The sequence below is a fragment of the Hippocampus zosterae genome, chromosome 14, assembly GCF_025434085.1.
Source record: "Hippocampus zosterae strain Florida chromosome 14, ASM2543408v3, whole genome shotgun sequence".
NCBI classification, from domain to species: domain Eukaryota; kingdom Metazoa; phylum Chordata; class Actinopteri; order Syngnathiformes; family Syngnathidae; genus Hippocampus; species Hippocampus zosterae.
In genome coordinates this window covers 19,946,633-20,502,570 of record NC_067464.1, presented here as the reverse complement: position 1 = coordinate 20,502,570, position 555,938 = coordinate 19,946,633, and the positions used below count along the sequence as shown (strand labels likewise).

General features: G+C 43.5%; 14 protein-coding genes, 2 long non-coding RNA genes, 5 other non-coding genes and 1 pseudogene across 38 annotated transcripts in view; 9 read left to right on the top strand and 13 right to left on the bottom strand.

Annotated features, from left to right (window-relative positions):
- Nucleotides 1-1,071: 1,071 nt before the first annotated feature.
- On the bottom strand, nt 1,072-97,061 carry c9orf72 (C9orf72-SMCR8 complex subunit). Of its 6 annotated transcripts, none has more exons than XM_052085785.1 (10): nt 96,984-97,061; nt 12,408-12,894; nt 10,199-10,294; nt 9,514-9,578; nt 8,207-8,279; nt 5,605-5,721; nt 4,084-4,319; nt 3,935-3,992; nt 3,593-3,702; nt 1,072-2,518 (listed from the first exon to the last, which is right to left on the bottom strand). In XM_052085785.1, exons 2-10 carry the CDS (start codon nt 12,852-12,854, stop codon nt 2,332-2,334), a joined length of 1,389 nt encoding a protein of 462 aa, XP_051941745.1. In that variant the 5' UTR covers nt 12,855-12,894; nt 96,984-97,061; the 3' UTR covers nt 1,072-2,331. The 6 variants fall into 6 exon arrangements, with proteins under 6 accessions (XP_051941745.1, XP_051941743.1, XP_051941746.1 ...); XM_052085783.1 differs by lacking the exon at nt 96,984-97,061 and adding an exon at nt 13,843-14,015; XM_052085786.1 differs by lacking the exon at nt 96,984-97,061 and adding an exon at nt 13,843-14,015 and having other exon boundaries at nt 12,408-12,830.
- On the bottom strand, nt 39,949-102,321 carry lingo2b (leucine rich repeat and Ig domain containing 2b). 3 transcript variants are annotated; one of them, XM_052085750.1, is made up of 2 exons: nt 101,985-102,321; nt 39,949-43,349 (listed from the first exon to the last, which is right to left on the bottom strand). In XM_052085750.1, the coding sequence occupies exon 2, from the start codon at nt 43,316-43,318 to the stop codon at nt 41,441-41,443; it is 1,878 nt and encodes a 625-aa protein (XP_051941710.1). In that variant the 5' UTR covers nt 43,319-43,349; nt 101,985-102,321; the 3' UTR covers nt 39,949-41,440. The 3 variants fall into 3 exon arrangements, with proteins under 3 accessions (XP_051941710.1, XP_051941711.1, XP_051941709.1); XM_052085751.1 differs by lacking the exon at nt 101,985-102,321 and adding an exon at nt 100,660-100,953; XM_052085749.1 differs by lacking the exon at nt 101,985-102,321 and adding an exon at nt 96,984-97,061.
- Nucleotides 102,322-135,339: 33,018 nt separating this feature from the next.
- Nucleotides 135,340-150,829, bottom strand: eif4eb (eukaryotic translation initiation factor 4eb). The gene is made up of 7 exons (XM_052085883.1): nt 150,738-150,829; nt 149,083-149,198; nt 148,115-148,210; nt 141,828-141,891; nt 140,900-141,013; nt 135,707-135,846; nt 135,340-135,607 (listed from the first exon to the last, which is right to left on the bottom strand). The coding sequence occupies exons 1-7, from the start codon at nt 150,819-150,821 to the stop codon at nt 135,493-135,495; spliced, it is 729 nt and encodes a 242-aa protein (XP_051941843.1). The 5' UTR covers nt 150,822-150,829; the 3' UTR covers nt 135,340-135,492.
- Nucleotides 150,795-202,655, top strand: metap1 (methionyl aminopeptidase 1). 2 transcript variants are annotated; one of them, XM_052085801.1, is made up of 12 exons: nt 150,795-151,038; nt 161,234-161,285; nt 162,055-162,164; nt 167,780-167,822; nt 168,254-168,314; nt 188,865-188,956; nt 189,047-189,130; nt 191,968-192,106; nt 193,325-193,456; nt 199,681-199,824; nt 199,920-199,985; nt 202,342-202,655. In XM_052085801.1, the coding sequence occupies exons 1-12, from the start codon at nt 150,836-150,838 to the stop codon at nt 202,506-202,508; spliced, it is 1,293 nt and encodes a 430-aa protein (XP_051941761.1). In that variant the 5' UTR covers nt 150,795-150,835; the 3' UTR covers nt 202,509-202,655. The 2 variants fall into 2 exon arrangements, with proteins under 2 accessions (XP_051941761.1, XP_051941762.1); XM_052085802.1 differs by lacking the exon at nt 167,780-167,822 and having other exon boundaries at nt 150,825-151,038.
- Nucleotides 182,766-185,171, top strand: LOC127614407 (uncharacterized). Its single transcript, XM_052085704.1, has 2 exons — nt 182,766-183,738; nt 183,847-185,171. The coding sequence occupies exons 1-2, from the start codon at nt 182,848-182,850 to the stop codon at nt 185,107-185,109; spliced, it is 2,154 nt and encodes a 717-aa protein (XP_051941664.1). The 5' UTR covers nt 182,766-182,847; the 3' UTR covers nt 185,110-185,171.
- On the top strand, nt 196,539-199,041 carry LOC127614546 (uncharacterized). The gene is made up of 2 exons (XR_007966588.1): nt 196,539-198,053; nt 198,314-199,041. It is a non-coding gene; the product is annotated as an uncharacterized LOC127614546 (long non-coding RNA).
- Nucleotides 202,656-207,279: 4,624 nt separating the features above from the next.
- Nucleotides 207,280-226,873, bottom strand: LOC127614469 (alcohol dehydrogenase 1-like). The gene is made up of 9 exons (XM_052085800.1): nt 226,757-226,873; nt 222,008-222,109; nt 217,815-217,956; nt 217,616-217,703; nt 215,108-215,327; nt 213,972-214,232; nt 213,766-213,898; nt 207,677-207,815; nt 207,280-207,586 (listed from the first exon to the last, which is right to left on the bottom strand). Exons 1-9 carry the CDS (start codon nt 226,778-226,780, stop codon nt 207,553-207,555), a joined length of 1,143 nt encoding a protein of 380 aa, XP_051941760.1. The 5' UTR covers nt 226,781-226,873; the 3' UTR covers nt 207,280-207,552.
- A 2,528-nt stretch (nt 226,874-229,401) lies between these two features.
- Nucleotides 229,402-229,622, bottom strand: LOC127615370 (small nucleolar RNA U3). The gene has a single exon (XR_007966910.1). It is a non-coding gene; the product is annotated as a small nucleolar RNA U3 (small nucleolar RNA).
- Nucleotides 229,623-229,716: 94 nt separating this feature from the next.
- Nucleotides 229,717-229,908, top strand: LOC127615369 (uncharacterized; annotated as a pseudogene).
- A 560-nt stretch (nt 229,909-230,468) lies between these two features.
- LOC127615361 (small nucleolar RNA U3) lies at nt 230,469-230,683 on the top strand. Its single transcript, XR_007966903.1, has one exon. It is a non-coding gene; the product is annotated as a small nucleolar RNA U3 (small nucleolar RNA).
- A 1,348-nt stretch (nt 230,684-232,031) lies between these two features.
- LOC127615371 (U5 spliceosomal RNA) lies at nt 232,032-232,146 on the bottom strand. Its single transcript, XR_007966911.1, has one exon. It is a non-coding gene; the product is annotated as a U5 spliceosomal RNA (small nuclear RNA).
- A 554-nt stretch (nt 232,147-232,700) lies between these two features.
- On the bottom strand, nt 232,701-232,814 carry LOC127615362 (U5 spliceosomal RNA). Its single transcript, XR_007966904.1, has one exon. It is a non-coding gene; the product is annotated as a U5 spliceosomal RNA (small nuclear RNA).
- A 934-nt stretch (nt 232,815-233,748) lies between these two features.
- Nucleotides 233,749-233,857, bottom strand: LOC127615372 (U5 spliceosomal RNA). The gene has a single exon (XR_007966913.1). It is a non-coding gene; the product is annotated as a U5 spliceosomal RNA (small nuclear RNA).
- A 3,772-nt stretch (nt 233,858-237,629) lies between these two features.
- On the top strand, nt 237,630-248,262 carry LOC127614441 (insulinoma-associated protein 2). Its single transcript, XM_052085761.1, has 2 exons — nt 237,630-239,452; nt 248,177-248,262. The coding sequence occupies exon 1, from the start codon at nt 237,743-237,745 to the stop codon at nt 239,351-239,353; it is 1,611 nt and encodes a 536-aa protein (XP_051941721.1). The 5' UTR covers nt 237,630-237,742; the 3' UTR covers nt 239,354-239,452; nt 248,177-248,262.
- ralgapa1 (Ral GTPase activating protein catalytic subunit alpha 1) lies at nt 240,541-329,363 on the bottom strand. Of its 6 annotated transcripts, XM_052085639.1 has the most exons (47): nt 328,821-329,363; nt 324,576-324,686; nt 323,546-323,595; nt 322,315-322,372; nt 322,163-322,206; nt 321,875-322,052; nt 321,304-321,419; nt 320,123-320,261; nt 319,840-320,048; nt 318,541-318,864; nt 318,270-318,440; nt 317,411-317,482; nt 317,165-317,313; nt 316,812-316,935; nt 315,925-316,071; nt 314,574-314,664; nt 314,260-314,424; nt 312,257-312,403; nt 308,008-309,822; nt 303,882-304,006; nt 303,537-303,771; nt 301,880-302,047; nt 301,546-301,716; nt 301,244-301,437; nt 301,077-301,175; nt 300,592-300,747; nt 300,351-300,479; nt 299,800-299,925; nt 299,247-299,305; nt 298,910-299,018; nt 296,913-297,023; nt 296,731-296,799; nt 296,466-296,603; nt 296,163-296,346; nt 293,288-293,406; nt 290,603-290,722; nt 289,783-290,404; nt 289,577-289,692; nt 288,686-288,810; nt 286,399-286,470; nt 286,173-286,296; nt 283,985-284,140; nt 281,253-281,411; nt 279,553-279,680; nt 252,772-252,896; nt 249,559-249,590; nt 242,431-242,564 (listed from the first exon to the last, which is right to left on the bottom strand). In XM_052085639.1, exons 1-46 carry the CDS (start codon nt 328,924-328,926, stop codon nt 249,562-249,564), a joined length of 8,184 nt encoding a protein of 2,727 aa, XP_051941599.1. In that variant the 5' UTR covers nt 328,927-329,363; the 3' UTR covers nt 242,431-242,564; nt 249,559-249,561. The 6 variants fall into 6 exon arrangements, with proteins under 6 accessions (XP_051941597.1, XP_051941598.1, XP_051941602.1 ...); XM_052085637.1 differs by lacking the exon at nt 249,559-249,590 and having other exon boundaries at nt 240,541-242,564; XM_052085638.1 differs by lacking the exon at nt 249,559-249,590 and having other exon boundaries at nt 240,541-242,564; nt 321,313-321,419.
- Nucleotides 329,364-329,534: 171 nt separating this feature from the next.
- brms1la (BRMS1 like transcriptional repressor a) lies at nt 329,535-336,738 on the top strand. Of its 3 annotated transcripts, none has more exons than XM_052085863.1 (9): nt 329,535-329,618; nt 330,140-330,293; nt 330,531-330,621; nt 330,716-330,843; nt 330,921-331,000; nt 332,364-332,460; nt 334,695-334,784; nt 334,889-334,953; nt 335,042-336,738. In XM_052085863.1, exons 2-9 carry the CDS (start codon nt 330,155-330,157, stop codon nt 335,138-335,140), a joined length of 789 nt encoding a protein of 262 aa, XP_051941823.1. In that variant the 5' UTR covers nt 329,535-329,618; nt 330,140-330,154; the 3' UTR covers nt 335,141-336,738. The 3 variants fall into 3 exon arrangements, with proteins under 3 accessions (XP_051941823.1, XP_051941822.1, XP_051941824.1); XM_052085862.1 differs by having other exon boundaries at nt 329,567-329,694; XM_052085864.1 differs by having other exon boundaries at nt 329,583-329,723.
- A 5,674-nt stretch (nt 336,739-342,412) lies between these two features.
- On the bottom strand, nt 342,413-372,111 carry ctage5 (CTAGE family, member 5). Of its 2 annotated transcripts, XM_052085661.1 has the most exons (28): nt 371,871-372,111; nt 371,492-371,625; nt 370,072-370,158; nt 368,893-369,967; nt 365,817-366,026; nt 364,043-364,140; nt 361,096-361,224; nt 360,896-360,917; nt 360,684-360,772; nt 360,496-360,564; nt 360,042-360,152; nt 359,885-359,956; nt 359,080-359,184; nt 358,759-358,881; nt 358,517-358,687; nt 356,626-356,716; nt 354,792-354,859; nt 354,646-354,716; nt 354,476-354,577; nt 354,306-354,402; nt 348,709-348,776; nt 348,480-348,565; nt 347,222-347,335; nt 344,963-345,112; nt 343,498-343,656; nt 343,364-343,413; nt 343,115-343,277; nt 342,413-343,031 (listed from the first exon to the last, which is right to left on the bottom strand). In XM_052085661.1, exons 1-28 carry the CDS (start codon nt 372,094-372,096, stop codon nt 342,820-342,822), a joined length of 4,152 nt encoding a protein of 1,383 aa, XP_051941621.1. In that variant the 5' UTR covers nt 372,097-372,111; the 3' UTR covers nt 342,413-342,819. The 2 variants fall into 2 exon arrangements, with proteins under 2 accessions (XP_051941621.1, XP_051941620.1); XM_052085660.1 differs by lacking the exons at nt 368,893-369,967; nt 370,072-370,158; nt 371,492-371,625; nt 371,871-372,111 and adding an exon at nt 366,142-367,962.
- Nucleotides 365,661-380,454, top strand: gemin2 (gem (nuclear organelle) associated protein 2). 2 transcript variants are annotated; one of them, XM_052085833.1, is made up of 10 exons: nt 365,661-365,728; nt 373,020-373,104; nt 375,918-376,007; nt 376,094-376,153; nt 376,248-376,364; nt 376,437-376,481; nt 376,560-376,628; nt 379,569-379,679; nt 379,793-379,851; nt 380,330-380,454. In XM_052085833.1, exons 1-10 carry the CDS (start codon nt 365,676-365,678, stop codon nt 380,367-380,369), a joined length of 729 nt encoding a protein of 242 aa, XP_051941793.1. In that variant the 5' UTR covers nt 365,661-365,675; the 3' UTR covers nt 380,370-380,454. The 2 variants fall into 2 exon arrangements, with proteins under 2 accessions (XP_051941793.1, XP_051941794.1); XM_052085834.1 differs by lacking the exon at nt 365,661-365,728 and adding an exon at nt 372,389-372,598.
- Nucleotides 380,455-382,538: 2,084 nt separating this feature from the next.
- pnn (pinin, desmosome associated protein) lies at nt 382,539-390,992 on the bottom strand. The gene is made up of 9 exons (XM_052085740.1): nt 390,823-390,992; nt 390,309-390,404; nt 389,320-389,391; nt 389,147-389,222; nt 388,308-388,402; nt 386,619-386,694; nt 385,723-385,878; nt 384,391-384,529; nt 382,539-384,309 (listed from the first exon to the last, which is right to left on the bottom strand). The coding sequence occupies exons 1-9, from the start codon at nt 390,933-390,935 to the stop codon at nt 383,063-383,065; spliced, it is 2,070 nt and encodes a 689-aa protein (XP_051941700.1). The 5' UTR covers nt 390,936-390,992; the 3' UTR covers nt 382,539-383,062.
- Nucleotides 390,993-395,867: 4,875 nt separating this feature from the next.
- LOC127614450 (F-box only protein 33) lies at nt 395,868-416,617 on the bottom strand. Its single transcript, XM_052085774.1, has 6 exons — nt 415,881-416,617; nt 411,396-411,506; nt 407,677-407,837; nt 406,721-406,926; nt 404,979-405,279; nt 395,868-403,551 (listed from the first exon to the last, which is right to left on the bottom strand). Exons 1-6 carry the CDS (start codon nt 416,306-416,308, stop codon nt 403,286-403,288), a joined length of 1,473 nt encoding a protein of 490 aa, XP_051941734.1. The 5' UTR covers nt 416,309-416,617; the 3' UTR covers nt 395,868-403,285.
- Nucleotides 416,618-475,564: 58,947 nt separating this feature from the next.
- On the top strand, nt 475,565-476,493 carry LOC127614572 (uncharacterized). The gene is made up of 3 exons (XR_007966616.1): nt 475,565-476,006; nt 476,159-476,279; nt 476,385-476,493. It is a non-coding gene; the product is annotated as an uncharacterized LOC127614572 (long non-coding RNA).
- A 77,455-nt stretch (nt 476,494-553,948) lies between these two features.
- The window catches only part of LOC127614515 (uncharacterized), a 4,455-nt gene continuing 2,465 nt past the window's right edge, over nt 553,949-555,938 (bottom strand). Inside the window, exon 2 of the mRNA XM_052085866.1 lies at nt 553,949-554,479. Coding sequence (XP_051941826.1) covers nt 554,000-554,479 — 480 coding nt within the window. The 3' untranslated portion in view covers nt 553,949-553,999. The remainder of the gene's footprint in view (nt 554,480-555,938) is intronic.

Genomic DNA, 555,938 nt, shown 5'->3' with positions numbered 1-555,938 from the left:
TGTGTGTGTGTATGTGAATGTGTGTGTGTGTGCATGCACACATTGTACGCAGGTGAGTGTATGTGTGTTGCTGAAAGAAAGGGAGGGATAGAGAGAGAGAGAGGAGGCTTATAAGAACAAAAGCAGGTCTCTTTCATCACTAATTGTCTTAATTGACTAATCATAAACACGTTTGGTGCACACCACATCGCTGGCCCGTGTTTGTGTGTGTTATCTCTCTCACACACACACACACACACACACACACGCACACACACAAACACACACGCACACACAAACACACACACACGCACGCACACACACACAAACACACACACACACGCGCACACACACACACAAACACACACACACGCACACGCACACGCACACACACACACACGCACACACACACACACACTAGCTTTTGAGGGTGTTTGGAAATTACTGAATTGCCTCCTAAACTGACTTCACTGAGCTTCAGGCCATATACCTATTCGTCCATTTCCTCCACAAAAAATTACCCTTCTGAAAGTGAAATACATTTATATACATATTCTTAACATCTGTAAAGTGTAGAAATACGCAGAAATTAAATTTTGCATCTTAGCTAACATTTGTGAGGGTGACTCAAAGAACAAAGTAAATGAGTTCAATATGATGGACCGGGTGATCCTAAAAACAAACGTGTGGAAATTGTAGCAACGCGAAGAAAGCGACAATTTCTCACGTTCGCACTCAAAGAGAATTAGCACAAACAGCAGCAAAACTTCCCGCGCCAACCGAGACCCGCCGAAAGTCGGTTTCCATAGAAACCAGCAGATAAACATGGCGATCCTTAAAGGGACTGCAATTATTTCGATCCGTTACCAAATCGTGAACTCTCTGACACGCATATGCAACATTGCATTCACACGTTTGCAGTTGGTGGTGAATTATATATATAGAAGTCACTACACATGTCGATTATTCCTGAGAAGAATAATCAAAGCAAATCCATGTCATACACAGTTGACCAGTCTGCTTTGTCAAAAGGGATTGTGACCAGATCCATTTTGAGTGCTTTTATCCTGATATTTGACTCAGTCTCCAGGCTTTGGGATTACACTCAATATTTTAATTATGTCAACAGATTTGTCACATTCAACACAGACATTTATTTGAACATTTTCAACAACAAAAAAAATCTTAACTGTACTGTACACCACAGTACTTTCGAAAGGCCAACTTAGGCAGTTGGTTCACACTACCAAATACAATAGCAGATACTTTTAATAAATAGCATTTTGAAATCACATAAAAATCCGAGCAGGAAGCAAATTATTTTCGCACCATCATCTAATGCAGGGGTCTTCAATCCTGTTCCTCAAGGGCCGCTCTCCACCCTATTTTCTAGCTCTCCTTGCTACCACACACCTGACTCAAATAATCAGATAATCAACAAGGTCTGTAGAAGCCGGATAACGATCCTGATCTTTGAATCAGGTGTGCTACATCAAGGAGGAAAAAAAGGCAGGACAGCGGCCCTCGAGGAACAGGATTGAAGACCTGTAATTGTTATGCATGCATTCATGCATACATACAGGACTGGAGACACCTATAACAACGTTTATCTTCTCAAAACACATCATAAAAGCAGATTAGAAGAAATAGGATAAAATCTTTTACAAACAGAAGTTCTTTGATGATACTGTACTGTCAGAGATTTTCTCGGACAAAGCTAAAGAAATGACTCGGCACACAGGAAAATTTGTCTTCAATATCGGCGGAAGCGGATCTCTGAGAGCGAACGACGGTTCGTTGCTCCGCGATCACACTCGGCTCCCTCTCCGCCTGTTCGAACTTTTATTGCAAAATACAAGAAAGACACTGCCCCCGAGATTTGCATCCCGCGCCCCCCAGTCCGGCCCTGCGGTAAGGATCTGATTTACCCGAATGCACAAGTCACAGACTTTGCTGATGACTAATGTCCACCTGGGCGCGACAGCTGTTCCCAAACTGTCTTTTGGTATTCAACAACTCCTTGTTCCCAATTTGTTTATTCCCACTCTGTGATTGAATCTAGCCTTCGCCACCCCCTACCCCTTGTTTTGACGTGATTACTCAAGAAAAGGCCCTCCGCCCAAAACGCCCACCTCTGCGCTGAGCATGTCCAGACATGCCCAAATTAACCGAAACTTTAAACATGATACAATTTTGTTCGTAGATTTCTCTATCATGTACCATGGACAAAAAAGGAGCCAAATTGGGGGAAACGGAATTCTCGGTCTGGAAAGAAAACATGCATATATTTCTGGAACAAAAAAAAACAAAACCAACAATTTTCAAGACATTAAGTGCAGGTAATGATCGCACTCAAAAGTTCATAAGAACATCTCTTTCCTGCATGCTGGTGTAGAATGGCTTTCCAAACACAAATGAATGTAGTCCTGCTCTCAACTTTTCAGCAAAGGCCATAACGATGTTCAGGTCTCCTTCAACCATCAGATCGAGATCGACCTTTAAATTGCGCAAGGACCGGAAAGGCTTTTTCCCCTTTTGACTGGAAAGGGAGAGACGATGATAAACAACTTGTCCAACAAAGCAATTCATTTAATTGCAAGCTGCTTCACAACACAGTTTCATAAACCATCTTGTCATGAGTAAAATGAAATGTCCTTATAGCTAATTAAATGACATCAAAGAATAGTAGTAGAATACATAAATCATATTTACAAAAGATAATAAACAAACACAATATTATTGCTAAATAACTACATTTGAATAAAAAATCTGCACAAGTTAAAATAATAATAGAAGGGTTTAAATAACTTCTCCTTTGAAAGTTAATTTTGCTAATCAGTGAATATATTTTCGTAAAGAGCAACTTTTTGGAGGTTACTCCCAGGAACAACAACAACAATATACTGTATATATTTTAATATGCGAGTATCCGACTGAAAAGTCGATAAATTGATCAGGTTTTGTGATAAAGGATACTTTTATTTTATATATCTCACTTCATAATGAACAACCAATTGGTTTCTATCTATTTATTTATTTATTTATTTATGTATTATGTTGTTGTTGTTGTTGTTGTTGTTGTTGTTGTTGTTGTTGTTGTTGTTGTTGTTGTTGTTGTTGTTGTTGTTGTTGTTGTTGTTGTTGTTGTTGTTGTTGTTGTTGTTGTTGTTGTTGTTGTTGTTGTTGTTGTTGTTGTTGTTGTTGTTGTTGTTGTTGTTGTGTGCATGGCAGCAAACTATTATCTGACGCCTATGCCTCCATGACTTTGGGCACCCCAAACTGGTCACAGGCCAAACTCAACAATTCCTGGATATGCTGTCAATAGTTCGCAAACTTTAATTGTGAAAGTTTGGCCGAAGCTTTGTTCATTAGTTCTGTCACAAAAACTCAGCAGAGAAAAATCGGGCCGAAAAACAAATACTCTATGAGAATATGGCCTCGAAATAAAGCAAAGCTATGGTATAACGTGTAATGAAGAACTGGATTACTTTTGTGTGTGATGCTTTCCAAGCGTGGGCCAGTGAAAAGTCTTAATTTGAATGCCCCTATGGTGGTACAATTCGGAATCTGCCCCCACCCCCAAAAAATGTGGAAATTGGTCAACAACTCTTACGTCTCATCTTCGATGTACTTAAGCAATGTGAGGGCTTTCCTGTGGAGCAACAGCAGGAACTGAGCCAAGTAGGCACTGCGCAGGGAAAGGCCGGGCTTCAGCATGAACACCTGGGTGTGACAAAAAATATAAAATCAAGCTATTTCTGGATTATTTCACGCTACTGATATATTATTGTGATTCTTTCATTCATTGTGTTTTGTGTTACATGTTCCATCTTATGTACAGCAATGTTACAACTCTCAAAATAGTGTGTCAGTCCAAAATACACCCCGTCACGGTACCCACATAAGAAGTTGATGCAGTGCAGAAAATTGAAGAGCGAACCAACTATTAACTTACCTCGTCTATAAATGACTTCACCAAAGTATCTTGATGCATAACATCTTGAAATATATTCCTATGAACAAAGAGGTACACTGTATTGTTGTTTTGGTGTAAGTATAAGTCTGATTAAAAAAAAATAAAACGCAGATAAATGACCGGCTCACAAGTCAGGTGTGAACGTGTCATCGGTGGGGATGACAGTGTCAGGAGGGATGTCCTCTTCGCTGTCCGTCTTCCATAGTGTATTCAGCTCGGACCGCATGTAGCCACGTTGGTTGTAAGTATGCTCGTGACACGGTGGCATCTGCTTGACTGTGTTGATGTCTACGTCGATGTGCGTGGTCGGGTAAGGTGAGTAGAGGACCTGGCGGAAGGGCAGTACAAAGCTCCCAGTGGAGTCCTTGAAAACAGAACAAGCAAAAGGAATGAATGGAAATACACACACTGATTTGCCCAACGTTACTTTACCTAAACTCCCATGTCAAAGGAAAAAAAGCATCTGAACACATTACGGATTGAAAAGAAAAAAAACAGTCATAGACTGAAAACTATTTCAAAGCATTGACGGGGTCGCACGTCAGCAAAACCAGAATGCACAAAAGACTTCAATCAGTAGGTACAAAATGTGTGCGCAAAAGAAGAATAGCTTCTTCTTCTGGGAAGCAGGTTATCATTTTCCCTTGTGGTGTGTCCCTTTTTGCTTGTTCCCATTTACATAAATAAAATCTGTCAAAACAAGAAACTGCTGAACAGACAGTTTGTACCAAAATGAGTCCTCATAGCTCAAAAGTTCAGGTTGTCAGTACAGTGGTACCTACACTTACGAAATGAATACGTTCTGGAAGAAATTTCTTCAACAGAAAATGTTGTAAGTAGAGACTCGTTTTCCATGTCAATGGACTAATCCATTCCAAGCCCCCCAAAATTCTGACATAAACGTTTTAGGAAGCATAAAAAGCATAGAAATATGTAACAAATACATGTTACGATTAGATTATTGCACAATAAATGAGAGTTGTGCATCGTGTAAAAAACAAAGAATAGAGTGAAGAACAAAAATGATGGTCATTTAACTTTTAACTGAATCTTCGTCATTTTTTTGGGCCTTTTTAGTTCATGTTCTCTCTCGGAAGTGGTTTTTGCCTGGCGTTTTGTAAAGAATTGTTCCAAGGACGTTTGCTTTTGTCGGCTTTTGACAATCCTTCAAAAATGTCCAAGGCAAACATCAGCAACATGAGCGATCGCCCGACTGGTGAACTTTTCTGGGTGATTCACATTTATGTAAAACTATCGGAACGCCTCTTGGCCCAACGGGCGAATGACGAGGACGCTGTATAGACACATTTTGTCGAGGACCCTTTTAGCCAATGGGATGCTAGGATGATGCTCAGGAATAGCCAATGGCAGAGCAGTATACTGTAAATGCACTGCGGGGAATATTTCGGTGTATGCAATTTCGCAATTCCGCTTACTTTTGTGTATTCGGACTCCGTAATGCAACAAGATCTTCCAAAACAGCCATAAATTATATAGAGAAAGCCATCAATAGATTTAGCAATGAGATTAGATTAGATAACCTTTATTTGCCCCACACTGGGGGAATTTGAAATTACCCAAAATAAACAAAACAGACCGTAAATGGGTTATGTCTCATTCGATATTTTCACATTTTAAAAGTGGCTTACCTTGAGCAGACCCTGAACAAAGAGGCCTGTATCATATTTGAATGATGAGTCTGCCTTGCAGAGGCGAGAACTTTTCTTCTCAGCAGCAGTAAGAAAGAGGCAAAGTGTTCGCACAATCTGTCCAAAAAAATAATAATTTGGTTCACAAGTACCACATCAAAAACCGACCATTATAGACAAACTATTGCTAATTTCCACTAAAAAAAAAGTTAGAAAGCCCCTTATGGAAAACAAAATCGATGGTACTCAGTTTCCCTTGCCCGGACGCGGGTCACCGGGGCCCCCCTCTGGAGCCAGGCCTGGAGGTGGGGCTCGTTGGCGAGCGCCTGGTGGCCGGGCCTACACCCATGGGGCCCGGCCGGGCTCAGCCCGAAGAGGCAACGTGGGTCCCCCTTCTCATGGTCTCACCACCCGTGGGAGGGGTCAAAGGGGTCGGGTGCTATGCGAGCTGGGCGGCAGCCAAAGGCGGGGACCCTGGCGGTCCGATCCTCGGCTGCAGAAGCTAGCTCTTGGGACATGGAATGTCACCTCTCTGGCAGGGAAGGAGCCCGAACTGGTGTGTGAGGCAGAGAAGTTCCGATTGGATATAGTCGGACTTGCCTCCACACACAGCCTAGGTTCTGGTACCAGTCCTCTCGAGAGGGGTTGGACTCTCTTTCACTCTGGAGTTGCTCACGGTGAGAGGCGCAGAGCAGGTGTGGGCATACTTATTGCCTAGTGCCTGTATATTGGGGTCCACACCGGTGGACGAGAGGGTTGCATCCCTCCGCCTGCGGGTGGGGGGACGGGGTCCTGACTGTTGTTTTTGCATATGCACCAAACAGCAGCTCATCATACCGACCCTTTTTGGAGTCCTTGGAGGGTGTGCTGGAGAGTACTCCTGCTGGGGACTCCCTTGTTCTAATGGGGGACTTCAATGCTCACGTGGGCAATGACAGTGAGACCTGGAGGGGCGTGATTGGGAGGAACGGCCCCCCAGATCAGAACTCGAGTGGTGTTTTGTTATTGGACTTCTGTGCTCGTCACGGACTGTCCATAACGAACACCTTGTTCAAGCATAAGGGTGTCCACATGTGCACTTGGCACCAGGACACCGTAGGCCGTAGTTCGATGATCGACCTTGTGGTCGTGTCATCGGATTTGCGGCCGCATGTTCTGGACACTCGGGTGAAGAGAGGGGCGGAGCTGTCAACTGATCACCACCTGGTGGTGAGTAGGCTCCGATGGTGGGGGAAGATGTCGGTTCGTCCTGGCAGACCCAAACGTATTGTGACGGTTTGTTGGGAGCGTCTGGCGGAATCCCCTGTCAGAAGGAGTTTCAACTCCCACCTCCGACAGAGCTTTTCCCATGTTCCGGTGGAGACGGGGGACATTGAGTCCGAGTGGACCATGTTCCGTGCCTCTATTGTTGAGGCGGCCAATCTGAGTTGTGGCCGTAAGGTGGTTGGTGCCTGTCGTGTTAAAATATTCAAAGCTATTTCCATAATAAAGTTAGAACACTGAAGAGGCTGTGTAAGGGAGAGTTTTTTTTTTTTAACTGGTACTGTAAAGCAAGAACGACTGCTTGCTGTCATACATACTGTATAGATGTATTTATTACATGTAATGCATTTATTACATGTAATAAAGGATGTAAAAACACATCATTTTTTTAAAACCAAAAATGTTCAAACTTGTATGTACATTTTCATTGCATTGCAAGATTTCATTGCATTTAGTGATTTGGAGTGACATTGATGGTTTGGTGAACTTGTGAGCATGCTCTTTATGCTATAGTTATCAGAATAACTCTTAATATGTTACTTGAACATACCAGGCACATTCTCAGTTCGTTGTTTATGCGTCACGTAACTTATTCAGCGTGTTGTTTTCTACTATATTTTTATTTTAAATTGCCTTTAAAGATGGCATGTATGTTCTTGGTGTTGGACTTTATCAAATAAATTTCCCCCAAAATGCGACTTATAATCCAGTGCCACTGATGTGGTTTTTTTCTTCTTTATTATGCATTTTATGGTTCATGCGACTTATAGTCCGGAAAATATGGTATATATTTCATGTCTGTGTTTGTGACCATTTCTCATAGCTTTGTTAGAGCTGCAGCGGTTGTGAAGACTCAATATAAGTAAAGCTGTATTGTATTGTATTCACTTTAGCGGAGCTCCATCTAGTGGATACATAGCACAACCGCAGCCACTATTGTTGCTTCTATTCTATGTGCCTTATAAAGCAGTGCGCCCGATATACGAAAACCATTTTTATAATAGGCCATTCATTTTAAGGTGTGCCTTATAATCCAAAGTGTAGTACAAAAACAGAAAATACGATAGTTTGAGGGGTGTGCATAGTTATGCAACCAGGTTATTGTACTCTTTCATTTTCACCTTGGAAAAAAAATTTACATTTGCTGAAATGGAGATCTATAGGTTGTAGCTCACATTAAAGTTGAAAATAGTATTGACACTAGTAATCTTGGTCTTTTTTTTAACCATAAAAACCTGGCCTTTTAACAGGGGTGAGTAGAATTTTTAGATTAACTGGAAATAACAAAATGTACGCATGAGTCTCTGAGTGTCTACGTAGTGTCTTCTGCTGAATTTACCTTGTTTACTTTCTCTGGGTTGCTTCCAACCACGATTGAACAACCACAAGTCTGAAGATGAGAACTGATGGCCCTGAACCACATAAACAAGAAGTGCAAATTAGAAACAATCAGTGCCATTGTAATCCATTTACTTGATGTTATCTCATTCAAATGAGTCATTGACAACAATGCGCTGTGCTCTGAAAACCTTAATAAAGAAGGCAGATGTGTTTGTAACAAGCGTAAATGCAGTGGCTCGCTACACCAAAAATTTCAGAGATATATTTTGTTTTTTTTCCCAGTAATCTATATATATATTGCGCGTCGTCCCGCACGCGGTCTGTCCTTCCGTCTGTCCCTTTTCAAAACGTACCTACTTCACCGCGCCGCCACTGCGCCGCTCAGGCAGTGGCTCACTACGATCGCGCGGACATCTTAGCGAAAAAATGTTGTCTACCCACAAGCATTGCAATAAAATTGTTAGTTATTTAGTAGAGCTAAACATCTCTTTATTTTCGCGATAAGCAATGAAGATGAACAAAAAGTTGAACCAAGCAACAACACTTTTGTGGGCCGAAGGCCCACCTTACCAGCCTTCCGCAGGAACTAGCTGATGAGCCGCCCGCAGGGCGGCGAACCACCACCTTACCAGCCTTCCGCAGGAACTAGCTGATGAGCCGCCCGGAGGGCGGCGAACCAGCTAGGACTGTATAATTGTTTATCTTCCACGAACACTTCCAATTCCATCACTTGAAATTTCATTTCACACAAGTGTTTCATTGTCAGTGTTGGGAATAATGGCGCTACTATCAATCCATCCATCCAGTTTCTGATCTGCTTATCTTCACATGGGTCGCGGGGGTGCTGGAGCCTATCACAGCCGTCTTAGGGTAGTAGGCGGGGGACACCCTGAACCGGTTGCCAGCCAATCGCAGGGCACACAGAGACAAACAACCATTCACCCTCACACTCACACCTTTGGACAATTTAGAGTGTTCATCCAGCCTGCCATACATGTCTTTTAGAGTGTGGGAGGAAACCAGAGTACCCGGAGAAAACCCGCGCAAGCCCGGGGAGAACATGCAAACTCCACACAGGGAGGACAGAGCTGGAATTGAACCCGGTACCTCTGCACTGTGAGGTCGACACCAGTGGCCCACCGGGCCGCCCAATAGCAATACTGACGTTTGAATAATGAAGTACCGGGTAACAGCAATTAAGCCTTGGTCTTTGGCGGGAGGAAATGAGCTACATTCAGCGGGTCTCTTCATCGGAGGACTGATGGGTATTAATCTGGCATCATTTGCCGGGACTCGAGCGCTTACTTGTGGAGGAAATCCTCGTGGCAGCTGTCTCCAATGTCATCATCATTTAACATGGTGTCTTTTATCTAGTCAGATGGAGGAAAACAAATCAAACCGTTATAAAAAAGATTGAAGTGGTCAAGCGAGCGAATTAGGGTAAAACAAATGTATAGGATCAGGACCTCAGTCTCTCCAATTTAGATTAGTACAGACATTTTGAATCAAATCATCAGAAATGACACAGGTGAGGTTTGCTAGTGTTATCACAGTGCTATTTTGACTTCTTTGTAATTTTAGGCCCATGTCTATAGAAGGTTGCATTATGAACATCCACCAGGGATATAAACATTAACTACCGATACATCTCTAAACTCCATGGGAAGATCCTGCTAAAAAAAAAAAACTAAACCAAAATGTTCCATTTTATTTTATATTTGGCACGCTGTAATGTTTTTTTCTTTCCCAAAAATGTTCTCTATCCTACTTGGTAATACCTGATGAGTAATTGTGTACCAATTACGGTGTAATGAGCATATTTGGGTATTCATTTGAGAAATGCGTCATAAAATCAAATATTTTTCGAATGTGGGAGGAGGGGGAGGCAGGCATCAACAAAAAAGTTGTGCATTGATTTGAAGGTAATCTTACAGAAAAGTGTTTGTTTGCATTTTTTCTTTTTGCCCATGATATTGACATGGTTACTCACATCGATGTCTTCAGGCACACTGTGTGTTTTCATAGAAGCAAGCAGCTCCATAATCGGAACAATCTCCAAGCTCAGCACTGCGATGATATTGTAGCCCTAAAAGAAGGCAAATTGTTAACTTTGGTTTTCACGTCAGTCTCTGGCAGATTGACTACAATGTTTCTATTTCAACTGTTAAATGGACCAGTCATGATTGTATTTGTTGTTTAGATTTGCATTTGGTTTTGTTTCATGTTGTGTTTTGTGTTTTATGTTTGTTGTTTGTTTGTTCAATAAACAAACAAACAAACAAACAAACAAACAAACAACAAATGTTCTGGTGGTTCATGTCTTGTCCTCTTTGTTCGATCTTTCCACGCGTGGTTGTCAACCCCGTTCCCTTGTGTCCTCCCTCAGGTTCCAGGTGTTCCTCATTGGCTTGCCAATGTGTTTGTATGTGATTCCATGCCTCCTTTCGGTCTTTGTTTTGCTTTGGGTTGTAGTCCCTGTCAGTTGTCATGTCCTAGTCAATTTAGTCTGAGTGTTCATTTCTTCTGCTCAAATGTTGTTTTTTGGATAATGCCAATGTGCCTTGTCTTTCTTTTATGCTTTTGATAATTAAATGTATTTTGGAGAGCACACCTGCCTTGCCTCACTGCTTCCCTGCCCCAGGACCAACTAAATCATTCATTCATTCATTCATCTTCCTAACCGCTTGATCCTCACTAGGGTCGCGGGGGGTGCTGGAGCCTATCCCAGCTGTCTCCGGGCAGTAGGCGGGGGACACCCTGAACCGGTTGCCAGCCAATCGCAGGGCACACAGAGACGAACAACCATTCGCACTCACACTCACACCTAGGGACAATTTAGCGTGTTCAATCAGCCTGCCATGCATATTTTTGGAATGTGGGAGGAAACCGGAGCACCCGGAGAAAACCCACGCAGGCCCAGGGAGAACATGCAAACTCCACACAGGGAGGCCGGAGCTGGAATCGAACCCGGTACCTCTGCGCTGTGAAGCCGACGTGCTAACCACTGGACTACCGGGCCGCCCACCAACTAAATCATTTTTCAGTAAATATGCAAATAAAGATGCTGGTACAGTATTTTTAATAAGAAAGATTGTTGCAAGATGCTTTCCGATTTTGTAAATGTAAATCACGTTTGCGCCTTTAGGACAAAATACAGAAACATGTGCATGGTAGGTACTTATGATGTAGTGCTGATCCAATTAGGGTTGTTCAGTCAATGCAGCATCAGTCACACAATGTTTGCCATGACCACTCCTTTTTCTGCTTCCATTTCTTCTTTCCTTTGAAGGTTGGCCAGTCATTTTGGTGCACTACTGCCATATTCTTTAGCCTGCTATAAAGAAGATAGCTAATGACGGTAATGCATGTCTTCTTCTCTTCTACCGTCTTTTGGCAGTTAGCGAATACTTTTGGTGCATTACCACCAGTGGAAAGAGGGTGGTGGCAATGCACAGAAAGTCAACACAATAAGGCAGGGGTGTCAAAAATCTATTTTCGTTGCCTGCCACGTTTTCGTTACCGTTTCCCTTGGCGCCCCATTATGTCTGAAACCATATAAATAAATTTGAATGTTGAAAATAAAAGTTTGAATTTATGTTGAAGGAAAATAAATCGACGATGTTAATTATTAATTTAGTTCACTGAAATTGCTCTGTATTCGTCAACTAAAACTAAAATACAAACAGAAAACTAAATTTTGACATAAACTTTAATCAAATTTAGTCTCAAGACTACAACTAAAACTAGATGAAAATTTCTTGTCAAAATTAATACTGGTTGCGTCATGACTGTCATTGTTTTTGGATTCCCACCACGCTTCCTCGCCGCCTCATCATCTCGCGTTCTGATTGCTTGCGCATCCCTATCCACTGGCTGCTTACTCGTTTGTCTTCGGGGCACACCACACAAGGTGCGCAGTCGGTTCCAAAACAATCCAATATGTTGAATATCCCCAATTTGAGGTTGGACATCCTCTGGAGCACTCGATATCAGTCAAAGCACAAGACACACGGCAGGATGATCTACTAAGATTATGTTGGAGCTATTACGAAAATCGGGAAAGGAGATTCTGATCTGAAATGGGGCTGATTATCCTGCCGTGTGAACCGGGCTTAAGACACATTATCAAGCAGAGCAATGTTAAGACTCAAACTGTCTGCAGTGAATATCCAAGTGATCATTTGAAGTGTCAAAGGTACCTTTTGCATCCAAATACGTCCCTTGCGGATAGCATGCTTTAGCCTCTCCACGCAGATGGTGTGCAAAGGCAGGTAGAAGGCCAGCTCCGTCTGCGGTAGCATAATGGACAAGGCGCAGGTGTTCTTGTCCCCCTTGAGCTCACCATCGAAGATGAGTGACACGATGATGACGCCCTTCTCTGCCAGGACAAAAAACTTCACGTCCACTGCGCCACACTCTGCACTGCGTAGAATCTCTCCATTTAATGTGTGATTGGCCAAGAAGGTCACATCTCCATCGCCAAGCAACATGACATGATCGCCCTTTGGTGCCCAGATGTGATGGACACGAGGACCGAGGATATTGTCCCAGTAAGCGAAGGTGGCAGCCAGCAGTGGGCATTCTCCCTCGATTGCGACTTCAGACTTTGCCACAGCAGGTGACTGGGGTGGACAACCAGATGACATTTAAGTTATAAAGGTGACAATCTTCGGAAAGATCGTCAGTCTGAAATGTAGAAAACAACAAAAATGAACTCTATAATTCATATTTTCTGTACATTTCAAAATCGTTAATTATCACAGCAGAAGTTGTGATATTTGTGTATGCCGAATGTTTTACGCCACGTACAGCAGTTGAAATGCAGTGATGGTTGTTTTTAAAAGGCTCTATAAATAAAGTTGAGTTGATGTGTGCTTTCCACGCTTATGGACTGGGTTGAAAGAAGTCACGTCTTTCCTTAGTTCATTATTGCCAGTGAGTTTACGCAAATAGTTAAATAGTTCAATACTACAAATAACATTAAAAAAACAGTTGTTGTTCATGGTGGTCGTGGTGCTGGTGTGGGATTTTAGTGAGAGCACTATAATTTGCTTGACAAAATGTTCACTTCAACTGTTCCACTTAACAATGATGGAATGAGAAAAAATGCTTCTCGATTCTAAATTCTCCCTTGGTCTGATTGTGAGCCCGAATGGTTGTTCATCTTGTGTGCAACCACTTCAGGATGTACTGCGCCTACTGCCCGAAAACAGCTGGGATAGGCTCCAGCACGCCCGCGACCCTCGTGGGGATAACCCGATTAGAGGATGGATGGATGGATTAATCAAAGGACGGATACTTTATAGCTTTTAGAAGAGAGGTTAAATACATGCCGACGTTACCAGCAACTATGTACGGTTCCATATCAATTTTGTCGCAATCTTAACTTTTCACATCACAACAACTACCTCTCAGAAGAGTAGGCTTCTTCTATATCACATCAGCCAGCAAATATTGTAACCAAGCAATTCAAAGAATCGCCTACCTCAATTATGTGCCGAATGTTATGTCACTAGAAACGTAGAAAGATGAATAAATAAAAGCCCAATCACTCGGATACTACCATCTAATTTAGCCGTGCTAACATGATAACTTGGGTCCACGGCATAGTTTAGAAGCCCGGTCGTAGCTTACCACTTAAGTCGTTTTGATCATGACCCTGCGATTGTAGTGAAGTCGTATAAATTTATTGTTTCGCGACAATCGTTGTGCGATTCTCTTTTAGTCAATAGAAGGTTGTAGCCAGTTGCAGTGCTGTTGTCGTCTTGACACTTCCTGCTACGTACGTGGGATGTCATTTGAAAGCGGGCACAGGCGCCCTCTGGTGGAGGACTGTGGGACGTTCAATGGGTCGAGTGGACACTTGGAAGATTTCCATCCAACCGCTTCACACAAAGGTTCTACTCGTGCACGCAAAACCGCCCTGGCGGTCATTTGAACTGTGTGGGGTTGTTTTTTTTTTCAGTTTTAAAACAGTGTCCGCATTAAAAAAAGGAATCAAAACAACAAAATTCGGTCGTCTGGGATTCATTTATGCAATTTGTTTTGGATTAATTTGTGATGAATGCTGTGATACGAAATGAACAAACGACAGGCTATATTTATGTTCACATTCGTGTTTAACAAAAAAATCGTGATATTGATTGTTATTTATTTCAAACAACAACAACAGCAATTTTATCTTCTTATATTGGCTAGGATATGGGCAACATAAGTCTTACTGAAAGGGGAATGTCAATTATTTGCTTGTGAATGACTCAGCAATTCAGGTTGCCTTTCGTTTTAAACACTTTTTTTTCTTTTTTTTTTAAACTGGGAACATGGCATTCACTTGTGGGGTTGTTCCAAATTGGTATTTGATGAGGATTCCTCTATTTTCTCAGGATTTTTTCCTACCTGTCCCCAATTTTTCAATGTCTTGCATCCATAAAATTAAAATGAAGTTAATCATTATTTGGGGCAATATATGTATATTAATATATATATATATAGAGAGGCGGCCCGGTAGTCCAGTGGTTAGCACGTTGGCTTCACAGTGCAGAGGTACCGGGTTCGATTCCAGCTCCGGCCTCCATGTGTGGAGTTTGCATGTTCTCCCCGGGCCTGCGTGGGTTTTCTCTGGGTGCTCCGGTTTCCTCCCACATTCCAAAAACATGCGTGGCAGGCTGATTGAACACTCTATATTGTCCCTAGGTGTAAGTGTGAGCGTGGTTGGTTGTTCGTCTCTGTGTGCCCTGCGATTGGCTGGCAACCGATTCAGGGTGTCCCCCGCCTACTGCCCGAAGACAGCTGGGATAGGTTCCAGCACCCCCCGCGACCCTAGTGAGGATCAAGCGGTTCGGACGATGAATGAATTAGCGAATTCCCGTTTTCACTTTCAGGTTCAGACGGTCCTGTGTGTAATGGCCAGAGTGAAAACCGCTCTGCGTCTGAGTTAGAGATTCGAATGTCTCACAGGCACCTCCTCTTAGTATCCCCAAATACTTATCCTGTCCTGTTTGTTTTTTGATTTCAAACACGAATGGTTTCAATTCATTGTAAAATTAAAAGAGCTGGCCCAACTTTCGGGGGGGCCGTGTAAATCACCACACAGCTCTCTTTGTATTGCTTGTATTTGTTTCATCTTGCTTCAGATACGATGTGTCATGCCCCTTTATGATTGGATAGGTTTTTCAGGTGCAGGGAAAGCAGGGCTAGGTCACCATACATAGACAGAACAAAAAAAAGTTGTATCTATTTATTTATTTGTTTTAAACCGGTTTTTAACATGCAGACAAGAAATACTACTCATATCTACTGATGATATGTTCCTTATCAGGAATATGAAAAGGGATGAGGTTGATGAAATAAAAGGGTAAACCGTTTCTGACACACAGTTGTCAGTTAATACCAATCCATCAGGTGAGTGGGGATTTTAAGTGACGAGGTCTGAACAAAGACCGAGCAGATCCCAAGAAAAGCACGCTTCGATAAATGGCGATACAAAAAGATTTATTTGAAGAAAAGCAAAAGACAGACAAAGCATAAAGAGAAATTGCTGGCGAACCCCCCCCCCCACCCCACCCCCAGGAAAACCAAATGAGAATAAAAAACGCTTGAAAACATCAAGGTAAAATTGGCAAATGAAATGACAAGTGTGCAAACAAACTAAACCTAAAACTAGTCAACAACAGCTTGGCAAAAAGATACTTACAAAACCCAAATCTATCGAGACCCCCCTAAGAAACTACTGCTAGCCTTTTACCACTCTACTGTTGAAAGCATTTTAACATACTGGATTACGTCATGGTCTGCAAGGTGCTCTGTTGCGGACAAAAAAAGAAAAAAAAAGAAAAACCCACTACAGAGAATTGTAAAAACTGCAAAAATGTAATTGGCCACTCTCTTCCCTCATAACAGGACATTGCCAACATCCGTTATGACACGAGAGCCAAGACCATCAGTACAGGACACTTCTCACCCCTTGTAAGTCTTTTTGCCTTCAGGGAGGCGATACAGGCCAAATAGATCGCACACCACCAGATTTTTCAATTTTTTTTTTTTTTATTTAAAAAAAAGCCATTTAATCTCTGAGTCTCTCAGCTGAGTGTGGTGGAGTTCAATGCGTAATTTTCGGATGAGTGGTGCAGGTATAGCCCTTGGATGGTCATGGGGACAAAAAGTAAGTCAAGCTCACACTTATATTCAAATTTAATATATAAGGACATATGGTAGTCCAGTGGTTAGCACGTCGGCTTCACAGTGCAGAGGTACCGGGTTCGATTCCAGCTCCGGCCTCCGTGTGTGGAGTTTGCATGTTCTCCCCGGGCCTGCGTGGGTTTTCTCCGGGTGCTCCGGTTTCCTCCCACATTCCAATAACATGCGTAGCAGGCTGATTGAACACTCTAAATTGTCCCTAGGTGTGAGTGTGAGTGCGAATGGTTGTTCGTTTCTGTGTGCCCTGCGATTGGCTGGCAACCGATTCAGGGTGTCCCCCATCTACTGCCCGAAGACAGCTGGGATAGGCTCCAGCACCCCCCGCGACCCTAGTGAGGATCAAGCGGCTTGGAAGATGAATGAATGAATGAAATGAATGAATGAATATGAACAATATTAGGAAAAGCCTCTGTTTGAGTATCTTGGTGTCGCGGACACCCGCCGTCCAAGCAGCCAAGAAGCTCCATACCAGGAGCACCGGTGAACCATGACAGATCCTGAGACGGTGGTGGCGCGGTCATCCTCTCCTTCCTTTCGCTCTGGTTATTTTTTTTTCAATTTCCATGGAATTTTATTTATGTCAAAAGTAGTATTACGCTTCCCCATAATGTCCAAATATGCTGCATGTGGGTCATGTGTCATGAATTTTTTTTCGGTATAATAGATAATACACCGCTTATCCTGAACAGGATCGTGGGGGGATGGGTGCTGGATCCTATCCCAGCTGAATTTGGGCAAAAGGCGGACAACACCCTGAACTGGTCGCCAACCATCTGCAGGGAATATGTACTAGGTCAGGCAAAATGATCTGACCTTTGTAGGTTGAATAAAAGGCAAATACAGTAAAGAAACAAAAAAATGTTTTTATTTTCCAAAAGTCCATATAATGCAATTTTTGAGGGGATATGAGGTCCATACTTCTTCAAAGAAGACAACATTACAGTGACTGTGAACTCTGATCGATATTGTGAGATGAGACTTTTTTCAGACCAAAATTGAATATGCTCGGCGATATGGACAATGTTTGGTTTCAAGAGGATGGGGCAAAAGCCCACACCTCTTGACGTGCGATGGGATTTTGAGGGAGATGTTTCCTGGTCATTTGATCTCATTGCGTGGTGACATCGGTTGGCCCGCCCGTGTCTCTGGGGCTACCTCAAGTCAAAGGTACATTAATCGCCCTCACTCTATTGAACAACTTTAAGACACAATTTGGAAAGAAATTACTGCCATTCCACATGAAATGACCGGCCGAGTTGTAGACAATTTTTGTGAACGCCACAATGTGTGAACAATAATGGATCACATTTGACTGATTTAATTTAAAAATATAATCAATCAATCTGTACTTTTCGAAAATAAAAACACATTTTTTATTCTTTACTTAATTTACCTTTTATTTAATCTAAAAATATGTCAGATCATTTTGGTTGACCCTGTAGATACTAACAAACATTCATACCTACATCCACACTGTCACTGAGTGGGAAACGATCCCACGCTGCCCACACCCGTCAGGTGAGTTTACCTCTAAACCATCAGTGACATACTTATAATATATGCAGTATGAAACGTAACTGCCACTCCCAGCGGCTAGCCCCGCAGCACAAAAGAGAAAAGACAAATTTCAAATGAACAATGGGCTCAAGCTTGCTTGGAGGCTTGTTGTAAGGAGAATTCATGTATGAATTAATCTCCACCTTGCTTTATTGAAGTCCCTGGAAGACAAAAGCCAGAACCCAAAAAGAAATCACGAATAATCATTCGTCTTAATTCCCCTTTTTGCTGCAGCAACAGTAAAATGATCATTTAACACGACGTGATATGAATCAGTCATAGTGGATTGACTTCTCCCTCGTAGCTTCCATACATGGTTAGTTACACTATTTTACATTGAAGACTGCATTCATTCTAATTTTATTCGTATTTGTTGTCCACCTAGAGATTCAAAGTGCCTCAGCAAACTTCACATTACATGCCTGGGAGTCCTCATTATTTTTTCATAGAGTATGTGTCACATCCAAGTATCAAGGCCAGGAGCCAGGAGCTAATAATCCGGTCCTTATTAGCTCCTGGCTGCGGCAGAAGGGAGAAGTACGTAAATGACGTCAGAATGAACCTTCTTTCAGGCTCACGTGGCATACAGTATCAACTCACTTCTCACCCCGGAGGCCCACTTGTGATCATGTGCGGTATGCTCCCTTTTCTGTTATTGCTCTCATCTTTCACACGGCAGTGTACGCTGACACTTGCCACAAGACATGTTTTAATGGGCCGGTGTCCTGGGACCAGCTGAGTGCAGCTCGGCTTTGACCAGGGCACGTCTAAGTGCTGAGATAATGCACAGAAGGGGTTTCACCCCAATGGAAGTCATAATTAAATGTGTGTAATAATTACGTTTCCATTTGAAAGGAAGCAGCTGGTCTAATGTCATAGACTGGCTCTGTAATTGTCCAGACACAGTGTACTCTGATCACACAGACCGCACACAGCGTTCTCCAATGGTTATCCATTGTTTGTATTCCATTTAATATAATTCATTCAATTACTTAACATATATGGTTCAAAAATGTGTGTGTGTGGGGGGGGGGGGGGGGGTTCTAGTAGTTTGAGCGTCCACCTCACAGTGCAGAGGTCGTGGGTTCAATCCCAGCTCCGGCCTTACTGTGTGGAGGTTGCATGCTCTCCCCGGGCCTGCGTGGGTTTTCTCCGGGTGCTCCGGTTTCCTCCTACATTCCAAAAACATGCATGGCAGGCTAATTGAACATTCAAAATTGTCCCAATGTGTATGTGTGAGCACAGATGATCATTTGTCTCTGTATGCCCTGCTATTGGCTGGAAATTACCATTGATGGCTTGAATTCTGACACTGGTATGGCTGGTATGAGTTCGATCATATCACAAGAGAGAGCAGTGTCTATGTGGTGGAATACATTGTTGAGTTTGGGCGAAGATACAACAAAATATATTCATTTAAAATGGAGATTCCAGATGCTATCCCAGCCTTGAAATCTATGGATACGTCACTTCAACACAAGGGGGTGCTAGCCTGCAGCAGATGAGTACAGACAGTGAATGTGCCTACTCGCTAAGTGCAATCTATAAACACAGACGGGGCAGATCGGGTGCAAAATAGAAACAGCAAACATACCGATGCTTTTCAGCAAGGCCTCACTGAAAAAAAGAAGTGCTGTGTTGGACGTTGCACATGACAAGGCGACCATGTATAAACCCCCACAAACTCCACTGTTCTTGAACAAATAGTTCTGACGTTTGCGGTTGCGCCCAGGAGGCAGCAGGACACCTGGGCGCTTCGGAGGAGGATTTTCAGTCAGATTCTTCAAGAGACAAACCACCCACTTCCCAGTTGGAAAACAGCATCGATGCTTCGCATCAAACATGATACGATTTCTTCACAAGTAATTGAATTTCAGTTAAAGGTCAGGTGTGAAGTAAACTTGGCCAAACATCTTTTGAGTAATACTTAAGGCTAAAACAAATTCAAGCATACTTTTGTTAGTTATTTAACGTGCTTAACAACGAAAATTATTTTGTTTGGCAATCTCCGGCGAGTGACGTCATTTACAGAATACCGTGTCGCCAGTCGGCCATCGTAATGCATTTTTGATTGTCCTGTTAACTCCTCTTTGCCATTGTTAAAGCTATTGAGTGAAATGCCTCGGTGCTGTGTGGCGATGCGCTTTTCACATTAAGGCAAACAATTGTCTGAGCAGCCAGAGGAGAAGAATAGGGCATGTAAATGGCCCGGAAAATTGGAACGATTCAGTTTTGTTCTCACAAAGCGAATGAATTTCACACCGGTGTCGACAAGCATCCTTTGTTACAAGCACTTGGTAGACCTCTGTTTTCTCAACATTGATTGTCATACCTACCGGAAAAGGTAGGAGTGAAAATCAATGAAGAAATCTGAGCCACTATTGTTTATAAAAACATTTGATTCAAAGTATTGTACGATCTATTTGTACATGGATGTAATCCTGTAGGAAAATACTTGAACTTTATGAGTGCATGGATGGAATCCTCTGTAATGGTTCATGACTAACAATGCTGCCGATATAAAGTGCGGAGTGGCCTACAAGGCAACAGACCTATCTTAGCATTGACAATGTAAGACACCGACCCACAATTTACACTGAGCAATTAACCTTCCGTGTATGTGTTTGGGATGTGAGAGGAAACTGGAGTACCCGGCGAAAACCCACGCAGGCACTGGGAAAACATGCAAAGTCCACACAGGAAAGCCTATATTGTCCTTGGGCGTGAGGGTGAGTGTGAATGGTTGTTGCTTGTCTATGTGTGCCCTGCGTTTGGCTGGCAAACAGCTCAGGGTGTACCCCGCCTACTCTTTTTCAAAACCTGCCGCAAAAAAAAAGGATGGTGATGGCCATGGCATGAGTTTTTGTTGAGCAAACGATCTCACCAAAATACCTCGAATGAGGTTCTCAAGAGGTCAGATACCATTACTCAACAGGGCATGCTGAAGAATATATCTTGTCCAGGGAAACCAAGACAACAGAAGTATTTATAAAAAAAAATTATGAGATTTATTTCAGCTTCAAAAAAGTTTGGAGAAGCATGTTCAAAGATCTGTCATAGAGCCTTCTCTCTTGAGCAGTCGGGCGCTCCCCTTTTTTTTATACTCTTCTTGGGAGGTGCCGAAGTGCAGATCATGCAGCACAATCAGCACTCTGGTAAGCAACTCCTTCAGATAACAGGATGAAGTTTGGCGCTTGAGCAACTTTGCTTATCTGCAAATAACATGGTCAGCATTCACAATGGTACAAACGGTTAGTTATAAGATACATTTGAGCACTGATGGATGCCAAATTCCAATTACAAGTATGCAAAGGGAGATGAGAGAAGCACCAGCTCGCCAATCTTGTTCATGTTCTGAAGAACCGTTCATGAATTGTTACTAATAAAGATTGAGTAGATTGGATAATAGGTCGTTGAACTTTTTTTAAAATCATTGAATCTGTTGAGGCATCTGAGCATGCTCTCTGTGATGAGCAAGCCGCTTAGGGCTAATGCTCACAGGACCAGTAGGTCGGCTACAACCTACACCGGGGGTCGGCAACCTGCGGCTCTGGAGCCGCACGCTGCTCTTTAGCGCTGCCCTCGTGGTACCCTGCAGCTTTTTCAAAAAGCTTTGAAAATGGAAAAAGATGGGAGAGGGAAATATATTTTAATATGATTTCTGTAGAAGGACAAACATGACACACACATTCTTAATGTTTTCCAATGCCGTAAAAATGTGTAGAATGAATATTAAATTCCAACATTTCTGTCAACGAAGTTTTGCGTCACAGACTGCGACACACGTTTCTATTTGCAGGACGGGACGCCAGGTACATTTCATGTACAATTCACCGAGGCTACTGGCAGAGAATGGGAATCTGGAGCGCAGAGAGGAGCATTTTTAAATGGTACACGTGAGCTACGATAGTTAACACCTTGCAAAAAGTGCGTCCCATGACAAGCGTGTGTAAGTGTGAGCGTATGCGCGCGTGCGGTAATGGGTCGATCTCGGGAGGCTGGTTGATCGAAAAGTAGATCTTCGGTCAAAAAAGGTTAGGCACCCATGCTCTACACAGTCTACATGATGCAATGCAGGGCAAAAAAAATATAGTAATAATCACGAAGGCTCATTGTGTATTTGTAGCCACCTTAGTCATTTTGATTGGAGGCTAATATAGCTAATATAGATACTAATATGTTTCCTTCATTTTAAGGCTTTTAATTTTTTGCGGCTGCAGGCATATTTGTTTTTTGTTTATTTGGCTCTTTCAACATTTTGGGTTGCCGACCTCTGACCTACACTATCTGTCTGCCACATCTACAGTTACCATTAATACATTTTGCGCTAGCTGACAGTCATGTCCCTCGAGTGGGGAAAGCCTCTCAAGGAGGAGGGTGCAAGTGGTGCACAAGTTCATACTTAGATTTAATAAGTCAGGGATGTAGGAGGGCAGACAATCAAGAAGGCGTGCAGCCGAAGATCCCCGCCAGTGTCTGAGGAGGAATGTTAAGCTGTTAGCTTAAACTCAAAATCAACAAATTTCTGCTTTCAAATTTAAAGTGTAAGACAAGTTTGGAGAATTTGAAAGCGATAGAGCTCATTTTTCCAGCAAGCACACACAATTGGGCATTATATATTAGTTTGAAATAGCAGTCAGCATAAAACCTTTAGCTTTCTGATATAGAAAGCAAAAAAATGTAGGTGGATGGATGGATGAGTGGCTGGGTATTGAAAGAATTGCAAAGCATGAATTCATTGATTGCATAATCCCCTTTGTTGTCCAGCCATTTATTTTCTACCACTTCATTCACGGTCATTACTCACACATGAGCTGGAGCCTATCATAGCTGACTGTAGGCGTGGGGCAGGGTAAGATCTGACGTCATTTATGTCACATAAGGAAAACAACTATTAAAACCCAAGGGCGAGGTGTAGTCCTCAATTATTCTGGTTGTTTCTGGAAAGTGTGAGGATACTCGAGTATCCTTGTCATGTTCCTGTTCTGGGCCTGGCCAGCAGGTGGCAGACTGAGCGCAGGCTGCACACCTGCTGCCAATCTGTCAATTAAGGAACTGTGTATTTAAGCACCCGCAATCTGTCTTCTGGTTGTCGGAGTATTGTTTATGCCTCACTGTTTCCATGCGCGTAGACTATTCTTGCTGTAGATCTCAGCGTGTTTCGCTTTTGAACTCTCAGTACCAATGGTTTTGTAAGTATTGGATTTTATTTTGTGGTTTGGCTTTCTCTTGCGTGTATTTTGATACTAGTGATGGGTCCATGAGGCCTCATGAGGCGTGTCGACACACTGACACACTGTGTTGATACTGTGCTGATACTGTGTCACTGACCACTGCCACCTGCTGGACCTTCAAGATCCCTGCAGCCAACCCACTTAACAGACTGAACTGACTGATAAATTGTTTTGTATATTGAACATATAAAATATACAATTCGGTAATAAATTGGCAAAAGGTGAAGGTAAGATATAAAAAAAGGAAAAGAAAGTAGTCATCATCACAAATATGTGTTCAAAGGAGTAAAAAGAAGCAAAAAACCTACCCCGAGTCCTAGCCCTTCTTATATATGAATTGATCATTTTTCTAAATAGGATAGAAAGTCTAAATATCAACAAATGCTTTTACCCTTATGTATGCTGTACTAATACATTTTTACAACATTAGGTTTGTATATACAGTACATACTCTTTAGAGCACATGTATATGTCGATTTTCTCATATTCATAATGGATGCTACATTTCATTAATATATTAAATAATCTCATCAATGTATTTCTGATGTATTGCTATATTTCATGAGTGTATCGAATTTATCAGCTTAATTCTGATTTGTGTAGTTGTCTTGTACTACTCTCGAATTCATTTTTAATCTCAGCAAGAGAGTTCCTCATTTTACTGGTCCGTTTCAGAATCATTCCACAGGTTTACACCTATTACAGATACACTCCTTTGTGTGATGTTCGTTCGTGTTTTGGATTTTTTTGTATAGATTAGTACCCCCTAAATTATGACAACTTTCTCGAATTTTAAAAAGCTTCTGGATCTTTTGGCAAAGGTTATTATTGTGTGCTTTGTCAGAAAACCAGTCTGTGTCTGTTGACTAACATTTTCCTCACGGAGTGAAATCAATCTCCTTTGTATCGAGTTGATCAGGTTGTTGATTTTGCTTGTGGAATGTCCACTGCTCTTCAATGTTTGTGTGAATTTGCTGGAGATTCACAGATACTGGAACCAGAGCTTGCTAAATGGGTGACATGTCCGGTGACTTGCTGACCATGCGAGAACTGAAATGTTTTTAGGTTCGAAGAATTGTGTGTAAAACCTTTGCAACATGGGGCCGTGCATTATCGTGTTGCAACATGAGTGGATGGTTGTGGATAAATGGCACAACAATTGGCATCAGGATCTCATTATGGCATTTCTGTTCATGTGAAATGCCATCAATAGAATTTACCTGTTTGTGAATAACATGCACCTGCCCAGAGCAGAGCCCCACTGCCGCCATGGTCCACTCGATCCACAACACAGACATCGGCAAGCCACTCACCCATTCGGTGCCATACACGCTGTGTGCCCCGAACAGTGAAAATCATGATTCAGCTGTGGAGAACACCTCGCCAAAGTGCCAGACGAGATCGCCCACTCAAGTCAGTATGATGACAAACTGCATTCAGGTTGAGACCCCGATGATGATGACGAACATGCAGATCAGCTTGACTGAGACGGTTTCTGACAGTTTGTGGAAAAGCTATCCGGGTGGTTGGTCTCAAACAATCTCTGAGGTGAACATGCTACATGTGGAGGTGGCGGTTCTTCTGCGGTTGTCAGGCCAGTTGGATGTACGGCCAAATTGTCTGAAATGCCTTTGGAGACGGCTTATGGTTGAAAAATGAACATTCAATTCACGGGCAATAACTGGTGTATATTGCTGCATTGTGCTGTTGATCAAACATAGAATATAATATTGTCGACTTGATCCTTTCCTTGTAAAAGAATAGAGGGCTGTATTTTCATATCAATGAATAAACTGTTGTGTTGCGGGATGGCAGTGAGGCAGGGAGAAGCAGTGTGTACTGAACAAAATACACTTTGAGAGGAACACCGGAAAAACTAAATCCAAAGCACGAAGTCCAGAAATTGAAGTAACAAACAAAACCATTGACAGTAAAACATGTCCTTTTGATGCAGATTTTTTTTTAAAAAAGCATATTTACTTTTTTTGCTCGTACCTCAGCTTTTTAATTCTTTTTCATTTTTTTAGCTGTAAAAGTTTGCACAATATGGATTTTTCACCATGAAATTTATAGCGATGTCATTCCAGAAAAAAATTCCACAAGTTGCTGAACCTAACCCTTAATTCATAAATGTTACTATTTTATTATTTATTATTATTAGGCCTACAGCGTTCCTGTATGGAGTTTCCATGTTCTCTCCATCCCTGCGTGGGTTTTCTCCGGGGACTCCAGTTTGCTGCCACATTCCTAAAGCATGTATGGAAGGCTCATGGAACAATCTAAATTGTTCCGAGGTGTGATTGTAAACATGAATGGTTGTCTATATCATGGGTGCCCAAGCTTTTTGGACTGGACCGAAGAACTACTTTTCGATCAACCAACCTCCTGCAATCGACCCATTACCGTGCACACGCGCGCGCTTTGATGAGCAACATCATAACTACCCTTATGTTTGTGGGATCCACTCCTATCCAGGATATTGAGGAACATAACAGTTTGACTTGGAACACACTCGCCCCCTAACTTGAAATTTTTGAAGATTTAGGGGAACACACCGTAAATTTACTTCTAAAGTAAATTTCATCACAATTATTTTAATTTATTAATAAATGGTTTGAAGTCTGCAGCAGAGTTTTGTGAACACACACAAAAAAAGCTCAGTAACAGTAATTATTTAAAAAAGACACCTGTTGTTGGATTTATTATTTTTTAGTAATCATACATTCACGTATTATTCGGTTGATTCTCGTGTCGTCATTTTATGCTCGCAATGAAGAATGCTTCTGCCTGTCAGTATAGTTTGATTTTGCTTGCAAAGAAGAACGCTTATGCTTGCAATCATTAGTTGGCTTTGCCTGCAATGAAGAACGCTTATGCTTTCAATAAAGATATATCCTTTATTATTTACTCACATCTATAATCATATATTCTTCATTATGTGCTCACTTTTGCTTGCTATACTGTGTGAAAGGTTAGGGTCGCAACCACCTTTCCGAGGACGTGGTTGGGAAGAGATAACTGTTAAGACTAAACAGTGAGCAAGGGTGAACCGTGAATGGAGACATCAACACCAGCTGCAACGGGATGTTTATGTGACATTTGCACACATCTACGTAAATTGCACTCACATTCACACACATAGTCAAACAAGTTCAGTGTGTGTTCAACAGCCCCCACCCTTTAGGTTGGACACACCTATGTAGTAGCTTTCCCAATAAATGAGGAGGTGAAGGGAGAGATCGTTAGGGTTACGTGCCGAGAACTGCCTTTTGGTTATTCCTGAGTGTCAATTTGGACCAACCTGACACCTGTAAATTTAATGGTTGCACTGGCACAACTTGATGAAAATTGTAGTCGCACTGTCTCAAATTTTTGTGGCCCTTTTATTGATACACACACGATAACTGGATGTGCTTCAAATAATTAAAAGTACAGGCATTTAAAAGCAGTTACAAATCAAAACAATAAAGTAGCTCACCCAAATTACTACAGTGAACATTGTAAAAACAAGATTTTGGAAAACATAATTTTAAAAACATTGTGAATGACCTCAGTCATTGGTAGGGCAAAAGAGCATAGTTTTTAACCTATATTTAAAACCATACACTTTATGATTCATATAATTCACTCTCATCATAAAGGATACCAGCAAATCGTGGGACCCAAGACAAAGTCCAGCAGAACCTGCCTTCCAGTAATCATCCAACACAAACCAATGTAACGGTTGTGGTTTTACCTCTACAGATAACAGCAGAAACCATTTTCTATATTGTCAAAATAATTGGACAGTATTACTCTTGCAAGGGCTTGGATCATTCAGAGCTGGACCGGAAACACTACAAACAGCTTAATGTATTCATTGTCATCTTATTGCCTGTTTACAGCGCCGCCTCAGTAAAATGCATCCTACAATGAAAATAATAAGAGCGCATTTGAGGCCATTTGATCTTGTCATCACTAGGCCACAGCAACGGCCTTAATATTCCCTGCAAGCTTTGAGGCACAGAAAACCTGCATTTCCTTTGCCATCAGGATGATAACATCAAGCGCTGTCTAAAAATGAAACAATCTGTTAGAGCAGGATGCCAAATCTGCATTTCCTTTCATCTGACTTGTCAGATGAAGGATGCAGCTGTTGAACCGGGGTTTTTTTTCTCCCCGTCTTTCTCAAGCAGTTGATCCAGAAGTGAAAGATGATGCAATATGATGATCTTTATCTTTATCCTAGACCAGGGGTGTCCAAACTTTTTGCCAAGGGGGCCAGATTTTATGTGGTAAAATGTCGGGGGGCCGACCTTGGCTGACATTCTTTACATTGAACAACAATATTGTTCAACACATTTTAGTAAGCCAGTCTGTTTCACATTTCCATTTTTTTTTAAATTTCAACAATCTTAAGAATTTATTTTCGTTCATTTGAAACAGGTATATCACATGCAACTGCTTATTCACTTGACTTTTTCTTAAACAGAAGTCTCCTGAGTGCAAATTAATTGATTTGAAACATAAAATGTATCACCATGACTTTTCAATAGTCACAAAACCTTTGACTCGAACAACAGGGAAATGAACAAGCAATACACATATCCACAACTGCAAGGATCATTTGAAATATGACATAAATGAAATATGACATAAACACGGAGTGATGTCTTGTTAACTCGTGAGTGTCTAAATGCTATTACTCATGTAGTGAATGCTATTACTCATTTAGCCACTAGAGGGAAGCAGTACTCTATGAAACATCACTCACCAGTCTACGAGACCTCAGTCAATGCAACACGTGTTCCATTGCGCCCAACCTGCGGGCCAGACGGCACTGATTTTATGACGGGGGCCGAGGGCCGGATGAAATTCGACCGCGGGCCGGACTTTGGACATGACTTATTGGACTTAACTGCAGCATTTGATACAGTGGATCACAGTATTCTGCTGACTCGTTTGCAGCACTTGGTGGGCATTGGCGGGAGTGCTCTTGATTGGTTTAGGTCCTATCTAGCTGACAGGACCTTTTGTGTCAGCCTTGGCTGCTCTGAATCACGCACTGCTCCCCTGTCATGTGGTGTTCCACAGGGCTCAATTCTGGGGCCTCTGCTGTTCTCGCTGTATCTGCTCCCATTGGGTTCCATCTTAAGGAAACATGGTATTCCTTTCCACTGCTATGCAGATGACTGCCAGATCTATGTCCCACTGAGCAAGAAAGACACCTTCTCATTAAGGCCACTCCTATCCTGTCTGGAAGAAATCAAAACCTGGATGGCACAAAATTTCTTGAAGTTCAACGAAAAGAAGACAGAGGTGATATTGTTTGGCCCCAGTGGACCTTGTACATTCCATCCTGTAGACTTGGGCCCTGTCACGTCGCGTGTCCGCCAGCAGGTGGCGGGTTTTCTCCTCCGCCATCGGCACACCTGCCCGTAATTTCGGGCTGATTACCCCGCTTTATTTAGAGACTCCGGCAGTCATCTCACTGCCGGAGAATTCCTCGCCGAGCCATTACTCTCTCTCGTACTCTATTTGCGCTATTGCTATTTGCCTCGTTGCATACTTGCCTTATGACCTATACTTGTTGCCCACTTATTTCGACTTTCGATATTTCGTATTTTTCTACTATTACCACCAGCGCGATGATCTCCTCGCGTTTGTTTTAGCCGCGAGCGTTTTCTGTTTGTTTCCTGATCCTTATTTGATCAGCGTTTTCTGTTACCGTTTTTCCCTGTCGGGCTCTTTCTGTTGTTTTTTCGTTCTGTCATTAAAGACACCTTATTTTGTGACAATACTCTCTCTTGTCTGCTTTACCTGGGATCCAACTTATTTAATTCATTGTTCTGCTCGGAGCGATTTTTTTCCCCTCGAGCAGAACGTGACACCATGGATCCCGCGGATGTAGAGAGAATATTGTCCGCTCTTACCCGAAAAGAGCAGCAAATGAGTCAGCAGGGCCAAGCCATTTCGGAACTCCGAGGCACGGTCTCCATGCTGGCTCATCGGTTCGATGAACTCGAACCTCGTTTGGTGCGGGTGGAGGAACGGAGACTCCCTCCCTCAGGGAGCTATCCAACCACTCCGGAGGCACCCCTCTCTCAGACCACTATGTCGAGGGAACCCTCGCTCCCACACCCCCCTCGTTACGGGGGTGAGCATGGGCAGTGTGGTCACTTCCTCCACCAATGCTCACTCATTTTTTGCCAGCAGCCGTCTGCCTACGCTAATGATGCCGCCAAGGTGGCCTACGTTATGAGTTTGTTGACAGGTCCAGCGGCGTCATGGGCGATTGCGACCAGCGAGGCCAAGCCAAATCTCCGATCATCGTACCCGGAGTTTGTGACAGCATTCCGCCGGGTGTTTCACCATCCCGTGCGGGGTCGAGAGGCAGAGGGTCGGCTACTCGCCCTCCACCAGGGGAGACGATCGGTCGCCGATTACTCCATCGAGTTCCGGATCCTGGCGGCGCAAAGCGGCTACGAGGATCGAGCGTTGTGTGGGCTGTTTCGCCGAGGATTAAACTCCCAACTCAAGGACGAGCTGGCGACCCGTGATCACAGCACCGACCTGGAAGAACTGATCGATCTCGCCCTACTCATGGACAATCGCCTGAGGGAGCGAAGCCGGGAACGTGGGGGAGTATTCCGGGAGACAGCACCAGCAGAGGAGCCTATGCAGCTGGGAAGCGAGAACATTGGTGGCGAGGAGAGAGATCCCCCCTCAACCATCACCAATCACCCGGGATCATCTGTTTCCTTCCAACATGAGTACTGTGAGTCACCGTCACGCGCGTTAAACCCCAAGTCTGATCGAGTCGACACGCAACCGAACAGACTAGTACTTGAGGGAACGATATCTGGGGAATCCCGGTCTAAGCGGGTTCGGGCCCTGGTGGACTCAGGATCGGACGCATGCCTGATTGACACCGAGCTCGCTTCCGAGCTAGGTTGTGCGTTAGAGAGACTGATCGATAGGAAGCGGATTCGTGATCTCGATGGGCGTCTCCTGGCGGTCGTAACCCACAGAACGGAGCCACTGAAGCTCCAACTTTCGGGAAATCACATCGAGCTGCGGCGCTTTTTGGTCATGCGGTCTCGCAACGCTCCCCTCGTCCTCGGGTTACCATGGTTAAGAGTACACAACCCCGTAATCTCCTGGGCGCGCCCAGCAATCAACAGCTGGCGCCCTTACTGCTATAGACACTGTCTACAGTCGGCCGTCGGGGGGTACGAACATGTCACCCCCTCCGTGGAAGTCTGCCTTGACGGAGTGCCGGGTTGCTATCGGGACCTCGGGGAGGTATTTAGTGAGGATCGAGCGCGTTCTTTACCTCCACACCGCCCCTACGATTGCGCTATTGACCTGCAGGCGGGCGCTCCGTTACCGTCCTCGCGGCTGTACCAGGTGTCTCAACCTGAGCGCGAGGCGTTGACGGAATACATAAACAGCTCGCTCGCCGCAGGTCTCATCAGACCGTCGCGTTCACCGTTAGGGGCGGGTTTTTTCTTTGTGAGCAAGAAAGATAAGACCCTGCGACCCTGCGTCGACTACCGTGGATTAAACGACATCACCATTAAGAATCGCTACCCACTACCATTGCTAGACTCCGCCTTTGCCCCATTGCAATCCGCCACTATATTCTCTAAATTGGATTTACGCAGCGCTTACCACCTGGTCCGTATCAGAGAGGGAGATCAGTGGAAGACCGCTTTTAAGACCCCTCTGGGCCATTTTGAGTATCTGGTCATGCCCTTCGGACTCACTAACGCCCCCGCTGTCTTTCAAAACCTCATTAATGACGTTTTAAGGGATATGATCAACATTTTTTGTTTCGTTTACTTGGACGATATTTTGATTTTCTCCCGGTCAGAAGAGGAACACCAGCAACATGTCAGGCGGGTGTTGCAGCGCTTATTAGAAAACCGGCTCTTCGTCAAGGCGGAGAAGTGTGAGTTTCATGTTCCCGTCATTTCCTTTCTGGGGTTTATAATCGAGCGGGGTAGAATACGAGCGGACCCCATCAAGACGCTGGCAGTCAGGGACTGGCCAGTCCCGTCTAACCGCAAGGAACTGCAGCGCTTTTTGGGGTTCGCAAACTTCTATAGACGATTCATCCGCGGCTATAGTCAGAAGGCGCTCCCCCTGACCCGCCTTACGTCAACTAAGACTCCCTTTAAGTGGGACTCTACCGCGGAGGCCGCATTCGTTAGCCTAAAGGCGGCGTTTACCAGTTCCCCCGTCCTTCAACATCCTGACCCTGATCTTCCCTTCGTTGTAGAAGTGGACGCCTCGGATTCAGGGGTGGGGGCAGTACTGTCCCAACGCTCTCCAGTCGACCAGAAGCTGCACCCCTGTGCCTTCTTCTCCCGTCGACTCTCTGCTGCCGAAGCCAATTATGACGTTGGCAACCGTGAACTGTTGGCGGTTGTCTCGGCTCTGCAGGAATGGAGACACTGGCTCGAAGGGGCAAAAGAACAATTCACGGTTTACACGGACCACAAGAACCTCGCTTACCTCCGTACCGCCAAGAGGCTCAACTCCCGTCAAGCCCGGTGGGCCTTGTTCCTGACCCGATTCAACTTCTTACTCACATACTCCCCAGCCTCCAAGAACACCAAGCCCGACGCTCTTTCCCGCCTCCACGACCCCCCGGAAGTGGACCGACCCCCAGAGACCATCCTCCCGGCTCAGTGCATCGTGGGGGCCGTTCAATGGGAGGTGGAGCAGCGGATCCAGACCGCCCTGGAGGGGGTGCAGGTACCGGCGGGGTGTCCGGCGGGGAGACTGTTCGTGCCTCCGTCCCTGCGGTCGGAGGTTCTACAGTGGGGACACGGGTCCAAGGTGGCATGCCATCCAGGGGTGAACCGGACGGTACAACTTGTCGCCCAGCGATTCTGGTGGCCGGAACTCCGGAACGACGTGACGGAGTTCGTCAGGGCCTGCACCTCCTGCGCATGCGGCAAGTCCTCCCAGCGACCCCCGGCCGGATTGCTCCAGCCGTTGCCCATTCCACCTCGCCCCTGGTCACACATCGCGCTGGACTTCGTGACGGGTCTTCCCTCCTCCCGAGGTCACACAGTCATGCTCACTATCGTGGACCGCTTCTCCAAAGCGGCCCACTTCGTGCCATTGTCCGGGTTGCCGTCGGCATTGGAGACCGCCGACCTCCTGGTTAAACACGTTTTTCGTCTCCACGGCCTCCCTACAGATATTGTGTCGGACCGGGGCCCCCAGTTTGTGTCACGCGTCTGGAAGCGGTTCTGCCGGTCCCTCGGAGCCACGGCCAGCCTGACGTCCGGCTACCACCCCCAGTCCAACGGACAGGCCGAGCGCGCCAACCAAGATCTGGGGTCGGCCCTCCGCTGTGTGTGCCTCCACCAACCCGCGACATGGGTCGACCACTTACCATGGGTGGAGTACGCACACAACACCCTCGTCTCCTCCGCAACCGGCCGATCCCCGTTCATGACGGCGTACGGTTACCAGCCGCCGCTGTTCCCGTCGCAGGAGGGGCAGGTGGAGGTCCCTTCCGTTCAGCACCACCTCAAGCGGGCCCATCGCATGTGGAGGGAGGCCCGGGCGGCATTGTCCCGCACGGCGTCCCGAAATCGTCAAATCGCGGATCGTCGTCGGCGCCCGGCCCCCTCCTATGTGGTGGGGCAGAAGGTATGGCTGGCTACTCGAGACCTTCGCCTGGCCGGCTCCTCGGCGAAACTGGGTCCTCGATTCACTGGTCCCTTCGAGGTCGAGGCCGCCATCAACCCGGCTGCTGTCAGGCTCCGTCTACCTCCTACCATGAAGGTTCATCCCGTCTTCCACGTCTCCCTTCTCAAACCCGTTTCTTCCAGTGACTTGGCTCCTCCTCCCACGCCGCCGCCCCCTCCGCGGGTCGTCGACGGTGACCCGGTGTACACGGTTCGTGCCATCCTGGACTCTCGGCGCAGGGGAAAGGGGTTCCAGTATCTGGTCGACTGGGAGGGCTACGGGCCTGAGGAGCGGCAGTGGGTGCCTCGCTCCTGGATCCTTGATCCGTCCCTTTTGCGCGACTTCCACGCTGCACACCCTTCCAAACCGGGTAGTCCGCCGGGAGGCGTCCGTTGAGGGGGGGGTACTGTCACGTCGCGTGTCCGCCAGCAGGTGGCGGGTTTTCTCCTCCGCCATCGGCACACCTGCCCGTAATTTCGGGCTGATTACCCCCCTTTATTTAGAGACTCCGGCAGTCATCTCACTGCCGGAGAATTCCTCGCCGAGCCATTACTCTCTCTCGTACTCTATTTGCGCTATTGCTATTTGCCTCGTTGCATACTTGCCTTACGACCTATACTTGTTGCCCACTTATTTCGACTTTCGATATTTCGTATTTTTCTACTATTACCACCAGCGCGATTATCTCCTCGCGTTTGTTTTAGCCGCGAGCGTTTTCTGTTTGTTTCCTGATCCTTATTTGATCAGCGTTTTCTGTTACCGTTTTTCCCTGTCGGGCTCTTTCTGTTGTTTTTCGTTCTGTCAGTAAAGACACCTTATTTTGTGACAATACTCTCTCTTGTCTGCTTTACCTGGGATCCAACTTATTTAATTCATTGTTCTGCTCGGAGCGATTTTTTCCCCTCGAGCAGAACGTGACAGGCCCCCTATCTCCTTATCTGAAATCAACGGTCTCAAACTTGGGACTTAAACTGGACAGTGATTTCAAACTCGATCGGCAAATTGGTGCCGTTGTTAAATCCAGCTTCTTTCACCTTAGACAGCTGGCCAAAATAAAACCTTTCCTCTCACATGAACACTTTGAGACAGTAATTCATGCCTTTGTCACATCCCGGCTCGATTACTGCAACACCCTGTACTTTGGAGTCAGCCAGTCCTCAATCAAGCGCCTTCAGCTGGTACAGAATGCCGCTGCTCGCCTCTTGACTGGTACTCGTAAGAGGGAGCATATAACTCCTACTTTGGCATCCCTTCACTGGCTCCCCATTCATTTTAGAATTATTTTTAAGATCCTCCTCTTTGTTTTCAAATCTCTGAATAATCTCGCGCCACCTTACCTCTCTGAGCTCATACGCCCCTACACCCCTGCCCGGCGCCTCAGGTCTGTGGACCAGTCTTTGCTAGACGTACCAAGAACTAAACTGAGGCTCAGAGGGGATCGAGCCTTTTCTGTTGCTGGTCCATCTCTCTGGAATGACCTCCCACTGAACATTCGGCAAGCCTCCTCGCTGCCCATCTTTAAAGCCCTCCTCAAAACTCACTTGTATTCTTTGGCGTTTGACTCAGCATGACTTAGATTTGCTCTTGATTTTACTGCTTGGTGCTTTCTACCGCTTACTTATTACTTATTACTGATTCGTCTTACTGTTTATTGTATATGTTAAATCGCTCCATGTACAGCACTTTGTATGCAGCGATGGCTGTTTGAAAGTGCTCTATAAATACTGTTGACTTGACTTGACTTGACATGCCTGTCCTAGACTGTATCATGTCTTTGAGTCTCCTTTCCAAATGTCCTACCCTCTGCTATGTTATCTTATATTCTAGAGCTACTCTTGCTGGTCCAGATTCCACCGGTGTCTATGTATAATTCCTGTCTAGCATACCACAGGCTTTTCAAGAACCGGTATCGTGTTTCTTCTTCATGCCAGACCTTCTCATATGTGGTGACGCATCATTTCATTGGTGTCAAACTCATTTCACATTGTGGGCCACATACGGCCTTGGTAGATGTAAAGTGGGCTGGACCATTAAAATTATACCATACTCTGCTATAAATACACAAAATAATGTATTTCTTTTGATTTGGTCTAAAGAAGCACAAGAACATTTGAAAAAAGTGGAAAAAATTAATAAACAGATCTAGCGGATACTCCATGAATTGCACCTTATTAAAAATATTCATTCCATGTCTTTTATGCATTTTTTTCATTTTTAAATTATCTTGCGGGCCTGATCAAACCTCCTTGCGGGCCGGTTCCGACCCACGGGCCGTATGTTTGACACCTCTGATCTAAATGGTAAATACAGAAATTGAGTTCTTGCACTGAAAGGGGAAATCCAAGTGAATAATTTTCTTTACAAAATGTTCTATGTGTCCTCAATAATCTGATCAATATTATGTTTGTGAAATATGAATGAAAAAGCAAAATACATTCAGGCCCGATTTGTGTGTCCCCATAAATGTACTTTATTAATTTTCTCAGTTCATTCATTTTAGTTTTCATGCCACTTCTCCTTTTTAGGATCGCTCCTATCCCAGCTGACGTGGCTGGTAGCCAGCCAATTGCAGTGTATAACTTTTATCTATCTATTCATATCCTCACATGGGTCGCAGAGCGTGCTGGAGCCAATCCCAGCTCTCTTCGGGCAGTAGTCGCTGAAATGGATGCCACCCCATCGCAAAGCAAACAGACAAACAAGCGTCCGCGCTTACATTCACACGTAGGGACAATTTAGAGCAGGGGTACCCAAACTCTTTGGACCGAAGATCGACTTTTCAAGCAACTGACATCCTGCGGCCGACCCGTTACCGCTTGTGCACGCAGACACACACACACACACCCACTCACGCGCATGCCACGATGAGCAACAGCCATAAAGGCCCCAAACATGCATGAAACAGAAAAATTAAGACCTGACGGCAGTATGGGATGCACGTTGGCAGCATCGTCAGTGCAACAACGTTCCTATCGAAGCTCACGTGTGACGTTTTAAAATGCTTTTCTTGGTGCTCCAAATTCCCATTCTTTGCCAGTGCCATTAAAATGATGGCCATTTAACTTTAAACTGCATGTTCGTTGTTTGTTGGCCTCTTTAGTTCATGTTCTCTCAGTAGTGTTTTTTTCCTACCGTTTTGTAAAGAACTGATCCAAGGATGATTGTGGTTGTCAGCTTTTAACAATCCTTCAAAACTGTTAATGGCAAACATCAGCGTCATGAGCGGTCACCTGACATGTGAATGTATCTATCCATCCATCTATCAACACCCATTGACACATATGGTAGAAGTCCCTCTTTGCCAATGGGATGCCAGGATGATGTTCGAAAATAGACAATGGCAGAGCAGCTATAAGTATGTTGCGTTCAGGAAACACTGTCTTTTTACCTTTCCTATGTTGAAATTTCTTTCATAGCAAGAGGCAATATTTTCCTCTTGAGGCTTTTCGTAACCTACTGTGTGGAAATATGGGGAAATGCTTGTAAAACAAACACACTCCCTATTCTAAAACTACAAAAAAAAAGCAATTCGAATGATTAATTCATCAAAATATATGGAACCCACAAATCCACTATTAATCAAATTAAATACGATGACATGCGTGGCAGGCTGATTGAACACTCCAAATTGTCCCAAGGTGTGAGTGTGAGTGGTTGTTCGTTTCTGTGTGCCCTGCGATTGGCTGGCAACCGATTCAGGGTGTCCCCCGCCTACAGCCCGGAGACAGCTGGGATAGGCTCCAGCACCCCCCGCGACCCTAGTGAGGATCAAGCGGCTCGGAAGATGAATGAATGAATGAATGAAATACGATGACATTCTATGACCTGGTTGACTATAAAATCACCCAATTAATGTACAAAGCACACAATAACCTGCTTTGCCAAAACATTCAGAAGTTTTTCGAAATTCGAGAAAGCTGCTATGATTTAAGAGGTACCAACTTATTCAAAAAACTCAACAAGAACAAACATCAAGCAAATCAGTGTATCTGTCAAAGGCGTTAATCTGTGGAATAATTTCCAAACGGACATGAAAACGAGTAACTCGCTTGCTGAGTTCAAAAACAAATTCAAAAAAATTGTACAAACAACCTACATCAGAGTTAAGGTGATAAATTCTAAACATTAATTAAATATAATAATAAATCAGAATTAAGTTGATAAATAGAGAAAGGTACTGCAATATACCAGCACTGTTTTTGACTGGAAGGAATGTCGGCGCCATTTTACTGTCGTTGCTGGACAGTCCCGAGGCGCTTGTTTCTTGCGCCTGTAATGGGCAGCATTTTTCATAGCCTCGCTTTGTTCAGCGGAGAGTTCGGTGCCTTTGAACGGTCTGCGGCTGGATGGATGTAAGTCTTGAGGAGCCGACGATGAGAAGAAAATGGCGTTAGCGCGGAGCGCCGATGCGGATTTGGAACTGGGAGTCGCGGCTTGGCGTTTGAAGCGGATTACGTGGGACAGGAGAAGTGAACTCATTTCTTTTTGTCAATGGACGCTACAGCTTCGTGTTTGCTTTCAAAATTTAGCTTGTAGCAGACGCGTGCACATTTTCAGCATGACGTCTGACCCACTGGTGAAAGGACACTTTGATCCTCTCCTCTTTCATCTATAACTGCTTCAGACAACAAAGTGTATGCAGAAAAGTGGTAAAGATTGCACGACTGTCTGTGTCCTATGTTTTGTGTTGTGCTATTTTGACTTCAAAATGGCGCCGCGAGAGTGGCTGCCTTTCCAGCAGCTCCTATATTTTGTTGTTCTACTTCTTCCTTTCATAACTTTGCTGCTGTTAATTGGGAATTTCTCCATTGCAAGACTAATAAAGGTGTTCTTATCTTATTATCTTAATATCCATTTTGAATACACCTTTCTGCTTGGCTCTCGACGAAGGCGGACACTTTTTGCTCAGCTCCCCTGCCTTCCCACCTTTTTTTCCCCTGCTCTTTTGTGCTGTCTTTGTCCAACTTTTTTTCCCTGGCCTCCTACCATGTTTTCATCCGAAAAACTAACCATGGAATTAGTTGGCTGGTCTCTCGATGTAATCGACAAAATTTTTTCAATGGAAAGAGCGGGCACTGGCGAGCCTGCTTGCCCTCCGGGGACACTTGCTGACAGATACGCCCTGGATCCATGGAGAAAGTGGAGACCTGTGTGCCTGACAGTACTGTGCGTGGAGGATGTGGAAGACATCTACATCATTGGCCTTTTGATAACAGGTATGCTGCTTTTTGGTGTTGGCAGCTTGCTGTTCTATCGCAAAATTCAACCGACGGCAGCGGCTCTATTGGAAGTGAAGAAGCTGCCGGTCACTCTGGATGGCTTGGCGCGAATGTCCAACACTCAGTGTAACTGGCGCCAAGACTGGGTTGTTGTTGTCATGGCAACCAACAACTCAGTCTTGGCGCCAGTTACACTCAGACTCAAGCGGTGACTGAGCTCAACCGCAATATTGTTGCGACTTTTGCGACTTTGCGGTTTTGGAGGGACTCCGCGCAATTGAAAATAACATGGAGACGTTGGAATCCACGTTGCGAAATAATTTTCGGATCTGAATGATTGGCGCCAGTGAGGAGATACAGACCAAGGACTCACGGCTGTCTGGAATTGTTGGCGTCCGTCTCTCCAAAACAAACAACGCTATCTGGCCTTTCCCCTGGATGGAAATACGCATGGAGTCTAGGGCCTCCACCACCACCCACCTCCTTCTCGGCCATGGACTGATAAGCCGGGACTGTCTTCATGATGAGCAGACTTCGACAAAGCAGCTATGACCTGTACACGCATACACATACACGACTGGACAAGCACATGTGCATACACATCCTTGTTATCACCGTCTTCATCGCTCCGATTCTTTTTCCCCCGTGACGTGGTTCGATAATGCGGAGCGCAACGGTGACCGTGCAGCTGGTCATTTTCGGCCGCGTCGCAGAATCAACATAGCCTGACTGCTGTGTTCAAAGCAAACTTGAGAAAAACGAAGTATGCAACCATGGCTTGAATCCACTATAGGCTGAGTACTAGTTTACCTTAGATGTGCACTTTATAATGTTATATTGCTCTGTTTTGATTCCATAAAAAGAGCTGTTAACGCAGCCATTGTGTGACAAAATATTTTTTTCACTGTTGTTGATGGACAGTAATATTGTGTGAGAAATTATGTGTGAATAACTGCTCCAAGTGGAAAATGTTCATGTTAAAATTGAGAATCGAAATTGTTATTTCAGTAAATATCTGCATTTTGAACATAGAAAACTGATTCATGATTCCATGTTGATGAGAGCATTAAAATGGGGGAAAAATAGGACAAAAAATATCAAAGGAAATTCTGAAATGATAAAAAGTGCGTGAGGAATCACGATTATTTTTTGTGAATTTGAGTTAATTATGACAGTTGCATTTTTAATTAGATTAAATATTTTAATCGTTTGACAGCTCCAGTATAAACGCATAACATGGGGTAGGAGTAGATAAATTCTTTACTTCTTCCTACTCCCTTGAACATAATAACTGTGTTGAATGATGCGTATTTGGAACCGTGAGTCGCCGCTTGGAAATGGATTTCCATGGGACAGGAGAAGTGAACCAATCTCTTTTTTCGTCAATGGATGCTACAGCTTCTTGTTGACTTTGAAACTTGGCTTGTAGCCGATGTGTGCACATTTTGAGCATGACGTCTCTGATCCACTGGTTAAAGGACACTTTGTTTCTCTCCTCTTTCATCTCAAACTGCTTCAAACAACAAAGCGTGTGATGGAAAAGTGGTTAGAACTGCATGACTGTCCGTGTTTTATGTTATGTGTTGTGTTTATTATTTTACTTTATGTTAACTGTTTTGTTAAGCGCTTTGTTACAGCTGCCGCTGTTGTGAAAGCGCTATATAAATCGGCATGTATTGTATTGTATTGTCTTCATGAGTCACAGCAGCAGCCTTTGATTTCCGTGCAGGCTTTCATACTCAAACCCAGACAACTCTGCCTTTGTCAATCACATCAAGATATATATATGAAACAGATGCTTTCGGAGAAAGGACGTCATGGACTTCAAACACCGCAAGGGAATCTGTGTGCAGTTCAAGCGAATGGTAAATATTTAATTGCAGACATACGGCTATTCCGATGTTATTAGAGCAACTTCAGCTGAATTTAAAATACAATTTCAATCAGGGGTAGGTTTGATATTTATTTTCTTTTGAAAATATACCCATAAATATATTACTACGAAAACAATTATACAACTTTTGAATGTTTTATCACAACAGAATTACACAAATCAACACCCACGTCCCTGCAATACAAAGACTTGCCCTTAATTGTTTTGCCAATATTGCCCACACCAAACACGGAAAATATTTCCTCACAAAGAAACATAGTTACAAGATTCCATTACAAATTTGAAATTGACACCTATGAAATAAGCATAGCCCCGGTAAGGAAATGAAGATGTGCGATCAAAGAAATATGAGGGGAAATTTAAGCCATAACTTGGTGAGGCTTAACTTTGTCTTTTTTTTGTCCAAAAGAGGGCACAAGCCCATAAATCTTTGCCGTTGTGGCCACAGAGTCTTTTATGTCACATTGAGGGATTTTAATTTTTACGTTTGTGGTAGCAAAAACTACCTGTGATTTATGACGTTTTGAAACAGCTTTAAGGTGCCATTTCTATTGCCAGGAGCTTTTCTCGTGCGATAACGCCTTTGACCGATGTTATTTCTGAGGGGAATGTCTTATCTTTTCTAGAAAGTGAATTATTTGACGAAGACAAAGCTCACGCCTCACATTCAATTACAACGCAATGTCGCCCTGAGTTCATTGAATTCCCCATATGTTCGTCTCCTTGCATGAGGGCAACTATTTCGAAATGAATGCAGCATTTCTTTTTAAAGAATAAGTTGGATTTTCCCATTACAAAACATATACAATATGATCCCGTTGTACCCAACAGTGACCCAACAAGAACAAAGGCCCGCCGGTCTCCATCTTTTTAATATTTCTGTCTGATAATAAAGGCAATGCGTGCACATGCACAAGGAAAGACACAAACGCAACATGCGTACAGCGATGCGCACACACAGCACCCATGATTACAGCACACACCATTCACACTGCAGCTAACATGGGTGTTAGACAATTTAGTCCTGACATGTTGCAGCGGTGATCGTTATCGCTGCGTTTAGAGTAATCCCCCCCTCCCCCCTCCATAACCCTCTGTGACTCGGTACTTCACTTTGATGTCACGGATAGTGGACAACATCGTTACTCATCACATCACCACTGATACACATGCCAAGTGCAACACTAGATCACTCCCATATTGATATGTTGGTTATTGTATTCTATTCAATGTAATGTAAGGACATTATTTGATATAAACACATTCACGGTTTCACTTCGATATTCACATGATCACGAGATCACCTTCATCGACAGCCACTATATTAGTACATCATTTGTCACAATTCCACGGGGGGTCATTGAAAGCAACTTTTTTTTCAAGCCGATGTGTGTGCACTGCGTTGTTGTTATCGTCATCGTGTGCATCAGTCCGCTTCAGGTTCAAATCATTTTCATATTGACTCGTCGGGGGCCACTTGTTTCTGTCACTTCGCCTGAGGCCCCATTGGTTTTGCGTGGGACATATTCAATATCAAAGTTGCTCTTATGACGTCCTTTGCCTCGGCTCCAGGCAAAGAGCAGCAGGAAGCAGAAGATGACCACACCTAGAAAGGACAGGCAACCCATGGCTGTGGATATAATGATAGTCTTAATGTCTATGGGGACTGTCATGTTGTACAACACAGTCCCATTTCCCCAAGTGCTGTTGGAGCTTGTCAAATAGTTTGAGCTCCTGTTGCTATTGTGAAAGTTGTCCCTAACGCCCAGGCTCTTCACGGCTAAAGAGGCCGACAAGCTGGCGTTGCCGGCAGCGTTACTTGCAATACACAAGTACACCCCGCTGTCATGCAGCTCTGCAGCTTTGATCTCCAGGGTGCCATCCGGTTGGACTTCCACTCTGCCGCTGCTCTTGGCTGTGATGTAGCGTCTGTGAGGTGTAATCCAGACCACTGAAGGCCTTGGCGCTCCCTCTGCCATGCAGCTCAAACGGGCAGGTTGACCCTCGTCAGCCATTAGCAGCTGTGTTATGTTGGGTCCAATTCGAGGTTTGGTGCAGGTCATGTACCGAGAGACCAGTGGTTCCTTGAGCTCACGCAGAGTTTTTCCCAGGAGGTACTCGGGGGCGCTGCACTCAGGCTGTAGATCAAGAATATGAAGGGAGGGGGGCTTGTAGCTATTCAGCAACCAAAGCAATCTGCAGTCACACACCAATGGGTTTCCACCCAGACAAAGCCTCTGGAGGTTGTCTGGGGATGCAAAAACTCCCCTCTCCAGAGAGTCTAGGCGATTTTGTGACACATCCAATAGTTGCAAAGATATGAGGCCAATAAATGCAAAGAGTTCAATAGAAACAAGTTGAGACCCTTGAAGACAGAGTTCCATCAAATGCGGGAGGTGCCCAAGCTCTCCTTGATTGATATGTTGAATTCTGGAGAAAGACAAGTTGAGGTGAGTGAGGTAGTGCAGGTGGCGCAATGCTGCACCAGGGAAGACAGATAGGTTCGTGTTGGTTATAAACAAGGTTGTGAGGTTGAGGCCATGCAGAGACAGTGGGGGGAGTGTGTCCAACCAGGGCCAATGATCGATCTCCAGTTGGCGGAGATGGAACAGCCTCTTAAAAGAGAAAGGTTTCAGTAAACTAATGCTCAAATGGCGCAGATGTAGTACAACCAGGTTGTGTAGATGTGCTAAAGCGTCAGTAGGGACTGCAGTGAGATTGGAACGTTCCAGGGTCAGACTTCGGAGTCCAGTTAATCCCAGAAAGCCCCTCGGAGAGATGAAAACAAGTTCATTGTCACCCACCTCGAGGGATGCCAACTTGTGCAGATCTTGAAAGGCGTGGTCCAGCAGAACCACAAGTCGGTTGTGATTGAGGTCAAGGCGAGTGAGGTTGGTCAGGCCAGAAAGTACACCTGCAGGAACCAGCTGGATCAAGTTACTGCGGAAGTTCAGTGAGCGGAGAGCAAGCTGAGAACGAAATGATCCAGTTTCCACCACACTGATGAGGTTGTCACTCAGGTCCAAATCTTCCAGAAGGTGGAACGAAGAGAAGTTGTCCGGTGTGATTATGCGTAACTTGTTTTTACTGAGATCTAGGACTCGAGTTTCGATGGGGATGCCTTCAGGTATGGTGCTGAGACGCTTGCGGTGGCAGCTCACTGACTTGGTCTGCGCAGAACACTCACATCGGGCAGGGCAACTTAGGGCCAATCTGGCCAGGAGAATCACCACGGCCCCACCCAGGAGGATGCGGTAGTACGGCGCTGGGCCTTTCATGATTCTTTTACCCACGTTGCCCACTGTCATCGCATACCTCATTATACGTCCAGGACAGCATCACGGTCGCTCCCTGCAAAACAGTGTATGAAAAAGAAACGGGTCAGAATTCTCCATTCTCTACGTCAAGTCTTTATTTGTTTGCCTTCTGCCTTTTTGCACCTAAAAAAAACGTTTAATTCCATCTCTTTAATGAACTGTCACCTTTCTTGGCTCGCTGGAAAGAATGGAATTAAATTTAAAGCAGGGCAAGGCACAAGAAAAATATAATCTGCAGAAAAATGTGGAGTTTCATCACAAGGTAGCACAAAAGGTTGCAGGCTAACTGGAGATGTCTTTTGAGGATAGAAAATATTTCAACCCAGTGGCGAGAAATGACCCTCATTACATCAGGATGAGGCTAAAAGCCAGGGAGGTAATAGTTTGTGCCGGCATGTGCATCTCCACCTCGCTTTTGCAGGTTCATGGCCATTCCTACGGACTATTTGGTCGGGGCTTAGATAATCAACAATGAAGTGGCAGGAAATGTTTGCTTCCATAAGCAAACATTTGCTCTACAATGCTAATCTTCAAACCCATGTGGCCTCATTGATAGGGACACTACGACATATATTTGTGTATTTGTGTAAAGACATATTTTCCCATGCCTTGTCGAAAATCCATATATTACTTGCTAGATATGCAACATAAAGTCTCAAATTTATGGGCACACGTAGATGCAAATATTTGTATATAAACTCTCATAACTTTACTCTTTTTGATGCATTGTTTTACAATTTGTGTTTCCTTGTGTTATTTTCCGTGCCTAATTGTGCTCTACTGATTCCGATGTTGACACTTCTGTTTCAAAAAAAACATGTTTTTGATGTTTACTGTTTAATTATGTAAAGTCTCAGCAAAGAAGAGACATTGGGGCCTTTTCAGCAGCAAAAGAGCATTTAAAAAAAAATTGCATTTTGGAATGTATAAACAGGGGTACACATAATAATGTTGGCACAGTTCTCAAATGAGCACCAGAGGCTGTTGTTTGGTGCTCATTTTTTTGTGCTCATTTTTGTCCTGACCCAACGACTTACAGCACATCTACACAAGTTTTATCATAAATGTGTAGATGTCACTTCAATAACATTTTCCCCACCATCTAGTTTTCAATTTTTTTTTCCTAATTTCAACAGCATATATAACCAGGGCTACAAAATGGCAGCTTATTAAGGAAATACAATTTATCTATCCATCCATCTTCCGAAACGCTTTATCCTCACTAGGGCCGCTGGGGGTGCTGTAGACTATCCCAGCTGTCATCGGGCAGTACGCGGGGGACACCCCAAATTGGTTGCCAGCCAATCGCAGGGCACACAGAGACGAACAACCATGCACGCCCACACTCACATCTAGGGACAATTTAGAGTGACCAATCAACCCGCCATGCATGTGTTTGGAACGTGGGAGGAAACCGGAATACCCGGAGAAAACCTACGCAGACCCAGGGAGAACATGCAAACTCCACACAGGGAGGCCGGAGATGGAATTGAACCCGGTACCTCTGCACTGTAGTGTCAACGTGCTAATCACTGGACTACCAGGCCGCCGAAATACAATTTACTGTTTTATAAAAATACATTTGATTCATATTTAACACAATTGAGTTGTATTGCCCGTTGAATATGAATTGCGAACCTCAGACTTGCATTATGAGACCCTCTGATCACTTGTCTAGCTTAGCACCATTCCCTATGGCAGCCCTCCATATCCTGCCTGTTTTTTAGCTCTCTCTACTTCAACACACCCGATTCAAATGATCAGCTCGTCAGATAGCCCTGTACAAGCCTGAAACAATCATCATCATCTGAACCAGGTGTGTTGGATTAGCGAGAGATCTAAAACGGGTAGGTAGGTAGTGGCTGCCTTTGCAGCAGCTCCTAGCTTTGCTGCTGTAATTGGAGAATTTCTCCATTGCGAGACGAATAAAGGTTTTCGTATTCTTATTCTTACATGGCCCTCAGGGAACTGGAGTTCCGAACCCCTGCAATTGTGGCTTATGATCATTTAGACAAAGGTTCTGAAAGAAAAGTTCAAATACACTGCTCTGTGAAACGAAATGCGCTGTAACAAATCGCTTAATTTTAACGCAAGTCACAGGGACGAATTGTGACAAATTCACTGCTATGAGAGAGTTTTCTCCTAAAACAGGACAAATATTCTCTAAAAGGAGAAACCTCCTCAAGCCCGAAAATGTAAGAACACTTGACTTTCTCAATGCTAATTTGCCTGATTGGAAGCCAGAGTGTTAGAAGAAAATTGAAATTTCATAATTGCTTCGTTCAGTAGTGGTTCGTTGTTTTAATATACGTATTATTATGTTTTCAGCAACCATTAAGTTGTTTTACTCCTTTTATTTAGTTTGAATCAGTGGTGATTGCTCTCGGACTGCAAGGGAAGCTCGGCTTCCCCTAAAATGTCAAAGAATAAGTGATCAAATATATCAATGTAAATTTCATTGTGTATACATCAGTGGCGATTGCTCTCGGACTGCAAGGGAAGCTCAGCTTCCCCTAAAACAGTGGTGTCAAACTCAGGTCCTGGAGGGCCGCTGTCCTGCATGTTTTTCCAAGTCTCGACAGGCGGATCTGTGATGCGGACGTTGTATCGGTCTGTCGTGGTGAAGAAGGAGCTGAGCCAAAGTCAAGTCAAGTCAAGTCAAGTCAAGTTAACAGTATTTATAGAGCACTTTCAAACAGCCATCGCTGCATACAAAGTGCTGTACATGGAGCCATTTAACATGCACAGTAAACAGTAAGACAAATCGGTAATAAAGGCGGTAGAAAGCACCAAACATTAAAATCAAGAACAAATCTAAGTCATGCTGAGTCGAATGCCATAGAATACAAGTGAGTTTTGAGGAGGGAATCCAGAGAGAGGGACCAGCAACAAAGGGCGAAGTTCTCAATTTACCAGTCTACCGATCTACGTGCCAACCCTCATCTATGGTCATGAGCTACTGGTCGTGACCGAAAGAACGAGATTCCGGATACAAGCGGCCGAAATGAGTTTTCTCCGCAGGGTGTCCAGGCTCTCCCTTAGAGATAAGGTGAGAAGCTCGGTCATCCGGGAGTGGCTCAGAGTCGAGCCGCTTCTCCTCCATATTGAGAGGAGCCAGATGAGGTGGCTTGGGCATCTGATTCGGATGCCTCCTGAACGGCTCCCTGGTGAGGTGTTCCGGGCATGTCCCACCGGGAGGAGACCCCGAGGAAGATCCAAGACACGCTGGAGAGACAATTTCACCCAGCTGGCCTGGGAACTCCTCGGGATCCCCCGAGGAGAGCTGGAAGAAGTAGCTCGGGAGAGGGAAGTCTGGGTTTCCCTGCTAAAGCTGTTGCCCCTGCTACCCGGCCTCGGATAAGCGGTAGAAGATGGATGGATGGATGGATGGATGGAGACGAGTCATTTTATACGAGCTGGTTTTTGTCTCGCCCACGGACGCCCGGCGTCTCTGGGACTGGATGGCAGTGGGAGGGTACCGGACGCCAGGCTTTTCTGCATCAGATTGGATGATCTGAGCCTGTGTGCCAGTTTGATTGCCATCAAAATGAGCCAATCACCAACCTTTCAGTGTATGCATTCGTGTGAGCAATTTTTCAATTTGCATTCTGTTCTGAGTTGAGCTGGAGCTCCTAATCATCTTAGCGACACTCTTTGTTGTAAACAACTAGCGACAAATTAATCTTTTATTTCTGGTGGGTTTTATTGTAGTTCCTGTAGTTGTAGGACACTAATTAAGTCCCTGGAAAAGCTTTGTTGGTATGTCAGGGTCACGGATCATTATCTTGAAAAGGAACGAGAATTCAAGTATAAATAAACGGACACATTTTATGTTGTTGGCCAAAATTGAGCTTCCCCTCTTTGACAGACCAGCATTCGCCACTGGTTTGAATGCTTTTGTCAAAACATGTGCGGTGCAGTGTATGCACATGGAGCTGATCAATGTGTGTAAATTGTTCTGTTTTTTTATGTAATTTTTAATGTTCTGAGAATAAAAAGTTATTGCATAATAATATATTTCCACATGTCAAAATGAAGCAATGTTCCCCACAATTCCCAACATACCGAATGTACCACATATAAAATGAAATCAACCTTTGGAGATTCAAACTTACAATATTTTAAAGACAATATTTACCATCACATAAACGCATCAAGTATGACACGAACTGTAATGTATGACTAATTCCAGAGATTATTTCATGAGTGCAAGAATGAATTTTAAAATAAGGTTTATATAGATAATACGGCTTTATCTTCTGAATTGCTGATTGTGGTGGACAGCTCATGAATGATCGGCTCCCGACAAAGATTTATTACTCCCATCACTTTTGGTGAAGGAATTAAGCTAGATGTGATTATTTTATACACAACCTAAAGTCACGGTTTGTCTCAAGGAAAATAAACAAAGCACAAAAAACAAACAGGGCAACATAAATGTTAGCAGTTTAATGTAACACATGCAACAACCGGTGACACAAACACACAGATGAAAAGGATTAACGTCTTTATAACTTCATTTCTGAAATGCATTCTGGCAACCATAGACATGCAAAATAGGTTGATATGACATCCGTGAGGAGACCCAAAAGCTCATACCTCTGAGTCTTGCTGTGCTTCCCATGTTTATGGATGACACAATAACAAAAACAAAAATATAGAACGCTTGTTCTCTATGGATCGAACATTTTTTGGTGTTTACAACAATGAAAGTGACGTGAAACTCAGTTGTTCACCATTCACCAGGTTATCGTCTATCAAACTGAATAACTTCTAATCTGTCCTAAAACAAACAGCTGCTCAAGTGGAATTTTCTTGAATTCTGTAATGTAGTCTTTAGGTGTTGATATGGTATCTCTGTTTTTTTTTTAGACCTTTATTTTGTAAGGTGTCTTTTAGTGACGGGCCGTGGTTTGTTAGCATACGTCATCATTGTTCAGGACGGTTTCATAATTTGCTGGGAAGTTTTATTGTGCAATGAACTACACTTGTAAGAAAGTTCACAAAAGTGCACCTGCCTTCCCCAAATTTATTTCATTAGCCTACTGCCCTTTCATCAAAGATTGAGTTGCTCTTTGTTTGTTTGTTTGTTTCTTTCTGTTTTTCTTACCTTGATAAAATTGCTTATATTGTTAATAAAGTCTTTACATTTTATGGCAAACCGCTTGATTTAAAAGCCAAGAAGAAAACAACCAATTTTGACACGCCTGCCCCAGCCCGAAATTAAAAAAATTATAAATTATTCATGTATTTATTTATCACCTTGAAAGGGACCCAAAGATGCCTCTCAGCATCCAAAATATTCAAACTATTCAAAATATATGTGTGTAATAAACACTTTTTCTTGTGGATATGATTTTTTTTACCCAATGAAGCTGACTTAAATAATTTTCACGATAAAATGAGGACACATTCACGTGTTTGAATTCATTTTGAGGTGAGTATGGGTTTTGTTCTCTTTTTTAGAACTTGAAAATATAACTGCAGTGCAAGGATATCATATTGAGGCAGTGAGTCAAAGATACAGACTTTAAAAAAACATGTGAGACATTCCTCATTCCAACTTGGAAGGACATTGACCTTGACAGGAAAATACCTCCAAGCAGCCACAGGTTGTTGAATTGACATATGCCTATGAAGACAGATAACCTGACAATAATTGCTTCATTACCAGAAGTATCTGCATTCTGCTCATGGCAATATTTGCCAATTAGATGTGCAAAAAGTAAGCTTCGTCCGTGAGTTGCTGGAAATGTTGATGCACCAAGCGGGGGGGGGGGGGGGGGGGGGGGGGGGGGGGGGAATCCCGGAGATGTGAAATGTGCCTTCAAAGAGCTCTGTCAATCACCGCAACATGGAATCTCGGCAAGGTAAGCAGATGAAGATCACCCAGACAGACACAAACCATACTTTGATAGGGGTGTGAGTGACACTGAAAATAAATCTTTGATGAGACTGCAGCCATCAAGACCCAACCCGCTCAGCAGCGAAACTGCTTGCAGCTTGGTCTAATGCCCTCTTTTCCAATCCTTTTGTGTACCCATTTCTTCCCCTTTACTTTCCACACCGCTGGCATGGCAAAAGCATCAGTTCACTCAACAGTCTCAGCGGGGGCGGGGGGTATTTATCGATCGCGGCGTAAGACACATCAGATGCCAGGAATGCAGCATGTAACAAAGAGCGGGCTGTTGCCACAGCAACCACAAGCCATTACTCTCGTCTGCCCCGTGTTGTCTGCCAATCAAATTAATGAAACCCAGGACAAATGGAGTCAGAGGAGTGTTGTTTTATTCATATTTCTTTCACCCCGGAATTGACAGAACATACAAATTGAACCAAATCTCATTCATTCATTTTCCCTGGTTTTAGCCGAAACTAGTTGAAGGGCTTTCCAAGCTGTCATTGTGACTGCCTTGCTATTTGTCCACCTGTCATTTTGCCCATTCATTTTGTGCTCCGGTAACTATCTCTGTCAGTCTACCTTATTATCCGTCCACAAGTCTGCTCCTGTCTCTGTGTATTTATCAGTCTGCCTTTTGGCGTCAGCCAGTGTTCCTCCCTGGCTTTCTGTTTAATAATTAGAGGCCAGTTGTCTGGCGCTGCAGTGAGCAACTCGTCAGGCAATTTGTCTGCGATCTGGACATCAGCAACAGCTCTGCAAGGTGAAATGGTGTGAGACCAAAAAAAATAAAATAAGATGAAAGAAAAAAACTGACGATAGCGGTAGATGATGGATGGATGGATGGATGGAAAAAAACTGACAAAACAAATGCCACAAGTGTGTGAAAGATGATGAAAACACTCCAGTTTCGACCTTGATAAAAGGGTCCAATGAAAATGTTTTTTCATGTTCTGTGACAGCCAGATCTATGAAATGATGAGTCCCCAAATAAAATGCAATGCTGTGGATAAGTAGAAATTTGCCCACTTACTGATTTGTGATTTTATTTTGGTGTATATTTCTCACAATTAAATGTTTCAGTCCTGGGGGAAGGGAGGGGGGGGGTGCTGGAGCCTATCCAAGCTATCTTTGGGCAGTAGGCGGGGGACACCCTGAACCGATTGCCAGCCAATCGCAGGGCACACATAGACGAACAACCATCCGCGCTCACACTCACACCGAGGGACAATTTAAAATGTCCCATTAACCAGCCATGCAGTTTTGTTTGGGGGGGTGGGGGGAATGTAGGAGGAAGCCAGAGTACCCAGAGAAAGCTCATGCAGTCTCAGGGAGAACATGCAAACTCCACACAGGAAGGCCAGAGCCGGAATTGAAACCTGCACCGCCACACTGTGAGGCGGATGTGTGCTAACCGGTTAACACTGCTGAGATCTAGAATTAAATTTTTTTGCCATTTCAGTTTTTCCTGATGTTTTGGGTGGGCCTACAACAGCACTACATGATGCCATTTGGAATCTGCCATCTCCCTCACAATATATGAACGCAGTGTTTATCTGGTGCAATTGTGAGTAAGTTGTAATTACTTGGCTCATTACTACCACTGCAGCATCCAAAATGCCAGCTTTCCCATCACCCCCAAAAACACATTTTCCCTGAATGCCATGGTTTACTGAACAGTTCGGTATCGTTATTTAAATTGTCACGTGCTGTGTGTTTTATGTTTTGTCAGGTTACTGTAATATCTTGGAATGCAAAGCATTGTATTATTCAAATGTTTGTCACGTAGGCATGTAGGGAAAAATGTCTAAAGTTTAGTTGATACACAAGAAACCTGAATTATCATTTTGAATGTTTTAAGACAATTCCAGTGATGTGAGTATCTCTTCCTGTGACCATGACTAAAAATGTTACTGTGTGTCTTTTTACCAGTATTGAAATTGATTGTTAACATTTTAATATAAAGTCAATGGGAGTCAAGATATTGCATGCTTTTTTGTTGACTCAGAATTTCAAACTTTCATAATTTTGATGGTTGTCCTATTTTTCCAACGGCTGGTATCATATGAAAGTTTGCAAAATGTATAATGAGTCAGCATGGCTCAATGGTATGACTTGACTTGATTGAAGAATCGAGTCAAATTGACTTATATCACCGTTAATAACAAAATACAGTGCACTCCGCTTAATAGAACACCATTGGGCCGAAGCGCTTCTGTTCTACTAAGCGGGGTTTCTATTAACCGGAGACACTTCATTAGGTACACCTTCAGACACGTCGACGACCAAGTTATGCACGCAGAAAAACACCTGCTGACGAGTTAGAAGAGATATTTCGACTGTGGACGTCCATATCTTTAATCAAACAACAAAACAACAACTTTAATCAACTTCAGTCAAACATCTCAAATCACGAGAAAAATTTCGTTACTTTTGTCTGGAAACAGGAGTCCGTAATTTTGCGGTTGACTTCCCTCTCAATGCGCTGGATAAGAGGGAAGTCCTGGAAACCGCGGGCGTACCTTCTGAGAATCCGGCAATGCATTGTATCGTCTGAGTATGTCCTTCTTATCCGCAGGTGATAGCCCTCTTCTCTTGAATGAAGTTGAAGCCATTGTGACGTGCGTGTGTCTATGTGTGGAGTGACGCGTGCTACCTGTAACTGTATACGGCTAGAACTACCGCGTTTTCTCGCGATAGTGGTACAGTATCGTGATAGCTACACTTCGAAAACCACTAGTTTACAATGTTCATTGCTTACGGCCTGTTCTATTAAGCGGAGATCTGTTCTACTAAGCGGAGTATCTTTATAGGAAATTGCATTAGGCAAATCCGTTCCACAGCCTTTTGCTCTATTAAGCGGATTACTCTATTAACCGGTGTTCCATTAAGCGGAGTGCACTGTACTGTCATCTCAAAGGGCTGTTTGAGATCACATTTAAAAACAACCCCTGAGCTTTGCCACACAGGAGGGTAAGGAGAAAAAAAAACATCTGCTGTGTAAGATTTGTTTTGTTCTTATGAGCCCAGAACAGCCTTAGCATCTCAGATGGTGAAAATGACAGGATGGAAATGAGAAGAAATGCAAGCTCTTCATTGTAATCATCAGCACCATGCAACAGATAGACAAAGATTAGCCCCCACATGCCACCCAGACCCTCATTTGGGCCACCAGACAATGGTGGCCCAAATCACTGACATGAATCGAAGGGTGACAGTTAACCCACAAAAACAGTCTCAATCATATTTAAAGTCTTAGAAACATATGTACACACTTGTTTTAGCGGTATCACGACACTACTCATTTTTGAGAATCGTGTACTTTGAAGTAACACATTTAATGATTTTAATTGAAGATTACAACGGCGTCTCGCCTGATAAACCTCCCCTCACAAGTGTCCAGTTAGGGTGATCATGTGCACCAGGACTGCACTCACAAGACAGCAACTCCATGTCAGTGCTCCACCAATCACCTCAGAGCAATGAGAAGCTCGTGAGAAACAAAATCAACTTTGATATGAAAACAAAGGATCTAGTCTTTAGCAGCTAACACAAAGACTAATTGGAAAGTAAATCTAATGTATAAATTAAAGTGGTGATTTCAATAGAAACCAGGCAGAAACATTATGTACCGTATTTCCCAGACCATAAATTGTAGCTTTTTTTTTTTTCATAATTTGGCCGGGGGTGCGATTTATATTATGGAGCGGTTTAGGTGTGAAATTATTAACACATTATATCAGGGGTGCCCAAACTTTTTTGACCGAAGATCTACTTTTCGATCAACCAACTTCCCACGATCGACCCGTTACCGCGCTCACACACGCATATACACACGCACGCCACGATGAGCGTGGAGGCATGCGATGCCTTTTTTAAGACTGTTATCTATCGTAGCTCACACGTACTGTTTTAAAATGCTTCTCTCGGCCCTCCAGATTCCTATTCTTTGCCGATGCCATCGGTTAATTGAGCATGAAACAAATTCTGAATGCGAATAATGATATCGATAAAAGATAAAGCGCAACAGCTTCGATCACAAGCTGTAATTGCAGACTGCTGAGCGCTAACAACTTCCAGTGAAGCAGGTTATGCGCCACTGTAGGTTAAAGATTTACCTGCTCTCTGTTATTTTATTTTATTAATACTTTTTGTGACAGATCGGATGATTAGGGTGCAGCGTACATGAACACAAAAATGTATATTCTTAACAAGCACAAAGACACACAAATGGTTGTTTGTTTGTTTTCTCCTCGACACCCCTTGCGATCGACTTGGGACCAGTCAGTGAGATACTGGTCGATCGCGATCGACGTAATGAGCACCCCTGCGGATTATATAATTTCACATGTTATTTTCACATTAAACCACAAGAGGGTACTCTATGCCTATGTTGATACTTTCAACATTGGCGGTTACTGATAAAAACAACTGACGATAACTCTGATTTAAGCGATGTAGAACAGGAAGCGCCGCATCTACCGCTGGAGTTCGCGGACTTCTTTAAAAATGACACAGAGGATGAAGATTTCATTGGATTTTGTGATTTGGAGTAACACTGATGGGTTTGGTAAACCTGTGAGCATGTTCTTTATGCTGTAGTTATCTGAATAACTCTTAATATGTTTCGTGAACATACGAGGCACATTCTCATTTCTTTGTTTATGCGTCATGTAAATTAGTGTCGTAAAATACACTTATTCAGGCTGTTCTATATTCTTATTTTTATCTGCCTTTCAAGATGGCATGTCTGTTCTTTGTGTTGGATTTTATCAAATACATTTCCCCACCCAAATGCGATTTATACTCCGGTTCGACTTAAATGTGGGGTTTTTTTCTTCTTTATTATGCATTTTATGGCTGGTGCGAATTATACTCAGGAGCGATTTATAGTCCGGAAGTTATGGCACATAAATATACAAAGTAAGGGGTGAGTAAATAAGATTTAACACCTGATCAGTAAGGGAAGGTGGACAGGTCCCTCTGATGCAGTTGGGAAAATCCCCCTTCCAGGATGACCAGACTGCAATGGTCAACCTTTAACACAGTATGGTGCCGTATAATGTTAGAATGGTGTAAGAGTCCATTCAATAAGATAAAGCCCTGCAGGAAGATGCTCCCATAGCAGCACCTCAGAGGAATTGGTCCACCTCAGAACTTGTCCAGATCAGTCGCTGCAGAATTCTTACAGCGACATCCAATTGGGTCATCGTCATCTTGCAAGAAGAAGTGGCAGCTAAATAGACCAACATGTAGGTCAACTAAATGCAAGCGTATAAAAATAAGTCTAATGTTGTGTTTTAAACATTTCTTTTGAAGTAGCAGATCTAATTTTTGTTATTGTAAAGTGTCCTTGGGTGTCTTGAAAGGCACTTATAAATAAAATGTATTATTATTATAATTTGCATGAGTAGGGCACTGTTATGTGTCTGAAGAGGGGGAACGTGATTATCGGGCTGCTTTGGCTCACGCTAACCGAGCTTGTAGGTCTGCTACGATTCATGCTTGGGATTGTGTCCACCACATCAACGGTTACCAAATTATTCTGCTCTAGGAGACTGACGCGCCCATCTCACGGGGAAAGCCTCTCAAGGAGAAGGGTGCAAGTGATGCACAAAGCCCTACTTACGTTTAATTGGCCAGAAATGTCAGTTCAAAAAACAAGGCAGCCGTGGGCCCGCGCCGGTGTCTGTGTAGTGATATGGCCTAAGCCGGTAACATCAACGATTCAATGTTTCCAAATATTATAAATCAGGGGTGCCCAAACTTTTTGGATCGAAGATTTACTTTTCGATCAACTAACCTCCCGGGATCTACCCTTACCGGCGCGCGCATGTGCACGTGCACACACACACACACTCACTCACACCATGATGAGAAACAGCCTGAAACGGAGGCATGCAATGCCCTTTTGCAGCCTGTTAACTATCATAGCTCACACGTACCGTTTTAAAGTGCTTCCCTGGGCCCTCCTAGATTCCTATTCTTTGCTCGTGCCCTCGGTGAATTGTACACGAAGCAAACTGAATGAGAATCATGACGATAAAATATAGAGCGCAACAGCTCTGATCACAAGCTGCAATTGCAAACTGCTGAGCGCTAACAACTTCCGGTGACGTATTTAAACGCCACCGTAAATGTAAGAACTACCTGCTTTATTTTATTTAAAAAAAATAAAATAAAATTAGTGAAAATGAGACTGATAATATACACTGCACCCTAATCATCTTAACACAAAAAATATATTACTAACATGTACAAAGACACACAAATGGTTGTTTTTTTTCTTCTCGACACTCCTCGGATCTACTTGGGACCTGTCTTAGATCTACCGGTAGATCAGGATCTACCTAATGGGCACCCTTGTTATAAATAGTCTTTATTTATTTCTATATTTTGATCAGGAAAATTATATTAGCTTGAATTTTCAGTTATATCGATTTTTTTGGGAGGAAAAAATATAATGCCTCGAATAATGCCCTTTGGAAATGAGGAACATGACCACGCCTCCCTTCATATTTTGGCTGGAGTTACAACAGGGACCAGAAATCATTTGTCCATTCAAAATTATTGTAAATCCTTTGCGAATATTGTCAAAATAATGGGGATCGGATCCATCGTGCCCCAAAATATATGTATCTTTGGTCCATTTCAACAGCTGGACATATTACAAAACAATTAGCCTTTTCATTGGATAATTTAAAAGGGCAAGAAATGAGCAGCCTATGCGCAATTTCTGTTCCATCTGTCTCTTTTCTTTCATAAATCATCAAGATACTCAAACACAATGCGTTCCGTGAAGGTTTTCAAAAACCAAATGGTTCATAGGTCGTCGTATATGAAATTTAAATCTGTAAGGGTTAGCTTGACTTACTTTTGCCCTGAGGTCCACCTATGGCAGTGGTTGGCAGCCCAAAATGTTGAAAGAGAAATATAGGACAAAACCCCCCCCCAAAAACAAATATGTCTGGAGCCGCAAAAAAAATAAAAGCCTTCTATAAAACTTACAATGAAGGAAACAACTACTATCAAAATTACTAAGTTTGCTTCAATTACACAATGAGCAGGTAGCCCGGTAGTCCAGTGGTTAGCATGTCAACTTCACAGTGCACAGGTACCGGGTTCGATTCCAGCACCCTGTGTGGAGTTTGCATGTCCTCCGGGCCTGTGTGGGTTTTCTCCGGGTGCTCCGGTTTCCTCCCACATTCCAAAAACATGCATGGCAGGCTGATTGAACACTCTAAATTGTCCCTAGGTGTGAATGTGAGCGTGGATGGTTGTTTGTCTCTGTGTGCCCTGCGATTGGTTGGCAGCCAATTCGGGGTGTCCCCTTCCTACTGCCCAAAGACAGCTGGGATAGGCTCGGGCACCCCCCGCGACCCTAATGAGTATGAAGCGGTTCTGAAGATGAATGAATGAATGAATACACAATGAGCTTTCATGGTCAAATGTTTTTTTTCCATGCAGTGCATTCTGTAGAGCAGGGGTGCCCAACCTTTTTTGGCATACACAATACACTTACAGACGCATGCTCTTACTTCGTCGAGATCTGACACAGAGGCGTGAGACGCACTTTTGCAGCATTTTTTACTATTGTAGCTCACGTGTACCGTTTTAAAAATGCTTTGCACGTCCCTCCAGATTATCTTTGCCTACTGGCCCGTTTTAAAAAATTGTATTTTTATTTATATTTTTTGCAACATCCACCTGCCTTGCTTCCCGTCCTGCTAATAGAAACGTGTGTTGCAGGCAATGACGCAAATCTTCGTTGACAGAACCATTGAAATGTTCTACACATTTTTCAGCATTGGGAAACATTAAGAATATTTGTGTCATGTTTTTTATTCCTACAGAATCCATATTTAAAACAAAAAAATACATTTCCTTCCCACATCTTTTTCCATTTTCAAATATTTTTTATAAAGCTCCAGGGAGCTAGATGGCGCCTAAGAGCCGCATGCAGCTCAGGAGCCGTGTGTTGCCGACCACCGACCTATGGGCTACTCCCTTCACCGCTTCTCTAAAAATGAGGTGCTTTAAGGACCGTGCATGACATTGGTAAATAAACTGCATATAGTCAGCCGTGCATGTGACATGGGCAATTGCACCTTGCACCCACGACCGAAAATGAATCAAAGGGCCACTCAAAGTGTGGCTGTAAGTTTCCCATCCGCTGCAATCAAGTCATTAGTTACCGGTAAGTGAAAATAAAACTTAATACAAAATGTATGGTTTTATTTCAGAACACTAAGAGACCATTCATTGTCCCAGAAATGTTATTTTATCTGAAGATTTACAGCAAGTATTTCAAAGTCTGTTTTTGTTTGAGAACATGAACCAAATAGTTGATTAAAAAAAAAGAAAAGATAAATCAGTCAGTTATTTGTGTCAGAGCAAATAAGATTAAGTCATTGGGTGTTTTTACTGCCTCAGACACAAATTAGACCGCGAGCTGAGTAAATATCGTAACTATAGCTTTCCTTTATAAGGTCCATGACCGCCATCACGGACGGGTGGCGGTGAACAATTAAAAAATGTAGCTCAAGAACCTTCTCAAGAAGGTTCACACGCGTAAATGTTGCACATTAGTGAGTTCCATTCCGCTGAAGTTTCAGTTGCAGGGCCCAAGACTGCCCATCAGATGGCATTTTGTCCTTGCGCATTGGTGACCATTTGCTGATTTATATTTTTTCTTGAGTAATTTTTGTTCATAATAAACTACCTCCTGCCCCACTCTTTTTGCCCTGGTATCTGTAATTAAGTGGAAATCAGAGTTTTTACTGTGAAAGCCAATATGAATTCATGTGCGGCCCTAAAATTTTAAATCTGATTTTTTGGAATCATGGAAGCATACAGTTTTCTCAAAACAAAGGTTTGCGAATTTTTCATAAAACAAAAACTGTGCAGTAGATAGCCATATGTCTCTAACAGGGTGAAACTCTCTCACGGTCCATGACTGAATAATCCACCATGATTAAAATTATTTGAAAGCGTCATCGCAAATAAAACACACACACACACACACACACAAAAGCTGCAGAATCGTTTGTCTTTGCACTTTTGGATGTCTGCAACTGTCCTTGCACAAACCGATTTCGGCAAGAGTCCGGTCTAATTGTTGCCACAGTGCTTCCTAGTGGTCATGACAGATATCACCATCTTAACCACATCTCTGATTGGCTAGGCCAGGTCCTTAATTAAAGCATAAAACAAAATATGATATTGTAAATTACAGTGTCATTTCCAGCGTGTGAACAGCCATGGTAGTAAAGTTATATATTTTCCAATATTTTAATAAAGGTTTGACTCCCAACCCTTTCCTGGGTACATGCTGTATGTGAATTGTGCCAAAATTGTGTCACTTGAACCATGCAGTGTAAATTCAGCCTCAGGCAATTGAGTTTAGTTGTTGACTGACAGAGCTTCTTCAACTGAAAGAATTTCTTTCTCTTCCACTCTTTGAGAGCTTTGGACAGAATCAAATATTGTAGCTTGTAATGTTTGCTTGCATTAATTTTGACGATACTATTAAATGTATTCAATGTAAATCGCTGATGGTGTAGTGGTACATTCGCCATACTTGGATGCGGGCTGCGTGGGATCTGTTCCCACTCAGTGACGGTGTGCGTGTAGGTGTGAACGGTCGCTTGTCGCTATATGTACCCTGCGACTGACTGGCGACCAGTTCAGGATGTAATCCGCCTTCCACCCAAAGTCAGCTGGGATAGGCTCCAAAAACTCCCACCACCCTGTTCAGGATAAGCGCGGTTGAAAATGGATGGATGGATGTGCCCAATGTGAATTGGCCATAGGTCTGTTAATTCATCTCCTGAGTATCTTTCATTTTTAAGTGCCCAGGCTGACCCAAACTGGACCATTTCTTAACTCCATCCAGGCTCAAAACATATTTTTAGAAACACTCTTAGGCAAGCGTGTCATTGGCGAAATGGAATGCAAACACGATACCTTAGATTTCTGGGTAAATGGTAATGGGGAGGAACTTGCGGGTGCATTGAGAAGGCCAGCCGTAAGGCTTGAGTATTTTTTTTTTGGGGGGGGGGGGTCTGAATTGGATTAGAGTCACAGTGAAACTGCTTACAATGTGACAGTCGAAAAGTCCCTGTAGGGAGATGCATGAGTCACTGTGAGCGGAAGAACGAGGTGAGGGGGGAAAATAAGAGACAAGCGCAGACTAAAGCAGAAATACATGAAGAGATGAGGAGAGTCCGGATTACAAGATTATTATTTTTATTTCAATATGACATTAAAGGGTGGCGTGGTGGTCGGTGAGGTGAGGCTGTGAGACTCTGTGAGAACATTCAAACTCCTTTCTGGAGTTTGAATGTTCTCTCCCGTGCCTGCATGGGTTTTCTCCGGGTACTCCAGTTTCCTCCCACATTCCAAAAATATGTATGACAGGTTGATGGAAAATCCCAAATTTTCCCTAGGTGTGAGTGTAAATGGTTGTATGTCTGTGTGTGTGTTGTGCGATTGACTGGCAACCGGTTCAGGGTGTCCCCCACCTACTGCCTGAAGACAACTGGGATAGACTCCAACACGCCCCGCGACACTTTTGAGGATCAAGCAGATCGGAAAATGGATGGATGGATATTATATTTCAGATATGTATACAAATTTAATAGCCGGTTCCCATTCACAGAAAGGTATAGTGGCTACCTTATGAAAAAAAATAAAAGTTGAAAACAACAGCAAAAAAGTACCGGTAGTACTTGAAGAATGGAGCCATAAATATGGCTAATGATGTACCCGCTTTCACAAACCTCAACATTTGCATGGGTGAAAAAGAACAGGAAGAAGGCTATACATATTTGGATCAGATTACGATCCCAAGATATCAACAGGTTGATTAGCCCTTCGATTGATTGCTTGACTCAATGTGATTTGTAAATGTGCATGCCACCGAGGAAAGGTGGAAAACGGATTAAATCCCTCAGGAACTGTAGAAAAAGCTCCTTGAGGGTGTCGATGTTCAATCTCTGGGCCAATGTGTCTTGATGAGTAGCGTAAACCCCCTGTTCATTGTCAGCACTTCAAAATCTACCTTTTGACATTAGCAGCATGAATTTGTCTTGACTAAGCAGGACTTTACTGGACTAAGCCAATTAATATTTAATGACTACTCTCAGATACAATATTAATATCACAAGACACAAACGTCTCGATGAATTAATAATGATGATTTTACTGACTTTTAGCGTGTGATCTGCAAATGTTATTATCCACACAGGAGGCCCCCGGGCCAAGAATCAAGACCAGAACAATATCCGCAAAAAGCAGGCACATTAACCATGACCAGCAATGCTACAGGTTTCTTTGAAAAGGATGGTTTGATTTGGTATGGAATGAGCACCGTTCCCAATGCAAAAAAATTAAGTAAAAAAAAGAGTAAGTTCAGTGATTTTTGTATTTAAAGTGTTGTATTTTTTTTCTCCTGAATTTCAATTCCACTCACAAGTCTCAGGAGAATCGCGACGTGCCATGATTTTCAGCAACCTCATAATTCAATAAATCATGTCTCTTATGCATTTGCACACCCCTTCCCAGTTTACATGAGACGGGTGTGTCAGAGGTCAGGACAGGAGAATACAAACAGATGAAAAATGCAAAAGCCCATGCGTGTGACACGCTGGGCTCTATTTTCCTGATCCATGTGAATCAAGAGTGATTCTTTTTACACAAAGTGCGTGGTATGCCTCTGCTCGGAAGCGGGTTAGATCAGACTAGACGAGCGCAGGCCGGGAGATCTGCAGGTAGGAGGAATCCGCCGCCGTGGGAGTGGTCACAGCCAACTTCAATCTTGACCAATCAAACCTTTCATACCTTTGAAATGTGGTGCACTAGTTGTTCACTAGACTCTCAAGCACATAGACGGTGGACATTTGGAGACAGCCCCAAAGTGCATATCATTCGTGTAAACTCCCCCAAAACTGTGCCAGCCCAGGAGTCTACTGTGGTGGAATGAAATATAATGATTCAAATACTTTGTCAAGGTGGCTCGGTAGTCGAGTGATTAGCACTTTGACTTCACAGTGCAGAGGTACCGAGTTCAATTCCAGCTCCGGCTTTCCTGTGTGGCGTTTGCATGTTCTCCCCGTGCTTGCGTGGGTTTTCTCCGGGTCCTCCGGTTTTCTTCCACATTCCAAAAATATGCACAGCAGGCTGATTGTACACTCGAAATTGTCCCTAGGTGTGAGTGTGGGCACGAATGGTTGTTCGTTTCTGTGTGCCCTGCGATTGGCCTGCAACCGATTCAGGGTGTCCCCCACCTACTGCCCGAAGACAGCTGGAATAGGCAGCACCACCTCCCACGACCCTAGTGAGCGGTTCAGAAAAATAATGAATGAGTGAATGAATACTTTGTCACCCAGTGTCCACATATTTAGAGATGTAATACATCAAGTTGGACCACCTGTCTATCCTGCACAAGTGTCAGGTATTGATCAACTTTCTGTCACCAATTTGTCACTCCACCAGGCGGATCTCCAAGACACTCCATTTGCTACATTGGTCCGCTAAGCTTGGTCGACAAAAGACTCACATAGTGAACCTTGAGCTGATATGAGAATCAGTTTCCACAGATATTTGCGCCACGGTGTCGATGCAGTCTTTGAAAACATAGCTCTCGATCTCAAATCCTCTTTCCCCCAGTGAAATAAATAGAAGAGCCATTAATCCGTTCCATCCCCCGCCCCCCAAGCCCTCCAACCCCCCAAAAAACAACAACCAAAAATGCTCTCATGGATTTCTTAGAAGAGAAACAGCATTGTCACTAAAATATAGACATTGTGCTGCTCCTTCTGTTGCGTGTGCCTTACTACCACAAAAAGAAGGCTGCATGCCTGTGAATATTGTTGTACTGTTTGTCTACAAGGAATGTGATGGTATCACTATAAGACTGAACCATGGCCTTAATAGCATGAAAATATCGGTGAGATTTTGACATTGTTGCATGCCAACTGTCTACATGTGTTGCTGTTAACACACACACAAAAAAACATTGCTTCAAGTTTTACAATATCGCCACATAGATTCTATTTGTTTGCCAAGCATTTCCCACAGTCAGGGGTAGAAGTCGATCTCCAAGTGCCTGCTGCACATGTTCTCTTCCACAATGGTGCAAATGCCCCCTGAAAAATAAATGACATAAACTCAATTACTAATAATGCATTCAAACTAATCACTAACATTATCTCAGGAACACAATATTTAAAAAAAATTAACCAGCAAAACAAAAATATATAAAATAATTTGTGCTTTTTTTTTTTTTAAATCAAAGAGGATGTCTGGCTTAATGGCTACAATAAGCACATTTTGCAATGCACAGCTTTTTGAAGCGAGGTTTGAAGCAGGACACAGCAAATCTCGGCTCCTGCTCAATGTGTAGCCGGCCGGGACCTGTATTATTAGTTTACTGAAGTATCAGTCACAAAGCGGCATGAATGTTGGCAATATTCGGCACATTTTCGCTGAAAAAAACTCAAGCAGCTTATCAGCGTGATTGGGTGTAATGTCTCTAAGTGACGCCTTAATTTATTTGGCTTCATGCTGTCCACGACCAAAACTTTTAGACAAAGTAAGCACATCGATTTTCCCTCGTCTGCCACCGCAGGCACATTGAATACAAGGTCTACATACGCCTCGTCATATTTTCTCCGCGAGAATGCTCCCTGCGCAAACTCTGCCAATGAGAGCGCCACTGCCCCCTAACGTAGTGGAGGTGCTACTGCAAGTTATTTTAGGACAGTAAAAAATTAGATGTTCCTCGTGGTCAAACGTGCCCCCCCTGACGGGACCTCGCGCCCCCCCGGGGGGCGTGCCCCACTATTTGAGAAACACTGGACTAGACTGACAGATAACTTGACCAATGACCACACCCTTCAATTATTCACAGTAGAGGTGAGTCAAGAAGGTGTAAAACTGTAACACACAGTAACAGAATGTAAACGCTTACATCTCTGTTGCAAAATGTCTGGTACATGATGAACGCGTGACAATGCTAGTATTGCTAATTTTTGCAAGCTAATGCGCTAATCGTGTCGTAAATGCTAACCGTAAAAAATTGCAACGTCTTTCAAATGTAAATTCACAGTGAACGCAGCCCACTAATGAATAATATTGCATAAATTTACAAAATACAAATGTACACGTGTCATGGTTCTGTTTGTGACCAACAGGTGGCCCTGTAGGGCTCCACCTGCAGCTGCACACCTGTTGGTTATTGTGTCATTAGTGTCTGTTAAAAGGACTCCCGGCACGACCACTCGGTGTCGGGTTATTGTTTGTTTCTGTCATTGTCTCTGTTTCTGTTACTGTTAGTTTTTTTGCTTCAGTCATGGTTTTTGTTTGTTACTTTGGATTCTTTTTGTTTTCATGATAAGGTTTGCTTTGGATTTAGTTACCTCAGTATTTTGTTTATACAGTTTTCCAAGTTCACACTGCTCCTTCCTCCTGCCTGCTTTTTGGGGTCTTCCACCATCACGCAACGTGATAACATGCTTTGCTTGGTTTAGTACACAAAGCTTTCGGAGCTTCTTTATGCAATGTAAATTAGGAAGTGTATCACGCCACAGCATCCAGTGTGCCTTTCACATTTACAAATTAATTTTACAAAATAAAGCAGCCTCTGTATCTATAGAAACAGAAAACAAATGATACACGGCTCTTCAAGAGCCAGAATTAATGTTTTTTTATTTAGAAATCACCTTTCGTAACACTTTTCAAAGCGACATCGTTATCTGTAACAAATGGAATCAAGTTTTTTGTGCAGCATGACTACAAATCTGTGAAAATATTCCAGCATCACATGACACTTGTAACCTCTGGTCCATAATCGAGCAATAAAATGTGTGGTTTCAAAAGATTTTTTTTCCGACAGTCAAGTGTTCCATTTTGCAATCTTAATTTACAAATATACCAATTGCAAGGCGTTCTATGTTTCCTTGTGAGTGCTGAGCACCCATAAAGTTTTCCATCTAAGACTCACCCGGATACAGTACACAGTGTGGTCCTTTATTGCGGTAACTGTGCATAATAATCTCAGCTAAAAATCCTCTCTCCTCTTCCCACAGCCCTGCTAACACGAGGCTTTGAATTCATTTGCATGCTTGCTATGGTTCACCTAAGCTCCTTGGAAAAGTGTTATTATTTGGCTTACTGTAGCATAGAGGGAAGTCGACTGACTCCGGCCATCACCTCAAAGATATTTAAATTATTTTTTCCAGGGGTTCCCTTGTGAAAAAAAAAAAACGTGTTTTTCTTTCCCTTTCATCACTCTGTACAGTTTTGCCGCGGTCATAAACATGACACACTCTGATTGTTTCCCCCGACTTTGGTGCTTTTCTCATTTCCATATGAAGTATAATGGCAGCATGAATAATATAATTATTGCACATGAGCGAGTTCACTGCAGTGTGAGCAATGCAAAAAAAAAGAAAAAAGAAAATGAGTGCTTATGATAATTGACCTGAGATGATATGTTATTAAAACATTTATCATTTATTTATTGCGATCTACTTCCCTGTATTGATGCACAAGTTGCAACGAGATGGCAATTCGAGTTTAATGTTGCGGTTTGTGGTGCAGAATTAACAAAACCGGATCTTATCGTTCATTAATTTTTCCGTCTATGACATTTAAAAGCATCTAATAATTTTGCACGTCGTCAACACCGGTCTCAGTTTGATGCTTAATTGACTGTGTATTAACCACAAGGGCAACCAAAATCCAAACTTAATTTGTGGACTTTGTGACTTTCCAAACGACCACCGCGCGGAGTGCAAAATGTCAGTGGAGTTTGGAGATTAATTAGGGGATGTGCATTGAAACTGCATCAATTAAACATCTCCTTTCTGCACCACTGGCCTTGCCTCCTCGGAAGGGTGCCTTGCTTGAGCCATCAACATCGGATTCTTCCGCTATGTGGCTTGTTGTATGCCTCATGTGCCTCAGGCTGGCACAGAATGGGGCGTTATCCCGCAGTCTCTGAATTTAGACCGATATGCTTAATCATTGCTGAAAAATGGTCCGCCAATACTTTTGCATTCACATGAATAAAATGAGCATTATGTGTCAATACCGGCAGGGTAATGCCAGCTGACAAAACGTGACATCATTCACAACTGTCATGTTCTGCTCTGCTTTGTTGTTTCGGTTTCAGCACCAGCTGGTGTGTTGTGCCTGACCCTTCGGCAGTGCACCTGTGTCTTGTCATGTAATCAAGCTGCTTTATATTCTGACGTCTGTTTTTCTTTGTCGGAATCTTGACCTTGATCGCTGGTCTTGCCCGAGTGCCATTTTTCCTAAACTTTCTCTCATAGTCGCTTTTGCCTTGGTCGATTTTGGTTTTATCAGTATTTTCTGAGTCAAGCAATTTTTGATTAGTTTGATGTTCATGTGTTTGGACTCGTGGCATTTTCTTTTCGTGGGATTTTGGTTTTCAATTTTTTGTTGCCGGTTGCAAGTGCTTTTTGTTCTCATTTAATTTTCCTGACTTTTTGTCACCCGAGATTTCTGTTCCTACTTTGTCGGTCTCTCGCTTACCCATTAATAAATACCTTTTTTTGTTCTCGTTATTTATCTGAATCTATGTTTTTGGGATCCACTTACCACCCAGTCTTTATTCAGACCCTGTCAACAACAAGTCCATTTTGATCTGACTTTACGTGTATGCAACAAATGGAATTATAAATATGCATTCGAGTTCATTAAAACAATTGTGAACAAATCCCAAGTGAACTAAAAACTACCCTTGGATTTGTTGTTTTATTAGGAGGAAAAAAATACTAGTGGGTTTAAAAAAAAAAAAAGAGCTTGTCAAAAGCCATTCACTTCTAGCCCTCCTGCACTCGCTGCTTAACGGCCATGTCATGTTCGATCAAGACACATTCCGCATCTGAGAAGTAATAAAATGAAGTCTGACGTGGGTTTCCCAGAAAATAAAAGGGCTGCTCATCTGTGTCGCCAAAGTGTTACGCAACACTCCATGTTCATTGTGTGTGAAAAAAAAGTGGCCTTCTTGTGGAACATGACAGCTATGCATTAAAGTTCATTTGGAAGTGATGTCAAACGAATTAGCGAAATATAATCATTTTGTCTTTTCAAACAGGCCAACTCGTTGGCTACATTTCAACCAAATATATCGGCAAATGTGTAGCTCATGGCAATCAGAACGCTCCACTATGATGTGCGTGATCCTTTGTGCCACTTCATCTCTCATCTCAGCAGGAGATTCGTCCAAGGGCATTGACAGTTCCTGCATATTGTGTGAAATGATTGCTTGAAAAGATGTCATACCTTCATTTCAGTGGCGCATTCCACTTCCTGAAAATGAAATGAAAAAATTAAAAAACGGTATTTTGTACAACATATCGAATCGCGTTGTCTTTCTCTGCCCAACTAGAGAAAAGGCTTGTGGAGACGCTTTTCTACTCTTTCCCTCACTGATATTTCTAAATCAGGGTGTTGAATCGAAGGACACTCACCATATCAAGTTTCTGTCTAGTTTTCCTCTCAGAAGCTACATCTCATCCATTTTTCATGCTGCATGTTCACCGCAAGCACCATTCACAGGCTTATTCCAGAAACAAAATTTGATGACGTTCGTTTTCCATGCACTCGAAGTGGGGTTCAAACGTGCATGTTTAGTTTAGTTTCGAGTCTCTAATGGTTTATTGGATGTGCCCTTGGTTGAGCGAGGGGATTAGCGTCTCAGTGTGTGGGAAATTCATAAATTCCAGCATATTAAAAGCCAGCATGCACCATTTTACATCACTTTTTTACTCTTAACGTCATTTATGTGATTAGACAAGGCCAAATGTAAAATCACATCTGTCAATTTATGATTAATAGACCAAACAAGAAGAGGTTTTTGGCACAAAACTCAAGGGAATCATTTGTACTGACCAAGTCGGGTCCGTGTTGTAATTACGTGGTGCCCGGATTGATCAAGAGTATTGAGTGAAGCCTGTCCTTGATTGTATTGTCCAACAGGCACTTCTGGAGCGGAAATGAGAGAACATGGAGAATTATTTGTGTTACTACTATACTGTTAAACTAAAAAGTACTGTTTTTACAACAGAGAGGGTTCGTTAAATGCACTGATTGGCCTTATTTTTTTAAAGTTACTTGCATTCTTCAACTATACACATACAAACACGCACGCACGTGCACACACACAAACATATCCATCCATTTTTTGATCTGCTTATCATCACAAGGGTCGCACGGCATCCTGGATTCTATCCGAGTCGTCTTCGGGCAGTAGGCGGGGGACACCCTGAACTGGTTGCCAGCCAATCGAAGGGCTCACATCAAAGGGACAAGCATCCACGCTCACACTCACACCTAGGGACGATTCAGAGTGTTCTGTTAACCTGCTCTGCATGTTTTTGGAATGTGGGAGGAAACCGGAGTACCCGGAGAAAACCCACGCAGGTACGGGGAGAACATGCAAACTCCACACAGGGAGGCCATAGCCAGAATTGAAGCCTGCACATCTGCACTGCGTGCGCTAACCACTTGACTGCCTCAAATCTCCGTTAAGAAAGGCGTTTTTAATCCACTCAGCAATTTCTTCATCTCAAATTAACGTTAAGATATATTTCAATCAGGTTTCTGACTTCATCACAGTACAGACTCAGCTCATTGGAATACAACATTTTATATGAGTCAGGAAAGGTGTCAGTACTTGTCAGCACACTGTTTGGTCCTGTAGATCATAATATATTGTTGGACAGGAAACTTGAGTAGGATTAAATTGTACCGTCCTAAAATGGTTCAGGTCCTACTTGGATGAAATTACTTGTTTTGTGACCAGTGGGAAGTTTGAATCTGGGTGAAAGGACATGTGGGGTCCTTTAGGGGTCAGTACTTGGACCCCTTTTGTTCAACCTGTATATGATACCCTTAGGTCAGATTTTTCAGGAAAAGGATATCGAAATGGTATACAGCTATATCAACAAGTGTCCTCAGATGATAGGAGCTCAATTAGCATAATATGTCACAGTCATGAGCAAATTAACAATGGGATGAACCAAAATGTCTTTCCACCAAAACAAACGGAGGTCATTGTCTGGTGTAAACAGTAATCAACTTGAATTCACAGTACGTGAGTAGGAACTGAACCCACACTGCCTGCATGGAAATCAGGTAAGTGAACCACTACACTACAGTGACTTTCTGTTTCAAATATAAAATACATTGCATGGAAATCAGGTAAGTGAACCACTACACTACAGTGACTTTCTGTTTCAAATATAAAATACATATTGAAAGCAATGAGTTTTGAGCCAATGTAAAAAAAAATGCTAATAAGCCTCCAGGTGCTGGACATCATTTTTCAAGACAGACTTTTATTTTGAGTTCTCTTTAAAAACAGACCCTCAGCAAGGGATTAGCACTTTTCATCCATCACCAAATCATTTTGACGGATTAGCAATCTCCAATGTCACTCGGGAGAATTTACTCCCGTTCCAAACAATTTCATGTCAGGGTGGGAGTCAAGGTGACAGTGGTGTGAAAGAGAGAAAACTATTTTCCTTGAACTCTGCAGTCAAACTCCAAGCTCAAGTGTACTTTGTATTGTCATGATGAAACTTATGTTGGGTGGCTCAAGGACAGTTGGACCTAACTATCATTTAAATTTTTTAAAAATAAGGTACACTGTGCGTGTGTGTGCGTGTGCATGTGCGTGGGTGTGCGAGTGCGTGTCCGTGTCCGTGTGTGTGTGTGTGTGTGTGTGTGCATGTGTGTGTGTGTGTGTGCGTGTGTGTGTTTGTGTGTGTGAGAGAGAGAGAGATGCCAGTGTTGCGGAGAATGTTCAACATGAGGGTGTGAGAGATGGTATTAAAAGCTGCAGTCAGATCAGTGCAGAGAAGTGTGTACAACAGTGAGAGGTGAGGGGGTAGAGAGAGCGCAAGCGAACTGGATACATTCAGAGAATATGAACTGCTTATTTCAGAACACTTCACGACCATTTGTTGCAACAGAAAATGTTGATAATTTAGTTGTGTGAGTATGAATTCAGTCTGAGACTCGTCTTAAAGTTCTATTTTCCCCTTAAAATCCCAAAGTTCTTCATTGGAAATACTTGGAGGTTTTGTTTACTTTTTTGTTTTTTCCAATTTTCAGTGGCACAGACCGCAAACAAGCTGACTGAGGAAAAGTTTCATGCCTGAAAGGCTCAGAATTTTCTCGCCATGAAACTTTTCCTCAGATCAGCTGATTTCCTTGTTTTTTTACCTCAGTCATGCTCCTATAAATTATTTACTTGTCATGCCGCAACACAACCATGATGAACTATATTGACATATTGATCAAACCTTTAATACGTATGGATTCAAACAGTGTTGTCTCTACAATTTATATGATATCAAGTTAAATTTGTTAGGAAATGGCTCTGGCACTAAATGCAGCAGAGATGCAGCGTGGAACATAGAGATGTGAGCCGCTAGTCCAAAAAGAGGAGCATCTCAGGAAAGAGGGGGAACTGAATTTTGCATCTCAAGAAAAATGAAAAAAGGCATCACTTGTAATGGCCATCGAAGACACCACATTATCACTTTTTTATGTGCTCAATACGTCGAATCGCGGTCAACCAGTAGCTCGCGGACTGCTCCCAAGTCGATCCCGAGAGGTGTAGAGAGGGGGAAAAAAACCTAATACATAATATTTGTGTGCACTCCATTTGATAATAATAAAATAAATTAATTAATAAATTAATAAAATTGGGTTATTTTTTAGCCGTTGGACTGTAACTTTTTTTTTTTTTTGATGGAGGCTTGGTTAAAATACCATGATGGACTGACAGACTGACAATAACTGACAATTGCCCTTGTTGCTCACGAATGATGAATGCCCGGCAAAATTTTGTAAATTCACCACCTGTGGTATAATATCTGTTACAATAATGTGTTGGTATTGGGAAGAAGTTAAAAAAATGTGTGACATATCCTAGTTATAGCAAGGTTCACTCACTCAAGGTAACAGAACAGGATCATTTGTCAAGCAAAAGCGTGGGGTGAAGAGTTGCACTGTATTTATGTGTGTTAAGTGTTGAGAACAGCACAGTAAAAAACCAAAAAACATCCCGAAAAAAAAAAATTGCGAGATGAGGATGGGATCATTCTTTTGAGGGGTGCTTGAACACTCCTAAAAATGTGCTGGACACGCCTATGGAGTGTATGAAGGCATGACAAGGCAGGCTGGGCACATGTTCGACTCGAGCTGGGTTATGGCAAAGGTAAAAATTTGCAGTTTGAAGTTTGAACTTTTGTGACACCAGTCCTGGAAGTTTCCTGACATACCTCATCTCGTTACTAACAACCAACACTATTCCATGCCCGCCTACATGTTTATTGTTGTTGTGTCACTTATGGGAGCAAATCCAGCACAGAAGCCAAGATTTTCAATTTTTCATTGATTTATTACTTTTTTTTATTTTTTATCACCACCTCATTTGTATGCAAGTGTTCATGAATACAGACTACTTTCATAACCATGAATCCACATTGCACCATGTTGAAAATGTGATGGGTGTTAGCATGATGTAATTGTGATTTATGAGTAATAATCGACTTTACAAATTGCACTCCAAATATGACAAAGCTCCTCTCTACCCATGTGGGGATGTTGAGTGCACTTTAGCACCTCTTAGCAACTCAAGAGCACCATGCTCGTTTACTCTTCTATATGGATCCATTAAAACAGATAAATGGCAAAAAATATTCCAACCACTTGTGCTTTTTTGTGCGACTGCTAGTCTTGTTTTTCACTGCTTGATCAGTAAGAATAGATGAAATTATTTCCCCTCAGGCACCAGTAAGTAAGAAAGCCACATATTATTGGGAAAGTATTTCACAACATTGCATGTGGATGTTCTTTTTGTTCCCCATTAGAAGTTGTGAAAGTGATTTAAAACGTCCATGACTTTTACGCTTAGTTTTAGGGGCAATCATTTACAATTAAAAAAATAACAATCAACAAGACATTTACGGTGCGATGATTATTGTCAATGTAACTTGCAGGAGTAATTACACAACTGAGGCTGATAAAAATAATTGAATATAACTGAGGTAACCAATCAGGGCTCTGTATTCTATATTATTTTTGCAATCACCCCCTGGCTGAAGGGTGATGGCGGTGTGTGTGTGTGTGTGTGTGTGTGTGTGTGTGTGTGTGTGTGTGTGTGTGTGTGTGTGTGTGTGCGTGTGTGTGTGTGTGTGTGTGTGTGTGTGTGTGTGTGTGTGCGTGTGTGTGTGTGTCTCACGGGAGGTTGAGGCTGGAGGTGAGACTAGATGGTGGGGGGAGTGTGCTGTGAGAGGGGGGCGGATTAGGCGAGTGTGAGAGGCTGGTGGTCGTGGGTTACACTATTTTCGTGCCCAGCCCCGGTCTAGCGCAGAGCGGAGTCTAACTGTGCGCATATGTGGAGTTGTCTTTATTTTGGTCGTTTCCTAGACTTTACATAGGTAGAATTCGGTCTAAGGGGATGGGCATAGCCGACTCCCAGTCAATCGTTATGGCTTCCCTGATTTCTGTTCCAATCAGGATAGTCGATGCGCAAGTGCTTGATACTGCAGAAGCGGGAATAGAGTTGTTGGGGTCCGTGCTCATACAAAGTGGGTTCAAGCGGGTAAACTGCAAGATCTCTCCTTGCGGGTGATGTAGTCGGCTGCGCATGTGACGTGGGCAATCGGACACCATCTTACATGCACGACTGTGCATCCTTGCTTGAGACCCCCCTCCCTCCAATAGTTGGGCTGGATGGTCAGGGCGGTGCTATTAAAATATTTTCAAGATGCAAATGATGATAAATTGTTCAATAACCGTAATTTCCGGACTATAGGGCGCACCTGATGATAAGCCGCACCAAATACATTTTTAAAGGAAAAAACTTTTTGTACACACATAAGCCATACCTGTCAATAAGCCGCAGGTGTCCACATTGTCCATCCATCCATCCATTTTCCGATTTTCTTTAGAAAAGGGTTGCGGGGGGTTCTGGAGCCTATCCCAGCTGTCTTCAAGCAGTAGGCGGTTGCCAGCCAATCGCAGGGCACACAGAGACGAACAACCATCTGCGCTCAGACTCACACATAGGGACAATTTAGAGTGTTCAATCAGCCTGCCACGCATGTTTTGGGAATGTGGGAGGAAACTGGAGAACCCAGAAAACCCATGCAGGCACATGGAAAACATGCAAACTCCACACAGGGAGGACGGAGAATCAAACCTTGCACCACTGCACTGTCAGACCAACGCGCTAACCACTGGTCCACCTTGTCGCCCCTGCCCACATTGTAACTTGAGATAAGATAAGATAAGATATCCTTTATTTGTTCCACACTGGGGAAATTTACAGCCTCCAGCAGCAAGAATGTAGGTAGAAAGAAGAAGGAAGAAAAAAAACAACAAACACCGTTCAATTAAGTGCAATACAAACACAAAATGGATAAATCGCAGTGCTATTTACAATTGTTTTTCACATCATTTAATTATTATTATTATTATTGTTGTTATTTTTATTCAGCAGCCTGACAGCAGTCGGTAGGAACGAGCGTCGGTATCTCTCCTTCTTGCAGCGCGGGTGTAACAGTCTCTGGCTGAAGGAGCTACCAAGTGCTGTCAGGGTGGGCTGGAGGGGGTGGGAGGGAGTGGCCATTATAGCTTTTAGCTTAGTTAGCATCCTTCTGTTGCCCACCTCCTCCAGAGTGTCAAGGGAGCAATCCAGGACAGAACTGGCCTTCCTGACCAGTTGCTCCAGTCTCTTTCTGTCCTGGGCTGAGATGCTGCCTGACCAGCAGACAATGCCATAATGGATGGCCGAGGCCACCACCGAGTTATAGAAAGTCTTAAGGAGCGACCAAAGAAAGACAGAAAGTGTTTTCAAAGTTTTAATAACAGACCTTAATCTTTCTTTCCAAATAGTTCCTGTAATGGGGCATCACTATGGCAGTAAAACAACAGGGCTGGTTAAAAAAAACATAAAAGTCACTGTTCGCTGTTGAGTAATCATTTTTTTAATGCATTTTTTTCATTAGGCTTATTACCATCTTCACTTTCATGTCAAATTTCACGACAATGTCTTTTTTTTTGGGGGGGGGGGGCATCATAATCTTTGTTGGATGCAGTCCAAAACACACGTCAAATGCGCCCTCTCATGGTCGGTTGTTTTCAGTGTGTGACAGATGACAGCGTCTTCCTTTACACGTGTATATATCAACTTGTCTCACTCTTATCTTCTATGCTTGAATGCTCCCTGGCGGCCATTCAAAAAATCATTATATAGGCCGCTTCATTAAATAGGCCGCAGAGTTGAAAGCGTGTGACTAAAGTCGTGGCTTAAAGTCCGGAAATGACGGAAATTGATTTTGACAATGTTTCAGAGGCCTTTGTCGCACACTGTTGTCAGATTTCTGAATGAAATACACTGACAATGACACACGTCCACGAAGTGCCAAATTGTCATGGTATGTGTTGTGCTATATTAGTTTGTTATTTTATGTTCACTGTTTATGCTAAGAAAACTGCCTTGGGACTACAGCTGAAAACTAGCATTTATGCTGAGTCCGCTGAGCATTTATACTGTTGATTCTTGTCTTGATTAATGGGCACTGTTCCAATGAAATAAATAAATAAATAAATAAAAACTCAGTGAAATCGTTGACGCGATGGGGTGGGGGTATATTTGTGTATGGCGACATATGTGCTGCTGCACACACGCCAAGTGGGATTCGGTGTCTTGGTGCCGCTTCCTTGGAGAAAAATAGAATTCAAGCTCTTTTTGTGGGGGCTCGTGTGTGTGTGTTTTGCAGGTCGCACTCACTTTTTTCATTTCAGGGCTGTAAGAGCAGCCACCCCTCGCCCTCCTCCTCGTCGCCATGGTAACGAAATCCATACTCACGATTGGCCCAGCACTATGTAGTGTGGGATGAGAGCTGTCTTACCTGCATGAGACAGGACTTCCTCTCCAAAAAAGGCTAATTTCAGCAAGCATACTTTGTTCTTATGGTTACCCTAACAACTTGATATACGACGAAAGTGGTTGTAAGCCATCAAGCTCAAAGACCTCATGTAATTGCCTCCACAATAAAAGCAATGAAGTCTTGACAATAATTTACAATGTCTTTCTGTTGTTGCTTGAGGAAAAGAAGACTTCTGAACATTGCCATAGTAACCAAAACTGCCGTACACACCATCCTAAACAGAAATAGTTTCTGTTTGATGGGGTAAACACATAATACAGGTTTACTGTTGTCCTTTAAGGCGGCCCGGTAGTCTAGTGGTTAGCACTTCGGCTTCACAGTGCAGAGGTACCGGGTTCGATTCCAGCTCCGGCCTCCCTGTGTGGAGTTTGCATGTTCTCCCCGGGCCTGCGTGGGTTTTCTCCGGGTGCTCCGGTTTCCTCCCACAAATCATGATTGTGAGCGTGAATGGTTGTTCGTCTCTCTGTGCCCGGCTATTGGCTGGCAACCAGTTCAGGGTGTCCCCTACCTACTGCCTGAAGACAGCTGGGACAGGCTCCAGCACCCCCCACAAACCATGTGAGGATAAAGCAGATCGGGAAACGAAAGACAAATGCCAGTTTGTCATTCATTGTGAATTGATTGAACTCATCATCATTCATCTCAATGTAGAAAGTCCAGAAATGTCTCACAACAAAAATGCTTCACATGATTTTCAAAACTGCAATTGAATACAATCTGAGTGAAAATGTTTTTTGTCCGATCCTTTGATTGTCTTACAAAGTGAATTTATTCTCCAGTCTGCACACTTGCATAATGAGTACAAATTATTTATGAAAATCTATTTTGACAGCGTTTTCTGTTCGGATGTTGCCACATGAAAGGTTTAAAAGGTTAAAGTTCCACTTTTTAAACCTTTGATCACTTAACGGAAGGCCAGAAGATGTCTTGGACAGTTCATTGTTGATTCTTGCCTGGAGTCCTGTGCTGTCCTAATAAATGCAGCAGTGAGCATTCCATCAGTTAGACACAAACAAAGAGACATTTAGGCTTTTTGTGCGTGCACACACAAACAAAACACATTTCTGGTCCTTGCCAGGATCTGTGCGGCTGAGTTTTGGAGTAGTTGTAGGATTGAAATACTCATTTTAGGAAGACCAGAGAGCAAGGCATTACAATAATTCAAGCAAGGAAATAAAAGCATGCATCAGCACTTCCTTTTTGGCCTGAGAGAGAAACGGGTGAACTCGGGCTTGAGATCCTAAGACCCAATCTTAGCTCTATTTTTAATATGAGGAATAAATCTAAGATCAGGGTAAAAAATGATGCTCAAGTTCTTCACACATTGTGAGGGTTTAAGATATTGTAGTTTTGGTAAAGTTTCTCTCTGTCTGATTTGCGAATAATTAAAACCTCAGTTTAATCCTGATTGAGCTGGAGGAAATTCTCTGCCATCCATGACTTCATATCTAAAATACACTTTAAAAGGTTATCAATAGACCCTGTACTGTCAGGAGTCACTGCAATATGCAGCCGTGTATCATCAGCGTGGCTGTGGAAGCTGATGCCGTGTCTCCTGACGACATTCCCAAGGGGAAGCATGTAAAGATTTTTTAAAAAGGGTATTGAGCCTAAAATTGAACCTTGAGGAACCCCACATTTAATTTCATGGACTCTGGAGGAACACGTATCCAAACTTACAAAATAACATATGTCTATGAGATAGGAATGAAACCAGTTAAAAACAGTACTAGAGATGCCCACTAGGATTTTGAGTCAGTTTAATAAAATGTGGTGATCTATTGTGTCAAAAGCTGCGCTTAATTCCAGGATCATCAAGACTGAGTTTTTTCATGTCTGTGTTACACTTGGTATCATTTAAAATCCTTATAAGAGCTTTCTCTGTACTATGGTTCATCCTAAAAACAGGGTGATGTTTCTATATAATATTATTTGTATGTATAAAATAATTGAACTGGAGAAAAACTAGTTTCTAAAAAATCTTAATTAAAAATGGTAAATTGGATACAGATCTGTAATTATTCAAAACGCTGGGGTCCAAACTGCTTTTCTTCAGAAGGGGCTTCACCATCACCATTTGGAGAGAGCAATTGACTATATATGTATTGAAAATATGTTTCTCAAAGAATACGTCAAATATCTTTAAAGGTGATGTGGGAGTTGGATCTAAAAGGCAGGTTGTTGGATTTACTTGGGAGAAAACGGTGTCCTTGCATCAACCATGGCAAAACTCTCCAGTGCTTCCTCTGCTAAAAATGACTGTCCAGGTTTATTGAAACTTGTATTTTGATGAGCTAAAAGACAGTATCTTATGTCATCGAATGTACTTCTGAAGTGGTTTGCAAAGTCCTCACAGAGCGTCTGTTGGTGTCTGTCGGGACTTTTTCAAATGGGAGATGGTTAAAAGATCAAAGCTGTAGAAAAGAAGTATTAATCTCAGTCTCAGTTTGGACCAGAACTGTGATTTAAAATTTTTGTGGGTCTCAGGGGATTTTCAGATTTTAAATTACTTCATGGTTGGGAATGACTGTGTTATTGTTTGATGCCAAACATGCCTCAAAATGTAAAAATGTTCATCAATGAAAGAAAAACAAGTCTTCTGATTTCCATGAATGTCTTTTGCTGAAGACAGGATCATTTGTTTACTTACATGGATGGCAGGGATTTTGAGGATTTGAAGGAATTTGAATCAATGTTTTTTTCTCTTTCTTTCCTTTTTATGTACAATTTGCTATTGAAAATTGCTTGACTATAAATGTCAATGTGTAATTTAATTCATTGCTGTTAAAATGGAGGTACAGGTTAGATTGGAACTATTAAATAGGTAGCAAAAGAGTCACTGTCGGTGTCATGCTTGAATTGCCTTACCTCTGTGCAGGCAGTGTCGGTTCAATTTCCACTCAGTAATTTTGTGAATGTGTGTTTGAATGGTTGTCCATTGGTACGGGCGCTATTTTTGTGCCCAGTGCAAGTCTAGCACAAAGTGCAATCCAACTATGTGCATTGGTGGGGTCGAATTTCTTTTGTAATTTTCCTTTGCAGTTAGAAATGGCCGTTGGTGCTTTGTGAGAGTGAACGCAGCCGACTTAAATCCCGATTCATTGCCAATGCAATCGATCCTTTCATTCAGCCCTTTATATTCAGCCCAGGAGAGGCGCGCACTCTGCATGGCGGAAGCATAACGGACACAATGGGCTCCGTGTGGGAGATCGGCATGCACAAAATATATTCAGGAACTTCAAGACTATCTCCACTCAAGACTATCTGCCTTCACCCCCGATCTTCATCTGTGTGTGACAACAACACCCCCCCCCCCCCCCCCCCCCCGCACACACAAACACCAGTTGTGTCATTGTATGGGTGTTTTTGAAAACATATTAAAGATGATGGTAATAATCACAATGTATTCAATGATTACTACAATGATTCAGAGGCTTGTCATTGTATTGCAGTGCACAGTCTTGTTATATTTCTGAATTAAATATGCCAACATCCACCACACATCTATGGAGCAGAGAATCGATCAAATCCAAAATAATTTAACCACCTGCTCCACAACTCAGACCTGCTTTCAGCTGGTGGAAAGTCTAATCTTTTCGGTTGTCAAATTCACATGTGCCCGTCTACGAAAATAAGGCCCTTTGAGTTCCCAGTGATTGACTCGCGACAAGTCCACGGTGTAATCCTGCTTGCCGGCTTCCTTCACAAGGGTCACGGGGGTGCTGCAGCCTATCCCAGCTGTCTTTGTGCAGTAGGCGGCGGAAACCCTGAATCAGTTGCCAGCCAATTGCAGGACACACACAGACGAACAACCATCTACGCTCACACCTTGGGAGAATTTAGAGCAGGGGGGGTCAAACTCATTTTTGTCGCGGGCCACATTATAATTACCATTTCCCTAGGATGGCCGTTATGACTGAAACTATATAAAAAAGTCAAGAATAACGTTTTATTAAATTATTGCGTAAGTAACTGAATGAGGAGTTGAGTAACAAGAAAATGCTTTTCAACATGCCACTGATTTATTACATGTGAAAATTTAAACTTTTGGTCCAGATTTTAGCAAGCATCGTGGAAGTTGCCATCTTTGATTTTCGCGGGCCACGTAAAATGATGCGGCGAGCCACATCTGGGACCCGGGCCTTGGGTTTGACACCTGTGATTTAGAGTGTTCCATTACCCTTCCATGCATATTTTTGCTATGTGGGAGGAAACCAGAGTACCCGAAGAAAACCCAAGCAGGCCCTGGGAGAACATGCAAACTCCACACAGGAAGGCCAAAGCTAGAATTGAACCCTGCACCACTGCTCTGTGAGGTTGACGCGCTAACCAAAGGACCACTGGCCCGTGACAGTATATTCATTCACACCCAAACATTATTTTAACCCAGTGTTTCCCAAATAGTGGGGCAAATAGTGGGGCGCGCTGTTCTAAAATAACTTGCAGTTGCACCTCCACTACGTTAGGGGGCAGTGGCGCTCTCATTGGCAGCGTTTGCGCAGGGAGCATTCTCAGAGAGGAAATATGACAAGGCGTATGTCGCGCTAGACTTCAATCTGACTGCAGTGGCAGACGAGGAAAGATTGATGTGCTTACCGTGTCTAAAAGTTTTACTATCAGACGGCATGAAGCCAAATAAATTAAGGCGTCACTTAAAGACATTACACCCCAATCACGCTGATAAGCTGCTTGAGTTTTTTGTCAGCGAAAACGTACCGAATATTGCCAACAATCATGCCGCTGTGTGACTGCTACTTCAGTAAACTAAAATACAGGTCCCGGCTACACATTGAGCAGGAGCCGAGAGTTGCTGTGTCCTGCTTCAAACCTCGCTGCAAAGCTGTGCATTGCAAAATGTGCTCATGTGGTCCATATTTCTTTCTTTTTTATTCTCTTATACGTGAATAAGGATACAGTGTAATGCAAAGGTGTACTTATAGCAATTTTATAGACGAATGATGCTATTTATAGCCGTGCGGGGGTTGGGGGGGGTGCACGAGATGTTTTCCTTTTCCTTGGGGGGGCATGACAGAAAATAATTGAGAACAACTGTTTTAACCAGACTGAGAAACGTGAACACATGCCTATTTTTACAACGATCATACACCAAAATGCATTTCAGGATAAGTTCCAAATGCCTATACTGTGTATGAATATGGGTGTTCAACATCAGCCTGTTAGGCTCCAAATCTCAGAGTGAAGGAATGAGTGCATTAATATGGAGGAATGAGTGGCCACCACCTGCCAACTCCCCCAGACCTGATGACGACAATCTAACACGTTCATCGTTAACAAGCAGCAAGGCTGTGGCCATCAAGCAGATGTGTTGCCCCTCGGCAAGAAGTGTGCTCTCACACATAAAGTGCGTGTCCACACAATAGGACAGCCGAGAGGCCACCGGCTCTCCAACGGGAAATACAAAGGCCAGACTGCTGCTTTAAATGGGATTCATGTTCTTTCAAGTGCTGTAGACGGCGGCATGCGCATTAAGAATGCAACTCAGAATGCGGATGGAATCAACCCAGCGGTGACGTTCGTGTAGCAGGTGTTTTCTCTGGGGGAAGGAGGGAGGGAGGTGGCGCTCTGTTCCCTCCCGACCAGAACAAACGACTTGTTTATCTGTGCACTTACTGTATGGCCTCATTTGTGCTCAACAATCCAGCCCTCCCAAATGTATGACAATCAGCACTCCCTTTCCTCCCAACCCAAACATAACAAGTAATCAGAAGCTGGTTTTATTACCATGCAACAAATCAGGATGATTTGTGTTATGCAAACTGTTCCTGTAATTTATTTTATTCTGGAGCTGGCTCAGGAAGTCTAATATGCACAACATCTATTCTTACTGATATTTGTATCTTGCTGGCAATAAGACAATTATGTAGGATGATTAAAACAAGTGGCTGATCTAAGGCCAGTCAAGTAAATTTGCATGTGGTGTCTAACATGTATCCAAAGGCGATACAAAACTTGCCAGAATTCATCTCATATTTAGTAAATGACTGTTATTGTAAATAAAAGCACAATAAATAAACACACTGCACAAACAGGTAGAAATCATTATACTGTAACACAGGGGTGTCCAATACCTGTACGTCGATCGTGATGGACAGGGAGCCAGCAGACTGGTCCCAAGTCGACCGCGAGGGCTGGGAGGAGGAAATGGGGAGCGAGGGGAGATTTGTGTGTCTGTCTTTATCTTTTCATTATCCTATTTAGGTTTGTTCAGGTTGATGCCAAGCTGTTTATTTCAATGGGTGTCAAAATGAAATGACAACTAATTATTATCAAATTGATGGACAACGATTTTCAGAATCAGACTCATCTTTATTGACCAATTATGTAGATAGAGCACACAAGGAATTTGTCTCCTGTAGTAGAGGCTACACCGGTATTGCAATAACAAGCAACTACGCTAATACAAGTATCGAAAGACTTTCCATCACGTAAGGGTACCATTGTGCAGTTGTTCCACCCAATGACTGCTGTGTGACAATGTGCAGAGTCATCAAGCAGATAATAAGACATCAGTGGTGAAGCCAACACTACCTGGAGCTGAACACACACAGCACGGTAGAGATGATCGTGGACTTCAGGAAACATCCTTGTCCACAACTGCACTTCACACTATCCAACTGGCCTTTGTCAACCGCCGAGACCTTCGCTGTTATTGGGATAAAGTTATTGGGATTCACAGTCTCCCAGGACATGAAGTGGGAGGTCAACACCAACTCCATCCTGAAAAAGGCCCATCAGTGGATGTACTTCTTGAGGCTGCTGAGGAAGCATGGCCTGCCAGAGGAGGTGCTAAGACAGTTCTACACAGCAGTCATCAAATCAATCCTGTGTTGTTCGATCACGGTTTGGTTTGGGGCCACCACGAAAAAGGACAAAATCCGACTGCAACGGACAGTTGCACCCCTCTACCCACTCTTGAGGACTTGCACACCGCAAGAATCAATACAAGGACACGGAAAATCCTACTGGACCCCCCCACAGCCTGCCCACCACCTTTTTCAGCTACTCCCCTCAGGCAAGCACTACCGATTCATTCGCACCAAATCCAGCAGTCACTCAAACAGCTTCTTCCCTCTCCCAGGGGTGGCCAAACCGTGGCTCACGAGCCGCATGTGGCTCTTTGGTTGGTTCAATGCGGCTCTCGGGCTTTAATATGACAAGCGTCGAAAAGGTTATTCAAACAACAGCGCTAAGTACAGTGGAATTTACAATGTCAGCCTATCATCAATCCTGTTACCTGATTGACATACAGGGCAACCAGTCAGATGACAGCTGAATTTTGCCCTCTACGTCACCGCTCATGCGCATACAACGGAGCTAAGCGCTAAGCTTGTCAGCGAATCACCTCAAATTTTAAGACAGGCATGCTCAATTCGTCGATCGCAATCGACCGGGAGCCAGTGAACTGGTCCCAACTCGACCGCGAGTGGTGGGAGTGTGTGTGTGTGTGTGTGTGTGTGAGGAAGGGATCAGGTGATGTTTATGTGTGCCCATGTGTATGACGTGACTCCTTGCTGTAACACAGTAAAAAAATTGTCTCTTCGTCTCTGACTTGTTGCCTGCTCCTTCTCTAGCTATTAACTCCCTAAACAATAGGTGTCAAACTCAGGTCCTGGAGGACCACTGTCCTGCATGTTTTCCAAGTCTCCCTGTTGCAGCACACCTGATTCAAATGAACAGGTTCAGGACCTGAGTTTGACATCTATGCCCTAAACAGTCATCCAAATCTACCTGTATAGTGGCTCTTTGCAATTTTGCAAACCCTGTGGAACAGCATTACCGCTATACTCATTGTAGCTCCAGCTCTGTACTCATTTGAACCACTGTCACTGATCTACATTCCACAGCACCAGCCACTTTAAAGCGCTCAAGGACATCTGCACAATTGCACACTTGTTGTACTACAAATACTGCTACTGGTCACTTTGAAATGGTACAATGATTTTCTGCACCAACTACACAACTGTTGTACTCTAGTATTATATTCTACCACTGATCACTTTAGCTTTGCTTGATACTTTGCACATTGTCTCACAGCTGTCATTGGGTGGTACCACCGCATAACGATACTCTTACATTATGGAATGTCTTTGCATACTTGTCATGTCCTTGTTTATGATGATATCAGTGGAGCCCACAAATTCCTTGTGTGTCATACATACTTGGCCAATAAAGATGATTTTGATTCTGATTAAATTAGTTATGACAAGCCCCCTGGGCCATCACTGGCTGGTTTATTTTAGGCACAATTAAAATACTTGTACTTTATACTTATCCTAATTGTGTTTACTTTTTTCTGTTTTTAATAAATATGTTTTTTTATATCTTGAATTTGTAAAAACACATCATCTTTCACTCATGAAGGGTTCAGTGAATGTGCATATGCACTGGCTGGGTTCGGTACCTCTAACAAGGTTAAGAACCACTGATTTAAAGTGTCTAAGAACCATTATACCATACAATATTCTCCAATTATCTGATTGATCAATGGAACAATCTTAAAAAAAAGATTCCAATTGTTTTGGTGTTTGTTTTTTTAGTTTGTGACGGCCCTACCAATGTTCCACACCAATGAGTTTTTACAAGTTAATTTTTTTCTGCATCTTAAGTTTTGCATAGCAGCATGAAATGTGCCCATCATTCTATTTATGTTCATGCATTTTTTCCAAGGTATTGTTTTGACACGTTTGGTGCCTTTTTTTTAAAATGAGGAGCAAACAATGGTAAGTGTCAGCAAAAGAAGCAGACACTGAGATTCAAAACTCAGGCCTGAGGACTGTGAGGAAGACGATTACATACGCCACCACCTTTTTTATTCTCAAACAGCAATATGACAACACTGACAATATTAAGATAGTTTCCATGTCTTGTGTGAACAAAGTTTATTTCCAAATGTGGTTGATTTTCACTCTAGCTAAACAGTGTACTTTTTATGGCCCCTCTCAGAGTGAAACAAACCACTTGCTGGCCTTTCGCAGATTTGCACATTATTCTCTTGTGTATTTTGTCCAGGCTTGTTTAATTAGGGTGAGAAGAAAGGAAATTGGTGTGACCCTTACTAATCCTCTAATTGCACTGGTCTCAATGATCCCCTGCTGTGTCAGCTTTCTCTGTGTTAACGTTGAAGTAATGTGCCCACCTTGTAATTTTGCTGGGGGATCAGCAACTGTGAACTGTGTCGTCGGATCAGAAATGATGAGGAAATAGATACACATCACACAACCAATAAAGCAAAAGGGTAAATTACCCACATATATTTGAAATGAAATAGTTTTCTATATTTTTTGAGAGCGTTTTAAATAGTGGCAACAACAGAGGGCACTAGGGTGTCGCTCGACCGCTCAGCTGAAAGAAGAAAAAAATGTAAATATGATATGACGTGGATATTAAAAAGGCGCCCGAGTAGGCATCAGTAACATGTGTGCTTTTTTTTTTGTGGTGTTGTTGTTGTCTTTTGCTTCATCACATGGTGTTTGTTGTTACTTCGTGTGGGTCCGATGTGGACTGTTTTCAGCGGTTTTGGCAGCGACATTCTTCAAATGAGAAGAATCTGTGCTTGGGGGTTGCACCTTCTCGGCAGCATGCGTGCACTGATTTTCATTGGGAGGGAAGTTGGCGCCGCTGGACAGCCTCGGGGCGCTTGTGTCTTTTGCGCCTGTCATGGGTAGCATTTTTCACAGCCCCGTTTTGTTTAGCGGAGATGTCTTCACTGTTGGACAATCTGCGCTCTGCGGTTTGATGCATGGCTTGCAGAGTTGAGGATGTGTATTTGGAACTGAGAGTCGCCGCTTGGAATTGAAACGGATTTACATGGGACATGAGAACTGAACCAACCTCTTTTTTTCATCAGTGGATGCTCCAGCTTCTTGTTGACTTTGAAACTTAGCTTGTTACCAACGTGTGCAGATTTTGAACATGATGTCTCTGATCGACTGGTGAATGGACACTTCACCTCTTTCATATAGAACTGCTTCAAACAACAAAGCGTATGCAGAAAAAGTGGCTCAGATTACATGACTGTCCGTGTCTCATTTATGTGTTGTGTTTTGTTATTTTGTTATTTTATGTTAACGGCTGAAAACTAGCATTTATGCTAAATCCCGCGCATTTACACTGTTTATTGTCGTGTTCATTAATGTCCGCTGTCACAATGAAATAAATAAACATGATCATGAAAATATTTCAAACAGATGTATATTTATTTTTACACGAGAAGGATAAATAGTGTACAGTTAATGATGAATACAACTGTTTCGTTTTTCTCATTCGTTCTTGTTAAAAGATTGACAGGCGCAGTAGATCGTCTTGTGTAAATGTAAAGGCCTTAGAAGTATACCCGTGATGGCTAAGATGCAAAATATGAGGCTTCTCATCGAACCCCAGACTGCGTTTAGTGAATTGTGTGCATGTATATGCACAATTTTCCATCCCCAGAATATCGCTGTTGTGGTATTAACAAACGTTTATATGAGGTACATGGTTTGTCCAGGTGACTTAATATGGTTCAATTGGCACTAAATAATCAATTCAAAAATAAGGGTTTAGATAAAATTGAGTGTTGTTTTGTGTTTTGTCTTGTTTCCTTGTGTGCCTTTTACATGTCATGCTCATTCGTTTTTTTTTTCCACTCGTTCTCTTCAGCCCGGTCCCTTGTGTAAACCAATCAGTTCCCTCCAACCGCTGGTGTCTTGTCCAGGTCCCTGTGGTCTCATCAATTTGCTTGTATTGTACTTAGTTCCCTGTTTTTTTTTTCCAGTCTTTGTCGCTTCATTGTTTCGGTTGTCATGTCATGGTGTTTAATTGTATTTTTTTGTGACTTTGAATGTTGTTGTTTGGGGGGACTTTTGTTTATTTAAGTCTATGATTATTATATTTCAAACTGTTTGTTTTTCTTTATTACGTTTTTTAATTAACCCACTGTGCACTGTGTAACCTCATAACATAAGCTGTCTACCGTAGTGAACGCTGTCCCTGAAAGGCTTAACAGGGACGAAAGTGGCTAAAAAAAATCTGAAAATCAGCGGGTCCCAAGTCTGCCGAAGACAAGTAAATCCAGCAGCCCAGAAATAACACCAGACCCTTCCCCCCGCCCCCTAATATTTTCTCAATGGATTTGGTACAATATAAAAAAGGTCCATTTTGACTGGAAAGAAAGTGGAATTCTGACAAAAAGCGGAAAAATCTCATCCCTGCTTAAATACTTTTTGAGAGAACTCCTGCCTCACCCGCCTGCTTCCCTGCATTTGAGTCGCCCTGAACTCCTCCACAAAACCCCCGCAACAAAATAGGAAAGTACAGCAGGGGTGAAGTGACTTGAATTATAATCACTCACCGCAACCATCATCCGTAGGACTGTTCAGAATATTAAAATCAAAATCACTCAAAACTGAACTTGAATAGGCGTGCCAGATGCTGCGAGATGTATTGGTGGCTTTACACCAACACATTCACCATGTATGTGTCACGTTTCGGTCGAACCGAATAATGTTTTGGATCCCAAAACTTGTAGACTCCTGACAAGGACTCCGTAACAAAAATATTTACTATACAAAAATCGCAACGACAAAGTAGGCACATAAAGCGCTGGTCAAAAAAGGGCCAGGGAGCACAAAAAAACTAAACAATAACTAAAAGTGTTTGCACTAAAGGCAAGGAAGGAAAACAAACCCGACGCTACAAACAAAAAACAACGTATCAAACACACGCAGCAAAAGCCAATTCACAAAAACAAAAACAATACTTCCAAAATCAATGGTACCGAGAGATCAACAGCAAATACGACGAGGTCTATAGCAAAGGTCTATGAGCAAGGAAAGCAGCAAGGTAAGAACAATACTCAGACAACCAACAGACAGTTTGGTGTCTTAAATACAGAGTTCACAAAGTGCAAGATTGGCAGCAGGTGTGCAACCAACAAGTACACACAGTCTGCCACCTGCTGGCAAGGCAAAGAACAGGAACATGACAGTATGTCATACATTCAGTGGGAACTTGCTACATTCAGTATGGCGGCCACATCTCCATAGCTCTGTGTGTGTCAGCTCATCACATTTCCGATGGTGCTGGAAATGTCCTCCGAAGTGACATTTTCAAGACAAAGGAATCCCACCAGCAGCCAACTCTGTGGTGTGGCTCCCATTATATTGAACTTCCATCCATTCATTAATCCATTTTCGGAACCGCTTTATCCTCACAAGGGTTGCGGGGGGTCTGGAGCCTATCCCAGGCATCTTCGGCGGGGGGCACCCTGAACCAGTTGCTAGCCAATCGTAGGGCACACAGAGACGAACAACCATCCGCGCTCACACCTAGGGACAATTTCGAGTGTTCAATCAGCCTGCCATGCATGATTTTGGAATGTGGGAGGAAACCGGATCACCCGGAGAAAACCCACGCAGGCCCGGGGAGAACATGCAAACTCCCACACAAAAACGCCGGAGCTGGGATCAAACCCACAACCTCTGCACTGTGAGGTCGACATGCTAACCACTGGACCACTGCCTATGTTGAACTTTTCATTTGAAAACATTGACCAGTGTTTCTACATGCGGCGAGACGTTTGAACCATTGCAACATTGAATCATCAAAGGCAGGTTTTTTTGGTCTTTTTAAGGCAGTCTTTCTCTTTTTTGCTCATCTCCCCAGCGAGTCATGAAGCTGTTCTGTGTCTTTCCCTCACTCCCCCATTGCCCATGCAAGGCACCCGCCTATGGAGAGGCTATGTCGGCCATTTCGCCGCAAAATTTTGTAGCAACATTTATTCTCATCTGGCAGTTAATAATAATGTACATGTCATTAATATTATGCTTTTACGTTTTCATAAGCTCAAATTTGATGCATCTGCACCATAGTGCATGACAATAAAGACTTTGCATTCTATTTTGTGTTTCTTTTATGCACCACATTTATATCGATCCATCCATCAATCCATTTTCCGATCCACTTTATCCTCACAAGGGTTGTGAGGGGTGCTGGAGCACATCCTAGCTGTCTTCGGGCAGTAGGTGGGGTAGACCCTGAACTGGTTGCCAGCCAATTGTACACATAGAAGAACAACCATTCGCACTCACACTCACACCTAGGGACAGGGGTGCTCAATTCGTCGATCGCAATCGACCGGGAGCCAGCAAACTGGTCCCAACTCGACCGCGAGTGGTGGGAGTGTGTGTGTGTGTGTGTGTGTGTGTGAGGAAGGGATCAGGTGATGTTTATGTGTGCCCATGTGTATGACGTGGCTCCTTGCTGTAACACAGTAAAAAAAATGTCTCTTCGTCTCTGACTTGTTGGCCACCCCTTCTCTAGCCATTAACTCCCTAAAACATAGGTGTCAAACTCAGGTCCTGGAGGGCCGCTGTCCTGCATTTTTCCAAGTCTCCATGTTGCAACACACCTGATTCAAATGAACAGGTTCAATGTCAGGCTTCCGCAGAGCTGGGCCGCACACCACATTTATATGCTGCTCAAAAAACTCAATATGCGTTACGACCACACTCTAAGTCGACTGGCGGTCCGCAAACTGGTGCCAAATAATGAATCGATGGATGTACGAAATAATTGTTGAAACAACATATTCGAAAAAAGACAGTGAAAAAAATTGTCCAAATGAAATCGCAATTGCAACTTTGAGAGAAAAAAAAATCCCAATTTGATTATTTTCCATCATCATTAAGCCCTACTTGAAACGTAGAACCATTGTTGAGCTGTGAAATTCCCACGCATCACTGATGAATTTTAATCAAGCATTGGAGATGGGGGACGGAGGAGGGGGGTGGGGGTGTGGGGGCCTTGAGTTTGTCTGCAATGCTAATCACACTCCAGCAAACGGGCCCCACAGACTAGCCACGTTTTCCCTGTCAAACTGAAAATTAACCTAAAATAACAACTGAACGTTACGTTGCTAGCTCACGTACATGAAGTGCTCAGTGGAGCGACAGCTGAACAAACAAAAACAACATCTTACTCAATCTGTATCGAGACCAACATTGGCAAATCAGAAGAAATGACAAGTGAATTGCGAAATCAGGTAACACATGCTCGGATAGCATTACAGGGTAAGTATGTATGATAAGGTGCGCCTGGTCAACCAGCTGCAGACGCGAATAGCCGTGCTGGATCAGCAAGTAAAGGACAAGCAAGCATCTGAGCAGTCAAACCGAGGATGCTTAGGATCCACGTTGTGACATCTCAATACAGCATGTAATCAAATCACACTGGGATGTCGCTGTATGAACATAATCATCACCGTATGACATGACACAATCAGATCCCGCAATTCATTTATTTGAATTTGCTTTTCTTTGGATTTGTCTTAAGCTGCTGTCTGATGACCAGGTTGGCATTGCAAATGGGAATGTGTTCTCCGGTTGCCTTGCCTGCATTTAAAATAATAATAATAAGGTTACATCAATTGAAAAATGCTGGCATATTATGGAAAATTTACCTTTGACACAGGTTTCTATTAGGAGGGCGGAATGCTGCCAGGCAGCTGGCTGTTGTCCAAAAAACAGCATTTCACGTACAATTCACGGAAGGTACCGGCAAAGAATGGGAATCTGGAGCGCTGAGAGACACATTTTTCAATGGTGCACATGAGCTACGAGGGTTAACACGCTACAAAAGTGTGTTCCATACATCGATCATCTTAGCGGCGGTTCTGACTTTTGCTAATTATGGCATGCGTATGTGACATCTGTTCATGGGTTGATCAAAAAGTAGATGTTTGGTCAAAAAACGGTTGGCACCCTTGCACTGCAGATGAACTGCAGGGGAAAAACATTTGAATCACGAAGGCTCATTGAGTATTTGTAGCCAACTTAGTCATTTTGATAGGAGGCTAATATAGCTAATATAGCTACATACAGCATGTGTTGTCTTCATTGGAAGGCTTGTATAAGGCTTTAGATTTTTTGCGGCTCAAGATATATATTTTTTTGGGGGCTTTTTTTTTTTTTTTGGGTCCAATATGGATCTTTCAACACTTTGGGTTGCCGACTCCTGGGCTGGGTTATTTTACTGTAAAGGATGACACTAGTGTTATTTCTTTTCACGCCTGAAAACAACAACATCCCTATTGTTACAACCCCCACCAGAGTTAGAAACAGGGAGACTCCATTCTTAATTTTAGAGCTTAAGAATAAAGGAAAAACATTTTCAACAAACAAGATGGCTCCACTAACCTCCATTCAACCTTTGTGGAATTTGTGTAGTAAGACAGCCTGACCCCAGATCTTCCCACGTCGAGCTGCCCAAAAAAAAATCAATGTAGCGTCTCATGTAAATCAATCAATCACAATCTGGCGCAATTCTGAATGGCTGGCTTCCAGACTCATTTTCAGAAATGATTTGTGGACAAGCAATTCCAATTTCCTTTTCCAAAATACACACCTCTTAAGTAGGTGCAATTTAATTCGAATAATCCAACAAATTGCCTGCAGTTTGTCAGATTATGGTTGACTTTGTTGCTGCTATTGCTCAAGTGATCATTTTCTAGAATTCTTGTTCATGTCAAAGTCGAGCTTGTTCCTTCAATACCTGTTTGTTTGGTTTTTTTTTGTAATATCTGTTTTAATCATTTGTCTATTTTTTTGGGATTCTGGACATTTCATTTTTTTTTCTTCAGTTAGACTATGTCCTTGCTTTTTGCAAGCACTTTCGTTAATGTGTTGTTTTTCCTGGTTCGTTTTTACCAGCGTTTTTTGTTCATACAGGGTCATGCAAAACGATCTGACACATTTGTAGGTTAAATAAAACGCAAATGAAGTAACGAAACAAAAAGTGTTATTATTTTTTTTCATATTCTACATGAAATGAAAAATACAGTACATATAATTTGTATGTATATAATTTATGTATATTTTTTCGGTTCTTTTTCAGTTGCTGCCATGAATTGGACTGGTGAGCATGGCACTTTCGTTGTGGAAACGTTGATCAAAACAAACGAATCTGTAACTGCAACACAACGAGCGTCCCATTTGCATTTCAATCTTGGTAGACATGATCGCGTACCTGCTCGAAACACGATCTTGTAATGACTTACCAACTTCAGAGCTACTGGATCTGCATTGAAACGAAAATCAAACGGTCGACCTCGCACCACCAGAACTCCACTTGATGTTTAAAATATAATGAAACAGAATGGCATTATATGTACGTTTCGAAAATACACACACTTTTTTTTTGTTTCTTTACTTTATTTGCCATTTATTTAACCTACAAATGTGTTGGATCATTTTGCCTGACCCTATACTTTGTCGGTGCGCTTTTTGTTCTTTTTGTCTATGTTTCTGGGATCCTAAAACAATATTCATTTCAAACCCTGACACTAAAATTATGTCTGAAAACTTGAAAGTTTTAATACAGGAACATATTTTTTTTCTAATTTCCTTTATTTAACATTGTTCGTGACATTTTTACTGCATATGCAATTGATGACAGTCCATGAGAAGGATGGTTAGCAATAAAAGGAATAAAAGGGAGGGGTTTTCTGTCAGCTCATCTTTTTTTTATTTGAATTGACCTCTATGAGAACAACATGTAGAATGAATCTTTTATTACGTTTAATAAATAATACAGAAAATGAGAACTCTGGAACTTCATCAGACAGCATTCTCCAGTGGTAGATATATTTTTTTATACTGTGGTTTGTTCTGCACACTTCGGTTGAGTTATTGCGAGTTTTAACAGTACAATGACTCCCTGCAAATTCACATTTTGGCACTTGTGAATCCACCTATTCGCAGAATTTTTGCAAGCGAGGCCCTACCCTCTGTTATTGGCGGCACATCTCACAAAATACAAAATTGCTGTTTTTTTATTCCGTGAAAAAAATGCTATCTGCAGTAGGTATGATATGTGGTGTAAAATCGTTCAATTTAGGCATTGAACGGTTTCTAAACATTCAACCAGTTGTCCGCTCAACCAAACATCCGCAGTGGAAGACAGTATCCTGTTGTGTGCCGGGGGACATTCCGCCCACACGCTTGCTTGTCCAAACCAAAATGTAACAGCTGCTGTGTCAGATCTATATAACATGACTGAAGGGGGGAGGCACAACAACAACCGCCTGAAGTTTTTTTAGGGTTTTTTTCTTTGATTATTATTTTTTTCTTTCATTAATTAGAGGGGTACCAGAAATGTTGTCATGTGTGCAATTTAAGTTTCATTTTTGACATCATGGTCACTGTGAGAAGTGGAACCCTGACCTTAATGTTTTGTTAAGGCATTTACTGCAATTACGGTAAATGATTTTTGTAACTTTCAATAAGACTTCTGCACCTCTCAGCTGGTATTGGGCCTACTCTTAATGAGCAAACTACTCCAGGTTTCTCTCGTTTGAAGGGTGCGTTCTCTCGAAGGCATGTTTCTGCTACTTCCACAAGGAAGGATTTAGATCAGGGCTCATAGACGACCATTTCAGAACAGCCCAGCTGTTCATGTGATTACAATAATCGCTGTGTGTTTTGGGTCATCAACCTCTTGCAAGGCCTGCGACTGAGACTGAGCTTTCTGAAACTGGGCAGCACATTTTGCTGGAAAATACCTTGATAGTTTTGATATTTGTGACACCCTGGGCCAGATGTAGCAAAGGGGCCCTATAAAATAAGAAAGCCTCCTTCATGTTTGACAGTAAGGGACAGTGTTCTTTTTTTCGGTAATACGCTCATTCAGTTTTGTTAACGAGTGTATGTGGTGTTTTTGTTTTGATGCAACCTCGAGCAAGGACTTGTCTCTTCAGACTTAACAACTTAGTGACATTTTTGGTATACAGTGATCCCTCGCTATTTCGCGGTTCGTTTATAGCGGCTTCAGCGTATCACAGATTTTTTTCAAACATATTCATAAAAAAAAGTTTTTTAAAAATCCGCGAAGTAGCGACCAATAAACATATACAGTACAGGTAAAAAAATAAAATAACAAACAAGAGCAACAATATGTTGCTCTATGTGACTCGCTGTTGTTTTGCAGCTTCTCACGGACTGTTTGCAGACTTAAATTATTTATTTATTTTTCCCCGTATATGGTTATTTACAACCCCTGAAATGACATTTCTTCAAAAATGTAGAATATGAAAATGCCAACACTCATCCTAATGTTAGCTACATTCTGATTTTCTGCGCGGAAGAGGGCCAGGGTGGGGGGGGGGGGGGTTGCTCTGATAATATACATAGCAACACATTCATAGACTGTTCATAATGAGTTTATTCGAATTCATCATTGCATCACAATACATCCCTGTCTAAAGGGATGTCCCGATCACACTTTTTTGGGCACCCAAGTCTAAGTCTTTGGTTTTAAATATCTCCCAATACAGAGTCCTGATCAATTACCTCGGCAATGCATGAAGACAAAAAATGTGCATCCAATTTTTCTCAAATACGGAAATACATACATCAATATGTCTGTTATATGTTATATTTATGTTAAATGCACCTCCAAATCAATGCCAATTGAAATTTGTGAGACACTTTAAATAAAATCAAAGTTCTAGATTTTTTTTTCCGCTCTAAATTTGATGATACATCAATGTGCGTTGGTTCAGTTTTTTTGCAATGAAATTCTTCGCGTGTTTTAGCATAAACTGACTGAATAAAGGTGCTATGGCTTAGTTAGTTAGTTAGTTAGTTATTTAGTTCTGCGCGTTCCTATTTGGAACATTGGGCGACGAGTTTCCTCCATTTGGTCCGGTCACTGGCGACCCTTCTTGCTCCATGCCAGCTGACACCCATCTCACTGAGGTCTTCTTTGGCAGTCTGTCTCCACGTCTTCTTTGGCCTACCTCTCTTCCTCTTTCCACCCTCTGGCATCCAGTCCATGGCCACACTTGCCGGTCTCTCTCTTGGCAGTCGGAGTACGTGGCCGATCATTTTCCTTCTCCTTTCAGAGACAATGTCTGACAGTTCAGCCACTCCTGCCTTCTTCATCACCTCCTCGTTAGTGACGTGGTCTCTCCATGAGATCCTCAGGATGGATCTCAGGCAACGCCGATGGAAGACATCTAACTTGTTGGTTATGTTGGCTGTCTTCATCCATGTCTCACAGGCGTAAATCGCTGTTGGGATAACCACTGACATATAGAGGCGTAGCTTGGTGGTCGTAGTGATGGCTTTCGATGACCAGATGTTGCGGAGGGGTTGGAACACTCCCGCAGCTTTACCAAGTCTACTGTTGACGTCTTTCTCCACACCACCTGTATTTGAGATGTTACTCCCAAGATATGTGAAGCAGTCAATGTACTCTATGTCATGTTGGTGTAGAGTGAGTGGTTGAAGGTGTTGGTGCTGTCCGACGGCCATGGCCTTGGTCTTTTCCTGGCTAATTCGCAAACTGACCTTAACTCCGTGCTCATACAGATTATTGGTCAACTCCTGGAGTGCGGGCTGGGTGTGACTTAACAGGGCCAAATCATCTGCAAATTCCAGGTCAGCTAGTCTGCTCCCTGCCCACTTGATGCCAACTTTTGCTCCTGTGATGGACTTCCTCATCACAAAGTCAATTATGATAATGAAGAGTAGGGGTGACAGAATGCAACCCTGTCTTACACCAGTGACAATGTCAAAATCGTCAGTTGTGCCACTGTTGGTTTTGACACAACAGGTTGAGTTGTGGTACCATGACCTGAAGATGTTGATGTACTTGAGGGGTACACCATACAGCTGGACGATCTGCCACAGTGCCTCCCGGTGGATGCTGTCGAAGGCTTTCTTGAAATAGATATAGTTGATCATGAGTGGTATCTGAAGTTCTTGGCACTGCTCTATGATGTTTCGAAGGGTAAAGATCTGTTCGGCGCAAGACCTTCCCTTCCTGAAACCGGCTTGCTCTTCCCTCAAGATGTTATCCACTTCATCTTTAAGGCGATGTAGCAGAACACTGCAGAATACCTTGCTGGGAATTGACAGCAGCGTAATGCCCCGCCAGTTATTGCAGTCTGCGAGGCTTCCCTTCTTGGGAAGCGTGACAATAACCCCACATCTCCAGTCGACAGGAACCTCTTCAGCATGCCAAATCAGGTTGAACAGGTGGGTAAGGCTCTTCACAACAGCATCTTGGCCATGTTTCAACAGCTCGACAGCTATCTCATCGAGTCCCGGTGCCTTGTTGTTCTTAAGGCCCTTGATTGCTCTGGCAACCTCAGTCTCGGATATCTCTTTCGATGTAATATTTAGAGCTGGAGCTGGTGTCTCTTGATCGAAATTGAAGAGCACGGTAGGCATTGGTTGGTTGAGAACCTCCCTGAAGTGTTCCAGCCATCTTGCTTCTTGCTCCTCGTCGCTTAGAAGTGTCCTGCCATCCTTGCTCCTGATTGATACGCCAGGCTGCTCCTAGAGTTGGTTAGCTCCCGCACGATCTTGTATAGGGTCGTCGTGTCGTTGTTCTCTGCTGCTTCCTGTGCCTTTCTTTTTTTCTCTTCTAGCCACTGTCTTTTATCCTTCCTGCAACTCTTCTTCACTGCCCTGTCCAAGTGTCTGTACTCCTCGTCTTCCATCCTCCAGCTCCGGAGCCTCCTCTTTTGTTCTCTTTTTATCTTAGCCACTTTCCTTTCCTCAATCAACTTCCAGGTGTCGTCTGTTATCCATCTCTCTTTGTTGGTACCTGTCTTTCTGCCTATAACTGCTTCTGCAGTGTCAGCAATGGCACAAGAGAACATACTCCACTGGTCCTCAATGTTTGCAAGGTGTTGTGATACCTTGAGCTTCCTACTCAATTCCTCACAGAAGCGTTCAGAGAAGTTTTTATTCTTTAGCTTGTCCACCGCGTAAGGTCTCTTGGGCTGCACCTTTTTCACCTTCTTCAGCTTCAGCTTGATTTTACTCACCACAAGGAAGTGGTCTGAACCCACATCCGCACCTCTGTAGGAGCGAACGTCGAGCTATGACGAGCGCCACCTTGTGTTGATGCAGATGTAGTCCAGTTCGTTCCGGGTCCTGCCACCAGGTTAAACCCAGGTTACTTTGTGGATCCGCTTGTGCTCAAAAAAGGTGTTGCCAATGCTGAGGCCGTTGGTACTGGTTAGCATCAACAGTCTCTCCCCGTTGTCGTTCGTGGAGCTCGCAAACCCATGTGGTCCAACTGTGGCATTCAGGCCCCTTCTGTCATTATCCAGTTTTGCGTTGAAGTCTCCAATCAGCATTTTGATGTCATGTCTGGGGATCTCCTCAAGCACGGTCTGGAGCTGGTTGTAGAAGGTGTCTTTATCGTCCGCTGAGGCAGCTTCGGTTGGGGCATAGACTTGTACGATGGTTACTTTGGCATATCTGGTGTAGAGCCTTGCTGTAATAATCCGTTCATTCACCGGCTTCCATCCAATCAATGCTTTTGCTGCACTACTGGAGAGGATGATGCCGACTCCATGGGAATGGTGGTCTTGCTTCCCAGAGTACAGAAAAGTTGCTCCATTAACCATGAGGCGCCCTTGCCCCGTCCACCTCATTTCACTAACGCCTAAGATGTCCAGGCGATAGTCCCTCATATTCTTCAGCACCTGGTCCATGCGACCAGACTGGAACATTGTGCGCACATTCCAGGTGCCTACTCTGGTGTTGGTTTTGGTTCCAAAGATCGGGATCATCAGGGGTCGGGCTTCCTGCTGGATTTCACCCGGTCCCGTCATAGATACATCCAAGGATGTGCCGTCTCTTCTTCGCTGTGGTTTACCGGAATGGCTTCCTCTCGTCGTTTCTGTTACAGGTTTTTGTTTTTACAGGGTGAGGTTGTTAACCTCACGCCCAACCTCCAACCTGGAGGACCAGTTGGATGCAGTTTAACGTCATACCCAGGTGCTATGGCTAATTCCATGTTAACTTTAAACACATTCATTCATTCAGTCATTTTCCGATCCGCTTAACCTCACAAGGGTCGCGGGGTGCGGGGGGTCCTGCAGCCTTTCCCAACTGTCTTCGGACAGTCGGCGGGGGACACCCTGAACCGGTTGCCAACCAATCGCAGGGCACACAGAGATGAAAAAACATCTGCGCTCACACTCACACCTAGGGACAAATTTTGAGTGTTCAATCAGCCTGCCATGCATGTGGAAACCGGAGTACCCGGAGAAAACCCACGCAGGCCTGGGGAGAATATGCAAACTCCACACAGGGAGGCCAGCGCCAGGATCGACCCATGACCTCTGCACTGTGAGGTCGACGCGCTAAGCACTGGACCACAGGGCCGCCACTTTAAACACAATGCATATCAATGCGCGGGACGCTTTATAAAAATTTATTTTCATGTCATTGTCTGGGGACACAAATGGCACCAATTTGGTGTAATCGCCCAAATAAGCATGTCGATGGAATGAGGGATTCCTCTGTTTGATGAATTTGATTGATCGAATGGTAAAGAATATATTTGCATTGTTATTTATCGGCTTGTGCTGGCTAAAATGACATGTGCACGCAGCTGCGCAGTCTTTTTCTACATGCGTGACTTCTCTTATTTTGAAGCAGCAAGCGGCTCGGAAGATGAATGAATGAATGAATGAACTATTCATATTGATGACCACATGTTTTCACATTGTTCAACAAATTTACTTTCCACCAAATAACATCCACTCTTTAAACTTCTAATTTGAAGTTATGTCATTCGGATGTGTCACAATCGCTACCTGTCTGTCGTACTCTCTCAGCTCTCTCAACCCTTGGATGATGCCCTTTAGCGAGAAGGCTTCTTTATACTACATCAGGCAAGGCAGACTTATTTAGGAGCATCTTTCGGCTTGCCTCTCCATCCAAACAAGCTATAAAGACAAACCTACCGCTCTGTTTCTGCCTGCAGGAGAGATGTGCACAGCGGAGTAGATGTGTCTGGGGGTGACTTGCCTGCCAGACTAACTAAAAATAGAAGAAAAAAAATTAACATTGCGAAATATAAAAATAAGCTACATCTCTTCATTTTGGCAATATATTAGCACATTTGGATTATTTTGTATCTTAGTGACTTTTCAATGTTCATAAAATAATACAAAAACAATATTTTTCATCCGATACCGGATCAGCTGAAAATCACGCGATTGTTCCCGATTTCCGCTCAAGTGATCAGATCGAGATATCCGCGCTTTCAATTCCGGTATATGATACTTCCCGCTGATCTATGGATCAATTTGGGAATCTCAATTAAAACGAGTTGGTGGTTGGTGCACAAAATATCAGCAAACAAGAAAATGAAATAAAATGATGCACATTGTAAATGTGATTTTTGTGAATTTTGATGTAATGCCCTGTGAATGTGTATAGTGTACATGTCATTTTAATGATTGCTCTTAATTTTGTTTAACAATTTTAATTCCCATTTCGAACAAGATACCGTGCACCAAAATACAAGTAACATCTTATTGAAACAAGACAATTTAGTGCTTTAAATAAATGCTTTAATATGAAAAACAGTTGAGTTTAGCAAGTAGGTGTGGCCAAGTGTTACGGTTTTTCATGTGGACCCTTTATGCAAAATGTATTAATTGATTTTTATTCGATTGTAGTCTATATTTAATCCAGACAATGAATGTCTTTCACGTAATAGAATAGAATCAAGAACAATAGCTCCATGGAACATTGCTAAATATATCAATGACCACCAATTTCTGTTATCAAGTCATGGATCCAGCACCTTCGGGGAAATAAACACTGAAGACCTAACTTCAGCCCAACAGGCAAATTTCGTATCAACACAGGCTACCCGAAGAGTGTTGGCCTCCTCTGTGTAACAACTCCTGTGTTTTGCTGTGCAGTCAAATATTCATTGTTTTACAGTGTCTTACAGTCATCAATCATCAGAATTGTTGACCTGAAAAATAATGAGCCGTTTAGTGTATTTTTAAGGATACAGTTATGTTTTGAAGATGTTTGATATGCGTTTAATATAATATATGTACTGTATGTTTAATATACGGTAATCTTTAATATGTCAATAAATGTTCATTCCAAAAATATGCATGGCAGGTTGATCGATAAAACTCCAAATCGTCCCTAGGTGTCAGTGTGAGCGCTGATAGTTGTTTGTCTCTCTGTGTAGCCTGCGATTGGCTCGCATAGGCTCCAGCACCACCCGCGACTCTTGTGAGGATAAAGTGGATCAGAAAATGGATGGATTGATGGATGAATAATAATATTGATTATTAGAATCACGTTTAGGATTGTTGTGTATATTCGTTACATTGTACTGTCTTTGTCTGAAAGCCATAATATGGCCACGACCATTCAGGCCAACCTTGATTTGGGGTCTATTTTGAGAATGCTCCCAGAAAGCTTTTAAAATCTCCCAATAAGCCATCCCATTTCAGACAGCCCTTTTCCCTCCACTTTATGATGTCTTTCTACCACCGCCAGCTCTCTTGGCTCCATGTTGTGGTGTACCGTAGGTATATTTTGAACGGATCTTTTCCGTAGATATGTCGGGATTCACATTTTTTCTCTCAGTTAACCATAGTTTTGACATCATTGTCAATGTGGCTCTCAAAGTGGAGGCCTGTTTTTTTCCCCCCCAAGAAAATAGCGTGATCAATACAAATTAGGGTTTTCACGGTCCTTGCTCACAGGCTTGCAAGGATTTTCTCAAACTCCAGATAAAAACAAAAGAAATGCTAGTAAAGCACACATGTCTGGACTTTTGATTGTCTGTTTATGTTTTGTTTTGCAGGGTTACATTTTGGTTCGATCAATCATGCTTTTCCTGTCTTTGCATTGTGCACCCTTTCGTTCGGTGAGCATTGATTTCGACTACCTTCATCAGTCAGGCGCTCACGTCTCGAGACAATTACTGGCATTCCATGTGGATGTTCACTCTCGATTGTTATTGTTGACTTGCCTCATCCTTTCAAAACTCGGCGGGATGGTGTCAAAAGGGTGCATTAATGCAAAACTTTGGCACTCCAAATACAACAATTTTCTCAATATTGTTTTGTGGGCCATTCATGGTGTCGTGCAGGGGTGTCAAACTTATTTTTGTCACGGGCCACTTTGGAGGTGCGTCTTCCCTCAGAGGGCTGTTATGACAGTGAAACCATAAAAACGTTTCATCGTCACTTTTACTTGCTATATATATATATATCAGCGTTTATTATACATGACAATTTGACATTTCGGGAGAGATTTTAGCAAGGATCATGCAAGTTGACACGTGTTTTGCTTTCGAGGGCCACATAAAATGATGTGACGGGCCAGATCTGGCCCCCGGGCCTTGAGTTTGAGACCAGTGTTGTAGTTGGTCAAATAGCTGACGTTGACGCAGCAGACGCTGGATCAATGCTCTCATAGTATCACAATATCAACCATGTTATTGACAGGTGATCATTTTTAGTGTGCATTCAGCCGCGATCTACCGTTCCCGTGATGATAAGCTGTCCAGAAAAAATATGGATGGATGGAATTTGTGAATTTATTATGTAATGAAATAGTTTTGAAATGCATTTAATAAGTTCTTAGAGGGTGGGAGAATGGAATTATTGTTTTGACAGTCTCGGTGTGGTTCAAGGGAAAATCCTGAAACTAAAGTTACAATTGCATTTACTTATCAAGTGAGTATTTTTACAGAGCAACTCAATACTACTCTCATCAATTAACAAGGCACAGAAGAAGACAGAATGGTCAGCAAAATCTGACGTTACCCATTCCTCCAATCAAGTTGCATTTCAAATAAATCTCTGTTGTGTAATCTTCATTTACACCAGATGAGAAAGCAAAGGTAGAAAATCCCCTCCAAAATAAATTCGGACATTAAATCAATCATAAAATAGAGAAATGAGATAAAATATGATGTAATCACACGTGTTGCTTCCTGCCGGTTTCTGACAATCTTGCAAAAGTAAAAGTTTTTTTTGGGGGGGGGGGGGATTTTTTTTTTCACTGCCAGTAAGCACTAACTAGCACAAGTACTGCACATACTCTACATACTGGATGTTCATAGGAACAGTAGATGGTGCATTGCTAAATTACAGAAAGCCTTGGTGGTCCTTTGAATTTCGGCTATAATTCTTGGAAAATGAATCAACAATGAATAATAGGAGAGGCCCCTTGCTATAAACAGTGGAATTGATTTCCTTTTCTTTCTTTCTTTTTTTTTTTTTTTTTGCAACATTCGCACCATCTGAGACCAGAAAAACTGCTGTCTTGGCAGGTGCGGTAGCTCATCAGTGTAGTCATAAAGTATCTTTTTTTTGGGATACAGCTTGTATCGAACATATACAAATGAGGCAAAGAATCTATTTAAGCACAACTGAAGGATCATAGGGCCCCGATGTCATGCAAGCGGTTCTAACGCACGTCTGCTGATGGCGGGAACAGCCTCCCGTGACAGAAATATAACCGCGGCGAGCCCTACAAGTTGCTGGGAATAGAAAAAGAAAAAAAAAGGTTGCTTGTGAAGGTTGAGGAAACCAGCGAGGCAAGCGCAGCGGGAAGAGGAAAAAACAAACAATAGGATGAGGGAAATGCTGCTACCTTCCCTTCTTCCCTCCATCATCTCCTTCCCATCCCCCCTTAATGAGAGAGAGTTTTCTCTTCTCCTTCCATCTCTCCTTCTAGCCCCTCTGGTTTCGTACCATCTCCAGGGACCAAACACACCCCTGTCAGGTTGCCATGGAAACGTCTCACACAAGCTCTCACGGATGCACTCCCTCGCTCTATCTTGCAGCGGTAATGCCTGCATCCTCACTCTCCTCCATTAGCATCCCTCTCGTTTAGAAACGGCAGGGTTGTCAAAGCCGTGACGTACCACAAAGTCCCTGCACCTGCATACATTGCCCCCCCACCCCTACCCCTCCAAAAAGTAGATAAATGCTGCATTTAAATCCCACGAAGAAAAACTAAAATGTTTGCTCAGGGTTATAACATCAATTTTCAAAAACTGGTTTTGAGCATCCATGTTATTTCTCCCATAAAACTGACTCGGCCTTCTTGAGAATAGAATAATCCAACTTAATTTGCACACGATTACCTCACCACACCACTTCCAATTGAAGCGCGGGAAGTGAGACAGGAGACAGAAGCCGAGTCCCTCAGCTGGGACATAACTCATTTATAATTCATTCATTTCTCCTACTTAAAGTCAGCATTGAGGTATGTTTAAAAAAAAAAAAAGGATCTAGCTTTTAGATCCTGGCGCACTCAGGGGGGCGACAAAAAAAGCAGAGTGCTACTTTGCTGCAGGGCCACTTTGACTCACACCACTTCATATGTCATCCTGGCCATGCACCTTCGGGAGGATTCTCGCTGTCGTCATGTCATTACCTCCAACAATCATTGGAGACTCTCCTCGCATCCATCTCACTTCATCCAACCCTGCCCCCCCCCTCCTCCACCCACATTTTACACCTTCTTCTCCTCATTTCACACCACTTGATTGATTACCTTTTCACCCACAGATGCCTGAAAAATAACTCTTCTCACACACAGACAAAAAAAAAAAATCTCACAGTTGAATGTGCCGCATTCGCCTTCCCACAAAATTTTCCCAACTGAGGTAGAGCATGTTGTCTCCTTTCATCAGCGCAGAAGCCACGAGGACCTCATATAGGCTGTTTTTAAATATTAATACATTTATTATGCTGTAAATTACTTTCGGACACCCGTTAGCCAGAGAAAGACGACATCCATTCGTATTGCTGATGAAACCAAATGTTGACCTTTTTTCCTGGTGAGTTAACAGTTGATAGTGAGTCATGCTGGACAGAATTGTGCTTTATCCTGGCTTGAATATTAAAACAAATCCTAAAAAAGCATTCAAAGAATTAAAAGCAGTTCAAAAAGAGTGTCACCAATCTTACCTTGTTACCTGCTCCTCCGCATGGCAAAATCCACCTTTACATCACAGATTGGAAGTCCGAGGCTCGTACGCGCGCACGCACACATGCACACACACACACGCACACACACACGCACACACCCACACACCCACCCTCAAACACTTGCACAGTCTGAGAATGCAATCGATCCTCTGTCTGTGTTGGTCTCCTTGCACCTCCGTGGAAACAACTATGTTCACAAAATTATTTTCTCTCTGATTTATTTTCGCTTATGTGGTCTTCTCATCAGTTGCCCGCCAGCTCATCCCTCATAGAGGCTGCTCCACATTTTGCAAGGCATCCGCACAGTACTGGATGACAGTGGGGCGAAAGAGAGAGAGAGAGAGAGAGAGAAGAGAGAGAGAGAGAGAGAGAGAGAGAGAGAGAGAGAGAGAGAGAGAGAGAGAGAGAGAGAGAGAGAGAGAGAGAGAGAGAATTATAAAGCCAGCAGCAGGAAGACTGATATGTTTATACCTTCAGAGTAAAAGCCTGAATTCAAATGAAACGCCATTGATAAATGCAGAATAGCTAACATCAGGCCTATAATGACCAATCTCAAGCACCGGGAAAATTCCTGCCAGGCCAAGCTGGTTTATGTGCTGCTAGCAGCCGCTATTTGAGCCTGTGGGCTCATCGTGGAATCAGCAGAGACAGTGTGTCTTCGGCAGTCCTGACTTTCTTCCATTTTGTATGGAGAAGGTACAATGCACCCGGACAGTGCTCACAACGTTCACTTTTGCTACATGGTTTATTTACAGTAGTGGTTCTTAACCTTGTTGGAGGTACTGAACCCAACCAGTTCAAATGGTTGGGTTCAAAAAATAAAAAGTCCCCAAAATAAATAAGCAGCCGTTTTCCCCGGCTATTTTATTGTGATTGCAAAGGACTACATTGAAAGTTATGCATTGAGCTGAGCAGCAACGTTCTCCCATGCTGATTCCCTCTCTTCAGCGGTGACTTCCTAAAAACGTGTTCAAACTCGCTGTATGAGCGCATTAAATTTCCCCATTGTGGGACAAATAAAGGATATCTTAAAAATTTCCAGCTCTCGTGGGCTGAAAAACGCAGCCTTCCTCTTCCCCATTGCCATAGTCACCCGCCCAATCGGGGATCCATTGATACTGTCTTTTCATGATTGTGGTGCATGCGCTTAAACTCCAGGTCAAGACATTGCAAGTTTATTAAACGGATTCAAATCTGCTGTTTTAGAACCGGAAAATTTGAGTTTCCTATCTCAGAGCTCTCAACCGCACTGCAGAGGTGTTTGTTCATCTGCAGCTTCTTGGTCACCTTGGTACAATCCTGAGGCCTCGTTTATCAAGCGTTTGGACTTATTCGTGAGGATGGGAGTACATTTCCGCACAGCTCTCACCATGCATACCTTGTGGTAGACATTGAAATTGCTGATACATACACTACAATGCCTGGACAGACATCACCAACACGCCGAAAGGAAACAAGTGTTTCCCAAACATTGAATTGACACATACATAAATAATCTGCAATGAACGCACAATTGATTCGTTCTACAGAAAAGCTCTGTGGATGTGCGCTTTCAATAAGAAGCTGAAGCGGGCTGGCTGCAGGTATACAGTTGTGATGTCACATGTCCTCAGCTTGCCTTATGGGGATCCAAATAACTTGCTCGTCTGCCTCCAGGTAATCATAGATACTGTAACTCTCTTCCATGGGCCGTGACACACATTTATTTATTATTTGGGGTGTAATAAACGGATGTGAAACTGTATCATTTTTCGTTTATTGGTAACACAATTGGATTTATTTTTCCAAAAAGTTCTGAGAAGTTCTCCGAAAAGCTCAATTCAACACAACCCAACGGTATTTATAGAGCACTTTAAACCAACCACCGATGTAAACAAAGTGCTGTGCATGGAGCAAATATCATACATACAACAAACAACACTAAAATAATAAATTCATAACAAAAACAGTCAAACTAAAAATCAAGTCTGAGTCAAAAGCCAAAGAAAAGAGGTGAGTTTTGAGACAGGTTTTAAAGGTTGGGCAGTGAGGGGGCTTGTCGAATGTTCAGTAGGAGGCCATTCCAAAGAGAGGGACCAGCAACGGAAAAAGCTCGATACCTTCTCAGCCTCCGCTTAGTGCTTGGTACTTCTAATCGTGTCTGGTCTGCAGACCTGAGGCACCGTGCAGGTGTGTAGAGGTGGAGGAGCTCAGAGAGGTCAGGTGGAGCGAGACCATTTCAAGATGTGAAAAAAAAAAATAGGATCTTAAAAAGAACTCTAAAATGTACACGGAGCTAGTGAAGGGATGCCAGAGTAGGAGTTATGTGCTCCCTCATATGAGTACCAGTCAAGAGGCGAGCAGCAGCATTCTGGACCAACTGGAGATGCTGAATGGAGGATTGGCTGACTCCAAAATAAAGTGCATTATAGTAATGATCGCAGTTGGTCTCGAAGACTCTCCGCCCTCTTCGTCAAGATTTTGGATTTCTTAAAGGGATTGTTGCAAGTATATATGGTCAATAGGAGACATTTTTAATGCAAATTAGGCTAGATGTGCACAAGTGTGGCAGTTTCTAACAGTTGGGAACCATCAACATACATTTCTTATTGTTGAGCGTACAGATTTTTTTTTTGTACGCAATCTGAATTTCAGTCGCCTGCACAAATTTCGACTCTTTGATAAGTGAAGCCCCTCTTTCAGCGCTGTGCACAAAAAGAGTCCGACCAAGTCACTCGACCGAAGTCGTCTTGCATCCCACCCTGCGTGACGCTTGTTATGTGACAGTGCATGCGTCCCGTTTTACGGGTTTTCCTTCCTACGCTGTAAATTATCAGAATTTCATCATGAAAATTGCCGTACAGATGGGCTGGAAGGCGGTCCTGCCACTGGTTTCCTTATTTTTGCTGATTAGAAATAAATTCCCCAGTCTGCAAGTCATAAAGGGCCGTGGACAGTGTCATCGAGGTAGACGATTGACACCCATACATGATTTTTTTTCCTCCTATACTGATTTTTGAAAGTATTTTTAGTTTTATGCTTTTACTCTAGATACTCTTTCACCTTGTCATTACGTAGATTGCTTTTCTATCATGGGCACGGCGAATATGCAGCCCCTTAGGTGACAGAAAAAAGTTCTGTTCGATTGTGAATGACTGAAGAATTGAATTCTTTTATACCCACTCATGGCACCTACCTGTTCTCAGTTGCCCTGTTCATCTATGGGATGTTCTAAGCAGGTGTTCAAAGAGTGTTCCTTAACTTTTTCCATCTTTTTTACCTCACATGTACGAGCTTTTTTGGATTGTGTTACAGCCATAAAATTCAGCTAGTGCTATCAGCCAGCAAGTGAGGGATACTTCCAAGTAGCAAATGGATGGCTGCTTGACATGGGTGTGAGCTGGCAAGTGATAAGCTGAGAGGTATTAATGGTTCGTGCAGCTGCAAATACAATAACCAATAAAACTGCCGACTTAAAGATATTACGATTTAGAGTTGTTTTGTTGAGTACCTCCATTTTAAGGGGCTCAAGAGTATTTATTTGAGTAGAACATCAAATTGTCGGCCTACTTTCCTGTCTTGAGATGCTTTGTCAGACCTTAACTGCAGCCACGTCTCATTTGTGAGCTTTGCTGCCTTTGGTTTTCTCTGCATTAAGTGAAAAGAAAGTCTCTATCAAGTTGATGTCAGGTGACTTGGTGATTTGGTTATGGAACAATATTTCATTTATAATATGTACAGTAATGGTTGATTGTTTTCACGGAATGCATCTGCGCCTTCAAACAGCATTCTGGAGGTTTTCTTAGAGGAAGGCGTACATTGCCATACATTTTGACTCTTGAGCTGTCCCTATCTTTTTTTTCCAATAACTTAATTCCATGACCATGTCCATTCCATGAAGTTGAACCTGGTTTCCAGCCATCCATCCGTTATCCAAGGCGCTTATCCTCTCGAGGGTCGGGGGTGTGCTGGAGTCTATCTCAGCTGACTTTAGGTAGTAGACGGGGTACACCCTGCACTGGTTACCAGCCAATCGCAGGGCACGTAGACACATAGATCAACAGCCATTCGCGCTCATAATCACACCTAGGGACAATTTAGAGCAGGAGTGCCCATTAGGTAGATCCTGATCTACCGGTAGATCTTAGACAGGTCCCAAGTAGATCTGAGGAGTGTCAAGGAGAAGAAAAAAAACATTTGTGTGTCTTTGTACATGTTATAAATATATATTTTTTGTGTTAATGTACACTGCACCCAAATCATCCAATCAGTCTCATTTTCACAAAAATAAAATAAAATAAAATAAAAATAAAATAAAGCAGGTAAATCTTGAATTTACGGCGGCACGTGATTACGTCACCGGAAGTTGTTAACGCTCAGCAGTCTGCAATTGCAGCTTGTAATCAGAGCTGTTGCGCTCCATCTTTTATCGTCATTATTCTCAGAGTTTGCTTCGTGTACAATTCACCGAGGGCACGGGCAAAGAATAGGCATCTAGGAGGTCCCAGGGAAGCACTTTAAAACGGTACGTGTGAGCTACGATAGTTAACAGGCTGCAAAAGTGCATCTCATGCCTCAGTTTCAGGCCGTTTCTGATCATGGCGTGCATGTGTGCGTGCGCCAGTAAGGGTAGATCCCGGGAGGTTAGTTGATCAAAAAGTAGATCTTTGGTCCAAAAAGTTTGGGCACCCCTGATTTAGAGCATAGGTCCCCAACCTTTTTTTGTCCCACGGACCGGTTTCATGTTTTCAGGGACCAGCCTTTAAGGCCGGATAGAGATAACAATATAATATGACCTGCATGAAAAGTGTGGTATTTTCGAAACATAATAATAAACACGAATCATGACATGAGGAACGTCCTATCTGGCCGCAAAATTCTCTGGTCGCCATGGTAATGTTTAAACATGCCTTCAAAATAAGATATGCTGCAAATAAAAGGTGCATGAAAAATACATTTCACGATCGTCACACATTATGCAGAGTAGGCTTGGTGCATGTGAATGTCCCGTTGAGATAAAGCAGGATTTGAAATAGGACTCCTGATACTGTCAATTAAATGTAGCCTTCTCTTTCTTGAAAGTCGTAGGCTCCTCTTCTGTCTCCTTGCTGGGCCTTTTCCCCTTCCCGAAAAAACTTTTCAATGGCCTTTGTTTATTATGCGGTAATCACGTGGCCCAGAAGCGTGCATTCACCTGCGTCAAGAGTGACATACTGTTGACTGACATAACAGAGAATCCGGTAACTTTTCAAAATAAAACATCTTTCAGAGACCGAAATGAATAAAACGGAAGGAATCTAAGTTATTTATTCTTTCTGTGCGGCCCGGCACCAAATGAGTCCGCGGACCGACGGTTGGGGACCCCTGATTTAGAGCATTCACTCATATTTTTGGACTGTGGGAGGAAACCGGACTATCTGGAGAAAACCCAAACAGGCACAGGGGGAACATGCATACTCCACACAGCCGGAATCAAACCCAAAACCTCAGCGCTGTGGGGCGGATGTGCTAACCAGTCAGTACCGTGCCACACGCCCCTGGTTTCTTTGTTCTCAAATATTAGCAGTGATGTGCACAGTTTTAACTATGGTTTTAATTTGACACTCGCTAACCCCACAAATGCATGTTAAAATAATTTTTGGCGGGTGTTTATAAAAACCTCCCCTCCCGTTTGACTAGTGATGCATGAGGCAATTGAGTCAGTCATGTCTATTTGGCCATCGAGAGTATCAATTACGATTCCCCAGGAATCGTACGCATTTTAAATTTCCGGTTACCTATTTTTACGGTGCCTTAATAGCCAAGTCGGCAAGCCGAGACCAAAGCTGAAGTGCGCATGCGAGCGTCTCGTTGGTGGACCTGTCGCGATCACAACTGTGGCTTAATTTTGTCCAACTAAATAAAGAGTCGCCTCAGTGCAACACTTACAACCTGAAGATATTGTGCAAAGCAGCTGGCATGGCCTGTAAACGTTAACAGAGTGGCGTGATCTTGGTACGCCCTCCCACTTCTAGCTGACAGCGCGCTGAACTTTACTGCCATAAGAGGGTAAATGAAACAATAAAATACGTCAATGGCCAACAGTGACACATGTAACAACTAAATGGTGGGTCGACTATAATGCAAATAACCAGCTAACATTAGCATATGTACAGTATTTTCTATCCCAAACGAGGATGTATTTTCTTCTCCGGTAATAGGCATGACTGTGTCCCCAAGTGGCAGATCGTAAACGCACGCCATCTGTACGTGCTGCTAATCCGAAATGGGTTCCCAAATTGCTCTTCTTTTGTCTGTCAACACAAAAGGTGAGCAGAGCAATGGGAGCTAAGTGTATACTCATTACTGAACGCTGAGGTCTTTTGGAGTTCAGGGGTCAATCCTTAAAGTCTTCTATGACTCTGTGGTGGCCTCAGCCATTCACTATGGGCATAGTCTGCTGGTCACACAGGATCTCAACCTGGGACAGGGAGAGACTGGACCGACAGACAGGAGGGCCAGCTCTGTCCTGGGCTGCTCCCTGGACACTCTGGAGGAGGTGGGCAACAGGAAGATGCTGGCTAAGCTAACAGCTATGATGGACCGACCCTCCGTACACCCTCCAGGCCACCCTGACAGCACTTGGCAGATCCTTCAAGCAGAGACTGATGCACCCGCACAGAAAAGAGGGAGAGGTACCACCGCTCGTTCCTGCCGACTGCCGTCAGGCCCTACTCACCCATTTTAAATCGCACAGCCACTTTGCAGATGCTTATATTTCACTCTGTATTGTGTACAGTACATTTTTTAAATTGTTTTTTCACTTTTTTTTGTGCATGGTTTTGTTTTTCTTTTTTCTCTTTTTCATAATTTTTGCTGCTGTAAATTGCAAATTTCTCCATTGTGAGTCAAATAAAGGCTTTTCTTCTTCTTTATGCGTGGGCATAGTCTGTAAAGCTCTAGTAAAAAAACATATTGAAGTTAATCAATTTGATATGAATACAAGTTAAAATAACCCTGTGAGCAAAAAGTTAATAAAAAAGTGAAAAGTCAATTGCCATCAGACAGACAAGACAGTAGACAAGATCAAACGAAAACAACCAGAAATAACTGGCTAGCATCTTCATTTAAATATATATATTTGTAAATACACAAAGACCCTGTATAATTGGGGAGGAAGAACAGCTCGGTCATAAAGTAAAACATTAATGGTTTATCAACATCAACATATATATATATGTATATATATAGACGAGGAATTTATATAAAATAAAAAAATCCTCATCTCACCCCTCGGGTGGTGTCCGTCCCTCATTCAGCTCGGGTCCTCTACCAGAGGCCAGGAAGCTTGAGGGTTCTGCGCAGTATCCTTGCTGTTCCCAGCACTGCACATTTCTTGATTGAAATGTCCGATGTTGTTCCCGGGATCTGTTGCAACCACTCATCGAGTTGGGGGGTGCCCCGAGTGCTCTGACCACCACAGGCTCGACTGTCACCTTTACCTTCCAGGCTCTCTCCAGCTCCTCTCTGAGCCCTTGGTATTTCTCGAGTTTCTCGTGTTCCTTCTTTCTGATGTTTCCATCACTTGGCACCGCTACATCCACTACAACGGCTTTCCTCTGCCCTTTATTTATGATCACGACATCTGGTTGGTTTGCCATTACCATCTTGTCAGTCTGGATCTGGAAGTCCCACAGGATCTTCGCTCTGTCATTCTCCACCACCTTCTGAGGTGTTTTCCATTTTGACCTTGGGGTTTCCAGTCCATACTCTGCACAGATGTTTCGGTAGACTATGCCAGCCACCTGGTTATGGCGTTCCATGTAGGCTTTCCCTGCCAGCATCTTACACCCTGCAGTTATGTGTTGGATTGTCTCAGGTGCCTCTTTGCACAACCTACACCTTGGGTCTTGTCTGGTGTGGTATATCTGGGCCTCAATGGCTCTGCTCCTGAGCAGCCAGGATGAGTGCCTCTGTGCTGTCCTTCAGGCCAGCCCTCTCCAGCTACTGATAGGACTTCTTGAAATCAGCCACTTCAGTTATGGACCGGTGGTACATCCCGTGTAGTGGCTTGTCCTCCCATGATGGTCCCTCTTCCAGCACCTCATCCTCTGTTCCCCATTGTCTGAGACATTCTCTGAGTACGTCATCCGTTGGAGCCTTCTCCTTGATGTATTCATAGAGCTTGGATGTTTCATCCTGGACAGTGGCTCTCACACTCACTAGTCCCCGGCCTCCTTCCTTTCGGCTTGCGTACAGTCTCAGGGTGCTGGATTTGGGATGGAACCCTCCATGCATGGTTAGGAGCTTTCGGGTCTTAACGTCCGTGGTCTGAATCTCTTCCTTTGGCCACCTTATTATTCCTGCAGGGTATCTGATCACTGGCATGGCATAGCTGTTTATTGCCCGGGTCTTATTCTTGCCATTGAGCTGTCTTCTTAGGACTTGCCTCACTCGCTGGAGGTATTTGGTCGTAGCCGCGTTCCTTGTTGCCAGTTCGAGGTTGCCATTGGCTTGTGGTATAACGAGGTACTTGTAGCAGTCCTCAATGTCTGCTATTGTTCCTTCAGGGACTGAGACCCCTTCAGTGCGGACTACCTTTCCTCTCTTAGTCACCATCCGACTATCATTTCACAAGCCCAAATGAGATCCCAATGTCGCTGCTGTAGATCCTGGTTGTGTGGATCAGGGAGTCTATGTCCCTTTCGCTCTTAGCATACAGCTTTATGTCATCCATGTAGAGGAGGTGATTGATTGTAGCTCCATTTCTGAGGCGGTATCCATAGCCTGTCTTGGTGATTACTTGGCTTAGGGGGTTCAGTCCTATGCAGAACAGCAGTGGGGAGAGTGCATCACCTTGGTATATGCCACATTTGATGGACATTTGGCTTGCCATTGGCTTCAAGTGTTATTTTCCACATCCTCATCGAGTTCACAACGAAGGCTCTTAGAGTCCTGTTCACCTTATACAACTCCAAGCATTCAGTGATCCATGTATGTGGCATCGAGTCATTGGCTTTCTTGTAATCAATCCAGGCTGTGCACAGGTTGGTACGTTGGGACCTGCAGTCTTGTGCGATTGTTCTGTCAACCGGGAGCTGATGTTTGGCTCCTCTGGTATCTCTACCTAGTGTGCTTCGCTCATGTATTGATCCATGTGTCCACTTATCTTAGACAGGTTATTGGCCGATAGTTGGATGGGACTGCACTCTTTGAGGGGTCCTTGCCGATCAGGATCGTTCGCCCTTCGGTTAGCCATCCTGGGTGAGTCCCTCATCCCTCAGCAGCTGGTTCATTTGTGCTGTGAGGCGCTCATGGAGTGCTGTGAGTTTATTTAGCCAGGAGGTGTGGACCATGTCCGGGCCTGGTGCGGTCCAGTTCTTCATATCTTTCCTGTATGTCTGCCACTGTTATGGTAACTGGGTTCTGTTTAGGGAGGTTGCTGTGCTCCTCTCTCAGGGTCACCAGCCATTGTGCACTGCTGTTATGTGCAACCTCCTTCTCCCATATGCCTTTCCAGTACCTTTCAGTTTCCAGTCTTGGTGGGTCAGCTCTGTTGTTAGGACCCTGCCACTGAGCGTACACTTTCGCAGGTTGTAATGAGAACAGCCTGTTTATTCGTCTGGCCTCATTCTCTTTCGTGTTCCGCTTTAGGCGGCTGGACAAGGCTTGGAGCCTTTGTTTGGCAGTTTCGAGTGCTTCAGGTATGATCATTTGGATGTACCTGTCGGGTATCGGCCTTTCCATCCCACCTCTCTGGGTCAATTGACTCACATCTGTCCGAGCCGCCTTGATCTTAGCATCCAACCGTCTTTTCCATGGTGGGTAACGTATCTCATGGCTTCCATGGTTGCTCTTATATATCTTTGAAGTCAAGGTGGCGCCCGAGTAGGCAGCCGTCAGCGAGTGCTCTCATGAGCCTTGCTTTTTTTGTTGTTTTTGTGTTTGTTTTGTCACTTTGTGTTTGTTGTTACGTCGTGTGGACCTGATGTGGACTTTTTTCAGCATTTTTTTGGCCATGACATTCATCAAGGAGGAGACTCTGTGCTCGGTGGTTGCGTCTTCTGGGCAGCATGGGTATACCAGCACTGTTTTTGAATGGGAGGAATGTCAGCGCCAGGTGGTACTTCACATAGCCTTTGTAATCGGTTTCTATGTTGCCCACCTTTCATTCTCGCCATGATCTTAGCTTTCAGGTCAGTTGCTGCCTCGCTCAGCATTTCATTCATTGGGGCTGGCCTCCCAATCTCATCATCTGCATTCATTGGGGCTTGCCTCCCAATCTCTGGTATGACCTCTTCCTCTGATCTGGCAGCCTGGGGCCCTTCACCATGGAACCTGCGTTGTACCTCGTCAATCTCACGTTGTGACAGCAGTTGCCGTTTGTGGATGTTGGAACACTGAGCTACTCGTTGTTTCGTGGTCAAACGTGACTGTGGGTTTCGAAGTAACCATTTAGCCCACATTCCCTGCATGTAACCCCTCTGACTCGGGTTGCTTGAGTAGTAGCATTCCAACAGAGCCATCTTATCGCATCTCGCCCATCTCCGCTTTGTTCCAGTAGCCCATTTTTCATCAAGGTGCTCTGGTTCCCCAGCACCTGACGCAGACCTTGTTTGGCCGGGCGTCGTTTGAGCTCGCATGTCATTCATTTTATTGTCTCTCATCATTGTATGAGGTAGGCATTAGCGTCAAGGATCATGCCCAAGGACCCACACTGGATGGCGTTATGTGCTCATTTTTTGCCTCAAGCGGGATTACAACCATCGTCAAACCGATGCCTTACCAACTGAGCTATCCAGCCACATCTATATATATATATTGCGAGTCGTCCCGCACGCGGTCTGTCCTTCCGTCTGTCCCTTTTCAAAACGTACCTACTTCACCGCGCCGCTGCGCCGCTCAGGCAGTGGCTCACTACGATCACGCAGGCATCTTAGCGAAAAAATGTTGTCTACCCACAAGCATTGCAATAAAATTGTTAGTTATTTAGTAGAGCTAAACATCTCTTTATTTTCGCGATAAGCATTGAAGATGAACAAAAAGTTGAACCAAGCAACAACACTTTTGTGGGCCGAAGGCCCACCTTACCAGCCTTCTGCAGGAAATAGCTGATGAGCCGCCCAGAGGGCGGCGAACCACCACCTTACCAGCCTTCCGCAGGAACTAGCTGATGAGCCGCCCGGAGGGCGGCGAACCAGCTAGTATATATATACACATATATATACATACATACACACACACACACACACAGTTTTTATAGCATATCGAACCAGGTGGAGTGTCCCAAAAATGCATTACAAAAAATACTCCAGCTGGGGCTGAAGGCAAAGTCAAAACAGACAGAACACAACAATTACATTTTAATCCTTTTTAGCCATTAATCCTGAAGAATAAATGATATGGGAAAAGAAAACTGTTGCGTAGTTAAACAAACAGCACACACAAACATACCTCTCCAGCAAAGACTCTCATTACCCACTTGTGTGTAATAGCCTTTATTTAAAGATGAACATTATCCAGGCAGGTGAGACGAAGCCAGAATCTGGAAAAATGTGGAATAATAAACAAATAAAGTGCACAATTCCAAATATATGATAAAACAGGTCATGGGAAATCCACAAATCCTTCAGAATCCTGAATCAAAATGCTGTTCTTATGTCACAATCAATTCATCCATTTTCCGATCCGCTTCATCCTCATTTGGGTCACCGGTGTGCTGGAGGTGTCTTCGGGTAGTAGGCAGGGGACACCCTGAACCGGTTGCCAGCCAATCGCAGGGCACACACAGCCGAACAACCATTCACACCCACGCCACAGGACAATTTCAAGTGTTCCATTAACCTGCCATGCATGTTTTTGGTCACGTGATAATTTGCTTCGCTCCTCATAATGATGAGCAGGATGTAAGGAAGTTGTCTCCTCATGACGGCATAATTTTAGACCTCTGCCAAATTGTTGAATTTGGCAGAGTTTTTGCACAGTTATTTTGCAAATAACTATGACCAATAGCCATAAACATATGTGATTTCCATCTTGACATTTTGGATTGATAAACAGGAAACATTTGCCCTCTATAGCAGGGGTGTCCAAACTTTTTGCCAAGGGGGCCAGATTTTATGTGGTAAAATGTCGGGGGGCCGACCTTGGCTGACATTCTTTACATTGAACAACAATATTGTTCAACAAATTGTAGTGAGCCAGTCTGTTTCACATTTAAATTTTTATTTTAATTTCAACAATCTTAAGAATTTCTTTTGGTTCATTTGAAACAGGTATATCACATGCAACTGCTTATTCACTTGACTTTTTCTTAAACAGAAGTCTCCTGAGTGCAAATTGATTGATTTGAAACATAAAATGTATCACCATGACTTTTCAATAGTCACAAAACCTTTGACTCGAACAACAGGGAAATGAACAAGCAATACACATATCCACAACTGCAAGGATCATTTGAAATATGACATATCAGTCAATATAAACACGGAGTGATGTCTTGTTAACTCGTGAGTGATGCCCTCTAGTGCCTAAATGCTATTACTCATTTAGTGAATGCTATTACTCATTTAGCCACTAGAGGGAAGCAGTACTCTATGAAACATCACTCACCAGTCTACGAGACCTCAGTCAATGCAACAGTGTTCCATTGCGCCCAACCTGCGGGCCAGACGGCACTGATTTTATGACAGGGGCCGAGGGCCGGATGAAATTCGACCGCGGGCCGGATTTGGCCCGCGGGCCAGACTTTGGACATGGCTGCTCTATAGTAAGCCTCAAGTCATGTCATCACAAGGAAGATGACATTTTCTAACTCGAAATGTCAGATGAAGAGATGAAACTTAATTTCAGAGTGCCAGCTCTGTCTCCAGCGGCATCCCCACCTTCGTCTGGGTGGCAGTAATCATGTTATTTGAAATAAGAGTTACTTCATTGTCATGATTTACTCTGTACTCAGGACTAAATTTGCATCACTATTTTTCTTTTCAGCCGACTCACCACGTAATTGTTTTTGCAACTGACACGTTTTTGATACAAAAAAATAATAATAATCTTGCAGTTTTATTAGTTCCTTGTTGGCATGCAAGCAATTGTCTCCGAATAAAATCTCATTCAAGTATGAGAATGAACAACTGAGCCAATCGCTAACAGCCAATAGCCAATAGCTTTAAAAAAAAAAAGTGGAAAATACATTAATCATGAATAGCTCTAAGGTAGAAAACAAACAATAACACAAAAAAAACACCAGCAGACCTTAGGAGAGGCTCACATAAATGTTTCATTCTTGGGGACCATCAAGCTTAGAGGGTCAATTGTACGCTCATGTACAAAAAGGCAGAATCAGACACCCTCCAAAATTCAGGTATCCAAATGTGTGTGTATATATACTGTATGTATAATATATATATATATATATATATATATTAGAGCTGTCAAACGATTAAAATATTTGATCTAATTGAAAATGCAACTGTCGTAATTAACTCAAATGAACTAAAAAGTTAATCGTGATTACTCACACATTTTTATCGTTTATAAATTTCCTTTTACATTTTTTGTCCTATTTTGTCCCCATTTTAATGCTCTCATCAACCTGGAATCATGAATCAGTTTTCTATGTGCCAAATGCAAATATTTACTGAAGTAACAATTTCGATTTTCAACTTTACGTGAACAATTTTTCACTTGGTGCAGTTATTCACACATAATCTCTCACACAATATTACTGGCCATCAATAACGGTGAAAAAAATATTTTGTCACACAACATCTGCTCTAACAGCTTTTTTTTATGAAATCAAAACAGAGCAATATAACATTATAAAGTGCACATCTAAGGTACACTAGTACTCACCCTATAGTGGATTTAAACCATGGTTGCATACTTCGTTTTTCTCAAGTTTGCTTTCAACACAGCAGTCTGTTTCTGTACGTTTGTTGAAGAATAACGAGACACCGGACACCAGTGTTCATTATGTGCCGCTGTATTCGAAACTGCCGGCCATACAAACAAGCACACCATTCTGGAAGGGGGGGGGGGGGGTCACTCCCCCTAACACAGTCAGGCTATGTTGATTGTGTTGGTCCTTCTTGCGTGGAAGTCTCTTTGTGTAGACCTCATTTCGAATGACTACACTTGGTTCGATGATAACACTGAAGACGTTTTACTTTCGCTCGGTCGCTACCACCGTAGCGCACTGTCGCTGTCAGACGAACACAGAGAAGCTCCACCCGCTCTATTTATATGGACACAGACCACTGTAACCTTCCGCACAAAATAGTTCCAAACAAGTAACAATCGCGTCAGTGGCATACATCGTATACCTGTATGATACAGAGAGAGAGAGAGAGAGATGAACAGATAACTTTGGTCTTGTCAGTGGAGCATATGGCAACTATTTAAAAGTAAACTTTCCATTCATAAACTCTAAGTATCCCTTTTCGGTGTCTCGCGCTGCCGTGGCTGGCAAAACAGACTTGGGCGTGGACTTCTGCAGCGCGCTTGTTGTTTTGTTTCTGGTGTATTTATACAGCAACGTAACATCCGCTTGTGACGTATGCCGCGTTAATCTCGCGAGAAAAAAATGTTCCCGTTAAAATTCATTTAAATTAATGCCAATAAAAACGCGCTAAACTGACAGCTCTAATATAGATAGATAGATAGATAGATAGATAGATAGATAGATAGATAGATAGATAGATAGATAGATAGATAGATAGATAGATAGATAGATAGATAGATAGATAGATAGATAGATAGATAGATAGATAGATAGATAGATAGATAGATAGATAGATAGATAAATCCTCGTCTCACCACCCCTCAGGTGGTGCTTGAGATGCTTGACCATAAGAGCAACCATGAGATAGGTTACCCACCATGGAAAAGACGGTTGGAGGTTAAGATCAAGGTGGCTCGGAAAGATGTGAGTCAATTGACGGAGGCCCAGAGAGGTGTGATGAAAAGGCCGATACACAAGAGGTACATCCAGATGACCATACCTGAAGCATTCGAAACTGCCAAACAAAGGCTCCACGCCTTGTCCAGTCGCATAAAGCGGTACACGAAAGAGAATGAGGCCAGACGAATATAAAGGCTGTTTGCAACAAAACCTGTGAAAGTGTACGCTCAGTGGCAGGGTCCTAACAACAGAGCTGACCCACCAAGATTGGAAACTGAAAGGTACTGGAAAGGCATATGGGAGAAGGAGGTTGCACATAACAGCAGTGCACAATGGCTGGTGACACTGAGAGAGGAGCACAGCAACCTCCCTGAACAGAACCCAGTTACCATAACAGTGGAAGACATACAAGAAAGAGTCTCAGATATGAAGAACTGGACAGCACCAGGCCCGGACATGGTCCACACCTACTGGCTAAAGAAACTCACAGCACTCCATGAGCGCCTAGCAGCACAAATGAACCAGCTGCTGAGGGATGGGACTCACCCAGGATGGCTAACCGAAGGGCGAATGATCCTGATCGGGAAGGACCCCTCAAAGAGTGCAGTCCCATCCAACTATCGGCGAATAACCTGTCTTTCCACAACATGGAAGCTCATGTCAGGCATCACTGCGGCTAAGATAAGTGGACACATGGATCAATACATGAGGCACTCATCCTGGCTGCTCAGGAGCAGGCCCTGACCACCAGAGCCATTGAGGCCCAGATATACCACACCAGACAAGACCCAAGGTGTAGGTTGTGCAAAGAGGCACCTGAAACGATCTAACACATAACTGCAGGGTGTAAGATGCTGGCAGGGAAAGCCTACATTGAACGTCATAACACGGTGGCTGGCATCGTCTACCGAAACATCTGTGCAGCGTATAGACTGGAAACCCCAAGGTCAAAATGGGAAACCCCTCCGAAGGTGGTGGAGAATGACAGAGCGAAGATTCTGTGGGACTTCCAGATCCAGACTGACAAGATGGTAATGGCGAACCAACCAGATATCGTGATCATAGATAAAGGGCAGAGGAAAGCCATTGTACTGGATCTAGCGGTCCCAAGTGATGGAAACATCAGAAAGAAGGAACACGAGAAACTCGAGAAATACCAAGGGCTCACAGAGCAGCTGGAGAGAGCCTGGAAGGTAAAGGTGACAGTCGTGCCTGTGATCATCGGAGCACTCGGGGCAGTGACCCCCAAACTAGATGAGTGGTTGCAACAGATCTCGGGAACAACATCGGACGTCTCAGTCCAGAAATGAGCAGTGCTCGGAACAGCAAGGATACTGCGCAGAACCCTCAAGCTTCCTGGCCTCTGGTAGATGACCCGAGCTGAATGAGGGACGGACACCACCTGAGGGGGGGTGAGACGAGAAAAAATAAAAAATAAAAAATAATATATAAGACAGAGCAATGATCCTGTGGGACTTCCAGATCCAGATTGACAAGATGGTAATGGTGAACCAACCAGATATCATGATCATAGATAAAGGGCAGAGGAAAGCCGTTGTACTGGATCTAGCGGTCCCAAGTGATGGAAACATCAGAAAGAAGGAACATGAGAAACTGGAGAAATACCAAAGGCTCAGAGAGGAGCAGGAGAGAGCCTGGAAGGTAAAGGTGACAGTCGTGCCTGTGGTGGTCGGAGCACTCGGGGCAGTGACCCCCAAACTATATGAGTGGTTGCAACAGATCCCGGGAACAACATCGGACATCTCAGTCCAGAAATGTGCAGTGCTGGGAGCAGCAAGGATACTGCGCAGAACCCTCAAGCTTCCTGCCCTCTGGTAGAGGACCCGAGCTGAATGAGGGACGGACACCACCGAGTGGTGAGACGAGGATTAATATATACTGTTAGAGCCATAAGGAAAATTTGGTTAAATTATAAATGCAGCCTTTTGAATAATTAGAATTTAATAGATGCAAGGCGTTTGGTTTATATTTGATATTTTATTGGAGCAAGTTTATTGGAAACATCGAATATCTGGGCTCCATTGGTTGTCCTGTTTTTAGTCTGTTAAGAGGCTAGATTTATGTAAACATCATTAGGAAGACAGTAGGGCATGGAGCAACACCTATTTTTGACCGTACTTCGTGTTTGCTTAATTCGTACTTTATGGGAACTGATTTCGTATTTCGTTTAAGTGTATTGTATGAGTTTTATTAATCCATTTGATAAAGCCTTAATTTGTGTTCAAGAAAATAAAGAGATTCGGGGTTTTTTTTGGATCAACGATGGCGGCCTAGTGTATTCCTTGTCGTCGCCGTGGAAAGGAAAAGCCCGTCAAAGAAAAGCACGAGTCAAAACCTACATGCCCTGCTGACGTAGCGACAAAAGGATAGTAAGTTGCCGCTACATAAGTCAAAAAAAGGTTGCTCCGTAAGAGGATCGAAAGACGGCCCGCGACACGCGGTGGTAATTCGTGCTCGCTGGTGTGCCGCTGTTGGAGGAGCAAGAGGAAGAACGGACATTGGCTTGTTGTTTTCGAACGCCGTCAAAGGACCGCTTGGTTTTCCTCGGCACCTTTGGATCGACAACGGCGCGATATTTTGGAAATACAGGTACTTCATTTCGTGGACTTTGGAACACAACTTTGTGGCGTGCTTCATGTGAACAAGCACATCGCATGACGTCATCCAGAGACCTGCAAAGCAAAAGTAAGTGGATTCATCGTGTTGAAAGTATCGAGGCAACTTAATTAATATGGAGCTAATGGAAATCGAATCATCCACGAAGAGAGTACCTAAACTAACAGCGAAAGCTCAAGAGGACAAGCTTCAACAGCTTAAAGGAGCAAGAAAAGCTAAGTTACGGTACCTTACAAGGAAGATGAAGGAAATTGAGGCTCTTATGGATGATGGTAACAATGCTGGAGATGTGAATGTCATAATATCTGGTGACTTTGCAGCCACGTACATTGAGTTTTGTGCAGCCAATGACACAGTTAAAACTCTGATGAGTGATGCGCAAGTTTTTGATGACCAAACTCAGTGGTTTGAGCCCAAAGCCAAGTATTTGAAAGCCTTTGTGGAAAAGAGTGAAAGCTGGCTCCAAGAAGTTAATAAGCAAGAAAATGAGGCAAAAAGACTTGAGCCTGCAGATAGTGCTTCATTAATACATTCTCGGAACAGTAAAAGGCAAAATGCTAGCCGACCGTCTTCGGTTGTATCTTCTGCCGTATCTTCTACTGTGTCCGCAACAAGGATGAGGGCAGAAGCTCAAAAGGCGGCTCTGTTAGCACGTGTAGGAACATTACAAAAAAGAGTGGAAATTGAGAGACAAGAGGCCCTGCTCAAGGCAAGAAAAGAAGAGTTGGAGTTGCAAACCGCTATTGCCGCCGTTAATGCAAAGCTAGAGGTGCTAACTGTCAAAGAATCAGATTGTCCCGCTAATGTTGCATCCAGAGAAGATGTGACTGTAAAGCAGAGAGGTCCAGACCAAGGTAGTGAGTGTAGCTTCAGTAGTACTGTGCTGTCAGAACATGACGATTTTGGCCAAAGGGGTCATGGTAATCGGGCACAGAGTACCGTATTTTCACGACTATTCGACGCACCGTACCAATGGCCGCAGTCTCATTAATGGGTGACATTTCTGTATTTTACACATATACAGGACGCACCGTACGAATGGGCGCAGTTTTACAGTGGTAAAACATACGCTTAAACATACGGCATGCATGCATGCTAACACGTTCGCTAACACGTTAGCTTGAAGCACACACTGAAGCTCGAAGCTAAAACACGTTTTTAAAAAGGCAACGAAAGCAGAACTGAGTTTGGGTGTATTTTATTTACAAGGTACTCACGTTTTTTGCTCAAGCATCACTCAGAAAGCCATCAAAGTCGTCATCTTCTGTGTCCGAATTAAACAATTGTGCAAGTATCGGTAATCCATCCAAACCGCCGGGTTCCCCCTCGTTGTCAGAGTCACTCTCGTCGTCATGTGGCTCCACAGAAATGATGCCGGCTTTGCCAAAAGCTCGAACAACTGCACTAGCAGCAACGTTCGTCCAAGCAGCTACAATCCATTCACAGATCTTGGCGTAACTAGCCCGGCGCTGCCTCCCACTCTTCGTGAAGCTGTGTTCGCCATCGATCATCCATTTTTCCCATGCCGCTCGCAACTTCACCTTGAACGCCCGGTTGATGCCGATGTCCAGCGGTTGGAGTTCTTTCGTCAAGCCTCCGGGAATGACGGCAAGCTCGGAGTTCATTTGCTTGACTTTGTCTTTCACCGCTGGTGTGAGATGGGCACGCATGGAGTCGCAAATCAAGAGTGACGGCGAGGCATGGAAAAAGCCATCCGGTCTCTTAACATACACCTCACTTAGCCACTCTCTCATTTTCTCCTCGTCCATCCAGCCCTTTTGGTTTGCTTTCACGATGACGCGGGCTGGAAACTTTTCTTTCGGCAGCGTCTTTCGCTTGAAAATCACCATAGGTGGCAGTTCCTGTCCGTTAGCATGACAACCAAGAACGACAGTGAAAGCTGACTTCTCGTGCCCTGTTGTGCGTATCGCAACCGTGCTGGTCCCCTTCTTCTCCACAGTGTGGTTCACCGGGATGTCGAAAGTCAGCGGGACCTCGTCCATGTTGGTAATGTGGTTAGGCTGGATGCGTTTGTCGACAATCTTTTTACTGCAGTAGGTGCGGAAAACGGCCAGCTTTTCTTTGTAGTCCGCTGGAAGTTTCTGAGCCATGGTCGTCTTCACTCTCATAGATAGATGGCGCCGTTTCATAAAGCGAAAGCACCAAGACGGACCTCCTTGAAAATGTTCAATTTTCAATTCTTCGGCTAACGTTTTCGCCCTTAGTTGAATGGTGACCGTGGAGACGCTTCTGCCGGCTGCTCTTTGATCAAGAATCCACCGCTGCAGTTGGTCTTCCAACTCTGGCCACCTCGCCTTATTTCCACGGAAACTGCGGTTGGTCTTTTTGACTTGGCGAAGCTCGTTATCCTGCTTCCTCCAATTGCGAACCATGGATTCGTTGATATTAAATTCTCTGGCGGCTGCTCGATTCCCATGTTTCACTGCATAACCGATGGCTTGGAGTTTGAATTGCGCTTCGTAGGCGTGTCTCTTTGTGGAACTCATTTTCGGGGGATCTTGAAAACCAAAACCGAAGTTGTTTTGCAATAATGCACATACTCACATTTTATACATGTGCTGGTACCTGCTAGAGGCGTGCCTTACACGCCCACCCTTCACTCATTGCCGGACCCACCCCCTGCGTGCCTGTCTTCACTCACGTCCACCTCTCTTCATATATTTACATTTCTCTCTCTCCATAATTTACATATAAGTGCGCGGACGCACTTCACTGATTGGCCGACCGCTTCTCCGCATGCGTGCGTGTCGTCACTCACGTACACATTTTCTGTCTCTCCAAATTTACATATAAGTGCGCGGAGGCGCTTCACTGATTGGCCGACCTCTTCCCCGCACTTCACTGATTGGCCAACCTCACTTCCGCCTTTTCTCTATATAAACAGCGTGTCGGGTCTCAGCATGATTTTGGAACTCGGCTCATATAAAAGACGCATCGCATTATAAGGCGTCCTGTCCATTTTGGAGAAAATTTTAGACTTTTAATAGCGCCTTATAGTCGTGAAAATACGGTACCTTGCGTCATAGTGACACAGGAATGAGTGATAGACCTCACCTGACGAGGGACATGTTTGGCAATCAGTTTAGCACAGATCACGGTAGCGGTGCTGGTGTTCAAGATTTGTTGACTGTTATGCAGCGACAGAATGAGATCACAAAACCTTTGGTGAAGCAACAAAGGGTGTCTACATTACCACCAATAAATATTCCAGTATTTAGTGGCAATCCGCTGGAATTTAGTTTCTTTTTGAAAGCTTTTGAGCACGGGATTGAAGAAAGGACAGAGAGTAACAAAGATAGGCTACATTTCCTTGAGCAATTCACACAAGGGAGGCCTAAAGTTCTAGTACGCAGTTGTGCATACATGAACCCCGATAAAGGCTATGTAGAGGCTAAAAGGCTTTTGTGCAAGAATTTTGGAAATGAATATACAATTGCCTCCGCCTACATTCAGAAGGCATTGCAATGGCCTGTCATTAGGTCAGAAGATGGAGATGCACTGACAGAATTCGCTGTTTTCCTCAAGAGCTGCTGCAACACAGTAGATAGTGTGGATTACATGAATGAGATGGACAGCACGACCAACATGCGCATAATTATATCTAAACTCCCATTTAAGATAAAGGAAAAATGGAGAGGAGTCGCATGTGACATTCAGGAAAAGTCAGGAAAGAAAGTCAGGTTCACAGATGTGGTAAATTTTGTGGACAAACAGGCAAAAATAGCTTCCCATCCATTGTTTGGCAACATACAAGAACCTGCCTCACCAAAACAAAAGCATGAAAAGGAAAAAAAGGGAGAATGATAAAAGATACAAGGAAAAGAAAAGTGTTTCTGCTACTGATGTCACATCTGTCACAAGCCCACCCGAGCAGGCAAAAGGGAACACATCCGCCGATAGAATCGAAAAGCAATGTGTATTTTGCCAAAAGAAAGGACACACCTTGGATTGTTGTAGAATAATCAAGCAAAAGCCAAACAAAGAAAGGCTTGATTTTCTGAAGTCTAAAGGCCTGTGTTTTGATGCTTAAAACAGGGACATTTAAGTAAAGGCTGTAAGCAAAAACATATCTGTCAAACATGTTCTCAAAAACATCCCACCATCCTGCATTTTGATCGAGAGGAGTCTGCCTTCTCTGCGGAGGAGAGCCAGATAACCCAACAAAATGTCCAAAGTGCAGCTACTACCGACAATGAAACTTGTGGTTGTACTGGGGCCGGAGAAGCAGCCTGTGCCCTGTCAATCGTTCCAGTGAAAGTCAGGTGTTTGAGGAGCAACAAAACAGTTGAAGCATATGCATATAAAGTCCAGCTACTACCGACAATGAAACTTGTGGTTGTACTGGGGCTGGAGAAGCAGCCTGTGCCCTGTCAATCGTTCCAGTGAAAGTCAGGTGTTTGAGGAGCAACAAAACAGTTGAAGTTGAATTTCTCGGCCCAGGAAGCACTGGAACCTTCTGTACAGAGGAGCTAATGAGGAACCTTATGACAACAGGAAAAAAGACAAATATCTTGCTTCGAACCATGGGAAAAGAAGGGATTGTCAGCACCAATGTCATCATGGGACTTGAAATCAGTGCTGTGGATGAAGATAACTTTATCAAGCTTCCAAAGGTTTTTACACAGTCTAAAATCCCAGTTAGAAAAGAGAACATCCCACAACAAGGTGATGTGGATCGATGGCCATACTTAAAAGATGTTCAACTGAAAAGAATTGATGGAGAAATAGGTTTGTTAATCGGAACAAATGTACCATAGGCACTTGAGCCGTGGAAAGTCATAAACAGTGATGGGAATGGGCCATATGCAGTCAAGACTCTCCTAGGGTGGACTATCAATGGTCCTCTGAAGGAAGAAAATGCCAGTGGGGGGAGTTTTGAGTGGCCACGAGTATCAGTAAACAGAATCTCGGTGACAACATTAGAGGAGCTCACTGAGCGTCAAGTAAAGTTGGACTTCCCAGAACATGATATGGCTGAAAAATTGGAACTGTCATTTGAAGACAAACGGTTCATGGACTCTGTATCAAATTCAGTGAAGATGGCTGACGGCCATTACAGCATTGGCCTGCCTTTTAAGAACAAAGACATAATTTTCCCAGATAATCGTGTCTTTGCAGTACAGAGAGCAGAATGTTTGAAACGGAAACTGATGAAGAACCCGCAGCTTCATCAGGATTACTCTAAATTCATGGCACAAACGCTGACGAATGGCTATGGTCAGGAGGTTCCCACAGAAGAAGATTGTAAAAGTGACAAGAGGACGTGGTACATCCCACATCATGGGGTTTACCACCCAACAAAGCATAAGTTCCGGGTGGTTTTTGATTGTGCTGCCACATATCGAGGCACCTCCCTAAATTCATCTTTATTGCAAGGGCCTGACTTGACAAGCTCTCTCATAGGAGTACTAACAAGATTCAGGCAGGAACCAATAGCCTTCATGGCTGACATTGAAGGTATGTTTAATCAGGTCAAAGTTCCCCAGGAAGATGCTGATGTGTTGAGGTTTCTGTGGTGGCCGCAGGGAGAACTCAATCAGCAGTTGAAAAAATACAGAATGGTCATCCACATTTTTGGCGCAACCTCGTCGCCAAGTTGTGCGAGTTATGCATTAAGAAAGTGTGCAGAAGACAATCAAGCACATTTCAGCTCAACAGCTGCCAACACCATTTTGAGAAACTTTTATGTAGATGATTGTCTAAAATCTGTTGGCACTGACAAACAGGCAATTGCTCTCATACAAGACCTAGAGGCTATGTGTGCTGCTGGTGGCTTCAAACTCACAAAGTGGGTTTCCAATAGCAGAAGCGTGCTCGCATCAGTACATGAGGAGGAAAGAGCCGATAAAGTCAAGATGCTGGATCTGGAGAATGATTGTTTGCCAATCGAAAGAGCTTTAGGAGTCCAGTGGTGTGTGGAGGCAGATACATTGCAGTTCAGGGTCTGCATACAAAGCAAGCCGCTCATAAGAAGAGGAGTGCTTTCAATGGTCAGCACTATTTATGATCCGCTTGGTATCTTGGCTCCACTTATCCTCCCAGTGAAGCACATTCTGCAGGAACTATGTAGGACAAAGCATCCATGGGACGATGACATGCCAGAGGCACTGGCTATGCAGTGGCAACAGTGGGTGATGACCTTAGACCACTTAACCACCTTTGAAGTAAAAAGATGCATTAAACCAGCCAACTTTGGAGAAATTACTTCAGCACGGCTTCACCACAGTCTGAGTGGCCAGCAGTGCCAGACAATGTTCACCAAGCTATCACTAACGATCCTGAGGTGAAAGAAGTATCAGTATATGCATTTGCTGCAGAGGAAAGCATTAACGTGACACATCAACTCATTCACCATTACTCAAGCTGGTATCAACTAAAGCGAGCAGTTGCATGGATCCTTAGATTGAAACAAATACTGAAACTCTTCTCTTCAAAAAGAAAGGAATTGAAATCTTCTGAAGAAGAAAATGTAGACAGTCAAAGGCTTGAAAAACAAATGAGAGACTTCAAGGTAAAGTTTCACACAAAACACCTCTCTGTAGGTGACATGGAAGAAGCTGAAAGGGCAGTTCTACGCTTCAGTCAAGCAGCCAGGTTCCCCAAAGAAATTGCTATGCTTGGAGAGGGAAAGCTTGTACCAAAGGATAGCTCTCTCTACCGGCTGTCACCAGTTTTCCAAGATGGCATTCTTAAGAGTGGGTGGCAGATTGAACAAAGCATCGATGCAAGAGGAATCAAAGCATCCTGTAATTTTGGCCAGTGATTTGCACATCACCACTCTTATCCTTAAATCTGTTCATGAAAAGCTTGGACACAGTGGTAGAAATCATGTTTTGGCAGAGGTTCAGCAGAAGTATTGGATTTTGAAATCCCATGCAGCTGTCAGGAAAGTACTCTTCCGGTGTGTAACTTGCAGACGTCATCATAGAAAACCAGAAAGTCAGCTCATGGCGGACCTTCCCAGTGAGAGACTTACACCAGACGAACCACCTTTCACAAGTGTTGGTGTGGACTACTTTGGTCCATTTGAAATCAAGAGAGGTAGGGCCATGGTGAAAAGATACGGTGTAATTTTTACTTGCTTGACAGTGAGAGCTGTACACGTCAAAGTGGCAAATTCATTAGACACAGATTCCTGTATTCATGCGCTGCGCAGGTTCAGAGCAAGAAGAGGACAAGTCAAGTTGATACGTTCTGACAATGGAAAAAACTTTGTCAGTGCTGAAAGGGAACTCCGAGAAGCAGTGCAGTCCTTAGACAACACAATGATTCAAAGTGTCATGTTGCAAAAAGGCATCACATGGATATTCAACCCTCCTTACGCTTCCCATTTTGGAGGAATATGGGAAAGGCAGATAAGGACACTGAGGAAAATTCTCAGTTCAATACTACACCAGCAAGCAGTGGATGAGGAAGGACTGCATACCCTTCTGTGTGAAGTCGAGGCTATTATAAATAGTCGCCCCATCTCAAGAGTCTCTACAGACCCAAATGACTTGAAAGCGTTGACCCCCAATCATCTATTGCTGATGAAGGCCAAAACATCATTGCCTCCAGGATTATTTGACAGGAAAGATGTCTACTCTCGACGCAGATGGCGCCAGGTCCAGTATCTTGCGGATTTGTTCTGGCGTCGCTGGACTAAAGAGTACTTACCGGACTTACAAAAGAGACAAAAGTGGTCTCGTCCACAGAGGAATATCAATGAAGACGACATCGTCCTCATTGTGAACGACTCGGCACCATGAAATTCATGGATGATGGGACGTGTAGTCGAGACTATTAAGGACCTCAAAGGACAAGTACGCCAAGCCAGAGTGAAAACCAGCAGTGGCGTGTTCTTGCGTCCTGTAACCAAACTTTCTTTGTTGGTTGAAGGGGACATGTGAAATTTTGTTTGTCACTTTCATGAGACAGTGGTAAAGGCTGGTCTCCATCGGTGAGTCATGTGCTGGTAACCTCTGACTCCAACCTCTTTTTGTTTTTGGACTTTAAGAAAAGAGTTCCTGACGTGACGGGAAGAGTCACTTGTACAATGGACATTCTTGAACAATTTATTGTTGTTATTTGCCTTTGTAGCTCATGGCTCTGATTCAGTAATTTGGTAATTGTTTATGTTCACAAAGACAATTGGGGGCCGGAATGTTAGAGCCATAAGGAAAATTTGGTTAAATTATAAATGCAGCCTTTTGAATAATTAGAATTTAATAGATGCAAGGCGTTTGGTTTATATTTGATATTTTATTGGAGCAAGTTTATTGGAAACATCGAAGTATCTGGGCTCCATTGGTTGTCCTGTTTTTAGTCTGTTAAGAGGCTAGATTTATGTAAACATCATTAGGAAGACAGTAGGGCATGGAGCAACACCTTTTTTTGACCGTACTTCGTGTTTGCTTAATTCGTACTTTATGGGAACTGATTTCGTATTTCGTTTAAGTGTATTGTATGAGTTTTATTAATCCATTTGATAAAGCCTTAATTTGTGTTCAAAGAAATAAAGAGATTCAGGCCTTTTTTGGATCAACGATGGCGGCCTAGTGTATTGCTTGTCGTCGCCGTGGAAAGGAAAAGCCCGTCGAAGAAAAGCACGAGTCAAAACCTACATGCCCTGCTGACGTAGCGACAAAAGGATAGTAAGTTGCCGCTACATATACATTGGCTTGGATTGGAAAAAACGTTACTGTCTTTTTTGTCAAATGTACTGTATGTGTAACTTGCAGCACAGATGAAATTTCTTCCCTCTCAACATAAGACAAGAGGAGCCGCTGTGGGTGTCCGAGCCGCTATCAAAAGCAATATATTCACTTTACATGATTTTGCTATTTCCAGCTATGCATTTGAGTTCCTGCCGCTTCTTTAAGCCTCAAGCAATTCTATGACTGTCTTTTCATCGGATTCGAAGGAACATCTAATTTGATAATATTCATACAGCGCACCACGGTACACTATTTCTCATGTTAAGGTATTCTAATAGCAGGGGTAGGAAACTCCGGTTCCTTGAGAGCCATATCCTGCCTGTTTTATTTTCCTCCCTACTCCAACATACCTGATTCAAACGATCAGCTCACCAGCAAGCGCTGTAGAAGACTGAAATTATTATGTCAGGAGGGATTTAAAACAGGTAGGATATGAACCCGGAAGTCCCTCCCCTCTGTTCTATAATCATCTTCAGATTGATCCTTTCAACATCCTTTTCATGCCGTTCATTACTTTTGTGGTAACTTGTGGACGTGATGTTTTACTGTACATGTATACATTTCGAAGGTCAGACATTTAAAGTTCTTCCATCATAGAGTGTAAAGATGATTTACTGGTGATCCTAAGCATGTTGACCTTCAAGGAAACCCAGCGTTTGGCAAATGTCCAGATTGCGCAATTTATTTATTTTGCCAAACCTGGGAGTGCCAAGTTTGATCTGTTTGGGACCAACAGGTGGCTCTGTCGGGCCCCTTACGGCGGCACACATGGCCCGACCACTCTGTGTCGGGTCATTGTTTCTGTCACTGTTTTCTGTTGTTGCTGCTGTCACAACTTATGTTGGTTGGTGTTTGTGCCTTACTATCATGGATTTTTGTTTGAATTGCCTTCACCTTATTTTTGCATCTGCCATGGGTTTTATTTGTTACTTTGGATTCTGGATTTAGTCTGTTCTAGATTTAGTTTTCTCATTGTTTTGTTGATACAGTTTGTCAAGTTCACACTGCTTCTTCCGCCTGCCTGCTTTTTGGGGGTCCTCCACCACCACTGTCGAGTCAGGGTTAAGTATTGTACAGTGTTACCTCTACTTACTAACGTCTTTAAATACAAAGTTTTCAAGTTACGAAACAGCGCAACAGGAAAATAATGCCTTTTGTTACGAAAGAAATTTCAAGCTACGAAAGGTAAAAATACAGTAGGGGCAGCTGTTCACAGATCCGAGTTTCCTGAACGCAACATACTTAGAGCTGCTCTGCCATTGGCTATTACCAAGCATCATCCTGGCATCCCATTGGCTAAGAGGGATGTATGGTCTGTGTGTCGATAGATCGATAGCGTCCTCGTCATTCCACCCACGGGCCATGAGGTGTTCCGAGAGTTTTACGTCGTTTTACGTCACTATGCTGATGTTTGCCTTGGACATTTTCAAAAGATTGTTAAAAGCCGACAACAGCAAAAGTCCTTGGATCAGTTAGTTTATTCTTTTATTTGATTTTTTTTTTTACATTATACACAACTCTCATTTACTGCACAATAATCTAATTGTAAGATGAATTTGTTACATATTTTGATGCTTTTTTTTTCTCTGCTTGGCTCTCGACGAAGGCGAACGCTTTTTGCTCAGCTCCTGCCCTCCCCCCACCCTCTCCTTGCTCGCCACTTAGTCTTTGTGCTGTCTTCGTCTAACTTTTCCTGGCCTCCTACCATATTGTCATCCGAAGAACTAACCATGGAATTAGTTGGCTGGTCTCTCGATGCAATCGACAAAATTTCTACGATGTCAAGTCAACAGTATTTATAGAGCACTTTCAAACAGCCATCGCTGCATACAAAGTGCTGTACATGGAGCGATTTAACATATACAATAAACAGTAAGACGAATCAGTAATAAGTAATAAGGCGGTAGAAAGCACCAAGCAGTAAAATCAAGAGCAAATCTAAGTCATGCTGAGTCAAACGCCAAAGAATACAAGTGAGTTTTGAGGAGGGCTTTAAAGATGGGCAGCGAGGAGGCTTGCCGAATGTTCAGTGGGAGGTCATTCCAGAGAGATGGACCAGCAACAGAAAAGGCTCGATCCCCTCTGAGCCTCAGTTTAGTTCTTGGTACGTCTAGCAAAGACTGGTCCACAGACCTGAGGCGCCGGGCAGGGGTGTAGGGGCGTATGAGCTCAGAGAGGTAAGGTGGCGCGAGATTATTCAGAGATTTGAAAACAAAGAGGAGGATCTTAAAAATAATTCTAAAATGAATGGGGAGCCAGTGAAGGGATGCCAAAGTAGGAGTTATATGCTCCCTCTTACGAGTACCAGTCAAGAGGCGAGCAGCGGCATTCTGTACCAGCTGAAGGCGCTTGATGGAGGACTGGCTGACTCCAAAGTACAGGGCGTTGCAGTAATCGAGCCGGGATGTGACAAAGGCATGAATTACTGTCTCAAAGTGTTCATGTGAGAGGAAAGGTTTTATTTTGGCCAGCTGTCTAAGGTGAAAGAAGCTGGATTTAACAACGGCACCAATTTGCCGATCGAGTTTGAAATCACTGTCCAGTTTAAGTCCCAAGTTTGAGACCGTTGATTTCAGATAAGGAGATAGGGGGCCCAAGTCTACAGGATGGAATGTACAAGGTGAAGGTGTAAGGCGATGAAGAGAGCAGGCAGCGGGGAGCCTGCTTGCCCCCCGGGGACATTTGCTGCTGGATATGCCCTTAATCCATGGAGAAAGTGGAGAATGGCGTGCCCGTCAATACTGTCCGTTGAGGATGTGGAAGACATTATTGGCCTTTTGATAACAGGTATGCTGCTGTTTGGTGTTGGTGGCTTTCTGTTCTATTGCAAAATTCAACCGACGAGAGCGGCTTTATTGGAAGGGAAGAAGCTGCCGGTCATTCTGGATGGTTTGGCACGAGTGTCCAACACTCAGACTCAAGCGGTGACTGAGCTCAACCGCAATTTGATGTGGTTTTGGAGCGACTCCGTACGATCGACAACAACATGGAGAAGTTGGAATCCGCGCTGCGGAAAGAGATTGCGGATTTGGCTGATCGGCACCATTGGAGAGATACAGGCCACGGACTCTGAAATTGTTGGCGGCCGTCCCTCCAAAACAAACGCTAGTGGAAAGGGCCAGTTCCACTGGATGGAAGTACGCATGGAATCTAGGGCCCCCACCATCACCCCCCTCCTTCTCCGCCATGGACTGATAAGCCGAAGCAGCTATGACCTGTACACGCATACACATACACAACTGGACAATCACACGCGCATACACATCCTTATTACCACCGTCTTCATCGCTCCGATTCTTTTCCCCCGTGACGTAGTATTATCTGCAGAGCGCATCGGTGACCGTGCAGCTGGTCAGTTAAGCTGCGTCGCCCCCCCGTCCCCCCACTGCCTCCCCCTTCCCATCCATCCGCCCTATCATTACATGTTATGTCTTGTGACTTGTTGTAACTGTCATATGATTATTTATGTGCTTGGGTCTTTTTTTTATCCTGGACTTAAATTATCCTCAGAAGAGGATAGTTCAAGCGTGGTTTTTTTTCCCCTCTCCCTACCCAGTGTTTTCCTTTCTGAATTCTGACTGTAAATTTCCCCATTGCGGGACAAATAAAAGATATTTTAATCTTAATTTTTATGTTTTAGAAAACATTTACGTCTGAATTTTGGGGGGGGCTTGGAACGGATTAGGGCATTTTCATGGAAAAAGCATCTCTACAATTTCCTAGTATAAAATTTCTTCCCGAACCAATTAATTTTGCAAGTAGAGGTATCACTGCACTAGCAGGCAGGATACCCCAATTACCGCCCTCAGTCTGCTGTCACCACAATGCAGTCCAGGACGTGCAGAGGAAAATTGATCGATGGCTGTTGACTATTTGGGTTTGTTTTGAATAGTGCATAATATATTGTGCATTTGGCATTTACCTCGTTCACTGTACTGTGTGTGTGCCCCAAAGGAGCAAATAAAAATAACGAAGCCAATAGATTTAAATCATGCTGTGGCGTCCTTTATTCAGTCCTGCACATCCATTTGTGTGCAAATTAGTGACAACAGCAATGAATAAGTGACAAGTGGCTCAGGGGTAGGCGTTAAATAGTTGGAGGTTTCATTCGTTTGTCCATGCAAGCCAAGTGCACGAGGATAATCAAGAGCAGCAATATCACAAAGCATTTAAAAGTAGGTAGTGTATGTGTCAATTTTTTGTTTATAATGTACTTGTACATGTATTTTTTTATGCTCCCCCCCTTTTTTTTTAAATTGACATACATATTTTTCCTCTTGCTCACAAAGTGCAAATGTAATTTGGTTTTATGCAAAGTGCACTTGCAAACAATTTGGAATTCAGTTTCTGCCCGTCATTCAACCAATGCCTAGACGAAGAAGAGGCACTGAATTGTTAACAGAACTCTTTTTTTTTAGCAGGGCAATGTTTCGATGCTTGTGGAGCAAATTTTATGAGCGTACTCAATCTTTTATTGTTCAACGTATGTAGCAGTCAGTTTGTTTTTTTTCTTTCAATTTACACTGTAAATTATTCATACACATTTAAAATCTATGGAGACCTTAGAGATGACTTCATTTCAAGGCAATATCCAGCACTTACGACATAGCCGAGGCTACAGTCTTTTGAAGTTACGAGGCATCACTGTGACACTTTGTTCCACAACCACAGACAAAACGTGCAATGATGAATTGCAAAAGATTGTGTGGAACACATGATATATTCTCAAAGTGAAAATTATTTCCCACAACACAAACTACATGATGCTCATTTGTCACAGATGAATGATGCAGTGATTACAAGCAGGAAATAATTCAATGCGAGTTTGAGCGCAAGCAAGGTGGAACATCACCAAAAGCTGTACTCATTAGTTCTCCTTCATAGGAACTTTGCCATTTGTGTCCTCACCACCCTTTTAAAAATTGCAAGGAAGCACCTGGTGTTTTTATATCCCAGGTTTTACATAAACATTCACACTGTGTGGATGGTTTTTACTCAGTAGAAGTAATTAAATCTCTAACAAGTGTTCTAAAAGACGATTAACCAGACATGTAATAAGACAGACCAGGAGAGGCACACTGAGACCTGAGGACAGATGTATGGCACTCGATATTGTACAAAAACTCATAACTGTGTGAATTAAGATAGATCACACAAAAATGTCAATATGTCCAACAATAGCCAATCCCAAATGGCAGAGTGAAAAACTAACTAGCCAAATAGAAACTACGTTAAGGCAAATATCATTTGAAATGGAGGAGAGACTTTTATCGCCTCACTTTACATGCAAAACAAAACAGATTTTTTTCAAGATTGCAAACACATGCATTTAAAATAATGAACGTCAAGTGACCAATCCCAGTAAAGGTTTTCACGCAGGAGTGCCCAATACGACAATCGCGATCGACCGGTAGCTCTTGGGCGGCTCCCGAGTTGATTGCGAGGGGTGTTGAGGGAGAAAAAAAATACAACAACCCAAAATATTTGTGTGTCTCTGTGCGTGTTATTAATATGATATACCCCCCCCCCCCCCCCACACACACACACACACGCGCGCGAGTGTGTGGTAGCTTCATTCATTCATTTTCCGAACCGCTTCATCCTCACTCGGGTTGCGGGGGGTGCTGGAGCCTATCCCCAGCTGTCTTCGGGCAGTAGGCGGGGGCACACAGTTTTTGTGTGTGCTAATGCTGGCTTCCAGACACAACTGTCCCTTTGTCAGAAATGAAATCAGACATCAGTCAGAAAGTGCTTCCTTTTCAGGTGCTCATTTATCACCACCCGTGCTTCCATGAACAGGAGTTTTGCAACGTGATATATCTGGGTGTATACATATCGTTAAAAAAAACAAAAAAAACTACCATTTGAACAGGGGCGTGCACTTTGATATCCATTGAGATCAAGAGAACTGTCACTAAAAATAATTGATTTTAAATATTAACGTAAAGAACTGGTGAACCTTGTAAATGGGCAATACGAAACATTTGGAGACATGTTGTGTTGTTTCAAAATCCAAATGATGTTTCACTGCTGATTAGTCGATTGCTTATCATTCTGCAAGGATTTGCTTAAAAGGAATCCTATGTGGAGATCAACTGACCTTTAAAGATTGCTATTTCAATTGCACCACTTAAACAAGGACCTCATCAGACATCCGACAGCCATTTAGTGCTTCAACACCATCAAGCAACCTCCACCAGTATTGAGTGTGCCTGCTGGCTCGAACAGTCCTGCATCGTGCGATGACATTTGTCTTATTCAAATGACATTTTTAAAGCAACTGACGTAGAAATGAATCAAGACGTGAAGCTATGTTCTTCAAAGTAACCTTTTTCTTTCCATGTTGTATTTACACTGACATTTTAACGGATTGTAGGGTGATGGTGAAGGGGACCGGTGGATTTCACGCTAATGTCTAATGCTCATCTGGTTGGAGCCTTGTAGTGTATGAGAATCATGTCAGCATATTTAATTGTCTGTGAGACAATGAGAATTTAGAGTTCAAAAAAATGTGTGGATTTGCAAAGAAAACCCGTATTTTTTGCAAAATTCCAGTTTTAATTATATAACACTCAAAAGAATATCAGTCATGATATATATAGACTAAAAGAATTGATTACATGCAGGAAGGAAGGGCAAAAAACAAGCATGAAACTGTCCTACCAATTGATCAAATGCAGGCTAAAATAAATTAAATGGTTTAATTTCTTACACAATTGCAGCAAAACACTCCTGCTGTAGAAAATGGCAGAAAAATATACATTGTTGCATTTCAGGGTTGACAGCAATTTAACAAAAAGGATATATTTTCACTTTGAGGATCCATGAAGCACTCTAAATAGCAACCTCTAGTAAACCAAATCATTGGATACGTTTACATGGCCTGCAATCTCCCGACATGGAGAGGAACTTATTTATTTTTTCCATATTTTAGTTGCTATTTTGCTAAACAATTGCAATTAAAATCCTGTTCGTTTTCATCCAAATATGAAGTTACTTCCACATTGCATCCCAAATGTTAACTTAAAATCTCCACGTCAACATTTCAAATATCATAGCTCATAATGAGGTCAATTTGATATTTTTATCCAAGTGTTAGTTTAGTGTTTTTGGAAGAGCCACATTCATATATTTATGTGGTCTAAGTTGAGGGCAGGCTATAGAAACATTTGGCTTGAAGTATTTGATTGCACTCCGCGGTCTTTGCAGCAAAGTAAACATATGCACCGACAACAAATATGACGAATTGAAACGGGAGCACAATAGGTGCTTCTTAAACGACAAATTTGTTCTTGGTGGTGGAGCCACTTTTGGTTGCTGTGTCAAAGTGACATTGGTAACCAATAGACATCTTCGAGGGGATCCCCAAGCACTCCTTGTAAACTCTCCTGTTGGCAGAGAAAAAAAAACGGATTAAGAAGACGAGAGCTGGTATTTAAAAAAAAAAATGTACAAAAACTTTAGCTGACCCAAAGGAAATCCCTCACCCTATGTGTGTTATAGCAGCACGGTTTTCAGAGTCTGATGTCCAGACAGCAATTTTATCTCCTTTTGTACGAATGTTCACCACAGCGCCACAAACTTCATCGCTGTAGTCATCAAAGGCCTCTCCAACTAAGCACAAGAGCTGAAAAAGTAGGAGGAATAATTATGTCAAGGGATGGACCCACCATAAAAGTGCTCTTTGGCAGGTTCAATGCGGCTCCCGGCCTTTCATGTGACAAGCGTTGAAAACGCCTTAGCGGTGGCGTTGCCATTCAAACAACGGAGCTAAATACACAGAACTAAATACGTCAGCCTATCATCAATCCCATTACTTGATTGACATACTGTACAGGGCAACCAATCAGATGACAACTGAATCACCGCTCATGCGCAAACAACGGTGCTCAGCGATAAGCGCGAAGCTAGTCAGCTTTAAAGGTAGGTGTCCCAATAGTCAATCACGATCGACGCAGAGCTAGCGAACTGGTCCCAAGTCGAGCGTGAGTGTTGGGAAGAGGAAATGGCGATTTTGGGGGTATGAGTACACAGGAGTGTTGGGAGGAGGAAATGGCGATTGTGGGGGTATGTCTGTGTGTTTTGATTTCATTCGTGTTCAGTGAAGTTCCGCCTCTCGCTCATCTAGGTGTCTGCGTATGCGCACGTGTGTGTGTGTGTGTGTGTGTGCTTGCACGTGCGCAATCGCGTCGATCACGGGAGGTTCGTCGCTTCACAAGTCTATCTTTGGTCAAATATGTAGCAAGCTGACCCAAGTTGTAACTACTGCAGCTTGTGTGTGTGTGTGCGTGCGTGAGCATGGGCGCGATGTGGCTCTTTGTACTAACAGTAAAAAAAATTGGTTCTTTGTCTCTGACTGGTTGGCCACCCTTGCTCAACATTAATAATTTTGGATACGATTCAAACCGCTCTTTAATACGACTTCAGCCAACCAGAAATGCTTGATCACTCAGAGCTGGGCATTCCCTCTGTACTGATGGAAGGTCACTGTATGTCGTTAACCCTTTTCCAACCCAGTTTTTAAATCTTGCATCCATTCTGTTCTGTAAAAAAATTTAGTCAAACTCTATCCATCTGAAGAGCCAATATGGACTATTAATTTTGCCTTGGTTTATTATTGCATGCCACACCTTAATTAACACCTTGAAAGACAGTTGACCAACCCCTATGATCGCTTGTATCACAAGATATCTGACACGCAATATCTTTCCACCTCGCACTACAGGATGGATTGCAGATATTCACCAAAATCTTGAACTGAGTTGCCCTATAGTAGTTCATCATATTCACAACGGACAGGCCACCCTTATTTTTCACAAGCTGAAGAGTCTTAAATCTAATTCTTGGCCTCTTCCCCTGCCAAATGAATCGGGATATTATTTTGTCAAAGTTTTGAAATATATCCTTGGGTATGACAACACATTTTTTTTAATTGCTTCCACTCTCTAATAATAATAATAATCCTTAAAAGGGAACAACATCTATTCAGATCAGCATTAATATGGGCAAGGAGATATTCACGTCTCAGTATCTAATTGACTCCAAATCCCAGTTCACATTGAATTCTTCTCTCATCAACTGGCTGGGAGAGTACTTATAGGAAAATATCTGGGATTCATGGGTATTACTACGAAAATCCTCCATATATCCTCAGGGTCGAAAGCAATTCTGGGAAAGAAGTAGATTGTTTTCCGCAAATAGGGCAAACTTATAACTTAACTCATGATCGCCACTATCTTGTCACTCTGCCTTATAAATGACTAAGGAGCTGCTTAAAGATGGCAAATAAGAGTGGGGAAATCGTTCAACCCTGTCGACGTCCCCTTTCTAAACCAAAAGAATCCATTAATCCTCGATTTAGCCTTACTTTGGCGACTGGTTTATCACGCAGCACCTGTCTCACAAAATTCAAATCTCTGTATCACCTTGTATAAAAAGGACCAATTGACAGAGAGGCCTCTTCTGCATCCACTCCCTGTAAAACAGCTTCTAAAATGTGCCTTTGTATGATTAACTATGTTATGTTAAATTCTGATATTATCCAAAGTCAGACCTGGCCCGTTTTATTGGGCAAAGACAAAGTGTATATCTGGAAGTATTGATTTTAGATGGCCTTGCTAAAATTGATGTAAAATGTTTAGAATCTTGGTTCAAAATTACCCCATGGGGTAAATAAAGTTTTCTGAATCTGAATCAAAATACTAATTGGGTGGAAATGAGCACAATCAGATTCATCTTTCCCCTCCTCCGGTATCAAAGGCATGATCGCCTCTCGCCAGGAGAGGGGATCACTCCATTCACTAGGACCCAATTAAAGTTCTCGATAACGGTGGAGATAAAATGTCACTATAAGTCTATACGACTCTAATGGGAAACCATCTGTGCCTGGGCGTTTGTTCGGCTTTAGTCAAGAGATTGCCTTCTGTAATTTAACCATCGTCACCTGAGCCATTAAAACTTCATTTTGGTCCATCGGGAGGATTGAGTGATGCCAACATGGCGTCAGGTGTTCCCTCGCCTTCAGGGACACCTTGAGAATAAAGATCCGTCGAATATCTTTCAAAATATCTTCGAATATCCTAGAAGTCATCTTTCATTTGTTTGGTAATGGAGTCCTTAATTTTATGCAACAACCCGTCTGCTTGTTACTTTCTTAATTTATGTGCCAATTTTCTTGTTTGAAAGTGCTCTATAAATACAGTTGAGTTGTTGATTTGCTGCCCCACCTCACGATAACTGTCTTGAAAAACATCCGATTTAGCATTTTTCTTATGTTGGCTTGCTAACTGATGTTATACGTTCTCTAGTTTTTTCATCCGAGCTTCTTTTGTGAAGCCAATTTTGCAATAATTGTCCCTGTCAAAACTGCCTTGCCTGCGTCAACACACCATAATTGGGGACACCTCCCCATTAACATTTTCACACACACACACACACACACACACACACACGCACACACACACACACACACACACACACACACACACACACACGCATTCACACACCAACACTGTATCCAAGTTAGTCATCTTAATTTCGTCCTTGGTTCCGGTGAGTGTTAGGGCTTCCACGCGGGAATTCTCTTAATTCTTGTATCATCATTTGTAGGTTAGTTGTAACTCCATTAGCCTGTTGCTCCCCGGTTTCATGGCGGCCGTCTGGGTCATTTGGGCGAAGTCATCTCCATCTGAGTGGGTTATTTCAAGCCGTGAAACTAACTTTTTGTTCGATTTAGACATTTCGTCAACGCCTCTTAACTCAGAGCCACCTTGTCAAAATACTAATGCATCAAGTCCGACGTTGCCATAAATGAACGAGGAGTTCTGCAAATGTGCTTATTACTTACTCCTTGGCTGCCCAAACCAGAAGTCTCAGCATTGGTGATGATTTAAAAATGAAGCATGACTGATGTTTAAATGTACAATAAGTTTCGTTTGATGTAAAATTTGACAGTGACTGACGATGCACAACATTTGACTTTGACAACTTTCTTTACAACAAGTTTAAATTAGTTTAAATGAATACAAAAAAGGAAACAATACCATGGCATTAGAAAATAGCTACATTTCATCAGATTTCCATGGAAAAAAATGAAGACTTTTATAGCAATGATATTTATCTGTACAGTACTCTATTAAACTGATGAAATGAACCATGAAAAGAAGTAAAGCAATGAGTTCAGTCATTGTGTGCAAGTGTACATTTGCATTTGTAAGTGCACTGTGAGTGCACATGTGCGCATGCATGTATGTGTCCCCTTCAGCCTGCAATCTGTGCATATTTTTTGTGTGTGATACAAAATGCATTCTGGTTTCACTTCGCCTGCGTTTGCGAAGGCCCTTTCACTGTGTTGTGGCGTTTGCATAAGGCAGATGATGTTTGTGCACACGAAGCCTCTTTTCATGGGTGCTTCCAGCGTCCTGCTGTTTTCAGAAACTCCTCTCCCTCGTCATGGTGGAAGATTTCCTTCCCCAAAAGCAATTGTCACAGGTTAATTGTTTTGATTTCTCCATTGCTACTGGTTCAAATGCACCCTCTACTCCACCCGACTCTACGTTCCTACACAGCTCCGCTCTATGCATCCCTCCCCCTCTACTTCTACTTTTTTGGCAGCATGATCCTGGCTGATCCCTGACACCCGCTGCGACCTGCTGGGTTAGATTTTAAATCATTTATAAGGCAGACAAGCCTAACCCTTGGTCAGAGGCTGCGTCAGACCTTTTTGCACACTGTGGCGCAAAGAAAATGAAATGACGTGGAAAAACACGTCATGGGTAGGTGGCCGTAGCAGGTTGTCAAGACGTATTTATACGTCAAGGCAATTGAATGAGTTAAGAGGCCAAGGCCCGGATCGCTGGTACCTATTCATTCATTCATTCATCTTCCGAGCCGCTTGATCCTCACTAGGGTCGCGGGGGTTGCTGGAGCCTATCCCAGCTGTCTCCGGGCAGTAGGCGGGGGACACCCTGAATCGGATGCCAGCCAATCGCAGGGCACACAGAAACGAACAACCACTCACACTCACACTCACACCTAGGGACAATTTAGAGTGTTCAATCAGCCTGCCACGCATGTTTTTGGAATGTGGGAGGAAACCGGAGCACCCGGAGAAAACCCACGCAGGCCCGGGGAGAACATGCAAACTCCACACAGGGAGGCCGGAGCTGGAATCGAACCCGGTACATGTGCACTGTGAAGCCGACGTGCTAACCACTGGACTACCGGGCCGCGGTACCTATTTATTTATTTATTGTCATTGCTGTTATTTTAGAGTTATAATTACAATTCCATCAAACCGTGGTATTTTTTTTCTCACGTTTACCATACCGTCAGAATCGGATATCAAGCCAACATGATTCCATGACAGCCTGAAATAGGGCTGCCTAAGCTGACGGAAACATTGTGTAACATAGCCTTACTATGCAGTTGCTCACTAAAATATTATGGCTCTTTTCACAACCTACTGTTGTGAAAGGCTCCTCTCTATAGGGCACCTCTCTACAAAGATTTGTGGAAGACGTTTTTTTTTTTGGTTTTGTTTTTTTGGTACAATCTGACACACTGTATCCTACTCATTGCTGCTTACTCTCAAAATGACTGAAAGTAACATTTAAACATCAAAGCTAGATGTGGTGAAAACCAGTCCATCTATCTGTTGTCCGTTAAAAGCGAAAACTTACAGTTTCTAACCAGAAGCGGTCCAGGTCTAATTTTCTCTGCTGCTTGTTGAGTGGGATCAGCCAGCGTCCTCCACGCTTGTTCCTCTCGTCCTCCCACATGGGCTCAATACCATCCTGCAGCAACCGTTTTCACATTGCTTATACTCATAGTGTCACATTGTACATTACTCTAATAGTCAACAACACACACACCATCAAAAAAATGTTTACTGGTAGCATGGAATGTGGTATGTCATTCAGAGACTTTTGTCTATCTGATTATTATTATTGTTGGTTTAAAGAGCTCTATAAATAAATTTGAGTTGAGAATAAAGATTTGCAGGCTAAAAACCCAAATTTTAAGTTACAATGTTTTTACTTATACTCAACAATAAGACATTAATTACTAGTTTCCAATAACATTGAAATGTTTAAAATCAGGGGTGTCAAACTCCTATAGCTCAGGGCCATGTTTCAGTTACCATTTCATTTGGAGGGTGTTATAACTGAAACCATCTAAAGAAGTCAAGAATAATGAAACAATAATTCAACTATTGTTTAAGATACCATCATGAGGGTTTTGGTTACAAGATAATGCTTAGAATATATATATATATCTTATGTATTTATATATATATCTTATTTGAGAATTTAAAATGTTGGTAGACATTTTAGAAAGGATAGTGGAAGTTGACATGTTTGATTTGGCTTTGCGGGCCACATAAAATGATGTGGTGGGCCAGATCTGGCCCACGGGCCTTGAGTCTCATACTATATGTTTAAAATAATCTCAGTGGTTTAGCACACTTGGCAGGAGACATTATCAAGATAATGATTCCCATTTGATTCTTTCATTTGTATGTAGATTCGGTGGAAACTTAAATGCATAAACATACACACATTACGTCATTCAAGGCATATGGACTATAAATAAATGAATCAAACAAACCTTAAAAAGGGAGTAATCACAGCCTGTCATGAGATTGCTTGACAACTGGATATGGTTGTACAGACTGGGAAGACACGGAACAGGAGTTAAACAAACTGACATGAATTAGAATTAGGGTTTACAAAAAAATCACTTCCAACTTCTGGATTGTCAAATTTTCTAATTTTTTTGTAGAACTTTACAGCTGGAAATATATCTTGATTTGTTCATATCACACACACATAAAATGCTACATAAAATTATTAGTGGGCGGCCCGGTATCCAGTGGTTAGCACGTCGGCTTCACAGTGCAGAGGTACCGGGTTCGATTCCAGCTCCGGCCTCCCTGTGTGGAGTTTGCATGTTCTCCCCGGGCCTGCGTGGGTTTTCTCCGGGTGCTCCGGTTTCCTCCCACATTCCAAAAATATGCATGGAAGGCTGATTGAACACTCTAAATTGTCCCTAGGTGTGAGTGTGAGTGCGAATGGTTGTTCGTCTCTGTGTGCCCTGCGATTGGCTGGCAACCGATTCAGGGTGTCCCCCGCCTACTGCCCGGAGACAGCTGGGATAGGCTCCAGCACCCCCGCGACCCTAGTGAGGATCAAGCGGTTAGGAAGATGAATGAATGAATGAAAATTATTAGTTAAATCGCATCAATGGCTATGACTGCGTACTAACCTCACTAAAAGCAAAGTAATGTAATTACACAAATATTTGTGCTGCAAAGAATAAATCAAGATTGTTGAGGTACGTATTTACTTAGCAGTGACATTCCAACAATGCACATTTTAAATCAAGGTAGCAGTCACAAAACTTTTTAGTGCCACTGACGTGAAGATATTTTCAAGGACCAAAAAAAAAGGCATCCACCCATCTATTATCTGAACCGCTTTATCCTCACAGGGATCGCGGGTGTACTGGAGCCTATCCCAGCTGACTGGCCAGAATGATTAAAAAAGATCACTCACTATTAGCTAAGCTTCAACAAGCCATGGTGGTTTGGCATATTCCAACAAGTTTTACAACAGTAATAACACAGTGCAGTGCGGCGTTTATTGTTCTACGATGAATAAAGTTGTCGTTAGCACACCGTTATCTGCGCATAATAGGACATAATGACCTGGGGATGAAGCTTCACTTTGTGCCACTGCCCTTGTTCCTTGTCTCTGATATGCAGAGCTCGACACCAACTGTTGCACTGGTAGCACAGGTGCTACCAACTTTTTCAGTTGGTCACACCGATTTTTTTGAGAGGTACAGCATGACCATATTTGCTGATGCATATAGTGATCCTTCGCAATATCACACTTCATTTGTCGCGGCTTCAGTACATGTTTTTTTTTTCAAAGTACTGTATTGAGAAAAAAATGCTCAATGACTCAAGAGGTTTTTAGCTGCCTGTACGCATGAATTGTTCCCAGTGCGTCATCAACCAATGACAGCACGAACGAGTGGATTTATGCCGTGAGCTGATTGGCTGTGCATCTTCGCAGCCCTGTCCAGCACTTTCCCTTGTGTCTCGTCACGCTGTTGACTCTCTGATCAGTGTGTCTCATCACGCTGTTAACTCTTGTTTGCCTGCCTCTCTCTGGCATACTTTCTTCTGTTGTGCTTGCTACGTGCATGGCGGGGGGAGAGAGAGCGCACGCGCGAGCAAGTGAGAGAGAGCGAGATTGGGTTTGTACATAAAAAGCAGCAGTCTCTCTTTGCCGCCGCCTCCTCCTCTTCAATACTGATTAATTGTCTTGTCACAAACACATTGGCTGTGTGCGAAAAAAAATAGCTGGCCAGGAGCTAGCTGGAGGCTAACAGCAGCTACACCGTCAGCTCCACAGTGCTATCCGACATAAATTAAGATATCCTTTATTTGTCCCACACTGGGGAAATTTACAATTATTATAAAAATTAGAGCAATTCATCAATGCTGAGGCATTATAGAGCTCAGCATGGCAAGAATTGGCAAATACTTGTGAGAGTACCCCAGGTATGCTGAAATTCTCTCTAAAAATTGTGCTTAAAAAAAAAACCTAACAAACAAAAAAAACCATTCATGCAAACAGACAGAGGCCCGAGGCCTGGTATCGAACCTCCAGCCCGCTTGCTGTGAGGCGACAGTGCTATCCACCTTCCACCATGTCGTCTGATGTCTACTTGATATGTATTTCATGTACTTGTAAAAATTACAGTCCTTTAGTGAAGCTTTTGACAAGATATTTCCTGTTGGCTTGCAGTTCCTGACCAGCAAGCAGTGGATGAGGCAGTGGTCAACATGACCAGTTCAGGTAAGACACATTTCTTTGTGTTTATTCGTATATTTCTGTGGCACTGTGTCATGTGATATTAAACTAATGATTAACTATTTTTAGGGCACAATCTCTGGAAAACACTTGCTATGGAGGTTGCAGAGACCCAGAAGACCTCGAATGCAACAGCTGAATCCATCATTGAAGTCCAACACTACCTGGCAGATGCAAACACACAGAGAAACCAAGACCAAATATTGGAAATGGAACCAAAAAACATCCACATGCGCATCAACTTGCACTTAAAACTCTCTGCTCACTGTTGTTATCTGTACCATGTGAAAGAGAATTTTCTAAGGCTGGGGAGCTGGTGTCTAAGAGGAGGAATTGCCTTGGAGCAAAGACACTCCAAAAACTTTTGTTCCTCAATAAAAATTCAAAATTTAATCACGTTTTCTTTTATTTGATATGATTTAACAGTGAACCTAAATTTTCCACATAATTTGTAACAATGAATTGCAAATTTGCTACCATCCATCCATCCATCCATCCATCATCTACCGCTTATCCGGGGCCGGGTCGCGGGGGCAACAGCTTTAGCAGGGAAGCCCAGACTTCCCTCTCCCTAGCTACTTCTTCCAGCTCTCCCCGGGGGATCCCGAGACGTTCCCAGGCCAGCTGGGTGACATAGTCTCTCCAGCGTGTCCTGGGTCTTCCTCGGGGTCTCCTCCCGATGGGACATGCCCGGAACACCTCAACAGGGAGGCGCTCAGGAGGCATCCGAATCAGATGCCCAAGCCACCTCATCTGGCTCCTCTCGATGTGGAGGAGAAGCGGCTCGACTCTGAGCCCCTCCTGGATGACCGAGCTTCTCACCTTATCTCTAAGGGAGAGCCCGGACACCCTGCGGAGAAAACTCATTTCGGCCGCTTGTATCCGGGATCTCGTTCTTTCGGTCACGACCCATAGCTCGTGACCATAGATGAGGGTTGGGACGTAGATCGACCGGTAAATTGAGAGCTTCGCCCTTTGGCTCAGCTCCTTCTTCACCACGACAGACCGATACAACGTCCGCATCACAGCAGACGCTGCACCGATCCGCCTGTCGATCTCCCGCTCCCTCCTGCCCCCAATCGTGAACAAGACCCCAAGATACTTGAACTCCTCCACTTGGGGCAAGATCTCCTCCCCGACCCGGAGGGGGCACTCCACCCTTTTCCGACTGAGGACCATGGTTTCAGATTTGGAGGTGCTGATTTTCATCCCAACCGCTTCACACTCGGCTGCGCAACGCTCCAGTGAGAGTGGAGAGCCCCGTTTGAAGGAGCCAACAGCACCACATCATCTGCAAAAAGCAGGGATGCAATACTGAGGCCCCCAAAACAGACCCCCTCAACGCTTCGGCTGCGCCTAGAAATTCTGTCCATAAAAGTTATGAACAGAATCGGCGACAAAGGGCAGTCTTGGCGGAGTCCTACCAACACTGGAAACGATTCCGACTTACTGCCGGCAATGCGAACCAAACTCTGACATCGGTGGTATAGTGACCGAACAGCCCGTATCAGGGGGTTCGGTACCCCATACCCACGAAGCACCCCCCACAGAACTCCCCGAGGGACACGGTCAAACGCCTTCTCCAAGTCCACAAAACACATGTAGACTGGTTGGGCGTATTCCCACATACCCTCAAGGACCCTGCTAAGGGTGTAGAGCTGGTCCACTGTTCCACGGCCGGGACGAAAACCACACTGCTCCTCCTCAATCTGAGGCTCGACTTCCCGACGGACCCTCCTCTCCAGCACCCCTGAATAGACCTTACCAGGGAGGCTGAGGAGTGTGATCCCTCTGTAGTTAGAACACACCCTCCGGTCCCCCTTTTTAAAAACACCACCCCGGTCTGCCAATCCAGAGGCACTCTCCCTGTTGACCACGCGATGTTGCAGAGGCGTGTCAACCAGGACAGCCCCACAACATCCAGAGCCTTGAGGAACTCCGGGCGGATCTCATCCACCCCTAGGGCCTTGCCACCGAGGAGCTTGTTAACCACATCGGTGACTTCAACCACAGAGATAGGAGAGCCCACCTCAGAGTCCCCAGGCTCTGCTTCCTCTAAGGAAGGCGTGATGGTGGAGTTGGGGAGGTCTTCGAAGTACTCTGCCCACCGGTTCACAACGTCCCGAGTCGAAGTCAGCAGCGCCCCATCTCCACTGTACACAGTGTTAGTGGTGCTCTGCTTCGCAAATTTGCTACATTTTACATAACTCAGTTTAGCCTTTATACAAGCAAGGAATTTCTTGACCTGTAATTATTTTATAACTACTGCAGGGGTCAGTATTGGGTGACCAACACAGTATCAATAGAGTGCTGACACAGTTTGTGTAGTGTGTCAATACACTCCTTGAGGTATCATCGTCCCATCACTAGCTGTGTGTGACCACATTGCAGAGGGTATGTGGAAATTTAAATTTGAGATGGCTAATGAAAATAAAACTGCTCCATATGGCTCTAAATATTATTCTTGTTCAGGGCTTTGCTCCTGATATTTCAAATTTACTTCCTGTTTAAAAGGGACTAACTCAGGAGTGTCCAAACAAGAGCCGCTGTCATGCCTGTCTTCCAGCTCTCACAGGAAAAACACACCTGATTCAAATAATCAGGATCGTTCTAATGCTGCTTCACAGCTGGCTGATGAGCTGATCATCTGAATCTGGTGTGTTGCAGCCGAGAGAGCCGGAAACAGGCAGGACGTTGGCCCTCCAGGCCCGCAGCTGGACATGCATGGAACACGCATGGACATGCATTTAAAGCCCCATTTTTTTTGGGCAAATGTTATAAAAATTCAATTAAACTATGGCAGATTTATTCTCTATTTTGATTCATTAAGGTTGGCATAACCTCTCGAATGGAGAAAGGGAGCCTAGTTATTTGATTAGTTACTGTGAACACAAGAGACGAGACGCACCATTGATTGAAATTAAAATAGAAAAATACCCCCCACGCCCCACACACACACATAATTCTTCACATATATCAGCTTTTATAGATTGATAGATAGTCATTGTTGAGCTATTTGCAGTTGTTAACGTTCAATGGATTGATGGGACTTTTTTCTGTCTGATGTCACACTGCACCTGAATGCACCTTGTGTCTCGTGAGCAACACTGGAGACTTGTGCCGTATCATACAATGACAGTGTAGTTAACTTTTACAAAACATTTTTTTAGCATCCTTAATGAACAACTGAATATGATTTCGGGATGGTGTTTTATATGTGATGTAATGGCAATTTAAAAAATGGTTAAGGCAAGCCAAAAAGTTGAGACATGTCAAGCTAGCTCCCATGCCACCGGGTGCTGCAAGAACCAACGTGGAAAATAAAATAAAACAAATAAAAGCCTATTAAGGCAATTCCATTGAGGCCCATGTATTATTTGACAGCCGTTTATTTTGAAGTTAGGCGGGTTGGAGATGTTATGTTCTAATGCTGCTTGGTATGTCTTTTTTAATGGTGCACATCAAATAAACTGTTACCTGACGCAGAAAAAAAAATCTGTGCATTTTTATTTTATTGTAAAAGCCCATGATTACTAAAGGACTACCAAAATGGATCCTCGAATCAAAGATGATCTGTTGCATCACTCATTAAAACGTGTTTGCAATCACACAGCCGGATTCCATTTTTATCAGCACACACTGTAAAGTTGCCCGCATTTGTAGCAATATCGGTCGCAGTGTTGAGCCCTGATATAAATCACAGCGACCAAGGTTCGCCTCAAGATGTTGGCTATCGGCTAACATTGGACTCATCTGTGAGCTTCCAATGCCCATGAGTAAGCAGTGATGCATTATGTCACTGGCGCCACCCGCTGAAGAGCGCCGCATTTGCGCTAACTATTTTTGTTCTTTTTTAACCTGTTTGAGCAATGTGACTGATGATGTTTTTTTACTTTTTTTGTTATATGTCAGTCACATTCAATGTTATGGACACAACGGAGTAGAATTCAGTGATTCAGTTGGCAGTTCTGCATCTACTCCCTTATACTGAAGAGATTTATTGCAACTTACGCCCAAAAATCTTCAACTGTGTCAAATTTTGAGATGAGTCGTAGATTGGCCTGCCATGTTTTGCTCTTGTCATTTTTGAAGAACCATAGAGACCATCTGTTGGGATAAGAATAAAAAAATAACTAACTTAAATGTGAGAAGAGTCACAATGCACCTGGATGGTCTACCTTAACCAGAATCCCATGTCGCATTGTCGTGAAAAGCACAATCCTGGTGGATTAATCCACCTTGTAAATGAGCACTGCAAAAGTGCTTCTTCTTTGTCTTCTTTAAAAGAAGACAACTATTTACAAGGTGCATTGATCCACTAGGATTGTACCTGTGACTCGAATGCGACAGGGGATTCTAGTTAATGTAAGCCATTTTAAGATGAAAGAAAAATACATGAACATACATACACATTAATGTAAATTTCTTCATCCTCGTCTGCTGCCGGGGTGCAGAGCGTGTGCCGCTCACATTAATTATTTTCTGAATGCAGCCGTTTACGTTTCTTGTACTGCCTGCATTGGGCTCCATTTTTTGGAACACTCTAAATAACCGAACGACACATTTTATCAACATTCTGAGTTTCTGAATGGTCTGGGCGAAGCAGCGCACTTGGAGGGTATTTTCAAATCCACCCATGATAAGGAAACAGAGATTTTGGCTCCCCAATTTCCTCACGTATTCGATTCAAACTCCAATTTCTCACCTATAAATCCCTCCAAAATCCCACCCAACCCCCGACTCCCACCGCACAAACCTGTAACCCTCTTCCACAATACATATGTGACTGCGGTGACCTACCATCATTTAAATAACTCTTATTTCTGTCTTTAATGCGGGGAGGTGGTTGTGTGTGTGTGTGTGTGTGTGTGTGTGTGTGTTTGACTCACTTTTTTTCCCATTTTTTGTAATGTTTCTCTCTGTTATTACCATTGTTTGACTATCACGGATACATTTTCAACTGTGCCATAGAATCTTGCCTGTTTTGTAGCGGGTGTTTGATGTAGGCTTCTGGGCTCACAATTTCCTGAGCAGTCGTCTCTCTTGCCTCATCAGCTCCATCGTCTTCTGGGAGGGATGGATTTGGGTTGGTTTCCTTTTTAAAAAAACATTACAAAGGGGGTGGGGGGTTACTTGGCAGTTTATCGGGTACATTATGATAAACTTGGTGCTTCACGTTTGTTTGAGGTTGTAATTTGAGATGAGTAGCATGTGATCTTTGTCATGACTTAAATGATGTTAATGCAGAAAACCAGGAGGCCAGACCAAAAAGTACATTTTAAATTCATTCATACATTCATTCATTCATCTTCCGAACCGCTTGATCCTCACTAGGGTCGCGGGGGGTGCTGGAGCCTATCCCAGCTGTCTTCGGGCAGTAGGTGGGGGACTCCCTGAATTGGTTGCCAGCCAATTACAGGGCACACAGAGACGAACAACCATCCACGCTCACACTCACACAAATTCAATGTTTTTCAATTTTAATTACAATTTCAATGTAAATTACAGTTATATCAGAGACTACACTGTATTACATCGTCGGCCACATAGGAAAATCAACTCAGCCATTTTTAAATATTTTAAGAAGACAAGAAAACACACAGATTGGTATTTTTATTGATATTGCAAAAAAATGTTCAAGGGAAAATACCCAATAAAAATACCAGCGAGTGTTCTAAAATTTGTTTTTTTCTCCTTTTCCAAAACAATTGAAAATTAAGAATTATGCTATGTGGGAAACAACATGTAACCCTGCATCTGAAAGGCATACATTTGATATGTGCAAAATAATAATTTTGTGCTGACAACTTTTGGTATGACGTTCATACCAAGTGATATTGTATTGATATCAAAACTCACTTGTATTCTTTGGCGTTTGACTCAGCATGACTTAGATTTGCTATTGGTTTTACTGCTTGGTGCTTTCTACCGCCTTATTACTTATTACTTATTACTGATTCGTCTTACTGTTTATTGTATATGTTAAATCGCTCCATGTACAGCACTTTGTATGCAGCGATGGCTGTTTGAAAGTGCTCTATAAATACTGTTGACTTGACTTGACTTGACTTGATATTATAATATATTATACAATACAATAATATATTGTATTGATATTATAATAATTGTATTGATATTATAATATCAATACAATTGTAATATTTGATATTATTAACGTAAACAATTCAAGTCCATATGTCTTCAAATCGGCTCTTTAAATACCTTGAGATAACGCGAGTCAGTGACAGAAATCGTCAGAGAGGTTGTAAAAGTGAAGAGGTAACCAAGTCTACCACTGAGCAACAATCGGGTTCAATGTAAAGTATTCAACTCACCGAGTTGCATTTTTGTTTGTCGTTTGGGTATTTTCTAACAAACAACAAAGTTAAGGCACGCCGACTGACTAGTTTTCGGCAAAGTGGACAGCGAGTCCTCGACGTCAGCTTAAAGTTGCGAGGTGTCAATACTGCTTTGACGTTAAGCACAGGACGGAGTAAAGCTCGTTTAAACTTGAAACCAAAACAACTTGGCCAGCCCGTATGCATTCCATGACATTTCAGACGTACAACTGGCACGGTTTTCATTAAAGCAGTACCGCTATAAGGCATTTAAAGTTTTTCGAGAAAGTGCTCACCGGCTCGACAGTCGCCATTTTAGAAATATGTGTTAGGAAACGTTCTGGTGATTGGAGCACACGAAGCAGCGTCGCTGCGGACATGCGCGGTGTGCCGCATGCATCCGGCTAGCTGGGTGCTTCGGGTTGCTTCCTCCCTTCCCCGGCGCTGTGCCGGGACTCCACCCCTCAACCAGGCGAAAGCATGGCGAGCACGGAGGAGAGAAGGGAGTGCGAGACGGAATGCTGCAGCAAAGACGCCAAACTCCAATGTCCCACATGTATCAAGCTTGGGATTCAAGGCTCGTATTTCTGTTCCCAGGTAAAGCTTCGCCGTCGACTCGACAAGTTCAAAAAGGCCGCTGTTGTAGCTCACCAACGGGCCCTGTATCATCACGAGGCTTCTATGTAACTGTCATGCTACATGGAAAGCGACGAAAGTGTGCTTTCTCTAAAATCTCACAACTATTTTGTCAGACGTTTGAGAATGGCCTCGTGATATAAACATTGTTTATGATTGCTAACACTCCGTTGTGAGCCCAGTTAATTCTGTCAAATTTGCTTGACGACTGCCCGAACTACCTTGCTAACTCAAGACCGGTTGGCTGATATCGGTGATTTCAAACATCACGATTTGGTAAAACACTCTAGAATTATATGCATTCAAATATTTGTTGGGAGCCTGTACCGAAAAACCCTTTTGATTTGTATGACTTTTTCATAAATAGCTAGCGAGGTTGACGAAGCGCGACTGTTTTCTCTGCCACACTATTGCCCCTCATCTTGGCACTTTGTAACATTGTGGGCAAAACTATTACCAACAACTTACACGTTCTATGCAATTCATCGTTATTAGTGTGATTATGACATAAACGATTCTAGTTGCTCCGATTATTTTCATCCAATATATACACAACTTACCCGTACATTTGAAAAAATACTGTAATACTGTAACGAACGTTATTAGACAGTCTGTCTCTCTCTTTTTCTCTCTATAGGGCCATTCACACGGCACACATTTGCTCCGGTGCTGCACCGAGATAGTTTGTTGCAGGATATTTTGTACCGCAGCAAATTGTGCTGAGCGTTCACACGTACAAAGCCGCTGAGCGGGGCAGCCCCGATACAGTCTCGGGGCTGCCCCACTTGCGTTCACACGGCAGTTTCTGCAGCGGAGCAAAACGGCAGAAAACAAACGAGCTGTCGTGTTGGTTCTTTTTAAAACGTACTGTATATCCATCCATCCATCCATCCATCCATCTTCTACCGCTTATCCGGGGCCGGGTCGCGGGGGCAACAGCTTTAGTAGGGAAGCCCAGACTTCCCTCTCCCTAGCTACTTCTTCCAGCTCTCCCCGGGGGATCCCGAGGCGTTCCCAGGCCAGCTGGGTGACATAGTCTCTCCAGCGTGTCCTGGGTCTTCCTCGGGGTCTCCTCCCGGTGGGACATGCCCGGAACACCTCACCAGGGAGGCGTTCAGGGGGCATCCGAATCAGATGCCCAAGCCACCTCATCTGGCTCCTCTCGATGTGGAGGAGAAGCGGCTCGACTCTGAGCCCCTCCCGGATGACCGAGCTTCTAACCTTATCTCTAAGGGAGAGCCCGGACACCCTGCGGAGAAAACTCATTTCGGCCGCTTGTATCCGGGATCTCGTTCTTTCGGTCATGACCCATAGCTCGTGACCATAGATGAGGGTTGGAACGTAGATCGACCGGTAAATTGAGAGCTTCGCCCTTTGGCTCAGCTCCTTCTTCACCACGACAGACCGATACAACGTCCGCATCACAGCAGACGCTGCACCGATCCGCCTGTCGATCTCTCGCTCCCTCCTGCCCTCACTCGTGAACAAGACCCCAAGATACTTAAACTCCTCCACTTGGGGCAAGATCTCCCCCCCGACCCGGAGGGGGCACTCCACCCTTTTTCGACTGAGGACCATGGTTTCAGATTTGGAGGTGCTGATTTTCATCCCAACCGCTTCACACTCGGCTGCGAAACGCTCCAGTGAGAGTTGGAGAGCCCTGTTTGAAGGAGCCAACAGCACCACATCATCTGCAAAAAGCAGGGATGCAATACTGAGGCCACCAAAACGGACCCCCTCAACGCTTCGGCTGCGCCTAGAGATTCTGTCCATGAAGGTTATGAACAGAATCGGTGACAAAGGGCAGCCTTGGCGGAGTCCTACCCTCACTGGAAACGATTCCGACTTACTGCCGGCAATGCGGACCAAACTCTGACATCGGTGGTATAGTGACCGAACAGCCCGTATCAGGGGGTTCGGTACCCTATACCCACGAAGCACCCCCCACAGAACTCCCCGAGGGACACGGTCAAATGCCTTCTCCAAGTCCACAAAACACATGTAGACTGGTTGGGCGAATTCCCACATACCCTCGAGAACCCTGCTAAGGGTGTAGAGCTGGTCCACTGTTCCACGGCCGGGACGAAAACCACACTGCTCCTCCTCAATCTGAGGCTCGACTTCCTGACGGACCCTCCTCTCCAGCACCCCTGAATAGACCTTACCAGGGAGGCTGAGGAGTGTGATCCCTCTGTAGTTGGAACACACCCTTCGGTCCCCCTTTTTAAAAAGAGGGACTACCACCCCGGTCTGCCAATCCAGAGGCACTCTCCCCGTTGACCACGCGATGTTGCAGAGGCGTGTCAACCAGGACAGCCCCACAACATCCAGAACCTTGAGGAACTCTGGGCGGATCTCATCCACCCCTGGGGCCTTGCCACCGAGGAGCTTTTTAACCACATCGGTGACTTCAACCACAGAGATAGGAGAGCCCACCTCAGAGTCCCCAGGCTCTGCTTCCTCCAAGGAAGGCGTGTTGGTGGAGTTGAGGAGGTCTTCGAAGTACTCTGCCCACCGGTTCACAACGTCCCGAGTCGAAGTCAGCAGCGCCCCATCCCCACTGTACACAGTGTTCGTGGTGCACTGCTTCCCCCTCCTGAGACGTCGGATGGTGGACCAGAATTTCCTCGAAGCCGTCCGGAAGTCGGCTTCCATGGCCTCACCGAACTCTTCCCACGCTCGGGTTTTTGCCTCGGCGACCACCGAAGCTGCGTTCCGCTTGGCCAGTCGGTAGCCGTCGGCTGCCTCTGGGGTCCCACAGGCCATAAAGGCTCGATAAGACTCCTTCTTCAGCTTGACGGCATCCCTTACTGCTGGTGTCCACCAGCGAGTACGAGGGTTGCCGCCACGACAGGCACCAACCACCTTACGGCCACAACTCAGATTGGCCGCCTCAACAATAGAGGCACGGAACATGGTCCACTCGGACTCAATGTCCCCCGTCTCCCCCGGAACATGGGAAAAGCTCTGTCGGAGGTGGGAGTTGAAACTCCTTCTGACAGGGGATTCCGCCAGACGCTCCCAACAAACCCTCACAATACGTTTGGGTCTGCCAGGACGGACCGGCATCTTCCCCCACCATCGGAGCCTACTCACCACCAGGTGGTGATCAGTTGACAGCTCCGCCCCTCTCTTCACCCGAGTGTCCAGAACATGCGGCCGCAAATCCGATGACACGACCACAAGGTCGATCATCGAACTACGGCCTAGGGTGTCCTGGTGCCAAGTGCACACGTGGCCACCCTTATGTTTGAACAAGGTGTTTGTTATGGACAATCCGTGACGAGCACAGAAGTCCAATAACAAAACACCACTCGAGTTCTGATCGGGGGGGCCGTTCCTCCCAATCACGCCCCTCCAGGTCTCACTGTCATTGCCCACGTGAGCATTGAAGTCCCCCAGTAGAACAAAGGAGTCCCCAGCAGGAGTACTCTCCAGCACACCCTCCAAGGACTCCAAAAAGGGTGGGTATGCTGAGCTGCTGTTTGGTGCATATGCACAAACAACAGTCAGGACCCGTCCCCCCACCCGCAGGCGGAGGGATGCAACCCTCTCGTCCACCGGTGTGAACCCCAATGTACAGGCACTGAGCCGGGGGGCAATAAGTATGCCCACACCTGCTCTGCGCCTCTCACCGTGAGCAACTCCAGAGTGAAAGAGAGTCCAACCCCTCTCGAGAGGGCTGGTACCAGAACCTAGGCTGTGTGTGGAGGCAATTCCGACTATATCCAGTCGGAACTTCTCTGCCTCACACACCAGTTCGGGCTCCTTCCCTGCCAGAGAGGTGACATTCGTACTGTATATACACAACTAAAGTGATGACTGGACCGGCACGTCCTTCTCGGTTTCCTCTGTGCTTTCTGCTCGAGAGTGACCGCCCAAGAAAACGTAAATGAACGATGACTTCAATGACACTCAGAAAAGCAAACACTATTGCGCCAAACAGGAAATCAAGAGAGGAAATTACAAAACAAATTCTATGGGGGCGGGGGGTTGTGAACAAACAACAAAGGAACAAACAACTCCGAGACAGTCCAGTCTCCTACAAAAGGAAATATGTTACTAGCCAAGTCTTGTGTCGTTATGAATCAACACATTACGGAAGTCCGACAGAGCACGAAAGCAACGGATTCTCGCCATACGTACTCTTCACAAGCATTTGCTCTGGAGCTGCCTCGCAAACGAGCATTTGCCCCAGCATTTGCCCCAGAGCAAATATTTGACCCACCTCCCTGAGGTGGGTCAAATTTGGTCCGGTACAAGCTATTTTCCGGGGCTACCCCGGAGCTAATTTGCACGTGTGAACGCTCTAATGGGGCAGCACCGGACCAAATCTTGCCGTGTGAACAGCCCTTATCTCTCTCTTTTTCTCTATACAGTAAGTTTTCTCTCGTAAGAAATCATGTTTGCATTGTCCAATCTTTCCTTACAACAGAATTTCCTGATGCGGGAAACGAAACACTCTCTTCCACTCTGGAGTTGCTCACGGTGAGAGGTGCAGAGCAGGTGTGGGCATACTCATTGCCCCCCAGCTCAGTGCCTGTACATTGGGGTTCACACCGGTAGACGAGAGGGTTGCCTCCCTCCGCCTTCGGGTGGGTGGACGGGTCCTGACTGTTGTTTGTGCTTATGCACCAAACAGCAGCTCAGCATACCCACCCTTTTTAGAGTCCTTGGAGGGTGTGCTGGAGAGTACTCCTGCTGGGGACTCCCTTGTTCTGCTGGGGGACTTCAATGCTCACGTGGGCAATGACAGTGAGACCTGGAGGGGCGTGATTGGGAGGAACGGCCCCCCCGATCAGAACTCGAGTGGTGTTTTGTTATTGGACTTCTGTGCTCGCCACGGATTGTCCATAACGAACACCTTGTTCAAACATATGTGCACTTGGCACCAGGACACCCTAGGCCGCAGTTCGATGATCGACTTTGTAGTTGTATCATCGGATTTGCGGCCGCATGTTTTGGACACTCGGGTGAAGAGAGGGGCGGAGCTGTCAACTGATCACCACCTGGTGGTGAGTAGGCTCCGATGGTGGGGGAAGATGCCGGTCCGTCCTGGCAAACCCAAACGGATTGTGAGGGTTTGTTGGGACCGTCTGACGGAATCCCCTGTCAGGAGTTTCAACTCCCACCTCTGACAGAGCTTTTCCCATGTTCCGTGGGAGGCGGGGGACATTGAGCCCCAGTGGACCATGTTCCGTGCCTCTATTGTTGAGGCGGCTAATCTGAGTTGTGGCCGTAAGGTGGTTGGTGCCTGTCGTGGCGGCAACCCCCGTACTCGCTGGTGGACACCAGCAGTAAGGGATGCCGTCAAGCTGAAGAAGGAGTCCTATCGAGCCTTTATGGCCTGTGGGACCCCAGAGGCAGCTGACGGGTATCGACTGGCCAAGCGGAACGCAGCTTCGGTGGTCGCCGACGCAAAAACCCGAGCGTGGGAAGAGTTTGGTGAGGACATGGAAGCCGACTTCCGGACGGCTTCGAGGAAATTCTGGTCCACCATCCGACGTCTCAGGAGGAGGAAGCAGTGCACCATTAACACTGTGTACAGTGGGGATGGGGGGATGCTGACTTCGACTCGGGACGTTGTGAACCGGTGGGCAGAGTACTTCGAAGACCTCCTCAACTCCACCAACACGTCTTCCTTGGAGGAAGCAGAGCCTGGGGACTCTGAGGTGGGCTCTCCTATCTTTGTGGCTGAAGTCACCGATGTGGTTAAAAAGCTCCTCGGTGGCAAGGCCCCAGGGGTGGATGAGATCCGCCCGGAGTTCCTCAAGGCTCTGGATGTTGTGGGGCTGTTCTTGTTGACACGCCTCTGCAACATCGCGTGGTCAACAGGGAGAGTGCCTCTGGATTGGCAGACCGGGGTGATAGTCTCTCTTTTTAAAAAGGGGGACAGGAGGGTATGTTCCAACTACAGAGGGATCACACCCCTCAGCCTCCCTGGTAAGGTCTATTCAGGGGTGCTTGAGAGGAGGGTCCATTAGGAAGTCGAGCCTCAGATTGAGGAGGAGCAGTGTGGTTTTCGTCCCGGCCGTGGAACAGTGGACCAGCTCTTCACCCTTAGCAGGGTCCTCGAGTGTATGTGGGAATTCGCCCAACCAGTCTACATGTGTTTTGTGGACTTGGAGAAGGCGTTTGACCGTGTCCCTCGGGGAGTTCTGTGGTGGGTGCTTCGAGGGTATGGGGTACCGAACCCCCTGATACGGGCTGTTCGGTCACTATACCACCGATGTCAGAGTTTGGTTCGCATTGCCGACAGTAAGTCGGAATCGTTTCCCGTGGGGGTAGGACTCCGCCAAGGCTGCCCTTTGTCGCCGATTCTGTTCATAACCTTTATGGACAGAATTTCTAGGCGCAGCCGAAGCGTTGAGGGGGTCTGTTTTGGGGGCCTCAGTATTACATCCCTGCTTTTTGCAGATGATGTGGTGCTGTTGGCTCCTTCAAGCAGGGCTCTCCAACTCTCACTGGAGCGTTTCGCAGCCGAGTGTGAAGCGGTTGGGATGGAGATCAGCACCTCCAAATCTGAAGCCATGGTCCTCAGTCGGAAAAGGGTGGAGTGCCCCCTCCGGGTCGGGGAGGAGATCTTTCCCCAAGACGAGGAGTTCAAGTATCTTGGGGTCTTGTTCACGAGTGGGGGCAGGAGGGAGCAGGAGATCGACAGGCGGATCGGTGCAGCGTCTGCTGTGATGCGGACGTTGTATCGGTCTGTCGTGGTGAAGAAGGAGCTGAGCCAAAGGGCAAAGCTCTCAATTTACCGGTCGATCTACGTCCCAACCCTCATCTATGGTCACGAGCTATGGGTCGTGACCGAAAGAACGAGATCCCGGATACAAGCGGCCGAAATGAGTTTTCTCCGCAGGGTGTCCGGGCTCTCCCTTAGAGATAAGGTGAGAAGCTCTGTCATCCGGGAGGGGCTCAGAGTCGAGTGCTTCTCCTCCACATCGAGAGGAGCCAGATGAGGTGGCTTGGGCATCTGATTCGGATGCCTCCTGAGCGCCTCCCTGGTGAGGTGTTCCGGTCATGTCCCACCGGGAGGAGACCCCGAGGAAGACCCAGGACACGCTGGAGAGACTATGTCACCCAGCTTGCCTGGGAACGACTCAGGATCCCCCGGGGAGAGCTGGAAGAAGTAGCTAGGGAGAGGGAGTCTGGGCTTCCCTGCTAAAGCTGTTGCCCCCGCGACCCAGCCCCGGATAAGCGGTAGATGATGGATGGATGGGAAACGAAACAATGATGGTACATACAATATATCTTGATTAAGATGTACAGCGATCCCTCGCTACTTCGCGGTTCGTTTATCGCAGGTTCAGTGCATCGCGGATTTTTTCAAACATATAATTTTTTTTTAAACATATACATGGAGTACAGTACTGTATATGTTGCTCTATGTGACTCGCTGTTTTGCAGCTTCTCGCTGACCATTTGCGGACTTAAGAAAAAATGTTTTACCTGTTTGTTAATTGGAAGCTACTTCGCAGGTTTTCGTTTAACATGGGTGGTTTTGGTCCCCATTAACCACGATAAACGAGGGATTACTGTATATAGCACTTTCACAACGGCAGCAGCAGCTGTAACAAAGCGCTTAACAAAACAGTTAACATACTGTACATGTCCTTTATGAACATGCAATTATGTTAACAAAATACATGTGGAACAACACAAGCAATAAAATCCAGAAATCTATGGTCCAAAAACTGTTTATAACACAAAAAGCATACAGTTCAGGTATATGAACAAAATACAGTACAGTGTAAGAATTCTAATCACAAAATGAGGACTATTTGCAACATAATGAGGTTAGTAACAGACCTGGTAGCTCTTCTTTCCACTCACTTACTGTCTCTAACTTGACGTCACCTCAATCACCACAGAAGACAGCGTTGCTAAGCTGATGTTATGCAACGAACTTTTGAAGCCAGCCACAGGAAGTCCTCGACACCCATAGTTAGAGCTATGGAATTCGCCTTCTCTCTAATAAACGGACCAGTTAGCGTAAGGTTTTTAGCACGATAACAAGTGAAGCATTCCACGTCGAGCCACAAGCAATTTACTCTGAGCAGGTAATCGGATGCATTGCACTCTCTTCCACGGTCATTACCTCTTTGTTTGAATGCTACGGTCTACAAAACGTAAATGTAAATGATTGATTTTTTTTTTTTAAGCGTTGGCGATTCAAGTAGGACTCATGCGAATTGAGTCACTTACACGTCGCTGTTTTGAATCCAATGAAAGTAAATAGCGGCACGGACACAGTTATTCCGTAGTATCGAGCGGGACTTGCTTGAGTTTGCGCTACTGCGGGCTTGCGTATGGCTTCTGGGTACTGAAACTTTCGTTGTTATGAATCGATTGTTCATGTAATATATGATAAGATATCCTTTATTTGTCCCACACTGGGGAAATTTACAGCCTCCAGCAGCAAGAATGGTAGAAAGAAGAAAAAAAAAAACAAACACCGTTCAATAAATTATCGTAGTCAAAATTTTAATACATGGGTTTTTATTCCGGGTCAGGGAATTTCCTCTTGACAAAAGTTCGTAGGTGGGAATATTTACTGAATTCCAACTAGAACACAGTGCCATGCCATCCATCTTCTGAACCACTTCTTTTCACGGTTAACATTTAGCCCAGCTCAGCTGCCCCTCTTTTCTTTACGTTGCCTCCATTGCCTACCAGACATGACAACAATCCACAGAGGTCCTGCTAGTCATCTCTCTCATCTAGGATGTTGAAAGTGCTGTGATGCTCCGCTGGCCCGCTTTTGTTTACGTTGCCTTCAACGCCTACAAAATCTACCAAACTCGAACAAATTATTCATGGCTGGTAGTGCACCACCTCGTCCGTGATGTCTAAAACGCGGTGACCTGTCATAGGAACTCATCAATTTGTACTGTAATCCAATGTCGATTAAAGGTCAATTGCGAAGTAGACTTGTCCAAACATCTTTTGAGTAATACTTAGAGCTTAAACTACAATGATCTTTCGCTATTTCTGTACCTTGTAGCATGGACACCCAGACTCATGGCTGTACAGATTGAGTCTGGTCATTGTCTCATCAAGTGCATTTCCGTGGCGGGGCAAACATGAGCAAACAGACAGTATGATGAACAGAGATAATGAGGGTTTACTGTATTTCAAGCATGCCTTCATTAGTTTTTCAAACACAACCCACCCTGGTTCATAGTTGGACTCATAGCCACGGAAATGCTTTTGTTTGGCAATCACCGGCGAGTGACGTCATTTGCAGAAGTCTCCAGTCGGCCATTTTTGATGGCGCGTGTCAAAGTGCCAGTTTACATTTGTCCGTTTCATCAATGGTATTTTGTCATTGCAAATTAGACACACTGCATAACCAGTTCTCTCCACAATGGCGAATCCTTCGGTCCATTCGTCCTGAAGTGTACCATACTTGTCATCTTTTTCTCTTTTCGCCATCTTATTCGTCGAAAGATTAGCTTTGAGCTAATGACTGAGCGGGCTGATTCAGGGGGCGTTTACCTGTTTCCACAGCAATGGCCGATGCAGGCCAATATCATCCAATTAAAATTGCCCCTGCAGCCAACTCCATCCTTGAACAAGACATGACCAGTGAAAAGTCAAAGGATGGATCAAACAAGCGAGAATATTTAGTTTTATCTGCGAGCCAGATGCAATCATCAAAAGAGCCCCACCTGGCTCGCAAGCCATAGGTTCCCGACCCCTTAGACCCTATGAGGATCATGCAGTGATTGTATTTTGGATGTGCAACCAAAACCAGTTCCCTGGTTATCGGCCCTCTCCGTGAATTGTGCGTCTGAATGTTTTGTTTTTGACATCAAGCTGAAAAAAATGAACAAGTGGCAGCTTCTTTGAATAAAAACAGTGTTCTGAGGTCTTTTACAGAAACAATGCCCAAGAGTGTAATCTTTGCAAACTGCACCCCTGATGCCCTGCAAGTAATTTATTGTCTGTCCTAAAGGAGATGGCTTGACAAGCTGCAAAGTTCGGCAGCTGTCCCTGTTTTATTGTTTTAGTTCTCATGGAACAAAAGAAGCCAAGACTTAAAATGGAAGCCTAGAGTCATCACATTCTGGATTTATTGATTCATTTTTATCCAGTATGCCAAAGCAAGAATCCTTTATTTCTGGGAGTTTTTATTTTCTCTTTTCATTTCCAGGAATGTTTCAAAGGGAGTTGGGCATCTCACAAGTTGCTGCACAAAAAAGCAAGTAAGTATCTCGGGCTCAGTGACCAGTTTGTGCTGCCAGGCGCCCACATTTTTCAGCAGTACGCCAAATTAATTTCAAGTTAAGTTTTCATGGTTTCAAGGATTTTTTTTAAACTAAGTTAAGAAAACCTTTATTTGTCTCACAGTGGAGACACTACAAATGTTTGGGCGGGGGAGGGGAGGGGGCGGCGATCGCCCCTTGAGACGCCTCAGTCTGCATGGTTCTATTATTACTATCAACACAAATGTTTCCAGAGGGATCAAATGAAACTCAAATATCAACACTGTGTTACTCTTCACAAATCTGTCGATGCAGTTTATTGTGATTGGCCCATCCAAAGATAACCTCAAACCACGCGCGCCCTTGCTCTCAGTGCATACTTGAAAGGACTCATAAAGAAAGCATTCTTATGTTGATAATGCATTCAGTTGAATGAATGCAAAAACAGTTTTGGACCATTAGGTTTGTATGTTATTTATGAGGCCAAATGCATTTGGCAAAATGATGGCCCAAATTTTAGAAACCGGTGTTTGCTTAACTATGCACCCGTAATGATTTTTAGCAAAAGCGATGAAGCCATGTAACAATCTTAATGCAAAACAGGTTGTTTTGAGCTGCCAGTTGTGATGTCACTTGTTGTTTTTGTTTCCAAATGAATACGGCGCTTATTCTTAGCCAACTTAAAATCTCATTGGCCTTCTATTTTCTGTGCTAAATGTTTTGTATTTTGTTGGAATTATAATGCGTTTAATCTGTGTTGTTTGGTCAGAGGAGGACAAGAACCAGAATGAATGTAAGAACTGTGTGGAAAAAGACATCAACACAGACCCATGGCCTGGCTATCGCTTCACGGGAAAACTCCGTCCCTACTACCCACTGGTAAGGTGTCTCATACAGTATTAAGAATTGATTTTTTTTTTATTGCAATAGGGGAAAATTTGATGACTGGAGTACAGATGTGCAAGCTCAGTGTCACTGCCATTACATTTTTCATCTTCCACAGTTAAAAATTTGGTTTACACTATTTTCCTACGACGCACATGGAAAACATTGTTATAGCCTTCTGTTCATGCAAGAAAACAACAAAAAAAGGGGGGAGTAATGGAAAAAAATAAATACAAAATGAATGAAAGCTAACCAATGAAACCGGCCTGGATAAAATTATTGATATTTTGCACAACGATCACTGCCATCAAATGACTTTTGTTGCTTTCAGTGAGACTTCTGTACCTTGTAGCATGGACACCCAGACTCGTGGCTGTACAGATTGAGTCTGGTCATCGTCTCATCTAGTGCATTTCCGTGGCGGGGCAAACATGAGCAAACAGACAGTGAAATGAAGCAATCAGCGAAAAACGGGCATAACGTTGACACTACCCCCCACATGTTAAATTGCTCCATGTACAGCACTTTGTATGCAGAGATGGCTGTTTGAAAGTGCTCTATAAATACTGTTGACTTGACATCTTCTTTTGAAAGAAATGCTTCCAGTGCCGTCAGCTGTTGCAGCTGTTGATGACTCAGTGTTTCTGGTTATTTAAAAGGGCTTTAATGCTAAATGATGTTAAGAAACAATTGTCTCTACCGCACTCCATTTTGAATAAGAATAGGATTCTGCCACAGATGAATGACGTTGCGCACAAAGGATATCTCACAGCAAATTAATGTTTTCCACTGATGTTCAGGGTTTCTCCCAGTGCTTGATAAGACTGGCCCGCCAGTCAACCTTTATAAAGAACCATCCCAAGCTTGGTTCGACAATGAATTCATAGCAGTCAGTTGCGCGAATAGCCAAGTAGTGCTAATGTTAGGCATTGTGCTAAATGATTGTATCAACATATCAGTCTAAATGAAGGATGTCAGACTTGATAAATAGCTTGAGCTTTTATTTAGAAGCGTATTGCTATTGATAGCCAAAGCTTTACATTTGAAAAAAATCTCATTGGTGACCAACCAACAAAAATATTTAAAAAGTATAAATACTGAAATGATACACAGGCTTATTGTAAGGGCTCTACACTAACTTTTTCGCAAGTAGCACTGGTTCAACCAACTTTTTCAGTTGGTCGCCCAAGCACAGATTTGGTCGCACCCTTTCTGGGGTGGTACAGCACGACCATATTTGCTCATGTAAAGTCGTCTCAATTGGCAAACTCTAGTTTCGTATGATGTAAAGCTTGACAGTGACTCAAGATATATTTGCAAAATATTTTACTCAAATGACTTGGTTAGCAACAGTGTACAAAGTCGGTCAGAAATAAATTCATAAAGCAACTTTTCCCGGTAGTCCAGTGGTTAGCACGTCGGCTTCACAGTGCAGAGGTACCGGGTTCGATTCCAGCTCCGGCCTCCCTGTGTGGAGTTTGCATGTTCTCCCCGGCCGGGCCTGTGAGGGTTTTCTCCGGGTGCTCCGGTTTCCTCCCACATTCCAAAAACATGCGTGGTAGGCTGATTGAACACTCTGAATTGTCCCTAGGTGTGAGTGTGAGTGCGGATGGTTGTTCGTTTCTGTGTGCCCTGCGATTGGCTGGCAACCGATTCAGTGTGTCCCCCGCCTACTGCCCGAAGACAGCTGGGATAGGCTCCAGCACCCCCGCGACCCTAGTGAGGACCAAGCGGCTCGGAAGATGAATGAATGAATGAACTTTTCGAACTTATCTGAGGGTATCCAGGTGTTTGGAGATGTTGAGGAACAGGAGATTGTTGGCAAGCAGTATGTTGGGCCATACATGTACAAGCCAGATGCCTGGGATGCGGAAAATGTTGTGCCTGCACGGCCTGACAGAGTGGAGCTGAGACCCATTGGGACTGGAAGCAATTGAAGCTATATAGGTTGTGGTTATTAGCCTAGTGTTATTGTTTGCAATTCGATGCTCTGCTGTAAATTGTGCACAACGGGATTACCTACATTCATCATTCATTCATTCATACCCCCTCCGTGAGTCGTCACCTTACCGTGGTGGAGGGGTTTGTGTGTCCCAATGATCCTAGAAGCTAAGTTGTCTGGGGCTTTATGCCCCTGGCAGGGTCACCCATGGCAAACAGGTTCTAGGTGAGGGGCCAGACAAAGCACGGCTCAAAAGACCCCAATGATGATAAAAATAAATGGATCTAGGTTTCCCTTGCCCGGACGCGGGTCACCGGGGCCCCCCTCTGGAGCCAGGCCTGGAGGTGGGGCTCGTTGGCAGGCGCCTGGTGGCCGGGCTTACACCCATGGGGCCCGGCCGGGCACAGCCCGAAGAGGCAACGTGGGTCCCCCTTCCCATGGGCTCACCACCCATGAGAGGGGCCAAAGGGGTCGGGTGCAATGTGAGCTGGGCGGCAGCCAAAGGCTGGGACCCTGGCGGTCCGATCCTCGGCGGCAGAAGCTAGCTCTTGGGACATGGAATGTCACCTCTCTGGCAGGGAAGGAGCCTGAGCTGGTGTGTGAGGCAGAGAATTTCCGACTGGATATAGTCGGACTTGCCTCCACACACAGCCTGGGTTCTGGTACCAGTTCTCTCGAGTGGGGTTGGACTCTCTTCCACTCTGGAGTTGCTCACGGTGAGAGGCGCAGAGCAGGTGTGGGCATACTCATTGCCCCCCGGCTCAGTGCCTGTACATTGGGGTTCACACCGGTAGACGAGAGGGTTGCCTCCCTCCGCCTTCGGGTGGGTGGACGGGTCCTGACTGTTGTTTGTGCATATGCACCAAACAGCAGCTCAGCATACCCACCCTTTTTGGAGTCCTTGGAGGGTGTGCTGGAGAGTACTCCTGCTGGGGACTCCATTGTTCTGCTGGGGGACTTCAATGCTCACGTGGGCAATGACAGTGATACCTGGAGGGGCGTGATTGGGAGGAACGGCCCCCCCGATCAGAACCCGAGTGGTGTTTTGTTATTGGACTTCTGTGCTCGTCCCGGATTGTCCATAACGAACACCTTGTTCAAACATAAGGGTGTCCATATGTGCACTTGGCACCAGGACACCCTAGGCCGCAGTTCGATGATCGACTTTGTAGTTGTATCATCGGATTTGCGGCCGCATGTTCTGGACACTCGGGTGAAGAGAGGGGCGGAGCTGTCAACTGATCACCACCTCGTGGTGAGTAGGCTCCGATGGTGGGGGAAGATGCCGGTCCGTCCTGGCAGACCCAAACGTATAGTGAGGGTTTGTTGGGAGCTTCTGGCGGAATCCCCTGTCAGAAGGAGTTTCAACTCCCACCTCCGACAGAGCTTTTCCCATGTTCCGGGGGAGGCGGGGGACATTGAGCCCGAGTGGACCATGTTCCGTGCTTCTATTGTTGAGGCGGCCAATCTGAGTTGTGGCCGTAAGGTGGTTGGTGCTTGTCGTGGCGGCAACCCCCGTACTCGCTGGTGGACACCAGCAGTAAGGGATGCCGTCAAGCTGAAGAAGGAGTCCTATCGAGCCTTTATGGCCTGTGGGACCCCAGAGACAGCTGACGGGTATCGACTGGCCAAGCGGACCGCGGCTTCGGTGGTCGCCGAGGCAAAAACCCGAGCGTGGGAAGAGTTCGGTGAGGCCATGGAAGCCGACTTCCGGACGGCTTCGAGGAAATTCTGGTCCACCATCCGACGTCTCAGGAGGGGGAAGCAGTGCACCACTAACACTGTGTACAGTGGGGATGGGGCGCTGCTGACTTCGACTCGGGACGTTGTGAACCGGTGGGCAGAGTACTTCGAAGACCTCCTCAACTCCACCAACACGCCTTCCTTGGAGGAAGCAGAGCCTGGGGACTCTGAGGTGGGCTCTCCTATCTCTGTGGTTGAAGTCACCGATGTGTTTAAAAAGCTCCTCGGTGGCAAGGCCCCAGGGGGGTGGATGAGATCCGCCCGGAGTTCCTCAAGGCTCTGGATGTTGTGGGGCTATCCTGGTTGACACGCCTCTGCAACATCGCGTGGTCAACAGGGAGAGTGCCTCTGGATTGGCAGACCGGGGTGGTAGTCCCTCTTTTTAAAAAGGGGGACCGGAGGGTGTGTTCCAACTACAGAGGGATCACACTCCTCAGCCTCCCTGGTAAGGTCTATTCAGGGGTGCTGGAGAGGAGGGTCCGTCAGGAAGTCGAGCCTCAGATTGAGGAGGAGCAGTGTGGTTTTCGTCCCGGCCGTGGAACAGTGGACCAGCTCTACACCCTTAGCAGGGTCCTTGAGGGTATGTGGGAATTCGCCCAACCAGTCTACATGTGTTTTGTGGACTTGGAGAAGGCGTTTGACCGTGTCCCTCGGGGAGTTCTGTGGGGGGTGCTTCGTGGGTATGGGGTACCGAACCCCCTGATACGGGCTGTTCGGTCACTATACCACCGATGTCAGAGTTTGGTTCGCATTGCCGACAGTAAGTCGGAATCGTTTCCCGTGGGGGTAGGACTCCGCCAAGGCTGCCCTTTGTCGCCGATTCTGTTCATAACCTTTATGGACAGAATTTCTAGGCGCAGCCGAAGCGGTGAGGGGGTCTGTTTTGGGGGCCTCAGTATTACATCCCTGCTTTTTGCAGATGATGTGGTGCTGTTGGCTCCTTCAAGCGGGGCTCTCCAACTCTCACTGGAGCGTTTCGCACCCGAGTGTGAAGCGGTTGGGATGGAGATCAGCACCTCCAAATCTGAAGCCATGGTCCTCAGTCGGAAAAGGGTGGAGTGCCCCCTCCGGGTCGGGGAGGAGATCTTGCCCCAAGTGGAGGAGTTCAAGTATCTTGGGGTCTTGTTCACGAGTGGGGGCAGGAGGGAGCAGGAGATCGACAGGCGGATCGGTGCAGCGTCTGCTGTGATGCGGACGTTGTATCGGTCTGTCGTGGTGAAGAAGGAGCTGAGCCAAAGGGCAAAGCTCTCAATTTACCGGTCGATCTACGTCCCAACCCTCATCTATGGTCACGAGCTATGGGTCGTGACCGAAAGAACGAGATCCCGGATACAAGCGGCCGAAATGAGTTTTCTCCGCAGGGTGTCCGGGCTCTCCCTTAGAGATAAGGTGAGAAGCTCAGTCATCCGGGAGGGGCTCAGAGTCGAGCCGCTTCTCCTCCACATCGAGAGGAGCCAGATGAGGTGGCTTGGGCATCTGATTCGGATGCCTCCTGAGTGCCTCTCCGGTGAGGTGTTCCGGTCATGTCCCACCTGGAGGAGACCCTGAGGAAGACCCAGGACACGCTGGAGAGACTATGTCACCCAGCTTGCCTGGGAACGACTCGGGATCCCCCGGGGAGAGCTGGAAGAAGTAGCTAGGGAGAGGGAAGTCTGGGCTTCCCTGCTAAAGCTGATGCCCCCGCGACCCGGCCCCGGATAAGCGGTAGATGATGGATGGATGGATGGATGGGATTACCTACTCGATCCATGCATTCCTGCTAGCACAGAGAGCACACGTCACAGTCGGGCGGTGTCTTACATTGTCATTGCTAAGGTTGTTCTGTTGCGTTGTTGGCCACGCCGTACATTATATCATCCGCATAGTTGTAAACTATTAGAGGATTCCATCCATGCACCTACATAGTTTGAATGTTTTCATACAGGATTAAATCCTTGGACTCAGTTGTCTGCATGGAGAAAAACAAGGTGAATCATTTTGCCCTTCCTGCTTTTAAATTAAAAAAAAATTGGTTAAAAAAAAAAATTTGAGTTTACATTTCTTTCCACTACATGATTGCATCTCACATGGTGTGGATTCAGAGGGGGAAAATACCTTCACAACTCACGGTAAGTAAAGACCTTTATCTTGAAAGGGATGGTGTCAAATACATCTTGTCAAACCGAATTCTACCATACAAGATATCCAAACCAGCACGAAACGATGCCAGCCCAAGTGGAGCGCCTTGAGTGTGTTGGGAAAAAGTCGGCGAACCCAAGGAATATGACAGACTTATGTGCGAAAAAAAAAAAAAAAAGATTGTACTATTTTGTGTGTGCATAAATGATAGAATAGAAAATATTTGAATTTTTTTTGAGAGGACCCAACATGTGTTCTTCTTACCCCCTGTTCCTCTTAGACACCTTTGCGGCTTGTACCCAGTGAAATCCAAAGACCTGACTATGCTGACCATCCAAGAGGTAACAAAGCTTCTATTTCGATTTGTGATAAGAATTTAATAGTTAGAAAAATAAAATTGATGATTGAATCGTCATTAAGCACACACTTTGCGAATGCAATAAACACAATCATCAACTTAAAGCACGTAAAATGTAGGAGTTGGGACTTCATTTAAAATACAGTGGAACCTTGATTTAATGAACTAATTGGGGGAAGGGTTCGTCCATTAGAGGTGTCTCCTCTGTTGAGTGACAGAGAGATGTATTGGGCAAACCATCATTTTTGGCTGTGCGCTCTGAGATGGAATATTTTTCTGGTTTCAGGAGAGCCGCAGTTTTTCGGTAGTATTATGGCCCAGACAATTCAACCTGGTGCCATGGGTACTAGCATGGGCTCATCAGTCAGCCGTCGTCTGGATTTACGTAGCACTGAAAGTAATTTAGATGTCAACAGCCATGTGAGATATTTTACTGGATTCGTTTTGTGACGTTCGCAACGAGTCGTTCTTTTGACTGGCTCTTTTGGAGTTAGCGATGAGAATTGATTTGTTGCTGTGTGAGGGCGAGAGAGAGAGAAAGTGTATGTATACACAGCCATCCATTTTCTAAGCTGCTTATCCTCACGAGGGTCGCGGCCATGCTAGAGCATATCACCCATAAACAATCATTTGCGCTCACAATCAGACGTAGGGACAATTTAGAGTGTTCAAATAATCAAACGTGCGTGTTTTTGGAATGTGGAAGGAAACGGGAGTACCCAGAGAAAAGTGTGTGCGTGTGTTGCGTGCGTGCGTGCACAACTCACAAAAAATCTATTTGGCTTTCAGGTGAAATTTTAGGACGGGCCTTAAATGCATTGAAACCTTTACAGGCGAATTTCGTGTGATCGTGTGTTAAATGCTTCAGTACAGTAAATGTCCTGGTTCAATTTGAACTGGTGTTAAAACGGTTATCCTCGGGCTGTTCACATTTTGACATCATGAGACCAAGACGATACCCAACAATGTATCAACAGAAGCTTGCCATTGTGATGCTTCAAACAGGACAGGAAGTGAACAGCTTACAGTGTCACAGAGAGTGTCATCACCCGTTTGCAACAGCAATCTGAAAGAGTGGAAGAGTCACAGAAAGATGTAGAAGTGGATGTTGTATGGCTGCATCCCATGCTGAGAAATCGGATGATGAATGCCACACAACTCCAGTCACGTTTAAGGGAGGTGGAAGGCACCCAAGTGTCACGTCAGACCAGTCAAAACCGTTTACATCAGTGTAGTCTGCGTGTTAGACGACCTGCAAGGGTACCTGACCACACCACCGGGCACCGGCGTCATCGTCTTGCATGAGCCAGGGAACAATTATGCTGGGCAAGGAACCAGTCAAGGGGCCTCACTGCTTTCCTCTGATGAAAGTCCATTCACATTGAGCAGAACTGATGGCTGCCAACGATGTTGGAGACGTCAAGGGGAGCGCTATGCATCAGCCATTGTCGTCACCAGACAAGCTTTTGTTAGCGCTGATTTTACAGTGTGGGCAGGTGTGTTTAGTCGGTACAGAACTGCCCTACACTGTGTGAATGGTACAGTGACAAGACCATACGGCTTGAAAAACAATAATTCAGTGATTGTGCACCCACATGAACACGCGTGAACTTTTGACATTTTCCACAAAATTCACCTGAAAGCCAAATATCCTTCACTGTGTGTGTGTGTGTGTGTAGATATGTATAGATGTATATATATATATACATGTGTGTGTGTATATACATGTATATATAGATATATGTATATTATGTGTATAATATATATATATATATATATATATATAAATATATAAAATTTATATATATATATATAAAATACCCCCAGGGGTGCCCGAGAGGGGGGGAGGATGAGCACCCCAGTCGGACGGACACAACGGCTACAGACCCAGGCAACGGACAATCGACTTTGAGTAAAACGTGTACATGCGGCAAAGTCTGCAAGAACATCCATGGCTTGAAGATCCACCGAGCGAGGATGAAGTGCCCGTTGGGAGCAGAAACAACACAACGCACAGGTGTTACACCTGGTGAGACGCAGGAGGTGCCAGGCCCGGAGTCACCCCACAGTGCCCAGAACCCCCACGTGTTGCAAACTAATCCCTCGAGCATCAAGTCTGAAACGAGGCGGATCAAATGGCCTGCAGCTAGCATGACCTCTCTCTGGAAGCAATTCGACGACGATGTCGACCAAATTCTGGAGGCTATGGCGAAGGGACACGCCGACGGGAAGCTACAAGCTATGACAGCAGTCATTGTCAGCTTCGCAGCAGAAAGGTTTGGCGAGGAGGAGAAGAAAAGCCCGGGAACAACGTACGCAAAGAATCAAAGAGCGGTAAGGATCCACAACATCAGGCAGGAGATGAAAACGCTGAAGTCCCAGTACAAGGCGGCAGGACAAGAGGAACGCACTGGCCTGGCCCAGCTAATGTGCATCCTACGGAAAAAGATTAGAGTTCTCCGCCGTGCAGAGTGGCACCGGAGGCGGCGACGGGAGAGGGCACGGAAGCGTGCTGCTTTCATCGCTAACCCCTTCAAGTTCACGAAGGATTTGCTGGGGCAGAAGCGGAGTGGCAATCTGGTCTCCTCGCAGGAAATCATAAACCAACATCTGAAGCAGACGTACAGCGACCCCGCAAGAGAGCAGGAGCTGGGAGAATGCAACATCCTCATAGACCCCCCTGAACCTGAAGAGCAGTTCGACATGTCGGAGCTGCAGCTAAAGGAAGTCAGGGAGGTTGTCCGCAGAGCAAGGGCGAGCTCTGCTCCAGGACCGAGTGGCACTTCATACAAAGTGTACAAGAACTGTCCCAAACTCCTGCTGCGTCTGTGGACAATCCTGCGAGTCTTCTGGAGAAGGGGAAGGATCCCTGAACAATGGAGAATGGCTGAAGGGGTATGGATCCCGAAGGAGGAATACTCCACTCAGCTAGACCAGTTCCGCATCATCTCCCTGCTGTGTGTTGAGGCAAAGGTTTTCTTCAGTGTTGTTTCCAAGCGGCTGTGTACCTACCTGGCAAAGAACTCCTACATCGATACATCTGTCCAGAAAGGTGGCATCTCAGGAATTTCAGGATGTTTGGAACATACCGGTGTGGTCACACAGCTTATTCGGGAGGCCAGAGAGAACAAAGGTAACCTATCAGTGCTGTGGCTTGACCTAGCAAATGCATTCGGCTCCATTCCACACAAGCTCGTCCAGCTCACTCTGATAAAGCATCATGTACCCAGCAGATGCAGAGATCTCATCGCTGATTATTACAGCAATTTCAGGATGAAGATCTCTTCAGGAGCAATGACATCCAGTTGGTACAAGGTGGAGATCGGCATCATCACAGGGTGTACTATCTCTGTGACACTGTTCTCGCTAGCCATGAACATGCTCACAAAATCTGCTGAGCCAGAGTGCAGAGGGCCCCGCACGAACTCCGGACAACGGCAACCACCCATCAGGGCATTCATGGATGACCTCACAGTCACGACAGAATCAGTCCCAGGCTGCCGGTGGATTCTGAAGGGTCTTGAAAAACTGGTGGCGTGGGCCCGGATGCGTTTCAAACCCGCCAAATCAAGATCTATGGTGCTAAGGAAAGGGAAGGTGGAAAACAAGTTCCGGTTCACCATCTCAGGCACAGCCATTCCATCAATCTCAGAGAAGCCGGTCAAGAGCCTAGGGAAGGTTTTCGACTGCTCTCTGAGAGACACAAAATCTATCCAGTCGACATGCACGGAGTTGGATGGCTGGCTGAAATCAGTGGACAAGTCAGGCCTACCGGGGAAGTTTAAAGCCTGGGTATACCAGCACGGCATTCTTCCCAGGATCCTGTGGCCCCTCCTGGTCTACTCCGTCCCCATCTCGACAGTTGAGACCTTAGAGAGGAAGGTCAGCAGCCACCTCCGGAGATGGCTAGGACTTCCAAAGAGCCTGAGCAGCATCGCTCTCTACGGAAACAGCAACAAACTGCAACTGCCCTTCAAATCCTTGGAGGAGGAATTTAAGGTCACCAGAGCCAGAGAAGTGGTTCAATACAGGGACTCAAGAGATCCGAAGGTGGCTAAGGCTGGGATCCAAGTGAGGACTGGCAGGAAATGGAGGGCAGAGGAAGCGGTTGAAGAGGCAGATGCAAGGCTCCGGCACAGGTGCTTGACTGGAGTGGTCACACGAGGTCGAGCTGGGCTAGGATCCTTTCCATCTCCCCAGCTGAACACCAAGGGGAAGGAGGGGCGACGTCTTGTCCAGGATGAGGTGAGAGCAGCAGTGGAGGACACAAGAACCTGCAAGGCTGTGGGAATGAAACAACAGGGTGCTTGGACAAGATGGGAGAACGCAGTTGAGAGGAAAGTGACCTGGGCAGAGCTTTGGAAAGCAGAGCCGCAACGCATTAAATTCCTCATCCAGGCAGTTTATGATGTGCTCCCAAGCCCATCAAATCTGCACACATGGGGCATAGCAGAGACACCGGCATGCCCACTGTGCTCCAAGCGAGGAACCCTGGAACACATCCTCAGTGGCTGCACAAGGGCACTTGGAGATGGACGGTACAGGTGGAGGCACGATCAAGTCCTTAAGACTATCGCGGAAGCCATTACCGCAGGGCTGGCATGGGCTAAACAGTTCCGCCCCTCCAACAAAACCATCGCCTTTGTCAGAGCTGGGGACAAGCCTACCGCGGCCAGCAGAACATCATCTGCAGGCATCCTGACATCTGCAAGAGACTGGCAGTTGTTGGTGGATCTTGAAAAAAAGCTGAAGTTCCCCAGCCATATTGCAGTTACCACCCTACGACCTGACATTGTCCTCGTATCGGAGTCCACCAAACAAGCAGTGCTGCTGGAGCTGACAGTGCCGTGGGAAGATCGCTTGGAAGAAGCCTTTGAGAGGAAGCTCTCCAAGTACGCAGGACTGGTCAGCGACTGCCAGCTGGCTGGTTGGAGAGCAAGGTGTTTCCCTGTGGAGGTTGGTTGCAGAGGATTCGCAGCCCGTTCCTTGGCCAGAGCCTACTGTAGCTTAGGCATCAATGGAGAGAGGAAAAGGAGAGCCATCCGGAATACCACTGAAGCGGCAGAAAGAGCCTCAAGATGGCTGTGGCTCAAAAGAGGAGATCCATGGAGTCATGGTAGCTAGCTAGCTGTCTGGACACAAGCCGGGACTTGATCAACCCCGGCTGGGTCACCTGGAGGAGGGCGTCTGATAGTTGAAAGACCCGAAACGTCCAGTGAATCCAGGAACATCACTGATGATGTGTCCAGACTAGGCATCAGTAGATGTATGTACACAGAGTATATATATATATATATATATATATATATATAGCGGCTGGATAGCTCAGTTGGTAAGGCATCGGTTTGGCATACGGGAGACGGTGGTTCGAATCCCGCTTGGGGCAAAAATGAGCACATAACACCATCCAGTGTGGGTCCTTGGGCAAGATCCTTCACGCTAATGCCTACCTCATACAATGATGAGAGACAATAAAACGAATGACATGCCGGCTCAGACGTCGCCCGGCCAAACAAGGTCTGCGTCAGGTGCTGGGGAACCAGAGCACCCTAATGAAAATTGGGCTACTGGAACAAAGCGGAGATGGGCGAGATGCGATAACATGGCTCTGTTGGAATGCTACTACTCAAGCAACCCTACTCAGAGGGGTTACATGCAGAGAATGTGGGCTAAATGGTTACTTCGAAACCCACAGTCACGGTTGACCGCGAAACAACTAGTAGCTCAGTGTTCCAACATCCACAAACGGCAACTGCTGTCACAACTTGAGATTGATGAGGCACAACGCAGGTTCCATAGTGAAAGGCCCCAGGCTGCCAGATCAGAGGAGGAGGTCATACAAGAGATTGGGAGGCAAGCCCCAATTAATGCAGATGATGAGATTGGGTGGTCAGCCCCAATGAATGAAATGCTGAGCGAGGCAGCAACTGACCTGAAAGCTAAGATCATGGCGAGAATGAAAGCTGGGCAACCTAGAAACCGATTACAACGGCTATGTGAAGTACCATCTGAAAGTCTCATAGAAAGTGTGAATGCAGCACTGAGGGCGATCCCTACCGTAACGATCACAGAAACCAATGAGCTGATATACGCTTCAGCATCAGTGATCCTGGAGACTCTGGGCTATAAGAGCAACCATGGAAGCCATGAGATACGTTACCCCCCATGGAAAAGACGGTTGGAGGCTAAGAATCAAGGCTGCCCGGAAAGATGTGAGTCAATTGACGGAGGCCCAGAGAGGTGTGATGAAAAGGCCGATACCCGAGAGGTACATCCAGATGACCATACCTGAAGCACTCGAAACTGCCAAACAAAGGCTCCAAGCCTTGTCCAGTCGCCTAAAGCGGTACACGAAAGAGAATGAGGCCAGACGAATAAACAGGCTGTTCGCAACACAACCTGCGAAAGTGTACGCTCAGTGGCAGGGTCCTAACAACAGAGCTGACCCACCAAGACTGGAAACTGAAAGGTACTGGAAAGGCATATGGGAGAAGGAGGTTGCACATAACAGCAGTGCACAATGGCTGGTGACCCTGAGAGAGGAACACAGGAACCTCCCTGAACAGAACCCGGTTACCATAACAGTGGCAGACATACAGGAAAGAGTCTCAGATATGAAGAACTGGACAGCACCAGGCCCGGACATGGTCCACACTTACTGGCTAAAGAAACTCACAGCACTCCATGAGCGCCTAGCAGTACAAATGAACCAGCTGCTGAGGGATGGGACTCACCCAGAATGGCTAACCGAAGGGCGAACGATCCTGATCATGAAGGATCCCTCGAAGGGTGCAGCCCCATCCAACTATCGGCCAATAACCTGTCTCTCCACAACATGGAAGCTCATGTCAGGCATCATTGCGGCTAAGATAAGTGGACACATGGATCAATACATGAACGAAGCACAGAAGGGCATTGGTAGAGATACCAGAGGAGCCAAACATCAGCTCCTGGTTGACAGAACAGTCGCACAAGACTGCAGGTCCCGACGTACCAACCTGTGCACAGCTTGGATTGATTACAAGAAAGCCTATGACTCGATGCCACATACATGGATCACTGAATGCTTGGAGTTCACTTGTATAAGGTGAACAGGACCCTAAGAGCCTTAGTTGCGAACTCGATGAGGATGTGGAAAACCACACTTGAAGCCAATGGCAAGCCACTTACCCAAGTGTCCATCAAATGTGGCGCATATACTAAGGTGATGCACTCTCCCCACTGCTGTTCTGCATAGGACTGAACCCCCTAAGCCAAGTAATCACCAAGACAGGCTATGGATACCGCCTCAGAAATGGAGCTACAATCAGTCACCTCCTCTACATGGATGACATAAAGCTGTATGCTAAGAGCGAAAGGGACATAGATTCCCTGATCCACACAACCAGGATCTACAGCAGCGACATCGGGATGTCATTCGGGCTTGAGAAATGTAGTCGGATGGTGACTCAGAGAGGAAAGGTAGTCCGCACTGAAGGGGTCTCACTCCCTGAAGGAACAATAGCAGACATTGAGGACAGCTACAAGTACCTTGGTATACCACAAGCCAATGGCAACCTCGAACTGGCAACAAGGAAAGCGGCTACGGCCAAATACCTCCAGCGAGTGAGGCAAGTCCTAAGAAGCCAGCTCAATGGCAAGAATAAGACCCGGGCAATAAACAGCTATGCCATGCCAGTGATCAGATACCCTGCAGGAAAAATAAGGTGGCCAAAGGAAGAGATTCAGACCACGGACGATAAGACCCGAAAGCTCCTAACCATGCATGGAGGGTTCCATCCCAAATCCAGCACCCTGAGACTGTACGCAAGCCGAAAGGAAGGAGGCCGGGGACTAGTGAGTGTGAGAGCCACTGTCCAGGATGAAACATCCAAGCTCCATGAATACATCAAGGAGAAGGCTCAAACGGATGACGTACTCAGAGAATGTCTCAGACAATGGGGAACAGAAGATGAGGCGCTGGAAGAGGGACCATCATGGGAGGACAAGCCCCTACACGGGATGTACCACCGGACCATAACTGAAGTGGCTGATCTAAAGAAGTCCTATCAGTGGCTAGAGAGGGCTGGCCTGAAGGACAGCACAGAGGCACTTATCCTGGCTGCTCAGGAGCAGGCCTTGAGCACCAGAGCCATCGAGGCCCAGATACACCACACCAGACAAGACCCAAGGTGTAGGTTGTGCAAAGAGGCACCTGAGACAATCCAACACATAACTGCAGGGTGTAAGATGCTGGCAGGGAAAGCCTACATGGAACGCCATAACCAGGTCTACCGAAACATCTGTGCGGAGTATGGACTGGAAACCCCAAGGTCAAAATGGGAAACACCTCCGAAGGTGGTGGAGAATGACAGAGCGAAGATCCTGTGGGACTTCCAGATCCAGACTGACAAGATGGTAATGGCGAACCAACCAGATATCGTGATCATAGATAAAGGGCAGAGGAAAGCCGTTGTAGTGGATGTAGCGGTCCCAAGTGATGGAAACATCAGGAAGAAGGAACATGAGAAACTCGAGAAATACCAAGGGCTCAGAGAGGAGCTGAAGAGAGCCTGGAAGGTAAAGGTGACAGTCGTGCCTGTGGTGGTCGGAGCACTCGGGGCAGTGACCCCCAAACTAGATGAGTGGTTGCAACAGATCCCGGGAACAACGTCGGACATCTCAGTCCAGAAATGTGCAGTGCTGGGAACAGCAAGGATACTGCGCAGAACCCTCAAGCTTCCTGGCCTCTGGTAGAGGACCCGAGCTGAATGAGGGACGGACACCACCCGAGGGGTGAGATGAGGATTCTTTTTTTTAATATATGTATATATATATAATATGTGTATGTGTGTATATAGATATATTGTTGAGCTACCCTTATTATACTGAGCAACAAGGATGAAGCCACAAATTTCGGGTTTGTCTCGGAAATGTCTTACCTGAGGGATGTTGCTAAATAAGAAGAGTACCTCTTTTTCCCCCTTCTTCTCTTTTCACAAAACACATGCTTTCACAACTCCAGTAACATTCAAAATGCATTATAGACTTTTCCGCACTCTGTGGATCTGCTGTACCTGATATCAATAATAATTTCATGCACTGTTGACATGAAACTATTTATGAATAGAATCCCCTTCATTTTCCAGTGTGATCACTCGCAGCTCTGTTAGCATCTTATTTGAAATAATTTACAAATCAAATGTTTCAGGAAACATAGCAGTAATAATTTTTAACAACTTTTACTGCAAGTGTGCTGCAATTTTGTTTCTTCTGAAGTATCTCTCCAATAGTTGTTACCTGTTTTAAAATTCTCTTTGCCAGTCAGTCAATGTTACCACGGCAACTCTACATCCCTGTCATCTGCCTGCATAGATCTTTACCCAGGTAGCCATGGTTACAATGTCTTTTCATTCTCCCGTGATGCTTTTTCAGGAAACACAGCAATGCTTCTTACAATTGTGTTGACGTTGAACTTTTGCAACATCATTTTTACACTATTATTCAATATCTGTTTCCACTTTTACTCATATGTGATATGAATGAAAATATTCAGGGTATTCATCTTTTCTTGAGCTGCTCTCTACAAGTGTTAGTAAGGTTAAATTGATTATTGCACTCACGTTGTGGACATTTGGGGCTAAAAGGAGGGCTGGACTATGCAGAAGTGTAAAATCACTGTTGCTAAGCAACTGTTGATGTTCATACAGCAATCATCTTTTTGATTTCATATATGATCGAACAATAAATGCCTGGCCACTTCACTGTTTTGACCACATGAGACACTTGAGTGCCCTCAGTATGATTTTCTCTTTTGAAACCTTTTTGACTCATTACAGTGTAATCATTACACAAAATGTCCCAAAATAAATTGCAACACAAAGTTGACGAACTCCTCTACCACTGTTCTTCAGTCTCATTTTACACTCTTGCTTTGTTCATCCTGAGTCACCAGAATTAGTGCGACCCTTTCCTGTATTCTCGGAAGTGTACTGCTGTCTTTGGCTTTTGGGATGCTTTGCATTACATTTATATTTCAACTGATTATGTATGAAAGACCAGATAATAAGAGAAAGGACAAGCTATGCTACAATTACTGTGATTCAGCTCTGAATCACAACAACAGTGTATTGTCATAAAGCTGGTATTGATATTTGTGCATGCATCAGCACAACTTAAGCACATCTCTGAAAATAGCTTGTAGCAAATCAGTTTTGATTTAAAAATGTGAGTGCATCAAATGAAACCAATTATATGGTTCCACTTGAAAATATATCGAGATGCGAATGATTTTATTGGAGCAAAGTGTCTTTGAAGAGAGTGCGTGCCAAACTTAGTCCTGACAAATTCAGTCATATGTATATAAGAATAAGAAAACCTTTATTTGTCTCACAAAAGAAATTCCCACATAATAATAATAATAATAATAATAATACATTTCATTTATAAACGCCTTTCAAGACACTCAAGGACACCATCCATCCATCCATCCATCATCTACCGCTTATCCGGGGCCAGGTCGCGGGGGCAACAGCTTTAGCAGGGAAGCCCAGACTTCCCTCTCCCTAGCTACTTCTTCCAGCTCTCCCCGGGGGATCCAGAGTCGTTCCCAGGCAAGCTGGGTGACATAGTCTCTCCAGCGTGTCCTGGGTCTTCCTCTGGGTCTCCTCCCGGTGGGACATGACCGGAACACCTCACCGGGGAGGCGCTCAGGAGGCATCCGAATCAGATGCCCAAGCCACCTCATCTGGCTCCTCTCGATGTGGAGGAGAAGCGGCTCGACTCTGAGCCCCTCCCGGATGACTGAGCTTCTCACCTTATCTCTAAGGGAGAGCCCGGACACCCTGCGGAGAAAACTCATTTCAGCCGCTTGTATCCGGGATCTCGTTCTTTCGGTCACGACCCATAGCTCGTGACCATAGGTGAGGGTTGGGACGGAGATCGACCGGTAAATTGAGAGCTTCGCCTTTTGGCTCAGGTCCTTCTTCACCACGACAGACCGATACAAGGTCCGCATCACAGCAGACGCTGCACCGATCCGCCTGTCGATCTCCCGCTCCCTCCTACCCCCACTCGTGAACAAGACCCCAAGATACTTGAACTCCTCCACTTGGGGAAAGATCTCCTCCCCGACCCGGAGGGGGCACTCCACCCTTTTCCGACTGAGGACCATGGTTTCAGATTTGGAGGTGCTGATTTTCATCCCAACCGCTTCACACTCGGCTGCGAAATGCTCCAGTGAGAGTTGGAGAGCCCCGTTTGAAGGAGCCAACAGCACCACATCATCTGCAAAAAGCAGGGATGCAATACTGAGGCCCCCAAAACGGACCCCCTCAACGCTTCGGCTGCGGCTAGAAATTCTGTCCATAAAGGTTATGAACAGATTCGGCGAAAAAGGGCAGCCTTGGCGGAGTCCTACCTCCACTGGAAACGATTCCGACTTACTGCCGGCAATGCGAACCAAACTCTGACATCGGTGGTATAGTGACCGAACAGCCCGTATCGGGGGGTTCGGTACCCCATACCCACGAAGCACCCCCCACAGAACTCCCCGAGGGACACGGTCAAACGCCTTCTCCAAGTCCACAAAACAAATGTAGACTGGTTGGGCGAATTCCCACATACCCTCAAGGACCCTGCTAAGGGTGTAGAGCTGGTCCACTGTTCCACGGCCGGGACGAAAACCACACTGCTCCTCCTCAATCTGAGGCTCGACTTCCTGACGGACCCTCCTCTCCAGCACCCCTGAATAGACCTTACCAGCGAGGCTGAGGAGTGTGATCCCTCTGGAGTTGGAACACACCCTCCGGTCCCCCTTTTTAAAAAGAGGGATACCACCCCGGTCTGCCAATCCAGAGGCACTCTCCCTGTTGAATACGCGATGTTGCAGAGGCGTGTCAACCAGGACAGCCCCACAACATCCAGAGCCTTGAGGAACTCCGGGCGGATCTCATCCACCCCTGGGGCCTTTCCACCGAGGAGCTTTTTAACCACATCGGTGACTTCAACCACAGAGATAGGAGAGCCCACCTCAGAGTCCCAAGGCTCTGCTTCCTCCAAGGAAGGCGTGTTGGTGGAGTTGAGGAGGTCTTCGAAGTACTCTGCCCACCGGTTCACAACGTCCCGAGTCGAAGTCAGCAGCGCCCCATCCCCACTGTACACAGTGTTAGTGGTGCACTGCTTCCCCCTCCTGAGATGTCTGATGGTGGACCAGAATTTCCTCGAAGCCGTCCGGAAGTCGGCTTCCATGGCCTCACCGAACTCTTCCCATGCTCTGATTTTTGCCTCGGCGACCACCAAAGCTGCGTTCCGCTTGGCCAGTCGGTACCCGTCAGCTGCCTCTGGGATCCCACAGGCCATAAAGGCTCGATAAGACTCCTTCTTCAGCTTGACGGCATCCCTTACTGCTGGTGTCCACCAGCGAGTACGAGGGTTGCCGCCACGACAGGCACCAACCACCTTACGGCCACAACTCAGATTGGCCGCCTCAACAATAGAGGCACGGAACATGGTCCACTCGGACTCGATGTCCCCCGCCGCCCCCGGAACATGGGAAAAGCTCTGTCGGAGGTGGGAGTTGAAACTCCTTCTGACAGGGGATTCCGCCAGACGCTCCCAACAAACCCTCACAATACGTTTGGGTCTGCCAGGACGGACCGGCATCTTCCCCCACCATCGGAGCCTACTCACCACCAGGTGGTGATCAGTTGACAGCTCCGCCCCTCTCTTCACCCGAGTGTCCAGAACATGCTGCCGCAAATCCGATGATACAACTACAAAGTCGATCATCGAACTGCGGCCTAGGGTGTCCTGGTGCCAAGTGCACATATGGACACTCTTATGTTTGAACAAGGTGTTCGTTATGGACAATCCGTGACGAGCACAGAAGTCCAATAACAAAACACCACTCGGGTTCTGATCGGGGGGGCCGTTCCTCCCAATCACGCCCCTCCAGGTCTCACTGTCATTGCCCACGTGAGCATTGAAGTCCCCCAGCAGAACAAGGGAGTCCCCAGCAGGAGTACTCTCCAGCACACCCTCCAGGGACACCAAAAAGGGTGGGTATGCTGAGCTGCTATTTGGTGCATATGCACAAACAACAGTCAGGACCCGTCCACCCACCCGAAGGCGGAGGGAGGCAACCCTCTCGTCTACCGGTGTGAACCCCAATATACAGGCACTGAGCCGGGGGGCAATGAGTATGCCCACACCTGCTCTGCGCCTCTCACCGTGAGCAACTCCAGAGTGGAAGAGAGTCCAACCCCTCTCGAGAGAACTGGTACCAGAACCCAGGCTGTGTGTGGAGGCAAGTCCGACTATATCCAGTCGGAAATTCTCTGCCTCACACACCAGCTCGGGCTCCTTCCCTGCCAGAGAGGTGACATTCCATGTCCCAAGAGCTAGCTTCTGCAGCCGAGGATCAGACCGCCAGGGTCCCCGCCTTTGGCTGCCGCCCAGCTCACATTGCACCCGACCCCTTTGGCCCCTCTCATGGGTGGTGAGCCCATGGGAAGGGGGACCCACGTTGCCTCTTCGGGCTGTGCCCGGCCGGGCCCCATGGGTGTAGGCCCGGCCACCAGGCGCTTGCCAACGAGCCCCACCTCCAGGCCTGGCTCCAGAGGGGGGCCCCGGTGACCCGCGTCCGGGCAAGGGAAACCGAGATCCATTTATCGTAATCATCATTGGGGTCTTTTGAGTCGTGCTTTGTCTGGCCCCTCACCTAGAACCTGTTTGCCATGGGTGACCCTGCCAGGGGCATAAAGCCCCAGACAACTTAGCTTCTAGGATCATTGGGACACACAAACCCCTCCACCACGGTAAGGTGACGACTCACGGAGGGGCACTCAAGGACACTTTACAACCAAAACAAGAACAATAAAACCACAGAATTTATTTTATTTATTATTTGCTTTAATCTTTTTACGTATCCTGTGAACGGAGATCCAGATAGCACACGCAACTCCATTGTTTACAGTAAGGACCAGCTGTTAGCATGGCGGGCTAACAGCAGGCTACTGGCCGGTGACAAACCGGATATCCCACGAGAGTTGAAGAGGAGGACACGAGGGTGTCGAGCCGGGAAGGACCGCCGCACAAGGTGGAGGAAGTACAGACATGTCCTCCCGTCCGTCATCATGGGGAATGTAAGATCGCTCCCTAACAAGATGGAAGAGCTGGCGGCGCTAACGCGACATCAAAGGGAGTACCGCGAGGCTAGCCTAATGCTACTCACCGAGTCGTGGCTAACAGCGATCACTCCGGACACACATGTCGAGTTGGAAGGCTTCCAACTCATACGTGCGGACAGGAATGAAGGGAGTGGAAAGAGAAAAGGTGGGGGACTTGCTGTTTTTGTGAACAACAAATGGTGCAATCCGGGGCATATCACGATCAAAGACAAACTCTGCAACCGAGACATTGAGCTGCTAGCCATTAGCCTCAGGCCCCATTATCTCCCGAGGGAATTCTCACACGTCATAGCCGTGACAGTGTACATCCCCCCGTCAGCTAATAGTGATGCAGCGTGTGATGCCCTGATGACTGTCGTGAGCAGGCTGCAAACACAGTCCCCCAACGCCCTGCTGATCATCTCTGGGGACTTCAACCATGTCTCTCTGTCGTCCTCCCTTTCAACCTTCAAGCAGTATGTAACCTGTGCCACTAGAGACAATAATATTTTGGACTTGTTTTATGCCAATACCAAGGAGGCATATAAACCCCTCTCCCTCCCACCTCTTGGAAGAGCAGACCACAACTTGGTATTTCTCGAGCCTGTGTACAAACCCCTGGTGCACAGGCAACCAACTGTGACCAGAATGGTCAAGAAATGGTCATCGGAAGCTGAAGATGCTCTGCGAGACTGCTTCGTGACAACCAGGTGGGAACTCTTCAGCGAGGTTCATGGGGAGGACATTGATGCACTCACTGACACCATCACGGATTATATAAACTTCTGTGAGGAGAACACTGTACCCACCAGAACTCTGCGGTGTTTTTCCAACAACAAACCATGGATTAATCCGGACATAAAGACCCTGCTGAAGGAGAAGAGAGCTTTTCGGTCGAGAAACAGAGAGGAGCTGAAGGCCGTGCAGATTCGGCTGAGAAGAAAGATCAGGGAGGGGAAGAAATTATACAGGATGAAATTGGAGGACCAGTTACAGGCCAGCAATGTCCCTGGTGTCTGGAGGGGCCTGAAAACCATCTCAGGACATGACAGCCCAAAGACAGTGGTCGAGAAGGACAAGGACTGGGCAGATGGACTGAACCATTTTTTCAACCGTTTCGACCAGTCGTCTGTCCCTTCCCCCAACCACAAACTGCAACCTCTCTCACTGAGGACTTCTTCTCCTCCCCCTCCTCTTTCGACCAGCTCTCATCAACCCAGTATGTCACCTGGTTCCTGCCTGTCCGTCACAACAGAGCAGGTAAGGAACCAACTGAGGAAGATGAATGTGAGGAAGGCAGCAGGTCCGGACAAGATCAGTTCCCGGCTCCTCAGGACCTGCTCTGACCAGCTGTGTAACATTGTCCAGCACATCTTCAACCTGAGCCTGAAGCTGGGCAGGGCTCCACAGCTGTGGAAAACTTCGTGCCTGGTCCCAGTGCCCAAGACCCCCCACCCTAAGGAGCTGAACAGCTACAGACCGGTGGCGCTGACGTCTCACCTGATGAAGACGCTGGAGAGACTCATCCTCGCCCACCTTCGACCGCTGGTGAGCCCGTCACTGGACCCGCTGCAGTTTGCCTATCAGCCTGGCATCGGCGTGGAAGACGCCATTATCTACCTCCTCCACTCAGTGCTGTCACACTTGGAGAAGGCTGGGAGCACTGTGAGAATCATGTTCTTTGATTTCTCCAGTGCCTTATACACCATCCAGCCCAATTTGCTGGGAGGCAAACTGCAGAACGCCGGAGTGGACCACCATCTCACAGCATGGATCATAGATTACCTCACAAATCGGCCGCAGTACGTGAGATTGCAGAGCTGTGAGTCGGACCGGCTTCTCTGCAGCACTGGAGCGCCGCAGGGGACTGTTCTGGCTCCATTCCTGTTCATCCTCTACACCTCGGACTTCAGACATGACACTCCAAACTGCCACCTTCAGAAGTTCTCCGATGACTCTGCGATTGTTGGCCTCATTACAGAAGGGGATGATCGGGAGTACAGGGGACTGACAAAGGACTTTGTGGACTGGTGCCAGCAGAATCTCCTCCAGATCAACCCGAGGAAAACTAAGGAATTGGTTGTGGATTTCTGCAGGAAAAAGTCCTCACCAGCACCGATGAACATCCAGGGTATGGACATAGAGAGGGTGACCTTCTACAAGTACCTTGGTGTTCTTCTCAACGACAAACTGGACTGGTCCACAAACACGGACACCCTGATTAGGAAAGGACAGAGCCGACTCTTCCTACTCAGGAAACTGAGGTCTTTTGGGGTTCAGGGGTCACTCCTTAAGACATTCTATAACTTGGTGGTGGCCTCTGCCATCTATTATGCCATTGTCTGCTGGTCAGGCAGCATCTCGGCCCGGGACAGAAAGAGACTGGAGCGACTGGTCAGGAAGGCCAGTTCTGTCCTGGGTTGCTCCCTTGACACTCTGGAGGAGGTGGGCAACAGAAGGATGCTAACTAAGCTAAAAGCTATGATGGCCAGTCCCTCCCACCCCCTCCAGCCCACCCTGACAGCACTTGGTAGCTCCTTCAGCCAGAGACTGTTACACCCGCGCTGCAAGAAGGAGAGATACCGACGCTCGTTCCTACCGACTGCTGTCAGGCTGATGAATAAAAAATAACAATCATAATAATAATAATAATTAAATGATGTGAAGGAAAATTGTAAATAGTACTGCGATTTATCCATTTGTGTTCATATTGTATTTAATTGAAAGATGTTTGTTGTTGTTTTTTTTTTCTCTTCTTCTTTCTACATACATTCTTGCTGCTGGAGGCTGTAAATTTCCCCATTGTGGGACAAATAAAGGATATCTTATCTTATATTTTTATTATTATTTATTGTTTAATAAGTGAATATACGTTCTATAACTCGGTGGTGGCCTCGGCCATCCATTATGGCATTGTCTGCTGGTCAGGCAGCATCTCAGCCCGGGACAGAAAGAGACTGGGGCGACTGGTCAGGAAGGCCAGTTCTGTCCTGGGTTGCTCCCTTGACACTCTGGAGGAGGTGGGCAACAGAAGGATGCTAACTAAGCTAAAAGCTATGATGGCCAGTCCCTCCTACCCCCTCCAGCCCGCCCTGACAGCACTTGGTAGCTCCTTCAGCCAGAGACTGTTACACCCGCGCTGCAAGAAGGAGAGATACCGACGCTCGTTCCTACCGACTGCTGTCAGGCTGATGAATAAAAAAATAACAATCATAATAATAATAATAAGCAAATGATGTGAAGGAAAATTGTAAATAGTACTGTGATTTATCCATTTGTGTTCATATTGTATTTAAATGAAAGATGTTTGTTGTTTTTTTTTTCTCTTTCTTCTTTCTACATACATTCTTGCTGCTGGAGGCTGTAAATTTCCCCAGTGTGGGACGAATAAAGGATATCTTATCTTATCTGAATTAATAATAATAATAAAAGGAGAGATGAATTTCAACTGATTATGCGATTTTAAATAGCAATTCCAAATAGTTGACGCCGGCAACATCGCCGTCGCGAGGAGCACTACCTGACCCAGCCAGGCCGACCAACACGCCGTGGTCCGTGGATCGGCTGCCGTTTCTGCCGTTATCTTTGCGTGGCCGGCGGAAGGACAACCAAAAGGAGATGATGCCCCTGGACGGTCTATTCTACCTGGAGCCAATCGGGGTGGAAGCCCCGACGAGATCCGCGGCAGACGCACCTCCGGGAAGGACGAGGAGTGACGCCCGGAAAGCGGAGCCCATGAAGCCCCGCCACCGAGCACCGCAGCAGTCCCCCCACGGGCAGACGGAGGAGCGACAGGACGGTCCACAGCAGCACAGGCCCCGTCGACCCCCACCACGGAGGCAGAGGGGCGGAGAAGGCACGGGGCCCCGTCTGACAGCTGAACAGGCAGGACGCCGCGACAGCGCGACCAAAGACAACCGTGCGACGACCGACAGTCCAAAACCACAAAAAATAGGAGTGTAGGGTTTCTCTCATGACAAGAGCAAACCGCTAAAAAAAGAAGAATTGCGGGTGAGCAGCGGCAGCCAGACGCGCCAGCGTTCACTCAAGTAACCCGGAAGTGCAACATCCGGGTTGAAATGACGACAAGAAATTAATTGCTTCCGAAGGGGTCCCAAGACGGGAGACACGGTCTCTCCAGCATGTCCTAGGTTTTCCCCGAAACACCTTACCAGGGAGCCGTTCAGGAGGCATCCTAATCAGATGCCCGAGCCACCTCATCTGACTCCTCTAAATGTGGAAAAGTAGTGGCCCGACTCTTAAGGCCCTCCCGAATGATCGAGCTTCTTATCAAATCTCTAAGGGAGAGTCCGGACACCCTGCGAAGGAAACGCATTTCAGCTGCTTGTATCCGGGATCTTGTTCTTTCGGTCAAGACCCACAGCTCATGACCATAGGTGAGAGTAGCAGCGTTGATTGACCGGTAAATTGAGAGTTCTGCCTTTCTGCTCAGCTCCTTCTTCACTATGACAGACCGATTCAGAGCCCGCATCACAGGAGACGCTGCACCAATCCACCTGTCGATCGCACGGTCTATTCTACCCTCACTCATGAACAAGACTCCAAGATACTCAAACTTATCCACTTGGGGCAGGATCTCATCCCTGACCTGTATATGGCAGTCCCCTCTTTTCCAACTGAGGACCGCAAATTTGTCCATCATTATAAGGCGGGTCTCTGAGTGGTGCATTGTCTGGTCCTTCAACTCAGACCTGTTTGCCATGGGTGACCCTGCCAGGGGCCTAAAGCCCCAGACAACTTGGCTCCTAGAACATGTGTCAAACTCAAGGCCCGGGGGCCAGATCTGGCCCGCCACATCATTTGATGTGGCTCGCGAAAGCAAATCAGACATGTTGACTTCGATGATGCTTGCTAAAATTTGGACCAAAAATTCGAATTCTTGTATATAACGTAGAAGAAAGCTATTGTAAGTTTTCTTCTGACCAAAACCCTCATTATAGTAACTTAAACTATTGGTGAATAAACCATTCTATTCTTGACTTCCTTATATGGTTTACAGTCATAACGGTCCTCCAAGGGAACCGGTAACTATAATGTGGCCCGCGACAAAAATGAGTTTGACACCACTGTCCAGGAATCATTGGGACACGCAAACCCCTTCACCACGGTAAGGTGACAGTTCATATTTCAATATACCCGTCAAGAATATTATGTAAAAGTTGATTTATTTCAGAAATACTATTACTAAAAAAGTGAAACTTGTGTAATGCATTCATTAATTCATTCATTCCACAAAGACTGATACATTTCAAGTGTTAAATAATTTTAATTTAGATGATTATATCTGAAAATATATATTTTTTAAACACACATTCATCATCTCTGAAAACTAGATTATGAAAATCATATGCGAGACATGGGTTTCAGTTGTCACTTTCCTTGCCAACTCAACTTTCAAGCCACTCTTGAACAACAAACCGCATCCGAAGCGTCTCACCTGGGTTAAAGACAAAAACGGATGGACTGCTGCTGACTGGTCATTTTGTTTGATGAAAGCAAATTTCACATTACCTTTGGAAAACAGATTCCTAGATTCTGTAGGAAGCGAGGGCAGTCACAGAATCCATGTTGCTTGAGGTCCAGTGTCAAATTTATACAGCCACTCGTATTTTGGGGTACCATGTCATCTGCTGACGTAGGTCCTTTGTATTTCTTGAAGTCCAAGCTCAATGCAGCCGTCTATTGGCATGAAATTTTACTTTTTTTTTAAATTGCTGCTGTACTTGAGGCAAAAGGAGCCCCGACTAAGTAGTGAATGCTGTACATGTGCATACATCTCATATTTATACTTTTCGGTTGTCCAGCATTTATAAAACTCCTTTCTTTATATAATCTAAAGTAGTATAAAATTGAGATAGTGAATTTGGGTTTTTATTCGTTTTCGGATATAATCATCTGGATTAAAATTATTTGAAATGTATATGTGGAACGAATGTATGCAATACACAAATTTCACAGTTTGAATAGTTTGACTGAAATCAACTTTTTCATAATATTCTAATCATTTGACAAGTGCGTGTGTGTGTATACGTGTATATAGTGTGTGTGTGTGTGGCGACCAGTTCAAAGTGTAGTCCGCTTTACTCCCAAAGTTAGTGTCATGTACAGGATAAGCAGTGTTGAAAATGGATGGATATATGAATACACACACACACACACAAATTTTACTTTTAAAAGATGCACTTTTGTTCCCTCTTCCCCTTTTTTACTGAATCAAACAAAATGTGATGATGTCCAATTTTGATTCACCATTGATGTACAAAAAATGTATGCCTTCAAATGGGTGAGCCATCGCTCCATTGAAAATGATTTTAGTCAGTTTATTGAGCTTTACCAACATTTGAATGATTGCACTGGTCTTACAGGAATGTCTGAATCTGAGCAGTTTCTTAAGGGTACAGCACAGATCAAGATCCTCCCTCCTGACGACATCGAAGGGATGAGAGTGGTGTGCAGGGTAACATTAAACATTCTTTGGTGTTGCATAAACTGACTTAACTTGGTTGTCATGATTCCCTGTTCATTTATTATGCATTGGGACTTTCAGTTGGCACGTGAAGTCTTGGATATCGCAGCTAAAATGGTCAAACCCGGTGTTACAACAGAAGAAATTGACCATGCAGTACATCTGGTACACACACACACACACACACTTTGGGTTCTTCAGAATACACGCTTTTACATTAATCAATAATATCAGACAAATGATCTTTTAGTTTGAAATCTGAAATTATGAACATTTTCTCATACAATGTCTGAGACAGGAAAACCAACGTGGCAGTTAAATTTCTCTAATGTCGCGCTCTGGTTAGCGCCCCTAAGCCAGGGGTGGCCAACCAGTCAGACGAAGAGTCAATTTTTTTACTGTGTTACTGCAAAGAGCCGCGTCATACCCTTCCTCCCGCGTGCACGCACACACACACACTTTTTTGGCCAAAGATCGACTTTTGAAGCGACCAACTTGCCACAAAAGACCCGATTGTGCACGTGCATGCATACACACACGCACTCACACAGATGCCTACCAGTGCACTCGCGCACATATGCACGCACACTACGATGAGCAGAAGTCGGAACGGGCTGAAAATGAACGAAAGCTAAAGATACAAACAACAAAACTTCTTTTTCCCACCCATTTCCTCCTCTCACCTCTTGCAGTCGACTTGGGACTAGTTCTCTGGCTCCCGGTCGATTCTGATCGACATAATAGGCACCCCTGCCTTAAAATCAGAGGTAATTCGCTGGCTAGCTTAGCGCCGTTGTTTGCGCATGAGCGGTGATGCAGTCATTTGATTGGTTGCCCTCTATGTCAATCAAGTAACGGGATTGATGATAGGCTGACATCGTACGTTCTTTATACTTAGCGCCTTGTTTGAATGGCATCGCCAATGTATCCAGTAGATGTTACTACGCTCCTTCCATTCAACTCGAGAGGTGTCCGTTCAACTTGAGAGGCATTCATGACCGCCTCTGAAAAATGTCAATTAACTATTACTGTACTTAAATGAAACTACGAAAATTGAAAATAATGCATCAAAACAGAAAATCAAGCAATCACAAAACAAATTCTATATCCCCCCCTACAGAATTTATTTTGTGATTTCCTCGCTTGATTTTCTTCATGGTTTCAATGAAGTACGATTTCATTTACGTTTTTCGTAGGCGGCCATGAACGCCTCTCGAGTGGAACGGAAGAAAGCACGGAGACGGTCAAAGACATACAGTACCTGTACTTGCTGAGACTGTGAAAACCATTAAGTCTGCATTTAAAAAAATAAATAAATAAAACCACAACCACAGCTCTCATTTTTTCAACAAACTCAAGTATGTCTTTGTCCGTCTCCTTTCCTTCTTTTCTTCGTGTCAACTTGAGAGCCATTCATGACCACCTCTGAAAAACCCATTGGCATTTCCTTTATCGTAGCTCCAAGAGCCCAATCAGATTAGATAAAATAAGAAAACCTTTAATAGGCTCACAATGGAGAAATTCCCACTCCACAGCAGCAAGGTTATCAGATGAAGAAGTAGAAGAATAAAATAAATGGGAGCTGCTGGAAAGGCAGCCACTCTCGCGGCGCCATCTTTAAGTCAAAATAACACAAGATGTCAGTCGTAGTTATTTATTCCTTTATTGTGTATTCATAAATGATGAAATCACAATATAAATTCTGTAGGCGGGACTAGAATTTATTGTTATATCCTCGCTTTTCAGTTTTGAATAATTATAAATTTTTGTAGTTTCATTGAAGTAATCATTGGTTTACATTTTTCAGTGGCGGTCTTGAATGCCTCTCGCGTCGAATGGAAGAAAGCACGGAGATAGACAAAGACGTACCTGTATTAAGACTGTTTTGAAAAATTAACACCACAGCACTCCTTTTTTCGGGGCATCAACAAAAACGTATTTAATAAAGCAGCGACACAGTTCACTGAACCAACAGCAAGTTAGAACATTGTCTCAAGGAAGGAGCCATCTTGGAGTCGACGTATAACCGTAATGACCATACAAAAGACGCACCAGATTTTAAGGCGCTCGGTGAGCTTTTAAGAAAATGGAAGACTTTTTGGTGCGCCCAATAGTGCGGAAAATATGGTACTTAGCGCCTTGTTTGAATGGCATCGCCACTGCCAAGGACTAGCTTAGCGCCGTTGTCTGCGCATGAGTGGTGATGCAGTCATCTGATTGGTTTCCCTCTATGTCAATCAAGTAACAGGATAGGCTGAAATCGTACGTTCTTTATACCTAGCGCCTTGTTTGAATGGCATCGCCACTGCCGAGGCGTTTTCGTATGAAAGCCCTGGAGCCGCATTGAACCAGCCGCTCGCGAGCCGCAGGTTGGCCATCCCTGCCCTAAACCGAAGGGGTGTCAAACTCGTTTCACATTGTGTGCCACATTCGAGCTTGGTAAATGTCAAATGGGCCGGACCATTAAAATGATACTATAAATATCATAAATATATAAATATCATGTCTTTCCTTTGTTTTGGTCTAAAGAAGCATAAGAACATTAGGAAAATGCTGCAATTTTAATGGACATATCGTTTGTAAAACATTTCATGAAACACCTTAGACTTCCTTCGACAATTGTGCAAATTACTTTTCCCATTCACAAAAATGCATTGCAGCTGATCCCACTGATTGGGACCCAGATCCAGCCTCCATCATCATTATTTCTTTTGGCCCACAAAAACCAATCATGTGCATCAACTTATTGTCTCGTTTGTAATATGTGTTTCAAAATACAACATCGTTTTCGCTCGAGATATTTCAAGCACTTAATTGTTACCAAACCCTGTTTGGAAAAAATAAATTGAACAATAGTTGAATAAATTAGTTTCCTGGATTTTGATCCTATTCAGTCTCTTATATAATGACGTGGTTACAGTCAGAAAAATCAGTCTGTCACGCCTGGCCTGCAGGATATTTGGTTTTGTCCTCCTTCATTTTATCTATACTTGTCTCCTCAGGCTTGTAATGCAAGGAACTGCTACCCATCGCCTCTCAACTATTATAACTTTCCCAAATCCTGCTGCACGTCTGTCAATGAAGTCATCTGCCATGGAATCCCAGACAGAAGACCACTACAAGATGGCGATATACTAAATGGTATGCTTGATTGACATTTGCATGTTTTTCTGCACTTGTTCATACTCAACTTTATTATAATTTCAATGTCCAGTCCAGTTCCTTCAAACTCTTAAGGAACATCCATCCATCCATTTCCCGAACCGCTTAATCCTAACTAGGGTCACGGGGGGTAAGCCTATCCCAGCCATCTTCGGGCAGTAGTCGGGGGACACCCTGAACCGGTTGCCAGCCAATCGCAGGGAACACAGAGACGAACAAGCATGCGCGCTCACACTCACACCTAGGGACAATTTGGTGCGTTCAATCAGCCTGCCATGCATGTTTTCGGAATGTGGGAGGAATCCGGAGCACCCGGAGAAAACCCACGGAGGCCCGAGGAAAACATGCAAACTCCACACAGGGAGGCCGGAGCTGGAATTGAACCCGGCACCTCTGCACTGTGAAGTGCCAACCACTGGACTACCGGGCCGCCTCTTAAGGAACAATAGATCCTTAATTTCCCTCACTGGATTGAGGAAATATATCCGATAATCTAGCTCGGGGGTCGATAATGTAGCTCGCCTGCGGCCCTCAGTCCCCCGGTTGACTTTCTGATTTTTTTCATCGCTAGCCACTCTCATCCCTGCTTTTAGTTCATCTGTTAGTGCTCTGTTGTCGCAAACTGGAGACGTGGTGGTGTTCGATCCCGGAGTAGGGCGGACGCCTGAAGAGTAAAAATGCCACTGCACCACATGTTGAAGGGTTCCTCCCCCACCCATCACACTCCCACCACCCCACCCTGGTTTAACAAACTTGAGGGGGGGCATCAAAACCCCGGGCATCTAATGTGCTTAGCACACCACTGATAGGGGCACATGCTTTTGTGTGTGCGTGCATTCTCTCTGTGTGATGAATGGTACTACCTGGATCCTGAAATTATGTCAGCAAGGGTCATCTGAGCCCCTTTATGAATATTCTAACTTCCATCAGACACTCCCCTCATGTTTTATGATGGACTTGCCTTCAAGTCATCAGCATGATCCCACAAGACAAATGATGCCATTAACCTTTCACTGTGGTGCTTCTCCATTCTTCCTGCCTGCCCTCTATTTCTTGACAATTTCTCCCATTCACAATTCCACTTGATCAAGTCCGTTCCACCCACTGATGATCACATTATCCTACTGCTTCTTTGTTATGTAATCAAATAGATTTGATGTCATTTCAATCACTGTAATATTCTCTCCTCTCTCCCAGTGGACATCACCGTCTACCACAATGGTTTCCATGGTGACCTCAATGAGACCTTTTATGTCGGAGAGGTGGATGAAGGAGCAAAGAAACTTGTTCAGACTACTTATGAATGTCTTATGCAAGCTATTGACTCTGGTAAGAGCTGAAATCTTTTATTTATTTATGCCTTTCCTTTCACCTCATAAAAGTCTCTTTTTGGGTTCACAGTCAGTTTATATGTGGACAAATTATTAGTACCCCTGTGGGTGTGTGTGTGTGTGCATGTGCGTGTGCGCGCGTGTGTGTGCGCATACGCGTTTATGCACACCCCAATGTTCAATGACAACTTGACATTGAAAAAAGTAGTAATAAATGTAAAAATACTGATGAACCTATGAAATCAGACTGCTTTTGAATTGGCATTCAACTGAATCTTTTTTTTTTAAGTAATGAAACATTGCTGGGCAAAAAGAATGGCACGCTGAGAAAAGAGCTGAAAAGAATATTCCTGTGTTAAATTAAGCTTGTTTTTAAATTAGCATCACAGGCGTGTTCAAACTTGTAGTGAGTCTGCGTAAGAAGCACACTACTGCTGAAAGCAAATCATACTGTAAAAACCAAAAATGGAATTTGCCATCATGCGTATTGATGATCCACAAGGCTTCGTGGAGAATGTCCTATAGACAAAACAGGATTTTTTTTGGAAAGACGTGAACTCTGTTCACAGACACAAAAATAAAGCATACAAATAAAAGAACACTGCCCCTATCGGAAACGTTTATCTTCTGGAGGTGCTTTGCTACATCTGGCAGAGGGTGTCTGAAATCTGTGTAGGGTTCAGCGTCGGGCTGTCACTAACGAATCTTTTCGATCATCCTTACATGATGGCATTGGATACTCACCTAATCTATGTGGGAGTTAAATGTCCGATCTGTGATATGAATGCCTTAATAACACACCAGTTTGCTAAAGTTGATGTACTGTATTTTCTGCACCATAAATCGACTGCTGTCAGCCTGCTGAATAAACATGCATGAAAACCTGGAACCATTGTAAATAGCACAGCCACCTTACGCTGTGTTTTCTATGCTATTGCTATTATGTTAACTGTTTTGTTAGGCGCTTTGTTACAGCTGCCGCTGTTGTGAAAGCGCTATATAAATCAGCATGTATTGTATTATTTATTCTACAAATATATTGCTTATGCTTTATTTTATATTGAACTGTGTACAGTTCTTTTCTGAAACATTTATTTTGTGCAATGAAACACTTCCCACCCCCCACCCTACAATCTTGCTGCTGTAGACTGCAAATTTCCCCAATGTGTGATAAATAAAGGTTATCTTTACTTATTATCTTATTTTATAAGGCGCTTCGGATTATTATTCGAATAAAATAGGCCCTTCAATGAAGGGCCTATTTTAAAACTGCATTATAAGGTGCATAGAATACAGGAGGGTGACCCAAATTTTAAAAAACGGGCCCCAACTATCATTTGGCCCCGTTTCTTAGTGTTTTGTCCGAATGAAATGAAACTTTGGCCATAACTAGTTCATTATAATCAAAACGTCACATCAAAACACCAGGGTCTTCGGCCTTTGTTTCTCCGTTCTACAGCATATGTTCTAGATGGCCTCCATTTAGCTGCGTGCATTTCTTGAGGCGCAGCACGAAGTTGTCCATGACGTTCTTACAGACTTGGTAATGGCTCTCATCTCCTCCCTGAGACGAGTAGATGGTCTGGAGCTCATTCTTGAAGGTTTTGAGGACCTCCACATTACCGCTCCTTGGTTACTCACTGCTGCGCCAGATTCTTCGATGAAGATTGGTCTAATGATGCCTCTGGCCAAGATTACTGGTTACATAAATAATATACAACACGTAATGTTTTTTCCCCCAAGATGGCGCCCAAGTAGGCAGCCGTCAGCACAGCTTTATTTATATAGATCCTTCACTACCGCTGCAGCTGTAATAAAGCCATGAGAACTGGTCTCAAACACGGACATGAAACATATAAATACAAAATGGCATTACAAAGCAATAAATGAAAGACAAAAGTTATGAAGACAACTGATTCAACAAAAAGGCACACAAACCTCGTGGGCTCACATCCACAAGGGGCTAAATATCCTAAGAAGTCTTGCTTGTCTCCTTCTTCCTTCATTTAGTCAGAATTTAACTATGCTTTTGGTATCTTTGTTTTAATAATGGCTCGGCAGAGCTCACAAAGTACCGTATTTTCACGACTATAAGGCGCCATTAAAAGTCTTAAATTTTCTCCAAAATGGACAGGACGCCTTATGGTGCGGAGCGTCCTTTATATGCGCTGAGTTCCAAAATCTGACTGACGGCCGACACGCTGTTTATATAGAGAAAAGGCGGAAGTGACTGTGGCCAGGCAGGGAAAGAAGTCGGCCAATCAGGGAAGGGTGGGCGTGTATATATACACATATATGGAGAAGGAGAGAGAGAGAGGGAGAGGGAGAGAGAGGACAGGCAAGCTAGTCCGCCAATGGTGAAGGGTGGGCGTGTTGGACGCTAAAGGGACGCCTCAAGCCAGTACCAACACTTGTATAGAGTGTGGCAATGTGCATTGTTGCAAAACAACTCCGGTTTTGGTTTCTAAGAACCCCTGAAAATAAATTCGACAAAAAGACACGCCTACGAAGCTCAGTTCAAACTTAAAGCCACCGGTTATGCTTTTGGCATGCGTGCCCATCTCACAGCAGCGGTGAAAAAACAAGTGAAGCAAATGAACTCTGAGCTTGCCGTTATTCCCGGAGGCTTGTCTAAAGAACTCCAACCGCTGGACATTGGCATCAACCGGGCGTTCAAAGTAAAGTTGCGAACGGCATGGGAACAATGGATGATCGGTGGCAAACACAACTTTACAAAGAGCGAGAGGCAGCGCTTGGCGAGTTACGCCACAATACGCAACAACGAGAGGGAACGCGGCGTTTTTGATGGATTACGGTACTTGCACAATTGTTCAATTATTTCTACACACACACGCGCTGCCACCATGTTTCGCTCTGTTCTTTACTTTCAAATGTGGGAAAGCTTCACACGAGAGAAATGTTGACTTTGCTGTTGCTACTCCTTCTTTCCGCTCGGCAATGCGTAGCAACTCACACTAGCATGTGATGCATTCAATGACAACTGAGATGTGCAGTCCTCTGCTTCTGATACAGAGGATCAGGACTTTGATGGATTTCTGGGTGATGATTGATACTACTTTATAGTGCGGAAAATACGGTATATTACCAATGCACTCCATCTTAGTTTTCATTTATAAACCAGATGCTGGTATCATGCTCACTTGCCAATTCAAGTGGCCCTCACAGCTGTAAATAGCTGCTCCAATGGCCCCCGCCGTGTGGAGGGGTTTATTAAAAAGCAAGAAAGAAATAACAGATCCAGGTGCGGCTGTCATGCTCTCCTACTGTTTATTTATTTTTCAGACACATTTCCCACAAGAATCCCGTCACTTTACGCTCACACTCAATAACTGCTTTGCGATATGTGGATGAGAGACATGCTTCTCCAGCAGGCAGAAAGCTATGCTAAGCTAAGTTTGCTTCAACTTGCACCATGACGGGTTTCAGGGTCATTTCCAAAATTAATGCGCGACATTGTGTCATCTACAAACACCATAGAGTGCTTTCTACCAAGTAGTGGTAGGTTGTCGTACATTTGCTAATGAGTCAAATAAGCCCAAACAAATTTTACACACAGTACTACAATGTGACTTGTCGTCATGTACATCCTGCTTGTATTCCTCCACGGCAGCCGTATCCCATTTTACTAAGTGTGTTTCTGCAACAAATGCCCGTGTAGCACAGTGGCTAAACATTGTTCCGGATGGCAGGAAAAAAGGTGCAAGTCTAATTCAAAGGTACAAATTTTTTTGATGGCAGTAATTGCATCAAAAGGTTGAGCAACAAAATATTAAGTGAAGGGCACCATCATTTTTGTCCCATTTTTTTCTTCTTTTTTATATTCTGTTGAACCACAATTCAAAACCACTGTCTCATTTTCATTGGGTAATTTGCAGTAAATTTTTGTTGATTACTTATGTGAGTACAGTAATCCCTTGTTTATCGCGGTTAATGGGGACCAAAACCACCCGCGATAAACGAAAATCCGGAAAGTAGTGTCCAATTAACATAAACAGGTAACAATTTTTTTTTTAAGTCCGCAAACGGTCCGTGAGAAGCTGCAAAACAACAGCGAGTCACATAGAGCAACATATACAGTACTGTACTCCATGTGTGTGTAAAAACAATATATATATCTACCGTATTTTCACGACCATTCGGCGCACCGTAAGGTTGGGCGCAGTCTCATTAATGGGTGCTATTTCTGTATTTTACACATAGACAAAATGCACTGTATTATTGGCCGCAGTTTTAAAGTGGTAAAACATACGGCTTTGTGCAAGTGGGCGCAGTCTCATTAATGGGTGCTATTTCTGTATTTTACACATAGACAAAATGCACTGTATTATTGGCCGCAGTTTTAAAGTGGTAAAACATACGGCATTGTGCAAGTGCCGGTAATCCATCAAAAACGCCGCTTTCCCTCTCGTTGTCAGAGTCACTCTCATTGCCATGTGGCTCCACAGAAATTATACCGGCTTTGCCAAAAACTCGAACAACAGTGCAAGCAGACACGTTCGTCCAAGCAGCCACAATCCATTCGCAAATTGTGGCGTAACTCGCCCAGCGGTGCCTCTCACTCTTTGTAAAGTTGTGTTTGCCATCGATCATCCATTGTTCCCATGCCGCTCGCAACTTTACTTTGAACGCCCGGTTGATGCCGATGTCCAGCTGTTGGAGTTCTTTAGTCAAGCCTCCGGGAATAACGACAAGCTCAGAGTTCATTTGCTTGACTTGGTTTTTCACCGCTGCTGTGAGATGGGCACGCATGCCAAAAGCATAACCGATGGCTTGAAGTTTGAACTGAGCTTCGTAGGCGTGTCTCTTTGTCGAATTTATTTTCGGGGGTTCTTAGAAACCAAAACCGATGTTGTTTTGCAACAATGCACATAGCCACACTCTATACAGGTGTTGGTACCTGCTTGGGGCGTCCCTTTAGCGTCCACTTACACGCCCACCCTTCACTCATTGGCGGACTTCTCCCCCGCATGCCTGTCCTCTTTCACGTCTGTCTCTCTCTCTCTCTCTCTCTCTCTCTCTCTCTCTCTCTCTCTCTCTCTCCCTCTCCATAAATGAATATATACACGCCCACTCTTCACTGATTGGCCGATTTCTTTGCCACATGCCTGTCCACAGTCACTTCCGCCTTTTCTCTATATAAACAGCGTGTCGGCTGTCAGTCAGGTTTTGGAACTCAGCGCATACATAAGACGCTCCGCATCATAAGGCGTCCTCTCCATTTTGGAGGAAATTTAAGACTTTTAATGGTGCCTTATAGTCGTGAAAATACGGTATATATTTTTTTATATGTTCGAAAAAATCTGCGATGCACTCAACCAGCGAAGTAGCGAGGGATCACTGTATTTAGTGATTTCACTTACCATTGTGGGTGTTTTTTTTTATCAACAGACTGCCCTGACAAATTTGTCCAGGTGTGTAGGTCACAGTTTGATTCTTATGATGGGTATTTCAGCTCAGGCCAAAAGTTACTATAACTGCGTTTTGTTTAATTTATGAGGTTTATCATACATTAGTTAAACCAGGGGTAGGCAATCCAAAATGTTGAAAGAGCCATATAGGACCCCCCAAAAAATGTCTGGAGCTACATAATTTTTTTTAATAAAACTTACAATGAAGGAAACACATGCTGTATGTATGTAGGGGACTGGACTGTCTCAGAATTGTTTGTTATTCATTCCTTTGTTGTGTGTTCACAAACGCCCCCATATAATTGATTTAGTGATTTCCTCGCTTGATTTTGTTGTTGTTGTTGTTATTTTCGCTTTTCTTAGTGTCAGTGAAGTGATCATGAATTTCCGTTTTTTGGAGGCTGTCTTTGAACGCCTCTCGAGTTGAACGAGAAGAGAGAAGGCACGGAGTCGGAGGCAGGCGTGTCTGTTTGTCAAGACTTTTAAAAGCATAAATAAAGTGTACGTTTAACAACAACAAAAACAACACCACAGCTCTCCTTTTTCGGAGCTGCAACATGTATCTATATCTATTTGAGCTATATCAGCCAAACATTTTTTATAAAGCTCCGGGGAGCCACTAGATGTCGCTAAAGAGCCACATGCGGCTCTGGAGCTGCGTGTTGCCGATGCCCAGGTTAAAACACTTCTCATTCTATCTAGGACAAGAAACTGCACGCTCATATCGTTCCATTTTGGAATGTATCAGATGTGTGTTTGCTAACTAACATTGTTGCTCACGTTGTCCTTTCAGTGAAGCCCGGCGTTCGCTACAGAGAGCTTGGTAACATCATCCAGAAGCATGCTCAGGCCAATAGCTTCTCTGTGGTGCGGAGCTACTGCGGCCACGGCATCCACAGGCTTTTCCACACTGCTCCAAATGTGCCACATTATGCCAGTAAGTTGCCCTGACAGTTAAGAAAATATTGGCTCACTTTTCAAGTTATATGAGAAATGGTTTCTGAATTCAGTTTTTTTTTTTTTCATCCCCAGAAAACAAAGCAGTCGGTGTTATGAAGCCGGGTCATGTGTTTACCATTGAACCCATGATATGTGAAGGTGAGTCTTCATGAACTATGACATAACTTCTCATAATCACACATAGCAAATATGTATAATAATATTAATAACGAAAATGCGACAATATTGAACCTTTCATTCATCCATCTATTTTAAAAAAAATGTAATGGGCTGGAGCCCTTTCCAGCTGGTTAGACTCTGGACAGGTCGCGAGTCATTTGTAGGGCACATATAGACAACCATTCACATGGCAACTGTTGGGAGTTCTTCAAAATAATTCTCAAATGACGTCCCATAGAACTGTCCAACTGAATAGAGTGATACCTCTACTTATGAAATTAATTGGTTCTGCAAGAAGTTTCTTAAGTAGAAGATATTTGGAGATATATGGAGAGATGTGTTTTCCATGTAAATGTCCTAATTCATTCCAAGCCCCACCCCCCCCCCCCAAAAAAAATCATACATAAATGTATCCGAAAGCATAAAAAGGCATCAAGATATGGAGCAAATCCATGTTACAATTAGATTATTGCACAATAAATGAGAGTTGTGCATAATGTAAAAAACAATGAAGAGAGTCAAGAATAAAAATGATTATTTAACTTTACTGCGCCCTCACCGTTTTTTGTCCTCTTGAGTCCATGTTCTCTCTCAGAAGTGTTTTTTTGCATGGGGTTTTGTCAAGAACTGATCCAAGGACATTTGCTTTTAACAAGCCTTTGAAAATATACACGGCAAACATCGCCTGACATGTGAACGCTTTTTCTGAGTGATTCACATTTACGTAAAACTATCGAAATGCCTCATGGCCCGAGGGCCGAATGACGAAGACGCTGCATAGACATACATCTATCCAACTACACACATCGACACATTCAGTAGAAATCCCTCTTCGCCAATGGGATGCCAGGATGATGCTCGGTAATAGCCAATGGCAGAGCACCTATAAGTATGTTGCGTTCAGGAAACTCGGAGCTGCAAGGAGCAGCCTATAAAGTATTTTTACCTTTCGTATCTTGAAATTTCTTTCATAATGAGGCAATATTTTCCTATTAAGGCATTTCATAACTTGAAAATTTTGTATGAAGAGATGTTCGGAAATTCAACGAAAAGAAGACAGAGGTGATATTGTTTGGTCCCAGTGGCCCTTGTACATTCCATCCTGTAGACTTGGGCCCCGTGTCTCCTTATCTGAAATCAACGGTCTCAAACTTGGGCCTTAAACTGGGCAGTGATTTCAAACTCTATCGGCAAATTGGTGCCGTTGTTAAATCAAGCTTCTTTCACCTTAAACAGCTGGCCAAAATAAAACCTCTCCTCTCACATGAACACTTTGAGACAGTAATTCATGCCTTTGTCACATCCCGGCTGGATTACTGCAACGCCCTGTACTTTGGAGTCAGGCAGTCCTCCATTAAGCGCCTTCAGCTGGTCCAGAATGCCGCTGCTCGCCTCTTGACTGGTACTCGTAAGAGGGAGCGTATAACTCCTACTCTGGCATCCCTTCACTGGCTCCCCATTCATTTTAGAGTTATTTTCAAGATCCTCCTCTTTGTTTTTAAATCTCTGAATAATCTCGCGCCACCTTACCTCTCTGAGCTCATCCGCCCCTACACACCTGCCCGGCGCCTCAGGTCTGTGGACCAGTCTTTGTTAGAAGTACCAAGAACTAAACTGAGGATCAGAGGGGATTGAGCCATTTCTGTTGCTGGTCCCTCTCTCTGGAATGACCTCCCACTGAACATTCGGCAAGCCTCCTCGCTGCCCATCTTTAAAGCCCTCCTGAAAACTCACTTGTATTCTTTGTCGTTCGACACAGCATGTTTTAGATTTGTTCTTGATTTTACTGCTTGGTGCTTTCTACCGCCTTTATTACCGATTCGTCTTACTGTTTATTGTGTATGTTAAATCGCTCCATGTACAGCACTTTGTATGCAGCGATGGCTGTTTGAAAGTGCTCTATAAATACTGTTGACTTGACTTGACTTGTGTGCATTAAAAAAAAATAAAAAAAAATCCTCATCTCACCCCTCGGTTGGTGTCCGTCCCCCATTTGGCTCGGGTCCTCCACCAGAGGCCAGGAAGCTTAAGGGTTCTGCACAGTTTCCTTGCTGTTCCCAGCACTGCGCCTTTCTGGACTGAGATGTCCGATGTGTCTCTCTGTGTGTGTGTGTGTGTGTGTGTGTGTGTGTGTGTGTGTGTGTGTGTGTGTGTGAAGCATGAGTTGTAGAAAATCCTCAAATGAATTGAAATTGTGATATCTGCCCAAAAAATTGCAATTATTATTATTTTAATTATTTATTTATTTATTTGAAAATGGCACAGCCCCACTTGGCTTGATGAATCTTTGTCTTAGCTGTGTTGTGCCCAACACCTTGTGCATTCTTTATCTCAGGCGGCTGGCAAGACGAGACCTGGCCCGACGGCTGGACAGCAGTCACCAGAGACGGAAAGCGCTCCGCTCAATTTGAACACACCCTTCTGGTCACAGACACGGGCTGCGATATCCTTACCCGCCGCCTCGAAGACGACGGTCGGGCTCATTTTCTGAGTCAAATGTAGGCTGGGCTGGAGCTCATGCGCACGGAGGACTGGACTCGGCAGTTTCTTGTACTCGCTCGCACGTTGAAACAAGAGAATACTGCTCAGGGTGGCTCTCATGTTCTTTCAATTAAATATCAGCCCTCAAATTAAATGGACATACTTGAATTTGTCATGTGTGGATTGATTTGATAATGAAATGTGTTTGTTTGTTTTTTTTGCCAACGGAAACATTAAAATATTTATGAAGAAGTAATTTGTGCAGTCATCAGGCTCAGATAAGTAATAAAGGATTCGGGTGATATTGACAGTAGCTATGAAGGGTGAGTCCTGAAATGGTCAGGAGGGGGCACAATATCTACTTGAACTTTAAAAACAGCTGAAAAAAAATATTTAAAAGTTTTTTTTCAGATTCCTAGTTGTACTGAGAATTGTGAATGGATATTTTTACTTTTGGTTTTTATCCTCTTGTGTTTCTTCAGGTCAAATTAACCAATTTTGAGGTTCACAAGTACTTTTTCAGTATTAAACACTCAGAGTACGCACCACTACAGGACAAAAAAAATGTGGACAGTTTCAAAACTTTCTAAGCCAGTGGACATTTTGAACACGTATGCATGGGTTGATGTGTGAAAGCATAATAGTGCACAATCGAAAATGAGATACTTTTGGAATATAACGGTAATTGTACCCAGCAAGCTGTGCTTCTTATCCGTAGTGGCCGAGGTCAAAAATAAACACGAACAATCACAAAGCTGCAGATATCTGTTCAATTTTTCAAATTTGTCCCAATATATCAGAGGGCTACTGATTGCCAGAAGTAAGAAATGCTGGTATGTGTCAAGGTTAACCTTTTTGCATTCGCTTGAAAGATTAGTAATGAGTATGGGCCAGTTAAAAAAAATATATATATAAAAAAGATTAATACAGTATCGGCAAACTTTTTTTTTGAAGTGCATTCTGGACCAACTCATACCATGGTGAAAAGAAATCCCAAGCTGTTGCTCAGGAGGTTAAAAGTACAATCGAACCTCAGTAGGTTTCCGTCGACAAAACAACTTGTGGTCTGAGCGATATTTCCTTTGGCGGGCTAAATCCTTAATGCATGAAGGAAGATGAATAAACGATAGCCTACATGCACATGTGTATTTTTGACCTATTATAGCATGAAAGTGGGTCACATTAATACAGTCGTGACACGCTGTACATTGCATTATAAATATACATATTCTTTTTCTCTCGAGGTATATGCTTTGACTTTCATCACCATTGCCTCATCAAAGCAGTGCACCACGATTCATGATAATTACGAGAATGCATTTTTTATGTCAGTCAAAGTCATCGTACAAGATAAAAAGGACAATGTAAAATTAAATACACTTTTAGGAAAACTGCAAGTAGTGACAAAGTAGTCAAAAAACAATAAAGGAGATCAAAGAAACCAAACTGGGGATGCAGGTTTCAAAAGGTGTGTTTTAAGTCGTGATTTGAGATGTTTCGTGCCTTTGAATAGAAGGACGATGATCTCGGATAAAATGCGGTATGTAATTAATGAGCAGCCAGTGAAGGTGCTGTCAAACAGGTGTGAGGAGATCTTGTCAGAATGCGCGTGGCAGAGTTTTGGTTCAATTGCAATTTACGGATGAATTTGTGCTGTAGGCCAGCAGTAATTAAGACGGAAGGTGACGAGCATGTGAATAAGACTGGCATTGTTGTCTAACTTGCCTACGTGATTTGAATTTCGCAACTCAAGCATCTGTATAGTCAGAAGCACTTAGAAAATGTACAGATTGGGTCAATTATACGAGACAATATTATCCAGAGTTTATGGATATACTCGATTGCTAGTTAGTCAAGCGCAGGGCACAAAATACACAAACAATTTTACACATGAACATTCACACCGTGTTATACTAGACAGTGTAGCAACCACAAATGCCCTCTGAGAACTCTGACATTTGAATTTCGCCCCGTGAGACCGATCAGCCAATCGGCGGCCCCCGCTGCCGCTCGCTACCAACCAATCACAGCCCCCGGGGGGGCTGGACGTTTGTTTACGCTAACGTCCGCCCTCTGAGAACTCTGACATTTGAATTTCGCGCCGTGAGATCAGTCTCACGGCGCGTGAGATCAGTCGTGAGATCAGTCTCACGGCGCGAAATTCAAATGTCAGAGTTCTCAGAAGGCATTTGTGGTTGCTACAACAGCAATGGTCCCCGGGCCGCGGACCGCTACCGGTCCCTGCGTCATTTGGTGCCGGGCCGCACAGAAAGAATAAATAACTTGCATGACTTCCGTTTTATTCATTTTGGAATCTGAGAGGTGTTTATTTTGAACATTTACTGGATTCTCTGTTACATCTGTCTAAAGCACATGTGTCAAATGCAAGGCCTGGGGGCCAAACCTTCGTGGGCCACATAAATTGATGTGGCCCACGAAAGGAGCTCAAAGATGTCAACTTCCACGATCCTTTCTAAAATGTTAAATTCTCATATGTAAAATAAGAGATACTGTATATTCAAAGTATTTTCTTGTTACCAAACCCTCATGATAGGAACTTAAACAGGAGTTGAATCAACAGTTAGTCTTGACTTCTTTATATGGTCTCAGTCATATCGGCCCTCCAAATGAAACGGTAACTAAGATGTGGTCTGCGCCATAAATGAGTTTGCCAACCCTGGTATACAGTACGTCACTCTTGGCGCAGGTCAAGGCGCGCTTCTTGGTCACATAATGGGTTACAGCTAAAATGAAACCCAGAAGCGCGCAAAGTGAATTTTAAAAAAATGTTTTGGAAAGGGGGAAAAGGCCCAGGAGGGAGACAGAAGAGAAGCCTACGACTTTTAAGAAAAAGAAGGCTACATTTCTGAGACAGGATCAGGAGTCCGACTTAAAATGCGGATTCATCTCAACAGGAAATTCCCACGCACCAAGCCCACTCTGCATATGTGCCAATGATGAGTCATATTTTTTATGGGCTTTGTATTTGCGCAGTATCTTATATTGAAGGCACGTTTAAACGTTACCATAGCTATCAGAGAGTGTTGAGGTCAGATAGGACGTTTCTCGTGCCGTGATTCGTGTTTATTATTATGTTACGAAAATCCCGGTTTTCATGCAGGTCATATCATCTAATATTTTTTGTTGTATTTATCCGTCACACCTTAAAGGCCGCTCCCAGAAAATATTGTCTGACATTAAACCGATCCGTGGGGCAAAAACGGTTGGGGACCGCTGCTATAGAGTATCACTTATATTAATTACCGGTAGCTGGAGACAAAGAAAAGTCAGAACCTCATTGCTCAGTGATACGGTTCTGGTTTTACTGTGTATATGACAAATAAACATCTTGAATAATGAAATGTACATGATTTTTACATTTCTCTTTGTGCCTTGATTTAATAAGGTGACTGCTATTACTAAAGGGTGTTGACCTTTTTGACCGCACTGTGCTGTACGTGGTCCTCTGGCCTTCCTGTAAACAACCCATTCAAAGGCGCCTGCTGTTCAGTATCCACAGACTTCCCAGACTTATGCTCCGTGAGCAAGCTACTGAGCAACCAAGTGAATTAAACATCCTGGGGGGAAGAGCTGTCAGTTTCTGCGGCGAGTGACATTTCATCAAGCTTTGACTTCCATCAAAGTGACACCGGCAACAGGTGGGGGGTTTCGGGCTCGCCTTCCCTCTCCTACTCATGCTGGGAGCAAAATAATGTACCGACAATACCAGACAAGTTTGGTTGAACGCTAATGCAACCATTACTATGATGGCTGGGAATTTTAATAGATGTCATTGACGTAACCATGATGCAAAATGCAATTATGGTCATAGAGTTTTTTGCCCACCAGCCATGAATGAATAAAAATCTGATTTATTGGTCAAATATGTTAATAGAGTCTGCTGATTTTCATCCCAACCGCTTCACACTCGGCTGTGAACTGCTCCAATGAGGGTTGGGGATCCCTGCTTGGAGAAGCCATCAGTACCACATCATCTGCAAAAAGCAGAGATGCAATACTGAGGCCACCAAAGTGCACCCGCTCACTGTCTCAGCTGCGCCTAGAAGTTCCGTCCATAAAGGTAATAAACAGAATCGATGATGAAGGCCAGCCTTGGCGGAGTCCTGGGACCACTTATAACTTTGCATCGTTGACGTTTTGACGCTGTTAACGACTGTCATGTTTTGGACAGTACAGAAACAGTTCAGAAAGAGTTTTGACACGTGGAAGACCATACATCTAGCCAGCTTCAATAGAAATACATTCCATGTGTTTATTATTTTTATCTTCATTGGTGTTATGCATAACCTTGAGCCTTTTCTAATTCAAAATATGACCTTGAGATACTGAATGGAGTTAAATAAAACTAAATGAAGTACAATACTAGTTTTTATCTTTAATTTAGTTTCAGTGTGTTTTCAATTTAACACTTGATGAATTATATATAATAAGCTCTCCCTCTCTGTGTCTACTTCAGGCCACGCTGTTGACATAACAGTTCGGAGGAAGAAAATAGCTCATATATTCCTTTACATTGTGTACAACGTTTTTCACCTTACCATAATAATTTTGAATAATTGTATATTGCATTTCTTTGGGGAAAACGTACATGAATTCAGAACTGGTTTTGCTCTGCTAATTATGAGGAGCCTGTCAAGGCCAAAAATTCCTGGGCCATTTTTGTATTTTTATATTTTGGTCGCAGTTCAGCGCTGTCCAAAACAATATTGGTTCTGCTGTCGAAAAGTAAAATATTTGAGAATATGGTACAAAACACAACCAGAACACAGGGAAGTCTCCAATCTTTCATTTATTTTTATCCACGGATGCTATGACACGCTGAACTTGATCTCCTGTGAACATGTTTCAAAATGGGCACAAAAAGTAATCCCTTGGCGTTGTCTGCATTGTTTCAAAGTCCTTCTTTGCATTCATTAATGCGTGATGCTCGAGTGTGCCGATTCATCATGAAGTCTGGACATATCATATCATTCAAAATACAGAAACCATTAAAATTGTGGAAGCTTGTGTCGGGATGACAAGATAAATTCCTTGAACAATTGAGTTACTGTGGGCTAACACTCAGGACAGTTCGGACACTGTGAACAAAAGGAGAAGACAAACTTACTTTTTAACATTGTTAGTCGTTAATTACTGTGTAATAATTGAATAGTTGGAGTGTTTTATACCTTTTACCCTGCTTCAGCAGTTCAATGGCTTCATTGATGTGATCCAAGGGCATGTTGTGAGTGATGAACTCATCCAGCTTTATTTTCTTGTTCATGTAGGCTTGAACCATTTCAGCCACGCCGTCCTTACCCTTAAAGCCTGATTTAGAAATTGCAACCAAAAAAAAGATGTTAAAAATACCAGTGAGAATAAAAAGGAGAGTTCAAATGCTGAAGGCGTCAGATATTTTTTATGCCCTCATATTGGAATGAGGGATATCCAAGTAAAAGCAAAACAGAAAAGGCCCTTCCAAGAAAACTCTCAGGATTTTCTGAACCCCTCACCAAAGCCAGCTAAGCCAAATAACTGCCTTTAAATGTAGCGCCAATCATGGCCCACTGGAATTAAAACAGAGCCAACTTCTTAAAACCGAGGCAGTGACAACTTAAAGGAGTCCCTCTAACACCGGTTTTGCAAAATTCCTGTCCGCTCCGATGACCCTTTGAACGGAGTGTCTGCCAGGACTTTCCGATATTCCTAACGGTCAGCGGGGTCTGACTGAGGATACACATTGAATTCACAGGCCTCAGCTCTGGTGGACAGTTCTGCAGTCAGAATGCCAATTTGACACGCCCTCAAAACTTGCGACATCTGTGGCGTTGTGCGATGGAGATAAAATTGAACATTTTAAAGTAGCCTTTAAATGTGGCTAGCCTATGCACACCAATAGACTAATCCAGTGTTTCCCAACCAGTGTGCCATGGCACATTAGTGTGCGGTGAGAGCTCTAACGGTGTGCTGCGGGAACGAATCAAACAAATCCTATCATATCTGAATTCATTTACAATTTAGAGTCTTCCATTAACTTGCCTTTGGAATGTGCAATGTGGAAGGAACCCGGATTACCCGGAGAAAACCCACAGCGGCACGGGGAAACCATGCAAACCCCACACAAGACGGCCGGAATCGAATCCTGCATCCCTATATTGTGAGGCCGACGAGCTAACCAGTATTCACTGAGCCACCTTGTGTAATAATACGTTTTTTCTAATCACTATCTTGACTTGCCACATGTGCAAGGTGGAATAGATGATCTCGAGAAAGGAGAAATGCTCCCAAACACTTTTCTCTACAGATTTGTGAACAATATTTGAGGGCAATGGCCTTTTGTGTATGTCGAAAAACTTTTAGATCTCTGAGTCCTGCTCACAAAAAATGGAGCAAAACCAGAAATATTATATTTATAGTTTTGTTCACTGTACTTCACAAAAGAAGTGCATGTAATTTCTTCCAAAAGTGTCAATATAGTGAATGAAACAAAATAGAGTTGTTTCTTCTAGTCACATTAAACAAATACTTCTACTTATTGCTCAACTGAATTTGCAGTTAAAATAATTTTTGCACCAAAGTCCAATGGACAGAACGACTCTCGTATAATGTACTTTTAAAAATTAAATCACCATTGCAATTCATACAGTCGCTGATGGTGTAGCAGTCGGTACACATGCCGAACCTTTGTGTGGACAGAGTGGGATTGTTTCCCATTCAGTGATGTAGTGAATGCGGGTGCGAATGGTTGTTTGTCTCTATATGTACCCCGCGACTGACTGGCGACCAGTCGGCCTTCCGCCTGAAGTCAGCTGGGAGAGGCTGCAACAACTTCCTGAAACCCTGTTCAGGATAAGCGGTGTTTGAAAATAGATGGATGGGTGGAAATCATACATACTAGGGCGGTGCACAAATCGTTTCTTGTGTTTCAAATTGGCAATTGAAAACAAACGCCCAGATTAGAATTTTGGTGGATAGTATATTATCGTCATAGTATATTGTCGCATGTACTATCACGGGGGAATGTTTAAATGGCAACTCTCATGTCATGTCAGGGAAGGCTTATGCAGCGTGTGATGTGTGTGTGAGTGCGACGTGCAAAAGGTAATGCCCATTAAATTTAAATGTTAAGCAGTCAGTCAGTAAAACCCAGCTAGGCATTTTATCAAGACCTTTGTCGTTGCTTTGCATTGACCTCTCACACCATCCTAACAACAAAAGGAGTTGGCAAACTTAGATGCTGGTCCTGAGAGATGAACTGTTTTAGCGCAAGCTAGTACGAGGCTAGTGCAACAATGCAACAGGATGGACCTAAAATAGGACCAAAGGCAAAAAGCAATATGCCGTTGGCCAGGCCATAATGAGGGATCCTGGAGGTTAAAGTAAGTTATTTTGAACTAAAAAGGAAAACCTTTCCGGAGGTTGACAATCTGCATCAACGGACTATTGTAGGCTGCACTCCGATATTTGTTCAAATAAGCGAATCTGAGACTTTGTAAACCACATTGGAAAGCCCATCCATCCATCCATCCATTTTCTGATCGCTGATCCTTACAAGGGTCGCGTGGGGTGCTGGAGCCCATCCCGGCTGTCTTCGGGCAGTAGGCAGGGGACACCCTGAACCGGTTGCCAGCCAGTCGCAGGGCACACACAGACGAGCAACCATCCAAGCTCACACTCACACCTCGGGTCAATTTCGAGTATTCCATTAACCTGCCATGCATGTTTTTGGAATGTGGAGGAAACCGGAGTATCTGGAGAAAACCCACGCAGGCCCGGGGAAAACATGCAAATTGCACACATGGACGCTGGAGCTGTGAAGTCGACACACTAATCACTGGACCACCGGGCCGCCCTCATTGGACTGCGTACCATGAAAATAGAGTGCTATATAATTGCATCCCTTTCACCATTTTGATCGAGTTGGATTTTTCATTCAGTTGGATTATGACATGTAGTTCAGCAAATGTATAACCCATTCAAGTGGATTCTGAAGTTGTTCATTCATGATAATGTGGAAATTAGATGAGAGTCAACACTCTAGCACCTACATCCAGTTCATACATTCCCCTAACTGCTTCTTCTCACTCAAGTTATGACCATGCTCGATCCTATGCCATCTGTTTTTGAGTGAGAGGCAGGGTCCAGATATAACATACCACTAATTGCCAGCCAATTTCTCTCCCAGGTCTAAAGGGGGGATTGGCTGATATAGAGGGAGGCTGAGAAAGTAATTTATAAATATATTTTTGAATATCAAGTAAAAGCCTGGAGGCTGAATTTTAGCCTAGACATGTTTCTGATGCGGCAACAGGTGGATTTTGTAAATGTAGCAAAATATACGGCAGCCCAGTAGTCCAGTGGTTAGCACGTCGACTTCACAGTGGAGAGCTACCGGGTTCAATTCCAGCTCTGGCCTCCATGTGTGGAGTTTGCAAGTTCTCCCCGTGCCGGCGTGGGTTTTCTCCAGGTACTCCAGGCTGATGGAACAGGCTGGGAGATTTCAATATTCACATGGACAACCCCGACCTGCCAGTCACAAGAGACTTCACATCCTACCTGGAGAGTCTCGCGATACACTGTCTCACTGACTTCCCCACCCACATCAACGGCCACACATTGGACTTGGTTTGCTGCTCCGGCCTCCCCCCTTCCAAGCCCACTGCTGTTTTTCCTGAAACCGATCATTTTCTCCTCACTTTTAACACAGTACTCCGTCTCTCTACAATCAAAACCTCCCGCCTCGTAATATCAAAAATATCAACATTGACACCTTTTGCTCCATTATCGACCGTTCCCCGCTTCCAGACGCCCTTTCAAACCCGGATGACCTCACCGCCCACTACAATTCCTGCCTCACAAATACTCTAAATTCTCTCGCACCCCTGAAGACCAGGACTGCTTTATTCTCTACATCTGCCCCCTGGTTTACACCCGCTCTTCGATCATTGAAATCAAAAAAACGCCAACTTGAGCGACTCTATAAGAAAACCGGTCTCACCATCCATAAGGACATGTACACTACCCATATCACTAAATACAAGGACCAAATTGCACAAACCAAATCCAGCTACTACTCTGGCCTCATCCTCTCCAACGAAGGAAATTCAAGATCTCTCTTCTCCGTCATGAACAAAATCCTCCGGCCACCAAACTCTCTCCCCCTCCACCTGTACTCCACAGCAACCTGCAACTCCATAATGGAACACTTCAACCACAAAATCCTCAAGATCCATCACCAACTCCATCACAACCTGCCTGCTCCCCCCCCCCCCATCTGAAACTTCTTCTCCTTGTCATTTTTTCTCCAGTTTTGTTCTACCAACGACTGCTGAATTATCCGACCTCATACTCAAATCCAAGCCCACCACTTGCCAGCTTGATCCCCTCCCTTCATCCCTTGTTAAATCCTGCCTTCCTTCTGTGCCTCCTCACATATCTGCTATTATTCACTCCTCACTCTCTTCTGGTGTTGTCCCATCACTCCTCAAAACCGCTGCTATCACCCCCACACTGAAAAAACATGGCTCTGACCCCAACAACTTTGATAACCTCCGCCCCATCTCCAACCTTCCATTTATCTCAAAAATCCTTGAAAAAACTGTTGCTGCTCAACTCCACTCCCACCTGTCCCTTCACTCTCTCTATGAACCCTTTCAGTCCGGGTTCCGCCCCCGCCACACCACAGAGACTGCCCTAATCCGTATTGTAAATGATCTCCTCATAGCATCTGACTCCGGTTTAGTCTCCATCCTCATCCTCTTAGACTTGAGCGCTGCCTTTGACACAATCTCTCACCCTATCCTCCTCAATAGACTCTCCCACACTCCCCTCAGTTGGTTCCACTCCTACCTCACTGGCCGCACACAGTTTGTCCAGCTCAAATCATTCAGCTCAAAGGCCTCCCCAGTCACCACAGGTGTACCACAAGGATCTGTCCTAGGTCCACTTCTCTTCATCATCTACCTCCTGCCTCTTGGCCATATCCTCCGCAAATTTAACATCCACTTTCACTGCTTTGCTGATGACACCCAGCTCTACCTCTACTGCAAGCCAAACTCCATACTCTCACCCCCCTCCCTCACCTCTTGCCTCTCCGAACTCAAAACATGGTTCACAACAAACTTTCTTAAATTAAATGCTAATAAAACTGAAGTCCTCCTTCTTGGCACCAAATCCACTTTATCCAAAGTAAACAGTTTTTCCTTCAACATTGACAGTTCCCTCGTGTCCCCCTCCCCCCAGGTTAAGAGTCTGGGTGTCATCCTGGATAGTATGCTCACCTTCCATTCACATATCAACACCATCACCCGCACTGCTTATTTCCACCTCCGCAATATTACCAGACTTAGCCCTTACCTCACCCCCCGCACCACTGCTATCCTTGTCCACAGTCTTGTCACATCCCGCCTTGATTACTGCAACGCTCTCCTCTTCGGTCTACCTCAAAAGTCCCTTCATAAAATCCAGCTGGTTCAGAACGCCTCTGCTCGTATCATCACAAAAACATCTTCCCACCAGCACATCACCCCCGTTCTCCAACAGCTCCACTGACTCCCTGTTCAACATCGAATCAACTACAAACTGCTTCTATATACATATATGGCCATCCACAACATGGCCCCTCCTTACCTATCTGACCTTCTCCAGGTGCATATCCCCTCTCGCTCCCTCAGATCCTCGTCCTCCCTCCGCCTGTCAGTGCCCCCTGCCCGACTGATCACCATGGGAGCCAGAGCCTTCAGTCACGCTGCTCCAAAGCTCTGGAACAACCTACCTCCGGACCTCCAAAACTGCACAACCTCTTTCCCCTTTCAAGTCCCGACTAAAAACACACCTGTTCAGGATTGCCTACAACACATAGCTCTTCCATTTCCTATGCTTTTATTATTTTATGTCCTGTTTTTATATAACATCTCGTTTACAAATTTTTACATTGTATTTTCATATTGTTTGTACAGTGTCCTTGGGTGGCATGAAAGGCGCTTTTAAATAAAATGCATTATTATTATTATTATAACACTCTAAATTGTCCCTAGGTGTAAGTGTGGGCGTGGATGGCTGTTCGTCTGTGTGTGCCCTGAGATTGGCTGGCAACCGATTCGGGGTGTCCCCCGCCTACTGCTTGAAGACAGCTGGGATAGGCTCCAGCACCTCCCACGACCCTAGTGAGGACAAAGCGGTTCGGAAAATGAATGAATGAATGAATGAGTAAAATAGACATATGAAATTAACATACTGCCATTTGCTGTCCACCAGCAGAATCCCCCAGTTCATTTACCTCCAAATATGGAGCCCTTCCATGTGCGTCCACCAATGAGATCATTCGGACGAGCAGAGAAGTCTTCCTTGTCAGTCCAGCCAACGATCACACTTACTCCCCAGGCAGGTATGCAGGACTCCAAAGCAGAACGCTAGACAGGAAAGTGCATGGATTGTTTCGCAAAGCATTTCAAAATTGTCATTCTTGAAGAAAATGTTCCTCACCATAAGTTTTACATCCCCCACACATTCCAGGGAGAAGTCAACTCCACCATTAGTCATCTCAGAGAGCACTTTGCTAATCGGTTTGTTGTGATCCTTTGGGTTTACAAAGTCGGTGGCTCCAAACTCCTTGGCTTTCTCAAACTTGTCTGCGTTGATATCCACAGCGATAATTCTTTTGGCACCAGCATATTTGCAACCCATGATTGCAGCCAAGCCCACAGCTCCTAAACCGAATACAGCACAAGTGGAGTCTGGTTCAACCTGGAAAAAATACATACAGTACATATAAAAATGTATTTTTTAATTCTTATACTGCTATGTGGTGTGCTCAAGTAGATCCCTTAATTGTTCTGAGCCCACTTTGTTTTCTGTGTTGTCGTTAGAGTGACATTTGGTAAATTGAAGCTTTTTGTGTGTGGAGTTGATTGGCAAATGCTTGTTTGTTGCGCAGACACGAGAATGAATACGGCTCTGCTGCTGCCATACTTTGTTACAGGTAATGTATATTTCTTTTTGTTTTTGCTGTGTCTCGTTCTTCGTGCCATGATTTTTCATTCGTTGATTGTGTTTGTGGCGTGAACCCCCGCAGTTCACCACAGCCGCCATTCATTGGTCACATATCTGCTGCGTGTGGTCTGTGCAATGACACTTTGTAAACGGGAGGGATTGTGTTGAAGCACGATATTTATTTTTTTTTTTCACTAAAAGTACCATCTATCAAGCTTATAGGTCATTAATTATGCTCGCCACGCGGAACGATACTCACTACAGTCTATATACACCCCTTTCAGGTTTTAAGATAACATGATTGCGTTAAATAAAATGACCCAATCAATCCACTTGTTTGATGAATTGAAGATGGCAAGTTTGAAAGTTGGAAGCAACTGCAAGCACTGCATTGTAAATAGTCAGTCTTTTTTGTCATCTATTATTGAGGTCTTGTGTTTCTGTACTGATGTGTGGTGTGGTATATTTTGGAGAGGACCTGCAATGGATGAAAGTGATGCAAAGTTGATTCCAACCACACAGGCTTTTTTGCTGGTCCTTTTCCATATGTTTCCATCTTTTCTTTCTTTCAAAAATGTCAATTCAATTCTAATACAAAAATAAACATGCGCGAGATTGTCTCCTCATACCTGAGCATTATTGACTGCCGCTCCAAATCCTGTGCAGATACCGCAGCCAAGAAGACAGACTTTATCCAAAGGGGCAGCGGGATCAATCTTGGCTAGAGCAATCTGGTTAATCACACTGTACTGTGAGAAGGTACTGATTCCCATGAACTGCAGCAGCTTCTTTCCCCTGTAGTTTAACTTGGAGGTGGGTGCTTGGCTCACGTTGTGAGGAACAACATCCCTAGACAAGATGAAAGTGTTGGTGTCAATACTCTGGATTCTGGATTTAAAGATTACCGTATTTCGCGGGTTATAAATCACTATTTTTTCATAGTTTGGCCAGGGGTGGGATTTATAACCTTGAGCGATTTGTGTGTTAAATGAAAAACACATTATATCACTTCACATGTTATTTTCACATTAAAACGCAAGAGGGTGCTCTATCCTGTGTTGATACTTTCTATGTTGGCAGTACCTGTACTCATAAAAACAACTGACGATGACTCTGACGTGAGCGATGTAGAAGCTTGACTGACATCCCGCCCTGCTAATAGAAACGTGTGTCGCAGGCGATGACGCAAATATTCGTTGATGAAATTTTGACATTTAATATTTATTTGACACATTTTTACAGCATTGGAAAATGATAATAATGTTTGTGTCATGTTTGTCCTCTCGCAGAAACCACATTAAAACAAAAAATATATATTTCGCTACCATCTAATTCATTTTCAAATAAATTTGAAAAAGCTCTAGGGAGCCACTGGGGGGCGCTATAGAGCTGCCTGCGGCTCGAGAGGTGCGTGTTGCCGACCCCCTGATCTAGGGAGTTCGCAGAGTTCTTCAAAGGTGACATCGAAACTGAAGATTTCATTGGATTTCGTGATTTGGAGTGACACAGATGATTTAGTCAACTTGTTAACATGTTCTTTCTGCTGCAGATATCCAAATAACTCTTAATATGTTACGTGACCATACCAAGCATGTTTTCCCTTCATTTGCTTCATGTAAGACGCGTCGTGCAGATTGTAATTTATTCGGCCTGTTGAATTATTTTTATTGGCCTTTCACGATGTTCTTGGTGTTGGATTTTATTAAATACATTTATCCCCAAAATGTGACTTACTGTATACTCCAGTGCAACTTCAGGTTTTTTTTCTTCTTTATTATGCATTTTATGGCTGGTAATTTATAATCCGGAAAATGCAGTGCCTTTGCTCAAAGAGTATTCATATTTGAATCTATAAACAAAAGTCCTTGTGCCGGCATCTGGTCTATTCAAAGCATCTTTGTGGTTGGTTTCAAGTTGTAATATATTTTTAAAATCTTTATGAAATATTCACTTCATTATTTTCTCCTGCATTATATTATAGTTCAGAAGATGGAATGACCTCCTTATCTCGTCACTGGATCCAACTGTCCGCCTTTTGGCGATACGCAATGAGGAATCACAAAATGAGTATTCTACCGTTTTTGTTCACTGTACCCTGATTGAGATGCTATATGAATGTTTGCCTCCAATACCAACACACCTGTCGCTTGTTCCAAATCGGAAGCTTTTGAGAGTAGAGGCAGCTGCGGCGGTGTGCTGGGGTGAGACTTCAGCATTCGCATTACTTATTTCCATGTGCTATGTTTTATCACATTTCCAGATTGTTGCTCCATCTTAAATTTTTATAATATGCTTCTGGGTTTTATCTCCACTTCTGTAAATTTAGTTTGGTTCCCATCGTTGGTATTGTTTTGTTTACTCTTCATTTCTGTTAGTTGACCATCTCTTTTGGTTCTTGTGTGAGAGGATGTTTTAGTTAATTTTTTTACATGAACCTTTTGTCGCATTGCACATGCATCTTTTTATTGTGAAGATTCAAAGCTATTTTATTTAATGAACTTGCTTTTTACATTTGGAAGTGAGTCTGCTGTGGGATCCTTTTTTTGCTGAGTATAGACCGACCATTAGCACCCCCAGTTCAAGAGAAAGAGCACTGGGATGTGCAGGTATGCATGCATGGTTACACACCCTTGGTTCCGACAGCAGCATTTACTGACATGACCGTAGTGCCATGGGATGCATGAATGGGAAGGTTTGCAAGTCATGAACTTGCTTTTTACATTTGGAAGTGAGTCTGCTGTGGGATCCTTTTTTTGCTGAGTATAGACCGACCATTAGCACCCCCAGTTCAAGAGAAAGAGCACTGGGATGTGCAGGTATGCATGCATGGTTACACACCCTTGGTTCCGACAGCAGCATTTACTGACATGACCGTAGTGCCATGGGATGCATGAATGGGAAGGTTTGCAAGTCAGCTAACACTTTGTAAACCCATTGTTTTGGCATCAAACATGTAAGCTGCTGAAGAGGATGTTCATGAGATTTCTATATTACATAGAAAGTAGAGGTATGTCCATGACCGACGTGGTTTTAGGAAAGTGACGGGGAGGCACTCAAGAGGAAAAGATCAATTATCTTCCTCGAACCCATTTAGGATCTACATTTAGGAGAAGAAGGTGGTTGCTTGTGGAGCTCACCATGCTTTTTCACACTGGTTAGTTCTGGGACTCTTACAGAAGCGGCATTCTCTACACTGGGAAACGATCAGAGGGACAACTTTGTCGCCTAAAAGACAAAAACAGTGCTTAAGTGACACAAACAAACAAACTCAAGTGTGGTATCAAATTCCCTCATATTTTGAAATAAATATTAGGTCTGGGGTCATTCCAGACTGACCTGGCTGAAATTCAGTGACTCCAGGACCAACACTCTCCACGATGCCTGCACCCTCATGGCCAAGCACCATTGGGAAAAGGTCTTTATTCTCCGTTTCATATAGGTAGAAGAGGTCAGTACGGCAGACACCCGTTGCCACGATCTGTTCCAAGCAGAAAGACTTGTCAGTATAAACACCCGATTAAGTGCTTGATGATAGTCACACATTCATTTACCGTAAATAACGGCGTTCTGATCCCCGGTTAGAAGCTAAGTTGAGGGACATGGCATGTCACCTCTCCGGCAAGAAAGGAGCCCATGCTGGTGTGTAAGGCAGAGAAATTCCGACTAGATATAGTCCGACTCGCCTCCACACACAGCTTGGGCTCTGGTACCAGTCCACTCAAGAGAAGTTGGATTCTTTAGCACTCTGAAGTTGCTGACGATGAGAGGCGTAGTGTTGGTGTGGGCATACTTATTGCCCCATGGCTTGGCACCTGTACATTGGGGTTTACCTCAGTGGATGAGAGGGTAGCCTCCTTCTGCCTGAGGGTGTGAAGGACAGGTTCTGACTTATTCGTGCCTGTGCACCAAACAGCAGCTAGGAGTACCCACCCTTGTTGGTGTCCTTGGAAGATTTGTTTTAGAGCTCCTTCGTTCTGCTGGGAGATTTCAATGTTTAGGTAGTCAATTACAGTGAGACCCAGAAGGATGTGATTGGGAGGAACGCCCTCCTCGATCAGAATCCAAGTGGTGCTTTGTTACTAGACTGTGCTGGTCAGAGATTGTCCATAATGAATACAATGTTCAAATATAAGAGTGTCCATCTGTGCACTTGGGACCAGGGGACCAGAGGCTTAACTTCGATGATCGATTTTGTGGTCATGTCATCGGATTTGAGGCTACAAGTTCTGGACACTCGGGTGAAGAGAGGGGCGGAACTGTGATCTTATCAACACCTGCTGGAGTGTTGGCTCCGTTACTGGGGGAAGATGCCGGTCCGACATGGCAGACCCAAACATATTGTGAGAGTTTGCTGGGAACATCTGGCAGAATCCCCTGTCAGAGATTCAACTTCCACCTATGGCAGAACTTTGCCTATGTCCTGGGGGTGGTAGGGGACATTGAGTCAGACTGGACCATATTCTGCACCTGTCAGTTTCTGAACCGAACCAAATAATGTTTTGGATTCCAGAAACCGAAAGAGAATGACGCTTGATGAATGATGATTGATGATTCTGACTTTAAAAGACCATCAAAGATGGGAAAAGAGCATCATTTATAACCTGGATTTAAAAGCATTGACCCTTTCTTGGGATATTTTGAATTTTTCATTCTTATTCACTCTGATAGTAACGGATACCAGCAAATCGCGGGACCATTTCATATTCAGGTACAGAGTAAAAAAAAAACTTTATAAGGATTATTTTGGTGGGAGTGGTATTATACACGGGTGTGTGTGATTTATGGGATGGATGTTACGGCAATAAAACCATACACAACATATCGATTGTTGTCTTGGTTATGAGTTTAATTTCGGACAGTGCAGTTACTCTGGCTTGTGTGTAAGTTGGGGTTGCTTCTTCCGTTTTGTGATGGTGGAGAAAAAAAAATGTTACGTATCCTAGTCCTGTGGGCTATGTGTGCCCTCTTGCACCTGGCAGATGGGTGCAGATACAGCATGTAGTGCAGAGGTTGTTTCGCTCTACTTGATGGTGTTTGCACAGCAAAGGCAGCATCTTTCAAAGATGTTTGCTTCATGCAGTTCATCTTTCTGCAGCTCCAGTTGTTATTCTCTATGCAACTGGCATACCAAGTAATTATACAGTGTGGAAGAACAGTCATTGGAGCTGTGGCAACATAACTTAAGCAGCTCGTTATTTCCTTGTTGGTGTAAATACCACAGTATGTTTACTGTTTAAGACTAAATACATTTCTGATTTGTCCCTAAGATAATGAACCATCCAGAATTCTCAAGTCATCTTGGACAGAAATACTTTCTGTAATCTTCATGGGGAGGCACCACATATCAAGAGCAAACTCACAGGACACAGATTTGCGCCAACTCTGTTCTTTCAAATTACGACTAAAGACTTTTCCATTCACTGATTACATTTAGAAGATCAAATTTATACTCACTCTGCACTGTAACTTTTCTTTACCCGTCTTATATCATTGTTTTAATCCATCAATCCATCCATTTTCTAATCCACGCACCCTATTATTGTCACGGGCGTCCTGGAGCCTATCCCAGCTGTCTTCGGGCAGTTGGCGGGGGTACACGCAGAACTGGTTGTGAGCCAATCGCAGGGCACACAGAGACGAACAACCATCCACATTCACAACAGGGACGATTTGGTGTGTTCCATTAACCTACCATGCATGTTTTTGGAATGTGGGAGGAAACGGGAGTACCCGGAGAAAAGGCTTTAGCGCCTCTGCAATGTGAGCCAGACGTGTTTTTCACTCCACCACTGTGCTGCTCCTATTGTTTTAATATGGATTTACATTTTCTACCCAGGGCGGCCCGGTAGTCGGCTTCACAGTGCAGGTACCGGGTTCGATTCCAGCTCCGGCCTCCTTGTGTGGAGTTTGCATGTTCTCCCCAGGCCTGCGTGGGTTTTCTCCGGGTGCTTCCACATTCCAAAAACATGCATGGCAGGCTGATTGGACGCTCTAAATTGTCCCTAGGTGTGAGTGTGAGCATGGATGGTTGTTTGTCTCTGTGTGCCCTGCGATTGGCTGGCAACTGATTCAGGGTGTCCCCCGACGGCTGGGATAGGCTCCAGCGACCCCCGCGACCCGAGTCAGGATCAAGCAGTTCGGAGAATGGATGGATGGATTTTCTACCCATCTCCTATAACCTTTTTTAATAGAATTTGGGGCTTTAATTGTCTGTTTTTGCTTCAGATTACCACATTTTGTTTTTACATTTTCTCATGATGCCTTTTATGCCATGTGTTAGGGACCTTGAAATGCCTTGTCTGAGATGTGCTTTTGAACTATAAATACCTTGCTTAACCTATTCCTAATGTCTTACATAAATGAGGCAGGGATGTATTCCGCATTCCAGCCAAAGTCAGCTGTAATAAGTTCCAGCTCACCTATTACCCAGAGTCGAATCAGCACTACATAATGGATGGAATTCATGTTATTCTGTTTGAGTCTCAGCGACATTCCCCCAACACCAGAATTAATAACTTGAATCCTGTCATCTTGCATTAACCTTCATGTACCAGTGTCACACATTATGATTTAATAAGACAGGCTTGTCGTCCATGTTGACTCAAACAGTCACAGAAAGGCATAGAAGAGGACATTGTTGGAAATGTATTGATTGAGTCATGAATTAAGCACCTCTTGTGAACTTTTCAGAGTTGTGGAAAAAATACTGACGTGTTGTCCATGTGTAAAAGTTAAAACGTTAAAGTTCATTTTTAACTCATTCACTCCAAAAGACGTATTTAGATGTCTTTTCAGATGCCACACATTTACTCCTTTTATATTGACTGTACTTGAACAGGGTCTGAAAGGGTCTGAAAATGGCCAGCCATTGAAAAGACATCTAAATACGTCTTTGGGAGTGAATGAGTTTTAATTGTATATTCTAATGCATGGGTGCCCATTAGGTAGATCCTGATCTACCGGTAGATCTAAGACAGGTCCCAAGTAGATCCGAGGAGTGTCGAGAAGAAAAAAAACTAACAACCATTTGTGTGTCTTTGTACATGTTAGTAATATATTTTTTGTGTTAATATATACTGCACCCTAATCATCTTATCAGTCTCATTTTCACTATTTTTAAAAATAAAATAAAGCAGGTAACTCTTAAATTTACGGTGGTGCGTGATTACCTCACCGGAAGTTGTTAGCGCTCAGCAGTTTGCAATTGCAAACACTTGTGTGTGTGTGTGTGTGTGTGTGTGTGTGTGTGTGTGTGTGTGTGTGTGTGTGTGTGTGTGTGTGTGTGTGTGTGTGTGTGTGTGTGTGTGTGTTGTGCGCGTGCGCATGCGCGCCGGTAAGGATAGATCCAGGGAGGTTAGTTGATCGAAAAGTAGATCTTCGATCCAAAAAGTTTGGGCACCCCTGTTCTAATGCATATGAAGTTCATCCTGAATATTCATTTGAAAGCAAAAGAACAAACTTTTTATGAGTAATGTATGCAATGAATGAATGTACAACACACTAGTAAGGTGGAGTCCCCCTTTTCTCACCTTGACTCGGACCTGATTTGCCTGCGGCGGATCGACCTCAATCTCTTCAATTGTCAAAGGCTTGTTTGATTCCCAGGCCACTGCCGCCTTACACTTGATGACCTGAAAAAAAGATACAAAACACACAGCAGAAGAAATTACTTGAGTTATGAGTAAGCTTCAGGCTCAAACATTTTTGAGACAAACTGTTGGGTTTTTGAAATATGCTTCATGACATTCACACATATGTCATCATTTGCTCCACTGCTGGGTGTGACAGAATTCTGTTAAAAGTGTATGATACAACAAAAGTACAGTGCAGTGAAATAGTTTTTCAAATAAGGGGCCAACTCAGCGAACTGAAAGCATGGCCGGTGTTTTGCTGTGTAGAGCTTCTTTAAAAGCTCTACACAGAGACCACCGCTATGTTGGTGATTGTAAATATCGCGGAAATTATCTGTGTCTGTCAAGCGGAAGACTGGGATTCGATTCCCTGACGGGGAGTTTTTGTGATTTTAATTATTTTAGTAATACCGTTTTTCACAGAAAATCAAAAAGGATGAGAGACTGTTTCCACAAAGTTTCGAATTGGGGACCTTTCGTGTGTGAGATGAACATGATAGCTATTACACTGCGGAAACATGTGACACAAGACTGTTTCAGATCAGGGCTGTCATTTCAGCTAACTGATAATATGGCCAGTGTTTTGGTGGGTAGAGCGACATCATAACTTGCGGTCCTCGTTAGTATAGTGGACAGTATCTCTGCCTGTCATCCGGAAGACCGTGGTACGATTCCCTGACGGGGAGTTGATGTGGCTTTAAATATTTGGGTGTTCCAGTTTTTCACTGCAAATCAAATAGAAGCTTTGTTCCAACCCAGCTTCCAACTGGGGACCTTTCATGTGAGAGACGAATGTGATAACCACTACACTAGGGAAACAGGCGAAACAATAATGTTTTAGATCAGGGCTGTTATTTCAGCTCACTGATAGCATGGCCAGTGTTTTAGTGGGTAGAGCTACTTTAATAATTGTGGTCCTCGTTTGTATAGTGGACAGTATGTCTGCCTGTCACGCCGAAGACTGGGATTTGATTCCCTGACGGGGAGTTTTTGTGATTTTCATTATTTTCGAAAGTTTTTCTCAGCAAATCAAAAAAAGCTCCTTTTTTTGGTGGGGGGGGGGGGGGGGGGGGGAATTGTGTGATTTTCATTATTTTCGAAAGTTTTTCTCAGCAAAACAAGCTTTGTTTTCCACCCAGTTTTGAACTGGGGACCTTTCTTGTGTGAGAAAAATGTTATGACCACTCCACTATAGAAACAGGCAAAAACAAAACTGTTTCAGATCAGGCCTGTCATTTCAGCAGACTGATATTCTGGCCGGTGTTTTGGTGGGTAGAGATTTTTTTAAATTGTGGTCCTTGTTTGTATAGTGGACAGTATCTCCGCCTGTCACGCAGAAGACCGGGGTTTTATTCCCTGACAGGGAGTTGATGTGGCTTTAAATATTTGGGTGTTCCAGTTTTTCACTGCAAATAAAAAAAAAAGCTTTGTTTCCACTCAGTTTCGAACTGGGGACCTTTCGTGTGTCAGATGAATATGATAATGGAAACAGGTGAAACAAAGACTTTCCAGGTCAGGGCTGTTATTTTAGCTCACTGATAGCATGGCCAGTATTTTTGTGGGTAGAGCTACTTTATAACCTGTTGGGCCTCAGTAGTATAGTGGACAGTATGTCCGCCTGTCACGCCAAAGACTGGCTATTATTTCAGCTCACTGATAGCATGGCTAGTATTTTAGTGGGTAGAGCTACTTTAAAACCTGCCGTCCTCATTCGTAAAGTGGACAGTATCGCTGCCTGTCAACTGGAAGACCAGGGTTTGATTCCCTGACAGGGAGTTGCTGTGGTTTTAAATATTTTAGTGTTCCAGTTTTGCATAGCAATTCAAGATGAAGCTTTGTTTCCACCCGGTTTCGAACTGGAGACCTTTCATGTGTGCGATAAATGTGATAACCACCACACGATGGAAACAGGTGCAATGAAATTGTTTTAGATCAGAGCTATGATTTCAACTCACTGACAGGATTCCCAGTGTTTTGGTGGGTAGAGCTACTTTAGAACTTGTGGGCCTCGTTAGTATAGTGGACAGTATGTCCGCCTTCTCACGCCAAAGACTGGCTATTATTTCAGCTTACTAAGAGCATGGCCTGTGTTTTAGGTAGAGCTACTTTAAAACTTGTGGTGTTCGTTAATATAGTGTATAGTATAGTATAATAAAACAGCATTTTCTTATGGCTCTGTCAGTAAACTTTGATTTTCAACAGGCACAAAAAAACAGATTTCCCTTGTATAAAAAGACCCATAACATGAATGAAAGAAGCCGGTATTATTCAAGGCACCAGCAATCGTCCATATTTTCTCTTTTTGCAAAAGTAGGCTAAATTTACTTCAAAGACAAACAAATAATAGCAATTTTCGATCATTCACTCGAATAAAATATTTTTAAAACGTAATTGGATTGAAATACACTAAAATAAAGTGCGAAAAAGTATTAACCAAAAACAACACTTTCTTCAAGGACTTTCTTCCTAACATGTAGTTAAAGCAAATATTATCTTTGTTTTTTAAACTTGAACTGAGTAAAAACTCTTAATACATGATTGCACAGTAATCCTGTATTCACTTCTTTGAGGCTGAGGTTGATACTTGGTGGTGTGTCATCTTTTCTACAAATTCATCAATATTTGGGATCAGCTATGATGCATCAAGACAACTCAAAATCAGCTACTTCACGCTACATTTGTCTACGACACATCTGCGGGCTCAAAATTGGGCTACATTTGCGTAGTCTAATGTTGACTTATGTATATGTTAGATGTATTTTTTTAAACACATCTTACTTTTTTTTTTAATGAAAAGTTTGACGTAGATTTTTTTTGCTTAAAATAAATGAAGAAAATATAAAGTAATCCAAAATCAATTCAAGCCAATGTTATGTTTATAAAACGCAACAAACATTCAGACACTATCGTTTTTGACACTCTGGTTTTTGGAAAAGCTAGATTACCTTTGCTGAGTCATCATTACATTTAAAATGGTTGTACATTTACTCAAAATAAACTTTAGCATGCTACAGTCAGCTTTTATCATATTTAAAAGCAGCTACTTTATGTGGAACATCACATGATCAAAGATGATAAAAAGGAAAGCAAACTACTGGCTGATGACATGATGGTTTTGAACCCAGACTTGCTAAAACTTTGTTTTCTTGTTGCATAAGTTGATTGTGCATATGTGGCACTCTACACCTAAAATGTGACCATATTTTTTTGTTATTAATTAGTAATTTTTCTCCATTTTTGGCCAGTATTCTACCCCCTTTGACACACATTAATATGTAAATATATAGAGCTTTCCTGAATTTTGAAACGTCGGAAACTCTGGTCGGGGAACTTCTAGTTGCGAGGTGCTGCCATCTAGCGGTTTGCGTGGCGTATTTCCTATATTGCCTCAAAAGCAAACTGGACGTGAACAGCAGTGGTTGCGTCCTTATTGTCTCCCTTCTGTATATATATTTTTCAGGTCAGTACACGGTAAACCTAACTAAAAAGTACCTGTAAGTTCTTACAATATGTTTTATTAGTGTATATGGACTGTTACTGAGTTTTGGAAGCAGTTTTTTAATGTTAAATACATTATTGGTTGGTCGTGACCTAGAGGATTAGTGGGGAGCACTCTCAATGGTTCCTCGGGCTTCGCCATAACATTCCTCGTCTTTCACGCGGTTTACAAAACAGCGATGTATTTTTCTTATTGTATTACCTAGAAGTAATAAAAAAAGTTTCATGTTTCCCCACAGACAACATCAAAAGTATATTTCAGATAGATAAAATCAAATAACTGTACTATAAAGTGTCAAACCCGGATTTATGCAGCTAAAATTACTACTACGGTCGCACCACAGCTTGGCCCGTAACTCCATTTATAACTACCACACGCACACAAAAAGCCACCTACTTTTAACAGCTCTCTCTATACAGTATAAAGTACACAACATTAGAAGCTGGTGGGATGCAGAAAGATACGACAGTTCCAAAGGTCAGAACACAGCAAGAGGTGAGGCAATGGGTAGAACGTATACAAAATCAAAGTAGAGTTGACATTCTTTCTTGTTCAAGGACCTTAGATTGTATTTTACACGCAATAATACCAGTGGTTCTCAACCTTGTTGGAGGTACTGAACCCAATCAGTTCATTTGCACATTCACCGAACCCTTCATTAGTGAAAACATTTACAAATGCGTTTCTTAAAAACAGAAAACAAGTAAACACAATTCGTAGAAAATAAAGCACCAATTTTTTATTAGTGCACAAAATGAACCAGCCATTGATGGCCAAGCGGACGTGGCATAACTACCGGGAAATGACATGTTGAGTCCAGTGGTCTTAACCTCCATGGCAGAGGCTCTGTCGAACTCCTGAGACTGATTCACCGAACCCTGAGGGTCCGATCGAACCCAGGTTAAGAACCACTGAATAACACATGTGAAATCTGACTGAACACAGTAGCATGGTTTCTTTGTGTGTCAATAATAATGTTATATATAGTGCATCATAGAACTCAGATTAAAAACAATAATCATCAAATGGTCATGAGTTACACCGCAGGGATCCGATTTTGCATGATATAAATTCATGTTAGTGTACATAAGGTACATACTGTATATATTCACTATAAACATTATTCATGACTACGGTATACTACTTACTTTACCAGCCGTGGCCATTTTCATAGTCAATGTTGTTTCCAGAAGGACGGAGGAGCTGCGAGACAACAGCTGCAGCTGCTGGACAAACTTCACCCTCAATCTGGGATTTATACAAACACTTAAAACAATGGGCGGAGCTGCAGGCTCTGAAATAAAGTTACCGACATGTGGTTTAGATCTCATTGGAACACGATTAACCCTCCTGTTACCTTCGGATTTACTTGACCCCACAGATGCAGACAACCTGTCCAGAACAGTGAAAATATATCAGCTTTTATTTTATGTTCACCCAGTTGCCCCCATTTACATTGCGCACAGCCATCAAGGATAGCAAAGAAGCTATCCAGGTCATTCATTTAGTGACGTTAAACATTGAATGGGGTCAAATTGACTTCACAGATTAGGAAGGTTAATAGATACAGATTCTCTCATGCTGTCCCCACTAAATCACTGTTTACAATCTGGCCATCACAGAAATAGGATTTCTGATTTAAATGAATTTGTCCCCACAAAGACAAAAGCAACAAAAGATCTGATCTGGCCTGCCACATCATTTTATGTGGCATGAAAAACCAAATCAAACATGTCAACTTCCATGATCCTTTCTAAAATGTCAAGCAACATTTTAATTTCTCATATATAATTAAAGATATAACCCCTCATTACAGTAATTTAAACAACAGTTGAATAAACCATTTTTCTTGACTTCTAAATATGGTGATAACACCCCTCCAAGGGAAACGAGAACTAAATCGTGCCCTGTGAAAAAAATGGGTTTGGCACTCCTGCCCCAAGGCAGTCATCAAGTTTAATAGTTAAACAAAGTAAATCATCAAGAGAGGAAGGCTGATCTGGAGTAATCATCTCTTCTTTCATTTGTTTTGACAAATTCCCTGAAAACAGTACAAGTAAGGCTGGTTCATCCCACCGACATTTGACCAGCAAAACCTGAATTCAACAGAAAACATTGCGACTGACTGTGAGTTGCATATGGCAATTTTCAGCCTCCACTTCTCAGGGGCTGGTCAAAAACGTGAATTCCGTTGAAAAAGGATCAAACCAACTCTGAACAGGAGACCCTTTCTCTCAAAGAGCCGGCCAGAGTCCACTGATCTACGCTACCTTGTAATAAATTATATATTTTGCATGATATTTCTGTTATCTGGTCTGCTACAATTAAGTCAAATTAATTGTTCATCTTTTCTTTTCCAAAGAGTATGTTATGTAAGAATATGTTCATATTGTTAATCGTTAAAAACACATTTACATTAAACGTCATGAATCAATTGGACTGATTATTGATTTGCATTTTTGTAGGCCCATGTTTGCATACACTGATGTGAATTGCAGTATATTGATCATTTTCATATAGTTCGATTAACAATGGTTGCGACACTTATGGTGTTGTTGTTTTTTAATTCCGCCTTAGTTTTATGTAAGCGATTGTCTCCAATGTTAAAACTGCCATCCTTGAGGTCCTATTTTCAACAAGTTATTGAGGATTTAAAATTTTAGGCCGGATTAATTAAGACAACCAAGAGATCAATAAACTAATTACATGGTAGTTTGTGTTACACATGACACGTCAGGACTCTCAGAATCCCAGAACATCCACAGCTACAGTAAGTGCAACTACGAAGAACAGTCTGCACTTTGAAAAGCGATATGAAGGGAAAGAGAGGAATTTCACTTTCAGTCCACTAGATGGAGACAAATGACAATTTTACAGAGATTCGTCTTGCTGAGGTTAAATTGAGGCCGTGAGTGAGTTTGGTGTCTTTTTGTAAGAGTGAGCTTTCAAGAAATAAAAACAAAAACGAATTTTAGATAGTATGGTTTTAGAAGGGGTGGGGGGCATTTTGCCCACTTTGCAAGGTACGCAACGCAACTTTACGCTAATTTTGTTTGTGTAAAGCAGTGGTTGCTTCTCAATTATTTTCTGTCATGCCCCCCCAAAGGAAAAGGAAAACATCTCGCGCCCCACCCTCCCTTATGAACGTATAAGAGAATTAAAAAAAGAAAGAAATATGGACCAATTTTATAGACCAACTTATAACAAAGAATAGCTTTAGTGACTGGAACAGAAAAGATTTAAAGTGCATCTGAAATTCAAAAATAACAATAAATCCTTCATTTAACAATACATATTTTTTTGACTGACCACGTCAAACCATACGATACTGAAAATAAAATTACATAAAATCAATAACTAATAATGCATCCAAACTAATCACCAACATTATCTCAGGAGCACCGTATTTAAAAAAAATAACCAGCAAAACAAAAATATAGAAAATAATTTGTGCTTTTTTTTTTTTAATCAAAGATGATGTCTGGATTAATGGCTACATTGTGCACGTTTTGCAATGCACAGCTTTTCGAAGCGAAGTTTGAAGCAGGACACAGCAACTCTCGGTTCCTGCTCAATCTGTAGCCGGGACCTGTATTTTAGTTTACGGAAGTAGCAGTCACAAAGCGGCATGATTGTGGGCAATATTCGGCACGTTTTCGCTGAAAAAAACTCAAGCAGCTTATCAGCGTGATTGGGGTGTAATGTCTCTAAGTGACGCCTTAATTTATTTGGCTTCATGCTGTCCGCTACCAAAATTTTTAGACATAGTAAGCACATCGATCTTTCCTCGTCCGCCACCTCGGTCACATTGAAGCCAAGCGCTTGAATGCTCCAAAAGAAGCAGCGAACGTTCATCAATGTCATGGAACTTATGAATTAATTCATTATTCTATGCCAGCTTCACGCTCAGGAAGAAGTATCGTGCCTCATCATCATAGTTGGCGAGACCAATCACTTTAGATACACATTTCTCCAGTTAAGCACTATAGAAATGATCCCTGAAAGTATAGTCTTAACTCCTAATCAGGTGACGACGGGAAGTCATCTCTGCAAGTACTATTTTTACCCAGAGGGCAAACTTGGAGGGCCTTTTGTCCAAACTCGAGGTAAGACTATATTTTCAGGGATCATTTCTATAGTGCTTGACTTGAGAAATGGTTTTCTAAAATGTTTGGTCTCGCTAACTACGATGATGCGATATCCCTTCCTGAGCATGAAGCTGGCAGAAAGCAGTAATTATATCATATGCTTCCTGCCATTGATGAATGTTCAGTGATAGAAGAAATATGTTCAGAGTAGTTATTAGTTATTATTATTTCAACTGGTTTCAGTAAACTGTTGTGAATCTTAATGAATGCTGGCATCTTGCCTGCATGATGATTCACGGCTCTTTGTTAAATATTCCACCAAATGTCTGATTATTAATGATTACTATTGTGATGGTATCTGGTTAGCTTGAGTTAATGTCCAATGAACAAGAAGTGCAACACTAATTTATGGACATTGTCTTCTCCCTGTAATATTATTGGTTAGCTTTCGGCTGCCCAAAAATGGCCATAAATTGTTGACGTTCTCATCCTGCTTAATGTTGTTCATTTTTTAATCTAACTCTTCTAGTTCAGGATGGTCAGGACTCATTAAAACAATGTTGGTCACGTTTACTACTTAAGATCGCAAATATGTGCTGTATGTGTGTTATGTTCTTTAGTTTAGCAAAACTAACGACAAAGTGACATAAATATCTTCATTTTTTGACCAATCATGAGCTGGTTCGTTTTGATGAGTGTGAGCAAAAGTGTGTCCTCTATGTGACAGTGATAGTCTTCCAGGTGACTTCCTGTCATTGCGCCATGTTTAGTTAAGACTATACTTTGAGGGATCATTTCTATAGTTCTTGACTTGAGAAATGTGTTTCTAAAGTGTTTGGTCTCGCCAACTATGATGATGAATTGTGATATTCTTTCCTGAGCATGAAGCTGGCTGAAAGTGAGGAATGTATCCTATGCTTTCTGCCATTGATGATTGTTCTTTGCTTCATTACAGAGCACTGATGGAAAGAATATGGTCAGCGTAGTTAAAGTTGCTCAGTTGAAGAAGTAATTAATGTCTTGCTATGCACGCATTTAAGACAAAAAACGTGTTGTCTTGTCTTATTTTGTCATTTTGTTAACTTTTCTTTTGATGGCGGCGCAGGCACCCGCAGCGGCTCCTCTTGTTGTATGTTGTGAGAGGGAAGAAATTTCATCAATAAAGTTGTACTTGACTTGACTACTTAACTTGAAGAGAGAAAGTAGATTATACTCTCAATTGGTTAATATTCAGATGCAGGTCACACACGGGAAATCCGGCATTCATGGAGCTAAGACTATCTTGAATTATTCTTTCTTTAATTCTTGACTTGAGAAATGCATGTCTTAAATGGGTGGTCTTGCTAAGTTCGGTGAGAAAAAAACACAGTGGTACTTCGACTTACGAACGTCTCTTCATACTAAATTTTCAAGTTACGAAACGCCTCAACAGGAAAAAAAATTGCCTCTTGTTACGAAAGAAATTTCAAGATCCGAAAGGTAAAAACACAGTATGGGCCCCTAATCGCAGCTCAGAGTTTCCTGAACGTAACATACTTCTAGCTGATCTCGTCATTCTCTATTACCGAGCATCCCATTGGCTAAGAGAGACCTCTACTGTATGTTTCTATGTGTGTAGATAAAGAGATAGATCGATCTGTGTCTATGCAGCATCCTCGTCATTCGCCCCTCGGGCCTTGAGGCGTTCTGATAGTTTTACGTAAATTTGAAAAAAATATTCACCAGCCAGGCAATCACTCTGGAGCCAACAACACTCTTGACTGGTCGCACGTCAGTCAGAGGGAACGTACCAAGACAATGACCATTCACACACGCATCCACGCCGTCACGAAGTGGGAACCAATCCCACACTGTCTGCACACAAGTCAGGCGAGTGTACCACGACACGATATATGTTATGTAATTTCCTACATGCGTCTCAAAATTAGGCATGGCAGCACATTTGAATCACCATGATATATAGTATGCAGAGGTGTTCAGTCATTTGCAGGCCAGTCTGGTTAACTTGGTTTAAAACTAATTAGGGTTCTGAATTTGTGAGAACCTAGTTTAACCATTTCATATGCACCCTGTCACCTGATAAGCTGTCTGCTGTAGCAACCGCTGTCCCTGAAAGAGTCAAAACACAACTTTAACATTTTGAAAACATACCCCTGAGAGGGAGAATGTAAAGCCCGTGACGACGGAGCGATTTAGACGGCCCCCAGAACTATCTATAGACCATTGAAGATCATTTCTTTGGGGTAGAAAACAGAAGAGTGCGTACGTGTGTCAAGATCAGAATATCAGCGATGGGCTTTAAGAGAGACGCGTGTTTAATTTTACCAGATTAGAGAGCCCCGCTTTCACAGAGCTTCAAAAAAATTGAGATAGACTCTTGTTGTTCCTCCCCACAGAAATCTTTAGTAAAAGGCGAAAGATTTATACGATTTGAAGAGAAACAAGAGTGAACTATCGACCTACCGCCTAAACGGGCGATACCATTGCCAGCCATACCATCTTACGGGGACGGTCTTACACGCAAATGTGTCACCTTTATCATTCCACTGCAAATGAAATAACCCGTGATATGTATACTGTATTGCAATACTCTCATCACATAAAGTCCGTATAAACAAATACTAAAGTGTTGGGTATGGTTTACATCTTAATTGTATGCTTTTTAGGATACACGTTTGTGGGTAAAGCAGCGAACATCAGCCAATCACACGACCATTTAGTAGGTCGAATGGATTATTTTTCTGACTGAATACTGCATGTACAAAATTAGTCAAACGCCTGTCTTCGATCGCAGCATTTAAGCCAGTCAATCACAGACTTCTCTTTAACTTGGGCGACATATGTCCGATTAAACGTAATTTAAATTTTTGAGAAACATACATCCAATTGAATTTTATTTAATTATTTAAGAAGGATCTTCTATGACGGGGAGACACGCAGTGAAGAATATACCTCTGGTATGTTTCACTGCTGCAACGATACATCAATTTTAACGTTTTGAAGAAGCTCCACTTTCACAGAGCATCAAAAATTGAGATACAACTCTTGTTATTCCTCCCCACAGAAATCTTTAGTAAAAGGCAAACGATTTATATGACTTGAAGAGAAACAAGAGTGAACTGTCATCCTTCTGGCTAAACGGGCGATACCATTGCCAGCCATACTATCTTACAGGAATGGTCTTACATTCAAATGTGTCACCTTTATCATTCCACTGCAAATGATACCCTGATATATAAATCAGCATGTATTGTATTGATATGATCACATCAAGTCAGTATCAACAAACTACTGTACTAATGTGAGGGTGTATGATTGTGGGTAAAGCAGCAAACACCCATCCAATCCTCCACTCGGCCGAGTCACTACATTTGGTAATTACTAGGTCCTAATTTGATGTCAGTTGATCTGATCGTGGGATTGTAAAAAATAAAATAAAATCAATTTTAAAATGGGGGGGGGGGGGGGGACAAATATCCAAATCAGCTTGGGTCCAGGTCATACTTTTTCCTTTTGAAAACTGCATTGGCTGAATCATTTTTATGCATGCCTTCAATCTCGAGCCAATCGCAAATCTCTCTTCCCATCGGATGTGAAACTTCCAGGGTCCATGATGAATAACCTTAAACTTTAAGGTTATTCATCACAATATGTTGATGATAAGAGACATTTCTTTGTCTATTCCTGGGCAGGACATGACATTTATTTTAACAAGGTTAAGGAAGCCCCGTTTAGACAGGGCATAAAAAAAAATTATGTTAGTTACCTTAATTATACGCTGTTTAATACGTCCTGAAATATTCTTAGGTTGCTTACATGTGATTGGAGAAGAAAAACAGGAAGGCGGGTCATTACCGGAAGGGGTAGTGTTGGTTGGAGCGTTAGCGGGGAGCGGTTGAGGAGAGAAAAAAAAAGAGAAAGAGCTGTGTTTAAACGAAGTCGTCCTCTCCTTTTTGCCCATTCTAAATGTAGAGCAATCCATGTAAAACCTGCGAAGCCCTCAACTTACACTATTATAGGATGACATTATAGTTAATTTAACAAGGTAGAAAAGCCCCGCTTTCGCAGCGTATCAAAAAATTGAGATATACTCTTGTTCCTCCCCACGGAAATCTTTAGTAAAAGGCGAAAGATTTATACGTTTGAAGAGAAACAAGAGCGAACTATCAACCTACCGGCTAGACGGGCGATACCAATGTGAGCCATACCATCTTACAGGAATGGTTTCACACTCTAATGTGTCACCTTTATCATTGCACTGCAAATGGTACCCCGTGATATATACATCGCTATACTTTCATCACATCGTCAGTAGAAACAAAAGTGTTGATGTATGGTTTACATCTTCATAGGAAAATTTTAGGATGCACATGATTGTGGGTTATGCAGTGAATGTCCAGCCAATCCTCCACACGGCCGAGTCAACTCATTTGGTTTGTAATTGGATCCAAATTTGAAGTCAGTCTAGCTGATCATCGGATTGTAAATCAAATTTTAAATAACTTTAAATGGAAATAAACACGAATATTCAAAGCTTATTGTGTGTATTTTATATTTATTTCTGTTGACAACTGCCTGCACAAAGTGAAATATTCGATCACAAAGCATGTATGGAGCGCCCATGTGTTTCGAGAGTGACACGGCTCTCAAAGTCAGGTAGCGGTAATATAGATTGAATACTATGATTGTTTTTGACAAATTAGAGAAGCCCCGCTTTCGCAGGCCATCAAAAAATTGAGATAGACTCTTGTTCCTCCCCGCGGAAATCTTTACGTACGACTCGTCTCTTATTTCCTCCCTGAGAATGCGCAAACTCTGCCAATGAGAGCGACACCGCCCCCTAAGGCAGTGGAGGTAAAACTGCATGATATTTTAGGACAGTAAAAACCTTAAAAACCATGCTCCCCGAGGTCAAACGCACCCCCCTTGACAGAGCCTCGCGCCCCCCGGGGGTGGGGGGGTGCACTATTTGAGAAACACTGGTGTAAAGGCACATAAGAACATGCAGAGTGCAAATGGCACATATCTCGTATATAAAACGCTCCATAGCGATATTGCGAAGGTGAAAACACACAGTTCTAGTTGTACTGACTTGACTTCTGTAAAATTCATTCTTTGCACCACACTTTATCTGTACATTTTAAATATGTAAGAAATTGCAATGCCTGACACAATCTCAACTGCTGGAAATAATAGCCAAAATATCTGTGTGAGAAGAATGATTTTTTTTCAAGAATTATTTTTAAAGGTCCGGCGCTAATTTCATCCAAATACTGTATGCTAAAATTTGTAGATCTGACTGTGATATCAGTATCCAGCGCAAGTCACAGTCTCTGCGAGTGTCTTTATAAACCAGCTTAAACTACCACACATGGGCAGGATGGCCTTTTTCGAAGTTTGGGACAACTCCCAAAGGGCCGGTGCATGCAGACACAACAAAAAAGTAAATCTGCAGGCTGAAATGTGATTACTTGGTCCATTGCAGATGTTTGTGAATGTCTTGTTTTGATGAAACACAAAAGATTAGTCTGCTTTCATGAAGGACGATCAAAATGGGAGAAAACAGTGATGACTGTTGAAAGCCTGACATCAGAGGATTTAGGCTCCTTTAAGTTCAACAATGGTGCAAAATGACTACTCGATTTTTAAAATAGTGGACGATGAAATGATAAATTCTGATGCCTCTAGAAATTGTATGATTATTTTCCCCACCTTGTTTACACAGTGATTCGTATTTGCCACATCTCCAGACGGCCATCATCAGCCCAACAGCTCCGACACTCCGAGCTTGTTCTCACACTCAGCCCTCTTGATTGATGTCCAGGAGAGGGAATTCGCCTCTACCAACCCACTGGCGCAATGACAGTGCTGTATGTCAGTGTGTGTGTGGGTGTCTGTAGAGGGGTGGGAGGTCTGGCTGCAAGGATGAATGTCTTTCTGATCTCTTATCAGCCAGAACAGTTCCTGCTGGGGGGAGGCTGGGTCCGATCATTGCCCAAACACACACACAGACACGCACGCACACACACGGGATTCTGGTGCTCCCTAGAGGGAGACATTAGCACACACTATGCAGGGGGCGTTTCCACCACACACAGAGGGAAATCCATTCCCAAGCTCTTCCCACCACCAATAAAGACACTTCAATGGGGCAGAGACCTTCATTAGTAGTCTTACATAGATATGATCGCTAACTGCAAGTCCCATGGGGGCTGTTTTTAAACTTCAACTAAAGGCACCATGCAAACAGAGCAGCGTCCTTAGAGACAGCTACTATCATTTCGAATACTTGTTCATTTTGTGATTACTTGGCCAAAGCAATAACTGTAAAAATATATATGTATATATCCACACACACACACACACACACGGTGGTAAGGTTGTCGAATGGTTAGCACATCCACCTCACAGAGGTGCAAAGTTCGATTTCGGGCTGTGTCCTTCCTGTACAGAGTTTGCATGTTGACCACTTGCCTGTGTGGATTTTCTCCGGATACTCAAGTTTCCTCGCACATTCCAAAAACATGCAAGGCAGGTTAATGGAACACTTTAAATTGTCCCTAGGTGTGATTGTGAGTGTGAATGGCTGTTTGTCTATGTTTGCCCTGTGATTGGCTGGCAACCAGTCCAGGGTGTCCCCCGCCGACCGCCCGCCCAAAGACCGCTGGGATCGACTCCAGCACACCTACGACCCTTCCATCCATAACACATAATATCTGTGCAATTTTAATTTTGCTTTTTCTACGGATTAAATCAAATCATGAAATATTCATTTTAAATATAAATTCACACAAATATATCTTCTCTTACATAGATTATAGAAGGATTGTTTAATCTTTATGCAAATAAGCTTCGAATGAAGAGACGCCTTTATGTATTAAGCCACGACACGAGTGGCCTCATTCTGTCTGGTGACAGGTGACAACTTCCATGACCCTATTTGCCAAAGGTATTGTTATGACTTGGGGAAGGGCCCCAAGCCGCTGTTGTGAAAGCGCTATGTAAATCAGCATGTATTGTATTGTATTGTATTGTAAGCCAGGTAAGAAAATAGCTGTCAAAACCATGACGAGTTTTTTACCTCCATGGAGGTCAATTATAAGACTTAGTCTTTTGTTTTTGACATTGACAGATGAACTTTAACAATTACAAGGGCTTTATAACATTTGTAAATGTTAACAGGTTCCACTAGAAGCATCTGGTAAGTGCAATTAATGTATTAGTCTTTAAAAAAATATGCATCCTTTTCAAACCTGTCATAATTACAAGGGTGTTTTTTTAAAGTTTTGAATACTGACAAAACTGCTCATGAGCAGCTTCTAGGAAGTATAATGTCAAAATGTATGTATAACCTTAGATTTCTTCTTAGATCACTTCCATTACATATATACTATGGAGTTTATCTGGTCAATCCGGCACAGAATAACAATGAAGTAAGGAGATTCCACCATTGCGGCCAAAAGATTCTGTTACTTATGCTTCCATGATTTCACCATTTCTTAATGTATAGCCGTGGTCCTGACATATCTTAGTCTAAAGCCAAACTTAATCGACCCGCTGGCCTTTAAAATGTGAACATTTTCTCATCACTATGCATTTCTCTTCAAGTTATTCAATATATGTAAAACTAGTAAGAATAATTTGCACAATTTGAACGTTTTTATTTAATTTGCCTCGATGTTGACGAAAAAACTGATATACACAAAGTTAAAATTCTTTCCAGCATCCATCGTTATAAATAACAGGAAATTGGGCCACCAAATTCCAAATGTACGAATATGGTCTAATAATGACGGCTTGCATTATACGGTCCTGGTGTAATGGGTTGGGAGCGCACAAGAGGGTATCAAAAACACACACCGTGCTCCAATTGCACCTGCCCCCCCCCCCCCCCCCACCACCACCACCACACACGCACAGACACACACACACACTGAGCCCTACTTGAAAGTGGCTTCAGACAAGAGACCAAGCTCTTTCCAGCCTGGTGGTGCCACGAGCATCATCACGATCACCACCAGTACCACCATCAGCATCATCTTCAGCATGCCTCGAGGATTCTTGGTGAAGAGGACCCGGCGATGTTCGGCGTCGTATCGAGTGCGAAAAAGTAGCAAACTTGCCACGTGTAACGATGACAACCACCACCGCGCGGAGGCTGAAGTGAGCGAGCCCGAGCCCGTGAAGGAGAACCACGTGTGGGGCGTCCCGAGCCCCGACGTCGCGCCCCCGCCGGCGCCCCGCGAGGACTCCTCGGGGGTCACTGAAGTGTGGAACCTGCACGTGGAGTCTGCTCTGGAGGCGGAGGCGGACCGACGCGCGCAGTTGCCGGACTCCGAAGTGGACACTGTGACTCCCGTGGGGGACATCTCGTGCTTCTTCGCACCTCCGCCTCCATTAATAGAAGCCCGGAGCTCCAGACTTTTGGAGCCGCGCGGCGAAGTCGAAAAGGCGTCGGTATTTCCCGAGACTTGCTCGCCCTCAGCCCCGGAAACCGAGTTGCCGTTTTTGGTGAGTTCAACGGCGACGTCGATGCGAGTCGCAGCCTCCAACACGCACTTTTCACCTTATGGTCCCGCTCCGAAATACGACAGCGACATGGCGCGCCTGTTCCCGACACTAATGAACCACCAACACCAGGCAGCAGGGAGAAAACGCTCATTTCCGGAGTCGAACAGAGCCAACAGAACCAAAGCGAACCGGAAGCTTACCTTCGAGGACGAAGTTACCACCTCTCCGGTTTTAGGTTTGCGCATCAAGAAGGAGAGCCCCGAAGCAGCGAGGCGACAACACAAGTCGTCCGGAAGTCAGCCTCTGGGGGAGTTCATCTGTCAGCTTTGTAAGGAGGAGTACGCCGACCCCTTGTCCCTCGCCCAGCACAAGTGCTCCCGTATCGTGCGCGTGGAGTACCGCTGCCCCGAGTGCGACAAAGTGTTCAGCTGTCCCGCCAACCTCGCCTCCCACCGCCGCTGGCACAAGCCGCGTCCGGCGGTCGTCGACCCGAGCAGAGGCCAGGCGCTGTCGGCGAACAAACTCGACGCGGACGGGAAGGAGAACGAGTTGCTGTGTGTTAATCAGCACCAGGCAGCGCGGGACAGTTCCGCGGTCCCGGACTCCTCCTCGCCACTCTTCCGGCAGGACAGCCCCCCGCCGGGCCTGCTCATGTTCAACGGCAACTCTTACGAACCTCTGGCGTTTGTCCAGGCTGAAGAGGAAGCGGAGGTGTACGACTGTTGTTACTGCGGCAAGAAGTTCCGGCGACAAGCTTACTTGAAGAAGCACATTTCGACGCACGACATAGGCACCGGGCCTTCACCGCCGACGTCGAGCCGCCCGGTAGTGTTCGCTTGTCACCTGTGCGGCGCGCGCTTCCCGTCGGCTGACATCCGCGACAAGCACCGCGTGTGGCACGCCGTGAGGGACGAGCTCCTGGGAGGCGCACGAGGCCATGGCTTCGGGGCGGAAGGATACGGCGTGGACAGAGGGTGCGAGCAGCAGCAACTGTTAGCGTGCAAACACTGTCCAGCTTCCTTCCTCGGCTCCCCGGGGCTCACAAGGCACTTGAGCAAGTGTCATCCCGGAGACAACACGCACGTCATGATGCACATGGCCGTCAGGCACGGAGACGCCCGACTTTCTACTTCCACTCACCCGTGAGCGGACGCGACATGAGGCACACCGACGTGGGAAGATGTCAAGACTCGGTCAGGCATCGTGAGTGACATGGGCTCGAAAAATACTAGGTACTATATTTCGGTAGGTGGGAAAACGTAACCCGAAATTGCAACTGAGTCACAACGCGCCATATCGTAGTCCATCACTAACATGTAACGCAGAATTAAAGTCATAACTACAGTAGGCTCAACATTTGCATGAAAAAACGGCTTCTTGACCGGAAATATAAAACGGTTTCAAGAAAAAAAAATAGGCGGTGTTAAGTTGTTGGTTGCATTTTGCCCCAATCATGCAGCTAAATAAGGTCACCAAAATATTAGAAAACAGTTTATAATTTGATACAGTGAGGAAAAAAAAACACTGCCAGAACGCAAAAGCACAATAAACATTGTCAGAACAAACACTGATTATAAAAATCAGACTGTGATGGATACGGCCATGTTTTAGGATCTCTGCTTACATGATGTAGTTGCGCGTCATGTTTTGTCCTTCTCAAGCTTCTGTTCCAAAACAGCAAAAAAAAAAAACCGCACGCGCTAACCAATGAACTATCCGCGGTGCTGAAACTCGAAACTCGAACTTCGAATTTTTCACGATGAAAATATGAATTTGAAAATGTCGAAATTCAGAAGAAAAAAAATGTGTTCTTCATGAATTACTCTTAAAAACGTACTGGATTTTGGGGAAAAGTTGGTGGGAAGTCAATTGTTTTAGCTCCCATTTCTCTCCCTTTGGTTGTGTACTCACTCGAGTAAACAGGGCACATGATTGATCAGCCAACAGCTACTGCAGTCAGGTTTTACTTGACTTTTGTGAATCACACGATTAATGACTGTCCTTGACGTTTTAGACTTTTTCACAGTACAAACACAAGGATGGAAAAAAAAGACCACCTCTCTGCCGTGACATACCTTTTATATCAAATGTGCCAATTGACTGAGGCATACAATATTTTTCATATGGGAATGGATAATAAAGTCCTCTAGTAAAATGTCAAACAATTATAAACTACTGCTGAAATATCTGACGAAAGCATTTTTTATGCCTCACATGTATGTGATTTATCGCAGTGTGTATGTTTAAATATATTTAATGTGACATAACTGTCAATAAATATTCACGCCGAACGAGGATCATGTGTTCTTTTAAACCAATATTACACAACAGAGTGAATATTATGAACAGTTTATTTCCAACACAACCATTCTGCTACTGCGTGTGCGTTTACTGTCGATGTTACACAAGCATTGACTGTAAGATTTTGTGAAGAGCTCTTTACATGATCAAGACGTGCACTTATGGTACTGGGCTGGCTGGCATCATGCAGTAGCCTTTGTATAAGTGCCTGTGGACTGTCTGAAATGCACATATGTGGGGAAAATAAAGCAGCACCCTTCTCAACTTCGACCATTTGGTCAAGGTCCGCCTCACTTGTAAATGGGAAAAGGAGTCAGACGATAAACTGGACATGCTGTTTCCAAGGTAGCACACCGCACACAAAGTTGATCATTGAAACTGAATTATTTTTGTAACAGAATCAGGGCAAAGTTGCGGGTACATGTCAAAATACGTTTCGAATGACCCAAAATGTGCCGTCATGGATGATCCTTTGTACAAAACTGGCAAAACAACAACAAAAAATAAAACCTGACAATGAAATGCATTCAAAGAGGAAGTTCTAACATCATGAAATTGACTGAGCGTGGCATATTTTGACATGCATCAAGTTGTATACACATTATCTTCAGAATTTAGAATCTATGGAAGATGGAAAAAAAAGACAAACATTGTAACAGCAGGTACAGCCCAATGCCGTGAAACAGTTCTTTAAACGGCATCGGGAAAAAAAAGTCAAGACCAGCAAAACGTTCTTCATAATGCCAGTGAAAGACATTTCATCGAGATCACCTTTTGGGAACCACATCCATGACTATTTCTTGGATACAGTGGGATTGACACCTCAGATATTTTAAATTTATTTTAAGGCACTTCTACTTCTTTGTGTTTAGCAAAATTAGCCAGTGATCCACAACAACGGTACTTGAGCTTTTGATTCCAGACTATACGCTGAAAATACGATTTCATGTATTAGTGTGCAGTACTTTTGACTTCTTTTGTCATTTTTAATGCCTACTCCAGACCGAAGTACTTTCTGTTCATATAAGAGAAAGTGTTTTGACGCGTAAAATCTTGGTAGTATGAACGCACGTTTGGTTTTTGCAGCTATTGTCATGTAACAGCATATCACTTTTTCGATATGAATGCATCGAATATACACATTTATACTCAGAGGTGCAAAGAAAGATAAAGCAGTGGTTGTGTTGCATTAAATGACAAAGGCAATCTTGCCAGGATAAAGGAACATAAAATAACCGATAACTTTACTGAATAAAAGTTAACAAACATCAGTGCTTGTCCACATTTTACAGCAAAAATTTACAACTCATTTGTTCAACTTGACCTGTAAATATACAGAATGTATTTGCTTTTTCTGTTTCTTTGCTTGTTTTTTTTTGGACTTGAGACTTTTCTATTGTTGGCAAACCATTTTCAGTTGCTATTTACATCTTGTGAGGCCAACTTGGAAACCTCTGTCGTGAACTTCATAGATGCAACACTGCGATGAAAACAAAAATAGACTTACAGCATATTATAGTTTCATGCAACTTTCCACAGAAATAATACAATTATACAGTGTTTTTTTCATGATATCATTAAATACTGAAGATCTCATGAAGAATACAGGAGTCTGAGTCACGCACACGCACACACGCACACGCACACACACACACACACACGCACACGCACACACACACACACATACACACACACACTTCTAAAATAAATGTGTCTAGAATATTCCACAAAATACTGTAGTACAGACAGCCCATAACGTGTATTTTCGGAGCATATGAATGTGAAATGTGAAAATTCTGACAAATAGATATTGCATTAGTTTTTTTGGGGGGTGGGGTTTTTTTTTTCAGTCCAGTTTGAATAGGGTGCAGGTCCAGAGCCAAAGGGGATGTGATAATGCATGTGTCACATCAAGTCTTATTGGCTGATCCAGATGAGCGTCGAAGCTTCATCGACATGCGCGTCTTGCTAGTTCGAGGAGACATGGGGGAGGCTGAGTCGCTCCCGGCCTCCCCAAGTGCCGGACTTTCTGACCGAAGAATCTCGAGGCAGGAGCCTGTAGGGGAGGAAGAGGAGGTGGTGGAAGGGGGATATGGTGAGGGGGTGGGAGGCGAGGCGAGGTGATGGGTGATGAGGGGGATGAAGACGATGTGGGGGGTTGGGGGGGAGAGTTACACTCTGTGTCACACACACACATACACCTGCACATGCACGCACACACCTAGAGACAACTAAAATTCGTTTTTAAGGATTCATTCTAATTCCATAAAACACAAACGTTATTTCTAAACGGACAGACATACAACGAGGCACGACTGGTAAAGAGCAACATTCTGACATGTAAAAGTGAAAAGGTTAGACCACACGAGTTTGTGTGTGTGCAGGTGTGTGTATATGAGATACTTTTTGAAAGTTTTATGTCTGCACATTGCCAATTTGTTTTCGGAACTGTTCTTATTGAAATAGATATACAGTGTGAAAAGTATGATTAGAGTGGGTTCTAAACTCCATATTTTCCAAACATGACTCGTCATTCGGATGATTATTTTTTTTTGCTTTGACTTATATGTTTATTCAAAAGAATCATATCGCTTTTCCTTGTACTAGCTTACTGCTATCAAATGGGCAAGAAATAGCATTGTTAGTCACTGTGTACCTATTAAGTTGTAGATATTTCAACACAAACAGTGCAATAAAACATGGAGACAAGATAACACTATTCACGGGCATACATTCTTTATCCTCTCTGAAACTATTGCTTAAGTTCTTGAGTCAAGTTATAGTAGTAGTGAAAGTCATCTTTGTTTGTCTCTGTGACTGTATTTTACTGCCCCCATGGTAGGCAAGGCAGAAAGCATCGCAATGTCTTAATCATGATGCGCTTTATTTTATACGAATGAATTGGTAGTACTATGTTTTTGTATTGGACAATATTAAATAGTCAAGTCAAGTCAAGTCAACGGTATTTATCGAGCACTTTCAAACAGCCATCGCTGCATACAAAGTGCTGTACATGGAGCAATTTAACATGCACAATAAACAGTAAGACAAATCGGTAATAAAGGCGGTAGAAAGCACCAAACAGTAAAACCAAGAACAAATCTAAGTCATGCTGAGTCGAATGCCAAAGAATACAAGTGAGTGTTGAGGAGGGCTTTGAAGATGGGCAGCGAGGAGGCTTGCCGAATGTTCAGTGGGAGGTCATTCCAGAGAGAGGGACCAGCAACAGAAAAGGCTCGATCCCCTCTGAGCCTCAGTTTAGTTCTTGGTACTTCTATAATGTCTGGTCCACAGACCTGAGGCGCCGGGGCAGGTTTGTAGGGGCGGATGAGCTCAGAGAGGTAAGGTGGCGCAAGATTATTCAGAGATTTGAAAACAAAGAGGAGGATCTTGAAAATAACTCTAAAATGAATGGGGAGCCAGTGAAGGGATGCCAGAGTAGGGGTTATGTGCTCCCTCTTACGAGTACCAGTCAAGAGGCGAGCAGCGGCATTCTGGACAAGCTGAAGGCGCTTAATGGAGGACTGGCTGACTCCAAAGTAAAGGGTATTGCAGTAATCGAGCCGGGATGTGACAAAGGCATGAATTACTGTCTCAAAGTGTTCATGTGAGAGGAGAGGTTTTATTTTGACCAGCTGTCTAAGGTGAAAGAAGCTGGATTTAACAACGGCACCAATTTGCCGATTGAGTTTGAAATCACTGTCCAGTTTAAGGCCCAAGTTTGAGACCGTTGTTTTCAGATAAGGAGACAGGGGGCCCAAGTCTACAGGATGGAATGTACAAGGGCCACTGGGACCAAACAATATCACCTCTGTCTTCTTTTCGTTGAATTTCAAGAAATTTTGTGCCATCCAGGTTTTGATTTCTTCCAGACAGGATAGGAGTGGCCTTAATGAGAAGGCGTCTTTCTTGCTCAGTGGGACATAGATCTGGCAGTCATCTGCATAGCAGTGGAAGGGAATACCATGTTTCCTTAAGATGGAACCCAATGGGAGCAGATACAGCGAGAACAGCAGAGGCCCCAGAATTGAGCCCTGTGGAACACCACATGACAGGGGAGCAGTGCGTGACTCAGAGCAGCCAAGGCTGACACAAAAGGTCCTGTCAGCTAGATAGGACCTAAACCACTCAAGAGCACTGCCGCCAATGCCCACCAAGTGCTGCAAACGAGTCAGCAGAATACTGTGATCCACTGTATCAAATGCTGCAGTTAAGTCCAATAAAACCAGACACACGTGGTCTCCAGAGTCATTTGCCAGGAGGATGTCATTAGAAACGCGTAACAGGGCTGACGCCGTGCTATGCATCATCTTGAAACCTGACTGGAAGACCTCCAAGATGTTATGGTCATCCAAGAAAAGTTTCAACTGCACGTGCACCACTTTTTCCAGAATTTTGGAAATGAAAGGCAGTTTGGAAATGGGCCTGAAACTTGACAACACATCTGGATCAAGACCAGGTTTCTTGATCAAGGGTTGGACCACAGAAAGTTTAAACTGTTGGGGAACTACACCAGAAGAGAGGCTGCTGTTGATGATATCCAAGACCGATGCGCCAAGACTCTGGAGAACCTCCTGAAAGAAGTGCGGGGGAAGAGAGTCGCAAGGGGAGCCAGATGGCTCCGTCTGGCGAACTACATCCTCCAAAAGCGCCAAGGACACAGTTTCAAAAGAATTTGGTACAGCTGAACATTGAACATGGACAGAGGGGTCAGATGAGGTATTTGAGACCGGAGTCATAGCTGTAGAGACCTTATCAACGAAAAACTGAAGGAATCTGTTGCACATCTCGGGTGAAGAATCCGAGCAAGTAGGCAGAGGGGGTTTGAGTACAGAATCAGTCGTTTTAAATAGTGAGCGTGGGTTGTGACGGTTATCTAGAATAAGGTCCAACAGATATTCTCTTTTGGCTTCTTTGACTGTGAGCTGGTAGTTACGCCAGCAGTCTTTCCAAATTTGATAAGAGACATGCAATTTGTATTTTTTCCACTTGTGTTTAGCTTTGCCACACCCCTGCCTATCTGCGCGGGTAATGTCGTTAAACCATGGCTCGGGTTTAGGTTTTGGGAGCACAGTTTTTGAAGGAGCCACCACATCCAGGATGGCACGGCATGACGAGTCGAACCAAGAGGTGAGTTCCTCTGTGTTAGACGAGGGTACGCAAAGGTTATTAAAGGCATCAGAGAAACGACTAGCAGTGCGAGGGTTAAAAATTCGGCGTTTACAACTATGAGCGCCAGATTTCACAGCAGCATGCGATAAGACTACGTCATATAAAACTGCCATGTGATCAGAAATCCCATTTTCAAGGACTTCCAGATTTGACACCGGTAGACCATGAGCAAGGACAAGGTCTAAAATATGTCCTTGTTCATGTGTCGGGCTGGTCACATACAGCACAAAATTAAAAGAGTCGATAAGTCTTAAGAAGTCTTTTGCTAGCGGTTTTTCCAGACAGCACACATGGATATTAAAATCCCCCATTAGGAGGATATGATCATATCTCAGCCTGATTTCCGCAAGAAAGGTGGCAAAGTCGCTTAAAAAGTCTTTGTTGTATTTAGGAGGACGGTAAATGACAGCACAAAGCACCAGGAAAACACGACCAACTTCAAAGAAGGTTGCTTCAAAGCTGGTGGCCGATGTGGTGAATGTGCACCGTTTACATTTGAAATTGTTCTTAAAGATGCTCAGCGTACCGCCACCACGGCCTGATGTCCTCGGGGTATCGAGGAAACCACAGTTAGGTGGTAACAATTCAATCAAAGCGTTGTACTCACCAGTACCTGCCCAAGTCTCCATCAGACACAGAAAATCCAAGTCATTGGAAAGGAAATACTCCCTCAGAATATGGGTCTTGTTCATCAGCGACCGGGCGTTTAACAACGCGATCCTTGTGGGAGTAGCAACGGGAGGGATTGCCTCTTTCGATCGCCGAGACCGGGGGAATTCCCTCAAAAGATTTCGCTGGATTCCTCCCCGAGAAAGGCGTGGAGGGTAGAAATGCCGTGGCGCGTTGGGAGAGCCAACGACTGTTAGCAAGCACGAGGCGACGGGGTCGAAGTAAAAAAAAAAAAAAACGAAATGGCAGGAGCGTCGCCGAACACACTGGCGCACAAGCGGCCATCTTATTTCCCTTCATAAAAATGCATCACAGCAATTTTTATTTGTTATTTTGAGGTGGCGGCAACAGTCTAATGGCATTTAATGCGGAAAGCTGATCCGAGTGATCTGACTTAAGAAGTAACATTTGTTTCTCAAGGCACCACTGTACACATTTTTCTGAATACTTTTTTAGTGTCGTAGGTGGACAGTCTTCAAGTAGGCTAATTGTGCCCATGTCCTATATTCGGTTTTCTGGCTCCTCGCTCACAAGATGTGACTCAAAATAATCAACGCTGCACTAAGAGTGGTAGAGGGGGCAATATATTTGAAAACAATATAAGTAAGTCATCTTCGTCGATATTGATATATGTTGAATGTTCAATTGCATTTATTTATTTATTGTGTTTCAAAATAGTGACCCGGAGGGAAAAAACTGAATGTAGGAAATTCTATTTTAAAAGATAATATTTAAAAATAAAATTATTGTCCAGGCAACGTGGGTCGACCCTCCCATGGGCCACCACCTGTGGGAGGGGCCAAAGGGGTCGGGTGCTTTGTGCGCTGGGCCATGCCAGTCATCTCCCCGGCTACGCAAGCTAGCTCTCGGGACATGGAAAATCAACTCTTTTGAAGGGAAGGAGCCCAAGCTGGTGTGAGGCAGAGAAGTTCTGACTTGATATAGTTGGACTTGCCTCAACACACAGTCTGTGGCTCTGGTACCAGTTCTCTTGAGAGGGGTTGGACTCTTTTCATTCTGGAGTTGCTCACAGTGAGAGATACAGAGCAGGCATGGGCATACTTATTGCCTCATGGCACAGTAACTGTACATTGGATTTCACACCAGTGGACAAGAGGGTTGCCTTTCTCCGCCTTCAGGAGGGGAGACAGGTGATGAATGTTGTTTGGGCCTATGTATCAAACAGCAGCTCAGAGTACCCAACCTTTTTGCTCCATCTGGGGATTCCATCATTTTGTGGTCCTTCTTTTTAAGAAGGGGGACCGGAGAGTGTGTTCTGACAACAGAGGGTTCGCACTCCTCAGTCTCCCTGGTAACGTCTATTCAGGGGTGCTGGAGAGGAAAATCCATCGGAAAAGCACGTCTCAGATCTGGAGGCAGCAGTGTGGTTTTCGTCTTGGCCTTGGAACAGTGGACTAGCTCTACACCCTTAGCAGGGTCCTCGAGGGTACATAGGAATTCGCCGAAAGCAGTCTACATGTGCTTTGTGGACTTGGACAAGGCATTCGACTGGGTCCCTTGGGGAGTTCTGTGGGGGGTGCTTGGGGGTATGGTTTATCGAACGCCCTGATATGGGCTGTTTGGTCCCTATACTACAATGTCGGGGTTTGATTAGCATTGCCAGCAGTAAATCTGAGTAATTTCCAGTGAGGGTTGCACTCTTGTCACCCATTGTGTTCATAAGCTTGATGGCCAGAACTTCTAGGCACAAGCAAGTGAGTGAAAGGGTCTGGTTTGGTGGCCTCAGTAATGTATATAATAATACTGTAGTTCTATTTCAGTTTCTATTCTTAGATTATTTATGTATTTCTGTCATACCATTCACAGCTGGCGTGAAGGACCTTCTGCTTCAAACCTTTGCCTTTCAGCCTAAGCCGAAAACTATCCAGTGGTTTGGGGCCCATTAGACACAGAACACTATGCTCCTCTGAGGAGGATGGATGGATGGATGAGCCATGCAGGAGAAAGAAGAATATCACAAGACAAAGATGGAGTGAAACGAAAAAAGGAGAAACAAAGGAGAAACAAACAAAAAGAGGAAAGGGAATGAAAGGGAAAAAATAAAACATGGAGCGAAAGAAGGCAACACAAGTAAGTAAAATAACCCCCAAATATCAGAAGAGGGATGGAGCGGGAGAGTAAAAGAAAATGAGAGGAAGAGAGAAAGGAGAGGAAGAGGAAAAAGTGGAGAGGAAACCAGCAAAGAAGGAAGGGATGGAAATTAATGAACAGGAAGGAAAGGTAAAAGGTATGGAGATGGAAAAGCACAGTATGCAAGAAAAAAATTAAAAGCTGAAAATAAGTAAGACAAGGCAAAAAAATAATAAAACAAAAATGGACATAAAACAGAAAGACAGTCCCAGGGTGATCAACAAATGATTCACCTAGGACAACTTTGAATCGACTTATTCTGACACTCATAGCAAATAATTTACAGTTATACGTGTAAATCTGCTAGCCCTGTAATTTATTTCGATGAAATGTAACTAGATTAGATGACTTTAAAAAATACATTGCTAAATCAACACATCTGTTTCAAAGAAAACATTCATCTTTGAAAAGCCAGAGACTGACTGAATATCATTAGACTAATGCTGTACCGGTACCTACAGTATGTTGAGAAACATGAACGTGTATACTGTACTTTATGTGTGTGTGTGTGTGAGTGTGTGTGTGTGTGTGTGGTGCTAGAAAAGCAGATGGAGAGGAACAGACATGAGGTTAGGGTATCCCACGGTCAGTGAGATCAAGTCAAGTTACAGTGTTGGTGGTCAGGTTGAAAGATCAAACTTTCTCATAGCTCATAATTCAACACAAGGAAGGATATGTCATGTCCACGTTAGAGTGTGGTTTGATAGTTTGATTAAAAAAAAAAAGACCAGTCCAAACAGGGCTGATCAAGGTCATTTAACACTTTTGTACTATGCTGGAATTTACGTGACATTTAACTTGATGGACCAATTTTGCACCAAACTGCACTCAAAAGATGCAATGAAAATGACAATTCCTTCGGAAAAAGGCAACACATTCTCCCAAAGACACATGCGGATTTGTAAGTGTAGAATAGGCAGAAAAAAAGCAGAGTGAAGACAGGGGCAGGTAAAAACAAACAAACAAAGCAAAAACAAATAAAAATAAATAGGAAAAGGTGAGGCTGAACTGTGAAAGGAAAGAGCCAATCAGACTGTTGTGCAAGTGGCCGGGCTTACCTTTTAGCTATAGGCAAGTGACACAATACGATCTAAAGAACAGGGGAGGGGCAGAAACAGAGGAAGAAAACAGAAAAAGAACAACCAAACAAAAAGATACAACAAATGAAGATAAGGGATAAACAGAAATCAACCAAAAGGGGAAGAAAAAAATCCAAACAAACAGAACGAGAAGAATGTTTGATCACTGCGTTGTTACAGAAGGGCGTTAAAAGGGGACTTATTTCAGAGCACAGGATGCCTGCAAAATTAAATCATCAATGAAAACACTCATCCACCCCGAAATGACGAGCCTTCATCTGTTCATGTTTGACCAAAATGTCACTGTGTGCTCTGAAACTTGCACTTGTTTTGAGGCTGAACAACACACGGCATGATGGTTGCTTAGGGCGGGCGGCCACTAGGCCATTCGGTGACTTGCAAAGACTGGGCCAGAAATCCCAGTCCTTCATCTGTCACACTTGAGCTCCTCTGGAAAGATTCCACCCAGTTCGGTGAGGTTTAACTTCATTGTACAATGCCGCATTCTTTTTATTTCTGTCGTGAAAGGTGTCCGATTTCGTTAATAATAGGCCAGAGGAGGAATTGTATTAATCATGACACTGTAATTTCCGGACTATAGAGCGCACCTGATGATAAGCCGCACCCACTACATTTTTAAAGGAAAAAACATTTTGTACAAACACAAGCTGCACCTGTCCATAAATCGCAGGCGTCCATATTGTAACGTGAGGTATTTGCAATGAAAGACAATACACAGAAAGAATGTTTCGACATTGAATAACATAACCTGGCGGCCCCGTGGACCAGCGTGGTTAGCGTGTCGACCTCACAGCAGAGGTACCGGGTACAATTCTAGCTCTGGCCTCCCTGTGTGGAGTTTGCATGTTCTCCTTAGGCCTGTTTTGGTTTTCTCCGGGTACTCCGGTTTCCTCCCACATACCAAAAACATGCACGGGAGGCTGATTGAACACTCTAAATTGACCCTAGGTGTGAGTGTGAGCGTGGATGGTTGTTCGTCTATGTGTGCCCTGCGATTGGCTGGCAACCAATTCAGGGTGGACCCCGCCTCCTGCCCGAAGATGGCTGGGATAGGCTCCAGCACCCCCCATGACCCTTGTGAGGATAAGCGCATCGGAAAATGGATGGATTGATAACTTAACCTTAACTTTATTTTTTTCAAAATAATGCCTGTAGCGGCAGCATGACAGCAGTAAAACAGCACTCACACGGCTGGTTTAAAAAAAAAAAAGGCAAACACAGCATGACAGTTCGCGAGTAATGCTTTGTTTTAAAATGAAAAAAGTATCCTCGCTTGCCGTAACACTCGGTACACCATTCCTTCATTATGCTTTCTACCATCCACGCTTTCGTGTCAACTTTCAAGACAATATCTTTCAGGAGGTTTTCTTTTTGCATATGTAACCAGGTGAACAATACTATGACTGTTGTAGTAAATGCTGTCTTGTTTAATAAATGGAGCACTGTCACTTGAAAAGGAGCGTTGGATAATCTCGTGGGAAATCTTGTGAGATTTGGACCATCAAGTGAAGTAAGACGAACGCTGAGCTGTGCTTAGTCAGACCTGATGTATCTGCAATCGTTATTGTAACTCGGCTGATTTTAAGAGTTAAAATCGTCATTTAGAAGTTTGAACGTGTCGCACAGTTGGTTGTATGAACAGCTGTGAAGCAGGGGAGATTAGATGTTTTCCGTATGTTTCGGGCACATACAACATGCCGGAAAGTGCTCTCAAGCCACTACTGTTGTCTATTTTTGTATTTGTTGGTCCCATTTGACATATCTCAGTCATTAAATAAGCCGCAGGGTTGAAAGCGTGTGACAAAAGTAGCAGTTTATAGTCCAGAAATTACAGGACATCAGTTGGAAATTATTGCATCATACTTACAGTATGTATATTATGCAAAGTAGACACATCGCTACAGACCGATCCCTTTAGGGTAAGTGTATGACTTGCTTGTTGCTTGTCAAAATATGCCTTGAGATTGTCTGGCGACCAGTCCAGGGGTGTACCTCGCCTCTCACCCAAAGTCAGCTGGGATGGGCTGCAGTTTACTCGCAGTCCTCTAGAAGACAAGAGCTATGAACGCGAAATGAAGTGAAGCGTGTCCACACCACCCCAACACAGAGACTACACCAGTCATCCTGCATGTCATTCAGCCTCAAAAATAAAGTTATTAATATCATGATTAAAATAAGCCACAACAGCTGGTGAGATGAGCAGGTATGACAGGACCAACAAAATTACACAAACATCTGGTGACGGCACAAAAATACAGTATTGCCAAATAGTGTTTTGACGCCTGAAGATTTCATCTTGGTTAATGTTGTAAAGACATTGTCGAGCAGAGCAAATGTAACGCAATCGTAAATAACTGCAAAATGAAATAATTCCATTGTCTATGAGTCACAGGACAGCACACCATTTTAAATGTCATTTAACTCGGAAGAATGAATTAGGATGTGTCCTTGTGGGACTCATATGAGAGGCATACATTACGTGCAACTCCCAATGAGGATGACAGTAACCAGATGCCAGCTTAGATGCCAAGGACAGAGAAATTCGTTGGAATACAGACTGAGATGACTATGTTGTAACGTGTCCATATGGACATAGATATTTATTTAAAAAAAAAATTCCCTCCACATTTTGGCATTTCATCGATACATAAATGTTAGAATTAGGATGTGTCCTTGTGGGACTCCTATGAGAGGCATACATTACGTGCAACTCCCAATGAGGATGACAGTAACCAGATGCCAGCTTAGATGCCAAGGACAGAGAAATTCGTTGGAATACAGACTGAGATGACTATGTTGTAACGTGTCCATATGGACATAGATATTTAAAAAAAAAAAATTCCCTCCACATTTTGGCATTTCATCGATACATAAATGTTACTTTTTGTCCAAGAGAGGTTTGGGAAAACAATTTTTGGGCATGTGTCATTGAAAATGTGCAACATGATCTAATTTATTTCACCAATAAGACATGTGGATTGATGTTACAACTGTGCGTGTCCCAAAAACTGCAAACATAGTGGAAACTCAAGAACAAATAGTCACTATGATTTTACCTAGGTGTGATTAAATAGAATTCGCTTAAAATGTTAGTCACAGTTTTCTTTCCTTCTCCCTCATATGAAAGTTGTGGCTAAAACCAAAAAGGCAGCGTCACTGGAACCGTCGTACCTGTGTCTGTAGGCAGATGTGTGCAGGGAGCCGGACTGTAGACGCGAGCAGCATAATCCTCAAAAGTGGTCGGCTCCTGATGGTGCTGCACAATGGTTTCCAAGTATCGGGCTCGCTCCTCATAGCTGAGGTCACAGGTCAAGGTGAAATCAAAATAGAGATGCATATACTGAAGAAGTGAAACAATATTCAAGCTGTTGGTAATGGCTAAAGGCACAGTTTGAGTGCGGTCGATGCAACTGGTGGGGGAAGGTACATTTTTGAACTTTAATGATGCCCCTGTGAATAATCTCTTACATCCAGGTCCTTTCATTTTTGGGGCATAAACGCAAATCACAATTGCACTGTTGTAGTTGTCTTACACCTCTCATCTGAGCAGGCTTCATCAGTTTATACAACAAGGCTTAGTTAGGATTTAGGACCTCTGTTGGTAGGGAAAACTCGATGAGTTATGCTCCAAATTGGAGGCTCGACCGAACCATGAATGGTATTCTTTTGTAATGCAAAATGAATCTTTGTGAAGAAGCCTTGTTGAGAGGACTTTCTGTCTGTCAACAGGAGTCAGTGGGTGGAAACTCCCCCAATTAACCCTTTCAGGGACAGCGTTACTGCAGTGGACAGCTTACCATGTTATCAGGTTACAGGGTGCATTAAAGGGTTAATATTCCATTCACAAAGGAAGCAGCGCTGCCTCAAACAGCTCTTGAGTGTTTTTTTATCTTATTTGTTGGGCCCAAATCATGTCTTAGGTCAAGGGTGTCAAACTCATTTTTGTCGTGGGCCAGACTTTAGTTACAGTTTCCCTTGGAGGGCCGTTATGACTGAAACAATATAAAGAAGTCAAGAATAATGGTTTATTCACCCATTATTTAAGTTACTGTAATGAGGGGTTTGCTAACATGACAATGCTCATAGTATCACTCTTATTAATTACAAATGAATTAGACATTTTGGAAGTGATTTTAGCAAGTATATATAAAGTTGACATCTTTGATTTGCTTTCGCGGGCCACATAAAAGGATGTAGCAGGCCAGATCTGGCCCTCGGGCCTTGAGTTTGACACCTGTGTCTTAGGTTGTGTTATAAGCCACCTACTCAGTTCAGAGATCTTTAGAGGTATTTCCACCTTCATGTAGATGTCCTCTCTCACTCCTATTTCTAACCATCTGTCTTCTCAATTATCCCTTTTCAGGGACAGCGGTTACTACAGTGGACAGCTATTCAAATGTTGTTTTCTCTTACATTAATTAATCTTAATGTCACAGTTGTGCTTCAACCACGACAACTGACCCTTATTTTTTCATGCCTAAAGACGAATAAAAAAATCCTGATGTAGGCTATCATTATTTGTGCATGAAAGGTTTACGAATATGTACATTTTGCTCCTCAAAAGAGTTCTGCTTCTGTTTCAGGTGCAGGTAAACAGCTGAGTGTTAACCTGAAGTGTCAGCTCATCTGTGTTGTACCGTGCGCATGCTCAGTAGTTGTTTGGTTTCCCCAATACGCTGTGACTTGAGATAGTATTAGACTCCCCTGAACTGTTTTGATCTTTTTGAACATTTTAGGCTTCAAACGTAAGATATACAATTGGATTTCTTTTGTGAATAATCAAGACAGGGTTCCCACTCTTCCACTTGCTTTTTATTTATGGTCCTTTAAGGACCTTTGAGGGCAAATTTAGACATTTTTAAGGACCTTTTCTCAATTTAGCGGGGGATTCAGGGTGGATTTAATGCCTGCTCAGCAATCTGCGGGATGAATAGAATGCCACATACACTGGCACAACACTGAGCTGGTGTTCAAATCATTGCTGCCAAAGGACGGGCACATTTTTATTTTAGGGCCAATCAGCTCACCCTTTAGTTGACATAACGTTTGTAAAAAAACAAAAAAAAAAAACAAATTCATTTTCAAATAAAGTACACTGAGAAAAATGTACATTTAGAAAATATAAAACTTTATTTTCAAATAAAAATACATTTTTAAGGATTTTTATTGATTTTAGAAGCTTTTCCTGAAAATTAAGGACAATTAAGAACATATTTTTACAACTTCTATTCTTATGGATTTTTATGAACTTTAAGGACCCGTGGGAGGCCTGCAAGACCAAATGGCACACAATTGTGAAGTGAAACAAAAATGAACTGAAAATTACCATGTGCGAAAATATTCAGCCCCCGAGTTACTACTTTGATTTTTGCTGCAATTGCAAAAAGTTCAATTTTGGTTTCCTCTGATAGAAGCACCTTCTTTGACACGTGTTGTCTTCCAAGTGGCTAGCGTCAAACTAAGTGCGGGAAGAAGAAATGTGTTTCTTCTTCTCCCATTTCCATAAGGGCCAGATTTGTGCAGTGTATGACTAACACCGTCGTCCATTGATTTTTTAAAAAAATGTCTTCATGCTGGACAAATTAAAAAAAAATAAACTGGAAAAAAAAGTGCTTGACACCAATTCCCATGTGGATCCAAAAAATTAAAACATGTTAATGTCTTCAATCACTGTAAAGTTTTCTGTATGAATCCATATTAAAGAGGGAAAAACAGTGGGATTGCTAAGGCCATCGAAAAAGGCAACCCCTTCTGAAAACAATTTATCACTTTTATTACAGCCTTCAGGCATGGACTGCAAAAGCGGCGCAGGGACTCAACAGAGAGCAGAGTAAATGGAAACCAGGACTTCAACTGTCCATCTATTAGCGATAACCTCATTGATAGAATGACATTTACGCTCTTGTCCTCAGTCCGAGTCATACATCCAACCATAATAACATCTAGGCGCAGCTGTTATAGTCACGACAAGCACACACTCGCATCTCGCTATAGTATTACCATTTACATTCCTAGCTCCAATAACAAATTATTTTGATGATGAGAAACATGAAGAAAATGTCTACATGTAAGTGTCCTAATTTGTGTTTAGAAGTGGGCAGGCCCAATGAATCTTCCGAATGAAATCTGCGTTTGTATCTCTGTGTGAGAAAGTGAATGTCCAGCGAGCCATTTACAAGAGCGTCCATGGGTTTTCTATTGGGTTAGATAGACGGTCTAAGGGCCTCGAAAGGAGAGGGATTCAGGTCTAATCGTAACTGATCCAGTTAGAGACAATCATCCGAACAATAACATGGCTCCTTCAAAGTGGAGAGACACAGAGAGCTGGGGGGGAAAGGGTGAACAACAAAGAGGTCAGCGATGAAGAGAAAAGCATGAAAAGGGATCTACGTATACCTATTCTACTGTAATTTACCTTACAAAGTCAAAAATTAAGGGTTTTTTTTGAGTTATAAAAAGTAGTACAGGAGACAGGCAATAACTGACAGAATTGGTTAAAAAATGCTGCAAAATAAATGCAAGGTCCAGTGGTAACTGTACTTACGAAATTAATTAGTAGAAATGCATTTTCCTTGTAAATGCCCTAATCCGTTCTAAACCCCCCCCCCCAAAATTCAGACATAAATGTTTCTTAAAGCATAAAAATGCATCAAAATATGGAACAAATTCATGTTACAAATTAGATTATTGCACAATAAATGAGAGTTGTGCATAATGTACAAAACAAAGAATAAAATTCATCAGTCATTTAACTTTTAACTGCGTCCTCAATTGTTTTTTGCCCTTTTTAGTCCAGGTTCTATCTCAGAAGTGTTTTTTGCCTGGCGTTTTATAAGAACTGATCCAAGGACGTTTGGTTTTGTCGGCTTTTATCAATTCTTCGAAAATGTCCAAGGCAAACATCAGCAGAGTGAGCGATTGCCCGACTGGTGAACACTTTTTCTGGGTGATTAACATTTATGTAAAACTATCGGAAGACCTCATGGCCTGAGGACATTTGGGGACCACAAAGGATGAAGAAAAAGAAGTGAAAAGGGATAGGCATGGGGGAGAGATCCAAGGGAAGTGGTGAAACAGCCTATGTGAGATATAATAAGCGTGAACGCTGTGTGTGTGTGTGTGTGTGGGTGTGTGCGTGTGTGCGTGTGTACAGATGAGAGAAGAGCAGCCGTCATATTATTTCAAAACATGCATCTCACATTGGCTGGAAGCGATTTTACCACCAGCCATCACGGATCAATGCGTTTGCATGCAGGTGAGAGATTGTGAATGCAAAGCAATAAATGTATAGTACACAAGTGTATCCTGTATATGCTCTACACTCACCATCTCCAACAGTGGGCGAACCTGCATAATCCGAAAAGCTTGAGCAAATTCTGGCTTTTAAAAGATAATGGCTTTTCATTCCCCATCAAGGATGTATTTGACATGTTCATGATTGGACTGGTAGTTTACTCTGATGTAGTTCTGCACAGCACACGGTGAGATGGTTCTTATATTTTCATACGTTGCTATTAATTATTTGAAACAGCTCTCTATACAACACACTTGGACCAAAATTAAATGTTGCTAATTGTATCATGTTGGTACATCGGCATCATTTGATAGAGTCAATAAAAAGTGAGCACTGTTACAATTGTTGGTCAGAATTTTTGATGCAACAGGTGGATGCCATTTGAGGAAGTAGATTTACCAAAAGGTGTGTCCATACACCATTGATACAAAAAGCCTACACCCCCCTGTTCAAATGCTGGGTTTTGGTCATATAACAACGGAGAGACCAAGGTAAAGATTTCAAAACTATTTCCAATGTTAATGTTACATACAATCTGCACAATTACAAAAAAATAAATAAAAATAACTACCGTATTTTCACGAGCATTCGGCGCACCATGTTTTTGGGCGCAGTCTCAGTAAGGTTGCTATTTCTGTATTTGACACATACACAAAACGCACTGTATTATTGGGCGCAGCCAGTCATGGTAAAACATACGCCAGCTTAACCCTCGTAGTCCACCGCTTGCGATAAATGCAAAATAATGTCTTTGATTCAAAGGCAAAGGCATTCGGAAAAACACAAGAGAGGTGAAACATATGGGGGGGGTTCTAAAATGGCCTAAATTTCATGACGTCACCGGCTTATAATTCTCAGGCATTGCAGCAATAATAAAAAAGGTTTTGATTCCGTAATCATCACAATTTACATATTTTGCACCGTAGAGACCCATTATAATTCATATTTTTGAATGCATCGTAAACCTAATGTGTAAACATGCATTTCACAAGATTTTTACATCAATCGCTTTGTTTTCGCTTGGACAGACGTATGCATGCCACATTGTTGGGTTGAGGTCATTCCAATTGTGCAACTTTTAGGTGGCGCCAGAGGATCGCAAATGAGTTTGCCTTTTTGCAGGAGGCTTCAAACCAATGCATTTTAAATGAACACGTCCGGTCGGGATTGTTAGTAGGGCTTGGTTGGGACCTCCTGACACAATTTTTTTTTTCCTTTTGCAAAAAATAAAGAATAAAAAATCCCAAAGAACTAATAAAAACTGTAAATGTATGGATAGCACAGATGCCTCTGAACATTTTGAGTGTTTGAAGAAAAAAATGTTTGTATAACACAAAATACATCATTTCAAAAATTGTAAAATGCGTAACTTAGTTTTTTTTTCATTTGAAGGACCCAAGGGTTAAACATACGGCATTTATGCACGCACGCTAAAAACACGTTTTTTAAAAGGCAACGGAAAAACACGTTTTTAAAAAGGCAACGGAAGCAAAACTGAGTTCGGTTGTACTTTATTTAGCCATTTTACAATGTACTCACGTTTTTCTCTTCACCTCTTACACGCCCACCCTTCACTCATTGGCGGACTTCCGCATGCCTGTCGTCACTCACTCCGCCTTTTCTTTATATAAACAGCGTGTCGGCCAGAGGTGCTCTCAGTCAGGCTTTGGAACTTGGCGCATACACTAGACCAGGTGTCACCAACATTTTTGAGGGTGAGAGCAACTTCATGTGTACCGATTGTGTGAAGGGCTACCAAATTGATACACGTCTGAAATAACATATTTGTCCAAAATACCTTCAATAATATGAGGACGTGTTATTTTTAATACTTGATGATTTAAATTGTCAGACTTTGATCGTGTTTCGAAATGTCTCACAGTACTGCCAATGTTTGCATTTTTAAATCATAATTTCTACTAGCAAATCACAATGTCCAGGCACTGGCGGGCTACTCAAGTGGTCTTCACGGGCTACCTGGTGCCCGCGGGCACCATGTTGGTGACCACTGCACTAGACGCTCCGCATTATAAGGCGTCCTGTCCATTTTGGAAAAATGTAAGACTTTTAATGGCACCTTATAGTCGTGAAAATACAGTAAATAAAAATGCTTTTTTTTGAGAGAGCAAGCATACATTTGAAATCTCTGTAAAGTGAAATTACTTGTCTTCTTCTTGAATTGTTGTTTGTAAATAACTTTGCCAAATTGCAATGGTTAAAAAAAATAATTGGGGCTTTAAAATCGTAAATAAATCAAACCATTCTTGTTACTGTAGGTGTGTCTTCTGAATGCACTGAAGCCACACCTCGCTAAGCTGTCAATTGTCAATCAATTTCCATAACTTCAACGAGCATCTTTCTTACACTGACAGACTACAACTTTGAGCCGTGAAACTATAACTGCTCAAAGCCTCTAATACATCCCACTAGGTTGTCGCGGGGCTTTTCCACTGCTAAACAATGGGCGCTCTAAAGTGGCCATGCCCGCGCAAAGCCTGGTCCAGCTTGCTTATCTTGGTTTCATTTTTTATATTAAAAAAATGTATTGGAACAGGGGTGTGGAGACTTTTTATATCTACTGTATACAGTATACACCATAGTTCTTTTGCTCCTTTTATTAAAATGTACACAGAACATTTCTAAAGTTTCAACCTCTATCAGGAAAAAAATGACATCACTTTATTTTTGTCATTGTTTTTTTGTTCTTATCCTTGAAATCTCTCTCCTCCCTGTCATCTGCCCAGCATGAGATTCTATCTGTGGCCCGAAGTTGTTGTGCACAAACGGCAGCTCCCCTCAGTGAGGAGACGAAAAAGCTTAACTGTCGCCTTCATACTGAGAATCATAAAGAGTATGACACACCAGTTGCACCAGGAGCGGCGAGGCGAACAACATGTTATCGCAGTCTCATTCTTTTGGACAATGAGTTGAAAATAATAGTTCCACTTATTAATAGTTCCACCAATTATTTTACTTTTTCTAAATGTTTTTGAGGCCCCTAAAAAAACGGATGTACTCTGCACAAAATGGCTGCAGTTGCTAAAAAGGGGAATGCTACTTTGTGGAACTATGAAAAAAGAAAAAAAATGTGGATTTAACTCCAGTCTCTAAAGAAAACAAATCTCAAGGAAAAAAAATATCACATCACACGAAACGGCAATGTTTTTTTTTTTGGTTGCACAATCAGACTCAACAATCTCTTCAACTAGAATTTTGCCATGAGAAATCATGAATCATTCAAAGAGAAACATAAGATAAAAAACAATTGGGCAATGTAAACATTATGGCTTCTACCGGGCCAATAAAATCTACAGATTTTGCTGGAATTGTATATTAGTTTTGCAGAAACCAGCTCACGAAAAACACGAATGAATGCACAGTTATTGCAATTATCACTAGAATAGAAATCCAAGGGATTTAAAAAAAGGCTCTGATATAATCACTTCAACACAGCTACTGTCCAATCTTCACTTCTTCCACCCAAATGGCAGTCATAACTATAAAATGGAGCATAATTAGATTTAAGAAGGCCCCTTTAAGTCATTAGTCGAAAAATATCTCCTTTCCCAGGAGAAGACAGAAAAGAGGTAAAATGATGGCAGAGGCACGTGAAGGAGAGGGAGAAAGTGGAGCGCAGAAAGGTAGAGGATAGAGAACAGTGAGGTGGATAAAATGCCTCTTTTGTGTCCAGTCAGAAACTCATTTTCTTTGGCGCGTTTTCCCATGAGTGAAAAGAGTGACAATTCCATCTATCCATTTTACCCTTTTTCTTTCCCGCTCTCCTGCGGCGCAGCTCATTGTGATGGCGTTCGACTCCAGTGATACCTTGCGACAGTGTGAGAGTGGAGGCGAGCGGGCCAAAGAGAGGACTTGTTAGCACATTAGGAGCCGTGTGTGTGTGGGGGGGGGGGGGTGGAATAAGAGTGTGGCTACACGTGTTACTGGTCACATCTTGCTTCAACATGATCTTCATTTGATGTCTCTTTCAGGCAATTTGTTTAGATTTACATATTCACACACACACAATTTTTCCCCCATTTTTCCTTGCCCTGCTGTGTGGGTTATATATCAGGGGATCTCGTTAATGTTTGTCAACTGTGGGCTTGTGAAGCCCCTTGAGATACTTTTTGTGATTTTTTATATATATATATATATATATATATATATATATATAAATAAAATGTCCATCCATACATTTTCTACCGCTCATCCGGGGTCGGGTCGCGGGGGCAACAAATTTAGCGGGGAAATCCATACTTCCCTCTCCCCAGACACTTCTTCCAGCCCTTTCCAGGGGATACCGAGGCATCCCCCAGGCCAGCTGGGAGACATAGCCTCTCCGGCGTGTCCTGGGTCATCCCCGGGTCCTCCCGCCTGTGAGACATGCCCAGAACACCTCACCAGGGAGGAGTCAAGGAGGCATCCTAATCAGATGCCCGCGCCACCTCATTTGGCTTATGTATAACCAAAATGTGACTTGACTCAACTCTGTCGAGAGCCTCTCTCTCTCACGCCATCACGGGTACAAAAAAAAAAAAAAAAGAAACCGATTTGTCCCAGAAAGACCTTCTCCTCAGCTCGCTAGCTTAGCTTTGAAATTCATCAGTGAAATTATGGATTCTACTCTGTATTTTGCCATTTAGTTCCATGTTAGAGAACAACAGCAAGTTGTTCAAACAGTAACATGAACATGAAACGGATTCGTCAAATGAAGTTCAGAGGTCATGGTGTATTTTTGGCTTTATCCTTAAATTTGACCCCAAAGCCATAATGCTTGATTAGAGTAAGAAAAGCTTGTCTTCACTTTTCTCTTCACAGCTTATGTATCACTAGAATGTGCAGTTGTGCCCAATCAAATGTTGGGTCAGTGTTGGAGTGAATGGAATGCCAATGTGCAAAGTAAAAGGAAACTGACTTTCTGTGATACCAATCAGTAAGTACCAATGTGTGCACATTGGTACTTACAGCTTACACAGTTTTATTGACAGCAAGACTACAACTCTACTAGGAGCAGATCAATAGTCTTTGACTTCTCTCGAATATCCAAGCGGACCGCGGCAAATAATCTCTAAAATGACTTGTCACATGAACTGGCGCCACTCCTGACCACCCTTCCCCCCACCACAGAAAAAAAAGTTTGTTACGATTGAAAGAGAACTCAAAAAACGAAAAGCCCCAGAAATCAAACAGTCAGCTATAGTCAAAAGACTGATTTATTACTTCTTTCAAGCAAGCGCCCTGAGTTGGTATAGTCGGCAAGTCGCGCAAGCACTGTTTTGGAATGGGGTGGGGACATGTCGATGATATTCAACTGTCGCCACATGATGGTTGGGGTGCTTTTTGATCCATCCAGCCATCCATTTTCTGATCCGCTTTATTTTCACAACGGTCACGTGTGTGTGTGTGTGTAGGGGGGGGGGGGGGGGGGGGGTTGCTGGAGCCTATCCCAGCTGTCTTAGGGCAGTAGGCTGGTGACACCCTGAACAGGTTGCCAGCCAATCGCAGGGCAGACAGAGACGAACAACCATTCGTGCTCACACTCACAACTAGGAACAATTTAGTGTTCCATTAACCTGCAGCGCATGTTTTTGCAATGTGCGAGTAAATCGGAGTATCCAGAGAAAACCTACGCAGGCACGAGGAGAACATGCTAACTCCACACAGGAAGGTCGGAGCGAGAATCGAACCCGGTACCTCTGCATTGTTAGGTCGATGCGCTAATCGCCTGCGCTTTTTGATTTTCGCCTAAATGGGCAAACATTTTTGACAGCTCTGTTTTGTACAGCTGAGAAGTCGGCATTGTTGGCCAGTCTACCATAGCACAGGTGGAGGAGCTGAGGAGAGAAGTGAGCTGACAAAGTAGTTGTCGGTTTGAGTGTGTGTGTCAATTAATGTCGGGTAGAACCCTTTTACATTACAATTGGTTCCTACTAATAATCACCACTAAATAGCATAGGAACACTCGCAGGGAAACAACTACATGGAGAATATAAAGAGACTGTAATACCATATATAAGGTGCATCGGATTATAGGGCGCACTGTCTGATTTTGGGAAAATTGACTGCTTTTAGCGGCACTTTACAGTGCAGAAAAAGAAAGGCTAAGTATTGGTGATGTGAGGAACAGACAATGACCACGTTAGCCAAGGAGTATCACCTGCAGTTGATGACAGAAACAATGTGGGGGGGGGGGGGGGGGGGGGGACAAAAAAACAAAGACAACAGTGACTGCCAACCTCCACTGGGCAGGGGTCAATCCACTGTTGGAAGAAGACTTTGAGAGAAGAAATATACAAGTCATGCCACATGATACAAACTATTCATGAGCCCAAAGAATCCTAAGGCCAGACTGGATTTTGCTAAAAATTTCAGAGATGAGCCACAAAAATTTGCAAGAAATTTGATGGACCGATGAGACCAAGAGAAATTTCTACCATTGTGATGGAAAGCCTAAAGTCTGGAGAAAGAAAGAGTCTATTTACATTCCAAAACTGGCTCAAAAATAGGATGGCTGCCCAGGAAAATTAACACATTTTCTCGAAATTCATGATGGCCAGCACATCCCTGGTCGCAGGTTTGATGCAGTTATTGCGAGGACGGGTTACGCCACCAAATATTCAATTCTATTCATGTTTAGGTTAATTTAATAATGTCTGTTCCAATATTTTTGTCAAGTAAGTGGTTTCAAGCAAAAAGTGATCTGTATCCTGAATTGTTCAATACATCTAGATCAGTGGTTCTTCACCTTGTTAGAGGTACTGAACCCAACCAGTTCAGAGGCAAATTCATCAAACCCTTCATTCGTGAAAAAAATATCATTTTTTATAAATTCAACAAATAAAAAATGTATTTATTAAAAACTGGAAAAAATGTTAATAACATTTCAAGACATAAGCACAAGTTGTTTTAATTGTGCACAAAATGAACCGTGCACGACGTAGTATCACAACAGTCACACGGTGACTACTGAGCGAACGAAATTTCCCGCAGCACTGATTGCACAAGCAACGTAATGTGATCATCTACAGCCATTGATGGCGAGGTGGGCGTGTCATAACGAATTGACATGTTGAGTCAGGTGTGTCTTAACTTCCATGGCAGAGGCTCCGTCGAACCCCTGAGACCGATTCACCAAACCCCTGGGGTTCGATCGAACTCCGATGAAGAACCACTGATCTAGATGTGAATACTATGTAATAAAAGCTACACTTCTTAACCTTTGTCTCATATTCTGATCTGTCTTCGGTATATAACAAAAACAAAGTCATTGACCTTGCTGTTCCAATACTTCTGTAAGGGACTTGCTAAAGTTCCTTGTTTATGTTCAAACCTAGCTCGTAGCAAACGTAGGTGCCACCGTGCACGCTGTGGCAGCCAACATCTCCGATCCAAGATTGAAAGTCAACTTCAAAGCTTTCCTCTTTCATTTCAAAGTCCATAGTATGATTGTTAGAAGATGCACACTGCCGCGAAGAAAACTATGGAAACATCTCTCGGATGGAGACATAACTAATACGACCACCTCTCTTTATTTGCTCAGAAGCATCATTTCTTCCGGTCAGACACAAAAGTGACATCATAAGTCAATTGTCTGCGACACCAACATCAATGGCATTCTTGTCAACGAGGCCATATCGCCTCTTGTTAGTGATGAGTACAAACGCAACAACCTAACATTTGCCCCTCACAGGAGAGGTTAAACTACTCCTGAGAAACACACGCCCGTATCACACCCGGCATCTCCCACACCACCACCACTGCCGCCGCCATATCTGTCCTCTCCACCCGAGGCATTGGAACAGACAACAGAGAGAAGCATATCAGAGGGATAATACAATTGGAAAAGCTTTACAGCGTGTAATGATAAACCTATGTGTACACGCGTGTGTGTCCATGCCCAAAGGAACACACTAATGGGTTTATATCTTTCTGCGATAGCAATGATATGGAGGGCTTTGTGATTTCATTACGTGTGTGTGTGTGTGTGTGTGTGTGTGTGTGTGTGTGTGTGTGTGTACACGTACGACGGAGATGGGCTGGCCACGGCTTGCAATGAGGGGAACTGTGCATGAACGCGAACACACACACACACACACACACACACACACACACACACACACACACACACACACACACACACTTGCACACGCATATCAACTCCAATATTTATCCCAATTAAGCTGTTGGCTAACTCAATGCAGAAGCTGAGGCCACGGCAACCCCCCCCCCCCCCAAAAAAAACCTAAGTGATACATTCATTACTACCCATTGACGTGCGCACATGTTTGTTTCATCTCATCATCGCAAAGGAGCCCGCCAGAGCGGGATTGCAAACCGTGTTTGCAGGGAGCACACATTGACCACCAACACGGTCTGGGTTTCGGTGAATGTCACACAAGCCTTGAGAAAAATTCTACAACTAAGGGATGGATTTTATTCTTATTCTGCAGGCTCGAACAGCTAGACAACATCTGCCACACACAGCGATACAATCTGATTAAATAAAGATTGATCTTTAGCCTGATGAATTTATTTTATCTTTTATCTTTGTCCACGGTGAGGGAAAAACTTCAGCAACTCTGCCCTTGTAGGAACTACCTACAACTGGACCTCTGTGACACAGCCTCTTAAATCTGGACTCAAAACACACCTATGCCAGATCGCCCGTATCATCCGCCATTTTAAGTGATGCTCCATTTTAAATTGTTTTTGTGCTGCTAGTTTCCTTTTAAATATTGTGGTTACTTTGTAGACATTGAGTGCCCTAAAATGCCACTCTAAATACAATCATTAATTCTTATTATAATTAGCAGAGGGCACTTGAAATTTTGAATTTGACCTTCAGTCACAAAATGTCAAAGAGAACCTTTTGACTCACCTGTGAATGGATGCTTGTAAATACATGGAACAAATATCATATATACAACAATAAACAATTAAACAATAAATTCACAACGAAGACAGTCGAAAGCACAAAACAGTGAAACAAAGACCAAGTCTGAGTCATGCTGAAGTTTTTTTTTTTTCCCCTCTCCCGACCCAGGGTTTTCCTTTTCTGAATTCTGATTGTAATTTTCCCCATTGCGGGACAAATAAATGATATCTTAAAAGCCATAGAATAAAAATGAGTTTTGAGACAAATTTCAAAGATGGGCAGCGAGGGGGGGGGGCTTGTCTAATGTTCAGTGGGAGGTCATTATAAAGAGAGGGACCAGCAACAGAAAAGGCTCAATCCCCTATGAGCCTCCGTTTAGTTCTTGGTACCTCTAATAGTGTCTGGTCCGTAGACCTGAAGCAGGTGTGCAGGGTCGGAGGAGCTCAGAGAGGTAAGGTGGGGAGCCGGTGAAGGGATGCCAGAGTAGGAGTGATCTGCTCCCTCTGACGAGTACCAGTCGAGAGGCGCGCAGGAGCATTCTGGACCAATTGGAGATGTTTAAGGGAGGATTGTCTGACTCCAAAGTAAAGTGCATTACAGTAATCCAGCCGGGATGTGACGAAGGCATGAATTACTATCTCAAAGTGCTAATGAGAACGGAGAGGTTTTACTTTAGCCAGCTGCCTAAAATGAAATAAAATGATGATGTAACTCCATCCATCCATCATATGACACTTTGAATCTAAATCACAGCTTTCATTGGGGTTGTGCGAGAATTTTAATTGTAATTTTGTAATTTTTTTTTTTAGTAGTACAAAATGCCATTGAAAATTATTCTGCAAGGAACCTCAAGATGCCTAACGTGTTCATGTAAGACTTATCGCGGTTGACTTGTTTTACACTTGAGTTATGTGACAATGAAGAATGTTCGTTAAAACACTGCTTGCAGCAGCAGTAGATAAACCTTTTATGACAGACACCTTTCGATCCTGAAGTGTATTGTTCATATTTCCGTCTTTCTAATTGCAAACACCGTTTCAAAATTCAAATGAATCAGGTCGACAAACCCTCCAGATATAATTATGTTCAACATCTGAGCTGCCACTGTGTTAGAACATAACTATTAGAGCTCATGTCCTTTCCCAAGCTTCTCCCTCGTCACATAAAAACACATTCATAAGCACAACCACTGTGTATCATTTCTTTTTGCACATTGCCGCTTATCTAAACACAGGGCAGATCGCCCTGTTTATCCCTCGGAGGGAGGTCTGCTCTTGATCAAGCCACTGATGGCTTGAGCTCATGGGTCTGCACTCACAGCTCCCTGGTATAAGATGTGCATGAGCGCAGTCATGACAGAACTCAAGACATTTTGTGAATCGGGCTGAAAATACATGCTGGAACAAGTGATATCAAAAGATATTAACCTGGCTTTGTACGACACGATTCATGTAACCACTGATCTCGCTGTATATTCTCCCAGGTCAGTTTATGACATTACTCGAATTATAGAAAGTACTTTTCAGTGTTTATGTGGACACTACACATTTCTCCAAGAGTGCCACCGTTATACAGTGGAACCTTAACTTTCTTAACTAGAAAATTTTGCCCTAATCTGTTCCAAAGCCCCCCAACATTCAGATATAAATGTTTTCTAAAGGATAAAAATGCATCTCTCCCTCCCATGTGGTTTCTTTCTGACTTCCGGGTTGAGTGAACACTTGCGCGTTTTGGCTGACACTGCTCAACCCGTATTGTTTTGTGTTTTTGTTATTGTAAAGTGTCCTTGAGTGTCTTGAAAGGCGCTTAAAAATGTATTATTATTATTATTATTATCAAAATATGTAGCAAATGCATGTTACAATTAGATTATTGCACAATAAATGAAAGTTGTGCATAATGTAAAAAGCAAAGAATAAAGAATAAAAATAATGGTCATTTCACTTTTAATTGCGTCCTCATCTTTTTTTTGCCCTTTTTAGTCCATGTTCTCTCTCAGAAGTGGTTTTTGCCTGGCGTTTTGTGAAAAACTGATCCAAGGACGTTTGCTTTTGTCGGCTTTTAACAACGCTTCGAAAATGTCCAAGGCAAACATCAGCATAGTGAGCCATTGCCCGACTGGTGAACACTTTTCTGGGTGATTCACATTTACGTAAAACTATCGAAACGCCTCATGGCCCGAGGAGAGAACGACGAGGACACTGCACAGACACATATCTATTTATTTATCTATCTACACACAGACAGACATTTCTTTCCTAACAAGAGGAAATATTTTCCTGTTGAGGCATTTAATAACTTGAAAATTTCATATAAAGAGACGTTTCTAAGTATTTCGTATACTGTATTTCCTGAGCAGAGAATGAAATAATTGTATTAGCCTAACGTCATAATGAAAACAAGAATAGAAATAATGCATTTGGGTTAGGAATGAAACGGAATGTTTAGTTTAAAAGGGATGCTCGCGGCTAACCAAGATTACGTGATGACATTTCATGTAATGCCATTTGACTGGACGACCTTATTTAGCGTTACTGGGTAGTAGTTGTATTTTACTCCTACTGATTTAAAATGAATTAACTTCCCTGGCATGCAGCGAATGCAGGGAAAAAATGTGAAGGGTACAACACTTACGGGTAGTCCTAAAGAACTTTGAATATGCAAAAAAAAAAAAAAAAAAAAAAACATGGTTGTGCACTTGATATATGTTTGCGTTTCAAATTTCATTTATTGGAATACTGTGAACTCTCTTCCACTCTGGAGTTGCTCACGGTGAAAGGCGCAGAGCAGGTGTGGGCATACTCATTGCCCCACGGCTCAGTGCCTGTACATTGGGGTTCACACCGGTAGACGAGAGGGTTGCCTCCCTCCGCCTTCGGGTGGGGACCGGGGTGGTAGTCCCTCTTTTTAAAAAGGGGGACCCGGAGGGTGTGTTCTAACTACAGAGGGATCACACTCCTCAGCCTCCCTGGTAAGGTCTATTCAGGGGTGCTGGAGAGGAGGTTCCGTCGGGAAGTCGAGCCTCAGATTGAGGAGGAGCAGTGTGGTTTTCGTCCCGGCCGTGGAACAGTGGACCAGCTCTACACCCTTAGCAGGGTCCTTGAGGGTATGTGGGAATTCGCCCAACCAGTCTACATGTGTTTTGTGGACTTGGAGAAGGCGTTTGACCGTGTCCATCGGGGAGTTCTGTGGGGGGTGCTTCGTGGGTATGGGGTACCGAACCCCCTGATACGGGCTGTTCGGTCACTATACCACCGATGTCTGAGTTTGGTTCGCATTGCCGGCAGTAAGTCGGAATCGTTTCCAGTGGGGGTAGGACTCCGCCAAGGCTGCCCTTTGTCGCCGATTCTGTTCATAACTTTTATGGACAGAATTTCTAGGCGCAGCCGAAGCGTTGAGGGGGTCCGTTTTGGGGGCCTCAGTATTGCATCCCTGCTTTTTGCAGATGATGTGGTGCTGTTGGCTCCTTCAAACGGGGCTCTCCAACTCTTACTGGAGCGTTTCGCAGCCGAGTCTGAAGCGGTTGGGATGAAAATCAGCACCGCCAAATCTGAAACCATGGTCCTCAGTCGGAAAAGGGTGGAGTGCCCCCTCCGGGTCGGGGAGGAGATCTTGCCCCAAGTGGAGGAGTTCAAGTATCTTGGGGTCTTGTTCACGAGTGGGGGCAGGACGGAGCGGGAGATCGACAGGCGGATCGGTGCAGCGTCTGCTGTGATGCGGACGTTGTATCGGTATGTCGTGGTGAAGAAGGAGCTGAGCCAAAGGGCGAAGGTCTCAATTTACCGGTCGATCTACGTCCCAACGCTCATCTGTGGTCACGAGCAATGGGTCGTGACCGAAAGAACGAGATCCCGGATACAAGCGGCCGAAATGAGTTTTCTCCGCAGGGTGTCCAGGCTCTCCCTTAGAGATAAGGTGAGAAGCTCGATCATCCGGGAGGGGCTCAGAGTCGAGCCGCTTCTCCTCCACATCGAGAGGAGCCAGACGAGGTGGCTTGGGTATCTGATTCGGATGCCTCCTGAGCGCCTCCCCGGTGAGGTATTCCGGTCATGTCCCACCGGGAGGAGACCCCGAGGAAGACCCAGGACACGCTGGAGAGACTGTCACTCAGCTGGCCTGGGAACGTCTCGGGATCCCCCGGGGAGAGCTGGAAGAAGTAGCTAGGGAGAGGGAAGTCTGGGCTTCGCTGCTAAAGCTATTGCCCCCGCGACCCGGCCCCGGATAAGCGGTAGATGATGGATGGATGGATGGATGGTTGCATGTATGTTGCATGTGATTTTTTTTTTGCTATTTAAATTGTTTTTTGCAATATTGTTTTCACACTAAGAATCTTGATCTTAAATCGCGATAATCCTGATATTAAATTTTCACGTGCGTTTTATCTGTCATCTTGACCATAAAATTAAAACTCATTCAGTACCAGTCAATTCTGAACCAAGACTGAAAAGACGTTTAAAAACGTCTTTGGGAGTGAATGAGTTAAACCTCGAGCTGATTAACAGATGAGTGCTGAGAAACACCCACACAGGTACAACACGCACACACCAACACACTTCGAGGAATGGAAGAAATAGCTTGGACTAGTCGTTCTCACGTTCGTTTTCATTTCCTCTGTCTGACCAATAGGAAGCGATTAACCCATCATAACCGTCAACTGTGCATTCAAACACACACACACGCGCGCACATGTGCACATTCACACATACACCTTTACTCATTAGTTTGAGGGTGACGTACGAAATAAAAAATGACTGATGAAAATGTTATTTCAGTTGCTGTTTTTGCTGCTATTCAATTTAAATGGGACGATTAGAAAGTGATTTGACTTTCAACCAGACCTCAACTTTTTTTTTTCATCTGAATGCATACAATTACCGATTTTCCACATCAAATCAAGTTTGGAAGGTCTTAGAATGTGTGAAAAGTCATTCATGTCGCTGCTTTCTTCTTCAAACTGCCTTTCATTTCCAAAATTCTGGAAAAAGTGGTGCACATGCAGTTGAAACTTTTCTTGGATGAACATAACATCTTGGAGGTCTTCCAGTCAGGTTTCAAGACGATGCATAGCACGGAGTCAGCCCTGTTACGCGTTTCTAATGACATCCTCCTGGCAAATGACTCTGGAGACCACGTGTGTCTGGTTTTATTGGACTTAACTGCAGCATTTGATACAGTGGATCACAGTATTCTGCTGACTCGTTTGCAGCACTTGGTGGGCATTGGCGGGAGTGCTCTTGATTGGTTTAGGTCCTATCTAGCTGACAGGACCTTTTGTGTCAGCCTTGGCTGCTCTGAATCACGCACTGCTCCCCTGTCATGTGGTGTTCCACAGGGCTCAATTCTGGGGCCTCTGCTGTTCTCGCTGTATCTGCTCCCATTGGGTTCCATCTTAAGGAAACATGGTATTCCTTTCCACTGCTATGCAGATGACTGCCAGATCTATGTCCCACTGAGCAAGAAAGACACCTTCTCATTAAGGCCACTCCTATCCTGTCTGGAAGAAATCAAAACCTGGATGGCACAAAATTTCTTGAAGTTCAACGAAAAGAAGACAGAGGTGATATTGTTTGGCCCCAGTGGACCTTGTACATTCCATCCTGTAGACTTGGGCCCCCTATCTCCTTATCTGAAATCAACGGTCTCAAACTTGGGACTTAAACTGGACAGTGATTTCAAACTCGATCGGCAAATTGGTGCCGTTGTTAAATCCAGCTTCTTTCACCTAAGACAGCTGGCCAAAATAAAACCTCTCCTCTCACATGAACACTTTGAGACAGTAATTCATGCCTTTGTCACATCCCGGCTCGATTACTGCAACGCCATGTACTTTGGAGTCAGCCAGTCCTCCATCAAGCGCCTTCAGCTGGTACAGAATGCCGCTGCTCGCCTCTTGACTGGTACTCGTAAGAGGGAGCATATAACTCCTACTTTGGCATCCCTTCACTGGCTCCCCATTCATTTTAGAATTATTTTTAAGATCCTCCTCTTTGTTTTCAAATCTCTGAATAATCTCGCGCCACCTTACCTCTCTGAGCTCATACGCCCCTGCACCCCTGCCCGGCGCCTCAGGTCTGTGGACCAGTCTTTGCTAGACGTACCAAGAACTAAACTGAGGCTCAGAGGGGATCGAGCCTTTTCTGTTGCTGGTCCATCTCTCTGGAATGACCTCCCACTGAACATTCGGCAAGCCTCCTCGCTGCCCATCTTTAAAGCCCTCCTCAAAACTCACTTGTATTCTTTGGCGTTTGACTCAGCATGACTTAGATTTGCTATTGGTTTTACTGCTTGGTGCTTTCTACCGCCTTATTACTTATTACTTATTACTGATTCGTCTTACTGTTTATTGTATATGTTAAATCGCTCCATGTACAGCACTTTGTATGCAGCGATGGCTGTTTGAAAGTGCTCTATAAATACTGTTGACTTGACTTGACTTGACTTCATTAAAAGGAGGATATTTTACCTCTTAAATATACCAGTTGTGAACATGTCATCTATGTCAGCTGTCCTCAACCCCCGGGCCACGGACCAGTCATTTGGTGCCGGGCCACACACAAAGAATAAGTAATTTATAGTATTTCCATTTTATTTATTTCAGAATCTGAAATTTTTTTTATTTTGACACATTGTTACATCCGCCTACAGTATGTTACTCTTGATGCAGGTCAAGGGCCGCTTCTCGGTCACGCGATAAGTTACCACTAAAATGAAAACCAGGAGCTAGCAAAATAAGTAAAAAAAACAAACAGCTGGAGACAGAAGAGGGGGCTATGACTTCCCAAAAAAGAAGGCTACATTTAAGAGCAGCATAAGAGAAGTCCTACTTAAAATACGGATTTATCTCAGTGGGAGATTCCCACGCATCAAGCCCACTCTGCATAGTATGCGGCGATGGTAAGTTGTATTTTTCATGCACTTCTTATTTGTGGTGAATCTTATTTTGAAGGCGTCGCTAGGATGTGCGGTGACAGCACATTTAAACATTACCATAGCGACCAGTGTTGTGGCCAGATAGGACGTTCCTCGTGTCATGGTTCGTCTTTATTATTATGTTTAGAAAACACCACAATTTACATGCAGGTAATATCATATTATTTTGTTGTATTTATCGGCCACACCTTAAAGCAGGTCCCAGACCAGTGTTTTGAGCTCAGGCTCTTTGACTTTAAAATGAATAACGAAAAGGCACAAAAAATAAAACAGTGAAGCGCATTAAGATTCTATTTTTTGGCGAGAATGTTCCACAACTCCATCAGATAAAAAAACACCCTCAATGTCGTACTTTTCATTCATATCAACTATGCTTATGAGGATTTTAGACCGTGGTGAGGTTAAGGATGGCGTGACACGATTTTGGCATGGGCACTGACAAAGTGTCTCCAATTTTGAGGTTGTGCCCTCACCTTTCTACCATTGTGAGGGACACGCTCTTCTTGTCACATGCTGCAGATTGTAGTCTTACTGGGACAATGGGCTCAATTGAGGGAGCTGGCAAAGAGAAGCCAGGCAGTCAGTCCGCTAGCGTTTGGCTGCTCATGGTGTGTGTGCGTGTGCGCGCGTGTGTGTGCCTGTGCCTGTGTGTGTGTGTGTGTGTGTGTGTGTGTGTGTGTGTGTGTGTGTGTGTGTGTGTGTGTGTGTGTGTGTGTGTGTATGGGGGGATAATAGCACTACATACCCAAAGCTGCCATCATTTCACTGGGAACACAGTGTGACAGAGAGGGAACGGTGGTGACACATACATGCACAGACAACACACACAAACAACTGTGCTATCACACCGAGCCATATGCTGACTCCAGCCACATTACAGCTTTCCCTGCCAATCAACAACTACACGTGCGCGCGCACACACATGCACACACACACACACACACACACACACACACACACACACACACACACACACAGACAATAGAACTAATCCTGAAAGCACGAAGCAGCGACACAAACATTTAACATTAACATCCTGAAATGCAACATAATGGATAGATGACTAGTCATGCCAACATCCTGCTGCTAAAACTGGTTGTGACGGATGCGCGCGCGCGTGTGTGTGTGTGTGTGTGTGTGTGTGTGTGTGTGTGTGTGTGCATAGCAGCTTAGCATCCCTCCAGCATTGTTCCCTCAGGAGCACAATCATCTCAGACCAGATGGAGAATGGCCACAGCTTGCTCTTTAACACACACTCCAACACCGATCGCATGCAAATAAATATTCACTGTCGAAGACGGCGGTGACACTGTTGCAGTTGCTGATTGGGGTACCCCAATTGTTGATATGATGTAACGTTGTAGCGTAACGCTTCAAGCAGCACAAACTATAAATGCTGATTAAATCCGTGCGCTTATGTTTCACTTAAAAGTCCCCTTTTCCCCATCCAGTTTTCAACGTCTCTCTGGTTCAGGATTTGTCCTATTCCAACTGTACGTTATCCAGCTTTTCAATGGAAAGAAATCCCTTTCCATACATACTGAAAGACTTTGGAACAGACAGCAACAGGTATGCGCAATGTTGTGTGTGCACACGAGCGGAGAAATGCTTTACCCTTTCATGCAGCAATAATGATAACCTGGAACCTGATAACATGATAAGCTGTCCACTGTTGTAACCGCTGTCCTTGAAAGGGTTAAATTAATCTAAATGGTTCATTAAAACAAAACAAAACAAAACAATAAACATTATTGCAACAAGTTAGATTTTTTAAAATTAAAATAAAAAACCCAAGCTACCCTATCTACTCTTGGCACATTAGTAAAAAGTAACCATGAACGTTTGAGACCCTACAAAATGTACTAAAGACCACAATGATATTACAAACAGCAAACTTCCCTTGACAAACAATGGGGATGATGGAGATAAAAAGATCTATGTTTTATCATTTCATCCCTAGAATGCCATAGATGCTAACAAGTCTTAAATTGCTGCAACAAGCTGATATGCAAAATCATGGTGGCGGGCGGTGACTTTTGGACCTGGGCGTTCAGTGGTGATTTATGGCCTTCTCCAACTACACAACTTTTTTTTTGTCTTTCACAAAAGTTGCGCTCTAAAACTCCAACATAAATAGCGTTCTGTGTTTTTGGACCAGGCGAGACGTCAGACTAAAAATCCGTCACCGACCAGACCCTGCCCAATCATTTCGTACGTCTGTCAAAATTCAGTCCATCAGCGCAGGAGGCGGGACAAGCAGCTGATAAAATCATGTCGACGAAGACACTATGTGCACATGTATTTGTTCGCTGCTCACAAAAGGCAAAAAGAAAAGAGCATGGACCAATAAGAACCATCTATTCTCCCCCCAAAATTGAGGTAACGAATTTGTTTAATGATACCGCATGTGATAATCAGCTACTAGTTTTGCAGTTAGCAAACAGAATGAGTTGAACTGCTACATAGAACTGTTTGTGTGTTTGTGCGCGCCACATCCAGTCTCATTATAAGTAGGATTGTACCGTCTTCCTATTGGTCAATGCCGCATTCTGAAGAGGTTGGGTAACACATAGATGCCGGTATTTGATTGGACAAAATAAATAAACAACCCATAATCGACCTAAAGCTGTGCAACCACATTGATGCCGCAGGTAGTGTTTGGGCCAGCAGAAAAGGCCTTGAAATCCCTGACTGCAGGACATTGCGAGAGATAGTTGTAATGCGTATTGGGAACAGAGAGTCGCCGCTTGGAATTGAAGCGGATTTACATTGGACAGGAGAAGTGAACCACTCTCTTTTTTCGTCAATGGACACGACAGCTTCTTGTTTACTTTCAAACTTGCTTGTAGCAGACGTGTGCTCATTTTGAGGATGATGTCTCTGACCCACTGGTGAAAGGACACTTGGATTCTCTCCTCTTTCATCTAGAACTGCTTCAGACAACAAAGCGTATGCAGGATATCTGGTTAAGGTTGTATGACTGTCCGCATTTTATGTTATGTGTTCATTCATTCATTCATTCATTCATCCATCTTCCGAGCCGCTTGATCCTCACTAGGGTCGCGGGGGGTGCTGGAGCCTATCCCAGCTGTCTTCGGGCAGTAGGCGGGGGACACCCTGAATCGGTTGCCAGCCAATCGCAGGGCACACAGAAACGAACAACCATTCGCACTCACACTCACACCTAGGGACAATTTAGAGTGTTCAATCAGCCTGCCACGCATGTTTTTTGGAATGTGGGAGGAAACCGGAGCACCCGGAGAAAACCCACGCAGGCCCGGGGAGAACATGCAAACTCCACACAGGGAGGCCGGAGCTGGAATCGAACCCGGTACCTCTGCACTGTGAAGCCGACGTGCTGTGTTATGTTATTTTGTTATTTTATATGAACTGTTTTGGAAAGCGCTTGGTTACAGCTGAAGCTGTTGTGAAAGTGCGACATAAATAAAGATGTATTGTATTATATATCGTTATATAAATCAGCATGTATTATATTGTATTGTAACTTCAACACAACTGCCGCAGCAACTTGAGACGATGGATGCTTGTGTGCTTTTCGAGGGTCATGGTGAATAAACAATCAGAAGGATTTGGAAAGCAGATGGACTGCCCTGAGGGCCAAAAGACAGAATGTGAGACACTGACAAAAAATTACAGATATGAGGGGGGCAGTAAATCACAAACACTTCCTGCCAATTCTCTTTCCACTCTCCTCCTCTATTTGCTTGTATGTCAGCCTCTTGGTGACGATCCCCTGATGTCACAATGCAGTGATAAATTGGAAAAATACAGCACTCAATAGGGAGAACAACAACACCAAGGACGGTGTGAATGTGTGACCTCACTGCTTCTCAATAGTTGCCCATTTCAGGGGATGCATCCTTCAAGGGGCTGCATTTCAAGGCTGATGACATAAAGGTACGCGGAGGCTTTACCAATTCAACGTTCTTTCAAATGCGGCCTTCATTTCCAATGACAATGCAACTCACCTGCCTCCCATATCTTGTATTTTATGTATACCTGATTTTGGGCTTCAAATGTATATTTTCTGCTTTAAATTACCTTCCTATTTGTGGTAGTAATTATGTAGAAAACTAACAAAGCACAAAAATCTCTTTAGAATTAACTTTGTCAAAGCTTTAGTTGTTTAGTTATTTAGTTATTATGACCTTTCATCTGAAAGAGACCATAATGTGTCGTTATTTTATGAATGATCTTTTTAGGAATTGAGAACCTTACATTACATTGAATCAAAACTCACTCATTTTCTAGAAGGATATTTTGAATGTACTCCGTGGTAACACTAAGACGGCTCCTGGAGCGTGACCCGACATTCCCCGTGACCTGGGGAGGAAGGGTCAGGGATGCTGTGCCAGAACAAAGCGTTGAGGGAGAAGGAGACGATATCAACGTGTGACCTCCCCCCTCCCCCCGGTTGTTGGGAACGTTCGCGATATTACCAATAAGATGGACGTGCTAGAGGCGCTAAGCCAGCAAGGGGGCGACTTCCAGGAGTCAAGATTGCTGCTATTCACGGAGTTGTGGTTTAAAATGTTAAAACTGGGAAGCAAATACAATGAGTACATTTTCTGTGACCTGCCTTTTTTCCCCCCCTTTTTAATTTCTTTTACCCAATATTGCTGCTGATCTAATGTATGAAAGAATATCTAGTGCACATACTGTATTGGCAGACATTTATTTGAATGTCTGTTCTCTGACTCATTCAAGAACTCCTCTTGATTCTTTTATTCAATAAATTGTAAAAAGATTAAGCCACCGAAGCATCTGTCACTTTTAGTCAATGAATATCTATGGAAGAGGAACAAACTATTGAATAAGATAATACGACTATGGAGATTAGATCAAATAAAAAACAGACAGCGCAACATATGGAAAGGAACCAGAGACTGGACAAGGAGAAAGCAGAGAAGACAAAAGAACATGGATCAATTTAACTCCTTACCACATGCCAATCAAAATGGTAATGACGTCAGAGTACAACTGATCTGTAAGCTTTTGAAAATCAATTATCTTCTGAACTGCTTCAACGAATCTCGTGTTGAAGTCAAAATGGCTTTGACCACCAAAGCTCATCTTTTGAGTCCGGGTGGACATTAGTGCCCATTTCCAAGAAGCTCCCTTCAAGCCCAGAGGAAATGGTAAATGATAAATGGACTGTCACTCATATAGCGCTTTACACTGTGACCACATTCACCTACTGATGATGCATCAGGAGCAACTAGGGGGTTCAGTATATTGCTCAAGGACACTTCGACATGGCCATGGATTGAGTCACCAACCTCTGGGTTGGGAAACGACTACTGAGCTGTGCCGCCCATTGGTACAAAATGTGCTCGCGTGCGGAAAGACGTGAGACCGCGACACACACAGAAGCGTCGAGGCGGAGTGGGGAAAAGGCAAGAAAGAAGTGACAGATGTAGAGCCATTGAGGAAGAAAGACGTATGTCCAGTCGAGAGACTGAGAGTCAATAATGACTGATTACTGTAATTCAAGCTGTCAGAGGCATCGACCTGCTGCTGCCACCAATCGATACTCACCAGGACACCGGCAGACACGCAAACATCTCTCAAACAGGTGACATCACTCGCACTCATACACATCGTATGGATGGATGTGCACGCGGGCCTTACACAAATATGTCACACCTGCACAATCTCAAGTAGCAGCAAAGACCTACAGACGCGAAAGAAGCTACGTGCACGCTCGCTGACGCACACTCATACACACACACACGCACACGCACACGCACACGCACACGCACACACACACACACACACACACACACACACACACACACACACACACACACACACACACACACACACACACACACACACACACACACACACACACAAACCAACGATGGAGGTGTCAGCCACCAGCTAAAACCTCCAACTGAGTCTCACTCTCCCGATTTTGTCTCAATTTTTGGACACGAAGCAAAATGGATTCTTCAGAACTTCCCTTATCACCACGACCCTTTTTCCACATCTTTAGATGACACCTTTACCTTTACGTTTTTTGAGCTGACTGAAAAGCATGAATGCTATTTGAGAGCACTTGCACATCTTACTACGCGGAACACTATCACTGGGCTGAAAGCTCTCTTTCATTCCCTAATTTAGACACTGGTTTGATTACATACACTCATGAAATAAAATATCTTCCACGAAAATCCTCCTCCACTATGCTTAGAATGACAAGATTTTACAGATTTATTAAATGCTGAAACACAATCAAACTATCGGTTATTTCAAATGGTTTCTGGAGTATCAAGCAGACTGCTTTCGTTGCCGTTCGGTAGATTGTGCTACTACGATTTTTAACGTACGTTGCCATTTTCTGAATTACTAAGACAAACTTGGACAAAAAAAAAAAAAACTAGACCTTGCAGCTGACATTTCATTTTTTTGACAAGAGAGTATGACTTGGGAGCATAAGTGTGGGCACAAGATTGGACTGCCTTATTTTTGAAAGTGTGAGGCATAAAGTAGTCGATGACAATTGATGAAACTGCCATCACTTGCGATCATACAGACAGGCTGAATGCACACCTGTCTTTCAGTCTCTTGCCCAATTTTCTACACTTACACACAATACACTCAGCTAAAGGGACAAGACACATTACTTCTTGGTCAAGTTACTGAACTCTTTGCATCCTTTGTGTGAAACCACCCTCCCACCACCACCACCACCACCACCTTTAACCCTTGCTTTCCTTTGCCCGTGACCATGACGACGTATGACATTAAAAGTGGGAAGAACAAGGTTGAGTTACTTACATTTCAACATTTAGTTCTTCCAATTCCGGGTAGGTTTTTAAAAGGATACAAGTTCTGGTACAGAGGAATGAGTGATTTCAGCGCTCGACTCGCGTTGATAGCTGTGGCTCTCACCATTGTTGGCAAAATCTTCATGTCCACGATGGCGCCGTCGAAGAGGGGACCAAAAAACGGGACCTGCAGGGACAGACTGTGTTGTGACACATGCAATAGAGAGTACCATTCTATTTCATTTGCATAACATTGATAATTTATTAAAGGGTGAATTGGTGTTTGTCAGTGAAAGAATCCTCTATGACAGTCCTAAAAAATGACGCTGATCAAATTTTGAGGAAGTTCTTTTCATGATATACAATTCAATTGAGACTATGCTCCTTTTTCAGATTCAATTCCATGTTTTGCTTAAGGAATCCACCCAAGAGAAGATATATATTTATATATATATATATTTTTTTTTTAATTGAATCAACTTTAAGACCAGGTCTCCAGCCCGTTTGCCCCATGACGGAATACAGTGCTTTCAGGACAACAACACAGAAAATATCTCCTCTAACTTGCTTTCAGATTCATGATAATTCAATATTTTGCTTGAAGCATGAATGAAACAGAAGATGGTGATGTTATTAGTGCTGTGGTATCTACAGTATGAAAAAAAAGACTCTTATTATGTTAAGTCTTGTTTAAAACAGAGTTACGCTATCAGTGCTGTGGTATTAATGTCTGTGCTTTTGCTTGAAACAAAAAGCAGAGCAGCATCTTCCCGGATTGTCAGACAATCAGTCTGTCTGATAGGACCATGCACCTTTACAACAAGAGACGTGAACTGCAACAAAATTGCCTTTTAGTCTTTGCCTTTGATGCGTCAATTAAAATCATGCAATCATTCCATTCAACATCACCAAGTAACAAATTCTAATTGTGTATTGAAAAAGTAATGTGCCAGGTATTTTTGAAGCAACTGATGTTGTCTTCATATAATGGATATTTATTGAGCCATTTGCAAATTTGGTTTCACATAGTGCCAATTCAACACCTTAATGCTTCTTCAAAGATGTTTTCTCTATCATGCAGGTTTGAGCACGATGGAGTTTCAAGTGATTACTCTGTGTATGTTACCATCATAAAATAAATATATCAAGCAGTTTTTCTATTTTTTCACAAGGGACTCGAGGGGAACTAAGACCATACTTCACATAAGTGTCTATTATTGTCTTTTGATTGTGGAAAAATAACTTAAAATGTTAAGATGAAAAATTTCCACTTAACAAAAACAAAAAAAATAAAATGTTTTAATTCCATCCGGGGCCAGGTCGCGAGGGCAACAGCTTTAGCAGGGATGTTTTAATTCAAGGGTGTCAAACTCGTTTTTGTCAAGGGCCACTTTGAAGTTGCGTCCCCCCCCTCAGATGGCCGTTACGATAGTGAAACCACAAAAATGTTTCATCGTCTCATTGCATTATGACTTGCAAACAACTAATTAATGGATTACTAGTCAACTGTAATAATGTATTCGATTATTGTTCAAGTTAGTGAAAAGAGGGAAAAAATCTAATTTATTACACATGACAATTTGATATTTTGGTAGAGATTTTAGCAAGGATCATGCAAGTTGATACACGTGATTTGCTTTCGCGGGCCACATAAAATGATGTGGCGGGCCAGATCTGGCCTCCAGGCCTTGAGTTTGACACCTGTGCTTTAATTGGTTATTTCACTTAATATACACACAAATCACGAGATTGCCAATACCTCAGGTTTTTTGAGGATATGGATGGAATACATGTGGTTTTTCATGGGGTAGATGACGATGAGCACGTCACCAAATTCTGTCGGGATGATTCCTCGCCGATAGTCTCTGGAATGTTCCGACCAAATGATGTGGACCTCGTCATTTCCCAGGTGTCTTAGCTGGGTAGGGGAGAGGAAGAATAAAGATAATGTCAAGACAGGAAGATTCAACAGAAAGGAAAATACTGCTCTGCGATTTGAACAAACCACAACACATTTTGTTTGTGTTCCTATTAATGCCAAGCAGATATGAACGTTACATGGTGAGCTAGGTTGGCTGTATTCATCATTCATCCAGGGTTTTGGAATCTTTCTTTACATATCTCTGGGCGCACAATGTTTGGCCCTGAGTATGATTGAGTGAATGTGTGTAGATGGAAAGTGGACAAGAAAATTGAAAGTTCTGGAAAGATGGAGTATGGTCAGGTAAACTGATAGGACCAAGTCTGCAGAATGGCTGGTTGTGTGTGTGTGTGTCTGTGTGTGCGCACGTGCGTCTATGTATGAGTGCATTCACAAAACTCAGGGCCGTCACTAACCTCAATGTCAGATCAGGCACCCACCCTATCCGACAACAAAAACACTTCTCTCCCCTTTCTACGGCATCTCATTGTTGAGGGGGCTGCTGTTGTCATCTTGAGACAACCACAAGTGTGTTCTGACTATTTTGTGTGAATTTAACTGAGATTCTCCTACAACTCTGAGGATTTTTGTGATGCTTGTCCAAAAATAAAGGGACAAAGGGTAATCAAGTATGTATTACGCAGGGGATAAATGATGCTTGGTATACCCCCCGCCCCCAGTTTTACAGAATAAGGTTGAATTGTCGCCAATGACTTCCATCTTGCGTCCCTTTAACACCTACCCGCAAAGGTTGACATTTCTTGCACCTGGGTTGCAGTTCGTTGTCTTGTATAAACAACAGGTACTTTGGGGAGCAGGGTAATAAAATGCCTTTGGTGGTATCAATACTTTTAGGCAATGCCATGAGAGGGTTGTTATGAACTTGAACATGACACATGCCACTGTTTAGATAGCAAATAAATGAATAAACAAAAAGTCACAAGTGAATGCTCAATGAAAACGACCAAAGGCGCGTCTTTCAATATTTAGGTCAGTGGTTCTTAACATAAGTTTAACATAAGATTACATAAGTATCAGTTTTTTTTCAATTTTACGACGTACTATCACGACAGTCACACGTTGATGACTGAGTGAACTAAATTTCCTGCAGAACTGTTTGGACAAGCACTGTAATGTGATCACCTGCAGCCAGTGATGGCCAATCGGGCGTGTCATAACTAATTGACATGTTAAGACGGGTGTGTCTTAACCTCCATGGCAGAGGCTCCATCGAACCCTGTGACCGATTCACCGAACCCCTGGGGTTCGATCAAACCCAGGTGAAGAACCACTGATTTAGGAATATGCTGTACTTTTGAAACATCCATACATCCATCCATTGTCCAAACCGCTTATCCTCACAAGGGTCGCAGGCTTGCTGGAGCCTATCCCAGCTTTCTTTGTTTGGGCTGTAGGCGGGGTACATCCTGAACTGGTTGCCTGCCAGCCATTTTTTGTGCTTTTCCACATGAGGGTCACAGTTGAGCTTGAGCCTCTCAAAACTGACTGTCTGTGCGTGCGTGTTCATGTGCAAGTCTATGAGTATGTGTGTTTGACAGAGCCATCAGCTGATCAGAGAAATGGATGGTGCTGCACCAGGCAGCAATAATCCAATCAGAAGCCTGCAGCGACACGATAGGCCGACAAGCAGGAAGTTTGATCAGATTAAAGGGACATTATGGCCATGTGCAAGGCGCCCAGCGCCTGGGGGTTGACAGGTGTGCACACAAACACACCATCTCAAACACACTAAACCTGCCTGTTGCGACGCTAATTCAACACCATACACAAATACAGATTTAATTGAAGTGGATTATTGGAGAGTTTGAGATACAATGAAAAAAAAAATGCTTGTGTGCATGTTTGCATGTGACCCACTCGCATTTGGAAAGGAGATGCGTTGTACTGGGACAGATCTTTGAACAATTGAATTAAAAAAGGGAGGGATTAAAAAAAAAAAATAACCCCCACATTTAGGTCACACAGCCCCTTGGACAGTAAACTTTAACATAGTAAGGAGAATTATTTAGGTCAGCCGTGGTTTGACCTTGGAATCATGGGGTGTATATATTATCTCAAAAGTATCTCCCTCTATCTTGATAAATGGATCGATATAGATAGATGGATGGCTAGCTCGCTAACTAGCTAGCTCATTCACCGGCCGTTTGAATAAAAGCACCTGTGGATAAAGCCACAGTATGACAAAATTCTTATTTTCTGGACCAAGATTTTACACCTCTGCTCCTGGGAAGGCTCACCACGATTCCATGTTTTCTCCATTTGTGAATAATGGTTCACCCCATGGTTAAATTTCGTCCTCAAGCTTTTCGGAATGTTTCGGAATGTAACCGTTTCCAGACTGAAAAATGACTTTCTTTCTCCTCTGTTCATGAATGTCTTGGAATCGGGGCATTTTGCTGCAACTTTTTGAGATCTTTTGGCCAATTTGATTTTACCAGACAGATTCTATTTAGGTGATGTCTTGATTTTTTGAGTGAACAGGTTTGGAGGTAATTTGATTCACTTTCATCCATGTCGCGAATGAAGCGTTTGTGATGAGTGTCGGTTACCTTCTTTGTGAGATTGTGGTCCTGGTCATGGGGCATTCGGGTTGAGACATGATAGATGACCTCTGTTGTAGAGGTGGCGTAATAAGGTGTTGTCTGGCCTGTACTGCGGTTCCTCTGGAGTCCTCCCATGAAACCACAGTGAGTGGTGAGGTCCACCTAAGGAAGAAACATTAGAGCAAGGCACCTAACATTGCACATTCAACTGTAAAATTTGACTGTTAGGTTCATCTAAAGACAGTTTTACTCTACATGTTCGAATGACTGACCATTTTGTGCTCAAGTGGCACAATTGTGATATGTGACATGGCAGCATAAAGAAATAAATACATGAAATTGGATCATCAGTTCGGAATCGGCTTTTGCTCGTGAGTGCAGTGCAAATGCACTGCTAGGATTTAATTAAACGTGGTCAAAATATGGCACATAAGCCGTGTGCCGATGATGAAATAGGGAATGTGTAGGCAATTTCAAAGCCTAACTTCAGATGGTAGACTGGAGGAAGAAAAAAAATGAAGACAGCAACAGTGTCAGCCAATGTCCAAAGGAAATGTGGTTGAAAAATCTGCCAACTGCGATGGGTAGCCGATGAAAAGCACTCCATCCCTCATTCGTTCATTCAGTCGATCCCACAATGGAAAATTGCAATATGTACAATAATTTAAAAAATAAATTTCTCATGGTTTTCCAAATACCGCAGCAAAACTACAACTCAAGTAAGTGTGACCATACTAGGTTCTTACAATTGAGAGCCAATTCAAGACACTACTATTCGAGGGAAGGGGGAAAAAAATGGTACAATACAATGGTTTGCTTTAGATCAAGGACAACTAAAATATCCACACTGTACTATGATTAAATGAAAGGAAAATTAAACACTGTATATCAAAAACATAGGTGGGAAGGTGAACTTATGGTAAATATCCCAGCGACTGAATTGTCGTGTTACAACACAATTCGCCACATTATCATCATTATCAAATTACTGTGAAGGTTTTGGGCTATGTTTTCATGGGTGGTATTGGACTTAGGATATTTATCAGGAAAATCTGTGTGAAGGGATCATAAGTACTTGCTTAAAATCATAAACACAATATGTGACATGGAAATGATCATGCACAGACTGAGAACTGAGGATGATTTATGGCAAGAAAAATTCATGAAATGGGCACTGACTGTGAGCGAGATCAACTTCAACCATATCGCAGCATTTACTAACTTGATTTGGTAATTTGACAGTTCTATTCGTTTATTGTTGGGTTTTTTGGGGGGCGGGGGTATTTGCTTTTGTATGTTGTGGTCTTGAAAAAGGAAAACCAAAAGTTTGGCAAAAAAGATGGCAACATGACAACATATTGCCGTGAGACCAAAATGCTAGCAGATGCACAAAAACAGCAAATATGTTCAGTGAATACGCCAGTGTCAGCATCAACACAGACACATATCTGATCTACTTCACTTGAAATGTAGTGTAAACACAGTTTTAGCAAAAGGCAAATTGATTACTGATTTGGTGCTGTTACAATATGTGAAAGTTGGAGGGTTTTTTTTGTTGTTGTGTCACGTCCCGTGTCTTCCAGCAGGGGGCGGGCTTTAACCTCCGCCAACTGCACACCTGTTCGTCATTTCGGGTTGATTATCTGCCTTTATTAAGAGGCTCTGGCAGTCCACTCACTGCTGGAGAATTCCATGCCGTGCCATTGTTCTCTCGCGCTAAAACCTCTATAGTAGATTTCTCGTTGCCTTCTAGCTTTGTGGCCGTTTATCTTGCGTTCTCTCTCGTCCCAAAATTGTATATTTAGTCTATAGTCTAATCAGACCTTCCTCGCCTTTTGTTTTTTTTTCTGCGAGCGTTTTCGGTTGTTTCCTTATTTCTTCCCTGGTCCTTATTTGACCAGCGTTTTTTGTTACTGTTTCCCTGTCGGGCTCTTTCTGTTCGTTATTAAAGACTTTTTGTGTTCATACAAGATCTTTTCGTGTCTGCTTTACCTGGGGATCCACCTCGTTATTTTGTTGTGCACGAGGCGATCTTTCATCGCCTCGGGCACAACGTGACATGTTGTGAAGATTATTAACCCTTTTATGCACCAATAATGATAACCTGTAACTTGATAAGCTGTCCATTGTAGTAACCACTGTCCCTGAAAGGATTAATTATAAATATCTACCCAGAAGGACCACTTTTTCATACCTCCCAACCCAGTCCAGAAACAAAGTCTTCATATGCCTGGCTTCCCGTGGTGTTGGTGAGTATGGAGTGCTTGTCTTCCTGTCCTTCGGCAACATAAAAAACTGCTATTTTATGTGTCTCCCGACTAGAGCATAGCAAAAAGAGAACACACATGTTAAATGGGGAAATAAAAAAAAATGAAACTAAAGGTGATTGGACAGAAAACAAGAGGTGGGGGTTATCTCACCACTGCCGTGAGTCAAGGTTTTTCAGCTCTCTCAATAGTTTCTCATTCTTCCGCAACAAATGAAAGTTACTCCTGAGGAAAAGGAAACAAGGGTTAGGGTTTAAAAAAAAAATCATTTGTGCTAGTGGCTGTGTCTCACATGTTTAAAACCAAACGGCGGTGTGCGGTAGAGTTCCGTGCATCAATTACAGAAATGCCTAAATCTGTTGGACAATCAGACCGCAACGTTAGCCTGCGCTCTTGCACCAGGTTGGAAGAGGTGAGATGAATACTTTGAAAAATCCGCAATGCACTGAAACCGCAATAAGTGAAACCCCAAGTAGCGAGGGATCACTGTAAAGAGTAAGATAAGCCGAAACTGACAAATATACATGACATTACATGAAGTCAGACTCCTGCGGAAGTGAAACGCCCTAAAAACTGCGAACCAAATAAGCGCGTACACAAAGGTTTAAAAAACAACAACAACAAATTTTAGATGAAATGCTTAAGTAGATTTAAGTCCACAGTACCTGATAAAGAAAAGTTCATTTCAAATATAAAACAGTTCTGACGTCTTAGGTTGAGTTCCCATTTGAAAGTTACACTGCAAAAATATGGTGAAATTTATTGTTGAATCATTAGCTGTTACTTTATTCAATTGCAGTGAGAGAAGATTACAGTCACTTTGAAATTGAACCAGCATGTCTTGGATTGAAAAACCTATTTAAGCGACGACACCAGACAATGCTGCACACAAAACTGTTGGTTGCTATTACATTATACTATCAATAGCATCTTAGGAGGAGAAGTTCTTAGCCAACTTGTGGCATCTTGACTTCCAGGATCGAAATATAAAAAGACGGTGACTCTATTTTCATTCAAGACAAAAGCCTTTTTATGTAACCTGATAGATCCAGGGATCGTTTAAAATGTCCTGCGAGGACCAGCCACCAATTTCAGCAGCACTGATCTCAAACCAGGACTGAAGTAGATGACGCTTGAAATGGACTCATATTGACCCATCATTCATTTTTCTTCTAGAGAGAGTGAGGAAAAGGAAACACAAGAGATAGCGAGAAAGCAAAGAGGCAGCAATTTGCTCTTTATTAAAATGATATGTGGTAATGGCTCCATTCTTTGCTCTCAAAGACTCCATTTACACTTTGGATTATTGAGAAAAACATAAAAAGAGACACGGCTCTGAAGAGAGAGGGAAGACCGTCAGTATCTCACGATCAGCCTGGAATATCATATATATGAATACATAGTAAGAGATGAAGGGGAAACATAACAGGCAGGCTCTACTTACACAACTGCTTGTTGGAACCAACTGGATGTGCAGTTTTTAAAGCTTCTCACTTATTTTGGCTCAATCTCTTTCTTTTGATACATTTCCATGTGCTTTATGCAGCCTGTTTTCAGGTTTGCTTTTCACCCTCGCTATTCTCATCCTCAAGCACCACCTTTTATTCTAGCTCCAGATGGGTTGATTTTGATCAATGGCCTCCTAGGCTCATTACAACACTCCTGCACACACACCTACGCACACACGCTTGCACGCACGCACACACTGTGCATTAAGAAGTCTATTGTGCTGGCTGAATGCAGACTGTGTAATTCTCTGGATAAAAAGCAATGAGCATCCATTAGTGGGCCAGACACATTTATACTAATACTTTCACATTGTGTTGTAAAGCCCGGAGTCACTGAGAAGAAAATTTGATAGGTTATTTGAATGGGTGGGGAAAAAAATCATGGTGTCTAATTAGCACAGGACTCGGTTTTGAATTTCAATTTTTGGCCTCATGTAAATTAAGCAAGGATAGGTTGAGAACAGGAGAAACTAAACCAAGCTTTTTCTCGAAACAGCCCAATACTAGAAAGTAAATGAGAGAAAACTATGTTCAAAGGCAGTTAATGTGAAAATGTTCAACAGTACATAAATTGTATTTAGCGTTGGGACGATGCAAAAACTGGAAACTGGCAATAACCATTTAGGGCAGCTTTTCGCATCCGCATATGAAGGAACCTCTGCAGTCGAACACCTTTGAGTTTGGACAACTATCAATCGTGCCAACATTTTGGGGAAGAAAATGTCAATGAAGTCAAACAAAACAGAATTTAAATAGGTGTCACTCTAGGGTAGACCAACTACTTCAGTGCACCTCCCAAGAGCTCACTCACATCAACTCGGTTCAGAGAGCGCCAAAAACATACACTCTCCATTTAATTTTAATTGTTTACTCGCAGCTAGATGAAGTCCATTTCAACAAAGAGTCCTGTAAGTGGCTTTCAATGATCTCACCTTTTCTCCCAGGAATTGAGTCCCAGTATGTTGATTAATAGCCTGCAGTAGTAGAAAGCTGACTGAGGTGTCTGAGACTTTGGTTCACTCTGTTCCACTGCTCTCATGTTTAACTCCTCACCTCTCTGAAAGAGACAAAATTCCAGTTGATGAGAAAAATGATATGGAGAAGAGCCTGTCTTCAAGTTTCAATGAAATCTGCCTAATGACAAGAGGTCATGGAAATGTCGTTCGTGAACACCTAAAAATAAAATGGTCTGCGCAATTGTGTGAAATCAAAATTGCTACATCTCTTGGTATGGGATACAAATAATTCAAAAAATAGCTCTTTATTTCTACAGCACTGTCACAATAGCTGCAGCTGTAACAAATTGCTCGACAGAAGAATCTTTTTTATGTTCTAAAATGTTGCTACTACTAATAGCAAATGACACAGCTGTTGAAAGAGTTTGTAATCTAAAAAAAAAAAAAACGTTCAACATGATCCCCCACTACATCGAGTGGAAGGAGATGAGGTGGCTCGGGCATCTGGTTTTTCCGCCTCCCCGGTGAGGTGTCCTGGGCATGTTCCACAGGGCGGAGGCCCCCCGGGACAACTTCCACTAGAATACGATAGAGAAATTGTTTACCGGTTGGCCCGGGAGCACCTCAAGATTCCCCAGAAGGAGCTGCTGCCTCAATCACCCAGCACAAGACAAGCAGTAGAAATTGGTGGATGGACGTGTGACAGTGTGACCCCAAAAAAAAGTGTGTGTGTGTGTCTATATATATATATATATATATATATATATATATAATTATTATCACAGTTTGTTAAAGCACATTCCATAAAATAACTAATCAGCCAACCATAAGAGATGGAGCTTTTCATGAATTGTGACAATGACGCACATGAAGGACAAACTCTCGCTCAGCAGCACTTTGCTTCAAGATGGCATTGATCACATCATTCTCCTGCTTCTCTGAAACGCAAGCTGGTGGTGGGACTGGGATATTGAGTGGTATTCCTGTGAGGACAATTCGTAAAGGTTAGCTGTGCATTTCAACGTGCGTTTGTATGTGTTGCCGAAGTTTACAAAATGTGTGTTTTTGTGTACCTGCTCTCTGTAGACACTCAGGACTTGAGTATCCGAGGTACTGCAGCATTTCATCCAGAGAATCATCACCATCCCTCAGCGTATCCCATGCTGGAACCACCTCCCGACATACCCGTTTGGCCAGTGGTGGAGTGAGAAGCTGCTCAAAGCCCACTTCCGCCTTTTGCGCCTTCCCACCTATGTCAATTTCCTTATTCCCTTCCATCTGCTTTTCCACTTCCTCTCCCCCAACTTGTTGTAGTTGCACAATTTCTTCTTCAGCAACATTGCTCCCCTCTCTGTCTTCATCCATCTCTCCCTCTAGCTCGGGACTTTGACCATATATCGCACTTCCTCCCTCCTCTGACTCTTCATTCTGGTTTACTTGACTGCCTTCTTTGCGCTCCTCTGTAATCTTTTTGGTTGGGGTGTGTAGATGGAGATTCACACTATGAGGGGACTGTGTGTGTGTCATTAATGTGTGTGCAGGACTGCTTGGAGAGCATGGCGGAGGCCCGTAAAGGACAGCAGAGTCCCAGGAGTGCTTTCCGGCGACATCCCGAATAATAACACGCACACAAGCAGGAGCAGAGGACAAACCAGCTGTCATTCCACCTCCTGGTACACCAGACTCTGACCGAATCTGGGAAATACAGAAGTAACACTAAATACAAAGTAGAAAATAAATGCTTGGGAACATTGTACTATTTTCCTTACTGCCCTTTATTGCACTTGCATTGAGCTATGAGACACCTCACAGAGCACCTCTACAGCCCAATTAAATTTCTGAGGAGTGCTTGGGAGTACATTTGGCATCTTAATGTTAAGCAAACAAAGTGACCTGGAGCACGGAGAGCAGTGTAGATTCATTTAATGACAAGAACTGTAGATTTGGTGAGTGGAAGAGTTCAGGTCCAAGATCTGCACTCTCACAGTACGGGTTGTCCTGGTTCTCACACACCTAGAAATGAACAATAAAAACAGTATGTCACAAAACAGGCCCCACCTCCCCCAATATTCACTCCAAAACACCCCAAATAATTAATAAATGTAATCTACATCCATCCAATCAGCCATCCATCCATCTGCTGTACCGCTTATTTTTTCTCGGGTGACAGGTGCACCGGAGTCTATCCCAGCAGACTTTGGGTGCCCTACTAACGCAGTTTAAGTAAAGCGGTAACACAACTTAATCGCCTCGCACAAGGAATCGCAATATTGACTTAAATATATCTGTTCCATATGAACCGTCAGGGCCAAAGGTTTTGAGAATTGGTTTTCACAAGGTTTGTTGCTTCAATGTTTTTCGATCTTTTTGTAAGATGCTACACTGTGCTCAACTGAAATATAATTCCAAGCATTTAATGAGTGTGAAAGGACTATGTAGACCATATGTTTCTGCAAAGCGTCAATATTTGCAGTGCTGACCTTTCTTTTTCAATAATTCTCCAATTCATCCTGGCATGCTGTCAATTAATTTCTGGGCCACATACTGACTGTTGGCAGCTCATTATTGCGGAATCGATGCTTGGAGTTTGCCTGACTTTGTAAGTTTCTGTTTTTTCACCTGCCTCTTGAGGTCTGCATGTTGATGTCATGTACCCTGAGCTAGATTGTTATCACTTTTGCCTTGTGGCAAGGTGCTCTATCATGTTGGAAAATGTATCGTTCTCCCCACAATCCAAGAACCAATTGGTCACGAAGTTGCTCTTGGAGGATGTTTTGGTACCATCCTGGATTCATAGTTGTGTTCTTTGTCAAAATTGTGACTGAACCCAGTCCTGGATCTGAGATGCAACCCGACAAATGAATGGTCTTAGGATGCTTTACTATTGTCATGCCACAGGACCGATGCTAGTCCTCACCTTTTCTTATCCTACAAAATGACTTTACTACGGTCCTCAGCAGTCCAATCCTTATACCCTATGCAGAATATCAGTCTGTACCTAATGGGTTTTTTTTCCTGGAAAGAAGTGGCTTCTTTCTTCTTGATATCAGGACATATTCCAAAATTCTTTGCCTCACTGTGGTTGTTGATGCATTCATACCTCCTACTGCAAATCCTGACTTCCTCCACTTATCTGATCTCGCTGTTGAATCAACTTTAGGAGACAGCCGTAGTGTGTTATGGAGTTTCTTGGGCCTTCTTCACAGAAATTGAACCTCTCCTTGTAGTTCAATTTGCTCACGTTCATGACAAAGAGGAACTTATTAACACCTTAGAGGGAATTTATTGACATCCATGCAGCTCTCTCACTCTCTCAACTCATGTAGAGTTGTAGAGGTGAGTTTGCCACCTCTGCAAATATTTTTAGCTTGGAAGCACATACCTTGGGTCAAAAGTGTCAATAAATCCCTACTTTTGCAATGTATCCATGTGCTCAGCCCGATTTGCCTTCTACTGGGCTCCTTTCTTGTCGTCCGCAAAATATAGCAATGAAATCGGTTAGCAGTACTAACTGTGCTTTTGTCAAATAGTTCCCCTGTTTGCAGCCATATTGTTTAGAGGTTAAGATCGGGCCGCCCGAGCCCGTGGGCCTAAAATGTCAATCATTGCTTTGGGTTCGGGTCGGGCTTCTCTCTCGTTTACTTTTTTTTTTTTCGAGGCTGTGAATAGTTTTGGCCGCGAGAGACCGTGGTTCGCAAAAAAGACAGAAGTGGCGTCAACACAACACGTACTGTACTAAACTCTCGCAATGACGATTCAAAGAACTCCTCCATGTCTCTGTGATCCAACCATCATTGTTCTTTGTTTCTCTGCTTCTCTCTCTTCAAGTGCTGCGCTCGATTTTTAAGAACGTACTGCTGCTGTGGTGAATGGCCCAATTTTCAACACGTCAAAATGACAGACGGCCTTAAATTTACCACATACACTCTTAAAAAAAAATCAGTCAATGATGGAAAATTGTCATTTAATGCATCCTCTTCAGAAACAGAAATATAAAAGATGTAAATGTTTATCCAGTCTTCTGTAACTTAGATTTTGTTACAAAAGACAGGCTTTGCTATCAGAAATCACCCCTCCTCCTCCCGAGTCCTCACAAATAAAATAAATAACATCTCGGGTTTGCTTCGGACTCGAGCCTGCAAATCAAGTTAAGTATTCGGGCTCCGGCCGGGTCGGGTCGGACTTGATTTTTTGGGACCGATCTTAGCTCTATTATTGTTAGTGCAAGCAGTGCACAGCAGCTTGGGACAATGTTTGAACTACATAAGTCCCTCCATCCATCCATTTTCCAATTCGCTTTATCCTCACAAGGTTTGCAGGGGGTGCTGGAGCCTATCCCAGCCGTCTTCGGGCAGTAGGGGGGGACACTCTGAACCGGTTGCCAGCCAATCGCAGGGCACACAGAGACGAATACCACCCGCACTCACACCAGTCACCCCAAAAAAATTCTGTTGACAAATACTCTAATTCGAGAAAACTGATAAATTTTGGGGGGGGAATTATCACCACCGCTTTCTCATTGTGGAAAATAATGTGGATAATAATGTCAGGATCGAAACCCTAGCTTATTGACTGTACCTGGCTGGAGAGAGTAGCGGGCCCTCCAGACATTGGGTAATGCCCCAGATGGTTGACAAGGTGGGTGATAACAGTCCTGGCTGCAATGGAAACCAGACCCTGTTGAATACGACTACGGACTACAGAGAGAGGACAAAAAAAAACAAAAAAACAAACCAAGTTAGACCTTAAGGATCAGACCTGTGCGTGAGAGATTTGAATATGCAAAACAACAACATACTTAGTTGGACAAGTTATCAACATGTTTTTTTTTGTGCTTTTTTTTCTGCAGGCATGTCATGCTTTGTAAAATTCATAATACATAACCCACAAAAATAAACATTGTTTTGTGTACGTAATAACAAGACCAAAACAAAGTAAGGGGTGCTGATGCACAATGAATCGATTCATAGTCTGCTCCATGCTGTGAAGAAGCCAATGCCACCACACAGTGTGCTGCCAGAGTATCTTACCTAATAAACATCATTAGAAACTCACGCGCACACACTCACGCACACAGAATGTTGCACATTGACATTTACGCAGGGTTCTATTTCATCCCTGCACCCAGAGGTGGTGCTGAAAAGACTGAATCTTCCCTTCGCACATGCACAGCTCGAGAATGCATACACAAAATGTCACCTGTGACCCCTGGGCACCCGGGACGGGTTCCGGTGTCACCAGAAGTTTACATTAGAATCAGAATCAGATTTATTGGCCAAGTATGCAAGAAACACTAAAGGAATTTACTTCCCAGTTACAACCCGTTCAGAGGAACATAAACAAGACAGCAATAACCAACATGGGTGAGACAGAACAAGAAGTCTGGCGGGTTGCTTTTAAACGCCCCATTATCTTAGATGTGAAAGAAAAATAATCGGGAAGAGGGGGGAAAATAAAAGAAGACTCCAACCATTCTTCTTCATGGGAGGATGGTTTGAACCAGAGGGAAAATAAAATGTCAGCCCATGTCGAGTACATTTAAAAACAGTAAAACAATTCTCAAGACTTAACAAGAAATGAACAGGGTGGTAAAGGAAAGGGAGGAAGCTGGGAGGAGTGTCACAATCTTTGAAACAAGCTGCACACAGTGGGTGTCAATGCACGAATGAGTCTGAGTGTTGATCACCCGCACCACACCTTCATGTAGGTCACCAGCTTGTCCCCTTCGAATGAAGCTGCCCCCACTGGTTGAATATTGCGATAGGTCAGGAAACACGAAATAGCAGAATACCTGTTATCAAAAGGCCAACAATAGAGATGTCTTCCGCATCCTCTACGGACAATAACGCCAAGCAAACCATTCTCTGTCTGTCGGGGATCTAAGGTGTACCCAGCAGCAAATGTCCCAGAGTGGCAAGAAGGCTCCCCACCGCCTGCTCTTTTTGTCGAAAGAATTGTATTAATAGTGCAGAGAGTCCAGTTAACTTATTCCATGGTTTGTGTTTTCGGAAGAAAAAAAATACGGTGTCTATATCAAAACAGAAGACAGCACATTAGACCATGATTTTAGATTGGAAGCCATTCTCTGCTCAGAGCTTGTCAAGCAATCTTGCACAGAAGCTGAGAGCATCTGCTGTTGAACATGCCACAGCAAACTCGTAGGCTCAAGAGAGCACCTGCTTCCAACACAGACAGGACTCATCGGCCTTCATTTTTTTTTCCTGTGTCGAAAGGGTGTTTGAGGGGACTACAAACTTGCTCGAGAGATACTGCAGCTCCCTCTCAGCTTTCGATGGATGTTTGAGCTCTGGCACAATTTCTAGGTTCTACAATGTGAATGCGTCATTCCCCTACTAGTGGCTCCGGTCTTGAGATCTTCAGAGGCTTCTCAGAAAGGTATGTCTCTGGGATCCCTCGCAACTACGCTGATAAAAGTCATTCAGTACTTTCAGCACCGCCTCTTACCATCATTCCGTATTCACAGAGCTGTAGTTACCTTCCTAACATCCGTTTAATTGACAGATGTGTATTAGTAGTGCAGATATGTATCAACCAGACATGAAAATGCTCAATATAAACACAATCAGAAGGCCAAATACGAATGGAATTTCATTCAGATTCACGTGGGTGGTATATTCCATTTGCCAATCTGAAGGAGCATCAAATAAAAAGTACAATGAAAATTAACAAATAACAGACAACCACATTTAAAAGTGAGGAAAGAAATGAAGAGAGACCTAAATATTAGCAGTGAAGACAAAGAATAGTGGATGCATGATCTCACAGGTTGCTGCAGTCATTAGAATAGTTACTTTGTCCTGCTGAGAACACAGCACGGGAACAATCTACACTTTAACCCGGGACACTCAAAGGGGTTCGCACATACACATGGACACCGTTTCTATTTTTCATAATTGGCACTGCCATGGTGACAGTGGGTCAGATGGTCCAAGCTGTGTGAGTCAGCACATCACTTCAACATTTAGACAAAATGCAATCCAGGTTTCTGATACTACAGTGGAGATTTGTGTCACTTGAATGAAATATAAAGCTTTTGACAGAATTACTGTACACAATTAGCCAGAAACACACATTCGGAGGGCATAGATTAAAACAAAACCTTCAAATAACTTCAAGTGGCGAATCACTGAACCTCAAAGCAGTCACAGAATCACATCTTTGTTTTGACATCAAAACACACAGCCACATCATGCTAAATAAATCTTTTTTTAAGCTTTTCGTCACAAATGCTAATTACGAATCAAAAACACATCCAAACTGGAGTTTTCCTCAATTCACACATCTCAGAACATTTTTGCCCATTCCTCCTTTTTAATCAACAGCTTCACCCAATCCAAGAGAACGACCGGGTCCTCACTTTTCAACATCACAAAGTCAGTAAATCTCATCATAACTATTCAAACAAATACATAGCTGCAGCTGAATAAAATACCTTCAGTGACTGGCTGGAGTTTGCTAGAGCGCTCAGACTCTGGACTATGCAGCGGTTCAGGTTCTCTAAGGCTCTCTAATGGCAAAAATGGATCGTAGTCTGTACTTGACAGATCTGACAGCTGCAGTGGGTAATACTTGGGGCTGCTGAAAGACTGGGCTCCATACACACAGCCATGCAAAACCTGGAGACAATTGTAAGAAAAAAACAGAAAAAAGAAAATTGTGAGAAAAACCCTACATCACTTTTACTTTAATAAAAATATTTTGAAGATACATGACATCATATTAGCCAAAAACATACCTTATAAATGCAGCTGAGCAGAGTCTTTGGCGGCTGGTCCTTATCTGGAGGGCTGCGAGTTTGAACAGGTTGAAGCAGAGTCTTTGGAGGGAGAGCCATCACCCAGTCCAACAGACACAATAGCAGGGACACAACTAGCTGCAGCAAAAATGTTTGTTATATTACTTTCAAAGAAATGAACCATTGGGTGGAAATGATTGTACAGTGTGTGTGTGTGTGTGTGTGTGTGTGCGTGTGTGTGTGTGTGTGTGTGTGTTCATGCTACCCTCTTATCCAGCTCATGAGGCGAGGACTCTGTAGTCGGCAGCAAGTGTGTGATGGTGGCAATCAAAATCTTGAAGGGAATAAAACCAGCGCAATGTGGATTCAATCCAAAATATAGGAATGAATTAGCGGTACATTGCATTGAAGAAATTTGTTATGCAAATGATAATGAAATAGTCTCACCTCTACTATCTTCTTTGGAGTGTCAAGGGGAAATTTATGAAGATGATCCACGTAACTGATCAAAAGGTGAAGAATATTCGATGCCACCAGAGCAACATTCTTATTGGGGTACTGGGAAAAACAGGTACATGTCAATCAATAATTGTCTTATTACTAAACCACCAAGATATGATACATACACAACTCATGAGTCAGTGAGACAATGGTTCAATTTAAGAAGTGTATTCAGGTTCATCGGCCTGAAGTCAAATATTGTGTTGAAAACTTCTATTAGTGACAAGGGGAGAGCATCTACATCGAGGCTCTAAATAGGATTTTCATTTACAAAGGAAAATTCCCTCCAGATCAAAGGATGTACTCGGCTGAGAAATGAAGCAAGTGGCACTGCATGGAAATATGAAAACCCCTCAACGTTTATGTGTGTGATAGTGTGTGCATGTCACAGAGCCCACGGCTGGGCAGGACTGGCTGATGGTGGGAAGGCAAAAGTGGACAAGATGTGTGTGTGAGATAGCGTAAGTGTGGTTGTAACAAAGCTTGCAGCGTGCCCCCTGGATGGGCCTCCTATCTGAAGGAGGACCAAACATATTGACAGTCCAGGGTTTGCTCCCAGGAGTAAGTGAATGCGAGTGTGTTCGGCAGCACTGGCTCCCGTCGACTGTTGGCTGCCGATACATAAGCTAGGGATTCCAAGGTGGAAAAGGTATGTGTGTGTGTTTGAGTCCACTTGGCTATGGATGACAGGGTGCAATTTGGACGTCTCTCTGATGCACAGGCCTCCTAGTCAAGTGGCCTGAAACAGTCTCGTCTCAGATGGTCTAGTCTCGACAGACCAACTGAGGCAAGCTCACCAACCAATACCAAAAACCTTGTCCAGAAACATTTTCCATCATACCTTGGCTCCCTGTAGCCTGCCATGTTAAATCCAGACAACCCAGCTGTTCTGTGTGCAGCCAGAGCTTTGGTGCAATTCAATGACCTTCATTTTGATTTGCATTCATTACAATACGCAGCCCATTGCCACACTTGAAATCCAATTACTTGATCTGTAACCAATCATTAAAACAACCACTGCCCATTGCAAGCAACTGCAAGATGGTTTTATATCAAGTATCAAGTACAACTTTATTGTCAAATGTGTAACATACAGCACAGATGAAATTCCCTCCCTCTTAAACAGACAACAGACAAAAAGAAGAGCCGCTATGGGTGCCCGCGCCGCCATCAAAAGAACACTTAACTTATATGTCATTTCACAAACACATACAGTACTAGGGATATTATTTTGATCTCATTTTGATATGGATTTATTTCTCTACACCAGATCAAACTAAAAACAGTGTGTGTGTGTGTGTGTGTGTGTGTGTGTGTGTGTGTGTGTGTGTGTGTGTATGTATGTATATGTGTGTGTATGTATATTATATATATATATATATATATATATATATATATATATATATATATATGTGTGTGTGTGTTTGTGTGCGTGTAATAGGATGTACCCCATTAGCCCTTGTTACAGCAAAGTGCTACACAGTATACTGTATATCTATATTCATGAATTCATGAAAGACGTGTACGTGGTCCTTTTGTTAATAATTAAGGGCGCTGTCTTAATAGAAGAAAGCAGAGTACAGTAATCCCTCGTTTATCGCGGTTAATGGGGACCAAAACCACCCGCGATAAATGAAAATCTGCGAAGTAGCGTCCAACATAAACGGGTAAAAAAAAAGGTCCGCAAACGGTCTGCGACAAGCTGCAAAACAACAGCAAGTCACATAGAGCAACATATACAGTACTGTACTCCATGTATATGTAAAATAAATAAATAAATAAATAAAATGCTGTACAGGATCACTGTAGATGCAATCGTGATGTGGCTAAGATTTTTCGTGTCAAAGTTGGCCCGCTATCATGTATTTTTACTAGATGGCTTGAATTTTATTGACCAAATTTGTGGTTGGTAGTCAAAGAAAAAAAAGCAAATGACCACTGACCTTTAGAGTAACACAGATGACATTCAGAGCATCATTAATTTGTGGATGTTGAGTCCCATGAGCCAGCTCTTCGGATAACCAGATCCCGAGACAGCACAAAGCTACACACCTAACAGATCCAAAGAAAAATTCTGATCAGCGCACATCAGCCAATGCATATGTGTGAGATGACAAAATGTGCTGCGATTTCCACTTTTTAAAACAATTCAAAGTAATGTATTTTTTTCCTATGTTTTAGAAACACACCATTTCACAAAGCACCTTATTGGTAGTTTGTTTTTAAGGTCCTGCTAACACCAAACTAGCATTTGAAAAATCTTTGCATGTGTGTATGTACCTAGCAGGAGCAGAGGGTTCGTCCCTGGCAGAGGTCAGTATTGTTTTGATAATGTGCTCCTGAAAAACAAAGCAAGACAGAAAGATGCATTTAGTCAGGATCAGCTGATGTCTATCCATGATTAAGGTACAAGGACAGATTGAGAAACAGCTTTAAAGAACAACTTCATGAGATATTAATATTGCATACACAAATGCTTCATGTTCCTCTGAGCTAATGGCTGCTTAGTGATTCAAAACATTTCTGCCTCGTCCGAAAGCAAGCCTGGCATGTTGCCGCGCATGGTAATACGTAACTATTTCCACAGCAACAACAATAAAAACATTACTGCCATTGGCTGTTTTGACTGTGGCAAGAATGACTGATGAGACATTAATCTATTAATGCAACAGCAGTGGAGAGAGGGCATGCTTTGTACAAGGTTTGTATTGACTTCGACAGGCTTCAAAATTACATTTTTATGATGTATTTTCTGCTTAGTTTTGCATAACGGTTCGGATGAATCTACTTTGTTGACCAGCATCGAGGGCATCATTGATGACCTGTTGTTTACCTTGACATCAGGGAACTTTCTAAGTGCCACATCAGCTGTGGTGGGGTGAAGGGCGGGGAGCTCCCCGTAGAAGTTTGGCAAACACACAAGGGATCCAAGAAGGATCTGCGCTTCAACTCTTGGAGCCTAGAACAGGAAGAAGACACAAATTATACGGAAAACTCATGTCTAATTTTGATGAATTTTGGGGTATTTTTTTTCCCTAAAAAGTACACTATTGGTCATTGGTGTTATTTTTACAAAGTACCGACCAATCAAAAACTATTGAGAATGACTTGCCGTGTTTGCCAATGTAATCAACGTTTTGCTCAAAGAACATGACATTTTATAGCTTTACTGAAAAAGTGATGGGTTTTGGAGATTCGAGGAATCCGCCCAACACCAGCAAGAATAATGGAGTACCTTATCTTGAGACATGTCTTTTAACAACCATAGATGATGCCGTGAGATTTGTCGTGTTGGGTGTAAACGCGGATACCTCGTCACTATACGATACCATGTACAACACTAGCTTGTCAAACTTTATTGTGTGTGAGTTTCAGTTTTAGTACATTTAACGATGAGCAAGAGGTGACTCGAGAAGCTGCAATGATGAAGTCGAGAATCAACATGGTGGCTCCAGGTAGAGCGATACTGAAGAACCGTGGACTGCAGTGCTTGATGATGGTGTTCACAATGTCCTAAGGTGAGAAAAATAAATCACACACATAGAGCTGCATTCATGGCATATTCAAATTCGTGAACGTCCATGTCAAGAATTCCAAATGTTAATTAGTGCTGGTTAAAATGTACCTGGTCTTGATGCAGCAGTCCTTGGTGCATGATATTGTAGAAGTGAGTCAGAAAGTCAGTGTTTGGGGACACATCTTGCCGTCTCTTCATAATTCTGCAGATCAGCTTATAGGCATGAAGCTTTCCCTGTTTGTAACGCTCAGTCAGCATGGTGGCCTGGGTGAAAAGGCACACAAATCATCAAAGCGTGTGAGCTACTGTACTTATGAGCGCACAGGAGCAGATTAAGATAAGAACAAGAAAACCTTTATTTGTTTCACAATTGAGAAATTCCCAATTTACAGCAGCAGTTATGAAAGGAAGAAAGTAGAAGAACAAAAAGTATAGGAGCTGCTGTAAAGGCAGCCACTCTCGCGGTGCCATCTTGAAGTCATAATAACATAATAAACAAATAACATCTATTTCCAGATTGATTCGCTAAACTTATCCAACTGGTCATTGGAGCGAATATTAAGAGCAGGTGGTAACTTTTCAGTCCTATTTACCTTAAAAAGCCATGGAGTGAGGATTCTAAGCGGCGGGATCAGAACAGGAGGCGGTGGAGATGACTGGTTATCATGAGAAATGCCCAAATTATCTCTGATCTGAAAATAATGAACTGAATTAGTAGTTGAGCCATTTCAGCATGCGACTTTAGCGTCTCTTTCCGTACCTTCGCAAGGTTTTGCCACAGTTCACACAGGTAGTCAAACACCTGAGCGTGGATCTCTGGGTCTTTGATGCTATTCACATCTCCCAGGATACCCAGCATTCTCCGCCACATGACTGTGGCAACATCTGCATGCCATCCAGTCAGGGAGCCACCTGCCATGACGCTACAGTCCTCACCAGGGAACTCAGTGGTTTCTACGAAGAATCAACGATCCAATCAATCATCAACCTCACTTTTACTTGACAAAACTAAGAGAACAAAAATATGAATATATTTCTGAAAAAGTGTGCTAGTATTTTTACCAAGATCATCAGGAGTCTGCAGCACTGAGTTGTGGAGTTTTTGATCCAGCTGCAAGTGAGTGTGTGAGTGAGAGGGAGTGCGAGCAATGTGCTCTGCTGTCAGTGTAGCTGGGGAAGGCGTCTGGGACCGAGAGCCCCCGAGAGAATGCATGGGAGATGCACTCTCGGAACCTTGACATGAAACCCCCCAGCCCCCAAACAAACACATAAGTTTAGAACAAATGTGCTGAAACTATGTTTTAAAGAATACACATTAGATAATAGAAGAGTGAAGAATGATAAAAACGCCTCAGATGTATATTTTAAAGGGATGACCACAACTGAATGTACAAACCAGTGACAGTGACTGTGTGGCTAAGGCTACTGGTCTCAGAGTCAATATGAAGCGTAGTCAAACTTGCAACTTCATGTTCATCACATGCAACACCACCTCCCAGACTGTCCTGGTCCATTGAGCTTCCTCGATCTCCACCGCTGCAGGGTTCGGAGTTAAATGCAAAATCTATACAAAGGGAAAGTGGAATATACACACACACAAACATTCTAGCTTTCAAGCTGCAGCAAGAAAAGTGTGTTGAAAGAGTCAAAAGCAGTACATATTTGAAACCCAACAAAAATACCTCGAATGCATTTTTTTGTGAAAAATAATGAGGTTAGCAGAAATCCAGCAAAACTATTGGATATTGCGAGTGATGTGATCTCCAGTTGTTGTGTATGACTTTGCACTGACGATTGGCATGTAATTTATGTAACAAGATAAAATATAGACTCTAACATGAGTTTGACCTGACAGATTTGAATGATTCAAATCTCAGAATGTGACCACAGAATGGTGGCAGTACTCTAGGTCTACCTTTTTTTGTATCATTTACATAATTTAATTGCCCATTCACAAAAAGACATAGTGGGACCTCTCCTTACGAACGCCTCTTCACGCGAAATTTTCAAGTTAAAAAACGCCTCAACAGAATAATATTGCCTCTTGTTATGAAAGAAACTTCAAGATACGAAAGGTAAAAATACAGTATGGGCTGCTATTCACATCTCCTAGTTTCCTGAACGCAAAATAGCTGCTCTGCCACTCGCTATTACCTGGCATCCCATTGCCCAAGTGGGACTGATTTAAAATCGCATATTCAGTTTAAATTTATCTCTCCTTTTATTATTTATAATTTTATCTGTGGTTTTATTGTTCTTTTTTTGATTGTGAAGTGTCCTTGAGTGTTTTGAAAGGCGCTTCTAAATGAAATGTATTATTATTATGATTATTATTCAACCAAATGTGTCTATGGGTGTAGTTGGATAGATGTTTGTCTATGCAGCGTCCTCCTCATTAGCCCCTCGGGTATTTAGATAGTTTTACATAAATGTGAATCACCGAGAAAAAAGTGTTCGCCAGTCGGGCAATCGCTCACTCTGCTGATGTTTGCCTTGGACATTTTGGAAGGATTGTTAAAAGCCAACAAAAGCAAACGTCTTTGGATCAGTTCTTTACAAAACGCCGGGCAAAAACCACTTCGGGGGGGGGAACCTGGACTAAAAATGGCAAAAAACGATGAGGACGCATTTAAAGGTTAAATGATCATTTTCATTCTTGACTCTATTCTTTGTTTTTAACATTATGCACAACTCTCATTGTGCAATAATCTAATCGTAACATGTATTTATTTGTTCCATATTTTGATGCTTTATAAAATATTTATGTGAGAATTTTTTTGGGGGCGGGCTTGGAACAGATTAGGCCATTTACATGGAAAACCCGCCTGGACTTCCAAAATTTTCTAGTGGAGAAATTTCTTCCATAACCAATAAATTTCGTAAACACAGGTAGCACTGTACGATGTAACATAACACCCTTCTCGGTACTGTATTACCAAACAAGGACAGAAATTGTGAAGCTGCGTTTTTAGGTAACTGTGGGGTGCTTTATGACTGCTAATTCCTTTTCAAATAATTGTCAAAGGTTAAAAGTAAAAAAAGTTTTCACTCACTATCAAACTTGCACGCGGGGTATTGAAAAGCATTAAATGAGTCAGATTGGCTGTCAGAACTGACAACATCTGAGCCACTGGCACTGGCAGGAGATGTCCACTCTGAAGGAACCCCTGGATCGTCAATTGGTCTGAGGTCATCTGGGGGTCGAGATCCAGGACTTTGGCCGGCCTCTAGTAGCTCCGGCAGGTCCTGTGGAACTTCGAGACTACCTGGACTGCTGCCACGGCGCTCCTGTATATAGAAGAAAAAGAGTCGTGACAACTTAAGCAATTGAACTTTGGTGCTTAACCTTGAATAAAAACAAACATGTGACATTTATGTGTGCGCTTTTGGATACTGACCACTGTTCCTTTAGCTCTAAGTCTTTCCTGGATGAACTCATCCATGAGATCAGAGAAATTAGGATTGCTGTTTCCAACATCGGTGGAGACTGGACGTGCCTTCTGTAGCACCTCCTCTTTGTTGGCTACACAGAAATGGAGAGGGAGAAATTTACCTAAAGCATGGAGCCATCATTTATCTGGCACATATCCTGTTTAGTTAACGTTAACACCGAGTAAACAACGACTACGATAATTATGTAGCCTATATTGACTGTGACAATAATACAAGCATGGTAACATAACCGGTATGTTGTTGAGGAGAAATAATGCAATTGTTACACTAACATTGCACTTCAATAAAAATTTGAAAATATGCAGAAAGCAAGCTCGGGCGTCAGAGTAACCGTAGTATATGTATGGGAACCCCTCGAGTAAGTGAATTACCAATTGTTAAAAAAGAAAACAAAAGCCACAACACAGCAGGCAAACCCACCAGAGAAGCAATGCAGTTAATACACACCACCATGCACAAAGAGCAAGTTTACATTGTGACGCTACAAGAAAAAAAATTAAAAATATGGCAGCATATTGTCAAGTACGGTTTTGTTCCAAATGATGCATACATAGTTTATGATAGCAGAGCCATCGTGCATTCACCAATTGTGGTGAAATGAAAATCCAAATGACAGATAGGGGTCATTAACTAACACAGGTGGGCAAACGTCCGTGCTTCCGCGCCACATTTGATTTTTCAACAGACATATGGTCCGCGTATGAAATGGTGAAGATCTGTCTTCAGAATATTTTGTTTATTTTCAACACTGGGCGATTTATGGTCAACAGTAACATTTGGCAAATGAAAATATAACGTATACCTTTGCATTTATTTTATTCAATAATTAGACACTTTTAATTAATTTAGGGCGGCCCGGTAGTCCAGTGGTTAGCACGTCGGCTTCACAGTGCAGAGGTACCGGGTTCGTTTCCAGCTCCGGCCTCCCTGTGTGGAGTTTGCATGTTCTCCCCGGGCCTGCGTGGGTTTTCTCCGGGTGCTCCGGTTTCCTCCCGCATTCCAAAAATATGCATGGCAGGCTGATTGAACACTCTAAATTGTCCCAAGTTGTGAGTGTGAGTGCGAATGGTTGTTTGTTTCTGTGTGCCCTGCGATTGGCTGGCAACCGATTCAGGGTGTCCCCCGCCTACTGCCCGGAGACGGCTGGGATGGGCTCCAGCACCCCCCGCGACCCTAGTGAGGATCAAGCGGTACGGAAGATGAATGAATGAATGAATGAATAATTAATTTAACCATAAACATGTTAACTGAAATAAATGAATTAAAACCAATTAAAATTAATCCATTTTAGAAGGGAAACACAACTAAATCAATCCAATAGAGCAGTTTGCAGCAGCTTAGTGCTGACAACCAACCACACAGTCACTCTGGACAGGCACACAATGAACGCGAGAGGTCCTTTTCCAATGTGGCCCTCCTGTGGAATGATCCAGAGAGGTCAATCATTTTACAGAACATAGCAGCTAACTTAGCACTTACTTTCCAAAGAGTAGTGTTATCGGAAGCATTTAAAATTCATTAAATGATCTCCCCATTAATTTTGCTTGGATAACTATGTGTAGTGTAGTTCAGTCAAGAATTCTAAACAACAAATTTGATGAGAATCAAAGCATCAACAGAAACTGTGAGTTTAGTATCTTGACAAATGATGAATCCAGAGTTCCAACATGTGAGCAAAATTGTTGATGGAATTATCAGGCACAGAGAATTAGGAAGTGGCATATGGCAAGTGTCTGCGCTATTTTGGGAAGTTGTTTTGTGGGAGTTTTGAAAGCCATTCATCAAGGCCAATTGTTAGGTCACATTTTATCGATGCTGTAGTTCATCACAAGTGTTTCATGGGATTGAGGTACAGTATGTCACCCAAGCAAGCCTTCATGGACAGAAATATGAATGTGCCCCTACAGTTTTTGTCCCTATAGTGTCCCTACTTTGTAAATGTGAGCCTTGCCTGTGGGTAACGTATTTTGATAGTAGCCAACTAAATTTAAACATTAGTTTGGAAAATGAATGGAGTATAGAGTCATGCCAATGTTTCGCGCAATGATGCTTACAGTTAGTACAGGTGCCTTAAGAACTCATGGAACTATCAAAAGCACAGATTGAACAAAATTCAAACAAACCGTCATACAAACAACCACAGTGAAAACCTGTAACCATTGTAAGTAGCACAGGCACCTTGCGCTGTCTTTTCTATGCTATTGCTATTTATTAATTGTATCTATTCTACAAATATATTGCAAATGCTTTATTTTATATTGAACTCTGCACAGTACTTTTCTGAAACATTTATTTTGTGCAATGAAACACTTTATCCCCCCACCCCCAATCTTGCTGCTATAGACTGCAAATTTCCCCAGTGTGGAACGAATAAAGGTTATCTTATCTTATAGCAAATCAAGAAAATACTGTATATGTCAACTAAGTCTATATATCAAAACTTTCATTTAATAAAAAAATAATAAAATAAAGGGAACTTACTGTGGCATCATGCACATGAGACACCAAACAAATGGATAAATAGATGACTGGAAAAATATTTTTGGGCACAAATCGGCAAAGAAATGTGAGACAGAGTCGCGGTGACATGAATGAGTCACCACGTACAAGTATACCATCTAATTGTTTAGAAAATTATATAGATCAGGCGTGTTCAAAGTCCGGCCCGCGGGCCAAATCCGGCCCGCGGTCGAATTTCATCCGGCCCTCGACCCCTGTCATAAAATCAGTGCCGTCTGGCCCGCAGGTTGGGCGCAATGGAACACGTGTTGCATTGACTGAGGTCTCGTAGACTGGGGAGTGATGTTTCATAGAGTACTGCTTCCCTCTAGTGGCTAAATGAGTAATAGCATTCACTAAATGAGTAATAGCATTTAGACACTAGAGGGCATCACTCACGAGTTAACAAGACATCACTCCGTGTTTATATTGACTGATATGTCATATTTCAAATGATCCTTGCAGTTGTGGATATGTGTATTGCTTGTTCATTTCCCTGTTGTTCGAGTCAAAGGTTTTGTGACTATTGAAAAGTCATGGTGATACATTTTATGTTTCAAATCAATCAATTTGCACTCAGGAGACTTCTGTTTAAGAAAAAGTCAAGTGAATAAGCAGTTGCATGTGATATACCTGTTTCAAATGAACCAAAAGAAATTCTTAAGATTGTTGAAATTAAAATAAAAATGGAAATGTGAAACAGACTGGCTTACTAAAATTTGTTGAACAATATTGTTGTTCAATGTAAAGAATGTCAGCCAAGGTCGGCCCCCCGACATTTTACCACATAAAATCTGGCCCCCTTGGCAAAAAGTTTGGACACCCCTGATATAGATGGATAGCTTTTGGATCCCTTTACATTTCTGCGTCCCACAAATTGAGGATGCCATTAGTCATGCGAGAGATTTACTTTGCATTCTCGCGGTTCAGGAGGGAACTACAAAAGTATGTTGGGACAGTTGCTCAGTATAATGAAAGCAAATATCATTTGACCCTACTGTAACTTATAGAACATAAAAACAAAAAGGAAATGTCACCGAAATATGTTGTAAAAAGGTGAACACAATGCAACAATTGGAAGACCTGTAATGGGGTTGTATGTTTTGGAGAAAAAAAAGTGGACTGTTGGTTCCTTCTGTGGAGCTGAGGCAGTCCTGTAAGGAGGTGAGGTAGGCACAAGGTGACATGCAATTTTATGGCGTGCGGGGGAGGAGACTGGGGAAGAAAGGAGGACATCAAAATTCCACAACCCTTAGGAGACAGCAAGAGGAGAGGCCCTCTGAGATAGCGGGACAGGTGGAAAGTTATGGGAGGAGGGGTCTTCAGTAGGTGGCAGGCTGAAGGAGGGGCTCACGTTCAAGAGAGAAAAAAAAAAAAACACTTTCAGTCCAGTAGCAAGATGATGAGTTTCAGCCAAAATGAATGTCATTCCATCATAACAAACCAGTTAATAAACAGCCACAAAGGAAAAATTGGTTGTTGATGTTTGTGTTTTGTGAGTATTTGTCTTTTCCACTGGTGTTGGACTGTTGTTGTGCCCGTTGTGAGCACTTTGTCCACTGCGATCCTCACCTGCCGTGGTAGACTTTCGTCCAAAGTAGCCCAGGACATGGGAGTAGAGGTCTCTTAGTGAAGCATCACCCATTGCAGCCCGCCCTTGCCGCTGCGGTGACGAACCTTGGGATGACCCCTGACCTCGCGGGCGGGGCTTGGCGGACAAAGCATGAACCACAGTCTTATACACCCCGCCAAGAAGAGCCCCTTGGTGGTGTTTGGAGACAGAGCTGCCGGGTTCCTGGGAGCGAGAGCGGGAAGCCCGAGAACGCAAGGCCGACCGTCCCAATCGGCCTCGCACGACTGATGATGCACCGGAACTGCTTGTTATGGCCTCGAAGTGGGTCTCATGCACCAAATTGGATCCTGCGCATGATCCTGGATGCTGAGGTTTGTCTTTGTCCCCTGCTCCAGTGCCAATCCTGTTTTCCTGATCAACACCCGATGTACCGTGGGCCCTTGTGACATCTGCTGGCAGTCTCTCATGGCCCCCTACTTTGTGACCAACAGCAGCCACAGAGGCAAACTTACCTGCACTGCCTGCTCCCTGCTTCCCCCCTGCTCCTGTCCCAGCTCCTGGCCTCTCACCAGCAGTGTGGCTGTGAGTGTGAAAGTGACTGAGCCGACGCAGCCTGGCTTTCCAGTGGGCCTCTTTATTCTCAAGGGGGTTGTGGAACTGGACTGACTCAGTGGAAGGTCTGAAGCTCACATGGACAGCACCAGAGTGATGCTTTTTGGTGTTACGGGACATCTTGGGCTTGGCTGAGTCGGACGCTTGGGGAGTTTCAATTGCTTCGCTGGTAGATTCGAATGTGTACGGGTCTGGTCTCGTTAAGTAGTGCCTTTTGATTGTGGCTGTGTCTTTTTCAGCATTTTTGCCTCCTCCCATTTCCCTCCAATAATCACCTTTTCCTTCCCATTCTCCTCCTCCTGTTGCGTTTCCTCCACTTACTTCCCCTTTGCCTTTCTCATCACTGCTCCCTTTCGCACCAAGCGAGGGCCACTGACACTGCATTTCAAGGCACTCGTAGATGCTCCGCTGTTCTGCCTCAATCTCCTCTGCTGAGTCAACACTACTGTCTCGAATAGAATTACTTACCTGCCTATCTTCCTTAGAAATTTGCCTGTCAACCACCTTTTGTGTCTCTCGTATGCAATCTGTTTCCCCTGTCGTCACAACAGTTTTCACTGGTGCAGAAGTTCGAATGTCGTTTTCAAAGGCAAGACTCGCTGCCAATCTTGCCGATTCATTTCGCTCAGTTGCTTTGTTAGTGAAATAGTCCCTAATTGAGGAGAATAAATCATCCTCATTTGGTACAGCGCCTACTTCATTCTCCTCGACATCAATCTCCTTATCGGCGGAAAATGTAAAGGCAGAATCCCAGTCGCTTACCCAATCAGAACTTGAATCTTGGCTTTGACAGCCAATATGATCACACTCACTCACATCATTTAGTCCCTCTGAGGTTGAGGAAACAACACCATTGGGGTATGTAAGGGGGGTAGGACAGGACGAGCGGAAAGGACAGGGGAGTGATTGAGCCGCATCGCTATTGCTTGCAAGTAAGCTAGTATCAGTGGGGTGATGGGGGTTTGGGATGGTACTGGGATCCCCTTGTGGGTCTTCACCTTTGACCCGTTCGGCGATAAAAGGCTCCATGATGTCAGAGGCACTGCTGCTTCTTGCAAGCGATGAAGGGGCCGGGTTATCCGGGTCACAAGGCCCTCCCTGGAACACCTCCGAACAGGAGGTCGGAGGGGTCTCATCGCTCTGGGAAGAGTGGCGCATCCGAGTTGGGCGGGATGACAGCGTGATTGGCGGGTCCTCGATATCTGGTAAATAGGCAGATAATGATATATTGGTACTACATTCAGAAATAAACACATACAAAAAAGAACAACACACATCTCTCTAAACATGACAAACATGTTTTTACGCATACACGCACACAAGATGGGATTGGCAAGGTCTTCTCACTTTTCACATTCCAAGCCCCCTTTGCCTTGCAATAGGTGAATTGTAAAAAAATAGAGGGTGGCTTATAACATAAAATGAAAAAAAATGGGGGGGGGGGGGGGGGGGAATTTACACCTACATAAACCATCATGAGCAACCCCCACAAGGTTCCCCACCCTTCTAAACATTTGTTACACTCAATAAACTTAACTATTTGTTATTTATTGTTAAATTGCAAACTGAAGAATAAATACCGAGCTGCAGGTTATTGTGAACGGAGCATGCGCTGCACAAATTTCTCCATCCAAAGTAATTTAAAATTAAAATAAACAAATATTTATTGACTGGCCCGCCTTAAAAGTGAGAAAAATCCAAAGTGAACCTGCAAAATGGTGTAGTACAAACTGCTACAGATGAAGTAATGGTCACAAATGAAAATCTGTGATAAAGTGAATCCGTAATAACGGAACAGCAAAGAAGTGAGGGAGCTGTCATTGAATTTAATTGAATATCTGAGCATACAGATACTTTTACTCTAAGTTAGTTTCAAAAAAAGAAAAACAACAACAATAACATCTGAACGTTCTGTTTTAGAAAGCGTGATTACATCATGTGATTTTATTTACAATACAATACAATACATGCTGACTTATACAGCGCTTTCACAACAGCGGCAGCTGTAACAAAGCGCTTAACAAAATATTTAAGGTCAAATGATCCAAAAGGTTAATTTCATGGTCAAATTATAGGTCAAAAGGTCAAGTTACTAAAAATTGCACCAATCTTCTGAATGCAAGAATTCTTGTTCAATTCCCTTTCCAGCAATACCAGTTTTGGGAAGATTGACGCAGTACTTCCTGAAATATGAGGGGTCAAAGGAAGATGGCCACGCCCCTTTATGGTGAAAATGTAAAAATTAGATGGGCCGTTGCGCCTAAAGCTGTGCTCCGAGCGAGTGACCTAAAATTTGAGATTTAGTATTGTGCCACTCCTATCAACTAGTACACAAGTTTAATTCAAATCATAATCTTGGTGAAACCCACTGGGTGATTTGGCATGGATGTACATGTTTTTTAATTTGTTGCACGCGTTTGCTGTAGTGATGTGCTGGTTGGCAGGAATGTTTTTGATTATTTAAAACTGTCCGAAAACACATGAAACAGACATGAAAAGGATTTTTTTTTCGGGGGCGTGTCACCAAACCCTTTTGAAACTGCGAGCTAGTGCTAGCGAAATCTACAAAAGTTGGGAGAAATATCCAACAGCCAAAGCCCTTTAAAAATTCGTGACATCCCATGATCAAAACCCCTAACCGGGCAAGGAGAAAAGTTGAGAAGTGACCACTGATAAGGGTCTAAACGTGCAAAAACTAACTTTGCACACATCACGCATGGCAAAAAATTTACGTCCGGGGTTGATTGTGTCCACCCATCCAGACATTGTCTGAACGACTTTATCATCACGAGTGTGCCAATCTCAGCCGTCATCGGGCAGTAGGCAATACCCTGAACTGGTTACGAGCCAATCCAGCAGGGCACACATAAACGAACAATACATCACACTCACAGTCACACCTGTGGACCATTTGGAGTGTTCCGTTAGCCTGCCATACATGTGTTTGAAATGCGGGAGGAAACCGGAGTACCCGAAGAAAGCCCACACAGGCACGGGGAGAACATGCAAACTCCACTCAGGGAGGCCGGAGCCGCAATTGAACCAGGCAACTCTGCTCTGTGAGGTCCGCGTGTTAACCAGTCATCCACCATGCCGCCCGGTTTATAAACAATATACTAATGTGCCAGTACCACAACATGGCAAGAGTTGCGAGGGCCCGTTAAGCTCAAGCACGGACACATGCACCTTCAGGTACGAACAGCTAAGGAGGACAATGTCAAACAAACCAAGTCTTTACTTATGCCTCCTGAAGCCAAGGGTCAAATGACTCATTAAATCTAATTTCATGAGACCAGCTATATTACCTAAGACCCCAGTGGAAATCAATCAAAGACATTTAGTAAACACAAAGACGAAATGAAAGTGAAAACATGCATCCGTGTGAGTAGGCAGGCAAGATAAAGATATATACCATCACTTTATTTATAAATCCCCCTAAACCAGGCCACAAACAAGTGTATAGGGTGACAAACGTTCAGTCATTCTTGATGAACTACGAACAGTCAATCCATTGCTTTACGAATACAAAAGGGAGAAACTAAAGTATATAAATAACGTTTCTTTGAAAGATGTGTGAAGACCTCAGGCACACAGCAGGCAGAAGACAGGCAGTCGGGAAGTGCAGAGAGAGTGTACCTGCCAGCTGGTCGGCAAGGGGGGGTAGTAAAGGGTGGTGGTGGTGGAGAAGGACAGGAAGAGGCGGAGCCAGAGCAGGAGCACTCTTGGCACTGCGGATAAAGGCTGAGGAGAGCAGAGAGTCCCCTGTAGAACAGCTTCGCAGGGCTGAAGAGGTCGGAAGTACAGGTAGAAGGTATACAAAAGAAAGTGAAGAGGGTCAGGAAAGTAGGAAGAGAAATAAGGAACGTGTTTGTGGAAAAAGTCAATGGAAAAGAAAAATGGGTGGAAAGTGGGGTGAAGAGAAAGGGAAGGTGAAGGGAGGAGTGAGAGAGGGTTCACTCTGGAAGAATAGTGAGAGGCAGGTGGTAGCTGGTATGTCCTCTGCAAAGTCCTGGACAAAGTTAGCTTTTAAAAAAAAGAGCTGAAGCTACAGTAACAAAAATGGAAATAATATCTCTACACCTACACAAAAGTGTTGTTAGCACATCTCATAGGAAATCTGAACAAGGCTCCTCCTCTCAAAACAAAAATCACATAACTACCTTTCAGAAATGAATGTGAGATTTATGAAAGCTCTCGCCACCCCCAATCTGCCACCCCCCACACAACCAAGAATGTAGTCCGACATGGTCCAGACTGTTGTATCAACAACAAATTGTTATTAGTCTTACATCCATCCAAAATTAATAACATAAAAAACATCTACCAGTAAGCAATATTAATATGAACATTTTCCATAATGTTTTAATACATTTTGAACACTGAATTCCACATTACAAACACCCTGCATTTTTGCAACAAAAAAAGAAATAAATAATAAGAAAACGTTTATTGTACGCAGCAAATAGTTTTTATTTTTATTTCAAGACCATCTGCAGCATTATTCATGTATTATCGAAATCAGGAGCATCTATCAGCCAACAAGCCCACACCCTCACTCAATGCCGTCAGCGAGTTGGTGGATGCAATGTGAAAGTAATGTTGTGGTTGGAATGGAATCATTTTTAATTCCAACACAATACTTGTTTGGGTACAAATTTTTCTCCAATGCCAAAACGCATTTTTATTGTCAATCCATAATGGAAATATTCTGGCATCATACGATAGGAAGGTGCGCATCTGGCAAATTGTGCGTGAGCCACGCTTAAGAAGTTGGTTGGCTGGACAGGTTGACGTTACTCGGCGATGCCTGGGGATGAATGCCAGGCCATTCTGGCGGATCTTCCCAGCTAGGCTGCCCACTGGATTCAGCTGCAAGCCTGCAGGCACCAGCCGGGACCACCAGAAAGGGCTCTGGAAATCCGCTTTCAGGATCCAATGTACTCACATGCACCATTGTACTCCCGCCTCTCAGTTACAAATGAAAATTGTTTAACTATATGAAGAATGAGTTTAGTTTGACTGGTATTTAAATTAAAGCAGGAGACTGTTGAGCCCCTGCAAACAGATTCATCTCTTGCTAAAACCTTAAAATTATTATTATTATTGTTATTTTAAGGCAATGTCAAATTTATGTCTGTTCCAAAACCTAGTTTTAAACAGTTGGACTCACACTCACAGAAGTTTCAGACTGATAATGACTCAAAAGATCAAAAAATGCTGGGACAACTCAGCATTCTTCGATCCAATCAAATGTTTTTAGCGCCGTTCTGAATGACTGACTTGAATAAAAACATTTCAATGAACACACACCAAAAAGCCATAAAGGAAATAATGAGGGGAGACTTGAAGTCAAAAGGCAACTTGAGAAGCAATACATTTAACTGTTGAGTAGCAAACAGTAAATTAACTTCCATTGCCACTGAAACTCCATAGCTCTTCCTACTATGATGACAATGTTTCTGAAATATGAAAGAAAGTCATTTGTGTATGTTTTATGATGACTGAAAACGGCAAAGCTATTTTGTCAAATTACTCTAAGAGTCAAGGACCCATGCTTGTGTGATCTGCAATGAATCTGACCACCCCGAAAGATAAGAATGAAGAGGCCGTTCATTCTTCAGGCGAGATACGGTACTCACCTACAGTCTTTTGGCGGACAATGCTCCGGGCCTTTTCGATGCCTGGCGAACCAGCTGTGGTGGCACTGCGTTGCCTCATGGGAGCTGACTGACCTGGTTGGTCTCTGCTCCACCCTTTAGAGAAGGAACGATCCACTATCTGCCGCTGACCTTCTGAACCGATACCTGAGGCATTGTGAGAATATTCGAAGTACACAGTCAAAAATCCTGATGAAAAAGGCCAAAAGAATGCACTTAACATCTTCCCCTATTCGAATATTGAGAGTTCTTTGTGCCTTTTCAACAGAAAAAACGGCTCCGAGTGATTGCCTCACCTTTGCCTTTGTGTTTCTTCTGTTTTTGCTCACTGAGCTTGTCCAGGGGTAGTTCATTCAAATCAACACTGTACAGGTTCCTGGCCAACACCTAAGCCGCAACAGTACACAGGCTTGAAGTATCGAGCGAGTGTGACACAAGGTAACAGCTCGCGCTGAAAGATACAGTATATATAGTTGCACCTCTACTTACGAACATATCTTCATACGAAATGTTCAAGTTAGGAAATGGCTCAACAGGAAAATATTGCCTCTTGTTACAAAAGGAATTCCTAGATACGAAAGCTAATAATACAGTTTGGGCTTCTACTCGCAGTTCCGAGTTACCTGAACACAACATACTTATAGCTGCTCTGGCATTGGCTATTATCGAGCATTTTCCAGGCATCCGCATTGGCTAAAAGGGACTTCTACCGTGTGTATCTAAGTGTGTAGATAGATAGATAAGTGTCTATGCAATGTCCTCGTCATTCGACTCTCGGGCCATGAGGCGTTCCGATAGTTTTACGAAAATGCGAATCACCCAGAAAGTGTTCACCATTCCGGCGATCGCCCTACTATACTGAGCCGACAAAAGCAAACGTCTTTGTATCAGTTCTTTACAAAACGCCAGGCAAAAACCACTTCTGAGAGAGAATGTGAACTAAAGAGGGCCAAAAATGACGAGGATGCAGTTAAAAGACCATCATTTTTATTCTTTACCTACCGGTACTCTCTTGAACATAATAATTGTGTTGAATGATGACTGATTTCTCTTTCCTTTTACTATTTTACTGAGCTTACTTTCTGTCAATTTATTACTTTACATGTTTTTATGTTCAATAAACAAACAAACAAAAAACAAAAAAACTTTATTATTTGCTTTTTACATTGTGCACAGCTTTCATTTATTGTGTAATCATCTAACTGTAACATGTATTTGTTACATACAACTGACACACCCACGCTGCAAGATGTACCGCTGCTCGTTCCTGTCAACTGCTGTCAGGCTACTGAATAGACAGTCTTGAAAACTTGGATTCACCCCCACGCACCCATTTTTAATATGCTTATATTTATTTATTACTTTGTGTCTTTTACTTTCTCCCTTTCATAATTTTGCTGCTGTAAATTGGAAATTTCTCCATTGTGAGACAAATAAAGGTTATCTTATCTTCTTATCTTATATTTTGATGAATTTTTATGCTTTAGAAAACATTTATGTCTGAATTTGGGGGGGTGGGCACTTGGAACGTGGAAAACGGCTCTCCACTTACAAAATTTTCTAGTGAAGAAATTTCTTCTAGAACCAATTAATTCGTAAATATAGGTACCATTGTACAGTCCAAGTGAAATGAGTTTCTTCTTTTACCTTTGTAAGAGTCTCCATCGTGAGGGACCATTCGGTTACCAGCTCTTCCCAGCATGTAAGAGAAGCGAGGACTGAGAGGAGGTCATCCCACAGTTCTCTGCTGATGTAGACATTTAAATTCCCCTTAATCCAAGCTACGATCAATGTCTGTGCAGAGAGAGTGATGAAATATAATCAAGGTCATCTTTGAAAGAATGCAAGTTGAAAGCACTTGTCAGAGATTTTCTCGGACAAAGTTAAAGAAACGACTCGGCACACAGGAAAATTGTCTTCAATATCGGCGGGAGCGGACCTCTGAGAGCGAACGACGGTTGTTGCTCCGCGATCACACTCAAAATCCCGTCTCCGCAAGTTCCACATTTTATTGTAACATATGCAAAATATAAGAAAAACACTGCCCCCAATATTTGCATGCCACACCCCCGGTCGGGCCGCTCAGTAGTGATTGGTTACCTGTTTTTCCACCTCGAACCACCAGTACATTGGCGCCTTTTCTGGCTGGTCTACATCGAATTAGCATGCTGTAGACTTTGCGGATGGTCAATGTCATCTGGGCGCGACGGGTGTTCTCAACTCGTCTTTTGTTGCTCAACCGCTGTTCCCGAATTATTCATTCCCCTTTTATGACCGAGTTTCACCCTCTCCCCATGATCGCCCACCTGTATTGACGTGCTAATTGTGGGCTTCAACAGCCCGCCGGCCAAATGGCCGGCGCCTTTGTGTGTAGGCATTTGGGGGTGCTGGATATGCACCCAAACGCTTCGATGCACCCAAATAAATGAAACTTTAAACATGATAAATTTTTGCTCATAGATTCTTCTAACAGCACTCTTTTTTTTTTTTGGTGCCATTTTGATATGACAGCTCCACCGCTGAGTATTCAGTACCTGAAAGATAGGACCAGCCAGCCTTCCCGACAGTGTGTTATTCTTCTTGCCCTGGGGCATAATGGATGGAGGTCTCTTCATCACTGACTCTGTCACTCTCAGTAGAACAAGTAAGATCTGCTCCCTACAAATAAAAGTTCACCCATCCATCCATAAATAATGAGACAAAATATGTTTAAACATAGAAGCCAGTAGATATCACAGATACACTTTCATTCTTGAGCAATGTATTTTCACACGTTGTGAATGAAGAAATATTAAATATCAATGGATTATGCTGACATGAAGCTGTAATGTTATACTTTTTTGCCATTAGCAAGTGATGACATAATGTGTCCATCTTTTGTCATTACCATGTTTTCTGGTCCATGGTCTCATGCATAACAAGGCTGCGGTAGATGTTTAAGACTCGCTTGCACATGTCGACGTGCTCCTCTAAAAGGAACTTGATATCGTTGGCTGGCTCCAATAAAAAAACGTTGGAGGAATGGGTAATAAATACCTAAAAGGAAGAAAAGTTATGCCAGGTAGATCCACCAAGCACAGTTTAACGATGTATTTTTCGGATCAGTATGTGTATTTTTGTTGAAGGTCCATACCTGTAGTGTAGTCTGAACTCCCGCATGAACGCTATACTCCAACAATTCACTATCAATCATTTTATTTAGTCCCTTAAGAGAGGAAATGAAATATGCAGACAAGTTAAAATAATATAATTGAGTCTTGCCCAATTTAAAATGTATCAAAGATTTTTCAATCACAGGATCGCAATTTTAGTGTGTGCGCATATATCTGTTTCACAGCTTGTGTTGTTTGTTTACATTAATTTCTAAACATACATTGTATATGACTGTATAATGTCACAGGTACTGACTTGGTCAAGAAATAAGGAAGTGTTTACCATTTGAAAAAAATGTGCTGAAATAACACTAGTCAACCCATTTTTACGAAATTCTTGATCAGAGATGAAAATAAAATTTCACGGATTAATTTTTGGTATTGATTCAAAATCTGCCATAGTTTTTTTTTTACAAGCACATCAGGTTTTCATAATAATATTAATATATTATGATTAATAATAACAATACTATAACGTACAATATAGGAATATATTTAGTCATAAAACTGTTCATCAAATTCCTGAAATGCCCAAAAAAATATCAATAAAAATAATAATGCATCCAAGTTATCAGCGTCAAAAATATTTTAAGGGACACATCAACCCATTTCTAATTCTAATTTTCTACTTACCATTGTAATGGCTACCTCGAAATAGTTGTGTTTTTACACACACTACAAAATGCAATTTTTGCTGATAGACAAAATAAAAAGGTCATTTTGAGAGAGCGAAAAAAATGTTCCAACCAAAAATGTACTAAACCGTGGCCCAAAAAGCAAGGGTTACCTGCACCGTTCAACTGATCATTAATACATGACTGTTTAAATCTCATTTGGCACCTCATCATCCTTCTCTGAGCCAGTGTCCATACTACCGGCTGTTGCTATGGGATACGGTCCCTCCTCTGGCTCCTTCATGAATACTGGCTTGTCCTCCATGGAGATCCACTCCTGGTATACACGGACCACTTTCCGCATTGATGCAGCTTCACACATCGGAAGAAGAAATGCCTGCAGTGGTCGCGAGACAAGTGTCAACCATTCATATGTAGTCATGCATGTTTTCTGAATTGTCCAACATTCTCAGCTGGGGAGAAAATTGCTCCTTCACCTGTCTGAAGATCTCACTGATGAAGTTGATGCTAGTTCTGGAGCTGGTCAGGACTCTCCTCACGACCTCCATATCCGTCAGCTGCTCTTCATCCATAGAGCAGAGTGAGGAAGAACTGGGCTCCCTCTCTGTTAATGTAGATGTGTTGGAGTGGCATTGTTCCGATTCCCCCATTGGACCAGTAGCCCCACCAAGACCCATGCTGCCTCCTCCTGGACCAGATAAGTTTCCGCTCCCTTCAAGATGGTTGTCAGGGCGCAATCCAGTGATGCTGCCGTCGTCTGAGCTGCCAGCAGAGCGAGCAGCAAGCCCGGCTGCTGCTCGCTGTGGAGGAGACCAAAATTGTAACCCTTTTCATGGTTGTTTATGTCAGTGTTTCATTTCAGAAGTTGGTATCTCCTGCAGTTACACTTACTCCGAGTAAAGTCTGGATTGTCTCTGTAGGTTCGAGTACCTAATTATAATTGCCCACTTCACTCAGATATTAACGACTACCAATTAACTTGTACTTTCCAAGTGAAACACATTCAATATTACTGTTTCCATTCACAGAACATATAAAACAACCCGCGAGCAGAGATAATTTGAAATGACATGAAAATAATGTCACAAGCATCAAAAACATGTCCCGTATTGGCCCGAATATAAGACAGCCCTGATAATAAGACGACACCCTCTTTTTCAAGACTCAAGTTTGAAAAAAGACTTTTTGAACACCAAATTAATTTTTATACAGAAAATAATTACAGTACATCTGAAACTAATGATTATAACAATATATTTGAAAGAAAAAGCATGTTATTTTGACTCATTCAAATCTAAAGTGCAATCACATTGGTAAATGTGGCTTATGGTTTTTGAAATGTAAAATACATCATAACTTCTCCTCAGCTGCCGGTTAACCTCGCCGATCTTCGACACACTTTTCTCCAGATTGTCACTACGTTTCTCCATTTTCTGTTATCTCTTCTATTATTTTCTTCTCTTTTCCTTCTTACCGCTATTTTTTTACTTTTCTTCTTCGTGCTACCACTATTTTTATTTTTATTCTTCGCGGCAGGGGTTCACTTTGGCCTGGGGAGTCAAGTTCAGCATTCGCTTCAATGATATTTGGCGCCATCTAGCGTCGTAGTTGGGTATAATGTCTAGACCTCGAATATAAGACGACCCCCACTTTCTTATTTCAATGCAAAAAACACAGTCTCATATTTGGGCCAATACGGTAGTTAGAAACTGTCATGATCCTGTCTTGTTTGTTTTGTTTTAACTTTGCGGTACCATCCAGATAGTGTGCATTACCTGTATGTTCTTGGGGATGTTTTCACCTTCTGTCCCAGGGATCTGTGTGTTTGTGTTGGGTCGTGGCTCCAGCCAAAAAGAAACCAGCCAGCGGATGAAGATGACTCGGGCCTGAAGGAAACTTTCCTTGCTGCAATAGAGAATTTCCGCACCATCCTGTTCCCTGCGCACCATACTGTAATAGGGCTTTGGACGCATTGGAGGAACCTCTGAAAGGAAAAGGATGCCTTTATGCATTGGGCATATCAAGTGCCGATAAAAGGCATTACTTAAATTTACTGACCTAGTATGGGGTTGTAGAGACTCGTTTCCGAAGCAAAGTTGGGAAAGATGTGAGGAAGGTAAAATTTCCGGAAGTGACCAAAGAGGAAGCTAAAACCACGTTCGTGATTTTCTTTACAACGCCACTCGAGAGACTTGGCCTGGTTGGAAGACACAAACACAAAACAAGCTTGTTTTGTACACCAACAAAAATGGAGAACAGCTCCTAAGTGGCTAAGGAGAACAGCTCCTTTGTTGACGGCGGAGCTTGTGTCACAATGAGACAATGATACATAGGAAATGCAAAGAGTCAGTTAGGGAGATGTGAACTGGATACAAGGTTAGTAATGCTATACAAACGGCTTTTTGGCTTTGTCTCCAAGTTTATTTTAGTTAACAGAAACTAACAAAACGAAACCTGAAATTGAAAATAAAAATGCTTTTTAACTAATTAAAATGAAAATGCTTTCATTAGAGCAAAAATGTCTTTTGTTTTAGTCGTTGGCGATTAGTTGAATGTACGAGCCTTTGGGGTTGATTTTAAATCTATTTATTTCGGGGCGTTTCAACAGTCGCCTGGGAGTTGTGGTCCTTAGAATGTGTGTTGTACAAAAATGACATCATCTAGCTGCAACCAATAAGATGACATCGCTACGACGTGATCAATTTCCATGTTGGTCTTTTGGCCCAAATACTACCGTGCTTTTGTCATTGAACTCAGACCACATTGTAGCGTGTGGTAAGAAGTGTTTAAAAAAACATACATGACGGAAGCAATATTATGTACTTTACTTATTGTAATTCAGTCTGTGGACTATTAATCACGAGCTGTATTTGATTTGTGGATGGAAGATTTATTTTGAAATGTTTCTAAATTTATATTTGTGTTAAATTTTTACAACACTACTTACCATAGTTGTTTTAATTCGTTTATACTGCACACAATGCACAACATGAATAAAAAAAAACTACCGATAAAACTTACAAAAACCCAAATCAAAACCAACAATTTTTGAAAAAAAATTAAGAACATCTAACTACACTTAAAAAAGAACAACAACCTCATAACGAAATAAAAACTAACGAGTGAAAATTCCCTGTTTTTCACACTGATAAATAACTAATGATATTTAGTAAATAAAGACATTTCATATTGTGTGATTATGTTATGTTAGTTGTGTTAGTAAGAAAGGATGATAATACCTGGTTTACCATGTATTTCAGTAGTGCTTCCAAAAAGTAAGCGGTAAGGTCCTCCTGGTTCTTGTCACCGGACTGGGGATGTACCAGTGGAGTAATCTCCTCTGGTGTGACTTGAGCTGAAAGGTGTAATTGAAAAACGATCTCACATTAGAGTAAAACAATCATTTACTAATAAACAACTAATAGATTATCAAATTATTCAATAATTATTTTTGATGATCCATCAAAGACAATACAGACATTTAAAATTGTCCAAATCCACAGAATGTTATCCTCTCAACAGTAAATATTCTCAGATGTCAAGTTTTTCAATGCAGGGATGGAAATTCCACAATATTTTTTTGATGCCAAAATAAACGACAGAATAATTAATTATTGAAATAATCACTCATTGCAGCCCTATACCCAGTCCAGAAAGAAGACATATAGAGTAAAGTTTTTTCCCCCTGCCTATTCAGTGACAGGTGGTCATAATTGCAATTATGAAAATCGTATTTAATTAGCAACAAAGCAAAGAATTAAAGTTAGCTCTTTTCATTGGGATCAACTACAACAATTCCCTACTACTCACTCTCAGTTAAGCTCAGGGGTGGGTTGATCAGAGTGTCCAAAGTGCGTGGAGTCCCTTGGCAGAGCGGAGCCGGGAAGCCAGGAATTAGACAGGCAAACATGCAGAGTTGCTCGCGTTGAGCATTATTCTGTAATGCCTGCATCCACAGCAGGAACAGGCGCACACCTTCTCGACGGATCTGCAGTGCGCAGGAGCAAGTGGGGTGGACATATACATTTGTGTATTTTACCAACAGAAGGAAATTAAAGAAAACGGTCTTGGTTTGGATCAACAAAAAAAGTAAAATACCTTTAAAGAGTTACCGGTGTGCAACAGTTTTTTCAATATCAGTCCTGAAAATGAGATATGTATCCAAAAAAAATCACATATTAGGAGAGGCCATAGTGAAAGTGAAAGTTAACACATTTTGGAAAGGGTTGACAGCCAGCTGTGTTTGTTACCAATGCTGTGGAACTGCCATCGGCTCTGGATTCTCTCTGGGAGGAGCTGGAGGATTTTCTGAAACAGAAGCAGAGAAAAGAAACAAAAAATATGAATATATCCCGGTGAGTTTCAGCAATATCTGACATTACGTTGAATGCATACTGATAATGGCGTGACGTTAAAATAGATTATATATGTCTTTTGGCGGGCGGCCCGGTAGTCCAGTGGTTAGCACGTCGGCTTCACAGTGCAGAGGTACCGGGTTCGATTCCAGCTCCGGCCTCCCTGTGTGGAGTTTGCATGTTCTCCCCGGGCCTGCGTGGGTTTTCTCCGGGTGCTCCGGTTTCCTCCCACATTCCAAAAATATGCATGGCAGGCTGATTGAACACTCTAAATTGTCCCTAGGTGTGAGTGTGAGCGTGAATGGTTGTTTGTCTCTGTGTGCCCTGTGATTGGCTGGCAACCGATTCAGGGTGTCCCCCGCCTACTGCCCGGAGACAGCTGGGATAGGCTCCAGCACCCCCCGCGACCCTAGTGAGGATCAAGCGGTACGGAAGATGAATGAATGAATGAATGAATGTCTTTTGGCTACAGACTTCTCCAAGATTTTATCGGAGTCAAAAGTCACCTTGCCTCGAAACACAAATTTTGAGGTTTCTATTGTCAAGAAGCATTGCCTGACGTGTTGCACAAAAGAAAACTCACAATGTTACAATTAAGAACTGTTAACTTGTCTACAGAGCAACTTCGCACTGATAATGTACGCAGCGTATTAAACAGAATTCCAACCTGAGCTGTATTTACATGTAGTTTTTTTAAATTCTCCTCATTTAAAGAAAAGGAAGTTTATTTGGCACGTGGGAATGAAAAATGCATAACAAAATGACTGAAATGCAAGGCGAACACCCATGTCGTGTGATGGGGTGGCTTTCGGTGCATGTCTGATGTTGCCGTGCACTTATGTATTATATAATATATAATTATATATATTACGAATGGACAAACAAGTGGCCCGTCGTGGTTGAAGCCAGAGGGCGGCCATCTTACGTTTTTTTTTTTTTTGGGGGGGGGGGGGGGGTCACTGAAGTCTGCGTTATCAGTGCATGTTTTGTGCCAAGATCCCTGTATGGAGGAATAAGGGGCTTTCAAAGTGCACTCCTTTTACCACCGATCAAATTTTAATTTGTTGGAGGATCATAAAAAAATTAATAAATGAATAAGAGGTGGTAGGAAATGCAAGTACTGTACCTCAAAAATAAAGAGGATTGAGTCCAACTCCTCCCTCTGAGACTTGTGACCTGAAAAATTACAGCATGAAGAAGACAATTGATTTTGTTTTTCATTAAATGATTTTAAAATTATCAATTGCTGATTGCAGATTAAATAAATTGACAATAATAATAATAATAATAATAATAATAAAAACTGGGAAAATTCCCATGGAAATTTTGAATGGACTTGAAAAGTCTCATTTGTGAAGGCTTCTTGGTGAGGTGGGCTTGCCCTGAAAAACAGGGATAGGCAACTGGTAGCCCTCAATTAAGTCAGTTTCTGTTTGTAAAAGCAGCGTGGCTCAGAGAAAGATGCTCACATGACTGCTTCTGACACGGCACCCGACTCCTTTTCAAAGGGAGATGTTCACAGTTTTCTCAGAATTGTGTCAAAATGGTAACACAAAATTACGGGAAAAAATTGTTAACATCCAAGCCTGGACAAAAACATATTTTGATACATAATTTGCACAGATACGTGAAATGGTGTGTGCGGAATTCTGTGTGTAGGGAAAACAATAGAATACGAAAGGATACAAAATTATATCAGTACAGCATTATGGAAGGCTAAATTCAATAATTTTTGAGACTTTTTCATTCCATTTCAAACTAAATTTAACACCAATTTCACACTATTCACAATTTCCAATGTTTAAAGTTGCGACCGTTTACAATTGTTTTGGTGGTTCTACAATCGTAATTGCATGATGTGACCATAAGACTTGTAAATATATTTTCAAGAATGTTCAGTTATTTTGAAATTTGAGACTATTCAGAGTCATAAAATCCTACTTATCATCAACAGTTTTGAAGACTTTTCAAAGATTGATCAAAGGAATTTTGAATGCCAAGTAAGGCCTTCATTTTAGAGTCATGGATTCGGTGCCACGGGAATGCTGAATAAGTGTACGAGATAGTCATATGGGTTACTTGCTTCACAAGCCGTGCTACTGTTCGTGGCATGGCTTGCTCTGCAGCAGTCGTAATCATGCTGTACTGTAACTCACCTTTTTGCTTGAGGCTAACCTCAATGGTGACAAAGTTCTCAAAGAAAACATAGTAGATGTGGGAGTAGTTCAGGTCGAAGAACTGCTTCAGCTCCGGGGGTTCTGCATTTTCTGGAAAATACAAAATGGAATGAGGCTGATATTTAAATTAATTGACACATTATTTAAATAAATACCACAGACGCATCGAGAAAAGCACTGAAAATGTAAAAATGCTCATATTTAATTCTTCATCGAATGTATATTTTTTTGGGGGGGGGTATTCACATTGTGATAACATCGAGGACCGTGAGACCGTGAAATTGTGAAATACATGGGTCTTTCCGTTAAAATCATCATAGAATTGATAGAATTTACTCATGACACCAATAATATGCTGGGGGGGGGGGGGGAGTACATTTCTGAAATCAGAATCAAAAATACATTTAGGGACCCATAAACCCATCTCCGATTCAAATTTGCTTTTGGCCAGTGTTATTCAAGTCTGCAGAGAAGGATTGTTCTTGCTTAATAAGAAACAAAGGGGTGGGGGAAATAATGATTCATCAATGGCTGCAATACTTCCCCTCTGAATTCAATTTCAATTCATCAACTTCCCTCCTCAATTTAATAAGCAACCAACAAATGCTCTGAATCAAATCACTTCCTGGCCATTGGGGGACGCTTGGCATGTGATTCATGTTGTACGGATGGAAGTTCATTCGATGAAACAACAAAATGGTGATTAAAAGCAAGTAGCAATAGCAGCCTGAAGTCAGTGGCTTTGACTTTTAACTATGATGTTTAGCGTCATTTCAGATTCCCCAGTAAATTTGCATGCAAACTGATGGCAAGCTTTGTCAGCGCACAGAAGACAAAGAGTCTCTGGGCACATTCATATGCGAGGTGCTATGACTGTATTGTGCTCTGGAAAACAAGTAGTTTAAGATAATGGTACAGACACTTGAACCACAAAATGCGATACCAACACAAAAACACATCTCAGAAGTCACCGTCATCCCGGACGGAGCTGTACAGAGTTGGAAGACAGCAGTTTTGGAGTTGCCATACCTGTCAACTCATACGGTTAAGCCATAGTTCATATGGATTTTGTGGTGAATCTTACGTATATGGCCGTATCGCACAAATCATACGGATTCTGAAAATGTCCGCGTTTTTTTTCCACCAACTCCAAATCATTTGGAGTTGGTGAAAAAAAAAACGGAACACAGGAATACAACTTTGAACACAGTAATGCCACCAAGTAAAATGATGATTAGACATTAACCAGACATTGTATTATGGAGATCTACAGTAAATATCATTGAACATTTCGTGGGATTTTTTTCTGCCGTTATTTTGACATATAAAATGCTTTGGTATGTTATAAGGATTTTTTGCTCTTTATAAGGATTTTTTTTGGTAGTTTATACAGGTTGGCGCTCCGAAAGGTTGACAGGTATGAGTTGATAAAGTTGGCAGAGAGATGTTGGGCCAATGTGCTAATTTGCTAATCAGCCAGTAGGAGGAGTTTACTCAACAGGCAAATTGCATTCGGAGGTTTACAAACACTGTTCAGTCTTTTGGGAAATTAGAAAAAAAGTTTGAACCTATTCGAAAAGGTTATAAAGCCATTTCTAAGAGTGGGGGCTTCAGCAAACCACTGTCAGAGAAATTAGCCTTAAATGGAGAAAACTAGGAACAGTGGCAAACATTCCCAGGAGTGGTCGACCAGCTAAAATTATTCCAAGAGTACGACGACGACTTATCCTGGAAGTCGCAAAAGAACCTAGAACAACATGCAAAGAACTCCGGACATCACTGGCCTCATTTCAAGACAGTGTTCAAGACTCTAGCATAGGAAAGACAGTGGCTAAAATGGCATCCATGGGAGAGCTCCCAGGCGAAAACCACTGCTGTCCAAAAAGAACACTCAGACTCATCTCATATTTTCTAAAAGACACCTTTGATGATACTCAAGACTTTTGGAAACGCATTCTGTGGACTGATGAGTCAAAAAGTGAACTTTTTGGAAGATGTGTGACCCGTTACGTCTGGGGTAAAAATGGCATGGCATTTGGTAAAAAGAACATCATGCCAAGAGTGAAGCATGGTATTGAAAGTGTGATTGATGGTCTGTGGCTGTTTTGCTACCTCCAGACCAGGACAACTAGCAGTTATTGATCGGACAAATAAATTCTGCTGTCTACCAGAAAATACTGAAGGAGAACGCCCGAGAATCAGTTTGCGCCCTAAAACTCAAACACTCTTGGATCATGCAGCAGGACAACAATCCAAAACACACCACCAAGTCCACCTCTGAATCGCTAAAATAAAAAAATGAAAAACAAATTAAGGTTTTGGAATGGCCAAGTCAACGTCTGGATTTGAATCCAACAGAGATGCTGTGGTGTAACCTTAATTAAACGGGTGGTTCATACTAGAGAACCCTCCAATATGGTGGAGTTGAAGCAATTCTGTAAAAGAGGAGAGGGGCCAACTTCCTCCACAAACTAATCACCAATTATCGCAAATGCTTGACTTCAGTTATTGCTGCAAAGGGCACTACCCATTAGTTAGTTAAGAGGGCAATTACTTTTTCACATCAGGCGAGGTAGGTTTGGATTTTTTTTGTCCCTTCATAAATCCTTGGGTTGTTTTTTGTGATATTAAAATTGGTCTGATGAACGGCAACCTTTGTGTTTGATAAATATGCAAAGAACACAGAAATCAGGAAGACGGCAAATACTTTTTCACAGCACTGGATGTCCATCCTGTCTTTTCATCTGTGATGTTTCTTTTGGCATCATCAACAAATGAAGAGCAATAACAGCGCTGTAAAGCATTCTGGGAAGTGTGCAGCTACACCATTGCTACGTTTTATTTTACAGTCAATGACAAATTTGCAAAAAGTGGCCACAAAAGGGTAATATTTTAGGGTGGACACAAATATGTGAGCATTCTTTCATTGTGTCAACATTGACAGCGTGAACTAAGAATTTTTGATATGTTGTATCAACCTGCCGAGTGTTAGAATGTACGACACTTTATTATGACCATGTGAATTTGTTGCACACATGATGTGGCAATGTGATTGTTGCACGGATGTGAGTGTTGATCAGTTGTAGTTTAAAGCGCTTGTGTGTGTGGGGGGGGGGGGGGGGGGGGGGGCTGGAACCTATCCTAGCTGACTTTGGGCGGAAAGCCGACAACACCCTGAACTGGTCGCCAGTCAGTCGCAGGGCACATATAAAAAGAGACGAACAACCACACTGACATCCACATCCATTGTATTCCCTAAACTGCGAGGAGACACACACCCTTGTCCAGAGAGAGAGAGAGAGAGAGACACACACACACAAACACAACTTAACAATGTAAAGAGGAAGTTGGGCTACTGTACAGGACATAGAGAGGAAATACTAAAGGTTGTTTTCATCTGCAGTCTGCGCATATTGAGGGTGTGTCGTGTCCATTTGTGGGGACTATTAACAGCTCCTGTTCCAGTTGACTGATTCTTCCATACTAAACAAGTCACCTTATTAAATGTTATCTTAATGCAGTACAGACAGTTAAATAATTAAATGGTACTGTAGCCAGACACCTGTGATCGGCTGGGAAACAGTTCAGGGTGAACCCCAGCTGCTGCCCCAAGACAGATGGAATAGGTTCCAGCACGCCCAAAGACCCATGTGACCCCGCGACCCATGTAACGATAAGGTGATCAGAAAATGGATGGATTGATGGATGAATGTAGCCAGACACACCCCAGACTACGTTCATTTGCATTGTTGCATTTTATGCTTCCAGCACCACAAAAGACGGTCTACTTTTAACCCACCCACCCCGCCACGACCCCACCACGCTCCCTCCCACAATTTCAATTCCTATGCAGAGTTGTCTCAATTGTGTTTAATTGAAAAATGATTAATGTACTGTACTTTTAAAAATATACACGGAATGTATTCAAACTGACCGCGAAATGTACTGCCAAACATTCATCGCTGAATTAATTGTACAATACACATAAGTTAGAATTTAGTTTTCATAATGAGTACGGTTGACAACATTATTGCCTCATTAAAATGTCAACACGACGAATGATTGAATGGGTGCGACAAAATGTGCTAAAGGCGATACATATATAACATATAATCTCAAGTGCTATTCAAAGATGACTTTTTTCTGTTTGTTCGTTTCTTGTGACATTCCAAGACTGTCACGTAGTAATGAACGTTAGCAGCATAACAAGGATATTTAACTTACCTATGACTATTCTGAGATGTTTGAGCCTCGTAAAGACGTCCTTCTTTGGATCTAACACTTTCTGTGTTGATTTTCTGACGTCCCCGTGAGGCTTTTTGGAAAACATTCCTGAGGCTGGAGACTCCAGAAGCAAATTTTAGACAGCGAGGACGTGCTAGCTCTAAAACGTAGCAATTTAGAGAGCTCCGGCTCGCGTTAATCTTCAAAATAACCGAACCCAATCACTGCGTTCCGATTTTAGCACTGATGCGGCGCATTACAAATGCCGTGTCCAAATGGACACCGTTTATTTACACTAAGCGTCATAGTTGGTAGACCGCAGTAGGTATAACATCTATCCATTGCATCTCCTTTTCCACAACAGTCTGCAGCCTGACGACTAATGTTAACTATTGAGTTAACCTAGCTAGCTGAGCGGCTCACTCACAGGGCTCACTTGGAAAACATCATGGCGGAGAAGGGAGGGGAAACTAAATAATGGATAAAATACATATTTAACAGAAACACACTAAATAATATGGGGCGTTTTATTGTGGAGGCGTGTGTGTATTGCAAGGGAATGCCACATGCTGATTTGTATGTGGGAGACAAAAATATTATTTTACAGGCTCTCAAATGTAACGCCTTTCGACCGCCTCGAGCCAGTGATGAATTCTGGGTAACGTAGTAACGATGCGCATTTGTGGCGCTGTCAATGACCCGTGATCTGAGTTGAAAAACTACTTTTCCCGGTACGTCTAGGTTCATGTCAAAGAGTTTTGTTTTTAGCATTTCTTACCTCCTGGGGAGCATTTCAGGGTAGGAAAAATAAATTTGATCGTCTTTCGTAGAAAATCAACAAGGTTGAAACAAAACGCCAACGGTTTATACGTTTGTGAGTCGTAATTTGGTTTTGGAATATGGGTAATGTGCGCATGGCATCAAGTCCTCCTTTTGCTGGTCGTGTAGCTAAAGCTGCTAAAAGGCTAACATCGTTGTCGTGTTTATCTTTTGCCTGCCACATATTATGAGACAATTGCAAAACATACGTATAGGCCGTGTCAAGGAAAGAGATTTAACATAAATATTTATACTTTTAGCGAGGATGTTTGTAAACAAAGACAAATCTGAGTCCCAAGAAGTCCCAAAAGCAACAGAACTGAAAACGCATTCATCATGTCGCGATAGTATTTAATACCTACTAAAACTAGCATTACTTTTCTGGTCCTAGTTGAAGCTAAAATGGAACCGGTCATATTAAATATACCATGACAAGACATCGAGAGCTCGCCAAGGAGCGACCATTGAAAGAAATATTTCTTTCTTCTACTCTCTATCAGAGTGAACGTTCTGCTATGCCAGTGCATCGCGACCGGGAGAAGAAGGAGGGCACAGCAGAGGAGATGGAGGTTGAGGATCGGGAGCAAGAAGGATCCAGTTCAGAGGAGGAGGATTCTGAAACTTCCTCTGTCTCTGAAGATGGAGACAGCTCTGGTAAGAATGTCAGATGCGGTTATGTACTGGTACACAATACAAGGTTCTGATTTAGATGTAGCGCAATTACTACCAGTGCTTGCATTATGTGAAGAACACTTCGGTCAATTTTTGTCAATTTCTAAATGGCGTGTCTGCTTTTGGACCATTAACGTAAAAAAATCAACTAAAAAGACCAAAAACGACAGATGTGTTTTTCACAGGACATTGACAATTTGTTACTTTTGTATGTCACAGAAATGGATGAGGAGGATTGTGAGCGAAGAAGGATGGAGTGTTTGGATGAAATGTCAAATCTGGAGAAACAGTTCACTGATCTCAAAGACCAGTAAGAAACAGGAATATTTTTTCAAAGGCTATTGCCCCATTTGTTTGGAAATAAAAGGCAGTGTGAATATACTGTCAATATTTTGTGCGTGCAGGCTGTATCAGGAACGTCTCACTCAGGTCAACAGCAAACTGGCTGAGGTGGAGGCTGGACGTGCAGCAGAATATTTGGATCCTCTGGCCGTGCTGTTGGAGAACATGCAGGTTCGCACCAAAGTGGCAGGTAATCCTAACGTGTCACAAAATCTCTTTACGCACTGGCCAATGTACTCATATTCCAAATCATTCTCTCTTTGTCAGGAATCTACAAGGAGTTGTGCTTGGAGTCTGTAAAGAATAAGTACAAGTGCGAGATCCAGGCAGCGTGCCAGCACTGGGAGGTTAGAAATGGAGCATTCACACTTGCCGGAATTTCCATTTTTGCTATGCACTGTAGCTTTGAAATCACCGACCTTCAGTAAGGTTTACTCCAGTGAATATATTAAGTCCAAAATAATGGTGAATATCTATATTAAAAATTACAAATTACTGCCAATAGATTAAAAATTAATGCTGAATGAGTTCTTTCCAGATTCAAGTGACATCTCACACACACACACACACACACACACACACACACCTATGTGTGTCGTATGTACAGTGGCTTGCGAAAGTATTTGGCACCCTTGAACTTTTTGACCTTTAACCACATTTCAGGCTTCAAACATAAAAATATCAAATTTGGTCTTCATGATACTGTTAGCTCCCCAGGAATATTTTAACAGACCTCTGAGGCCATCATAGAGCATGTGCGTTTATATTCATACTTGACACAGGTGGACTCTATCATCATCAGTCATTTAGGCTAACATTGGATCGTTCAGCAATCATCAGGAAACCTCTGGAATGAGTTGGCCGCACTGAGAGAATAATAGCGCACCCAGTTTTTACTTTTTTTATGGGAAAAAAAAGTGTAAAATATCGTATGAATGTCATTGCACTTTTTTCAAATTCTAATTTTATGCCTTTATGTTTCAAGTTTGAAATGTGGGAAAAGGTCAAAAAGTTTCAGGGGGCCGAATACTTTTGCAAGCCATCTGTGTGTGGGAGAAGCACCTGCGCCACTGTTAGATTCAAAAACAAAACAGACGCGTTTGCGTGTTTATGGTAATATGTAGCCATCTATTGAGCATTCAATTTAATTATTAAACTAATGATGGGACGAAATAGGCCTTGTGTCGGGTAATGACCGAGGCGTTTGTCGAGGCGCGCTTCATTCGGGCTAAGCCCGGAAATGATGACGTGCGATGACTTGCTGGCCGGCTGGACGACGTGACTGCTTCAGGAAATGATTCGATTGTTTCTCGGGCATTGCAAACGATATAAACCTGCCGCAAAACGAAATGGTGGTCGCCGGTCAGCTCCCATTTTGTGTATTTCGGGCGGTCGTACCTGTTACACCTGACGTGTGTGCAATGGCAATCTTATTTCGCCTGTTGTTGCAATGGAACCTGTGCGAAAAAGGAGAATTTCCCATGTTTGGGAAGACTTCCAATTGATTACTTCTCATTAGGCAAGATAAAAGAAAAAACTACCTTAATATAAATGTGACAACGTAGCTTTTTTTCTAGGTTTTATGTCTAACCTTTGGTATTTTACAGGTGAAGTTTCTGTTGCATGGCAAACTCCTTGCAAAATCTACGATATGGCATATATGGTTGGTCTGGGGTGTCTGATTTAACGTGTGTGTTTGTGTTTGCACAGAGTGAGAAGCTGCTTCTGTTTGACACGGTTCAAAGTGAACTGGAGGAGAAAATAAGAAGATTGGAGGAAGACAGACACAGCATCGATATCACATCAGGTAACAGGGTTAGCACTACGTCGTGTCACCTGTCAGCCAATGTCACTAAACTGTCTAGAAATCTCTCAGCCGCAACGTCATGTCTTTTTATGTGGCTTAACCTTACTGCCTTGTAAACCGTCGCGACCAATAAAGCTGGACCGGGTGTATCCTGCTACATTGACATTCAATACCTAGAGTACCTATGACACAGAAAATCAGCGTAGTCGGTGATGTGTCGGCCCGGAGCCAGACCCCCACGCCTTCTCCCGGGGACCAGGGGCGCGCCGAGGCGTTCCCAGGCGTCAGCTGAAGGATCCGGTGGGCCGACACCAAAGAGGAGAGAATCAATGGTTTCTTAAGCAAACCGCAGCTCAGAGGACACACCAGAAGTTTCAAAGAGCTTGAAGCCGAGATCGTTCGAAGTCCAAAAATAAACTAAGTCCAGAGGCCGAGGTGCAGGCTGGTCACAAACGAGTTTATTCAATCAAAACCCGGAGAGGTACAGATGTGCACATCGGAAGAACTCTGAAAAACTCCCCGGAACATACACAGGTTTTATAGCGATATAAGGGGCAACCCCTCTTTTTCCATTGGTTGGTTTCTAAGATCGTTTTTTACCTTAATGGTATCATACTGCGTTGTGTATTCTGATTGGCTGTGGCTTTCCTCGTTATCTAGATTTTAATGGTATCTCTAAGTACTCCATAACTTAGTTTGTAGATTATAATATCTTCCGCAGGCGATGTCTGTAGGCTTCCTCAATGTGGGTCAGGTGACGGACAACTCTTCTTTCTTACCAATGACTTTTTAGGGGCGACCATCCTGTTATGCTCGTGACAATCATACTTATTTTCCACTTACTTCTACACTTCGTTAATATACAATTAGCTTCTGGGTTCTGTATTTGCTTGACATTAATTCCTCTATTTGACAACCGTATGCCAGTTTTTTCTCTATCAGCTACGGGTTATTGAAGTGGTTTAACACAACATTAATATAAAACAGATACTACATCAGCTCACATGCAATGTCGGTGCTTTCATCAGCCATAAGGCCGCTATAAAAATTCACGTTTAACCCTTTCAGGGACAGCGGTTACTACAGTGGACAGCTTATGTTATCAGGCGACAGAGTGCATGAAAGGGTTAAGGTCAGGGCTCGAAATAAGCGTTTTTTTGGTTTGTTTTTTAGCGCAATGACCTGTTTTATGACGTTGGTCACAATCTGATCCGTGAGTGGTCATGACCTGAGCCCAGAGCAACTGCGATGTCATTTTGAGTCGACAGCAAATGGCAAAACGGCCGCCCAATGAAAGGAATGAAACCCGGTGGAGTTTACTACTCAATTCATGTTCCACCAATGTCTGCTTGAATATCGTTTTTATGTTAGTGGAGGGAGCAGAGAACCCTTTTAGGTTACAATTGGTTCCTGCTAATAATCATCACTCGATGGCATCGGGACACAAACAGGGAAACAACTCAATGGGGAACAGAAAGAGACTGTAACTTCATATATAAAGTGTATCGGAATATCGGGCACACTGTCGGCTTTTGGGAAAATTGAATGTTTTTGGTGCGCCTTATAGTGCGGAAAATACGGTTTTAAAAAAAACATCTGAGGCAACCAGAACATGACGTTTGTCACAACCCCTCCATCCCATTGCAACACTAATCCAGTTCATTACAATAAAATTTCTTATGTTACAGTGCTAAAAAGAAAAAAGAAAATGTCCCTTCTAATCCACAGGCCCAGTGGTCCAGCTCTGGCGGGCCACATCATTTCATATGGTTCAGGAAAACAAATTACGTGTCTTGACTTCATGTTTCTTGATAAAATACGATCCATCCAGCCCAAATTTCAAATCCGCTTATCCTCATGAAGGTCATAAGCGTTTTGGGGTCTTACTAGCTCTCTTCGGGCAATAGACGGGGTACACCCGGAACTGGTTGCCAGCAAAGATGAACAACCGTTCACACTCACAATCACACCGAGGGGCAATTTAGAGTGTCTCATCAACATGACATGCATGTTTTTGAAATGTGGGAGAAAACCAGAGTGCCTGGAGAAAACCCACACAGGCACGGACGTGGAGAACCGTACAAAGTACACACAGGAAGGCCGGGGCCAGATTCAAATTCTCAATTCCAACGCGTACGTGGTCAACAAATCGTTTTATCTCTCCAGACAAGGTGCCACCAATTGAAAAGAAACACCGGCAGCATTCAAGCATTTTCTCTTATGTTTGTCATCAGAGCTCTGGAATGATGAGCTAGCAGGACGGAAGAAGCGAAGAAATGCTTTGAGTCTGGATAAAAAGAGGAGAAGACCATCAGTCGTGTCTGATATCCTTTTTATGGACATCAATGCATGTCTTTTTATGCCGCTTCTTGAAAATGTTTGAAATTGCTTTCGCCCTCCACGTATTAAAAACCTTAACCCCTCGTACGGCCTTATATTGTCTACATGCTTCCTGACTTGGACATCTTAGAGGACTGGACAGCCATCAGGAAGGTAGGCTTGCGTGTCAGTATCACCTCAATAAGATATTTTTCTAGCTTAAGTTGAACTTTGAGGTGTGCGCGTGTGTGTTGTCATCCAGGCTGTTGCCACGCTTGGTCCCCACAGAGGAAAGGTGGAGTCGGACAGCTCGGCTTTTCCGTTCAGACCGGACAGAAACCGACCCATTCTCAACTGCTGAGAAAGAGCAACACGCCCTTATGGACACATAAACAAGACATCATGTGAGAACACACAGCTCACCTTTTGACTGCAACGCCAGCCGCTGCGGTGCATCCTACGGCCGAGGGAAATTAAACAAGACACCCTTTAAACCACAAACAATATTCAGCATTGAATGCCATCACAGCCTGAGAACTGGCTCGGTCTAAAATGAAATCACGGACTTCATTTAAATGTTTTAAGTGGATTTTTGGTTTGTTCCACTTCATTATAGACGATGACAGAACAGACCCAACAAGAAAATTTGTGCTTCCGTTGCAAAATGGTAGCAGAACCAACGCAAAAATGCTTCCATCCACCAGTTGTTGTTTTTTAAGGCGACTCATATTCGAATGCCAAATTCAAAGATATAATTGTCTCTTGCCAGCACCTGAAAGCGTTGATGTGGCATTTTTGTTCCTTGGGTCACACCTCCTCCTACTTGGTAACCTTTACAAATGTCAAATAGGTTGATAGTGTCACACTGTAAATGCTGGCATCATAAATACGGACGTTCAGTGTTTTGGAAAGGGTGCAAAAGGGCCTCAAGTGAAAACGATTCGCTCACGTGAGTCCCTCTTACCAGAATTTCAGGTCAACTCAGTGGTTTGACAGCTTTCTTTTTTTTCTAGATTTCCATTTTTACAGAGTGTATATTATATACAGAGACATGCTGTCAAATTGAATATTTTGATTTTGTCTGAAACGGTCTCTTTGTAAACCTTTTTTTTCCTTCTCATCAGGGCCTTACAATCATTATGCAGGGAAATTGGGTGTTTGTGAAGATTTTGCAATTTGCCATACGAACACAATTATTTAATTGGACTCCACATCTTTTTTTTCTCATTCATCATTTGTACAGTTTGGTGGTCATTGCAATTGTTCTTGCCTGCGCCATGTCAAGTTCGAAAAGAGTCCTTTTGATTTTTGCATCATTGTGTGATTGTTGTCATGGTTATATTGAACCACACTTCACTTCATATTTAGTTGTAAAGTGTGAGACAAAACGTTTCAGGACATTTCTAAGCTTTTATTTGACAACACTAATGGAAAGAAAATGCATAATTTCAATGGATCTTCCAAATTTGTTTATGGGAAACCCTCCAATATATTTTTATATAATAGCCGCTTCGAGGGGGGGGGGGGGCAAAATCGATTGTCAGATGTTGGGGCATTTTCAAAAATGATTATTTTGAAACGCCATTTGATTGCATACTTATCTACCTCTGAGCTATTGTCTCTTCTTAATTCCCTAAACTAAAAACATGCCTCCATTTTAAGCAGTTGCCGTAAATGTAAGCATGTGCATTCGTCCGGTTTTCTATAAAAGCCTGCGGTGAAGACGCTTCATCACATCGCATGTTGAAGATATTAACAAAAATTGTTAATGGGAAAGGTTACTGAATAGTGACAAACATGAACAAACCAATTACCGGTAATGATATATGTGTGTAATATTTTGTTTTTTTATTAATCATAATGTTGGTGACATTAGGATTTTTTTTCCCACATAGTTAATGTGCAAACAAAAGTGTTCCTTTGGATGGAATATTTTCCTAATAAAGTGAAATTTCTAGAGTTCTCTGTGCCATCTATTGTTAATAATTAATCGGTAAATTGGCATAAACATTAAGTTGGGAGCCTTTTGATAGTTTTGACAGCAGAAGTATTTTACAGAGGGAAAGCAAACTCGTGTTACATAGGAATCACCATTAAAGTGCATCTAATTAACCCCAAATGGCATTCATGGTTTTGTTTAAAATGGAGTCAGTCCGGAGAAGGGTACAAAAGCATTCAACACAGCATGGAACACGGTGGCGACACCAAGTGGAGGAAAAAAAATGGCACAAGAATGACAAAACCAAGAACTTGACGTTCCCCAAAACAAGAAGCAAACTATTCAGGGACGTTTCCAACAGCAACGTTGAAGTGAGCTTGCAGGAATTTCTGGCAAGTACTGGCAGGACAGTAGTCGGTACATATGTGATAACTATCTGCCATCTTCATATATCGGCAATGGGGTAGGCTGCCAAGATGGAAGCCTGAGAAAGAAAAGCACCCAACCGAGATGTGGTTTTCAAACACTCACTTGTTCATCTCCCAAACACATGTGGGGACAATGTGTTATGGGTGGATGAAACAAAAGGTTGACATTTTTGGACCAACCATGACTACAGTACACTCATACAATACAATACAATACATGCTGATTTATATAGCGCTTTCACAACAGCGGCAGCTGTAACAAAGCGCTTAACAAAACAGTTAACATCAAGTAAAACAATCCCCAAGAAGACACCACACATGCAGTGAAGCACGGTGGTGGCAGCATCGTGCTTTGGGGTTGTTTGTCCAGCTCGGAACTGGGGCCTTAGACAAGGTGGAGGGAATTCGAAACAGTTCCAAATAGCAGTCAGGGTTAGCAAAACATTTTCAGGCTTCTACTATAACGGAAACATGTTAGTAAAAAAACAATGCAACAGCAGAAATTTATTCTGGGTTAACCAGAGGGACCGTAAATAGTAGCAGGTGTGTGCTGACTCCACCAAACATGAGTTTAGATGTGACTGAATCATTCTGAACACAGCCATGTCACCAGTTAGAAGAGTGTGTGCATGCTTGCACAACAGTTTCTTGGGGGGAGGAGTGTTCTTGACACCACCAAATTAATGTATTTTTTACCCAAATGAATACCTACAGGTGATTGATCCAATTAATGGTGGAAAACGTTTTGCAATTATTTAATAATAATAATAATAATACATCACATTTGTAAGCGCCTTTCACAACACTCAAGGACACTGTACAGCCAAGACCAATAGTAAAACACAGATAAAATAATAAATAAAGATTTAAGGCGGGTAGGCAAGTCTGAATAGGTGGGTTTTGAATAAGGAAAGAGTCAATACAGTGCACTCCGCTTAATAGAACACCGGTTAATAGAGTAATCCGCTTAATAGAGCAAAAGGCTCCGGAACGGATTTGCCTAATGCAATTTCCTATAAAGATACTCCGCTTAGTAGAACAGATCTCCGCTTAATAGAACAGGCCGTAAGCAATGAACATTGTAAACTAGTGGTTTTCGAAGTGTAGCTATCGCGATACTGTACCACTATCGCGAGAAAACGCGGTAGTTCTAGCCGTATACAGTAACAGGTAGCACGCGTCACTCCACACATAGACACACGCACGTCACAATGGCTTCAACTTCATTCAAGAGACGAGAGAGAGACGAAGTGTAGCTATCGCGATACTGTACCACTATCGCGAGAAAACGCGGTAGTTCTAGCCGTATACAGTAACAGGTAGCACGCGTCACTCCACACATAGACACACGCACGTCACAATGGCTTCAACTTCATTCAAGAGACGAGGGCCATCACCTGCGGATAAGAAGGACACACTCAGACGATACGATGCATTGCCGGATTCTCAGAAGGTACGCCCGCGGTTTCCAGGACTTCCCTCTTATCCAGCGCATTGAGAGGGAAGTCAACCGCAAAATTACAGACTCCTGTTTCCAGACAAAAGTAACAAAATTTTTCTCGTGATTTGAGATGTTTGACTGAAGTTGATTAAAGTTGTTGTTTTGTTGTTTGATTAAAGATATGGACGTCCACAGTCGAAATATCTCTTCTAACTCGTCAGCAGGGGTTTTTCTGCGTGCATAACTTGGTCGTCGACGTGTCTGAAGGTGTACCTAATAAAGTGTCTCCGGTTAATAGAAACCCCGCTTAGTAGAACAGAAGCGCTTCGGCCCAATGGTGTTCTATTAAGCGGAGTGCACTGTATTACGAATGTTGGGAGGAAGTGAGTTCCAGAGTTTGGGGGCAGAGCGACTGAAGGCTCTGCACCCCATTGTACTGAGACGGGCAGAGGGTAGAAAAAGGTGGAGGGAGGATGAGGACCTGAGTGAGCGAGAGGGAATGGAGATTTGAAGAAGATCTGACAGATAGGGGGGCGCAAGGTTATGGATGGCTTTGAATGTATAGAGAAGTATTTTGAAGTTGATTCTAAGTTTGACAGGAAGCCAGTGGAGCTGTCGGAGGATGGGGGTGATATGATGGAAGGAGGGGGTTCTCGTGATGATCCGGGCTGCTGAATTCTGAACAAGTTGAAGTTTATGGAGGAATTTTTGATGGACACCGAAGAGGAGTGAGTTGCAGTAGTCAATACGGGAAGTGACGAGACTGTGAACAAGGATAGCGGTGGTGTGCGGAGTGAGTGAGGGACGGATGCGGTTTATATTGCAAAGGTGGAAATGAGCGGACCGGGTAATGTTATTGATGTGGGAGTGAAAGGATAGTGAACTGTCAAGGATGACACCCAGACTCTTCACCTGGGGGGAAGGAGATATCGTGGCATTATCAATTGTGAGGGAGAAACTGTCGGCTTTGTTTAGAGTGGATTTGGTACCAACGAGTAGGAGTTCAGTTTTATTGCTGTTTAGCTTGAGGAAATTGTGGGTGAACCAAGATTTGATTTCTGAGAGACAGTGAGAGAGGGACGAGGGTGGGAGAGAAGCGTCGGGTTTGCTGGAGAGATAGAGCTGGGTGTCATCCGCAAAGCAGTGAAAGTGTAAGCCAAATTTGCGGAAAATGTTTCCGAGTGGAAGGAGGTAGACAATGAAGAGGAGCGGACCGAGGACAGAACCCTGGGGAACACCAGAAGAAACGGGGAGGGATTGTGAAGTAAAAGAATCAAGTTGAATGAACTGAGAGCGGCCAGTGAGATATGAGTGGAACCAATGTAGAGGGGTGTTGGTGATGCCTATGGTAGAGAGTCTATTGAGGAGGATGGGGTGAGAGATTGTGTCGAAGGCTGCACTCAGGTCAAGGAGGATGAGGATGGAGATAAGGCCAGAGTCTGCTGCCATGAGAAGATCGTTTGTGATTTTTATGAGGGCTGTTTCAGTACTGTGACGGAGACGGAAGCCGGACTGGAATTGTTCATAAAGACTATTGTCGGTGAGGTGGGAGTGGAGCTGAGAGGCGACAGTTTTCTCCAGAATTTTCGAGATGAAGGGAAGATGGGAAATGGGGCGTAGATTATTGACGTCATTGGAATCTGAACCAGTTTTTTTCAGGATTGGGGTGACTGCTGCAGTTTTGAAGAGCACAGGAACAATTCCAGTCGACAGAGAGGAATGGATAATGGCTGAGATGAAGGGAAGCAGAGAGGGTAGGCAGGATTTGACCAGAACTGTGAGGAGGGGATCAAGCTGACAGGAGGAAGTCTTGGATTTAATGATGAGGTCTGAAATTAATGAGAGATGGGGGAGTTCAAAAGAAGAGAACAGTTTGCAAGGGGTGAGAGGGTCAGATGAGGGGAAAGGTACAGATGAGCCCAGATGCTGGTGGATTCTGTTGATTTTTTCATTGAAAAAGAGAAGTGCATTGCAGGTGTCACGAGTAAAAGTGAGGTGGTAGGGAGTCAGGAGGTTGAGTGATTCTGTTCCAAAGGGAAAATAGAGTCTTAGTATTTCCAGCATTGGAGCAGATGAGTCCGGAGTAGTAATGTGATTTTGCTTGAGAGATGGAATCCTTGTAGAGGGATAGCTGAGCTGCATAGATGTCCTTGTGAGCAGTGAGGCCGGTTTTCCTATAAAGTCTCTCAAGCTGCCGGGTTTGGGATTTCAAGGAACATAGATGAGGGGTGAACCAAGGGGCAGACCGAGTAAAAAGGACAGAGCGGGACTTGACAGGGGCGAGCGTATTGAAGATGCTGGTGAGACCAGAGTTATATTGGAAAACCAAATCATCAGGAGTGGAGTCAATGTCCGGAGTCAGGGTGGTCAGCCATGCAGTGAGAGAGTCAATGTTAATATTTATCTTGGTGCAATCACAAAACCCTGGCATTTGACTACTGCTCAAATGACTTTGTTTTTTGACCAAGATGTGTCGTCTTTTTCGATACATTTGTATACCTACCCTGATTTAAACCCTCCAACCGGGTAAGGAATAAACAATATGTCTTCCTCCCAATCCTCCACTCCCATCGATTGCCCCCCAAGGGACAACATATGTGAGGCTCACCAAATAATATCTTTTTCAGGGACGTCTGGGCTTTCAGCCAATGCCAAACCACATTCTGCATGCGATACAACAGCGTGGCTTCATAGTAAAAAAAATTGAAGTACTAGACTGGCCTGCCTGCAGTCCAGACCTGTCTCCATTTGAAAATGCACATTATGACGCGCAAAATACGACAACGGGGACTATTGAGCAACTGTGGTTGCACATCATGCATTTCACCTTCAAAGCTTCAACAATTTTGTGTCCACACACCCCAAATGCTTATTGGGTGTTGTTAAAAGGAAAGGTGACAGTGTAAACACGCACCCGTTCAAGCTTTGTGTTGCAGGCGTCAAACTCAAAATAAGTGAATACTTGCAAAAAAAATAAAATAAATTATATCATTTTGAACATTAAATATCTTGTCTTTGGAGCGTGTTGAGTTACATTTGGGTTAAACCCAAATGTTTTTGGTTTTACGCATCATCCCAACTTTATTGGAATTGGGGTTTGTAAAATATCATTCAGATCACATGTCCTAGTTTAGTGTAAAATGTGACAGATGTTCATCCCAAAATGCACCTGAAGCACTAAACTTAATCTAGTATTTCTCATAAAATCTGTTAAACTGTTATGCGAAACAAAATTCCATAGAGACACCAATAACATTACAGTATTTATTTATTCAAATAATTGTTTTCCCCCCCTTTTCTTTTTTTTCCTTTTTTTAACAAACTTCACAACAAACGTTTGTTTCCTCAGCCGCCTGCTCACATAAATTTAGATTGAATAAATATTCACAAAATAATCCAGTCTAGATGCAAACTGTAAAATGACACGGCTGAATTTTTTTGTTTACTGGAATTTTAAACGACTGAAGTCATGACAGTCTACATCACATAACTATGAAACAAACACAGGCTGAGTCAATATTGATATTAATTCCTTTTGGCCTGGAGAATGAATTTCATAGGCTGGCACTGAAAGAACTACTCGGGAACACATCCATTTCCTACATTTTGCACTTGGTTAAAAAAAGCAAAACAAGCCATGGCTCATTTTCTGCCAATGATTGTGGAAGATTTGTTGACCACGTCTTTCTCACAATCAAAGTTCGGGGCTTGAATTTCACCTCAAACTTTTCGATGTGGCGTTTGCATATTCTAGCTGCGCATGCCTGTGGTTTCAACTATATTAGGTTCATGATTGACTCAATCAATGTCAATGTCACTGACACATTTATTTTGTGTGTGTCTCGATGCCCCGTGATTGGTTGGCAATCAGTTTCCGGTGTTACCAACCTCTTGCCCAAAGTCAGCTGGGTGAGACAGCAGCTCACCCAAGACCCTGACCGGGATGAACAGGAAAAAAAATGGATGGATGAAATGCAGCATTACCGCAAGCATCCTGGATTGGCTATCATCCAGTAATGTTCCAAATGTCAAAGTACGTGACAAAAACACATGCTGAAATATAGCTAGCGTTGTCAGAACCGCCCTAAATCTCAAGTACCTAATCATCTTGTCCACCCAAATGACATTCATGATTGATTTTTTGGGAATTCTTCCAAGAACGACGCTTCTCCATCAGCAGCGGCTGTTTGAAGAAGGACCGAGTGAAAATCAGATGTGGTTCGAATAGCAACTTAAGGAGCGGATGTTAGCTCATCTTGTGATTGGCTGCGTGGCACAGGGGGGAGGTTCTGCTGGGACACGGGAGGACCCACGGAGGGAGGCGGAAGGCCATCGGGTGGTGGAGGCCGCATCGGGGGCCCATATGAAAGCGGGTGAGGAGGAGGCGGAGGTCCGCCGTGAGCGTACAGAGGAGGGAACATCATCCCTGGCCGAGGAGCCCACACTAGAGAGGGAAAAAAAGGTGGAGAGAGTCAGCCTCGCAAACTCTGTTCACAATGATCGTCCAAGAGGAAGATGATTGCTCACTTGGCATCATGGGAGGTCCTCCAGGCCCTCTGGGAGGGAAGAAATCAGGCGGTCCGAAGGGTGCTCTTCGAGGAAATGGGCCATCTATGGGGCCTATTGGCGGTCCAGAAGGTGGTGCCGTCCCCCTTCTCAGAGGAGGAGTCCTTCCATCACTGGGAGTAGGCTGATGAAAAACGACAAAGATCACAAAGCTTGCAGAGATTGAATTCACACATGGAATTTTGCTATGCAGTACGGACAGAAACAAACCTCTTGATGATCTTGCTCGGGTCCAAGGCTGTGTTCTCTGTTTGTGCCATCTGGAACGACAAAGGCACACAAGCGCACAACATGAATCCGCTGGGGAGGACGCCCGCTTACAGCAAAATGAAAGGAGTGGTCACCTGTTGTGTCTGCATAGTGGATGGGTCCCAGGGGCCCAGGATTAGGAAGAGCTCTCGGAAGGGGAAAAGGTGGACCTGGAGGTGGCAATGGAGCGATCATTCCTGGGGGAGGACCAGGCCTCCTGTAAATTGGACCTCCGGGTTCAGGGAACATACAGCCTGAGGAAGAGCAAACCAAATGGGAGTAGACAGCGAGAAGAGATTTTAATCATGGGATGTTTCAAAGTCAGTCATTTAGGGAGACCATCGACAGACTTTCGACACTGAATACAACACAACATAATACACACATGCTGCTGCCATGCTATCTGTGAAATTCATAAAGGCTCAAAAAGTTATCACTTCTACTAAAGACATGCCGCGAATTTCATCCATCCATTTTCTGATCCGCTTTCTACTCACAGGGGTCGCGGGGCATGCCGGAGCTTATCCCAGCTGGTTTTGGGGTGTAGGCGGGGGACATCCCGAACCGGTTGCCAGCCAATCGCGGGGCACACAGAGACGAACAACTATTCGCGTTCACACTCACACCTAGGGACAATTTGGGATGTTCAATCAGCCTGCCATGCATGTTTTCAGAATGTGGGAGTAAACCGGAGTACCCGGAGAAAACCCACACAGGCACGGGGAGAGCATGCAAACTCCAGATAGGAAGGCCAGACATGGAATAGAACCCTGCACCTCTGAACTGTGAGGTGGGACATGCTAACCAGTCGATCACCGTGCCGGTGCCGCTAAATTGCCCGATATAATGTTTCTATTTTCTACTTGAAATTGATCTTAAGGTTAATAAAGGCAACAGGAGGATGCTAGCTAAGCTAAAAGGTATGATGTACAGTCCCACCCACCCCCTCCAGCCCGCCCTGAGAGCACTGGGTAGCTCTTTCGGCCAGAGACTGTTGCTGCAAGAAGGAGAGATACAGTACTGCCGCTCGTGCCTACCGACTGCTGTCAGGCTGCTGAATAAACATGCGCGAAAACCATTGTAAATAGCACAGCCACCTTATGCTTCATATATGCAGTTGCATATATGCTTGTATCTATATCTTATATTTATATTGCATTCTATACTGCTTACAGTTTTTTTTCTGAAACATTTTGTGCACGCAACACTTTTTTCTACTCCCAATTTTGCTGCTGTAGACTGCAAATTTCCCCAGTGTGGGACAAATAAATGTTATCTCACCTTATATTATATTATGCCATTTTATGTGCAAGTGTTCAGATTCAGCCAGTCAGAATCAAGGTTTAACATTTCACTGTCTGCACTTGATTTTCATTTGTTGGCTAGAAACAAGTGTGGTAAAATGCATACAAGTTCCACAAGTGTTGAACACATTTCCTTTTTTTTTTGCTTAAAGCACCAAAGATAACTTGCCTGCTTTCCTGGAGAATTAAGGAAATCAGGACGTATTGGGAGGATTACACGACATTCCAGAATGTCCTGATCCTATCTAAAACACACCTTGAGGGGGAAATGGGCCGGGGGCTCCCAGTGGGGGTCCCCTGCGATCTCTTTCCCACGAAGGAGAGATGGAGCCGCTGTCCGAGTGCGGGCCTCCAGTCTGCTCGAGCTCCCCGTGGGCACAAGGCGGCTCGACTGGACCACGAGTTCCTGGAGAAACAGCCATGGCAGAACATGGCACAAGGTCGCCGTGAGGACAGTGGACACAATTGCATGTTGAGTGGAAGGAAGGAGAATCAGCTGGGGAAAAAAATTCTTAAAACAGAGTTTGAAGCAATTCAGCCAAAATAAGGAATGATCAGTTCTAATTAGCGTGCTTCCGGCTTCAGTATCTGATCAAACTTGAAGCATACATGTATAGATCGCAAAGCATCCATTTGTTAAATTCTGAAAAACTTGGTGTCTTTCATGACAAATGGCTGCAAGAAATCTTCGTTTGTACAGCGCGTATGACAACATCCCATCGGCTCTTTGCACATAACCTCCTGCATTGCTAAAACATGGCTTGCTCTTTTCTAATTTGGAAAAAACATTGTGTCAGGAACATCACTGTGGGGCAGTTATTGCCTATACACACATCTCTTTTTAAAGACGAGTATTCTGCCGTTTACTCAAGACTATGAATGAATACATGACTGTCATATTGCACAAAGATGGAGAAGTGTGAATTGTATTAAATGCAGCGGATACGACCTCACAGCATTGTGCCTAGAATCCATTTCAAGCTAGCCCGGTAATATACAATAAATAATAGTGGTCAGATTTGGAATTGGATTTGGAATTTGGGAGTGAGTGAAGATTTGTTAAGTTTGATTGACATTGTCAGAGAGGTTCTAAAGCCCTCTTCCTCAACTGGCGGACCGTGATCCACGACCGGACCGCCGACGTGCTCTGTCCGTACCTCAGGAAATTGTATAAAATAATAATTTATAAAGTGATTTTTACATTATACATTTTATATTTGTGGACTATAATCTACGCATTACCGCAATCGCTTGTTAAAATTATCCGTTGTATTCTTTGCGTGCACTAACAGATATAATGCAGAGGACCGTGGCAGCGCGACTTTGTGTGTACTGTATAATGTTTGACTCACTGGAGACCCTGGCTGAGTAGGGAATGTCGGCGATAACGATGCGCTGATTGGCTCCTCTGAACTGAAGGTGTGGCCATACGTAAGCATCAGCACACGTCTATCCCAATACACACGCATTCAAAATGGATGATTGTGTCAGGAAACAGACGCATGCGCGACGCCACAGTGTGCTCACAGCTTCAGCCTTGGAGAGACGCACACAGACAATTAGACAAAACGAATCGTGGGAGGTTTCGATTGTGTGCAGTTCTGCTCCCGTCTACCCGGGGATCTTTGGAGCTGTTTAATAGCAGAACACCGCAACATGGTAAATGGACATCACAATGGCATCCTCAAATAATATTTGCATGCCTCAGACATTGCGTTCACCTTTAGTGGAAGAACAGCACTGCACATTAATGTGCTCCCTTGTGACAGTATTTAAAATTGTTCTTAACTCCTCTTCTGATATATTTTTTAAGTGATTTCAGAGGGGATGTGAAAAGGGGAATTGTACAAATGAAAAGGATATTTTTGTTTTCACGTTTAGTATTTATTTTGGTAAAATTAGTATTTTGTTTTGTTTTTGTTTAACTTTGTTAAACTACTGTTTAACAAAGTTAAAATAAAAATGTCTTATTTCCCTAAAAGGGTTATTTCTATTATTAAGCAGGCACAATTTAACTAAATAATAGAGTACCTGTGCCTCAACACAATACCTCTCATTATTTGCCGTGTACTGACAAAGTAAAAATTTGTTATTTTCATGCACCCCATTATTGTGGGGTGTGTGGCCAGTGTTGATTTGTATAAGCTTGGCTTGACCATACTAAATGGGCATATAGCCCTGCTCCCCATGACCGCTGTGCATGGGACCGGACCTTGGTCTCATTAAACAAAAAAACAAAAAAAGTGCACAGACAGCATTTCTAGTTGAGGACCACTGTTCTAAAGTATCTGTTGATTATGGAAATGGATCATCACAGTTTGCAGTGGTGTACAACCGTATTGCATCATGAGAGCCGTATCGAATCGAGGCGTAAGTAAAAAGAAAAAAGAAAAAACAACAACATTTATAGTCATAGCTTTCACTATAATGCAGCTGCTTCACACTATTGCAAATTTCAACCACAACAAATATTTTGTTAAGTGGCCATATTTTCAGTGTATTTGGGAACACCTACCTCTAGGTGACAGTCTATTTAAAGGTCCTTCAAGAAGTGTGGGAGGCGAGAGTAAAGCTCGGTTTTCAGACGCAGGCCGACCCAAAGGAGAAGGACCAAAAGGCAATCTTTCAGCTGGAAGAGTAGAACAGCTAAACCTGAGTTAAACATCCAGGACATCTTGGCCGAGGATTTACAGACGGACAATATTGTTGGTACGCCTCGAGCAATGAAAGAGAATCCCACAGTGGTCACAGAAATAAACATGGAACTGACAAATGGTTTTTTTTCCACAAAAACTAACTCATGAAAATCAGACATTGCTATTGACACTTCCACCGTCTGTTGTCAATATCCAATTACACTTCAATCTTATATGGCAAAAAAAGAAAGAAAAAAAAGCCTGTTCTCAGGTCACGCGCGCCACGTCTAGCATCGCACGCTTTGACAAGGGCGACATTGAGGACACGGCGGTTTCAAATTAAATCGTTTAAAAAATGTGAGACAGGAATTTGCCAAACTGATGTGAACAAGCCACAAAGCTTTTGGGAGAATGTTCTATGGACAGGCAAGACACACAAACTTCTTTGTATGATGAAAAACCCAAATATGCCGCACACCCAGAACACACCACTGTACCTACTGTGAAACATGGAGGAGGGTCTGTTATGTTCTGGGGCTGCTTTGCTTCTTCTGACACAGGGTGTCTTGAATAGGTGCGCGGTATAACGAAATCGCAATACTGAGACATTCGACAGAGAAATGTGCTGTCCAGTGTGAGAAAGATTGGTCTCAGCCGCAAAAGGATAATGGAACCAAAACACACATCGACAAACCAAGAATGGTTAAGGGCAAAACATTGAACCATTCTTAAGAGACCTTCTTAAAGCTCTGATTTAAATCCTTTTGAACGTCTGTGAAAGGAACTCAAAAACACGCCACCCTTCAAGCCTGAGACAACTTCAGCATTTTGCTCATGAAGAATGGGCTGATATTTGACGAGAGGTGCAGAAGTCTCACAAAAATGTACAAAGATCGTTTGATTGCAGTGATTGCCTTTATAGGTTACTCAACAAAATATTAAGGGACCAATACCATAATTTTGATCCAGACTTGCTTCATAAGATGTTTTTGTTTTTTAAGTATTTCTGTTGAGCAACATCTGATTTTGGTTGGTTCATTTTCATTACGTTTGTCTTTCATTTTCAGAGGGGTACCAACAATTTTGTCAAAGTGTGCATAATACTGAGTTCTACTTTGTATAGGTGTTTATGCTGACCTCGGAAAGGTAAAGGCCTGGCCACGCTGTCCAAGGTGAATGGCTCTCTGTCGAGGGCATCCAACTTAAACTGTGTGTCTGTAAGCCTGTGAACATACACAATTCAAGTTAACAGGGAAAACGTTACCATGTGATACGTACATTATAAAAACTTGAAAAACAAGAAAGAGAGGGGGAGTGTGGTGTAGCGGGTGATGGTGGCTTGCGTGGGTTCATTGGTGATGCGTACTTCTGCCTGAGGAGGGCGTTTTCTCTCTTGATGTCTGATAGTTCTCTGTCTGCTGCCCGTGCTGCAAGCTGCACCAAAAAAAAAAAAAAAGTCCATCAGAGACATTCCTCGTGTAAATGTGGATCAGTTATGGCTACAGGACAATCTACGGTAAGGTGCATACAAGAATATACCGTATTTTCCGCACTAAAAGGCATACCTAAAAGCCTTCCATTTTCTTCAAAGCTCACAGCGCGCCTTAAAATCCGATGCGCCTTGTGTATGGTCATTACGGTAATATGCCAACCCCAAAATAGCTCCTTTCTAGAGACGTGCTTACAACGCAGAGTTCAAACTTAAGGCAATCGGTTTCACAGTTGAACATGGAAATAGAGCAGCGGTAATAGACTTCAATGTTAACGAGTCAATGTTATAACTTGCTGTTGGATAAGTGAACTGTGTTGTTGCTTTATTAATTATGTTTTACTGACATCTGATCGTCGCTATATAAATCAAGGTAGCGTCCTGTTCTGTTGGCATTTCCTTGAGTGTAATTCCATCTAGTGGATACATTGTACATTGCGTCTTATAATGCAGTTCTTGCTTGGCTCTCGACGAAGGCGGACGCTTTTGCTTTCTGCTCCTGTCCCTCACCCCCACCCTCCCCTGCTCGCCACTCAGTCCATGTGCTGTCTTTTGTCTAACTTTCCTAGCCTCCTGTCGTATTTTCATCCTAAAAACAAACATGGAATTGGTTGTCTGGTCTCTCGATGCCATTGACAAAATTTTCTCGACGAGAAGAGCAGGCAGTGGGGAGCCTATTTTCCCCTCGGGGAATTTTGCTGCTGGGTACACCCTAGATCAGGGGTGCCCATTACGTCGATCTGATCTACCGGTAGATCTAAAACAGGTCCCAAGCAGATCCGAAGAGTGTTGAGGAGAAAACAAACAACCATTTGTGTGTCTTTGTACATGTTAGTAATATATTTTTTGTGTTAATGTACGCTGCACCATAATCATCCTATCAGTCTCCTTTCACAAAATAAAAATAAATATTAAAAAACTAAAATAAAGCAGGTAAATCTTGAATTTATGGTGGCGTGTGATGACGTCACCGGAAGTTGTTTGCGCTGAGCAATCTGCTATTGCAGCTTGTGATCAGAGCTGTTGTGCAAGAAACCTGGTCTTGATCCAGATGTGCTGTCAAGTTACAGGCCCATTTCCAAACTGCCTTTCATTTCCAAAATTCTGGAAAAAGTGGTGCACATGCAGTTGAAACTTTTCTTGGATAAACATAACATCTTGGAGGTCTTCCAGTCAGGTTTCAAGACGATGCATAGCACGGAGTCAGCCCTGTTACGCGTTTCTAATGACATCCTCCTGGCAAATGACTCTGGAGACCACGTGTGTCTGGTTTTATTGGTTTTATTGGACATTTGATACAGTGGATCACAGTATTCTGCTGACTCGTTTGCAGCACTTGGTTGGCATTGGCGGCAGTGCTCTTGAGTGGTTTAGGTCCTATCTAGCTGACAGGACCTTTTGTGTCAGCCTTGGCTGCTCTGAGTCACGCACTGCTCCCCTGTCATGTGGTGTTCCACAGGGCTCAATTCTGGGGCCTCTGCTGTTCTCGCTGTATCTGCTCCCATTGGGTTCCATCTTAAGGAAACATGGTATTCCCCTTCCACTGCTATGCAGATGACTGCCAGATCTATGTCCCACTGAGCAAGAAAGACCCCTTCTCATTAAGGGCACTCCTATCCTGTCTGGAAGAAATCAAAGCCTGGATGGCACAAAATTTCTTGAAATTCAACGAGAAGAAGACAGAGGTGATATTGTTTGGTCCCAGTGGCCCTTGTACATTCCATCCTGTAGACTTGGGCCCCCTATCTCCTTATCTGAAATCAACGGTCTCAAACTTGGGCCTTAAACTGAACAGTGATTTCAAACTCGATCGGCAAATTGGTGCCGTTGTTAAATCAAGCTTCTTTCACCTTAGACAGCTGGCCAAAATAAAACCTCTCCTCTCACATGAACACTTTGAGACAGTAATTCATGCCTTTGTCACATCCCGGCTGGATTACTGCAATGCCCTGTACTTTGGAGTCAGCCAGTCCTCCATTAAGCGCCTTCAGCTGGTCCAGAATGCCGCTGCTCGCCTCTTGACTGGTACTCATAAGAGGGAGCACATAACTCCTACTCTGGCATCCCTTCACTGGCTCCCCATTCATTTTAGAGTTATTTTCAAGATCCTCCTCTTTGTTTTCAAATCTCTGAATAATCTCGCACCACCTTACCTCTCTGAGCTCATTCGCCCCTACACACCTGCCCGGCGCCTCAGGTCTGTGGACCAGTCTTTGTTAGAAGTACCAAGAACTAAACTGAGGCTCAGAGGGCACCGAGCCTTTTCTGTTGCTGGTCCCCCTCTCTGGAATGACCTCCCACTGAACATTCGGCAAGCCTCCTCGCTGCCCATCTTTAAAGCCCTCCTCAAAACTCACTTGTATTCTTTGGCGTTCGACTCAGCATGACTTACATTTGTTCTTGATTTTACTGCTTGGTGCTTTCTACCGCCTTTATTACAGATTCGTCTTACTGTTTATTGTGCATGTTAAATCGCTCCATGTACAGCACTTTGTATGCAGCGATGGCTGTTTGAAAGTGCTCTATAAATACTGTTGACTTGACTCTCAATCTTTTATCGACATTATTCTCATTCAGGGCGGCCCGGCAGTCCAGTGGTTAGCACGTCGACTTCACAGTGCAGAGGTACCGGGTTCAATTCCAACTCCGGCCTCCCTGTGATGAGTTTGCATGTTCTCCCCGGGCCTGCGTGGGTTTTCTCCGGGTACTCCGGTTTCCTCCCACATTCCAAAAACATGCATGGCAGGCTGATTTGAACGCTCTAAATCAATGGTCCTCAACTGGAAATGCTGTCGGTCCACTTTTTTTTTTAATAAGACCAAGGTCCGGTCCCATGCACGGCGGTCATGGGGAGCAGGGCTATATGCCCATTTAGTATGGTCAAGCCAAGCTTATACAAATCAACACTCCTCACAACCAACCAATAATGGGGTGCATGAAAATAACAATTATTCACTTTGCCACGACACAGCAAATAATGACAGGTATTGTGTTGAGGCAGAGGAACTTTTATTTTGTTAAGTTGTGCCTGCTTAATAATAGAAATAACCCTTTTCGGGAAATAAGACATTTTTACTTTAACTTTGTTAAACAGTGGTTGTCTTTTTTCCCTTAATTTAACAAAAGCAAAACAAAATACTAATTTTACCAAAATAAATAATAAACATGAAAACAAAAATATTATTTTCATTTGTACAATTCCCCTTTTCACATCCCCTCTGAAATCACTGAAAAATATATCAGAAGAGGAGTTTTTAAATACTGACACAAGGTTATTGTGCATGTTAAATCGCTCCATGTACAGCACTTTGTATGCAGCGATGGCTGTTTGAAAGTGCTCTATAAGTACTGTTGACTTGACTTTACAAGGGAGCACAGGAATGTGCAGTGCTGTTCTTCCACTAAAGGTGAATGCAATGTCTGAAGCATGTAAATATTATTTGAGGACGCTATTGTGATGTTCATTTACCATGTTGCGATGTTCTGCTGTTAAACAGCTGCAAAGATCCCCGGGTAGACGGGAGCAAAACTGCACGCAATCGAAACCTCCCGCGATTCGTCCTGTCTAATTGTCTGTGTGCGGCTCTCCCGTGCTGAAGCTGTGAGCACACTGTGGCGTTGCGCATGCATCTGTTTCCTGACACAATCATCCATTTTGAATGCGTGACGCTTATGTATTGGCACACCTTAAGTTCAGAGGAGCCAATCAGCGCATCATTATCACCGAAATGCCCTGCTCAGCCTGCTCGTCTCCAGTTCGTCAAACATTATACACATAGTCGCGCTGCTGCGTCCTCTGCAATACATCTGTTCGTGCACGCAAATAATACAACGGATAATTTTAACAAGCGAACGCGGTAATGCACAGATTATAGTCCAAAAATAGAAAATGTATAACGTAAAAGTCACTTTATAATTTATCATTTTATACAATTTGCCGAGGGTCCGGGCAGAGGAGGTCCGGACAGAGGAGGTCGGCGGTCCGGTCGTGGATCGCGGTCCGCCAGTTGAGGAAGACGGCTCTAAATTGTCCCTCGGTGTGAATGTGAGCGTGTATGGTTGTTCGTCTCTGTGTGCCCTGCGATTGGCTTGCAACCGATTCAGGGTGTCCCCCGCCTAGTGCCCGAAGACAGCTGGGATAGGCTCCAGTGCCCCCCGCAATTCTAGTGAGGATCAAGCAGTTCGGAAAATGGATGGATGGATGGATATTCTCATTCAGAGTTTGCTTTGTGTACAATTCACTGAGGGCACGGGCAAAGAATAGGAACCTAGGAGGGCCCAGGGAAGCACTTTAAAACGGTACGTGTGAGCTACGATAGTTAACAGGCTGCAAAAGTGCATCGCATGCCTCAGTTTCAGGCTGTTTCTCATCCTGGCGTGTGCGTGTGTGTGTGCGTGCGTGTGTGTGTATCGTAAGGGTACATCCCGTGAGGTTAGTTGATCGAAAAGTAGATCTTTGGTCCAAAAAGTTTGGGCACCCCTTCCCTAGATCCTTGGAGGAAGCGGAGAATGGTGTGCCTGTCAACACGGTCCGTTGAGGATGTGAATAACATCTACATTATCGGCCTTCCGATAACAGGTATGCTGCTGTTTGGTGTTAGCAGTTTCCTGAACTATCGCAAAATTCAACAAATGGGAGCGACTCTATTGGAAGTGAAGAGGCTGCTGGTCTAAGGATGGCATCGTGTGGATGTCCAACACGCAGACTAAGACTGTGCTCAACCACAAACTGTTGCGGTTTTGGAGCATCTTTGCAAGATGGTCAAGAACTTGGAGAAACTGGAATCCGTCCTCAAATATTGACTGAAATCACGGATTTGGCTGATCAACGCCACTAAAGAGACAGAAGCCACGGACTCAAGGCTGTCTTAAATTCTTGGGCAGCCTGCTACCAAAACAACATCTGCTATCTCGACCTTCCCCTGATGAAAATATGCACGGAAGCTAGTCCCCCACCATCACCCCCTCCTTCATACACCGTCTTCGTATCACCGTCTTCATCGTTTATGTCTTGTGACCTGTTGTAACTGTCATATGCTTGTGCAGGAGTTTTTTGCCTAACTCAAATTATCCTCAAAATGAGGGTAGTTCGAGCGTGGGTTTTTTTCTCCCCCTCTCCCTCCCTTGTGGTTTCTTTCTGACATCCGGGTTGAGTGAACGCTGGCGCGTTTTGGCTGCCGCTGATCAACCCGTATTGTTTTGTGTTTTTTTGTTATTGTAAAGTGTCCTTGGGTGTCTTGAAAGGCGCTTATAAATAAAATGGATTATTATTATTATTATTGTGTGCAATATATGAAAAAAGTTACAAAATAGACCATTCATTGAAGGCCTCATAATCCAGTGCGCCTTTTAGTGTGGAAAATACGGCATTTGACCTCCATTTGTGGTAAATAATCACAACCACGCCAAGAGCAACAGGTAGTTGATGAAAGGTTAAAAATGCATCATGGTTTGGCAGATTCTGGAATACAAACCCAATTGTTGTGAGCCTTCTTCTCATGGGCTGATATCTGGGTCTGATACGACTGCTTGGTTTTCTCCAGCTCCTCCTCCATCTCCCCGGCCCGAAGCCTTAAGAGAGATAGGCGTGTTGAACGTCCACACATTTGACTACGTTTCAAATAGACTTTGCAGGACTACCTACTTGTAGTTGTTGAGTTCTTCTATTGCCAAAGCAATGTTTTTGTCAGCTTTATTCAATTTGTCTTCTTTCTGCAGACGCTCCTTTTCCTCCACTGTCAGCAACCTGCACAAAATAGAAAAAGTAAATGAAAAAAAAAATACTCTTCAACAAATAAACTGAAGTGTCACTACCTGTGTAGTTTGAGCTCATTTTCTTGGTACATTTCAGTCATAATCTGGAGTTTCTGTTGCAGTCGCTGAACCTGAGCGGTATTAAAGCAAGGCAAATTAAAACAGAATTTTACAATAGCAGACACGTTTGGGTTGAGTTGAAATACCTGTTCATTGTAGCGCTCAGTGTCAGCTTGCATAGACAATTGCTCATTCTCCAACTCCTTAATGCTCACTACAAGAAAATGCACATGCAGTGGAAATTCAAGACTAGAAGTACACGCTAGCCTCATTGTCCCACCAGACATTTCAGTGATCCGTCCTGCTGTGACTTTAAGCCCCAAATCAATTCCAAAACTCATGACACTACCCCTGTCTGTTTCTGCAAAGTTGCTAAATCAGAAACCTAACAGGAGAATTTCAACCACAAATTCCCTGCAACAAATTAATCATGAGTTCAGGCCATTTAACTGTACACTGACTGCTTTGTTCTGCAGCAGGATGAAAAGGTAAATATTAAAATGGAAGCATGCTAAATGGTTGTAAATCTTTACATCGTGTTTTGATTCCCATGATTTGCTATTTTGTCTAGTTTTAGTCCATCACATGAATATCATGTGTGAGTTCAAACAGAAGCGTGATGTCATTTGCCCATTTGGTTTTAATTACCTGCCGATGCCCAAGTATGGGATTGGGACTCGGTAACGTATTGAGGGGGGGAAAAAAAAAAAAGAGCGTGCATCTTTTGGGGGGGAGGGGCATTGTTCTGTCCTCAAAATCTTTGTGGGTTTTTAGCATTAAAATTTGGATTAAATACAGGAACTATAGCCATGGCATTTACGCTAAGCAAATGTTAACGTTTAAACCTCATGCCTATCAACGTGGAGGACGCTTTCTAAACATTTATTTTCATCTAAGTGCCTGTGGACGGGCGGCCCGGTAGTCCAGTGGTTAGCACGTGGGCTTCACAGTGCAGAGGTACCGGGTTCGATTCCAGCTCCGGCCTCCCTGTGTGGAGTTTGCATGTTCTCCCCGGGCCTGCGTGGGTTTTCTCCGGGTGGTCCGGTTTCCTCCCACTTTCCAAAAATATGCATGGCAGGGTGATTGAACACTCTAAATTGTCCCTAGGTGTGAGTGTGAGTGCGAATGGTTGTTCGTCTCTGTGTGCCCTGCGATTGGTTGGCAAACGATTCAGGGTGTCCCCCGCCTACTGCCCGGAGACAGCTGGGATAGGCTCCAGCACCCCCCGCGACCCTAGTGAGGATCAAGCGGTTAGGAAGATGAATGAATGAATGCCTGTGGACGACGCAAATGGCACCGATTTGGTGTAAGCACCCAAATAAGCTTTTAGATAGGATCAGGGCATTTCCGGCTAAGAGTGCATTTGATTTGTTCAATGCTAACAAATAAAGGTTTTTCTTCTTCTAAACTACACATTTGCATTGATATTTAAAAGCTTTTACGGGCTAAAATTAAGAGTCCAAGCAGCTATAAACATTTTCATGTCCGTGTTTTATGTATTTGTTTATGTAACTTTTTTTTCTTTTTAAATAAACATCAGGGGTCAACAATATGATGCCCGCAGAAACCACGGAGCCCCCAAGGTCTACATAAGCAGCCCACGCGGCTGTTCTAAAAAATTTCGAGGAATGCTGTAGAGGTGATCATTTGAAAACGTGGACGCTGGCAGTCATTCATTGAAATAAAGTGTTGACTATTGATGTTAATGTTTCACAATTATTGGAAGAAATCTTTAACGTGCAGTTAGCAACATAATATTAAAAATAATAAATGAGTTATTTCAGAAGTGTGTATCAAAGTGGTTGCCCCAATGCTGTAATCAACACCAAAGAAGTAGCTCTCAGTTTCAAAAAAGGTTTGGCAAACCCTGTTTTCGAGAGTGACAACTAATTGGATGAGAACAAGAAATTGCTAAATGTCTAAATGCGCAAGTTGTCGGGGTAGGAGTGGGCACAATAAATCTTTGAAATGAGAACTCACCTTCAAGGTCCTCCTTAGCTTTTATTTCATCATTCAGTTTGGCAAACACTCTGTCCTTGTCTTCATCAACTGATTTGAGGTCTGCATTGAGCTACACAGACAAATACTGACACATGAGTGTTATCCAGAAAGGTTCACTCGTTATTTAGTCAATCATAAGTGTCAAACATATCTTCCGATCAATTGTCCTCATTACGGCTCCCTGCGACATCAGCAGTAAGATGCAGTCCACTCGACAGCATATAGAGTCATCATCATATCTTGTCGCGCCAGTACTGGATCCATTGCTTGGCAGCATCACTAGTGTCTAAGAGGTCTTGATCTGTGCAGGTGGGCCCCACTTCACAGTCCCGAAGAATGTGCTCCATTGTTTGTATTGGGTGGCCACACGGACATTCACTGCTGAGTGAGAGTCCCCATTTATAGGTGTTGTTCCGAGTCTTGCCTACTCTGGTTCTAGCTCTATTTAATGTCACCCAGTTCCTTCTTGAGAGGTCTGTTCCACTTGGAAGATGTTCGTTTGGGCTTTGGATTGCACCATTTAGTGCAGAGCTGTCCCATTCTCTCCATTTTTTGAGCCTGTGGTTTGTTGACTGCTCAGGATCTAAACTATGGACAGTCATAAAGCTCTTTCTGGACTTCAGTCTTCTTATTGATTCACTATGACCATAGAGGGGGTGTCTTGTGTCATTTTCTTGATTATGCTTTTGTGCCCTTGCATGAATGTCTCTACGTATGTGTGGTGGTGCGATGCCCGCCAATCTGTAGAGTGCTGGCAGTGGTGTTGGTTTTAGTGTGCCAGTAATTATTCGGCATGTGTTGTTCAGCTCAGGATCTATTTTGTGAGCATGGCATGATCTTGCCCATGCTGCTGAGCAATATTCAGCAGTAGAGTAGCATAGTGCTAGAGCTGTTGTTCTCAGAGTTTTAGGATCTGTTCCCCAGTTAGAGTTAGCAAGTTTAGCTACTAGGTTGTTTCTTGTGGCAACTTTTGACTTGAGTTTCCTTACATGTTCTGCGAAGGAGAGCGTTCGATCCAATGTGACTCCAAGATAGACGGGATAGTCAACATGCTCAAGTCTCTCATTATTCCAGTGGATGCTTAATTTTCTATTTGCCTGGTGGTTATTTAGGTGGAATGCACACACCTGCGTCTTTCCTGGATTGGCATTAAGTGAGTTTTGTTTATAACATATAGAGTAACGGAAAGTGATCCTTCGGTAGAAGTACGAGTATATATACAGAAAATCACTTCCATAGAAATGAAAGCCACATTTCAGAATATTACTTAAATAGAAGTGTTTGACATTTACTATACTGACATGTGTAAAGTGTACTTTTTTTTGTTAAAAGTATGTACTGATGTGTTGGAAGTCAAGTACAATTAATTAAAAAAAGTGAGCGGTTAGATTTGTGATTACGTTTTTCTTTTAAGAAAAGAAGATATATCTATTACTGGTACTTTTAATTGATGTATTTATTTATTTTGTTTACTGCATGCTGCCATCTGCAGGTCAAACTCTGGAAAGAGCAACTGACAAAGAGATGTGCATGGGCCCAGAGAAAGACTTCCACATTACCTGCGTCTCATTTTCATGCACTCGCTTGACCAGTAACCCTACCAGATACACTCCTTCCGTTTGGTGCTCGCAGTTCAGGCATTAAATCAACAAATCGGGGGATTTTATTTTGAAGTAAAAAAAAGATGGTTAGGGGAAATGTATCTGAATAACGTATGCTATTTAGCAAATGTAGTGGCGTAAAAGTCAAAAGTACCACAAACATAAATAAAGTCAAGTACAGATTCATGAAAATTGTACTTCATGAAGTATTTGTGTTCTGTAAAATTACAAGAATGCCAAAATGTGCTTCAGTCTAATCGGTTATTTACCTTTGCAGCATAAATAAGCTTTTGGACTTTCTGGAGATGGATTTCGGATTTTGTTCCGTCTACTTTTCCATTCCTCTCTGCTCTTCCTGTGGCCCCCTTGGATGAGTCACCTCCATCTTCCTCTAGATCGGCATCCCAAGCTTTCATCCCCAGCAGCCGATCGGTGAGGGACTGAAAGCAAATGTGCTTGGTTCAAACATTTTAGATGAAGTCAGGTATTGGCCATGTCCCAGCAGTCATACCATTATGCGTTCATCCTTGTTGGCGACATCCTGCACCATTCCGCTGTGGGCCAATTCATACCTTCTCATCTCCTCCTCCAGCTCACTCACTCGCTCTGCCCATCCCTCCACCTGTTGGCTTAACTGCACAAGAAACAGACAGAAGAATATAAATGACTGACAGAGAGGAAACTGACCAACTGAAAGACAGAAAGGCACCGCCAGTAATTGAGAATCAAGGGAAACACTGACGTAACAGGAATGGGATGTCTGGAAATATCTCTGTCTGCCTTACCTTATCAAGCCCATCAGAGAGCTTAAGAAGCACAGATTTTGTCTCACCTGTGTGTTGCTCTCTATGAGCAGACTGTTTTCTTCTCCAGCCGTTTCTTGATTCCGCTGTAGTCTCTCACTGTTCATATCGTACACCTTAATGGTTGTTTGAGCCTTGGGAGGGGAAAAAGACAGAGTGGCGATGTATTAAAAACAGGAGGAACATTAGCGGGGGCGGGAACCTGAAGCTGTAGGCAGGACTGAAAGCAGAACACAACATAGAGCACAAACATTGATTACAACTACTTTCAACATTGCTTATTGGGAACATTTTGCTTGGAAAATCAAAGATGAATCTCATAACGACATTTAAAAAAAACATTTTAAAAAAACATATTTCTTCTGGCAGCCTTGAAAACAACTACATGCAGATACATAGAGAGATCTAAAGAGATATAAAGAGAGAGAGAGAGAGATAGATAGTGTCATACTTCAGTTTACCCCGAAATCTCATCAATTTTCCGAACTGAAAATGTCAGTAATCCTTTCTAGCCCTCAAAAATATTGTTTATACACTTGGGAGTCTATATACCACTGTAGTGTATAAAGATGTTGATCGACTTTTGGTATGTCTCGTTTGACAATGTGGTGTGAAATAATACTGCATCTTGGTGAAGAAACTTTTTAATTTTTTTTGGAGGGGACTGCTGATGAAAATGCTTAAAATTGCAAGGACAAACAATTTTACTTTTGACCCCACACATTTTGTCACATTCAAATGTTTTGTCATCAGGAAATCTCTAGATCAGTTTACAATTGTGCCAGCAGAATGCTGACAAGAATATTTTATATGAGCTGTAAGATGGAAAGTCACCTGTTGTTCTTGTGACTGGAGCTCTTTGGTTTCCTCCTGTATTGTTTCCATGCTCTGCTCGAGGAGTGTGACCTTGAAGGAATTTAAATACAATAACATCACCGTCCTCCACCCTCGTTCTGCATCAGCTGTTCTTAACACATTGTAAAGCTCGTACCTTTTGTTCCTGTTCTTCTCGGTGTAATCTCTGCTGATCCAACTGATCCTTCAGTTCTTGTAGACTTTCTTCTAGTTGAGTATTAGCGAGGTCTAACTGTTGGGCTCTGACCTGGATGAGCCAGAAGGCACAAATGAGATTTGCAGAAGACTAAATAGATCAATGGAAAAATTTGTACACTAATGACAAACGTGGCAAATACTTTCCAGAACTCATTTACAGCCAGTATTTCAAATGAATGCTTGTAAAGCAATATAATCAAATTGCAACAAAGTGGTTTGTGTGATAAAAATGAATATAATATTTTCTGAAAATGCATACAACTTTAATACGAGAATGTTGTTAACTGCACAAGCTACAAACAACGAATGTATTTCAACTTATTGATACCAGACCGCTTTAAAAAACATTTGCAGTTGATGGTCTTTTACACCTTTTATAAGCTCTGCCTTACCTCCAGATCTATCTCATGGGTTTGAGCTAAGGTGTCACTTTCACTTCGTGAGGTCTCCAGCTCATTGTACTAAAAATAAAACATAAAAAGACAAATGAAAGAACTGCTTTAAAGTTGAGTACGATGAATACAAAATCCAAGGATTACAAAAAAAACAAGAATAATCAAATTGCAACTACAGTACAGACCTCTTGTTGACATTTACTGAGAGTTTCTAGGACTTCACACTTCTCTTCAAGCAGTTGTGCAACCTGGTCAGCCATCCGCCACTCTTTACCTAGTAATGGTAACATTAAGTATTTGGGGTACCTTTGCAAGCAGTATTTTTTTATTTAATATTTCTGTCCACAGAATTAGAGCACTGACACTCTTAGAACAATTCAAGGAAGTGAAGACTTACGTCGATACAATCTGCTTTTGACCTGTGTTAAAATAGGGAAACTTTATTACAGGACTGAATTTATCATTACAAGTATTGTTTTATGATTAAAATACCCAATCAAATATTTTATTTCAAATGTAAACCTAACTGATAATAGATAAAGCATTAGACACAACAATACAACAATTTATTTGTGTGTCGATGTGCTGCATACTCACAGAGCTGTAACATCTGCAACTGAATAATAACGTCACCAGCCCCACCAGACTGGAGATGATAATTAGTTCCCATGGGATTCCATCGAGGTCAGGCCCAGGCCTTATGTCATAAGGCAGTGATGACACAACCTGGAATGAGTGGTTTAAAATAACAAAACAGAAAACAAAACACATTTCTCAGTATAATTTTGCCAAGTGTTCATTCTAACCATCATGTAACCTCATCTCAAATACCGCCTGAAGAAATCCCAGTAATGCAAGGGTACAACCATCTCTTTTGAGCAGAGCTTTATCTTACAAATTTGCTGAATATCCATACTTAGCATTGAGAAAACATACACGACTCACAAAGTTAGGGAGGGATATTCTACCTTCGGGTGACATGATGAACATAAAATGCACTCGAACTTTATGAAAGAAATCATGTTGACCTTTTCTAAACCTTTGAATGCGCATGGCCAACAGCTTCATGTTTCAGTCATTTTTGCACAACCCACTGTTTTCCAACAAGGTCCTGAATAGCAAAATTCACAAACAGGCTTTTGATCTGTGAATCAATACGTTTTATGGTTCAAGTGCAATTCCTATTTAAACCGTCCTGACAGAATTAGACCAAAACGGCACCGAAACATTCACCAACAGTACCTTGCCAGTTTGAGGCTGAAAGATGGATATTGTCAGATATAAGTTGCTACTGAGATTGGGTCAAGAGCAGACTGCTACACGCAGCCTGGACGAGTCACAGAAAGACATAATAGTGGACATAGTGGTAATAAAAATGAAAGACAAAAAAGACAACTGTAGGGAATTCGGCCATTCGGCTTCTCTACAGAGAAGTTGTGCATAAAGTAGTGAATCAATTAACATTTGGACATTGCATTCAACACTTAAGAGAGGGTTAAATTAAGTTTAGCTGAAACGTCTAGGGCAGGGGTGCCCAAACCTTTTGGACCGAAGATCTACTTTTCCATCAACTAACCTCCCGGGATCTACCCTTACCGGCACGCGCGCGCACACGCACATACACGCACACATGAACGTCATGATGAGAAACAGCCTGAAACTGAGGCATGCGATGCACTTTTGCAGCCTGTTTACTATCGTAGCTCTCACGTACAGTTATAAAGTGCTTCTCTGGGCCCTCCGAGATTTCCTATTCTTTGCCCGTGCCCTCTGTGAATTGTACACGAAGCAAACACTGAATGAGAATAATGACGATAAAAGATAGAGCGCAACAGCTCTGATTACAAGCTGCAATTGCAGACTGCAGAGCGCAAACAACTTCCGGTGACGTACTCACGCGCCACCGTAAATTCAAGATTTACCCGCTTCATTTCATTTTTTTATTTTTTTTTTGTGAAATGAGACTGATGGGATGATTATGGTGCAGCGTACATTAACACAAAAATATATATTACTAACATGTACAAAAACACACAAATGTTTTTTTTTTTGTTCTCCTCGGATCTACTTGGGACCTGTCTTAGATCTACCGGTAGATCAGGATCTACCTAATGGGCACCCTAGACTCTAAGGGTGTATTGTGGGTTTACACTATTAAAAAATACACTGAAGTAGTTAAATAAAATTGTTCCTTGCGATTCACCTGAAGTTGACACGTTTATGAAATAGCAATTATATAACATTAAACAACTAAGTATTCTAAATAAAACACAAACCAGTCGTATGTATGCTTGTTTACATGGCATTAACCTGTGCATAGCAATATATTTGACCAAAAGGCTAACTATTAGCAACCACGTATTTTTGAAATTCTACACATACATTTCAAAAGGCACGATTAAACCGCACAATGTATACGGAAAACTGGACTGCAACATGTCGTCAAGGTTGTAATATGCAACACTGAAATATAATAAAACTGCATGCTCGATGACAACCACTCGTCAGCTGTGTACCGTTAACAGCAAATGCTAACGAACACTGCCACAAAACGTACGTCTTTGACTTTCTCCACCGCGACGCCGTAATAAGTCTCGACAGTCGACTGATAGTCCATGTCTCCGCTTCCTAAACCGTCACTTGACGAGTGTGCCGACATTCCCGACTTTGCTCATTTGGTTAATATCTTCGGAATATTAACCACAAAAAATATCAATTCATACGAATTAGCCGGGTAAGCTGTGAAGTAACATCCTATCCACTGCCCGGAACGATGGACTAAACCAACCTACCTTTTACAAGGGTGAGATGATAATCGAAACGTGTAAACATTCTCCCATTTGGAACAGCTTCACGCTGACTTTACTCACGAATAAAATATATATAGAAAATTTAAAATTACAATAACACAATAATCAATCAAAATAATATTTACTCACTTGTACAGCTTGTATACAATATTTGCGCACCCTACTTTAAATAAACGACTCGCCCGCAACGTCACCAATTGTAAAATGCCACACTGGCAGATCCGAGCGCTTTCCAAAAGACAGAAAAAGAAACAGGTGTCAGCTCCAAAAAAAGTATGTGCCATATGTTGAGCGATAAATCGATCTGATCTTGTACCTACACAAAATAGCAAGCTAGACCTGAACTTCACCTGACCGTAAAAATGCTTGTCCATCAGCGTTAGTTCATTCGCTCAACTCTAAATTTGTTAAATGAAAAATAACAACTTACCGAAATAGTTCTCCAGTCGTCCATTTCAGGATATATCGCTAATAAACAACGAGAGTAGTTTACAGTAGTGTGGCTTGCATGTTGGCTTCAAGGTTGTCACTGAACCACAATGTCAGTAATGTTGACGGAGACAAACTAAACGGAACTACTGTACATAAAACTGGGAGGGAGTTAAGAATTATAAGATCGGTTTCTTAAAGAAGTACAGCGTACGGAGTGGGTCAAGAAATCGCGAGCTTCTTCTGCAATCCGGGAGAATACTGCCCAGGGTGCGGAACTGGCCGAATCCACGAATAACTCGTACCTTCATTTTAAGCCATTTGACGAAGTCCATTCCATGAGTCTGAGAGGATGACCGTTTCTGAATTCGATGAATACTATCCTGATTCTTCACGGTTACTCCTGGGAAAAAAAAATACATGAGAATCTTTTGTGGGCCGAAGAGCAATTTAAATACGGACTGCATTTAATACTAGAAAACTACTGGCTTAGACTACTGTATTCCATTTAAATCGGGGACAAGGGTTAAACCCGTCGGGCTCCCGACCGTCCTGCAAAATACGTAATCGTTCTTTGGGAATTAAGTGTTGCGTCCCGTATTGTATCGGGACGGGGTTTATTCCGTCTTTTCCTAATTGTACCATATGTGTCTGTCACACACAAACACTGAATTTAACAATAATGATTAAATAAGAGAAAGGAATTATTGAAGATACAGTAGCAACGTGTTGTTGGTGGGAGGTACGCAGGACCTCCTGCGGAACAGCGAGCGGAGCGCTACGTGAGTCTGGTGCGTTCTCCTCTGCGCTGTGCCAAATCCTGTCTGTCTACCTGCCTGCACGCAGTCAGCCCCCCCCCCCCCCCTACTACTGCTTGTTATGATTTTTACCCATTAATGCGCTCATTGCACACTTAACACTAGCCCTGATCAAGCACCAAAGAGCACGTGAAGGGGTTAAGGATTGCACTTTGTCCTATTTTTCGCATCTTTTCATTTGGGTTCACACACGTGTGTAATTTGCCTCTAGTTATCTTTATTGTAGTTATCTTATTATAGCAAAAGTGTCCCCAAACAGCTGTTACAGCACTCTATAGTACACTATATGCATGTAATAATGTATGATCAAATTCAGCCGAATTGATTCAGCCTTGAACATTTATACACACACAAGTTGACGAGTGTTTGATTTTCTTTTTCTTCCTCTTAAAGTAAAAGTGTCCCCAGTTGTTACATTTGTAGCACTTTACAAGCTATTTAATTTAAGTATTGTCCTCTTTCAGTAAAATTGACCCCCCCCCTCAAGCTTTGTTTAATTGATGTATACAAACCAATTTGCTAAAATCTGCACCGAAATGTTTTGTGTAATAAATAACGTTGAGATTCGGAAATAACGTTGTTACTCTGTTTCCACTCACTTGAACAATAATTGAACAAACTATTATAATTGACTTTCAAAACTATCCATCCATCCATTTTCTGAACCGCTTGATCCTCACTAGGGTCGCGGGGGGTGCTGGAGCCTATCCCAGCCATCTTCGGGCGGTAGGCGGAGGACACCCTGAACTGGTTGCCAGCCAATCGCAGGGCACACAGAGACGAACAACCATCCACACCCACACTCACACCTAGGGACAATTTAGAGCGTCCAATCAGCCTGCCATGCATGTTTTTGGAAAGTGGGAAGAAACCGGAGCACCCGGAGAAAACCCACGCAGGCCCGGGGAGAACATGCAAACTCCACACAGGGAGGCCGCAGCTGGAATCGAACCTGGCACCTCCGCACTGTGAAGCCGATGTGCTAACCACTGGACTACCGGGCCGCACTTTCAAAACTAGTCATCTATTAATTTGTTGTGTACCAATAATCATTTTGTGGTTTCACTTTCATAGCAGCCCTCGGAGGGAAGACGTAACTCCAAATTGGCCCACGACTAAAATGAGTTTGACATCCCTCGGTACCCAGGAAAAGTGGCTTTCATCTTCAAAAAGGTTGGTGACCTCTGGTCTAGAGTATCAATTGACTTCTTTACTGCCCAGTAGTTTGTGTGTGACAGCCAGGAGTGGGTTGCAGCCATACCTTCCAGTAACTGTGGTGGTGCGGTCTGACTTTGAGACATCTTAACGTTCTCCTCCAGGGACATTTTTTCACTTGCTCTTTCACTATCATCTTCCTGATTTTTCTCCGGGCCTCCATCATTCTGTTCCTGCACCATCACACCGACTGTCTCCATAGTCTCTTTGTCTTTTCTACTTGTAGAGCAAGATGCACCAATGCAACTCTGCTGAGCTGCTTTCAGAAACACACGGGGTTACAAGGCAAATTAAAAGCAAACCAAATTAAGGAACTGAATGTGATCCAAGTGGCAGTTCTAACAGTCGAGATGATCTCTGAGGCAATGTACCTTGAGCGTTTGCTCGATTGATGTCTGATTTTGTGGTGTCGAAAATGTCTCTCGCTCTTTTCAGCAGTATTTCTAGTTTCTGAATTGCAATTCTGGTTCCGATCTTTTCTTTGTCCTCTTCTGGTGCGTCCGAGAGTCTCATGCTTGGAGGGAACAGTATTTCCCAGTGGTCGTGCAGAATTGCTTCGATATCCATCAATACTGATTCATCATGATCGACGTCTTCCGTGAAAACGTCCGCATGGCCAAGAATGTCATCCAATTTTTTCAAGTTCTTCTTTCCAAACAGATCAGTCAAAATACTCGTCTCTTGTGTGCTCATGTGGTCTGGGAGAGTCTTGTAGGTTTTGGACAAGGGGTTCAGTTGTTGGGGCTTTGCTGTGTTTGGAGGCAGATAAGTGGAAGGAGAAGTCTGTGTCAGGGATGGAGATGGCGGCTGGAAGTTTGTTTGCAAGTCTTTATCACTGTTTGTTCTGGAGTCCAGCGCATGTTTAGGACTTGGAAGGGGTTGTGGGTTTGATATCTCATTTGTTTTTCCATCAAACCCCGAGGGAGATTCTGTCAACTCTTTGATTTTCATGATGGGCTTTTGGCTTGATGGAATAATGGCTTTTTTGAGATGGTCAAATTCTCCTCCACTTTCTATTGCAACGTCACTTTTTTCATCAAACTGATCTGTCTGATGGAAGGACAAACCAATTAGATCATGCTCAACGTCCTCGAGAGTGACCTCGGGGTCCTCTTGTGTTCTATCTGCTAAGAGAACATCTGTCAGTGTTGATGCATGAAGATTTGATCCATGGTCAAAACCGAATTTTTCTCTCTCTTTTATGATTTCATCTCGTTCAAATCGAGTACACAGCTCATCCATACATTCGAGACTCACCGTTTCCTCGTTAACATTCTTGCTATCCACAAAGTCACCAACATTCTGCATGTCCTCACTTACCTTAAGCTCCCGATTAAACGCTTGCTTTTTGTCTTCTTCGACCTGCGCTAACCCCTCTTGGGTTCCCTCTCCTGAGTCCTCCACAAAGTTCCACTTGCTTGCTCCTTCTTTTCTGTTCTCTTCAACTTCTTCTTTCTTAAGTATTCCATTTAAATCATCCTGGCGCGACTTATTCGACTCCTCTAACTCACCTCCCTCTTCCAGCTCCTTCATTTTTTCCGTCTCCAAATTCTCCTCCTCTTCTAACTCTTCGACTGACTCGCTATCTTCTTCATACTTCTTTAACTTTCCCACCTCTTCCAGATCCTCATCAAACGCTATCCCCTCCTCCTCATGTACTAAATCTTCTTGTATCTTGTCTTCTAACCCTTCGACTGACTCGCCATCCACTTTATGTTTTTCTTCTTCGAACTTTTCCACCCCCTCCTGCTCCCTGTCTTCAAACTCTTCTTGCTTATCGCCTTCAAACTCTTCTCTTGACTCCCCACTCACATCATACTTTGTCTTCTCTAACCTTTCCACCTCGAGCTGCTTTTGTCCGTCTGTAAACTCTTCTCCTTTCTCTGCCTTTAATTCTGCTTCTTCTGGCATCTTCTCTTCTAATGCCTCCACCATTTCCCCTTTCTCCCGCCTTTCCAACCCTTCCTGCTTCTCATCTTCAAAGTCCTCTATCTCTCTCTTCCGCATAAAATTCTTCAGTTTTCCGCGCTTATTGTCATCAGGCTCCTCCATTGTCATCGGATTGTCCTGCTTTCTGAACATGCCCCACTTCAGATCGTCTAACTTCTTCTCAAAAAACTGTTTCTGCTTCTTCTCTTCTATTTTGTCGACTGACTCATCGCCCACTTCATGGTTCTTCACCAACATTTTCATCTCCTCTTGCTTCTCATCTTCAAAGTCCTCTACTTTCTCCTTCTGCATTAACTCATGAACTCCTTCCTTCCTTGTGTCTTTTAACTCCTCCGCATCATCCTGCTTATCTTTCTTTATTAATTCTCCCGGCTTCTTATGATGTAACTGCTCCATCGCTATGAGCTCTTCGGGCGCCTTAACTTGGAACTTTTCCGAGGTTGCAGGCTTCTCCCTGGATGGAAATTTCCCTGGGTGTTTCTCCTGTCTCTCCACAATCTCTTCCTGCTTCGCTATCAGTGGAGAGTCTTCCTGTTCTGTCTTAATATCGTCCTTTTTCTCTTCCTCGTCCAATTCCTCATCTTCTTTCGATTCTTTCTCTTCTTTTTGGGGTGTAAGAGAAGATCCAAAACTACTTTCTTTTAAAAAGTTGATCACAGATGCGAATCTCCCTTGAAGGTAAGGGTGGTCCATATTGTTGGCATCTTGACTGGGTGTGCTACCGTCAACGGAACATTTTTGTTTATCCTCTTCAGATAGATTTTCATGTATCATTTCAGCATCTCTTTTTTTCAAGTGGTCTGAACCAAATTCAAGAGGTTTTTCTTCTTGCGTGTTATTGTAAGTAGCATTCCAGTGCTCTTTTCTCGCTCTGTCTTTAAACACTTCCTCTCTTTTAAACTTTTCTACTACTATGATGTCTTTATCTCTCCGTTCACGTTTACATTCCTCATCGCTGACACCATCTATACATGATATGTTAAATTTGTCCACCAGTTGTCCAACCTGATTTCTCAACTCTTGTATATTCGCCTCCTCATCGCTATCTTTTGCGGAATCAATTTCACTCACCGACTGATCCACTGACCTCGACTCCGTATAAGTGAGCACAGGCAATGAGGTGACATCATTTTTACGTACCAAAATGTCAAATGTATTTTTTCCTTCCTTACCATGTGGAACAAGATTGATGTCCGTTCTCTGGTTTTGAGGAGGGTTGGCGTTTTGATCAACCTTAGATGCGTCGTCTACCTCACTATCCTTGTTGTTAGCAGGTTTATCTTGAATATTAGAATCAACATGTCCTTGCAGAATGTTGTCTGACTGTATGTGAGATTCAGTTCTGTCACCTTCATTGTTGTTTTTTCTGAAGGCTAAAATGCTGCTGATCCCCAAATCAAACCAAGAAAATGCTGTCTCTTTCACATCCACTTCTTCTGTGCCAACTTGTATTGTCTCTCTTGGGTCCTGGTCATCCAGGCCAAACCCCAGTGTTGTTGACAGACCATTTGCAAGCCAGCCCAATGTCCCCATGTCGTTGATTTTCTTCTCTTGTTCTGCTAGTGTTTCTATTTCAAGATGCAGCTTTCTGCTCCTGAAATTTTCTCCCGCTGTTGTTTTCATGTACAGTTCGCTTACATCATCATTCTCTTTTTCTGCAGAAGAGTCTGGTTTTTCATCGCCTCCAAAGCCAAGCCGTCCAATCATGGTCGAAGACTCAACAGTTTTTCTGTCCTGCTTTCCTCGGTTTTCATCGTGTTTGGCAGAATCGGATTTTCCTTCACTTCTTAACCCCAGCCACCCGGCCACTGAAGATGGGAGCAAATCTTCTCCTGGCATCAAACGTTTCTTGTGTACTTCAGCTGAATTTTCAGGTTCCTCTTTTTTTCCTACACCGAACCATCCTGCCACTGAAGAACTGAGCCAGGAAGAGGCGGGGGACCCACCTTCTTCCTTCAGTTCCACAGCGGTTTCAGGGGATTCCTGTTTAGTCTTAGCTGCACCATTGTCCTGATTTTCAATCTCTTCTCTTGATGTGCTAAAAGATTCTGGAGCGGAATCTTTTGACATTCCAGCATTTGTATCGTCATGGTGATTTCTTGTTTGGCTTGTTTCAAGCTCCTCAGGGTTCCTCAGACCAGAGTTGTCGTCATTATCATCATCATAGTCATCATCATCATCATTAGTGTTCAAATGACTGGAGTCAATGAGATAGCCAAATTCATTGGTACACAGAAAATCAGATTCCTGAATGAAAAGAGAATATGCAATTTAGATAGCATAGGAGCACATTTCATACTTACACTTCTAATGTTCAAAATGTATGATTACAACTTAATAAAAGTATATACCTGTGTGACGACGACTATCTCCTTAGTTGCATATGTCTGTTCCTCTTTTACAGCTTCTTTTAGAAAATATCCAAACTGTTTATTCATCTGAAATCAGAATAAAGTGGTTCAATTATCCAGCTTGAATTAGAAATCAGAGCACAAGGGTGGCCTCTGTGATTTTTTTCCCTTGTCGATCCGGATAAGGGAAAACGTCTTCCAACATTTTTATTCTTCATAAAGTATCTATGAGTTATGTTGAAAATTACATGTACATCAAATTAGAATTTATTTGGAGCCAGGAGAGACGAAGAGACCAGGCCATAGTTTGAATGAAAGTGGAGAAGTTCTAATCAGATGATGGAGGGGTGTCCAAACTCAGTCCTCTAGGGCCACTCTTGTGCCTGTTTTCCATCTCTCAACATCTTGAGAGATGGAAAACTTCTTCAACGCACCTGATTCAAATAATCAGAATCATTCTAATGCTGCTCCAGAGCTGGAGGATGAGCTGATCATTTGAATTGGGGTGTTGCAGACAGGAGCGATAGAAAGCAAGCAGCCCAGAACTGGACATGCCTGAGTTAATGCACGTAGCCCTTGCAACCAAAACACAGGGCAAACGCTTAAAATGATACACCAGTTGCCAAATTACAGGAAGGGCCATATCATTTTAATTTTCCTATAATGTATCCAAACACACGTTAATGTTCAAACTGTGTGTACTGGTCATGTATTTATTTATTTATTTATTTACATGTATAGTACATTTACAGTTCGGATGTATTTAACTTTTTGAACACAGCATTTTCATGGAATCTTTTAGAACTTTTTGTTTTTAAACATGTATTTAGTTACTTTTTTTCAACTTTTATGTGCAATATATTGTAATTGAATCTTAAGGTGTAGTTTTTTTAATTTTCTTATATTTAATGGCATGGTTAATGTTCAAACTGTGTATAATGTTAATATGGCTTACAATAATATCAAACGTACTTTAAGATGCCTCATTTTTGATGAACACTTTGACCTACTATGCTGTAGTATTTTACTGTTTGTCGTGATAGTGGTTGGAGCACTGTTTTTTTTTAGGTTGTACTCTGTGTACATTTTCGAGAACCCTCAATTTACATTGCTTTGGAGTAGAAAATTATTATGGCTGGATTTGCAACTAATCTGTCATGACTCTTCAACTTTGACTGTTATTATAATTGAATACTTTACAACACTAATTTTATACATTCGTATAGTTTCTGAAAAGATTTTGTGGAACACAATGCCACGGAACCCACAGAAAGTCATAATGTCGTGACTGCACTGTCGTCTCATATCTTACCTGCATATATCTCATATTAAACCAACTTCGCATCAACATTCTTATTTTGAAATATTATTCCTTATCATACACTTTATACACAGTGATATACACTTTAGTCAAACGTACACTGCCTGCCCAAAGATGGCTCCTCTTTCCAGTCAGTTTGTGGTACACAGAGATGGTTTCTCCTTTCCGGAAGCTCAGGAAACGACAATCCTTTCCATGGTGATCCCTGACTGCCTGTACCCTGCTCATTAGACCTAAACACAAAGTACAGACAAATGAAAACATACAATTTTTTTTACAAAACTCTCTCGCTCACACGCGCACGTGCACACGCACACGCACACGCGCACACGCACACGCACACGCACACACACACGCGCACACACACACACACTTAAGAAAGCCATAAGGAGCCTTTAAAATAAAACAGTTGTGCTTTTTTAAATTTAGTATACAGTATAACATTTAAAACGTTAGTCCAGCCGACTGTCCAACTTACTTTCGCACTGTGAATCTCCACAGATCTTGAAGTCAGACAGTAATCCACCACTCAGTTGTGGCCAAAGCACAAAAAACAGGTTTGTACTCATAATAGCAGCCTGTGAAAGAGTCATTCTTGATGTTTCAATGGGAATACGACAGGCAAAAACAGACGCTTTTTGGAGAAAACGAGCCGCGATTAGATCTACGCAAACCACGATTTGATCTTCGCACAGGATAATCATTAACGTTGTAACGAAAATTATAATTACATCCCAGGTGCGTTTGTTTCGTTGTCATGGGTTCAATTCTACTACAAAACAAATATAAATTAACGATTAAATATCCGGGACAAATCTCGTGGGAGTACAGTTTTAATATGACATGGGGTGATAAAGTTTCACATTTTTAGACTTTGCCCTACTCCAGATATGACAACACACGTGACCCATTTGTCGTTCGACACAACCCAGCGCACAATTGGTGACGTCATCAAACCGCGTTTTACAGCAAGATGGCGCCCTGAATATTACTTTTTACTGCGTCTGTGAAATGCTCCCGGAGCATTAACTGCCTAATTCGTTTTACATTTCATAATATGTGTTAGCATACGTAGCTGCATAACATGAAGTCCGACGTGGAGGATTTAATGCCGCGGCTGCTGCCCATTGATTGCGGAGAAACTTCATCGGTTCTCAACCTGGATGGTCCGCCAAGAAACCCCCAAGAGTATCTCCGACAAGTCCAGTATGCCTGCATGAAACTCTACCTCTTGCCTTACTTGCAGTGAAGCATCTCTCTGACGTTCTAGTTATTTTTATGTTACTATTAATTGCACTATCCTGATGTCAAAACTAGTACACACTTTTACCTCACGAGAAACGTGTAGTTCTACTCGTGCGCCCAAGTCATCCCACGACTGCGTAATGTTATACGGTAGTCGGGAAAAAATACTTTTAACTAGTGCGCCATCGTCTTTATACTATGTAGTATGGAACTTAATTTGTTTATTATTTGATACCATCTTCAGATCCATCTCCATGTACAGCACTTTGTATGCAGCGATGGCTGTTTGAAAGTGCTCTATAAATACTGTTGACTTGACTTGACTTGACAGATCCATGTAATAGTATGTTCAAACAGTCGATGCATGTCCTTTTCCCCTCAGGTTGGAGGCAGCGTTGTGTCCAGAAGTGGTGGTTGCGAAAATTGACCCCAAGAAATTAAAGAAGCAACAAACTGTCAACATATCTGTGAGTGGGATATCCTTTCATTGATCACTTTGTTTGTTTGTTCTTTTTACCATTTCTACAAATTGTTCGTTTCTATATTTGCATACATTTATTAGTTTCAGTAACCTGCTCCATTGCTGAATTTATAAATGTGATCATTTACAATGTAGGATTAAGGTTTGTGGTTGTTTATTGATTATGGCGGTGTTTCACAATCTTATGACGCCAAGGCACATGGTTCGATTAAAAAAAATCTCATGGCACACATCAAACAAAAATATCACAAAAGTGAATAACCAGGGCAAATAATGGTGCCATTGCCAATAGTTTTCCCTTGTCACCAGGCCGTTTATGATTTTGTACCAGATTACAGCCTCTCTCAGGTCTACAGTCTTGTTTCTGACATCTTATGACACATCTTTTTAGTCTTGCTCATGGGGGGAGAGAGATGTCATGATAGGTAAAGAAATGATTCCTTGTGTGCTTTTTACGAATTGCAATTTAGAATCACCAGTATTTGCAATTGATTACACATGCACGGCTGTGTAGTACATGGGCACCAGTCACTCTGGGTGAGCTAGTAATGCTGTCCGTATTTTTTTCCACTCAATACAATGTACAGGATTTTACAACTTTTATCGTGCTTGTTTGTATGCATTTGCAACTGATATCTTGTCTATAATTCATAGTTAGTACTAATCAACCCAACTTCTTTGTAGGGTAGCAAAATTACAAATTCAGCAGCCGATCGAATAATTATGTCCCCTCTGTGTACACAATTTTGGTGGGTGGCAGTCAGCAAATCGGTGAGAAAAAAAGTATATAATTTTGTTCCATTAGCAGATATTAGGGGTGGGATGATGCACTTACCTTTCAATTCGATTCAAATCAGCATACTTGTGTGATGATTAGATTTATGTCACGATCATTGATTATACTGCGATTTTTCCTCAAAGAGCACATGTTCTTTTATTGTACCCTTTAAAAAAATCTATAAATTGAATCATGTACTTCAATCAATGCAACCAGATGAAAGCCAGTCACTCTTTCTGACATTTATCTTCAGCCAAATGCCCATGGTATAACATCACAACATGTTGCTGGTCAGTGCCATCAGCGGTCAAGAAGACGCCCTAGCATTTTCACCATCCGCCATTTTCTTGTTTGTTTTGCTCCGACTGCGTGGCTCAGGCACTGGCGAGTTCAAGATTACTTGGTGTGACTCCGCTGATTTCTTTTGCCTACAGACTAAGGGTGTGGAAAATAATCGATATTAATCGATACATCGATGCGCACGTCCGCGATCCGAGTGCATCGGCTCATTCACTGGGTACGACGCGATTGACGGGTGAAATCGCGATTCATCACGATGCATTGATGGGTATCGGTGAAATCGCGATTCATCACGATGCATTGATGGGTATCGGTAAAATCCGATTCAATCGCCGTTTTATTCATGTTAAACGTCACATATCTGCCCTTTCCTAGGCGCAATGAATGCACCATCATTGCTTTGCGTTTTGTGTTGAATACGGACGGTAGCCGTGCGTCACATACAGTCCAGTACACAACGAGCGAAACATTATGGAAGTTAGCGCACGCAGCAGCAAGGAAACTACTATATTTAATGCAGCCGCAACATTCAAATCTTATGTTTGGAAATACTACGGCTTCGAAAAGAAAGACGGAAAGCTTGATAAAACCTCCGTAATTTGCAAGGAATGTCGCACTAAGAAGCCATACAACAGCAGCACCACAAATATGCAGACCCACTTAAACCGATGGCACCAGATCACCGACAAGTTTCCCTCCCGCTTCCCCGCCCAGTTCCTCGTCGGACACCGGAGAAACTCTTGGTAAACCAGGTCAGGATCAGAAAAAAATTGCCTCTTTTTTTGGGAGTCCCCTTGCAACTCACTGTGACCGCGCAATGGCTATAACTAAGGCCACTGCTTATTTCATATGCAAAGACCTCCAGCCTTAGCGTGGTGGACAACGAGGGTTTCAGACAGCTCGTGCACGTTTTGGAACCCAGGTATAAAATACCAGACAGGTCTGTGTTCACTTACAAACATATTCCCGATGTGTACAACAAAGTGAGAAGTGAGATTACTGTGTCGCTGAACAGTGCGCAAAGAGTTGCACTTACAGTGGATGGGTGGACATCTTGCGCTAGAGATTCATATACTGTATATATATATATATATATATATATATATATATATATGAATATTTCATAAAGGACACTCAGTGAGAATAGTCTGTTTGTGTTTACACTATAGCAACAGCTGTGAGTTTCAGGTGCCAAATTGTTTACATTTTCTTTGCACAAAACCCAATTGTGAAAGGGCTTAAAAGGGCTTTTTCTTTGCTTATTTGCATCATGTTTAATTGCACAATATCGCAACAAATTGCATTGTATCGTATCGGATCGCATTGATTTGAACTTAATGTGTATCGAATCGTATCGCATCGTGCGGACGGTGAAACGTATCGCATCGTATCGCCAGAAAATTCCATGTATCGTTTAAGTATCGCATCGCTGGCAGTGGATCGTGATGTGTATCGAATCGTCCTCAATGCTGAGATTCACATCCCTACTACAGACTCATCACAACAAATTGGCCCCGCACTGCCCTCTGCCGGAGGGAAGTGGTATCGCCCCCCTGCTGTTTGAAAAATCATGAAAATCGATTCGAAACTTTGACATCGATTTATTGAATATCGGAATATAAAATTCCGATTGTTGGGTGAATCGACGTTTTTGCACACCCCTAGCAGATATACTGTTACTCAAATATGTTTGAATCACATGACCATTGAATGTGTTCCAGGTGGCAGAGTGCCATGCTGCTCCAGCTGGATTTTCTCCCAGCCTAGATTGGCAACAGAGGCAAGTCAGCAGTTTTTCCGATGTCAGACAGGTGATTAAAAATAACTAGCTATGCATACTTAAAAATGGATCCTCGTTGTGAAATGGTTCCTCTGACCTTTTCTGCATTTCGCTCAGAGCATCACAAAGAACAGACAACACTGGAGCAGCCACTCTCTTGATGACAATGTTGTCATGGTGAGAACTATGATGATAATTCGAGAGGGTTTTTTTGTTGTTGTTGATGATGTCAGTGAATGGTTGTCATTCATATGCAGTTGTTTATCTGCAGCCAAAGCAAGCAGATGAGGAAGGCTGGAAGCGGTTTTGTTTAGGAGAACGGGTCTCTCAAGGTACATTGTCCTCGCACACAGATGCCGATGCAGAGGCAGGGCTGGACTACAGCAAGGTTGGATTAAATAAGATTTGGATTCTTCTGCATATAACTGATTGAAATCTAGTAGCAAAATGTTTTGTTCAGGTTGGCTTCCCACCCTTCCTGAGCATCGTCAGCCGATTCAGCCAGGTAACTTTGGTCCAATCGAGCCACCGTAGCTTCAATTCAGGATCAACATTTTCCTCTTTGCATTTGCTTTGTCTGTAGGCTACCGTCCTGACATTGTTGGATATTCTGATCAGTTGGTTTGAAGAAAGAGATTTTGTCCCCCAGTTGGTGAGTTGGCATTCATGCTCCTGTTGGGTGCCACCGTAGGACTTGCAACATATTATACAAACAAGACACATTTTCGTGGCCACTGAATGAAGGGAATACTTTTGACTTGCTCATCGATTAAAGTTACTGACGAGGTCATGTGAATGACAGTTTCCTTACATCCCATCAAATGAGATCCAATACAAGGCTGCATGCACAGCAGAACACAATTAGGGGATGTTCAATGCCACTTTTTTTTCCAGTCCAATACCAGTACGAATACTCAGTTTTTGATGACTCACCATGACCAAGTAACCGATACCACTAGTACCTTTGATGCATAAAAATTAAACTTAGGATAGATCATTTCAAAGAAATACCTTTTTTAATAAATAACAAAAGGCACATATATAATGGAGTAATTCCATATTAATGGGCAATGTGAGAGGATGGACATGAATGCTATTCACAGAAAAAAAACCCTGTCAGTCATCCATGCCATTTACTTCCTCAGAGTGGAAGAGAGCGCCATCACTATCGGGGACTGGTTTTGGTAGCCTTCCAGAGGACTCGATACGTTGAAATAAAACCAGCATCAACTCGATATCTGGTATCGGGCCTTGCTCATCCCTAATGACAATAACTCTTGAATATGTAGCATAAATGGTTCTCACTACTTACTTCAAGATCAAGCCATTTAAAGGGGCCATGTCATTTCAAATCCAGCCTTTCACCATGTTTACTTCAGCAAAACTGCCAGTTTTTGCGAGGTGGTACAGGACCCCAAAAAGCAGGGAGGCAGGGAGGAGCAAGAGGTGGACTGATACGCTTTATCCTCACAAGGGTCGCGGGGGGTGCGGGAGCCTATCCCATCTGTCTTCGGGCAGTAGGCAGGGGGCACCCTGAACCAGTTGCCAGCCAATCGCAGGGGACACAGACGAACAACCACCCACGCTCACACTCGCACCTAGGGACAATTTAGAATGTTCAATGAGCCTGCCATGTTTTTGGAATGTGGGAGGAAACGAGTACTCGAAGAAAACCCACACAGGCCCAGGGAGAACATGCAAACAGCACACAGGGAGGCCGGAGCCAGAATTGGACCCCGCACCTTTGTACTGCGGGGTCGACGCGCTAACCACTAGACCACCGGGCCACGCTGACCAAGATTTATTCCACTAAAATACAAAAATAAAAAACTAACTGAAGTATTCGAACAAAGTCTGAAAACTACAAGGAACCAAAGTAACAAAAACCTATGACAGAAACAAAACATGACAGGAGCACACAGTCACTCACAATGACCCAACAAAGAGTGACGAACGGCAGGGAAGTAAATACAAGCCAAGTGACGAGACAACAAGAAACACCTGGACAAGACACAAAGGGTTGAGAGGTTGAGGGAGCTGATTGGTTCAACATCAGGGACCGGCATGATGAGAACAGGTGGAGACAAAAAGGGCACATGAGAGAACACAACCAAACGTAAGCTAAACAAAAACAGCAGCAAAGTGGTATTTTCCTCCATTCACCCATCTTTGATCATTCCTGCTCATTCCTCCCCTCAAAGTAATAGCTTCGCCTAATCCAAGAAAACGACTGGCTCCTCACTTTTCCACGTCACAAAGCGAAGAGCCACCACTGTACAGCCCCCGTAGACAAGACACGTCCGCTTTCTCCGAGCAACCACTAGTGAAACACTTTCAATTTTGCACCGGGGTTGGAGCGAAATGGCTCCTTTCACACAGTTTCACCCATTCACTTGAATGAAGGGTCTTCACCCGCCAAAATGGAGCGTAGCCGCTCCCCCCGGCCCGACAGTTGTGCCTCCCGCCTCTGGGATGGCAATTTTGGGCAAGCGCCGACCAGCTTTGGACGCCACAGAGTGAAGTCAACAAGCTGTTGACTCGGAGGGGCGGCCAAATGATTAAAAGTGCGCTTGGAGTGGTGTGTGCGGTGGGGCTTTTTGGGAGTAATGGAAAAGCATCACGAGCCCATCTCATCAGAACAACAGTTCATGAATATTTTGTGGGTGGTCCGGGCAATATACAGCTTTGGGACAACGTCATGAAAGTGGTGTGGCAGCCACACAAGGAGATGCGAGATTTTAATGAAGTAGGCATCTTACTTTACAGTAAAAAAAAATATCCACCAAAATAACTCCTATTTAACTTTTTCATGCACCGTGTAACCCAGGGGTGTCAAAACAAATTTTTATCACGGGCCACTTTGGAATTCCGTCTTCCCTCGGAGAGTCGTTAGGACAGTGAAACCGAATAAATGTTTACATATTATTACACGGATTATTACATGCATTGGATTATTACTTGTACACAGCAAATTGATGGATTACTAGTTATGTAATCACTCAAGTCAACTACCTGTTTGTTGAATCAGGTTTAAAGTTTCTTTTTTTTCCTTGACAATGGTCTCTTTTGAAGAAGAGGAAAACTCTTACTTAGCTGACAGTTACGGCTGTCACTTCAGCCTTCGTCGAACCTGTCACTCCTTGTGACGCATCTTAAAAACAGCTGTTTGTTCGATTATTGTTTAAGTACGTGCCAACAGGTTAACAAAATGATTGCGAAATTTCAACATTATTTATTACACAATCACAATTTGACATTTTGGTTCAGACTTCAGCAAGGATCATGGAAGTTGACACATGAATCGCTTTGGCGCGCCGCATAAGATGATGTGGCAGGCCAGATCTGGCCTGCCAGAAAGTCTTGACTTTCACACCTGTGCTGTAACCTGATAACATGATAAGCTGTCCTCTCTAGTAAGCGCTGTCCCATAAAGGGTGAATAAAAAATGAGGTCACCATTGCACCAAACGTTAAGACATTAATCATATATCCAGTCTGTTATAGTTAACTGCAGAAAGCTTCAAATAGAATGATGTGGCCCCTGATATTTGATTTGCCAAATTAATTCCCTCAATCCCACCGCTCCGCCTCAGGGCCGCTGGTTGTACGCACTGTTGGCCTGCTTGGAGAAACCATTGCTGCCTGAAGCCCATTCTTCAATCAGGCAGTTGGCTCGGAGATGTGCTCAGCTGCGCAGCAACCTGGTAAGATGCAGCAAGGCTTTTTTGGATGTACTGAGGATTGATTCAAGGATATGTGCCGAGTTGGGACTTCAAAATGACACTGTCGATTGACTGGTTTAACCTGCTTTGTGTAGGCGAGCCAGGTTGATGACAACTTGCCTGCCCTCAATCTTCTCATCTGTCTAGTTGCAAGGTAATTGAAGGAGGATAAATTGGAGCACAAACCACAAGCACATCGTACATACAAAGCATACAACAAATTGATGGCTACCTAGTTTTGAAATCAGAAGTCAAGAATAATGACTTGTTTCATCATTGTTTACATTCGTGTAATAAGGGGTTTGGAAACGAGAAAGCGCTTGGAATATCCACAATATTATGGATTCCATATGACAATTTGAAATTTTGGTTCAGATTTTAGCAAGCATCCTGGCAGTTGACATGCTTGATTTACTTTCGCGAGCCATATAAAATGGTGTGGAGGGCCAGACCTGGCCCCCGGGCCTTGACTTGGACACCTGTGATATAGTACATGCAATTCGCTGACTTTACGGAGTATCTTCATCTTACTGATGGGTGTAATCAATAACCAGTCATTGTTTTTCATCTCGAGACAAAAGCCATCCTTGGAGTGAATGATAAACTAATGTTCTCACTTGTTTTTTATGTAGATACTTTGAACAGAATGACTTGGCAGACCAGCCGGAGTGAAAGTCTTTCTGTTTTACGGATGACAAATGGATCCCACCATGACAACCAGAAGGCTGCAGTCAAGTTAAAAAAAAAAAAAGAAAAACTCTACAGTTGTGGACAACTAGACCATGTACACGCATCCTGTTGAAGTCATGCATCTATCAGACCAGTAATGAGTCTGATCATTTTCATATGAGCGGTGAACTGTGAGTTAACTGAATTTTGTACTCAGAATGAATTCAAGGTAAATCTATTAAACATTGGTGACTGCATATTTGGTGCAGTTCAACAAGCACCTTCGAAATGTGGTTTGTGATCAACTTACATCATCAACCCAACGTTATGGGCTAATAATGAACATGTTCTCTCTAATCAACTATTTGTTTTCAAAGGTCCCATTTAAACTCACCACAAGAGGTTTGAAACACGTTGACCCCACTGAAATAAATGTAAGTACCTCAATGGAGATAACAAATTTGTACGTTATAACGGTAGTTCATTGTAACCATTTCCAACAAAATCGCCGCCAACTACAATGTATAATACAGGATGAATGAACATTCATAGATGTCAAAACGTGAACATATGTAATACAGTTTAAACATGTCAATCACAAATGTGTGCATACAGTACGGGTAATTGCATCCACTTTGACTGCCTGGTGGGTAAGTTTGGAGACCACAAAATCTCAGTTCGAACCAAATACATTTTTCCCAATCTGGAATAATTGCCTGCATTCTTCAAGATTAACAAGACATCTCTGCACTTGCTTTAACAAAGTAGAGTCAAATGGTTTTACTGTTTGGTGCTTTCTGCCGTTTTTATTACCGATTTGCTTTACTGTTTATTGTCTATGTTAAATTGCTCCATGTACAGCACTTTGTATGCAGCGATGGCGTTTGAAAGTGCTCTATAAATACAGTTGACTTGACTTGCAAAGAAAGCAAGCCATTTTCAAATCTTTTGCTTGGTCAATAATTTGTAAAAATAACACTCGTTTGTTTTTTGTTTGCATCATTCCTGTGCCCCTGTCGACCACCCTAATTGATAGTCACAGCGGAACGGTTGATGGGGAGGGCATGAAATATTTTATTCTTCCTGGAGGGCATAACAGTATAGAGAAGCACTGAATTAGAGTGAAACATTCATTTTCCGATCCGGTTCATCCTCACAAGGGTCGCAGGGGTGCCGGGCCGATCCCAGCTGTCTACAGGCAGTAGGTGGGGGACACCCTGAACCGGTTGCCAGCCAATCGCAGGGTACACAGAGACGAACAACCATCCGTGCTCACACTCACATCTCTAGGGACAATTCTTAGTGTTTAATCAGCCTGCCATGCATGTTTTTGGAATGTGGGAGGAAACCAGAGTACCCAGAGAAAACCCACGCAGGCAAACTCCTCACAGGAAGGAAGCTGGGATCGAACCCATGACCTCTACACTGTGAGATTGACGTGCTAGAGTGAAACAGTGGAACTTTATTCATCAACATAAATTCCCTTTTGCAGTTTGGTTGACAAATTTAATTAAAAAACATCCACTAATAAGCCAGGACAGGCCAATATGTCATTTGTGACACTTGAAGTGGCATCCCGAGCCCATAAAACTCAATTTGCGCAAATGTAACATTTTTCATGAATAGTGTGATGTGGGTAGAATAAGTCATGTACTTCAAGTCAAAAACATTCTTTGCAGTTTGTTCTTTTTGGATGCGCTCATCTAAAAGCACAACGTTCTGATTAATACTGCATGACAGGAATATAAATTTTGCAGCAAAAATTCTACCATTCCTAATCCATTTCAGGGGGTGGTCATTTTGCAACTTGCCGTCGACTGAAAATTACATCACACTGCCGAAGGGCTCAGTTTGCAATATCAAATAACCAAACCCAGAAAACGGCTGAGTCCGTAGGCACTGCGATGTGGTCTCTTCAGTCAACAGCAAGTGGCAAAATGGCTGCCGTCTGAGATGGATGAAAAACAGGTAGCTTGTGCTGCTTTGCAATCCATTCAAGGCCCCAAACAGATAAGGTTTTAAAAAAAAAGCTGTCATGGACATCATCTACCCCACCCCCCATTGTCTTCCATTAACTAGAGTGCATGTGCAGCAATTTGTTGTGCGCCTCACACCCTCTAGTCCCCCCCCCCCCATATCTCTGTCATATCACTTAAGAAAAAACACACCTGCTAATTATATCACCTTTAATTTGAAGCAGGTTGGATGATACAAAAACAATGAAAAACATTTTTGAAAAAACAATAAGTCACATAACAATCATGACATGGATCAAGTGACAAGTAGTCACAAGAATTGAAGACGACCAGTGTGTGATATAAGTGTCATTGGCATAGTGACATGGAGGACAGCAGGACGGAAAATGTGCCGTCGTCATTACACAAGCAAAAAAAAAAAAAAAAAAAACACCTAAGATAGATTTTTCTAAAAGAGCCAAACTGTCCTTCCTCAATTAATTTTTAATGGGTACAAACGAGCTCTCCTGCAATTGTGAGACATTACACTATCATCTTGACTAAAATCTGTGATTTACTCTGGCCGGGTGTAAAGAAAACGCTTCAACTTGTATCGATCAAATGGTGCTGTGGTGGGCGTTTAAAAAAACAAATAAAACTAATTGGATGTGCGTTGAAGTCTGACGCGATTGCCCCGCTGTCACCAGCTTCTCAAGACGACAAAATAAAACGGGGCCCAGTTTAGCGTCTCTTGTCCTTCCTCTCTTTGTCTTTCTGCTCCCTATCGCTGTGAGATGACCTGCTCCTCCCTTCATTGCTCTTCCTCCCTTCCTTGGCATCTTTGCCTCCTGCGCCTCCACTACTCCCTCCTTTCTTGCGGTGACTCCTCTCCTCTTTCTTCTTGTCCCTGCCTGACGGTCTTCTGCTGCGCTTGCCGCTCTCCCGGCTGCGACTTCGACTGCTGGACGAGGAGGTCGATGAGGATGAGGAGGAGGATGAGTGGCTTGAAGCGGATGAAGACGAAGAGCTTCCGCTGGAGGAGGAGCCGGAAGAGGAGGACGAAGAGCTGCGACTTTGACTGAGACCCTTTTTTGACTCCTTTGCCTTCTTCCTCCCCCTCGCACCTTCTTTCTGCTCCTTGAGAAGCGCGCTCGGGCTGCTCGGTGCCTCCTGCGCATCGGGCTGAGGCTTGACGGCCGACTCGTCTCCGGCTTGCCTTTGCTCGGCCGGGTTCAGGCTGGCGGAATCGGGGATCTCGGCGGAAGGAACCGCCGGGTCCTGGTCCCCAGCGCCGCAGACCGTTTTGGTTGTTGGGGCCATCTGAGGCTCAGCCAAGGGTGCGGCTGGTTCCTCTGGGGTGGGGTTTGGGGGACCGAGCTGAGCGCTGCGAGTCGCCTCTTGTTGGCTCGTGATTGGCTCGCATGGAGGGGTGATCTCAGTCTTTTCGGTTTCAAGGTCTAAGGGTCCCTCTTTACCGTTTTCATCCTGCTCCGTCTTACTGCTGTCCCCCTGCTCTTTGCCTGCCTCCACTTCCATCTCTTCTGACCCTGGACGCGCCTCCTCCTCTTTTTCGCCACGCACCTGCGTCTTCTCCTTTTCCTCACCTGCCTTCTCCCCATTCCCTGCTTCCTCAAACTCCATCCCCTCGTCCTCATTTAAGCCTTCCCTGCTATCCCCCCCTTCCACTAGCTCACCCTTCCCCGCGACCTCGCTAGCCCCCTGTTCTCCATCCACCCCCTTCTCTTTCTCCTCCTCTTCCTGATCCTCCTCCTCCTCATCATCATCATCATCATCATCTTCCTCCATGCGCGCAGCCCTCTTGTTACCCGTCACCTTGTCTACCTGACCTGCTGGCTTACCCTCCGCCGAGTGGTCCTTCCCTGTCGCCGCAGAGCTGCCGTCCTGGTCGCGGTTTAGCTGCCGCCGTGGTCGGGACTCCATCTTGTTGATGTGTTCCGTGAATGCTTCGCGCCGCTCTTCAAACACAGCTGTCGAAAGACAAACGGACATCGCTTTTCAAAACTGGACCGCGCACACTTCAGCGACAACTTCAAAGAGCTCCCTCTGACCATTTAGTTTCTTGGTGGAGTCGTCGAGGAGTTTCTGGCTGGCGGAGCACATCTTCCCAGGTCGGTAGAAGATGTGTGGCCTGGTCTTGGTGCGAATGAATTTCACCAGATTGTTGTTATGGTTGGTCCACTCCTCTTGCTGAAGGGGAACATAGAACACAATGTTCACAGCTATCTGACATTTATAAGCCACAAGCCCAAACAGCTATAACTAGGCAATTTGTTTGTATTGCGACTTCACTGTGTATTGTTCTAAGATGAGATTTTGACCATCTGTGGATGGCCAATTACAGAGCTCTGACCCGATTGGCCTGCAGCTCAGTTGTACTCCCCCCCTCCCCCCGCCCAAAAAAAGGTTGAGAAGGTCATTTGAGTGTTGCTGGCAGAGCCTTGACGCCCGTGTGCTTTAATCTGCTTATCTATGTCCAAATAAAGTAAACTAAACTGGAGAAAGCCCCTCCTGGATCCTGGCTGAACCGAAAATGTATTTTATCATTTTAATTTAAATATGATCAAACATTCTGTGTCAATATTGTATGCACTCATATTTTACCACTCTGATCTGATTACCGTATTGGCCCGAATATAAGACGGTGTTTTTTGCATTGAAATAAGCCTGAAGAAGTGGGGGTCGTCTTATATTCGGGGTCTAGACGTTATATCCATTCATGACGCTAGATGGCGCCAGATACCATTGAAGCGAATACTGAACTTGACTCCCCAGGCCAAAGTGAACCCGTCACGAAGAATAAAAATAGCGGGAGCACGAAGAATAAAAATAAATAATAGCGATAAGAAAGAAAAGAGAAGAAAATAATAGACGGAGATAACAGAAAATGGAGAAACGTAGCGACAATCTGGAGAAAAGTGGGTTGAACATCGGCTAGGTTAACCGGCATCTGAGGAGAAGTTATCGTGTAAACTTCAAGATACTTTTTCTCTCAAATATATTATGATAATTTGTTTCAGATGTACTGTAATTATTTTCTGTATAAAAATTAATTTGGTGTTCAAAAAGTATTTTTTCAAACTTGAGTCTTGAAAAAGAGGGGTCGGGTCGTCTCATAATCAGGGTCGTCTTATATTCGAGCCAATACGGTATTAACCAATGTATTTAATGTGCATTAATAGAATGAATGCACTGAGAAAATACATGAAGTGCAAATTATATTTTAAGTGGAATTACTCGCACTGCGTTATATGACATTTATCGACCAACTAAAGCTTTAATCAGTGACTCGTCTGTCTAGTTTGCTCATTCCCAACACAAATAACCCAAGTGAATGCAAAATGTGACGGGTCTCAATTCTGACGCGATGCGTTTTATCTTACCAACTGAGCCAATTCCACTTTCTGTTCGAGCAGTCTGAGCTCCGTTTGTTTGGCTCTCCTCTCTTCAAATAACTCCCTCTTCTCGCTCTCCAACTTCTTCTTCTCAACCTCAGCCTGAACCTCAAGCTTCTGCTCGATCTCAGAGCGCCGCTTTTGCTGCGGGGGGGGGGGGGGTACAAAAACATTGAACGCTGTGAAATAATAAATAAATAAAAATCTGTCATGCACAGGAGTGGGATGAAACTTTAAGTACAGGGTTAGTAGCAGCCGTCTTTCGCGATTTTTGTCACAATTTGCACACTTCAGAATCCGGAATTGAGCTGAGAAACTGAATCGTTCGAATTCAAAGAGAGCACACACTCAAGTTTTGTTGGAATTGACATGATTCTGGATCTAATTCCTCATGTCGATTACGATTTGAAACGATTCCGATTCTTTTCTGGGAACAGGATAAAAAAAGATTTAATCATGGGGTGCCCAGATGATGGTGGTCAATTTTTAGTGGCCTGCCCAATAAACCAAAAACGCACTTTTGAAACAGTCCGCGTTGTTTTCCCGCATTGTACTCTAATACATCTTTTGTACACTGGGGCCAAGCCAGGAAAAGAGATTAACTTTACTCTCATCTCTCACTCCGTCTTCAAGCAATCACAGATCATTTGCCAAGATAATGACAGCCTTGGATTATTCGATCATCTCGTGACCGACGACATTTCACAAAAAATGAGGAAAACCTGTTCTTTTTGCCTTGATCAGTTTAAAACAACCTGACTGGCTCCCGTTTCCAATCACGTGATCAGATTCCGCAGCGCAGATAAATGTATGACTTATGAAGCACATTTAGGATTACTGGAGCAGTTTGTCACCACACAACATAATTAAACAAAAATACTCACCTTCTCTGTACAAACGTTCGACTCTTGTTTAAATTTTTGCAGAGTCCCCATGAGCAGGCCGAACATGCGCCGATTCCTGACCAACAAAACAAAAGAAACACTGAGTTCACCGGTCTTTCACGATTGAACATTTTCTACAATCATTTATAATTTCGACTCTTCCACCGTTTAATTGAATGACCAGATCCAAATGTATTTTGCTTTGAAGTTGAAGGCAAAATCTTCAAAAAACCCCATTTCTTTTTATTCATCAACAGTTGTCCTTTATTTGGGTCCTGCAATGTCACACAAGATCGAGCACTTGGCCGCTGATTAATGCACTGATTCTCAAAGTGTTTTTTTTTCTATCCAGTGTATTTAAGTGGAGTGATTATTTTTAAACCGTGCATAATGTTAGAGTGGGTTACAATTTTAAATGTACCTTTAAGGCGGTGTGTGCGTGTGCCGTGAGAAATTATACAATATTTATGCCTGTGCGGTCGATCGCCTGGAAGAGTAATCATGTAGTACTCTTCCATACCAGTAGGGAGTAGCGACAGCCAGGAAATGAGCCCTATTCTTCGAGACCAGCAAAGTTTCCAATACAATGAAAGGTATCTTTCATTTAGATTTAAGTTTACCAGAGATGCAACGGCACCAATGTTCCCTCTAAGCTGCGCAACTGCGCACTGGTCGCACACTCTCAGCGCACAAGAAAACCTATCCAGCGCATTGAACGAAATGAATTGGATATGTCACTTTTTTTCTGTATCAATTTGCTGTGTAATTCAGTGAGTGACAGGTGTCCAGCCAATCACACGACACGATTCAATGACGCTATGCAGCCAATCGCGGCATTGACAGTACTTGCTCATCATCTCTGTTCCATAACAATCACAGAGCGGAGGCGAGAAGTGACGTGAATGCGAATCCCCTATCATTGCAAAACGACCGGGCAATGAATGTGACACGTCAACTCCCCAAACCAAAATAAGAATGAACTGTGGTTCTTTTAAGTTGGAATGGCTGTCGGAGTATGTGAAAATAGAAGAACAAGCAGTGAAACTTGAGAGATATTTTTTTTGTGAGATATTTTCTTTTTCGAGTGAGAAAGGTCTGCTCTGCAAAACATGCAGCAAAGCTAAAGTCGTAACGAAAAATATGGACTAAATGGAAGCTGGACTACCTCAAGCGATACGTGTTGCAGAAAAGTCATTTGAATGATGTTGGAATTATACAAAGACTCAAGATGAGAAAAGGGTTTGGTACAATGTTGCGGAAGAGCGCAAACGACCGGGAGAAAGGGAACCGGCCGTCACACAGAAGAAAAAAAAAAAATCAGACACTGAGCAAGTTAAAGTTCCAACTGACTATTTTACTTGCCATTAAAACTAATGCACTAATTATTGGATTGATGTTGATTTGATTAGTGTACAATGTGTTATAATATTGCGTTAATTCTCAATGTTTAAAAAAATGCTTACAGCAACAACAGAACAATTGTTAATAAGCTTTAATATTTTCAGGGAGTGGTGTGCCGCGGGATTCTTTCAATGAAAGAAATGTGCTTTGGCTTGAAAAACACTTCTATAAGGAATAAACCCCTCTGACTATGCTATGCTGCATTTTAATGTTGGCCATCAAATCATATTGAACCAGAATGACTAAGTGTCAGTCAAGGACATGCACAAATTGTTTCGTGCATCCTACCTCTGTTTGCCTTTCTCATCCATGGTCTGATCTTGAATGAGGTCCCGGCGTGTTCTCTCCTTGGAGGTAGCTACAACTGACGACTGCAACGCCGGCTGCAAGGGAACGGAAACAAGAGCAAACTAACTATTGAGGGCTTTCTTCCAACACAGACAATTTAGCTTCTCCTCATACGATGCGGCCATCAGATCATGGCAGCCCTTTAACTCAACTCAACGGTATTTATAGAGCACTTTAAGCCAACCCGTGCTGTATACAAAGTGCTGTACATGGAGCAAATATCATATTGACAACAATGAACATTAAAACAATAAATGAATACCAAAGTCAGGAGAAAAAACAAAAACGGTAACACTAGAAATCAAGTCTGAGTCAAAAGCCAAAGAATACAAATGAGGTTTGAGAAGAGTTTTAAAGATGGGCAGTGAGGGGATTTGCCGAATGTTCAGTGGGAGGTCATTCCAAAGGGAGGGACCAGCAACGGAAAATGCTCGATGCCTTCTGAGCCTTCGCTTAGTTCTTGGTACCCCTCATAGTGTCTGGTCCGTAGACCTGAGGCAGGCGTGCAGGGGCAGAGGAGCTCAGAGAGGTAAGGCGGAGTGAGACCATTTAAAGATTTGAAAAGAAATAATAGGATCTTAAAAAGAACTCTAAAATGTACAGTGATGGCATGCCAGAGTAGGATTATGTGCTCCCTCTTATAAACACCAGTCAAGAGGCGAACAGCAGCATTCTGGACCAACTGGAAACGCTTAATGGAGAAGTGACTGACTCAAAATTAAAGTGCATTACAGTAATCCGGCCGGGATGTGTCGAAGGCATGAATCAACTCGATTCACCTTTTTGACATCGTCATCATCCTCGGCATCGCTGTCGTGACGCACATCTCTCCTGGCCCTCTGGTCGCCTGCCAGCCTGCACACAAGAAAACACACACATACATACATCTGTGATTTTGAAATAACATGTGGATGTTGCCAAAACGTTAAATGTGACAGAAAAAAAGCACCACCTTAACAAAGCACCGTCGATGTCCCTCTGCTTGGCAGGGGGGCCACCGCCGCCAATGTCGGAGAGACTGCGTCTAAACATGAACAGATCATTACTACATGTAAAACTATTAGAACACACTTAAATATTTTGTAATGAAATAGTCATGGCAATTTAATACAAAATCCACTGACTACAAAATCCAGTATCATTTACGATGGATGGAAACACAGACATCGCCACATAAATGTGTGTGGGGGAAGGGGGGTCTAGTCTATGCCCACACATTTGTGAGTTGATATCCCAATTGGCCAACGCCCATGTCAAAGGTAGTGTACGTTTCCGTACATCCTGACGAGGAAAAATGCAATACTAGAAGTCTTTAATTTAGAATTTTAAGCACTATCTATTTTCGCAAATCTCAGTAAGTAATATGAATTGAGGCTTTTATGATGCCACCAAGTAAATTGAACTGAACTGCAAACAAACCTCATATTCACGGTTTTTATTTTTGCAACGGTAACTTGTGTTCCTGTCAGGTATGCCAATTTGCAAGAATATTTTAAAAAAGGTTTGTGGCTAAATCATATGCTGGTGCGACCACTTGAGACAGGTGAGAATGCATGATAGGCTAATTGAAAAAGTCAAGAGCCCATGCTTATCACATGTATTGAATCAGTCGGTACATTTAGGAAAAAATAAAATGCATGCTTTTAATACCTTAGCAGGACGGTATTTGATATTTTGAAATGAACACCGCAGACAATAGGATTGAAGCCTACACAGACTCTCAGGCCTGCCTGCTTGATGGTAACATTTAATTTTAATGAAGAGATTTTCCCAGAGTTTAGCCAAATATTATATTTAACTCAGTGCATTAAAAATGGGACTTGTAGAGAGACGTCATGTAGTCATATTCCAAAAAAGTGTAGAAGTCATTCACGATGATGTGGACATCCAGTCGTGAATACGACAAACGGGTTCTTGTTTTTTCTGTGACTCGGACATTACCTGAGCAGGTTGAATCCTCTTCCTCTACCTCCTCCTCCCATTGCTGCAACTGCCACGCCTGCCATGGGCCCACCGAACCGGCGCAGCTGGCCCGGTCTGAAAACACAACAAGCAGCAAAGTCATCAATTTGCCTTGTGCGAGTTTGTGTATCCATGTGAAATAAATCGAAGTCAGTGTAGTGGATGCGAATCGATGTCGAAACATTCTGGTTCAAATTTAGTCGTAGTACTGAACAAAGAATCCCAGGCCTACACTCGGGAGCGACGTAGGGTCCCCGTGCCGTTGTAAGACTACTTGCATTTATCGTGATTTTGTTATCATTGTAGCCTAACCCCTAGCAGCACTGACATACTTGATCTTGAATGTGGAGCGCGAACACGAAATTAGTGCCGCGCAGGGGCGAGCGTTTGCTTGCTAGCCAAACGAACTGCGTTAGCCCACTCCCACGCCCAGTTGTGTGCAATGCTAAATCGATTGCGTAAAAAATGCAAGGTTCAATTTGGGACGTTTTACCTGAATTCATTGGGATCTCGTCCAGTTAATTTACGAATATTATCGTCAACATTTTTCAAGCTTTCTTTGGCTTTTTCAATCTGGTCTTGTAAGCTCCGCACGGCCACCGCCATCTTGCCCACATGAAAGCGCCAATCACACGTGCTTCTTCTTCTACGACTTCAGAGTGAGCATTTGCTGGTTGACGACGTCAGGACCTAGACGCCATCTTGAACCGGGAGTTTCGCTGTAGTAAATTAATCACTGTTCGTCGAATTGGTGATCAGTATTGACACGTGGGTATATTTTTTGATCGAGGCTTTCATAATGTATCGCTGTTAGTTGCATTGTCCATGAGGTAATAGTTACTGTTTCTGCAGCACAAGCATAAGAACACTATTGACACATTGACAGTTCCCTCGTGTCCCCCTCCCCCCAGGTTAAGAGTCTGGGTGTCATCCTGGATAGTATGCTCACCTTCCACTCACATATCAACACCATCACCCGCACTGCTTATTTCCACCTCCGCAATATTACCAGACTTCGCCCTTCCCTCACCCCCGCACCACTGCTATCCTTGTCCACAGTCTTGTCACATCCCGCCTTGATTACTGCAACGCTCTCCTCTTCGGTCTACCTCAAACCCCTCCATAAAATCCAGCTGGTTCAGAACGCCTCTGCGTGTATCATCACAAAAACATCTTCCCACCAGCACATCACCCCCGTTCTTAAACAGCTCCACTGGCTCCCTGTTCAACATCGAATCAACTACAAACTGCTTCTATATACATATATGGCCATCCACAACCTGGCCCCTCCTTACCTATCTGACCTTCTCCAGGTGCATATCCCCTCTCGCTCCCTCAGATCCTCGTCCTCCCTCCGCCTGTCAGTGCCCCCTGCCCGACTGATCACCATGGGAGCCAGAGCCTTCAGTCACGCTGCTCCAAAACTCTGGAACAACCTACCTCCGGACCTCCAAAACTGCACACCTCTTTCCACTTTCAAGTCCCGACTAAAAACACAGCTGTTCAGGATTGCCTACAACACATAGCTCTTCCATTTCCTATGTTTTTATGATTTTATGTCCTGTTTTTATATAACATCTCGTTTACAAATTTTTATATTGTATTTTCTTATTGTTTGTACAGTGTCCTTGGGTGGCATGAAAGGCGCTTTTAAATAAAATCCATTATTATTATTATTATTATTACTATTTGCCACAAACTACCAATTTACGTTGTTGTCAAAGGTCATATCCACATTTTTGAAATTCTAACTACACTACATTTAAACACTAAACAAGCGTCGGTTTTCATCAAAAAAATATTAAATTGGTGCCATTTCATGGATTTTAGTGCCATGTCAGTAGCAATTGAAAGAGAAACAAAATTCGTCAACATTGTTTATATTTCAATTACAGTACAGTATATACAATACTGGGCCATATTGTAATGTTCGTATTCGACAAATGTTACTTTATTATACGGTAGGTAATTATTGGATATTATATAATGGATATATTTTATTAGTATAATTTATTAATACATTATATATTGTACCGTATGTGAAGCATCACAGGAGACTGGATGCGTTCCCAGCATGTTTTGCGGCACTAAGAATATAAAAAATGTTTAAATGTGTGTTGCCTCAATTGTATTCGGTCATTCTTTTAGTTGTTTCGTTCCTTGTTTGTATATTGTTTAGTTTGCTGCTACTGTATGTGACAAATTTAGCTTTGATGTGACACCGTGATTATGTGAATTAATGACTTGCCAACACTTGTCATTGCATGACCAGTGAATAAAACGTAAGATAGTTTTTCTGCTTACAAAACTGCCATTTCCTAATTAATACTGAATAACGTGGGTCTCGTGCACCGAACTGGTGTTTGGTTTTCAAATTATTATTTCCTTTAAATTAAATATTTTTCAATGAATAGACAATTTAGACCCACACCGATTTTCTGTTTTCAGTGAAGCAAATCGTATTAATATCGCTTGAAAGTGTTAATAATTTTTTGGTGGTGGGCGGGGGGGCGGAATCCCGGTTCAAAATGGCGACCACTCTGCACATGTTTTATATTCCACGGACGTCCGGGTGAAATTCTCTCTCCAAGTCGAGGCTCCATCTAGTGTTAAATAAAATATCCGCTTTGCTACGCTTCCTTTTCAACATTTACTGATGCAATGTCGCCATCTGCTGTATTATTTAATTGGAAACAAAAACATTCATTCATTCATTCATCTTCTGAACCGCTTGATCCTCACTAGGGTCGCGGGGGGTGCTGGAGCCGATCCCAGCTGTCTCCGGGCAGTAGGCGGGGGACACCCTGAATCGGTTGCCAGCCAATTGCAGGGCACACAGAGACGAACAACCATTCATGCTCACACTCACACCTAGGGACAATTTTGAGTGTTCAAACAGCCTGCCACGCATGTTTTTGGAATGTGGGAAGAAACCGGAGCACCCGGAGAAAACCCACGCAGACCCGGGGAGAACATGCAAACTCCACACAGGGAGGCCGGAGCTGGAATCGAACCCGGTACCTCTGCACTGTGAAGCCAACGTGCTAACCACTGGACTACCGGGCCGAAACAAAACCATCCAAACAAAATAATCATTCATTCATTTTCCGAACCGCTTGAGCGTCACTAGAGTCGCAGGGGGTGCTGGAGCCTCTCGCAACTGTCCTCGGGTAGTAGGCGGGGCACACCCTGAATCGGTTGCCAGCCAAATGCAGGGCACACAGAAATGAACAACCATTCGCGCCCACAGTGGCGTGCGGTGAGGTTCATGGTTGGTGAGGCACCGACTCCTTTAGTGTCAGATTTACAAATGTATCAACCAAAAACAGTAGCTTATTCAATTGGCTACTGGTTATTTCATATCCAAAATTTGACCCCATGGGTAAAAATACAACATTCTATTGTATTTTTCTTAGCCTAATTTATTATGTTATAAGATTTTGACAGGCTCTGCTGTTTGGTGTCATCAAAATGTTGTGACATCTCATTAAATTTTGTACAGTCGACCAAACCGAGGAAAGCTAGCTCACAAAATGATCAAACCTAGCTTTCATCTGAACACTGATGTTGACCATAATCTTGTCGAACATTTGTTTTCTCTCGTCTCTGACCGACTGATTTCTTCCACTGTTGTTTCGGCCAAGTGTGCTGCATTTCTGCTCAAATCGCTCATACAGTGTGTTAAAGTCCCGTCTCATGCGTTCAACAACTCCGATGGTGTCGTGGGTTCGCGCACAACAATATCCAATGTCCATGACTTTGTTTTGCAGCACTCTAAAAAGTGCATCAGTTTCACTGAAAATGCCCTCATAAAAAAGCATGTCGATGCTTCTGACAGCCATCGATCATATCCAGTGACCATCATTTGAGTATCATTGTCCCAGCGATCGGGATCATAAGTTTGCGCTACTAGTTTTTTAACACAGCTGTTTTCTCCAACACTTCCAAGACATACGCAGCTACAGCAGGGGCTCGCCTATCATCACTCATCAAATCCTAAAAATGCTTCCACCACCACAGTCTACTTCACTTTTGGCAACATAGCGCAAAATAACAGATCTGTGCTTTGTTTGTGATATCCGTAGTCTCGTCCAACTCTATGGAAACAAATGGGGCAGCATTGATCTCCCTTTTTAGATCATTTATTATCACATCACCGAAAGCTTCAATTATATCGTTCTGTATTCTATTGGACAAGCCAGAAAGCACACTGGATGAGTCCAAATGTCTAGCTAACCTCTCATCTTTCTCATCAAAAGCATGTGATAGTTCTACATAATCGCCACGATTAGCTTGCCCTCTCGTCGTGACCACGAAATGCCAACTCCCGTTTAGCGAAAAAGCAGGTTGCATGAATGAGGTCTTTCACAATCTCTCGCTTTTCCCTTACCTTGGCATTGCGGATGCTAACGTTGAACCTCCACTGTTCGTTCAATGCCAAATCGATCCTTGCGCTTTTTATATCACAATATCCAGACAAATTGAGAACAAAAGGCAGGGAAAACAGTAAAGACGGGTTTTCGAAGGACAGCCACATCACCGTTCTTTTCGGCTTTACCACTCCGTTTGAAAAGTTGTCCGGGCTGTCCCGTAGTTTTCACTCCGGCGTTGGTCTACCTGTGTTAATCACGTCCACTTTTGACTGAAAGTCCAGTTTTGAGAAGTTTTTAAGCTTCGATATATAATCCTTTTCTTCCATTTTGGCTGTCCGACGTAGCAAATTTAAAAAAGGATCGCACTTGACTCGCCTGGCGCCTCTGCACAGAAGAAGAGCGCAACGTACCTGTTTGCTCACGTACGCCCTCTTAATTGCGGCAGAGAACGATCTGCCGCAACCTATGCCTTTTCACTGCGGTTTTATTTCCCATCAGCAAATCTAAATATGTCACAAAAAAACATTAAACTTTAATGGTTTAAAAACATTAGCCAGACTCAGGAAAAGCAGTTCAAATAAATGTATCTGCAAATGTTATATTGCTGATGTGCAGATGTACGGCAAGCAGGACGTGCCAGTTGCATGTATCAACCCAGTTTGTGATGATTGCGCAATGCAATGCGCGTTCAGAGGTGCGGCACTGCCTCACCTGCCTCCCCTGACCGCACGTCCCTGCGCGCCCACATACATTTAGGGACGATTTTGCCATGCATGTTTTTGGAATGTGGGAGGAAACAGGAGGACCCGGAGAAAACCCACGCAGACCCGGGGAGAACATGCAAACTCCACACAGGAAGGCCGGAGCTGAAATTCTGCACTGTGAAGTCAGCGTGCTAACCACTCGACTACCGGGCTGCCCCAAAATGATCACGAAAATTGTAAATATTTTGTGCATCAATTCCGTGGGCACCTGCTTTGTGTTTGGGCTCCATCGTTGCAGGATTTTCGCCAACTGAAACCTATTTTAACACATACATTGATTTACCTTCTAAATTCAGCCTTTGGTTTAAAAATGCTTTTTTAACAGATTACCCCATTAATTGAAATTATTCTGTAGTCATGTGATATCAACCGCAGAACAGGAAATGGACAATGGAAGCAAATTAACTTTTCAATGCTTTTATTCACTGACTAAAATAAGCAGCATTGATTCAAGACAAATTTCAAAACGTTCAAGCAATTTCACCCCTAATGCTTACTGATTGATGAGATTTTTCATGTGGCTGGGCTTGTATGAACACTCCACCGCCAACACACAAACACTGTGGAGCAATGCCGGTTTCATTGAGCAACATAAGACGTTATAATTGCAGAGCTCAATTATGGACAGGCCACATAAGGAATATTTGGCAGTCTGAGCCTAAATGATTTTAATCACAAGTTTGAAATGATTTGACAGTATCTTAACAGCAGTTTTCTAAAGAGATACTGTACTAAGCAGAAGATTTACACTTTTTTGAAAAATGTGCTATATTTGTCCTTGTATTAGTTATTGGTAAATCAAGTTTTTGAGCAACTTGTATTCTGCTTCAAAAACAAGACATGAAAAGGAAATCATTTCGTGAAGTAATTTAACACGTTGGAATCTTTCCCCGCTGTGGTTTGGGCAAACATTGATCACTTGCTAACTAGGGATGTAACAATAAGGGCAATATCACCATTGCCATGTTACAAACCTGCCACATTGAAAGCAGCACAAAAACACTTTTCGCCTGCTTGAGACAAAGCATTGTGAACTCCGTAGACTCATGATAATAAAATGACTGGCAAACCTTATTTTTTTAATCACTGGTGTCATGAACAAAAACACAACATTGTGCTTTTTCCCCCCAATACCATGATTTTTTAAAAATGATCATTTATACCGTTGTTGTGAGCTTTTTTTTTCTTTCCTTTTTTAAAATCATGGCCGCAATATTGTGATAATTGCTGTATTGTGAAGTTTCGGTATCATTACATCCCCATTGCTGACGTAAATGTTCAAAGCCATGGTTAAGTCCACACCGTAAACAAATGCACAGAAATTTGACTGTCAGAATATTCAACAGTAATTTTCAGACCATTTTTGCAAAACACACACCAAAACAATTGCTGATGTACAAAGTCTGGATGATTTCATATTCATTACCTAGACATGTATTCATGCAATAGTATATATGTGTGTGCGCGTGCGCATATATATATCTCCATCCATCCCTCTGTGGTTTTCTATCGGCACTGCTATAGTTACTACTGTTATTGCAAACTGTACTGATTTTCAACAAATGCACAACATTCGTACCACGATAAAACTGGGGCCATCGAGCCAGTCTCACAGAGACCAAGAGTGGGCCTGCCGTCACCGCTGCTTCCGCTTGGCTGGCTTACCAGAATCTTAAGATCTTATAAAGGAAACAATACAATTTCTGAAATCATCATAAGGCCGAGTGACATTGCAAGTCCTTATCGTCTTCTGACCTCATTTCGGTGTGACTGCGAGGAACTGGAACAAAAACAAAAAGTGTGAATTACATGCATTCTTCTCACAACTCTTGCATAGTTGTGAGGCCTGGGCGTCTGCCTGTTGAAATAGCACCTTTGGCTCTTCAGACTTGACAAGAACATCTCGAAACATCAGCGCCGCAGTCATTAAGATTGCATTGAAGACGGTTTGCCAAGACTGACCGTTTCTCATCTCATGGGACAGCCAAGAGCTACATTTGTCATTTTGGTGATGACCACCACTTTGGCCAGTTTTGCCATCGACAACTTGTTACCCGCTTATGTTTTCTCGAGAGCGAGGTGCGTCACCACAGACACTCACAAGATGGAGCAAAAACAAGCAGAGGTTGGAAAACTTTAAAACGTTAAAATTGTTGAACATGAGAACCTGTGATGTCTTCTAAGGCTCTTCGTGTGGCTGTGACGAAATGTAGACTGACCATAACCGGTGCGATGAACATGCAGTGTGTAACGAAAAAAAAAAAAGTATTTCCAAGAATACAGCCATCCAGAGTCCAGCCCATTCCGAGTCATGCATTTAATGGTAGTAGTTTACAGCGGAAGGAAAAACACAGGAATTATCCGTCAGCTTAAACTGATGAGGAAACACTGCCTATTGTCATCAACGCATACAGAAGAACGTGGGACTTCAGTAAGACCGGTTTCCGACATGTTGAGAATATCCTGAGAGGTAACGCTAGGAACAGTCATTACCCTGGAGTGATGATGATCCAAAGTGGAAGGAAACTGACTGCGGCCTCCAGTGGTTATTGGACTGTTGCAGTCTGTTGCTTTGGTACTACAATAACACACAAACAAAACACCCCTCCCCATGACCACGGGTTGAGCCTGAAAGTGTTGGAATTGACCCATTTAATCAAACCCGCGATATGTGCGGTCCTGGTAAGACAAACCCAGATGTGATGGTTTTTTTAAAAGTTCCAATAGCAAGTTTCATAACAGCTTTTGAGGCAAGCTGTCTAAAACAGAATTACCCAACAAGCCGCATTACTTCACTATGACCTTTCTATTTGCATAAAGCACAGAACCAACAAAATTGAGTGAATTGGGTGACGCTGATTGATACATGGGGTGACTGTGTGTGTGCAAGGAATCAATACCTGGACGAAATATGAAAACCAGCTTCCTCAAAGTTGGGTGTATAAAAGCTTGGCTGATGACTTTCAGCAGTTTTCGTACACTGCTTTGTCAATTTTGAGGGTTTGTGTTCCGGACACAAAATATCCTGAAATGGCCAGCAAGTCATGCATTCATTTCATCACTTGGCCTGCTAATGTGTGTCTCGAGACATCGCAGGTTCACCCTGGTAAGTCCAGATTTTTCTCTGGTTTTTGACAGCCCCACTAAAAAGTCCAACAAGACCAGCATGGTTTTGTTACGTTTTCGTGCTGGTCTTGCCAATGTCACCCACGAGCAACAAAAGAAAAAAAAAAGTGCCAAGAAGCGCCTGCTACCAGCAGGGTAACAACAGTACGTTGGTCTTGCTGGGTTGCTTCAGCTCCGTTGCTCGAGCTGGTGGCCCGGTGACCAAAGGTTTGGCTGTTCGAATGTTGGCCGTTTTGTTTTGATGCTGGTGTTTTGCTCTTGTGGGTGACACCAGCAAGACTGGCACCAAAACACAACAAAACCACATTGGGCTTTATTTTATAGCAGGTTAATAAGAACAAGCTGCATCATCATCTTTGTAAACACACCTGCTTTGGTGGGCATATTTATACATGTAAAAATATATATTTATATAGTTTACCTAGTTGGATCTCTATCACATTAATTTGCGTGCAGGCTGGAAATCTTGCTGTCAGCTCTCATGTCAGTAAGGTGTCCTGAGAGTCACTCATGTTGGAATGGTATCACATTCCTAGATCAGACTGCTCAACACTTTAGACCAAGGTGACGACAGGCTTGATCGAATACATTTCAAATCACGCACGCCGCGGTCGAGAGGCCAGAAAACTTCCAGTTCCCGCCTGGTGAAGGAATGTCACTGCTTGGAATAGTTGCATTTAATCTCATACTGGCTCACTTCACCACAGTGCAGGGTTTTCCCCCTCACTGAGATGCTACACTCTGTCCCAAATGTACTTCCTGGACAAAGTGTTTCGTCACCCACGTTGTTCTCCTTGCCTTTACATTCACTCGTTGCACTTAAGAGTTGAATAAAAATATGGTGGAAACTAAATAGAAGTCTTAATGTGAGGCTCGAAAAGAAACACGTCTGTTCAAGCTGAGCAATGATACTACTTATTATTATGAAGTAAATACATGCTGGATTCCAATAAACCCCCCCTGACCCCCAAATAATATTAACTAAAAATAGAACTCATGAAATCCCACTAGTATTCGTCATGTTAAAACAAATTAAAACAGTAGCCAACAACATTGGGAGGATTTATTTTTTCCCCTCACATGTGCTCCGCCTGCTTTCTTCATTTTCCCTCCAACAATAAAAGCTCCAAACATGCTTGAGACACACAAACTTCTAGTATTTCTCACAGGGAAAAGCTTGCGGCCAAGAAACACAACGACATGGCAAAAATTACAAAAAAAAAAAAAAAAATTGAATGTGAACTTTAAAAGCAAAACTATTGGACCAGCTTGCTGCCAGTGTGTGTGACGTTTCGGGCACTTCAAAAGTCATTGACACATTTTGCTCCATTATGGTCTTTGGCAGTATTAACATCACAGTTGTGACTACTCTACTAGTTTCATGAGCAAACTAGAGGCCTGAGCGATTATTTTTATCCCTCCTTCGTAGATAACAGATTGTACCCTGAGAGCTACTTTCTACTTTTTCGGCATTCCTGCTGTATGACATGCGAGGTTGACTGAGCATGAGCAAGCTAACGACACACTGTACACACAAGACAAAACATATACAGTACTATTATACGGGGACGCGCACACACACTTTACTCCGTTTCTACTGGGCAAATCACATGAGCGAGAAAAGGAGAGTTGCAAGTGGAAAAAAAAGAAGAAGCTTTTAGCTTTCAAAGACAGGTATTTGGAACTACATCTTCCTCTGCGGGATTGTTATCTATCTTAGAATACTTCTATGTGACAAACATATTTGTAGTGACAGAAATAACTTGTTTTGTTGGAGTTATTTTTCTATCGATTCTTTTTCAAAACTGTCTCAGCTATTTAAAAAAAAACAACAACAACTGAATACAAGTCCGATACGATAATCAAGTTATCCAATCAAAACCCTACCCCAATGACTACTTTGCAGTAGCTCTACTCTTGGCAATGACTCTGCAAAGGAAGCAGTGACTTTAGTACATAGAGGAAACACAAAATCCCTGGGCGGGTCAAAGTGGAAATGTTGGAATTCATAAAAGACATTTGTTTATCAAATTAGGCCTTAAAATTGAGATTACTGTGATAAATAAAGATAGTTTATAAATGTATAAATTGCTTTTAATTTCCCAGCCCCAGTACTGTACACCCTTGTAAGAACACCGAAACTGCCAAATACAATACTCATCTATTCATTTTCCGGTCAACAGGTGTTTTGCTACTCGTGCTCAGCTCCATTCAGTATTCACAAGCTTCTCTATCCAGAAGCCCAAAAAATAAAAACGATAAAAATCTTGATACCCAAAGTGCAACAATCCTGAGATACGGACCAAGAACAAGAGATTATCATGGCTAAACCATCATGGTCCCATTATCATCTGACAAATTACTGACAGCCAGTATCTCAGTCACTCCCCAAACAAGCGACAGCACATCTGCCCATGCGCTGACTGCAGACAACTTTACCACATAAACGCAACAGATCTTGATATGGATCTTCGTATTTGACAATGCAAGCCATGGACAATGCAAGCCATGATGGGTACACCAATCAAGGCGCTAAAGCCATCTGGGGAAGGAAACTCTCTGCCCATCGACAGATCAGTGAAATAACCTGCAACCATGCGGTCAGAAAAAAGCCTTCACGTAAACCCCGGTGCCGTACAGGACTGACCTGACCGAGAGAAGGAAACCATTCTGGGTCTGGAAACCCCGACTAGTACAACATATACGTTTGTTGGATTTGCTCGGGGACAAAACGGACATAATTCAGTGTGGAATGCCGGATCGCGCACATGATCAACATTGCCCCAAAAGAGGACTACATTCAGTTCTGACAGGAGTAGGCCATCCACTCACAGCATGGATTCCCAAACACGGTAGCTGTTACTTCCATCTACTGGTGACAGAATCCTCTTCCTTTATGAACCCAACGCGTTGAAAACAAATGTATGCTTAGGTTCTCTAACAAATCTACCGATATCGGAGTGCTCGTCGGATGTCAAAAAGAAATCATCGGCGCAATAAATAACCACTTCTGGCAAACGGGGATGGTCTCCAAGGCAACTGTGACTCAAGAGGATCTTCAAAGTAAAAAGATCTGCGAGAACTGTGATTGTTTCCACACACACTTATCGACATTAATCTACACTTGCGTCACAGCAAAAGGGTTGTTAAAAGCTTTACCTGAGACTAACACAAAACTTGCCAACACAGTCATGAGCCATCGCACTCCAAACTACATTGTGCATTGTTTTTTCTTTTCCTCATACAAGAGTTCATTCGACAATGCTCAACTGTTTTTTCCCCCCTCAATCCTCTCGGAGTTGTACCGCAAAATGAGCTATTGTGAAAACCTTTCTGAACTGCGTTGCACAAAACAATCGTCTGATTGTCCAACAGACGTACTTAATCGCACTCCGGGCGATCCTACAAGCTAGCGATGCTATTTCGCCATCTTTGTAACGCTTTGACTTGAGACAAATCTTGTCAGAGACCGACATAGTTCTCAATCGCTGATGTGGGGAAGGAATAATCGTTTTCACGCAACATTTTGCGCTTTGCTATTCATTTATTGCGTGCTTGCTGTTATGGAGCCTTTCCGTTGCTTCCATAGTAGCACGTACAAATACCCACATGGGGATAAAGGTCTTGAACTCAAGGAGACAAGCCAATTAAATTAGTAAGAAAAGTGAATAACTGCCTGCTGATCACGAATTAAAAAAATAAATAAATAAAGTAAATAAACAGTGGGTATGCTCTCTCAGACGCTGATTTTTGCCATGAGCACCGACCGGAAGACAAGACTCCCTCGTTTTGACGACTGGGGAAGTTTTGAAATAAATGTCGCTAGGGTGGAACGTGTGCTGCAGGCAAACGCGTACCAAGGATTTCCATGACACCACCTTTAAAGTTGAGCCATTTCCACGTGAAAAGCAACTCTTGCAAGTTGGCCAATCACCTGAAGAGGCGTGGCACGGACAAGACTATGCTGAAAACTATTCGACAGTCATTTAATTAGTAATATTTTTTTTGCTGCTGAAGTTATTCCACTTAGTAAAAGGCTGTTACCCGGGAACTGATCGGTACATGAACAACTTTCGTCAGAGCAGATAACAGACAAAACGACAATGTAAAAAAAAAATAGAATCAGAATAAAAACTTGAAAAACTAACGCTAATTCGCTTGGATCTGAGCACACATACACAAAGTATTTTCCCACTAATTTTCTGAGACATATTAATCAAGCATCCTCCCCCGTCTGTTCTACCTGGGAGCAGGAGAAAGAAGGTATTTTAAAACAACATCCAGTGGCTCTAGGGTTTATGACATGAGCCGGGTTTTGGAAAAACGTTTCGTGCCGTTGAGCAAGACCAGGCCAGAATGGGCCCAATCAGACAGGAAAGCAATGACCCATTCCTAAGCCCACAACTTGAACTGCCCCGACCATTATAACTCCGAATGCATCAGGCTATTAAAATGTTAGTTTGAAATTGAAGACCCGAGACCTTGTACAGGTACCAGAAATCTGTGTGGAAATGACGATTTGCTTTGTATGTCACGCGAACGGCATGATTTGTCCTGGGAATTATCCGGTTTTCCTTGGTTCAAATTGAGATTAGATTGGCGCAGCGTGGTGAGCGCTGATGTGCACTTGGTTAGTCTGGCCTGGCCTTGGTCGAGCTCAGGCTGTGGTTTTTCAGGACTGGATATCCTTTGCCTAAATGCCCATGCTGAAGGCATGCAGCTCTTGATGGAAGTGCTGGGTGGGCTCGATCAAAACAACGCTGTAATCCAAACATGGGTGCCACGCTCGGCCAAGACCCAGCGAAACCTCTTTGAGCATGTCCTCAATCGGATTGCCTTCCGGATAGACCGGCTGGTTCAGATCACAGTCGATGGACTCGTCAGTCACAGTCAGGACACGAAGACTTGGTCCCCGCAGCCGAGCGATTGCCACCAAGTTATGATGCCACACGGTGTAGCCTGCAATGAGACACGGGGAGACATGTTGGACAAAGTATGCATTCGTATAAATTCGTATCGAATATACTTTCAACACATCATTATTTCTTTGACTTATTTGACAATCAGAAACCGGTATTGCCTCATCACATGTCAGTTTTTCCTTGCGAAAAAAAAAACCCAGCCAAATAATTTTGTGCGCACAGAGTAACGTTTTGTAAAACAACAGACTCAAAAGACTCAAATTATGAAATGAGTTAGTACCATATTTTCCGCACAAAAGGACGCACTGGATTATGAGGTGCACATTCCATGAATGGCTATTTTATAAAAAAAATTCAAATATTAGACGCCTCGCACTAAAAGGTGCAATCTACAATGCGTCCACTAGATGGTGCTACACTCCTTCCATTCAACTCGAGAGGCATCCGTTCAACTTGAGAGGCGTTCATGACCGCTATGAAAAAATTTCAATGAACTATTACTGTACTGAAATGAAACTACGAAAATGTAAAATAATGCATCAAAACAGAAAATCAAGCGAGGAATTCACAAAATAAATTATTCATCCCCCCATACAGAATTTATTTTGTGATTTCCTCGCTAGATTTAGTTCGTAGTTTCATTAAGGTAAGAATTAATTAAAGTTTCTCGTGGCGGGTTTGAACGCCTCTTGAGTCGAACGGAAGAAAGCATGGAGGCAGACAAAGACGTACCTGTATTTGTTGAGACTGTTTTAAAAAATTAACATCACAACTCTCCTTTTTTCGAAGCTGCAATACAAACGTATTTAATAAAGCGGTGACACAGTTCACTGAACCAACAACAAGGTATAACATTGGTAGCATGTCTCCAGGAAGCAGCCATCTTGGAGTCGACATATTACCATGACCATGCAAAAGACGCACCGGATTTTAAGGCACTCGGTGAGCTTTTAAGAAAACTGAAGACTTTTTGGTGCGCCCAATAGTGTGGAAAATACAGTATTTCCCTTTAGGTTTTTTCCATCACGACCATCTGACTTTTCTGACCCAAAAATGTATATTTTGTGGTGCATTTGCGCCGAGATATTTGCACAACAAATCAGATTGCAGTTGTCAAACACTTCAATGATAGAGACCAACAAAGCCAAAATGTGACTTGTCAAACACTTGCTGTGCACATCCTTCTGAAAGGCTTGCATAATTTGGACGACACCTCAACGTACCTCACCACAGTTCACTTCAGCATTGTTTTGACGTTTTTTCATAAATACCCAATTCGTGAGCATAATACACGAGGCACCTTATTGCATGGGGATGCACCGACATTACTTCTTTCAACTTGTCGCGGTTATTTTAACATCCAAGTGCATGTTTTTCAAACATTCATCACACATTTCACTGCGGTTAAGTTTCACTGCAGCAATGGATATGTTGCTGTAAGAAGCAGATGATCATTGAACTCACCGTGAATGACAAGCACAGCCAGTTGAGTACACCTCCAAGCCAAGAGGACCAATGGATCTTCATTGCGATTGACACTGAGGTCCGGGTAGTCGGGGTCACCACTCAATAAAAGTAAGTGCGTCAGCGTTTTGTTGTATTGCTGAGCGATGAGCTCCAGGGTGGCGTCGGTCACGAGTGTCTTGTAATTACTCTCCAGGTGGATGCGCTCCAGTGGAAGGCTTGGCTTGAGCACTCTGAGGAGCTCTGAGCTGCTGACCTCCAGGACCATGATGTACACTCGCAGGTTGGCACTCACTCGTACCTGGAGAGCCACAGGCATGTTTGAGTGATGTCTCCAATTTTATCAAACAGCATTTCTCACAAAGTACAGTGGGATGAAGAAGGATTTGTCCCACTTTCTGATTTCTGATGTTGACCATCGTCGAAAAATTTGCAATGTTAATCGCGGAAAACACAAGTAAACACAAAATGACATTTCCAAATGACTTATTATATAAAGCGGTATTGGATTCCCTTTAGCGTAGTTCGATATAGCGGATGCATAATGGAACCGCAGCCAAGACTCTATATAAAGCTGTATTGTATTGTATTCCCTTGAGTGAAGCGCTATCTAGTGGATGCAGACAGCAACCGCGGCCACCATTGTAGCTTGTATTCTTTGCGCCTGATAATGCAGTGTGCCCTATACCCGTATATCAAAACAGTTTTAAAAGAGGCCATTCATTGAAGGCGTGCCTTATACCTCAAAGTGTCTTATAGTGCGGAAAATATGGTACATTCTTTGTCATCTGCTAAGTTTCTTTCGATCGTGGCATGAGGACATTTGAGGACCTTTTGGTCTACTTCACTTTGTCAGGCAGGCCCAATTTAACTGAAATGATGATTGATAACAGGTGTGGCAGAAACCGACGTGGGTGTGGCAATGAAATTGAACTCCGGTATGATAGACCACCCTTTTCAGAGGGGGCAATCACTTTTCCAAACAGAGCAATATAGGTTTGGATTCCTCATCACTCCCTTAATAGAAAAAAACCATAGGAAAAAAAAACATGTAAACACTGCATTTTGCGTTCACTTGTGTCATCTTTGACGAATGACTACTTTTGTTTAATAATTGCACCATATGTTTTGCACCAAAAGGCGCACCAACAAGCCTTCCATTTTCTTAAAAGCTCACAGTGTGCCTTAAAATCCGATGCACCTTGTGTATGGTCATTACGGTAATATGTCAACCCCAAAATGGCTCCTTGCTAGAGACATGCTTACAACGCAAACTTCAAACTTAAGGCGATCGGTTTCGCAGTTGAACACGGAAACAGAGCAGCAGCAGCAAGAGAGTTTGACGTTAACGAGTCAATGTTATAACTTGCTGTTGGTTAAGTGAACTGTGTTGCTGCTTTATTAAATAAGTTTTCCTGACATCTGATCATCGCTATATAAATCAAAGTTTAGTGTAGCGGCGTGCTCTGTTGGCATTTCCTTGAGCGTAGCTCCATCTAGTGGATGCATTGTAGATTGCGTCTTATAATGCGGTGCGTCCATTATATGAAAGAATAAAATACAAAATAGGCCGTTCATTGAAGGGGCGCCTCATAATCCAGTGCACCTTTTAGTGTGGAAAATACAGCAGTATTATAAAATGGTAAGTATGACCTTCCGACCCCCGAAAAAAAAAATCAGAAAGGTAGCAAACACCACTGTAGAATGCTTATCACTGAGGTTGGGATGGATTCTTGCTTTACCAGTGCCTTCCAATCATCATCTGTGGCTGTCCCTTCTAAAGGCTTGACCTCAAAGGTGCCTTCGAGCATCAGGGAGAGACGATGCAGCGGAGTGCGGTGGGGCGATGCCAACAGACGACAAAGCTCAGAAGTCATATCAGAGAAATCAAGAGCCAGAGAATGAAGAGAAGACAGGCGGTCCACCTCAGATGGTGAGATGAGTGGACCTACAGGGAGGGGAAAAGTTGTGGTCACAGTTTCTCATGGCATTAATGATAACGATTCTTCAGTCGAGATGCGAAATGGCTGTTGAAAATGAATGGCGAATGAGAATTTTGGGATTTGAGTGAGAATGAGTCATAGCACATTAAACTGTTAAAGAAAATCACTCAAAAAAGCCCATCGAGGAAGTGTATCAACGTCTTTCTCCTTGGTTCACTGTTGGCCTCTCCCATTGTGGCAGCATGAAGGGTGTTTGCAAATTTGCACACTGGACCGGAGATCATGTTAGCTTAGCTTAGCACTAGCTAGCTAGTACAACAGAACATGGATGGATGTAAAACTTGACCAAAACCTTTTGGCCAGTGTACGACATGGGATCCTGGCGGTTAGGTCGGTTATTTGAAGTTATTTAAACGGAAAACCTTTCGGTAGGTTGACCCCAGCTGCATGTTAGCCACATGCTGTCTATACATTCTGGTATGTTTTCAAAAAAGCATATCAGGCCGGGTAAAGCGCATTGGACTACACGTAGATAATGTGCTAAACAAGTACACTCTACTTGCCACTATGGCATTCTGGTCAAGTTGGACGTGGACATTTTTGGGACAATTAGGACGTGTTTTTTGGCTAAAATACAATTAATATACAATTCGAATGGATTTGATGGTTAAATGGTCAACAAATATGCAAATGCAGATGAGGCCTACGAGTCCATGATCTTCTGTACACTAAGGCAGAGTGACAATCATACATACCATGCAGGTGGTCCACCAAACTGAGGTGCCGCAGGGTCTCGGAGGAAGGATTCGATAGGCATGCTAAGGAGGAGGGAGTCAACAGACCAAGTATAAAGCTACACGACAACCACCTCAGCTGTCTGCTGTGAGACAACAACTCCCTGAACAAACGCTGTATCCTGCAGCAAAAAGAGTGGGAAAAAAAGGAGAACGCTCCTATAAATAGCTTCTCATTAATACCAAAAGATGCTGAAATAAATTCCAGCATTATGGGGGAGCTAAAAACAAACTATGTTAGGCTATGTTTTACAGTGGAGGTCAATTCAGATTTTTATAATTTTTTTTGCTCATGTGCAATATGTACCTGATATTTACATGCAATGTGAACAGGACAATGCAAGATTTTTTTATAATCCGACCTGGGCCCCTTTCATTTGTGGTTATAAATTAGACATGGATCCAATGCATCTGCACTATGGACACTTACCCGTACACATCCGACCTATGTCATCAAAGGCCAAATAAAGCTCTCGAGTGTTACTTGTATACTTTTACTTGAAATTAATCCCACCTGAAATATGAAGCATGAAGTGGGCGTTTGCGGTGATCGTAGTAAGACATCCACTCAGACAGTTTACTGGGCCACATGACATCATTTATTTTTTCCCTTTCCCTGCATCAGTCAATATTGTGCTTTGTGGGCATGTGTGTCACATTACAGAGGCATGCAATGTACATTAAAAGTTGCATTAATTTTGGAATGTGAACGAGTGGTTAAAAAGATCGGATTGAATCCGAATGTGATTTGGGCATCATGCCCTGCAGTGTGAACGGAGCCTTAGTTAATCAATGTTTGACAACATTTTCACAATTCTGCACTTGGTGTAACAACAGAATGACTCCGCTTGCAAACGCCATAGCTCACCTGTTTTCTGTTTGGTCAGGTGACGTTTGCAATCTGAGCCTGTGAGCGCTCTGACATCAATTACAGTCAACAGCAGAAGGGAGTACAGGAAATAATGGCAACTACCCGAGATGGATAAAAAACGGTGGATTTGGAACACAACAATGTTCATGGTATTTTTTTGTGTTGATTTAGCAATTTAACTAAATAGTTCTTTTCTAAAGCCGATCCTCGACTGTTTACTTGAGACTACAAATCACCTCATCTTAACTGGCATACCGTACTTTCATATGATGTTAAGACTGACGTGGACTGAAGATGTATGTATTTGCAAAATATTTTACAGTAACATCTTTTTTGCAACAAGCAGCGGTGAGAATACCGGTCAATTATCTATCTATATATATATTGCGCGTCGTCCCGCACGCGGTCTGTCCTTCCGTCTGTCCCTTTTCAAAACGTACCTACTTCACCGCGCCGCCACTGCGCCGCTCAGGCAGTGGCTCACTACGATCGCGCGGGCATCTTAGCGAAAAAATGTTGTCTACCCACAAGCATTGCAATGAAATTGTTAGTTATTTAGTAGAGCTAAACATCTCTTTATTTTCGCGATAAGCAATGAAGATGAACAAAAAGTTGAACCAAGCAACAACACTTTTGTGGGCCGAAGGCCCACCTTACCAGCCTTCCGCAAGAACTAGCTGATGAGACGCCCGGAGGGCGGCGAACCACCAGCTTACCAGCCTTCCGCAGGAACTAGCTGAATAGCCGCCCGGAGGGCGGCGAACCAGCTAGTTTTGTATAATTTCAAAAGAAGGCACAAAAGGAAACAATGTCACGGCAACTTCAATTTTTTTATTTGTAGTAGCTTCTACAAAATACTATAAATATACCAATTGGAAGGCCATCAATCACAAAAAAAAAACAATACAAATACATGATAGGGTGATTATTTTTAGTTATCATACAGTCGCTTATCATTAATGTTATTATTAATGTTATATTGATATTGAGTGATTGATTGGATGATTATGCTTGCAAAGAAGAACGCTTATGCTTTTAATAAAGATATATTGCTTCTTAATCATGATATATATTAATCACAATGTACTCACATTTATAATCCTTTTTATATACTCACATTTATACTCAAGAATGCTTAGTGCACTGTGTGGAAGTTTAGGGACGCAACCACCTTTCCGAGGACGTGGTTGGGAAGAGATAAGTGTTAAGACTAAACTGTGAGCAAGGTTGGACAGTGAATGGAGCCATCAACACCAGCTGCGACGTGATGTTTTTGTGACAATTGCACACATGTACGTAAATTGCACTCACATACACACACATAGTCAAACAAGTTCAGTGTGTGTTCAACAGCCCCCACCCTTTAGGTTGGACACACCTATGTAGTAGATTTCCCAATAAATGAGGGGGTGAAGGAGGAGATCGTTAGGGTGACGTGCCGAGAGCTGAAACCGAACGCTTCTCCTCGTTCCCTCCTGGTACCAGAAGTGAGTCTCCTGTCTCCTCCTTGCGTTTTATTCCAGAGTGTCAAATTGGATAAACCTGACAATACATTTTCAACATTTTAAAACCCTTTAGAACAGGCATGTCCAAAGTCCGGCACGCGGTCGAATTTCATCCGGCCCTCGGCCCCTGTCATAAAATCAGTGCCGTCTGGCCCGCAGGTTGGGCGCAATGGAACACGTGTTTCATTGACTGAGGTCTCGTAGACTGGTGAGTGATGTTTCATAGAGTACTGCTTCCTTCTAGTGGCTAAATGAGTAATAGCATTCACTAAATGAGTAATAGCATTTAGACACTAGGGGGCATCACTCACGCGTTAACAAGACATCACTCCGTGTTTATATTGACTGATGTGTCATATTTCAAATGATCCTTGCAGTTGTGGATATGTGTATTGCTTGTTCATTTCCCTGTTGTTCGAGTCAAAGGTTTTGTGACTATTGAAAAGTCATGGTGATACATTTTATGTTTCAAATCAATCCATTTGCACTCAGGAGACTTCTGTTTAAGAAAAAGTCAAGTGAATAAGCAGTTGCATGTGATATACCTGTGTCAAATGAACCAAAAGAAATTCTTAAGATTGTTGAAATTAAAATAAAAATGGAAATGTGAAACAGACTGGCTTACTAAAATTTGTTGAACAATATTGTTGTTCAATGTAAAGAATGTCAGCCAAGGTCGGCCCCCGACATTTTACCACATAAAATCTGGCCCCCTTGGCAAAAAGTTTGGACACCCCTGCTTTAGAACAACTGAACATTTTTTACACACAACTTGGTGGGCAGGCATGTCCCCCTGTCACCCACCCAGGTGAGTGATGTTGATAAGCAGTAACGCAGAATGACTTAGGTAAATCATTTTAATCTGATTATTGCTCTGGAAACAGTAACGCATTACTAGTTACCAAGAAATGCAACTGGATATAAGAGGGTTTGCACACTTGTGCGACCGCATTACATTACAGTTTATTTTTATTTTCCCTTGCATAAACTGCTTTTAAAAAATGCCTTTTCTTACTGGCCAAATGAATGGTGGGAACGATTTGAAATTACTTATCTTGGTCTCCTCTTGTTATTGCACAACAATCTGGCATTTGAATAGGGGTTTATCTGCTTTCTACCTGCACATGACATTTCCCGGGCAATAGCCTTTGAGATTAATTCTGTCGGAGGAAAGCTTTGAGATAAAACTAATGAATAGACCTTTGACAGTTCTTGAAATGGCATATTTGGTCTCTGAGGTTGGAAAAAATTCAAAAGCCATATCTTACAATTATTTGAAATTGTTTGAAATGCAAAGGCCTTACTCGTTGATTTTCTTGTGGCCCTCGTGAATCTGGTATAGGTTGGAGTTGTCCAAGAGTCTGTCATAGTGGAACATACTTGTGTCGGCATACAGACGCAGCTTCTGCAGGTTCCTGAGAGAAAATGTTGGTAAACAGAAAAGACACCGTTCAGTGACTGAAAGTCGACTATCAACAACAGAAATTGAAGATTTTGAAAGGAAGCGTAAACATCTGTCATCATCTTGGTTGCCATTTTGTAGTCCCTACACAAACCTCGACCCTGAAAATTGCTGAGTGGTTTTCTACCGTGAACAGCATTGAGTAGCGGTGCTGCTATTTGCCGCTCTGTTGGTTCAAGCCCGTAACATCTTTGTGCTCAAACACTCAGAAACAACGACCAGTGAAACACCATGCATACAAGAATCACTGTGCCATATGCACTGTATATTTAAAGAGCCACAAAAATGGACACACCCACACAAACACATTTGTGTCTTTGCATTGTTAATTATCACCGACATTAATCGACGATGTCAGAGGTTTCAATAGGGCGACTTAAGTGTTACTTTTGCTTAGAGTTGGGCATCGAGTCTCGAGAATCAATTAAAAAAAACTGTTGTCTCAGTGCAACGCTTCTAATAAAATGTTAGTGAGCAAAGGAGGTTGCAAGATGTACAGAAGTTAACAATCCTGTTTTTGATGAGCTCCCTCCAGCTCCGAGCTTCAGCCAAGAACATGGTGAACTTCGAAATTTGGTTCTCGAACAAACTGAGCACACCTTAAATGCACGTGTTCAATAACCTTTTTTTCCCCCCCAAAGAGCGGGGTTTCGGCTTTCAAACAATTCGGTTGTCCAACAGCCTTCTGGAACGGATTATGGATGAAAAGTTTTATGTTCAATAAACAAACGAGACGAAACGAAAAACCGAGGTTTGACTGTAAATACAAATGGCATTATTATTTTGTCATTTTATGTTAAGTCTTCTTTTGATGGCGGCGCAGTCACCCGCAGCGGCTCCAAAGACAAAAGTTATGAAGACAATAGATTCCACCAAAAGGTACACAAACCCCTTAGACCCTTGTGGATGGGTTCACATCCACAAGGGGCTAAATATCCTTATTAGCCTTGCTTGTCTCCTTCTTCCTTCATTTAGTCAGTAGTTAACTATGCTTTTGGTATTATCTTCGTTTCATAATCATTGAGCAGGGCTCACAAAGTAGTTGTCTGTTTGAGTGTGTGTTTGCGAATGCACATACAATACATGCTGATTTATATAGCACTTTCACAACAGCGGCAGCTGTAAAAAAAGCGCTTAACAAAACAGTTAACATAAAGTAAAATAATAAACACAACTAAATAACATAAAACACGGACAGTCGTGCAGTCCTAACCACTTTTACCTCACACTTTGTTTAAAGCAGTTTGAGTTGAAAGAGGAGAGATTCAAAGTGTCCTTTAACCAGTGGATCAGAGATGTCATGCTCAAAATATGTAATATATGTCGGCTACAAGCTATGCAGCACGTCAATTAGTGACGTTAAAATTGGTTCCTGCTAATAATCTCCTACTTGATGCCATAAGAACACTAACTAAAAGCAACTGGCCAATCTCGCATCCTAGAACGCCATTCAATTAAAAAAAAAATAATGAAACAGAATGGCAATATACGTACTTTTCCAAAATAAAAACACCTTTTTGTTTCTTTACTTAATTTGGCCTTTTATTTAACCTACAAATGTGTCAGATCATTTTGCCTGACCCTGTATAAGGGCATCGGTTTATAGGGCGCACTGTCGGCTTTTGAGAAAATTGAATACTTTGAGGTGCACCTAATGGTGCTGAAAATAGAGCATCTTCTATGAAGCGGGTCAGCTCCTCTTCCACCAGGCTTAGCAAGTTTTCGGGGGGAAACCCTGTGAATCAATCTAACTTCCATACATGTGACAAGATAGTATGGAAGCAGTAATGTGGAGTACATGTTTTGTGATTACATCGTAAGACAACTTACAGACATCCAGGCCGCACAGTGCATTATAAGTCAGGGAATTTCTTCAGATACCTGTATCAACTTTGAATGGGGGTCAATGTAGAAAGATATGATTTGGACGATTTCAACCGCTGGAAAGATTATCTTTTTTTTTTATTTAATCAATTTTAAACTGTCATTTGATACTCGGTGCCCTGACCGCCCTCTGCTGGGACACAACGTTTCAGATTAATTAAGTTTTTTAATGACATTTAGCAGCAAGGGAGATGTGTGTGCAACACTGGAACATGAGCATATCGTTATGAAATTGTGTTTCCAGTGCTCATGTTGAATTACTTAGTTGCTGAAAAAAAAATATTTCTTAAATAAATCCCAATTTTGTCATGCGTTACAAATCCCAGCACTGCCCGCAAAACATTTTGCTCACACGATGTGAGTGAATTGACCTGAGGCAGTGCAAGACACAAGTGAATTAATGGCCAGTGAGACACCCCACAATAATATTTAATGCAAACACAATTTGAAAACATTTCTTAATTTAAATATTCATTCATCTTCCGAGCCGCTTGATCCTCACTAGGGTCGCGGGGGTGCTGGAGCCTATCTCAGCTGTCTTCAGGCAGTAGGCAGGGGATACCCTGAATCGGTTGCCAGTCAATCACAGGGCACACAGAGACGAACAACCATCCACACTCACACTCACACCTAGGGACAATTTTTAGAGCGTTCAATCAGCCTGCCACGCATGTTTTTGGAATGTGGGAGGAAACCGCAGCACCCGGAGAAAACCCACGCAGGCCCGGGGAGAACATGCAAACTCCACACAGGGAGGCCGGAGCTGGAATCGAACCTACCTCTGCACTGTGAAGCCAACGTGCTAATCACTGGACTACCGGGCAGCCCTAATTTAAATATTGACAGTGACTAAAAAACTATTTCTGTCAGGCTGATCCTGTCATTCGTTTCTCCATCCAGTAGCATGCTTAGTGCACTTAGCCTCTGTTACCCCTTCCCCATCAAAAAAACAAAAACAAAAACAAAAACAAAAAAACTTGGTGCTCGTTTGGCATCAGGGCCAGTGCTGTCCTTAGTTGGTGCTTAACAAGTTCTTATGAAGAACCTGTTTGGTTTTCCACCGGCAAAGAGCCAAATAGGAACAACGTCATCGTAGAGCGTCCTGACGTGAATGCTTACGTTGCCATTTACCCAAGAGCGTTTGCGCTATGAATAATAATAATAATAATAATATTGCACTGTCAGCATCTGCTTGGCAACTTAGCATAACATTGATCATACTTGTATCTAGTAAGTAACAGTCAGGGACATGCATCATCAGCAAACGTTTCTACAGTATATTTTTTAATCATTGTCGATGATCACGAGGCCGACTGCGAGTCGGAGATCGCATGCTATCTGGGCACATTCGCAATCGCTATTCTGGTGGGACATCATTGTGGCATAGTTCACCGCTCAACAGTTTATGCCCCCTGACATAGTTGGTGCCAGAGTTTGGCCCAACAAATAATTGGGGTGTAGTGACTTCTATATATATAATTCACCACCAACTGCAAACGTGTGAATGCAATGTTACATATGCGTGTCAGAGAGTTCACGATTTGGTAATATAATAATAATTGCAGTCCCTTTAAGGACCGCCATGTTTATCTGCTGGTTTCTATGGAAACCGACTTTCGGCGGGTCTCGGTTGGCGCGGGGAGTTTTGCTGCTGTTGGTGCTAATAAAAAATGACACACTCTCTCTGAGTGCGAACGTGAGAAATTGTCACTTTCTTCGCGTTGCTACAATTTCCACAGGGGCCATTTTAACCACCAGTTTCAAGCCTATAAATTCCATTAGGGCAGGTAAACAAGTGAACTTGTTTTGTTACTTAAGGCTTAAAGCCTTTGAAACAATACCTGCAAGTTTTAAAGCGTACAGTTAGGCCTCCACCTCTGTACAAAACTGCTTGTATGATAACATCTTAATATTTAAATTTGAATCTCCCCCATACGTTGATGAGATCTGCAACTGGCTTGTTCTGTACTACTAAACAAACAGTCCAATACATATGCCCATATACATTGTATTGTATGTGGAATGTTTTGAATATGCAACATTGCTGATGTCAGCAAGTCAAGCCCTCAAAGCTTTCTGTATGGCTGCATTCTATCTGCCAATCGGAGGATACCTATGTTCCACAGTTGAAGCCTCACAATAAAACGAACACTAAGCAATGTTTGGTAAACGTCCGCAGGAAAGCATGGACTGTATGTATCACTTCCAACAGTACAGTGATGCAAACGGGATTCAATGATTGGTTTCAACAGCTCCAAAGACTCGCCACAGTCGCCAGTATTGTATTGCATAACTCCGGGGCTAATATATCCCATGTTATGCTAAACCAGCCACAGCTGCTTGATAAAGACGGCATAAATAGTTCAACGCGTTCTGGGTATCGAAGACAAAATGTATTCTCAAATTTCCCACAATCTAATAAGAAATTAAGCGTTAAGTTCACCTGTTGTTGCGGATGTTGGTGAGCACGCACAATGCGTGGTCTAAGTAGGTTGCCATTGCGTCTCTGCTTCGCTTGGACGGCCGCAGGTCGTTGTCCGGACTTGGGGATCGGTCCACTCTAGTGGAGGGCGGCTCGTTGTTGAGGGAACTGGGGCTGACTATTGCGGGAGCGAGTTCCAGCTGCAGTTCTCGCACGAAAGCGCCGAACTTCCGCATGAGGAACTCTAACCTCAAAGACTCCTCAGAGGTTGCGTCGCTGCCTATCCGGAGTTTGAGTTTGGTCCACAGTGTGGGATAGAACAGACACTCCCTCCATCGCAAACAAACGGACGAGGCCCGCAGCTTGTCTCGGTCGGAGAGAAAGGAGAAGATGTGGACGATTAGTTCGCTTGGTAAAGCCATGGCTCCAACACCACCGCACAGAGCCATGGCAAGCAACGACGCCGTTTAAAGGAAAGCAAGCGGAATATTGAACAGCCACAATCTCACTAGAATTTGGTTCCGCAGTGCAAGCTATCTGCAACGTTCTATCCTAGCTGAAAAAAACCGCTTCCCAGTTTTTGCCTTCAATAGTATCGGACTGCACCACTTCCTTTAGCTACAGGGGAACAAGATACCAACGACGCACACTGCAGCCTGCATAAACTGGGAAGCCGATTGAATTGCTATTTTCTAAACGTGTTGATGTGTTAAATGTATTTTCATACCAGTGTTGCAAGTCGGCGAGTGTACGTCTGAGTCGGACGGAAGGAATCAATGGTTTCTCCCTGTATGCTCTTATTTTTGCCATATCCACTGACACCGGGAGAGGGCAGTGTATCTCGTTTGGAAATCTTTGACCGTGTGATCTTTACTTTGAAGCTGAGTCATTGTCAGACACACCTCCTTCACTTCATCGCCCCTTCCAAAAGAAGATGGCAGGCGGCGACAAAATCACTGTCTCAGCAGACGCTTCTCGAATTAAAGGAGACGTATTATGCCATGCATTCATTGAGCCATATTCTGATCCGTTTATCCTCACAAGGGTCGCGGAGCATGTCGGAGCCTATCCCAGCTGTCTTCGGGCAGCAGAGGGGGACACCCTGAACAGGTTGCCAACGAATCGCAGGGCACACATAGACCAACAACCATCAGCGCTCACACCTCGGGACAATTTAGAGTGTTGCATTAATCTGCCACGTATGTTTTTGGAATGTGTGTGTGTGTGTGTGTGGGTGTGTGTGGGGGGGGGGGTGTACCGGAGTAAGCGGAGAAAACCCACGCAAGCACGGGGAAACATTGCAAGCTCCACACAGGATGGCCGGAGCTGGAAACGAACCCTGCATCTCTGCATACAAGCCTTTTTTGCACAATTTCAATTTCTTTTAAGCTTGGCTTTCAAATAATTATTTATGTACTTTAATTTATTCATTTATTTATTCTTTTTTTCCTCTCACATGGTTTCTCTGTGCTTTGCCATGTGTTTTTTAATATCAGGATCATTAGGGTATGCATGCAAGTTTTATATTGCATGTTAGTGTGTGCACGAGCATACGGATCCCCTAAGGGGACATGGAAGGAAAAAAAAAAAACTTTGCGAGGTCTCGCAAAGTACCCCGTACGAGCATATGTTTGTTTGTGGGGATATATATTTGTGTATGTTGAGGGGACGGGTTGTCTTTTTATGTTGTACAGTAAGTTTGAAATGTTTTGACCGTGCAGCACTTTGAGTAGCATTTTTATGTGTGAAAAGTGCTATATAAATAAAATTATATATATATATATATATATATATATATATATATATATACAGGTATATATGTAACGGAGTGATATATTGCATTTATTAAATTATGACGGAAGTGACGCAACAGCGCACAGTATGGGACCAGCTTCCCGCCATAGTTCAGGCAGAGCTACCAGGGAAGTCACAAGGTAAGTCACGTTTCATTGACGGTCCTGATTCATTTCTAGTTACTGGTTATTGTAATTATAATATTTCACTTTGTTTTTCCTTTTTCTACGGTGCTGTGTATGTAATTAGTTCCCTGATTTGTTCCAAGTCCACATTGCTTTTTGTGTCGTCATTTAATTTAAGTTTTGACAAATTAAAGTTTTTATCCATTGGGTTAACAGGTGCTTTTTTTTGTTGCGCAGTTCTTTTTGAGACTGAAAAGCCCCGTGACTTCACCTATCCCTCCCGCCATACTGTGTTGCAGCAATAAAAAAAAAGCCACATCCCAGTGTCTGGTGTTCTTGAGGCGGCAGCGACGTGGATCGAGACCATCACAGTTGTCACAGATATATTAAAAAAAAAAAAATCCTCGTCTCACCCCTTGGGTGGTGTTCGTCCCTCATTCAGCTCGGGTCCTCTACCAGAGGCCAGGAAGCTTGAGGGTTCTGCGCAGTATCCTTGCTGTTCCCATCACTGCACATTTCTGGACTGAGATGTCCGATGTTGTTCCTGGGATCTGTTGCAACCACTCATCTAGTTTGGGGGTCACTGCCCCGAGTGCTCTGACCACCACAGGCACCTTTACCTTCCAGGCTCTCTCCAGCTCCTCTTTGAGCCCTTGGTATTTCTCGAGTTTCTCGTGTTCCTTCTTTCTGATGTTTCCATCACTTGGGACCGCTACATCCACCACAACGGCTTTCCTCTGTCCTTTATCTATGATCACGATATCTGGTTGGTTCGCCATTACCTTCTTGTCAGTCTGGAAGTCCCACAGGATCTTCGCTCTGTTATTCTCCACCACCTTCGGAGGTGTTTCCCATTTTGACCTTGGGGTTTCCAGTCCATTGTCACGTTGTGCCCGAGGCGATGAAAGATCGCCTCGTGCACAACAAAATAACGAGGTGGATCCCCAGGTAAAGCAGACACGAAAAGATCTTGTATGAACACAAAAAGTCTTTAATAACGAACAGAAAGAGCCCGACAGGGAAACAGTAACAAAAAACGCTGGTCAAATAAGGACCAGGGAAGAAATAAGGAAACAACCGAAAACGCTCGCTGAAAAAGCAAGATGCGAGGAAGTACTGAATAGGCAATATAGATGTATACAAATTTAGTGACTAACGCGAATAGCACGAGTAATGACCGCAAGGCAAGAAGGCAACGAGTAATCTACAATAGAGGATTTAGCACGAGAGAACAATGGCACGGCGTGTAATTCTCCGGCAGTGAGTGTACTGCCGGAGCCTCTTAATAAAGGAGGATAATCAGCCCGAAATTACGGACAGGTGTGCAGTTGGCGGAGGGAAAAGCCCGCCACCTGCTGGCGGGTACGTGACGTGACAGTACCCCCCCCTCAATGGACGCCTCCCGGCGGACTACCCGGCTTGGACGGATGAGCAGTGTGGAAGTCGCGTAAAAGGGACGGATCCAGGAGCGGGGCACCCATTGCCGCTCCTCCGGCCTGTAGCCCTCCCAGTCGACCAGGTACTGGAAACCCCTGCCCCTGCGCCGAGAGTCCAGGATGGCACGTACCGCGTACACCGGGCCACCATCGACCACCCGCGGAGGTGGCGGCGGAGCGGGAGGAGGCGCCAAGGTGCTGGAAGACACAGGCTTGAGCAGGGAGACGTGGAACACGGGGTGAACCTTCATGGAGGCCGGTAGCCGGAGCCTGACTGCGACGGGACTGATGACGGCCTCGACCTCGAATGGTCCAGTGAATCGGGGTCCCAGTTTTGCAGACGTGCCGGCCAGGCGAAGATCCCTCGTTCTCAGCCACACCTTCTGCCCCACCACATATGAGGGCGCCGGGCGCCGACGACGATCTGCGATCTGCCGGTTCCGGGTCGCAGTGCGGGACAACGCAGCGCGGGCCCATCACGTGTGGAAGGAGGCCCGTACGGTGGCTGGTACCCGTAAGCCGTCATGAATGGTGATCTGCCCGTGGCGGAAGAGACGAGGGTGTTGTGGGCATATTCCACCCAGGGTGAGTGGTCGACCCAGGATGCGGGACGGTGGAGGCACACACAGCGGAGGGCCGCCCCCAGATCCTGATTGGCGCGCTCAGCCTGTCCATTGGACTGGGGGTGGTATCCCGAGGTCAGGCTAGCCGTAGCTCCGAGGGACCGGCAGAACCGCTTCCAGACGCGAGACACAAACTGGGGCCCCCGATCCGATACAATGTCCGCCGGAATGCCGTGGAGACGGAAGACGTGTTTGACGAGGAGGTCGGCGGTCTCCAGCGCCGACGGTAACCTGGACAAAGGCACAAAATGAGCAGCCTTGGAGAAGCGGTCCACGATCGTGAGCACGACAGTTCGACCCCGGGAAGGAGGGAGGCCCGTGATGAAGTCCAGAGCGATGTGGGACCACGGGCGAGGAGGAATGGGCAACGGCTGGAGCAGTCCCGCCGGAGGTTGATGGGACGACTTGCCGCAGGCGCAGGAGGTGCAGGCCTTGATGAACTCCGTCACATCACTACGGAGCTCCGGCCACTAGAACCGCTGGGTGACGAGTTGCACCGTCCGGTTCACCCCGGGGTGACATGCCACCTTGGACCCATGTCCCCACTGCAGAACCTCAGATCGGAGGGGCGGAGGTACGAACAGCCTCCCCGCTGGGCACCCCGCCGGCACCTGAACCCCCTCCAGGGCTGCCTGGATCCGCTGCTCAATCTCCCATTGGACAGCCCCCACGATGCACTGGGTCGGGAGGATGGTCTCCGGGGATCGGTCCCTCCCCGCAGGTTCGTGGAGACGGGAAAGGGCGTCGGGCTTAGTGTTCTTAGACCCGGGAGAGTAGGTAAGGACGAAGTCGAACCTGGTGAGGAAGAGGGCCCACCGGGCCTGACGGGCGTTCAGTCTTTTGGCGGAGCGGAGATAAGCGAGGTTCTTATGATCTGTGTAGACCGTAAAAGGTTCCTTTGCCCCCTCGAGCCAGTGCCGCCACTCCTGCAAGGCGGTCACAACTGCCAACAGTTCACGGTTGCCCACGTCGTAATTGGACTCGGCGGCACTGAGTCGACGGGAGAAGAAGGCGCAGGGGTGCAGCTTCTGGTCGACCGGAGAGCGCTGGGACAGCACAGCCCCCACCCCCGAATCCGAGGCGTCCACCTCCACGATAAAGGGGAGATCAGGATCAGGATGTTGTAGTACGGGGGGACTGGTAAACGCCGCCTTCAGGTTCGCGAACGCCGCATCCCCGGTCGGATCCCACTTAAATGGGATTTTAATGGACGTAAGGCGGGTTAAGGGGAGCGCCTTCTGACTGTAACCGCGGATGAAGCGTCGGTAGAAGTTGGCGAACCCAAAAAAGCGCTGCAGTTCCTTGCGATTGGTAGGAACCGGCCAGTTAGTGACTGCACGCGTCTTAATGGGGTCCGCCCTTAACCTGCCCTGTTCGATAATGAACCCCAGGAAGGAGATGACGGGGACATGGAATTCACACTTTTCTGCCTTGACGAAGAGCCGGTTCTCCAGTAGACGTTGTAGCACCAGCCCAACGTGTTGCTGGTGCTCGTGTAATGACGGGAAAAAATTAAAATATCGTCAAGATAAACGAAACAAAAAATGTTAATCATGTCCCTTAAAACGTCGTTGATCAGGTTCTGGAAAACGGCAGGAGCGTTTGTCAGCCCAAAAGGCATAACCAAGTATTCAAAATGACCCAGAGGGGTCTTAAAAGCCGTTTTCCACTCATCACCCTCCCGGATGCGAACCAAGTGGTAAGCGCTGCGTAAGTCTAATTTCGAGAAAATGGTGGCCGACTGTAATGGGGCGAAGGCGGAGTCGAACAAGGGTAGCGGGTATCTATTCTTAATTGTAATCTCGTTTAATCCACGATAGTCTACGCAGGGTCGCAGGGTCTTCTCTTTCTTCCCTACGAAGAAAAAACCCGCCCCTAACGGTGAACGCGATGGTCTAATGAGACCTGCAGCGAGCAAGCTGTTGATGTATTCCGTCAAGGCCTCGCGCTCGGGTTGGGACACCTGATACAGCCGCGAGGTCGGCAACGGAGCGCCCGCCTGCAGGTCTATAGCGCAATTGTAGGGGCGGTGTGGGGGCAAAGAGCGGGCACGATCCTCGCTGAACACTTCCTTAAGATCCCGATAGCAATCCGGCACTCCGTCAAGGCAGATCTCCTCGGGGGGTGTGACACGTTCGTGCTTCCCGACGGCCGATTGTAGACAGTGCTGGTAACAATACTGGCTCCAGCTATCTTTTGCTGGGCGCGCCCAGGAAATCACGGGGTTGTGTGTCTTAAGCCAGGGTAATCCGAGAATGATCGGGGCGTTGCGGGACCGCATCAAGTAAAAACGGCGATGCTCGACATGGTTGCCGGAGAGTTGAAGTTTCAACGGCTCCGTTCTATGCGTAACTACCGCCAGGAGGCGCCCATCAAGATCACAAACCCGCTTCCTATCGATCAATTTCTCCACGGAACAACCCAGCTCGGATGCGAGATTGGTGTCCATTAAACAGTCATCTGCCCCCGAGTCTACCAGAGCCCGAACCCGCCATGACCGGGACCCACCAAATATCTCCCCCTCGAGCTCAAGTCTGTTGGGGTGTCCCGGCCGCGAGTCGACTCGCCTAGACTCGAAGGGTGGCGCGCGAGGTCGTGACTCACAGTACTCGGGGTGGACAGGGGATGACGACCCCGGATGGCTGGTTGCGGCGTGAGGAGATGGTTGAACGCTGTCAGTCGTCGCTCGATCGCTGAAACGACGCCTTCTTTCCTCCGCACCAACGTCCTTGCCTCCCAGCTGCATCTGTTCCTCCGTGGGTGTACGCCGGAACTGAAACCGATCACCTCCACGCTCCCGGCTTCGCTCCCTCAGGCGATTGTCCATGAGGAGGGAGAGGTCGATTAACTCCTCCAGGTCGGTGCTCTGATTAAGCTGGTCGTTAATCGTTAAAGCCAGCTCGTCTTTGAGTTGAGGGTTTAGTCCGCGGCGAAACAGACCACACAACGCCCGATCACCGTATCCACTCTGGGCGGCCAGGATCCGGAACTCGATGGAGTAGTCTGCTACCGATCGCTTTCCCTGGTGGAGGGCGAGTAACCGGCCCTCTGCCTCTCTGCCCCGCACGGGATGGTGGAACACCCGGCGGAACGCTGCCACAAAGTCGGGGAACGAAGTATGGAGATTCGGCTTTGCATCACTGGTAGCTATCGCCCATGACGCCGCCAGACCTGTCAACAAACTCATAACATAAGCCACTCTCGCAGCGTCATTAGCGAAGGCAGAGGGTTGTTGGTCGAAAATGAGGGAGCACTGGTGGAGGAAGTGTCCACAATGCCCGTGCTCAACCCCGTAGCGAGGGGGGTGTGGAAGCGATGGCTCCCTCGTCATAGTGGGATATGAGGAGGGCGCTTCAGGAATGATTGAACGAACCCCGGGGGGAGATGGTCTCCGCTCCTCCACCCGGACCAACCGAGGTTCTAAATCATCGTACCGATGAGCCAGCATGGAGACCGCGCCGCGGAGTTCCTTAATGGCTTGGCCCTGCTGACTCATCTGTTGCTCTTGTCGGGAAAGAGCGGACAAAATTTTTTCGATGTCTGCGGGATCCATGGTGGCCGGAGAATTCTGTTACGTTGTGCCCGAGGCGATGAAAGATCGCCTCGTGCACAACAAAATAACGAGGTGGATCCCCAGGTAAAGCAGACACGAAAAGATCTTGTATGAACACAAAAAGTCTTTAATAACGAACAGAAAGAGCCCGACAGGGAAACAGTAACAAAAAACGCTGGTCAAATAAGGACCAGGGAAGAAATAAGGAAACAACCGAAAATGCTCGCTGAAAAAGCAAGATGCGAGGAAGTACTGAATAGGCAATATAGATGTATACAAATTTAGTGACTAACGCGAATAGCACGAGTAATGGCCGCAAGGCAAGAAGGCAACGAGTAATCTACAATAGAGGATTTAGCACGAGAGAACAATGGCACGGCGTGGAATTCTCCGGCAGTGAGTGTACTGCCGGAGCCTCTTAATAAAGGAGGATAATCAGCCCGAAATTACGGACAGGTGTGCAGTTGGCGGAGGGAAAAGCCCGCCACCTGCTGGCGGGTACGTGACGTGACATCCATACTCCGCACAGATGTTTCGGTAGACTATGCCAGCCACCTGGTTATGGCGTTCCATGTAGGCTTTCCCTGCCAGCATCTTACAACCTGCAGTTATGTGTTGGATCGTCTCAGGTGCCTCTTTGCACAACCTACACCTTGGGTCTGGTCTGGTGTGGTATATCTGGGTCTCAATGGCTCTGGTGCTCAGGGCCTGCTCCTGAGCAGCCAGGATGAGTGCCTCTATGCTGTCCTTCAGGCCAGCCCTCTCTAGCCACTGATAGGACTTCTTGAGATCGGCCACTTCAGTTATGGTCCGGTGGTACATCCTGTGTAGGGGCTTGTCCTCCCATGATGGTCCCTCTTCCAGCTCCTCATCCTCTGTTCCCCATTGTCTGAGACATTCTCTGAGTACGTCATCCGTTGGAGCCTTCTCCTTGATGTATTCATGGAGCTTGGATGTTTCATCCTGGATAGTGACTCTCGCACTTACTCGTCCCCGGCCTCCTTCATTTCGGCTTGCGTACTGTCTCAGGGTGCTGGATTTGGGATGGAACGCTCCATGCATGGTTAGTTTCAGGTCTTAACGTCCGTGGTCTGAATCTCTACCTTTGGCCACCTTATTATTCTTGCAGGGTATCTGATCACTGGCAGGGCATAGCTGTTTATTGCCCGGGTCTTATTCTTGCCATTGAGCTGGCTTCTTAGGACTTGCCTCACTCGCTGGAGGTATTTGGCCGTAGCCACTTTCCTTGTTGCCAGTTCGAGGTTGCCATTGGCTTGTGGTATACCGAGGTACTTGTAGCTGTCATCAATGTCTGCTATTGTTCCTTCGGGGAGTGAGACCCCTTCAATGCGGACTACCTTTCCTCTCTTAGTCACCAACCGACTACATTTCTCAAGCCCAAATGACATCCCGATGTCGCTGCTGTAGATCCTGGTTGTGTGGATCAGGGAATCTATGTCCCTTTCGCTCTTAGCATACAGCTTTATGTCATCCATGTAGAGGAGGTGACTGATTGTAGCTCCATTTCTGAGGCGGTATCCTGTCTTGGTGATTACTTGGCTTAGGGGGTTCAGTCCTATGCAGAACAGCAGTGGGGAGAGTGCATCACCTTGGTATATGCCACATTTGATATATATATATATATATATATATATATATTTATATATATATATATATATATATATATTGCCCTGCGATTGAGGGTGTCCCCCGCCTACTGCCCGGAGACGGCTGGGATGGGCTCCAGCACCCCCCGCGACCCTAGTGAGGATCAAGCGGCTCGGAAGATGAATGAATGAATATATATATATATATATAATATATATATATATATATATATATATATAGAGAGAGAGAGAGAGAGAGAGAGAGAGAGAGAGAGAGAGAGAGAGAGAGAGAGAGAGACCACTGTCATGGTTTGATCTGCACTGTATTTGACAATGTGCTTTTTTAAAAATCTGTGGCGCCTCAGTGTCATAAACATGTTGGTGGAAGACCCTAAAAAGCAGGCAGGAGGGAGGGAAGAACAAGTTGAACTTGACAAAGTGTATTCATCAAACACTATGAAAACGAAATCCAGAACAAACAAAGTCCTGACAACAAGAATCCAAAATAACAAACAAAAACCTATGGCATCAGCAAAAAGAATAACGTGACAAAATTACAAGCAAAAATCGATGGGAGTAACGCACAAACACGAACTAATAGAAGCAATGACAGCAACACAAACAGTCACCCGACACTGAGTGGTTGGGCCGGCAGTCCTTTTAACAGAAAACCTCATGCCTTGAAGACCAACAGGTGTGCCGCTGTTGTAGGAGCCCGACAGATTACCTGTTGACCCCAAAACGATCAAACATGAGAGTAAGATGTCATGTGGCCGTCCCATGTTCCCCCGTCCATGGCACATGATGGTGACAAGACAACAAGAAACACCTGGACAAGACACAAAGGGTCGAGGGAGCTGATTGGTTCAACACAATGGACACGTCTGACGTGAACAAGTGGAGACGAAAAGGGCATATGAGGGAACAAAATCAAATGTAACCTAAACAAAAACATAACACCCAGCCTCATTTTGCCCGTAAGACTGATCGTTCGAAACAATTTTAAAAAATTGATCAAGCAAAAATAGTGATTGTATGTGTTTGACAATGCGCCAGTTGCAGATGTGGGAATCGTGAGGAGCCGCGAAGCAGACAACCATGGGAGGGGGAACGTGGTCCCTTTTAATCGATCAGGGAAAAACGAGCTCCAAAGATGAGGGAGCCTCTCTTTGTGCCAAATTGAATCATACAGTATGATGGCAACATATGCATGAATGAAATAAAATGAATGAATGATCTCTCAGTGAGAGGGGACGTTTAAGAAGCCGGGGGATGGGTGCGCGGAGAGCTTTCACAGCAGTAGGTATCTATAATATGCTTGATCTTTTTCACCTTGAAAGTTTAAAAAAAATTCCATGTGGGTAAAAAAAACAAAAACCTTGACCCTATATTTTGGCTGCCGCCATTTGTCAGTGCGTGTGTTTGTGGAAGTCTGATGGCTGTCGGATGCGTGCCACACATGGATTTTTCATTTATTTTGCTCTTCAGGAAAAGCGATGTCATAGATTAACAAAGCCAATTCCAATGAATTTGAGATGTTGTGATAAGCAAAAATAAAAATAGAACACAATGATTTGTTAATCATGTTCAACCTCTATTTAAGTGTTACAACAGCGTGTCTTCATAACGAAAGCGTGTGGCTACTCGACTGGCCTGCCTGCAGTCCAGACCTGTCTCCCATTGAAAATGCGTGTCACATTATGAAGCGTCGAATACAACTACAGAAACCTTGGACTGTTGAACAACTGAAGCTGTACATCAAGTATGAATGGGGAAGAATTGTACTTACAAAGCTTCAACAATTAGTGTCCTTGTTTCCCAAACTATTATTGAATGTTGTGAAAACAAAGGTGATGTAACATCATGGTAAACATGACCTTATCCCAGCTTTTCTGAAACATGGCACAGCCATAAAATTCTAAGTTTATGATTATTTGCGGGAAAAAAGAATAAAGTTTAGCATTTTGAACATTAAATATGCCTCTGTGGTGTATTCAATTAAAGATAGGTTGAACGTGATTTGCTAATCATTGTATTACCAAGGTCCGTGTTCGTACATGTCTCCGGTCTCTCGCACAAACACGGAGACGATGGTGTGCGGAGATTTGAGCCATAATAAATTAAACTGCAATCCTTACAATGTTGACAAGCCTTCAGCTATTATGAAGAAAAATACAGCTACATATACTGTATATACTGTACATATAAATACAGCTAAAAGACCGACAAAAATATGTTACAGTACTCCACATTTAATCAATGAGACTCAGACGAGTTGTAATCCCTGTTCGAAAGACATTAGGGCATAAACTGGTATAATCTGACATTTCCTACCCATTAGCATGTGTGATGTTAAAAAAACCCTAAATGCCAATCTTTTCTAGTTATGCCAATACCAATACGGTCGAAAATTACGTTAAAATTGTTCATTCTTAATTTTATGGTTTTAGCATTTTTCCCATAATGCATGTGCAAGTCAATACCTGGTGGCATGATGGGAAAAATGAAACGTTTGTATCATTTAGCCTACAAGTACCGTATTGGCCCGAATATAAGACGGTGTTTTTTGCATTGAAATAAGATTGAAAAAGTGGGGGTCGTCTTATATTCAGGGTCGAGACATTATACCCATTCATGACGCTAGATGGCGCCAGATATCATTGAAGCGAATGCTGAATTTGACTTCCCAGGCCAAAGTGAACCCCTGCCACGAAGAATAAAAATAAAAATAGCGGTAGCACGAAGAAGAAAATAAAAAAATAGCGGTAAGAAGGAAAATAGAAGAAAACAATAGAAGAGATAACAGAAAATGGAGAAACATAGTGACAATCTGGAGAAATGTGGGTCGAAGATCATTCAGGTTAACTGGCAGCTGAGGAGAAAGAAGTTATGATGTAATTTACATTTCAAAAACCAGAAGCCATTCATTTACGAATGTGATTGCACTTTAGATTTGAATGAGGCAAAATAACATGCTCTTTCTCTCAAATACATTGTTTCGGATGTACTGTAATTATTTTCTGTATAAAAATTAATTTGGTGTTCAAAAAGTCTTTTTTCAAACTTAAGTCTTGAAAAAGAGGCGGTCGTCTAATAATCAGGGCCGTCTTATATGCGGGCCAATACGGTATGTTCAAACGTAGTTGTGAATATGTTTGAACGTGTTTGCGAACATGTTTGAACGTATTTGTGAGTACATTTAAACATATTTGCCAGTCAAAATATTTTTATCCCACATTGGGAGCTACACGCTTCCGTAAATCTGGCACGCATATGAATATTTTCAACATGCATGCGGACAACACCGATGAGCACCCCAGTGTATTGTAGATATACACTATATGTTGTAATCATAGATAAGGTATTTGAGACATTATCATTTATAAACTTTGGTTGGACATTGGCCATTCATGACTTAATCCCCTCTATTTTTATTCTTACGCCACATGTGTAAATGGCAACATTTCAAGAAGGTTGGCAAACCCTTCGGCCGGACATTCCATGGCCTCATCGCTTCAGGAATTAAATCGGTTAAATCGGTTCCTTTGTCACAGCTTTCCTCAACAATACACAGTCGTTGTTGTGTGCCATATAACCAGTACTTATTGCGTATATTGGACCCTGTTTATTGTGTTTTGATTTCTGTTTCATTTATTGTTGTTTTACTTTGTTTAATGGCTGTGTGATACCACCGGCTGGAAAACAAATTGCCCGTCAGGGATAATAAAGTTCTCCTCCACCTTGACTTTGGAAATAAAAACTAATTGCTCATGAACAGACACACACACCTCCACCACCACCACCAACAACAACAACAACAAGAACCAATCATTTAATTGGCAATACAATTCACAACAACTGAATGAATGTGCTGCTATCAACTGAACATGAATAAACATGAATGTAAATCAAGTCTGATATACACCTAAAATGATGTGCTGGCTTCGCACCTGTCAGTTTGGCAATATTTTTTTCTTCTAGAGCCCAGTTCCAATTCCTTTCCCCCCCAAAAGTCACCAGACAAGTGCTTTGCATAGCATGAGTTATAATTGACAGTACACCTAACTGTCCAATTTGGCCAACCTTCTTTCCAAATTATCGAGTCTCTTGTAAAAAGACAGGGCCACACTGAGGGTATGAAAACCAGAATCATAATCATAATCATAATCAGAATCATCTTTATTGGCCAAGTATGTAGAACACACAAGGAATTTGTCTCCGGTATAACACGCTGCACTAGTATCATCGTAAACAACAAAATCATTGAACCATTTTAGAGTAACCAGTAGTTTTGTAGTACCATTTTGTGGTGCAAGAAGAGTGACTACGTCAGTGACTGTTTAAGGAGTTAATGGCTAGAGGGAAGAAGCTGTTTAAGTGTCTATTGGATTTGGTGCGCATGGATCTGTAGCGTCTGCCTGAGGGGAGTGGCTGAAAAAGGTGGTGGGCAGGGTGCGGGGGATCCAGGAGGATTTTCCGTGCCCTTGTCTTGATTCTTGCAGTGTGCAAATCCTCAAGAGTGGGTAGGGCGGTGCCAAAGATTTTTTCTGCCGTCCTAACTGTCCGTTGAAGTCGGATTTTGTCGTTTTTTGTGGCGGCCCCAAACCAAACCCTGATGGAAGAACACAGGATTGATTCGATGACTGCCGTGTAGAACTGTCGTAGCACCTCCTGTGGCAGGCCATGCTTCCTCAGGAGCCTCAGGAAGTACATCCGCTGCCGGGCCCTTTTCAGGATGGTTGGAAGGTATTGACTGCAGTGATGGGTGAGCAAGATTAAACGGCTGATGCACATCACCTCTGGGGTCAGGACATAGGGTGGCCGCAAACTGTGCACTTTTGGAGGTGGCGGAGAAGAGACTGACAATCAGAATGAGCAGGAGAATCTAAAAACAGGCCAGATGAGAGACGAAAATGTCACAACAGATTAGTTTGGCTATAAAGAAAAAAAAAATTCACAGGAGTCTGTGTACGTGACAGCAGGGACTGGAAAAAGCACTCCAAAAAAACAGACTGGAAGGATGACCGCAGAGACAATATCCAGATTGCTGCAAGAGTGAATGATTCTTCAAGGAAAATGAAAGAGCCCTTTTAATCCATAAATAAAATTCATTCATTCATTCATTCATCTTCCGAGCCACTTGATCCTCACTAGGGTCGCGGGGGGTGCTGGAGCCTATCTCAGCTGTCTTCGGGCAGCAGGCGGGTGACACCCTGAATCGGTTGCCAGCCAATCGCAGGGCACACAGACGAACAACCAACCACGCTCACACTCACACCGAAGGACAATTTTGAGGGATCAACCCGCCTGCCACGCATGTTTTTGGAATGTGGGAGGAAACCGGAGCACCCGGAGAAAACTCACGCAGGCCCGGGGAGAACATGCAAACTCCACACAGGGAGGCCGGAGCTGGAATCAAACCCGGTACCTCTGCACTGTGAAGCCGACGTGCTAACCACTGGACTACCGGGCCGCCCCATAAATAAAATGTATTACTTTATAATATTCATTCATTCATTCATCTTCCTAACCGCTTGATCCTCACTAGGGTCGCGGGGGTTGCTGGAGCCTATCTCAGCTGTCTCCGGGCAGTAGGCGGGGGACACCCTGAATCGGTTGCCAGCCAATCGCAGGGCACACAGAGACGAACAACCATTCACACTCACACTCACACTCACACCTAGGGACAATTTAGAGTGTTCAATCAGCCTGCCATGCATATTTTTGGAATGTGGGAGGAAACCGGAGCACCCGGAGAAAACCCACGCAGGCCCGGGGAGAACATGCAAACTCCACACAGGGAGGCTGGAGCTGGAATCGAACCCGGTACCTCTGCACTGTGAAGCCGACGTGCTAACCACTGGGCTACCGGGCCGCCCTAGTTTATAATAATAATAATAATAATAATAATAATAATAATAATAATAAGTGTGAGTCGCTCGGTTGAAGAAAAAAATATTTTTTCACTTTTTCCAAGGTTACCTTCTGCAATCTAGAAATTTTTCTTTTGATTTCAGTGTATATGTCGCCTAACTTCCTACAGGCCAAGTCATGTACCGTACTTCTTTTTTTTATGCCACAAACAAGTTGAGACCGAAGAAACGATTACAAAATGCTCTACTGATTGCAGGAGTACTTCACTCCATTTGCTTCAAAGATGTGATAAATCAACAATCACGCAATATACCGAATACTTAGCAATAAATTAATCAATTGCTAAACCTATTCATACTGCATACACCCTTGCTAAATTATTGGCTGCAGGCTGAGAGGGAAAATAAATTCCAATCAGGGACCCCACCTGTGGACTGCAAATTTGAACTGAGGGCACCGAGGCACAGTATTGCACAGTCCCCTTCTCACACTTGACCCATATTTCTTCTAATTCGCAATAGTGATTTGTTCTTTTTTTTTTACATATATATATATATATATATATATATATACCGGGCTGCCCATATATATATATATATATATATATATATATATATATATATATATATGGGCATCACGCAATAACACTCAAAATTGTCCCTAGGTGTGAGTGTTTGAGTGAATGGTTGTTCGGATCTGTGTGCCCTGCGATCTGTGTGCCCTGCGATTGGCTGGCAACCGATTCAGGGTGTCCCCCGCCTACTGCCCGAAGACAGCTGGGATAGGCTCCAGCACCCCCCGCTACCCTAGTGAGGATCAAGCGGTTCGGAAGATGAATGGGCAGCCCGGTAGTCCAGTGGTTAGCACGTCGGCTTCACAGTGCAGAGGTACCGGGTTCGATTCCAGCTCTGGCCTCCCTGTGTGGAGTTTGCATGTTCTCCCCGGGCCTGCGTGGGCTTTCTCCGGGTGCTCCGGTTTCCTCCCACATTCCAAAAACATGCGTGGCAGGCTGATTGGACGCTCTAAATTGTCCCTAGGTGTGAGTGTGGGCGTGGATGGTTGTTCGTCTCTGTGTGCCCTGTGATTGGCTGGCAACCGATTCAGGGTGTCCCCCGCCTACTGCCCGAAGACAGCTGGGATAGGCTCCAGCACCCCCCGCGACCCTAGTGAGGATCAAGCGGCTTGGAAGATGAATGAATGAATATATATATATATATATATATATATATATATATATATATATATATATATATATATATATATGGCGGCCTTTAGTCCAGTGGTTAGCACGTCGGCTTCACAGTGCAGAGGTACCGGGTTTGCATGTTCTCCCCGGGCCTGCGTGGGTTTTCTCCGGGTGCTCCGGTTTCCTCCCACATTCCAAAAACATGCGTGGCAGGCTGTTTGAACACTCAAAATTGTCCCTAGGTGTGAGTGTTTGAGTGAATGGTTGTTCGGATCTGTGTGCCCTGCGATTGGCTGGCAACCGATTCAGGGTGTCCCCCGCCTACTGCCCGAAGACAGCTGGGATAGGCTCCAGCACCCCCCGCTACCCTAGTGAGGATCAAGCGGTTCGGAAGATGAATGAATGAATGAATACTGTATATACACAGATTGTTATTGTTCTAAATGTAAAGGATGGCATGGAGTAATCAATTTATCCAGTTACATGCAGAAAGACTCGGATTATGGCATCGTCAAATAGCATGGCCAGTCTCTTTTTGAGGAGTGTTTGCCCTCATCCCGCAGCTTCTATGTGAGTTCTCCACTTTACCCAGGAATTACCTGACACCAAATAAAGGCTGACTATCGTTCTTGAATACCAATAAGCAGTTGAGACGTGCCACACTGTGAATCTCATCAATTCTATTGTAAAAGTAATCTAATCTCTCAGATGATAAATTCATGCTAAATGAATATTTACTGAGATTGCAATGTGTAACTCAGATGAAAGTCAGCAACAAAACACTGGGTGGTGATAGAGCTCCATGAATTGAGATACTATAGGGCATCAGGAGAGTTGGAAATGGGATGTTGGAAATGCATTCATTTTATACAGCATATGCAATGTAAAATGGTGGAGAAAACAGCATTTTGGAGAAGCAGTACCATTTTCACCTTCACGAATCACTCATTTGACCTTTTACATACATCTGCATTTTGTTCTTAACATGAGGCCGGTGATTTGACAGTGGGCAACAGGCATTGCAATTTCATATTTCTAAATGAGTCTTTTTGATCTACATGACTGGATTAGATTTTAGTGATGACGCAAACCCAATACTCATGATAAGAATCCCTGAATGTGCAGAAAAACGGAGGAGCAAAATGAGAATCTTTTTCATGAGCTGATGTGAACATAATAGCTTGACATGCATTAGCAGCTTAAAATTAAATAATCGTATGAAACAAATTAGATCCCATTCCATCATCTTTCCCAGGATCAATATTTCGTCTTATAGAGAGTATAAACTGGAAGGGTATTTATAAAGGCCACTGGAGCATAGGGCATACAAAATAGTCAGAATGTTAAATTAAGTGCACCAAATCAGTGAAATGAACGAAGTGGCAAATGTGTCAAAACTGACATAAGAGTGAGAAGCTGCACATCAGGAGGGGAGGACAGGAAGACATTGAAGGACGCCAGGGTGTGTCAAACGGAGGCCATGAGGGCTGTTAATAGGAGGATGGGTCCACTCGAGAACAGACTGCTTACTTCGCACTTCAGTCACTGGGCCGCTGGATGAACTTAAAGGATGGATGATGGCGAGGGAAAAGATTGGCAGATAGGCGGCTAAAAAAATATCACTCTGGATATGTTTGCTATTCGGCAGGTAAAATCAAATACACATTCAAAAACAGAACCAGAAACCAAACTGACAACCATGTTCTGGGTACATTTCAGTGGTACCTCTCCTTACAAATGTCTCTTCATCCGAAATGTTCAAGTTATGAAACGTCTCAACAGGAAAATGTTGACTTTTGTTCCAAAATAAATTTCAAGATATGCCGGTAGTCCAGTGGTTAGCACGTGGGCTTCACAGTGCAGAGGTACCAGGTTCAATTCCAGCTCCGGCCTCCCTGTGTGGAGTTTGCATGTTCTCCCCAGGCCTGCGTGGGTTTTCTCCGGGTGCTCCGGTTTCCTCCCACATTCCAAAAACATGCATGGCAGGCTGATTGGACGCTCTAAATTGTCCCTAGGTGTGAGTGTGGGCGTGGATGGTTGTTCGTCTCTGTGTGCCCTGTGATTGGATGGCAACTGATTCAGGGTGTCCCCCGCCTACTGCCCGAAGACGGCTGGGATAGGCTCCAGCACCCCCCGCGACCCTAGGGAGGATCAAGCGGTTCGGAAAATGGATGGATGGATGAAATGGTAAAATGGTATGGTAAAATTACAGTCTGGCCTGCAACTCGCAGCTCTGAATTTCCTGAATGCAACACAATTATAGCTGCTCTGCCATTGGCTATCAAATGACTTTTGAGAGAGAACAAAGGGCAAAAAACGAGGAGGACACAATTAAAAGTTAAATGACCATTATTTTATTCTTTGTTTTTGTTTTTTTACATTATCCACACCTCTCATTTATTGTGCAACAGTGGCGGACCCTCAGGGCCTTCTCTGCTGGCCTAACCATTCATAAAATAACATAACTATGTTATTTTATTTTCATAAATATGTAAATAAATTATTCTCTGTATTCTTTACGTCATATTATTTCCACTTAGTCGAGTGGCTTACAATGTTATTTTAAATAACATTGAAAGCCGCTCGATAAATAACTTATTATGGTAGAGTTTTTAACCAATCATATTTCAGCTAGCTTGTGCTGCCAAATAAATTACATTTGTTCACGGCCTTCAGATTAAACAGAGCAGGCCCTTGTGCGCTGTAAATGAACGGGCACAATCGGGTTGCAATAGCCAATCAGATCACGAGTCTGCGCACCGGGGCCAGCGAGAATGCCTTACGTCGAGACTGGACGTGCATGTTCGGCGATTGGATTAGCGCCTGCTAGAGGGAGCTATCACTGCATTTGAACACAAAATGGCCGAAGAAAAAGACATTGATCTGGTTGCAGAACTACTTTCCACACAATTTTCAAGACGGACCTTCCACGATAAGCTGGATATTGTGCGAAGAGGTCACCCAACTCCTGCGCTAGCTAGCCTGTCCCAGCAAGGAAAAGGGTTTGTCCGTCATTTTCAGACGAGCAATTATGAACTGTACCCGTGGTTCACAGCCTCTGAGAAACGCTGCAAATTGTATTGCTGGGAATGCCTATTGCTTGCAACGGAACAATTTGTTGTTTGGAGCCACACTGGATTTACCCATTTAAGTTGTTTTACCAAGGCAGCAAGGAAACATCAGAGCACGGCTGGGCACTTACAAACTACGGTGCATTTAAAAACGTCTGGGGACACTCGCGTAGATGTGCAGTTCAGTGAATAGGCACTACATTGGTGAGTAAATGAATTTTATTTTACATTTCTTTTCCTTTTATTTCGTTAGTATTAGATTAATGGTAACAAAATAAAACGACAAAGATACAAAAATGTGTCAAATAAATCTGCTCACCTGCACTTTGTAATGGTGCATTGTATTCACCTTCGTGCACTAAAGTTCATTCAATCTCAGCTGCTCAACATCGTCAGTTATTTGCTGTTGTATAGCCGATTCTCAAAATGCAAATGATCCGTTTACTTTATTTTCAAAGAATAGTTTGTTTTATTATTGTTTGGTTAATGTCTTATATGAAACTGCGACATTGCGCAATTCATTGAACAGACTTGTTTAAGATCACCCAGCGTAATTTGGATGGCATTTTATTTAGTATTTTTAAATCATCTTTTTATTTTTGACAATGTCTATAAATTGTGACTGCATACTTGATGGTTTTAAATGCTCCTGAAATTAAGTGCTGCTTGACGAGCCGATACTGTATTGTGTTAATGTATGTGATGGCACTGAAGGCCTCAGGTTGAAATGCACGGCCCGCCACTGTTGTGCAATAATCAAATTGTAACATGTATTTGTTCCATATTTTGATGCATTTTTATGCTTTCGGAAACATTTATGTCTGAATTTTGGGGGGACTTGGAACGAATTAGGGCATTTAAATGGAAAACGCGTTTCAACTTCCAAATTTTTCTAGTTAAGAAATTACTGCCAGAACCAATTGATTTCGTAAGTAGAGGTACCACTGAATTTAAAGTTTATGTGATTTAGTTAACACATTTTTGGAGTTTAGCTGTCACAGCCTGGTCTGTGCTTCTCAGTGCTGTTGTTTTTTTCCCCACTGAACTGGAGATCCTTGGAGTGTGATGGTGGGACGAGTCTCCTGTCTTGCCCCTGCTGGCGATCATCAGCGGAGCATTTAGGTGCTTGAGAAACAGGAGAATGGTTCTGAGATACTGAACCTTGTTTGTTCTCGTTGACATTGCCAGTTTGTTTCACACTCGTGCTCTTTGTTCGTTTTGCCTTGCCAGTATTTTGGTAATTACATAGAATACAATACAATACATGCTGATTTATAATTAATTGTCTAATAATTGTAATTGTCTTCTGTTTATTTGTAAGTACTACTTAGACGATCTGGTCTCTTCTTGTCCTGCTTCCTTGTGTTGTAACTTTGACTTGTTTTTGGTTTTCTCCATTAGCTCCCATGCCATTCTCCTCTGGCTCTCAATCTATTGCTCTCAGTTAGTGTGATTGTTATTTATTTTCCACGTTGGCCGCAATTTATTCATAGTTGACGCTCACATGCTTTTTTTTGTTCAATAAATTCTTTAAACTTACTCTGCCTGTTTGTGTTTGCTTCGGACTCCAACCATGTTTTGCGCAGCACTGACGATAGCAATGCTGTATAGACAAATGAGGTCTAGAGGCAGAATGCCACTCAAGCAGGCATGGGCAACTTGAATTGCTATTGCAAGGGCCACACACACACACGCACAAATTATGAGCCATGTTGAAATGATGCACCGCCATGGAGTTTTGACTGTTTATTTTAATGAAAAAACATGTCCACCCATCCATTTTCTTAACTGCCGTTCAGGGTCGCAGTGAGAAACGTGAACTACTGTATGCCATGGACTAGTGCAGCCAATGTGATGGACCCATCTGTCCATCCAGCCATTTTCTAAATTGCCTATACAGGTTAAAATTACAGGTGTGCTGGAGCCTATCTGAGCTGACTCCTGACAAGAGGTGGGGTACGTTGAGGTTGTAGTGTAGAACTGGTTCATGGCCCTCCAGTTGCCCATGACTGATGTAAACTGTCTTTTCAGCATTTCCCACATCATCTTTGGCCAGTGCGATGTGCCTGGAATACTTCACCAGGAAGCATCCTCATCAGATGCCCGAGCCACCTCATCTGACTCCTCTCAATGTGGAAGAGCAGTGGCTCAACTGAGTCCTTCCTGAGCTTCTCACCCCATCTCGAAGTGAGAGCCCTGCAGAGGAAACTCATTTCGGCCACTTTTACCCGGGATGTTGTTGTTTTGGTCACGACCTTAAGCTTGTGACCAAAGTCGAACAAATACATCAGAAATGTACATGCATTTTTCAGATTCATGAATACATCCACAATTGTCACACACACACACACACACAAAAAAAACAACCTCTGTTCCAGTCTACCTAAAGATGATCCCACATCCCATATTTCATTACTTCATTGGTGCTCCCCTTGATTAATGTTAAAAAAAAACCATTTGAGAAAGGTTGAAAGTAATGCTCACTTTTCAGTGTAATATTTACCTCTACACTTATTCATATACAGTAATGGTGGTTGATTGCAATAATTGAATGAGTGATCACTTTCCCATTGTTCCCATGAATGGCCGCAACATAAGTAACCACAAACATCACAAGCTTCTTGATTTTGATCCATGTGGAGTTTCAGTCGAAAGTAGTTAGCTGTGTTTGCGACTGGATTCAGGTTTCTGACTCAAAAAAAAAAGGAAAAGAGAAGCAAGCTAGCTATTACGACCTGGAATAATCCAGATAGGTGTGGATCCCAAAAATGTAGACAAGGATACATTTTTCTTTTTTTTTACAAAAATGTATTCACAAAAAAGGTGCAAAACATTACAAATGAGATCGCTGGTACACAGCGCCATGATAATTGTGAATAACAAAAAGTGGTTGCAAAAGGCAAGGACTAACAAAACAATGTAAACAGGCTTGTCAAGAAGGAGAAGTAAATCCAATCATGAGAAAATATAAAAATAACATTATGAATAAGACTATGAACTACTAAACACGAGAATAAATAATAAATAATGACTTGGACAAAAATGGAGAACAAAATCATGAGTGTCTGGAGAATTCCACTTGGTATGAGAGTCGTGAGCAAGGTGAATAGTCTGACATTGAACAAAGAGACTTTCACGACTTGTGTTAAACAAACACCCAATAGAAGATCAGCTAAAGCAGGGGTGGCCAACCAGTCAGAGACTAAGGGCCAATTTGTTACTGTAAAGAGCCACATCACGCACATGGCCGCACGCGCACGTGCATGCACACACACACATCCATACACACACACACACACACACACACACACACACACACACACACACACACACACACACGAATTGCAGTAGTTACTTACTACTTGGGTCAGCTTGCTACATATTTGACCAAAGATCGTCTTCTGAAGCGACGAACCTCCCGTCATCGACCCGATTGCGCACGTGCAAGCATACACACACACACACGCACACACACAAACGCACGCAGGAGTGGCCAACCAGTCAGAGACTAAGGGCCAATTTTTTTTTTTTTACCGTGTTACTGTAAAGAGCCACATCGCACACATGCAGATACGCAGGCACGCACAGACACCGAGATGAACGAGAGCTGGAACTTCACCGAACACGAACGAAATCGAAACACACAGACAACACCCTCCCCTCCCCCACCCCTCTGCCCCCATTTCCTCCTCCCAACGCTCACGCTCGACTTGGGACCAGTCAATCACGATTGACGTATTGGGCACCCTTACCTTTAAAGCTGACTAGCTTAGCGCTGAGCACCATTGTTTGCGCATGAGTGGTGATTCAGTTGTCATCTGATTGGTTGCCATGTATGTCAATCAAGTAACGGGATTGATGATAGGCTGACGTATTTAGTTCTGTGTATTTAGCGCCGTTGTTTGAATGACAGCGCCACTGCCGAGGCGTTTTCGACGCTTGTCATGTGAAAGCCCGGGAGCGGCATTGAACCAGCCTAAGAGCCGCATGCGGCCTTTGAGCCGCGGGTTGGCCACCCCTGAGCTAAAGGCCCATTTTCTATTTTTCCATTTCCAATTTTCAGGGAAAAAAAATCCCTTTCAAGAGATAAAAACACTGCCACCTCGTGAATGGCACACATGAATGATCTATACTAAGGGTGTGGAAAATAATCGATATTAATCGATACGTCGATGCGCACGTGCGCGATCCGAGTGCATCGGCTCATTCACTCATTTCACTGGGTACGACGCGATTGACGGGTGAAATCGCGATTCATCACGATGCATTGATGGGTATCGGTAAAATCCGATTTAAGCGCCGTTTTATTCATGTTAAACGTCACATATCTGCCCTTTCCTAGGCGCAATGAATGCACCATCATTGCTTTGCGTTTTGTGTTGAACACGGACAGTAGCCGTGCGTCACATACAGTCGAGTACACAACTAGCGAAACATTATGGAAGTTAGCGCAAGCAGCAGCAAGGAAACTACCATATTTAATGCAGCCGCAACATTCAAATCTTATGTTTGGAAATACTACGGCTTCGAAAAGAAAGACGGAAAGCTTGATAAAACCTCCGTAATTTGCAAGGAATGTCGCACTAAGAAGCCATACAACGGCAGCACCACAAATATGCAGACCCACTTAAAACGATGGCACCAGATCACTGACAAGTTTCCCTCCCGCTCCCACGCTTCCCCGCCCAGTTCCTCGTCGGACACCGGAGAAACTCTTGGTAGACCAGGTCAGGATCAGAAAAAAAATGCCTCTTATTTTGGGAGTACCCTTGCAACTCACTGTGACCGCGCAATGGCTATAACTAAGGCCACTGCTTATTTCATATGCAAAGGCCTCCATCCTTAGTGTGGTGGACAACGAGGGTTTCAGACAGCTCGTGCACGTTTTGGAACCCAGGTATAAAATACCAGACAGGTCTGTGTTCACTTACAAACATATTCCCGATGTGTACAACAAAGTGAGAAGTGAGATTACTGTGTCGCTGAACAGTGCGCAAAGAGTTGCACTTAATGTGGATGGGTGGACATCTTGCGCTATAGATTCATATATATATAAATTATTATTATATTTCATATAAGACACTCAGTGAGAATAGTCTGTTTGTGTTTACACTATAGCAACAGCTGTGAGTTTCAGGTGCCAAATTGTTTACATTTTCTTTGCACAAAACCCAATTGTGAAAGGGCTTAAATAAGTTGTTTTACAAGTTCTACTGTTTATAAGGAATAAAGTGGTATCCTTTTTGAAATACCATACTGAATTGCATCTTTTTAAAAGCTTTTTTTCTTTGCTTATTTACATCATGTTTAATTGCACAATATCGCAACAAATTGCATTGTATCGTATCGGATCGCATTGATTTGAACTTAATGTGTATCGAATCGTATCACATCGTGACGACGGTGAAACGTATCGCATCGTATCGCCAGAAAATTCCATGTATCGTTTGAGTATCGCATCGCTGGCAGTGGATCGAGATGTGTATCGAATCGTCCTCAGTGCTGAGATTCACATCCCTAATCTATACGTGTTTGTGACTATCTTGAAATCCGTGTGACGTGCGTCACAAAAATAAATCCACAAACGCACATTCAACAATTCACAAGCAGAAGTGAGTATTCATTCATCCATTTTTCGAACCGCTTGTTCCTCACTAGGGTCGCGGGGGGTGCTGGAGCCTATCCCAGCTGTCTCCGGGCAGTAGATGGGGGACACCCCAAATTGGTTGCCAGCCAATCGCACACACAAATGAACAACCCTGAACGCCCACACTCACACCTAGGGACAATTTAGAGTGATCAATCAGCCTGCCATGCATGTTATTTGGAATATGTGAGGATACCGGAACACCCGGAGAAAACCCACGCAGGCCCGTGGAGAACATGCAAACTCCACAGAGGGAGGCCGTAGGTGGAATCGAACCCCGTACCTCTGCACTGTGAAGTCGACGTGCTCACCAGAAGTGAGTACTGTATTTTGAAATTGTAAAGTCATGATAAATGCACACAAACCATTCAAAAAGCACGTGTACATAGTGGATATATTTATGGATCTGAAAAAACGTGTAAATCGAATACATATTTGTTTAAAACAACCTCCCCTATAATAGGCCTAATGACACAACTGGTTGAACAAACTTTTTACAGTGACTTATGATTTCAAAAGTTTTCCATCCATTCATTGTGTGTTTTGTAATCATATGAAGCGATATATTAAATTGTATATGGTTTCAGCCCATAATGGTTCGTTGAGTGAAAACCATAACTACAATCTGGTGATGTGGTGTATGTCCAGTGTGTGCTGTGTGTGTGATAGACATAGAAAGTACATTCTCATCGTCATCGCAATTCATATTTCCCAACTCGAGGTCATGGAAGCACATTTTCGCTTGCTCACCCCCACCCGTCTCGCATCAGATGTGTCACCTGCGCCATCCGTCACTGATTCGCACCTATCTGCATGAACTGCAATGGCATATGTAATCACGTCACCAGAATGGCTCAATTCACGTTCGGGTTGAACAGAACATTCCAGTGACTCTTTTACATTTAAAAGAATGTTTAATGTCACTGAAAAACAATAGCTGCACCGTTGTAAATGGTTTATTGATGGTAACATTTTGATCCTGGAACACATTATTGTCATCCATCCATTATTTTAAATACTGCTTAATCTGTTCATGGCTGTGGGGTGCCTGAGCCAATCCCACTTTACTACAAGCAATTACACCCTGGGCAGCTTGCCAGTCATCACACATGGCTCCTATAGAGACAGATGGCCGTTCAGAGTCAAATTCAAACCGTTCCTGAGTGGGAACTGATGACTGGTGAGTGAAACTGGTGAATGAGCCAATATACCAGGTCTATCGAATGTGAGAATTTTCTCTCAGGCTATTTATTTTGAAACTGGAGGTTGAAGCTGGCCAGCCAGAGGCAGATATTGTTCAACCTGAGAGGTTGCTCCGAGGTACTTGAGTCACTGTCCAAACTTTCTGCCAAGTTTCCTTGAGTCCACTCTTGAAGTCGTAAATGGGGACATGAAAATTATTATTATAGTGCAATAAAAAGCAATGTCACAGCACAGGTCAATGTAGTCAAGTAGTCTAACCGCCAGAATTAGAGAGAGGCGCAGAGATGAACTGAATAGAGCTACAAATATCAGGTGAGATTAAACACACGAAATCAAAAGCTACAAGCATCATTTTACACTCCTTACACAAATGTGTGCATTAAAAAAAATTATGCTTTAAAAATATATATACCCCTTCATACTAATATTCAATACATAATCAAATATGACCTCGAACATGCTTGTCATGCACATTTCAATAATTAGTCAGAGTATACATGATCACATTATGAGATTCATATGTCATGTTATTCAATAATTGATATTCATACCTCTCACAAGGGAAACGTACTCTCCATGTCAGGCCTGAATTGGCAGTGATACACCACCACTGACCGTTGATTGAATTTCTTAAGCAGGTTTGAATGATGTCATAGATTTTACATTGACGCACACTTGTGAAGTTAATGATGCATATCAGGCAGGCAAGGCAGAAAAACTTGAACACCTGTCAAAAACAAAGATTATCTCCCTTCAGTGGGAGATTTAGGGGCACTGGGATATTGGTTCAATGCCACTTGGCATGACAGTGTGTGCTTGTGCATAAAAGGAAATACTCTGGCCCGCTCAGAAATACCACATTTGATCAGGGAGCAAATGACAGTTTTTGCCACTGGGTGTGTTTTGTGCACCACCAAGGCAGGTTTATGGAGAAGTGTTGGCGCACTGATTTAACGACAAAGTAATAAAATGATTTCTATTTTCTGAGTGTACACACTTAACCTTCCGGGCTTTTTGTGGGTTTATAGAAGCAAAACACATTAATCGGAGTGATGTGTTAACGTTCTTTTTATTGTCCACACTTTTAATTTCTTTAACACGTTTTTTTTTAGTGCCTGACATTGGCTGTACCCACATAGTCTTACTTCCTTGTATACCTCATATATCCATAAGCATCCTTTCATTCAAATATATTACCCATTGCGCTATTATTCAAGAGTTACATTTTTACAATTTTTCGTAGTGAGTCATAAAATACACTGTCATGGTTGCATGGTGGTCGTTGGAGGTCCCCAAAAAGCAGGGAGGCAGGGAGGAGTAACAAAGCCTTATGACAGGAACAACCACATGACAGGCGCACACACAGGTAACCAATGATCCAACCAAGACTGACAGAATAGCAGGGAACTAGAGACAAGCAAAGTGACGAGACAACGAGAAACACCTGAACAAAACAAAGAATTGAGGGAGCTGATTGGTTTAACACAAGGGACCCATATGACGAGAACAGGTGGAAACAAAAAGGGCACATGAGAGAACAAAACCATATGTCATTCATTCATTCATTCATTCATTCATTCATTTTCTGAACCGCTTTATCCTCACTAGGGTCCTGGGGGCGCTGGAGCCTATCCCAGCTGTCCCTGTTTTTACCTGCAAATGGAAACAAATATTTGTTATATTAAATTATTGTATTTCTAAAAATTAAATTAGTATATTTGAAAATAAGGCATGACCACAAAACAAATTATTCAATGAGCAGTTTACAACAGTTATCAGTACGCAGCGTCCAGGGGCTGTGAAGGCCGCGTTCGAGGCAACAGGGTGTAATGCAGATAAAGATAGTGATAATGATGATGATGATAATCACAAAACTATTATTATTACTAATTATAAGGCACGGTGTCAGCTTTTGAGAAAATGGAATCACGAACGATTTTCTATTTCATTCATTTACATTTGTCCTGTAGATCGTGGCATCCAAACGAAGAGGAACGGTAATGACTGTAGAAGAGAGAATGGAATTACCTGCTCAGAGTAAAATGCTTACGGCTCGACGCACAGTCAAGTAAACAAACATTTCCTGGAATGGTTTACCTGTTATTATACTAAAAAAAAAACTTCCGCTGAACCGATAATTAGAGAGTAGGGGAGTTTCATCGCGCTAATTATGGGCATCGTGACTTCGAAGTGTTCCGTTGCTGGCTTCAAAAGTTTGTTGCACGACATCAGCTGAGCAATGCTGTCTTGTGGGGTGATCAAGGGGAGGTTAGAGACAGTGAGTGAGTGGAAGGAAAAAGGAAAAGCTACCAAGTCTGTTACTCGTCTCATTTTCTAGCAAATGGTCCTCATTTTGTGACGCATCTTTACATACTGTTCTATTTTTTTTCTTCATACAACTGTACTATGATGCAGTTTTTGTGTTATAAACAGTTTTCAGACCATATATTTTTGCCTTTTATTGCTTGTGTTGTTGTACATGTATTTTGTTCAAATACTGTACCTGCATGTTCATAAAGGACATGTACCATCGTCGTTTCCCACATAAGGAAATTCTGTTATAAGGAAAGATTGGACAATGCAAATTAGAGCATACTTAGCTGTATTTGCATTTTTTTAGATTTCAATCATTTATGGGTCGTGCATCTGGAAGGGGTGGTCATCATTTTAGATGGCAGCAGACGGGATGGCAGCCAAAGAATAACCCCTTTACTGCAACTCCTGGGCTACTGAAATCTGCCGCACAGCTGGAGTCTGAAGTGCTAGCTGACTTCCTGCAGCTGTTCATAACAGATGAGCTGCCCCAGCACACTGCGGATGCTACAAACCGCTTCGCAGACAATTTCTTTAGAAGCCAATCCCAGCGGTCTACTCCGTCACAATTTTTTACGATGAAGACCAGTTTCTTTTGCTGAGCTGATTTGATATTTTGGACTAAGTTTCATCATGGGATTTGTAAAAAAAAACAAAAAAACAAAAAAACAACAACAACCATTGCGATGTACGGGTCCGTGGATCATTAACACACAAACCCCCGTTTTTAGAATGATACCATGGAACAGGTATCAAAACATTTGCTGAGGTTCCTGCATTTCAACAGGAAATATCATTTGTCATTTGATGAACTAACTAAGCTTCAATTTCAATTTCAAGACGGTTGAACAACCAGCCTGAACTTGTCTTGTATGTTATTATAAGCTCAAAATTGTTACATCTCAACTGTAGAACGTGATTAAACAAGTTTTGTGCCCTTTAAGCAAAGTTGGGCTGAGAATGTTAAGCTTGCCATGCAAGTGTATGTTCACACGAACGCGCATGTACTGTGATACAGCGGCCGGCTCATTAAATACGATAAGATGCTTTGGTTGCTTTGCCACCACTTGGATAACTGGGGCAGAAAATAAGATAATACGTCATTTCAGCTGATATATTTTAAAGAGTTTGATACAATCGCTGTGCGTTAGACTAGCGCCCAGAAGTTAGCACACCTCTGTAGCCCAAATAAAGAAATCGTGCATATATGTACTGTAGTCCAATTTTCTCAGTTTTTTTTCCCTCAGAAACTGGATTTTTCTAATTCAACTTAGCTATTTTCTAATGCTGATTTCTAAAGAATGGGAAAAGATAGAACACACACTTTTGGTAGGTTCCATGTTTATATAGCCATAGAGCACCTTTCAAGATCCGTCAAAATCCAGTTAAAGGACTGGACTTATAGAAAGAAATATAGTAAGTACATTTTGCTTGAAAAATGATGAGAACAACTTTACCCGTCCCTCCCCTGCTTTGTAACAGCGCCCAGCAGAGAAAGCTGTCTGTAACCTCCCTGTCAACACGCCAGATTACAAGTGAGTTTTCCAATGTTTTAACCTGCCCATGTGACAGTTTTTTTTTTCAAACTAGGAAACATAACAGATAGACAGCATTCCACTGTAATTTTTCATTGGAAAGAGAGAAACAAATGTATGCCATATTTATATTGTTAATATTAAAGCAGGGCTGCCCGGTGGGTAGTCCAGTGGTTAGCACGTCGACCTTACAGTGCAAGGTTACCCGGGTTCAATTCCAGCTGCTCCTTCCCTGTGTGGAAATTGCATGTTCTGCATGGGTTTTCTCTGGGTCCTCCGGTATCCTCCCATATTCCAAAAACATGCATGGCAGACTGATTGGACACTCTAAATTGTCCCTAGGTGTGAGTGTCAGTGTGGATGGTGATTCGTCTTTGTGTGCCCTGTGATTGGCTGGCAACCATTTCAGGGTGTCCCCTGCCTACTGCCCGAAGACGGTTGGCATAGGCTCCAGCACCTCCAATCCTTGTGAGGAAAGCAAATCAGAAAACTGATGGATATTAAAGCATAAAGTGCTTCTGCTGTCTAGCAAACCGACTTTTGTGTTTGGGTGCATGAGTTTGTGGCCAGACTGGTAGACTCACGAAAGTAAGATCTTTTCTGGATAAAGAGCCAGGTTCAATTAAGAGTGTTAGATCAAATGGTTTATGCTTGCAAAATTATGCATGTTGGATCAACGTATCAGTTAGTCTTATTAACATTTTATGCACACTGTAACCTGATAACATGATAAGATGTCCACTGTCGTAACCGCTGTTTCTGAAAGGGTTAAAGATAAAATCCATTGCTTGGTTAGTTACAACCCCCTATCCTGCCGATCTTACTAGTGCCCATATACCTAACTGTAGCATCCCTAATTCTCTAATCCAGCGGTTCTTAACCTGGGTTCGATCGAACCCCAGGGGTAAGGTGAATCATTTCAGTGATTTGACGGAGCCTCTGCCATGGAGGTTGAGACACACCCGACTCAAAATGTCAATTAGTTATGACACGCCTGCTTGGCCATCACTGGCTGGTTCATTTTGTGCACACTTAAAAAAAACGTATGCTTATGTCTTGGATTTTATTTACATTTTTTTCAGTTTTTAATAAACGCATTTATCCCGAATTTGTAAACAAACAAACAAATAAATAAATAAAACATTTTTACTTTTCACTAATGAAGGGTTAAATGTGCATATGAACTGGTTGTGTTCGGTTGCTCAAGCAAGGTTAAGAACCAGTGCTCTGATCCTAGAATCGACCTTGAGTCACATATAGATCCACATATAGGATCTTTGCAATCGCGACAGCGAGACGTGGTGGTAACAGAGACTGCGTGTGATGATTATTATTGTCGCTGCACAGCAGCCCTGAATGCTTCAATATCGCAGATGCAAATGCCAGTGTAATTAGTTGCTCGGGCGTTTAACTGAAAGGGTGTTTAATATGTTGAATTAGGTTGAACCCCTGGCGGCCATTAGAGCACAGCAGTTTGCCAGAGCGCTGTCATCAGTCGCGATAGTAACCAGCTATTGGCGGTTCTGCTTTACCCAGGACCGTCTGTAACGTGTGTGCGCAAACATTCAAAACGCGTTGTAGTCCCTTCTGCTTCCCCAGTTTTTGTCAACAAGCCATGGTCACACCCACATAAACAAATAACAGAAGTTATAAGCAGCTATGAGCTGGTAGCACAGTCAACAGGGGTTGACTGTGCTCAACAGCATTTACAAACACCGATATTTATTCCACATAAAAAATGAAAGTTCAAAGACCATTAAGATGAAAATGAATAAGGCCTTTCTCAGATACAATGGAAAATCCGACATTTCAAACAATCGTGCTGTCGGTGATGCAGTTTGGGTTTCAAGTTAGTGTATTTTCCAAACAAATGTTGTCACGCTGAACATCAATCCATTCATCTATGTTCTGATCCGCTTATTCCCACAACGGTCGTGGGGCGTGCTGGAACCTATCCCATCTGTCTTCGGGCAATAGGCGTGGTGCACCCAGAAATGGTTGCCAGCCAATCGGGGACACACAGAGACGAACAAGAATTCACACCCATCCACCTGTGACGCATGTTTTTGGAATGTGGGAGGAAACCAGAGTACCCAGAGAAAACTCACACAGTCATGGGGAGAACATGCAAACTCCACACAGGAAGGCCAAACCCTGTACCTGCGCAGTGTAGGGCCAGCGTGCTAATCAGTAACCACCGTGCTGCCCTCATACATGAAAGGTAAATATAATTATTTAGTTGCAGCTTCAAAATACTGTATAGCCATCATAAAACCTTTATTGAAAACAAACACAAATTACAGCTGTATTATTTTTTTTCTCCCCATTCCAAAAATTGATGTGGAATATAAAGGAACTGGAGGTTGTCTAGTGTCTGCGAATGGATATCCCATATCTGCGAAATAACACATTTACCAACACCATTACAATGGATTCTGGGTTTAAAAAATAAAATGATGAATTAAATATTCAGCAGACCGAGCTTGCCGTTATTGCTTTTCTACATCGTTTAATACCAAATTGTTCCTCCCTCTTGGGTGCAACTGCGGTTGTAAAGCGAATGTTTTTGTTTTTTTTTGTTTTTTGCAAATTAATATCCCTTAATTTAACTATTACATACATGGCTTTCTCTAAGCACAAAGAAAATAACAGGCATTATTTCTCAGACATTGACAGGATTTGTAGTAATTTTCAGAGGGTTTATATTTGCTACGGGGACACAAAAAAACAACAGGCTTTACTCAATAAACTCGATAATGACTTCATACATTTTACTTTAATTAAATTAGCTTGTCGTACTATTCAAGAAAGCTATTCAGCGGCCAGTTAGGCTGAACTGGTGAGTGCTGTTTTTATGGATTGGCCTCTTAACAATGTTCCTGAAAGTTGGGCAAAATGCAGTTCTGGACAAAGTGGTTTTGATTAACTGACAAAAGTAAATAAATCAAATACACATCACAATAAATTAAAGGTAACATTTAAATCACACATCCCAAATATCAATGACTCAAGATATTCCACTTGTAAATGTTTCCTGATCAGGGTAAACATGATCAATAGAAAACCAAATCATTAATTAATTAAGATTGAACTATTAATAATGTGGTCACAGGCTAATCCAACAGCCTCAATTTTCAACACAGCCCAACTCAACTTTATTTAAAGGTTGCATACACTGCACACAAAGTGATGTACCGGTACATGAAGTCCAAACTAGACATACGAAAACAAAAGACAGTAAAAACAATAAATGAATAACATAAAAACAGCAAACACCATAAAACACAAAAACAATGTAGCATCTCATGCTAAGTCAAAAGCCCAAAAATAAAAATGTGTTTTAAGACGAATTATAACACCTCAACATCACTCCTACTCTGGCATCCCTTCACTGGCTCCCGATACATTTTAGAGTTCTTTTTAAGATCCTATTATTTGTTTTCAAATATTTAAATGGCTTCGCTCCACCTTACCTCTCTGAGCGCCTCTGACCCTGCACACCTGCCTGAGGTCTACAGACCAAACACTTTTAGAGGTACCAAGAACTAAGCGGAGTTTCAGAGGGGATTGAGCCTTTTCCGTTGCTGGTCCCTCTCTTTGGAATGACCTCCCACTCAACATTCGGCAGGGGCCTTGCTGACCATCTTTAAAGCTTGTCTCAAAACTCAAGTCAAGTCAACAGTATTTATAGAGCACTTTCAAACAGCCATCGCTGCATACAAAGTGCTGTACATGGAGCAATTTAACATGCACATTAAACAGTAAGACAAATCGGTAATAGAGGCGGTAGAAAGCACCAAACAGTAAAACCAAGAACAAATCTTAGTCATACGAATGCCAAAGAATACAAGTGAGTTTTGAGGAGAGGTTTGAAGATGGGCAGCGACGAGGCTTGCCGAATGTTCAGTGGGAGGTCATTCCAGAGAGAGGGACAAGCAACAGAAAAGGCTCGATCCCCTCTGAGCCTCAGTTTAGTTCTTGGTACTTCTAATAATGTCTGGTCCACAGACCTGAGGCGCCGGGCAGGTGTGTAGGGGCGGATGAGCTCAGAGAGGTAAGGTGGCGGGAGATTATTCAGAGATTTGAAAACAAAGATGAGGATCTTGAAAATAACTCTAAAATGAATGGCCCCCTGTCTCCCTTAAGATAGGGAGACAGGGGGCCCAAGTCTACAGGATGGAATGTATAAGGGACACTGGGACCAAACAATATCTATCACCTCTGTCTTCTTTTCGTTGAATTTCAAGAAATTTTGTGCCATCCAGGTTTTGATTTCTTCCAGACAGGATAGGAGTGGCCTTAATGAAAAGGCGTTTTTCTTGCTCAGTGGGACATAGATCTGGCAGTCATTTGCATAGCAGTGGAAGGGAATACCATGTTTCCTTAAGATGGAACCCAATGGGAGCAGATACAGCGATAACAGCAGGGGCCCCAGAATTGAGCCCTGTGGAACACCACATGACAGGTAAGCAGTGTGTGACTCAGAGCAGCCAAGGCTGACACAAAAGGTTCTGTCAGCTAGATAGGACCTAAACCACTCAAGAGCACTGCCGCCAATGCCCACCAAGTGCTGCAAACGAGTCAGCAGAATACTGTGATCCACTGTATCAAATGCTGCAGTTAAGTCCAATAAAACTAGACACGTCTCCAGAGTCATTTGCCAGGAGGATGTCATTAGAAACGCGTAACAGGGCTGACTCCGTGCTATGCATCGTCTTGAAACCTGACTGGAAGACCTCCAAGATGTCATGTTCATCCAAGAAAAGTTTCAACTGCATGTGCACCACTTTTTCCAGAATTTTAGAAATGAAAGGCAGTTTTGAAACGGGCCTGTAACTTGACAGCACATCTGGATCAAGACCAGGTTTCTTGATCAAGGGTTGGACCACAGCATGTTTAAACTGTTGGGGAACTACACCAGAAGAAAGGCTGCTGTTGATGATATCCAAGACCGATGCAGCAACACTCGGGAGAACCTCCTGAAAGAAGCGTGGGGGAATAGAGTCGCAAGGGGAGCCAGATGGCTTCATCTGGCGAACTACATCCTCCAAAAGCGCCAAGGACACAGTATCAAAAGAATTAAGTACAGCTGAACATGGAACATGGACAGAGGGGTCAGATGCAGTATTTGAGACCAGAGTCCTAGCTGTAGAGACCTTATCAATGAAAAACTGAAGGAATCTGTTGCACATCTTGGGTGAATAATCCGAGCAAGTAGGCAATAATAATAATAATAATACATCACATTTGTAAGCGCCTTTCATAACACTCAAGGACACTGTACAACCAAGAGCAATAGTAAAACACAGATAAAATAAGAAAGAAAGAAAGATTTAAGGCTATTCAGGCAAGTCTGAATAGATGGGTTTGAGTACAGAATCTATTGTTTTAAATAGTGCGCGTGGGTTGTGACGGTTAGCTAGAATAAGGTCCGACAGATATTCTCTTTTGGCTTCTTTCACTGTGAGCTGGTAGTTACGCCAGCAGTCTTTCCAAATTTGATAAGAGACATGCAATTTGTCTTTTTTCCACTTGCGTTCAGCTTTGCGACACCCCTGCCTAGCTGCGCGGGTAATGTCGTTAAACCATGGCTTGGGTTTAGGTTTTGGGAGCACAGTTTTTGAAGGAGCCACCAAATCCAGGATGGCACGGCATGATGAGTCGAACCAAGAGGTGAGTTCCTATTTTCATTCAAATATATATTTTATGTTTTGGCATTAAATGAGTTAAAATTAACTCTAAAATGTAAGACCCAACAGAATTGCAGTTTGTGCTCCACGCTATGAGCTCCAGTTACCAGGTGAGCAGCAGTTTTATGGACCAACTGGAGATCCTTGAGGGAGGGCTGGCTGACCCCCCGCATTCCCCCCCAAAAAATATTAAAGTAATACAGGTGAGCTGTAACAAAAGTATGGATTATTGTTTCTAAGTGCTGTTGCAAATGGAGAAGCTTTACTTTAGCCAGCTGCCCAAGATTAAAAAAAATGATTTAACATCAGCACAAATTTTTCTTGTTTGAGACTGTTGGCTTTAAATAAGGCGCAAATGGCCCAAGTTAGAAGGGTGGGACAAGGGCCACTGCGACTGAAACACCATAACTTATGCTGTCTTTTTGTTGAAATACTGTCCTTCCAAGTTTCCCGCAGGAGTAAATGTAAAAAAAAATGTCTGTACATGCCCTGTGATTGGCTGGCAACGAGTGCAAGGTGTACGCTGCATATTCCACAAAATAAGCTGGTATGCCCTCCAGCTCCCCCACGACCGAAAGTAGTGGACAATCGATGGATGTTTTGGTAGTGTTCATGGCTGACAAACATTTTCTTGCTCTAGAAGGTGTCGTATAGTTATTTGTGCTCGGTTTGAAAATACAAAAACGCCACCCGAGAGGGGAGCACTGACGCATGGACTTAATGAATAGGGCATCAAGAATTTGACTTTGGTTACTTAGGAGCTGCAGGGAACAGTCTCACTTCAGATAGCCTGAAAGCTTCATTAGTGCTGATGCAGAAGCCACGATGCAAAACGTCGGCCCGGTATCTTCCATTTCTCTTATGCTCCAAGGACTTATGATTCCCTAAAGTAAAATATGTCAAAACATCATGTGCGCAGCCAATTACCTCAGCGATTCTCAATCCATCTTGGGTTTGTGTCAGAAATGTCACCTTCTCAACATGCAATCCTTTAAGTGTTAAATAGCATGAATGACTCTCTGAATAAGTGAACGTCTGACACTTTTCAGGCATTGATTTGAAAAGATTTTTCTAAATAGGATCAAGTGCTTAATTCTCACTGTTCAAGTGCAATACTGCTCATGCTCCCTCCTTGTGTCTCTCTACCCATCTGTCTGTCACAAACATTCCACTAGAAATGATTAAAGTTTGTTTGCCAACAGCTGCCAAGTCCCAGTGGAAAATCACAGCTGGGAACCCTCAGTAAACCGACATCTCTGGAGTATTTTTAACGAATTATTATTTTTTTCTTTATAAGAGCGTACTTAAGCACATCAAAACCTGATCAGAAAAAAAGTGGGCGGAGATCATTTCCCACGAGGCAGCACAGTGTAGGAGTGGTTAGCAAGTCTGCCTCACATTCAATACATTCTCGATTTGAATCACATCTTAAGCCAGGGGTGTCCAACCTTTTTTCACGAAGATCTACTTTTCAAGCCAACCAACCTTGATTGGTTGGCCTGATTGATCGTTTTCGCATGTGTATGCATACGCACGTGCACACGCGCACCTGTGTACATGCACATACACAAGCACGCATAAGCAATAGTCATAACGGCCCGGTGAATGAAACAGAAAACTAAAGTAGAAAAAGGAAATCACTACCTTAGTGGGAGACCTGATGTGGAGGTATGCGAGGCATTTTTGCAAAGTGTTAAATGCATGAACATCACTGTCGTAGCTCACGTGTAGCGGTTTAAAATGCTTCTCCTGGCGCTCCATATCCCCATCTTTTGCTAGTGCAATCGGTCAATTGCAGATGAAACGCTTCTGAATGAGGATACATAAATAGGTAAATAAATAAACCAAAAACAAACAAAAAAAAGAAAACATTGCAACAGCTCTGATCGCAAGCTGCAATTGCAGACTGCTGATTGCTAACATTTTTCCGGTGATGGAGGTGACCTGCTTTTTTATTATTAATATTTCTTTTAAATACTTTTCTGTGAAGTGAAACTGATCACACTCGGACATACAAATCTTTCTTTTTTTGTTTTTTTTACCTCCACATTCTCCTCCTACACCTTCCATGATCGGCTTAGCCCTTTGTCTGAGGACTTCGCAGGCTTTCTCTGTGCTTACATACATTTTCTTCGGGGACTCCGGCTCTCTCCCACGGGCCAAAAATAACCATATTAGTTTAATACCTGCAAAAGACTAACTGTCCACATGTGTGAACGTGAATTTGAATGGTTACTTGTGAATATGTGCTCTGCAATTGGTGACCGGTCCAGGATCTACCTCTGTCCCTCAACTCTTCCCCAAAGTTATTTGGGAAAGGCTCCAGGTGACCAAAGACCCGAATGAGGACAAGCAGAATAGGAACTAAATAGTTGGATGGATTTTCAAAATCAGTTAATATTACCCATGCATTTTACAGTATAAAGATGTTTAAAAAAAACACACAAATACTTTTTCTGATGCGTGATTGGGGAGTGTAATTTGCCTACGGGTGTGAATGTGTGGATGGTTGTTTGTCTCATAAATTAATAAATGTGAAAACCAAAAGGTGGGAAGTTGCAGACCTTCAGACAGTTACAGCAAACTGCAGGTCATACCACAAGAATGAAATAATGATTTACCAATTGCGACTGAGCTAAACAAAATCATAATTATCTTAATAATTTTTTTTCCAAGATGGCACCCGAGTAGGAAGCCGTCGGCAAGTGCTCTTCAAGAGCCTTGCGTTTTTCGTTGTTTTTGTCTTGTTTTGTGACGACGAGAAGAAAGGAGCGTCAGTGCAGAGCGCCGATGCCTATGTGGAACTGGGAGTCGCGGCTTACAATTGAAGCGGATTTACATGTGACTGGAGCAGAGAGCCAATTTCTTTTTCGTTAATGGATGCTCCAGCTTCTTGTTGCTTTCAAGCTTATCTTGTAGCAGACGTGCACATTTCAGCATGACGTCTTTGATCCACTGGTGAAAAGGACACTTTGATTCGCTCCTCTTTCATCTATAACTGCTTCAGACAACAAAGTGTATGCAGGAAAGTAGTCAAGATTGCACGATTGTCTGAGTCTAATGTGTTGTCTTGTATTACTTTGACATTTTATGTTAACTTTTCTTTTGATGGTGGCGCAGGCACCCGCAGCGGCTCCTCTTGTTGTATGTTGTGAGAGGGAAGAAATTTCATCTGTGCACATTTGACAATAAAGTTGTACTTGATAGTTGACACTTGATAAAACTGTACAAACAGTTTCACTGCAGTGGCTTTTTTTTTAATTTAAGTTACGTTGCCCTTTGAGTGGGATGACAAGATTTGACTGTGCATGACACGATTTACATGCAGCTCTTGATTCTGATAATTCACTGACAATTGTTGCTAAGAAATGTAACCCCCTCGGTTGGTTGACAATTATTTTTCCCCCCATTGCTTTGAGTTTTTCCTCCCTTCAGATTTTAATCAGTAGAAAGACAATCAATCATTGTTATGTGATTCAGCTATTCGTAATGAAACGATTGGATCATATAGGAAGGGCACACACAAAAAGCAAAAAGACAACGGGAAGGAAGAGAACGCAAGCAATGATGTGCAAAAACATAAATTGTAAGGGACACATGAGACAGAATAGAACCAGCTGCCACACAGATAAACAGACACGGTAATCTTTTCTCAGGAGTGTGTTTAACGTAATGATTCTCCCAAAGGTCCACATCGATAAGGTTCACAAAGAGAGTTTTGCACCGATGCTCCTGACAGCAACTGTGAAGAAAAAGCCTTGAAAGGTGGTTTTGCAAAAGTGAGAGAACATCAAAAACACCAGCAAGACTTTTCTTTCTTTCACGTTCCATGTTTTTACATGAACAAAACAACCGCTCGACATGGACTTTCTTTCGTGCCTATTATAGCAAAAAATAAACGTTCATGTCTTTTTCAACAAACGCTTTGTTACAGCTTCCGCTGTTGTGAAAGCGCAATATAAATCAGCATGTATTGTATTGTATTGTATGCAATTTACCTGCTGCAGCAACGATGTGATTTTCCATTATGTTCAGTCATTCACTTGGGCGCAAAAACAGGTTTGTAGCAATTATATGTGGTATGCCTCATGCATAATTACTTCTTTGTGAGTTTATTTAATAGCCTACTGAGCGTGCTACCAAGCGTTATTCTTCTGTCCAACGGCAATGTAGCAATTTAAACAGAAGTGATCTGAACAAAGTCAAATAGAGAGGGAATGGTATTAAAAAAAAAGACATAATGGGAGACAAAGACAGTTGCGTGTGACATGCACAAATGTGTTGACCATTGGAAACATTCAACAAAATATTACGATAATTCCATTGACACAGTAAGAATTGGAAAGAGTCATGAATAATAATTGCATCAGTTGACAGAAAACTGTTGAATGAATACCGACAATGTTCATCTATCGTCATTGGCCACATAACATCCTGAAGAGTCCTATTTCAATGTTTTTGAAAAACAGGAACCCCCTCCCCCCCTCCAATTTACATTGGACTCATGTTTTTTTTAATTGACATTAAAAACAAAACAAACAAAAAATGTGAACAAGTAAGCAAAAGGGAAAATACCCTTCAATGATTGCTTACAAATACAAGTGACTGAGGCAGAATGTATCATCACTTTGACATACTGTTTTTCCTCTTACATGTCAATGCCGACATAACCTTATGAAAGTTGTTTTATGTTCCTAAATGGAACCATATGATTTTTTTCTTCATGTTCAACTTTGGCCAATTTTCTTTTCGCACGGGATTGGCATGAACATTGGCACTCATATAATTGGTCTGTAAAAATGTCAGCACAAAAAAAACCCCACAACACTGAAAAACAGAGTCGTGATTTAAAGCGTTTTTATAGCGACATTTAACACTATTGTCTCCTCATGCTTACTGATTATCTTCCTTTGCGTCATTTCCCAGCCTTTGCAGGGTCCATGCTTATGGCCATTTTCTTTCAAGTTTGTGTGCTCAAAATTTCAAACCCCAATGCAGAGCCGGAACACAATACTAGAGTAAACACAGTATTTTTTTTTTTTTTTAAAAGGGAGCTTGGGAATATCCATCCATCCATCTTCTAATTCGCTTTATCCTCACAAGGGTCGCGGGGCATGCTGGAGCCTATCCCAGCTGTCTTTGGGCAGTAGACGGGGTACACTGTGAACCGATTGCCAGCCAATCGCAGAGCACACAGAAACGAACAACCATCCGCGCTCACACTCACACCCAGGGACAATTTAGAGTGTTCAATCAGCCTGCCATGCAAGTTTCGGGAATGTGGGAGGAAACCGGAGTACTCGGACAAAACCCACACAGACACGAGGAGAACATGCAAACTCCACACAGGAATGCCGGAGCGTCAATCGAAACCGGTTCCTCAGCACTGTGAGATTGACACGCGAAGCACTCGCCCAAGGGAAATACACAACTAAATAATTAAAACAATAGAAACAAAAGTGGAAAAATACAATCAAAAGAACTCAACCACATAGGAAACAAGAAAGGCAAATTATTACAGGGAAATTCTAAGTACACGCATTTATTTTGGCGAGTCCACTTCCAGGGACCTTCTGTTTGTCTTTTTCTTTTCATTATCAGGCCACATGAAGGAAACATCTATTCCCAAGAGTGCTAGACTGGGAAAATCGCGGTGTCTACTGTTTCTTAAAAATAACTTGTGTCAATTCTGAACAGGATTTTCACCTTTTGCAGACCAGCTTGGTCTCTATTCCCCATGAATAGTGCGTGTGGTCTGTAAACTTTATTTCTTGGTCCCCTTTACATCGCTAAATTGCAGTGAAATTACTGCAAATGGCAATTTTGTATTATATGTTTCCATTTGTTAATACAATACATACGGTATGTGCGTACATATGAACATACCTACGTACATACATACAATGAAACACAAATATACAGTGGCATGAAAAGTCCCAATCCAAAAAAATGGTTGTTCAAGTTCTTTTCAAGCAGTGCTTCAAGCAACATTTAGGCTCCATTTGAATTCCACTGGCACCCATGAAATGACTGACTTTGACAGAAGAACAACAAAACTAATCAAAAAATCACATGTTGAAAACCGTGGCGCTGTGTGCTAAGCTGTAAAAATAAATAAATAAACTAACAGTTAAAAAAAACCCACAAAAAGCCGAATGTGCAGTACAGCGGCCAGATGGCGACCCCCACACATTGTCGATCTCTTTGCAGCGATCGAAGGCTTTTACCTGCGCTGAGCGGCAACAAAGCGATGAACAAAGCAAGGCAATGCTATCCTGAAGGCTAGGGTAGTGACCCACCTCGTTTCAGCTATTATATTTTTACAGAAGCCCAAATGCTTTTTTTTTCAGGGGGGGGGGGGTGTGGAAATCACAAACATTGAATACTTTGCCCGTACAGGCTTTAACGTCGCTGTAGGCACAGGCATGTCATATTGACATTTTTTTAAATCTTTGGTTCCCAGAACGCATTGCATGGTATTTTTAATAAATGGAGATTTAGGATGTTAATCATATCCGTTTTTGTCACCAGTAGTTAAATGTGTGTCATATATAACACATACAAGTATGTTTATGTTGTAGCATTATTAATAAACCGTGACGTTCGGTTTTGTGTAAAATATTGGCATTCAGGTCAGTACCTTGTACAACTAGCAATACTAGTCTTGACCATTGCTTGTTAAAAGCAACAAACTTAATGATGTGAATAAGAGTTCTGTATCAGGATTATGTCATTCATATCATGGTCTTAACTTGAGGTTTTGAAATAACGGTAGACATTTACGACACTAATGTACAGGGAAAACTGGCACTTTTGGAGATATTGGTGTGGCTGTTTGATCGGTTGGGCCGTACCCAATTTTATACTTTATCAAATCATCTCAAAGGCCGAGTTCAACCATTTGTGGGCTTACTTCGACCTACGGGCCGTGCATTTGACACTTCTGCTTTCATGTCTTTGTTACTACATTTCATAAGTATCCATAATTTTTTAAAAACTTGCTTTTTATTTCTCACTACACTATTCCACTCTCCGACTCTGTCCAGTGTAATTTATATGAAAATGTTAATGATGCAAATTGCATAATGGCCTAATTTGACGATTTTTAGTGACCGATTGTGTCTATTCTCAGTACTTGGAAAAAGGACTTGAACTTGAAAATTACATCCTAAAATACTTTTGATGGTGTACGTGATTGTGGCTCTTTCATTGCCATGGTAACCCTTGGAAACGTATTTTAGTGGTACATAATATTGATGGACATAGTCTTAATTTTATTTTAAAAATGATTTTAATGTAACAACTAGAAGTAGATTGTGTCATGTCTTGATCTGTTTTTGTGTATTATTTTTTCAGCTCCAGCTTGAGTGGAGGGCGTTCCCTTCAGCAATGCAGCTGTTTTGCATTCTGTAATAAACCTCTGCAGTCATGTCGCATGTCACCTTGCTCTCGTTCTTCGTATCAAGTGCAATTCTCGAGAAACTCTAGTTCTTGTTCCCCGTTCTTGGTATAGAATTGGAGTTAGTTATTATTCTATTGTAGTTTCTTTTTTGTAGTCTGTTTTGTGTTTATACGCGATTGGACTTCCTTGTACTTTTGACAAGCAATTTACATCATTTTTCCCTTGCCGTGTGCATGCACTTTTTGTTATCAATGGTTTTCCTAGAAGTGCTGGCCAACAATCTCATTTGTACTTTGTCGGTCTTGCAAACTTTGGTGTAAATATAACCTTTTTTCAAAAGAGATTTTTAAAATTTTTTTATCCTTGTCTATGTTTTGGGAATCCACCCCTTTCCGGATCATTCAGGAACGTGACAGATTGTTGGGGAAAAAAATATTATTGTCCATTTAACAATCAGGAAAAATCCATGTGCATTATCAATGTAAATCTCATAACAGTATTGGTCATGATCAATCTAATTTTGTTGCAGTATGTTCCTTCCACTCTGGTTGCAACCAAACAGAATTTGGAGAGAAGCTTACCCTCATTTCTGTTGCCATCTGGCTATAAAACAGCATGTACAGGATCTGGTTGTAAAAACTCTTTGAATTGGATATCGCTGGCTCACAAATTTAAATTCTATCCCCCGCGACTTGCTGTGATGTGATTGCCGCTCATTCTCACTGTAGAGCTATCAAACTTGTCAGTCTGAACACGATAGACTGTGACAACTTGTTTTGGCAAAGTCTTGTGCTTGGGTCTCACTCACACACACAGGCACGCACACACAAACACACAAACACACACACACACACATTCTCACACCTCTGCTTCAACGGAAGAAAAAAAATAATGTAAGATAGTGATGAAAAAGATGAATTATAGGTTCCAAAAATGGTCGTTAAAGTAACTCCAAGTTTGTGTTGATGTTTTGGGGCAAGTTGGCAAAGTGTCTCACTTGCAGCGAATGTGTTTTCCTGGGAGAGACAAATTGAGAATGCCCCAGTTTGAGGTCTTTTCAGGTTCATATAGAATAGTAAGACACTAGGAAAGACAATGAGAGGAATGGCTCCATCGTTACTGAAATGTCCCCCCAAAAAAAGCTTTTCTCTTTTTTCAAATTACACACAAATTACTACCTTCTTAGCATGTGCGATTTCCTCCTCCATGATGTTTTGCAACTGGCTGTCTGCAGCGTGACAGAATGAAAGGATCCTTACTGCAAACTATGTTTATTATTTATACTTTTTTGTCAATGAAGTTCTGTTCATAGTAGGCATTCAGACTATGATCATTTTCAAAAGCCTGCTGGATTGCAATTTTTTTTCTGCCTTTGAAAAGTAGACCTATCTGAGTCAGTCTGGACATATGTTTTTTCTAGCTTCAAGGGCAACAATGTCTTATACATTTGACATCAGTTCAAACATGTGCTGATACAAAGGGCCAAATGACAGGCACGGTGTAGTGTCCCAGACTGGACTACTTGCTTGATGCAAAACATTTACCTCAATGTCCATGTGGGGGCCATGGCCATGTATCATCCTTTGCCCTCTGTAATGGATTGACAGGTGGCGGTTGCCAGGGAGACAGGAAACAGACACAAATAGAAACCTTACCTCAGTACCCTGCAGGCTCTACATCTTACAGGTGACAGTAAGAGACTGACATTTACCACTTGGACAGCTGCACGCCCCTGACAACTTCATTTGCTATGAATATAAAGACACTTACCAGCATGTGTGAGCAGAGTAGCAAACTGTGAGAACAGTGGGCAGGATCCAAAAGGAACCCACACCAAGCATGCCTGCCCACAGCAGCTTTATTATCATTCCGGTAATGTTATTGACTAAGGGGGTTGCGACAATGTGGTGTATTTATTTCCATTGCTTTCTCTACAGTTCTAAAATTAAAAAGAATAACGGTAAAAATACATGCTCTCCTATTTCTGCACCTTACAAATGAACAACAATGCAATGGGCATGTGTTAGGGGGTGTTAGGAGAAGTGAGGAGAAAAAAAATGGTTCAGAACCAGAGAGAAAGAGAGAGGCTGAGGTCTAGCGATCCATAGACTGTGAAGTATGCATGTACAGTCACTGTAGAATCACTTCAGCACATTAATCCGGCTTTGGAAACCATGATTTTCAATTACATAATACGGCCCGGCGGCCCGGTAGTCCAGTGGTTAGCACGTCAACTTCACAGTGTAGAGTTTCAATTCCAGCTTTGGCCTCCCCATGTGGAGTTTGCATGTTCTGCCCAGGCCTGCGTGAGTTTTCTCCGGGTGCTTCGGTTTCCTCCCACGTTCCAAAAAACATGCATGGCAGGCTGATTGAACACACTAAATTGTCCCTTGGTGTGAGTCTGAGCGCGTATTGTTGTTCGTCTCTATGTGCCCTGCGTTTGGCTGACAAACGGTTCAGGGTGTTCCCCGTCTACTGCCTGAAGACGGCTGGGATAGGCTCCAGCACCCCCCGCGACCCGAGTGAGGATTAAGCGGTTTGGAGAATGGATGGATAATACGGCCTAAAGTCTTTGCAAATAAATGGCGCTGGTAACTTTCTGAGCTTGCAGGGAGCATGAAGGTATGTTGCAAGCAAATACATTGCCTAGTTGCATTTGAAATCACTGATGCCATTGCTTGAAATTCAGGTTCCATCCATCCATCCATCCATCCATCCATCCATCCATCCATCATCTACCGCTTATCCGGGGCCGGGTCGCGGGGGCAACAGCTTTAGCAGGGAAGCCCAGACTTCCCTCTCCCTAGCTACTTCTTCCAGCTCTCCCCGGGGGATCCCGAGTCGTTCCCAGGCAAGCTGGGTGACATAGTCTCTCCAGCGTGTCCTGGGTCTTCCTCGGGGTCTCCTCCCGGTGGGACATGACCGGAACACCTCACCGGGGAGGCGCTCAGGAGGCATCCGAATCAGATGCCCAAGCCACCTCATCTGGCTCCTCTCGATGTGGAGGAGAAGCGGCTCGACTCTGAGCCCCTCCCGGATGACTGAGCTTCTCACCTTATCTCTAAGGGAGAGCCCGGACACCCTGCGGAGAAAACTCATTTCAGCCGCTTGTATCCGGGATCTCGTTCTTTCGGTCACGACCCATAGCTCGTGACCATAGGTGAGGGTTGGGACGTAGATCGACCGGTAAATTGAGAGCTTCGCCCTTTGGCTCAGCTCCATCTTCACCACGACAGAACGATACAACGTCCGCATCACAGCAGACGCTGCACCGATCCGCCTGTCGATCTCCCGCTCCCTCCTACCCCCACTCGTGAACAAGACCCCAAGATACTTGAACTCCTCCACTTGGGGTAAGATCTCCTCCCCGACCCGGAGGGGGCACTCCACCCTTTTCCGACTGAGGACCATGGTATCAGATTTGGAGGTGCTGATTTTCATCCCAACCGCTTCACACTCGGCTGCGAAACGCTCCAGTGAGAGTTGGAGAGCCCCGTTTGAAGGAGCCAACAGCACCACATCATCTGCAAAAAGCAGGGATGTAATACTGAGGCCCCCAAAACGGACCCCCTCAACGCTTCGGCTGCGCCTAGAAATTCTGTCCATAAAGGTTATGAACAGAATCGGCGACAAAGGGCAGCCTTGGTGGAGTCCTACCCCCACTGGAAACGATTCCGACTTACTGCCGGCAATGCGAACCAAACTCTGACATCGGTGGTATAGTGACCGAACAGCCCGTATCAGGGGGTTCGGTACCCCATACCCACGAAGCACCCCCCACAGAACTCCCCGAGGGACACGGTCAAATGCCTTCTCCAAGTCCACAAAACACATGTAGACTGGTTGGGCGAATTCCCACATACCCTCAAGGACCCTGCTAAGGGTGTAGAGCTGGTCCACTGTTCCACGGCCGGGACGAAAACCACACTGCTCCTCCTCAATCTGAGGCTCGACTTCCTGACGGACCCTCCTCTCCAGCACCCCTGAATAGACCTTACCAGGGAGGCTGAGGAGTGTGATCCCTCTGTAGTTGGAACACACCCTCCGGTCCCCCTTTTTAAAAAGAGGGACTACCACAGGGAAGGGGTAGTAGGGGTGGCAGGGAAGGAGCCCGAGCTGGTGTGTGAGGCAGAGAATTTCCGACTGGATATAGTCGGACTTGCCTCCACACACAGCCTGGGTTCTGGTACCAGTTCTCTCGAGAGGGGTTGGACTCTCTTCCACTCTGAAATTCAGGTTGATGTCTGGAAACGTGGTTACAGAGATTCTTGGTATTGCGACAATGGTTAACCTTCAATGCTTGCACATAGCTTTGGTCTTGTCGACTTGATCTTGTTTCCTCCTTGCTTTAATTCCAAAATGTTTCCATACTTCTGCCTTTAATTTCATTGGTGTTTTCAGACTTTTATGATCACTTTTCTCCATTTTTGTTAGAAAACTCTGAGAAAATCAATGTTTGCTTGAATCACGCAATAAACAAAAGTTCATCTAAACAGCTGTGTTTCTTGACCGAAAGCCTTACCTTGTATGAGTACAATCTTGTTTGTGCTTTTCGTTTCTTGCTCTCGTCGGGTGGAAAGTAACTTCTCCCTCAAGGTCTCTCAACAGATTGTGACAATCGTTTTAATGGAGCAATGCAAGAGGTTTCGGCGGTGCAACTATGTTGTTTTATTGCCATGGTTTTATTTTGAATGTTAGATTGGCTACAGGATGTTTTATGCTGGTGTTGCTGTTCCCCAGTCAAAAGCCAAAGAATAAAAATGAGTTTTGAGATGGGTTTTAAAGATGGGCAGCGAGAGGGCTTGCTGAACGTTCAGTAGGAAATCATTCCAAAGAGAGGGACCAGCAACGGAAAAGACTCGATCCCCTCTGAGCCTCCGCTTAGTTCTGTGTCAAGCCCGCAGACCTGAGGCACCGGGTACGTATGTCAAGGCAGAGGAGCTCAGAGAGGTAAGTTGGGGCAAAGTCGTTTAAAGATTTCAAAACAAATAATAGGATTTTAAAAAGAATTCTAAAATGTGTAGGGAGCCAGCGAAGGAATGCCAGAGTATGAGTTATGTGCTCCTTCTTACGAATACCATTGAAGAGGCGATCAGCAGCATTCTGGACCAGCTGAAGACACTTAAAGGAGGTTTGGCTGACTTACTGATTCAAAATGCTCAGAAGAAATGAGAGGTTTTACTTTCTCCAGCTGCCTAAGATGAGAGAATCTGGATTTAACAAGGGCACTTATTTGCCAGTCCAATTTAAAATCAATCCAGTTTAAGACACAATTTCGAGATTGTTGGCTTAAGACAGTGGGTCTCAATTATTTTATGTCATAGGAAGAGGGAAGAGGAAAACATCTCGCGTCCCCTCCCCCCCGCACGACTATAAATAGTATCATTTGTCTATAAAATTGTAAAAGTACACCTTTGCATAACACTGTGTCCTTATTAACGTATAAGAGAATAAAAAAAGAAAGAAATACGAACCAACTTACAACAAAGAATAGCTTTAGTAACCGGAACTGAAAAGATTTAAAGAGAATCTGAAATTCAAAAATTACATTAAATCCTTAATTTAACTATAACTATTTTTTGACTGACCATGTCAAACCATACGATACTGAAAAATAAAATTACATAATATCAATAACTAATAATGCATTCAAACTAATCACCAACATTATCTCAGAGCACAATATTAAAAAAAACAAAACCTTGAACCAGCAAAACAAAAATATATAAAATGATTTGTGCTATTTTTTATTTTCATTTTTTACATCAAAGATGATGTCTGGATTAATGGCTACAATGAGCATGTTTTGCAATGCACAGCTTTTCGAAGCGAGGTTTGAAGCAGGACAAAGCAAATCTTGGCTCCTGCTCAATGTGTAGCCGGGACCTATATTTCAGTTTACTGAAGTAGCAGACAAAGCGGCATGATTGTTGGAAATATTCGGCACGTTTTCAATGGAAAAAAACCCAAACTCTAGCGGCTTTTCAGCGTGATTGGGGTGTAATGTCTTTAAGTGGCACTTTAATTTATTTAGTTTCATGCTGTCGTCAACCAACATTTTTAGACACAGTAAGCTCACGATCTTTCCTCTTCTGCCACCGTAGTCACAGTGAAGTCAAGTACTATTTCCTCCCTTAGAATGCTCCCTGCGCAAACTCTATGAGCGCGCCACTGCCCCCTAACGTAGTGGAGGTGCAACCGCACGTTATTTAAGAACAGTAAAAAAAAAAAGCATGTTCCCCGAGGTCAAACACGCCCCCCTTGATGGAGGCCCCCCCTCCCCCCGTCAGGGCGGCCCACTATTTGAGAAACACTGGCTGAAGATAAGGAGCCAGGGGCCCTAAGCCCGCAGGATAGGATGTATAAGGGCCACTGGGACGAAACACTATCACTTCTATCTTCTTTTCATTGAAATTCAAGACATGTAGTGCCATCCACATGTTAATTTCCTCCATGCAGGATACAGTATAAGTGGCCTCGATGAGAAAGCGTCTTTTTTGTTCAGTGGAACATAGATCTGACAGTCATCCGCATAGCAGTAGACGAAAATACCATGTTTCTTTAAAAGATGGAACCCAATGTGAGTAGATAGAGTGAGAACAGCAGAGGCCCCAGAATTGATCCCTGTGGAACAATACACGACAGTGGGGCAGTTGGTGACTCAGAGCAGCCAAGGCTAATACAGGTTCTATCAGCTAAATAGGACCTAAACTATTCAAGGGCGCTACCGCCAATGCCCACCAAGTGCTGAAAATGAGCCAATTGAATACTGTGATGCACTGTATTGAATGCTGCAGTTAAATCCAATAACACGTAACACTGCTGACTATGTGGTATGCATTATATTGAAACCTGACTGGAAGACCTCCAAGATTCAAATTGGATCTTTCGTTTCACTTTAAATGAGTCGGTGTCAGAGTTTGTTGGTGAATTTCTAACAATCAACTGTTTGTGTGACTTAGTGAGCAACTGCAACCACATGCTGTTGTGGCCTTGTTTTATCATAAATCTTTAAAAAAAAAAAGACCGGAATTTGTTCCACCCACTATTTTTCTTCCCAGAAATCCAGATACATAAAACGCACCTTTCAAACTCAAGTGGACATCATGTATGAAATTTTTGCATGCTGGCTGAATGAGCATTAAACATATTGGATTTAGTAAATAACTAAAAATAACATGGATTATGTGCACTTTGGTGAGCAGAAATAAAAATCATACTTTTATCTGATCACAATTACTGATCACTTATTATTTTGACATTTACTTCAGAGTATGCCCCAACTTACACTATGTTATGGATAAACACTCATAGAGTACAAAAGAGTCTACACACAAAACAATATGTCAAAATGCCAACTTCCCTCCTGTGTAATGCTGTGACTACCCTTCTATTATTTTTAATAATAAAATGCTGTGACTACCCTTCTATTATTTTTAATAATAAATGAGTGGTATATCCAGGATCTCATTTTAGAATTTTACATAACGGATAAACATGAACCTCATGAAAGATTAAACTTGCAGTGTAGACTGCATTAAACCTATTCCTGTCTCCCCCCCCCCCTCTTTTTCACACACATGTTTGTATATAATAATAATAATAGTAATACATTTTATTTATAAGCGCCTTTCAAGACACCCAAGGACACTTTACAATAACAAAAAACACAAAACAATACGGGTTGAGCAGCGGCAGCCAAAACGCGCCAGCGTTCGCTCATGCTAGCAAATGGCTAATTTGCACTGTCTATATAATTACATCTCTCAATGCGGAAGTTAAAAAAAAAATCACATCGTGATTTGCTAATTCATCTTTTTTAACGTACAGTATTCCAACAAATGTATAACTTGTACACAGAATATCTTGGTATTTATCATTCCTGTGATTGATTTGATTTTGCTAGCTAATGTTCTGCCACAAATCTAGTTCTAGTAGGACCATGACACATTTGACTTCAAATAATACAAACTAGGGCCGCATGAAAAAAAAAAACTTCGCATTCATTGGGGTCCGGTATCAACAAAGAGACTGATAACAAGAGCCACTTGAAATCCACTTAACGTTGCTCTGGTTACGATCACAACAAGCACCGAATCTCTGCTGCATGACGTAAGCGGGTAAATATTTAATGAATACAATTGATACGATGAATAAAATGGGCACTGTAGTTCTTGTCCGGACTTCATAAAGTGTCATTTACATGGGTATTTGTTTACAAACTTCATCAACATTCATACACACTCCTTCCTCCTTCTCCTGTCGATCACACTGTGGGACTCGGCACCCACAAGCACACATCGACACACGGGTTGGGTTCATAGGCATGCACAATTCTTCTTTTTCTCATATATATATATATATTATATATATTAGAGCTGTCAAACGATTAAAATATTTAATCTAATTAAAAATGCAACTGTCATAATTAACTCAAATGAACTAAAAAATTAATTATTACTCACACATTTTTATCGTTTATGAATTTCCTTTTACATTTTTTGTCCTATTTTGTCCCGATTTTAATAATGAAATAACAATTTCGATTTTCAACTTTACATGAACAATTTTTCACTTGGTGCAGTTATTCACACATAATCTCTCACACAATATTACTGTCCATCAATAACGGTGAAAAAAATATTTTGTCACACAACAGCTGCTCTAACAGCTTTTATTATGAAATCAAAACAGAGCAATATAACATTATAAAGTGCACATTTAAGGTACACTAGTACTCATCCTATAGTGGATTTAAACCATGGTTGCATACTTCGTTTTTCTCAAGTTTGCTTTCAACACAGCAGTCTGTTTCTGTACGTTTGTTGAAGAATAACGAGACACCGGACACCGGTGTTCATTATGTGCCGCTGTATTCGAAACTGCCGGCCGTACAAACAAGCACACCATTCTGGAAGGGGGGCGGGGGGTTCACTCCCCCTAACAGGCTATGTTGATTGTGTTGGTCCTTCTTGCGCGGAAGTCTCTCTACGGTTTTGTGTAGACCTCATTTCGAATGACTACACTTGGTTCGATGACAACACTGGAGACGTTTTACTTTCGCTAGGTCGCTACCACCGTAGCGCACAGTCGCTGTCAGACGAACACAGAAGCTCCACCCGCTCTATTTATATGGACACAGAACACTGTAACCTTCCACACAAAATAGTTCCAAACAAGTAACAATCGCGTCAGTGGCATACATCGTATACCTGTATGATACAGAGAGAGAGAGAGAAGAACAGATAACTTTGGTCTTGTCAGTGGAGCAATATGGCATTCATAAACTCTTTAAGTATCTGTTTTTGGTGTCTCGCGCTGCTGTGGCTAGCAAAACAGACATGGGCGTGGACTTCTGCAGCGCTTGTTGTTTTGTTTCTGGTGTATTTATAGAGCAACGTAACATCCGCTTGTGACGTGTGCCGCGTTAATCTCGCGAGAAAAAATGTAATCCCGTTAAAATGTATTTAAATTAATGCCAATAAAAACGAGCTAAACTGACAGCTCTAATTCTATATATATATATATGAGAGAGAGAGAGAGAGAGAGAGAGAGAGAGAGAGAGAGAGAGAGAGAGAGAGAGAGAGAGAGAGAGAGAGAGAGAGAGAGAGAGAGAGTTGTATCCAAAAATTAAAGTTAACAGGTAGCGGTTTATGGAAGCAGAAAGTTATTTGTTATCGGTATCTATTGAATAAAATAGTTATCGTGGATCCCTTAATACAAACCCAAACCATCAGAAACCTAACTTAGTTTGAAGGGCAAACATTGTTTTTAGTCCATACTGTTGCTCTATTGTTAGTTTGTTACTGCTTCCCATCATTCAACATTCTGGTCCGCACAGAAATATTTTTTTTCTCCCCAAGCATAACTCATGCTCAGTTTTCATGCAATCGTGCAAACATAATGACTGACCAAGCTGTAATGTGTGAATAGAATTTGAGTGCATTTGCAATTCCACGCATGGTTTGGTATAAATCTTTTGTGAGTAGCCTATTTTCCTCTAGCATGCAATCAATTCATAATGAACGCTTAATTTTCACATAAATAGCTACATCGTAGGCTGCAAATGCATGATATTACATGACTGATGGAAAAAATGCATTTTTTTTCAAGAATACACACAAAACAGCATGCAAGCAAGACTTTGACACATGGTTCTTGTTGACACAATTTCTAATAAGGTAGACCACACATTTGCTTTGGGATGCATTCTCTGTCACCATCGCCCCATCGGCCTCCTGCAACACTCTAGCCATCCCCATTTCGCCCCTGGTCCCAGCTGTCGATTGATTTTGTCTGGTCTGCCTCCTTCCGATGGAAACACGGTCATATTGACTGTGATTGACCGATTCTCCAATATAGTTCATTTAAATCCATTACCCAGACTTCCCTCCACCCTTGAGACTACAAGCATCCTTGTGAACCATGTCTTCAAGCCTCATGGCATCCCAATTGACATTGTTTCTGAACAGGGTCCCAAGTTCGCATCCCAGGTATGGGAAGGTTTCTGTCAAGCTGTGGGGGCATCCTCAAGTCTGTCTTTAGGTTATAACCCTCAGACCAATGGACAGTCAGAGAGCCAATCAGGATCTGGAGTCAGCCCTGAGGGATGTCCCGGCCCGCCTTCCAGCCTCCTGGAACCTATACCTCCCATGGGTTGAGTATTCCCACATTTCCTTCACCTCCTCATCCATAGGCAATTAGGCATGTGTCGGTTCATTATCGCCTGCAGGGATCAGCCACCACTCTTCCCTTCCCAGGAGCAAGAGGTCACTCTTCCCTCTGTTCATGCCCATCTCCGAAGTTGCCGTGCCGTCTGGAGACATGCCAGAGCTTCCCTGTCCAGGACAGCCCAGGGCAACTTCGGTCTCCTGCCTCGGGCGATAGTTTTCTAGCCCTTCCTTCCTCCTGGACTTTTAAGATGGGAAAGGCACCAGGCGCTGCTCCAACAGAGTTTTGTTCTTGGTACCCTTGATGTTATTTGTTGTGACTGTGACAAAGTTTTGGTCTTTATTCATTTGATTTTGTTTGTTGCATTGGTCCTTTATTTAGTCACACACTTGTTTTGCTATTTATCAGATAGTGTTACTCAGTTACACGTCAGAACGCTCACCCTTCTAAGCCCTGCCCTGCTGCATTCAGCTCTGATCTCTGTTTTTTACTTGGAATTTTAGACAGAATCAAAACTGCCTGGTTTAGGAAAAAAAATATCATCATAGCCTCACAAGATTAACTCACATCCATTATTCCTGAATATGACACTTCATATTTCACAAAAATAAGTAAAATCAAACACATTTTACTTTCTCAAAAATAACTGATGTTATTTAATAGCTGACAACTCTTTCTGGCATGGTCAGTGGTTTGGTATTTCTTAAGAATAATTGAAGGGGATATTGTCTTCGTGTCACAATCACAATAGCGTATAAACTCAATGGTGAAATATCTGCATTGAGCACTTGGTCACTTCCGACGACAGAAGCTGGTTCGAGCGATGTGGAATGTCACCTCTCAGGAAGGAAAGGCGTAGTAAGGTGTGTAAGGTTGATTTGTTTCAACTAGATATACAGTAGTCAGGCTGCCCTCAACAAAAACTTAGGCCTCGTTACCGTTGTTTAAATACCGGGTGATCGTGTATCTTAATTTCCTACCCCCCCAAGTCCAATCTGCAGTGCCAATGTTGAAGGCAAGGCTGTGGCATGCTTTGCACACAGTTTAATCCTGTAGTTTGAGATTCACACTGAAATTGGGCTCTGAAATAATCAATCTAACAGGATGCACAGGGGCAACAAAGGATACCAAGACGCATGTTTATCTCGACTAAGTATGGAAGTGAACGATAACGGTAAATTACATAAAGTTTGATCTACAGACACCACAATCTTCCTCCTGCATTCGACCAACGCAGATCTAAATGATGAGGTGAGCAATCTGGCCTGTCCTGGTGCATCCCCAATCACTCCAACACATCCTCCCACCAATTGGCAGACCTGTCCTGGTGCCATAAGCCCAAACACAATGGCAAAAAAACCTACCATAACCCACATCCTCCAAAAAAAGCAACCCCCCGCCCCCCCGTGATGCAGACATTCTATCGAGGCACTATTGGGAGCATCTTGACCAACTGCATCACTGTGTGGTACGGCAGCTGCACCGTATCCTGCCGAAAGAGTCTGCAGCGTATTGTGAAAGCAGGTGAGAAGATCATTGCTGTTTCTCTTCCTCCACCGTGGACATTTGCAACTCTCGTCTGACCCGCGAAGTCATCCATCTGACAGCCTCTTCGACCGGCTGCCATCGGGGAGGAGACTGCACTGTCTTTGTGCTAGAACCAGCAGACTCAAGAACAGTTTATTCCACCAGGCGGTCAGGAGACTCAAATCCCTCCCTGTTCTAACCGCACTCCCCCACTCGACCCCTGCCTCCTGCCACAGACGGTGACCCTCCCTCAGCATCTGACATCCGATTATTGCACTTAAACAATTCACTACCTAAGATTTAACATTGACATGACTTGACTTGAAATGTTGATAACTTTATCAAATCCAAGTGATCTCAGTCAGCAGTAAAATTAAATGAAGTGGCGAGGGTATGTTTAAAATATATAATAATGTTATTGAGTGGACAACATTAGTGGATGCATCCGGGACCTCATAGAAGTGTGGCCTTGTTTATGTTTCTTTCTATGACATGTTCTCGTTATTGCACAAGAGAAAGTTTCTTCACATCTTGTATATTCCGCCTTGGGAGGCAAAAGATTGGCCATGTCCTCGAATAAACTATCCCAGCCTTCCCTGTTGTCAGCCACTCCTCTGTAAACGCCTAACTGTGGGGTAAAAACACACAAGAAATGCAGTAGGTTCACATGCCCAGAGCGACACAGCACAGCTTGCGTGTCTCTTTTCCTTGTGTGTAACTCCGTGTTTTCTCCTCTGTTGTTCTTTCTCCTCCCCGCTTCTGTCTGGATGTCTCAATCTCTCCACCCGCGCTCGCTTTTCAGTGAATGCTTCTGTAATTCCTATTCTTATCTTTTTGCCGGCATCCGGATAAGAGCCATTCCACTTAAGTGCTCCTACTGTCTGTGGGGAAGAAGACAAATGGGGAAAAATAACACAAAAAACCCCCCCTGAACTTACACGCAAGTAGGAAGGGCGGAGGAAAGAAGGATATTAGGGCAGGAGATAAGAAAGATTTTGAATTTGAATAACATGCACAGCAGAGGATTGATGACGGGTAATATATGGAGGTTTATTGTGAGAAGGAAATATTTGTGTGCCCATCCATGCAGAATATCTTACAAATGAACCTATTCCAGCGTACTAAATATAGTAAACACGCTGACAAAAATGCACATACACATGGTAGTGTGTGAGTCAAACCATACCCTGCAGGGGCTGTCACACAAACACCGCTCATGCTCATTCTAAAATTTCATTAGGTTAAGGCAGGCCATAAGAAGGCCAAGTGCCTATTACGGAGTGAACACTTGACTGAAACAGGACTGCAAGTGGCATAATGTAATCAATGAATCAAATGTGCGTTTCATTGTTCCAGAAGGATTTCACTGAAATATAGTCCATGAAGAGACTGCTGAGAGCAACATGAAAATGAATCCTTTTGAATTATGTTTTCCCTCTTCTACTGAAAGTTTAATATTGGTGCAGTCCGCAGTATGTTTATTCAGCAGTTTCAGCGATAACAGCAAGGTCACATCCACATCTGTGAACTCGCAAGTAGAAACACAATAATGAAATCCCAAGTCACACTATTCAGGCGCTGAAACATGATGACAAGTAGACAGTTCAATTAAGTCACCGACAGTCAATAATCAAAGTGGGGGTTTCCCCCCCCTCTCAGTTCTGATATTGTGAATGGCAGCGCATGATTTTGATACTTAAATAAATAAATAAATAAACAAACAAATAAATAAAACACCTCAGTGTAGATGCAAACTATGTTTGTGAATCATTATTCTGAAATGTGTGGCAGCAAAGCTGGAAGCATAAAATTGTCCAAATTGGTAAAATGAACAACAAAGATTTAGGGTTTTTGTCCAACTCATCGGCTATTCTTCACAGTGGCGGGCTGAAGAATATTTCTGGTGGTGATGTTGTTGTTTTCCTTGGAGACTTGTAATGAAATGCCCTTGACCCATGTTCCCTCCAAGGCGCACGCGTAAGCAGATGCGTACTGCTTTCAGTGCCCAGCAAATATGTGCCTGCACATAAAAACTAACAAAAAAGCCAATAACAACTTGAGCTGTATTTGCATTTTGTTTCTTTCATATTCTCCACCTACAGAAAATTGCCAATGGTGGTGAACGGAGTGGGGGGAGGCACACTTGATGCCGTGGAAATTGTTTCTAGGTGCGAATGTGAGTGCGGATGGTTGTTCGTCTCTGTGTGCCCTGCAATCGGCTCGTAACCAGTTCGGGGTGTCCCCCGCCTACTGCCCGAAGATGCCTGCGATAGGCTCCAGCACCCCCCCTTGTGAGAAGCGGTTCAGAAAATGGATGGATGGAATGTGTTATCTTTTAATGTCTTAATCTATTGTTATTCTTTCATAATTTCATAATGACAGGAAAAAAGACAACTACGTTGCATCATGTCGATCAAGTCCATTGTTTTTTTCGGTGGTCGTTGGTGGGTTTAAAATATCATCAGTGAAATCCCTGAAAAGTATGATTTTTTTTTAAAACCACTTAAAGGACTAAGATGCTTCTCATTGAAAATATCAAGACATGATCCCGGTGTCATAGACACAGCTTTTAGGCGCTTTTTATTTCAACTGTTAAAAATTCCAATATGCCCATTGAGTATGTTCAACTTTTCAAAGTCAGTACCTCTCAAAGTCGATTGCGACGTCACGTCCTTTCAGGTTCATTTTAAATTAATCACTAGCCATTTATACATCTCTTCATTTCTAAATATCTAGCCAACTCTCTGATATGGCTATTATTTGAAATGTATTTATTTTACTTCAGTACTTCAGCTTTTATCGAGAATTGCTCTGTTAAAGTGTATGATTGACAGTGTGTTTTCCATTTTTGTTCCCATTAAATTGATTATTGGTTGAATACTCGCCCCCTGAATTTTCTCTTATTGTCCTGGTCATGGTTATTTTCAAGATGTCTTCTCTTTGACAGATTGAAATGTTAAGATTATTTCTTCATTGAGCAGTTTGGTCATTTTTCAGTGTTTTTATAGTTCTATTGATCTATTTAGTATTTGCTGGTTTCGTCGTTTAGGTATATTGGTTAACCAATGATATCAGGCTAGAGCTGCTGCAGACTTTATTTACTTTAACTAGCAATATACGCTATATTAAACTAGCTAAAATCAATGTTTTTTTTGTTAGTTTTTGTCGGTGAGTTGACAACCAATTCAGTTCTGATGATGAATCTCCCTCCTTAAGTGTGCTATTGTGGCATGTCAGTTTTGCTTTCCAGTCAACAGAGTGCACTTGATCTTCTTTTTTCAAGTGTGAAATGATCTCAAACTTTGGACACTCACTAAATTTTATGGACAATTTATTGACTCTCTACCATGGCACTGATTTATTTTCTGAATGAAGTGGTTTGTATCTGTAATAACGAATGTGGATAAATCAATTTTTTTTCTCCCATTGGATTCATCTAGTTGCTTTGAGAAATCTTTACTGGATTGTTTTGCACAAACTTCAGGTGCTGTGTGAGCCTCTCTTTTTTTATTTGGCACCCTAGTAGCACGTTAAAAAAAAACAAACAATGAAACAACAGCTAATGTCAGCTAAATCAGGTAGCACGCGTCACTATGAGTCCCTAAGAAACATTGAACAAGGCCATCGCTTCACACCGTGTGGGAATGTGACACACAGGTTGGCTGAGAAGAGATGGACAAAGCTCCTTCTTGTAAAGTTGAGCCATGATATCCTGGGATTCAGACCGTTTCGTCAGCATATCAGCACAGCAATTCTCGTAAAAGTGAAGTTTATGTCCCTTATCCGCCACAGTTTCTGTGCCACTCATATTAGTAAATACTTACCGGTAGTTTGGAAGCGCCGGAAGCAGATAATGACAGGGCGCCGACACCCACCTGTCTTCAGCATGGGAATAGTATGCACTCTATTCAGCTCAAGTGGAGAAGACAGAACCTGGTATCCAAAAACATCTGTAAACTGGGGGGGAATGCAGTCGGCTGTGGACCTTCAACGGACCACCATTAGAATTATTTGATGCCATTTGAAGTTGGAAAGTTTCAGCTAGTCAAGATTTGGTTTAGGGAGCAGCAGGTGGCACTGTAGGGCTCCCCCGGCAGCTGCACACCTGTTGGTCATTTGGTAATTAGTTGCATAAAAGGAGTCATGCCCGAACACTCGGTCTCGGGTCATTGTGTTGCTTCTTGCTAGTGATGGGTCCAGCGACACCGATGCATTGACACATGCGCCGGGCTCACAGAGCAAACCACGTGTCGATGCATGTGCTGCTTCATTACGTCACGTGATTGACACGTGAACTGCATTGACACAGTCCAGGCTAGTGATGGGTCCAGCGACACCGATGCATTGACACATGCACCGGGCTCACAGAGCAAACCACGTGTCGATGCATGTGCTGGCTCATTAAGTCACGTGATTGACACGTGAACTGCGTTGACACAGTCCAGGCTTCTAATTGACACACCGGCTGCGTTGACACAGTCCAGGCTGCTAATTGACACATCGACTGTGTTGACACAGTCCAGGCTGCTAATTGACACATCGGCTGCGTTGACACAGTCCAGGCTGCTAATTGACACGTGAACTGCACCGGTGCAGTTTAGACCGCATCGGCTGCTTGGCACAGTACAGGCTGCGCCACTTAGTCCAGGGGGCGTCGACTCAGTGCAGAGGGCGTTGACGCAGCAAAAGCCCGCCGCACAGTGTTTATAAGGAAGTGGGTTTGGCGACACAATGCCACTTGCCGAAACAAGCCAGACCTCACTCACGCTCGCGTGTCGAAGTTCGTGTCAGTGCATACTTCGTGTTCGTGCCTTGCCTTCCTTGCCGATTATGGAGCAGAGACGCAAATCATCCGCCGTGTGGGACCATTTTGATGTCCCGGAGAATAAGGTATTATTTATTTATTTATTCAAATCGCCTTCTGTCGCCGAGAGCCTCTCGGCGAGAGGCACTCGCCGAGTGCCTCTCAGATTATTGACATGTGTTGTACCATTCTAATCCGAATACATTTCAAGGTAACTCTTATTCACATTTCATTACAGGTGAAATGTCGAATTTGCCGGGTCGAATTGTCATACACCAACAGAAGCACCTCCACCATGCTGAGGCATTATCGGGCCAAGCATGAGAATGAAGTTCGCGATACACCCAGTATTACGCCAGGTATACAAACGTTCACTCATCTTTTCACGGTTGCTATGTTGATGATTTAATTGACAATCAGTAATTATTATTGGTTGACTCTCCACTCCATGTTTGACAATCAAGGTTCCACGAAGCAGCTGTACTGGAAGGACCAACACACTTCTTTCCCAAACCTCTCCCACCTCGCAAAGGAGTTCCTTTGTACGCCAGCCTCATCCGTCCCTTGTGAGCGTGTGTTCTCCACAGCAGGAGACTTCAAACTTCAAAATCGCCCAATTAATGTACAAAGCACACAATAATAACCTTTTCCAAAAGATCCAGAAGCTTTTTAAAATTTGAGGAAGTTGTCATAATTTAGGTGGTACTAATCTATACAAAAAACTCCAAAACACGAACGAACATCACACAAAGGAGTGTATCTGTAATAGGTGTAAATCTGTGGAATGATTCTGAAACGGACCAGTAAAATGAGGAACTCTCTTGCTGAGGTTAAAAATGAATTCGAGAGTAGTACAAGACAACTACACAAATCAGAATTAAGCTGATAAATTCGATACACTCATGAAATATAGCAATACATCAGAAATACATTGATGAGATTATTTAATATATTAATGAAATGTAGCATCCATTATGAATATGAGAAAATCGACATATACATGTGCTCTAAAGAGTATGTACTGTATATACAAACCTAATGTAAAAATGTATTAGTACAGCATACATAAGGGTAAAAGCATTTGTTGATATTTAAACTTTCTTTCCTATTTAGAAAAATGATCAATTCATATATAAGAAGGGGTAGGACTCGGGGTAGGTTTTTTGCTTCTTTCTACTCCTTTGAACACATATTTGTGATGATGACTATTTTCTTTTCCTTTTTTTATATCTTACCTTCACCTTTTGCCAATTTATTACCGAATTGTATATTTTATATGTTCAATATACAAAACAATTTATCAGTCAGTTCAGTCTGTTAAGTGGGTTGGCTGCAGGGATCTTGAAGGTCCAGCAGGTGGCAGTGGTCAGTGACACAGTATCAGCACAGTATCAACACAGTGTGTCAGTGTGTCGACACGCCTCATGAGGCCTCATGGACCCATCACTACTTCTTGCTACTGTCATGTGTGTTGCTGTTTGCTCTTGTTTTCTGTCATGTTTAGTTCATTGTTGTTTTACATTTAGTCATGGTTTTTGTTTGATACTTTGGACTTTGTGCGTTTTGGATTTAGTTTTCTTTGTTTTAAATACAATTCTTCAAATACACACCGCTCCTCCCTCCTGCCTGCTTTTTGGGATCCACCACCACCTTGCAACGTGACACAGCTTCAGCATCCTGTTCTCCTCGTATATCCCCGAACTTGTAGCTTTACACTACTTCTAGCCTTGGCTGACATCATTAGGATTAGATTAGGTCGCTGATGTTATTTTAGCCCTTAGACCAGGGGTTGGCAACACGTGGCTCTCGAACAGCATGCGGCTCTTTAGCTCCCCCCGCCCCTCCCCCACCCCCTGTGGCTCCCGAGAGCTTTTTCAAAAATGATTGAAAATCGAAAAAGATGGGAGGGAAATATATATTTTTTGTTTTGATATGGTTTCTGTCAGAGGACAAACATGACGCAAACATTCACGCTTTCCGATGCTGTAAAAATGTGTCGAATAAATATTAAATGTAAACATTTCATCAAGGAATATTTGCGTCATCGCCTGCGACACACGTTTCTATTAGCAGGGCGGGATGTCAGTCAGGGGGCTGTTATTAAAAAAAAACAGCTGCCTTTCATGAACAATTCACCAAGGGTACTTGCTCAGAATGGGAATCTGGGCGGCCAAGAGAAGCAATTTTAAACGGTACACATGAGCTACGATAGTTAGCACGCTGTGAAAGTGCGTCCCGTGCCTCGTTCATCTTAACGGCCGTTATGGCTGTTAGTCATTACAGCATGCGTGTGTAAGTGTGTGTGTATGCGCGCGCGTGCGATAAAGGGTCGATCGCGGGAGGTTGGTTGTTTGAAAAGGAGATCTTCCGTCAAAAAGGTTTGGGCAGACCTGCTTTACAGGATGCACTGCAGGAAAACAAAAAACAAACATTTAATCATTCAGACTCATTGTGTATTTGTAGCCAACTTAGTCATTTTGATAGCAGGATAATAGAGCTACTACTGTATAGATACATACAGCATGTGTTGCCTTCATTGAAAGGCTTATATAAGGCTTTTAAAAAAATTTGGCGGCATATGTTTTTTTGGTCCAATATGGCTCTTTCAACATTTTGGGTTGCCAACCCCTGTTCAGGATATTCATGTTCATGTTGCATAGCTCTCTAGTCTTGGTGCTTTGTTCTTGCATGTAAGAATTGATTGTTAGTTTATTATTCATGTTCACTGCGTTTCGGGTAATTGGAATTCTTTGTCGCTTTCTTGGCAAGTGATTTTGCTATTGTTCTTGCCATTTACAAGCCCTTTGCATTAATTTTGTTTTAACCTGGCTCTTTGTTGTCAGCGACTTTTGTTGCTGTTGCGCTTTCTGTAATGAATCCCTTGCTTTCCAATTATCCTTGTATACGTTTGTTGGATCCCATTCTCACCTGACACTATTTTTGTCACCCTTGACCACAGTAATAAAAGTTATTATTTCCAGCACAGAATTGATTCAGAAAGATCTATTATGAAACGGGGTCCAGTAATATGCATCATTAGTTAAAAAAATCATAAAAGAACACAGAATTACAAGATATGAAGAATGAAATCAAATGAATAAACACCAACGGTGCATTCCGCGTATCATAATGTCATTTTTACAATAAGAATGCTCAAAGGATGTTTGAAAGCAAAACAGTTGTTCTTTCGACAGTATTTGATCATTTTTATGTGATCATAAAACCCCAAATGCAAAATGCCAGATGAGCAGTATCACAAACAAAGAAAAAAAGACCTAAATAATCAGCTCTGAAAACAACTATTAAGGATGCCTTGGGGCCTAAATATTATCAGACTGATTTATGTTCAAGCCCATCGCCCACAGAATAAACACAGATAGCAAATGCATAAATAAATAAATAAATTAATAAATATATAAACAACACCAAAATATTCACCAAATCATGGAAGCAGCTAATACCTTGAGGGCTTGAGTTAGAATCCTTTGCATCTCTTGTGAGCATGCAGTGACAGAGGGAACGAGTGCATACACCAGAGCATAACCAGCAGGAGCACAAAGTAGAAACTGGAAGGTAATGCAAGGTGGCAGTACTTAGAATGGCAAAACACAGCCAACATGGATTATGGCTGATGTGCAAAGAGGATAAGAGTGAAGGATCATAAGGAAGAGGGGAGAGCAGGGTGATTATCATAATGGGAGGGTGAAAAGCGGAAAACAGGTGGAGAATGTTGAAGATGCTCCAGAGGAAGATGAGATTCGGAATGAGCGGCTAAGAAAAAAAAAAGGTGAGAAGACGCATTGAGGCAATAAGGGACCACAGAGAGTAGATGAGGAGGTGGGATGAAGAAAAACAGAATGACAAAGCAGGGTTGAACACATGGAAATGCGAAGGGGTAAAGGACACCCGGATGGAGGGAGCGCAAATGAAAACAGAAGACAGGAGGAGCACCGTGAAGCAATGGCAGACGAGAACTGACGAAAAGAGGCCACCAGGGGCAGAAATGCGATGGTAAAAGGAAAATGAAAGCAACGGCAAGGTGGATCGAAGATGAAATGATTGACTGAGAACTTCAAGGACGGACGATGACCTTCACACGAGTAAAATGAGCTGTTACGATGGAAACGGTCTCTGTAACAGGACTGGTGATGGGGTGCAAAGGTGTTTTTTTTTTTTAATGGGGAATGTTTTTCTGCAATACAACTAATCAGGTGTTTACATTGCTTTTAATCAGTGGAACCAATTTAGATGAGGTAATGTGCGCGTCTGCACGTGTAATGGGAATTGCCACTGCAATCACGGAGACTTATTGATGTATCACTTGAAAAACAAATCGCTGCATGGAGATGAGTGGCAAATGATCTACAAATTCCTCAGTACAAGCTTGTTAACATTCACTTTGACACACACACACACACACACACACACACACACATTTTCCCCATTCACATTCAATAAAAATTTTGTTTTGGGCATGTCGATGGGAATAACTTTTCTTGTTAAATAACAAAATGTGTTTTCTTTCATGTGTGCTTTGATACCAGACTCTAATATCAGGAGGTTGTCAGTCTGATGTCACGTCAGCGTTCAAAGATTTTTTGATGTGGTGAGAAAATACTCTTGGGGCCCAGTGGTTCAGGGTTGTGAGATTATCCACACTTGCCTTCACTGATCTTCTTTTTAAAGGAGTTAGTTACACTGGATGTATACCGCTCAAAACTGGAAAGGGAACACGTAATCAACAGCTTGCTTTGCCTATTTACATTGCTATCAGAGGACGAGAGAAGGTGTTATATGAAATCTCGGCATCAGAAGTTCTCTTCAGTGATGCACATTACTACGTAACACGTTACTCCCACAAGACCAGAGTTCGAAATTCAGATCTACTAATCTGCCAAATTCAGGATAATAGATTTTGGCAAATGTTGATAAAAAATGTTGGCCGGTGATGCGTGAGGCAGTTGTCCTTGGCTGGCCAAAAGACGTCATATCCAGTGTCTACGGGATCCATGGTCAGATAATTCTGTTATGCTCCATAATTATCCGGATGGGGGTGGTTCCAAAAAAATCCTAGACAAGAACCTAAATTGTTTATTTACGAACATAAAAACCATAATTACTATGGTCAACAAACCAGGATAATACGAGAGGAACAAAAAACACTTGCAAAAAGCAAAGAAAACACAAACTGAAATAGCTTGTCTCAAAAGTCTAAGAGAACCAAATCGTGACATCTAAATAAAATGACTACTAGGCAAAAGAAAAACCTGAGCAAAATCTGAACTTCTCGAAAATTGCACTTGGAACAATGGCTTGAGTAAGGCGAATTATCCGATGCTGAATGGTCAAGAGTCCTGAAGTCGTCCGTGATCACGTTGATTGATTGATGCGAGACAGGTGCGCAGCTGGAATGAATCAGCCCACCTCTGCCACCTGTTAGAGCTTCACAGAAGAATCATGCCAGTACCTCTTTACTTTACATGATTGAAAGTGCAACATTTAACAATCAAAGAATTAAAGACATTTTAAAACAAACTACAGAAATAATAGATAGCTTATTAAAATGAATAAAAACAATGTACAGTGCAAGAAAATATTTTTATTTCATACCTCAAAAGAGCACAGTCATAAGCCGGGTTGGAGGGGGGCTTTGTTTTTGACCTGGAAGTAAAAACATTTACACCTGAGGTTGACTTCACTTCTGTCGACAACTTATTCCATGTATGAGCAGCATAACAGCTAAATGCTGCTTCCACATGTTTGCTTTGAAATCTGAGCCCCGAGAATTGACCTGAGTTATGCAGACCTCAGACTCCTACTGAGTTTACATCCTTTAGCAAATCTTTATTATATTCAGAACCCAAACAATTCAATCATTTATAAATTAGTAGCATGACTTTAAATTATAGTCTACATTTGACTGTTTGACTGGGAGACAGCATTAAGGTTTCAGACTTGCTATTTTTTTTTCTTAAGACAGTGATCTCCAAGTGTTTACCAACAGGAATCCTCTTTTCCTTATTGCCAAAATCAATTACCTCCATTTTGTTTTGTTTATCTGGAGGAAATTTTGGTTCACCCAGATATTTGTTTGTTTTAGACAATGGTCCAGGACCTTAATTGCAATCTAGTCATTTGGGAAAACTGCTAGCTTTAGCTGGGTTATGTGCATGACTATCATGGTCAATGGATTTCACCCAGTGGTACCATATTCAGACTGAACAAAAGTGGTCCGAGGACTGACCATGAAGGACCTCATTGGTCATGGCCATTCGATCATATTCAAAACTTTCAATGGATACAAAATAACTCCTTTCCTTCTAGTAGGACCTGAACCATTTTTAAACGGTATGACGGATCCATTTATCTCAAGATAAGATAAGATAAGATATCCTTTATTCGTCCCACAATGGGGAAATTTACAGCCTCCAGCAGCAAGAATGTATGTAGAAAGAAGAAAGGAGAAAGAGAAAAAAAAACAACAAACATCTTTCAATTAAATACAATATGAACACAAATGGATAAAAATTATTATTATTATTATGATTGTTATTTTTTATTCATCAGCCTGACCGCAGTCGGTAGGAACGAGCATCGGTATCTCTCCTTCTTGCAGCGCGGGTGTAACAGTCTCTGGCTGAAGGAGCTACCAAGTGCTGTCAGGGCGGGCTGGAGGGGGTGGGAGGGACTGGCCATCATAGCTCTTAGCTTAGTTAGCATCCTTCTGTTGCCCACCTCCTCCAGAGTGTCAAGGGAGCAACCCAGGACAGAACTGGCCTTCCTGACCAGTCGCTCCAGTCTCTTTCTGTCCCGGGCCGAGATGCTGCCTGACCAGCAGACAATGCCATAATGGATGGCCGAGGCCACCACCGAGTTATAGAACGTCTTAAGGAGTGACCCCTGAACCCCAAAAGACCTCAGTTTCCTGAGTAGGAAGAGTCGGCTCTGTCCTTTCCTAATCAGGGTGTACGTGTTTGTAGACCAGTCCAGTTTGTCGTTGAGAAGAACACCAAGGTACTTGTAGGAGGCCACCCTCTCTATGTCCATACCCTGGATGTTCATCGGTGCTGGTGAGGACTTTTTCCTGCAGAAATCCACAACCAACTCCTTAGTTTTCCTAGGGTTGATCTGGAGGAGATTCTGCTGGCACCAGTCCACAAAGTCCTTTGTCAGTCCCCTATACTCCCGATCGTCCCCTTCTGTAATGAGGCCAACAATCGCAGAGTCATCGAGAACTTCTGAAGGTGGCAGTTTGGAGTGTCGTGTCTGAAGTCCGAGGTGTAGAGGATGAACAGGAATGGAGCCAGAACAGTCCCCTGCTCCAAGACCAAATTTCCACCTTGTTCAACAGTACATTCAGTTCTACAGCAGAGGTGTTCAAACTCGTTCCTCAAGGGCCGATGTCCTGCCTGTTTTCCCATCTCTACTTATTGAAACACGGCTTTTTCAAAGAATCAGCTCGTCAGCAAGCTATGACGAAGCAAGATAACGATCCTGATAACAGGCAGACGCCATACTGACATCCGATAAGACTAGAACTCACATCTTTCTTGACTCTGTGTTCAATCATTTATCACTTTGATAAAAGGTGATTCTCTACTGAGATGAGGTTAAAAAGCGAATTGAAATTTGTCCATTTGAGTTCGACAAATTGTTCAGTTGATTAAAACCCACATTCTCAACAATCTTGGTTCGGAAGCAACCAGCGTTCTCTTTTTTTAGATGTGAATTAATGGCAGATATTTTCAGGGGTTTAGGAAACTTATCTGACTGAAGTGAGCAACTGATTATTTACTGCAGCTCATTAAGCTGAGATATTGCAATAGTTTTCGAAAAAGTCAGATGGTATTGAGTCATGCCGGCTTGTTCTTCGTTTCAACTTCAGTATCTTTTCCGGTACAGTTTTTTGATCAACACTATCAAATACTGATGTGGTAATTTAGTCATTCCTTGGTGGGTTTCCATCATTCTATCATCTATCGACCCGATGACCTCACTTTTTCACTAAAATGGCAAAGCGAATTCATTGTAATTATATCATGAGAGGAATTGTGTTCCTACATGATTTGGAGAATTAGTGAATTAATCAAACCTAATTCTAATATGGATGAGGTTGAGGTACTAATGGTTTCAGAAAAGTGGTGTGGGGTAGGCCCTATTGAGTCTTAAAATTGCCAAGACATTGAAAAGGTCAAAGTGAAGAGTAAGTTTGGAGTTTAGTTCTCCACTTAGACTCTGCTTTCCTGGACTTTGATTTCATGGTAATTTTCTTTAGAGGGCTCCCCCATGTTTTTAAGTCAGTTTAAGTTTGTCTTAGGTTTAATGATGTCACGATCCGGAATAATCCGGATAAGAGTGAATCCTAAAAATGTAGACCAGGATAAAATGATTTGAGCCCCCCAGCCTCCCACCCCAAGAAAAAAAAATATAATAAAATGTTTATTTCCAAAAATCGCAAGACCAACAAAGTACAACTCAATAACCCTCAATAACTCAAACTTCAATCATGAAAAATACAAAAAAATATATATATACAGTATATACTATGAATTAGTGATGGGACGAGCGACACTGGTGCGTCAGCACAGTGCCGAGAGCTCAAGAGTGGAACCCCGTATCGGTGCGTGTATTGCTTTAAGAAACAATCACGTGACCGATACAGGAACTGCACCGTTTGGATGTGCCGCGCCAAAGTGTGTTTATAAGGAAACAAACTCTATCAACATGTCGTGGGTTTGTTGGCTGGAGTTTTGCGAATTTATGGATCGTTCTAAGAGGTTTTCCCCAGTGTGGAGTAATTTTGATCCTGGTAAATCTTTTTCTCCTTTGAACATTGTTTGCTGTTATATACATTTTTGTTGCAGTGGCACCCACTTTCAGTTTATCAAGTGAGTGACCTGTATTGCATATGATAGTCAGTTAAAGAGCCTTACAGTTGCTTTATTCATTTTATCTTCCAATTGCGAAATCCTACATAATTGAAGTCCAACGCTGCCTGTCAGAAGCAAACACACCCAGAAACCAAGACCCTTTACAATATTGGAAATGGAACCAGAAAACATCTGCATCAACTTTTATTTAAAACTCTGCTCACCATTGTCATCTGAACCATGTGAAAGAGTATTTTCTGAGGCTGGAGAGCTGATGTCTAAGAGGAGAAATCTCCTTGGAGCAAGGACACTCCTAAAACTTTTCTTCCGCAATAAAAATTCATAAACGAATCACTTTTTTGTCTTTTATTTCACAATTTAACAAAAGATTTCTACATAAAAATTGTAACTCAAATTTGCTATATTTTACATACCAACTCAGTTTAACATTTACACAAATAAGGAATTTCTTTACCTGCAATGATTTTATAACTACTGCAGGGGTCACTATTTGGTGACCAACACAGTGTCAATACCGTGCTGATACAGTTTGTGAAGTGTGTCAAGACACTCTTTGAGGTATCATCATCCCATCACTAGTATGAATTAGAAACTTGGGTAACAACAACAAATTATCACATGAACAAAACGGAGAACAAGATCATGAGCGTCTTGAGAATTGCACTTGGTACAAGAGTAATGAGTAGTGAGCAAGGCGAATAATCTGACATTGGGTTGTCGGCATGGCAGTTTTAAGTAGTCATTGACGTTGATTACAATAAGTGTCAGGTGTGCCGCTGGAGCTGAAAACAAAATACCAAAAAATCTAAACCATGACAAATAGGAGCACAGTATGTTTTACAAATGTATTCCGTGCAGTTAAAATCCAGCAGCTTTTCAATGCTGTTAATTGTTTGACTAATCCTTGTCATGGCACACACCTGCTTTGTGCACTTCAAGGTTGTTCATGATAATTCACGGGTCATATACAGAAGCTTAACTCTACTGCCCCGACCAGTATGACACATAACATCACGTACAAGCGTATGCTCCACTTGCTGCCGAGTCTCTCTGACAGGGGACATTCGCAAACATAAATCAAAATCGGTTAAATGAATGAAGCAGCATTTATAATCTGACAGCTCATCTGAATGCTCATGCTGCTGCTACTGTTGTTAAAATGCAAAAAAAATAAAAAATGCCACTTGAACACGTTCTATTTCTCATTTTTTGAAGTTGTTTGTTTTTGTGCATGCACACGCACCCACACATTTGTTTTTTGTCAACACAGCCTTCCACCTGTGGTTGGTTCCCTGTTCGGCACTTCTATAGAAATAATTAGTTTCTCCTTTGATCACCGGGTCACCCCATATCATTCCAAATCTGCCCCCCCCCCCCAAAAAATGTGAGGATTTTGTAAGATCGGGTAGGATAAAGACTCAATAATCCAGTGATGTCCAACCAGCGTGTTGTAGCACATTAGTGGCGGTTTTCAGTATTTGGATGTAAATTGATTTATTTTCTATTTGAAGTCAAGTCAAGATTTATTTAATATTTGTTTATTTATATACGCTTAACCCGGGCGGCTCGGTGGTCCAGTGGTCACAGTGCAGAGGTCATGGGTTCGATCTCGGCTCCGGACTTCCTGTGTTTGCATGTTCTCACCATGCCTGTGTGGGTTTTCACCGGGGACTGCGGTTTCCTCCCACATTCCAAAAACATGCATGTCAGGCTGATTGAACACTCTAAATCCCTCTTCCTCAACTGGCGGACCGCGATCCACGACCGGACCGCCGACCTCCTCTGTCCAGACCGCCGACCTCCTCAGTCCGGGCCTCCTCTGTCCGCGAACCCTCGGCAAATTGTATAAAATAATAAATTATAAAGTGATTTTTACGTTATACATTTTCTATTTTTGGACTATAATCTGCGCATTACCGCGATCGCTTGTTAAAATTATCTGTTGTATTATTTGCGTGCACGAACAGATGAATTGCAGAGGACGCAGCAGCGCGACTCTTGTGTGTGTATAATGTTTGACGAACTGGAGACGGGGGCATGTCGGCGATAACGATGCGCTGATTGGCTCCTCTGAACTTAAGGCGTGCCCATACATCAGCGTCACGCATTCAAAATGGATGATTGTGTCAGGAAACAGACGAATGCGCGACGCCACAGTATGCTCACAGCTTCAGCACAGGAGAGCCACACACAGACAATTAGACAAGACAAATCGCGGGACGTTTCGATTGAGTGCAGTTTCGCTCCCGTCTACCCGGGGATCTTTGCAGCTCTTTAACAGCAGAACACCACAGCGTGGCAAATGAACATCCCAATGGCGTCCTCAAATAATATTTGCATGCCTCAGACATTGCGTTCACCTTTAGTGGAAGAACAGCACTGCACATTCCTGTGCTCCCTTGTGTCAGTATTTAAAATGGTTCTTAACTCCTCTTCTGATATATTTTTCAATGATTTTAGAGAGGATGTGAAAGGGGGAATTGTACAAATGAAATAATATTGTTGTTTTCATTTTTAGTATTTATTTTGGTAAAATGAATATTTTGTTTTGCTTTTGTTAAATTAAGGGAAAAAAAGACAACTACTGTTTAACAAAGTTAAAGTAAAAAATGTCTTATTTCCCTAAAAGGGCTATTTCTATTATTAAGCAGGCACAACTTAACAAAATAAAAGAGTTCCTCTGCCTCAACACAATACCTCTCATTATTTGCTGTGTACTGGCAAAGTGAATAATTGTTATTTTCATGCACCCCATTATTGGTTGGTTGTGAGGAGTGTTGATTTGTATAAGCTTGGCTTGACCGTACTAAATGGGCATATAGCCCTGCTCCCCATGACCACCGTGCATGGGACCGGACCTTGGTCTTATATATATAAAAAAAAAAAAGTGGACCGACAGCATTTCTAGTTGAGGACCACTGCTCTAAATAGTCCCCAGGTGTGACTGAGAGCCTGGATGGTTGTTCGTCTCTGCGTGCCCAGCGATTGGCTGTCAACTGGTTCAGGGTGTCCCCGGCCTACTACCCGAAGACGGCTAAGATAGGCTACAGCGCGCCCGCGACCTTTGAGGATAAAGCGAATCGGCAAATGTATTGATGGATGGTTATATGCCAACACTGTAAAAATAACAGAAAGGATAATCAAATGCTTTTCTGACAACAGGTACATAAACCATCTTGTGTCATGATTCGGTTTGGGACCAACAGGTGGCACTGTAGGGCTGATAGTTTTGAGCTTCAGTCATGGTTTTTGTTTGCTAATTTGGACTTTGTTTGCTTAGGATTTAATTTTCTGTGTTTTATCAATACACTTCTTCAAATACACCCTGCTCCTCTCTCCTACCTGCTTTTTGGGGTCCACCACCACCGCGCAACGTGGCATCTTGTATGGACGCATGCCGTCTGATTTGGAATGTCCTGAAGAAGGAAACCGCTGGTGTACAAATTAACCAATCTCATTAGTGATGGATCAAAACAACAGCGGTTAATGACAGAAGCATTTGAAAGCTGTCAATATTGACTTCAAAACAACTATTAGTGAAATGAACAAAAAGCTCATTAGAGCAAGAATCACAATCTACCATTTGAAGAAAAAAAAAATCAACAATTCTACAGAGGCTACAAAATACTCATTAGCTAGAAAATTAGGAAGACCACGCTGGAAACAAGTCTCTGAAATTCTTTCCACAATATCAGAGCTGGTGGGAATTTCTAAATGGCAACGATTGCAGCATTCAGACACATTTTCTTCACCCATGAGTGAATGGTGATGAAGTGACTTATAGGCAGAGAATATTGTTCATCGTAATTGTCTTGAATTTCTGGGATGGCCCCGTCCCATTTGTGTCATGTCACAGAGTAGTGATTGTCATTCATTTACATCATTTGAAGGACCCAAATGCATCCCATTAAATGAAATAAAGGAGGTTCGGTGATACAGAAATTGCATAAACACGACTGTTTTGTAACACAAATGACACTAGATGGGAACTACTGCCACAAGGAAGCTGAAGGCTTCTGAGGGCCGGTCTAATTAATTGACTAGCTGATTAAATCGGCCCATTATGGCCTTTTAACCCTTGTGGGTTAACCCAATGGCCAAAACTACTTACTTACCTGAATACTTGATTGAATACTTAGAGCATTCAACAGCCTGTCATGCATGTATTTGTAATGTGGGAGGAAACCGGAGTACCCGCAGAAAACCCACGCAGGCCCGGAGAGCACATGCAAACTCCACACAGGGAGGGCAGAGCTGGAATTGAAGTCGGTACCTCTGCACTGTGAGGTCGATGCGCTAACCACTGGCCCACCGGGCCACCCATCCTGAAATATATATCATGACATTTGTTGAGAAGGTCATTTTACGAACTTGTCTCATCCGTCCATCCATTTTTTACTGCTCATCCAGGGTTGGGTTGTGGGGGCAACAGCCTTAGCAGGGAAGCCCGGATGGCCATCTCCCCAGCCACTTGTTCCAGCTCTTACCGGGGAATCTTGAGATATTCCCAGGCCAGCTGGGAGACATAGTCTCTCCAGCGTGTCCTGGGTTGTCCCCAGGGGCCTCCTGTTGGTAGGACAAGCCCCAAACACCTAACCAGGGAGGCGTCCAGGAGGCATCCTAATTAGATACCTGAGCCACCTCTTCTGGCTCCTGGAGAAGCGGCTTGAGTCTGAGCCCCTTCCGGATGACCAAGCTTCTCACCTTATCTCTAAATCATTCAAAATAAAGCAAATCTCAATCGTCTCATTAAAAAACATTAAAAACAAAAACTGAGTGCAACATAAATCCAACATAAATGTGTTAAATGCCAAGCAATTCCAATTTACGCCCATTGAAATGTATTGTATGGAGGGAATGTTGAATATATGATATTTACTTTTGAATGAATCGGTACATTAATCTGTAATCAGTGGGTTTTTTTTGACATGATTGAAATTTTTTTTGGTGACAAAAATCGGCATCGGCCACAAAAAATAAATAAAGATAAATCCATCTCGTTTGGGCCCTAGAGTTTATTTCTAAACAGGTTTACTTCAGCATGCATTACAAATCTGATGAAGATTCACTGAGATCTGAACATATTTGTCATATTCTCTTTACGGAGAATTAGTTTGAATTCATGAGATTTATTTGTCTATGACTGAATTTTCAGCCATACTTTTAGGCACTGTGGACTCACATGAAGTGGGCGTGTCATGATCAATTGAACAATTCAATCTGAAAGAAAACCTATATTTATGAACAAATCATGAAAACTTTCTTTCTTGCCCCAATGTCAAATGCACACTGATTCATCTTTGCTTTTCTACATCAGTGATCAATTTTATACCTGCACAATAAGACCTATTAACAACTCGATCACAAATGGACATCAAATACAGCTCCATTTTTTTCCACCTGCAGCATTATGGCCAAACTGTTGCTTTCTCAGTTGTAAAAGAGTTTTCCGTCAAGGCCTGATGGGTGATGGAAAAGGTTAGAGGAGAACGGTGACTTGACTTGACAGGCCTTTTTTTTCCCCCTCAGCAATGAAACTGGTATGGGCAAATAAGCAGCTACATCGAGTTGTGGATGAATGTCCTTTCATGTTTCACAGCAGCTCCCAATTCAGGATTATTGAATAATCTTTGGCACTCACTGTCAACAGCAGGAAACCTGCAAATCTAAAAATAATTCTAACACAGCGTGTAATAAGACTGAAAATACAAATTTCCACAAAGCTCAGGACATCAACAAAGAATTAATATATTTTACAGGGCTGTAGTTTAACAACAGAATAATTCAAAATTCTCATCTATCCATTTTGTATCCTGTATTTTTCGGACTGTAGGTTGCTCCACACCAGTCAAAAAATGCCCCATAAAGAAGGAGAAGAAAAAAATGTCGCACTGCACTATAAACCCATTCATCCATCCATCCATTTTCAGAGTCGCTTTATCCTCTCATGGGCTGTGGTGGGCGATGGAGCCTATCCCTGAATCGATTGCCAGCCAATCGCAGAGCACACAGAGACGAACAACCATTCGCGCTCACACACAGGGACAATTTAGAGTGTTCAATCAGCCTGCCATGGATGTTTTTGGAATGTGGGAAGAAACCAGAGTACCCGGAGTAAACCCACTCAGGCCTGGATAGAACATGTAAACTCCACACAAAGGTGACCGGAGGTGGAATTGAACCCAATATCTCTGCACGGTGAGGTCGACGCGCTCACCACTGGACTACCAGGCCGCCACACTATAAACCACAATAATTTTTTTTTTTCAAAAAAATTAGACAAAGAACAGGAAAATTTGGCACTAATTCGGCATTCCAGTTATGGTAAGCTATTTAAACTGAACACAAACACTTTTTCCAAATGAAATTAGGGAATGGGTTCCAAAGAGGAAATATGTTTTCGATCAACCACCGTCTTGCAATCGACCCGTTACCGCACACGCAGGCACTTCCGCACACATGCCATAAGCAACAGCCATAACAACCCCTAACATGAACGAAACGAACGAAAAGTGGATACATAAAGTGGACACAAGAGTTTGTGGGTTTGTGAAAATGAACGCACTGCCAACCTTACTGGGAGCCCTGACGGGAGGCATGGGACACAGTTTTGCAGCGTGCTTTCGTAGCTCACGTGTACCGTCTTCTTCCGGCCCTCCAGATTGCCATTCTTTGCTAGCGCCCTCTGTGAATTTTACATGAAACAAACTCTGAATTAGAATAATAACAATAAAACACCTGTGCTGTTGCATTCTGGGACTTCCGGGTATAGTGAACGCTGGCGCGTTTTGGCTGCCGCTGCTCTCCCACAAACTTTTGTGTTTTACGGTGTTTTTACGCTCGATTGTTTTACTGTTTCGCATGGAATCACGATCATCATCTCACAGTCATTCCACCCAGCCCCCATTCACGCCTGCCTCACACTCTCAACTATCTTCGACTGTTTCGTCCCGGCGTCTCAGCGTCCTACCTGTCAACCTGTCGCTCCTCCATCGACCTGTCAAGGGTCTGCTCCAGTACTCGTTGGCCGAGCTCCTTCGGCTCCGCTTCCAATGGCTGGGCCCTCCTCCTGCTCTACACCGGCTCCCGGACATCGTTCGCTTTCCTTCCCGGAAATATATTCATCGTGGGTCTCGTCGGGGCTTCTGCCTCAACCGATCCAACACCATCATCTCCTTCTGGTCTTCCTCCCGTCGGCCATCCAAAAACGCCGGCCGATCCATCGACCATCGTGCGTTAGCCGGCTTGGCTAGGTCGGCTAACGGCCCCCGCAGCAGCGAGACTGCCGCCGTCAACTTCGGGCTACTTAACATCCGTTCGCTTACTGGGAAGGGTAATCTCATTAAAGATATCCTCACGGACCGTAAGCTTGACATTCTTTGCTTGAATGAAACCTGGCAAACTCCCGGGGACTTCTCACAGTTGAACGATTCCACTCCCCCGGGATTTGATTACATTTCCAAGCCCCGCGATTCTGGTCGCGGAGGAGGTCTCGCGATAGTATACCGCGAGAAGTGGAAAGTACTTCCGGTTTCTCTCCCGCCACTTTCCTCCTTTGAATGCCTTGCCTGTCAAATATCCGGACCCATCCCCACGATTATTGCCACAGTGTACCGCTCCCCCTAACCCCACAGCGACTTTTTAAATGAAGTGTCTACTGTCCTCACCCATCTCTCCTCTCTGTCAACAAATGTAATAATCCTGGGAGATTTTAATATACATATGGACAACACTGCTCTTCCTCTCACCATTGACTTCACTTCTTCAATTAACAGTCTTGGTTTTGATCAATTTTTAGATTTTCCCACACACATCAAAGGTCACACCCTGGATCTGATCTACTGCTCTGGTATTTCCCCCTCCAACTGTACTGCTGATGAACTTCCAATAACGGACCACTTCCTTATCTCATTCAACATTACACTCCAGCTCTCAACTGCCAAATCACCCCAGACCATTGTTTACCGTAATATTAAAGACATTAACATTGACTCTCTCACTGCATGGCTGACCACCCTGACTCCGGACATTGACTCCACTCCTGATGATTTGGTTTTCCAATATAACTCTGGTCTCACCAGCATCCTCAATACGCTCGCCCCTGTCAAGTCCCGCTCTGTCCTTTTTACTCGGTCTGCCCCTTGGTTCACCCCTCATCTACGTTCCTTGAAATCCCAAACCCGGCAGCTTGAGAGACTTTATAGGAAAACCGGCCTCACTGCTCACAAGGACATCTATGCAGCTCAACTATCCATCTACAAGGATTCCATCTCCCAAGCAAAATCACATTACTACTCCGGACTCATCTGCTCCAATGCTGGAAATACTAAGACTCTCTTTTCCCTTTGGAACAGAATCACTCAACCTCCTGACTCCCTACCACCTCACTTTTACTCTCGTGACACCTGCAACGCACTTCTCCTCTTTTTCAATGAAAAAATCAACAGAATCCACCAGCATCTGGGCTCCTCTGTACCTTTCCCCTCATCTGACACTCTCACCCCTTGCAAACTGGTCTCTTCTTTTGAACTCCCCCATCTCTCATTAATTTCAGACCTCATCATTAAATCCAAGACTTCCTCCTGTCAGCTTGATCCCCTCCCCACAGTTCTGGTCAAATCCTGCCTACCCTCTCTGCTTCCCTTCATCTCAGCCATTGTCGACTGGAATTGTTCCTGTGCTCTTCAAAACTGCAGCTGTCACCCCAATCCTGAAAAAAACTGGTTCAGATCCCAATGACTTTAATAACCTACGCCTCATTTCCCATCTTCCCTTCATCTCGAAAATTCTGGAGAAAACTCGCCTCTCAGCTCCACTCCCACATCACCGACAATAGTCTTTATGAACAATTCCAGTCCGGCTTCCGCCCCGTCACAGTACTGAAACAGCCCTCATAAAAATCACAAACGATCTTCTCATGGCAGCAGACTCTGGCCTTATCTCCATCCTCATCCTCCTTGACCTGAGTGCAGCCTTCGACACAATCTCTCACCCCATCCTCCTCAATAGACTCTCTACCATAGGCATCACCAACACCCCTCTACATTGGTTCCACTCATATCTCACTGGCCGCTCTCAGTTCATTCAACTTGATTCTTTTACTTCACAATCCCTCCCCGTTTCTTCTGGTGTTCCCCAGGGTTCTGTCCTCGGTCCGCTCCTCTTCATTGTCTACCTCCTTCCACTCTGAAACATTTTCCGCAAATTTGGCTTACACTTTCACTGCTTTGCGGATGATACCCAGCTCTATCTCTCCAGCAAACCCGACGCTTCTCTCCTACCCTCGTCCCTCTCTCACTGTCTCTCAGAAATCAAATCTTGGTTCACCCACAATTTCCTCAAGCTAAACAGCAATAAAACTGAACTCCTACTCGTCGGTACCAAATCCACTCTAAACAAAGCCGACAGTTTCTCCCTCACAATTGATAATGCCACTATATCTCCTTCCCCCCAGGTGAAGAGTCTGGGTGTCAACCTTGACAGTTAACTATCCTTTCACTCCCACATCAATAAGATTACAAGATTACAAAATTTACTCCATAAACTTAAACTTGTTCAGAATTCAGCAGCCCAGATAATCACGAGAACCCCCTCCTTCCATCATATCACCCCGATCCTCCGACAGCTCCACTGGCTTCCTGTCAAACTTAGAATCAACTTCAAAATACTTCTCTATACATTCAAAGCCATCCATAACCTTGCGCCCCCCTATCTGTCAGATCTTCTTCAAATCTCCATTCCCTCTCGCTCACTCAGGTCCTCATCCTCCCTCCACCTTTTTCTACCCTCTGCCCGTCTCAGTACAATGGGGTGCAGAGCCTTCAGTCGCTCTGCCCCCAAACTCTGGAACTCACTTCCTCCCAACATTCGTAATATTGACTCTCTTTCCTTATTCAAAACCCAGCTCAAAACCCACCTATTCAGACTTGCCTACCCGCCTTAAATCTTTCTTTCTTTCTTTATTATTTTATCTGTGTTTTACTATTGGTCTTAGCTGTACAGTGTCCTTGAGTGTTGTGAAAGGCGCTTACAAATGTGATGTATTATTATTATTATTATAAAAGACATATTGCAACAGCTCTGGCTGCGAGCTGCAATTGCAGACTGCTAACGGCTAACAACTTCCGGTGATGCAGGTCACGCGCCACCGTAGGTTAAAGGTGACCTGCTTTTATTTAGTTATTTTTCAAAAATACTTCATGTGAAAGTGAGACTGATAGGATGCTTAGGGTGCAGTGTGAACTAACGTAAAAATACATCTAATAACACGCACACAGACACACAGTATGGTTTGTTTTGTTTTTTGTTTTTATTCCCCACTCTACACCCCTTGCTATCGACTTGTAGTCCGCGAGCTATCGGTCGATCGCGATCGACGTATCGGGGACCCCTGTTTCTAGTGGCCACTGCATATCCTCTTAAAAGTTAAAAACAAATCATATAAGACAACAAATAGTTGATGGAATTACCAATTCATGTGTAAAGTCAAGATGGTGAGAAGCATTGTTGTGGTCAGCGTTTCTTGGTGTGCTTCTGTTTTTCTCTTGGTTATCTAGCAGGAATATAGTATGCAAAAACGACATCATTCACTCCCAAGAGATGGTAGTCGGAGTGGCGTACGTGAAAAGCAAAAACGTGTTCAACTTTGGTGAACATGTCAAAGAAGCTAAAAATATACATTTTCAAACTTTTTTGTTTTGTTCTGTCATTAGAGTTCATGAACTCTAGAGCCAAGTCATGATCCAATCATCTGGCTGCACCTAACCGAACTGGAGTGGAACAGCATGGCCTTGCATCCAAATATTTTCATTCTTACAATTCAATCAATATTATTAATATTGCTTGTCTCTGACAGAGTATTGTATTATATTATATTATATTATATTATATTATATTATATTATATTATATTATATTATATTATATTGTATTATACATACTGTATACTGAAACTGAAGTTAAAAACCTGCTTCATAGTCTCCTCTGTTCCTCCTGGAACACTTTCAATATAGTTTCCTTTCACCCAAGCATCAAAGCTTTAACAATGGAAGTTAATTTGCCTCAATGCTGGAATGGTTTGCGCTCACATTTAGCTTCCCCGTTGCCAGGCTCCTTTCGCCGCGCCGCTATGTGGCAGCCAAATGGGAGGCCGCGTGATAAAATGAGCATCAAAGTGAATCGGACTGCGGAGTTCACAAGCTTATTGTGTTGTAACAGGATAGATGAGGGAGACAGTGATGCGGGAAGAAGGAGACAGAGCCTGAGAGAGATGGCGAGTGCAATGATTCAGACTGATGGAGGTTGGGAGAGTTGCCCAGCTCTGGGACTAATTAAACTGCCATTGTTGGCTTTGATACAATGGCATGAAGAATGATATAGAAACTGCTTCAGTGGGAAGGGAATTTGCAACGTTGCAAAGGAAGGGCTCAGAGAGTGTTATAAATCTTCCAGCTCCAATCTTCTTGCATTATTCGTACCACATTAGCTGTTAAATATTATGACCCTTATTTCCATTTTGAGAAATCATTGGCTCCTCTATCGAGCTCACACAAGTATCACGCCATAAAAATGAATCAGGCGAGTCACTTGTACAGTATTTATCAGGGATGTGCACAGATCGACCTGCAGTAGTGCTTCAACACCTGAGAGCGATCGTGTGTGGTTTTGGGCAACAGTGGGCAAATTTGGAAAGAGTGAACAGCAGACTCGGTTTATCGAGCTCAGCTTCCTTCTTGCTGATTAGAAGAAGATTGAATTGAATTATTGAATGTAGCACTCCTCTCCCATTTGGCGTTTTGGCACCTTCAGAGAACAACAGGTGTAGGTTGATGTTATAATGTACTTTGGGTATTAATTATTATTATTATTATTATTTTTAATGCATATTGCCAGATGATAAATTTGTCAGTCGGAGAGGGGGGGGGGCAGGGAATTCCTTTACTGCATGTTGATGGGAAATGGTACAGACTGTTATCGTGGGCTTTCTCAATATATTAAAGCAGCGATTCCTACTCAATGTGCCAGTCCGAAAAACCAAATGCTCTTCCTCTATATGACAGAAGGTACAATACATAACTAACCAGTGGAGCCATTTTTTTCTGTGAATCGTTTTGCCATGTGATGTTCCGTGATTTTTTTTTTTTTTTCTGACGTCAAGCACATAGCCTTGACTCAATAACGTTTGGGAAACAATGTATTAAATGTTTTTAAATCGGTAGCATTTTAGTGTGCTTCACCCTTTCATGCATCGTGTAACCTGATAACATGATAAACTGTCCACAGTAGCAACCACCGTCCCTGAAAGGGTTAAAACACTTGAAAAAAAATGCCATAAATGCTGTCAAAAGATGAGTATGGGGAGTATTTCTGCTATCCGTCCATCCATTATCTGAATCGCTTATCCTCACAAGGGTCATCCGTACTCCTGCCGCCTAGCATACGCATACAATGGCGATATCTGCCGCTAAACTACAACAAGCTAGAGTTGCTTTGTTAGCTTCCAATTTGTTGAGTCTACTTCAAGCTTAATAAAACATGTAGAAATGATTAGAGGACCAAGTAAGCCAATTATCATACAGAGTGAGGTGACTTTTTTTTTTTCACAATGCTATTTTTGAAGTGTGTTGGCCTCATCTAACTAGTGTATTATCGCTACACAGAAGTAGGGAAATATGCAGCAGCAGTAAATCCCAGCCAATCCCTTTCTCTAACATCACTGATAAATTTATGGAAGTGTTTTTTGCTCGCTATCAGCAGTTAATGTCCAGACTGTGCATCCCCGGCTAATTCCATTCAGTGCAAGTGATGAGAATCAAGTAAAGACAAAAATGGACAGGAATTGGGATTGTGCGGTACTGGTTTATGGAACCTCCTTTTGTTTTGAATTATTTACAATGAGCACAATTTTATAAGATGGCATTCAACAACTCTCCTACTTTGTCTCTGTTCTTTTTTAGATTCTCTCTATGCCCCCCCACACCCCCTTCAAAATGTTGTGCAAATAAAGAATTCTCAGTAAAATTTATAAATACACGTTTTTATTGTGGGTAGATCATTTTGACAGAGTAGCTCGCATGCTGAAAAAAGGTGTGAGCACCCTGTGCTGCACCCCTATTTTAGCTGTGTTTCAAATGTCAAGTTAACTCTCCCATGTTCTGTAGAATTTCCTCTGAAGCAAAACACCAAACTCTCACAGACAGCACAGTAATTAATATTTTTATCTTACATGGCATGACGACCCACTTGAGCGTGCTCTAACAGTCTAATCTGAGGAAATTGAATTTCACTCTGGAAAACATTCCGTTTTGAAAAAGGCTTTCGGCTCCACAATCTGATATCTAATTAACATGATTTCTTTACACCCCATTAGTTTAATGCGTTTAATCTGGAAATTGCTGTTATTAAATTTCTCTCCAAATAACACAGAGATAATCATTTATTTGGTACAAATAAAACAGGCCCGTGTTGATGATTATATCTTAATGGCACAAGGAAGTATAGTCTAGTTTACATTGCAGGGGATAAACCATGTTTCTTAAGAGACCTGTATCACACAATGTCATGAGTTTACTATAGATCCCTTTATCTCATTAAAAGTACACTTTTGATATCAGACCCTCAAACTCCCTATGAGATTTGAATTATACTGAAAATGATAGATCTTATTATTTCCATACAATTGCCAATAAGGACACCCTGATTGAGTAGGCGACCGAAATGCAAACCAGTCATCGCAGTGGGGTGAAACCATGTAGGGACACCATTTCAATGAACAAACTGGGAGCCATATTCATGAATAGCAAAAAGATGAGTCTCTCTGAGGGGTTGGGGAGGGGGGGGGGGGGGCGGCGGCGTCATAAGGAAAATATAGAGAATGCAACGTAAAGCACAAGAGAATGTGTGTTAGGTTCTATGGATAAAAAAGATTGCAGGGCATGAGTCAGACATTCACAAAGCTTGTTAAAGGACCTTGATCAGAACTGATTACAATTTTTCTTTCCCTTCATGCAGCTCCTTCCCTTTGAGGAGCTGTGTAATCAACCAAAACTGTGGTTTGATTTACAGAGGTATCGCAAAGCAACATTTTAAATTCAAAGGGAATTCAACTCCGACATTTTCTTGACAATATGCTCTACATGCTACTCAAAACACAGCTTATTAACATTGCATTTATGGAATATGAGTCCAGCATTTAAATATAAATACATAAATAAAAACATTCCAGGAGGTGGCCATTTTGCCACTTTCTGTCGACCGGAAATGACATCACAGTTGTTCACGGCTCATGGAAGGACCAATCATGGCACAGCTTTTTACTGAAGCTGAACTCACCGCTGTTTCCTCAGACCCACCAGCAAATAATTTACATTGTCTCGTTTCAGTTGTCTTTGCAACTGGACATATTTTTCGCCATGAGTTTCAGTGATCCTGCATATGATATTCCTTCCGTCACGTGTTGATCACACACCAAGCACACAAGTTTCCCATTCCACTTAATTAATAACTTAAATAGCAAGATTTCCAGATTTCTGGGAAAACTCTGCAGTAAGCATCAGCTTTTCTAATTTTTGACAGACATTTTGTCTAGTAATTAGCAAAAGATTCACTGCTATCATTTGCTTTCAACTGCTGTTAAGCGCTGCCTCTCCAACCCCTATAACAGTGTTTCGCTCTGCCCTGACATAATAGTGCACCATTTAGTGGATATTTTAGGGATTACATTTTATTATAAATATATAGATTCAGTGTTTATTTAAAAAAAAAATCATCCTGGGGTCGGATTGGATCCAATAGGGGCCACGTTCCAGCCCACAGGCTGTATGTTTGAGACCCCTGCCAAAAAGCCAAGAAATGCATTTTCATCCCGAAAGCATATCAACAAGTGAAGAGGCAAGTTGAAGATGAACTGGCACAAGCAGAGTGAGTGGCTTGGCTGTCATGTTCATGCCCCCTCATCGCAAGTGCATTGCAGGTGCCGTTAATTTTGCCAGGCAGACAGCCTTCAAAGTGAACACAGTAGCTCCAGGAGAACGGTAAGTTTTTTTTTTTTTTCACCACAGTGTTTGGGTGCCAAATATTTCACAACAGAAATGAAAACAGCTGGCCTTGCTTTCCTACAGGCTCATTCAAGATGCGTCAACCCGTTGGGACAGCTCCTATGACATACTTGAAAGCTTTTTTTTGCGGCAACAGCCTGATATTTTTGCTGCACTCTGATCCAGGCATCTCAGGAAAGGAAATGTGAACACTCGAAAGGACAAAGATTTTTGCAAAAGTGCCGGCAATGTCAAAGTGACTTCGCAAAAGATCTGCGATCCCGAGGCTCAAAGGTGCGGATCAAACCGTCGCCAATTCCTAGTGGATCGCAGTGAAGTCCGTAAGGGAGCCTCCACGCCGAATTGACGGGACTTTCCATCACTGGAGAGTTGGTGCGAAGTGGTAATGACCTTTGGGTCAGCAAAATCCCGCGGGACCGCGTCGGGCAGTATACAAATCCACCGCAGTCCTGGCGTTAAGCGCCTAGCAAGGCTGCCGACCGGATCCCCAAGCCGACCATCCACCTTTGCTTATGAAGGAATGCCCACCCTTCAAAATAAAACACAGGGCCAGGCGCACCCTCGGTCCGACCTCGGGTGCTGCAGACCCCCTGGACCACCACCGTCGGCCACCGCGCTGCCGTGGACCCTGGCCACGGGGTCGAAGTGCGGGGGCGGGGTTGCGACACGTCCCCCTCCCTCACGCTACATAGCCCCCAGGATGGCGATTTCTCCCCCCTCCCCCTCCTGCCCCCTCAACCCGTGTCCCCCTTCTCCCGATCCCCTTCACCTCAAGAAGTCCGGCGGCGATGGCGCGGGGCGTCGGGGAAAGGCTTAGATGAGGGCCCACGTCCCTAGTTCCACAACCACACGTCGGCGGCCGTGGCACGATGGTCGCTCCCCTTGCGAACTGGTGATGGTGCAGGGGAGAGAGAGGCAGCGACCACGGTGGCGGAGCAGGACTCTTTTGTCGTAGCGCTGCTCCCCTCAATCCGAGGAAGGGCCAATAAAAGGCGGCCAAAACACGCCCATCACCGCCACCGATCGGCTGGAGACCCGCCTCCAGCAGATTCATCCTTCATGCGGGCGAAACAAATACAAATACAATAACCGGACTGCTTTCCTGGAAATCGGCGCTTGGAATGTACGAACCCTGATGGACAACACAAGAGCAAATAGACCGGAGCGCAGGACTGCCCTCATCGCCCTTGAGATTCAGAAGCTCGGCCTGGACATTGTTGCCCTCTCCGAGACCCGTCTCCCTGGTGCCGGGCAGATCGAGGAGCCTCGGCACGGGTACACCTTCTTCTGGAGCGGACGAGCTGTGGAGGAGAGAAGAATTCACGGTGTAGGGTTCTGCATTAAGTTACATCTGGTTAGGGATCATAACATCATCCCCGTCAGAACTTCTGAGAGACTCATGTCCATCACTCTACCTCTATGTCAATCCCAATCCCTTGTGATCATCAGCGCCTATGCACCTACCCTGGACGCCTCGGTGGAGGCGAAGGAGTCCTTCTATGCCGCGCTGCGTGGCCTGATCCTCCGTGTCAACCCCCGGGATAAGCTCTTGGTTCTGGGGGATTTCAACGCGCAGGTGGGCCGGGACCATCAGCTTTGGGGAGGGATTCTGGGGAAGGAAGGCGTTGGCAACTGCAACGAAAATGGAGAACTACTCCTTGGTCTCTGCGCAGAGACGGAAATGGTAATAACCAACACACTGTTTCGGATGGCCAACAAGCACAAGACCACCTGGCAACATCCAAGATCCGTCCACTGGCACCTGATCGATTACGTCCTTACCCGCATCTGCGACCGAGCGGACGTCATGGTCACGAGGGCAATCCGCTCCATGGATGACGGATGGTCCGATCACAGGCTGGTAGCCTCAAGACTTAGGCTAAAGATCGCGCCTGCAAAAAGAAGGAAGAAGATCCCCAAGAGGATACGTTTCAATGTTGGGCTGCTGAGGAATCCCGAAGTCCTCGAACAGTACCAGACGTCCCTCGCGGACAAACTCGACACTCAACCTCGGACCCTTCCTGCCACTGTCCACTCAGACTGGGAGCACTTGAAAACTGCGCTCACCAAATCTGCGGAAGAGGTCTTCGGTATCCAGAAGAGGAGAAATCCCGATTGGTTTGCCGAAAACCTGGAAGAAATTGAGCCACTGATTTCAAGAAAGAGAGAGGCTCGCATTGCATGGCAGAACTGTGTTTCCTCCAAGAGACTTGAAGATGTCTACCGGGCGGCCAAGAGTGAAGCACAGAGAGAGATCTGGAGGATCCAAAATCAATGGTGGGTCAACTTTGCCCACCAAATGCAGAGTTTCGCTGACCGTCACGATACCAGATCCTTCTTCGAAGCAACGAGGAAGATCATCGGTCCGGCTCACAGTCCTCCAATGGCTGTGAAGGCAAAGAATGGCACAATCCTGTAGGAAAATGAGGATACTCACCAGCGATGGAAGGAGCATTTCATGGAGCTCCTGAACCGTCCGACATGCGCAGTAGACGGCTTCCTCGATCCTGTACCCCAGCTCCCTGTGCAACACTGGATGACGGAGCTGCCGACTCTCCGGGAGATCTCCGGAGCCCTAAGGAGGATGAAGAAGAACAAAGCTGCTGGAGTTGACGACATCCCCGTAGAACCTTTACAAGCTGGGGGTGCATCTCTCCTCACCTGCCTCCACACCTTCATCCTTCAATGCTGGGTCGAGGAGACGGTGCCTGGAGAACTGAAGGACTCCGTCATCGTCACGATATTCAAGAAGGGCGACAAACTCGACTGTGGAAACTATCGTGGAATTTTCCTGCTGTCAACTGCTGGAAAACTCATCTGTCGTATACTGGCCGACCGACTCACCTGTCTCGCTGAGCGGGTTCTTCCGGAGTCCCAGGCGGGCTTCCGTCCAGGCAGGGGAACCGCGGACATGGTGTTCTGCGCCAGGCAGCTCCTGGAGAAGTGCCGGGAGCAGCGGAGGGAGTTCCACGCCATCTTTTATGATCTGGCCAAAGCGTTTGATTCTGTGCCCCGAACAGCACTCTGGAAAGTGCTGGAACGTCAAGGCTGCCCCCCCCCAAATTCATATCCCTCATCCGGATGTTTCACGACGGCATGAAGGGTTGCGTCCTGACTCAGGGCGAAATGACTCCCCCATTCCCGGTTCGGACCGGTGTCAAACAGGGCTGCACGGTAGCGCCGACGTTGTTATGCCTCTACATCGGCGCGCTCATCCACCACGTCACCCCTGTCCAGGAGCACGGAATCACTCTACGCTATCAAACTGAAGGGTCACTCTTCAACCTCAGCCGTTTGAGGAGCAAGCGGGGGACCATGGTCACGACCGTCAGCGAACTCAAGTACGCTGATGACAATGCTGCGGTCTCCAACTCCTCCGGGGGCCTCCAGCTCATCGCGGACGGCTTCGCCGCGGCGTACAGGACCTTTGGCCTCTCCGTCAACACCAAAAAGACAAAGACCCTCCATCTGAACCATCATCCACCCCAAATCACCATAGACGACGAACCCATCGAGCAGGTCGTGGCATTCCCTTACCTGGGTAGCATTATCCAGCAGGACGCCGGCCTCACGGAGGACCTCACTCACCGTAGCCAGGCAGCCCACACAGCCTTTGGACGCCTTGGTCGTCGGGTCTTCAGGAATCATGCCATTTCCACCAACACGAAGATCATGGTGTATAAGTCTGTCGTCCTCCCGACCCTTCTCTATGGCGCCGAATGTTGGACCCTCTATCAGAGCAGCATCCAGAGGCTCGAGAGGTTCCACCAAGGATGACTCCGATCTCTCCTCAACGTTTCCTGGGAGGAGAGATTGACTAATAATGAGATCCTCACCCGGGCTGACATCACGAGTATCGAGGCCATGATCACCTTGGCCCATCTGCGGTGGGCCGGCTTACGTGCATCGGATGAGCGACAATCGTCTCCCGAAGCAGCTCCTCTACGCGGAGTTGCTGGAGGGCACCGTCCCCGCGGAGCCCCGAAAAGACGATTCAAAGACCAGCTAAAGGGTCATCTTCAGCGGTGCCGGATTCGTGCCGGCACAGTGGGCTGACCTGGCCGCGGATCGGGTGGCCTGGCGTGGGGATGTGCGGGGCAGGGTCCGGGTCTTCGAGACTCGACGCATCGCTGCGGAGGAGGACCGGCAAGCGCGTAGGAAGGAGAGGGCCCTGCAACCGCCCGGCCCCCCAACCCACTTCTGTCAATCCTGCGGGCGGGGTTTTCGGGGAAGACTGGGCCTCCAGTCATCAGAGACACAAGCACCAGGAGCCGTCGCCCTGTCCTGGGGGCCGCATTCCTCGATAACGAGGGCCTTCACCGACCGTCAAAGTGAGAACGCCTGTCAAACCTGTGATGCCGACCGTTTCAGGAGAGAAGCAGCCCTCTTTTTTTTAAATTTCCCCAGCCAAAACTAAGCTTAAAATTTACTTCGATGCATATGATAAAGACGCAGTGGGAATCAAAGCCCACTGCGTGGGATTGGTGGACAAGTGGTTACCACGCTGACCTCATAGTGCAGAGGTTGTGGGGTCGATCCCAGCTCCGCCCTTCCTGTGTGGAGTTTGCATGTTCTCCCCGTGTGGGTTTTCTCCTGGTTTTTTGGTTTCCTACCACATTCCAAAAACATAAGTGGCAGTTTGATTGAGCACTTCAAATTGTTCCTAGGTGTGGATGGTTAGGTTCAGGGTGTCCCCTGCCCTAACACCTGAAGCAGATTTGAAAATGGATGAATGGGAATCAAAGCGATGAATCGGGTATACACAAATAACTTGGACAATCGCTAAAGACATTTGGGTTCAAGTCTTTGCCCTTCTTCAGTGACGATGTTGAGAGGATATTCACAAGGATGTCAGAAGAAGCGGCATCAGTGTCTGAAAAAGTCTCTCTGCTGCGCTTTGGTGGTGTAACTAGATCTATTCTGGCTGCTGTCACTGTTAAAGGCATATGTACGCTGCATTCAGACGAACACTGACTGAAGGATGATACATATGACATCGCCATCGATACAAGACAGTCATGATGTACCAGCAAAAAGGTTGGCTTCAAAATGACATGCAAAATGATCACACGCAAAAAGCAATATCTGATCATTGGTATTCATTTCAACTCATGACCCTTCTTGCAAAAAAGAAGAACACATCAGCTCTAAACCAGCTGTTGGGAGAAGACTACGAAATGAGGACAGCGAGATGTGTAATTGACAAGGCCAGCGGTGAAATGAGGAGCTACAGAGACTGTGAGTCTTTGTCCCTGAAAAAGAACTCACTACAATGGTGGAAAAAGCAGCAGGAGTTTCCATTGCTGTCATCCCTCGCGAAACGATATCTCTGTAGACCAGCCACCAGTCTTGCGCCCGAAAGGGTTTTAAGCACTATGGGAGGTATTATTTCCAACTGATGTAGTCTACTCAAACATGAGCATGTGGATCAGTTGATCTTCAAGAGAAGTCTGCACTGCTCAAAAGATGTGGGCAGTAATGAGGGGTAAAATATATGAAGCACATGGATGAGTGGGAATTGTGTCGTAAAGGTTAATAGCAGCGCGGCCCACTGGTCGACTGGTTAGCGCGTCGGCCTCACAGTGCAGAGGTGCAGAGTTCAATTCACACTTTTGGCCGTCCTGCTTCTGTGGGTTTTCTCCGGATACTCCAGTTCACTCCCACATTCCAAAAGCATGCGCGGCAGGTTAATGGAACACTCTAAATTAAATGTAAATTTCCCCATTGTGGGACGAATAAAGGATATCTTATCTTATCTTAAATTGTTCCTAGATGTGAGTGTGAGCGCGGATGGTTGTTCATCTATGTGTGCCCTACGATTGGCTGGCAACTAGTTCAGGGTGTATCCCGCCTACAGCCTGAAGACAGCTGGGATAGCCTCCAGCACCCCCCGCGACCCTTGTGAGGATAGGCGGATCAGAAAATGGATGCATGTGTGTCTGTGTGTGTGTGTGTGTGTGTGTGTGTGTGTGAGAGAGAGTCCAACATGTAATAATTTTAGTTTGACCCCTGCGAGTCCCAGGGACTAGCTGATCAGAAAAGTATGAGTCCCATTTTGCATTTAGAGCAGGGGTGCCCAAACTTTTTGGACCGAAGATTGACTTTTCGTTCAACCAACCTCTCGCGATCGCCCCTTACCGCGCGCGCGCACACACACACACACACATACGCGCGTCCGGTCACGCCATCATGAGAAGCCAAACACGGAGTTGATAGCCTGTTGACTATAGAAGGTCACACGTACTGTTTTAAAGTGCTCTAAATTCCTATTCTTTGCCCGTGCCCTCGGTCAATTGTACAAGAAGCAAACTCTGAATGAGAATAATGACGATCAAAGATAGAGTGCAACAGCTCTGATCACAAGTTGCAATTGCAGACTGCTGAGCGCTAACGTAGGTCACGTGCCGCCATAGGGTAAAGATTTCCCTGCTTTATTTTATTTTTTTAAATATTTTTTGGGGAAAATGAGACTGAGAGGATGATTAGGGTGCAATGTACATTAACACACAATATATACTACAGTACTAAAAAAATAAATAAAATAAAATTCTTCTCTACACCTTTTGGACCTAATTGGGATGAGTCCTACATCTAGCGGTCGATCAGGATCGACGTAATGGGCACCCCTGATTTAGAGCGTCCCAAATTTCGAATTCTGAAATGGTCTACCTATTAAATTGAATATGATAATAACACAAACAACAATATACATTGATAATAGCATTATTTCTTAGGAACAAATGCTGCAAAAATGTGAATAATTCTGGCATACAAGATTTGCTGAGAAATAGGTTCCTAGTTCATCTCATGGTCACAATCTTTGAGTTCATATATCCACAATAAACTTCCGCAATACTTGTTCGCAACGTTACACAATTTGCCAATCGTCTGCTTTCCACGAGGTGAAGGCCGATTTTCGCGGCCTTCTCGCGAGAACGGAAATCTCATTGTCAAACTGCGTTCTTTGTTGGGGGAAAAAAATTTGCGTAGTTTTTGTTTTGTTTTTGACTGAGAAATTTACTTGCGTCCCAAAAATGCACATTATTTGGAATTGTGTGTCTGGCGGGAAAATTATGCGTCTGTGACGCGGGACGAAGAGGTAGGATGGCTGTGTGTGTGTGTGTGTGTGTGTGTGTGTATATATATATATATATATATATATATATATATATATATATATATATATATACTGTAGACTATGCTAATTCTTAAGCTGTCGCGGGCAATATCAAATGACGTGTCGAATCTGGCTTGTGGGCCTTTTGTATATATATAGCATCCTCGTCTCGAAAGGCGATGGTCGACGCGTAGGGGGGGATTAGGTCCTGTACTGGACGCATGAGCGCGAGTGGCTGAAGAGCCCTATTCTTGAGTGGCATTCCCGCTGGCATTTCACGCAGGTGAATGTTGAGGATGGTGGGGTGGTGCGTGGAGCAGCTGCGCGGCACTTTCTCGCTGCCCGCTTCTGTGAGGCCCGGTCCTGCTCCTCCGCCGCAGCCTCGGCAACCCCTATGCGGATGGTGTTGCGCCAGGTGGCTCGGTCTGCTGCTGCACTCTCCCATCTGTTGGGATCCACCCGGACCGCCTTTAGGTCACGTTTGAAAGTGTCCTTGTAGCGCAGCAGGGGCCGGCCCACATTCCGGTGTCCCTCAAGCAGCTCGCCATAGAGGATTTCCCGCGGTAGCCGGTGGGGTTCCATGCGGAAGGTATGGGCGATCCAGCGGAGCCTCCTCTTCATCAAGGTGCATTGGATGCTTAGGAGGCCGGCTTGTTGGAGGACCGCGGTGTTTGGAATCCGGTCCTGCCACCTGATGCGCAGCAGCCGCCGGAGGGCACGTAGATGAAAGGTGTTAAGTCGCCGTTCCTGCCTAGCGTAGGTGGTCCATGACTCACTGCCGTAGAGTAAGGTGGAGAGGACGCAGGCCTTGTACACCATAACCTTGGTTTTTGCACTGAGAAGGCTGTTTTCCCAGACGCATTTCGACAGCTTCGCCATCACACCGGCAGCCTTGGCGATCCTCGAGCTGATCTCGGCGTCGAGTGTTGTTGCACATGTGACGGTTGAGCCTAGATAGATGAAGGAGTCGACATTTTGCAGTGGCGTGTCCTCAATGGTGATAGAGGGGGCGACGGTGGTTCCCTGGGATAGTATATTTGTCTTCTTTAGGCTGATCGTGAGCCCGAAGTCCCTGCACGCACGCGAGAGTCTGTTCACCAAGTGCTGGAGTCCTGCCTCACTATGGGAAGTGAGGGCAGCATCGTCTGCAAACAGTAGTTCTCTTACCAGGATGTTGTAGGTTTTAGACTTGGCGCGCAGTCTTGCCATGTTAAAGAGGCTACCATCTTGCCGTGTGCGGAGGTATACCCCCTCTTCGCAGTCGGAGAAGGCATACTGGAGGAGGATGGAAAAGAAGATTCCAAATAGGGTTGGTGCAAGGACGCACCCCTGCTTCACTCCACTGCTGACTGGGAATGGCTGGGAGGTAGCGCCGTTGAAGCGGACTGTGCTTTGTATGTCTTGATGGAAGGAGCGGATAACGGTGAGCAGTTTTGGTGGACAGCCTATCTTCTCCAGTAGTTGAAATAGCCCGCTCCGGCTGACCAGGTCGAACGCTTTGGTCAGGTCAACGAAGGCAATGAACAGAGGTCTTTGCTGCTCGCGGCACTTCTCTTGAAGCTGGCGGAGGGAGAATATCATGTCCACTGTGGATCTTTTAGCCCTGAAGCCACACTGCGATTCGGGGTAGACTCGTGAGGCGGGGCGCTGAAGCCGTTTCAGGGCGACGCGGGCGAACACCTTCCCAACGGTGCTGAGCAGAGAAATGCCCCGATAGTTGTTACAGTCGCTGCGGTGCCCCTTGTTCTTGTAGAGGGTGACAATGGAGGCATCCCTCATGTCTTGGGGGATGTGGCCCTTTTCCCAGCAGAGGCTCAGAAGCTGGTGCAGCGGTTGCAGGAGCGTGTGTTTCCCATGCCGCAGTACCTCAGGGGGGATGCCATCCTGGCCTGGTGCTTTGCCATTGTTTAGACCGTCGATTGCTTTCGCAAGCTCGTCAGGCGAGGGTGCGCTGTCCACTTCCTCCATGAGGGGAAGGTCAGGCAGGGAGTCAAGGGCTGCTCCTGCGACGGTGTTTTGAGTTGCATATAGCTCTAGGTAGTGCTCGGCCCACCTGTCCATTTGCCTGCTTTGGTCTTGGATCGTGTGACCGGTCTTGGACTTGAGAGGGGCGGTTTTGTTGCATGATGGACCCGTTGCCATTTTGATCCCCTCATACATGCTCATGGTCCTGCCCTGGTCAGCAGCTGACTGGATCTCCATGCAGAGGTCCTGCCAGTATTTGTTAGCACAACGGCGGGCTGACTGCTGGGCTTTACTCCTGGCAGTACGGAGGGTGTCTCGGGTGTTGGGGCAGGGGTTGTTCTTGTGCTCAAGCATTGCCTTTCTCTTGGCTCCTGTTGTAGGCTCCATTTCTAGCCAGTGCGCCTCGAACCAGTCTGCGTTTTTCCGCACTCTCTTCCCAAAGGCGAGCATTGCGGAGTCGTAGATCGCGTTTCTGAGCTGGTCCCAGAGACGGACGGGGTCTTCTGTGGTGTTGTCATATTTCTCTTTCAGCTTATCTCTGAATGTAGTGGAGAAGCAGTTCACCTTTTCCGGGTCGGCAGTCCCACAGGTGTTTATGCGCGGCTTGCACTTGGTCTTGGCGTGGTGGATTCCGCGAGGCTGCAGCCTCACCTTACTGGCGATTAGGGCGTGGTCGGTGTCGCAGTCTGCGCTGTGGTAGCTCCTCGTGTGGAGGATGGCGTTCAGGCTGGATCTTCTTGTAATTGCTAGGTCCAGCTGGTGCCAATGGTGGGATCTAGGGTGCCTCCAGGACACCTTGTGGCGGTCATTGCCTGTGAAGAAGGTGTTGGTGATACAGAGGCTGTGGTGGCAGCACAGCTCGAGGAGGCGTTGGCCATTCTCGTTCAGTCGGCCAACTCCATGTGGGCCGAGGCAAGAGGGCCAAGCCTGCCAATCGGCCCCCACACATGCGTTGAAGTGGCCGAGAATCAGGAGGAGTTCGGTCTTGGGGATACGTCTCACTTCATTTTCGAGAGTTTCGTAGAACTCATCCTTGGCTTCTGGGGAGGACGTCAGGGTGTGGGCGTAGGCTGAGATGATGTTGGCATACCGTGCTGTGGTCTTCATGCGCAGGGAGAGGAGACGGGACGTGCCGCCGGCAGGTGTTTCCACTGCGTGGAGCAGGGAGTTCCTCACTGCGAAGCCCACGCCATGCTGGCGCGGTTCCTTCTGCGGCCGACCCTGCCAGAAGAAGGTGTAGTTTTCTTCCCTGAGGGATCCGCTGTCTGGCAGACGTGTCTCCTGGAGGCAGGCCACATCGATGTTCAAGCGGGCCAGTTCCTTCCCAATGATGGCGGTCTTTCTTAGGTCAGTGATCTGAGTCGGGTCGGGGGACATTCCGGGGCACATAGTTCTGATGTTCCAGCTTGCTATGCGAAGTGCTGGGGACTTCTTTCTCTTGCGTGTTTTGCCTGGTGCATGGAGGCACTCGCTTTCCGGGTTTCCCCTGCTCTCTACGCACCCAGTAGAGCAGGCGAGTGTGACGGGCTAGCACCCTATTGACCGGGGGATGCCCAGTTTGGGGCGGGCGGTAGCTAGCCAATGGAGTGCGATGACTCCTCCCACTGTCGGACGAGGCCCCTGGCGCTCCGGCTCCACGCCAATTGGCCGGAGCTCTAATGAACCGGTAACTGCCTCTTCCCGTGGTTGCTTTACGAAGTCTTGCGACTTCGGTGGAGACCACTCTCCAGTGCGCGTCGAAGGCTTGGGCGGGGGATATGGAGACACTGAGTTGCCCAGGCTGTAGTGTCCCCCTCTCTGCGTCACCGATCGGAGCACAAGGGAGAGGATGAACCAATACACTTGGGACCGGGTCTGCTGCAGGAGTTGATAGGGTCGCTGACTGCGTGTACCCTGCCTGTCGGGGCTCCACTCCGGGTACACTGGTAGGGTGTACCACCGTAGCCAATGCCTAAGAGGCAGACCCTGCGAGGCAGCAGGGGGATTTGGATTCAGAGTTGCCTTCTCCTCGCCTTTGTCTAAAGAGACCCAACCTACAAGGCAGCAGGTTTTTACAGGGTGAGGTTGTTAACCTCACGCCCAACCCCCAACCTGGAGGACCAGTTGGATGCAGTTTAACGTCATACCCAGGACACAAGGATATCCTGGGCCTTTTGTATGACACACTTAATCTACAGCAAGGACACAAAACTGACCAACTGGTGGTGTCGGGACCCAACAGTGGGGCACGGAGAGGTAATAAAAATATGCATAACCTCATAGTGTATATTTTTACCAACTCATATGCTGTACATGTCACAGTCACAAAGTTCTGTTCATTCTACTCTAATAATTCAGACTGTTAAAACTGTTGAAGGCTGAAGACCAAAGCAACTGTTTTGCATAAAAAGAAGGCATACTATTGATCTTCCACTTTCCTGAAGGGATCAGGACCAAGCTACACACTTTGTACAGGTTACAGTATGTGCATCCACAGTTTAAAGGCTCCTGACACACGTAATCAGAGTAATTAAGATTAACAGTATGAACATACGTGTTTAAACAATATTTAACCAAACATGATTTAACCAAACATTTAACCAAACCCATAGTCAGCTGAGTAGGCCATGGTTCAACATGCATGGAGGACCCAGGTGAGGATAAGCGGTTAAAGAGAATCGATGAATGTATATTGAAATATTGCTGTGTGTGTATGCCTGGGGGGGGGGGGGGGGGCGGGCTTCCATGACACAGAGGGGGGGGCTTCCATGACACAGAATTCATGTCCATTACCAAAATCCATTATGGATGAGAAATCTGGTATTGTTATTGTATTCAACTGAAAAGCAAATGAACAGCAGAGCAAGCATGTCTTTATGATGCTCTCATGCTTCAAGTGCGTACTTGTCAGCGATGTGATGGTGAATCTGATTTGCTGATAATACGTATCATTTTGCTCAGTTTTGAAGCCAAGCTCATATTTGAACATTTGGCTGATAATAACCCCAGCGAATAGAATGTGTTATTCAAATCCCCAGCTCCAATTATATCCACAATAAGTGCAGGAATTGGATCGTCGTATCTGAAGAACATTCTTTGAAAAGCATAAAGTTTTACTTTTATGTGCTGACAAAATGTGTGAGAATCACTTCAATTTTTTATTTTTTTGGTCTCACTAGTACTTATCCACATTATTGTCCACCAGTTGGCAACACGGACAAGAGGTATGTTTGCCATTTGTACGAGTAATTTGAAAACTGCTTGCTTAACTGTCCCCCCGCTCAATTAATCGGTGGCAGGTTTTGCAGACAGGTGCTTCGCTTTATTTGCAGAATGGCACAGCAGACACCGTGTGCAATCATCTACCGCCATGAAAAGTTTGAATTCATGCATCACTTCCAAGATCGGGGCAAATCCATTCAAGCATACTACGAACTTTTATAAGCACAAGAAAAAAAGTTGACCTTTGTCATTCTGCTTGCCGATTAAGGGAGTTTATCTAATCTAGCCTTGTGACATAGAGTATATAAGTCATTTATATTCTGTTACACCAGAGGTACAAAATGTGTCCTCTCAGACGGTCCTTCTGTTATTCAGATTCAATTTCAGAAGACATTGTATTTCCCCACTATACAAGTGAGGAAGAAGAGAGCACCTCCGTTTGTGACTCAAGATTACAAAATGAAAACCATATTTTCTATATAGCACACCTAAAAGCATTTGATTTTCCCAAATGCTGACAGTGCGCCCTATAATCCGATTCACCGTACGTATGATATTACACAGACTCTTGATATTCCCCATTGAGTTTTTCCCCTGTTGGTGTTCCTGTGCCATCGAGTGGTGATTATTAGCGGGAACCAATTGTAAAAGGGTTCTGTTGACCACGAATTGACATGTGCATTCACCAACCCACACTCAAACAAACAACTACACTGTGAGCTCTGCTCAGCCATTATTAAACAAAGATAACACAAAAAGTATAGTTAACTCCTGACTAAACGAAGGAAGGAGACAAGCAAGACTTCCAAGGATATTTAGCCCCTTGTCGATGTGAGCCCACAAAGTTTGTGTCCCTTTTTGTTGAATCGATTGTCTTCATAACTTTGGTCTTTCATTTATTGTTATGTAATGCCATTTGTATTTACCGGTATGTTTCACGTGCGTGTTCGTGACTGGTTCTCGTGGCCTTATTACAGCTGCAGTGGTTGTGAAGGCTCATTATAAAATAAATTAAGCTGTATTGTGTTGTATTCCGGGCGGCCCGGTAGTCGAGTGGTTTGCACATCGGCTTCACAGTGCAGAGGTACCGGGTTTAATCCCAGCTCCGGCCTTCCTGTATGGAGTTTGCATGTTCTCTCCGTGCTTGCGTGGGTTTTCTCCGGGTCCTCCGGTTTCCTACCACATTCCAAAAAAATGCGTGGGAGGCTGATTGAACATCCCAAATTGTCCCTAGGTGTGAGTGTGAGTACGAATGGTTGTTCATCTGTGTGTGCCCTGCGATTGGCTGCCAACCGATTCAGTGTGTCCCCCGCCTACTGCACGAGGACTGCTGGGATAGGCTCCAGCACCCCCCGCGACCCTAGTGAGGTTTAAGCGGTTCGGAAAATGAATGAATGAGTGTATTGTATTCCCTTTAGCATATCACCATCTAGTGGATGCATAGCATAACCGCAACCACTATGTAGCTTGTATTCTATGCGCCTTATGAAGTGCGCCCAATATATGAAAACTGTTTTTAAATAGGCCAGTCTTTGAAGGTGCGCCTTATACCGGTAATCCAAAGCGCCTTCTCATGCAGAAAATACAGTACATGAATAAATAAGGGCATAACTGACTTGTAAATGTACTGTTTTTATTACATTTCATTTAATTCTTGGAGTCCATCTTGCCAATTTTGGTGGTTTTGAACTCTAGGGTGACATGTGATGAAGGCCTTTTGTCATTTTTATGATTTCAGAAATGTTAAATGTTATTTTGCTAATATTCTGCTAATATCTTGAAAATATTCCCAAACAATGCTCTGATCATGACTCCTATGATGTGATTAGCAGGGGACCATGAGCAAAACACTTTTAAAACAGACGGAAAAAAAAAAATCTAAAATCAAGCTTTTTTAAATTTATTAATTTATTTTTAACTTCTTGACCTTTGAAGTTGGTCTGGGAAGAAATAATGCCAGGTTCAGTATGGGCTAATGCAGTTGCTTTGGAAACAGTGGAGATAATTCTGCCCCAATGGCACATTTGTTTAAAAAAATAAAATAAAAGATTTTATAGCTCCAGATTAATGGTCTGTATGAGGGATTTATTTTTCAGGGTTTCTCTGCCACACTCCATCCATCAATCGAGAGAATGTTTGAAGTGTAAAAATGGGACAAATAAAACTAGTGTTGCGCTGCAGCAAGTCTGTGACACTGAAACAAATCCATATTCCATCTTATTTGCTTTTTGTCTTTCAGCAGTCTTTCACATTTGTAGTTGTTTTTTTGGTGATGGTCAATTTACAAAGGTCAAAAGGCTCATCAACATGTGGGTGAATATGTTGAAGATGTACTCAGCACACGAGCGGAGAAGGGTCAGTGGCCTATTTAGTGACTTTTTTGCTATATTTAGTGACTATTCCAATCCCTGCAATGTCTAATTTTCCACGCACAAAAAAAAGTGATGACTGACAACGAGTCAGAAATAAAACTGACTTTAATGGCCAGTATGGAAGGCTTTTAAACTAAAACTATTGAATGTAGAAGAATGTGAAGCTCGTATCCCCAGAAGGCATATACAGATGGGCAAAAGCTGACACTAAAGTCAAGTAAGAGAGGAGACTGAATGGGTCAGACACGTTAAACCATTGACTTGCATTCATCATTGCAGAAAATGTGACGTTACTCAAAAATGCACACGTTTTTTTTGTTTGTTTGTTTATTTACATTCAATCATCAACTGCTGCAGCCAATGTGAGTGACATCATGCCCGTTGCAATCATTACAATTTCTGCATGACACGGATCAGTCGAAATTTCAATCTTGTAACTCGACCTTATGTAACAACAATATCACCCAACATGCAGTCTGCGTTGAACCAATTAGTCGAGTAGACAATGATTTGACTTTTCTACTCTGCAACAACATCTGACACTTGAAGCACACTATTTGCTAATCATGTTCGGGTTCCGGATTAGTCCGGAACTGGAACGGATCGCACAAACACAGACCAAGAGAAGTTCAAAATACAAAAATGATTTTTATACAAAATAACACGACCGATAAAGTACAGCATAAAACGCTGGTCACAAAATTAGCAGGATATGAATGAGTATAACAAAAAGTGTTTGCAACAGGAAGGGAAATCGCTAAAGGAAAATCACTTGTCACAAAAAGATAAGGAAAAGCCAATCACCAAGAAAAACCAAATCCGCCGGAGAATAACACCACAAACCTACAAAAATACAAACTCAGACTGATTACATTCAAGAATGATGAAGGTCAAAAATAAGCACTTGGACATGGGACATGAGCAAGGTGAATATTTCGACAGCATGTGACTGCTTGAATAGTCCCTTATAACAGGTGAGCAAGATGACAGGATTTAGAAAGGGTGTGGACAGAACTAAGTCATGACAAATGGTGTGTTTTTGGCATCTCATCTTCCAGTCGGCTAGTTTACAGATGGCTTTGGACTTGCCCATCTGCTGCCCTCACCCGGCCATAACGCTAGGTGCAACAGTGAAATCAACGTGGTACAATTTTCACAGATGTGGCCCAGTGATCCAGTGGTTAGCAGGTCGACCTCACAGTGGAGAAGTACCGGATTCAATTCCAGCTCCAGCCTTCCTGTGTGGAGTTTGCATGTTCTCCCCGTTCCTGTGTGGGTTTTCTCCGGGTCCTCCGGTTTCCTCTCACATTCCAAACACATGTATGGCAGGCTGATTGAACACTCCAAAATTGTCCCGAGGTGTGAGTATGAATGGTTGTTCGTCCGGTTCAGGGTGTCCTCCTGCCCCAAGACAGATGGGATAGGCTCCAGCACCCCCCTTGTGAGGATAAAGCAGATCAGAAAATGGATGGAAATGGACCAAGTCAATCAAAAAAAAGTTTGTTTTTAAAACACAACTGTTCAATATCGGGATAAGCGGATTTGCTCGTGAAGGCTTCACGTCATGGTTTAAAATATATTTTTCAGAAAATCCAACCTTGCTCTGACTCTCTCCCAATTTCACTTGTGCGTCCACCTGTGTGTGTATGTGTGTATTTTTTTGTTTTTTTGTCTGTGCGCAAGACACTTGTTAAAAAAGAACCTGTTTCTCTAACAGCTGGATATTATGCGCTCCAGCCCTTATTTACCAGTGGGAACCTTGGTCGTGCCAACTTGAAAAGACCCCATGGTATAAACAAGTAAACACTTTGTCACAACAACTTAACACTGCGGGACCCCCATCACAACGCACCCTGAGCCAAAATGCAATATTGTAAATGCCATATGTATGGCAGAACCTCGTCTGTCAGGAGTTGATGTGAACAGCACGACACATTGTGTGAATCGATATGCTTTCAATTCCCAGCATAAAGGCACACAGGGTCACGTTGAAGACAAAGTAGATCCATTTTCATTGCAGATCGATCCAACAAAACAGTTTATTCATCCATGAGGACGATTTAAAGGCATGACAAATACCATGATGAAATAAGTTGGACAGGCAAACTGAAAAAAAAAAATCTGACAAAACTATTTTAATGCCAAGCTGTGAACGTTGTTACTTTTGCAATGGTGAGTAATATAAATAATTATTTCACTCATCTTTACAACACTGTGTACATACATCTACTGATGCCTAGTCTGGACACATCATCAGTGATGTTCCTGGATTCACTGGACGTTTCGGGTCTTTCAACTATCAGACGCCCTCCTCCAGGTGACCCAGCCGGGGTTGATCAAGTCCCGGCTTGTGTCCAGACAGCTAGCTAGCTACCATGACTCCATGGATCTCCTCTTTTGAGCCACAGCCATCTTGAGGCTCTTTCTGCCGCTTCAGTGGTATTGCGGATGGCTCTCCTTTTCCTCTCTCAATGTCAGGTCGTAGAGTGGTAACTGCAATATGGCTGGGGAACTTCAGCTTTTTTCAAGATCCACCAACAACTGCCAGTCTCTTGCAGATGTCAGGATGCCTGCAGATGATGTTCTGCTGGCCGCGGTAGGCTTGTCCCCAGCTCTGACAAAGGCGATGTTTTTATTGGAGGGGCGGAACTGTTTAGCCCATGCCAGCCCTGCGGTAATGGCTTCCGCGATAGTCTTAAGGACTTGATCATGCCTCCACCTGTACCGTCCATCTCCAAGTGCCCTTGTGCAGCCACTGAGGATGTGTTCCAGGGTTCCTCGCTTGAAGCACAGTGGGCATGCCGGTGTCTCTGCTATGCCCCATGTGTGCAGATTTGACGGGCTTGGGAGCACATCATAAACTGCCTGGATGAGGAATTTAATGCGTTGAGGCTCTGCTTTCCAAAGCTCTGCCCAGGTCACTTTCCTCTCAACTGCGTTCTCCCATCTTGTCCAAGCACCCTGTTGTTTCATTCCCACAGCCTTGCAGGTTCTTGTGTCCTCCACTGCTGCTCTCACCTCGTCCTGGACAAGACGTATACCCATGCTGCCGAGAAGGCGCAACCACCAAGCACAGAGTCTCCTCCTTGATGAATGTCGTGGCCAAAAAATGCTGAAAAAGGTCCACATCAAGTCCACACGACGTAACAACAAACACAAAGTGACAAAAGAAACACAAGAACAACAAAAAAAGCAAGGCTCATGAGAGCACTTGCTGACGGCTGCCTACTCGGGCGCCATCTTGACTTCCCTGACTAGTCACTGATAGTAGTTGCAATTAGTCGACTAATCTGATCACGAGTAAATCGCAGCATAATCGCTTCAGCAAGCAGATGTTCTGAAATAATTGTTATCTTGCAGGCCACATTCCTTAAGGTATGTACGAATTAATAATTCATGTGATAGTACATTCAACTGTGATTAAACAGCAGGTACTATCATTCCTGACATTTTTATAAATGATGGTCCAACTTGTGGAAAAGCTGTTTTCGCATGAACTATCTCACTCTTCTTGTTGCCAATGTTTATGATGAGCTGGTCGAATTTAAGGGCTCCATACAACAGCGGGATAATCAGACGTCCCGCTGAGAGTCATTTTCCGATGGCTTCTCATTGTTAGTGGCAAAAAAAAAAAAAAAATCACTTTCACAAACAACTTCACACGTAGAAATAGGAAGTCAAGCTGTTAAAGCAGACACTAATTACCCTCAAATCAAATTCAAAAAGTTAATAGACATCACCATGGGAACACACACAATGAAGTATAATTGAACAAACCTCCGCTCAGTTGAGCAAGCTGCCATTTTTATACTGCTATGTTCTAATATAACAAATGTTACAGGACAATTCACGTTTCATTCTGCTACATCCTGTACATCCTGTACAAACACCACATGTGCAACTGTAAGCAATTGTAAATATTGAGCAGTTGAAAGTATATTAAATATGTTATTTCACTGACCCCGTTAAAATGACTGTGGCAATTAAATTTAGTCACACTGGTCGCAGACGTTGAAAACTTCAGGTATTTCCAAAAAAATGGATAACAGCTTTGTTAGTAGTCCATCTCGAGCCAATTAACATCCGGTAAGATACCTTGGAGTCTGCCATCTTCCAGAAGTACCTTCCTGGCTTGAGTCTGCTTCAAGGTCATTATTTCAACCCAAGTTGATGTCTTCGCTTGCCTGGCCACATCTTTGTTGGCGAACTACACTGATCATTCAGATATGTACACTCTCTGTGAAAGGAAAATACAGAATGTTGCTAGACTATTTTAACCCTCTTCGCAAACCTAAGCCAACACTTCAACCCATGAGTTATTAGTGTAAGGCAGAGATCACCAACATCCTAACATCCTGATTAACAAGCTTACGACCGTGTGTATTTCTGTATGTGTGTGTATCATCGATCCACTTTCCGATCCACTTTAATTCTCACAAGGGTCACAGGGGGTACTGGAGCCTATCCCAGTCGTCTCAGGGGAGTAGGCAGGGGACACCCTGAATCGGTTGCCAGCCCATCGCAGAGTGGTCAATCCACCTGCCATGCATGATTTTGAAATGTTGGAGGAAAACCGGGGTACGAATGAATGAATGAATGAATGAATGAATGAATATGTTATTGTCATTGCACACTTGTTACCACGAGATTTTGCAGGAGCCTGGATTTTTTAACATTTTGACTATACACTGTTCAAGGAAGGGTTAAAGTAGATTGTTCTTGCAAAATATATGAATTTGTATGAATCAGGCATTGACATGAGAATATGTAAAATATTCGGCACTAATTAAGATACTGTCAAAGTTGTCTTACAAAATGATATGAATCAGGCTTAACATGACAGTATGTGGACTATTTTGGAAATAATTGACGATACAGTCGATGATAGGTATATAGTAAAATTGCACTCCCATAGGCCTACACATTCACATGAACACGATTTAAGAATTGAGATTCAACAGCCTGACTGCCCAGGGATAGAAAGTGTTTCTGTGTCTGTTGGTCCGGCTTCTCATTACATTATATATCCTGCCAAAGGGCAGGAGGTGGAAGAGGCACCTGCCAGGGTGGGATGGATCAGTCAGGATTTTCTTTTCTTTTGGAATGTGGGAGGAAACCGGAGTACCCAGAGAAAACCCACACAGGCCCGGGGAGAACATGCAAACTCCACACAGAAAAGCCGGAGCTGGAATTGAACCTGGTACCTCTGCACTGTGAGGTCGACGCACTAACCACTAAACCAGCGGGCCGCCGTTTGTGTGTGTGTGTGTGTGTGTGTGTATGAGTGGGTTTTCTCCGGGTGCTCCGGTTTCCTCCCACATTCCAAAAACATGCATGGCTCTAAATTGTCCCTAGGTGTGAGTGTGGGCGTGGATGGTTGTTCGTCTCTGTGTGCACTGCGATTGGCTGGCAACTGATTCAGGGTGTCCCCTGCCTACTGCCCGAAGACGGCTGGGATATGCTCCAGCACACCCCGCGACCCTTGTGAGGATCAAGCGGTTCGGAAAATGGATGGATGGATGTATTCGCCACTCCTATGTGTGGCATCCAAATTATTATCAGAGTGAGTTCCCCTCTTCGTTGCTTGTGGCTTATTAAAAAAAATAATATGCTCGAGTGGTCAGAAATGTTGCTAAATACGCCAACAAAGTTGCTTGGTTAGCAACACTGTAGACACAAGTCATTGATCTTGCTCACATGTGCACATCAAAGTAAAGACCCCAACTCAGATGACAAAACCGAAACAGTGGGAGTTCCCTTTCAGGTGCAAGCAGAAAAAAACAAACACTGTGCTGTACAATTTAATGAAATCCACTGAGATGAGAAAAATAATCAAAAGGTAAGAGATTTTTTTTTCGAGATTCGAAACATCTGCCAAAACTTTAAATACTCCATCATGTCCTCCTCCTCTATTTCGGTTGGGATGATGTCTGAAGTTAGGTGCTTAACTTGTTTCTTAATGCATAGTATGTTGTACATTTGACCAGTTGGCGCTGTAAATGGCAATTAATGGTTTGGGGGTTTTTTTTCCATCTACACACGTGCAAATAGCCACCCACTCAAATTTTAATTAACAATGGATTATGTTGTGTGAAGGAAAAAAAGTGCAAGAAAAATTGTTAAATGAATTAGATAACTGGAACCCCCCCGCCTCATCTTATCATGGTGGAGGGGCTAAGTTGCCTTGGGCTTTATGCCCCTGGCAGGGTCACGCATGGCAAACAGATCTTGGTGAGGGGCCAGATAAAGCATGGCTCCAAAGACCCCTTATGATGAGAAAAATATATGGACCTGAATTTCCACTCTGGAGCCTTGCCTAGAGGTCAAGCTCGTTGCCAATCATCTGTTGGCCGGGCTTTCACCCACGAGCCGGGCATAGCTAGAATGGTCGATGTGGACTCCCCTTCTCATTGGCTCGCCACTTGTGGGAGGGGCCAAATGAGTTGGGAGGGGAGGGGGCTCTGTGAGCTGGGCACCAGGCAAAGGCGGGGACCATCGTGGTCCTATCCTTGGTGACAGAAGTTAGCTCAAAAGACAGGAAAGGAGCCTGAGCTGGTGTGCGAGGCAGACGGATTCTGGGTAGAGAGAGACTTGCCTCCACACACAGATTGGGCTCTCATACCAGAAGTCGCGAGAGGGTTTGGACTCTCTTCCACTCTGGAGTTTCGCAGGTGAGATGAGCAGAGCAGGTATGGGCATACTTATTGCACCCTGGCTTGGCAAGTGTACATTAGGTTTCACACCGGTGGACGAGAGGATAAGCCTCCTTCCTCCTTCAGATTGGGGGCAAAGTTCCTGACCTTTGTTTGTGCCGATGCACCAAAGAGCAGCTCAGAGTACCCACAGTATTAGGAGACCTTGGAGGGTGTGCTGGAGAGCACGTGGCCAATGACAGAAAGGAAAGGCATGATTGGGTTGGAATGGGATGCCGTCAAACTGAAAAAAGAGTTCTATCAGACTTTTTTAGCCTGTGGAACTGTGAGCTGGGCACCAGGCAAAGGCGGGGACCATCGTGGTCCTATCCTTGGTGACAGAAGTTAGCTCAAAAGACAGGGAAGGAGCCTGAGCTGGTGTGCGAGGCAGACGGATTCTGGGTAGAGAGAGACTTGCCTCCACACACAGATTGGGCTCTCATACCAGAAGTCGCGAGAGGGTTTGGACTCTCTTCCACTCTGGAGTTTCGCAGGTGAGATGAGCAGAGCAGGTATGGGCATACTTATTGCACCCTGGCTTGGCAAGTGTACATTAGGTTTCACACCGGTGGACGAGAGGATAAGCCTCCTTCCTCCTTCAGATTGGGGGCAAAGTTCCTGACCTTTGTTTGTGCCGATGCACCAAAGAGCAGCTCAGAGTACCCACAGTATTAGGAGACCTTGGAGGGTGTGCTGGAGAGCACGTGGCCAATAACAGAAAGGAAAGGCATGATTGGGTTGGAATGGGATGCCGTCAAACTGAAAAAAGAGTTCTATCAGACTTTTTTAGCCTGTGGAACTCTGGAGGTTGCTGAGAGGTACTGGCTGGTCGAGCGGAACGCAGCTTCTGCGGTCCCCAAGGCAAACTTGAGTGATTTCAAAAGTAGTAATCCATCAAATTAGATGTGTACAAGTAATTATACGATGAGACCATTTATTTGGTTTCACTGTCATAACAGCCCTCTGAGGGAAGACGTAACTCCAAAGTGGCTTGGGACAAAAATTAATTTGACACCCTCGCTTTAAATTGTCCGCAAGTGTAATTGTGAGCGCGAATGGTTGTTTGTCTGTGTGTGCCCAGTGATTGGCTGGCAACCAGTTCAGGGCGTACCCCGCCTGCTGCCCAAAGTCAGCTGGAATAGGCTTCAGCCTGCCTGCAGCCCATGTGAGGATAAACAGATTAGAAAATGGTAAATGGATGGCTGATTAAACAAATGTAGCAACTTCTGAACAATCCAAGTCAATTTCAGTCTTATATACTTATAAATGTACTGATTTGAGCTTAAGCCACGCCTACTTATGGCACATGGCACACCCACTCTGAGCACACTTACATATACAGATGAACCGATGCAGATACATGTGTACTCGCTTATCCCACGAGTCAAACATGTGGGTTTGTGTATCTGCTTCAGGACCTGGCTGACATGCTGTGATTGATGTACCGTATTTTCACGACTATTCGACGCATCGTACTAATGGCCGCAGTCTCAGTAATGCGTGACATTTCTGTATTTTACACATACACAGGACGCATCGTACGAATAGGCGCAGTTTTACAGTGGTAAAACATACGCCAGCTTAAACATACGGCATGCATGCGCGCACTCTAACACGTTAGCTTGAAGCATACGGTAGCACGCCAAGACATACAGATAAGATAAAAACACGTTTTTAAAAAGGCAACGAAAGCAGAACTGAGTTTGGGTGTATTTTATTTAGCCATCGTACAATGTTCTCATGTTTTTCGATCAATCATCACCCAGAAATCCATCAAAGTCCTCATCCTCTGTATCAGAAGCAGAGGACTGCACATCTCAGTTGTCATTGAATGCATGCTAGTGTGCGTTGCTACGCATTGCCGAGCGGAAAGAAGGAGTACCAACAGCAAAGTCAACATTTCTCTCGTGTGAAGCTTTCCCACATTTGAAAGTAAAGAACAGAGCGAAACATGGTGACAGCGCGTGTGTGTGTAGAAAGAATTGAACAATTGTGCAAGTACCGTAATCCATCAAAAACGCCGCGTTCCCTCTCGTTGTTGCGTATTGTGGCGTAACTCGCCAAGCGCTGCCTCTCACTCTTTGTAAAGTTGTGTTTGCCACCGATCATCCATTGTTCCCATGCCGTTTGCAACTTTACTTTGAATGCCCGGTTGATGCCAATGTCCAGCGGTTGGAGTTCTTTAGTCAAGCCTCCGGGAATAACGGCAAGCTCAGAGTTCATTTGCTTGACTTTTTTTTCACCGCTGCTGTGAGATGGGGACGCATGCCAAAAGCATAACCGGTGGCTTTAAGTTTGAACTGAGCTTCGTAGGCGTGTCTTTTTGTCGAATTTATTTTCAGGGGTTCTTAGAAACCAAAACCGGAGTTGTTTTGCAACAATGCACATTGCCACACTCTATACAAGTGTTGGTACTGGCTTGAGGCGTCCACTTACACGCCCACCCTTCACCATTGGCGGACTAGCTTGTCTGTCCTCTCTCTCCCTCTCTCGCTCTCTCTCCCTCTCCATATATGTATATATACACGCCCACCCTTCCCTGATTGGCCGACTTCTTTCCCGCATGCCTGGCCACAGTCACTTCCGCCTTTTCTCTATATAAACAGCGTGTCGGCTGTCAGTCAGATTTTGGAACTCGGCGCATATAAAGGACGCTCCGCACCATAAGGCGTCCTGTCCATTTTGGAGAAAATTTAAGACTTTTAATGGCGCCTTATAGTCGTGAAAATACGGTAACCTTGAATTCTGATCTTTATCAGTTTTTATCAGTCTTTATCAGGCCATTAGTTTGTGTCCTCAGATTGAAGCACACTTGGGTTCTGCATCACAAAAACGACAGAAAACACTTCAGAGAGTCAACTTCTGAAAGACAAAAAAAAAAAGAAAGGGTTTTGGAATGGCCTCCTCTCTGTCCATACTTGAATCTGATTGAAATGCTGTGGAATGAGCTTTAAAAAGCTGTTCATGCTCAAAAACACTCCAGTGCTGCTGAATTAAAGCAATTCTGCAAATCAGAGTGTGCCAACATCAGAGAGATGTGGAAGACTCATTGCCCGTTAGAGATTTCAGTTGTTGCTGTTGAGGGTGGTCCAACCAGTGATTAGGCTTTGGGGGCAATGCATTTTCACACAGGGTCTTTTTATTTTTTTATGCATCTCCTAAAAATAAAAACCTTAATTTCAGAAAAAAAGCCTGCATTGTGTATTTACTTTTATTATCGGATCGGAAACATTTAAGTGTGACAAACGTGCAAAAAAATGTTAAAATCAGGAAAGCGGACAACACTTTTTGACACCACAACATGTACTGTATATGCCCAGTAGTTGTTCAGAACTGTGGCATCAAAACTGCTTATTTTAAGGAGAAGCTTAATGATGTTTCATTCTTTAGAGCCCTATTAACCATCTGAGCAAGTTGTAGAAGTAAAATTGCTCACCGCAGACTTTGGAAATTGAGTGGGAAACTCATCCAGGCAGCATGTCAATGTACTCAGGCTGCAGACGATGTCTTCGACTGTTTTGTAAGTGACAGATGTCAAACGTGGCAGCTCTTGGTGTCTAGATGGCGGTAGAATAGTTATTTGTGTGATGGAATTTATTTCATGCCTTAAACTGTGTCATTAAAGAATATTGCAAATGTACTGGATTCGGGTGTAGCTCTTTCAACTGTCAATTCTTTCTGCTTGGCTCTCGACGAAGGCGGACGCTTTTTTGCACAGCTCCCGCCCTCTCCCGAACCCTCACCTTGCTCGCCACTTAGTCTTTGTGCTGTCTTTGTCTAAATTTTCCTAGCCTCCTACCATATTTTTTTCATCCGAAGAACCAACCATGGAATTAGTTGGCTGGTCTCTCGATGTAATCGACAAAAATTTTTCGACGAAAAGAGCAGGCAGCGGGGAGCCTGCTTGCCCTCCGGGGACATTTGCTGCCGGATACACCCTGGATCCATGGAGAAAGTGGTGTGCCTGGCAGTACTGTCCGTGGAGGATGTGGAAGACATCTACATTATTGGCCTTTTGATAACAGGAATGCTGCTGTTTGGTGTTGGCAGCTTTCTGTTCTATCGCAAAATTCGACCAATGGGAGCGGCTTTATTGGAAGTGAAGAAGCTGCCTATACATATCCTTATTATCACCGTCTTCATCGCTTAGATTCTTTTCCCCCGTGACGTAGTATTATCTGCAGAGCGCATCGGGGACCGTGCAGCTGGTCAGTAAGCTATGTCACGGTCGCCCACTCCCCCTTCCCATCCCTCCGCCCTCTCATTACATGTTATGTCTTGTGACTTGTTGTAACTGTCATATGCTTATTTATGTGCTTGGGTCTTTTTTTTATCCTGGACTTAAATTATCCTCAGAGGAGGATAGTTCGAGTGTGGGTTTTTTTTCCCTCTCCCTACCCATGTGTTTTCCTTTCTGAACTCTGACTGTAAATTTCCCCATTGCGGGACAAATAAACAATATCTTTAATCTTTAGAAGTTACACCTCTTAGAATGAAGAGGAGCAAGACTGGAGGGTTTGTTCATCTATTTACTGTGACAAACAGTTACATGTTAACTACTGTTTATTGTGATTAAAAAAAAATATCTCTTGTTCCATACAAAGTTTGGTTTGTAAATTCAAACATTTACTTTGAGCTTTGACTTGCACTTTGTCTTTCTTGTGCCTTGCCCGAGTCTTTTCTCGGCCTTGGCACCTTTTGTCCAATTTTGACCATTCTAACCTTGACAGCTGTGGATGTATGTCATCATCCCATTGAACAAAAGGTGTATATTTTTTAAAACTAATAATTTCCATAAACTATTCAAGTGCTGTCATTTTTTTCCAATGAGCAACCGCAGACCCAACTGATGGTTTTAACAAATATGGATTGTGTTATCTCCAGTTTGAAGAACACATTCTCAAAGGGTTTGTCAACTTTCAGACACCAAAATGAAGTGAGCTGGACTGCGTTAGCTGTTTTTTTTTAATGACCAAATGAAAAATTGTGAGACGAAATAAAGAATTTTACCACAAATTCTTTGTTATTTAAATAAATCACATTGACTACTGAGGGTATAAGATTAACTAAGATTGAATTGGAGACTGTATTCTTACAAAGGATATATGTTTGACATCTACAGCACTGGTCCTCAACTAGAAATGCTGTCGGTCCACTTTTTTGTTTGTAATAAGACCAAGGTCCGGTCCCATGCACGGCGGTCATGGGGAGCAGGGCTATATGCCCATTTAGTATGGTCAAGCCAAGCTTATACAAATCAACACTCCTCACAACCAACCAATAATGGGGTGCAGGAAAATAACAATCATTCACTTTGCCAGTGCACAGCAAATAATGAGAGGTATTGTGTTGAGGCAGAGGAACTCTTTTATTTTGTTAAGTTGTGCCTGCTTAATAATAGAAATAGCCCTTTTAGGGAAATAAGACATTTTTTACTTTAACTTTGTTAAACAGTAGTTGTCTTTTTTTCCCTTAATTTAACAAAAGCAAATCAAAATACTCATTTTACCAAAATAAATACTAAAAATGAAAACAAAAATATTATTTCATTTGTACAATTCCCCTTTTCACATCCCCTCTGAAATCATTGAAAAATATATCAGAAGAGGAGTTAAGAACCATTTTAAATACTGACACAAGGGAGCACAGGAATGTGCAGTGCTGTTCTTCCACTAAAGGTGAATGCAATGTCTGAGGCATGCAAATATTATTTGAGGACGCCATTGGGATGTTCATTTAACATGTTGCGGTGTTCTGCTGTTAAACAGCTGCAAAGATCCCCGGGTAGACGGGAGCAAAACTGCACACAATCGAAACGTCCCGCGATTTGTCTTGTCTAATTAGGGCCGTTCACACGGCACACATTTTCTCCGGCGCTGCATCGATATATTTTGTTGCGATACATTTTGCACCGCAGCAAATTGTGTGGAGCGTTCACACGTACAAAGTAAGGGTGTGAAAAATAATCGATATTAATCGATACATCGATGCGCACGTGCGCAATCCGAGTGCATCGGCTCATTCACTGGGTACGACGCGATTGACGGGTGAAATCGCGATTCATCACGATGCATTGATGGTATCGGTAAAATCCAAAGTTCACATACCTCTCTCAAGGTAGCAACCTGGAACGTACGTACGCTCCTGGACAACGAAGATCGACCCTCCAGAAAAACCGCACTGGTAGCAGAAGAACTGCGCCGGTATAACATTGACATCGCGGCTCTGAGTGAGACCCGCTTCCATGAGGAAGGCTCTCTGTCGGAGCCTGGAGGTGGCTACACCTTCTTCTGGAAGGGTCTCCCCAATGACAACAGAAGACTATATGGGGTCGGCTTTGCTGTGAAGCAGAGCCTACTAAGATCAATCCCAACGTCTCCAATCGGTGTCTCCGAACGCCGTATGAGATGGCGAATTCCACTGGCCCACGGACGCTTTATCACCCTCCTTAGTGTATACGCCCCGACCCTCACATCCGACGAGGCTTCCAAGGACGCTTTTTATCTACTGCTGAGCCAACAGCTGAGTAACATCGACTCGAGGGACTCTATCCTCCTACTCGGGGATTTCAACGCCAGAGTTGGCAGAGACTGGATGACCTGGAACAGAGTCATCGGCAAACACGGTATCGGTTCATGCAACCCAAACGGAGAACGCCTACTAACTTTATGCACGGAGCATGAGCTAGCAATAACAAACACCATGTTCCAGCTCCGTGACATGCACAAGACCACCTGGATGCATCCTCGTTCCCGTCACTGGCATCTGCTTGACTATGCCATCGTCCGTCAAGTGGACCGGAAATTTGTCTCCCTCACGCGTGTCATGCGTGGAGCGGAAGCATCCACTGACCATCGGCTGGTTGTGAGCTCACTACGCATCCGCGTCCGTCCACCGGCAAGAAGAACTCCAGCTGTACCAACAATAAACATCAACAAGATCTTCGACCCAGGGTACAGAAACAAGTATCAGGGAGCTATTGCTCAATGGCTCCAACAACGAGACGACAGCAGTGACCCAGCATCAAACGAAGACCAGAGCCTCTCCGAAAGATGGGAGAACACCAGCAAAGGGATCCTCACAACAGCACGAGAGGTTCTTGGCGTAACTAGTCGCAAACATCGCGACTGGTTCTGCGAGAACAACACTTCCATCAAGAACCTCTTAAAGAAGAAAAACGAAGCACGACCATGCATTGCGTTCGGGTTCCCTGCAGGCATGGAATAATTTCCGCACGCAACGCGCAGAGGCCCAGCGGCAATTAAGAACGCTGGAGAACACCTGGTGGACCTCCTACGCAAATCAGCTTCAACAGCACGCCGACCAAAATCAGCTTCACCAATTCTATGACGGTCTGAAAGCTGTCTGCGGCCCAATAAAGGGTTCTGTAAGCCCCGTGCGATCAGCCAACGGCGATCAACTACTCACTGACCGCCCTTCTATACTCGCAAGGTGGGCTGAGTACTCTCGGGAACTCTTAAACAGGATCAACCCATCTGATCCCACGATTCTCGACGATATCCCTCCCCTCCCGCAGAGAGAAGAACTAAGCACACCACCAACGCTGGAAGAAACAAAATCTGCTCTCCATGGCCTGAAGAACAACAAAGCCTCTGGTCCAGACGGGATTCCTGCCGAGCTATTGAAGTTTGGCGGGCAAGCCCTCCTGGACGATATACACGGTTTCCTGCGGGAATGTTGGGAGGGGGAAGACGTGCCACAAGCTTGGAAAGATTCTAACATCATCTATATATACAAGCGGAAAGGCGACAAAGCAGCATGCGGAAATAGCAGGGGCATTTCTCTACTGGCAACGGCAGGGAAAGTCCTTGCCCGCATTATGCTCTTAAGACTTCTTTCCACCATAGTCGATGACGTGCTCCCCGAATCACAGTGCGGCTTTCGCAGAGACCGCTGCACTGCAGACATGATCTTCGTCTTGCGCCAGCTACAAGAAAAATGTAGAGAACAACATCGGAACCTCTACATCGCCTTCATAGATCTAGCTAAGGCTTTCAACACAATCTGCAGGGAGCTCCTATGGGGTGTGCTGGGACGCATTGGTTGCCCCCCAAAATTTGTTGCGGTGTTAAAGGCCCTTCACCATGGTATGCAAGGCCGGGTGGTGTGTGGAAGTGAAAAGTCCGACCCTTTCACAGTGGCTGTGGGGGTCAAACAGGGATGTGTCCTTGCACCCATCCTGTTCAACATCTACCTTGCTGTCATGATGAAACATGTTTACAACAATACCGACCCAATACGAGACGGTATCTCGATCAATTACTGTCTCGATGGCAGCCTTTTTAACCTAAGAAGATTGAAAGCCAGAACGAAGATCACGGACACGTATACCCGCGCTGGCCTCGTCCTAAATGCAACAAAGACAGAGATTTTGCAGCAGACCACCGACGCTGACCCCTTTATCTTCCACTCCGGGGAAAATGCTCTGAAGAACACTGGCGACTTCGTCTACCTTGGCTCATCTGTCAACATGAAGCTCGACCTCACACCCGAGATCCAAAGGCGGATCGGGTCGTCAGCTGCAGCATTTGGACGGCTGTCTAAGCGATGCTTCCTCAACAAGAACTTAACTCTTACCACAAAAACGAAGGTCTTTAACGCTGTGTGTGTGTCTATCCTACTCTATGGTTCAGAAGCATGGGTGCCCTATGCTAAACATCTTAAGCAACTGGAGCGCTTCTACATGAACTGCCTAATGAAGATCCTGGGCATTCACTGGTGGGACAGAATTCCGCACACGGACGTCAGAAGCAGACTGCAAGTCCCACCGCTAACGACTCTCCTCCTCCAGCGTCAATTGAGATGGCTCGGCCACATTGTTCGCATGCCACCGGACAGACTCCCGAAGAAGGTGCTGTACAGTGAATTAAGTACGGGGGAGAGGAGCAGCGGCGGGCAGCTGAAGCGTTTTAAAGACAGCATAAAGGTCACTCTCAAGAAGTTCGCCATCGATCCGACCAACATGGAGGAAGCGGCATCGGATCGGGTGGCGACGACGCACCCTGGAGGGCGCAGCGCATCACGACGCCTCATACAACCTGGCGGCCCTGCAGCGCAGGGAGAAGCGACATGCCGGACCGGTTATGGACGGCCACTATCGCTGCGACCTCTGCGGGCGCGGCTGCGCTACTCTGGCGGGTCTGAGGGCGCACCAACGTGCGCATCAGCGTCAACAGCGCGGGGATCGAAGGATGGGGGAGCGCAACGTCGTCTTCGGCTACGAAGGACTGGAATAAGCAAGTAAGCAAGTATCGGTAAAATCCGATTCAAGCGCCGTTTTTTTCATGTTAAACGTCACATATCTGCCCTTTCCTAGGCGCAATGAATGCACCATCATTGCTTTGCGTTTTGTGTTGAATACGGACGGTAGCCGTGCGTCACATACAGTCCAGTACACAATGAGCGAAACATTATGGAAGTTAGCGCACGCAGCAGCAAGGAAACTGCTATATTTAATGCAGCCGCAACATTCAAATCTTATGTTTGGAAATACTACGGCTTCGAAAAGAAAGACGGAAAGCTTGATAAAACCTCCGTAATTTGCAAAGAAAGTCGCACTAAGAAGCCATACAACGGCAGCACCACAAATATGCAGACCCACTTCACCGACAAGTTTCCCTCCCGCTCCCCCGCTTCCCCGCCCAATTCCTCGTCGGACACCGGAGAAACTCTTGGTAAACCAGGTCAGGATCAGAAAAAAATTGCCTCTTATTTTGGGAGTCCCCTTGCAACTCACTGTGACCGCGCAATGGCTATAACTAAGGCCACTGCTTATTTCATATGCAAAGACCTCCATCCTTAGCGTGGTGGACAACGAGGGTTTCAGACAGCTCGTGCACGTTTTGGAACCCAGGTATAAAATACCAGACAGGTCTGTGTTCACTTACAAACATATTCCCGATGTGTACAACAAAGTGAGAAGTGAGATTACTGTGTCGCTGAACAGTGCGCAAAGAGTTGCACTTACAGTGGATGGGTGTACATCTTGCGCTATAGATTCATATATATATATATATATAATTATTATATTTCATATAAGACACTCAGTGAGAATAGTCTGTTTGTGTTTACACTATAGCAACAGCTGTGAGTCTCAGGTGCCAAATTGTTTACATTTTCTTTGCACATAACCCAATTGTGAAAGGGCTTAAATAAGTTGTTTTACAAGTTCTACTTTTTATAAGGAATAAAGTGGTATCCTTTTTGTAATACCATACTGAATTTCATCTTTTTAAAAGCTTTTTTTTCTTTGCTTATTTGCATCATGTTTAATTGCACAATATCGCAACAAATTGCATTGTATCGTATCGGATCACATTGATTTGAACTTAATGTGTATCGAATCGTATCACATCGTGACGACGGTGAAACGTATCGCATCGTATCGCCAGAAAATTCCATGTATCGTTTAAGTATCGCATCGCTGGCAGTGGATCGAGATGTGTATCGAATCGTCCTCAGTGCTGAGATTCACATCCCTAGTACAAAGCCGCTGAGCGGCGCAGCCCCGACACAGTGTCGGGGATGCCCCACTTGCGTTCACACGGCAGTTTCTGCAGCGGAGCAAAACGACAGAAAACAAACGAGCTGTCGTGTTGGTTCTTTTTAAAACGTACTGTATATACACAACTCAAGCAACTACTGGACCGGCACGTCCTTCTCCTTCTCGGTTTCCGCGCCTTCTGCTCGAGAGTGACCGCCCAAGAAAACGTAAATGAACGATGACTTCAATGACACTCAGAAAAGCAAACACTAATGCGCCAAACAGAAAATCAAGAGAGGAAATCACAAAATAAATTCTATGGGGGGCGGGGGGTTGTGAACAAACAACAAAGGAACAAACAACTCAGAGACAGTCCAGTCTCCTACAAAAGGAAAGATGTTACTAGCCAAGTCTTGTGTCGTTATGAATCAACACATTACGGAAGTCCGACAGAGCACGAAAGCAACGCATTCTCGCCATACGTACTCTTCACAAGCATTTGCTCTGGAGCAAATTTAACCCAGATCCCTATGAAAGTCTGTGTGTGGCTCTCCTGTGCTGAAGCTGTGAGCACACTGTGGCGTCGCGCATGCGTCTGTTTCCTGACACAATCATCCATTTTGAATGCGTGACGCTGATGTATGGGCACACCTTAAGTTCAGAGGAGCCAATCAGCGCATCGTGATCGCCGACATGCCCCCGTCTCCAGTTCGTCAAACATTGTACACACACGGAGTCGCGCTGCTGCGTCCTCTGCAATACATCTGTTCGTGCACGCAAATAATACAACGGATAATTTTAACAAGAAGATCGCGGTAATGCGCAGATTATAGTCCAAAAATAGAAAATGTATAACGTAAAAATTTATAATTTATTATTTTATACAATTTGCCGAGGGTCCGGACAGAGGAGGTCGGCGGTCCGGTCGTGGATCGGGGTCCGCCAGTTGAGGAAGGGGGATCTACAGTATGATCAGACGGTTTTGACTTTTCCCTCTTTAATGTAATCTATAGGAGTAGTTATTGTTTGAAAAAAGAGGACCATATATCCGAACATTGTGACTTTGGGCATTCATTAACTTAAACTTTCTTTTTTCATTTGTATTTTAAAAATATTATTAAATTTAATTTATGGATATATGGATATGGATTTGCTATTGTAACTTAGAAAATACCTAACACATTGAATGCACATCAATAAAAATGTATTTCATTGGACAGTACAGCATTAAAAAAATACCTATGGCTGTATCAGTCATCAGAAATGAATCTTTGAGGATAAAGACAAGATAATAAAGGTCTCTTGACAGCTTTTGATTGAGTGGTCTGTTGCTTTGAGGTAACATGGGAATCGCTCCCATGTGACAAACAGCTACCCGAAGATATCTGTCAGCTGTGCCCTGTGTTTAACAAGCTGCCTGTCAATCACACAATTAAAACCACCTCATTGACGAATCTATTAAGCCTCACAGGTGATTCCTTTTCCTCGCAGGCTGAGTAAATGCATTGTCAGCATCCAATTATCTGATTTAATTCGGAGATTTGATTGAAACTGCTGCTTTGAGTTGGGGAAAAAATGTTGGTAAAGTGGAACCTCGATTTAAGAGGCTAATAGCTGTGAGGGGGTTGTCCGTCGAAGCCGACTGAATTGAAGCACTTGTTTCCTGGCCTAAAAACACCCAATATAAAACAGAATTATTGTTTTGTACTTTCCCCGTTACCTAAAAATACTAGATAGATAGATAGATAGATAGATAGATAGATAGATAGATAGATAGATAGATAGATAGATAGATAGATAGATAGATAGATAGATAGATAGATAGATAGATAGATAGATAGATAGATAGATAGATAGAAAGAAACGTTTTAAAGGACATTCAAAATTACCTCGCTGGTACGGGGGGGGGGGGGGGGGGGTCTGGGAGGGCTGCTACTGGTCACTTTCATAAACTGCTGGTGGGTATTCTTTTTGTTCTTTTGTTCACCTCCATTACAATGGGACATCAAAGAGAATTACAAATATGATGAATTACTAGTGTATATATATATATATATATATATATATATATATATATATATATATATATATATATATATATATATATATATAATAGGGGTGGCCCGGTAATCCAGTGGTTAGCACGTCGGCTTCACAGTGCAGAGGTACCGGGTTCGATACCAGCTCCGGCCTCCCTGTGTGGAGCTTGCATGTTCTCCCCGGGCCTGCGTGGGTTTTCTCCGAGTGCTCCGGTTTCCTCCCACATTCCAAAAATATGCATGGCAGGCTGATTGAACACTCTAAATTGTCGCTAGGTGTAAGTGTGAGCGTGGATGGTTGTTCGTCTATGTGTGCCCTGCGTTTGGCTGGCAACCGATTCAGGGTGTCCCCCGCCTACTGCCCGGAGACGGCTGGGATGGGCTCCAGCAACCCCCGCGACCCTAGTGAGGATCAAGCGGTACGGAAGATGAATGAATGAAATATATATATATATATATATATATATATATATATATATATATATATATATATATATATATATATATATATATACTAGTAATGGAGAGAGAGAGGTGCAGGGTTCAATTCTGGCTGTGTGGACTTTGCATGTTCTCCCCGTGGGTTTTCTCCAGGTACTCCAGTTAACCTCCCACATTCCAAAAACATGCATGGCAGGTTAATGGAACACTCACAATTGTCCCTAGGTGAGTCCCTTGTTCGCCTCTGTGGGCCCTCCGATTGGCTGGCAACCAGTTCAGGGTGTCCACCGCCGACTGCCCGAAGATGGCTGGGATAGGCTCCAGCACCCTTGTGAGGATAAAGCAGATCGGAAGATATATATATATATATATACCACGGATGTTAAGACCCGAAAAGCTCCTAACCATGCATGGAGGGTTCCATCCCAAATCCAGCACCCTGAGACTGTACGCAAGCCGAAAGGATGGAGGCCGGGGACTAGTGAGTGTGAGAGTGTGAGAGCCACTGTCCAAGATGAAACATCCAAGCTCCATGAATACATCAAGGAGAAGGCTCCAACGGATGATGTACTCAGAGAATGTCTCAGACAATGGGGAACAGAAGATGAGGCGCTGGAAGAGGGACCATCATGGGAGGACAAGCCCCTACACGGGATGTACCACCGGACCATAACTGAAGTGGCTGATCTCAAGAAATCCTATCAGTGGCTAGAGAGGGCTGGCCTGAAGGACAGCACAGAGGCACTCATCCTGGCTGCTCAGGAGCATGCCTTGAGCACCAGAGCCATCGAGGCCCAGATATACCACACCAGACAAGACCCAAGGTGTAGTATGTGCAAAGAGGCACCTGAGACGATCCAACACATAACTGCAGGATGTAAGATGCTGGCAGGGAAAGCCTACATGGAACGCCATAACCAGGTGGCTGGCATAGTCTACCGAAACATCTGTGCGGAATATGGACTGGAAACCCCAAGGTCAAAATGGGAAACACCTCCGAAGGTGGTGGAGAATGACAGAGCGAAGATCCTGTGGGACTTCCAGATCCAGACTGACAAGATGGTAATGGCGAACCAACCAGATATCGTGATCATAGATAAAGGGCAGAGGAAAGCCGTTGTAGTGGATGTAGCGGTCCCAAGTGATGGAAACATCAGGAAGAAGGAACATGAGAAACTCGAGAAATACCAAGGGCTCAGAGAGGAGCTGGAGAGAGCCTGGAAGGTAAAGGTGACAGTCGTGCCTGTGGTGGTCGGAGCACTCGGGGCAGTGACCCCCAAACTAGATGAGTGGTTGCAACAGATCCCGGGAACAACATCGGACATCTCAGTCCAGAAATGTGCAGTGCTGGGAACAGCAAGGATACTGCGCAGAACCCTCAAGCTTCCTGGCCTCTGGTAGAGGACCCGAGCTGAATGAGGGACGGACACCACCCCGAGGGGTGAGATGAGGATTTTTTTATATATATATATATAGCATCCTCGTCTTGAAAGGCGATGGTCGACGCGTAGGGGGGGGGGGGGATTAGGTCCTGTACTGGACGCATGAGCGCGAGTGGCTGAAGAGCCCTATTCTTGAGTGGCATTCCCGCTGGCATTTCACGCAGGTGAATGTTGAGGATGGTGGGGTGGTGCGTGGAGCAGCTGCGCGGCACTTTCTCGCTGCCCGCTTCTGTGAGGCCCGGTCCTGCTCCTCCGCCGCAGCCTCGGTGACCCCTATGCGGATGGTGTTGCGCCAGGTGGCTCGGTCTGCTGCTGCACTCTCCCATCTGTTGGGATCCACCCGGACCGCCTTTAGGTCACGTTTGACAGTGTCCTTGTAGCGCAGCAGGGGCCGGCCCACACCCCGGCGTCCCTCAAGCAGCTCGCCATAGAGGATTTCCCGCGGCAGCCGGTGGGGGTCCATGCGGAAGGTATGGCCGATCCAGCGGAGCCTCCTCTTCATCAAGGTGCATTGGATGCTTAGGAGGCCGGCTTGTTGGAGGACCGCGGTGTTTGGAATCCGGTCCTGCCACCTGATGCGCAGCAGCCGCCGGAGGGCACGTAGATGAAAGGTGTTAAGTCGCCGTTCCTGCCTAGCGTAGGTGGTCCATGACTCACTGCCGTAGAGTAAGGTGGAGAGGACGCAGGCCTTGTACACCATAACCTTGGTTTTTGCACTGAGAAGGCTGTTTTCCCAGACGCATTTCGACAGCTTCGCCATCACACCGGCAGCCTTGGCGATCCTCGAGCTGATCTCGGCGTCGAGTGTTGTTGCACATGTGACGGTTGAGCCTAGATAGATGAAGGAGTCGACATTTTGCAGTGGCGTGTCCTCGATGGTGATAGAGGGGGCGACGGTGGTTCCCTGGGCTAGTATATTTGTCTTCTTTGGCTGATCGTGAGCCCGAAGTCCCTGCACGCACGCGAGAGTCTGTTCACCAAGTGCTGGAGTCCTGCCTCACTATGGGAAGTGAGGGCAGCATCGTCTGCAAACAGTAGTTCTCTTACCAGGATGTTGTAGGTTTTAGACTTGGCGCGCAGTCTTGCCATGTTAAAGAGGCTACCATCTTGCCGTGTGCGGAGGTATACCCCCTCTTCGCAGTCGGAGAAGGCATACTGGAGGAGGATGGAAAAGAAGATTCCAAATAGGGTTGGTGCAAGGACGCACCCCTGCTTCACTCCACTGCTGACTGGGAATGGCTGGGAGGTAGCGCCGTTGAAGCGGACTGTGCTTTGCATGTCTTGATGGAAGGAGCGGATAACGGTGAGCAGTTTTGGTGGACAGCCTATCTTCTCCAGTATTTGAAATAGCCCGCTCCGGCTGACCAGTTCGAACGCTTTGGTCAGGTCAACGAAGGCTATGAACAGGTCTTTGCTGCTCGCGGCACTTCTCTTGAAGTTGGCGGAGGGAGAATATCATGTCCACTGTGGATCTTTTAGCCCTGAAGCCACACTGCGATTCGGGGTAGACTCGTGAGGCGGGGCGCTGAAGCCGTTTCAGGGCGACGCGGGCGAACACCTTCCCAACGGTGCTGAGCAGAGAGATGCCCCGATAGTTGTTACAGTCGTTGCGGTCCCCCTTGTTCTTGTAGAGGGTGACAATGGAGGCATGCAGAGGCTCAGAAGCTGGTGCAGCGGTTGCAGGAACGTGTGTTTCCCATGCTGCAGTACCTCAGGGGGGATGCCATCCTGGCCTGGTGCTTTGCCATTGTTTAGATCGTCGATTGCTTTCGCAAGCTCGTCAGGCGAGGGTGCGCTGTCCAGTTCCTCCATGAGGGGAAGGTCAGGCAGGGAGTCAAAGGCTGCTCCTTCGACGGTGTTTTGAGTTGCATATAGCTCTAGGTAGTGCTCGACCCACCTGTCCATTTGCCTGCTTTGGTCTTGGATCGTGTGACCGGTCTTGGACTTGAGAGGGGCGGTTTTGTTACATGATGGACCCGTTGCCGTTTTGATCCCCTCATACATGCTCATGGTCCTGCCCTGGTCAGCAGCTGACTGGATCTCCATGCAGAGGTCCTGCCAGTATTTGTTAGCACAACGGCGGGCTGACTGCTGGGCTTTACTCCTGGCAGCACGGAGGGTGTCTCGGTGTTGGGGCAGGGGTTGTTCTTGTGCTCAAGCATTGCCTTTCTCTTGGCTCCTGTTGCAGGCTCCATTTCTAGCCAGTGCGCCTCGAACCAGTCTGCGTTTTTCCGCACTCTCTTCCCAAAGGCGAGCATTGCGGAGTCGTAGATCGCGTTTCTGAGCTGGTCCCAGAGACGGACGGGGTCTTCTGTGGTGTTGTCATATTTCTCTTTCAGCTTATCTCTGAATGTAGTGGAGAAGCAGTTCACCTTTTCCGGGTCGGCAGTGCCACAGGTGTTTATGCGCGGCTTGCACTTGGTCTTGGCGTGGTAGATTCTGCGAGGCTGCAGCCTCACCTTACTGGCGATTAGGGCGTGGTCGGTGTCGCAGTCTGCGCTGTGGTAGCTCCTTGTGTGGAGGATGGCGTTCAGGCTGGATCTTCTTGTAATTGCTAGGTCCAGCTGGTGGTGGGATCTAGGGTGCCTCCAGGACACCTTGTGGCAGTCTTTGCCTGCGAAGAAGGTGTTGGTGATACAGAGGCTGTGGTGGCAGCACAGCTCGAGGAGGCGTTGGCCATTCTCGTTCAGTCGGCCAACTCCATGTGGGCCGAGGCAAGAGGGCCAAGCCTGCCAATCGGCCCCCACACGTGCGTTGAAGTCGCCGAGAATCAGGAGGAGTTCGGTCTTGGGGATACATCTCACTTCATTTTCGAGAGTTTCGTAGCACTCATCCTTGGCTTCTGGGGAGGACGTCAGGGTGGGGGCTTAGGCTGAGATGATGTTGGCATACCCTGCTGTGGTCTTCATGCGCAGGGAGAGGAGACGGGACGTGCCGCCGGCAGGTGTTTCCACTGCGTGGAGCAGGGAGTTCCTCACTGCGAAGCCGACGCCATGCTGGCGCGGTTCCTTCTGCGGCCGACCCTGCCAGAAGAAGGTGTAGTTTTCTTCCCTGAGGGATCCCCTCTCGGCGTCACCGATCGGAGCCCAAGGGAGAGGATGAACCAATACACTTGGGACCGGGTCTGCTGCAGAAGTTGCCAGGGTCGCTGACTGCGTGTCTGACCCTGCCTGTCGGGGCTCCACTCCGGGTACACTGGTAGGGTGTACCACCGTAGCCAATGCCTAAGAGGCAGACCCTGCGAGGCAGCACGGGGATTTGGATTCAGAGTTGCCTTCTCCTAGCCTTTGTCTAAAGAGACCCAACCTACAAGGCAGCAGGTTTTTACAGGGTGAGGTTGTTAACCTCACGCTCAACCCCCAACCTGGAGGACCAGTTGGATGCAGTTTAACGTCATACCCAGGACGTGTGTTATATATATATATAACACACACACACATATGGACACACACACGCACACACACGTACACACACTGTAAATGGTCAATTCTGATATTCAAATTCATAGGAAATTATTAGTGACCCGAACTGAGAAATCATTAAGCTGTTACGAACGCTAATCTTAAATAAGTAAGTAGAAATATAGAATTCGGGAACATGCTTAACTTGATATACCCGAGTCCAGTTAAATTCGATTTATTTGATTTATTAATTTTAGTTTTTTTAGATTTAGATATATTTATTGTCTGAGGTTGCTTTGGGCATTTTTCCAGACATGCGCAGAACTGCACCACCTCGTTTTTTTTTTTTTTTTCTTTAACAGTAAGTGATGTCGAAATGGAGCCCGGATTGATGCTGCGAGTTGTTGGTATATAGAAGGCACTCTTAAATAACACCAGATTTCAACTTACATTTACAACTTAAGATTTGATATTACATGTATACAGAAAGTCCTTGAGCGCTTTAAAGTGTCTGGTGCTGTGGAATATTGATCGATGACAGTTGTTCAAGTGTCGAGAGGTGGAGCTACAGTGATCTTTGCGGTAATACTGCTCCACAGGGGTGTGCAAAAAATGCAAAGAGCCACTCGAGATTTGAGTTACTCTTTAGGGAGTTAATGGTGAGAGGGAAGAAGCTTTTTGAATGACTGCTGGTTTTGGTGCGCATGGACCGGTAGCGCTTGCCTGAGGGGGGACAGGGTGGTAAATGAAGTAAAGGCATCGTGCAAGGATATAAAGCAGCCAAAAAGAGGTAAAGCTAATTACTGGCCTAACGTACCTGAAAGACATCATGAAGGCATCCTTGCAAATGTTACGAAGAAATGAAGAAAAGACACCCCATTGCCATTTTAGTCTCAAGAATGATTGATGAAACATTCTCACGGCGCAGAAGGGAGATAGTGAAACACGAGCCAGTTGTGCGGAGCATGATCATGCGATGGCCCAGCAATTTGCCAGCCAATTGCAGGGCACACATTGACGAATAACTATCCACGCTCACAATCACTCCTTAGGGGGAATTGAGGGTTTTAACTTAACCTACAGTGCATGTTTTTGGAATGTGGGAGGAAACCGGGCCACCTTAAAACACATCCCCATGAAAACATAGCTCTTGCATTACATACAAATCAGTGAAAGGTTATCGAAAGCTGTATGTGCACAAATGCTATTGGTTTGAAAATAAAATGAGCGGTGATATATTACCGTAATTTCTGCACTATAAGGCGCTTCGGAGTAGAAGGCGCACCTTCAACGAATGGTCTATTTTCAAACTGTTTTCATATACAGTGATCCTTTGCTATTTCGCGGTTCGTTTATCATGGTTAATTTTTTTAAAGCTCAAAGTTAATTTTTGAATTTACAAACCAAACTTTGTATGGAACAAGAGAGATTTTTTTTGTGAAATCACAATAAACAGTAGTTAACATGTAACTGTTCGTCACAGTAAATAGATGAACAAACCCTCCAGTCTTGCTCCTCTTCATTCATCGCTGCTTTTTTCAAACATATTCATTAAAAAAATTAATTAAGAAAAATATGTTGTTTTTTTTCAAATACATGGAGTACAGTCCTGTATATGTTGCTCTATGTGACTTGCTGTTGTGTTTGCTGACTTTCGCAGCTTCTCGCGGACCGTTTGCGGACTTAAAAACAATAAAATTTATGTTAATTTGTCGCTACTTCCCGGATTTTCGTTTATCGCGGGTGGTTTTGGTCCCCATTAACTGCGATAAATGAGGAATTACTGTATAGGGCGCACTGCATTATGAGGCACATAGAATAGAAGCTACAATAGTGGCTACGGTTGCGTTATACATCCTCTAGATTAGGGGTGGCCAACAGGTCAGAGACTAAGAGCCAATTTTTTTACCGTGTTACTGCAAAGAGTCACACACACACACACATACACACAAGACCATGCACTCGCACACATATGCACGGACGCCACGATGAGCAACCGCCGTAGCGCCCGGACACACATAAAACCTTAAGACACAAACACGCAAATCATTCCCCCCCCCATTTCCTCCTCCCACCACTCGTGGTCATCTTGGGACTAGTCTGCTGGCTCTTGGTTGACTGCGATCGACATATTGGGCACCTCTGCTCTAAAACCAGGTCATTCCCTTACTAGCTTAGTACTTAGCACTGTTGTCTGAGCAGTCATTTGATTGTTTGCCCTCTACGTCAGTCAAGTAACGGGATTGATGATATGTTGACGTAGTACGTTCTGTGTATTAAGCACCGTTGTTTGAATGGCAGCGCCATCGCTGAGGCGTTTTCGACAATTGTCGTGCAAAGCGCGGGAGCCGCAAGGAACATGTCAAAGAGCCTTTACAGAAAAATTAAAGTACGGTGTCAAAGAATTCTGAGTATTGATCCATGTATAAGGCACATCAGACAATAAGTCTTTGGAGAAAATGCAATCTTTTTAGGTGCGCCTTATAGTGCACTTATTCACCGGAAAGCAAATTGAAAAATGCAAATCTCATTATAATGTTGCCATTTTTTTTACATTGTGTTTTTCACTTGATTTTCACCTTCAATTTTAATACAAACTCTTTCTACACCCACTCTCTGTTTTTCAGGTTTTTGCCGAGTTTAATTGCATCGCCAGCAAAAATCTTGAAGGGGACCTCTACGAAGCTCTTGACAAGCACACACCATGCTTCATTGATCTGTTCAAGGCCTGAAGTGCATAAGTCTTCAAAATGAGCTCAACTTTAAACATTTTCAGCAATTTCCCTTCTTTCCTCCTCCATAAAGAGACCAGATTCAATAACTAGTTCTTTGTGCTTTTTCGCAGGACACAGCGAAAGAAGAACCACTCGACTCAGTCACAGTCGAGGTGCTGAATGTGATTGAAGATGCTCAAAACACATTTAAATTAATTCAGGCAGTCATGCTTGGATTGGGAAACAAAACCCTCCCTTCCATAACTGATCACTCTGCAGAACAAGTGAATGGTCTTCTTGGCCAGTTTAAATTGCTGAGTACAGACTTGCAGGTTTGTGGGGAAAACAAAAATAAACAAAAGAAAAAACAAACAAACAAAAAAAGCGAGGTTTCTACTTCCAGTACATGTGCAGTATTCAAGTGTAACTTTGATAGCGTTTGTATGATAATGAGTGATTTGATAATTGCCAGTTGATAGTGTTTGTGAGAAAGCGATATATCTTATTTTAATGTTATCATTGCTGTGCACTAAACAACATGAAATGTATGTACATATTTATTTATTATAGTGGGCGGCCTGGTGGTCCAGTGTTTAGCGCGTCAACCTCACAGTGCAGAGGTCATGGGTTCGATCCCTTCCTGTGTGGAGTTTGCATGTTCTCCCCGGGCCTGCGTGGGTTTTCTCCTGGTACTCCGGTTTCCTCCCACATTCCAAAAACTCGCGTTGCAGGCTGATTGAACATCTACAAATTGTCCCTAGATGCGATTGGGAGTTCGGATCGTTGTTTGTCTCTGTGTGCCCTGCGATTGGCTGGTAACCGGTTCAGGGTGTCCCCTGCCTATCGCCCGAAGACGGCTGGGATAGGCTCCAGCACCCCCTGCGACCCTTGTGAGGATAAAGCAAATCAGACAATGGATGGATGGATTTATTATAGTTCCAGGGAAATAGGTAAATGTTCATGGCATAACATCTTAATTCATTCATCATGATTCTTACAAACTGGCTATTTTGTATTTACGTCAAACATCTCTATTCCATGATGTGCTCTAATTTGATATCTACTGTTGGTAGTTTTCCTGTTTTTGTCTGGAACATACCTGTAGAATGTGATCTCAGGTTTTGGACACATGTGATACAGGTTTATTTGCCCTGCACATATCTGATGTTACTCACCGCGGACCAAAGAATTCTCAGAGACTTGGTGGGAAGAATCAGCCGAACGGTAAATTTGAGGAAAGGTTTGTGGGGATGTTGTTGAATTCTGATTGAAAAAGAGTTAGTGACAGACCTCGAAGCTCAAGGTGAACCTGGTCGGTCTTATCTCCACACAGCTTCCTGCAAATCAGGACTAATATGTCACGAGCTAAGCATGAAGGGCTTATCCCAGTCACCAAGTGATGGCTGATTTACATGATTTTAGCATAAGTACGCTTGCGTGGCTCATGTACAAGGCTAAGCAGACAACCATCGACTTTGTGATTCTACTTGTGGGAGCTCAGATTGTTTAAGTCCAAGACGGTTTTGTGCGTGTGTGTTTGTGTGTGCTTGTGTGGATAACCCTCGGATGAAATACCATCGCTCCCTTCTGCCTCAAGACAACTTGAGCAGACAAGCACTCTTATGTCATAAATCAAGAGGAACGGCATGAAGACAGAATGAAATATTGAGTGAGAGAGAATAGAAGCTGAGTGAAGAAAGGAAGTGAGAAAGAGAAGCGCAAGGACAGGATGGCATAAATGAGTGGGAAAAAAATGTTGCATGCACATGTTAATTTACACGGTGTATCATGGTTGTCTGTAAAACGGGGTGGCACATAAATTTTCAGGTTCCATGCAGAAACAGAAAGTAGTGAAAGGAAAACACAAATTGAAGAAAATAAAATGAATAAGTACAACATTGTCTTACGTAAAATACAATTCTAATTACATATAACCATCTAGGAGTCACAGGAATTTTACATTTTACATTCTCAACTGCAGATAATAGAGGGAAAGCAAGGCTCTATCTATCTATCCATCCAAGAAAATCCATTCAAACTGTTGCCGAACGTTTTTACCTTTATCAACACTCGTAAACATTGGCCCCTCAATGGGATACGGGCTTTAGTAAGTAACAAAGGTCAGTAATTGAAGAAATATGGTTGTCGTACAAATACTGCAAAATGCCTTTTGAATTCACTTTGTACCATTTAGGGCAGGGGTAGGAAACTCCGTTCATCAAGAGCCGCAGTCCTGCTTGTTTTTGAAGTTCCCTCTTCCATCACATCGGATTCAAATGATCAGAATCGTTGTTAGGCTTTACAGAGCTTGCTGATGAGCTGATCATTTAGATCAGATGTCTTGAAAGACGGAAACGTCGAAAACAAGCTGGACTGCGGATCTCTACAACCGGCGTTGTCTAACCTTGATTTAGGGAAGGGGTGTCAAACTCATTTCAGTCACGGGCCACATTGTAGTTCCCGTTTCCCTTGGAGGGACGTTATGAATTTTGGGAAACCATATAAATATTTAATTCCCTCCACATATTACATACAAAGCGCACAACAAATTGATGAATAACTAGTTTTAAAATCCGAAGTCAAGAATAATAACTATTAGTTAATGTGGATTACATATGGCATTTAGAAAATTTGGTTCAGACTTTAGCAAGCATCGTGGAACTTGACATGCTTGATTTGCTTTCGTGGGCCACATCGAATAATGTGGTGGGCCAGATTTGGCACCCGGGCCTTGACTTTGTCACTTTTGTTTTAGGGACTCTGTTACAAAATTGTGGTCACAAAGCAAATCACATTTCCCTTGAAGTAACATTTTTGTCTCGCAACCTCTTTGATGATTTAACAGATTCAAACAATGGTGTATATATATCCATTTCATTTAATTAATTTAATGACCACCTTTTCTTTTGTTGCACTTCTAGTCGTGGATGGTAAAAAAATGTGCAGTGGATGAACACAAGTTTGGATCGAAATTGAATCTCGAATTCCATTAAAAATTTAAGAGCAAAGCCAAACATTTCTTCAATAAAATTATAACGATAGCTATACTGACACTTAAAAATCTGCCGTTGTATCATTTCCAAAGCCACGGCGGCAGCAGCAACTGTGTGGCACACACTGCCAGATTGTGGAATCTCCAATCAATTTTAGTCACTTGCAGCATTAATTGTCTGACAAGCATAAAATAAAGCTGTCCCCAGGAACAAAAACACACACACAGTTAGTGGTGTATGTTTATATTTTCTAAAAGTCACATAAAAATGTTACCGTTATGGACTCAAACACACAAAATGGATGGAAAACAATAATCAGTGTACACTTTCTAGGACAGCAATGTGTTCATGAGTTTGAGGAGAGGAGACAGAATTATAATACCTTTCATACATAGAGACAGACACAAGCATGACAAAGTTATTTGGAATGCTTGACTGGACACAAAGTAGAGTTCATTTCTTTCATTCACCTGCTCTCCATGATGGTGTCAGGAAGAATCAGGAGCGGGGAAAATCCCAAGACCTTTTCTTTTGACAGGAGCGCAATTGTTCCTTGTCCGAAGTTTTAGATAAAACACTTTATTTGCAGTCAGGTTATTGAAGTGTAATTTGGAATTCCGTCTCTATTCCTGTAGGTGGCCTTAGAATGTCCACCTGGCGTCAGTGACACGATTCTATTCTATATTTGCTGGTCAGTGAGAATTCAGTTTCAGCAATGTGTGCAATCCTATAATAAGGTATTGTGGCTGTTGCCGTCCATCACTGTTAAGGAATTATTCCGCTAGAAGTAGTAGTAGAACATTGTTGATGAATTTCATCTTGCTATGAGAACTATTGACACTAGTCTCTGTCCTAAACATTTGCTTGTACTTAAAACAAAGAGTGTAGGGTGAAGTTGGGGCCCTAATTCCCCTTGAGTGATTAACAGCCCCCTGGCTATCTTCTTTCCGTCCCCCACATCGTAAAAGTCCCTGAAGGCTGTCAAGTGCCTTCGAAGAGTAAACCTAATCTCAAGATTTGTGAACCAGCGGATATGGTCTGCACTTTGTCAAAATGCCAACATTGAACTTTGCTTGACTTTCTTTGTTTCAGGTTTTTACATACGGGGAAGGACTGCCCGCCCCTACTTAACATAATTAACATACTATGCCTATATGTACGTGTGACTGTAGTTGCTCGCGGCTTCCTGATGAAATCTGAGACTCACAGGAGCCCGAATCGATTCCACTCTGACATTGGTAGAATAAAATCTTTTCCCAATCAGCCGTGGTCCCTGAAGTGCTCATTCGTCGGGAAACAGCCACCGATCACCGAGTGTTTTTTGAAGACCAGCGAAGCAGCAAAAACCATATACCACATTTTAAAAAATCTGTGAGATAAGTGACCGCATATGTTAAAATAAAATCAGAAAGAGCCATTCTGCATTTTTTCAATCTGATTTGCGAGGTGTTTTCTAAACAGGTTTGTGAAATGTTTTCTTCATGATACCGAAGGATAAATAATTTCAATACCCTTGAGACATCCTTTGTTGTCTTGCTGAAATTAGACCATTTTAGGGGCCAGCCTGGTCTCATACAATACAATACAATACAATACAATACAATACATTCTGATTTATGCTACAATACAATGCTGATATATATAATATTTCACAACAACGGCAGCTGTAAAAAACACTTAACAAAACAGTTAACATAAAGTAAAATAACAACACATAACATAAAACACGGAAAGTCGTGCAGTCCAAACCACTTTTCCGTCACACGCTTTGTTGTTTGAAGCAGTTTGAGATGAAAGAGGAGAGAAACAAAGTGTCCTTTAACCAGTGGATCAGAGACGTCATGCTCAAAATGTGCACACGTCGGCTACAAGCTAAGTTTCAAAGTCAACAAGAAGCTGTAGCATTCATTGATGAAAAAAGAGATTGGTTCACTTCTCCTGTTCCATGAAAATCCATTTCAATTCCAAGCGGCGACTCTCGGTTCCAAATACGCATCGGCGCTCTGCGCCAACGCTCCTCTCTCCTCTCTCCTCATCCTCAACTTCAGCAGCCATCCGCATCTCCACTGAACAAAACAGGGTTGTGAAAAATGCTGCCCATTACAGGCGCAAAAAACACAAGCGCCCCAGGTCTGTCCAGCACCGACAGTCAATGGCACCGACATTCCTCCCAAACAAAATCTGTGCTGGTACAGGCGTGCTGCCAAGAAGGCGCAACCACCAAGCACAGATACTTCTCCTTTGACGAGGTCCACACGATGAAACAACGTGACAAAACAAAAGACAAAAACAACAAAAAAGAACAAAAAAAAGCAAGGCTCTTGAAGAGCACTTGCCGAAAGCTGCCTACTCAGGCGCCATCTTATATTCATACCTATTCATACAATTATCTCTCTCTCTGCTTGTGGAATCCTTGTTCTGTCCGGAATCCTTCCTGTAGATCCTCCCTCTTTGCTCCTGCAATTGCCCCTCTCTCATCCCGCCCCATACATTTCATATGCCCTGCTAAGTACTGAGGTCTGGTGAAGGGTCTGTATAATAATCCGTTTTAATTAAAGCTGATTGAATGCTCCACAGCAGTGAACTCGATTCGCAGCTACCAGGCGGCATCCAAAACAGGCACGTGGATGTTAATTCTCCGTCAGCACCTCTCTCACCATTGACTATCGGCTGCCGGTGGGTAAAAGTCATCTGCATCCACATGTTCGCAACAACACTCTGACAGATGCAGGGGTGGTTTTGGCTTGCCTCAAGTAGATTATTTAAATTGTGCTTTCATTTCATGAATATGAGGTGTCCTCAAATAGACACTATTTTATTTGAAAAGAAGTCTCAATTATGTAGCCTTTTTTTTCCAGAATTCAGAATATTTTTGACAGAAATCAAAATTGCACGTTCTTTGTAGCAGCTCACTGATTCCAAAGAGGCAACATATGGTTGTTTTGAAAGATAGAGGGAAAAAAGATATATGCAAAAAAAAAAGGTTTTGTGGTTCTATGTGAATTGATTTTACTGGGTGAGATGTTCCAAATAGATTTTTGAGTATTTTGTGTTGCCGATGCCTGGAATAAACCCTGCCACAGTGCAGTACGATGGAATGGAAAAAATTAGCATGACACTGAAATGAACATCATTATGGGCTGAGTAGGGTTTGTGGGTGTTCAATGTGTGGAAAATGTATTTTGGTGTTGTTTAGTTTGAAGAGAAATACACAATATATGTTCATTGGAGTCTCCAGCCCTTTTGGAAGTCGGTCACAGGGGAATTCTGGGTGCGCTCATCTGGCCGACAAGCTTGTCGCCCTCGGCAGAAGAGAATGGGGCGGAGTTTGCACCTGTGGCCTCCTCTTTGCGAGGTGGATGCATGAAACGGAAGCGCTTGGCGCGCCACCAATATAGAGAGAAAAGAAGTTATTAGGTCAAAAGGTTGCACATGGTGGCCATGAAGAGGTGCGGACCTCAGAGCAGGCCTGGCCACTGGCACAAGGCCAGAAGAGGGACAAAAGAGGAGCGACAAAAAGAAGAGACCCAGAGGGCCGGGCGCCTGGCCAAAGGAGAGAACAAAGGAGAGTGAACCTAAATGGGCATTGATTATATTTTTTGTTATACAACTATTAATGGCCAGTTAAACAGTGTGTGCACACTTTCATTCAGAAAAATCCGACGCGTTGACTTTTCCATTTGCAATTGCATTTTCAGTCTGTGTATCCTGTGAAGGTGTTGATTAAAAAGTCTGATCCGATTCAAGGGCAAATTAAGATGCTGAAAGTATTCATTTCGACACGTCCGCCGCGGTTGGTAAGCAGCCCTTGAGGGTTGCGTAGAGACAACAGGAACTGAAACGCAAACTGCCTCGAAATGCCCAAATAAATGAATGCAAACAAGTATGTATGAATGCATTATTCTATAAATTGGAAGTCTTACAAAATACAATCAAGTCAAAACTGAACAAAGCATCTACCGTAATTTAACAGTATCTATTCAGGAGTTGATACAAGACAGATTATATGGAATTTTACATGATTTGGACAAATGCAAAGAAATATTACTCTCTGTTAAAATAAACTCTGCTGATATGGTTCAAAGCAAAATTACTATGCATAAATACGTTTATCAATTATGAGAATGATTGGTTAGTTACTAAATCTGGTAAAAATGAAGATTGCTCCAAGAGCTTTGTCAAACCCAGTGATAGCCAACAAATAAGTCAAACATTTCTGACGAAAGAAAAAAATAAACAAATCAAGTCTGACAAGAGATGCCAGTTTGACTGAAAAGTCCTCATCGCCAAACACACTTTCGGGCTGAAGCAATGTACCGGTAAGCTGCGGTTGAAACTGGTGCAGCGAGGGTGAAGGACAAACATGCTCTGGAGCAGGGATGCCCATTACGTCGATCGTGATCGATCGATACATCGCGGACTGGTCCCAAGTCGATTGCGAGGGGTGTAGAAGAGAAAAAAAACAAAAAAACATTTGTGTGTCTTTGTGCATGTTAGTAAGATATTTTTTTTGTGTTAATGTACGCTGCACCCAAATCATCATATTAGTCTCATTTTCATAAAACGTATTAAAAAAATAAAATAAAGCAGGTAAACCTACGGTGGCGCGTGACCTGCGTCACCGGAAATTGTTAGCGCTCAGCAGTCTGCAATTGCAGATAAGAGCTGTTGCGCTATATCTTTTATCTTTATCATGATTCTCATTCAGAGTTTGTACAATTCACTGAGGGCGCGGGCAAAGAATAGGAATCTCGAGGGCCCAGGGAAGCACTTTAGGCTGCAAAAGTGCGTCACATGCCTTCGTGTCAGGTTGTTGCTCATCAAGGCGTGCGTGCGTATGTGCATGCGCGTGAGCGGTAACGGGTCGATCGTGGGAGGTTGGTTGATCGAAAAGTCGATCTTCAGTCCAAAAAGAGCAACGAAGATGGAAAGAAGACTTGACCTTGATACTGTAATGGCTGTTACTGCTGCTGAGCTCGCAATGTTCAATTTTCAAGCCTTCCCAAGCCTCAAGACGATGAAAACATAATCTTATTTTGAAATAAAGAAAAGAGCAAATAGAAGCAACACATCCAGTTTCAACTGTCATGAAAAATAAATTCTTCACCCAATGGCAAAGGAATATCAACCCAGTTTTATGGACCGACAAATACAACCATTTATAAACCAAAGATGTGAGTGCATAGCTGTCAGCATATGGCTCTGGACAGAGGCTACTCTAAGGCTAAACAACTTTTAGAAGAGCACTTTGGAAATGAACACCACAAACCACCGCTCCATACATGGAAAACATTCTCAACTGGTCAGTCATAAAACCCCAAACTTTCAAATCCTGAGAAGCATGTGTACTCTTTTTTCATTCATCCATCCATCCATTTTCCGATCCGCTTATCGTCAAAAGGGTAGTGGCCGTACGGAAGCACATCCCAGCGATCTTCTGGGAACAGGCGGGGTACATCCTGAACCGGTTGACAGCCAATCGCAATTTCTTCTTCTTCTTATTATTTTTTGGTGAATGTTGTAATGAATTGCGATTGGCTAGCAACCGGTTCAGGGTGTCCCCCGCCTGCTGCCCGAAGATGGCTGGGATAGGCTCCAGCACCCCCGCGAACCTTGTGAGGATAAAGCGGATCAGGAAATGGATGGATGTTGTAATTAGTGAACTAAATATGACAGCAAATATAAAAAGGTCTTTAAGATCCTTCTGTACAAACTAAGCGAAAAATGGAGAGTAACCGCTTGAGATATTGGAAGAATCCCATCATATGGCACAGCTTATTGATACTGTCACATTCATTGAACAACGGGTCATTCAGAATATCACAATGTAGCCCCTAAATCACAGAAGTCGAAATCTAAAAGAGTCGTAGTAATTACAAAACTAACTACGGTTACCACCAGTGAAACTCCTGCATCAGCGTAATCAAGACATTATTAAATGGCAGAGAATTTCACTTGCAAATATCACCAGTATGTTTACTTTGGTGAAAGTCATCCATTGGCGAGACAAGACGAACTATCTCAAGGAGAACCCGTGAAGGAATGGCAGATATCAAATCCCTGTCCTCTCAGGTTAAGGTCAAGATTTTGTGCATTTCTTTTGGTGGTCTGAAGGCAATTTGTGAACTGACTGTACATCCGTTTGGGGCATCTTCTTCACTCAGTTGTGCATGTTACGCTTTCTGAAAGACTGCAGAAGATAATCCGAACCAGTTTCCTTGCTGAGGTAATTGACACAGTCAATGTAAACTTTCATATTAATGACTGACTCAAAAGCTTGCAGTCTGAGGAGGAGGCTGTAAAATTGGAGTCGACAGACATTTGCCATAAAGGAGTTTTCATTTGATTTGACAAAATGGATTAGCAAAAGTCTAAATGAAACATATGCAAAATTTCTTGGCCAGAGGAAAAACTGTTTAGGACAAGTAAAAACTAAACTGTCTGCAAACATTTTTTGCAACCTTTGAAACCCCGAACTGGCTATGCTCGCAACCCTTCACAAACATTCGTCGGTGGGTGACATGCCATCTTAATGTGGAAAAAAGATGGTATTTTAAATCGAACTTTCTATTTTTGTTCAATATTTGCCTCTTGCCCATATTGACATTATGCTCAAAACTATTCCAGAACGAGTCACAGGAGTGAAATAGAACGCAGACAGTCAAAAAGTCAAACAGCCTGTAAAAGTAACAAGGACTAAATGGGGACCTGTGCTTGTTCCAAGCCACTTTGTTTATGTTGGCACTGCAACTGATCACACGTAGTTGAACCCTTCAGAGAAGGCAAGTAGCACAAGGGGAGTTGTCGGCACGCAAGCAGATAAGTTTTGATACTGTTTATAGGAGAGGAAGAAAAAACAGTTTTGACTGTTTCTCTACGCTCCAGAGTGAGGCGAGAACTCCACGTTGTGCTTTTTAATGTGAAGCACCACTACAGGGGACGCGGCAGTGGGAGAGTCAGAAAGATTCAATCTAGGTCACAGCCACACAATTACTTCCCAAGGGTAAGCAGGAAGCACATAACACTTAACTGGAAATTGTTATTTCGATAGCACAGTGACATTACAATGATTCTTTGTCAACTTAAAATCCACGTAACTGCTGCTCTTGCTGTTTATTACATCACTTGAAACAGTGGCGCACTCATACCTTCTTGAGCCGATATAAAATCTCTCTGAAATGTTTTTGGATGCATGATGACATTTGGTAATTTTAAAACAAGTAGACTAAAGCCAACGCCTGAATAATGAGTTCAAAGGGATGAGTTCAAAGTGACGGGTTTTTTGGCTCAAACTACACGGGAGCCTCAATGAAAAGGCAAATCTTCCTCTTGTCATACAATTTGGACTTTATATTTGGAATCTTGTGTAGACCAGCACTCTTCACGCGTTGTCAGTTTTCACATTGTTTTGTGTTTTTATTGTATTACAACAGGGCTGGCTGAATTTGCATTTGGAAAATAACAATAGTTATAGTTATTGTGAGATATATATAGCCCAATGATGGAAGGAGGCTTACGATTTACAGTGGTATCTCTACTTCCGAAATGAATTGGTTCTGGAAGAAATTCCTGAACTAGAAAATTCTGTAAGTAGAGATGCATTTTTCCATGTAAATGCCCTAATCCGTTCCAAGCCGCCGCAAAATTCAGACAGAAATGTTTTTTTTAAAGCATAACAATGCATCGAAATATGTAACAATTGCATGTTACAAATAGATTATTGCACAACAAATGAGAATTGTGCATAATCTAAAAAACAACGAATAAAGAATAAAAATGATGGTCATTTAACTTTTAACTACGTCCTCATCGTTTTTTGCCCTCTTTAGTTCATGTTCTCTTACAGAATTGATTTTTGCCTGGCATTTTGGAAAGAACTGATCCAAAGACGTTTGCTTTTGTCGGCTTTTAACGATCTTTTGAAAATGTCCAAGGCAAACATCAGCATAATGAGTGATCGCCCGATTGGTGAACAATTTTTCTGAGTGATTCGCATTTACGTAGAACTATCGGAACACCTCACAGGCGAATAATGAGGACGCTGTACAGACACACATCTATCCAACTACATACATGGACACATTCGGTAGAGGTCCCTCTTAGCCAATTGGATGCTAGGATGATGCCCGGCAATAGCCAATGGCAGAGCAACTATAGGTATGGTCCGTTCAGGAAACTTTGAGCTGCGAGAACCAGGCCATATTGAATTTTTACCTTTCCTATCTTGAAAGGTAAAAATATTTCTTTCGTAACAAGAGGTAATATTTTCCTGTTGAGGCGTTTCATAACCTTCGTATGAATATACATTTGTATGTAGTCTTCCCCGGTGCTTATTATTTTGCATTCCAAATCAAAATGCAATAATGCTATTTTACAGAAAAATGAAAAATGTTGGCAAAAAAAGATGCCAACATTGAAAAACAAGCACTACTTTCAAATCTATCAAGAATAAAATTAAGCCTACACATGAAGCCTTAACGGTAAGGAAGTGACACATAAAGAAAAGGCATTGTCAACACAACAAGAATCGTGAGCTACGACTGCAAATTTCTCATGCTGCTTGGATTATTATCACAATGACAATAAACGATTGTACTCCTTCAACGTTGAGCCTTCTTGGTCAGACGAGCATGTTATCTTCATGAACAAATTCAGCTGTTTGCACATTTATTTTATTTCACTCCTGTGAATCAGTCTTGAAAAATTCTCTGCATAATGTAGGAAATAAAGGTTTGAATAGACCAGATTTAAGGGCCAACTCAAAGTCAAGTGAAATGCATTTATATCACTGCTACATTGCAGAATTGTCTCAAAGGCGTTCTCTTGCGTACTGTTGACAAATATTAATATAACCCTAAAGTTAGGACACACACACACACGCACAAAATATGTATTTATTTATTTATTTTATTTTGTATTTACTGTTTTGGTGGGCTGGTGGTCGAGTGGTTAGCATGTCGACCCCACAGTGCAAAGGTCGTGGGTTTGATCCCGGCTTTGGCCTTCCTGTGTGGAGTTTGCATGTTCTCCCCGTGCCTGCGTGTGTTTTCTCCGGGTACTCCGATTTCCTCCCACATTCCAAAAATGTGCATGCATGCATACATATATACATGCACACACACACACACACACACACACACACACACACACACACACATATATATATATATATATATATCAGTATATATTTAAAAAAAAAAATCCTCATCTCACCCCTCGGGTGGTGTCTGTCCCTCATTCAGCTCGGGTCCTCTACCAGAGGCCAGGAAGCTTGAGGGTTCTGCGCAGTATCCTTGCTGTTCCCAGCACTGCACATTTCTGGACTGAGATGTCCGATGTTGTTCCCGGGATCTGTTGCAACCACTCATCTAGTTTGGGGGTCACTGCCCCGAGTGCTCCGACCACCACAGGCACGACTGTCACCTTTACCTTCCAGGCTCTCTCCAGCTCCTCTCTGAGCCCTTGGTATTTCTCGAGTTTCTCATGTTCCTTCTTCCTGATGTTTCCATCACTTGGGACCGCTACATCCACTACAACGGCTTTCCTCTGCCCTTTATCTATGATCACGATATCTGGTTGGTTCGCCATTACCATCTTGTCAGTCTGGATCTGGAAGTCCCACAGGATCTTCGCTCTGTCATTCTCCACCACCTTCGGAGGTGTTTCCCATTTTGACCTTGGGGTTTCCAGTCCATACTCCGCACAGATGTTTCGGTAGACTATGCCAGCCACCTGGTTATGGCGTTCCATGTAGGCTTTCCCTGCCAGCATCTTACACCCTGCAGTTATGTGTTGGATTGTCTCAGGTGCCTCTTTGCACAACCTACACCTTGGGTCTTGTCTGGTGTGGTATATCTGGGCCTCGATGGCTCTGGTGCTCAAGGCCTGCTCCTGAGCATCCAGGATGAGTGCCTCTGTGCTGTCCTTCAGGCCAGCCCTCTCTAGCCACTGATAGGACTTCTTGAGATCAGCCACTTCAGTTATGGTCCGGTGGTACATCCCGTGTAGGGGCTTGTCCTCCCATGATGGTCCCTCTTCCAGCGCCTCATCTTCTGTTCCCCATTGTCTGAGACATTCTCTGAGTACGTCATCGGTTGGAGCCTTCTCCTTGATGTATTCATGGAGCTTGGATGTTTCATCCTGGACAGTGGCTCTCACACTCACTAGTCCCCGGCCTCCTTCCTTTCGGCTTGCGTACAGTCTCAGGGTGCTGGATTTGGGATGGAACCCTCTATGCATGGTTAGGAGCTTTCGGGTCTTAACGTCCGTGGTCTGAATCTCTTCCTTTGGCCACCTTATTATTCCTGCAGGGTATCTGATCACTGGCAGGGCATAGCTGTTTATTGCCCGGGTCTTATTCTTGCCATTGAGCTGGCTTCTTAGGACTTGCCTCACTCGCTGGAGGTATTTGGCCGTAGCCGCTTTCCTTGTTGCCAGTTCGAGGTTGCCATTGGCTTGTGGTATACCAAGGTACTTGTAGCTGTCCTCAATGTCTGCTATTGTTCCTTCAGGGAGTGAGACCCCTTCAGTGCGGACTACCTTTCCTCTCTGAGTCACCATCCGACTACATTTCTCAAGCCCGAATGACATCCCGATGTCGCTGCTGTAGATCCTGGTTGTGTGGATCAGGGAATCTATGTCCCTTTCGCTCTTAGCATACAGCTTTATGTCATCCATGTAGAGGAGGTGACTGATTGTAGCTCCATTTCGGAGGCGGTATCCATAGCCTGTCTTGGTGATTACTTGGCTTAGGGGGTTCAGTTCTATGCAGAACAGCAGTGGGGAGAGTGCATCACCTTGGTATATGCCACATTTGATGGACACTTGGGTAAGTGGCCTGCCATTGGCTTCAAGTGTGGTTTTCCACATCCTCATCGAGTTCGCAACGAAGGCTCTAATGGTCCTGTTCACCTTATACAACTCCAAGCATTCAGTGATCCATGTATGTGGCATCGAGTCATAGGCTTTCTTGTAATCAATCCAAGCTGTGCACAGGTTGGTACGTCGGGACCTGCAGTCTTGTGCGACTGTTCTGTCAACCAGGAGCTGATGTTTGGCTCCTCTGGTATCTCTACCAATGCCCTTCTGCGCTTCGTTCATGTATTGATCCCTGTGTCCACTTATCTTAGCCGCAATGATGCCTGACATGAGCTTCCATGTTGTGGAGAGACAGGTTATTGGCCGATAGTTG

Coding starts and splice junctions, on each gene's coding strand:
- ctage5 (XM_052085660.1), bottom strand. CDS start 367,957: ATGTTGGTGAAGAACCATGAAGTGGGCGATGAGTCAGTCGACAAAATA. Junction 361,225..364,042: donor TCAAATGGCTTAAAATGAAG/GTACGAGTTATT, acceptor CACTCATTCCAG/GTTGTGTCATCACTGCCTTA. Junction 359,957..360,041: donor GAGAAGAACAGGAACAAAAG/GTACGAGCTTTA, acceptor AATTCCTTCAAG/GTCACACTCCTCGAGCAGAG.
- LOC127614450 (XM_052085774.1), bottom strand. CDS start 416,308: ATGGCTCTGTGCGGTGGTGTTGGAGCCATGGCTTTACCAAGCGAACTA. Junction 405,280..406,720: donor ATGATGATTGGAAGGCACTG/GTAAAGCAAGAA, acceptor GTGGCTCTCCAG/GTACGAGTGAGTGCCAACCT. Junction 403,552..404,978: donor GGCTGTGCTTGTCATTCACG/GTGAGTTCAATG, acceptor GTCTCATTGCAG/GCTACACCGTGTGGCATCAT.
- ralgapa1 (XM_052085637.1), bottom strand. CDS start 328,926: ATGTTTTCCAAAAAGCCTCACGGGGACGTCAGAAAATCAACACAGAAA. Junction 322,053..322,162: donor ACACCGGTAACTCTTTAAAG/GTATTTTACTTT, acceptor TGCGCACTGCAG/ATCCGTCGAGAAGGTGTGCG. Junction 314,425..314,573: donor GAAGAAACACAAAGGCAAAG/GTGAGGCAATCA, acceptor ACAATGCCTCAG/GTATCGGTTCAGAAGGTCAG.
- LOC127614441 (XM_052085761.1), top strand. CDS start 237,743: ATGCCTCGAGGATTCTTGGTGAAGAGGACCCGGCGATGTTCGGCGTCG.
- metap1 (XM_052085801.1), top strand. CDS start 150,836: ATGCATCCGGCTAGCTGGGTGCTTCGGGTTGCTTCCTCCCTTCCCCGG. Junction 162,165..167,779: donor TCCGTCCCTACTACCCACTG/GTAAGGTGTCTC, acceptor GTTTTCATACAG/GATTAAATCCTTGGACTCAG. Junction 199,825..199,919: donor AAATGTGCCACATTATGCCA/GTAAGTTGCCCT, acceptor TTTCATCCCCAG/AAAACAAAGCAGTCGGTGTT.
- brms1la (XM_052085863.1), top strand. CDS start 330,155: ATGCCAGTGCATCGCGACCGGGAGAAGAAGGAGGGCACAGCAGAGGAG. Junction 332,461..334,694: donor CAGCATCGATATCACATCAG/GTAACAGGGTTA, acceptor GTTTGTCATCAG/AGCTCTGGAATGATGAGCTA. Junction 334,954..335,041: donor ACTGGACAGCCATCAGGAAG/GTAGGCTTGCGT, acceptor GTTGTCATCCAG/GCTGTTGCCACGCTTGGTCC.
- c9orf72 (XM_052085785.1), bottom strand. CDS start 12,854: ATGTCATCTGGTTGTCCACCCCAGTCACCTGCTGTGGCAAAGTCTGAA. Junction 9,579..10,198: donor GTGTGCCTGAAGACATCGAT/GTGAGTAACCAT, acceptor CCATCTGACTAG/ATAAAAGACACCATGTTAAA. Junction 5,722..8,206: donor ACCCAGAGAAAGTAAACAAG/GTAAATTCAGCA, acceptor TTTTTTGGACAG/ATTGTGCGAACACTTTGCCT.
- LOC127614469 (XM_052085800.1), bottom strand. CDS start 226,780: ATGAAAATGGCCACGGCTGGTAAA. Junction 222,110..226,756: donor AAATGGCCACGGCTGGTAAA/GTAAGTAGTATA, acceptor TCTTTTTTTCAG/GTCATCAAGTGTAAGGCGGC. Junction 214,233..215,107: donor CGGCAGTCAATAATGCTCAG/GTATGAGGAGAC, acceptor TATTTTTTCCAG/GTTGAACCAGACTCCACTTG.
- eif4eb (XM_052085883.1), bottom strand. CDS start 150,821: ATGTCCGCAGCGACGCTGCTTCGTGTGCTCCAATCACCAGAACGTTTC. Junction 141,014..141,827: donor GTGATTACTCCCTTTTTAAG/GTTTGTTTGATT, acceptor CGGTTGCTGCAG/GATGGTATTGAGCCCATGTG. Junction 135,608..135,706: donor GCTGCTATAACACACATAGG/GTGAGGGATTTC, acceptor CTCTGCCAACAG/GAGAGTTTACAAGGAGTGCT.
- gemin2 (XM_052085834.1), top strand. CDS start 372,477: ATGAAGTCCGACGTGGAGGATTTAATGCCGCGGCTGCTGCCCATTGAT. Junction 372,599..373,019: donor GAGTATCTCCGACAAGTCCA/GTATGCCTGCAT, acceptor TTTTCCCCTCAG/GTTGGAGGCAGCGTTGTGTC. Junction 376,482..376,559: donor TCGTCAGCCGATTCAGCCAG/GTAACTTTGGTC, acceptor CTTTGTCTGTAG/GCTACCGTCCTGACATTGTT.
- LOC127614407 (XM_052085704.1), top strand. CDS start 182,848: ATGACTGTCGTGAGCAGGCTGCAAACACAGTCCCCCAACGCCCTGCTG. Junction 183,739..183,846: donor TGTCCGTCACAACAGAGCAG/GTAAGGAACCAA, acceptor AACATTGTCCAG/CACATCTTCAACCTGAGCCT.
- pnn (XM_052085740.1), bottom strand. CDS start 390,935: ATGGCGGTGGCCGTGCGGAGCTTACAAGACCAGATTGAAAAAGCCAAA. Junction 390,405..390,822: donor CGAGATCCCAATGAATTCAG/GTAAAACGTCCC, acceptor TTGTGTTTTCAG/ACCGGGCCAGCTGCGCCGGT. Junction 384,530..385,722: donor AAGTGGAATTGGCTCAGTTG/GTAAGATAAAAC, acceptor GTTCCCCTTCAG/CAAGAGGAGTGGACCAACCA.
- lingo2b (XM_052085750.1), bottom strand. CDS start 43,318: ATGAGGTATGCGATGACAGTGGGCAACGTGGGTAAAAGAATCATGAAA.